General features: G+C 42.6%; 6 protein-coding genes and 4 long non-coding RNA genes across 17 annotated transcripts; 3 read left to right on the forward strand and 7 right to left on the reverse strand.

The window, feature by feature from the left end:
- Window positions 1–7,054: 7,054 nt before the first annotated feature.
- NOL11 (nucleolar protein 11) lies at window positions 7,055–27,099 on the reverse strand. The gene is made up of 18 exons (XM_083489998.1): window positions 26,749–27,099; window positions 25,418–25,531; window positions 24,757–24,813; window positions 23,115–23,260; window positions 22,280–22,337; window positions 20,909–21,050; window positions 19,676–19,873; window positions 18,839–18,915; window positions 17,933–18,056; window positions 17,391–17,488; window positions 15,948–16,025; window positions 13,207–13,391; window positions 12,485–12,610; window positions 11,085–11,312; window positions 10,534–10,612; window positions 8,815–8,907; window positions 7,440–7,547; window positions 7,055–7,205 (listed from the first exon to the last, which is right to left on the reverse strand). The coding sequence occupies exons 1-18, from the start codon at window positions 27,082–27,084 to the stop codon at window positions 7,092–7,094; spliced, it is 2,361 nt and encodes a 786-aa protein (XP_083346124.1). The 5' UTR covers window positions 27,085–27,099; the 3' UTR covers window positions 7,055–7,091.
- A 5,383-nt stretch (window positions 27,100–32,482) lies between these two features.
- Window positions 32,483–37,762, reverse strand: LOC310700659. Its single transcript, XR_014522672.1, has 2 exons — window positions 37,319–37,762; window positions 32,483–35,890 (listed from the first exon to the last, which is right to left on the reverse strand). It is a non-coding gene; the product is annotated as an uncharacterized lncRNA (long non-coding RNA).
- Window positions 37,763–39,557: 1,795 nt separating this feature from the next.
- Window positions 39,558–172,455, reverse strand: PITPNC1 (phosphatidylinositol transfer protein cytoplasmic 1). 3 transcript variants are annotated; one of them, XM_083490454.1, is made up of 10 exons: window positions 172,321–172,455; window positions 167,413–167,521; window positions 102,478–102,626; window positions 92,572–92,660; window positions 90,688–90,695; window positions 77,916–77,987; window positions 66,109–66,204; window positions 58,304–58,459; window positions 52,811–52,874; window positions 39,558–42,702 (listed from the first exon to the last, which is right to left on the reverse strand). In XM_083490454.1, the coding sequence occupies exons 2-10, from the start codon at window positions 167,458–167,460 to the stop codon at window positions 42,443–42,445; spliced, it is 942 nt and encodes a 313-aa protein (XP_083346580.1). In that variant the 5' UTR covers window positions 167,461–167,521; window positions 172,321–172,455; the 3' UTR covers window positions 39,558–42,442. The 3 variants fall into 3 exon arrangements, with proteins under 3 accessions (XP_083346580.1, XP_083346579.1, XP_083346581.1); XM_083490455.1 differs by lacking the exon at window positions 172,321–172,455 and adding an exon at window positions 48,871–48,989 and having other exon boundaries at window positions 42,562–42,702; window positions 167,413–171,461; XM_083490453.1 differs by lacking the exon at window positions 172,321–172,455 and having other exon boundaries at window positions 167,413–171,461.
- Window positions 126,255–135,560, reverse strand: LOC310700765. The gene is made up of 3 exons (XR_014522803.1): window positions 132,631–135,560; window positions 130,641–131,945; window positions 126,255–130,264 (listed from the first exon to the last, which is right to left on the reverse strand). It is a non-coding gene; the product is annotated as an uncharacterized lncRNA (long non-coding RNA).
- Window positions 172,456–178,488: 6,033 nt separating the features above from the next.
- On the forward strand, window positions 178,489–194,796 carry PSMD12 (proteasome 26S subunit, non-ATPase 12). Its single transcript, XM_083490253.1, has 11 exons — window positions 178,489–178,730; window positions 181,244–181,303; window positions 182,440–182,568; window positions 186,370–186,477; window positions 187,248–187,352; window positions 189,707–189,856; window positions 189,994–190,128; window positions 191,693–191,805; window positions 192,363–192,537; window positions 193,131–193,208; window positions 194,350–194,796. Exons 1-11 carry the CDS (start codon window positions 178,623–178,625, stop codon window positions 194,557–194,559), a joined length of 1,371 nt encoding a protein of 456 aa, XP_083346379.1. The 5' UTR covers window positions 178,489–178,622; the 3' UTR covers window positions 194,560–194,796.
- A 16,882-nt stretch (window positions 194,797–211,678) lies between these two features.
- Window positions 211,679–334,340, forward strand: HELZ (helicase with zinc finger). 6 transcript variants are annotated; one of them, XM_083489785.1, is made up of 32 exons: window positions 211,713–211,771; window positions 214,902–215,065; window positions 238,823–239,050; window positions 239,991–240,027; window positions 242,720–242,844; window positions 245,821–245,877; window positions 248,363–248,414; window positions 249,476–249,551; window positions 251,627–251,825; window positions 252,649–252,756; window positions 254,226–254,523; window positions 259,656–259,923; window positions 263,311–263,644; window positions 278,132–278,262; window positions 279,528–279,707; window positions 280,202–280,306; window positions 283,362–283,540; window positions 285,504–285,622; window positions 289,042–289,187; window positions 291,552–291,699; window positions 293,439–293,622; window positions 294,941–295,169; window positions 297,543–297,747; window positions 302,705–302,756; window positions 304,159–304,361; window positions 308,111–308,318; window positions 312,163–312,239; window positions 313,911–314,484; window positions 315,840–316,074; window positions 318,034–318,544; window positions 324,513–324,765; window positions 326,607–334,340. In XM_083489785.1, the coding sequence occupies exons 3-32, from the start codon at window positions 238,841–238,843 to the stop codon at window positions 326,936–326,938; spliced, it is 5,835 nt and encodes a 1,944-aa protein (XP_083345911.1). In that variant the 5' UTR covers window positions 211,713–211,771; window positions 214,902–215,065; window positions 238,823–238,840; the 3' UTR covers window positions 326,939–334,340. The 6 variants fall into 6 exon arrangements, with proteins under 6 accessions (XP_083345912.1, XP_083345910.1, XP_083345915.1 ...); XM_083489787.1 differs by having other exon boundaries at window positions 211,725–211,771; window positions 280,205–280,306; XM_083489786.1 differs by lacking the exon at window positions 214,902–215,065 and having other exon boundaries at window positions 211,679–211,771; window positions 280,205–280,306.
- A 2,276-nt stretch (window positions 334,341–336,616) lies between these two features.
- Window positions 336,617–363,880, reverse strand: CACNG1 (calcium voltage-gated channel auxiliary subunit gamma 1). The gene is made up of 4 exons (XM_083490545.1): window positions 363,424–363,880; window positions 343,622–343,696; window positions 339,151–339,288; window positions 336,617–337,414 (listed from the first exon to the last, which is right to left on the reverse strand). Exons 1-4 carry the CDS (start codon window positions 363,665–363,667, stop codon window positions 337,188–337,190), a joined length of 684 nt encoding a protein of 227 aa, XP_083346671.1. The 5' UTR covers window positions 363,668–363,880; the 3' UTR covers window positions 336,617–337,187.
- On the forward strand, window positions 344,127–393,860 carry LOC310700737. Its single transcript, XR_014522775.1, has 3 exons — window positions 344,127–345,385; window positions 350,167–350,262; window positions 393,737–393,860. It is a non-coding gene; the product is annotated as an uncharacterized lncRNA (long non-coding RNA).
- On the reverse strand, window positions 350,179–357,329 carry LOC310700726. Its single transcript, XR_014522762.1, has 3 exons — window positions 357,296–357,329; window positions 354,853–354,975; window positions 350,179–350,284 (listed from the first exon to the last, which is right to left on the reverse strand). It is a non-coding gene; the product is annotated as an uncharacterized lncRNA (long non-coding RNA).
- CACNG4 (calcium voltage-gated channel auxiliary subunit gamma 4) lies at window positions 386,283–479,243 on the reverse strand. The gene is made up of 4 exons (XM_083490416.1): window positions 478,052–479,243; window positions 403,699–403,782; window positions 393,847–393,987; window positions 386,283–389,056 (listed from the first exon to the last, which is right to left on the reverse strand). Exons 1-4 carry the CDS (start codon window positions 478,275–478,277, stop codon window positions 388,515–388,517), a joined length of 993 nt encoding a protein of 330 aa, XP_083346542.1. The 5' UTR covers window positions 478,278–479,243; the 3' UTR covers window positions 386,283–388,514.
- Window positions 479,244–534,649: the final 55,406 nt, after the last annotated feature.

Genomic DNA, 534,649 nt, shown 5'->3' on the forward strand with positions numbered 1-534,649 from the left:
GCTACGTTTGCTGAACAAGGATGCTAAGGGAGGTGATACCTTTAGAGAGGGAAGCTTGGATCTCCCACTCGGACCTCAGAGTAACATTGAGAGAGTAGATCGAATCTATCCTATGGCTCATTGGACTCCCTCCAATAGGCCCTAGAATTACACTCTGAATGTACCCTCATAATATTTAGTTTGTAATATTTGGCATCAATAGAGAATGTCTTTCCAATGCAAATAGGAAATTCAGAGGGGCTGTTTCCCCGTCCCCTCCAGCCAACACACATCTAGTTGGGACCTTAGCAGAAGAAAAAAGCTAATTTGAGTCAAATGGCTAATGTGTATAGCAACAAGCCACTGGACACACTCACCACATCTCATGGAGAACATAGGGACCAAGGCCCCTTGCCCCCTCCCATTAAAATATTTGAGGTGGCTGCCCACCACCAAAGTTACAGGGCGTTGCCATTCAAATGGTGTCTGTGCCTTCCCCCCCCCTTCATTCAAGTTGGTAGTCCTGATGGATAATGTGTGCATCATCAGTCCAGGGAACTGAACACCTTTCCTAGTCACGATACAGTGGTTGCACTGGGTACCATGCTGCAAGCAGGGGGTGCCAAAACAATGCTGTAGAACGGAGCACGAGAGGTCAGGGGCACTGAATTTTAGCATTGCACAGGGTGCTGCTGAAATTTGAGAGACCTCTCCAACAAGCCTTTGAGAATGTGCGTGTCTCTGCGAGATTTTGCACCATCTCTGCCGTTTTGCATCATCTCCAATAAATGCACAAAAGCATGCCTACATATGCGCATTCCCCAAGGTGCGTTGGAGAACTCGCACTACCCCTAACATAAACAAAATAATGATTTGATAAATCAGCAAAATGATCAACAGCTTATTCCGCTTAACATATTGCTTATACAAACTGGCAAACAGATGTGTGATGACGAGCGAGCCTTTTAAATCTATAATTGACTCCAGTTGAGTTAAAGGACTGATAAACCACCATGTCTTCGGTATTTCACAGGCGTTTTGCCTTTTTATATATGCAATTTAATGAATGTTGGTTATAAAATCTTCTGGGCAGAGCAGTCCTATGGAGGAGGCGGTGAGGAAGACTCTATGGGGATGACCTGCACTGTTAGGCTTGTTCTGACCAGATCAGACACTGCTCTCCCATTTGTCTGGGAGGAGCAGCTTATTCTCCACCCCGTTCCCCTTTTGTGAGCTTCCTTCCCATTGAGTGTGCCCTCTCCAGGATTGGCAGTTTCGTAGCCGGGTTGGGGGCATGTGCAGGGAACTGGATGGCTTGGGACCCTGCAGACCCAAATCTTCCCCAAATGTTCAGGGATGTGCTCTTTTTCATCTGGTGCTGCCACTGAAGGCAGAGAGATGGTACCCTACAGACTCCTTGGGCTCAGCCAGCGACATTTCTAAAGCTCTCTCAGAGGTCTGCTACCTTGATGTATTTAAGTCATTAATGCTTTATATTTCCACCCGTTTCGGTTTTAAAATGATTTTGCTTGTTACTTTTAAAAATGTCCCCCTGCTACCCTCTGCTTTTCGCTGTCCACTTTACTACCAACATCTTTTATGTAAGGGAGTTGGTAGCAATTTGTCCCCTAGCTTTCTCTCGGTGCAGTACTCCTACATTAGGTGGATGTGGGAGAATTTAGGTGATTTCAACCAATGCTATTAAAAAGTAAATATAGAGACTGGCTCAAATCCATCCCTTCCACAGATTATGTTCATTTTTATAGTAACCCATACAGGCTTCTCAAGTCAGAATTGCTATCTGAAAACCAAAACCGGACTAGAAGCTCATTAGCCATGCAAAGTCTTTGCGGATAGCCCTTGTCCATAAATCAGCAGGTTAGAATAAAAACAAACACAAAATAAAATGTTGGACCTCCCTTTTCAGTCAATTGCATCTAGATGTGTAGCTTGCACTATACAGTGGTATCTCGGGTTACAAGACGCTTCAGGTTACAGACTCCGCTAACCCAGAAATAGTACCTTGGGTTAAGAACTTTGCTTCAGGATGAGAACAGAATCGCACAGCAGCGGCGCAGCGGCAGGCCCCATTAACTAAAGTGTTGCTTCAGGTTAAGAACAGTTTCAGGTTAAGAACGGACCTCCGGAACGAATTAAGTTCTTAACCTGAGGTACCACTGTATAGCACAAATAATTTGTCTCTCTCATTCAAGTGTTGGAACAGTAAATACATTTAGTGGTAGTATTCCACTAAGTTTTACTCAGGGTAGACCCACTGACATTAATGGGTGGCATTCAGTGTAGTGTTAGGTGAGGTTAACTGTTAACCCAACAAGACTAGCTCCTAACCCTCCAGAGCAATTTTATGTGGCACAGCAAGGCAGGGAGAAGCTGGGAAAGTCCTTCCACATGAGCAGACCTCAAGCACACAAGAACTTAGCTGAATTTCACCCAATGACCCTAGTCTGGTCATATTCATGAATTTAAATGGGTCTACTCAGAGCAAAACATAGCACATTTTCAAAATACAGCAGTCTTTGAAAACAGGTCAGATTTTGAATGGTTATCCCCCTCTGCCTGCCACACCCCATATGGCCTTGGATCCCATCTGCACCCTTCAATTCCAGAACTGCCATAATCAATGACAGGACATTAGATCTGGAAAAGAGACATGTTAAATTGTCTTCAGGGTTAACTGTAGATCTTTTGATCACACAGATCAGATTGTTAATCATTTTTGGAGGCAGGAATATTTTGACCCCTGAATAGCTTAAACTATGTGAGATTAGGTTTCCATTTCACAGAACGTTATCATTAGACTCACCTGTACAAGTCATCACAGTTTATTCTGCAAGTATCTTCTTGAGGCCTGCTGTCTGCTTGCTCTACACTTGCAGCCTTGTGAAGATCAGGAATTCCTATATTCTGTCGTAGACCACTATTCTGGTTAACTTGCAGTTCTACCACAACATGGCCACCACATGGGGAGGGTATTATTAAAGGTGATTCAGTTAACAAATTTTCAAGGAGCGGCTCCACCCACATCGTTCTCCCCGGACACTGAGGTCCAGCGCCAAGGGCCTTCTGACGGTTCCCTCACTGCGAGAAGCCAAGTTACAGGGAACCAGGTAGAGGGCCTTCTCGGTAGTGGCGCCCGCCCTGTGGAATGCCCTCCCACCAGATGTAAAATAGAGCAACACCAGACTTTTAGAAGACATCTGAAGGCAGCCCTGTTTAGGGAGGCTTTTAATGTTTGATGTATTACTGTATTTTAATATTTTGTTGGAAGCCACCCAGAGTGGCTGGAGAAGCCCAGCCAGATGGGTGGGATATAAATAATAAATTATTATCATTATTATTAGGGAGACAAGATGCACAAACCTTGCATGCTACCTGCTCCTGAGTTGCACTTTCCCCTAGTCTTCCTGCAAAGGTGTACAAAAGTTGAATTCCAATTATTAATATAGCAACTGATTACCTGCAGATGCTGTCCTTTATAGCTTTGTTGGCAAAGGCTACTGCAGAGCTTTCCAAACTTTTCGTGTTGGTGATGCACTCTTTAGATATGCGTAATTTCGCGACGTGGTAATTCAGTTTTACTAGCAAACCAAAGGTTAAACAAACCCCTTTCCAGCCCCGGGAGGAACTTGGGGAGCATTTGTATGACACACCTACACACTGCAGCCAAGCTCTGGGCTACTGGGTAAACCTCACAATGATACAACCCACTCCAAGGGAGTTTGACATTTAACAATATCATCAGGGTTCAGCTACAATGGGTTAGAAAGATCCACAGGTACCCTTATGGTTTTAGAAGGGTGTGTGATCTGACAAGAGACCTCCCACAAACTTAAGGCAGGCAAGTCATTTTCAATATACTCAAATGTCAGAAAATAGTATTTCCCTTTTGTCAGGGAACTGCCATCAGTACTGGAGGGAGAGCACAAAAGCCAGAGGGATTCCAGAGAGCGTCCAGGGATCGGGAGAAGCAGCCCATCTTCTGGAGAAGAGAATCAGCGTAGCACCAGTGGAGAAGGGGGGCATGTGGGGGAAGTGGTGAGGCGGTCCCATGACTCCTTGCCTGGGACCAGTGGGGAGAGTAGGGGTCCTCCGTTGCCCATGCCCTCCCTGCGCAGAAGGCTTTCGCGCAGAGAGACTAGGCGTCAAAGAGCTTCTTTGCTGGAAGAAGTTTAAGAAACGCCCACTCATGGATTCTGCCAGCGACTGAGTCAGCCACGGGCGAGTGGCAGTCCGGACAGATGAGGTTCTCTTTGGCAGCCCAGCCAGGTGTTTGCATCCAGCCAGGGAGATAGGTACTTGCTTACGCATGAGCAACCCCTTAGAAACCATTACACCTTTTCCCCTCCCTTCCCTGAAAAATCTGCTTGGGAGGGATGAGGGGCTCCTCAGAATAGTTCAAGAATAGTACAAGTGGCCTGGTGGAAAAAATACTGGCAAAAGTCATCTCGCAGCCTTCCACTTGTTGAAGCATTCATCAGAGTGAAAGCCTGTGCATTTTTAAATCGACTCCCTAAGTGAATGATAGGACATTTTTGGATCCAACCCAATGTGATTACAACAAATTGTTGATGGTTGAGTAAAGCTATACAGCATTAATGTTTATAGCCACTTTCTTTTGTGTGGACAGTCAAGAATGACAATTTGTCATTCTGTCTGGATGCCAGAGTATTGGTTTGCGTGAAGTATATGAACCAAATCTTTGTTATCCACTCCTTTCAGGAAAAGGCATAGCGTTTTAGTAGAATATTGAGGCCAATCCTTTTGTTCTACCTATCACCAAATTCATTCTGGCGTTGCTATCTTTTCTAAGCGCTTCAACTTGATGCAATGCCTGGGGAAATGGCTAAGCTAAAGGACTTTCCATGTTCCAGTCTGCTGTTAAGCTCACATCCTCACTACTAGAAGATAGCCACCACTCAAAGGAAAGTTTAAGCAGCTCTTCAGAGATCTGAGGTGGTGTCTGTATGGAACATAGGTGTTCTAAATGATATATGAATCACCAAGATCTTCACACTCAACCTCCTTTGGTAATTTATGCAGCAATCAAAGCTTATCAGGTGGAAAATCAGGGACACTTGAAATGCAGAATACGGCCTCCAGCAGAATACTATCTGCAAATTTTGCAGCATTAAAAGCAGGCTGTAAGTTTTATGATGATTATCTGACAGCTGTACAAGGCTTTTGCAGCCTATCAGGCTTGCTTTTGTAAGACTGACATTTCCCGATAGCTCTGTTAAGGTACAAACAGTGCTTTTTCTAACTACAGCCATATCTTCTATTGCAAGCTGCAAATGACAAAGCTCATCTGATTTCCATTTTAATTATGAAGCGACTAATTCATGAGTAAACAAGAGGCCACAAATCTGTTTTTCTTTGTAGCACCACATTTTAACTCTGATTTGTCGATAAATGCATTTTTAAAGTCGCTTAGGTTTCCTGCGATGAACCACTGCCTCTAGGCTTTACCACATCATAAACAGAACATTGTTGTTGTTGTTTAGTCGTTTAGTCGTGTCCGACTCTTCGTGACCCCATGGACCAGAGCACGCCAGGCACTTCTGTCTTCCAACATTACAGCTCTCCTAACCCTAGAGAATGGTTACCATAATGCCTGAAGATAACAAAAAGGGACAGAGCACCACAGAACCTTCATCAGCAGCGAGTGGCAGGGAGTTGCAGGCAGGGTACACCTGGCTTCCCAATGTCAATGCCACTGAGAGGGGGAAGGACAAAGGATGGGTGTGTGAAAGATGGCAAGAGCCAACCCAATGCTTCTGCAGCAGGTTTATAAGCAAAAGGACCAGTGGTTGTCTACTGGCATATGGTATTCCCGTTGGGTTGACCCAGTTGATGGAATGCCAAAGACTTAAGTCAAAGCTGTCTTAACACAGCAAACTATTGGAACTTGATAATTTACTAAAATTACAGCATTTTGACCTAGTGCTGCATGTGGCTTCTGTATCATCTTCTATTCCCTCGTGCAGGCAGAAAAATAACACCATATCTAGACACTTAGCTTGTGTGCTTTTTGTTCCCAAGTAATTCACAATACCAGTTCTGGTGTACAGAGCTGAAAATTATGTTTTCAGGAGCATCTTTCCCCTGAGATGCTCAAAGCTCTTTCCTGGTTTGTTAGGCATGCCCTATTGAACAATGTTATCAGCATGGAAACTTGACCAATTAAGGCATGGACTGAAACTTTTTTTGTAATACTTCTTTCAATTGAGTTTTCCTTGTGGGAGACTCTACCTAAAGTATGAAGTTTCACGGTTTACAAGACTTTCTTTAGCAGGTTTTAGGAGCTAGAGTTATCTCTAAACTGTATTGTGTGTATTATGTATTATGCATGCAGTACAGTGATACCTCAGGTTACATATGCTTCAGGTTACATACTCCGCTAACCCAGAAATATTACCTCGGGTTACGAACTTTGCTTCAGGATGAGAACAGAAATCGTGCAGCAGCAGCAGCAGCAGGAGGCCCCATTAGCTAAACTGGTGCTTCAGGTTAAGAACAGTTTCAGGTTAAGAACAGACCTCCAGAACGAATTAAGTTCTTAACCCAAGGTACCACTGTACATTCAAGCTACTGACACCACTGACCTATAACGTTTATACTAGGTCTGAACTTTGCTGTTGTAATTTACTTTTCCTGTGTTAGATAGCTTGCAAACAAGTCTACAAGATTAAGTGTAAACAAGCTAAGACCTCTTTTAAGAAATGCATGTTGCTTTCCTAATGACACCCTCTTGTCTTTAGTGTATCTTAAAGTGGATCTGAGCTATAGTTTATACATATATACATGATATTCAGGTTGGATGTTGTAGTCGTAATGTAACTTACAGCAGCCTCTGCCATCCTGGTGCCCTTCAGATGTCAAAGGCTTCAAATCCCTCTGCCCCAGTCCAAAACATCTGGAAGGCACCAAGTTAGAAAAGACGGCCTTGAAGGGGTATCAGTACAGTTCACCAATGTGAATTCTGGTATTAATAAGCTTTTACAAGGTAGAACAGATGAGTCGGAATGCAAAGAGGGAGAAAAATGTCCACAGTAGATTTGTAACAATAATTTTATGAGAAACATGTGCCTTATTCATACAAGTTTCAGAACTTCAATGGAATATAAGCCCACATCATCTGGGTTCTGTATCCTTTGCAAATGCCTCAGGCTTCCTTCAATCTTGTTGAGTTCTGAGTAAAAACGTACCTAAAAGAGGGGGAAACAAATAAGACTTGTTCGTATTTCCTGCCAGCCCTTTATAAACATTGCTTTTATTCCCACAAGTGACACTACTGTTGCCTTCATGCAAAAGGGCAGAGTGTGATAGCAAACAAAGGATAACATTTGTGGTTTTCAAAAGGAAGCTTGGTTTGGTATCACCACCTACAACGTTCAACCTGTGCTTCTGGTGCTGCAATTTCAAAAGGAAGGGAAACTTACTTGGGCTCTAACAAACTTGTGCAGCTTAGAAAGTAATTCTCTTGCTTCTGGCAACATCACAATAACTGTAAAGTGAGCATCTAGGAGAAGGCATATCCAGTCCATGATCTGAAAATTAAACCAGTGATAGATAAGCGTAAGCTAGTGATACCTTAACCTTCAGCACATGCATGAGAAAGTCAGCACCAATTATTAGACAGAATTCCACTGCCTTATACTTTTATTGAGTGGCATGTGCCCATCCGTGAGCAGAACCAATTTCCTTTTGTGCAATGGGGCTTCTGATTTTAATTTAGCCCTCCATTCCTCCCCCCCCCACTCAATTTTTCTAAGAAGATTTGGGGGACCCTCTAAAGCTCCTGCACATTTAGGGAGTACGGAAGTTGGTGGGAAGAGAAGCAGGGAAATTCTGTTCATGCAGCCTTCAGATGCAACTCTCTGCACTGAAATGGAAAATAACAATATTCCACAGAAGATAGTCATTTCTGTACAATCATGCATATGATGAAGTGGGTTGTAGTCTACAAAAGCTTATGCCATTATGGATTTCTTGAAATTGGATTCAATGATGGTCCTACCCAAAATTAATTTCAATAGAGCTAGTGGGTAGGACTTAGCTGAGCACAACCCAATGTTTTAACAGTACCACAAGACTTGCTTAGCTTTTATGCAAGAGACCAACACTCAGGAAATAATTTCTGTATAATATAAAAGCTCCCTTGCCACACTTTTGGCAAGAAATGTACATGTAGCACATTTAAATTTAAAACAATCTTGGCTGCCGAGTGGGAGGGAGTTGAAACTGTCATATTTCAACAATGATTCTGCAAATAACAGTGTGTAATACAGGCATAGCTAAGCAACTACTTATATGAGCAGAATCTCCAAGGCAATCATGAAAGTCACGGACCAGCAAGTATTTCCCTGTCTCACTGTATGATTCTATCCCATTGTAAGGGATCCTATCAATGCTATCTTGTAAATTTTCAGATCTGTTTCCCAAACCAAGTTAGCTAGGGCAGTAACATCATTCAAAATTGGGAAACAGATCAATACCACAGCGTGTGTGTTAACAATCCTTCTGTCACTGCACCATGAGCAACTGGAGGAGGGAAGCATATTTTTCTTTAACCATGAAAAAGGGAACCAAGGATCCTATAAAACAATTTCTGCCATAAGAGCCCAAGTCTCACTTTTAGAATAAACATTAATTGAAGACAGTTATGTTTACCATTGGGCTGAAACGGACTCTGAATACACAGAGGAGTGCACATACAGATCAAGTCCTTTCAATGAAGCAGACATCTTGAGTTAACACATAGATGCTGATAACTCACAAGAACAATGATGAATTTAATTCCCACCTGCCCCTTACCTGGTTTATGGACAGACAAAATATTCCAGAGAGGTCTGTGGCAGCTTCTTCATTGCACTTCATGTACAGATACTGCAGATACCGGAGAAATAACTAGGAAGAAAAATATATCCTTTAAAATAGTAGTTCAAATTTAAGTATATACAGTACAGAATTTTTAATATACTTGCAAATGAGTATTCATTAAAAAAAAATACTTGTCTCAATTTTCTTTCTACAACTCAATTCAGGGATCTCACTATATTACCAATCTATGCTGACTTTTTCCATGCAGAAACAAATATAAAACGCAAAGCAAGCCTGCCTTCCTATATTGATTTCAGATTCAGACATAACAAATCTACATCAGGCCTGTAACAACTTGCATAGAAGTGAAACTTCTGAAGGTCCTCAGTCTAATCTGACCAATGTCATGCAGTAATTCTACCCTCCCTTTCTAATTTATATAATATATAATAATCTGCATAAGTGCAGCAAATTTAATCGTGAACACATCCTGAAGCTTACACTAACGTTATACCTGAAGTTTAAAACTATCACTACCAGAGGCCGAGGAGGTTCTACAGAACCAGTGTGGGATGAAATATCATTCAGCGGATACTTATCTATTTATCACAGTAATAATCAACATGGATTTAGATATGTGATATTTAGATATGGATTTCATAACTGAAAAAGTTCATTGATAATTTCTCTAAAAGCCACAAGATGCTCAAAGAACAAATACAGTGGTGCCTCGCAAGACGAAATTAATTCGTTCCGCAAGTTTCTTCTTCTTGCGAGTTTTTCGTCTTGCGATGCACGGTTTCCCATAGGAATGCATTGAAAATCAATTAATGCGTTCCTAGGGAAACCGACTTCAGACCAGGTCCGGGGACAGTCTGTCCCCGGACCTCTTCTGAAGGCTGGGGGGGGGGGGACAAGGGCTTTTCTTCCCACCCCCAGCATTTTAAAAAACCCCGGGACAGCGGAGGGCTTCTCCGCTGTCGGGGGCGATCTTAAAATGCTGGCGGGCGGCATTTTAAAATCGCCCCGGGACAGCGGAGGACTTCTCCGCTGTCCGGGGCGATTTAAAAGCCCCTGGGAAGGCAGGCAGGGGGGACAAAGACTTTTGCCCCCCGCCAGCCTTCAGAAGAGGTCCTGGACCTCTTCTGAAGGCTGGCGGGGGCGAAAGTCTTTGCTCCCCCCGCCTGCCTTCAAAAGCTGTCCGGCTAAGGCTTCGCGGACCTCTGCCGGCATCCCGAAGCCTGCGCGAGCTCACATTAGCGCGCCCAGGCTTCGCGGAGCGCTCCGCCGGCAGCGGCAGCGCTGCCGCTGCTGGCGGAGACTTGCCGGCATGCCTCTCCTGCCTTCAAAAGCCGTCCGGGATAGCGGGAAGCGCTTCCCTGCTATCCCGGACTGCTTTTAAAATGCTGGCGCTGGGGAGCAAAGCCTTTCGGCCCCCGCCAGCCTTCCAGGACCTCTTCTGAAGGCCGGAGGGGGGGAAAAGGCTTTGCTCCCCACCGCTAGCATTTAAAAGAGGTCCCCGGACATTTCCCTATGGGCTTTCGTCTTGCGAAGCAAGCCCATAGGGAAATTCGTTTTGTGAAGCGCCTCCAAAACGGAAAACCCTTTCGTCTAGCGGGTTTTCCGTCTTGCGAGGCGTTCGTCTTGCGGGGTACCACTGTATGTAATCAACAATAATATCTAGAAACAGTCAAGAGAGGAGTCGCTACTTACAATGACTTGCTCAGCTGAGAGATCTTTCAGATGAGGCAAAAGAAATGTCTCACTGTATGCTGAACGAAGAATGGTGTTTCTGCGTAAGATTCAGGTCATAGGGTCAAGGACCAATGTGCATTAAGATTTTTGTTGCATCCCAGCCTACCCCCCCCCCCATTCTTTAAGAGCAACATCTTTGAAAAAGAAAGCATTTTTTAAAAGGCTAACAAAATGGGTTAGAACTGCAGTCTCTTTTTGCAAGTTGAAGGGATCCTTCTTCCAAGGAAGGGACCAAGGTTTAACAGAAGCTCTCAGTGAAGGAAGGAGTGGGGGAGGCAGCAAACTGCTGATTCCCCATACAGCCCCCCCCCCAGACCTCACCTTGTTCTCTGGAGCAGTTCTTCAGGGTGCACTGGGGGTGGTGCAGCAAAATACCACTTTCACCATTCCTTCACAATTGTTAAATCTCCAAGAAATGAGGTTCCAACATAGTGGAACAATACGCTACAGGTGCCACATAACCGTTCCGCATCTGTTAAGAACAACTATATTTATTGTGCAAAGGATACAGCAACGTTGCCTTCTGTGGTCCAACAGGGCATATTTCTCTTGTGTATGTCATGTAAGATTTCTGAGTTAATGGTGTGTCGCAGATGTCTTCTTCCGGGAGCTCAGAATTGAAGCCGTTCTGTATAACTTTAGACTGCGTTCCCATTCTGTTGTTGTGCGCAGTATCAACACAACCTGCTACAGAATCTAAATACACATTCATTTCTTCAAGGCGGTCATCACCAATGCTAGGAAGAAAAAGAAAAGTCCCCAGATGCTGATGTTAGTTTAAAAAGGCATTTTATAAGAAATTTCTGAAATTGACATTTCATAACAACAACATCAATAACTACTATCTGGGATTAAGATGGACAGAAGAACATGCCTTTCCATGCATGTCTAGAGAAGTCTCTACATAAATAGCAACACCCTAGTGGTCCCAGGCCCTAAGGAAGTTAGATTAGCTTCAACCAGAGCCAGGGCCTTTTCAACACTGGCTCCGGTCTGGTGGAACGCTCTGCCTCATGAGACCAGGGCCCTGCAGGATCTGATTTCTTTCCGCAGGGCCTGTAAGACAGAGTTGTTGCACCTGGCCTTTGGCTTGGAGCCAATTTGATTCCCTCCCCCTCTTTTTTCATTTTCCTTTCTCCTGTGATGAGGCTGCATTTTAATATTTTAATGTTGTATTTTAATCTTGTTTTTAAGTTGTATTAATTCAACTTGCTTTTATTAATGCTTGTTAGATGCCCTGAGCCAGGCCTTGGCTGGGGAGGGCGGGGTATAAATAAAAATTATTATTATTACATTCAATTTGCGTTGATCAATAAATAAAATAATAATAAAATTATTATTATTATTATTATTATTATTATTATTAATAATAATTTATACCCCACTCATCTGGCTGGGCTTCCCCAGCCACTCTGGGTGGCTTCCAACAAAGTATTAAAATACAGTGGTCTGTTAAACCTGAAAAGCTTCCCTAAACAGGGCTGCCTTCAGCCTCCCATAACACAACATCCCATAACACACAAAATTGCATTTTAGAGATGACTGCGCATTTGGAGAATGCCTAAAGTCATCAGGTAGTTAATTTACTCCCCCTGATTTCATATACTAACCTTTTCTGACTGTAGTCAATTAAAGAAGAAGATGATTCAGAATTTTCTAAATGAAAATGTCTCTAATACAATGGAAATCTCATCTGATAACTGCAATGGAGTTCATTATGAACAGCTCTCATACACAAGGGAATTAAATAGGGTAAAATACATGTCATTTCTACTTCTTGCCAAAGTGGTAAGCTAGTGTCCATACACCATGGTGTCTCTGAAGTTCCTTCAGAGAAAAAATAGTACTTCAAAGCAAACAACTGCAAGCATTATTAATAAAAATGTAGGATAAATTGCTTGATACTGACCTTAGGAAAGTCCTCAGGCAAGCACAGGTAATTGCTTCAGGGATGTCAGGAAATTGCTGGAGACATAGTTGTAACAAGTGTACATCTGTTTTCTCCAAGGCAACCGCCATTAGATCTGGGCACATACTTGAACAAAAGGGTAAACAGTTACATCTCCGGATATAATTGCAATTAGTTAAATATTAACTTTTATCCACAAAAGTATTTCAGGTTTCTGGGAGCACCACAGGTTCACAAGAAATCAGTTTCTGATAAGCCACTATTCTCAAAGTTCCTGAAGGATTCCAGTTCCTTAAATTTCATTATAAAATAAGAGAGATGCGGGTGGAACTGTGGTCCAAAATACCGAGCCTCTTGGGCTTGCTGATCGGAAGGTCGGTGGTTCAAATCCCCACAACGGGGTGAGCCTCCATTGCTCTGTCCCAGCTTCTGCCAACCTAGCAGTTTGAAAGCATGCCAGTGCAAGTAGATAAATAGGTACCACTGTGGCGGAAAGGTAAATGGCGTTTCTGTGTGCTCTGGCTTCCGTCATGGTGTTCTGTTGCACCAGAAGCAGTTTAGTCATGCTGGCCACATGACCCAGAAAGCTGTCTGCAGACAAATGCCGGCTCCCTTGGCCTGAAGCAAGATGAGTGCCACACCCCATAGTCGCCTTTGACTGGACTTAACCACCCAGGGTTCCTTTACCTTTTTACCTTATTATAAAATAAATACTAGCTCACCTGTAAGAGAGGCCTTGTGTCTGGATAATTTGCACCAGGCAACTCTGAGGGTAAAATGAGGACTCTCTTTTACACCTGTTCACAAGAGCAGAGAGTACACATCCAACTGATGCTTGAAAGTCTGGTATCTGAGTACTGGAGAAAAATGTCTTCAGCTTTTCTTCAATTACATTCTGAGAAGAATCCTGAAAGAGAGTATTTTGTTCAACAGTCCCAGAAAACCAGCTTTAACTAGCCAAAGTAATTAAAAGTAATCTTGGTTGCCCTATGAGTTTTAATCCATTAACTGTGCAATACAGTGGTGCCTCGCAAGATGAAAAGAATCCGTTCTGTGATTCTCTTCGTCTAGCGGTTTTTTTCGTCTTGCGAAGCAAGCCCATTGACAAATTAGCGGATTTTAGCGGCTTATCTGCTGATCGGATCAGCTGATAAGCGGCTTAGCGGCTTAGCAAAAGGGGGAGAAAAGGAAAAAAAACCCGCAGGAACTCGCAAGACATTGTCGTCTTGTGAAGCAAGCCCATAGGAAATTCGTTTTGCGAAGCACCTCCAAAAAGGAAAACTCTTTCGTCTAGTGAGTTTTCCGTCTTACGAGGCATTCGTCTTGCAGGGCACCACTGTACTCAGAAGTCGATCCCGTTAAGTTCAATGAGTCTTACTCTCATGTGAATGCATAAGACTGCAGCCGAAATCTGCATGAGAATGTTTTGTAAGAAACAAAAACACTGTCTTTAGATGCCTGGATGTGTCACAGCTGCCACCATATTACAAAAGGCATTTCAGAGAGTTCTTTCTGGTGATGGTGGCAAGGAACGCCGTGGTCTATGGGTGGAGGAGGGGATGGGAAAACCTCCCTACATGAGCCTTCTCCTGCCCTTACAGTACTCAGGCTCTAAGTCATAAGATTTTTCAGCAATACTGTCTTAACATGAATGAAAACACTACTAGAACATTGGATTCAATAGCAAACATTTGCATCTGCTTTAATTTTTAAATGGAAACTTTTTGATAAGCATTGCCCCCTAGGTAGAAAGGTGATTTAGAACAGTTGCTTATTACTTGCAAAAAAATCTGTCACCCAGCACAACTGTGCTGGTTGTGAGAACTACCAGGAACATAGGAGCCAACTCCTAGGGGCCGTGGGGGCTTCGGCCCCCACAATATTAGTGGGGGCTGGGCCTCAACAAAGTTGATGAGCATTTCCTTTCAAATGGTATGTGTGCTCTGCATCATGTGATCAATTATGCAGGGTGGGGCTTACCTGGGCCCCCACAATATTTATTCAAGTTGGCACCCCTGACCAGGAACTCTGGAGGGCACCATGTTGGGTCAAGGTTTCAGTTGTTATTTCAGTTTAGCAGAGAGGAATGAATCATTGCTGATCTAATTCAATCACATATTTACATTGCTAAAAAGCAGAGCAAACCCGGTTTAGTTTTGCTAAAGTTGAAAGATGGGAGTATAAACCATGGTTTATTAAATCACTGTCTGGTTATTGAAACCCTGCCCAACAGCTTAACTATAGTTTGTTTACTGCCAACAAACCATGCTCTGAAGGTATGGTTTGCTGCTGGTTTATGAACTGTGGTTTGTTTCAACTGCAGCATGGAGTTATATGATTTGTTTGGTACCCCAGCCCTGATGCTCATCAAGCTACAAAAGGCATGAGGGAAGAGGAGGTGGAAAACAAACTATTGTTTGTTTGATCAACGGTGAGACTATTCATTGGTTTGGTCTGCACATGTTACACGGACATATGGCTTAATGTGAATGAGCAGCCATGTGGGTACTTGGAGCAAACAATAGTAGCTGTCTCCCTCTTCTCCCATTCCTGCTGCTGCATTCCTGTCCTACATAAATGAAGTTATATAAGCAAGCTAATGGAAGCAGCGGAAGAGCAAGCCAATCGGGCGCCTGGGAGGGCGTGCATGTCCTGCACCTGTGGAGCAGGAGCAGCTGCCCATGGGGCGGGACCAGCCAGGGCAGGATGCTCCGCGGGGCCTCCGAGAAGTCTGCCTGTCTCCTGCCACTCAGCCACCCTACAGCTAAGGGGGAGGTGGCAGGTGGACCGTTTGGGGCAGCGCGGAGCCTGTGGGTGCCCAAGCCACCATGTCACTCCCAGGAGAGACATGTGGCTTGGGCGTGCTGCAGGCGCAAGGTGAGTGTTGCCCGGCATTATCACCCCCCTCAGTGTTGACACCTGGAGCACGCCCCCTCCTCCACCCCTGAATGTAAGCTCTGTTAGAATAAATTTTATGTAAAATCTCCCAGCTCTATATTTCAGTGGGATTCTAGCTTTGCCAAATAATTACTTGGCTGATAAAACCCCACAAAGGTGTCCAATTGCTCTCACAATATCAATCAACGGTTACCGTAAAACGTGAAGGACCAATATTTTAAATTTGGTTTAATCACAGTGCTTAATCACAGTGATCTGAGCTGTGACAAGAGACCCAATTTGGTAAGACTTAAAATAAGTTCAAACTTAAAGTCAGAGTTGAATTTAAAAGTCTGATGGAAAAAAGAAATTTGCCAATTCTTTTTTAATAAGTTAGTATACATATTTTTTAATATTGTGCATCTGTATACCATATTTCCTGGTACCATTTTTTCTGGTTAAAGCATCAATGTGTAGAGAAAGAAATATTGCCACTAAATGATATCTTGTTCTCTACTCAACCACTCCAACTTTCCTAAGTGTTTTTCTTATGGGCAGGGTATAAATAATAAATTATTATATTTACCTTGATAATTAAAAGCAGCTGTTCCATTGTCAGAGTCTCCAGTTGAGTTTTTGCATCCATGCTCTTTCTTGACCTCAACTGCAAGTATTTAAACATGCATAAGTAAGATTCTTTGAGAATTAAAGTTCCACGACAGTTAAAGAAAAAGAACAGCCAATGGTAACACGTATCCAGGACCAATTACAACTAGTTTTAGAAATTCTGCCAGCAGAGTCAATTCACCGGTAGTTATATTCTCTTTTGATCATCAAAACAAAACTGTTTTAAGAACAAAATAGGTTAATAATTTAATAAAGGAAAAGAGATATGCAAGCATCAGTTTTGATCTTTTTAGAAGAGGTAGAGAGAGAAATCCAAGATTATGAAAAATATTTCATTATGCAGATTTTAGCACATGATCTTTGTTCCTGCCGAGAGCCGCAATTTCTAAAGGACAATTTGCCTAAGGTCACCTTCTAGCAGTGGGTGGAGGTAGAGATAAAAAAAATGTTCTGGATTAACTAATCCAGAATAAAGAGCACCCTGTTTCAGTAGTGAATTAGATTTCCCAATCCTATGCAAATCTGCCATAAGAAAGATATATTTTTTTTAGTACAATGGTCCAATACAACTAATTTTCTGGAAAGCATTTACAAGCAATTCTTTTTTTTACTTTAATATGACATACATGCTTCCTGTGGAGCCCTGTGGAGCTGCCTGAAAAGCTGTTTCACAGGGTTGGAGGATGCGCTGGAATAGTGTAGTGAGTTTAGAGGAACGTTGGGCAAAATATTCCTGCACTGAAGGGGTTTGGACTAGATGACCCTCGTGGTCTCTTGCAACTCTACATTCTATGATTCTATGGCACCGAAGAAAGGGGGAAATAGGTGATTAATGCACCCTGCTTAGAGCTTGATCCCTTCTATAAACATAGTACAATTTAGCAAATGCTTTCAGGACTAATATTTGTGCTCCCCCCCCCCCCCAGAAACAAGATAACCATTTAAGAATATCAATTTGTAATCAAGTGATGTGAAGTTATTCATGACTATGAGATCAAACTGCAACAGCTTAATCTGGATTAAACCCCAAGAATTCAAGTGAAAATCTTCCAAAAACCAAAAGAGTGGGCTGACATTTCCCAATTTCAACTGTAACCATTATGCAGATCAGAGAGGTTAAACTTCATCATTAAAAGATGGACTACAATTCCCTTAAATTCAACAGCTGAGTTTCTTTTTGTAATGATTGGAACTCCCTGCTTTGCATTGCCTATTAACATTCTGGCTGTATTGCACAGAAACCAAGGATACTTAAGGAATTTTGGTATCTTGTACGGATTCCTTAAAATGGTATGCCTTTTTGTTGAAAATGCTATTTTATCCATCTATCTAAAGAGTTTAATAAATAGTGAAATGGAGATAGCAAAAGGAAGATTGAATAGTGACTATGAAACCAACATACCAGCCTATTAGATTCACACTTAGCAGGCTGATCTGGCTTTACACCTATCAGATCATCTTCTTGAAGCATGTTCCAATCTGCAGGTATAATCTTCATTTCTGGAAAAAGTAATATAGACTATCACATTAGAGAGTGAAACCTATTATTGTTATGCACAAATGACCAAAAAAAGATTTCTATAAAAATTATACCAGACAAGAACTTGGCTTTTGTAATGCGTGGGTTTGGATGTCAAAATAAGCTATTGTTATGAGTTTACCATATTGAATGTCTAACTGAATTTAATCATAATAAATTAAGGTAAAGCAAAAACACTAAATATACTTTTTAACATACCATCTAAAATCCACAGAGAATTGGACAATACAAATGAGAATATTCGTGAATATTAAAATCCAATTTGTAAACTGAAAAATCTTAGTACACTGCCTTCCAATAGGATAAGCAGCTTAAGATGGGCGTTTTTTACATGTAGTTTTCTAAAGGCATTTCCAAAAGAGGATTATGTGAATGTAAATATAAGCTTTATAATTAAGCCCTACCTGATGTTTGTGTATCCTTAACTTTCCCAACAGCAGCAGCCAAGGAAGATGTTTCACACTTATACAATATTACTGTTAATTCGTTACCATGTGTTATGAAGAGTTTGTCTCCATAACACCAACACTAGAAAACATCAAATACAAATAATTAGCAAGTAAAAAGTGAATTAACACAGTATACTCACAACACAAACACGCCCTTAAATGCTACAGATCTTTTGAGCTTTCTAATTTCTTTTGAAAGGTAACAGTTTTGTCATCTATATATACCTGAAGCCCTGCAATAACTGAGCAATGGGGCACACTTACAAAGATTTTCAATTATTGCTAGATTTGTAGAAGATTACCGTATTTTTTGCACCATAACACTCACTTTTTTCCTCCTAGAAAGTAAGGGGAAATGTCTGTGCGTGTTATGGAGGAAATGCCTATGGGTGGCATGCCTACGGATTTTCCTCCTCTAAAAACTACGTGCGTGTTATGGTCGGGTGCGTGTTATAGAGCGAAAAATACGGTAATTGCAGACTACTGATCAATTTAGGGACGAGGGTAGCACTGTGGTCTAAACCACTGAGCCTCTTGGGCTTGCTGATCAGAAGGTTGGCAGTTTGAATCCCAACAACAGTTGCTCAGTCCCAGCTCCTGCCAACCTAGCAGTTCAAAAACATGCCAAAAAGTGCAAGTAGATAAATAGGTACCGCTCTGGCGGGAAGGTAAACGGCATTTCCATGCGCTGCTCCGGTTTCGGTGTTCCGTTGCGCCAGAAGCAGCTTAGTCATGCTGACTAATACCTTTTTCAGCATTCTTTTTTTCATATTTCATATGTTCTGTTCAAGGTTTTCCATTGTAAACTAGCTACAAGTGTATTAAAATGAAAATGGATAGATCACATTGATCACAACTTACTTGTCCAGTGGTTCCCCGTGGTAATTCCTTTAAAGCCTGTAATGTTTGAAATTTTATATTCCATATGGAAAAGCAATCTACAAATAGGAAAAACAAGAGTACCACTTATAAAGCTTTCAGTTATGAATGCTGCCTGCAAATTGAGTAAGACAACTTTGGCAATGTGCCCTACAAAGTAATTAACATACCCAAAACCTTCCAGTCAAACATTGCTGAAGTAAGTCTCAATTTATAATCAGAGTCATTACTATTCTCTTACAAAAACGGTTCAACAAATCTATTTTTGATAAAGTGAAGCTTCAGTTGTGTAATTAATCACTCTACCATGTATGGTTTAACAGATCAATAACAATCAACTGTACAGGCAACTCCCATTTTGCTCGTGTTCCATGAATATTTGCACCATTTTCAGACCCAGAAGAGGGCATAACCGGGTGGGCTTATGCACATGATGACCCAGAATTGGGAGTTGCCTGTATATCTTTCTCTGCTGTCTTTCCTTGCTCTTCTTTATTATGCATCTGCATATTTAGATTAGCTGCCTGCAGACCAGACACTTGTTGCTTTTTATTCTACATTTTATATTGCATTAAAGCCCTCCAGATGTTGTTGGATTCCAACTCCTATTAATCCCAGGCAGCACAACCAATGGGAGTTGCAGTCAGTAAGTATCTGGCAGGCACCAGGCTGTTGTATAACATCTTGACTTTAGGTGCTCAATATTTGTTTAATGTTTATTTAAGAGTGCTTCTTGGATGTTTCCTTCCTGTTTACAGTCAACAAATTAAGCAGAATAGATTTAGTCCAGCTGCTGCATTTTGAAGCGATTTACGTTACCTTTAACGCGGCCATCTGGGGAATCCAAACATCCTGTTATGGCAATATGATCTTTATCGAGAATAGCAATTGAAGTGCTTTTTAAAATACTGCCAGATACCAGAAGTCTGATCAGAAGAGACTTTTGTAAAAATTGCTCTTCTTCAGAGCCACTCTGTTGCAGGGGCACCAGAACCTTATACACACATCCGTTGGAATCTGTAAGAATAGAATTCAGTTACGTAATAGTTAAGAATAAATAAATACTAGTCGACATACACAAATCATCACCGTAAAAGACAGGGCATCACTTAAGAGGAGGCATGGTTCGGAATGGTTCCATTTGTCAGCTGCTTCCATGGAGGTCCTGTGTAGCCCATGCATACCAGCCACAATTGCCAAATATCCCCCAAGGAGTTAATGCGTGCACATTGCCTGTCAGATAATTTTAATGGGTTGGGGAAGCTTCCTTCCCTGCGACTTCTGTTCACAGCTACATACTCTGTTATCAATAGACTACTGTCTGTCCAGTTTCTACATACCATCCTCAGCTAAAGAGTTTATGATTGCATAGGTACCCCAAACTAAGAAACAGTCTTAGGTTTTTGACCTTTAATACAGCAATCCCATTTGGATACAACAGCATAATATGGTTTGACAATTACAAGTGTGCAAAGGCTTAGCAATTCTGGCAGGTGGTTAAAACAGCAAATAATGTTATCATAAATACAGTGGTACCTCAGGTTACATACGCTCCAGGTTACAGACTCCGCTAACCCAGAAATAGTGCTTCAGGTTAAGAACTTTGCTTCAGGATGAGAACAGAAATCGTGCTCTGGTGGCGCGGCAGCAGCAGGAGGCCCCATTAGCTAAAGTGGTGCTTCAGGTTAAGAACAGTTTCAGGTTAAGTATGGACCTCTGGAACGAATTAAGTACTTAACCTGAGGTACCACTGTACAGAAAAACTGTAACCTTATAACCCCCTCCTATTTAGTGGGAAGAGGCAGCATTTGGCCCCGAGTTCATGTTTGTACATTACATCTGAATGTACAAACTCACTGTACTGAATTTGTAAATATGCATAGATGTCTATGCTCCTCACAGAAGTATACAATTACACTGTTAAGAACTATGCCTGTTTATTCAACATTTAATTGCAAAAGACTGATTGGAAATAACATGATGCTTGCTCTTCTGCACTTTATCAAGGCAGGGTTCCCCTCCTGTACAATTAGAATATACCTTAATACTTACACAAGCAAAGCAACGTGACAACTTTGTTTTTCAAGTATGCTGCAAAACCCAGCGGTGTGGCTGACTCGCCACCTTGTTCCAGTTTAAACTTCTGAAGGATGCATGGATTACACTGCTGAACGTATATGAAGCAATTCCCATCCTGAAGAAAAAGAGTGGCCTTCTTTCATTTCCCAGACAACCAGGTTCATTAAAAAGACATTGCAGCTAGACAGAAGAAATTAACTATATCATATACCTAAGAGATATTTGGGCCCCCCAAAAACATTTGCAATGGTAATTCCCCACAAATCATTATGTAGCTATGATTTAAGCGAAAAAGCAAAGATTGTGTAATACCAGCAGGTTACAGTGAACAAATGCCTGTCCAATAGTATGCTTGCACCATTAAGTTGGAGGATTCCTCTTATAAGAAAGTATTCCCCATTCCCTACAAAGCAGGACTTTCTAAAGCACAATGAAATAGGAGTTTCTTGTTGTTCATTCTGGACAACCTATTGTACTACAATATTGAAATTAAAATAAGGTTTTTTTTCTGAGTTTGAGAATGATTCATTGCTCATCCTGTCCAAACCATCCCAAGAACTGCAAATAAAAACAGCACCACATAAGTATTGCATCTGTATTAATCTTCTACTGCATAGTAACATTTCCACAGTGGATCATATGAAGAGACTTAATTCTTAGTAGTAGTAGTAGAAGAAGAAGAAGAAGAGAAGAAGAATTTGGATTTGATGTCCCACTTTATCACTACCCGAAGGAGTCTCAAAGCGGCTAACATTCTCCTTTCCCTTCCTCCCCCACAACAAACACTCTGTGAGGTGAGTGGGGCTGAGAGGCTTCAGAGAAGTGTGACTAGCCCAAGGTCACCCAGCAGCTGCATGTGGAGGAGCAGAGACGTGAACCTGGTTCTCCCAGATTATGAGTCTATCGCTCTTAACCACTACACCACACTGGCTCTCAGTAGGCCTGAGCAATCCTTCCATTAGTCACTGTATGATTTTATTATTATTATTTCTGTGGGGTACATATGCACAATGCACATATTTCAGAATTCAGTTATGTGTGACCATTGCTACTACAAGCTCGTTCAACTTAAATAACTTTAAAATGCTTATCATGGAAAATAAATCTAAATATTTACATTTCAGTTTCCAAGGCTAGAAATATCTGTTAGAGTACCTTTATTGGGGAGACAGAGGTACCCAAATTAAAGCATGTAAGTAGCCCCCTGCAGTAGAGGATTATTATTCAAGTGTTAAGACCGATTCTGCATCAACAAATAAGATAGTAAACAAAATGCCACACCTGTGACTTAAACACGGAAATATTGCATCACTACTTTAAAACCTTATAATATTTATCACTTACCTGCTCAGTAATAAATATAAGAACAGGATGTCCAACGTCCAAGAAAGCATCACTCCATCTAAAAATAAGTTATATTATTATTGCAGGGCAATCAAAACTAAAAACATGGCCACAAAGAATACTTAATACAATGGCCTACTTTGCACACTACGGTAAGACAAACTATGGCTTACTAGGACCATGCAGATATGCTTCTGCTTCTCTGTGGCTTCTTTAGGTCTCATGTGGCATCTAAGCGAAACCAAGGATTGTGGTTGAGCTCTCTTCTCCTTAAATCACCATCTGTAGCCAAGATCAAAAATTGGCTACCGCTTGTTATCAGAGAGAGATCTTAACCACAATCCTGGGTTCAGACTGCACACTAACCCAAGCATAGCTTCTGCACCATAGAGAGCTTATAAGAACCAGGGAGGAGCAAAGCAGGTGTGAACATCTCCCTCGCAGTCAGTACATTCATGCTAAGCCATGGTTTGCTCTAGCATTGCATGCTAACATGGTTATTATTTGAAATAAGGTTCACAGCCAATACAACACAACTATGAGTGTAAAGTATGATGCAAAGTTGAATGTATGAAGTTATCCGTCATGCTTCACACTATCCCATTTTTGGGGAGTAAATAGAGCGCTTTTATTCACCATATTCCTTAGTTTCCAAGCCTACTTAAGAAACTAATTGTTCACCTGCAGGAAGAATGAACTGAATAAGGCATTACAAAGAAACAAGGCGATGGGTAGCTCTGGTACCAGAGTGAGGTTAAGGGATCTAGAGAGACCCAGCAACAAATCTATAGCCTAATTTTTGAATTGGAAAGCTTGCATTAACTGTGGCACTCACCTAATAACTTCGTCTGAAACAACACTTTCAATTTCTTGCTGAGGGGCTGTGAGTAAAGCATCCAAACTCTTGACAGCACCACCTTTGAACAGGACCAGGGGTTCGGTATTAGGCAGAGAATGTACCCGATACACATCTGCTGACAACTGCAAAATAAACTCTTAACTTTAGTCTTGAATATAAATGTGCAATATAAACGGTAACAAAAGTGCAGGTATCTTTGTAATACCATACTTTTCAGTCTATAAGATGCCCCCTATTTTGGGGGACTGAAATTACAGAAAATGGGGGGGAGATGGCAAAAAGTCATTGAGCTTTTTTTGCGGAGGATTGCCCAGGGTTGTTTTAGGGGAAATGCCGAAAAATTCTCACCCACACGCATGGAATATTCCGCCTCCCGTCTGTCCCCTCGCCAGCTGAAGCTGCCAACTGCCCACGCAAATGCAGCAGCAGCCAATCAACACCACCCACTGACACAGCAACCAATAACATGCACAATAGTTGCTGACAGCCGCGGCAGCAACCAATCAAACATCCACCCTATGCACTACCCATGTATAAGATGACACCCACTTTTTAGCATGTTTTTATGGGGGGAAAGCTAGTCTTATGCACGGTAAAGTATGGTAAATGTTAATAAATATTGCAATGTTCAGCAAAAAATTATATTCACTCTGGCTGGCCTTAAAAAGTTGATTGCTCCAGGTACTGGTATGAGCAATGGAATGAGTTGCAACTGAATTACAGATCTAAATATCACAGCAGAGATGGGAGAAGAATTGTAGCAGGGTAGGTCCACTGTGCTAGCAGAAACTCTTGTGCTAGCTTCCACAAGGGTGCTGAGTTAATTGAATCTGGGCTCTTGTCATTTGCTATTTACACCTTTGAAGAAGGGTACGGTACAGTAAAAACAATTGTAACAGCTGGAAAATTCTGCAGCAACTCAGTGACAGCATCTGTATTACTATTCTGACTGACACTGAAATATAACTCTTTCAGCAAAGCAAAATTGGTTATGCCCAAAGAGAAAAGAATACCCCAAAAGGTCATTACTCAGTTGAGTATTTTGTTGATTCACAAAAATCCAAGTCTAGATACTGAAAGCACAGATACTAACTAAAGTTACCGCATAGCTTCTACTGTGCAATAGTAGTTATTAGCCCTAGGTGGAAGGACTGTTTCAACAATTTGCAAAAGGTCCTCTATCTTACTAAGGCGGGAAGGAGAAAGGACAGGTGAAATATAGTGTTCTAGAAAGACACAATTATTTTATTTTTCAGTGCAATCCAGACTTCAGATGGGCAGAGTTCTGCTCACAGGGCATTTTCCTACAATAAGAGGCGACAATATTCACCTGCAGCCCCAACATCATCTGCCATGCCGTTCCAGGTTCTCTCCTGAACCTGCGGAACAGCTTGTCCAGAGATGCTTATCAGTGAAAATCTCCTTCCCTGCTCCCCTTGGTACCCCTGCTAGATCACAGATAGTGAAGGAACACTTTGGTTTACAGAATAACCTTTCTGGAGCCAACCCATAATTTGCAAGGCTGATGTTAACATATAGAGAACTCATGCCATCAACTGATTGCACAAGGTAACTGCCATGCTCTAAAACAACTTTATTACAAGTTATCAGCACTTACCGTTGCTTTAAAGGCTTTATCCAAGTTACTGTCATCTTCCTTCCATATCTGTAAAACCTTTTGAAAAAACCATCATTTTACAAAGGCGTAACATCTATTTGCAAAGTATTACCTCAAAGCTCGACTAGACATAAGCAATTCAGGTTAGGATATTTAAGATACACTAGTTTTTATGGTCTGTGATATACACACAGCCAGGATTTCCAAAATAGATGAGTTGTGCACTCAGGTATGTGTGTGAATGCTGCACAGAGGACAACTATGACAGACCCATGCCAACAGTCTCTTGATATGTGCAGAATTTTCAAATGTAAACCTACAAAATCCCATTGGCTTCTGCAATGTACATTTAATGCATTTTTGTTTCTATGGAAATAAATCCTACTGATTTTGACTGAAGTATTTTTAGGACAGCAGTCTTTGTGAGGCTCAGTTCCCTATCAGAAATCAGTTATTGCACACTCTAAAATTATGAACAAGTTTTCATCCACACTAGCATGCAGTTTCCAAACAGACTGATTAAACATGAATTGTTTTGCCTACTACAACTTCTATAAAGGAAGTTTTTTAAAAGACCACCATGGCTTCAATAAAACTATACCAAATGCAAGAGTTTCCCAAGTAACTATAGTCAAATGCTTGCCTTAATAAGAAATCATACCTTATCATCATGGACAATAATGAACTCTCCTGTTTCAGCATTGCACACAGCAGGACATGTGATTGTTTGACCTTGTTTGACTGACCAGCAACCCAGTGGTTTTTGATCTGAAACCTAAAAAAAGTCCAACTTATCAACTGTTAAGACACTAAATCATTAGCATAAGTTACTAAGATGTACACAAGAAAATCTCAATTTGCTATTGCACTGTGTATTTAAAAGAGCTGAAACCCCAAAAGCACATGCCCTATAGTTTTATAAACAATTATAGAAGATAAATCCTTCTACAGAACTATACAGCAGGGTGCTTTTTGCAACTATGATTTATGGGAGTTCTTCCAATCTGGTTGTGCACACTCCTCCATATGCTTATATGCACTTTCTCAAATTGCAAGAAAGTGCATACAAACATGAGGAGGAGTGCGCACACCAGCTTGGGAGAACCACTATAAATCATAGTTGCAAGAACCCTGCTGTACAGTGATACGCTTCAGGTTACAGACTCCGTTAACCCAGAAATAGTGCTTCAGGTTAAGAACTTTGCTTCAGGATGAGAACAGAAATCGTGCTCCGGCGGCATGGCGGCAGCAGGAGGCCCCATTAGCTAAAGTTGTGCTTCAGGTTAAGAACATTTTCAGGTTAAGAACGGACCTCCGGAACAAATTAAGTACTTAACCCGAGGTACCACTGTATAAGGATGGATCTTTTCCTATACTGTAATTGTTTATAAAACTGTAGGTCAGGCATAGGCAAACTTGGCCCTCCAGATGTTTCGGGACTACAACACCCATCACCCCTAGCTAACAGGACCAGTGGTCAGGGATGATGGTAGTCCCAAAACATCTGAAGGGCCGAGTTTGCCTATGCCTGCTGTAGGGCATGCGCTTGTGGGGGTTCAGGTCTTTTAAATACACAGGAGCCATCGCAAATTGAGATTTTCTTGAGAGAGAATTCTACGGATTGCAGAAAGAGACCCAAGTCTTTTCCTCTGTCATCTTGTTGTTGTTGTTAATATCCGTCTGTCCTGGGGAACAAGGGAGGAGGGCGCCTTTGGGGGTGAAGGCGAAACTGCAGGAAGGTTGTCCTCGCTTTTGCCATCGTTCCTGCCATCCAATACTGCGGGGGACGCCGGGGACTCGAACCCGGGACCTTCTGCGCGCAAAAAGGATTGAGCGGGTCCGCAGGGGTCCTCACCACTAGGGCCCCCCTCTTTTGAGACTATTCCTAGGGATCGTGCCTGAGGGACTTGAAACAAGACATGGGAAAAGCGGCAAAGGGCTCGCTTCACCCCCGACCGCCCCCCGTTTCTCCTCTCCTCAAGGAGTCTTTACCTTATACAGCGTCACCGTCCGGCCTCGGTCCGTGAGCAGCACCCGGTCCGCATCCTGCTCCAGGCCCAGCGGCCCCTGAGAGGGGACCCCGGCTCCCGCCAAAGGGCACAGCGCAAACTCCTCACAGAAGGCCGCCATCTTGAGGGCCACGCGAGACAAGAAGGTTGGGAGTGCGCCTGCGCCCACAGGACGGCAGCGGCGGCGGCGGCCTCCAGCTCGTTTTAAAAGGAAGGGGCGGGAATGAAATCGACGGGGGCCAACCAACCGGGCTCGGCGCAAAACCACAGGCGCGCAGGCGCAGTGAGCTTCCGCAGCGGGAACAGTGCAAAGCGCCATCTGTTGGGGAAAGAGAAGACGGCGAGGAATTGGGGCGAGCTGGGCGAACGCCGGTCAGATGGGGCTTGCCATTCGTCCGGGGTTCCCCGGAACTGCGTGCGCCATGAAAATCCGGACGCATGACAGCTTTCCCATGAAAAACGCGACAACTTTGCTAACAAAACAAAATAACTTCTCTGTCTAGATTCTCAGTTTCAAATATGGTAACACTACACCCAGAGGCAGTCATTTTAACAGCACCCTAACCGGGCCCTGCCATGAAGCCCTTGCGTTCTATGCCCTTTAAAAATATGGCTTCTTGGGTTGTTTTTATTTTGATTATATATTTTGTGGTTTTTATATTTTTGATTGTGTTCCGTGAACCACCCTGAGACCTCCAGGTATAGGGCGGTATATTGTTGTAAACAAAAATTACCTTTCCCCCTTATGAGGTATCCAAGAGCCCATATAGAGTCCATACATAGGTTCCCTATTGGTAGGAGAGAATAACAGAGGCCAACCAGAGAATATTGAGAAGCAAAGCAGCTAGTAAGCTTGATCTTTATTGATCTGTTGCACCCACAGGAGAGGAGGAGGAACCCAGAACAATGGCGCGCAAGGCCTTATAAAGACTTTTGAAATTGCCACCCTGTAGATCAAGACCACCCCCAGAAACATCATACCTACATCACAGAAGGGGTGTAACCTAAGACCACCCCTCAGATACATCATACCTACGTCACAGAAAAGGCGGTCTAAACAGAAAATTGAATGTTGTTTTTCTCCTGTCCTTGTTTATCTACTGTCTGGCAGGTTACTTGATTGGATTGCCTGGGGAGTCTGGCCATTCTTTTGTAGTGATAAATACTTAGTTCCTGGGCCATGTCACAGGCTCACACCCTATTCATATCTTAAATGTGCCCTTAAGACAGGATTTGTGAGGAAAGAGACAATGGGAGGTTTCTCACTTGGACCTTGCAGAGAAAACATTTGCTCAGTTTAGGAATCAAGATGGCTTCAGGTCGGTCTTCCTGTGCTGATCTATGTACGTGCGGTTATGAACATTACCATATACCTAAGACCTCAAAATTCCTATCACAATATAAAGTTTAATAATAATAATAATAACAATAATAATAGAGAAAAGGGTGAGTTGGCACCCATACCAAACTCCCGTTATTTGTAAAAAATCCAAATGGACTGGCGGCTGTGTTCACGGTGCTGAGACCCCACAGGCGATACACGGCAGGGAGTGGCAGGAGCTCAGGAAAAGTACAACATTGGCTCACTGATAAGAGTTACCTGACTTTTTTTTTTTTGGTATCCTTGCAGCAACACTATAATCTGTTAGGCCAGAGGATGAGTGATTGTGGCCCACTGAGATTCAGGGTTAGGGAGATTTTTCTGTGGATAATTCTGCAGAAATTCTGGCCATTCTGCAAAAATTAACTTTCATCAGAATGACATGCTCTGATGGTATACAGTGGTACCTTGGGTTAAGAACTTAATTCGTTCCAGAGGTCCGTTCTTAACCTGAAACTGTTCTTAACCTGAGGTACCACTTTAGCTAATGTGGCCTCCTGCCACTGCCGTGTGATTTCTGTTCTTATCCTGAAGCAAAATTCTTAACCCGAGGTACTATTTCTGGGTTAGCAGAGTCTGTAACCTGAAGCATCCGTAACCCGAAGTGTCTGTAACCCGAGGTACCACTGTATGAGTGAAAGTTTATCCCATGATAAATTTTTAAATACTTTTAAATAAATAAATAAATAAATAAATGTTGCCATATTATGAAGAGCAAAAAAGACTCACTCCTGGTTTCTTTTGATCTCCTTCCTCTTGTTGGCACTCTGAGGCTTCCTAGCAGGCAAGGCGCTTTGTGTTAATGTCATTTTACTTCACAAACTTAAGGACTTCTGCAAACCTAGGGCGCCCCCTGGGTATGTGGAAGCAGCTACCTTTTGGGTTGGTGCCATTTCTCTTGGAAGCTGATAGGTAGTCAACCACCTGTGATTCCTGTTCATTGTATCCTCCTTCCTAAGGGTTGCAGCAAACCCTTCCCTGCTCTGATTAGGGGAATTTTATAATGATAATTATACCACTCTTCCAATTTTCTTTTCCCGATGTCTTTTGTATTCTCTGTGGGGAGGGGAGGAGTTTTACCCTCCTTTAAGTTTTTCTCCTACAAACCTCCCTTAAACATCCCGATACCTGCTGCTGCTCAGTTCTGTTTCTGCAATATTCCTGTCGGAAGATGTTTGAAGGAGCGGTGACACTTGGGATTTGTACAGCAGAGTTTTGAGCGTTCACAAGTTTCACGTATGTCATCTTATAATACTTACGGCAGCTTTGCAAATTAGGTCAGGATCACCACCATATTGTAGATGGGGGACTGAGAGACCTGGTGCCATCTAGAGAGCGGGGCAAAGGTAGGATTCAAACTGTGAAACTCTTGATTTGCAGGTAGCCGTTCAGTGACTGCGGCTCACCAGGACTTGCATGTCAATAAAAAAAGGTAAAGGAATGCAGGGCAAAGTATATTGCTTTGCAACCCAGTCCCTAAAGAGCATTATTGAGATTTAGTTGAATAGGTAGGAGTGGTTGTAACGGTACAGTTTTGAGAACTGCAGCTTTACAACTTCTACTTGGGCACGTTTGCTTAGGAATTTCACTGTAAAGGATCGCATTCAAGTAAGCGTACATAGAATGTCAGCCTTAATAGAATTGCTTTCAGTGTGCCATGTGTAAAACGACAAAATTTCTGGACTTCCAGCTTTCCAGGAAGTCACACCCTATCTCATGCATGCTCTTCTTAAGCCAAGCTACAGCACTATGGTTATGGTTCCTTGGCAGCAAGATGACACAACACTGGTACATGCCCAAAGGCATGTTTTCCTTTACTGCATCGTATCTTGCGCACTGAGCTCTGGCTTTAGCAACAGGTGTAGGGATAAGCCCTGGCTCAGATTAAGCTCTGAATAGGTTTGCGGCTAACCTTTCTAAATTACAAGCTATAATTCTGTTTTTTAAAAACCTGCTATTGTTATTTTTAATAATGTTGTTTTAGAATTATTATTTACAGGAATGAGCGCAGATTTTGTTGCTCTGCAGTGCCTTGAGCGCCAGTAATAAGCTGCATAGAAAAATCAAAAAACAAGTACAACACTGAGCCAGTCTGTAAAAATGTTTTCAGAAGCTATTAGTCTGAAGTGATGGGGCAGAGATTTGCATTCTATCTACATATAGATTTTGAACTGAAAATACTGTTTTCATATACAAAATAATACGGAAGAAGGAGAGTAACACTTTTTCACCCTACAGTTGAGATCAAAACTTGCCACCCAGGGTGTCTGCTTCATTTTTCCACATGGTGGGGCTAGTTCTGCATACTTCCCAAGGTAGGTATGTTGAGACTTCAAATGTTCTTTCGTGATGGTATCCATTATGTATACCCCTATGTGTATTCATGAGGCCTTCCCCACAGCCCTTCAAGCAGTCATATGGATGGTTGATCATACCAGCGAGGTTTCATTTAAATGTAGATGAGTTCTACTGCATCTGATGAAAGAAAATGATTCAGAAATGAACAGCCCACACAAAAGCATGCATTTTGGTTATTTCATAAATGTTTTACACATTGCTTCTTTGCCAGATAAAACTGGCTGTAGGGGGAGTTGCGTTAAAAATGTATTGTCACTTGTTATTTGCAAGAACACAACAGCTTTAGTTTCGAAGGAACCACCAAAGATTCAGGCAGACAAGTCCTAAAATGGTGGTACAGATTCTGGGATGGAGATACCGCAGCCATGCCGGCCAGGGCAGAAGGTGGGTTGAGGCAGATTTTCAGGACCCCATTTGGCATTAAAAAAAGGTTACCTCTCATTGAAACCAATGGAAGGTAAAGTAAGTCCAGGTCCGGCATATGTTTTCAGCTTATCTAGGGGCATGTTAGGGATACAAAGAGGCTTTTTGATGCAACTGATCCAAGGTTTTCCCTGAACTAACGGCTTCAGGTCACAAGACAGGAGATTCTGACTAAACATCAGGAAGAATTTTCTGACGGTAAGAGCTGTTCAACAGTGGAACGGTCTCCGTCGGGAGGTTGTGGACTCTCCTTCCTTGGAGGTTCTTAAGCAGACGTTGGATGGCCATCTCTGGTGTATGATCTAGTCGAGATTATTCCATCACAAGGGTTCCTTCCAACTTCCAATTCTATAACAGCCCATATCCACCACCCACGAAACACCACTGATGGTATAGCCATGGTGGCAGAGCTTTCTGCCAGGGCTGTCTTTACCTGGGGGTGCAAAAAAGCTCAACAACTTTGAGTCCCCCCCCCCAAAGGGGGTGCTGGGCAGATCTTTGCAACTCGCCGGCGCATATGCTAAAGACGGCCCTTCTTTCCGCAACCACATCAGAGACACCTGCTTGCATACCTCGCAGTATGGCGCTTAGAATAGCTGCCTGAATAATTCTGTAAAATGTAAAAGTTCTTAGGACTGTACTTTTAAATATGGAATAGGCATTTCCCTTTCAAACTAATGTAGCAGGCAGTTTGGCTGGCTATTGTTTCGTAACCCCATGGCAATCGTTTTAATAGTACCTGTAGTACACAAGTGAGAACTGGAATGGGTACTTACATACACTCCAACATTCTAAACTAAGTTGAAAAATTCTTACCCTTTACAAGGGACAAAGACCAAATGGAATATAGTCAACAGAACCACCCCATATGTAGTATTTCATTGTGTAAAAAAAAAATTGTGACTTATATTTTGATGACAGCAGAACTGAACTCATTTCCACCCCAAAGGACTCCTCATATTCCACTGATGATACATATATAATATTATAGGAAGCCTTAAGATGTACCAGGCCTTGTAGTGAGCAGTAACAAGGCATCTTAGGGATCAGTTTGCAGCCAGAGTGGTATAGTAATTGTCACCTCTCACAGCAACATCTTAGCCAGAATTGAGAGACAGCTAAGGGAAAATGTTTTTTTATTCTGCAATGTTCTGTAAAGTTTGTGTTGTGCCACATATTTCAAGCTTCTGCAGGCTGGATTTGAAGAGGAAAACGTTAATATAAAGTATATACCGTATTTTTCGCTCTATAAGACTCACCAGATCACAAGATGCACTGAGTTTTTGGAGGAGGAAAACAAGAAAAAAATATTCTGAATCTCAGAAGCCAGAACAGCAAGAAGGATCGCTGCGCAGTGAAAGCAGCAATCCCTCTTGCTGTTCTGGCTTCTGGGATAGCTGCGCAGCCTGCATTCGCTCCATAAGACGCACACACATTTCCCCTTACTTTTTAGGAGGGAAAAAGTGAGTCTTACAGAGCAAAAAATACGGTAAATTAACATTCTTATAAGATCTGGATCTCGTTGCACGAATTCACAGAAAGAAAATAGGCAGTCTTGGAAAGAAGATTGCTTGGTAGTTTATTTACAACAGAATGTAAGAAAAACGTGTAAAACGATAATAAATAACTGAAAAGCAACAATTAAGTGGTGTGTATGGAAACTATGATACTCGGATCCTTCTAAGCCTTGTATTGTTTTAACTCGGGCCGCTTGGTCCTCCTTTCATGGAACGAGCTTATCTAAACAATGTACGGTAACACTAAACCTATCAGCAAAAAACAATAATATACACAACATTCAAAGTCACAAGGATTGCCACAGAAGTAAAAACTTATTTCCATAAGTAACATTTAAAAATCAGAGGCTGTAATTAAAAGACCATGCTGGCCACACAAACTAGGAGGGTTTTTTTTTGGGGGGGGGGGGACAACAGTTAAGAATAGTTGTAGCTTCAAGCCTTTATTGACACATAAGACATCTAAATTAAGGCTGAATAACAGCAAGTTCCTATTGACAAGTTCATTTATCCTCCCCTATTGCATTTACTAGCTGTAGCTGTTACAAAGTGCATATGTTTGATTTATTCTATATGACAGCATGTTTTAAAGTTTTGGTGCAGCAAACCAGCCAAAGAAGTGTGAGCAGAATTCAAAATTCTCAATGGGGCCTTCCTACCTTCTCCTCTCCAGCCTCCGGCACTGTCTGAAAGTACTGTTCTGAGGCTCGGGGGATCTCCAGGATACTGGATGTGGGGTTTGCATTGGGAGGAGGGAATCAGCGAAAAGCTTTTGCTCTGCTTATGACTGCTCAGATTAAAACCACAGAACACTTTTTGCACATTCTCATATTAACAAACCTCTTAAATATTCTGTTACTCAATGAAATGTCCACTAGACAGAAATCTGGTTAAGAGAAACAGATTGAAGACATCTATTCTGGAGGAGCACCACTCCAGCGGGGAGTTGGGCAGTGAATTATCTCAGGATTACAGCCTTGGAGATGATTAGGTTGCTTATTTCTGCAGATTTACTCAAATAGGCAAGCATAATGGTACAACTAACAGGAACGATGCCTGCTCATCAAAAGGGCGTCGTTGTCTTTTATGGCAGCTCAACCTGTTACTTGGCAAATTTAACATATGCATGTATTGTTTCTCCCAGCAAACAGGTAGTGTCAACAACATAGCCTTTAGGTTACTTTGACAAGGGCCCAGTGAAGGTTTCTTGATACAAATATGGGAGGTTTTAAAGATGAATGTGTATATTCTCCACATGTTGTTGCAGGAATGCTAGATTTTTTGGTACCAAGAGTGGAGCCGCTCTTACTTGAACTTTTAAGGTGTAGCTTTTAAAAAACCATACTTCAGTTAATATTTTGCCTGAGTACAATGTCAAGATTGGAACTTTTAAGTCAACAGTTTTGGGAGTCTGTATCACAGGTAGGAGAGGTTGATTTGGAAAAAGCGGCAACGCACACCTCCTTTTAATTTCCTCCCTAGCAGTGCTTCAATGTATACAATTTGCCTGTCACAAAAAGGCAGGGTCAACGACACCATTGCAATGCCATAGCACTTTAGTTTTGCTGTGCTGCACCACACTTTTAAAAGTGCCAACTAAAACCACATTGTTCCACAAAACAAATAATATAAACACCCACAGCTCTGTCTGTTCCTCACAATCAAACCTAAAAAATATACAAATTTGTACAAAGTAATTCAGACAATTTAGCAGTGAAAAGTTCTTTTTGTATAAAAGACATATTAGTGCAACAAAAATATGTTAGAAATTTAATTGAGTTATTATTCTTGTGCTGGAAATATTTTTTTAAAGCAGTTGTCATAGCATGGGGGGGGGAATAGAAGGAGAAAATGAAAAGTTGTTTAATATTTGATAGCCTGATCAAGGCAAAAGCAGTGAGGGAAAACAGAAAATGATTGAGGAGTCTGCCATGACCCATGAAAAGCATAGATGTAAGGATGATGTCAGTTCTCCAGAACAGATTTGTATCTGTTCTCCCCCACCGGTACAAAGACAGAAAGTAGGAGGCAGGAATGGAATGGGCTAGCCCATCATTGAGACATGCAGCGGAATTAAACTTGTGTCTTCTTCATTAAGTACAAAATTTAAATAGCATATCTAAGCTGAATGAACGCTTATAGATACAGTATTGAAGAGTGGGGAGGTAAAGCACAAGATTCCATTACTATTTTTCCGTTGCCTGCAATATTGCCTTTCTCTGTTTCAGATATGCACTATGCGGTCTGTTAAGTAACATCTTCTTGGGAGATGTTAATTCATTTACACAAATGCCTCATCTCCACACCCCCCAGGTCAAAGTAACACAACAGGAGAAGTGAGACACTTAAAACAAACACAACAATGCAGGGTATGGTCTTGCCCTATTGATTTGTGCGGAACATTAAAAAAAGGAGATAGAAGGATAGCAACATTTATTTGTGGGCCTACGGAACTTGTCACAATTCAATTGGCAGTAACGCCACCTGTTTGTTAGCTACAGCCGCATGCTGATTCAGGGTAGATTTATATACAAAAGGTTTCTGATAATAAGGGAGGGTGGGAGATATCACAACAGCCAAACAGAACAGCAGGATGTTGAGAAAGAATGAAAAAACAACGGACAATAATTGAGAGAAGGCATAAAGCTAAGTGTTAGGTGTATTCAGAACTAGTAGGTGGCGTTGGCCTTAGGTTCTTGAAGCTGTCAAACCTACGAGCTGCATTCTGTCCTCCCACCCCACTTTTCTACGACTGAAACTACTCTTCTAAAATCACCTTACTATCTACTACTTAAACAAGCCACTTAGAAGTTGGAGGGGGGATTTAAGTCAGCTACTTTTTCCACACGCAACATCATGCTACCATGCTCGATAGAAATATATCCGCTATTTTATTTTTTCCAATGACTTAAAAGAGAAGCAACACCCTGAGGTCTGGATCGATATTTCTATTTGTTTCCGACAGAACGCGCATAATCTCACTACAAGTTTATGACACATTCACCACTTCACAAGGCCTGGTATAGCTTGGACAGTGAGTTACTAAGAACACGGCTAAAGAAAAGGGTGAAGGATTAATTGCAATTTCGGAATTAATTATATCCTTAGCCCTCAGGACAATTATGGGACAATTATGTCAGGAAATAAAAGGACTCCTAATTTAAGTTGTGATATGGGGAAGCAACTTTAATTCCTGAGATTGAGGGTGATGCTACAAACAGGCCAGAAAGAATTCATCTCTTTCCCAGCTGTATGGCAATGTGCAACTGGTACTGTAATTCTCCATGGTTATTGTATTAAAAAGGACATACTCTTAAGAGTGGATCAAAAAGTTTGTTGTGCAAGCAGAAAGGCACGTCCATTTGCACAAGGGCCTCCCTGCTGATTTCCCAGTCCTGCCGCAGTCCCGCGTCTCCTCCTACACTGTTCTGCAGGGTCCCTCAACCCTTAGGACAGTGTTTCCCAACCACTGTTCCGCGGCACACTAGTGTGCCGCGAGATGTTGCCTGGTGTGCCGCGGGAAAAATTAAAAAATTCGAAAGATTTTTTTTTTTAAAGTCAAATTTTCGATTGAGGCGCCGTCACTAGATGGCCCCTGGGGTTCCCTCCCTCCCTCCCGCTCTGCGCCTCCCTCCTCCTCCGGGGAGGCCCTTCCTGGCTCTCGGCCAAGGCTTGGCGGCTGCCACTCACTCACTCGCTCGCCCACCCGTCCCTCCATCCCTGCACCCGGCCTCTCCCCCTCCGTCCCCGGCGCGGGGGCTGCCGGGATCCGTAGTCCCCTCGCCCTTGGGCTCTGCGCCCGCGCGGGGTGCGCGAACTACGTTTCCCAGCGTGGCCTGGCGGGCCGGGCATTTTGTTTGAAGCGCTCTTCTCCCGGCCATGGAATGAGCGCAGCGGCGGCCGGGCGGGCAGGGGCTCTTCCGCGCAGACCCCGCACAGCCTGCCTGTGCCCCCGCGGAGATCGGGCGGCAGGATGGAGCCCGGGGATCCCCGCGGAGGCGGAGCGGCGGAGGCGGAGGCTGCCCCCCAGGTAGGGCTGCGTCGGGGTTTTTTTATTTTTGCATTGCTGAATCCGCGCTGGAGGGGACGCATCGGACCGCGGGGAGACCCCTTGGCGGGCGTGCAAGGCAATGCATGCGTGCAGGCGTTGCATGGAGTGCAGTGCAATGCAATGGCAATGCGGCGCCCTGCATGCATGCATGCAACTTCCACCGGCGCTCCAGACTTGGCAGGTGAGGGGGGTCCCCAGTGGGCGGCAGAGAGAGCCAGGAGGGCGAAGGGGAGCCGGGGGGAGCAGCGCTGCTCCCCGAGCCGAGCCCGGGGGGAAACTTCGGCGTTGTTGCGCCGGGTGTTGGAAGCGGAGGCTGGCGGGGGCCCCTCACCTGCAAAACCTGGTCGCCTCTCATATATTTCGTGCATTGCATTCATCGCCTGCTTTCTCCTCCAAGGAGCTCCCGGGGGCGCACGTGGTTCTCCCCGTGTTATCCTCGCAACAACAGCCCTGCGAGGTGGGTCAGGCGAGTGGCCCAAGGGAGCACCCAGGGATTGTCCTGGCCAGGTGGGGTGATTTGAACCCTGCTCTCTGCCCGGTCTTCGTCCTCATTTAGCCCCCACATGTGCATGACTGTGCATGACTGAGGTTTTCCCCCCTCGTCTTGGCTATGGTGTGAGTCTGTGCTGTTAATTAATGGGGTTCTGCCTTCGGAGAAGATGAGCCAGCCCTCAAGGAGGTGATTATGTAATTTGCTAGCAATTCATGTCCCTCCCGGCGTGACGCTGCGCGCTGACGTCACGGGGCTGTAATGGTGGTGTGCCTCGAGATTTTTTTCATGAAACAAGTGTGCCTTTGCCCAAAAAAGGTTGGGAAACACTGCCTTAGGAGTTGAGTTTTGGGGGAGCATAAGGGGCTGTAGTAGGAAAGAGGTGCCAGGAAGGCCCTGTTGAGTGAACCTGTAAATTCTACTTTTCCCTGAAAGAAATTTAGCATGAAAGAAGCAACTCAGGAACTGACAGACTTTTTTTTTTTTTTTTTTTTTTGCTTCTCTAAGAAGCATTGTAAGATCTCTACGTTGCATCATCACATTACTTTTGTGTGCTGTTGTGTGCTCCAAAACTGACTGGGTGGAGACATCTCCGTTAGCTTGTTTAGGTTAACTAAATTATACGAGATTTCACTTTCCTCTCTGAAGTCAATATGCTGCAGTCATACGCATTATCTCCGGTTGGTCCACATATTGAAAGCTGAAACTGGACCTCTTACACCCTTGAGCAGGCCAAAGGCTTATAGGCTGCTCCTAGCTTTCGGTGAAGAGATACCGTATTTTTCGCCCCATAAGACGCACTTTTTCCCCTCCAAAAATGAAGGGGAAATCGGGGTGCGTCTTATGGGGCGAATGCCTGCAAGCCTCGCGCGCCCGGCAGGAGGTCCCACCGGGTGCGCGAGGCTTGGGGCGGCAGCCTGTCGCCCGAAGCACGGGGAGCCCTCTGGAGGGCTCCCCCTGCTTCGGGCGAGTGTCTGCAAGCCTCGCGCACCCGGCAGGAGGTCCCGCCGGGTGCGCAAGGCTTGGGGCGGCAGCGGACTGCTTCCCCGCACCTAGAAGCTTGGGGCGTGCTGAGCTCAGCGCGCCCCAAGCTTCTGTATGCCGGCAAGCAGTCCGCTGCCGCCCCAAGCCTTGCGCACCCGGCAGGAGGTCCTGCCGGGTGCGCAAGGCTTGGGGCGGCAGCGGACTGCTTCCCCGCACCTAGAAGCTTGGGGCGTGCTGAGCTCAGCGCGCCCCAAGCTTCTAGGTGCGGGGAAGCAGTCCGCTGCCGCCCCAAGCCTCCCGCACCCGGCAGGAGGTCCTGCCGGGTGCGCAAGGCTTGGGGCGGCAGCGGACTGCTTCCCCGCACCTAGAAGCTTGGGGCGTGCTGAGCTCAGCGCGCCCCAAGCTTCTGTATGCCGGCAAGCAGTCCGCTGCCGCCCCAAGCCTCCCGCACCCGGCAGGAGGTCCTGCCGGGTGTGCAAGGCTTGGGGCGGCAGCGGACTGCTTCCCCGCACCTAGAAGCTTGGGGCGTGCTGAGCTCAGCGCGCCCCAAGCTTCTGTATGCCGGCAAGCAGTCCGCTGCCGCCCCAAGCCTCCCGCACCCGGCAGGAGGTCCTGCCGGGTGCGCAAGGCTTGGGGCGGCAGCGGACTGCTTCCCCGCACCTAGAAGCTTGGGGCGTGCTGAGCTCAGCGCGCCCCAAGCTTCTAGGTGCGGGGAAGCAGTCCGCTGCCGCCCCAAGCCTCCCGCACCCGGCAGGAGGTCCTGCCGGGTGCGCAAGGCTTGGGGCGGCAGCGGACTGCTTCCCCGCACCTAGAAGCTTGGGGCGTGCTGAGCTCAGCGCGCCCCAAGCTTCTGTATGCCGGCAAGCAGTCCGCTGCCGCCCCAAGCCTCCCGCACCCGGCAGGAGGTCCTGCCGGGTGCGCAAGGCTTGGGGCGGCAGCGGACTGCTTCCCCGCACCTAGAAGCTTGGGGCGTGCTGAGCTCAGCGCGCGCCAAGCTTCTGTATGCCGGCAAGCAGTCCGCTGCCGCCCCAAGCCTCCCGCACCCGGCAGGAGGTCCTGCCGGGTGCGCAAGGCTTGGGGCGGCAGCGGACTGCTTCCCCGCACCTAGAAGCTTGGGGCGTGCTGAGCTCAGCGCGCGCCAAGCTTCTGTATGCCGGCAAGCAGTCCGCTGCCGCCCCAAGCCTCCCGCACCCGGCAGGAGGTCCCGCCGGGTGCGCGAGGCTTGGGGCGGCAGCGGACTTCTTGCGCGCACCTAGAAGCTTGGGGCGTGCTGAGCTCAGCGCGCCCCAAGCTTCTGTATGCCGGCAAGCAGTCCGCTGCTGCCCCAAGCCTCCCGCACCCGGCAGGAGGTCCCGCCGGGTGCGCAAGGCTTGGGGCGGCAGCGGAATGCTTGCCGGCATGCAGAAGCTTGGGGCGCGCTGAGCTCAGCACGCCCCAAGCTCCTGGTGTAGCGCAGCGCACCTGGGGGGGAAATAAAAATTTTTCCCTTTATTTCCCCCCCTAAAATCTAGGTGCGTCTTATGGGCCGGTGCGTCTTATGGGGCGAAAAATACGGTATATTTAGAGAATTTTCCCTCCCTTTTCAGAATTTCAGTTACATTGCAATATATTATTGTCTTGTTACAGTATTTTGAGCATGGGAGATCCTCTCCGAACTAGACATGATCTACTTGCTTTGCATGCAGTGGTAGATTCAGGGGCAGAGTACATGCTTTGCGATATCCCAGTTAAATCTCCAGCACCTGCAGGTAGGGTGGATAATGTCCTCTGTCTGAAACCTTGGAAAGCAGTTACAGTAGACAATATTAGTAATAGACAATATTGTCTATTACTGTAGACAAACTAGATGGACCAACAGTCGGACTTAGGCAGGGCAGTTTCCTTGTTATAGATCTGTCCCCTGTACTCCTGTCTGCTAATTACTTTCAGCTCAAGAGAGCTGCATGGGTGGTGTTCTTCCCTATCTCTGGTGGAAGAACTTCCTACGGAGTTTTTACTTCCCAGGATCCCATTGTGGGGGAATCTTAAAAATATAATGAATCTACATGGCCTTGTTCACATCCCCAGCTATTGTTACCCATAGTTTGGTGCCGGAATGAAACAGGCCACATACTACCACTTAAAATAATCAGTTGTTTTCGTCGAGACTTGAGGAGGCCCACCGTCACAACGCTTAAGAACCCTTGTCTAAACTGCTTACCTTTAACCAGCCTTTGCCAAGCTGGTGACCCTCCAGATGTTTTGGACTACAATTCCCATTCATTCCAGTCAGCATAGTTATACTGGCTTGGGCTGATGCAAATTTTAGTACAAAACATCTGGAGGGCAAAGGCAGCTCCAGTCTGATTAAAGAAACCAATGGCGGCACAATGATACAGTGATCACCAATCAATAGCTTTGGCATCTTACCCTTAAGGTAAGGAGAATTTGGCCTGCCACCTCCCACTGTCTCCTTATAGTGACCTGCTTTCAGACTTTTCACCAGTCAGCAGCTTACCTTCTCCCTAACATATACTCTTTCTCCTCCTCCCTGCTGTTTCTTCCGGCAAGTGTTGGGAGCTACAGACAAGCAAGGCCGTGGGTAGGCTGGAAATAGCCTTTTTAAAAAGCAGACTGGATTGCCACACAATATAAAAGAGGGAGGGAGGGAAGCTAGTAAGCTGAAGAGATTGCCTCTTCTCTTTGCTTCCCTGCTGTTTTCCACATCTCTCTCTCTTTCAAGGTTGTTCCCTAAAGTAATGTAGCCTTATTCAGGCATTATTTCTGTACAGGAAATGCCAACATGTATACTGGGGGGGCACATGCACTAGCTCTGCCCCTGCATGTACTCATCCTGCCACACTATTCCCAAACTTCTCGCATTGAGTAGAATAGGTGTGGTCTACCTGTGTTTGTGGACGCGGGTGGCGTTGTGGGTTAAACCACAGAGCCTAGGACTTGCCGATCAGAAGGTCGGCGGTTCGAATCCCCGCGACGGGGTGAGCTCCCGTTGCTCGGTCCCTGCTCCTGCCAACCTAGCAGTTCGAAAGCACGTCAAAGTGCAAGTAGATAAATAGGTACCGCTCCGGCGGGAAGGTAAACAGCGTTTCCGTGCGCTGCTCTGGTTCGCCAGAAGTGGCTTAGTCATGCTGGCCACATGACCCGGAAGCTGTACGCCGGCTCCCTTGGCCAATAAAGCGAGATGAGTGCCGCAACCCCAGAGTCGGCCACGACTGGACCTAATGGTCAGGGGTCCCTTTACCTTTGTTTGTATGATGGAGCAGGGTTTCTAACTGGCTTCCACTTGTACTCAAGTGATCCTCCTTGAGACCTTCCCTCTTCAACACTGGAAGGCAGGGAAAAAGTGGGGTGGGGATGGGACATTGGGCAGTATGTCAGGTCACATGCACCCCAACACAGGTCATTTCCTGTACAGGCAAGACACCTGAATAGGGCTTCTGTTTCTCACAGCTAAGGAGGAGAAAGTGGGTTGATGGCAACCCGCCTTAGAATGGCATCCATCACATCAGTTACTAACCATTCTTGTCGGTCATTGGCAGAATGGGAAGCTTTATAGCCTAGAATAGCTTAACACCTGCTCACAGTGTAGCAGAAAACTGACTGTTATCTTTCATTTTTAAAAGGATTTTACATCGGGTGTTTTGTCTGGTTTCATAGGAATTCTGAGGGCTTGAAATAAATCACTGAACTATTCAATTGCTTGTGTTCCCATCTTGCTCTCTGCAACGACACTCCCAAATACCAACACAGAACAGCTATACAACAGCACACCATGTAAAGGAGTCACAAATTTTGTGCAAGATACAGATAGTTCCAAGGGTCTAAAAATAAGTATAATGAATTACAACCAGCTCACTGGTTCTTTAGTTTTGAGGAGCTTAAAGTGTGCATTAGCTGCGCTCCAAATCCTGAGTTGTATTCAGTAAAACAAGAATCTGACTAATTACTGTTGGTATTCAAGTGTTTCTCAGTGAATAGCAGTTCAAAGGTTTACTTTAAGGTGCACTTGGCCTGAGAGTAAAAAGGATTTTAGAAATTGAGATATAATGGCTTGAAATGAGAAATGTCACTTGAAACTGTCCCTCAATAGTCCCTCATTCTCTCAAGATGTCCTTGCCACCTTTATTAAATCCCTATAACATCTCCAGTCATAAATACTGTTATGCTATATATGAGAATATCTTTTGTTTACTACGGTTGCTATGTAGAGACTGACTTTTGCTTTTGCAAGCTTGTTTCGTTTTGTGTTGATAGCAACATCTGTCATATGGCTTAGAGCTGCAGTCTAGGAATCGGAGCATATGAACTATGTTCTCGCATGCACTTAGCTAACTAGTTTAAGGGACAAGCCTGATGGGGAGGGGGGAAAGGTCATACTTCCAGATCAGTAAATTTTGTTTACACAAAACAACTACCATGAGCTTTGCAAATGCTATTCTTTCAGTCATGGCTTGTCATGAAAACATGCTGGGTTTAGAGAGCTTTTTTGTCTGGATCTGGGAGGGTGAGAGTTTCTGGGGCAGATTTTTTCCGTTGCCGGTCTTTGGGAACTGATAGAAATTCAGGCGCCTCTGTAGAGAGAGGTGTAGACGGAGCACTAGAAGGAGCACTGCGGATTGAAGAAGGGAGGGAGACATTAGAGATCGATATTGCAGGAGGGAAGATCCCAATTTTCTTGTTGGTGGCTTCCTGAGTTGCTCGTTCAAATTCCCGAACTTCATCCATAGTCATGTCTTCAATGAGAAGAAAAGGAAGAAAGACAAATTAATGTTAGAACCACTGCACATGTTTGTTCCAGGCTTTTAAAAGATGCTAGTCTGCATAACCATTGTTATTCCAGTGCATTAGAACTCGAAAGGGAAGGGAAGCTATTGCCAGGAAATTTCACAACTGGCCACTGCAATTTCAGGAAGCACATTTCAGGTACTGTTCGTATCATTCTTGGAGCTGCCGACACTGAAAAGTAATTCCTCACATTGATACCAAAATTTAGGCATATGTTTCTATGAATTTTGGGCAATTCCATTATTTATATTCTTGTCTGTCCTTGCTCCAACATGGGCAGAATTCACATATAAATGGAAGATGCAGCAAGCTTCGAATTCTAGCCCAGCGCAAGCAAACCACTGCTTCTTTAATAGCTATTTCCCGCTAGTGAACTGATGTTAAAATGTTATTTTTGCAAATAGAGGCTCAAGATAGGCCTTGATGGTTACTTTATAAAAACAACTGATCATGTGAACATCATAGATACGCTACACTGAATAGCATGCTATCTTCAACTCTGGTGTAGCTGTTTAAGATCAGATGGTCAGACAACTCTAATTTTCTATATTATCAGCTAAGCTTTGTAACTGAACCATTTTTATTTGCGTGACACACTGTATCTATTAGATTATTTCCAAAGAACATGTCATTTACGATACATAGAACACAATATTTTATCAATTATTTTTTACTTAATAGGTGCAGACTTCATTAAAGTCAGTTGGAAAGCTGGTGGTTTTAAAAGGAGAATATAAATCACTTCATTTCTTGCTCCAGCTGTATACGGATTGTACCATTTCAAACTGGAGGTGGAAGCTCACGAGATTAAAAAAAAATTCATATAAAACTGGCCTCCACCAAATGCCATAGATTCCAAGGAGAACAATTTTAGCAGATCATGTTAATCTTCACACTGAAGTAGTTTATCAGGTGAGTCCCCACCAGCTTGGGCCCATTTTCAGTATCTCAACTATCTCATAAGCACTAGGCTTAGGTAACGTTGTTGTTGTTGTTGTTGTTGTTGTTGTTGTTGTTGTTGTTGTTGTTGTTGTTGTTGTTACCTTCCTTTTCTAAAGGGCATGAAAGTGTCTCTCTATACATTGCCCTGTACACAGCATATTCATACAGAAAATTAATTAGATCACGACCACCAAAAAGAAGCTGAGATTATTATCAATGAAACAACGAGAATCCTCTTCCATCTCTGTTTAAGTTTGTTCCTTAATGGATTGTTAAAAAACACTCAAACCAAGGTAATACAGAGTTCAAAGGAAACTTGGAAGTCCATCTGGTCCAGCCAGTTACATGGTAAATAATCTCAGTGACAACAGATGATTCATTTGAGACCTGCTTTAAGGGTGCTTCCAGAGAGGGGCGATATACTGCCAGTGGATTGTTCAGGTTTGATTTTCCCATGTGCGCAATTGGCAATTTCCCATGTGCGCAATTCACAAGTCCCTTTTTTTCATTAGTGACTATTCCTTGCTATTCTACCACTCGCAATCCGCACCAGTGGACAGATTTTGATGGAACACTGTCTGGAGGTTTTCACTGCCCCATTCACCAGCATATCTGCCCATGGACATCCAGGAAATTAAAATCCCAGGAACAGCACAAGAGCAACTGTTACCAGCTTTAGTTAGCATGTTTCACAATGGACAACATGGAGAGTTATGTGTGTAGAATCATAGACTTGTAGAGTTGGAAGGACCCCAAGAGTCATCTAGTCCAAACCCCGGCAATGCAGGAATCTCAGCTAAAGAATTGATGACAGGTGACCCTCCAACCTCTGCTTAAAAACCTCCAAGGAAGGAGGTGTATCCATTTCTATTTGGTTATGTTTATTTTTTAACACACAGGCTCATATCATTTGGGATGCTGTAAATAAAATGGCTAGGGACGCGGGTGGCACTGTGGTCTAAACCACTGAGCCTCTTGGGCTTGCCGATCAGGTCGGCAGTTTGAATCCCTGCAGTGGGGTGAGCTCCCGTTGCTCAGTCCCAGCTCCTGCCAACCTAGCAGTTCAAAAGCACGCCAAAAAGTGCAAGTAGATAAATAGGTACCGCTCCAGCGGGAATGTAAATGGCATTTCCGTGAACTGCTCTGCTTTGCTGTGGTGGAGGAAGGGAAAGGAGTTTGTTAGCCGCTTTGAGACTCCTTAGGGTAGTGATAAAGCAGGATATCAAATCCAAACTCTTCTTCTTCTTCTTCTTCTTCTTCTTCTTCTTCTTCTTTAGTCTTGCTGGCCACATGACCTGGAAAAACTGTCTGTGGACAAACGCAGGCTCTCTCAGCCTGTAAAGCGAGATGAGCGCTGCAACCCCAGAGTCGTCTGCGACTGGACTTAACTGTCAGGAGTCCTTTACCTTTACCTTTTTAAACAAAATGGCTAGGCTAGGAAGGAGAAGTGCAGTGCTAAACAGTATCCACTGAAACATCACCACACCTATGACAAACCAACCACCAGACCAAATGTACTAATGAGCTTCTACACCAGCAGTATTTGCATACAGTGGTACCTCGGGTTAAGTACTTAATTCGTTCCAGAGGTCCGTTCTTAACCTGAAACTGTTCTTAACCTGAAGCACCACTTTAGCTAATGGGGCTTCCCGGTGCCGCCATGCTGCTGGAACACAATTTCTGTTCTCGTCCTGAAGCAAAGTTCTTAACCTGAAGCGCTATTTCTGGGTTAGCGGAGTCTGTAACCTGAAGCGTATGTAACCTGAGGTACCACTGCATATATATTTTACTTGTTGGATATTCCACACTAAAGTGGAAACCAGATTAAATGTAAAAAAGGAAAAGGGAAAAAAGTATGAGCTGGAATTTTGATGATGTCATAAGGGCACTAGGGAAAACCCAAACATGCACATGAGCAGCACCAATTCCACAATAAACCCTTGTCTGGAAACACCCTAAGTTAGAAGAATCTGTGTTTCAGAAAACATTCCAGTCTTGTTTTCATTCCAGTGATGAACCTGTTAAGAATCCAGCTGGTGAGTTCAAACCTAAAGGAATTACACTGCTGAAAAAAATGGCTGATGCAAAGCACGTGTAACCAGGCCATGGAACATGTCCTTCTTTTCACAGTGAAAGGCTTTGGGTTTTCATTCACAAATTAATCAAATATCAGCTAGGCACTGCTGCACAGTTCCACCAGAGGGCAGAATTACTTCACCGTAAATAAAGTTTTCCCTCCTAGAAAATTCCAAAGCACAATTCTTTCTGGTTATTTCCCCTCTACCGATACAAAATTCAAGATGGGTTCAGCAAAAGGTCATCTGAGATTTGCATGCCTCAAATCCAGGTTGCTGTTTTGAATACTAGCAAAGGGTTTGTTTATTCAATGCAAAACCCAGCTTGTTTTAAGTTTCAGCTTTTCTTTAATGAAATGGGACTCACATGAAGGAAACTCAGAGCTTGCCCACATTTGAGCATTGTGCAGCAGTCAATCCACTAAAATTAGACCAGACTAGGCCATATCCACTAGGCCAGATATCTGAATTTGAATATGAGGAGCAATTCATTCTTTTTATTCATACCAGTAGTCACTCCCTTTTGTGTTTGCCCTCACCTTCTAATTTTATTCTATTGATTATATTATGTCAATTAAGTACCAGGGCACAGATAGCTGCATGCACACCTCTCTCTTTTTAATTCCCCCCACCCAGGAAATGTGCATAAGCACAAAGGCAATTGTAAATGCTCAGCACATACCTTTATTTAGTGCAAATCTGAGGGATCAAAAGAAAAAAACAAAGCTACACTCCTCTGTCCAGGAGCATGCTAGACATGTTAGTTATTAGCATGCTGGAAAAGAAACAAAAGCAATTCTAAATTCTCAGCGCACACTTTTCAGATTGCTGCACAGTTATCTGGTGCAGAATCTTTTTATGTGGTTTGCGCAGTTTTCTGGTTTTGTGCACATCTGATGGATCAATATATATATTATGGCTGTGTTCCTCTTGGTAGCATGGCCAGAAAATAAATGAAAGCACTGATGAAATAGTGGCCATGGAAAGAGGAGTGGCAGAAAGTAATGACTGTTCCACTCTGCCCAAACCACCAAAACAAATTGTCTGCAACCCCAAATGGAGTGGTAGGGAACCTGGTTTCCCCCACCTTACTGGATTAACCCCAGATCTAGTGAACCTGAAATTACAGGAGAAAAGCATTGAGACTGGTGTTGTTTGAGGGTAATGGCATGTAGATTATGGAAATTTAAATGGGAATGCAAGCACACAATAAACTCCAGTGTGGACAAGCCCGAAGAGAAGCTGAAACAGAGTACAACCCCCCCCCCCCAATTAATTATACATACCACTGTTCCCAAGCAAAAGCTCTTTTGAAAAGACCTGTTTATAGTCAAATGCCTCAAGGCCTATCAGCAGGCTAGACAACCTTCTAATTAACTTTAGCTACTTCCCATCACTTCTATGGGAAGGATATTGGTAAAAGACTAGGACAGTGGCGTAGCGTGGGGGGTGCCAGGGGTGCCAGCCGCACCGGGCGCAACATTTGGGGGGGCGCGCTCGCTGCCTCCGGACTCGCCGAAGAGCCTCCGGCGCAGGCTGTAGCAGAGCCCCATGTCTCACGGAACCGACGAGCTGTGCGCGCGTCCGGGCTGAAGGCGCCCGGCAGGCAGCGGCTCTCAGCGCTCGCCGCGGAGGACGTGCCAGGCAGCCGCTCCTCACAGTCCCGCCTCCGCTGCTGCTGCTGCAGGGCCATGTTACATTTTCCTCGCCTCTCTGCCCCCCTCCTCCTCCGGACAAGCGGCGCGGTTTGGGCGGCAGCGCCAGCGGCAACTCGCCTCAGATCGGCAGGTTAGGGGTTGGGGGGGGGCGCAAATTACTTGCCTTGCCCCGGTTAGGGGGCGCAAATTACTTGCCTTGCCCCGGGTGCTGACAACTCACGCTACGCCGCTGGACTAGGAGAGTGCAGATTGCACTGTATCAATATTATGAGGCTGCTAGAATCACTTGATATTAATGGCAAAACTGACACCCAAACACATGATCGGCAAAAGGCAGCAGAGTGGGAATTGAAGATCGTAACAGTTGAGAGCGGTGCTGAGCAACTACACCATGCTATAATTCGCACTGTCAATTGGGTCACTGATGGGAGTAGGCATTCGTTTGCCTGTTTCTCAAAGAAAGTATTTTACTCACTTGAGATAATTGCCCCAGCTCTGCTCTCTTCCATTTGCTGTTTGATTCATGAGCATTCACATGGCTTTGAATCAATCAAACCGAAGCTCAGCACTCCGCTCAGGAGATCTCTCGTGCCCAAACTTCCCCAATAATTTCAGTGGATGGAGACCATCCTTGCGCACAAAAACATAGCCAGTCTGTTCTGGAGGAAAGTGCTGGCTCTGCGTTGCCTGGTTCTGATCTAACAGACCACCAACTTTGGTGGAAAGCACAGCTCCAATTATTGGCACAGGGAACTTGGATGTAAATCTGCCACCTGGTGCGCCCAGTTGACTCTAACCTGACAATTTCATTTTCCACTGGAAGTAGATATCTACATCTGAAGTTAAAACAGGCATACCCCAAAACAGGAGTTGCGACACCGATCTCCCCAGACTGTAAGCCTGGCTTCACACTGTGTTCACAATACCAGGGACAGATGTAACAAACAAAGCAAACGCTGAGTCAGTTCACGGCCATGTGCGCCTTTTCAAAAGAGTGCAGTATTTGTTCAGGTGAACATTGGTTTGTTGCCTGCATTAAAACACACACATGCAACAGTCCATTTTTTGAAAACATGGGGGGAAAGATGCTTCGAAGAGGGAGCGAGAAGTGGTCTTGTGGCATCATAGGGAGTTAAGCAACCAGGGCTGTGCATAGCTGTCTCAGAACTCGATTTTTAAGATAAGGTTGTACATTTGGGGGTGGGCAAATGTGCTGAGGATATTTTTACAGCAGGCTCACCACTCAGATTTTATCTGAGCCTTATGTTGACCCTTCTAATTCTCCACTGGGGAAATGGCGCAAAGAAGGAAATCAAGGTGAGCCTTTGCACTGATGAATTCTGCTTCCACAGAAATCATTGTCATACAAAATCTGACCACTTGTGTTCTTTCTTTTTTGCTCTAGCAGAGGGTGGGCAATATTTTTAAAGAGGCTACATACACTTCCTTTGGCATGGCTCTCTATTTCACCCACAGGAGATGAATGTTGATCGCAAACTTTAATGTTGGTTTTTTCATGCATATTTTTCTCATATTCTCGAACATCCTCCATAGTCATATCTGAAAAAAGTTCAAGATATTGGGTTGTTTTCTCTATTAATTCAATCCAGGCTTGAATGAAAGGGAAGAGTCTAGGGAGAATTATCTTTCTAGCAAAAGCCAAAAAGCAAAAGCCGGCTAGCTTTATGAGGATTCATAATAAAGATTGTTAAGTTAAACCAGCCAAGGAAGGTATAAGAAGGTTGAGTTAAGGGATAATTGCAGAATGGGGGTGCTTGGAAGCTGGGATGTTTCTGTCAAGTGAGGTTGGCAGGAAGGTGTGGAGTGCAGGCTTTGCTAGAGGCAAACATCTTCTAAAATAAATTTAGAAGATTTCCTGGAAAAAAGAGGAAGGATTAAGGAATAGCACGAGAGTTTACTTACCTTGTCAGAGACATGCCAGGAAAACTCTACATTATATATAATGACACACAATTTACAAAAAAAAAAAAAGTAGCTTCATTGTTTTAACACTACACAGCTCAGCTTTGAGAGATTATGTGTTTTTGGATTTCGACAATTTGTATAGTGCCTAATCATAGCCAACCCTACGCAGTGTAGTGAAGGACTGCAGAAAGTACCTATGAATAGTGAAAGGATTCAAACACTTTGAAAGGTAAATCCAAATAAACATTTGCTTTGTAGAGCTACCCAAGAAAGTGATACGCAAACCGGATCCACTAGGACGTGTGTATACTTCAGGCATTTCAAAGTTTTGCAGGAGCTCCACTGTGAAGTAGCTACCTTCACAGATTTTACATTATACTACAGGGGTAGGCAGACTTCAGCCTTGTTGGATCTACTTTGTAATTTTATTAGATACCCCCCCCCCAACAAAATATCTGCCAATGACACCCAGCAGCGAAGGACTCACAGTTAGATTTTTTGAAGGGGGTGATTGTGAGCACACTCTGAGCCCTGGAATTGGATTTCAGTACCAGAAATGAACTGAACTCACAGTCCTTTCATACAAATACTCCTGATTAGCTTTGTTCATTTCAGTGGCCTACTTCAGGTGACAAAATTCATTTTGGTGTTTCTATTTTTTTTTTAAATAAAAAAATGGGTATAAGAAACCATTGCTGATGTAGTGCCAATTAATCAGAGATCTATAGTGTAGAATGTAGTCCTAACAATACGTTGTATCACCACTGGCATGAGTCATGGATTATCATATTTTAATATTAGTGTACTTAGAATGAAGGAGCATTAAAGCGTTGATCAAAGAAGCTTATAAGCAATGAAAATGGCACGATCAAAAGCACTTTAGCCGGGCAAAGTACATGCTCTTCATTAGCAGCACTTCAGTTAATAATGAAATACTGTTGTCTTATAGCAATATTAATTGCATATTAAGATGAAACCCTTAGCTTATTTATCTGGAAGTAAAAACCGTTGAAATAATGAAAATACTTCCAAATGAACAAGTTTAGGATTGAGGTTTAGAGGGCAGTGCAACAACAAAATCCACATTTTTAGAATAAGCAAAATCCCAATGCATTGGCCCACTGAATGCTTGATACCATTGACTGATATACACCTTATAAATATCTAGCTTTAAACATATAAGAAATATTGAGCTATGGTGACCAATTAATCATTACTTGAAAGGAAGCTTTCCTTTATTTTACTTCTGCAGCAAAATTTTAAAAAGCCCCAGGCATTTAAAAGATGCCAATTATTTAGAATAATTTGCCATTATCCTGCACCAACAGTTTGGGCACAGGTTTGCTGGAGAAGTTATTATTATTAAAATTTGTATACTGCCCTTCATCTGAAGATCACACAACATAAAAATACAAAATGAATACAACAGAAGGCTATTCACTCACTGCCGTGCTCCTGGTTCTAAAAGGATGTGTATATTTTATTTTATTTTGGAGGGGCAACGTTCCCCTTATGCCAGAATGCCACTAGCATCCTATTCTGCTTTAGCAGCATGCTGTACAAAGTTTATGAAGAGAAGGGAAACCTATGAAAAATAAATGTTTGGGGGCATGCTTTGAGAGTGAATGTGCAATAAAATGGACATAAAGTGGCATGATGTTGCTGCAGGAAGTGGGTGGCTTTGCACTACATATCACAGTGCTTCTGTGGATAAGAACTTATTCGTGAATTAAAGTTATGTTTTCGTCCATGAAAGCTGTTCTAGACCTTCCTGAGCGTTATTCAATAGATGCAGACAGGCAAACCACATCTATCGCAGTGGCTCTGGGATTTTTTCTGGGGGTCTGGTTTCATCTGCATGAAGCACTATAAAAACTTAGAAACTGAGTTTATCTACTGTGGGTTATGACTACAACACTGTCCCAAGTGCCTAAAAATCTGTCAGATGTGCACAAAGCTGTGATAAAGGGTTGACAAAATCCCCTTACAGTGCCAATCTAATATTATGTGCAGGGCCAAGACAGTGCCTGAATTCAGGTTAACTGCACCATTCCTCAACCCATTTTCCTAAGAATTGATCCTGCATAGCAGTTCCTTCTCGCAGTGTTACTCTCACATTGAATGCCTGTGCAGATGCTAACTTGTAGAACTGTACCAATGAATGCTTCACCTAAACCTGTAGAATAATTCTGTTTTCCTTTCTGAAAACATTAACATTATATTCATAATGAAAACATTATTATTGTATTAATAACATAGTGACATATGGAAAATGAAGCAAGCTGAAATACCTGAAATCGCTTACGTTGGGAAACAGTTTTACATAGCTCAGATGGAACGGTGGGACAACATGGTTTAAAATAATTGTTTAGAAACAGGGAGTTGCAGAATTAACTTGATTTGTTGTTTTTTTCTCCATAGAGGAAATGTTCTCAAGGCATAGGATGGACAGCTAGGGTTGGACTAGTTCTAATAACCCTTCACCTTTCTATCTTTGTGTTAATTACCCGAAGAAGGCTGACAGCACTAATCCTCCTTCTGACACTTACTTTTCCTTTGATCAAGTCACCTAATCATTCCTGTTCACTTTTCCATCTGTAAAATGCAGATAATAATCCTTATTTCACAGACTGCTAGGGTGATTAACGTGTGAACTGTGCTTTGAAGATTGAACTTGTTAAGCTCTATTGTTGTCCAAGCGCCTTCTAGATATTTGCAGTAGTTTGGGGGGTGATTCAGTTGTATACTTATCTTTCTGTAGCTTACTTGCCATTTTTTATTTTTAACCAAAACTCTGTAGGCTTACTTGCATTTCATTGGGTAAACCTGAAAATGAAGGTCTTAGGACAGCTTTACACAAGACTATCACCCAAAAATGAATATACACATAATGTATATACACATTAGCAGGTGACAAATGCATATCATGAGTGATATCCAATATTAGTTGCATTTGGGGTAGATTCCTTAAAATTAATGGACTTAAGTAACTTTTAAGCCTATTCACATAATGCCAACGTATCTCTATTTCCTTATGTATGAATGCTTTTAAATAATACAGAACACACATTGCTGCAAAATTGTAACCACAACTGTCAATTCTGTATACATTCCAAGTAACAAAAAGTGGCTGGATTAGAACCACACTCTTTAAATTTTAAAGAGCATGCCCTGGTCCCTTAAACACATTGGCTATGAAGGATACATTCTGTGTGAGCTCTGTGTAAGGCTGCAATCCCATACGCATCTACCTGGGAATAAGCCCCACTGAACTCAGTGAAATTTACATCTCACTAGACGTGTATAAGATTGCACCGAAAGAAATGCAAAATCTGTCCTTTGTGATGGCTGCCTTAACTAGACTACCAGAGCAGAAAAAAAGCATTGCATGCAGTTAATAAGGCCTAAGATAATCCGTTTGCCCATGTGAGTTTATTTTTGAAAACATGACTTACCATACCACTCATCCACCCATGTAAAAGCCTGTCGGTGGCCAATCAGCAATATATCTCTGACCACCTGTAAATCAGAACAAGGGTTAAAGACATCTCTGACAACAAACAAACAAACAAACAAACAAACAAACAGGAATTGCATCATACCAGAGGTATGCACTAGATTGGAGGTGGGGAACATTTGGCTCTCTAGATATTGCTGGCCTGCTACCCACTTCACCCCTGAACATTGACATTGATGGCGGAGCTGATGTGAGTTGGAGTCCAACAACATGTGGAGGGCCGCAGGTACCCCTCCCCCAACATGTTATGCTGCTGCTGAAAGAACTGCAATGGGTTTGATGACCTCCCGAGCTAAATTCAAGTTACTGTTTCTGGTGAATACAGTTTGGGACCAGGCTAAGTAAAAGAACCGACCACCCCTTATATACCCATTGATCACTGTGCTCTGCAGGAGAGGAACACCTGCATATATCATCTTGTTAGATCTGTTCTGTACAATATAGGAATTTGCCTTTCAGCGTGGCAGCACCTACCTTTTGAAACTCCCTCCCATTACACATCAGATAGTCTCCTCTCCTTTGCCTTACTGATGCCTACTGAAGACCTTCCTTTTTCAACAAGCCTTTTAAAATGAGAATCTTTTATCCCAGTCTTTATCTATCTTGGAATGAAGTTAACAATCAAAACAATTAAAGGGGATTACATATAGGCAATGACCACCTAGTGTGTGTCCAACTGGTGCACGGCCACTGACACACGGGTCCTTTTGGACCTGGAAGAGGGCAGAATGGTGGCCGGGAGCGGAACCCCCATGTAAAATGGTCACCACCCATATATGCAAACATTTCCACATATCAAAACAATATTATGCTAAAAATAATTATTTTACTGTAAAATCACTTCAATATATTTTATGGGAAGTGATGTTATAAATTGATAACTTAATGCATAAAATAGATCTAACACCATCCAAATGGAGCCTCCATGCCAATCTAAACATAACGACACATAAAAAAAAATATGGTTTCCCTGTTTCCCAAATATAAGCAGAAAAGTCACTGCTAATTTTGTAATACCACCTTGCCAACAAAGATCCGTATCATTAAAGCTATGGTTTTCCCAGTAGTGATGTATGGAAGTGAGAGCTGGACCATAAAGAAGGCTGATTGCCGAAGTATTGATGCTTTTGAATTATGGTGTTGGAGGAGACTCTTGAGAGTCCCATGGACTGCAAGAAGATCAAACGTATCCATTCTGAAGGAAATCAGCCCTGAGTGCTCACTGGAAGGACAGATCCTGAAGCTGAGGCTCCAATACTTTGGCCACCTCATGAGAAGAGAAGACTCCCTGGAAAAGACCCTGGTGTTGGGAAAGATTGAGGGCACAAGAAGAAGGGGACGACAGAGGACGAGATGGTTGGACAGTGTTCTCGAAGCTACCAGCATGACTTTGACCAAAGTGCGGGAGGCAGTGGAAGACAGGAGTGCCTGGCGTGCTCTGGTCCATGGGGTCACGAAGAGTCGGACACGACTAAACAACAACAATTTTGTAATGCCCATTTGTTGAAAGGTGCACATACAAACAATGCAACGAAAACTGTGCCAGGCAGCAGAAACACCAGTCAGACTGATTTGTGATGACACAGGTAGGAAGAGGTGCAACAAATACCCGGATTTTCAGCAGCTGGGCTAATGATATGCACATGGCTTTCATTTTAAAACCGATTATGTCCATTCCATATATGAAAGGCCAGTGCCCTTCAAAAATTATATCCTATCCCAAGTGTTGTGCATTTCCCAGGGGAAAGAAAAGTAGAACAACCTGTACCTTAGGGAAACAGAATTATAGTGTGCACCATAAAGAGATGATTTACTAAACTTTTCTATCTGTAGCAAAATGATCCCACCAAGCAAGTACAAAGGAGAAACAGCACAGAGAGAATACCTATTGGGGAGTTATTTTCCCCTTTTGTCATGCACAGATAGGAGAGACTCTGCAGTTAAACTCCTGATACACTATCTATTTATTTTATTTAAGTTTCACACAAACTGTTTTAAATACTACAACAAATTTACAAAATAAAGGACACTGAAATGTATAACTTCTTCACCTATTTCTATGTTGTATTCTGCAGTTTTGATCCATGCAGAGAGTAGTGAGGACACTGAAAAACATTCAGACTCAGTTCTGAATTCTGGGCCTGAAGGGCAAAAAGATTACAGACTAGCATCAAGGATATAAAGCTTGAGGCAGAAATCAACCCAGTGTGGTTTAGTGGTTAGAATGTGGCGCCTTCCAGACGGTGTCAGATTACATTCCCATCATCACTGACCATTGGTAATGCTGGCTAAGGATTCTGGAAGTTGGAGTCCAATAAAATCTGGAGGCCACCATGTTGGCTAATTCAGGGGGAATTCAGGATCAAATTTCTACCCAGCCATAAAGCACACTGGGTGACCTAGGGCCTGTCAGTATTTCTCTACCTAACCTACTTCACAGAGGAGATATTGCTACTTCTACTAAAGTTTGGAAGACAACTCACCACCTTGATTCTAAGCCCAATAACTGACCCTTTTTCTGAGCATGGATGGGATTTGGGGTCTTGAATTTGTAAAGGATTGCTAAAGATGTGGCTTGCAGCTAGAACTTTCCCCAATGAGCTGTGCCAGCCTACTTTGGTAGCTCTCGTTGATTATAACCTAAGGGAGATATAACATGCAAAGCTTGCATATCATGTGCAATCTGAAAGTGAAGATCAACTCTGTGCTGCTAGGTTGGGGGTGGGGAGATTATTCCTGACCTTGCATGAAAGTAGATGGAATTGAGGATATGGCACGATGCCATTTCTTGCTACATGACTCATAAACCTACAACATGCACAACTTTCTGTCTTTTTGAATTCCAGGAACATCCTGAAGTCTGAAATAGTCAGCATCTCCCACCATCGCCCAGTATGCTTGGATCAAATCTCCATGGGAAAGATAAGCTTTTAGCCAAATCAGTTGGCTACATGCAGCACTGTGCTAAAGGTTCTTCTTTTTTCAAACAATACATATTTCTGCTTAAAAATAAAAACTACATACAGGGAATGACCATTGTGTGTGTGTTCAAAGCACACAGGACTGCATGCATGAGCCATTTTTCGACCTGGAAGAGGGAGGAATGGGGTGGACTTATGCATGCTCTGCTAATGCGCATGGTGACCTGGAATGTGCCAATTTCTTTAGCGTTATTTCTGCTTTTATTTATTTATTGTTGTGGGGAAGTGTAAAACTTCTAGTCTAGCCACAACTCACTGCAGAACACCCTCTTCAAAAAGCAGGTCAGAGACTTTATAAGGAATACAGGATAAGTTCAAAGCTGACGGGAGCAAATTCCAAGGTCTTTTAAATGAGGAAGAACTATTCATTACAACTGTCCATTTATTATCTGGACACTTTGAGCATGCCCTAGGATGCCAAGCATCCCAAGAGGAAGTATGCATTCAATGAAAATGAGGAACATTCACTTTCTAATATTACTCTTACAGATTCCACATCCCATGTTATAATCTGCAATGGTTCCTTTCCTACTTTGTTCTTCTTTGCCTGTTTTAGACCTTGAACCGAAGATAAACAAAAATGTGCAGAATTTTGAGTACATAAGTTACAAGCAGCCTCGCATGAGCAAGTATATGCATAGTTCAAGGGTTTGTTTCTCTCAGACACAAAAAGAAGAATGTAGGGTTGTTACATTCTTGATGCGTAAGCTTCTTCGACAGGCTGGTTGATAGTTCTTGGGAACAGCAGACAGGACTGATGCACAGTGGCACCAGAGACAGGGAGAAATGTGGTCCTGGATGCAAATGTAGGTACAAAGTAGGAATCTGAAACCCGGGCCCTCCAAGGTAGGTTTCTCTGAAACACCGCCTGTTGCATGTGTTAGGCTGCCTTTGTAAGTTGAACCATTACAATCCAGTAGCCCATCTATCTGCCTCTTGCCTTTCCCTTGTAAGCTGACTGAAACACTATCAGCTGCATCCCTGCTGAGCATGCAGCTGTCAGTGGTGACTGTGCGGTGTTGGGGCTGCCACCCCAGATGTTGAATGAGCAGTTCCTAGCTGCATGCCCCGCATCAGAGCATATTGATGCCACTGGCAACTGGGCTGGACTGGGACTGACTTCCCACTCGCATTGTGCTCACTATGCCCATCTCAACTGTGGAACTGCAGAGCATACAGCGTCTGGCTTGGCAGGGACTTTCTGCCTGTCTGCACTCCCGGCACATGCAGTCTGAATATTGTTACATAGGAATCCAGATGCTAGGAACTAGAGCTCCCGATCGCAGTGGATAAAAAGAAGCCTGAGAATTATTTACATTCATGCTTCACAATATTAACATGGGGGGGGGGGGGAGAGAATAGCAACTGCATTTGTATCCTGCTTTCTCCGAGGAACTCAGGGTGGGGTTATCCTAGTTCATGTTCACGACAGCATGCAAAGAGATAATGGCTTGCCCAAGGCCATTTAGTAAATTTAACGGCTGAATAGGAATTTGCACTTGGATCTCCCTGATCCCGGCCTAACGTTCTGCTCATTTCACCTTGCTGGCTGTATCCATCACAATGCTGTATGATCACAGCATCATGGTGACGACAAATGATTGTCCAACAAACCACAGGTTAACCACAAGCTGTCATAGAGATGATGGCTTGTTTCTCCAAAGCTCTGCATGTTTACAAGTCCCCCTTGTCTCATGCTTTCATAGCCTGGTGAACGTGTAGACTATGCTGGCCAAACAAACCATGGTTAAGGGAGGATGCTGGGTTCACATATCAAGCCAATGTTAAAACAAACCAAGGTTAATAGGCCAACAAAAAACCATGGCTTCAGATTATAGTTTATTGATAGTAGCAAACACACACAAAACACACCCATAGTTAACATTGACTTCTGGTTGTTGCTTTTTTCTCCTTATTTCCTTTTGACTCCTGGCATTCTTTTTTCTGGACATCATACACAGGTAGATTTATAAATGGATTCTCATGCATAGACGTCATATTATGTGTAGTCATGTAGCTCAAGATATAGCCACACATGTCTCACTGAGATAAATGGGATTGTAATACAATTAAGAAGAGTGCAGATTTGCATGGAAATTGTCCTCATTGTAACAGAAGCGTTCTATCTTTCTTTAGAATAAACTGACAAATTATTTCATGCCTTGTAATTGTTTGCACTGCTTTTTTTAAAAAAAGAGTTCTCCTTTGAAGGTGTTTGAGGATCTTGTAGCAACTAAATTGGTTTCAACTGATGACATGCAAACTATTTCAAAATCTGCGATGCTTTACACATTAAATCCCTGGCTAAATATATGGACAGAGTTCGTAATTGGAAACACTGAAACCAGATCTGTACATCAACTTCCTAGCTTATACACACTGCTGTTTCTGTTCATATTCACGTACAGAACAGGATGGCAAGAGAGACTGGGACACTGTCTTTCACTCACCTTGTGAACGAACTGCTCCACTCGAGTCTGAAGTCCCCATACTTCAAATTTCACAGTCACCAGTTTGTAGGAACACATGATGGGCTCTTGAGTGTCTCTCCAGCCTTCTTTTAATAGGCCTCTCCCAGTCTTCTCTGATTTGAAGTGTTTAGGGTCCTGCAAAATGGAAAGGAAAGAACTCTAGCAGGTAATGAATCCATGCTGGAAAAGTATCTGTGCTGGGATATTATACAAGATTATTGATAAATGGGATAGAAAAGTAACACACTTCAAAAGGGCTTTGTCCTGCTAGTCACAAGTAACCAGCTTCAGCTGCAGTAATGTAAGCCAAGCCGATGCATCAGGAAATAAGTTGCACTAGTTTCCTGTGACCTGAGATATACAAGAAGTGCCCAGTGCCACCTCTGGTCACACTCTGACCTCCTCTTATCATGTCCCAATATGCAACTCAGCTGCTAACTGGTGCAAGACCACTTAAGGTTTGCACATTTCTTTCCACAGAAGTGAAATTAAGTTCTTGAAGCTCTTTGCTGAATATGTGCCCTTAAGTACAGTGGTCCCTTGGTTCTCAAACTTAATTTTAATTCCGGGAGTCCGTTCGACTCCTGAAACCATTTGAAAGCCAAGGCGCGGCTTCCAATTGGCTGCAGAAGCTTCTTGCACTCAAGCGGAAGCAGCTGTTCGGCTTCCAAAAAATATTCGCAAACCGGAACACTTATTTCCAGGTTTGCGCTGTTCGGGAGCCAATTTGTTCGACAACAAAGCTGTTCGTGAACCAAGGTACCACTGTGCAGTAGGAGCCCCAACCACATTCACAACAGGTTTGGCTCAATAAACAACACATTGGATTTGATTTTGGTTTGAGTAAGTTTTGGCTTTGCTCCCAATTCATACTTGGGCTGTGTACAGTGGTACCTCGAGTTAAGTACTTAATTTGTTCTGGAGGTGCGTTCTTAATCTCAAACTGTTCTTAACCTGAAGCACCTCTTTAGCTAATGGGGTCTCCTGCTGCCGCCGCGCTGCCAGAGCACGATTTCTGTTCTCATCCTGAAGCAAAGTTCTTAACCCAAGGCACTATTTATGGGTTAGTGAAGTCTGTAACCTGAAGCGTATGTAACCCGAGGTACCACTGTATAGACACCCAACAAGTCCCATCAGCAGAAGCCCTGCACAATGACTTCCACTTACCCAACAGGGCTTCTCCCAGTCTCCTCCCTGCAAAATTGGCTCCAGGGGAAGTGAGAAGATCCCCCAGAACAGCACATGGGGGGAGAAGAAGGGGGACTTGTTCTACCTGGTAAGGTGAAATATTTGCACTGATGGAACAATCAGAAAAGCACAGTGTTGAATTCTGGAGGTCTGTGGGAATGACTTCCAACTTTAATCCTATGTTGGGATTAAATCTAGCATTCAGGAGCTGGGACACTACAAATAATAGACAGGATAAAGTGGGAGACCCATTTATGGAGAAAAGGATTATTAAGACCTTTTCTGATTGCAGCACTTCTCCTAGTTCCATACTCTTCTGTAACCTGGTGCACATGGCAACACCTTAATCGTTTAAATGTATTTAATAAAGGGCTTGTCCTTGTAGCGGCTTGATCTCACAAAAAACCTGGTTTTCCCCCCAGTTTGAATTTGATCTCAGCAGTCCACATCTGTGTGCCTTTGAAGTCGAATCCTTTTTCATTCTACTAGGAATGTCACACTTATTAGCCAATTCCTCTCCCCTGCTACTCCCTTCATTTCACAGAACCATAGAATGCGCCCATCTTACATGGCCATGGAACCTCTGCTTAAAAACCTCCAACGAAGGAGAGTCTACCACCTTCCAAAGGAGTCCATTAGACTGTGCATCTGTGCAGGTAATGTAGTACTTATGTGTGAAGCTAATAGTAATAATAATAATAATAATAATAATAATGTCCCACCCAGGATGTGTGATTTATTGACTATGTATTGCTGTTATGCCTCAGATTTCAGTTTATGCAGAAAGCAGAGAGTTTAACAGTAAAAAACAAAAAAAACCACAGCTGCTCCATTGCCAGAAGTACAGCCAACTGCCACAAAAGAAACAAGAAAGAAAATAGAAGTAAGGGGCATGGAAAGAGGAAGTTGGCAAGCAGAAAACAGATCCACCCAGAGAGGGGTAAAATGATGTTAAATGTCCGTTTCCCACACTGCTGTGGTTTCAATGCAACCCCAGAAATGAGATCGAGGCTATGTTATTCTTCATATCAAACATATACCAAAATCTACATGTTTAGTGTTTAGTTCCCATCACATAATTGTTTTTAGCTTTGTGTAGGACCAGATTATTATTATTAATAATTGTTATTAAACTGGATGTGTTGGCATGATTTTAAGAGGACGCTTTAGCCATGCTGCTCTATGTTATTTTGCAATGTGATGGTTTTATGGTTTTTATTCATCATATAAATGTTTTTATTGCTTTTTATTTTTTTAAAACTAGCTTGTAAGGAGTTATACTAAATATAAATACTATATTGGCCTGAATATAAGCCTCACTTTCCCCCCCAAATTCTGACCGTGAAAAGTTATAGTGCGGCTTAAATTCGCGACCTTACAAAAATTGGCTTTTACAGTGGTACCTCGGGTTAAGCACTTAATTCGTTTCAGAGGTCCGTTCTTAATCTGAAACTGTTCTTAACCTGAAGCACCACTTTAGCTAATGGGGCCTCCTGCTGCTGCTGTGCCACCGGAGCACGATTTCTGTTCTCATCCTGAAGCAAAGTTCTGAACCTGAAGCACTATTTCTGGGTTAGCGGAGGCTATAACCTGAAGCGTATGTAACCCGAGGTACCACTGTATAATATCGCTGCTGAAACAGGCATATGGTAAAACAGAACAGGTGTGAGTGTCTGCAGAATTTTAAGGGAGTGGCTTATATTTGGGTACGGCTTATATTTGGGCCAATACAGTAACAACTACTACTGCTATTAATAGCAAGCTTCATATACTTTTTAAGGTCATGGCCATTACTGATAATCATTTTCAAATTAATTTGTTCACCTGAGTGACCAACAAATTCAAGTTAGTGCTCAAACTTGTTAAGTTTGGCAAGACTCAGAGACTGTGACGCTAGCACCACAGGGCTGTGAAGAACTATATTCATTTTCTAGATGGCAATAAAAACAAGAGCTCTTCACACAATTCCCCCATTCCCAGCAAAAGCCAACTAGAGCTTAATCTAATGAATAGAAATGTTATTAAGACCAACTTGGTTGTTAAATTGAAATGAGCTTGTATGGATTCTGAACTGAAGGGATATATAATCATACAGTGAAGGAGAATTAGTTTAGGAGGAAAATTTTAGCTTTATTTCCTATAATATTGTGACCCCGGTTTAGAAAATAGCATATATTTAAATTCATCTCTATTCACAACCTGAAATATAGGTTAAGTGTAAGCACAAGTTGTCTAAAGTATGTAATGTCTATTTTAAATATGGATAATATGCACTGGGTTCAGAGCAAAGTTAGAAATATGGTTTTAATGGGCGTCAGCCTTTCATAAAGCAACCTCCTAAAATATAGACTACCAGGACTATTATAGGTAATTGCAGATCTTTGCTTTTGATGTTGCAGGTACTTCTGCAATGATGGTACCAGATAGATATTTACACTTTTATATTTTCCAAATAAGTGCTCATTGCCTTCACAATTATGCCAATCCAAAACATTCTCTTCGGTGTTTTCAGGACATATCTTTTTGAAAATATGATTGAAAATTGGCACCATCTCTCCCGCCCCTTAAAAAAGAAGAAGACAATAATTACATTTGGCTTCCTATTTTTCTTTGGACCCAACAGAAAATCAAGCATGGGCAGCAGTACTTCTGCCTTGTTAACCCTCGATACCGAACGTGCTATTTTTAAAGCATTCTGCACTTGGCGTTACAATGTACTGAAAACATGGAGCAATTTATGCCATTTGCTAGCAAAATTATTCTGTCAAAATGAGGTTGCCTCATAAATTAGAGCTGACAGAAGCACTGAGGGGAGGAGAGGGACATTCTAAAGCAGGTTGATAAAAGAGGTCTTTTTATGGTGCAAGTGGAACCATTATTTCCTGAACCAGACAGATGCTGGCTGCATCCCTGTGACAGTTAAGCATGAGTGAGCTCCATTGCTCTGAACAGGCATCTGTGCTGGGGCGGAAAGAGCACAAAACTTTCTTTAATTAAAAAAAAGATTCTCTTATTAAAAAGCGAATTTACATTTGCTCCGAAGACTAAAGCAAATAAAACAGCAGGCATCTAAAAAGAACCTGCCTCTGTGAGTTCCAGCAGACTTAAGATTTTATTTTTCTTTAATAGCACAGCACCACATCGGCTGCCTCTGAATAGAAAACTGTTTTTAAACAGAAGAGAGTTTCAATAGTTTGGGCTGCATGACATTGAGGGGGAGGGCAGGTTAGTCAGCAGTTGCTTTTTGGATCCTGGTCACTGACTTTGGGCTGCATCTTATGTTAGACCCATTAGAATGAATGAACCTGAATGACTTCTGTCCATTAATTTCAATATATCTGCTCTGAGTGGAACTTAGCTGGATACAACCCTTTATTTCCAGATCTGTTCTGATCAACATTTTACTCTTTGATTATCTTCAGTCTTGAAAATATTTTTTTGGAAAAAATTAATGTTTATATTAGATACTCTTATTTTAAGCAGATCCTATCTCTGTGAGATATAATTTTACTGCACGATTTCTTCTAATTAGCAGCAATGAGACAATATCTCTTGTCATGCATGTGCCGAGCATGCTTAGCTGATATCTTATAATCTAGACTGAATGAGATACACACTGATTTTGACACATCCTAAAAAGGTATTTCTTTTTTACAGCCTGATTTATGGCTTATTCCAGAATGGAATATTGGACCATCAGTCTCTTAAGACTTCACTGGGGGGTGGGGGCAGAATGCCCTTTCTTCTCTCTCTCTCTCTCTCTCTCTCTGTGTGTGTTTATCTCTATCTATCTATCTATCTATCTATCTATCTATCTAATTACTACTGTTATTTCAGGAACACTGGTATTCTATATATTACTATTTCAAAGATTCATAATCCAGAAAGTAAGTGAAGGAAACCTCCCCCCCCTTGACCTGTGCCTGCAAATTACCGTATTTTTTGCACCATAACACTCACTTTTTTCCTCCTAGAAAGTAAGGGGAAATGTCTGTGCGTGTTATGGAGGGAATGCCTACGGGTGGCATGCCTACGGATTTTCCTCCTCTAAAAACTACGTGCGTGTTATGGTCGGGTGCGTGTTATAGAGCGAAAAATACGGTATGTGTGCCCTTGAACTTAAGGGGCAGATGTTTTGTGGACTGTCCATTTGTAGAGAATATAGAAATAAAATTTACTAAGTTTTCCTTCATAGTAATATGCTAAGTTAATATTAGTGCTGTGGTGCTTAGCTCTACACCAGAGATGAATGCCTACTCCTCTCTGGTCTCTTTGATTTTGGTGCTGTGGTCCCACAATGCAAAAATACTCAAGGAGGGTACATAGTAGGGTAATGTAGGGGTGTGGCCTGGGGAGAGGTTATGTGGTTGAGGAGCATGTGCCGCAGAGGAGAAGTTCTGAGGGCCAAATAGAGAGGCTTGGAGTACTGACCTGGGCCCTCTGCTTTAAGTGCTAAGATAAGAGATAAGGGGTGTTAGTGCTAAGCACCAAAGTACTATGGGAGAAAAGCAAATACATTTACTTACTTTGAGCTTCTTGTTATTAATATTTTTATTTATTAAATTTGTATAGTTAATGCATGTTTAAATCACATGAGGGCACTGTTTTGTCTAAGTTAATTCTACCCGTAAAAGCTGAGCCATTTTCTCTCCCAACATGTTGAGACAAGATGCTTGCTATTCTCTTTCATCCTGCCAATAGAAAGCTTGCATGAATAAAGCCTTTGAACTCCAAAATGATATTTTTGATTTAACTCACCAAAGCTGCAAGCTCTCCTAACAATAACTAAGATCCAAGCCTCTGGCTGATCTTTAAAATGCAGCAGGTACAGGGTTGTTTCTGACTTTAGTGCTGCAACAGTTCTTTGGCAGTAAATGGGAGCATTTTTATCCACCCTCAAGATTTCTTGTTTGCAACTCTAGCTTGAGTTCAAGGAAGGATGGAAAAGCAATAGTCTTCATTTGCAGTCATAGCTTGAGTCACCTGATGTCATGATGTCAGGTGGATGGTCCCACACAGGTCAAAATGGTCCTTCAAGGATAGGTCAGCTCTGTATCCAGCCCTCTAGTTGGTTCCAATTCAATATCTGTGCTTTACAGGGCCAACACAGTACATTTTGCCGCTGTAGGTGACCCGCCCCCCAATGCCCTGTGGATGCACTGTTGCACTCTTTACTCTTAGGCCCAGGGATTTCCAAAGAGACACAGTTGCATGGTGTCTTCTTTCAGACCAAACTCCAAATGGGACTCTCAAATAAGAATGGAAAGAGGTTTTTTCACCCCTTCCACTGCGGGAGAGGCAACCTCTGGGAAAATGGGAGGGCTTCTGATTCTGTTTCAGAGCTTCAATATTCAAAAAGTATGCCAATACTAGCTATCCAACTGTTAACATTTTAGGGACTGTTTCAAAACACTTCATAAAGGTGTATTCTTCAAGACAGAATCAAGGCTAGGGTCTTTGGTCTTCATGTAGCTTATCACCCAGTCCAACTGGGAATGATAATAATTGCCTTCCAAACTTTTTGCCAAAGACGGAGGATGAAGGCACCCTTTTCAGCTCATCACCCATGTTGTTTCTGGTCTACAGCCCTTAAAACAGGTCACAACTGTTGCCTTCAGCATTTAGTATCATATATGGTTTTAGCATTATACCATTGTGTTAACGTATAGAAAGTCAACATAAAATGTTTAGATTTAGCCTTTTGTCAACTCCATAATGATAATAGCAGTTAGGCATAAGATGTGTTGCTGCAGTGTAATAAATGTTATTGATGTTGTAAATTCTCATGTAGATAATTGAATAACTTTGCCCATGAGCTATGACAAATAGGGCCTATTTGCTGCCAAGATATATTGGATTTTGTATGCTGCAAAATCGTATCTTGTCACTCAATTTAATAGTGTTTTATTAGAAATATGAAGGCATATTAATTCTATGCAAATTCCCTGGAGGTGTCATTCCCATGCAACAAGAAAAGTATTGAGTAAAGTCAAAACAATACAGTGGTACCTCGGGTTACATACGCTTCAGGTTATATACGCTTCAGGTTACAGACTCCGCTAACCCAGAAGTAGTACCTCAGATTAAGAACTTTACTTCAGGATGAGAACAGAAATTGTGTGGTGGCGGATGCGGGAAGCCCCATTAGCTAAAGTGGTACCTCAGGTTAAGAACAGTTTCAGCTTAAGAATGGACCTCCCGAACGAATTAAGTACGTGACCAGAGGTACCACTGTATGCAGCTAAGTCATTCCAGCACATGTTTACGGTAAAGCATTTTAACTCAGCTCCTTAGCCAAAAAGGCCCTTACAGCAGCTTAAGCTTAATATTTAAGACAATCCCTGCTTGCAGACTTATATTATAAAAGTCATGACAAACATAAGGAAAAAGGTGTGAAAAGGGAGGAGGAAAAGTGAAATGCACTTAATCAGCACTTGGTGGGTGGAAAAATTCTTCTTATCACTTGGTAGGATCAGAAGAGATAACCAAGCTATACTTGGTGGAGACTATTTATCCCAGAGCAGTATGGATGTTTGAATGGGCTTTCTGCACAATGCAAATCTACACTGCTCAAGAGCATTAAGTCCTTTACCTACCTCTGATTCTTTGTAATAGCGCTCAGGAATTTCGTCGCAGGCAATATCAATAAAGCAGACTTCTCTCTCAAGATCTTTGGCTTCATTATCAAATATCTGCAAGATGTAAAACAAACACGCTTCAGTCTTCTGATGGGCATGTAGTCTAAACTTAATCATGAATGTTATGAACCGGCAACAGCTTGTCTTAAGGAACAAAGGCGCTGGTTCCAAAAACAGCAGAGGATGTTCTTGGCAATATCTCATAGTTACAGGCTGGCACCAACTACAAGCAATATTCTCAAAATATGGAACAAAACTCTGAGACATTTCTTTTCACAACACCAGAAGGCTTTCCAGTTCTTCAGTTTTTATTGTAATAATGATAGAAATGAGCAATATGTTACCAAAAATAATAATAATTCTTCCAGTTCTTCTTGCAATTGATAGTTTGGAAACATCATACGAGCAGTGTGGCCTAACTGCTCGGAGACACAACAGCTCTTTCCCACTGGTGACAGGCCCTCTGCCCACAGTAGCTCCCTGTGTCTCCTCTGGTACCTTGCTCCTAACATCTCAGTTGTTGCAAAAAGACATAGAAATCCCGATTTTTAAAACATACTGTTCTTTGCTCAGCCCTTTATTAATAAGTTATTAAGAAGTTCTAGGGGCAGTGCTGCTGGGTTTGGCTTCCTTGGGAGGAGGGAAAACTGGAGACTTGACCTGTCGTTGTAATATGGCTCATTTGTAAATTTGTTGTATGTATAAATTTATGTGTAGAGTCTCGCTTAAAGCATTCCTACAAGGCCAGCAGACTCACTGTTTATAATAATAATAATAATAATAATAATAATAATAATAATAATAATTTATTTATTTATACATACATACATACCCCGCCCATCTAGCTGGGTTTCCCCAGCCATTCTGGGCAGCTTCCAGCAGAATATTAAAATACAATGATTCATCTAAGATTTAAAGCTTCCCTAAACAGGGCTGCCTTCAGATGTCTTAATAATAATAATAATAATAATAATAATAATAATAATATCACATCATCAGAGAGACGTCCTGTGCCACCAAGGTGTTTTTAGTCAGCTCACCTCTTGCTTTCTCCATCGCACTTGTGATGGTGCACACTGGTCAAAATTTACTCTATCTGTAATGCTGTGGATGAAGTCTGGTTGTGGTTTGTTTCCATAAATGGTAAGTCAAGAACAAACCTTCGTTACCACTTGTTGGTTGTTTGGAGGAAACAAACCATGAGCCTGCTTCTGGATGACATGCCCAGCTAGACTCTGGCTTGCATTTTCTGGGGTGCAGCAGGAGCAGGGGAGGAGCACCCCAAAAACATTTGGAGCAGCATGCACCAGCACAGTGCTCATTCACATTAAAACATAGTTGGTTTAAAAAAAAATGATTTTGTGTGATATGTGAACCAGGACACACACACACACTCCCCTTAGCAAAGGGCGGTGACACCACCTCCCTCAAACTATTTGATTCAAAAAGTCACACGGATGTTATACTACAGGGATGTTCAACTGGTCAATCACGATGTCCTGGTCGGTCATGGGGTGTCCTGGCTTCCTAAAAAAAGCTCAACAACTTTTTGTCAATCCAATGTGGGTAGATCACTGCCAGTGGGAGTAGATCGCAGTCTCCTGTAAGCTGGACATCCCTGTTATACTAGAAGAGTAACATGCACTTTGCACAGGCCTGATATCCCCGTTGCACATAACAATAGCCAGGCTGCAAAGGACTTAGATATGAACCAAGGTTTTGTTGACTTGCAGGTCAATGTTTCAGCCACTATGTTGCCCCCAGTGGCGTAGCGTGGGGGGTGCAGGGGGGGCCGGCCGCACTGGGCGCAACATCTGGGGGGGAGCGCGCTCGCACTCGCAGCTCTCTGCCCCTACCTGGCTCACTCACTCTCTCTCACTGCAGTGCTGGCTGTGCGAATCCGATCCGAGCCGCTGGGTCGCTGCCCACTGTGGAGGGGGTGGGTGCCAGGTGTGCAGTGCGGAGAGAGAGCGAGGGACTATCTGGGGGAGGGACAGTGCAGCGGCCGCCCAGCGCAGCGCTGAGCGCGGGAGAGAACCACACCAGACCAGCCCAGGCAGCAGCAAGAAGAAGCTGGCAGCGGCGGCAGGTTAGGGGTTAGGGGCGCAAATTACTTGCCTTGCCCCGGGTGCTGACAACCCATGCTACGCCGCTGGTTGCCCCTACTCTCCTATCCATCGTTAAATTAAGAGGTTATTTTCCATCCCCCCCAACCTCTTTCAACTAGAACCTAAAATCAGAATGACTCATTATTTGAGTGCCTGAACCTTAATTCATCCATACTTCTTTCTTGCACTGTATCACAGATGGAAGTTTAATCCCTCTAAATTTCTCATTAGTTCAAAAATAAGGAGCCATTAGTGTACAAGATTTATTTCTTTTTAGGGCTAATTCTCCTGGTACTTCCTCTAGCCAAATACCCTAGAATTCTCTTGAAGCCTGCAAGGGAGATAATTTGATTGGTTTTGCAATCAGGCTGTGGATATTTAAGTTGGTGTTTTTTTAAGTGATTAAAGCCGATGGAAAGAAACATAAGGCTCTCAATCTGCGTCTCTATATTGGCAAGGAGCAGGAAGCAAATGGCAAGAACATTTTGTGTTCCTAACAATGCAGGGATTGTAGAAAGGCCTAATAAATATTATGATATCAAGAAGAAATTAGGGAGGTTTCAGGTTTTGGAAGCAATATATTATGACCAAACCAAGGATTGTCATTTCAGACCAAAATTCTCATTGAAAGTTTAAACTATGGTTTAAATTAAGAGTGGGATACTCCTGCTTTCACGCTAAAGGAGTGTCTCCACCCCCATCGTTCAGCCCAGATACTGAGGTTCAGCACAGAGGGCCTTCTGGCAGTTCCCTCACTGCAAGAACTGAGGTTGCAGGGAACCAGGCAGAGGGCCTTCTTGGTAATGGCAACCACCCTGTGGAACGCCCTCCCACCAGATGTCAAAGAGAACAACAACTACCAGACTTTTAGAAGACATCTGAAGGCAGCCCTGTTTAGGGACACTTTTAATGTTTGATGTATGACAGTATTTTAATATTTTTTTGGAAGCCACCCAGAGGGCTGGGGAAGCCCAGCCAGATGGGCGGGATATAAATAAATAATAATTATTATTATAATTGTATAAACAGGGCACACCAGGCCTCTGCATCTGGCCTGAGAGACCATTTTTCCGAAACCATGCCCATTTGCCCCACCTCAATATCATGTGGTGTCAGGTGTGGTTCAGTTAGAGACACAGCTCCACAAAATCCTGTTTTGATAGGAACCTATGGGAATTTCGTTTAAAGTGGAATCTTAATTATTTTATCTGCTTAATGGCTTAATTCTACAATGAGCCCAAACTTGTCTATCATAAACACTAGTGCCTGCTTCAGACAGTGCTATTTAAGATGATAGGGTGCCTGAATTTTGCTTCCATAGGTCACAGCTGACAAGGAGAACTAGCATCAGTTCTAAACACCCAGCCAATTGCAAATACAGTGGTACCTCAGGTTGAGTACTTAATTCGTTCTGGAGGTCCGTTCTTAACCTGAAGCACTATTTTAGCTAATGGGGCCTCCTGCTGCTGCTGCGTCGCTGCTGCACGATTTCTGTTCTCATCCTGAAGCAAAGTTCTTAACCTAAGGTATTATTTCTGGGTTAGCGGAGTCTGTAACCTGAAGCGTATGTAACCTGAAGCATATGTAACCCGAGGTACCACTGTACCTCTAGCAAAATTCAGTAAACAGGACAGCAGTGCTTCTAAAAGAAGATAATTTTTTTTGAATAGCTCTGATAACATAATGCAAGATGAGTGCTCTTTTACACTTTGTGCCATATTAGCTTGACAGATGGATTCAAAGTACTTTACTAATCGATAGGTACAGTACTAAAAGCAAGCATATTTTGAAGGCTATAATGGAAGAACTCTCCCTCAGAGGCAGAATCCTGTGAAGGCTGCTATGCTGCTGCTTCAAATGGAATACCTTAAAAGTACTCTATATTTGTCAACGGGAACTGGGAAACATCTTTTCAATGGCTACTTTCACATGTCACACCACACCAGCGATGCAAAGTCTGTGTTGAATTAAAATTTTCATCCAAACATACGGTGACCCAGTTTGCATGTAATGCTAAGCCAAACCATGGGCAGCGCAGCTCCACCAGGCACTGCAGCCATGACTTTTGTTCTAGGAACCTGCATGTTTACATGGTGTTATGTGCGAACGGGATTACACTATACAGTGGTACCCCAGGTTATAAACATTTCGAGTTACAAACACTTTGGGTTACAAACTCTGCTAACCCGGAAGTAGTACCTCGGGTTGAGAACTTTGCCCCAGGATGAGAATGGAAATTGTGCGCCGGTGGCGCAGCAGCAGCAGCAGGCCCCGTTAGCGAAAGTGTGCCTCAGGTTATATAATATAATAATAATAATTTATTTTTTATACTCCGCCCATCTGGCTGGGTTTCCCCAGCCACTCTGGGCGGCTTCCAACTGAATATTAAAAACAATACAGCATCAAACATTAAAAACTTCCCTAAACAGGGCCGCCTTCAGTTGTCTTTTAAAAGTAAAATAGTTGTTTATTGCCTTGACATCTGCTGGGAGGGCGTTCCACAAGGCAGGCGCCACTACTGAGAAGGCCCTCTGCCTGGTTCCCTGTAACCTCACTTCTCGCAGCGAGGGAACCGCCAAAAGGCCCTCGGTGCTGGACCTCAGTGTCCAGGCTGAACAATGGGGGTAGAGACGCTCCTTCAGGTATACAGGACCGAGGCCGTTTAGGGCTTTAAAGGTCAGCACCAACTTTGAATTGTGCTCGGAAACGTACTGGGAGCCAATGAAGATCTTTCAGGACTGGTGTTATATGGTCTTGGCAGCCACTCCCAGTCACCAGTCTAGTTAAGAACGGTTTCAGGTTAAGAATGGACCTCCGGAATGAATTAAGTTTGTAACACGAGGTACCACTGTATACAATTTGTCTGAACTTGGACAACATGCTAGGCTGCAGAACAGAAGCCAAAGCTTCTAAGCCCCTTCTAAGCTCATGCTACACTGGAAGAGAAAGAAGGAGGAGGGAGGATCACAGTGGCTCATTCTAGTAATGCCAAATTATAGCTTAGCATTACATCAATTACATGAATTTTAAACACTATTAGTAGATATACTATCATGCTGGATGTAAAAGGAGTGTTGGGAGGCACCAGCTGGGGAAGAAGGCTCAGAGCCAGGGGATTGGTGGTGGGATGATGATGAGTGGTCAGAGGGAGAAAGAGGTGTCAGAAGAGGAAACAGGGTTTAGTGAGCGGGAAGAAATTGCGACAGAGAGCAGTCCAGAACCAGAGGCAGCCGCAGAGGTTGGAGAGGAGGGGGGAGGAATCAAGGGACAGAGATGAGGCAGGCTGCTGAAGAAGCCATGGAGTCTCTCCTTCCTGCTGTGACCAGCTCCTCTCCCCTCTGGTCTCCCTGAACCTGCAGAGGTGGGAAGAGGGCGCAGCAAAGACAGGTGAGGTAAAGAAATCTCAGGTTGCTTGGGAAGAACCCAGGGAGGAGGAGACTTGGGGAGCTGTGGGAAGGCAGGGAACCTCAGTCCTCCTTGGGACAAGACTAGCTGGGAAGAGTTGCTGTGCTCACTAGGCCTGGGCTGTTTTGTTTCTTTGAATAAAGAGTTAACTTTGCTGATACCTTGTGTTATTCCTGTCCTCCCAAATCCCGCCTTGACGTATACTGATATTTATCCATGCTTTTTCACTTACATCTGTGGGGATCACAATCCAGGATTGTTGCACTCAAAAGTAAGCAATTGGAAACATGATAAAATAGCAAAGCTCATAACAAGGCATCTTAACCACAGACTTTGTCACAATCCTTGTTGTTCAGCACTGAATTATCACCGTAGTGCAACAACATACTAAACAGTGGGAAGAAGTGGGGGGGGGGGGGACGGACAAAAACCCAGCAATTAATAGCAATGTGAAAAACTTTTTGCCTTTGACAAAGTGGGATTTACAAGTGATTCAGGCATAAGCATGAATAATTTACATAACAAATAAATAATTTACATAACAATTTTTTTAAAAAAAGTATGTACTAAACTACAAAGTAACCTTTTCGCTAGCTAACCCAGGCATATCACTACTAATACAATGCTTAAAGATCAACACTAAAGGCAACTATAAACTGTGCATCGAACTAGAGTCTTTAGAAGTAAAAATATTGTTTAAAATTCTATATTTTCCAAAGAAATATTATTTTAGCTTCTAAGGCACACTTATTTAGGAGCTAGTCTAACTGAACCCAGCAGAACTCATTTCCAAGCAAATGTATACAGGAGAGGTTGCAAGTCTAAGCACTGGTCTCTTCGCAGTTGCTGGTTAACTGGCTGTGATCTTCTCTGAAATGCAGAATGCAGCCATGGAAATTCACAAGGGCCTTGCTACTGGGCAACCAACCATGCTTAGTAGGAGAACATCAGGAAGGCAGTAATGTTTACATAAGCTTTAAAACTAAAACCTAAGGTTCCCAGAGGTTAGTTTAGTCTTTTTTGAGGCAGGTTACTGTATCCTCTGTGCATTTGTATACTGTGTGCATTTTAATAAGAGCAATGCATGTGGTGCTAATGCTTTCCCCTTTGCTTTGCAAGAAACAAGAACTAGAGAAATATTATGGCAAGAGGCCAGGAAGCTCCAACTTGTGATTCCAATCTTTGCGAACTGGCATTAACCCTGAACTATTGTTGGCTTGCATTCAGCAATATAGAAGCAGCTGACAATCCCTTGTGTCAGCATTTCCACTGCAAAGCTTCAGCTTTCTGATGTTTCTAACTTGGCCAACTAAATGCAAATTTTGCTTTTTAAAAAACACCACCACCTAATTTCTTAAATGCCTGTTTCTAGAAAAGATTCAAGGCGTACAAAAAGTGAAAACGAAACAATATAAAACAACAACTTAATGTCAAAACTATCTCACCCTGGCAGACAAAACAACAGGGATAAATCAGCTTAAAAGCAGTTATCCCATCCCTGGGAAAATGCCTGAAAAACATGCTGATTTATGCAAATATAGCAGGTTTAGGAATTTGGGTTATTTTGTGGGAACAAGTTATTTCATATGCGAGAAAGCAATGCCTTCTGATAGGAGTCTAACCAACCATTATAATTTGTGTAATCACACTAAATTAGCCATTAATACTTTATGGATTTAGAACCCCACTGCACCTGTTTTCTGCAGCAATGAATTTACTTAGCTTGCTTATGAATACACCTCATTGCATATCATTACCCTCAAAATCACATATACATTTTGCTTCCGTCTAATTACAACATGGTCTATTCATTGAATTTTCTTATATTATAAGAAACTCCACTGGAAATTGTGTTCTGTTAGGATGCCATGGGGCTTCATTTAAAGCGGAATCTCAGTTATTCTATCTGCTTAATGGCTGTTTTTACAGTGAGCCCAAACTTGTCTATCATAAAGACTGGCACATGCTTTAGACAGTGCTGCTTAAAATGATACAATACCTGAATTTCCTAAACTGACAACAGCCTAAATTCCCTGCATGCCTTGCTGAATTTTTGGCAAAAGCAAGTAAGTGGGGAACTATCATTCTGCAATCTGTCCTGAAACAAAACAGACTCTAGTCTCTAATACTGTATGTATCAATATAAAAATACTTTCAACATGGGCAGACATAACTAGAGATGTCTTCTACATTTTTGTTCACTTACTTTTCCAATAATAAAGATGCTCAATTTAGTTTGCATAGTACAGTGGTGCCCCGCAAGACGAATGCCTCGCAAGACGGAAAACCCGCTAGACAAAAGGGTTTTCCGTTTTTGAGCTGCTTTGCAAGACAAATTTCCCTATGGGCTTGCTTCACAAGACGAAAACGACGTCTTGCGAGTGTTGTGATTTTTTTTCGCTCCCCCCCTTTTCTAAGCTGCTAATAGCCTTTTAGCCGCTAAGCCGCTAAGCCTTTAATAGCTGCTAAGCCGCTAAGCCACGATTAGCGCTAATTCGCTAAGCCGCTAATAGGGTTGCTTCGCAAGACGAAAAAACCGCTAGACGAAGAGACTCGCGGAACGGATTAATTTCGTCTTGTGAGGCACCACTGTACCATCTTATAATATTCTTCAGCAGTTCCCAAATTTCCCCCACATGAACTACATGAACATGAGGAAACCCAGCCAAATTATTATTATTATTATTATTATTGACATTGCTGAGGACTTTGGTGGATCAACCATTTTTCTGCCTGTTGTAGCAATTGTAATGTGCTGGGGCTAGACGCTGTATGACTTTTAAATGTATTTCTATTGTTTCTTTGATTTCTTATATTTTATTTTATTGTACTACAACTTGAAAGTCACTGAAGTCAGATTGTAAAGGATCTTCACAGATGTGCTGTAGACCACCTGTATGAAGTGGTCCTCAGACCACCGTTTGGAAACCCCTGATATACAGCAACTGAGCCCCATTTCATACATGCATATACATGAATGGAAACAACTCACAACATAGCACAGGGAGCTGCAGTTCAGGACAGGCAGTAAAAAAGAAAACTTTCTCTGAAACAGGGCACATGTATGCTCAGAAGGTACATTTGCAGCGAAAAAACCATTAACTAAATACCTGATAAGACAAAGAGCAAAAGCAGTATGTATTTTATTTTCACACTTCAGGTGGCTATGGAATACAGTTTTGTTTAAGAAGGCTTTCCCTGAGGTGTTAGCAAATCCACCTTTCATCACAGTACTAAATTGGAACTGGGGGAAGGGTTCCCTATGTAAGATGGCTATTAATTATGGTCAGTAATTATGAAGGGAAGCCCAGACCCCAAGTTAGCTCTGTCTGATGGGCATAAGATACTGTATCTTAGGGTACCCAACATAACAACCTTCAGATGTCAATGGACTTTTCTCATCAGCACTAACGAGCATGGACAGTGGTCAGAGGCAATGTGAGTTGTTGCCCATGATGCCTCACTGGAAAACAGCTTTAAAATGTACTGTAAATGACTAGTATGATAGTGTTCCAAACAGTGCTGGCTGAGTTCATGCAGCAAAGCTGGCTAAAAGACTCGTAAAAGAGGTTTTAAAAGGAAAATTAGTTACAGTGTATTTCCTTTGTTAATAAGCACAAGAATTTTATCTTATTAGCAATAATCAGTTCTTGGAAAGAAACTGTGGGGTGACTCTGGTATGTTTTCCTTGGAACTGTACCTAAACCCTTTCTCCTCATTGCAAAGGATTATACATTTCTCTGCTGTTATGCTTGACAAATGCTTCCCTAATTTGGCTGCATTTATACTCAGAAACTGTGCGTATAATCTGAAATTAGAAGGATTTTTCCATTTCTGTTTGCTATGGTATCAATAAAAGTTTTGAAGTTTTGAACAACGGCCAGGATGGGTAGCCTTTGGCCCTTCAGATGTTGGACCAAAGTTCCCATAAATTATGCTGCCTAGGGCTGATGGGAGCTGGAGTCTGGCAACATCTGGAGTCACCACAGCTAACCCATTCCTGACAAAGGGTATGCTTATACAGTAATATCATATTTAGACAATACAAGTTCATAAGTGAAAAAGGATTTCTTTATTTTAGGTGAATTCCCCAATTTAGTGCAGCTTAATATGCAAAGACAAAATCCATCTGCTATAATACAGCTGGCTTTAGTATGCTCCGGCTGTTAATTTGTCAAATGCCATTGTCGTTATTCATCTGTACCAAGAATATGTACACTAGAAAATTGCCTCTCGGTTTCCATTTGATTAATGGTCAGTTCTGAAACACTCATTTTAAAAATCTCTCCTATGACGAGGCCAAAGAGTACATTAACATATATTATTTTCATTATCCGTAGAGGTTTTATATGTAGCTCCTAATGGATCAGCATTCTGAGTTATGTATCTAAATTCTGTGTGTAGAAGAAAATAATCTGCCATTTTAAAGATGGAAACGGCTTTCACTAATTGCTTCTAAAAAGAATGGCTTTTAAGAATATTGTTTAGCTTTACTGATGACGAAGCTAAATCTCTCTTAACAAGATGGCTTTCATGGCAGCACCTACTCATGTAGTAAACTAGTTCACCAATTATCTGATATTCATAGAAGCAGCAAAGAGTATTGCCGTAATTTATTGGCTATTGTGGTGTGGACTCTGCTGCAAGGATGCTCCTTTCCCAAAGATTGATAGACAACAAGACACCGTATTTTTCCGTCTATAAGACGCCCCCGTGTATAAGATGTCTCCTATTTTTGGGGATTCATATTTAAGAAAATGGGGGGGAGATGTATCCGTGTATAAGACGCCCCCTGATTTTTGACATTATTTTTTAGGGGGAAAACCCTAGTTTTATACACGGAAAAATATGGTACCTACTAGGTTGGACTGGCAGATGAAATTATTGGACTATGCAGAGATGGCAAGATTAACCGGGGAAATCGGAAGTCAGGAGGATCAAAACTTCAACAAGGAATGGGATAAATAAATAACACACTTGAAAGACCACTGTAAACACTTGAACTCTTTGGCAGGCTTTAAATAACTCTTGCAATGACACATAGACTTTGGATACTTTGGATGATAAACTAGACAGATTTATAATACGCAGTTAAAAAAATTAGTTGAAGAATCCACGGAGGGGAGGAGGGAAGTCTCGAGATTTGGAAGAATCTTGGGTAAAGTTTAATATTTGTGAAAATACTATTTGTGTGAATGGATCTGTAAAAATCAATAAAAAATATTTCAGAGAGAGAGAGAGAGAGAGAGAGAGAGAGAGAGAGAGAGAGAGCGCGCGCACTTCATCGGATGTCCACATAAGCCAATGCCACAATAAACATGTTAGTCTTCAAGATGCCATTAGACTCGTTTTTGTCACAATACACCAACAAAAGCAATACAACCCCCCAAGCTGCTTTGTACTGGTCCATTTAGCTCAGTTGATGCATTTGGAGCTACATATAAAACCTTCGGCTTCACAGCCCTCAAACCCACCAGACTTAAGAGTCTGAAGTAGAATTTGACAAATAACTTGTCTGAAGAGCACAAATAACCACCAGACTCTGAAGGTCATGCCTCTGAGAGTTTGAGAGGGGACCCACATCATCTATAGCTAGTCCTCTGCAGGGTACTCAGCAAAAAGGCACACTTTGAGACTATTCAGCAGTGCCAAACCCAGAAGATTCAAGGCAGAGCAGTGTTCCTTTATGTTGGATTCTTTATATTGAATATAAAGTTCAATACAATCCATTTATCTACACGATATTTCAGTTGAGTGCCGTAGAAAAGCATTTATCATCTTGTTTAACTACGATAGGTCAATTCATCAACAGTGGCTGCTGGTTGCATTCTATTTGATTAACTCTCCTTGCTGTTTTTCCTTAAGAGGATCCCTTCCCTTTTAAGATCCCGTCACTTCCCTGGACACTCAAGGTTTCCACAAGTCCGAAGGCTAGCAGTCAAATTACGGTACATGTCAGTAACAGTTACGAGTTTCCTTAGAAAATGCACATCAATAGCCCAACAATGGCACTGTGCGCCGTGAACAATGAATGCTCTCTGTTCACATTACCTTCCACCAAACTAAAAATAAGTAGGGGGTGGAAGGAAAGGAGTTGAGAATTTCTACATACAAAACAGAAAGTCTGCTTTTTTGGAGTCAAGTTAGATACAGAAAAGCTCTGAAGATCCTAAGGGAGAACCTTGCTGAGCGTGCTAATGAAAGCCTTGACAGATAGCACACGCTGGATCTTTAAGAAGAGGTATCACTTACGTTATCATTGCTTCCTTTGTTGTCCTCATATTTTGTCTCTATGTGAATGGAGAATTTAGGTAAAAATGAACACTGCAGAGAAAAGAAAATCAGAATCAGAACTGCAGCCATTTATAACTCACCAGTTCATATGTACATTACAACCTAGCAGTTTTATTTTGCGAATGCCAGAAATGAATTCACTAGTTTCCATCTTGTGCATCAAGAGCTTTTGGACCAACCTGTTCAGAATCCTTTGAAAAAGATGCTTTAAAAAAAAAAAAGGCAGGAAGAAAGAGAAAATTTGAAACAGTCCATTTTGAAAAATAAAGCTAGCAATTCTTGCTAAAAACAATAACTAGCAATGGAAAAAATTGGAACTCTTGTCAGAGTAAGCCACATTTTAGGATCATGAATCAGTCTGAAAATTTCTGATCTCAACTTATTTAAGATCAGAAGGTCTCAGGGAACATCTATTCAGAATGTCACACCCTGAAAAGCCTTTCTAACACCTCACATTCTCCCTTTTTAATCACCAATGGTCACCCTCCTTTCTCCACAATCTTTACTGACTGAGCCTCATCAGCTTTCAACAGCACTGGTCTGAATCTAGATTGCACTACAAGTCACAGAATATGTTTTGAGATTCATCGCATGCCCTCAATAATTGACATTGTGCTTCAGGGAACTGTTTATGCAACATGCAGAGAGGTCCATTCATTACAGACAAAGTACATTTTTTTCCTTTTAAGTGAAAGCATATTCACTTATGAGAGAATTAAAATCAGATGAAAGATAATAATAATAATAAATTTTATTTATACCCCGCCCTCCCCGGCCAGAGCTGGGCTCAGGGCAGCTAACACTAGTAAAATTACAATAAAAACAAAATAGGGGGGGCAATTTAAAATACAGGTTAAAAATACAATTTAAAATGCAGCCTCATTTTAAAAGTAGCCCATAAGGGGAGGGAAATATAAGGGTCAGACTGAGTCCAAACCAAAGGCCAGGAGGAACAGCTCTGTCTTGGAGGGCCTGCGGAAAGATGTCAAGTCCCACAGGGCCCTAGTCTCTTGTGGCAGAGCATTCCACCAAGTCGGGGCCAGTACTGAAAAGGCCCTGTCCCTAGTTGAGACCAATCTAACCACCTTGCGACTTGGGACCTCCAAAGTGTTGTCATTTGTGGACCTTAAGGTCCTCTGCAGGGCATACCAGGAGAGGCTGTCCCATAGGTGTGTAGGTCCTAGGCCTCAGGAAATTATGTTTGCAAATGTATTGCATTTTAAGATATAATTCTTTCTCTATTCCCACCCCACTCAAGCATATATTCCTTCCAGCAGAAATCTGGTAATTTATGTTTACACATGACACAAACAGGAATACACACAGTGAATTTTCTAGTTTTCCATTTCAGCATTTCTAGGGGTTGTCAGGTGTTTCTTTAAAAGGAAGAAAATAATCTGAAACCATAAAATTTTAATGGATTCTAAAGGTTTGCAATATTATGTAGGCAACAACTAGCTTTTCAGTTGGTCATAAGGCTCCAGTCTACTAAATCATTGAGAAAACTAGATGCAAAAGCAACTGAACACTCAATTCCTTTAAGGCAATTTTTGTTTTGAACTTGCTCCTGCTTCTGAGCTTACAATAATTTGAGCCTCTTGTAGCTCAGAATCAACAATCTGTTTCATATGTGGGTGTGCAGAGATTCTTGTGCACAGTTGTGCGCAGTATCTGGCTTTTGCACGTGTGGATCTGTGATTTGGAGAACGCAATATGAATAACGGAGAATTAATGGAGGTACAGGAAGCTTACAGCCCACGATAAACAACAGTATGGATGAATCCCTAGCATTCTCTGGAAATGGAAATAGCCCTTCTGTTCATGGAAGGCTAGTTAGGATTCGAGCCACTTGATTTTTGTCCTTTTTAAAATTTGCTTCGAGTTTAAAAAAATGTATGGCAGTGTATACATGTTCCCTAAAGTTACAGGTCTCATGTTAAATCTCCAAGTGCCATGAGAGCAAATATACTTCAACTCTAGTGGCACTTGAATGCAAAGGTAAACTACACATGGACAGCAAATGTCAGTGCCCTGCTTCCCTCCCTATCAGGGACTGGGCAGAGGAGGAAAGGTGGAGACCGCCTCCCCAGCCTGACCCGCCCAGGGAGCAGGAAAAGGAAGACAGTATAGATTTACAACAGGGGTTTGAGGGAGGTCGCAGCTCAGAGGCAGATGGGAAAGTTGGGAAATCATGGGAGAGCCAGAGCAACACCCAGCTGACACGTTGTCATTAGAAAGCATTCTAGACCCTCCATCTCCCAGAACCCGGCGAGTCTTGAAAGTAGGAGAGCAAAGAGCTCAAAGACAGAGGGCACATAGCAGCACCCATAGAAGTGACGAATGAGGAAGTGGGATAGAAGGGTGTGTGTGTGGAGATTCACTTGGGACAACACCATTATCCAAGAGGTTGAGTTTTATAGCATCCCTCTGTAAATACTGAATTAAAAAAAAAGGATGGTAAGAAATCTTCTCTTGTTTTTATGCTTTCCTGGGAAATAGCCAGTAGCAGCACCCTGACATTCCCACCCTGCCCATCCCATAGTTGCTTATCCACACAAAGCTAGTAGAGAAGACCTTTCAGCAATGCATAAGAGAGAACAGGCATTCAGGCAGCAATCTCTGACATGAGGACAGAGGTGTCACAAGAAGACAAGTGTCCATATTTTCATCTGTGCAACAAAAGAGGGTATTACTGCAGAAGAGAACTGGTTTAATTGCCAAAACATAGCAGTATTCCCTGAGTGGAAGGAGAGGAGAAAACAGAATATTGAAAAGGCAGAGCCACAGTTGTATTTTTCAATTCACCACAGGCACCTTCTTTAAAAAATAAAATAAAGAATAGAGTCTATTTTTAGTGTGATGATTGATTAGTGTTGTCATAGCAATGAGAAGCAACTGCAAGAACACAGTATAACATAAGTAAGCCAAGACAAGTGCCAAAGAATTAAGGGAACAGAATACAAAACACATGGCATTTTTCAGCCAGCCTATGGGTTGCTGCTATAATAGCAATCTTTCCACTGAAATTGCATGTGAAGTGGATGAAGGGACTACAATGTCCTGAAATAAAAATATTGGGGATTAAACAAGATAATGACGCTTCTCTCCTTTTTTCATCTAACCAGAACTTGTGGTTCACAACCAAGGAAAACAATCTTCCAATGGGAACCTTTTGCAGAAACTTCAAACAAAAAATTCTCATTGCTTTGTCATTAGAAACATTAATTCTGAATCACTGGAAACTATTTCAGGCCTGTTCAAAACTGAATCCAGCTCTTTTCCAGGGCAGGAAAGAACATTCGTATAAAAATAGAGTGGTCAAGATTGATTTTGTACTAGCTGTTTTCTCCATAATTGACATAATTAATTGACTCCTTTTTTAATGGAAAACCTAGATTGAGTTGCATTCCAGGGTTTCCTATGTAGTTGTGTGCTTTTTCTCAGCTGATTTGTGGCAGGGATTTTGGTCTTTAAAATCTGTGGCAGCAAATAACTTGTCCAGCTTGGACTGACAGAGTAGTACTGAAGTTTTTCGGGAACACTGGGTGGAATTCAACATGCCGAAAAGTCGTGTATGTGTGCATGGAAAAAGGTCTCCTCACACAACAGAATTTTCCCTCCCTCCCCTCCCCATGTTTACTCTAAACGTTTTCTGGATTTTCCTCCAACCCTCCAGAGTTAGGGCCACAAAGGGGGAAGAGACCAGAGGAAAGTCACATTTGGCGAGCAAATCTCTCACACACAATTTATGTGAAAACACACTATGTCCCTTTAATTAGTAGCTTTCTGGGGGTTTTTTAAAGGGGCTTCTGGCCCTGCAATTAGTCGCTTCTTGTTCACTTGTGTGGCACCAATCCTTTATTCCATGAACTACCATGTCTATGTCTATTAGGAGGAGGAGGAGGCATGGAAGGAAATTCAAGCTAGGTTACAAGCACCACATGGCAAACTATGATGATGGTGATGATGATGTGATCTAGATGAGCCATTCCTGGTCACTGGTAAACTCTCTCAGTCTGGTGACTCTTTAGAGAAGGAAATCATTAGGCTGCCTGTGTCTGTTCCAGGTTGTTCCTCCCCCCAACCTCCCCGATTGCTTCCCTGCTGTCTTGTGCTTCTCATATCTGTCCTCTTGTTGGCTCCCTGGGCTATTGTGCTCTTCAGCTATAGGATTTGGTGGTGTCGGCTTTGGTGAGCTGCCTGAGCTACCCAAATTTCATCCTGGCTCAAGTATTTTGCTCATATCAGTTTGTAGTCCCTATATCCCTCAAGGGACTGCCTCTCCCCACATGAACTGACCCAGACCCTGCAATCATAATCTGAGGCCCTTCATTGTGCTGAGCCTTTTGTGCGCTGACTCCCCACTTGTGGAATGCTCTCCCTCGGAAGGCTCGCCTGGCGCCTTCGTTACTTATCTTTAGGCGCCAGGCAAAAACATTCCTCTTCTCCCGGGCCTATGGTTAATTTTAAAATCTATATGGCATTTTGTTTTTGTTTGTTACTATACTATTTTTGTGCTTTTCTATTGTAGACCGCCCTGTGATCCTCGAATGAAGGGCTGTTTGGAATACATAATAATAATAGCCGTTAGAACCTAATCTTGCCAGCAGTGATGGATAATTTGATCTCAACTATGGTAAAATATTCAAGGCTTTATGGCTGACCTTAAGAGTTGTGTCATCCAAAGTAACTGTTCAACACGATATGCATTTTAATTAAGTTAAATAAAAATCTGCCTAGCGTTCTGCCAACTCACACACTTCTGGAATTCACTTCAAGTGCTTTCGTTGACAATGGCACCAAAACACCTTTAGCTCAATGTAAGACAGAGCTGAGTCCTTGAAACCACTGACAGGAAAAGGAGGCTGCAGCTGGTGCCGGTTGCTGCTGCTGCCATTCCTGCATCGTTTGCCGCGACTGCCTGCAAGCATGCTGTCAGGGCCTCATATTTATGGATTCAGAAAATTTCTACCCACATATTTCGGCCTCCAAAATGGCACCCAAAGCGGCCTCCGGACTAAACACAGCAATAATGAAATACGTCTGGGTGCGTGGGAAGCAAATGTATCCATTAAATTGCTAAAACAGCAGCACGAAAAGCACATAAAGCAAGTGGGTCAGTTTAAAAATACATCACCATTGAAGGAGGCTAAAGGCGCAGGAGAAAAGAAGAAATCTTTACTGCCTTCCTTAATGAGAAGAAGGGCTGACTAAGGTTATCTCAGGAGAGAGCTTCTCCTTGGAAGTGCAACTACTGCACACACACCTCCAAAGGTGGCAGGATGTAAAGTAGAGGCCAGGTGTTGAAAGAGGTGAACAAACAGGTTCACGAGAGGAAATGGTTCTTTGGACAACTTGGTGCCAAGCCATTTAGGGTTTTATAGGTGTCCTGAAACAAATAGGAGGCTGGTGCAAATGAAAAAGTTCTGATGTGATATGTTCTGAGAACTGAAAACGAGAAGCTAATCTGGCTGGTCTATTTTGCACCAAGTGGAGTTCCAAACCCTCTCCAAAAGCTTATTTATCACCTTTATATCCCAACTTTTTTCTCTTAGGGGTACATGATCATGGATGCTTTAGTTGAGATTCCTGCTTTGCAGGGGGGTGGATTAGATAAACCTTGGGTTCCTTCCAACTCTTCAGATTCTATGGTTCACCCTACAATGACTCTGTGGGGTAGGTTAAGAGGCTGTGACTGGCCTAAGGTCACCCAGTGAGCTTCGTGACTGAGTGGGGGATTTGAACCCTGATCTCCCGGGTCCTAGTCGGACACTCTAAACACTATACCACCTGGAGTACTGCTGTGGGGCAGCTATTTAAATTAAGTAGGTAAATGAATAGGGAGAAAGCAAGTTGTCACTTAGAGAAGGATCTGAAATATTTTCCTTGAACCTTGAATTTGTTTTGTTCTCGGTTGTTTTATCTGATGGTTTAATGTGCTGTAAACAGCTGTGAGATTTTTTTCCTTTAAAATAAAAAGTGGTATAGAATTAAAACTAACAACAACAACAACCCTATTTGGAGTGTACAGCAGTAGTCCAGTCTGGATGCAGTCAGGGTGCAAATGACAGTGGCCATATCTGCATGGTCTAGGAAAGGGCACACCTTCTGCACAAGCTCAAGCTGAGAAAAGGCATGCCTGGCCACAACTATCACCTTGTCCTCTAGGAGTAAAGTGGTGTGCCAGGAGTGCTTCCAAGCTGCAGACTGGATCCTTCATGGGGAAGGCCACCCCATCCAATACTGCCCTCAGCCACTCTCCTACTGATCAAAATCACTCCTGTTTTGTCTAGATGAAGCCTTGCCTCATAAGCCCACATCCATCCCATCACTGCATCCAGACAACAGTTCAGGAGCCCCCAGAGCTTCCTTGGCATTAGAAGAAAAGACTGATATCTATGTTCAGGTTGATGATGCCTAACTCCAGACCTCCCCTGACAATCTCATTAGGATGACAGACCTCCATGGTCTTTGACCATGGACCGGACTTGGACCTCGCCTCTCGGGTAATCCACGGGACCAGGACAGCAAGTGAAGAATAGTCTCCAAAGGGTCTTCCTAATTTAAAATGGCAAGTTTCTGGAAATTGAGAGCATCCCAACCCTTGTTGCTGCCATTAATGTTGGCAGAATAGTTACAACAGGTGTAAGTAAATAATTAAAATGCAACTTGGGTAATCCTGAAATGCTCAATGTGGCACAGTAACCTATTTTATCAGGAAGCGCTGTTTCTGAGGAAGGCAATGAAGTGGCTGGTTTCTTTAACAGCAAAGTAAGAAATGAGTAAGCTTTAGCCCTCAGGAAAGCAAGCTAACGTATACCATTTACTGAGAGACGGCCAGCCAAGAGATGCTGAGTTTGATATTTGTCATTGCATATATCTCAGTCTTTTCAACACTGCACTTTAAACTAAGCTTGGAAGCCTCTGGTTGGTGACTGATGGAGTGTGGAATTTATGATACAGCCACTCCAGATGTTTCACAATCAAAGGCAGATGTAATACACAGGCATTTTTCCATGACGTTCTGAGCCTCTGGATAGAATTCACCAATTAACTACCCACTCAACATTGTGTGCGCCGAATGAAAAATTTCTCACATTTCTGTGGCTCTTACGGCAAAGGATTAATGACGTCACATGGTAGGCCTCTTCCTAGCATTACTGAAGTACCCTAAATAAAAGTTTTGAAGTTACCGTCCGTTGCACAGACGACGAAGCCAAAAGAGAGGTCTTTAGCCTGCAAACTAAACAATAGCCGAAACTAGCTAACCCAATTCCTTTTAAACCTTTCTTTTTCATCCCTATCATTATTCATGCTGAGTGAAAGCAAGTCACTGTGCAGAAAATATATTCTGATTACTGCCAAAATCCAATCAATTGCAGATGGTTAATATACAAGATAACACAGTGCACTGTCCTCAATCCTGGGGTGAACCATATGGGCAGGCAGCTGTACTCACCCCCCCCCCCCCGATTTACAAGACAGTAGGAATAGGCTTACCAACCCAACAAGAATCAGAAAGCAGACTGGAGTCTTGGGGAGGGGAGAGTTATTCGGGCCAAGGGAAACTTGTTTCATGGTTTCCATTTGAATCCCTGGCATGTCCAGGAGCTGGGCATGTTTAGCCTGGAGAAGAGGAGGTTAAGGGGTGATATGATAGCCATGTTCAAATATATAAAAGGATGTCACATAGAGGAGGGAGAAAGGTTGTTTTCTGCTGCTCCAGAGAAGCGGACAGGGAGCAATGGATCCAAACTACAAGAAAGAAGATTCCACCTAAACATTAGGAAGAACTTCCTGACAGTAAGAGCTGTTCGACAGTGGAATTTGCTGCCCAGGAGTGTGGTGGAGTCTCCTTCTTTGGAGGTCTTTAAGCAGAGGCTTGACAACCATATGTCAGGAGTGCTCTGATGGTGTTTCCTGCTTGGCAGGGGGTTGGACTCGATGGCCCTTGTGGTCTCTTCCAACTCTATGATTCTATGATTTCCAATTACACCATCTCAGGTAGCAAGATTGGAGAACAATGTTAAGTGTAGCCAATGCGGAGATAGACGGACCAATAGCCTGAGTCACTATAAAGCAGTTAGGTACACTGAAAGTAGTCTAATATTCTTTTGGACATGGAACACTTTTGCTGCTCCTTCTGCCCCTGTCCCCTGAATAGTTTCTGATCAATCAGCGGTGTCCCTTGTCTCAAAGCTAACTATATTATTATTTAGAAGAAAAATCACCATAAAATACTGTATTTTTCGCTCTATAAGACACACCCGACCATAAGACGCACCTAGTTTTAGAGGAGGAAAACAAGAAAAAAAATATTCTGAATCTGCGTAGCGCCTCTCCAGCAAAGAAGGGGCTCCATTTCTCCTCCTGCTTCGCTGAAGGGGTGCTGCGCAGCTTTCCCTCTCTTCGCAGCACCTCTCCAGCAAAGCGAAGTCAGAACAGCAAGAGGGATTGCTGCGCAGCGATCCCTCTTGCTGTTCCGGCTTCTGGGATAGCTGCGTCAAGCCTCTTTAGGGCAGGGGGAGCGTTCCTCCCGTTGTCCTGAAGAGGCTTCGCGCGGCTATACCAGAAGTCAGAACAGCAAGAGGGATCCCTCTTGCTGTTCTGGTTTCAGTGATAGCTGCACAGCCTGCATTCACTCCATAAGACGCACACACATTTCCCCTTACTTTTTAGAAGGGAAAAAGTGTGTCTTATAGAGTGAAAAATACAGTACCTCTGGGGTTGAAGGCACAATTATTTCTATAGTCGCCAGCATATATATATCAAGACAGTCCAAAGGAAAATAAAAATGGGTGAAGTCCAAAGGCGACATTCATTCCTTCCACTGCACAAGTGGGCAATGTTTGGGGGCTGTGCCAAAATGGCATACTTCTCAGGTGGGGTGTAGATTACTACTGTAACAAGGTGGTAGAAGGCCTGCTCTCCCTTCTGTCCCGAGCAAAGTTTGGAAACTTTCATAATGACACAACTATGCAGCTCTCAAGGTGCACGGTCAAAGGACTGTGGTTGCTGTCTTTCCACTTGTTCCCAGAAGGTCTGCCACAGCAGATAAATAAGAAAAAAAATAAGAGTGAGGACACCTGCAGCTTGTAAGGACACCATGGAGTCAGCTATACAGCTGCAAATAAAACGTTTCAAGTGTGTTATATACAAATGTGAAACTAGATGGTGATGGTGAGTTATGGCAAATTCAATATATTTTTCAAAACTTTTTTTTAAAGCATTTTCACAGCATTTTAAAATATGTGTCTAGATTCCATCCAGCAGTGGAGAAGGAGGGTGGCTTGAGTCACTGATTTATTTCTACGATTTAGATCCCACCCTTTCGTTTGAAGGAACCCAGGCCAGCTAATACATCAATAATGTATATATTTAAAACATTTTAAAACAGTTTAAAACATTATTTCAGTCAGAAACAGCATCTTTCAGCATCAAATGCCTGAGTAAACAGGAATGTTTTCAACTTCCTCTGGAAAAGTCAGTAACGGGAGACTGGTGCATCTCATCAGGGAGGACATTCCACAAATGGGGAACCACCACCAAAAAAGACCCCCTCATGAACCAGTGCCGACCAGGAAGTCCCCAGTTGCGGCACCACCACCAAGGCCTCACCTTCAATTGACCCCTCACAGAGTCATAGTTACAGGTAAGTAACCTGTTTTTCCTCTTTGTCCCCCGTCCCCTCCGTAGTTCCACATACGGGAGCATTGTGAGCTAACTTGAAACAAGAGTGGGAAAGAGAGCAATGCCGCCTGCAGAACAGAAAATTGTATCCTCCTTTTAGCAGGTGAACAAATTTGTCACATCCCAATTCCACAACAAAATCGTAAATAAAAGGCTAGAATAGGAATGGCACAAATATGTCCCACTGTTCAGCATCTCAAGTTGAGGGAATTTGGTGGGAAGGCACCATCCATCGGAATAATCCCATTCTTATTAATGCAGCCTCAGTATGAGACACTCAGTCCTGAGACGCTAAGGTTTTCCTTATCATTTTTACCTTCTAATTGACAGGCAAAACACAATCGTGATTTCAACTGGTACACGTTTTTCCAAGCCTTTTGCCCACTGATGCATTTTATGAACACTGCCTACAGAGTCAAGTTACTCAGCTACCTGTTATGAGCTGCGGAGTCAAACTCTGTAATAATTCAGAGATGTAGTTTCGAAGCGTAGACAAGCGGGTTCAACACTATCTCCTTTCAACACCTTAGATTTGCTATCAGTTTCTCTCGAAATGAGGCAAGTTGTTAAGATATTTCACGGCTCCATTGTAACACGTTTTCCCTTCTCCAGAAAGGCAATTGGATTTCAGGATATATGGCATTATCTATGGCACCATCTCTCTCTCTGCCCTGCTATCTTCCATCCCAAGAAGCTTCCACTGAATATCATATTTCCGAGAATCGGACTCATTCCCCGTTATAATATATTACATAGCATTAGGTTAAGAGTCAATCTAAAATAACGATTAAGATCTCAAAGCCCTTTATGTACAAAATAAAAACAGCAATGTATAGTCAGCTAAGAGAGTCCACAAGCGAGTAGGCTGGGGAGTTATACAACTACTAGGACATTTCCAGGACGTGGGTGGCGCTGTGGGTTAAACCACGGAGCCTAGGACTTGCCAATCAGAAGGTCGGCGGTTCGAATCCCCACGACGGGGTGAGCTTCCATTGCTTGGTCCCAGCTCCTGCCAACCTAGCAGTTCGAAAGCATGTCAAAGTGCAAGTAGATAAATAGGTACCGCTCCGGCGGGAAGGTAAACGGCGTTTCCATGCACTGCTCTGGTTTGTCAGAAGCGGCTTAGTCATGCTGGCCACATGACCTGGAAGCTGTACGCTGGCTCCCTTGGCCAAGAAAGCGAGATGAGCGCCACAACCCCAGAGTCGGTCACGACTGGACCTAATTGTCAGGGGTCCCTTTACCTTTAGGACATTTCCAGGCCTGCTTTTTTTTGTGAGAAAGGAAGCTGGATAACTGTAGAATAAGCACCAACACAGCCTCTTTATTCACCCTTGGAATTTGAACCCAGTAGTGCCTGCATGTTATACAGTTGGTACTAATTTTAAAAAGTCTCTCTTTGATCCTAGTACAGTGGTGCCTCGCAAGATGAAATTAATTCATTCCGCGAGTTTTTTCGTCTAGCAAATTTTTTGTCTTGCGAAGCACGGTGTCGGGAAAGTTTTGGAAAAGCTTCAAAAATCACCAAAGTCTTCAAAAACCTCAAAAAAGGCTACCACACCGCGTTCTATGAGTTGCTCCTCAAAGTCAAGTCGCAACTGTATTAACGGTGTTAAGAAAAAGGAAACAAACTTGCAAGACGTTTTCGTCTTGCAAAGCAAGACCATAGGGAAATTCGTCTTGCGAAGCAGCTCAAAAAACGCAAAACCCTTTCGTCTAGCGAGTTTTTCGTCTTGCGAGGCATTCGTCTTGCGGGGCACCACTGTAGTTGCTCAGAGGCACATTTTCTAAGGTAAATGGAATCATCTGAAGGCTGCTGGGCAAGACTTCGGTGTGTAATCTGAAGGTACAGATCCGTGGAGTTGGCTGGACAATGTGCTCCTCACGCCTTATGACATGAGCTCCAGTGTTCTGCAACAGCCTTCAAACAGTTGCCAAGGTTACCGAGAGTGAGGGTTTATGGAGCTCTCCCTGGCAATAAATACTACAAATAAAGAGGCTGAGACTACCCAGTGAGGCTGAGACTTCTTCTGGTGTCCTCTGTGCCTGCCAACTTATCATGGAAGGCTTAGACGATGCAGTAGACAGCAAGCTAGACAAGAATTTATTGTCTCTCTTAAACACGGACAGAAACAGTAACAGAAAGCTCCTGACTCTACCAGAAATAACTAAACACAGTCTGCCTAGTGACTGACTCCACCAAGATGCAACTATATATTATGCCACGTGGTAACTAAACTATGTAAAGCTACCTCTCCATCCACCAAATATTCTCAAGGAGTGGGCAGGTTCACAGTGAGGCATAGCCTATGTAGTCCAGAAACAGTTGTGTTCTGCTTCCGTTTCATCACTTGATTAATTTAGCAAAGGCCCATCCCAGCCCTTTCTCATTTCATCAAACTATTGCTTGTTCTTATCCTTTGCTTTGCTTATTCTTCAAACAGCTATAGGGTAAGGAACTGGATTGCAGAATAACACCTCTACAATTTTTGCATTGCGGTCGAAAGAGGAAAGATTAGAAGGTTCTTCTGTTCCAAATTGAATCATAGAATCAGTGCACCTGTAGGTGTATTGGTGCCTTTTGTCTCTCTCATTCTTTTATTCAGTTCCTTCTCTCCTTTCTGGGCACTGAGCCCAGATTTGTTTAATTTTGCTTGCAGAATGAAGAGTTTTCCCAGACACTGTATCCAGATAGATGACCATTTTATGAGTTAATAAAAGATAAAATAAAATCTGTCTCTCGACTACCAGCAATAACCGGCACTTTAAAGGCCTTGTCCTTTTCTTATTTTTATAGAGGTTTCATTTCAATTAGAACTACTGGGTAGCAAAATATATCAAGCTTCTGAAATTAACATAATATTAAGTTAAATAATTGATGAGGCCCTCCTAATATTAGCTGCAATATCCTTCCCTAGTTATATAAAAGAGGATCCATCTTCTACTGAGCAATATTACCACTATGAAAAACCCCATTACTATGCTTTACTAAAACCTTTCCGAGACTTAATTAACATGACAAAAAGTAAGCAAAACTTACCGTGTATTCTGATCCAAATTTGCCCAACAGGAAGAGGAGAAAGGGAGGGGGGAAGAATAATGCCATAATTATTTTATTGTTCATGTTGCTTTATTAAAATGTAAAAATACATTAATCATTGTGCTGACATGCATATTGCATTTCCTGTGGATTATATGGGAAGGAACAGTGCAGAAAGACTGTATTTCTAATTGTTTCATCGCTGGTGAACGTGGAAGTTTGATTCCTGGAGCACCAGAGCAGCAGATATTTTTGCATAATTTTGCTCTCCCTATCATCCCATCCAAGAGCTGTTAAGGCACCCCAAGGAGACAGGTGGTAAACTCATCACCTGCATACATGAATAGAAAACGGAAAAGCATTCTACAGCCTGTTTGTAGCGGAAGTCAGGGGAATGCCTTGCTTTTATTTTGTCTTAGATATCCTAGCTCTTTCTCAATACTACCGGGATATTCCAGTTTCTGATTCAGTTTATAAATAGGACTCCAGTGAGGTCAATTTCAGGAAAAAAACCACAAAACAGATTGAAGCTGCCCTGACAGATTAGATGCTGATTTCATAACATATTCCTATAAGGTCAAATACTGTCCTTACAGAGGAATACAATTTAGGTTAGGCACACTCCTCAGAGGACTGAAGTCACCATTCCGTACCCGCATTTAATTACCGGAATTACATTTGTATCTGGCAAATGATTTGGTTTTGTGCAGATAAACCTTTTGAAAATAAATGCATTTCCTGCAAGTCAGCACGTTGAGCTCTCACCCTCAATTCACGCCCCCACCTCCTACTCTCAGCAGATACTGCGGAGGTGAAGGAAAGTTTGTCCCCCAAGCAATAACTGTGGGAGGAGAAATTGGCTCGCTTCAGCAAAAATATGCCAAAGCAATTGTGGGGGGAAGGGTGCACTGTCTCTGAATCCTATTTCCCCCTCACACTTGGCACTTCCTTTGGCAGCAATAGCAGGGGTCAGACTTTGTATGGGCAGGAAGACTCAACAGCTCTTGGGACACAACAGAAACCTCCCGAGAACTATCCTCCCTGACGGCTCCAAGGAACCAACAGAGATAGAGAGAAACATAAGGAAGCTGCCTTATACCAGGGTTTGCCTATTTGCTTATCTTGTCAATAATGATGATGATGATGATGAATACACCGTGCATCTGGCTGGGTTTCCCCAGCCACTCTGGGAGGCTCCTAACAGAATATTAATAATAAAAAGGGACAACATCAAACATTAAAAACCTTCCTAAACAGGGCTGCCTTCAGATGCCTTCTAAAAGTCAGATAGTTGTTTATTTCGTTGACATTTGATGGGAGGGCGTTCCGTAGGGCGGGCGCCACTACCGAGAAGGCCCTCTGTCTGGTTCCCTGTAACCTCACTTGTCACAGTGAGAGAACCACCAGAAGGCCCTCAGAGCTGGACCTCAGTGTCTGAGCTGAACGATGCAGGTGGAGGTGCTCCTTCAGGTATATTGGGCTGAGGCCGTTTAGGGCTTTAAAGCACCAACACTTCGAATTGTGCTCAGAAGCATACCTGGAGCCAATGTAGGTCTATCCCATGGAAAGGCAAACTAAGGCCCGGATCTGGCCCAATCGCCTTCTAAATCCGGCCCACGGATGGTCCAGGAATCAGTGTGTTTGTCCTTTTATTTAATCAGTAGAATGTGTCCTTTTATTTAAAATGCATCTCTGGGTTATTTGTAGGGCATAGGAATTTGTTCATCCCCCCCCCCCCAAATATAGTCTGGCCCCTCCACAAGGTCTGAGGGACAGTGGACCCCCCCCCGGCTGAAAAAGTTTGCTGACCTCTGCAAATGCACCAAAGGGCAAGCATGACCTTCACCTTAAAACAACACTTCCCCTCTGTTCTTTAAAACGTACCTGTAATTGTGTATGGGTAGTAATTCCATGCCTTCTCTGTAACATAAAATATTTTGGGGACAACAGCTCTTGCCCAACTTGGGAGTTTGCTGCAAAGAGAAACAAAAATTTAGATCACAATTATAAAGAACCTTAATACTGACTTAGCATGAGGATATGTTCAGGGAAGAAAACATATCACAGTGGTGCTTTGGGTTACATACGCTTCAGGTTACATATGCTTCAGGTTACAGACTCCGCTAACCCAGAAATAGTGCTTCAGGTTAAGAACTTTGCTTCAGGATGAGAACAGAAATCATGCTCTGGCGGCACGGCAGCAGCAGGAGGCCCCATTAGCTAAAGTGGTGCTTCAGGTTAAGAACAGTTTCAGGTTAAGAACAGACCTCCGGAATGAATTAAGTACTTAACCCGAGGTACCACTGTACCAAAGTGCCAAAACATGGACCTGGGAATTCACATATTGGTCATATAACAGAATGAGCAATAACACACACTGAATATTTTATATGACTCTAAGCCACGAAGTGGCATTAGTCTGAGTAATACTATTCTCCTTTTTTCCTTCTCTCTTCAGTTGCACAGTCTAATGCAATAGTCTTCATACTTTTTCAGACTCAGGACTCATCTTTAACCAAAACATGAATTTAGGAGCCCCTCCATCCTCCTTCTCATATATCTATCTGCATGGTGGCAGTGGGCAGTGCTTCTGTTTGCAACCCACCATGGATCATGCTGCAACCCAGTTGTGGGTCCCAGCCCACCAGCTGAAGTCCTATTCACTAGTGCAGGCTTTGTCAACCTGGTGCTGAGACAGATGGGAATTGTAGCCCAAAACATCTGGAGGGTACTACGTTGGTGAAGGCTCCTCTTGTGCAAGAGAATGACCTCCCAAACTGAATGCAGTACAGTGGTACCTCAGTTTACATACGCTTCAGGTTACAGACTCCGCTAACCCAGAAATATTACCTCGGGTTAAGAACTTTGCTTCAGGATGAGAACAGAAATCGTGCAGCAGCGGCACGGCAGCAGCAGGAGGCCCCATTAGCTAAAGTGGTGCTTCAGGTTAAGAACAGTTTCAGGTTAAGAATAGACCTCCAGAACAAATTAAGTTCTTAACCTGAGGTACCACTGTATCTTGATTTTTGTCAAAAGATACCCATTTCTGATATAAGAATACTAAGCCAGTTAATATTTGACTAGCTGTTCCTTCTGCACCTCCCCAATTCTATTTTTATTGACTTTTGTTGGCTTAAAAAGAAAAATATTCAACATAAGGAGTTGCCGGGGGTGGGGAGGTGGGGGTGCCTGCTTTTTAGCCTGTGTTTTATTTGTCTGGAGTGTTTACACAGGGGCCAAGCAGGTTCTCAGGGGTGTGGCCCACCCCAGTGACATCAGATGCCCTGACTGTTATAGCGGAGCCACCTGACTTGACCCCAGCACGGCCTCCTGTCATTGAACTGTTCCCAGCTTCCAGGGAAGCAAATGAGGCTAGACTGGAGTGAGCTGGTTGTGTTGACTCCACTTCTAAGCATGCTGTGATGGTATAAGCAACAGACCCAGGAGACTCAACCTACTTTTAGGAGTGCTCACTTGCATGCTCAGTCCTGTGGCTTGGGAAAACAGTGGAAATGACTGTTCCAAAGGGGAGCTCAGGGGTCATGTCAGGTGTTGGGACTTCTTAGCTTATGCCTAGCCGTCTATCCTAGAGCTTTGCTGTGACATCTGAACCTGTAATCTGATTTATGCTGGGGTACTGCAGTGAATTCTGGAATAATCATAATCAAGCCAAGAGTCTGGAGTCTGCAAGTGGCAGCCGGGGCTGGTTCAAGAGCTCACACATCACCAGCAGTTTTTGTTCCATCTGAAACTTTCTACCTTCAGGGAATACTTTCCACATCAGCGTATGGGAAACATACTGGTAGTTTTCAAAGACTGAAAATGAGGTGTTATTTGCTCACTGAGATTAGAAAAAGGGATGCTTTTGAATGGTAGGAAGGTAAATTTAGGTGAAACCAGAGGTAGAAGAAACTAGTAGAGCTGTTCCTGGTAGTTCTGCAACACACCATGCAACACACGAAGGAATCTCCTTAGGGTTTTAATATAGTTATTTCTTCTTCTAGCAGCTGGAAAAAACAGAAAATCTAAAACCTAATTCCAGGTGTTTGAGTAATCCTCCTGAGGAAATACAGATTCAAATGTTTTCTCCAAGGCTTCAAGCTCACAGGCAAGCTTCTCTCAGTTGGCTTCATATTTTATTCCTGTGCATGTCACTGGAGCGCTAAGTGTTAGCTCCACCTCCCAGCTCACCTCCTTATTCTCCCATATCCTGGCCCATCTGGCTCTTATGTATACACCAGGGATAGACCTATGACAAGTGCAAAGCATGTCCTCGTCCACAGGTGATTTCGGGGTAGGGAGAGAGAAGTAAACAGTGTCTTTTCTTGGAACTGGAGACTTGTACATGCTGAACTGCTTTGCGGCAGTTTGCACACAATGGCCTGGGGTGCAACTATGCTTAACTATGGGTTTAATGGAAACAAACAGCATGCTGGTGCACGCTGCTCAAAAGTCCCCACTTGACTTGAGAGCAGTACATGTGAAAAGGATCTAGGAGTCTTGGTTGACCACAAACTTGACATGAGCCAACAGTGTGACGCGGCAGCTAAAAAAGCCAATGCAATTCTGGGCTGCATCAATAGGAGTATAGCATCTAGATCAAGGGAAGTAATAGTGCCACTGTATTCTGCTCTGGTCAGACCTCACCTGGAGTACTGTGTCCAGTTCTGGGCACCACAGTTCAAGAAGGACACTGACAAACTGGAACGTGTCCAGAGGAGGGCAACCAAAATGGTCAAAGGCCTGGAAACGATGCCTTATGAGGAACGGCTAAGGGAGCTGGGCATGTTTAGCCTGGAGAAGAGGAGGTTAAGGGGTGATATGATAGCCATGTTCAAATATATAAAAGGATGTCACATAGAGGAGGGAGAAAGGTTGTTTTCTGCTGCTCCAGAGAAGCGGACACGGAGCAATGGATCCAAAGTACAAGAAAGAAGATTCCACCTAAACATTAGGAAGAACTTCCTGACAGTAAGAGCTGTTCAACAGTGGAATTTGCTGCCAAGGAGTATGGTGGAGTCTCCTTCTTTGGAGGTCTTTAAGCAGAGGCTTGACAACCATATGTCAGGAGTGCTCTGATGGTGTTTCCTGCTTGGCAGGGGGTTGGACTCGATGGCCCTTGTGGTCTCTTCCAACTCTATGATTCTATGATTCTATGACTTTTTGCTAACCATATTGCAAGAAACCACAAGCATTGGGCTTATGGTGCTGTCTCAACTCAGGTTCATGACTTGTTTCCTTTCAAAGAAGCCATAAGTAGTAGCTCAGGCCTGGCTTTCTGCTCATGGGGTGTTTGGGAAAAACAAACCACTAGCCTGTGTTCAGGTGATAAGACAAGCCAAGGCTTGCTCCCAGGGTGGCATGACCCTGGGAGCAAAGTGAGAACTTTGATTTGACTATGGTTTACAACCTAGGGAAAATTAGCTACTACTTTTAAAGCTTTGTGTGCTATGAATGTAAGTGCATCTGCTGAACAACTGTTTGACAGAGCCTGTCCTCAAGTACTCTGCTTAAATAAATATGAATTATTTTAGCTAATAAAATTGAAAGACATATGTTTTGTGCAATGCTTTCCTTTCGCTCTTCAGTTTTATTTCACAAACAGTATTATTTTGACCTTTTGTTATTTTGCTCTCATCAAAGGCTGACATCTTATAATTACCTAATAATAATTCCCTTTAAAATACTGCTGTGGTGGTTGACTGAAAGCACAGACATTAAGAGTACATTATCTACTTACATTATCTACAGTATATTGATTTAATACAGTAATATTAATGGAAATCTCCCTGGTAGAGAGTTATGATCTTCTGCTTCTTCAAGAAATTGTTGCATCTAAGACAGTACTTTAAAAACTTTTCCTGTTCCAGGGAATGTAGCCATTCAGGGATCACACTGCAAATGTGATGTTGTCACAATGACGTATAACCAGTCAGATTTGGACTCATCTGTGGCAGTAGTGATGGACGACTATCTTTCAGGAAACTTGGCCCACCATTAGTGATCTTCCTATTGAGGAAAACCTTATCTTGCAAGAGTTCCCTAGAACTTAGTTTGAAAATTGCCGATCGAAAACTTTTGGCTAGACCTAAGAACAAACTGAACTTCAATAAACCTGTTGGAACTAGATTGGCTTGTAGCTTACAAACAATATAGCTTAATAAAGGCCTTGTATCAAGTTTCTCAGAAAGTGGTACAAACTCAAATTCAATTTGGGTTGAAGCGATACAAAAATAATGAAATGTGTGAGGTTTTGGAGTTCACTACAAGGTAGAATGAAACCTTAGGGAAAGATTCCCTATTTCTTGATACAGTGAACAGACCTGCAAGTTTTTAGATGTAAAATTAATAGGTAGGTTCCATCTGCAGAGCACAATGGGATGCATTTAGTGATAACTCACACCCTAAGCAATTTCATTGATTTGAAGGGAACAATGCATTTAACACAAAGCTTTCCAATACCAGCCTGCAACTGAAACTGTGCTGAGCAGTGAAATATAATTAGCACTCCTAAGGCATTTGAAAGGATGGAGCAGAGGGGAAAAAGAAAAAGAAAAAAGGATGGCTCAGAGGGCAGACAGTCAGTGGTTTCTGTAAGAGAGAGCTTAAAACTGCTTGAATTTACTAATAATGGTCCAACGAGTCATCCATCATAGTGAATCATCTGGATGTGTCATTTCTGACCAATATAATTCCCATATTCATTTTTAAAAAACTAATTAATTCTTGACGCTGCTGTATGAGCAAGAGCAATCTCACTCACACGCAATATTATATACTTGTCATTTCTAGCAAAAGTGTCACTTCTAAATTAATATAGAGTCAAACCAAGAGAGCCTTGAAATAGGCTGCCTGAAAGGAAGTCCTTTAAAATGCATCATATTAGAAACTGCTCATTAAATACTGTACAGGTAGCTTGCATGGTAGAAAATATTAAAATTATGGACAGAGGTTTTTGTACTAGAATATATGGCAAAAATGTATATTAAAAAATAGTGGAAACTTTCCACTTCGAGAACCATAAAAAAGAAGACATAAAGCTGTGTTACTTTGCTAGTGCATTTGCCTTAGGCAAAAATCAGTAGGTAAGGAGCTCACACTTGCCTAAGGGCAATGTGCTACAGAAAGAAGAGAGCCATGAGAGCAAAACAGTTTGGTTGCTATGAAGTTGAACATTGCAAGGGAGAAAGAGAAAACACAAAAGAGATCACTCCCCTCTTTGGTATATGTGCCCTAGGCGCAAAAGATAAGACGAAAGGTTGGATCAGACACCAACTAGGATGAGACTCTGCATGCACGTACCATGTTTCGATCTGACCATTTCTCCTTTACAGAGTTAAGGAAACGTCCAACATTCTTTCCTTGAACAGGATTAAGATAAAGCATTCCAGTCTGAATTCTTACTCCAGCTGGGACACGTACATTGGATTTCATAGGTTTTACGTATGTACTCCAAGGTCATTTTGTGCACACCCAGAGGAGTTAATGCATTCCATGAACATGGACTGAACATGTTTACTAAGACCTGCCATCAACTTAAGGTCGAGTATTAAAAATACAGCTGTTTTGTGAAAAATATTAACCAAGTTAGATATTTCTCCATCACAAAGGGGGACTACTTTTGGTTTTGCACAAATTTCCAGCCCAAAACATTCTGAACAGATCTTTGGAATTTTGCTTATTCATGCCTCTTGCCAGTAGAGATTCTCCTTTAAAAAACTGAATGAACACACTGCGGCGATCACACAGGGCCCCCGGACGTTTCACTGTCTATTGATCCCTGTGCCACCACTTTATTTCTCGCTGCCACCACCCAGGCCCTACCTGGGACAATACTGAGTCCAGTCAGGGTTAAATTGAAACATAAACTTCTGTTTATTTATTGCAGTTTAACAAGTGTGTGGTTTCATAAACGGTATCGGTCCATTACAATCATGGGGTGCCTATCCAGACCTATAAATTCCACTACCTGCTCTCACTCACTAAACCACCTCTCCAATATTTTCTTGTCTTCCTAGCCCCTAACTGTTCCTGACTCAGCCTATTTCGCTACACTAACTCAACCTACCCACAACCTCTATCCCAATTCATGCCCACTCCAACCAACCACCCAACTCCCAACAAACTCCTCCATGAACCCCTCCAATGAACTCTCCCTTTGCTCCTCCCAGAGCTGGTTTTATAGTCCCACTGACTCCACCCTCCTGGATCCTGACTGGGCAACCTGTTTAACTATTTCACCTCCAGCACACTCTCTTATGTTAACGTCACACACACTAACCCAGGGGTCAGCAAGGTTTACCTCACCTGGGTCAGTTCACTCCAGTGAGGAGCCTTCTGTGGGCCAGATTGTGTGTGTGTGTGAGTGCACACACCTGCGATTTCCGGGGTCTGTGCAGATGCGATTTCTGGCATTGTGGAAGCGAGTCCCTGAGCCACACTGTGCCAGTTTAGCACAGCGCGCGGGGACTCGATGAGCAGGTGGCTCGGTTCAGGGGAGACTTGCGGGCCGGTTAAATGACCCCCGTGGGCCGCAGGTTGCCTACCCCTGCATTACCTGTCCATGTTCGGCCCAGTATACCTGAAGGAGCGTCTCCACCCCCATCGTTCTGCCCGGACACTGAGGTCCAGCGCCGAGGGCCTTCTGGCAGTTCCCTCATTGCGAGAAGCGAAGCTACAGGGAACCAGGCAGAGGGCCTTTTCGGTGGTGGCGCCCGCCCTGTGGAATGCTCTCCCATCGGATGTCAAGGTGATGGACAACTACCTGACATTCAGAAAACATCTTAAGGCGGCCCTATTCAGGGAAGCTTTTAGTGTATGATATTTTAGTGTTTTTTGGTTTCTGTGGAAGCCGCCCAGAGTGGCTGGGGAAACCCAGCCAGATGGGCAGGGTACAAATAATAAATTATAAATTATATAGTTGTGAAGTATTGTCCTTAGAAGCACCACTGTGAAAGCTGGATAACCTGTTCTGGTTCTTATTTGTTAGAAGTTAACCCTAAGTTTGGGTCTGAAGCATGTTGGCATAACATAATTTGCAAGTGGACTGTGGTTGGTAATCTTGTTGCTAGGCTGTGAAAAGGACAGAGCTGACAGAATTTTGGGGTACAGAATATTGCTGTCACAAAGAAGCTCAATAAAAGTAAATGGACCTAAGGGAACAGAAGTGAATGTGCAAAGCAGCAAAGTTTGGTTAGGCTGCCAGTAGGAAAGCAATTGAAATAGATTAAACAACACATTTTGAAAAAGAGCAATATAAATCTTTCATTTAGAACCAGTCTTCAGTCTGAGCAGAAGCACCAACCCTTCAACATTATCATGTGACCTCGAGATATTAATATATTTTGCTTAAAGAAATTGCAGAGCACAAAGAGGAAAATAAGATATCCCCCATTCATGTCCTTCACTTTACTGTTATAGGTTACTGATATATATATCTCCATAATGTCACCTTGCTTTGCTGACATAAACCTGTTGCCCCCCCAATGAGTCATTGCTCTTGTAGAGTGATGTTTGTTTATACTTCCACAAGCAATTCTCTGTGCATTGTGAGCCAGACTGACTTTATGCACACTGCTGATGTAGACAAGTAGAACCATCGTGTCAGACAGGATTTAATTTTAAAGCACCTTTTCCCAACACTGCAGTTACTGATTTGAGTGTTTCAGGCAAAAATGCTTTTTTGAAAAGAAAAAACTTGGCTTCAACTGGAAAGATGACACCTTCTATCTTCTAATATACTTTACACATTAGAGAATCTGAGAGACCATGACAAACATGAATTAATTAGTCCTCTCAATCCTTTTGAGCTTAAAAGCCAAGAATTATTATCATCAGCTTTGGTGGGACATAAACCTCAAGAAGGACTGGACCCTGAAGCTATCCTACAGCATCTGCTCATTGGGAGTTCAATGAAAGTGCAATCCTGACTTGAACTTTTGATAGCCAACTTTTCTCCATGCAGGAAATCCTTATCGTCCCAGAGATACATTAATGTGGACAAATCTAGTGTGTAAAATAGACATTTTCACTTTCCCTAGGGTTGTTCAGCTTATAAATGATCCATGAGTGGAATTCTCTTCTATGCACTCCGAACATTTCTAGCTCTCGTGATTCTCTACAGCAGTGTTGGCCAAACTTTGGCCTCCAGCTGTTTTTTGACTACAACTCCCATCATCCCTAGCTAACAGGACAAGTGGTCAGGGATGATGGGAACTGTAGTACAGTAGAACCTCTACTTACAACAGCCTCCACTCACAGACATTCCAAGTTGCGACCAGAAGTGAGCGGCGGGTTTGCTGCCGTTCGCGCCTGCGCAGGAGTGGCAATTGCCGTTCGTGCTTGCGCAGAAGTGGCAATATCGTTGCCCATGTCTGCGTGCAACGGCGCCTCTCCCAGTGACCCGTTTCGCCATAAGGACGGGCCTCCAGAATGGACTGTGGTCGTGAGTAGAGGTTCCACTGTACCAAAACAGTTGGAGACCCAAGTTTGGCCAACACCTCTATACAGTGTTCAAAAATGTTGGCTTGGGTCAGAAACCAGTCATTATTCTTGGTCATCCCCCATCCTTCTCCTCCTCAAATTCTTCTGATATGTATAAGACACTTGCGACAGGGAGTTGTCTCACATATTGCACTGAGAAGGCAGAACCAAGGCAAGTCTCTTGCACTGCCCATTCCAAATCCCAGAGCTGGAGAGATCATCCACCCACCCAACCAACTCTTCCACACTGGACTCTGGGGAGGCCTGATGTCACACTGAGCTTTGGAACAGCAATTCCTTGAAATTCACTGGGAGCTCCAGGGAGGGGAGAGGATTTGTATGTTGCTGCACGTCCTGACTAGGACATAGGCTGTCACCAGAGGCAGTTCCCCTGGTGACTGGATTTATGGGGAATTGCTTGCACAAATCCTTATCTTCAGTGCACTTTAAGCATCATTGTATCTGGAGTCCTGCCTGGTCTTCATTCATGTCACCTTATAGTTTGTTTTCTCTCAGGCATAATTCTTAGACTAATCTATACAGAAAGGGGAACCTGTGCTGACTTTTGTCTCACATGCCAGCTGCTAAACAGTGACCAGTGGTCTGCGCGCCTCATTCAGGTGGTCTGTGGGATGTCTGTGATGAACGCTTACAATTTCGATTCAAATTGGAATATATGAAGTAAAAGAAGCAATAAAAACAGAATTAAAAATCATATGCAGAATCTAGCGCATTAGAATTGCTATAGCAGGCAGAAAAATCATTAAGATTGGCCAAGACCCTCAGCAATTTCCAAGTGGGCCATGGAGCGGGGAAGTTTGGGAAGCACTGAGACAGAGAGTTGTGCAAGTGCAACTGTAACACATATATACTGGGCATAAAACCTAAACAAAATGTCTTAAGAAGAAATGGAGAGGAGGAAAGTACTGTATTTTTCTGTCTATAAGATGCCTCCATGTATATGACACCCCTTATTTTGGGGGACTCAGATTTAAGAAAATGGGGGGAGATGGCCCCTGTGTATAAGACGCCCTTAAATTTTGGACATTATTTTTTAGGGGGGAAACCTAGTCTTATACACGGAAAAATACAGTATGTCATTTCCAAAGCTACTACTCTGCCCCCATGCCACACTCCTTTTCAATGGCAAAGGCTGCACATTTGGAAATAACCTTCACCCCCCTGGTTCCTCTCATAAATTCTATAAATCAGTAGTTTTCCACTGAAACAGAACTAACTGCACAAGAAGACTTTACCTCCCAAATCTGCATAGACATTCCAGGACAATGCAATGGCAGAAATGTTTACCTGTTCAGATAAACCCGTTTTTCGGTCAATTGACCATTCCCATAATTCGGATCTTCATAGGGTTCGTTCTGCACCACTTCTACCCCTTCTCCGCGATCACTTTGCTCGTGGCTGTGTTTACTGATCATGTACAGCTGTCCAATTCTGTACTGCAAAGCAAAGGGAGAAGCAAAACATTTAGGTCTGCCGCAAAATCATCGGGGAAAGAAGTGAACCTCACCCTAGTAATCAGCATAATGAAAAGTATTTCTTTTTTCTTTTTTTAAAGATATTTATTAAGGATTTTAAACATTCAATTCACCAAACACATATAAAACCATCACCCAAATACAACAAAGAAAGAAAAACAGAGAAAGGCAAAAAGAGTAACATATAGTAAAAAACATACAATAAGATCAAATATCCAACAACCATATTTTCTTAACCTTTTGGACTTCCTCACATCTCCCATTCCTGCGTTCCCAATTATAAAATTATAAACAGCAATTTATCACCTTGTTTCAACTCCTACTTTGTGATTTTCAAATATTATGTCTCCGACTTTAAATATTTTTATCAAATACTTAAATACTTAATTTAGACATAATGTTATTCCAAAATTTTTTCTTTTTCTCAAATCTCACATATTCTCATATTTCTTTCAACTAAATTGCTGGTGCCATGTTGTTTTCAGTCCTGCATCCTTCTTAACACTCATACAATTTACAATGTTTTTGTAAATAGTCCTTAAACTTTTTCCAGTCCTCTTCCACTGCCTCTTCTCTCAGGTCTCGGATTCTGCCAGTCATTTCTGCCAGTTCCATGTAGTCTATCAGTTGCGTCTGCCATTCTTCCACGGTGAGCAAATCTTGGGTCTTCCAATATTTTGCAATAAGTATTCTTGCTGCTGTTGTTGCATACATAAAAAAGTTCGATCCTTCTTTAACACCCTCTGACCAACAATACCCAAAAGGAAGGCCTCTGGTTTCTTAGAGAAGGTATACTTAAATACCTTTTTCAATTCATTATATATCATTTCCCAGAAAGCCTTAACCCTAGGGCAAGTCCACCAGAGGTGAAAGAATGTTCCTTCAGTTTCCTTACATTTCCAACATTTGTTATCAGGCAGGTGATATATTTTTGCAAGCTTGACTGGGGTCATGTACCACCTATATATCATTTTCATAACATTCTCTTTCAATGAAAAGTATTTCTTGAAGAAATCTGCTAACTACCCTGAGAATGGCTGATGGGGATAAATAATCGAGATGGTTCTGTAGAACTTTTATACGCAGGGCCTTTCCAAAGCGTTTCTAGCTATCAATTTAACATTACAGCATCACAGGGCTGCTTCAGACAGTTGTAAATCGCTCTACATGGAATGGTTCTTAAAGACAAAGCTGTGAGGAGCATGTAACCGAACTCTCTCACACACATAGGCAGCCCCTGGATCTTAACAGCAACTCACAGCAAGTTCATTGACAGGAAAACGTGGCCTCACAATCACACAAATTGCTCCTAGACGTGTCAGCTTAGATGGGCCAGTTTAAACATTTCTTTCTTCCCATAGCTGCCTCTATTTGGGCCATTCTACATACAGCATCTCAGCCCACCTGAGACTATTAAAAATAGTTTTTGATTATAGGAGAACCTGAATGGATTTGTTCCAGAAGTGGGCAGAGAAGGAATGAAATATCTAAAGTAACATGAATGCATTATTTTTCAAAAGACCTTGAAGATTCCTTTGAACTGATTTGTAAATAGTAGCCTAAATCCCCAAGAGATTCATCCTCAGGATGGCAGGGACAGTATGATGCAAAACAAAACTAACTTCTTCCTCTTTTTCTTTTGGCAACAATTTATTATTCAATTACCTGCTTCATTTAATTAACAAAATTTATATGCCAATTGATTGTAGTAAAACCTCTAAAGCGGTTGACAGGAAATGTTAATATTATCAATAAAAACAATTAAAAACATTTTAAAATAACTATAATTAGGAGTAAAATACACTTATTTCAGTTAACAGAATGCATATACTGCAAAATGTATATACCGGTAATGTAAAACTTAAAGGACATTAGTTGTAAACTGTCCACAAAAATATTAAATAAGTGCAGAAGTGCAAGTGTTTAACAACTTTCAGAATAGACTTTGACTTCAGTTAAACCTAGCTAAATTCAGTAGCAGCTGAGATTTTTAAAATTAAACATAAACCAAGGGGGGATTCAGGGTAGTGCTAAATGGGGTTATGTGTGCATGGAATGGCTCTGCTCATGTAAAAAGGCTTTCCCTCCTATTCTCCCCCCCCCCCAACCACCCCCCCCATCAGTTCTGGGCTTTTCACCATCACTCTGGAACAGAAATGGGGGGGGGGGCATGAGGAAGAGCTGAGGGGGAGAAGTCCTATTGTGTGAGCAGACCTCTTTGTGTGCATGCAACAACTTAGTTGAATCCCACGCAAGATATTTGCAAAAGTCAAGTCTCTATTTAGTGGGTACATTTCAACATTAAAACATTTTAGTGAAAACCAAGTAAAGTAAAAAACAAAACAAAAATATGAAGTACACACTGTACTCGATCTTTTAAAATGCACATTTCTGAAAGTACTGTGTTGAGTTAAAACCGAGATAATCCAATTACAGATAACAAAGAGTTACAGAATGGCCCTTGTGCCTTGGGTATTTAAAAAGCTGATGCTTATATTGTGGCATTAACCCTGCAGATGAAGTGTTATATCGTTATTACAAACTGTGCCTACCATAGGACAAGTGGATTTTTGTTATACATTTAATGTATTCATAATTAGAACTCGGCTACCAACGTCTACTTAAAAGCTTGTGGATCATTTAACCTACGGAGATGTTTTCTGTGTAAAAAATTGCACAATAGCAGATGGATCTTTATACTCAATCTCACCTCTGTGGAAGCCAAGGACGATTTTGCAACTGATCGCCATACAGATTACATTAATATATTGTAGCATATAGAACTAGCATAGAATTCATCTGAACAACAGGAAAGGCAAGAAAGGGGGGTGGATTATAAGCTTTACTGTCAACAGAGAGTTCCCAGGTAGAAGCTGTCCTAGCCATAAAATTATAAATTAAAATGTGAACAACGGGTGCTGCCAAGCAGAGATGGGAAAATTCAGTCATTTGCTGGGACACATACTGGTCCCATGGAGAACAGTAAGGTCCAAAGTGTCCCAGCACGGCATCAGAATATGTTCAAATGTTCCAGGGATATAAGTGGAGCATTTGTGTATCTTTGGTCTGCAATCCCATTCCAACTGCTCAGGGTCTGAATGGGCTCGTATTTCAGGTGTTTGAAATGACAGCAACAATGGATTATATACGCACATATTTTTTAGGGCTGAAAAGAGTGTAAATATGTAGCACAATACAGAGCATCTAGGCACTTTTAAATTATATTCAGGGATTTTTTCCCTTCAGCAGGAACTCTCCAGCAGCGGCAGAGCATATGCCCGCGCTGCCCAGGACAGGCGCGCTCCCGAGGGGGCGCGTGCATAGGGTGCCCTCCCAGGCATGGGATAGCTGTTCCGGTGCCAGAGTGGCATGTGTGCCCTGCCGCTGGGGGCGGAGTGAGCCACCCATGGCGGATCTTGGCCACACTGCCCACCCACGACTCCCAAGCCTCCCCCAAGCTGTCAAAACAAAGGGAAAAGGGGGGAATGCTGCCGGCAAAGCAGCGTGAAATGAAGGACATGAGGCAGGAGTTGATAATGCAGGTGAGCTATGAGCTGCAAGCAAGCTGCCGGCCAGCTCTGTGGAGGCTCCTTTTATTGACACAATATGCAAACCCAGGCAGATACATTTTGGGCTGTGACCTTTACACATCTTCCAGTCCCGAGATCGTGGGGTGGTACAAAGTTATTTCGGCACCTGTTTCCACCGTGTCATTTTCCCCTTGCACAGTGTATGACGAAAGAGACAAAGGTCACAGACAGGACATCGCAGACTACCAAGACCACAAAAGGTTAGACAGAGGGCAAGATGTTCAGACAGCTGTGGCTTTATCTGTGAGGGGGAGTGTGCCCTGCACCTCAAGGTCACGCGTGTAGGCAGGTGAGGCTGCCCGCGGGTGGGGAGTGTGCTCCGCACCCAGCAATCATTCCTACAGCGGACCAGCTCCCCCCCCCTTACCCCGACGGCTTGGGGTAGGCTTGGGAGTAGTGGGCAGGCAGTGCGCTGAATGTCACCCCCCTCAGTGAGGGCACCCAGGACAGTCAGCTCCCACCGCCCCCCCTTCCTACACCCTTGCTCTCTGGAACTCAGTTCTGGCACCTCTCAGGTGAACGCTGTTGCCATTCTAAGACAACAAGGGAGGCGTTCATGGTGAGTTCTGGCACCTCTTTTTCTAGAAAAAGAGCATGGGTTATATTACTTTCAAGCGTACAGTGGTCCTCAGGTTACATACACTTCAGGTTAAAGACGCTTCAGGTTACAGACTCCGCTAACGCAGAAATATTACCTCGGGTTAAGAACTTTGCTTCAGGATGAGAACAGAAATCGTGCGGCGGCAGCAGCAGGAGGCCCCATTAGCTAAAGTGGTGCTTCAGGTTAAGAACAGTTTCAGGTTAAGAACGGACCTCCGGAACGAATTAAGTTCTTAACCCGAGGTACCACTGTACTGGGCAGAGCAATCCAAAGCCTGGCTGGGGAGCAGCATAACCCAGCAAGAAGAAGGGCAGACCCGCCATTGCATCCAAAGCCCCAGCACTTGTGCCATCGAGGGCAGAAGGATATGCGTGTCCATTTTCTCGCTACGCCAGCTCCTGACTGGCAGCTGGGCCCCTTGGGGGACTCTGCTGGTGCCTCGCCATTTTTCAGTGCTTTCTGCCACAGGGTGTGCTCCCCCCCCAAAAAACAGTGCTCCTTTCTGCAGCCAATGCTACATACTCTCCTACTGGTCCCAGACATTGCCACAGGAATGGAAATGGAAGAGGCCGGGCAGCACGCAAGATATCTGCATGCCCTGCAACCTTTCACAGGGGAGAGCAAAGGCGTTCCTGACCATGGGTACCTTCCACAGTAAAAAGAGATTTGTGGAAGGGAGAGACACGGAGACGCGAGGGAGAAAAAGTCCAAGCTGCATCTGCAGCAAAGGGAGGCATGACATTCAGTTCAGGGGGTTCAATGTACCCTTTGGTTCTCAGAATGATTTACTGAAAAACATCTACAAGGAAGATTTATAGGTTGTTCACCTGAGCCTGTCTGTAAATGCATTCTTGCTCTTTTTTTTTTTTTTAAAGCCCTCTGTAACTCTTATTTAGCCAGCTCAGAGGAGGAGGCTCAAGGCTACAGGACGTAGCTGCCGATCAGCATGCCTGGATATGCCTTTAACTGAGCCTGTGTGTATTTAGTGTCAGCACCGAGTGAAGCACCAGCGTTTTCTGCAAGACATCCTTGTGGTTTTGTGACAAAGCCTACAATTAGAATAATTTTTAAACCGGGAACCTTCCCTGCTCCGGAGGCAGCTTCAGGATGGCAGGGAAGGGAACTTCATGTTCCGGAAGGTTCCTCCCACACACACACAAAAACCACCCTAGAAGATGGGTTTAGGGAGGAGGGAGGAAAAGCTAAGCACTGCCCTGCCCCCCCCCCCAGCATCTGGCTTGGAGGGGAGATATATAGTATCACTTCCACTGCAGCCTTTTAAAGAACTATTTAAAACCCCCTGAGTGTTCTGCAAAAGGTGGAGGGGGTGCTGTGAGGTATAACAGGACTGGGAATAGCCTAATTAGGGCAATGTAAAAATCTGTTCCAAGTTATTCCAAGTCAAGTTTTTGTTTTTGTTTTAATCACATCATCCTCAGCAGCCCCAAAGTGAAATATGGGCAGCGAATGAGGCTGTGGAGAACAACGCAAAGGTTACAAACTTTTTTTAAAAAAAACGTTTAAATGAAGAATACAAACATATACACTTCAGCCACCTTGTAACACTGATGAGGTAAGAACCACGCCAAATTTCCATCACAATAATACACGTAAAGCTTGCTGGATCAGGCCCCATCTCGTCCAGCATCCTGTTCTCACAGTGACAGCTTAGATACCTGTGGGGAAGCCTGCAATTAAGACCCGAACACAAGAGCACTCCTTCTTCCTGTGGCTTCTGGTATCTAGAAGTATTACTGCCTCCAACTATGAAGGCAGAGTGTAGCCATCATGGCTAGTAGTCATTTATAACCTTATTCTTCTCCATTGGATGCGGGTGGCGCTGAAGTCTAAAACCACTGAGCCTCTTGGGCTTGCCGATCGAAAGGCTGGTGGTTCGAATCCCCGTGATGGGGTGAGCTCCCGTTACTCTGTCCCAGCTTCTGCCAACCCAGCAGCTCAAAGCATGCCAGTGCAAGTAGATAAATAGGTACTGCTGTGGCACGAAGGTAAACGGTGTTTCCATGGGATCTGGATTCTGTCACGGTGTTCTGTTGCGCCATGAAGGCCCCATGACCCGGTAAGCTGTCTGTGGACAAACACCAGCTCCCTCGGCCTGAAATCGAGATGACCGCCGCAACCCTATACAGTGGTACCTCCAGTTATGAACTTAATTTGCTCCGGAGGCCTGTTCGTAACATGAAACCATTCTTAACCTGAAGCGCGCTTTCGCTAATGGGGCCTGGCTCCAACGCTCGACTTCCGCTCACATCCTGGGACAAAGTTTGCTTCCAGGAGCACCTACTTCCAGGTTAGCAGAGCTCGTTACCCAACGCATTCAGAAGGAAGACGCAAGGAGTAACCAGAGGTATTAATGTAGTCACCTCCGACTGGACTTCACTGTCCAGGGGTCCTTTACTTTTTTTTACATTTCTCCTCCATTAATTTGTCAAATCCTTTTAAAAAACCACTGAAGTTGGTGGCCTCCTGTGGGAGTGAGTTCCATAGTTTAACTATGTGCTGCATGAAGAAGGGCTTTCCCCTTGACAATTTCTGCAGAATTACTTTTCCAATTTGGGGAAAACTTCTTGTCGCCCCTTTCCCATGTGAATTGTGGTTAAAAAACAAACACACCAGCATACTGCTAGCAAGCAACAAAAAAATGGAAAAGCAATTAATGGGTAGAGCTACAAGGCTCTGGCCTGAAGCTAGCCCACTTCTCTTCCAAATTGGCATGTACTTGCCAATTTCTCATGTACTTGCAACATCTGCTCCCTTCCATCCTTTAAGCCATGGTAGAAATTACACTGAGAAACATGGAGAGCTCCCTTCATCAAGAGAGCAACTATTCACTCCCGAGGATGAAACATCAATAACCGCAAGAGGGATGAGCTAATTACTGGAGATTGTTATTTGTCCCAGACTATACATTAGCTGTACATTAATTGACATAGATGTCATTGTGTCAGCTTCTTTGGAAGGATTAATTAATGGCATTCCATATGCAAATTGTGTATATCTGTATGGTACTGAAAAATCAGAAACTGTACTATACGCATTATTGTTCTATAATTTTTAGAGAGATGGAAGAATCAGACTTATTTCACTTTTGTTCCCTTTCCAGGAAAGTCTCTCTCTCTCTCTCTCTCTCTCTCTCTCTCTCTCTCCCTCTCTCTCTCTGTGTGTACACATGTATTTTAGTATTTTAACTTTTCATATATTTTAAACCATGTTTTCTTGATTTTCTTGTTTTATCATTTTGTAACCCGCTTTCATGTTGTTATTGTTTTACAATCAAACAGTGTACAAATTTTATGAAATAAATAAATTATATTTTTAGAGCAAAGGGGGCACAAGCAAATGAGAAGAGAAGAGCCCTCCTACATCTATCACTTCCTTGTTAGGTCTTCCCTCAAATACTTTTCCACCCAGATGAAACAGATTGGCTGAGGAAAGAAATATATGAAGAGAGAAGACCGAGATAAAGGGGGGAAGAGTTAATCATCCTTATCTACTTTTGCTCTAAAAATGTCCCAGCCCTCTACTTTATAAGTAATTGAAGCAGACCTGGTTTGAAACAAAAAAGATCGCCAATAACATGCCTAATTTGGACCTTAATTCTTTCCTCTTCTTCTCTGAAGCTGAAAAATATTTCTCAAATTTAAGTACTGCAAGAGTGCCTGGTCATGCCACTGGTGAATAATGCATCTCTAATTGCATTCCATTTGTAGCCAAAATTCAAGAAATAAAAAAGGAGGAATGACAGGAATCTGCTAAGGAGACGTGTGTCAGGTGAATTCAAAGTTCATATGAATGCAAGAAATGTTTTACCCCTTTAAACTGAAGATATTTCAACTGTTTAAAAATTACAAGCTTAAAAAAAACAATTGTAAAATTGTTTTTACAGTTAAAAGAATACTTGGACATTTACATATTTCCCACAAAACTGCACAGACAGGGCTTTGTAGAAAAAAATAATGATCTACAGGGTAATATCCAACATTAGTCAAAATAGGTTAAAGCTAAACACTCACAATGAACTGCAAGAAGATCAAACCTCTCCATTCTTAAGGAAATCAGCCCTGGGTGCTCACTGGAAGGACAGATCCTGAAGCTGAGGCTCCAATACTTTGGCCACCTCATGAGAAGAAAAGACTCCCTGGAAAAGACCCTGATGTTGGGAAAGATTGAGGGCACAAGAAGAAAGGGACAACAGAGAACGAGATGGATGGTTGGACAGTGTTCTCGAAGCTACCAGCATGAGTTTGACCAAACTGCAGGAGACAGTGGAAGACAGGAGTGCCTGGCGTGCTCTGGTCCATGGGGTCACGAAGAGTCAGACATGACTAAACGACTAAACAACAACAAACACTCACAAATTTGCAAAGTTCATTATTCACTGACTTCCAAAAACAAAACAAAAAACATAACCCCTCAAAGCAAAATATAAAAAGAAAATCTGAACTCCGGAGTCCTTTGGGGACACAGAGACGGCGTACACCTGCATAAGAAGACAAGTTCCAGCGGATTGAGCGGATGAGACCAACAGCGGGTCGAATGGTCAAGAAGGAGGCTTCTGCACATGCTGTAGAGCAGGCTTCCTCAACCTCGGCCCTCCAGATGTTTTTGGCCTACAACTTCCATGATCCCTAGCTAGCAGGACAAGTGGTCAGGGATGATGGGAATTGTAGTCATCTGGAGAGCCGAGGTTGAGGAAGCCTGCTGTAGAGGGAAGTGAGGGGCAGATGGGGCTCCTCAACCCTGGGAAGGCAGCCCATCTAGGAGAAGGAAAACTCTTATACTATACAGTGGTACCTCGGGTTAAGTACTTAATTCATTCCGGACGTCCGTTCTTAACCTGAAACTGTTCTTAACCTGAAGCACCACTTTAGCTAATGGGGCCTCCTGCTGCCGCCACACCACCGGAGCACGATTTCTGTCCTCATCCTGAAGCAAAATTCTTAACCCGAGGTACTATTTCTGCATTAGTGGAGTCTGTAACCTGAAACGTATGTAACCTGAAGCGTATGTAACCCGAGGTACCACTGTACCTCAACTGCCTTGAGGGACATTTTTGGGAGAAGAAAAGGCTAAGGGGTAAACCCTATACAAATCCAAAGTGGAGTCCCTAAGACAGTTGGATGGCGCTTTGTATGCCCTTCCTCCTGGCAACTTCTGCAACCAAGCTAGTGCCAAACGTATTGCTCTGCTATCCCTGTGGACCACATAAAGAAGGCCAGGGTGTGTGTGTGTGTGTGTGTGTGTGTGTGTCTTGTTATCTGGGAAGCTCAGGACCTCCATACATACTGTCCAGGCTTGCACCCTGCGGAGCTCACTTTGGTGCTGCTAACGCAGTGGTTCCACTTCACCTCCAGAGGCACACTGCCTTGTCTCTTGAGACAGATGGATGCAAACAACAGCAGTATTCTCCCACCAACCCATGACTGAAAGCCGGGTGCCAGCTGGTAAGAGGCAACCTCTACCTCCCACTGGTACTGCCAACTTTTAAAACCATATTACTCCTATAGTGAGGGACACAGGTGGTGCTGTGGGTTAAACCACAGAGCCTAGGACTTGCCGACCAGCAGGTTGGCGGTTCAAATCCCCGCGAAGGGGTGAGCTCCCGTTGCTTGGTCCCTGCTCCAGCCAACTTAGCAGTTCGAAAGCATGTCAAAGTGCAAGTAGATAAATAGGTACCGCTCCAGCGGGAAGGTAAATAGCGTTTCCGTGCGCTGCTCTGGTTCGCCAGAAGTGGCTTAGTCATATCAATAATAATAATAATAATAATAATAATAATAATAATAATAATAATAATAATTTATTATTTATACCCCGCCCATCTGGCTGGGCTTCCCCAGCCACTCTGGGCGGCTTCCAAAAAAATATTAAAATACTGTGATACATCAAACATTAAAAGCTTCCCTAAACAGGGCTGCCTGTTTCAGATGTCTTCTAAGAGTCTGGTAGTTGTTGTTCTCTTTGACACCTGGTGGGAGGGCGTTCCACATGCTGGCCACATGACCCAGAAGCTGTACGCCGGCTCCCTTGTTCAGTAAAGCGAGATGAGCACCGCAACCCCAGAGTTGGCCATGACTGGACCTAATGGTCAGGTGTTCCCTTTACCTTTTACTCCTATAGTGAAATATACTGAAAGTTTTCTTTGCTGGTTACAAGAATTAAATTTATGGTTGCCAGGGGCAACTGTATTTGTGGACCTATACTGTGAACTGTGTGTAATCTTTTTCTTTTCTGTTAAAGAAAGAAGAGCCATCTGCTTTGAAAAAGAACAAAGCTTTTTTTTTTTTTTTACAGATATAGTCTAAGAGATAAAAGTAATGTTTTACTTTGCTCTAGCTTTCAACAAGGCAATTTTTGCAAAGCCTATTGTTCTAAATCGTGCTTCGGGTAATCAATTTCAATTATATTAAAAAAACCCGTTGATTGGAGTTCAGTTACCATCTGAGCAAACAACAAAGTGGTTATTCGTGAGCATGAGAAACACAGAGTAGCTCAAAGTCAATTCAAGGTCTCATTTTGAGTGGAATGCTAATTAGACAAAAAAGTAGAATCATATGAATTGATTTCAATGTTTCTGTGAGTGTCGTGAGGTGGCAAGTCTCACCAGCTGCCAAATTCAGCACCAGCTGAAGTTTCTAAACCATCTAAAGAGGCAGCCCTATATATAATGCCTTCCAGTAATCCTACCTACAGGTTATCAGAGCACAGACAACAGAAGCTGAGTTAGCCCTATCCAAAAAGAGGCGCAACTGGGCCACCAGCCGAAGCCGATAGAAAGCACTCTGTGTCACCGAGGCCACTAGAGCTTCAAGATATAGCAAAGGATCCAGGAGTACCCCCAAGCAACGTACCCACTCTTTCAGAGGGAGTATAACTTTTTCTGAACCCTGTTTATAATCTGCATAGCCCTAGGCACTGTACCCGTAATTGGGGCACAATTAGGTACAGCATCTTGCAGTGTCTCCAATCAAGAATCCAGAGCTTGCGCAGAACTTTGGAAGAACGTGTGGATGGTAGGAGAGGGAGGTCGCCAGTCACAATCCGACACCCTTGCTGTCTACTCATTGAGATATGTTACATGAGCAGGGCTGATTCTCTGTTAAATCTACCACACAAGGCTTTAAATGTTCTTGCTGGTAGAAGGTGTCTCCACCCAATACCTGCTGATTTTCCCGTCCTACTATGGTCCCCCCAAAAACTCCATATATCATTCCAGGAGGCCCTCCCCAGCTCTCATGAGCTGTTTTCCAGCGGTTACGGGGAGTCTATTTGCATAAGCTGTTTGAGCATAGCAACAGCATTCCTAGAGAAACTCTCATTTTATGCCTATTCTGGCCTTTATGACTAGAAAATGCTTCATAGGCACTCTGTAAAGGAAAAATGTTATACAGCAATTGGTAGGCATAGATTTCGGAATAGGTTTTAAGCTTGGAGAGCAATCTAGTCCATCTCCTGGGTGTAGTGAATGTACACAAGAGGATGTAGGAGGGAGGGAAGCAATTTCGACAGAAAGGGACAATTAGATAATCATTGATTTACATATAACCTCCTCCTATATTCAAATATGTAAAACGTATTTGTTCATATACTACCCTGAGAGTATACTGAGAGTCCCAGGGGGAGTGCCGAGTTCCTGCAAGATCTCAACAGAGCTTGATAAGCAACTCTGAGAGCTCAAAAGCTCTTTCTGTGTTGGGAAAACCCTGCACCAAAAGAGCTTTTACGCTCTCAGCCTTCTGCGCAATCAGTTGTGTGATTCCAACCAGCTGGTTGTCAACCATGCAAAGCTGACATCGCGTAATTTAAACATTTTAATTTTAAGTTGTGAGTCAACTGCACTCCTTCCCTGCTGACCAGTCATATTTGAAGGAAGGACAAGAGCTGCTAGCCAATTGCATAAAAAGTGTGGGAATACACAGACAGAAGACAACCCACCTTGATAAATATATGGTGTTAATACTACTACTACTACTACTACTAATAATAATAATAATAATAATAGTAATACTTATACACCACCCATCTGACTGGGTTGCCCCAACCTCTCCCCAATAAAAACACAGCAAAACATCAAACATTAAAACATCCCGATACAGGGCTGAGTTCTGAAGTCTTCAGAAAGCTGTGCAGTCATTTATCTGTTTGACATCTGATGGGAAGGTGCCACTACAGAGAAGGCCCTCTTCCTGGTTCCCTGTAGCTTCACTTCTCGCAGTGAGGGAACTGCCAGATGGCCCTCGGAACTGGCCCTCAGTGCCATGGAGGTGGTGACGTTCCTTCAGTTATACAGGTCTATGCATAAGGCAAAGAGAATTTAAATTGGGGTTGGGAAATTAACAATCTGCCAAGTTTCTCCATTGCACTCCACACATTTCCTACCTACTTAAAAGGTTGATCCACATGCTGACTTGAGTGCTTTTCTCCATATTCTGGTGAACCATAGGACACCACCAGAGAAAACTGGTTGAAGCCATGCCTAGCTGCCACCAAGCCTCATTAGACTATCTTAGATACTATGGAACTGGCAGACCACTAAGCTGTACTTGCAACCAATACTGGGTCCATACACCGTGACCCCTTCTCCAAGCATCTTCTCCCTCACAGCAGTATCCAGGAATGAGAATCAAGGGAAATTAAAGGTGGATGGGGCAGGTTTGTAATCCATAACCTATATCCCTTCAACATGTTAATCCTGCCACTACTGCCACTGCTATCACATCTCTTCTTGCCACAACTTGTCCTAAATCCCCAGACCAGATGCCAGAGAACTTCTGATGTGCCAAGTTGCTAGTTTATGTGTGGTGGGACTCCCCAGTCCTTTCCACAGTTTTCTAACACTTACATGTCCTGACAGATATGCACTAAAGTGTGCTCACCCTCTGGCTTTTCCTCTGCTATTAGCTGTGAACTAGGTCTCTCCTTCCTACACGGGTAATGGTGGCCAGGTAGGGGTGGGAGAGGCAGCTGAATTCTGATGCACTTGGATGAATTACCCAGTGATTCTACCTCTCCCTGCTGCTTGTAATTGGGAATAGAATCTTGTTTTATCGTCGTTTTTTATGTTATAAATAAATCCAGATTAAAGAAAAGAACTGGCTGTGCTTTGCTTTGACAATGCTTTATGTGACATTTAACAATTTATGCAGCTGTTCTATCCCTGCTGCTTAAAGGTTACATTTGCTAGCCTTGTGTTTCCCGGTGACACAAAGAGAATGCACAATTAGAAGTCATATCCCCTAAAAGGCTCCAAAGGATGCTAAATCCACTTTCTCCATTGTGTGCCTCTCACAGCTTATTTTACTTAGCGCCAAGAGATAAAAACGCTTTAGAGTGTCCATCCAGAGTCTGGCTTCATTTGACATCAACACAATAGGCCAAAACATATATATTAGAGTGGGAATTATCCATCTTCTGCATTATTGCCTGAGACAAACCAAGGCTCTATTTACAAGGAGCACTTGTGGTCTTCTAATAGCCTGGCTCCAAAAGAAGAGTGCTGTTATTAAATATTATGTTGTGTATCACTAAAACGCACTCAGCACCAGGCAGTGCATTATGTGTCAGACAGATTGGAGGGCTTCCCTTTTGGAATCAGAATCCCTTGGTCCTTTGTTCCAGGGTGAGGTTATGTCGCTCTCAGTGTTTGAAACTCCCAGTGTTCTAGGCGCATTTTGTGACAGGGAATTTCATCAGCGCGAGCAGTTTCTGAGCTCTGGGCGCAGTACTGCACCTAAGATTTTCAGATTAAAACTGCAGAGTGGAAGGAAAGGAGGACCTTTTCTGTCTTCCTACTTCCAGGAGTGGGAAGACTGGAGATGAGACCCTCTTAAGGATATTAAGGGGATAGGCAGGGGAAGGACTAGACCATGTGGGAAATTGATTGTGTGGGGTTACCTGCCCCCCCCCATTTTTTATTCAGGTTGGCAGCCCTGTGCAGAAGACAATTCAGGAGCTTTCTCGTAATGTTAGTCAAACCAAATTTAACCTCCATAAATGGGGAGAAAAAGCCAAGGGCCAACACGAACTATTGTTGTATGTCATATTCCCTAACCAAAATATCATATTTTTACAATAAACTGTTTGAATAGTTCAAATTTAGCTCTGGTTTAACTATTTTTATGTTGAGGGCACATGATTGAAGTTAGCAGATGTAGGATTGCAACAGAGCTGGGCAAAGTATTACTGCATTAATAACAGTAGTAAGATGTGAGGAATTAAGGCAAAAGGTAGAAAGATCTACAGCTCCCTTCCAGATGACCTGTTTATTAAGAATTTGTTTGCACAGTTTTCAAAGAAGTTATAAGATGTCCCATATGTCGTGAGCGTTCATTGTGTCTCAAGCAATTGTTAATCCTCACTATCCTTATGACAAAAAGTCCAGTTTTGGAACTTAGGAGTTTGTTACGCAAGAGCACCGAATCAACTTTCATTACACAACCTGATTTTGCCATTATGTGATTGAATCCCACCCAAAACCAGTTGACAGTCTGGAAGTGCCCTAACAAGTTTTTGATGGCATAAGCCTCCATGCACAAAATGTGAAAAGCTTATGGCACAATAAATCTGTTAATCTTTAAGGTGCAACAAGATCCTTTGTTGCTTTCAAAGCAGACAGACTGTTCTAAGTAATGATTTGCAGTGCAAATGGAAAACTAAAGCAGACAAACAGCTTTACACATTGTGGTTTGGTGAGCCCACAGGCTGCTCTGTACTATTGATTGTCTAAATGTCTGGAAGCTCAAATCATGATCTGAGTTCTAAAGCAAAGTTAATATACAAGCTATGGGTTGGCAATGAGCAGAAAAAAGCAATGAAAGAAAGGGACTGTTAACATTGGTTAGGGCTAATCATTGAGCCTACCTACCTGCAATGAAGGCAGCAAAGAAGGCTGCCTCCATTGCATCCTCACGAGCTTTTCTGGATAGTGTGGAGTCTCTTACAGGCTGGCCTGAAGAGCCTTGCAGAACCAATGGTAGCTCGCTGTGACTAGTTTGCAAAATATTTTGAGGATAAAATCGCTTGCATCCACAAGGCTAGGCAAATTCGGCCCTCCAGATGTTTTGAAACTACAACTCCCATCATCCCTGACCTCCTGTTTTGTTAGCTAGGGATCATGGGAGTTGTAGGCCAAAAAAATATCTGGAGGGCCCAGTCTGCCTATGCCTGATCTTGACTCTGCTGTTACAAGCAAATGAATCTCAAGGGATATCTGGTCCTGTTGTGTCGGATGAGTTTATGGGCAAGGTGTTTGGATCTGACAGGGCAAACCACTTGCACTGTGGACCCTTGCACCTCTTGGCTGATAAAAACTAGCAGGGATGGGAGAGGTGGCTGGGCCAGGGAGGTGATTAATGGAGGGGGTGGTCCCTACCTGCTTGAACAAGGCAGTGGTAAATTCACACCTCAAGAAACCCGCCTGGATTCTGAAAATCTAAGAAACTACTGTCCTGTTGGCAATCTTCCCTTCTTGGGCAAGACTTTTAAGCGGGTGGCCGTGGACCCGATCCAAGCGCTCTTGGAGAAAACTGGTTTTCTAGATCCATTTCAGTCAGCATGTTGGCCTGGTTTTGGCAGAGAAACTGCTTTGGCTGCTCTGTTGGAAGATGAACAGATGCTCCCCAGTCATTGAAAACAGGCCCCCAATGCAAACACACAGCAGCAACTTAAAACATGTCCTATGTGATTACTACTACACACATGGAGAGGCAGTTGTCTAGGGTTGCTGGGATGTGATGACTAATTAGCGGGTGGCGCTGTGGTCTAAGCTACAGAGCCTAGGGCTTGCCGATCAGAAGGTTGGCGGTTCGAATCCCCGTGACGGGGTGAGCTCCCGTTGCTCAGTCCCTGCTCCTGCCAACCTAGCAATTTGAAAGCACACCAGTGCAAGTAGATAAATAGGGACCGCTCCGGCGGGAAGGTAAACAGCGTTTCTGTGCGCTGCTCTGGTTCGCCTCGGCCAATAAAGTGAGATGAGCGCTGCAACCCCAGAGTCGGCCACGAGTGGACCTAACGGTCAGGGGTCCCTTTACGTTTACTAGAAGCATGGAATGCTAATGCTGGACTGACTGCATGATGAGAGGAAAAGGCAGCAGATTCTTTTATGTAGCCAGAGCTGCCAAATATTAACTTTACAATTAGCTACTTTGTATACCTTTTAGACACAATCTTTGATTTATATAAATAGTTTCTATACAGTTTTGACCAAAGTGTACTGCAAACTTACAGATCATACAACACAAAATAAGAGATGTAGCAACAAAAGAAGAGAAAGAAGCAGCAGTTAAGACATCAGAGGCAGAATTGGAAGGCTTGCTAAAATATTGTCATCTTCGACGCCTGTTGAAAGGCAAGCTGTCAAGGCCCAAACACACACCTCCCTAGGCAAGCTGCTCTACAATCTGGGCGCCACTGCCGAGAAAATGCTGCAGTGACTTTGCAATCACCAACCGTCATTTATTTTGGGCAAAACTGCAGCACTTACGCAGATTACCTTGTTTAAAAAATCCTGCTTGGGGAAACTAGACACAGGGGAAATGTCAGTGGCCAAAATCTTTCTCCACTTAGCCCAAACCTTTAATGCAAAAGGATTTATCCCAAAGTTGGATGTTATGCTTTATCCAACTGCTGTCTTTCAACATAAGCCCTCTGTGTATCTCTCTTCAGTAAATAATCACACGTTGCTGCAAAGCTTTCAATTGAAAGGTGGCTATTTCTCAAATGAAGAATGTTGTAGTACAACAAGAAGTCTGGTACCCTCTTAAGATTTCTCATCTAGGTGTAGATGAAGCAACATATTGATGTAACTTTCTTTACCAGTTTTACAAATTCTGGGACACTACTGTCACTACTGGTATTGTCTGGGGATGTTGTTGTTGTTTAGTTGTTTAGTCGTGTCCGACTCTTTGTGACCCCATGGACCAGAGCACACCAGGCACTCCTGTCTTCCACTGCCTCCCGCAGTTTGGTCAAACTCATGCTGGTAGCTTCGAGAACACTGTCCAACCATCTCATCCTCTGCCATCCCCTTCTCCTTGTGCCCTCAATCTTTCCCAACATCAGGGTCTTTTCCAGGGAGTCTTCTCTTCTCATGAGGTGGCCAAAGTATTGGAGCCTCAGCTTCAGGATCTGTCCTTCCAGTGAGCACCCAGGGCTGATTTCCTTAAGAATGGAGAGGTTTGATCTTCTTGCAGTCCATGGAACTCTCAAAAGTCTCCTCCAGCACCATAATTCAAAAGCATCAATTCTTCAGCGATCAGCCTTCTTTATGGTCCAGCTCTCACTTCCATACATCACTACTGGGAAAACCATAGCTTTAACTATATGGACCTTTGTTGGCAAGGTGATGTCTCTGCTTTTTTAGATGTTGTCTAGGTTTGATAATTTTGATTTGTTTGCATTTGAGTTACAGATGGTGAATTCAGGATTGTTTATATTTTTTTGCATCCCTTATTATCTTTTTTGAAAGCACTCATTAATTGCATTTGATTCTTTCAGATAGAATACAGTTGTTCTTACAAGAAAGGGCACCAGCCTCAGAAGTGGCATGAAAGCTACACACAGTTCATTCCTTCAGCTTTTATGCCCAATTAAATCTGGGACAAAAGGAATATATGGACAGTTGAGCAGTGTCAGAGAAATAAGCTTGCAATAAGATCTGCATGAGAGATGGGTACGGCAGTGATTGATCCTATGACAAGAACCTAAGATAGATGAGCTTGGTGCATCTGTCTCATTTTATTTCTATTGGTTTAGCTTTTTTTATAACTATTTTTAACCAATCATAAATCTGGTCCTCAACTAGAATGACAGTGTCCTTTTCAGCCTAATTGCCCAGACCCAAAAGATGAAGTGGAAAAATCCTGTTTTGTATAAATAGAAACACTGAACTAAACGTGAACACATGGGATCTCAGTTCTTATGCAAATCAGGCATAATAAGGCAGATATTAGTATTCTAATGAGTTTTGGTGCCTGTACAAGGTGCAATAGGTGACTGTGAATGAAGAAATATAATTGAAAATATTCCTGTTTGGGGAGAATATTTACATATGTACTGACTAATTAATAGATTGATTTTCATAATTAAGCTGGCTTATTTTCTTTATAATTTCCCACAAGTTAATATACAGTTCTCTTACTTTCTGTATGAAGACTGATCCAAATAAGTAACTCTTGACCCATAGCTCAAATTCCTTTTTCTCAAATTTACTAGCTCTGGCTGAAATACATTATTTTGGGTTGTTAATGTCTTTGGTGGAAAATACTTAAACTAGCAGACAACTCAATGCCAGCTTTACCTAAGAGTTTAAGAAGTCAAAGCTCTCGTTATTTTATTGTCTCAACATCAGCTCTGCTATGTGGCAAATATAAATTAGTGGCAGATTAAAATCCATCTGTCCCTGTATTCTCTGCAGGCTTCTAGTTTATAATAATCCACAGCTCAGTGAGGCTGGGGAGTCAGTTAAGAGGAAAGGATAAAATGGTTTACTGTCCAACTGCATGAATATTTAATCTAGAAACGCACTGTCCTCAACATGAGAATAAATCATATTCACTCATTTACGTATGTCTGAATCCACCACACTGGTGTAAATCATTGCAGTCCTTGAAAGAAGTGAATAGTCCAACAATAAACATACGAGGGGTGTTCATTAAAGATTTCCCCTCACGTACTTGCCGTGGACTGAGGCAAACAAAACTGGGAACAGTTATTAGTCCTTCTCTACATAGCTACCAGCAAGAGCCAAACACTTCTCCCATCACTTTATGCAGCTATGGAGACCTCGTCTGTGGAAGTCGGAAGGTTGCGCCAGAAGCCACGACTTGACGTCAGAAATCAGCATTTCATCGTCTGGAAAAAGCCTGCCCGTCAAAAATAACTTCATGATTGGAAAGAAGTGGAAGTCAGATGGTGTGAGGTCGGGAGAATAAGGAGGGTGAGGGAGGATTTCATAGTGTCAGGACCATGCTTCCGTCTGAGCAACATGCGAGCTGTGAACCGGTGTGTTATCCTGCAGGAGGCAGACACCTTGGGTCAGCATACCATGCATCTCAATTTTGGTGGCCTTCTGCAATTTCTGCAGCAGTGAAGCATAGTATGTCCTGGTAATTGTGGTACCCTTTGCCAGGAAATCCATCATCACTACTCCACACTGGTCCCAAAAGACCATGAGCATGACCTTGCCCACTGACAGTTGGACACGTACCTACTTTGGAGATGGTGAGGCAAGAGTGCTTCCATTGTTTGGACTGGGATTTAGTCTCTGAGTCATAATGATGGGCCCATGTTTTGTCCTGAGTAATTAGTCTGGCGAAGAAGTCATCATGGTTTTTGTGACACATGGCCAAAAGAGCCCGTGAGCATGTGACTCATGCCTGCTTCTGGAAAGGCAGCAGCAGCTGGGGAACCCACGGTGCAGACACCTTTCCCATGTGCAAATGGTCACGGATGATTTTTTCTATATAGCCCACACTGATCTTGACATCTGCAGCTAATTGGCGAATGGTTATGCAGCGATCCTCCAAAATGGCAGCCTACATTTGCCAGATGGTGTCTGGTGTCTTCATCAATGGCAGACTGTGGTCGCCCAGGAATGGGAGCTATTCCACCAAAGTCTGACCACACTTGAACTGATGATGCCAGTGCTTGACTATGTCATACTATGGGGCATCCTCCTCATAAGTCCCTTTCATCTCATCGAACGTCTCCCGTTGTGTGCACCCTTTCAAGCACAGGAACCTGATAACCACTCTGAATTCAACTGGTTCCATTATCAGAGGTTACTCCACATTAGCACCCATAACAGAGAAACCGCTAGGAGTTCAGAGCTACAAATTAACACGTTACCTATGGAGAGATGTATCATTACACATGTGCAATTTTATCCTCCTACGATAACTGGAGGTGTGTCAGGGGAAACCTTTAATGACCCTCATAATTATGCTGTCCTAACATCCACTAAGACTTCATAGAAATTATATTTCCATGTATTATTATTGTTAGTAGTAGTAGTAGTAGCAGCAGCAGCAGTAGTATTTACTGGCACTTCACAATAAGGTCCAAGGGAAGGCTGCAACAATATTAAACTACAATTTTAAAATCAGTTTAAACAATTTACATAGGGTGGGTCCTAAAATATATAAATCTCAGGTGTCAAAAGCCAAGATAAATGGGTGCATCTTCAGCATATGAAGGAAGCTATGCAACGAAGGTGAGAGGCATACCTCCGTGGAGAAGGAATTTCGTGGTTTGGCCTTTCAGATATTGTACTATACGTCTACGGAAAACTTAAGAAATTTCTTGTTAAGCAACACACCAGGACGCACGATACCTATAAATCCCTTTTAGCCAAGCCATGTTCCTTCTTATTCAGAACAGTTCCATATGGAGACTTTTTGGGTATTAGGCATGTTCTTTGTCTATAAATGGGACGCGGGTGGTGCTGTGGGTTAAACCACAGAGCCTAGGACTTGCCGATCAGAAGGTCGGCAGTTCAAATCCCCGCGAAGGGGTGAGCTCCCGTTGCTCGGTCCCTGCTCCTGCCAACCTAGCAGTTCGAAAGCACCCCAAAAAGTGCAAGTAGATAAAAAGGTACCGCTCCGGCAGGAAGGTAAACGGCGTTTCCGGGCGCTGCTCTGGTTCACCAGAAGCGGCTTAGTCATGCTGGCCACATGACCCGGAAGCTATACGCCGGCTCCCTCGGCCAATAAAGTGAGATGAGCGCCGCAACCCCAGAGTCGGTCACGACTGGACCTAATGGTCAGGGGTCCCTTTACCTTTACCTTTTGTGTATAAACACACACACTAAATCCAGAGGCAACACATGCTCACCAGCTGCCTGCCCAGGATTTCTACACAAGATATTCTGACCATAAAGTGTATTTTGAAAACAATTGCAAAGAAGGTACACTGTCAACATGTGTGGGAAAGCAAGGTCGATGGGAGTAGGGAACTGATGTGAGACCTTTATTTATACCTTTCTTGAGAAATACTACTGCTGTGACTCAGGCTATGTGATAAAGCTTTCAGGGAAAACAGGGAAGCTGTCTGCATACAGACTCACTTGTAGAGTGACTATATCTCAAAATCCGGGTGAATTTCTCCATAATGGCTGAAAAATGAACTTTTGCATCTTCCCCTGTGGCAAAATGAGCAAGCTCCCAATGCAGAAGCAGATTTTGCACTCTACTACAGGCAGATAGTGGGAAGTTGTCTTCCTTTTCAGATTTAATTCTTTTTATTATAGATGTAGAAGACTTAAGAGAAAATAAGCATTACTAACAACAACAAAATACCATACGGACACCTGTCTGAGACAGAACAGAGGTATAGACCTAAGCAATGACCCTCATTATTTTAAAAATATGCGGAAGAACTAAATACAAAATATGTAAAATATGGGGTTCAATTATTAATCAAGAGCATGCCGAGTTGTGCCCTAGGCTGGCCTTTTGATCAAGGATGGCTCTTTAAGTCAGCAAAAGATCCCATGAACAGAAGGGAGAGGGAGACGAATTTGGCTTATTCCTTTCCCCTCTACAAATACCCAAATCTGCTCCAAAGTGTAGTGGAACCCTCCAAAGCACCATGGGAGGTAGAGTAGAGGCTTAATGAAAAAGAGAGAAATTGCTACAATTGCCTGCCTCTCATCCATGGAAGTCTTCATTCTATGAATGGATTGGGAACAACTCATAGAATTCCGTTAAAATGGTTTTTAAAAAATGCAGTTGGGAGATCTATAATGCTCAAAGCATATGTAGGGCTCAAAACACTTGCTTCTCTCTGTCCCATGTTATCTTGCCTCTAAAGCAACTTCATTAAGCATTAGCATGCTACAAATCATCAATCTAATCACAAATGTCTCCTTGAAGAAGAGAACTTTCTGATTTAGACTCAGATTATCACATATGACTGAAATGTAATATCTTGATCTCAGAACATCTAAATGGAGAGATTTAATGACAGCCTGACCTTTAAAATCCCTCTTAGGTTCCTGCAGTTAGAATTGCTGTTTACATTGCATGGTATTACAACATAAAACAAAATGAAAAGAATGAATCATTCAGTGAAAAATATATCAACAAGATGTACAACAGCATTGCCACAGCAAACAGTGAGCCACATCATAGGCTCAAAAGCTTGGGGCCTAATAAGATTTCTCCAAAAAGGACATGTCCTTGTGGGGGAGAACTCTGCAGGCTAAATAACTAATGAGTTTAAAATAAAGGGGCAGACTTTGTTAAAATGAGCTTTTCAAGCTTGTACAATTTTATACAGGGAAACAGCTTGGTAGTTAGAGGTGCCTCATTCCTCCTACTTCATGAAAATAAATTTAATAGAATCATAGAATCTCAGAGTTGGAAGGGACCCAAGGGTCATCTAGTCCAAACCCCTACAATGCAGGAATCTAAGCTAAAGCGTCCGTGGCAGATGACCATCCAACCTCTGCTTAAAAACCTCCAAGGAAGGAGAGTCAATCGCCTCTCATGGGAATCTGTTACACAGCCAAACAGCTCTTACTGTCAGAAAGTTTTCTCCCAAATGTTTAGTGGAACTCTCCTTTCTTGTAACTTGAAGCCATTGCTTTGAGTCCTACCCTCCAAAGCAGGACAAAACAAGCCTGCTCCCTCCTCCATGTGACAGTCCTTAAGATATCTGAAGATGGCTATCCTGTTTCCTCTCAGTCTCCTCTTTTCCAGACTAAACATACCCAGCTCCTTCAAGCATTCCTCATAAGGCTTAGTTTCCAGACCCTTGATCATCTTGGCTGCCCTCCTTGACACCCGTTCCAGCTTGTCAACATCCTTCTTAAATTGAGTTGCCCAGAATTGGACACAGTATTCGAAATGTGGTCTGACCAAGGCAGAATAGAGTGGTACTGTTACTTCCCTTGATCTGGACACTATACTTCTGTTGATGCAACCTAGAATAGTATTAGCTTTTTTTGCTGCTGCATCACCCTGTTGACTCATGTTAGGCTTGGGGTCCACCAAAACCCCTGTATCTTTTCACATGTACTGCTAGTAAGCCAGGTGTCCCCCCATCCTATATTTGTACATCTGGTTCTTCCTGCCTAATTGCAGAACCTTACATTTATCCCTATTGAAATTCATTTTGTTAGCTTGCACCCAGTTCTCTAATCTGTTAAGGTCATTTTGAATTCTGATTCTGTCTTCTGCGGCATTAGCCAACCCTCCCAGTTTGGTGTCATCTGTAAATCTGATGAGCATCCCCTTAATTTCTTCTTCCAGGTCATTTAGAAAGATGTTGAACAACAACAGACCCAGGACAGAAGCCTGCGGCACCCCACTTGTCACTTTTTGCCAGGATGACGAGGAACCATTAATGAGCACCAGTAAGTTGATCTTAAAAATCTGAAACTTTGAACTTTGAGAATACAGTACTCATGATTTTAATGGTGTGAAGTATTTGCTCCCACAGAACAATAATTTAAAACTTTATTATATAGCTTGAGAAACGAAAAAGGTTTGTCTGTTGCCTGCAATGAGATATGCAACATGTGCCATTTTCTTCAGCCTTCCTGGTCTTTCTGAAGTTTTTATGTTAAAATTCCAACATCAGCAGCCCAAAAACAGGGTCAGCCATTACCGTCGCCAGTATGTCAGACAATTTCCAAACCACCACTGAGTGGTGCTCTATAGATCAAAGTAGCATCCCCTATTATCACGGTGCCTCTTTTCATGTTTTCATAATGAAGCATACAAGAAGTGCAGTGAAAAGGACAATCACGCCCAACAAAATATATAAAATTCTATGGATGCAAAAAGTACAAATTTATCACATAAATAATTCAGCATGCATACATCCAAGTTTACACAACTTTCTAGAGCAACTTTAAAGAGTAAAGACAATTACTTGAAATCCAAACAGCTTTCACTCAAACACACACTTGGCATGTGTCCAAACTGATATGATGCTGCAGTTAGTGCCTTTTATCTTTGAAATCGCAAACATCTTCAAAAATGCAAGGTAGTTGTTACCAGGGAAAGGGGAAATTTCACAGGACTAAGAGCTGGGGGGAAATCACTTTAGCACGTGTGTTTTAGCTTGCACTGCATGAAAAGAACCACTGCATTTCAATTAGGATTCTTGTAGCTTTAATAATCTTCAAGAATTTGCTCCAAAAATTTGTCCGCTTCAACGTAAAAGAGGAAATGGAGAGACAGGGCGTAGCTGTGCTAAGATCTGCTGAAAAATACAGCAGTGGAGAAACTGACAGGTGCATTCATGTGACTTGACCTTCCAAAGTTAATGAGATTCCTTCATTAAGTGCTGGTTGTGCAACTTAATGCTACCAAGGGATTTATTTACGCGAAACACAAGTGTTTCTTGCTCATAAATGAAATAAAGTATGCTGCCTGTCCTTTTACCAGAGCTCTTCTCCCCACTTTGTATTTTATATAAGCCTTGGATACAATGGTTTCTCAATGATGCCACCCTGACAACCTAAGGTGGGCCTCTAATCAGGGCCTCCATCAACCCACCTCCAGCACAACCAACACTCCCAGAACACCTGTCAAACTAGACCCTATGTCGAGAATGCTACAGTTCTAGCCTGAAGAGAGCTGAACTGTTTCTCTACCACTGCCTTTACATCAGGACGCATTGTACCCTATAAATCCCTTTTAACCAAGCCGGCTTCTCTCTCCGAGCCTTCCATAATGGTAAAGTCTAAAGTTTAGAAAGATTGGCAGCCGATAAGATTATGAAGCTGTTTAGATGTTCTCATGCGACTTGAGGCTCACCTATCCGAAAGAAGTTCCTTCAAAACTGCATAGGTACTTAAATAATCTAAGCGTACATGATGGGCTCAGTGATGTCCACTGCTGTCAGTCCAGTTGTAGAACTGACTTTCACTTGTGTAACAGGGCCCTCCAGAGCAGATATGGGGAGGGTTCCGTGGTGAGGAGAAGAAGGGAATGTCCCGTTGTGTCAAACTGGTAAGATGTGGGATATCTTGGCACCATTTCTGTAGGTAAGATCTATACAGTTCCACCTCACCCATGTTCGTATCTTTTAAAACATTCTCCCAGTCACCTGATTGTCACTTCCAGATAAGTGGTAGGGGAATGGCAACTCAACACTACAGAGGTGCCGGAACGCAACAGAGGTCCGATGAAAAAAAGCCCTTGGTACTGGTCTTGGTGCACTACTATAATTTCTCCTCGTGATTTCCAATTATTTTTGTTATTACTTTTCTCTGCGCTTTACAACCTTAAAAAGTGATGCTGGATTACGTGATAGCAACTTATTTAGTTAGTGTTTTCTTGTCACAAATGCTATTTCCATAAGAACAATTTATTTGGTTTGATGTGGGAAATTACTATTTTCTTGTCATGAATGCTCTTTGAAAGCAATCTGGAAGAAATAATGCATGAAAATCCAAGTGTTGTTGTTTTTTATTCTGAAAAATTTTCCCCATATGTAGAACGATGCATTGTAAAAATTTTCCAGATGTTACCAAAAATAGTAATCAGTGCTTCTTCAAGGTCAAATTCACACTTGGCACGAACAGAGGTTCTCAAGATTTCCATGTAGCAGAATTTAATCTCTAAAACCTTCCTGTATGGAAAACTGTACTCCGCATAATTTTAAGGACCAATAACTTCAGTTTCTCAGGAGTTCAGAAAAACTGATTTTTCTTTTTACACAACTGAACAGCTGTCCTGTTTCCCCAGGTGCAGATGACCCACTGCCCAGCTGTTCTCTCGGTCTGGGACCTGGTAGGGCCTACAAAGATTTTTTTTTAGCCATTTCCTTCCACAACCTACAAGTTGAACAATATTTATAAGAACTCTTCATCTGATGTTTGTTATGTTATAATTTGGGGTTAAACATTAGATTCACTATTAATTTTTGCCCTGTGATGCCTTCAGAGAGCATTTATGAAAAATGAAACAGCAGCTCGCAAATGAAAATTAGTTTAGTTTACATACAAGGCTTTCCCACTCATTAACCATAATAAGTCATAATGAACAGAAGCAGAAAGATTTTTATAACATATTAAAATTGCAGAATGGGACTGTAAGAATTCCAGTAGTTTTCCGTTCCACTTTCTACACAATCTTGAACCTTTATGCAAAATTTGTTACTTTCAATTGAAACTTAAGCAAGCTTAGTGGGCGAGGATTGCTGGCTGACCAGCTGAGGGGGAAAACTGGGTACAAGAGGGAATGAAATTGAGTATCCTGAACATGAGAATTCAACACTGCAACATTTGGTTGTTGCACCCAACTGAAAATGCAGGCTATTACTGTTTCCTACATCATCAAGGTCATCAATATTATAATCCCTTCTGCTCTATAAGTAGAGACTCCTCACGCTAGCATTCATCATGTACTAACAGGCAGAGTTATCAAGAAATGTACTCCACTTTTGCAGTTTGCACCCAAATACACAACTCACCGAATTACTATGCCTGTTATCTGTGTAATGGGAAATACTATATAAAGTAGGAAACTGTTTGGGCTCATTTTCTATCTAAGAAAATCAGAAGTTAAGACAGCTGACTGACTGTTGTAATTAATATTCCTAAAATGGTTTTAGGACAGGCAAAGTGTTGATTATTTAAGACATAATTATTCACAGACTTACGAGGTCTGCTGAAAAAGAAGCAATGACCTGGTGCAGAAAAAAAAGCTCCCAGTCTCTCCTCATGTGAAACATGCCCTCCTGCAAACCATAAGTACATGACTGATCATTTGTGTTGTTTTTTCGAACAGTACCTGCTAAGGGCCGGAACCAGCATAGGAGAAAATGGTGACCTGTTAACCACCAGGGGTCCATGAGGTTCACTCGGGTGTTCCCCAGCATCTCTCTGGATTTTTGACTGAGGATGGGAGATGATGATAATGATGGCGATGGATGGCACATCCATTGCACTGAATATTCAAATTAGTTTTTAATTGTATTTTTATTGCTTCTTTGATTGTATCTTACCATATTAGAGTTTGAATTCTATGAAATTACAATTGCTACAGAGGACAGAAAAATCAGCCAAGATGCTCAGCAATTTTCAAGGGGGTCTATGGGGGGTTGGGGGTTGGGAACCACTGAATTATGCCCTTCCCCTAGGTATGAAGTCTATATCTGAGTGGGAAAGATACAGGTGCCAACCAGTTAGTCTGTTTAGGCAGCCTACAATCCAATAGTTTGCTGTGAGACCATGGGGCTTAGTTTGCTGTAGACACCAATTTAGAAGCAGCATATCCAAGTGAATCTGAGCAGAGAAGTCAGTGTTCCTTGGGTGTTCCAGAACTCAAGAAGCCAATCTACTTAAATGTCCCCAAACCCAAGAATTTTTGGAAAGTCCCCTGGGGTTTGCTATTGGAGACCAAATCAGAGACTAATCTTCCCCCATATTTTAATAATGGCTAAGATCCTGTATTAGGGACGCGGGTGGCGCTGTGGGTAAAACCTCAGTGCCTAGGACTTGCTGATCGCAAGGTCGGTGGTTCGAATCCCCACGACGGGGTGAGCTCCCGTCGTTCGGTCCCAGCTCCTGCCCACCTAGCAGTTCAAAAGCACCCCTAAGTGCAAGTAGATAAATAGGTACCGCTTTCTAGTGGGAAGGTAAACGGCGTTTCCGTGTGCTGCGCTGGTGCTGGCTCACCAGATGCCGCTTAGTCATGCTGGCCACGTGACCCGGAAGTGTCTCCGGACAGCGCTGGCTCCCGGCCTCTTGAGCGAGATGAGCGCGCAACCCTAGAGTTGGACACGACTGGCCCGTACGGGCAGGGGTACCTTTACCTTTAAGGTCCTGTATTATCCTTTTAATCAAGGTTTGAAAGTGGTTTGAAAAAGTGGTTTGAAATTTGATTAGTGCTAACCATGGAGACATAAGCTTTAACCATTGTTAAGATCATAAGCTGAATGGGGCTGGTGATGGCAATAGGAAACACACCTCTGTTCACTTAAAATGGCATTGTGATGTCTTACTGCTGTCAAAGCATCTCGAAAATCAACAAGAAGTCAACAAGCAAACAAGAGGCACTACTGTTCTCCAAATTTCATACCGGTGGTTGCTCTTGTCAGAATACAAAATGCATGCTACTGTCATCCAGTCAGACTTAGCTTTAAAAGAATAAATGGACTTAATTACATGTGAATGCTAATCATTTACAGTATTTAAATGTTTCTAATCCATGTTTTCTTTCATTCACATTGCACCTGAAGCTGATTATAATAAAACAGAAATAAAAAATACAAATCACAATAAAGCTGTAACAACTCTGCATTGTAAACAATCAGATTTTTTTAAAAAATAGATAATTTAAAACAACACAGCCCCATAAAAGTCCGACTGCAAAAAAAAAAAAAAGCTTTCTGAAAGAACAAGGAAAAACCAGCAGTGAGGGAGCCCAACAGCTCACCAGTGAGAGAACTTTCCACAGTGCAGATGCCATGACAAGGAGAGTCTGTCCATGTGCCCTCATGAACCTCCACACCTTTATAGAAGGAGAGTACACAGGGGAAGAGAGGCTCCGTAAATGACTTCTCTAGACCATATAGCCTAGGAGGGAAATAAGCTAGAATTTTCTGTATTAGCTGAGGCTTCAAACCCATAATACGGAGCAAATTGCAGTACTTCACAAAGATGACTGCCGCTTTAGTGGCTGAGAGCTGAACTCTATCTCAGAGAAGCAGCTGCAGCTGGCTGACCAGCCTAAGCTGATAAAAAGGCACTTAAAGACAGTCCTGCCACACTGGAATCAAAAGAACAAGTTGTTTGCAACCCTCAGGCTGTAAACATTGCGAGTGTAACCCCTTTCAATCCACCGAACCACTCTACTGTCCCACCATCTCTAACTTGAACTACCATCAACACTTCCATCTTGTCTGGATTAAACGTCAGTTTAATTCGGTTTTAAAAGTACTGGCAATACTGCATGTGTTCTGACTCATCAGAAAGTTTGTTTTCAGAAAGTGACTTGCTGCACTAAGCCTGCAAAATATCTTGCAGCACAACCGGGTTCAGGAGGAGCCTCTGACCTGGAGCTGTGGGTGGTATCAGGTAGGGGACCTGGAGCAGTTTTGAAGCTCCATGTGATGACCCTGTGATAGGAATTTTATGGTCTTAGATATATGGTAATGTTCATAACTGCACATACATAGATCAACACAGGAAGACAAACCTGGAACCATTTTGATTCCTAAACTGACCAAATCCTTTCTCTGCAAGGTTAACCTGGAAAAGCCTCCCCATTGTCCCTTTCCTCACAAATCCTGTCTCAAGGATATGTCTGTTTGAATAAGGTGTGAGCCTGTGACCTGGCCCAAGAAATAAGTATTTTACCACTACAAAAGAATGGCCAGGCTCCCCAGGAAATCCAATCAAGTAACCTGCTAGACAGGAGATAAACAACAACAGGAGAAAAACAATATTTAAATTTCTGTTATGTAGGTGGGATGTATCTGAGGGGTGGTCTTAGGTTACACCCCTTCTGTGATGTATGCATAATGTTTCTAGGGGTGGTCTTGATCTAGAGAATGGGAATTTCAAAAGTCTTTATAAGGCCTTGCACGCCATTGTTCTGGGTCCTCTTCCTCTCCTGCGTGTGAGGGGAGTACCCTGTTGCAACAGATCAATAAAGATCAAGCTTACTAGCTGCTTTGCTTCTCAATATTCTCTGGTTGGCCTCTGTTATTTTCTCCTACCAATAGGGAACCTATGTAAGGACTCTATATGGGCTCTTGGATACCCCATAAGGGAAAAGGGCATATTTTTATTTACAACAACCCCTTCCCCCTTAAAGGGGTAAACACAATTCCTATTTGCCTACAAATTTTCATTCCAACCTGTGTGTGTCGCAGGCAGCACTGTTTCCATTCTGCTGCACATCACCTTCTGACAAAAACTGCAGTACATCAGCTTGCTGTCTACTGTGACAGAATTAATTACATTATTATCACGTAGTTACACACCACTCATTGAAATGCAAAGGAAACAAAATGCAAAAAAAGACATCAATTACTTTTATCATTTGTGGACTGAAAATAACAACTACAGTGAACACTGACTACATTCGCTGGCTTGATTTCCATTCCTGGCATGGGAATGAATCAGTGAGAGTCAGCCATTTCAGCACACATTTCAGTTTTTGTTGGAATTCTCAGACATTGCTACCTACCAAAGCCCACCAGAATCTGTGAACCCTTAAAACTTTGGATAAGGACACTTTTAACAGGTGGAAATCAGGACTCTCAGAGCCGCATCATAAGAAACGGTATGTCCATTTTCAAATCCATCTGTTCCCCAACACTAAATTTTGCAAACATTGTGCGCAACATGCCACCTTTCAAGGGAATAACTGTTCCATACTTTAGACTGCTGTTCAGCAGGAATCTTACAAAAAGTGTGGAACTGCTAGCATAGATTTTAGAGGAAGTCTCTAGGAAAGAGACTGACACCGGCAAAGATGGAGGCTACCACATCCAAAGTATATGTGTCCAAATGTTTGTTCATCTTATGTAAACAACATAGGAGATTGACTAATTCCAAGAAAGAATCGGCAGAAGCACATTTTCTGCCACTCTGATTTAAAACTAATTATAGATTCTAAAGGAGACATGCTGTGGTTGAATCCCTGCAACATTAATTACATATAAGCTTTCTCTTTGCCCCCCTACCCACCACTGTTTCCATTTTATGTTGCTTTTTAATGAATTCTAAGTGATACTTAAGTAATATGAACAATTGTCTTCGAGTTGTGTTTTATCAGAAAAATAGTTCATCTCCAGAAAACACATAAGGTCTCAAGCTCTTTTGTCAAAAGAAGGAAGTTTCTACCTTTCTGAATGTATACAGAATTTTGTAAATAATTTAAAAGAGAATCATCATTTCAGAGGACCAAAAGAATCATCCAAACTCTCCATAAACCAGGCTATGGTGGAGCTGGATTAGGCAGGTGTCCCTCTGCCCAGCTCTTTCAGATCAGCTGGTCTCCCACTGGTGGGAGTGCATAGAAAGCTCTGAAATGGGGTGTTGTGATGGCAAGGAAGAGTTGAACCAGCCTGGGATCCACTGGATTCTGAGCTAGTATCAATGTCAACACAGAACAACATCAGGGCCAATTGTCTTGCCCACCACCCATATTCTGCTGCTGCCTCCATGCAACAGAGCTCTACTGGACAGAGAGGGAAGAAGGTGGTTTGGTGAAAGATTTAGGGCAGTGGTTCCCAATTAGCTAATTACTGGGGACCCCCTATTGTGGAAAAGCACAACTGGGAAAGTATGCTAAACCATTTTCTAACTTTGAGACAGCAACGTATTCTTTTCCTGAAAAGTAACATTTGCAGACAGCTCTCCCACATCAGTGCACTTAAAGAGTCTCAACAGCCCCTGGAATCCAGTTCCTAGTAGCTTAGATTCCTGCCAGCAACTCTCATTTTAGCACTGATGATTAAGTTGAACCACCACAAAACTCGGTAATTAACTACCTAAGGGTTTTATTAGCTTCATCTTTTTCAGAGTCCGTAAGGCAGTTGTTTACCTTCTTTATGACTAATATAAGTAAGCTTATGTGACCCTACCAAAGCAACAACTAGATATGACTTAAAAACCTACATTTGGAACACTTTTGGATACTTACTGGCTGCAAGCCAACTGAAGCCTGCTTTGGACAAATTCCAATCACAGGGAAATGAGACCCAAGCTATAACCTTGAAAACTAAATAACCTGAGACCTGGCAATCCTTTTCAAATAGGCAAATCACTGCATCCACAGCTTCTGTTTATACAATTTCTGATGTAACTCCCACTGAGAAGCCCAATTTTGAGTATATTTCTAGAACGCAGAGACACAAATGCTTTTCATTAGCATTTGAAAGGGATGACTTTCCTAAGCTTTATGATTAATGAAAGTTAGGTGGACATCCACAAGCTCTGATTTGCTTCAACCTATTTTTAAATCAGCATGACACATACCATATGGCCTTATATAATCTCTATCAAGGCTGTCACCTTCTTGAATCAGTACTTTTGTTGCAATTATAAAGCAGAGTCCACATAAGAAATTGAGAGCTCAGAATAATAATTTTCAAAAAGTTACACACATTCTGAAAAGATATTCTTGGATTTGAGCCCCCGTCTTTCATTTATCCACATGCTGAAAACTCAAGTTAATCCAACCTGACTTTTAACTTTTCGATTAATCCAAGGGACAAAATAATGAGGATTTCTTTTACTGCTCTCAAATTCCACTGGAGGACTAAGATTACAAATAAAGCAATGAAAACAAATATATTTGTATGTTCAGTAAAAATCAGATTATAGCCCGGACACTTAATATGTGCTGCTAACTAATCTAATAAAATGAAACAGACCAAGAGTCTGTTTTTTAAAGAAAAACTATGCTGGCTGATCTCTGGTTCTACCCCTGCGGATCCACAGATGACAGCAATTTTTGAGCACATATTTACTGGCACTATTTACTGGAACTATTTTACGCTACTATGCGGGAAAATGCTGTCGAATACTTGAACTTATTGAGAAGACTGTAGAAAATGAGGACAATTAAAACATTAATCTCAACTCTAAAAGATAATTCAGCAAACCAATACTCAGTTGGTATCACAGAATTGTAGAGTTAGAAGGGACCCCAAAAGTCATCTAGTCTAACCACTTGCAATGCATGATTGCTGGGATAGCTCAGTTGGTACAGCATAAAACTCTTAATCTTAGGGTTGTGTGTTCAAGCCCCATGTTGGGCAAAAGATACCTGAATTGCAGAGGTTTGGACTAGATAACCCTCAGGATCTCATCCAACTTTACAATTCTATGATTTTATGAATGCAGGAATCTCAACTAAAGCATCATGAGAAGAGGCTATGGTAAAGAAAGCAAGTGATTCAAACAAATAACCACCAGTCTTGCCAGGACCATAGAGAATTTACTTGGATAACATAGGCTGCTGGAAATATATCAGGGCTTTAATAAACCCAAGAACTACAGTGGGTGGAAATCTATTACCTTCGATTGACTTGTGGAATATTATAGCTGCAGCCAACTAAATGCTTAGGCCACAAAAATCAAATTCATTGCAGAAGGTAGTCAAAACATGTGTTTACGTGGGATGGTGTTGGGGGAAGAGAAGGAAAGAAAATAATAATGAATGCTGGATATCTAGCTCTGCTGGACAAAAAAAGAGGAAACATTACAGTATTTCACTTTAAAACATTTAATAATGATGCCACAAGTCTCCAGTGCCCTGTGTTATCAAATAAAATCTTGCTATCCTTGGAGTTTTTTTGTTCCATATAGAACACTGTATTAACCTTTGACATTTTGTCAGCATCCCAGATGGGACAGTTAATGGGATATTTATAGGTATAAATAATAATTCAGGTGGAACATTCATTCTCCCATACCATCACATATGAAGCGGATACCAAGAATCTAATTTCTTCTCTACCTCTCTATAGTTTTGGATGGTTAATCTTTATTTCATCTACATCATTTGTGATCCATATCCTAAATTATTTCATTTTTTGTTCATTTCTCAAAAGTATGTTTGCTATTTGTACCAGAATCTTTTTAGCCTCACCTGTGACATGAATGGTAAACTGTTCTGATTTACCACAATTTCTTTTGTAGCCTGACGCTTCACTATAACATGTTAGTATCTTTATGACTTCTTTATATTTTTTAGAGAGATTACCAGTATTATATTATTTTGTTAAATAAAGATCCATATTGCACCCCATGAATATCTGTTCTTTCCCTTAATGCTAAAGCTAGTGGCTTGATAGCAGCAGCGAAAAGTACAACATTTCAATGGAACTGGGTGGAAGCAACATATGGGGTTCTCTGTTCTGATCATGCACGAATACTGTCATACCTCGGGTTTCGCCACTTGCGCATGTGCTCAAAATGACGTCATGCGCATGTTCAAAAGCGGCGGACACGGGTTGCGTTCACTTCAGGATGCGAACGGGGCTCCGGAACGGATCCCATTCGCATCCAGAAGTACCACTGTACAGAGGTTATCTTACAAGAACTAGGAGGCAAAAAGACTGGATCGCTAAGATTAACAAGTCAATAATTAAAATATATAAACAGATAAAAGGCCAAAAGTTGCAATTTTTGGCCCTATGCAGAATGAATAGCCCTAATTCAGTAGTTCTGAAACATAATTCACAATAAACAAGGACTCAAATTTTACATCTACAATAGGTAGGCATGAAAATCCTGTCGATTTTCTGGGAGATTCTGCAACAGTTCAGTACATAACCTAGAAAGCTAGAAGAACTGACTAGAAGCAGTGAATACCAGTGTGCTATAGTACTTTGAGTTTTGTACTAGAAGAGGTGAAACCTCAGCTCAAATCTCCACTCAGCCATGAAGCTTTCTGACAGGCCTTTGGCCAGTTGCCATCTCTTAGTCTAACGTATCTGACAGTTACAGCGAGGATGAAGGGGGTAGGGGAGAACCATATATACCACCAGAAGCTCCTCGGAGCAATACCAAAATATATATTTCTTTAAAATGCATAAATACCATTTGCCTAATCTATCTAAATAAATCTTCATTAAGAGACAGCTTTCAGCTTTGCTAAAAATCTGTGCTTTTTCATGGCTATTTTTGCTAGCATTGGGCAGCATGCAGGACTTTTCAGCATGAAACATACACCCGCCTACGAAGTATAAGGATCGCTCAAGCCCTGCATAGAAACTGGCTGTGGATAAATATTTCCTGAAGCAGGTTTTGGGCTATTTGAACAGTGTGGAACACTACCAAAAAGTAATTTTCATTGCAGATTCATTATTCCCAGTAGTTGGCATATTTCGCCTCTCTGTTCCAATCAGCAGTGTCACAGGGCAATGTCTCCTTTATCCTAGAACTCCCAAAGGAAAGAAACTGGTACACAGCTAGATGAACTGGCAAAAGAGGTTATGGCCTGCAGAACAGACGGCACGATCCATATGCTCTGGCAAGCTGATGTTGACAGAGGGCAGGGAGGCCCTTCGATTCCCCTAAGCTTTGCAGTCTGTACGAACAACCCCAAGGATCATTGAAGAGATTCGCCCAAATTTCAGCATCTCAAGGTGCGAGAGCTGGAATGGTGGGATGCTGCAGGAGAACCAAAATCGAAAGAAGAGCCATTCCAAGCCCTACCAGCTTCACTCTTTTCCAATCCTTGGTTTTTGGAGTAGGAGTTTTGGGTTTTGGCACAAGTTTCCCTCTCATTTATTTCAGCTAGAGGGATACAATGCCAACTCAAACTATGATGCAGGTTTCCTTCCCACCCCACCGTTCCTGGATGTGCCTTCAGAAAACACTTCCTTTTTGCCCTTGGGAGCTGGCCATGGACTCTTCTACTATGCTATGGAGGAGGCACCCAACATCTCTCCTCCTGTGAGGAGAGACTGTTTTCTTTCTGCCCCCTGAATGGAAGATCAGATGGATCCTGTGGCCCCATGGACACCATCCCAGGGACCACGGGATTGAAGCCAAAAAGAGCCTGAAAGAAGATTGCTTGTTGCAAATGCCTGTGGAATGTTCACAGAGCTGTTTGTGTGATGAAATCCAGCCAGAGAGCCCTTCTAAGTAGGCTGTACAATATTAAAACTTCTTTTCTTCGAGCAATGACCAGCTGGAGCAAGATCCCTCTGCCTGATCTTCGGTGATTCCCCTCAAGCACTGCAACCCCATACAGCCCCCACTGTTCAGGTGAGCCTAGGTAAAGGTAAAGGGACCCCTGACCATTAGGTCCAGTCGTGACTGACTCTGGAGTTGCAGCACTCATCTCGCTTTATTGGCCGAGGGAGCCGGCATACAGCAAACCAGAGCAGCGAACGGAAACGCCGTTTACCTTCCCACTGGAGCGGTACCTATTTATCTACTTGCACTTTGATGTGCTTTCGAACTGCTAGGTTGGCAGGAGCAGGGACTGAGCAACGGGAGCTCACCCTGTCGTGGCGATTCGAACCGCCGACCTTCTGATCGGCAAGTCTGTGGTTTAACCTACAGAGCCACCCGCGTTCCTTCAGGGTAGCCTACAACACTCTAAATAGGGTTGTTTTGGGGGGGGAGGCGGGCTTAAAGGAAATTATAGAAGAATGGTGGAGAAGAGTAAGGTCTGTTGCACAAACTGTGTTTCACTCACACAACCATTCAATTAAACCACGAGTGTTTTTTAAAGAGACAAAACGTACTGCTAAGAAAGGGAACAAAGATTAAACTCTGAATAAATCCTATAATAAGGGTGTGGGCTATCCCATCCAAAGGCACAGACTATCCAAAAGGATTAATGAGTGAGAACACGCCAAATGACAATTGAAACAAAGCAATTTGTGCATCGTTAATAAAACAGCTGACAAGCCAAAACACCCTGCTCTGAAATGCACAGTATATAAGAAGGTTCTTATTATATAGCTGTTCATTTTCAACACATCACTGCTACGCCATGCCTTGCCACTGGAAGCAGAACAGAACCTTTCAAGTTCCAGGGTTTGTGCCATAACAGAGGAGTCGTTTTTCTTTTCCCTCTTGCACAGCACAGGCAGATCTGTTTCAATTAATTTATGACATGTCCCAAATGCAGAGGAGTGGGTGGAAGCAAGTGCTCTTGCTCATGGCTAATATTCTGAGTCTGCCAAGTTAAGATGATTAGGGAAAATAACTGTTTTTCTTGAGATGTATGGTATAGCAAACAACATCTTGTATTTATTCTAAAATGTCTACCAAGGCCTAAATTGCCTCTAGCTTTTCTTCCCCCCTCCACTGCCCTTTTTCTTTCAAGAGATCAATGCTCTCTATACTTAATTTTGCTGCTCTTCTGATTAACTCCCTGAAAGACTTTGTAGCATTCTTAAACTTCTACTTGCATATTACTGGTAACTCTCTTAGGAGGGAAAAACCAGCCAATAATCAAAGGGAAATATGTTGATTCCTTTCAGGCATTCACTGAAATATGAAGCGTTGTAATCAAGAGGGATATACACAGCACATCACTTAAGTAACTACACAAAAATGATTGCGTATTTGGAGGTTTTTGAAAAGAAAGGTTTACGAAGGCGACTTTGGCCAGCAGAAATGGAAACAGACCGTTTAAGGAATACAAATGAAATATGTGACAACCCTCCCACCGCCCTGCTACACATTGTTTGAATTTTGTATCACTTCCATTGGTGTTTTTTTTCTGGCAGACTGAAGCACAATTTAAGATGGATGTAGCAATCCACCCACTTGCAGTGACTCAGAAGGCTAGGTCTTGGACCGTCTAAAATAATGGAGACAGTAATACGATCTTTCTGTGTGCATGGAACTCATAACTTTCACACCTCCTCTGAGCTCTTGCTTGAAGCAGGCAATTTTCTCAACTCATTTCCATTATCATTTCAAAATTAACCCTTAGCTCATTTCATTTCAGAGTATGTTGGCTGCACTGGGCAATTTGCCTCCTAAGCAATATTTCTCCAGCCAAGCAAGCTGAAATCTTGTTAGATGCAAAGCGGCTGCTTTCTTTTCTTCTTCCAACCAACAGACTGCTCTTGCAATACAACATGATACAAAAAGGGTCTTGGACAAGTAAGCTGCGGTTGCACTTTCCCTTAAGAACAAGGAGGTGCGGAATAGCTCAGTGCTTCTGGATTCTATCTACCATGCTAGGACTGGTTGAATGCTTCAAGCAGGATTTGGCCATTCACCAAAAATATTTCTCAGGGTTGAAATGGGTGATTCAGCCGCTCCTGTCCAATGCAGTTAGGTGTATCTAGCCAGCTATTTGTCATCGTCATCATCATATTACATATTTTTCCCAGTCGGGGACTCAAGTGGGCTCAACACAGATAAAATAGAACAAGCTGATTATTTTTTTAATCATTAAAGTATAATCAAACACTTATTATTACAATATTTATCAATGGGCATAACTAAGCAAGCCTAACAGCATACAGTGTTGTTGTTGTTGTTTAGTCGTTTAGTCGTGTCCGACTCTTCGTGACCCCATGGACCAGAGCACGCCAGGCACTTCTGTCTTCCACTGCCTCCCGTAGTTTGGTCAGACTCATGTTTGTAGCTTCAAAGACACTATCCAACCATCTCATTCTCTGTCGTCCCCTTCTCCTTGTGCCCTCCATCTTTCCCAACATCAGGGTCTTTTCCAGGGAATCTTCTCTTCTCACGAGGTGGCCAAAGTATTGGAGCCTCAGCTTCACGATCTGTCCTTCCAGTGAGCACTCAGGGCTGATTTCCTTCAGAATGGATAGGTTTGATCTTCTTGCAATCCATGGGACTCTCAAGAGTCTCCTCCAGCACCATAATTCAAAAGCATCAATTCTTCGGCGATCACCCTTCTTTATGGTCCAGCTCTCACTTCCATACATCACTACTGGGAAAACCATAGCTTTTACTATACGGACCTTTGTTGGCAAGGTGATGTCTCAATTTTTAAAGATGCTGTCTAGGTTTGTCATTGTTTTCTTCCCAAGAAGCAGGCGTCTCTTAATTTCGTGGCTGCTGTCACCATCTGCAGTGATCATGGAGCCCAAGAAAGTAAAATCTCTCACTGCCTCCATTTCTTCCCCTTCTATTTGCCAGGAGGTGATGGGACCAGTGGCCATGATCTTCGTTTTTTTGATGTTGAGCTTCAGACCATATTTTGCGCTCTCCTCTTTCACCCTCAATAAAAGGTACTTTAATTCCTCCTCACTTTCTGCCATCAAGGTTGTGTCATCTGCATATCTGAGGTTGTTGATATTTCTTCCAGCAATCTTAATTCCGGCTAGGGATTCATCCAGCCCAGCCTTTCGCATGATGAATTCTGCATATGTTAAATAAAGAGGGAGACAAAATACAGCCTTATTTTACTCCTTTCCCAATTTTGAACCAATCAGTTGTTCCATATCTAGTTCTAACTGTAGCTTCTTGTCCCACATAGAGATTTCTCAGGAGACAGATGAGGTGATCAGGCACTCCCATTTCTTTAAGAACTTGCCATAGTTTGCTGTGGTCGACTCAGTCAAAGGCTTTTGCATAGTCAATGAAGCAGAAGTAGATGTCTTTCTGGAACACTCTAGCTTTCTCCATAATCCAGCGCATGTTTGCAATTTGGTCTCTGGTTCCTCTGCCTCTTCAAAATCCAGCTTGCACTTCTGGGAGTTCTCGGTCCACATACTGCTTGAGCCTTCCTTGTAGAATTTTAAGCATAACCTTGCTAGTGTGTGAAATGAGTGCAATTGTGCGGTAGTTGGAGCATTCTTTAGCACTTCCCTTCTTTGGGATTGGGATGTAGACTGATCTTCTCCAATCCTCTGGCCACTGCTGAGTTTTCCAAACTTGCTGGCATATTGAGTGGAGCACCTTAACAGCATCATCTTTTAAAATTTTAAATAGTTCAGCTGGAATACCATCACTTCCACTGGCCTTGTTATTAGCAGTGCTTTCTAAGGCCCATTTGACTTCACTCTCCAGGATGTCTGGCTCAAAGTCAGCAACCACACTACCTGGGGTGTACGAGACATCCATATCTTTCTGGTATAATTCCTCTGTGTATTCTTGCCACCTCTTCTTGATGTCTTCTGCTTCTGTTAGGTCCTTACCACTTTTGTCCTTTATTATGGTAATCTTTGAACGAAATGTTCCTTTCATATCTCCAATTTTCTTGAACAGATCTCTGGTTCTTCCCATTCTGTTGTTTTCCTCTATTTCTTTGCATTGCTCGTTTAAGAAGGCCTTCTTGTCTCTCCTTGCTATTTTTTGGAAATCTGCATTCAATTTCCTGTATCTTTCTCTATCTCCCTCGCATTTTCCTTGCCTTCTTTCCCCCGCTATTTGTAAGGCCTCATTGGACAGCCACTTTGCTTTCTTGCATTTCCTTTTCATTGGGATGGTTTTTGTTGCTGCCTCCTGTATAATGTTGCGAGCCTTCATCCATAGTTCTTCAGGCACTCTGTCCAGCAAATCTAAATCCTTAAACCTGTTCCTCACTTCCACTGTGTATTCATAAGAGATTTGATTTAGATTGTATCTTACTGGCCCAGTGGTTTTTCCTACTTTCTTCAGTTTAAGCTTGAATTTTGCTATAAGAAGCTGATGATCTGAGCCACAGTCAGCTCCAGGTCTTGTTTTCGCTGACTGTATAGAGCTTCTCCATCTTTGGCTGCAGAGAATATAATCAATCTGATTTTGATGCTGCCCATCTGGTGATGTCCACGTGTAGAGTCGTCTCTTGTGTTGTTGGGAAAGCGTGTTTGTGATGACCAGCTTGTTCTCTTGACAGAACTCTATTAGCCTTTGCCCTGCTTCGTTTTGCTCTCCAAGGCCAAACTTGCCAGTTGTTCCTTTTCTCTCTTGATTCCCTACTTTAGCATTCCAATCCCCTATAATGAGAAGAACATCCTTCTTTGGTGTCACTTCAGTAAGGTGTTGTAAGTCTTCATAGAATTGGTCAATTTAAGTTTCTTCAGCACCAGTAGTTGGTGCATAAACTTGGATTGCTGTTACGGTGGTGCCCCGCAAGACAAATGCCTCGCAAGACGGAAAACTCGCTAGACGAAAGGGTTTTCCGTTTTTTTAGCTGCTTCGCAAGATGAATTTCCCTATGGGCTTGCTTCGCAAGATGAAAAACGAAAACATCTTGCAAGTTTGTTTCCTGTTTCTTAACACCGTTAATACAGTTGCGACTTGACTTCGAGGAGCAACTCATGGAACGCGGTGTGATAGCCTTTTTTGAGGTTTTTGAAGACTTTGGTGATTTTTGAAGCTTTTCCAAAACTTCTTTTAAACTTTTAAAACTTTTTTGGGGGGGGGGTTGGATTTTGGGTTGGGGTGTTTGGAATTCAAGGACTTGGTGTTGGGGAGGGGTTTGCAAGAATCTGGAAGCTTGTGTATTTTTTTCTGCATTTTTATGATTTTTCTGTGACCATTGGGCCACTCTGCTTTTTAAAAAAAAATTCTGGATTTGAATTTCTGTGTGGTGGGTGGCTGGGGGAACAGTGGTGGAGGGGGTTCTTCAGCAAGAAGCAAAGAGTGGAAGAGGAACCTTCTTCGAGTTGTCCCCCAGAGTCCTAGAAAATGTACTGTACACTTTGTTGATTTTTAAATGTTTTTCTGTCATGTTTAGAAACTTAATTTATTGTTCCTTCAATTTTTGAAATGCACTTTACAGTATGTGTGACTTTAAAGAGCACTTAATAAACTCTTGTTGTACCAAATTTGGCTTTGTTTGGACTTTTTTTGACCATAGGAACGCATTAATTGAATTTCAATGCATTCCTATGGGATTTCGTGCTTCGCAAGACGAAAAATTCGCTAGACGGAAAAACTCGCGGAACAAATTAATTTCGTCTTACGAGGCGCCACTGTATGTTAAAAGGTCTGCCTTGGATTCATATCGAGATCATTCTATCATTTTTGAGATTGCATCCCAGTACAGCTTTTGCCACTCTTTTGTTGACTATGAGGGCCATTCCATTTCTTTTGCGTGTTTCTTGCCCACAGTAGTAGATATGATGGTCATCCAAACTGAATTTGCCCATTCCCGTCCATTTTAGTTCACTGATGCCCAGGATGTCAATATTTATTCTTGCCATCTCATTTTTGACCACATCCAACTTACCCAGGTTCATGGTTCTTACATTCCAGGTTCCTATGCAATATTTTTCTTTACCGCATTGGACTTTCCTTTCGCTTCCAGGCATATCCGCAACTGAGCGTCCTTTCGGCTTTAGCCCAGCCGCTTCATCAGCTCTGGATCTACTTGTACTTGTCCTCCGCTCTTCCCCAGTAGCATGTTGGACGCCTTCTGACCTGAGGGGCTCATCTTCCATAACTTTTATATGCCTGTTGTCTTTGTCCATGGAGTTTTCTTGGCAGGGATACTGGAGTGGCTTGCCGGTTCCTGCTCCAGGTGGATCACGTTTGGTCAAAACTCTCCACTATGATCTGTTCATCTTGGGTGCCCTGCTCAGCATTGTTCATAGCTTCTCTGAGTTCTTCAAGCCCCTTCGCCATGGCAAGGCAGTGATCCATGAAGGGGGCATACAGTGGTACCTTGGGTTAATAACGTAATTCGTTCTGGAGGTCTTTTCTTAACCTAAAACTGTTCTTAACCTGAAGCACCACTTTAGCTAATGGGGCCTCCTGCTGCCGCTGCGGCGCCGGAGCACGATTTCTGTTCTCATCCTGAAGCAAAGTTCTTAACCTGAAGCACTATTTCTGGGTTAGCGGAGTCTGTAACCTGAAGCGTATGTAACCTGAAGCGTATGTAACCTGAGGTACCACTGTACTTGGTACCTTTAGATCCAAATTAGCAGTCATAGCACCAGAATGGTTCCGTTATTCAAATTTCAAAAATGTTTACCACCTCATGTTTATTTATTTACTAGCCATCTCATACATGACATAGTTTGGGAATTCCAAGAAACAAACAAACAAAACCCCAATGCAGTCTTGAAATCAGTGCAGTTTTGAAAGGTTAAGTCCACCATCTTGATTCAAAATGGCATCTAATTGTATAAAAACACAGACAAAACACTACTCTTTGATCTCACGAACTGTCATGCAAAATCTGGTTACGAAATCTTAAGTGGTATCCAAAATGCATAGCCAACAGCCAGGGAAACAGCTTTCTAAAACATATAGTAGATTTATTATATTAAATAATCTGTATCATCTAGAGTTGAGGAGTCGCCACCACAATTAAATGGGTAAAAAGGCACAACTGTTATATTACAAAGCAAAATTAGCAGAATTGGAGGCAGTACAGCTGTCTAAATCTCACCCTTCTGTCCTGACGTCCAGCACTCTCTATAGGCTCAGTTGCTAGTGGAAAGTAACTTGATTCATGCATGACTTTAAAAGAATTGATGCATTATTAATTTATGACAGTAGTCTGCAGTAACTAGCTTGCATTTGTAAGTATCTACCACAATTGCTAGCACTATTGTGATTTTTAGAATGGTAAAGTGTTAAATATTGAGTTGCTGCTACCCTCTCATGGACTCCTGTTCAATGTGATATGTTGACATCTGGAACTAAGGAAAATGCAGCTGGTGCCAGATCTCAGCTGGAACTCCGTAACTCAGCTGGAAATGGAGTTACGTTTATGCAAGAGGTCTAATCCTATAGGACGTTAGATATCTTCCTTGCTTGGCCAGGCTCAATATGCCATGAAATGCAGCTGGTTCCCCTAATTCAGCTCCAAAATTACACTTAACCACATTACTCTTCTAGAAATGAGCCCAATGAAATTATATTAGTAAATGTTCTGCGTATTTTAATAGCTGTATTGTCTATATACTTTACAGCATTGTTGCTACACTAATAGGTCATTCATTACAAGCAAGAGGAAAAAGTTTGTGTTAACATCCATTATTTAATTAAGCACCGGCACAGTTGTGTGCATGTAAGTAGCAGCAGCTTTCCCAATTACATTTACAAATTGCTGCAGAAATCACGGTGGCATTCAGCTTTAACCATATGAATAGAAAAGCAAAACAAAAGTTTACTGTAAATGTACTTTTAAAAGAACTCAGACTAAGCTTTGTGGAGCAGTCACACCGCCACAAAGCCTGTGACCCATTAAAGAAAAACTATTATAAATAATTTTGGAATTTACAATTGGAGATTTTTGAAAGGGAAAATCAGAAACACGTATACAGTACTTATGTTAGGCTGGAGGGGAATATCATCATAAGTCTGTGGGAAACAAAATTGTGGTATTAAAGGTTATTCTAAGATATGAAACATGCAGATGGTTCTGTCCAATGGTGAACAAATAAATGGCTGTGGTCCAAATAACTTTTTAGCAGTCCATCATTGGTAAATTCCAGATCTGCATAAGTATGTGCTTTCGAGACCTATATTATGCACTGTTTTCCAAATTTGTAATTGGAGCATTCTCTTCCTTATGTGTGAGAACAACTGTATATTATTCTAAAAACACCTCCACCCAGAGCAGGACCTGTTCTGTAAGTCCTAAAGTTAGCACCACTTCCTTCCTAGGGAAATCCTAACAGCTTTTCTGTCCTGTTCTATTTTGATTGCTGTACTGTTGCTTTCAGATTGCATTATATATCTATGTATATATTGCTTCATTTGTTGTTTTTTCAACTGTTGTAAACATGTAAACTACAGCTAATAGTGTTATAGAAATAAATAAGGACAAATTCATGGTTATAGTAGAGTAGGCCATAGATTGCCAAAGATGAATAGTGAATTGGCGGTTGACATCAACCAGCCACTTTAACCAGCCGCTGTTTTTTACTTGGGAAATTGCCAAGCTGCTGTGGCCTGAAAATGATGAAAGGTGGCTAAGCTTTTGACTCTCTACGAACGATAAGTAGCAGCAACACATTGCATATAGTAAAAGTAACCTAGAGCAGGGGCTATATATTTGGGGGGGTGGGGTGGAAGCATAATAATTTTATGCCTGAGTCAGAGAGCCACGTCTGTCATCTTTGACAGGAAGACAGATGGTTGCCACTGAAAACTGATTCCTTTGTGCCCTAGAGCACTACAAATTGCATATTATTAAACTGCATCAGCCAGCAGCAAATCTCATGGCCTGAAGAGTTCTTAATGCTTGTGACATGCGTCTAAGGCTTATGAACTGCAGTGCTGTCAGCAGCCATTACAGAATGAATAGGTTTTGTAATAATAATAAAAAAGTTCAGCATGCTCCATCCCTGCAATTATCATCATTAGTATGATCATGCTAAAGCACTAAGTGATTAATGAGAAGACAACCCTGTTTTAAACTTGACTTCACATATTCTAGTGCTTGAATCACGAGTTGTTCCAAGTGCATGTGCACATGGAGGACAAAAGGGAAACTTATACAGTGGTACCTCGGGTTACAGACACTTCAGGTTACAGACTCCGCTAGAATCATAGAATCATAGAGTTGGAAGAGACCACAAGGGCCATCGAGTCCAACCCCCTGCCAAGCAGGAAACACCATCAGAGCACTCCTGACATATGGTTGTCAAGCCTCTGCTTAAAGACCTCCAAAGAAGGAGACTCCACCACACTCCTTGGCAGCAAATTCCACCGTCAAACAGCTCTTACTGTCAGGAAGTTCTTCCTAATGTTTAGGTGGAATCTTCTTTCTTGTAGTTTGGATCCATTGCTCCGTGTCCGCTTCTCTGGAGCAGCAGAAAACAACCTTTCTCCCTCCTCTATGTGACATCCTTTTATATATTTGAACATGGCTATCATATCACCCCTTAACCTCCTCTTCTCCAGGCTAAACATGCCCAGCTCCCTTAACCGTTCCTCATAAGGCATCGTTTCCAGGCCTTTGACCATTTTGGTTGCCCTCCTCTGGACACGTTCCAGTTTGTCAGTGTCCTTCTTGAATTGTGGTGCCCAGAACTGGACACAGTACTCCAGGTGAGGTCTGACCAGAGCAGAATACAGTGGCACTATTACTTCCCTTGATCTAGATGCTATACAGTGGTGCCTCGCAAGACGAAATTAATTCGTTCCGCAAGTTTTTTCTTCTTGCGGGTTTTTCGTCTTGCGAAGCACGGTTTCCCATAGGAATGCATTGAAAATCAATTAATGCGTTCCTAGGGAAACCGCTTGCCAGGCTGGCGGTGCGGAGAAGGGCTTTTCTCCGCACCGCAAGCCTTCAGCACAGGTACGGGAACAGAGGGGAAGGGGCGCAGCGCTTTCCCTCTGTTCCCGGGGCTTGCGTGGGAGGAGGGTTTTTCCTCCCCACCGCCAACATTCAGAACAGCATTCTGAATGTTGGCGGTGGGAAGGAAAACCCTCCTCCCACCCCAAGTCTTCAGGAAAGCCATCCGATGCCGGGCGGCGGGAGAAGGCTTTCCCCCTCCCCCTCCCGGCATCGGAGCTTCGTCCAGATGCCGCGCGGCGGGGGGAGACGTTCCCCCTCCGCCGCCGGGCATCGGGGCTTCGTCCCGATGCCGCGCGGCGGGGGGAGACGTTCCCCCTCTGCCGCCCGGCACCGGGAGGCTTTCCCCCTCCCCCGCCCGGCACCGGGGCTTCGTCCGGATGCCGCGCGGCGGCGGGAGGCTTTCCCCCTCCGCCGCCCGGCACCGGGGCTTCGTCCCGATGCCGCGCGGCGGCGGGAGGCTTTCCCCCTCCGCCGCCCGGCACCGGGGCTTCGTCCCGATGCCGCGCGGCGGCGGGAGGCTTTCCCCCTCCCCCGCCCGGCACCGGGGCTTCGTCCCGATGCCGCGCGGCGGCGGGAGGCTTTCCCCCTCCGCCGCCCGGCACCGGGGCTTCGTCCCGATGCCGCGCGGCGGCGGGAGGCTTTCCCCCTCCGCCGCCCGGCATCTGGGCTTCGTCCCGATGCCGCGCGGCGGGGGGAGACGTTCCCCCTCCGCCGCCCGGCACCGGGGCTTCGTCCCGATGCCGCGCGGCGGCGGGAGGCTTTCCCCCTCCCCCGCCCGGCACCGGGGCTTCGTCCCGATGCCGCGCGGCGGGGGGAGACGTTCCCCCTCCGCCGCCCGGCACCGGGGCTTCGTCCCGATGCCGCGCGGCGGCGGGAGGCTTTCCCCCTCCGCCGCCCGGCACCGGGGCTTCGTCCCGATGCCGCGCGGCGGGAGGAGGCTTTCCCCCTCCGCCGCCGGGCATCGGAGCTTCGTTCCGAAGCCGGCGGCGGGAGGAGGTCCGAGGACAGTGGGGAAGACGCGCTGCGCTTCCCCGCTGTCCCTGAGATTTCCCTATGGGCTGTCGTCTTGCGAAGCAAGCCCATAGGGAAATTCGTTTTGCGAAGCGCCTCCAAAACGGAAAACCCTTTCGTCTAGCGGGTTTTCCGTCTTGCGAGGCGTTCGTCTTGCGGGGTACCACTGTACTCCTATTGATGCAGCCCAGAATTGCACTGGCTTTTTTAGCTGCCGCGTCACACTGTTGGCTCATGTCAAGTTTGTGGTCAACCAAGACTCCTAGATCCTTTTCACATGTACTGCTCTCAAGCCAGGTGTCACCCATCTTGTATTTGTGCCTCTCATTTTTTTTTTGCCCAAGTGCAATACTTTACATTTCTCCCTGTTAAAATTCATCTTGTTTGTTTTTGCCCAGTTCTCTAATCTGTCAAGGTCGTTTTGAAGTGTGATCCTGTCCTCTGGGGTGTTAGCCACCCCTCCCAGTTTGGTGTCATCTGCAAATTTGATCAGGATGCCCTTGAGTCCATCATCCAAGTCGTTGATAAAGATGTTGAATAAGACCGGGCCCAAGACCGAACCCTGTGGCACCCCACTAGTCACTCTTCTCCAGGATGAAGAGGAACCATTGATGAGCACCCTTTGGGTTCGGTCAGTCAGCCAGTTACAAATCCACTGAGTGGTAGCATAGTCAAGACCGCATTTTACCAGCTTCTTTACAAGAATATCATGGGGCACCTTGTCAAATGCCTTGCTGAAATCAAGGTAGGCTACATCCACTGCGTTCCCTTCATCTACCAGGCTTGTAATTCTGTCAAAAAACGAGATCAGGTTAGTCTGACATGACTTATTTTTCAGAAATCCATGCTGACTATTGGTGATCACAGCATTCCTTTCTAGGTGCTCACAGACTGTTTGCTTAATGATCTGCTCCAGAATCTTCCCTGGTATTGATGTCAGACTGACTGGGCGGTAATTATTTGGGTCCTCTCTTTTCCCTTTTTGAAAATAGGGACAACATTTGCCCTCCTCCAGTCTGCCGGGACTTCGCCTGTTCTCCAGGAATTCTCAAAGATGACTGCCAGTGGTTCTGAGATCACATCTGCCAGTTCTTTTAATACTCTTGGATGCAGTTCATCTGGCCCTGGAGACTTGAATACATCTAAACTAGCCAAGTATTCTTGTACTATCTCCTTAGTTATTCTGGGCTGTGTTTCCTCTGCTGAATCATTTGCTCCAAATTCTTCAGGTCAGGCATTGTTTTCTTTATCGGAGAAGACTGAGGCAAAGAAGGCATTGAGGAGTTCAGCCCTTTCTGTGTCCCCTGTTTGCATTTCACCATCTTCTCCTCTGAGTGACCCCACTGTTTCTTTGTTCTTCCTTTTGCTTCTTTGTTCTTCCTTTTGCTAACCCAGAAATAGTACCTCGTGTTAAGAACTTGCTTCAGGATGAGAACAGAAATCATGCTCCGGCAGCACGGCAGGCCCCATTAGCTAAAGTGGTGCTTCAGGTTAAGAACAGTTTCAGGTTAAGAACAGACCTCCAGAACGAATTAGGTTCTTAACCCGAGGTACCACTGCAATGGGAAATGGGATGTAGCCTCATCTGACTCTGTAGCCCAGAGAGGAGGGAACCTGTGGTTTTACAGATATTGCTGGATTACAGCTCCCATCATCCCTGACCATGGGTCATGTAGTCTGGGGCTGATGGGAGCTGTGAAGTCCAACAATGTCTGGAGGGCCTCAGGTTATCTACCTCCGTTCCTGCTAGAGTCCCATTCAAGAGCACTTTGCTAACACAACACAGGGTATCAAATGAACGAGCCACTCATCCTAGCTCACCTCTGCAACTTGCCAGCAGCCTACACCTGATGACCAGCTGACCTTTTTACAGCTGAGGTTGTTTCTGTTTGCTCTGGCACTCAACACGGTCCTCTGTGCACCAGTAGCAGTTTAGTCATGCTGGCCACATGACCCCGGACAAACGGCAGCTCCCTCGGTCTGAAAAGCAAGATGAGCGCCACACCCCATAGTCACCTTTGACTGGTCTTAACCATCCAGGGTTCCTTTACCTTTACCTTTGTAATGTATACCACTTCAGGAGAAGTGTTATTTACATTCTCCCTTTTCCATGATACACTTATAAGAAAAGTACACTATGTATATGCCAAAGAGGGGAGCAAATTTGTGATGGGTGTCCTGACTCTGGAATAATCCCCTGAAGAAGGTATGACTGGCATCAACACTGTATTATTTTTGGTACCAGGTCAAAACTTTTTTATTTAACCAGATGTTCTAAGTAGCTGCATTTGAGCTGCCTGTATAGTTTTTATTTTTGTTTAATTGTTTGTGTTGTTTTTAATTTCTTGTTGTAATTTTTAATGCACATGTCCTATAAATCAATTCGTGGATAAAGGTATGGTATATTAAAAATAAAATAAAAAGACCCTGCCATGTACCTCTCTTTATTTGACATCAGCCTCTTCCTCAGCCTTCCCATATGGTCTGCACACTGCTGCTTCCTAATTGATGCTCTCCACTTCCCCGATTATAGATTTAATCCAGTAATTGCTTGGCCCAATCTGAATGCTGTCTATATACATAAACTGTCTTTAATAAACTGTATAAATCAATTGCTCTGGTTTATTTTCTCATTACTATTTCCGCTGTGGTGAACTGTGCTAAAAAATGTCACAATACGCATCGTTTAGGTATATGTGTGTATTGCTATATGTGTGGTACATGCGGCAACAAAATGCAGAGCGATCCTAGGCATATTTACTCTGCAGTAAGTCCCACTGTGTTCCATATACTTTACTCTGCGGTAAGAATTGACAGGATGTCAACCACTGAACTAACTCAAATTTTTGTAACACGTCTATGCAGATAACATTTGCAGCTGTTTTATTGTTTGTGCTCTGTTTTGAACCTCTGGAAGGAGCCATTTGTATTATTTGATTTGCGGGAAGAAACAAGTTGATTTTTAAAGTAATCTGTAATATCATGTGCTGTCCCCACAAAAGATGGGCTTAAGACACAAATTAATAGGCATGTAGTCTGGGGCAAGGGTGGGGAAGACGGCCAGTGACAACACCAGGTGTTAAATGCATGCTATGTACCAGCTCATCCCTTCTGTATATTTGTTTCAAATAGCTATTTCATGAGAAGAAGCTAAACATTGGCTTTACAGTAGTAAATTTTTTCATATCTTTCTTTTTAAATACATCATTTTTTACCATTTTCTTTTCTTGCTATTCATTAAGTACCAGCATAGATGCTTGACACCAGCGGGACTATGGCAGTATAAACGAACATTTTATGATCCAATGTTCTTCAATCAAGTTATGACTATAAACAAAGAGATGAAGCAACAATGAATCTACAAAGCAGAAAGGAATTGTTAAATTCAGTAAGCATGGAAAATTATTTCCCGTAATTCACCTCCCACAATAATGGTCTAGATGCAGGAATGCGAATCACACATCAGAGACTACACTGCAGGTAATAAACTGAACGTAGAGTTGTGTAGCTTTCATGAGGAAGAACATTTTGCAAACTGTTCTTAATATCTAATTCTATTACTAATACAGCTGTTGAAAGTGGGAAAAGTAACATCCAGTTCCCATAAACATTTTATCTCCCTTCACATACAATCATAAGGACAGAATTCAGTGCAGCCTGCCTCTGAGTTATGTCTCTATAGATTTGGGGCTAATAGCAACCATCTATATTTTGAAGACAAGGCATTAAAGCTCCATGGAAACTGGGTCCCCAAGAGTTTCCCTATCTTTCTTGGCACTTTCAAATTCCTCATAGATTAAACATGATGGCTGGTCCCCAGTCACACGAGGGAGCAGAGGTCATTTTCTCAGTTGTAAAGTAATCTGAAAAAATACTGCAAGTTCGCCAGGCCTGGGCATAGCACCACAATATCTCCAGAAGATAATAGTTCTATGCAGGAGCTGCATGACACAGGAAGGATAAAATTTTCATTTTCATATATTAGTTCTCTGCACCTCTTTGATGTACTGGTAGTTATAAAGAGGAAGGTGGCATATAAGGGAGAAATATGGAAGAGAGGTCCACACATTCATTTTAAGCACAGTAGTTTTATAAATGGTCTCACCCAGATTTGGAAAAGCACATATCTTTTACATGCCTGCCTATTTTACAGTGCATAGAACACTTCTGTTCAAGGAAAGCTAAAGAAAGGCACAAGACATTTGGGGATCACGTGCTTGTGTCTTTCACAATTGAGTCTCAGCCCACTTAGTACTTCAAAATGGACCCTCACTTTAAGAGAAAAGTTCAAAATTACTAGGTATATTCAAACAGAAACATTTGATAGACACAGTAATGATGCCTCAGGAAAGAACATTTTTCCTCTATAAATTTAGAACAGTCCAATTTATATAAAGTTGAAAGCCATACACAGGATAGAGGGGCCTATTTAAAATAGCTTATGGTTGTTAGGAGACTTTTATTGCAAAGAACATTGATTCACTAATTTATATTCATTATCAAAATATCTAAGTCAGGAGCAAAGAGAAATCTTTTTATTCATGGTTTAAAAATAAGGGATTCAAATATTTCACAAAGCATTATGGACAAATTGTTATATTATAAAGTAGAAGTGATTTGTTGTTCCTCAAATCTAATTATAAAAAAAGAAGAGAGCTTTCTCTGTTATAAAACAGGAAAAAATATGTCTCTTACCCTATTCCAACAACTACATTTAAAGTAAACCATTTGGTCTTTTGTTTCGTAGCACATATCTTTCAGGGCCATTCCCCAATAATGATGTTCAGGAAAAATGTTTTTAATATCTAGAATATAATAAACCTAACAGAAGCTTCTATTATGCATTTGATATCCTATATATTATTTTCCCTTTAATCTAAGAGAGAAGGAATAACTCCAAAACACATGCACACACACCTCAAAAAAGCAGAGACTGTTAACAGCCTGATGTTTGATTCTACTCTCATCAGTACAAGCCAGCATGCCCAATGGTCAGAGTGGATGGGAATTGTAGTCCACCAATAACTGGAAGACCACAGTTCCTCCATCTCTGGTCTACAGTCTATGTATTTTGGACATCTACAGTAACAAAAATACAGTTCAAATACCAATGACATTTGGTAGCTCTGCCCCCTTTTTGTGACATTTTGGGTCACTTCTGGGTCTGGTGCAATGGGCACATGTGCAGTCACGCACATATCGGACACACCTAAAACAGTCGCTGCCTGTGCTAGCAGAAACCAGCATGGTGATCCTGCTAGCTAGCACAACAGGGTTTCCCCCATGTGCCATCCCCAAATCCACTCTAGAGGGTCAGGAGTTCCCCCCAGAGCAGCACATGGAGGAGAGGTCATTCTGTTAGGCAAGCAGGAATGCTTGTGCTGATGGAACAATATCCTTAGCACTATTTTGAATTCCACCCTAACTGGTCTTAGGTTACAGCCCTATATTCATTTACCTGGAAGAAAGATCTATTAAATTCAACAGGACTGACCTCTCAGGAGATATACATAGGATTGTGCTATCAGCCAGGTGTTGGTAAACCAACAAATTTTGTTGTCTTGGTAAGACAATTCTTAAGAAGGTTTTATTTTATATCTTTAAAATATCAAGCAGCCTGCTACTGACACATTATTTTTGCAATCTTTGTGGTGTGTTGCTGTTATTCAGCCACTCTGAAGCCATGGTTTGTTGCGGACTGTCTGATTATTGCTTGTTGGGAAGCAACAAACACAATAACTTGTTCTGGTGTAAATAGAAGTAAAAGTTTCCTCGTTTGTTTATTCTACTCAGGCCAAGAAGGGGCAAAGTGGGGAATGACTGGCACCATGCATCAACATACCTCTCTGTCCTGATAACTCTTGATAAACCAGATAGTCTGATGTTAATAGCCACATTCTGTATTAATTATTGTGCAAATTATCAATATGCGCACTGTCAACATGGCTATATAATTTCCATGTCATGAAGGAACAATGTTCATCCTAGTCACTACCAGCCCTTGGTTCTGAAAAGTTCTGAGCACTTGTCTTCAGTTAAGACTAAGGAGTCTTGGCAGGTGTTCCTATATGTGAAAAAAATACAAGAAGCAAATTGAAATCCTTCATTTAAAAGTTATTCCCCTGTCATTGCCTCTAACTCCTATTACACTACTGTCAGTTTTCAAGTACAGAAACATAACCAAACTTGCTCAGATACAAAATTCTGGATTAAGAATCATGCTAACATATTACATTTTTAACTGGCTAATTAAGAAAGTCTATAATAATCACACTTAACACTCATTTTAATATTATATGCCATCTACATATACTATGCATTATTTTTCAGCTTCATCAGAGACCAATGCTAACCTTGGTAGTTAAGAATTAAAACAGGTTTTGCAAAGGCAAAAGCGATGCTACAAACAGCGTTTAGGAACGATCGATACATAATTGTGTTAATCTTCTGCTTTAACAGTACTTGAAAATGCAGTATATTTTGCCTTTATTCACAAAGTGCAACTAGATAGGAGTACAACTTTTTCCATAATTGAAGAATACTACAAGTACGAAAGAGAAAGTTTCACATCTAAGTGGAGTTGTGGGAGTTCTAAATGCGTGCCTATTTCATGTACGTCATCAAAGGTAGAACAAGTGTATATTTATCAGCAAAGCGTTTTCCACAACTGCCAGTGAGTTATCAGGGGTTGATTTTCAACACTCTAGGGCCTAGAACGTACCAGTCTCTTCACTACCCAAAATTACAACTTCATAAATATGTAACCACCTGTTATGCTGTTATTTTGGTGCCATTGCATCTATTTTTATTTGTCTTTACCACTAAGCATGACATACAATACCATGGTAACATAAACAGAGGTGTCTGTATGAAGAGGTTACGCTATAAATAGTAAAGTATAGTCTAAAAGTAACCAACCTATAGACACCTGTTCTTATGACATAACACTTCCACTACAAGATGTTTTGCCTTATTCCAAGATCAATGAAATGTGGAACAAGTCTGCGGAAAATAGAGGGACAGAAAAATATTAAGTAGAGTGTGGCACAGATGCGATGGGAGAGGCAATCCATTATTATAGTCAAGTTCTTTTTTTGTTCAAAACAACTGCTACGATAGCCTAGCAGCAAATGAACCAGAGCAGTTGTTCTTAACATACAAGTCTAGCTTCAGTGTTTAGAGCAGTCATAAAGGGAAGCATTCTTCCTGTTTATGAAGCTAAGAAAATGATGTTTGCAGAACGCTACAGTAGTTTGCAAACTGAAAAAAGCTTCCAAATTTTTTTATCGTGGGATCCAAATAATTTACTGCTTCAAGCAAGATACATTTAATCTTGTATAGCCTTGATACCTTTTGTAAAAAGAACCCAAAGCACTTTGTCAGAAAGCGGCTGGCAGGATCTCATCCCAAACAATGCAAAAACATCCATCAGGTTGAAGAATTAGCCTCGGAACACTACAAGCAGCAGGCTGAAATGACTAGGATAACAACAATCTTCTTCTGAATCATGAGAACAGGCACCAAAATTGGGAGGTATAGAAGTTACAAGCTTTGAATTTGACAAAAGTAGAGGAACGAAGGCAGTACAGAGAAACAGAGCCTGGTATTGGAAGAGTGAGCAGGGGAAGAGGTGGTGAAATAAAAAGCAACAGAACAGACCGTGAAAGATCTCCAATGAGTTTGATTGGTTCTACAACTCACACCCTAGAAAGGCCATTTTCAAGAGGATAAACAAGGAGGCTTGGCAAACAGAAACAAAGTTAAGGATACCTTAAATCTATTGTTTAACTGGATTGTGTTCAAATATCAGAGTCAGTTAGGGCTGCCATACGTCCGGAATTTCCCAGACATATCCGGAATTCGTCCGTCAGAAATAGCATCCAGGTGGAATTTCCAAAAATTGGTAAAACCCGGGTGTATGGCAACTCATGTCAGAAGTGTTGTTTTTTTGGCAAATTTCCTTAAAAAAATAGCGGTGGGGGGGGGGTGAGCTCAACAACTTTTGTGTCTGGATTTTCATTTTTGAAATATGGCAACCCTAGAGCCTATAAAGTTACAATACACTGATCAATTAGTTTTAACTTATTAAATTGGCATATATTTGCACATGATTAAAATAAGTTTTGAAAAATCACTTTTTTTACAGTGATGCCTTGTGCAATATGCACTGTCTATTAATGTGTGAAATGAGGACGGAATGTTTCATCTAAAAAAAATTAACCCAATTATTGTTTTGCCAACACCCGTGTATATCTTACATTTTGTGCATCGAATTAAGTAGACTGGAATAATACATGTGCTAGTCTTTAAAGGTACTACAAACCTCTCTTTTTGCTGCAGTACAGACTGACAAGGCTGCTTCTCTGGAAATGAGTTTTATTGTGTTGATAATTGCACTTCTACATATATTTTTTTACTGTGACTTTGCCATTGTGTCTCCTGTACCTTCAACATTTAAAAGTTTTGTTTTAATATATTACACCCATTTGTCTATTTTCAAATATAGGCTTGAGAGCCTATATAACAGCAATAAGTAATAGTATGTATTGCCGAAGGGTTAAACTACATGTTCTTTGAAATGTCTTTGGATCCCATGCTTGGGATTCCCCTCTCCCCCCCCCCCCTTCCACTCCCGCTCCCTAAAAGCAGCACTGGTAGGCTTGTGTTCTTGAGCTGTTGTATAGTTACTTACCAGCTTGTAAACCTCAAGGTCAGTTTAAAGTCATGCACTCAGGAAGGCCTTGTGATGTAAGCAGATACGAGTGCTCAAGAGAGATCAGATCTCTTTGTTCAAGCAAGTCTTTTTGCATACTTGTGGGCAGGGAAGGTAAATACACACAAAGCAACAGCAAAAGTAGAAGAGATTTGGATCCGCTTCTTTATCAGTTCTGAAAGTTAGCTGGCTGGAAACTGAACATGAAAGGAAAATGTACACTTTTTTTTTTTTTAAAAGAGTAAAACTGCGATGAGGGGAAAGGCCATAGTGGTAGAGCATCTGGTGGCATCTATAAGTAGACTGAAAGCCTGGACAGAGACTGCCAGTCACTGCAGACAGTTCTGCGCTAGATGGGTTAATGGTTTGGGCTCAAGTGTAAAGCAACTTTCTATGTTCTGTAAAGGACACGGGTGGCGCTGTGGGTTAAACCACAGAGCATAGGGCTTGCCGATCAGAAAGTCGGCGGTTCAAATCCCCGCGACGGGGTGAGCTCCCATTGCTCGGTCCCTGCTCCTGCCAACCTAGCAGTTCGAAACGTCAAAGTGCAAGTAGATAAATAGGTACCACTCTGGCAGGAAGATAAATGGCGTTTCTGTGCACTGCTCTGGTTCGCCAGTAGCGGCTTAGTCATGATGGCCACATGACCCGGAAGCTGTACACCTGCTCTCTCAGCCAGTAAAGTGAGATGAGTGCCTCAACCCCAGAGTCGGTCACGACTAGACCTAATGGTCAGGGGTCCCTTTACCTTTATGTTCTGTAAAATGAACAAATTGAATAAACTAATGCTTTATTTATATCCGCCAATTGCTATTCTTTGAAACAATACTTTTTTCAAGAGAAGTCAGAATTAAAATCTAGGCATGCTGAGAGTGAGAATCCAGAGGCTAGTTTTGTTTCCTCCTGGAGTCCCAATATCATCAAGGTGAAACACAAGTTGACCTCCTGATCTTCTTGGGCCGGTCTGTTTTTCAAATGCAGAATAACACATCTGATTGTATGCATGTATCTATCTAATCATTGGCAGTTCTCAGTGGTATTACACCATGACAGCAAATATTTTAATTAAGCACACATGGAATAATGATCCATTAAAGAGGCCTAAACTGCTTTTATCATTCTTTACAAGATATTCTTCACTTTCTCTTAAGACAAGTGACCAGAGACGATGCTGCCTACAGAACACTCAAAAATCCCAATGTGCTCACAGACCTAAAAAGGTTGCTAGCCCCTGGAATAGTGGAATAACTAATATTATTAAAAGAACCAATGTTAGGGGAGGGAATATCTTTATTTTCCAAGGGGCAGTTTCAGTGTTAGAAACTGAGATATGAAAGCTAGGAGCTAAATGGCACCTTAAACCGAGGTTATGTGCACAAGTATGTCTAGGCACATTTTTTTAATAACAGGAATACAAAGCTGAGCACGAATGAACTGCAGCTAAAGTATTGTGTTCAGTTTTCACATGGTCTAGTTCTTCCCCTGTCACCGCCCCCCAATATTCATAAGAGGGTCTCTTCTCCAGTCTTCGGAGAGTAGCTGGAAGTTGGGAGGCAGAAAAAGGTCCTCCTTTCCTTCCACTCTGCAGTTTTAATCTGAAATCTTAGGCGCAGTACTGTGCCCAGAGCACAAAAACAGCTTGCACTAATGAAATTCCCTGTTGCAAAATGTGCCTGGAACAATGGGAGTTTCAAACACTGGGCAGTTCACCAAGAAAATAGTAAGATTTCAGATCCTTTTGAATGCTTCTTAGGAGAGCTACAATGATTGATTCCTTAATGCTTGTGATGTTCTATTTAAATATTTTATGGATTTATAGAATGGAGGTTTAAGTATGCATTTAGGAGTTACTGAACTCCCTGAAATATTGTTATTCATACTATATCTGCTGATTATATTTAGACTATATTTGTTTGTCGGCTTGTATGTGTATTTTTAAACATTTAATCATATACTGCACATATGCATGTGTGCACTATATATATAGTCACAGGAAGCATGACCAGAAAGAGAGGAAGAGGCGAATAACTATGGCAGCAGAGTCCATGTGAACAGAAGAAAGTGAGACAATGAAAGACCAGAGAGAAAACTGCAGTAATCAGTGTTAGAAATAACTAGGCTGGACATGCATTAGAGTTTGCATGAAGGAAAAGGAAGGCTCATACTCTTGTAATGTGGTAAGAGAGAGAAGCGCCATGAGTTTGCATAAGGCCACATATGGGGAGGGGGTTTGAGACTGCTCAGCCAAAAAAGAAGCTGGCTCGCATTTTAGTCCAACCTGTTTTACAACTGCTGTGTACCAACTTGAAAACTTCATTGAGCTATCCAGTACAATCCCAAAGTCTCATTTCTGATCAGTCACTGCCAGTTCAGACTTCATTTGTGCCTTTTCTTTGCCTCAATATGCATCACTTTACACTTGCTTATACTGAACATCATTTGCTATTTTAATGCAAATTAAAATAGAGGTCCTTTTGGAGATCTGCTTATTCCTATTCTCAGCTTCTGTTGCTTAACCAGTTGCTGATCTATAAGAGGACGTCTCCTATTATTCCATGACTACTAAACTTACTCAAGAGTCTTTGGTGAGGGACTTTATGCATAACCTCCAAGTGTCCTGTTTTAAGCGGGACATCCTGGAGTGACAGAAGCCACCCCAGCTTCTTATCCCAATTTGGGATGTCCTGTTTTGGCTCCTGTGCTCTGGCACAGGTAGGAGGGGGACAAGCAGACGGGCAAGCAAGGGGGCGGTGGCAGGGAGCAGGCAAGCAGGTGAGCGATGGAGTTGTGGGTGGTGCCCCGATTTGCCCTCCCAAAATGTTGGGGGGTATGCTTAATCAAAAGCTCTTTGAAAATCTAAGCACACAGTGTTGACTGGATCACCGTCTATATGTTTACTGGTATTTTAAAAGAGCTCTCAAAGGTTAGTTAAACTTAGATAAGCCATACTGGTTCTGCTTCCGCAAGATCCGTTTGTCTATATTCTTGGTACTCTATCTTTAATGGTGCTTTCTACCAGTTTTCCTGGAGCAGCCTGTAATTTCCCAGAACTCCCCTGGATCCTGTCTATTTCCAGTGCTTACGCATGGAGGCTGATCTTAGGGACAAGTTCATCTGAGCTATTTAAGAACTCTTGGATGGATGCCATCTGTGATTTAAAACAGTGATTTGTCTGTTTTAAATCTGTCAATAAGGCCTATAACTTCGTCTCATTGTTTATTTGCCTTCCTAAGAAAGTTAGTTCAAGGGCAGGCAGCTGCTCTACATCTTTCACTGTGGAAAACAATGCAATGAATTCAGCTGCTCTGCAGTCCCTCCCACCTTTTAAGCACACCTTTGACTCCTTTTGCTACCCCACCTCGCTAGCTGGCTTCTTACTTCTAACAAATTTAAATATTTTGCTGGTGGTGGTTTTAATGTGTTTAGCAAAGTGTTCCCCAAATACTTTTCGTTGACTTGCATTTACTTTGCCAAAGTTTATGTTCCTTTTTGTTATTTCCGTTTGGACAAGACTTCAATTGTCTGAAGGAAACCTTGGCCCTGGAGTAGTTTTCCTGATAGTCAACACACTTTCTAACTGAACTTCTATTATTGTGGTTTTGACTAACCCTAAGGCATTCTGAACAGATTTGATCTTCTTGACTTTCACGTTTCACTTTAGTTAGAAGTGCTGTGAGTCTTTAGCCTTGGAAAATTTTGCAGTATGTGGCAATTTAACATTAATTTTACTATCTAACGACACCATTGATCCATAAAATGAAAGCAATAAACAATGTACTGTACTATAAAACAAATAAAGGAGTATTGTAGATGATAAAAATTAAAATTTAAAAAATTTCTTACCTGCACTGATGATAGTCATTGTTTGGATGGGGAGGGGGGCTTTTATCCATTTCAGCAGTCACATAATCAATCAATCAATCAATCAATCAATCAATCAAACAAACAAACACAGTCCCAAAAACAAATTAACCGAAAAAGCCTCAAAAACAAAAAACGCAAAATAAATAGCAAAAACAAAAGCACCAACTATACCGTAAGCTCCACATATCACCTCAGAAAACTGCAATCGGAAACAGAAGGCTTGAATTACAATGGGGGGATGCAAATTAGCTGTGCAACAGTAAAACCGGAAACTCAGCACTCAAAACAGAGCATGTTTGGTTTCCCGGAAAAAGTTTGAAAACCGGAACACCTACTTCCGGTTTTACAGTGTTCGGGTTCCAAGTTGTTCATGAACTAAAGCTGTTCGAAAACCGAGGTACCACTGTATTATTATTATTATTATTATTATTATTATTATTATTATTATTATTATTATTATTATTTTGATTGAATTCATATACCGCCCTTTACCTGGAAGTCTCAGGATGGTTCACAGAAAAGACTTACTGGACTCTCAACTTATATAACTGAATATTTTGCTCACTGTTATGATATTGGCTATCTTCCTGCACTACTGAATTATGTTCCTTAATATTGGATGTTTTATTGTGTTGTTTTACTGAAATCGAACTGTTTGGATTGATGCTGTTAAACCATCTTGAAGGTGTTATTGAACAGAAAATGTGGGGAAAAATATTTTTAAAAAAACAACAATAAATACTATTGTACTTCAAGATAATGAATATGCTAAGCAGAATATATTTTCCTACATTTCATGCTCTTGCTTAAGAACCAGGAACGATCAACTCCTTAGGGCAAATATATACTCAGATGTTTCAGCAAGTGCCATAAAATCAATACTAAATTATACCACAGGGAATGTTTATATTGTAAACAATTGTTAGTTCTTTTTACTAGCTAGATAGGAGCAACATTCATTATGGTTGTATTTTTTGAAAAAGAAACTGGCCTCAGGCTTACAAACTGGAGTGTCTTCAGCCTTAGGTGGGCAATCTCGTTCAGCTGAAATAGCGATGAGTGAACTAATTAAATGAGATATGTCATCCACTTGGCAAGATTGCCCAAAAAAACATGTTTTGCAAGATCTGCCTTCGTTCTCAGGTAATACCAAGCCAAGCCAAATCATGGCCTGGTGCAAATGACCAAACGTGGGCTGCTCAAGAGGACAAACCACAGGGCACACCTTGATTACAGCCCGTGATTTGCCTGGTAAACAGCTAAACCATGAGCCAAGCATTAGCTGACATATGAAGTCAAACTGTGGTTTGGTTTGGTTCAGCACAGCAGCATAATGACCAGTGAAGAGCAAAGTCATTCTTTCCAGGGGCCTGCATGTTTGCTTATTTGTGTCTTGGTTTGGCTTAGTGGGCCTGTGAACAGAGCAATTAAGTTTTTTGCTGATGTGTAAGTAGCTAAGATAGGGCTGGGCGATACCTGGTTTTCAACATCACAACATATCACAATGTCTGAAATAAGGATGGAGCTATGTAGAGGCACTGGCTGGCTTCATGGTTTTCCCCCAAATTGTGATTTTTGCATAACGCGCGCGCACACACACACACACACATCACGATTTGCGATTTATTGCCAGGTCAAAAATTATGAAACCAGTATCACGATATGGACTTCAAACCAGTTTTGGATGATATATTGATATATTGCCTAGCCCTATAGGCAATGGGACCTACAACAAAATGTTGCCGTGTGGGAGCCTCCTGTTCACTGTATTCCATTCCACTTCTCCCATTTCTTATTCCACAACAGTCAACTAGCATTCCATGGCCCCAGAGCACACTCAGTTTTCATTAGGTTTTGTAACTCACCCCCCCCCAGTTATTTATTTTTTATTGTACTTCCACAGATCTCAGGATTATCCTGAGCCTGCTGATCTCTGTCTCTTGCACACAAATGGCATCATTGTGGCTACATGAGCATAGGCACTCAGAAGACTTGAATAATAGATATGATTTATCAGAGTTCTGCATGCATTGGAAAAAAACTGTACTCATAACGGAAATTTTTACCACAAAACTACTGAAGATGGGATTCTGACATTTTACTCAACTCACTCAAGTCACATGAGACTTTGAACAAATATATTAACTGTTCAATGAAAAAGTCCCCTTTGATGATGAATGTTTAAAGGTCATATGCTCATAGCCTTTTTAAAAAACTAAAGGAAAGTAACAGGATAGCAATGAAGCCAAGGGAAGCAACAGTTAGTTGCTAACATCTTAATCACACAATGTTCTTGTACATTTACCATTGCTTTCTGCACAAAACGACAATAGTTAAAAAGAACATTACCAAGATTACTTAGGCTACAGTCTCAGAAGAGGAACATATTTCAGAGCCCTCAAGAAACACACTCCAAGGCAGGCTAATTCAAATCAAGTTTTCTATCAAATGTTTACTGAACAAAAAATGCATACAAATTGGTTGCTTTTGAAACTAACTAACTTCTATATTACCAGGGCATAATCCAAAATTGCTTCTTATGCAACTAACATGTATTTTCTACTACACAATGTAGAGATGAAGCAATTGGCCCGTTATATATATATATATATATATATACACACGTAAGGACACTAAGCAAGCTCAGATACATGAGCTCTATCATAAGCCTATCTTAAAATGCATCTTGGTTCATCAAGCCATGATCTGATTTTATATGCACAAGCCAAAGGTGAGGCCCAGGTTTGTGTGCTTCCGTTTGCCCTTCATGCATAGGGCTTCCCTGCCCAGTACCTTGGTTTCAGGCAGCCAGCTTGCCAGTTTTATCCAAACTGGAAAACTTTACTGGGTTTGCCTTGCGAAACAGAACTAGAAACCAAATTTCCAATTCTGTTTTGCAGAGAAAGCACAAACCATAGTTTGCCAACCAAAACTTCAAACTAAGTTTTATCTCAAACCAGGAAAGGAGGCAGGAAGTGCAAGAACAAGGAACAAAGGGAGGGAGAGGCAGTAATGAAACCCAATAATCCAGCTATGCATAATGTCAAACTGTTTGATGTCACATCTGAATCACCGCAGTGTGTTTGATAGTCAGTTTTAAGTGGTTAGAATGTAGGCTTTGTTTGTATTACATTCAGATATCATTTTAAACTAGGTTATTTTCTAGAAACACTATCACAAACTTCCAAGTAATATAATTAAAATTAACTGTTATTGAAGTTAAGTTTTTCCTCATTCAGGGTGGCATCCTGTTCGGATCTGTATGTATAATTTCAATGCCTATATGCGAAGTTGTCCATAACTTGTTGCAGATAGCCAATAATTACTAATTCATTTTAATTGTTTGGGACAGGGAGCTCAGCACAGATACTGTATAAGAGTGAAATATATTTAAAAAATAAAAAAAATTGTCCAGTAGCACCTTAGAAACCAACTAAGTTTGTTCCTGGTATGAGCTTTCGTGTGCATGCACAAATATAGACTAACATACATACGTAGAAGTAATGTCCATTAAGTTCAATAGGACTCATTCCCAAGTTAGTGTCCACCGGATTGCAATTTTATTCACAGTATAAAGTAGCAGCAAATTGTACCAATGCACATCCACAAATCTTTGTTAAAAGATCGTTTTGCATTTGACATACTTTGATGGCACTACAGAAATACTTACTTAAAAGGTCTACATAAGCTGCCCTTGAAGAGGCATCAAAGGTTTTCAGATATTTACACAACACCTAGGGTTTTAATTCTGACTCATGCAAAACTATTCTCTTCAAACTACTAGGCATAGAAACTTTTGAAAATGGGAATGGGGGGGGGGTGAGCAGGGGTCGCTTTAAGGTTGTAAATGTCCACAAATGGCTAACCCAGATACGCAGTGGGGGTTTTTATGGACTAATAATTCATTTGGAATTATTTGCAAACCTGTTTTAAACACTAGAATGTTGGTTTTGCTGAGAAGGCTGGAAGAGATAAGAAACTACTGAAGGAAAAACCAACACAACAACCAATTACATGTACCTCCAGCAAACACAGTATGAGCTTGCTAGTTCCCAACCGGTTCACTCTCTGCAGATGTACGAAATACTATGTAGCCAGCAAATACATACAGGTACAAAGTAGATTGCACAGGAAACCTCAAAACTGTATTTCTCTTTACTGTAGTCGTTTTACACAAGGCAGGCAGAAATGTGGTACTTTTGATACATTTCACTGCTTCTAGTGCAACAACCGAAATGTTTCATGCCAGATAGTCCAAGCAGGCTTCCGAAACACATGGAGTGCAAGTGCTATGTTTATTTATTTTTTACAGAAAAAGATACCTGCAACAATCTACTAGTGATATTCTTACCACTATTGTATAAATTTCTGCATCAAAAGATGGGAACAAAGTTCTATGGAAGAATATGTTCAAAGCTCCCCCTTGTGGACTACAGTACTGTCAGGTATTTTTTTTTAACAAAAATAAAATGAATGTATTTGCGCATTGCCAAAAGATGAAACGGAAAATAAACTTCCATGAGAAGGACTGAATAGCAATTAAAACAACAAGCATAACATTTTAATATGAATCTGAAAACAAAGGGGAACTTAGATGTTCACTGCATGTACAACATCACAACTTTACTCCAATAAATATAAACATTCATCAAAGCTGTAGCTTATGTACTGAAGTCTTGTTGCCTTCCGAGTATAAAACTACCATGATCAACATACTTAATGTTGTTTTGCCTTTGTCTGCCATTTGCTCTCAATATGTGTGCTTCTATTTAAATATGTGTGTGCTACACTCAGTACCTAAAATACACTGTGCTTTAGTAAAATATATCAACAACGGAATGGCTACATTAAAAGTTTCACTAGAAGAATTGAAGCTCACTTACAAATGCTACTTTACATAGGAGAAACTTTGAAAAATTATCACACATCTAAATTTGAAGTATGCAAGGAGCACGTTTTGAGAACAGGATGACTTAACCAAACATTTTTATTTTTTAGAAATATCACTGGATTAATTCTTGCCACATGGATTCCATTCCAAATCAGTCCTGCTCAAAGTGTGTGTACCTGCTTATGTTTGCATGTGTGTTCTTAGCAAAGCTTAGTAGCCAATCAGAACTCTGATGACACAGTAAATTGGTATATTTACTTTTTGCTTGCATGCACTTTCCTTCCATCGCAACAGAAATACGACTCCATGAACTAGAGTGGAGGGAAAAATCATTTCATAATAGTAGAAAGAACCCAATAAAACACCACGGTCATTTATTAACTCTTCTCCACTCCAGTCACATTCGGGAACAATTGTTAAAACAAAGCGCTAAGCATTACCATCTACTGCACTTACCTCTTCAACTGTCAAAGGCATACAGATCCGATACTCCTTCATGAGCATATTCCTTCACATTAAATGCAAATCAGCAATTTAGGAGAAACGTAATCACAGTGCACCCCAACTGCAGCAACAACAAAAAGGGGGGGAATCTTTTTTTATATCTTTTTGAAAAAATCAGCAAGGTCTACTGCACACTGTAGTATGTGTGCTTGACAATGTATGTAGAAATTGCCACTGCCACCATCTAGGAAGCTGATCTAGCAAAAAAAGGGAAAAAGCAGAATTTCTTCTCTCTTCCAGTTTTCCTGCTTCAAACTGAGATCATGTGATTTTTCACTCACACATACACAAAGGAGTCTCAAACATAAAATGCTGTCATAGTGAATGGAGAGACATCCACTGGAAATGCATTAAAATCTACAATTTCTTTCCAGTTGCATCAAGACATTCCTAGAGCAGCCGAGGTGGGGGAGGAAGTAAAAATAAATGAAATAGTCCACAGATGTTAATGTCACCAGCAGCGGCAGCAGCAGCACACGGGATCAACGGCAGCAAAGATGCAAAGCTTATTTCCAAGACAAAGGGTTTATAACGTTTCCTTCCCAGGCTGGTAAACAAGGCTCTCTCTCCCCGCCTCACTGTACTAAAGCTGATGTTATGCCTTTCAGCATTACTGCACCCTGAGGGAGAGACAGGATGTGTCTTGGCTTTTCCTTCCACCTTTGATCGTTCTTGAGGGCTGGGTTTCCCCCACCAGAGCTGTGTGTACGTACTGGTCGGGTCCTATCTGGTCGTGCTGAGAAGTCTCTGCAGCAGCAGCCTTAGAAAGGGTGTGAGTGTGTGTCTGACATCAGCAGCCACAGCAGGAAGGATGGCCCCATCCGGCCAATAGGGAAATGGCATAGGAAAAAAAAACGCAAACGTTTTAAACAAAACAGCATGTCTCTGCTGAAGTGTCAGCCAGCACAAGGAAAGCAAGCTGCAACTGAATTCAAATAAAATCCAAAGGGATAATTGCTTTCTCCCCACTCTCTACGCGTATCTCACCTCTCTTTTTGGTTCTTGCAGATTGATTTCAGGCCATTTAGAAAAATGCAAGGAGCAGCAGTTGGGTGAAACTGACATATGGTATATGACTAATTTAGAGGCAATTCCAGACAGTGATAGCTACTAAGCTGTTCCTAGAGATCCGGGGGGAACCTTTGCTGGATGTGTTTAGAAATAAAAGTAAGCATGAGATACATGCAAGAAGAAAACTCTTCTTCACTGGAGGCAACAACACCTGCAAAATCTTTTATGCATGGCATTTTTAAAACTATTTCTGTTGTAATAAACCAGGAACGGTTATGGTGGTGGTGGTCCCACCTCTACTCACACTTCCACCAGCCATTTTATGGTGCTCTATTGCCTGCTATGGGACGCGGGTGGAGCTGTGGGTTAAATCACAGAGCCTAGGACTTGCCGATCAGAAGGTCGGCGGTTCGAATCCCCGCAATGGGGTGAGCTCCCGTTGCTCGGTCCCTGCTCTTGCCAACCTAGCTGTTCAAAAGCACGTCAAAGTGCAAGCAGATAAATAGGTGCTGCTCCGGCGGGAAGGTAAACGGCATTTCCGTGCGCTGCTCTGGTTCACCAGAAGCAGGTTAGTCACGCTGGCCACATGACCCGGAAGCTGTACGCCGGCTCCCTCGGCCAATAAAGCGAGATGAGCGCCACAACCCCAGAGTCGGCCACAACTGGACCTAATGGTCAGGGGTCCCTTTACTTTATTGCCTGCTATCTGTGGAGCCTTGGGTCATGATGCATTTCACACAACAGCTCCAATTTTGCTGGAGTGTTTAATAGTAGCAAAGGAGTGTCTTGTGGCCTTTGTGATTCCTGACAAACCTCTAGAGACACTCAAACAAAAACAAGTGACTCATGGAAAAAAAAGAATCCCTTAAGAGGACAATCACCCAAAGCACCTGAAGAGTTTTAAAGCATCAATATACACGCCAAAGAAATACCTTCAAAACCCTCCATGATTGCCTGCCCCCCATCTGAAACATCTCTGCTCTTACATCCCAACAGATCTCTTTCATTTGTCCAGCTCCACCAACCTCATGGAAGGTCTCCTGCTCCTTGAAACAATTGCAACCTTTCTTCCCTGACTCCTCTAATTGCTTGGAGCTGCCTCCCAGAATGCCTCAGTGCAACCACTTCCTTTGTTTCCTACAAATCCCACTTCCAAATTCATACTTTCTTAGAAGCCTTTGGAACAACCCCATAGTCCCAATACCATATTGTAATGAAGCCAAAGTATGTGTAATTGAAATAATCACATATCCCTTCACCAGGGGCAAAGCTAGGCTTTATTTCACCCAGGTCAAAGACCCAATTTGGCACCCCACCATGGGCATTTGGACGCACACACACACACAGCCCAGCTAGTTCCCCATAGCTACAGCTCTGCCTTCAGCTGTCTGTGCCAGCTTCTATTTTCCATCCCCTTTCTTTGGCAGTTTCCTATGGGTGACATCCAGTTGTGACAGCCTGATTGCACAAAGAGCTTCTTCTCACAACAAACAGGACTTCCACTCCTTCCCTCTGCACACACATACACACACACTCCGGAGGAATCTTCCAGAGAAATTGGGGACAAGTGAGGTTGTGACTTATGAAAGGCTGAAGGGTTATTGGATTGTACCCTATATAGCTGTTGTTAGATTGAAAGCCAAACGAGATAGGGAACAGCCAAACTTCTTCTTTGTAAATGACCATATAGATAATGTCATTAATATGTCTTATTTGCATTCTATGCTGATCTGATTTCAGAAACAGCAACTGCACTGGTCTGCAATGGCTTGGAAGCAGCACAGTAACAGCAGCACAGATTCTACAGTAGCTCTTCTGCTTTTAATTGTGCAACTTCGGCAGAAGCAGAACAACACCTCTACATTTGTTTTCACTGTTATATCTCTTGCTAGAATGTTGTAGGAGAAAACAGCCCTTGCATGAGTAGAAAATGACTTCTATTTGAACTATTATTTTTTGTAAGTCGTTCTGAAAAAAGCAGAGGAAAGGTGTTCTAGATAAATAAATCTTACTGCCATGCTGAAATGACATCTGAAAGAAACTAAAAGCAAATGATGAAATATGGATTATGTAAAAACTGGTCATTTTTCTTTTCTACTTCCTCAATCTTTGAGTTAGGAATCCTGAACTAGTAGGCTTTTGTTCTGATCCATGACAGCATTTTGCAACAAACTGAAAATAATGATGATGATGATGATGATGATGCAGCTATTGCAATATTAAGCTTGTATTCTTAAAAAGAAATGTGCAAGTCCTTTATAAATATAAAAGGACAGCACAGGACATACAAAAACAGGATATAACAACCTCAGCCATTTCCTTTTTGAGCAGCATTTCATTAACAGCCCTCAACTCTGTAAAGCAGCCATAGCTTCTCATATCAGTTAGAAATGCCTCAATGAAAACACATTGCCATTATTATCTTCTTTTAGCAGGCATAATCCTTTTCCACTTTTGAAGCAAGCAATGCGCAAAAGATAAAAAGCTGATACATTTTAATTATGTTTGAATGTCAACATTTAAAGCTCATTCATTAACATGCATAATAACTTATATTCTCGAATTGTCCCTGAAAGTTACGTCATGTAAATTATGTGTGTGCTTCCCAAAATGTAACCATGATCTTGAAGAACCAGCAACCCAAACATTTTATATAAAAACACATCAAGTACTAAAAATAAGCACGAGAGACTAACAGTGCAGTCTTAACCACATCTACTCAAAAGCAAGTGCTATTGAATTCAGTGGTGCTTTCTCCCAGGAAAATGGGTTAGGATTGCAGCCAAAGTTATTTCTATTTCTTTAACACTTTTGCACTGAAACATCACCACAATTGGCATTGTACCTCTTTATAGTACATGAGGACTCTTGTTAGAATGCCAGCTGTCTTTTTTTCTGTCCAAAAAATAGATGAAGGCAGTACTTTCTACTAAAGAATACAGTGCCTGAAATCAGTTCCCAAAACTTGAATTTACAAGCTGCAACTATTAAAGTTAAATTTCCTTACAAATACAGTATCAAACAAATTTTGAAATTCAGATTTGCCTATATGCAACCTTAGGATCTGTAAGCCTTAGTCCAGAGACAAACACTGCCATCTAGTGGTAATATAAGCCACTTCAACTCTTGCTTAGCTCTTCTGCACTCCAATGCACACTCAACTAGAAGGCCCACTGGTGGCTTGCCTTAACACATCTAACAAAAAAAAATTCTGCTCTACTGTTACCCAGAGGAAATAGCTATATTTAGAAGTCAGGTTCTTTTATGGCTGCAGTACATTATAATTTTATATTATGTTGACTTTTAATGCAGCTATAGATTTGGCCACTGAACCACAAAAAATAGAATAAAGGCTACTCTCAAATTACTATGTTTGACCATATTCTCACATTTTTTACTGAATGGGCTTCTTGCTCTACATGCGCCTGTGGTGCAAGCAAAAGCTTGCACTGCAGCTACTATCATAGTGTCTTACATGAAGTAAATAGGGCTTGGTTAACACTCACAAACTTTGCATATTGAAAGCAAGGGGAAACCTGCCCCCTCTGCTCAGTTCCTATATAAAACTGGATCAGAATGTGGAGCTGCAGAGGTTCTCTGCAGGCTGTAGGGTGGGATGCAAGAACCATGAAAACAGAGGTGGATTCGGGGCAGGGCGACTGGTTCTGCCACAGTGGACTATGGGGTACAGCCTATGGGGTACAGCAGGGCGTTGCAACTATGACATAGTAAATTGAGCAGAACGGAAGGCGAGAGGCAGGGTGTATGCCAAATTTGGGTCTTGCACAGGGCGCTGCTGAAGTTCAAAAGACCAAAGCCCTTCCCTGATGAAAAATCCTATTGAATTACTTGAATGAGTTCCTTCATTGCTGAAGGACGATAAGGGTGGGTCTGCTCCCAAAATCAAACAATAGCTCCAACACCCACACAATGCTCCATGCAGCATAGCATTGGCTCAGTCTCTTAGTACCAGTTTGTGCTTTTGAAATACACATGAAAATAGCTTACTCAGTTCAGCGGTGGTATAACATCAGAGGGACAGAAGACCATGACATCACAGCTCTCTTTTGTGATGAGACAAGATGTTCTACCTCCACTACTGGAAGCAGTATGCCTCTGAATGCCCAGTTGCTGGGAATCACAAGTGGGCAGGGTGCTGTTGCGCTCAGGTCCTGCTTTTCGGTTTCCCATAAGCATCTGGTTGGCCACTGTGAGAAGAGGAAGCTGGGCTACATGGGCCAGTGGCCCGATATAGCAAGCTCAACTTACGTCCTTATTAGAAAAATGATTTTACATAAGGAAGGATTTGCACTTATTACAATGTATTTGCACTAATAATAATAATAATAAATAACAATAATAATAATAACAATTTATTTATACCCCACCCATATGGCTGGGTTTTCCCAGCCACTCTGGGTGGCTTACAACAAAATATTAAAATACAATAGTCCTTCAGATATTAAAAGCTTCCCTAAACAGGGCTGCCTCCAGGTGTCTTCTAAAAGTCCTTTGACATTTGGTGGGAGGGTGTTCCATAGGGCGGGTGCCACTACCGAGAAGGCCCTCTTCCTGTAAGACCCGAATCTTATAATTGAATTCTCTAGTTCAATTTTTTTTTTCATATAATGCATAAATACACATATATACACAATTTACCTTTTTATAATTTGTAGCATAACATGCAGACCTTTCGCTTATTGTTTCATTCCATTACAAACTTACTCCAGTTATCTCAAATTTATACCAGCAGTGAAAAAGTTTTAAATAGGTTCAGATTATGCTTACGCTTCATGTAATTAGCAAGAAGGAACCAAGTTCTCTCAAAACTGTTTGTTCCATCTTCCTTTTCTTAATCCAGCGGTGTGGATAATAACCGGATCAGTGTGATATATATATTTAGAATATCAAATATCCTACACATTCTTAAATTCAGATGAGAAACTGCTTCATAGAGCTTCTATTTCTGTTCTTGGAAAACATTTTAATACTACACTCATAGGCTGCACAGAAGCAGAACTTGGTCATTTATATGTTAAGAAGTCTAAGTGCTCCTGCTGTGTTATGACTAATGTATTAAGATGCTGACCCACTGAAATGATGTAAGGTGTCAAGGCTATAGTAGCATCTGTCATATGCTGTGATTACAAGTGCTAAATATTCCTCACCCTCTAAATACAAAAGCAGAAGAGCCACCGCAGAAGAGATTATATTTAGGCAGATGAAAGAGGTGAATGGTAAGAGAGGCTGTGGGAGATGAACCCATAGGGAAAGCCTGGGGTGAGCTGATGAAAATCAAAGCTATTTAAAATCATCACTGAAAATGCCAATTTAAAGAGGGAGGCCTATCACTAGGGGGTGAAGCAATTGTCCCAGTTGGCAAATGCTCCAAAGTAGCACCAATCGCAGTGGCAGACTCTCAGCCATTTCTCTTACATCCCCCCCCGGCCACTCCCCTTTGTTGGAGATCCAAGCAATGTGTCCCATAGGCCTGCAACACCAAACCTAAAACATTTCCTTATTTATTTATATACTGCTTCAAACTGAAATAGGTAAGTATCTTACACAAACTCATCAAATACGCAAACCACAATAAGATCCAGTTTCCAATGCAAAATACAGTTACAAATCCATAGCCGAGTAAACACTGTATGGAGGCGAAATACAATCCAACCTCTGTCTGGCAAGGCCTGGGCAAGATAGAAAGCTTTCACTAAAAGATGTTAAAGAGCACTGGGGATAGAACAGTGTCTTGTGACACTCGACAGCTCAACAGTCAAGGAGCCAAAATGCAATCTTTGGCCTGCTGCCTGCAGGTGCACCGGAGAATGTTATTTTATTGACAGTGTTGAAGTTAAGATTCAACTGCCAGTCCGTTTGAGGACATCTTGTCCTTTGCCTCAGACAGCAAAGTATCTTGGGCTGGACTTAAAGTAACTGCTGTGATTGGTGGAATTGGCACTTCTACACTGTACCCTTTCCGTATTTGTAAGAACTTCATTATTTAGTGTGATAGCACCTGCCCTTTAGAACTCTCTGCCTATTGAGATCAAGCAGACGCCTTCACTGTACTCTTTTGGGTGCCTACTAAAAACATTCTTGCTTAGACAAACTCACCCAGATGCTTAGAAAGTTAAGGTAATATTAATCTATTTTAGTATTTTACGGAAACCTCATTTTTAATACATCAACCAATAAGTAACAGGTTTTCTCAATGCTGTTAAAAAAAACCTTAAAATTGTCTCAATAATTTCTTTCAAAAACCTTTCCCAAGGAAATTATAAAGGGAACAAAATAATACATAAGGAACAATATCCTCCCTCTGCCTGGCCACAAATACAAAAATAACGGTTTACAAGGTATTTCACTATATCTCCTCCTCTCTAAATATGCAAAAATTTGACAAAATAGAAAGGCCACAATCAGATTTAACAGAATAAAACAGCAAAAATGGCAGTTTGGCAATTAATATCTGGTTACCAAAAGGTCCCACTCTTTAACTTTATTTTTTATCCACAACTTTGCAGATATAAGAGTAACAGCCTCAAGGTCATTTCTGAACAAGCATGCACACTAAGCGATCATGCTAACAATTAAAACTTCTAGATTCAGGTAGGTAGCCATGTTGGTCTGACGGAGTCGAAATAAATTTAAAAATTGTCCAGTAGCACCTTATAGACCAACGAAGTTTGCAACTAAACATTTATTTTAAAATCTTTCATTTTGCTATCCATACAAGGCTCTCACAGCAGTTTCGAAACTGAAAAACAAATACGCATCATCTGCCAGTAAATTCATACACTTGAGGTGTATGTTTTTAGGACCCACCTTATTTTTATGGTTGGAAGTGGTTTTATATTGTGTTTTAATGCTGTAATCTGTCCTGGGATCTTATGAAGGGTGAATAATAAAAAAATTATTAATAGTAACAATAAACTCACGTAATTAAAAAGAAAAATAACACAAATAACCAATTTGTCTCAGTATTATATGTGTGTGTGTGTGTACACACACACACACACGCACACATATACTATAAATGCAGCAGTAAATTATTAGCAATTAATTATCCAATTTAAATAAAAATATCTAATGTATTATTATTTCAAGTCATTGATTTATATCTACTCTGGCACAGGCAGTAAAGAATGAGGCAGAGTTACACTCTGAGCCCATACAGAAATTAATAGGCTTAAGCTTATCTCTGCATAGATCAGTATCTTAACCTTACAAGGACTTTACTGGGCAGGTTATACAGGTTTATGTTACTATGGACAACAGAGTAACAAAGTGAAATACAATTGTCATCAAACTTGACCTTGAAGTTTGTAAAGAAAATTAGCACATTACACTAATGTCAAGAAATTGCAAAGCAGAACCACCACATAAATTTAACATAAGTTTTTTGGCAAAGAAACAAAAAGCCAAAACTTGAACATTTTTTCAAAGCTGGGAAACCGAAAACAAAACAAGGCACAGGAATGTGGTTTTTAATACGTATCTTGGATATTCTAACCGGCAGTTTTGCCCCCTCCTTTTAAAGGAGTTGCCACTATAATATGTTTTTAACTACAAGAACACTCCTACTTCTCTGAAGAAAGGAAAGCAACAAAAAAGACAGGGAAAAGTTCTCACAAACAAGCACTAAAGTAGCTTACAAATCCACTCAGTTTTATCATTTAACTACTAAGATTGGATAAATAAGGCTGAAACACTACATACACACACACACTTGGGAGAAAGTCCCTTTCGCAACCTGAAAGGAACACAACCTGGGTCTGCACACGCACAGGTTGCGATTCGCTGCTTCTGCACATGCACGTGATGTCATTTTGCGTGTCTGCAAAAACATATCATGAAGCAAACATAACAAGAGGTATGACTGTAAACAGGATTAGGCTAGCAAGGCATTAAGAGAGTGTGTGTGTGTGTACAATATAGTATCAGTATTAAAATAATCATAAACTATAAATAGGAGTAAAATATTCTTAAGCAGTAACTTCCCTTTTTGTCAAGTCTAGCAAACTCAGTTTTAACATATTGTTAGGGGTTTGTGGGTACCATATGCCCCCAAATTTCTGGGTCCAGTAGGGGTTAGAATTTAATCAAGGCAAATGTTAAGCCATTCCTGTTTCTTGATCAGGAAATTGCCTGGGGTGATTGACCATTTGGAAGACAAAAGGAAGGTAATGGGCCAGTAGGAAAGCTAAATGAGAAGGGACCATGTGCCAGACAACAAATGGGAGGGGACCCTCCTTCCTTCAGCTCAGAGTTAGTTAGAAGAACAAAAGGCAGGGTTTAGAGGTTTAAAGTGGGCTGGATGCGGGGGGGGGGGGGAGGTTGCAGGCTGTTAAAGTCAGCAATCTAGAGAGAGGAATGGCTTAGGGAGTTGGACTAGATGACGCCCAGGGTCCTCCCAGCTCTACAATTCTGTGATTCTGTTTTAATAGTTGCGTCTACGGAAAAAGCAAGACACTCTTGGGGGAGTTAATGCTGCAAACCCCTCCATCATAGGCTCAGGTTGTATATATGTGTAAATAAACCATATATCACAAAGACACCACAGTCTCCTCTATGTCTCATTCTCAAAAGGAAACACAGACCCGGGGTAAACAAGCCTGGAACCCCAGAAATCTCACATGAGAGCTTTTCAAACTGCATTTCTGCCTTTCACACATGCAATCCAGCAGGAGGGGAAGTGCAAATGGATTGTAAGTGGTGTGTATGAAATCTGTGTGGTGTACCTTACCTACACCACTGTGTGAAACTTCTCGTGCTCCGGCATCTTTTCATCTCTTCGTTACTGAACCAAGGACTATCATGCGCAACAGCATTAGTACAAGTGGAACAGCACGTTCCTAGCCACTGGATCCTCCTCTACCTGTCTATGCATGCCAAAAAAAACCTGCTTGTGCCGCTGATTAGGAACCTAGGTCTGTCTTACAGTTTGTCTACCTCAGTATTGTCACCATGATTAAGAACAATTTAGACAAGGGCCTTTCCCAGTCCTTGCCAGGGATTGACATGGGAATTTCTTGCACTCGCAACAGGTGATGTGTCACCGAGACAAGGTGCGAGGCTCTTTGGAGTATACGGCAAGTGTTGGTATTTTCTTCACAGACCCCCCTGAAATCAAAGTGCCTAACTGAGCCGCATTCTCAATTATATATAAATCTAATGACTCAAATAAAAAAATAATTGATTCATTTCAGTGGGGCACTCTGGGGGCGGCGAGTGTCCATATCCAGAACAGAACAGGGCATTTCTTAGCACCCTCATTTGTGAAAACGAGCAAGGCCTTCAATAATAACAGAAGCAGGTTTAACCTTTTCCTTCCGAGTAGCCTGTCTGACAAGACTTTAGAACGGCCGACATCCTTCCTGAACCCAGGGCCCTTTCATTGTGGGGTTTTTTTACAGAGCGTAGGTTACACAATGAAGCTTCTCTGGAAGATGGCACGGTAGCGAGCGGTCTCCTCAAATTTCCAACCGCTTGCCATTGAAAATTTTCTTTTTGTAATAATAATAATAATTTATTATTTATACCTCGCCCATCTGGCTGGGTTTCCCCAGCCGCTCTGGGCGGCCCTCAACAGAATATTAAAAACACGATGAAACTTTTGTCCATCAAAAGTACCTGGGTCTAATAATAATCCCAATATACCTACTTATTTTTACCACTGAAGTGAATAAATTTATTATTATTATTATTACTACTATTATTATTTTTACTATTACTATTATTATTATTATTAGCAGCAGCAGCAGCTTGTGTCTCAGTTGATGTCAGTTTACTGGGGTTAAAAATAAAAAAGTGTCCCATTGGGCATTTTCAAACGCCTCAGCTTTCATCTCCGGCTTCTCGGCCTCCGCCTCTCACCCTGAAGAAGGACCCCATCACTCGAGGCGGGAAGAACCGCAGAGCCCGCTTTAGGTGTCTACCGCAGTGCCTGCTGCTGCTGCTCTTTTCTCAGAGCAGAGCGGGGAAAGGGAGGGGTCCTCCTGGGATAGCTGTCTTTGTAAGCGCCTATGCGCCTAAGGGTTTCCGGTTCCGGTGAGTCAGTGTCTGTGTCTCTCTCTGAGGGAGACCGAGCGAGCGGTTTTTGCCTGTGAAGAAGCTGCGGGAGACTCGGAGCCGGACGCGGGCCCAGCATGGCGGACGGCGACGCGGAGCGGGCCGATGGCCGCATTGTGAAGATGGAGGTGGACTACAGCGCCACCGTGGACCAGCGCTTGCCCGAGTGCGAGCAGATGGCCCGGGTGAGGGACTGGGCCCAGGAGGGGCTGAGTCATGGCGCGGCGGGCCGGCCTAGGCCGCGTCGCTCACAGCCGGCGGCAGTTGGGCCCAGCCAAGGGAGGACGGGTGGGAGGGTGCTCGGGAAAGGGGGTCGCCGGCGTTGGGCGAAGCCGCGGTGCCCCCGAGCATGGCCCGATGGCTACGAAGGTCTGTACTGTATCGTCATGGGCCCAGTTTCCTCCCCTGCTCAGGCGGCTGGAGTCACACGGGAGGATCCTTTTGCAAAAGGGACGTGCATGTTTGGGGAAGGGGGCGGCCGCAGAAAGTGGCTCCCCCGCAGCACAATCCGAGAGACATTTGCGGTTCAAAACCGGGATGAAGCTGCTCCATTTCGCGCTCCCCACCCCTATTCTGGACAAGGGAGACTTCCCAATAATCAGTTAAGGGGCTGTGCTGGTCGCGATAGCTTTGTGTCACCGGGACAGCCTCTTGCGGCCAAAATTAAAATGTTGGACCCGAGTAGCTTGGAAGAATGGAAATAGGCAAAGAGACGGAGGGAGAGAGCTTGCGACTATAGTTAGGTGATGATCGGAATAAGGATGCAGGTCTCGAGTTGACATTGCACTGTTGCAAATATTTGCTGCATTTGATAAAGTCGCTAGTGTACTGTGGATTGTTTTATCTTGCTTTCAGCCATGGTCAAAGCTGCATTGAGCAGTGCGTGTTACCAATATTAGGTCTATGGCAGGCATGGCCAAACTTGGCCCTCCAGCTGTTTTGGGACTACAATTCCCATCCCTGACCACTGGTTAGCTAGGGATGATGGGAGTTGTAAAACAGCTGGAGGGCCAAGTTTGGCCATGCCTGGCCTATGGTTATCCTGAGAGATGTAATCAATGCAAAGTTATTCTTTAGTGTCCTTCCTAAGATTTGTGGCTACTTTTAAACCTCTGTTGCTCTTTTTAAACCATATTGCTTTGGCTAGTGACTGATGCAAATAAAGATTCTGAACCATTTGTTGAAGGTACATAACTCCATGGTGTGTGCTGCACTGTTTAGAATGGTCCTTTAGTTTTGTTGCAAATCTGCATTGACTATAGTTACAGGAGATACCAAAGGAGGAGTGAATGCACCTTTTATTTCTGTAGGAGAGTTACTGTATTTTCTATTCATTTCCTAATAAATAGCACTGGGGCTCCTATGACAATAGTACAAGAAGCAATATAGTGGCTTTAATTTCTAGAGTGAAAATAGCTAATTCAGAACTTATTTTTCTGATGATGCTCCTGTCATTTATTCTCTGAAGTATTGCCACTACTTCACTGGGGTTCTTTTTATATTTTGCTGGAAGCCGCCCAGAGTGGCTGGGGAAACCCAGCCAGATGGGCGGCGTATAAACAATAAAATTATTATTGTTGTTGTTATTATTCTCCACTGCTCTTTTCCTTGGTTGGGATACTGTTAGTCTGCTGTCTTCTCCCAGCAAACAGGGCAAGTAGCAATTGTAGCTGGACTTGTTCTTGGGCTGTGATAAATTTGTGGCTGCTGGTCCTCTGAGGTGGTTAGAGGACAGGTTACCCTTCTGTCACCCTAGTGGGAATGAAGGAACTGATTGTTGCTTCAGGATTCAACTGAGTAACTGTAGAGCTTCATTTGCTTACCATAATTTCTACTAAACACAGGGAACAGGATAGGCAGTGACAGGGCTCTCTTATAGCAGCACCTTTCCCTTTAAGCAACAAGGCTTCCAAGTTAGAAAACTAGCTAATTCCAGGCAAATTGGGAGTGTGTTCACTGCTTTTCAAAAAGCCAGGGATCCAATTTGCATCTGGCAAAAAGGGTTGCACAGCAACAGTTATGTCCATAAATTTCCTCTTGTGTACAGTGGTACCTCGGGTTAAGAACTTAATTCATTCTGGAGGTCCATTTTTAACCTGAAACTGTTCTTAACCTGAGGTTCCACTTTAGCTAATGGGGCCGCCGCGCTGCCACCGTGCGATTTCTGTTCTCATCCTGAAGCAAAGTTCTTAGCCCAAGGTACTATTTCTGGGTTAGCGGAGTCTGTAATCTGAAGCGTCTGTAACCTGAGGTACTACTGTATATGAATACCGTACATACATCACAAAAGAGCTTTTGATAACACTTACCTAGATAAATGATGGCTGAAGACTTGGCTTCAGTAGCCTCTTATAACTTCTGTAAGTCTCTTAAGAAAGATTGGTCTAGTCATGACTAACTGCAGTCCTATTCAGAAGTCCTATTGAATTCAGTGGGGCTTACTCCTGGGTAAGTGAGGTTAGAATTGTAGACTAATTCCAATTGAAACCTACAAAACAATATTTTGCAATGTATTTAAATCCTCTAGTTTGTAGTGGGAAGTAACCAAAATTGATTGATGGCCGTGACTGATTTGGCCATGATTGGGCCCTGTTACCTTCAAAACCTGTACAATAAGGACGACTTATTTTAACTTAGCTTTGTTAAATGTCATATTGGATATGTGGTACATTTTTAGTACTTTTTGCTTGTATTTTAGGATGGAAGGCTTCAAGAAGCAATTGAGACTTTGCTTTCCTTGGAAAAACAGACTCGAACTGTAAGTACAGCATACTGAGTAACATTGCTTTTTAAAAGTTCATTTTAAAAGTCTCCTATTCATGGAATATATCATCCAGCACAGGGGTCAGCAAACTTTTTCAGCAGGGGGCCAGTCTACTGTCTCTCAGACCTTGTGGGGGGGGGGCTGGACTATATTTTGGAGGGAAAAAGAAGAAGAAAGAATTCCCATGCCCCACAAATAACCCAGAGATGCATTTTAAATAAAAGCACACATTCTACTCATGTAAAAATACCAGGCGGGCCCCACAAATAACTCAGAGATGCATTTTAAATAAAAGCACACATTCTACTCATGTAAAAGCACGCTGATTCATGGATCCAGTCCCCGGGCCTTAGTTTGCCTACCCATGATCTAGCATGAATTTGTCACCCCTTAATGACTTTTAACCATCCTATTGTACTTGGCTCTCTTGAAGGGTCAAAATGGTGAATCTTTTCCCAGACTTTCAATGCATGCATATGAACGGTGGGGATTTTTATTCATTCTAAGAACTATGATTGCAGAAACGAGGGTGCAAAAAAGTTTTTCTTTGTTACCACAGCCTACAGGACCATATAGTGTTCAGTGTAGCACCGGAGAGGTTGCACTGTCACAACAGAACTTTCATACCCTTTTGTTCGCCCATGTACCCCCCATATCTGCTCCACAGCTGATTTGGAGGGCTTGCAAGGGGCTGGAGGGGACAGGAAAGGAAGTTCCCTTGTATGCACTGAAGTCACTTGTGCCAGTGAAGCTGCTGCATTAGATATGAGCCCCATGTGCAAATACATCTAGTCACTCTTGTGGAAGAAAGAATAAGTGTGTAGGAATAGGAAAAGGAAGAAAAGGGAGATGTTCATTGTTCTTTTAGCACACTGGCACTATTCCTCTTTGGTAAGTTTACTTGATGTGAATAGTAGAAGAGTGAATTGATCCTTAGCTTTGGCTTTATGTAATCCAGATTGCTCTCTTACTTGTGGGCCTCAGCTTGTCTTATGGGGTTGAGAACAAATTTCCATTAATAGCTAGTGACTTTTTTTGTTAGCGCTACTCCATTTGCAAGTGCTAGGAATCTTTCTTTGTGTTTACACTGTAGAAACGTCTGTGCTTAAGTATATACTTTTGTTTTTTAGGCTTCTGATATGATATCCACATCTCGAATTCTGGTTGCTGTAGTGAAAATGTGTTACGATGCTAAAGACTGGGATGCTCTTAATGAAAATATTATTATTCTGTCAAAGAGGAGAAGTCAGTTAAAGCAGGTAAGATTGTGCTAAGCCGTAAGAAGTGTGGGGTGCTCAAAACCTTGTGTCCGTATATTATCTCTTGAGTTTGGTAATCAATCATTGTTCCTTATAGCCAACAACAGGAGGCACCTAGTCTTCCTGTAAAGTGTCTTTGTAGCGACTGCCTCCTAAGGAGGGTTACAGGAGAAGAGTAGTGGGCAGAGGGTTTGTGCAGTTTGCAGCAGTTGCTCTCATCCATGACACTGGTGCTGCATATCACAAAGTTGCAGCCTGTTGTCATTTTGAAAAAGGGAGTAGTGTCTGTGCCGCTGGTGGTTTTTTAATAGTTCACTATTCCTGTGGCAAGTACACTGGAGGCTTCCCCTGCTGTTCTTGATAATATTAGTTGTCACTAATATCCTGGCAACTGTCAATAGAACATCTTAATTGTGCTGTGGTTTATAGAGTGAAGTTGGCAATGAGCTTTCAAAAGAGCCTAATAATGCATGCATATTCTGAATATAGACAATAAAAGAGCTTTGGGCTTTTCAGAAATGCTTTATAAGGCATAGGTTTGGAGTGAATATATGTTAGGGCAACATCCAATAATGCCAGCCTGCTTGCTCAGTGGGAGTTTCTCTTCTTCCCCCTGTGGCCCACGGCCCACCCCAAAAAAATATTGTAGTCCTGCAGGCCCTCCAACCCTGGTTGCTTTATGAAGATGTCCTGAATTTGTAACGTACACATTATATGTTACTCAATGGTGTACGCTTGACTACTTTGTTCATACAACAGTTGTGGCAAGAGCATGCTATGCTTCCTTTTGTTTAGTCCCCCTCCTTCATTGGGAAGACTTGCTGCTTATTTTTGAACAACACCACAGGGATATAAGCCACAATTAGTGTGAAAATATGTTTAATATGTGTGCATCCATACATTTGAGACACTTGCATCCAGAAATTATTACTGTTGAATAAGGTTAACAAACTGCTTAATCTCTACAGATAAATTAGATACGTGTTTTAGAGTTATGTGTAGGTAATTTTTTATCTTATTGGAGGTGGGGGGGCGTGATAGACTGATACTTCTTGTATCCAGAAGTAAAACCTCTATTTTCTCAGCTATATAACTTCTTGAAAAATGAAGGGTTTAAAAAAAAATTACATTTGTTCTAATGAATGATGGCTGTTCATATAGATGTTAGTTTGCTTTGACCATCTATTTGCTGGAAAGTGGATTAAAATAAATGATAGTGTACAAAAGACATACAATATTTCCGTGGTTCAAAGTGTTCAATACCATCCAGGCATGCTCACTTGGTTGGTTGGTTGGTTGGTTGGTTGGTTGGCTGGCAGGTAGAATATTTGAGCTTTTTTCCTTTTCCTTTTTAAATTTATTTTATAAATATACAAAACAAATGCAAAAATATCAAAAATGGCAAAGAGGGCCATTTTCTTAATTTTTCAACAAAATCAGAAGATATGAGACAACATTTGTTAGTAGAAACATAAAGAGGCACATATTTCTCACATCGGTAGCACCAAAGAGTCCTGGAGGTTAGCTGTATTGGTATAAATTATAAAAGTCCCACCACACATTATAAAAATGTTCTGGCCTGTTCTGTTTCTTTGCTTGCTACGGTGATCGTTGACAGATTGGAGACATTTCAAGAGGGGAGAGAGCAGCAAAGAGAGAGGAGGAAAAGGAATTATTTCACCTTGAGGCACAATTTTTTAATGAAAGATGTTGATGGTAGTTCTGGATTTAAAGATCAGCATGTAGGACTTTTACCTGCAGCTCTGGGTGGGAATAGCCTGCATGGGTTCAATTTTAAAATTTTAAAATATCCATAAAGTAAAACATCATTGCTCTATGAACATTTAGACTTTGAAGTAAAGTGCCTAAGGGAGGTAATGAAATTTCCTCCATCAAAGTTTTTGGAGACTACATTAGATATGTGTTGTACTGTATACACAGAATACTCTACTTTTAAAAGTATATGTTTAATGTTACGGGTATAACATGTTATGGCAGTTCTACATTATGATTTAGCACCATATGCAAGACAGCAATGAACCATCAGCATGGGAAAGTAGATGGGGTAGTATTGTAAAGCACTGCAGATCATGAACCATCTTAGAGAAAAGATGCTACATTAATAGGGGGAGATGATGATGAAGGAAGGATACATCTGATACATCATGTGCATGTGTGATGCAGACAACCAAGTTCCACTCTTCAATCAGGTCCACAGTAGTAACACTAACTCTGGGAAGAAATTGTGCTTTGGGTATTGGAAAAATCCAAGAAACCAAAATCCTAATTTGTTGGAAACTTACTATTTTTTCTATTTTTATAAAATAAAAACATTTTTGAATTTGCCTCAATGACATTTGGCACCTTCACCGAAAGTCTGATATACTTAAAGTGTGACACAAACAAATTGAAGTAGTGGTCTATCGCAGTGTTTCCCAAACTTTTTTGGGCAACGGCACACCTGTTTACTGAAAAAAAATCTCGCGGCACACCACCATTAAAGCCCCGCCCCGTGACGTCAGCGCGCAGCGTCACGCCGGGAGGGACGCACGAAAGCTATCCTATGTAAATACGGATTTAGCCTTGGTTTGCTCTGGCTTTGAAGCTAAAGGTTAAAGGGGGGGGCAGAGAGACGTGTAGACCCGTTTGCTTAGAAGTAGGTCCCCAGTGTTTCCCCATGGGGTCCCAAGGAAGAGCGGCGCCACCCGATTGGATTTCCTAAACTCCCGCCCTGAGCGCTGGAGTTCCGCGTAACCCAAATTAAACCCGGTTGCTTACACTCTGTCCAGGAGGACGCACAATCCCCGCTTGACGGATGGGTCTGTTCCAAGGCTGGCTCCGCTGGCAAAGCCGGCTTGCTGGACGCCTCTTGGCAGGGAGAGAAGCGGACGGACGAGTTTTAAGAGGCTCTCCGTGGCTCCAGAAGAAGGCAGGGCGAAGATTTCAAGGGGCATCGCTCCGGCTGCTCCCTCTCCCGCCGCGCAGGAGCGATGCCTCTCTCTGGCTCTTCCTCCGCGCAGGCTGAGGGAGGGAGGGAGGGGCGCGTGTGACCCGTCTCTGCTGGGAGACCAAACCCAGCGAGGCAGAGTCGCGCGGAGGCGCCCAGGCAGCGCTGCCGGCTGCGAGGAGGAGCGCCAGGCAGCAGCAGGAGGCGCGGCCTCTCCTCGCCGCCGCCCCGCCTCTCGCCGCCCGACTCGCCCGCCTCCCTCCAGGCATCTCGCGGCACACCAGCCGATGTCTCACGGCACACTCGTGTGCCGCAGAACACCGGTTGGGAAACACTGGTCTATCGGAAGGCCTTTGTTGCACAGGAGGGGAAGCTCACAGCTTTTATAATTTACCTAAGCCACATATTGTGCTAGTATATAATGTAAAGGCCTATGTTAACTGTATTGTGAGCTCAAGCTTTGGTCACTGAGAAATACAGAAGGAGTTCTTCTAGTGGAGGTCACTAGGATATAGGCAAGTTCTGCTGTTTTGCATAAAATGTCTTTTAGACTAAATATCTGTTTTAGCACCTTTAAAGCAAAGCTGCTAAAGTGAGAAAATGGGAGGAAGCATTTGAGCAGCATCCTGCATGAGAGCTGTCTGCTCATTGTGGTTTATATCTAAGTATAGAAGCAAAGAGTTAGTGGTAACTCACTTTTCACGTCAAATGTGGCTAACCATTTTTAATTGCAAAGTTTTTCCATTTTGACAGGTATGAAACTGCATAAAAGATAGTGTTTGGATAAATGGGAATCCTATTTATGTAAGGCTATGTTGGCATAAGATTACAAGTTTTCTCATTACTTGTTTTAGGCTGTTGCTAAAATGGTCCAGCAGTGCTGTACTTACGTTGAAGAGATCACAGATCTACCAATCAAACTGCGTTTAATTGATACGCTGCGTATGGTTACGGAAGGAAAGGTAAGTATTTTTCCTTTTAAAGAACCGTGCACTTATTTCAAGACTCCCTTGTGTACACTCTTGAATCTTAAGACAGCAGCTCCTGTTGATTGTTCAGAGCCGATTGTTGGTGGGGAAGACTGCAGAGGGAAGAGCAGAAGGATAAATCCTGTTACACAAGCAAAAGTCCACTTGTGTGATATGTGCAGTAGGTCATATTTGCAGTACCCACAGAAATAAATGAAAAAGATTATCTAAGGTCTTCCCTCTTAGCCTTGAGCAGGCTTCCTCAACCTCTGCCCTCCAGATGTTTTGAGACTACAATTCCCATCATCCCTGACCACTGGTCCTGCTAGCTCGGGATCATGGGAGTTGTAGGCCAAAAACATCGGGAGGGCCGAGGTTGAGGAAGCCTGGCCTTGGGCATTAATTTTTCCTAATTGTGTTCTGACAAATCCTGGGATGCTGCTTTGCCACGAATGAGCCCTACATGGGGGAGCCAGGAGGGGGCTGGCCTGATTATTGAGTGAGAGTGCAGCCCTTGGTTTGGTAGCAGTAGTGCTGTGGCCTGTAAGAGTCCATCACCAGGAGCCCATTGCTACACTGTGGTGGAATGGAAGTTGGAACCCTTCTCTCCTGGCCCATAAAGAAAGGCCCATTCCTATGGCTGCAAGCAGTGCCATCGCCAGCTTCCCCCCGCCCCATAGTTTGTGATGATGAGGCAAATCACGCAGTGTTTGTGTGAGCCAAACATACTGCATAAAGTTAAATGCTTTCTGCTTCTTTTTTAGATCTATGTTGAAATTGAAAGGGCTCGGCTGACCAATACTCTTGCAACAATAAAAGAGCAGAGTGGTGACGTGAAAGAAGCTGCTTCAATTCTGCAAGAACTTCAGGTGAAGGAGTATATATGCTGGAATACATGACATTGTTTGAAGTACTGCAACTTTAATCCTTTTTTTAAATATACTTTAAAAAAAATCTTGCTTCAATTGTCACTGTAGTAGAAATGGAAAAAATTAACAAACCAGGAACTTTTGGTCACCATCTTTAGGCTGGATCCACACAATGGGGCTTTCCTGACCTTTTTTCGTTCCTCACTGCGTTGTAGTGGGGTAGGTGGGACTGTTTAGATAGGTTTGGGATGGAGCTTGAGTGTGTGTACATGCACGCTGCGGCAAGACTGGAAAACGGGACAAATTCAGTTGGGACTGTTTTGCACACTTTGTAGAAATCGCTGCAAAGCTTAGGTGCTGTTGCTGTGACGATTGCCAGCTTTCTAATAATATTCTTATAACCTCATTTTCTGGGCTGATGTGCTAAACTGATTTTTGTCAAGAACCAGAACCAATAAAGGTTCTCTAGCTGAATTATGCAGATTGTTTTTCATAAAAAATTGTTAATACAGTGGAACCCCAGATCGATTCGGAAGCTGAGCACCGCAAACCCAGAAGCAATTCCTTCCGTTTTCGAATGCACTTCGGAAGTTGAATGCCTTCCACTGCGTGCTTTCCCATTTTTTTCAATGGATTTTGCCAACCACCCATTGATCCTCGATTTTTGAGTGTTTCAGAAGTTAAACGGTCTTCCGGAACGGATTACGTTCAAAAACCGAGGTTCCACTGTACATTTTGGGGGCCCCATACTAAATGTTGCAATGTACTTGGACCATTCAGACTTCTAGTACAATTATTACAAATTTCTAGTTTGCTCAAGGGGCAAACTTACTGTTCTTAAATGGATAAAAATTGGAATTAGTTATTGAATTTCTTTTATCACAGAATGTTATTATTTGCTATCCTTAAACAGTTTGAAAAAGCTTTCACCCTTCAGCTATTGGCTGCAATGGTGTCAGGTTACTTTATTTCCAGTTGTATTTTAAAAGGTACAGTACAATTTGCAACTGCCCATAAAAAGCAAGACTAGAGTGAGAGACTAGCGTGATGTCTGCTGTTTCCAGGAACTCTTCTCATTCTGAGAGTTTGTTTGAACCCTGGGTGAGAACCTGGAGGGTGTGTCAGAAGGAAAATTCATTGATACTGATTTATATTAATAGCAACTTTGCATTAATGTAACTTTTTTGTAATATTTTCAGTTGTCTTTTGCTTCAGTTTTCTGCACATTGCTTAATTTTTAATATATTAAGCAGTATAGAAATTAAATAATCACTTGAATATTATGGGGCAGGGGTGTGTTTTTCTTGTGAGCTGTTAGTATAATAGGGCTGGTAAAACATCTTTAAATTCCTAAAGGTTGATGTCAATTTTCATAAGTCTTGAAAATTTGTCTGATGAAAACAAATTAATAGAAGTCTGGTTATGGAAATTTGTACAGTATATAGGGTATGCAAAACAAGTTATCTGCAGATCAACAATAAATACAAATCAGGGAGTGGAATTCAGTGTTGTGGTAAGGTGATTGGAAGCATTTCTCCCTTCTCTGTCATTGGAAGCATTTCTCCCTTCTACCCAGCCAGATGGGCTTTGAATAATAATAATAAGAAGAAGAAGAAGAAGAAGTAGTAGTCTTATTAGTATTACCCCACCGTACACTGTACTATGGGTTCTTCCAGCCCTCCCATGCAGCTTGGTGGGGAGAAGTCCTGTTGAACTGACTTCCTCTCTAGAACAGCAGTTCAGTTGAATCCAACCCAAGATTTTTAAATTTCAAAGTTTTTCTAAGAACAGCAGTACCTGAAGTTTAAAAATTTAAAGTATACTAACTCAAGTAACGCGGGTGGCGCTGTGGGTAAAACCTCAGCGCCTAGGACTTGCCAATCGCATGGTCGGCGGTTCGAATCCCCGCGGCGGGGTGCGCTCCTGTCGTTCGGTCCCAGCACCTGCCAACCTAGCAGTTCAAAAGCACCTCCGGGTGCAAGTAGATAAATAGGGACCGCTTACCGGCGGGAAGGTAAACGGCGTTCCATGTGCTGCGCTGGCTCGCCAGATGCAGCTTGTCACACTGGCCACGTGACCCGGAAGTGTCTGTGGACAGCGCTGGCTCCCGGCCTCTAGAGTGAGATGTGGGCACAACCCTAGAGTCTGTCAAGACTGGCCCGTACGGGCAGGGGTACCTTTACCTTTAACTCAAGCATAAATACTGGCATGTAAACTATATTTGCATGCCTACAGAAGCCATCTTTCTGTACACTTACAATTTAGCTGCAAGACAGCTTTGATGGATAATTCTACCTTGCAAGCTTTAGTTTTGCATATCGGTCTATAAAGTATTAATACATTCTGAATTTTAGGTGGAAACCTATGGATCAATGGAGAAGAAGGAACGTGTGGAGTTCATCTTGGAGCAGATGAGACTTTGTCTGGCTGTGAAAGACTATATCCGAACTCAAATTATTAGCAAAAAAATTAACACCAAATTTTTCCAGGAAGAAAACACAGAAGTAAGTCTGGTGGTGGACGACTTATACTAAGCTGGTTTAGGGGATGTTATGGGCATGTTTTAAGTGGATTTCTCTGTCACATTGGGGAAATTTTACAACCATTTCTGTGTTTAACCTGACACTGTGTTACATTTCAGAAATTAAAACTGAAATACTACAATTTAATGATTCAACTGGATCAACATGAAGGTTCCTACCTTTCCATTTGTAAGCACTACAGAGCCATTTACGATACTCCTTGCATCCAGGCTGAAGGTGAAAAGTGGCAGCAGGTAAAAAAAGACAGAAAGAGAAAGTAGCAAAAACACTGTAACCTGGTCAATTGTCTGCAAAAAATAACACGTAAAGGAATGTCTTACCTTTCTCCTTTTTTATCATTTGCTATTGTTTTGGAGAGGACTGCTGTTTCTGCACTGTGGTCAAGATTTCACTTTCTTGAATTTCTTCATGTGGCTTAGTTTTCTTTGTGAGACCCCCCCCCCATATCAATTGGTCACAGCCATAACTTTACAGTGGTACCTTGGGTTACATACGCTTCAGGTTACAGCCTCCGCTAACCCAAGAATAGTACCTCAGGTTAAGAACTTGGCTTCATGATGAGAACAGAAATTGTGCTCCGGTGATGCGGCAGGAGGCCCCATTAGCTAAAGTGGTGCTTCAGGTTAAGAATGGACCTACAGAACGAATTAAGTACTTAACCCGAGGTACCACTGTATTTTCTGTTGACTACATTATAGCTAAAGCTGTGCCAGTGGAGTAGATTCCATTCAGACTACAGTCATATCTCGAGTTGAATGTGCTTCAAGTTGAGCGTGTTCGAGTTGCGCTCCATGGCAACCCAGAAGTAATGGAGTGCGTTACTTCCGGGTTTTGCTGCTCGCTCATACGCAGGCGCTCAAAATGACATCATGCGCGGAAGCGGCGACCCGCAGATGCGCCGTTGCGTTCGGGATGCGACCAGGGCTCCGGAACAGGTCCCTTTGCATCCTGAGGTACCACTGTACCTGAAAATATCTGAAGACTTACGTTCAGACAGATCTTTGGGCTTTTACTCCACCACTATCCACTGCAGTATCTACTCAGTAAGCATCTGAAATGGGCCTGATTCTCATAAATGTGAGGTGTAGAAAGCTGCTAAGGAGGCAAGAACTCCTTGTAATCTGCTCCCACTTTTGCACGTGGGTCAAGAAACCAGCATCACCTGAATTATCTTCCTTGCTTTGGTTATATTTGGAAAATCTCTGTCATCCATTTCAAATGTGCAGATCAAGCAAACAGTATAGTCCTACTTCAGATTGTGGGTGGGGGCTGATTTAATGCCTGCTAACTTGCATTACAGCTTTCCAAAGGAAGGAATTCGTTTAAATGCAAGACTGCCTTTTTATTGTTTGCATGTTACTTTTTGTACATGAATCATTACTTCCATTTAAAAAAATAATAATAATCTAGGGTGTCCCTAAAGAGCAAGGAATGTATAATAATTTTAAAATGCTGGTTCTAAATAAGATTCCAGCTTGCAACACGAGATTGGATTTGATGACGGATGTAGCATCTTGCAGCTCCCTGTGTGATCCTATAAGGTGGAGTTGTTTTTAGTACTTTGGGTTGTATCCAATGGTTTCACAGGCAGGTGTTAGCTCATGCAGGCAATCATTTTCTTACTTTCTCTTTGTGTAGCCATTGGCTAAAACTCTCCATAAATTACAGAAAGTTAGATTCATAGGTTGTCTTCTGATCAAGCTGGTGATTTCAGCTTTGTGTGTTTGTTTGCTTTCTTGCATTGCTGCCTCTTGTTCAACTACAAAATCAAGTTTCTTCCTATCTTCTTTTAAACAGGCACTGAAGAGTGTTGTTCTCTATGTTATCCTGTCACCTTATGACAATGAACAGTCTGACCTGGTACACAGAATAAGCACTGATAAAAAACTAGAAGACATTCCTAAGTACAAGTATGTAGCTTTCCTGTTGGCATGCTAATATACTGAGAAACAATCCCCGTAGAATTTGGTGTGACATTTGAAATGTTGTGAAAGCCAGCTAGTCAAGAGGTTTATTTAAGGTAGGGTGGAGAACCTATGACTATTATTGCAACTCCCATCATCCCTGACCATTGGCCATTCTGGCTGGTCTGGAGGGCCACAGGTTGTTCACCCCTGACAGTTTGTAAAATGACCCAGGAGTTTGTACCCTGCTATTACACATACAAGTAGGGATTTACATTCACAAACTTTCACATATTGTTTATAACAAACCAGATTAGAACTGGCATGCTTGAAGTACATTCTGCAGTGAACATGGACATACATTTCTGTATACTGTGTCAGTGCACTTCTCTGAATTAGTTTTCTAATATATTAATAATCAAAAAGAAACTGCTGTATTAAATACATTGTTAATGCTGCCAGAAATCTTAAAGGCAAACCTACTATGTTAAGGTGAAGCAGAACAACTTGTGTTGTCAACCAACAATTTACTGAGGCTTTTTCATTCCCCCCCCCCCAAACAGAGATCTTTTAAAATTATTTACCACTATGGAATTGATGCGTTGGACTACCCTGGTTGAGGAATATGGAAAAGAATTAAGGGAAGGTTCTCTAGAAAGTCCTGCAACAGATGTGTTTGGTTACACAGAGGAAGGTGAAAAGCGATGGAAAGATTTAAAAAACCGAGTTGTGGAGCATGTAAGTTCAATCTGCTTTCTAGCAACAAGTTAGGACTAGGAGGAATACTATTTCTGACAATCATCCTATTTATAAAATGTTTTATTAAAAAAAAGTGTCAGGAGCTACTGCTCAAGTCAGGATGTAGTTAACATATTCTAGCAAAGTGTAAGACCTGTGAGTGTGTGTGTGTGGTGTAACAGTATAATATCTCAAACATTCTTTTGGAAGCCGAACGTCCGATGGGGATTCCGCAGCTTCCAATTGGCTGCAGGAGCTTCCTACAGCCAATATGAAGCCGCGCTTGGTTTTTGAAAGCTTTGGAAGTCAAACCAATTTCCGGAACAGATTCCATTCAACTTCCAAGGTACTACTGTATACGTATATCAAAGATTTTAGGAAACTGGGGATTAAGGTAGGTTTATGTTATTTTATAGTCCCTTCTGATTAGCTGTGTGCATGTGTAATCTGAGAGTGTCTTACATACTAGCTCAAATACCAAAACTATATAATTGCTTGGCTTGTGCTACATCAGCCCTTGATTTCATTACAGCATATTTTTTTGTATTTCAACTGCTACTTTCTGATCACCTTCTATTCTTCTTTTCTTTTAGAATATTAGAATAATGGCAAAATATTACACCAGAATCACCATGAAGAGAATGGCACAACTTCTGGATTTATCAATTGATGTAAGGGATTCTCAGAATTGCTGAGGGCTTTTGTATCATTCTCTTGTTTCCAAAACTGTCACCTGCAGGTTTCATTCAGATGGTCCACGATGTGCCTGTGAAGAGCGCTTAGAGTAAATACAGTAAAATAGAATATACGAATGGGGAACGCAGGTGGCGCTGTGGGTTAAACCACAGAGCCTAGGACTTGCCGATCAGAAGGTCGGTGGTTCAAATCCCCGCGATGGGGTGAGTTCCCGTTGTTCGGTCCCTGCTCCTGCCAACCTAGCAGTTCAAAAGCACGTCAAAGTGCAAGTAGATAAATAGGTACCGCTCTGGCGGGAAGGTAAACGGCATTTCCGTGTGCTGCCCTGGTTCGCCAGAAGTGGCTTAGTCAAGCTGGCCACATGACCCGGAAGCTGTACGCCGGCTCCCTCGGCCAATAAAGCGAGATGAGTGCCGCAATCCCAGAGTCGGCCACGACTGAACCTAACGGTCAGGGGTCCCTGTACCTTTACCTTTAGAATATAAGAAATATAAGGAGCATTTTAAAAATACGATAAAAAAATCATACAGCATCTAGCACAGCACTTTGCAGTTGCTACAACAGGCAGAAAACGAAGTGGTCTGTCAAGACTCTCAGCAATTTTCAAGTGGTCTCGGGGGGGGGGTATTCGGGAACCACTTTTGTTTGAATTTTTTAGTTGAACCTGCTCTTCAGCATCTGTTGCAGAAGACATTATATGGAATTACATGATCTCAAATACACTCTTAACCAGCTAACCTTTCTGCAACACTGTTATCAAATATAACTTTGGCCTGTGTCACACAAGATTTCCTTGACATGCAATAGTACTTTTCCTCCGTGCTACATCTTGGTTTGAGAATATTCAATATAGTTGCATCGCTGGAGACACAATTTTTAAAGAACTGTTTGACATAAGAACGAGATAGCCAAACCAATGAAGTTGAAATGTATTCATTTCAGTGGAACAAAATCAAAGTCTGGATATCTTTGTCTTGTTTTATTTATTTATTTATTTATTTATTTATTCCCCCCCCCTTTTCTCTTGAAGAATTCCCCTAAGACACAATAAAATGTCACTCAAAGCCATTTTTAAAATCTTATCACCTAATTCAGTGCTGTTTGTTTGCTTTACAGGAATCTGAAGAATTTTTGTCCAACTTAGTGGTGAATAAGACCATCTTTGCAAAAGTAGATAGGCTGGCAGGAATTATCAACTTTCAGAGACCCAAGGACCCAAATAACTTGCTCAATGACTGGTCTCACAAGCTCAATTCACTGATGTCTCTAGTTAATAAAACTACACATCTCATTGCCAAAGAGGAGATGATACATAACTTGCAGTAAGGTGCCTCAGTCGCCTTAATGCTTTAGGGAGGCATTGAATTGGTTACAGAAAAAGACTTTATCCCACTATATATTTGGTTTTTTCATCTCTTCCCTCCAGGTGAAATTTAGAACATAATCTCTCTTGAAGAATTGTTGAGAATTAAGTTCCTTTGATTATTCATTTGGTTTATAACACTTTTTTTGCTGCAATTGATGGAAAAACACAATAAAATTGTATTGCCTGTGTAATGGAAATGGCCTTTGATTTATCCCATTTTGCCCTCAATTGTCCAGCAAATATTTTTGCATTGTCTATCTCTATGATCTTCTTACCCTTCCAGGTTGTTGTAATATTTTCTTTTATAAAGAAATGTAACAAGATTATACTTCAGTGTTAACCTTAAGTACCATTGTGTCTAGAAATGTCAGGTATGGAACTGAATTCCCATTTTTATTCCAGTGTTGTGGAATGGTAGTTTTATAGCAGAATGTGACCTAACAAAGGCAGCATGGAGCAAGTTGAACCTTATTTTCAATTTCCTATGGATAAATGTCTTTTGTTTGACTTGTATCTTTGCTACATTAACACTTGAGTAATTTTACCACATAATTGCAGGTGGCTCATCTTGTCTTGATAACTGTCTAGATCAGGGGTCAGCAGACCTTGTGGGGGACTGGACTATATTTTGAAAAATAATGAACAAATTCCTATGCCCCACAAATAACCTAGAGATACATTTTAAATAAAAAGGCACATTCTACTCATGTAAAAACACACTGATTCCCGGACCGTCCGCGGGCCAGATTTAGAAGGCGATTGGGCCGGATCCGCCCCCCGGGCCTTAGTTTGCCTACCCATGATCTAGATTGTTTTAAGACTTTAAAATGAAAGCACAATGTGAATTAGTGAAGCCGGTGTTTTAATCTTCTGTTCTAGACTTCCACCTGAAGGAAAACCATATAGCTTAGGCTATGGTCCCTAAAGTAGTGTCTGATACAACATGTTCAACAGATATGTCTGTTATAAGGATATGTCATTTTTAATTAAACTAGATGAGCCACGTTTGGATGTAAAATGAATTCTTTTCCCGTTAAAGTTTTTGAAAGTTCTTAGAACGGTGCTTCAGTATGTAGCTGTAATTGCCTCAGAAACTCTTGGTCCCATGATGGGTTACAACAGTATAACAACACAGCGTTAAAAATATTCCACCAGCATGAATTTTTGCTTGGCTGTAGTCCATTCCACTTAGTTAATAGAAGGCCCTCCAACTTTCTGAAGCTGATTGCTGTTAGGCATAATATTAGGCATCTTAGGCATAGTATAGGTTGTATCAGATTCAGCCTGTGAGCAGAGCAATGTAGAATGGGGCTGCACCTTCCTTTCCTCCCTCCAGCTCTCTACCCTTAATATAAACCACAGAATTTGGAGACCACCCCACAACACGGGGGGGGGTATTTCTGTAGGTGAAGACTGAAAGCCTTTTTTTGTGAGCAGAAGTGCACTCGCCCAACTTCAAAACCTGCTCTATGTTTATTCCATTGACTGAATGAGGAGCTGAGCAGTATGTTCATTGTGCAACACACCTTATTAAAGAAAATGGCTAAAGAACTGTGACCAGGAGGAAAATAGCCATTACTAATGAACCACACACACTTTTGCAGAGAGTGAAAATAGGTAGATCATTAGCAATTTTGTGTATAAATGTGTATACAGTGGTACCTTGGGTTAAGTAGTTAATTCGTTCCGGAGGTCCGTTCTTAGCCTGAAACTGTTCTTAACCTGAAGCACCACTTTAGCTAATGGGGCCTCCTGCTGCCACTGCGCCACCGCTGTGCGATTTCTGTTCTCATCCTGAAGCAAAGTTCTTAACCCGAGGTACTATTTCTGGGTTAGCGGAGGCTGTAACCTGAAGCATCTGTAACCCGAGGTACCACTGTATATTAGTGAAAATAACATACAAACTGCATTCTATTAGGAAAACATGCTGACAGAACTGTGAAGTTATTTCTATACCACCACAAGTAGCTCAGTGACTTGATTTCACTCTTCTTGCCTGATAATGTCGTGTGAGTCGTAAAACAGCCACTGTAAGCGGGAGGGCAACTTCAGATTCAGCCTGTGGGTTTTGCAAAGTGTGTGGTGATTCTTGATAGAAACCAAAGCCAACAAGAGGGTAAATGCAATTGCCAATGAACATGGGCAAAGCTTCAGTATCTTGCATATGTCCTTTATCCTTCTCATGATAATTGGAAACCAGTATAACCATAAGCCACTTGCTACAACCTGTTGGATCCAAAAAGCAGCACTTTTACGGTTCGGGGAGGTGCTGACTGTACAAGCAGCCTGGGCAAAATAGCGGCATTTGGTGGGACTTAAAATTAACAAATTGCCTTTGGAAAACTCCGTTCACGCTACTCTGTAGTTCACACTACTACTCTGTAGTAACCATATGTGACAATATCTGCAAGAGTTGGACTGAAATGGTTATTATATACAGTGGTACCCCGGGTTACATACGCTTCAGGTTACAGACTCCGCTAACCCAGAAATAGTACCTCGGGTTAAGAACTTTGCTTCAGGATGAGAACAGAAATCGTGCTCCAGCAGCAGCGGGAGGCCCCATTAGCTAAAGTGGTGCTTCAGGTTAAGAACAGTTTCAGGTTAAAAACGGACCTCCGGAACAAATTAAGTACATAACCAGTGTTACCACTTTATTCATGTTCTTCAAGGACTAAAGGAACTTGACTCAAGTTAGCACTTCCAAACACTAAAGTGGAACTCATTTTGATTTCCGATGCAACCAGTTAAAATTCTGAAGGAAAGGGTGGTGTATTAAATACAATAAGATGGGGAAATGAGACAAAAAAGGTTCGTTTTAAATTTGAGTTAATTTGTATACAGCAGAAATGGGATTTTTTCTTTGGTAGCTGATCAAGTGTTCGGCAGCGGTGTTTCGTGCACCACCAAGCCCATCTTTATAAGGGCAAAATTGTGTAAACCTTTGCAGGATTATGGTTGGCAATCCTTAATTCACTAGCGCAAAGGCAGATATGTAGGATAATTGTGTTTTATGCTTTCCCCAGATCTAGGGATAAATCACTTTGAATGCATCGTGAACGTTTGTTTGAACAATTAGCAATGGTACATTTTCATAGTGGAATCTACAAGAGATTATTTTAGGGAGGAATTGGAATTGTGGACATGAGCAATATCACACACACACACACACCTCCCCGCTTAATACGTTTTCAAGGGGCACTTAAAATTTATTCCCAGTATACCGATTCTATGGTTCATCAAGTGATCCAACTTTTTTACCTCATGTCATCCAATTTTCTTAATATTTTGTACACTTGTTGAATGATCAAAACTAACTTTAAATCTACAATTTAAATTTTTTATCTCATCCTGTTTGAGAGTTATGAGGATTTGAAAATTCAAAAAAAAAAATGACAATTTTGGCCTACACAAAAAAGCTCAGCGCAGAATTGAGATACGTCAAAACTAAAAACACCAACCTCTTCAGAACTTCATGGGTTTTAATATGATATGTCACATAGTGGGCTTACTTTAAATTTTAAATTTAAGTTACAAAATTTAAAAAGTGATTAAAAATCAATGTGGTTTAACAATTCCAAAAAAAGTATTGATTAATATTTTTAAGAGCTACCTGCAAAATTTCATCTTGGGATCTCCATGTGATCACTTTTTTAAAAAAATGGATCTTGGAGTCAAATATAACAATATATAAGACTTCAAATGATAATATTTAATATTTCTAAGAGCTACATGCAAAATTTCATCTTGGGATCTCAATGGGATCACATTTTTTAAAAATGGGTCTTCTTGGAGTAAAATATAAGGGAAAAAAAGCAAGACTTCAAAATTATACTATCAGTTCAGGCATTTCTTCAGAAAGTTATTCAGTTAAAAAGTATCTGAAAAGCTAGTCAGGCTTTGCTTTTTAAAATGTGTTCCGAAGCTGAGTGATAGCTTGCTATTGCATGATAGAATTAACACTTTGAAGGAATTCTTGTTAGTAACTTCATATCATGAATTATGGAATTAAGTGATGATTCTAAACATCATAATTTCTCTTGATTAATATACTCCTCCTTGCTTCATAATAAAGCATGTAGCAGATTGGGCTGCAAAGTCACTCTTGTTATATCCCTGTTAACATGGACATTGACATGAGGTTCAGCATCTACTGGCCAACCAGATGTCCACGGGAAGCTTGCAAGCAGGACCACAGCTGCATGTGAATAGTAGGACTGGCCTATGGGCAGATGTGATGCCATAGTATTAAAAAATAATAAGTGATCAGTAAGGGAAGCGGGTGGCACTGGGTTAAACCACAGAGCCTAGGACTTGCCGATCAGAAGGTCGGCGGTTCGAATCCCCACGATGGGGTGAGCTCCCGTTGCTCCGTCCCTGCTCCTGCCAACCTAGCAGTTCGAAAACACATCAAAAGTGCAAGTAGATAAATAGGTACCACTCTGGCGGGAAGGTAAATGGCGTTTCTCTGCGCTGCTCTGGTTCGCCAGAAGCGTCTTAGTCATGCTGGCCACATGACCCGGAAGCTGTACACCGGCTCCCTCGGCCAATAAAACGAGATGAGCGCCGCAACCCCAGAGTCAGCCTGGCCCTAATGTTCAGGGGTCCCTTTACCTTTAAGTGATCCAAATAGGTCCAACAGTAAATTGCCATTCTTAATGGCTGTTACCAGGAAAATAAATGTAAAACACAAGCAGGAAAACAAACTCTTCTTTTTTAAAAATTAAGATGCCTTCAAGAAGTGTAGAAACCAGGAGTTGTGCCTTTGGTATGCACATTTAATATAAAAGACCATTTCTCTTAATGAGCTAATATTTGAAAAAAAGTACACACTCTGCCCTCTTGATAAAGTGATCACATTCTCCTTAAAAGAGACTAAAGCATATGGAAATTAAAAAAAGAACGCTGTGCTGTCAATAAAAAGGCTTTGAGATCCTTTCGTACCTCAAAACCTCCTAAATAATAATTAAAAAACTTTTAATTAAGGTGATGTGTGTTCACACTTTGAGTAAATTGGCAATGGAGCCAAGGCTTTTAAACGGCCGCCAAGATCAGCCTTGCTCTGAACACTCACTTATAGTTTTACTGCCCTAAACTGATAAAAGGGAACAAGTTTCAACACTGCAGTTACCCTGAAGCACTCTTTTCTTCATCATCCAGGACTTTAAAGAGTTCAGTTTCATTCCTTTGAAAGATCATGATGCTATCTGTTCTATGTTAACTCCCTCCAGCTTCCCATCTCCCCCTCATGCCAGCGATGATTTATCATGCCGCTCTATATAGCAAGGTGTTTTGTACTGAATGTCTGTATTTTAAAGTTTGTTGCATCTATTATTTGATGCACAGGACATAATAGTCCACCTGGATCGGTCCAGAATTCTGTTCCTCTACAATGGCCAACCACACACCTTTTCCAGAAAGCCCTGAAGGCAATAATCTTTCTTGCTGTTGCTCCCCAGGACTGCTGGTCCTGGAGATTTTGGATATCGCACACATGGCAAGTGGCTGCTGTTGACAGACTGTCATCCCCCATTAAAAGCCATTTAAGTGAGTAGCTCTCACTCCATCTTGCTGTTGCAAATTTCAGAAAATTATGTGTTGCCCTTTATGCATCTTTTCTAGTTCTAAAATGCTCCCCACAATCCTGGTTTTTGTTGTTGTTTTTAGATGTGAACCTAGCTTCAAATTCCTAATCAGCCACAAACTTTACTGGTTGACATCGCAGTGGCAGAGCTAAATTAACTTCAGTAACATTCCCTGCAATACTTTACCATAAATACACAATTTTCTCATGTTGAGCAATCTGTACTGATTTGTTGTTTCATTGCTGCTTTTAATTATGTTTTAATTAATGCTTTTGACCTAGTGGTCCCGGGCCCTAAGGAAGTTAGATTAGCCAGTGGCGTAGCGTGGGTTGTCAGCACCCGGGGCAAGGCAAGTAATTTGCGCCCCCTAACCCGTGGATTTGCGCCCCCTAACCCTAACCCCCAGATGTTGAGCCCGGTGCGGCCGGCCCCCCCTGCACCCCCCACGCTATGCCACTGAGATTAGCTTCACCCAGAGCCAGGGCCTTTTCAACTCTGGCTCCGGCCTGGTGGAACGCTCTGCCTCATGAGACCAGGGCCCTGCAGGATCTGATTTCTTTCTGCAGGGCCTGTAAGACAGAGTTGTTCCGCCTGGCCTTTGGCTTGGAGCCAATTTGATTCCCTCCCTCTCTTTCTTTTTTCCTTTCCTTCTCCTGCGATGAGGCTACATTTTAATATTTTAATGTTTCAATATTTTAATGTTGTATTTTAATTTTGTTTTTAAGTTGTAATCATTCAACTTGTTTTTATTATTGCTTGTAAGCCGCTCTGAGCCCGGCCTTGGCTGGGGAGGGCGGGGTATAAAGAAAAATTATTATTATTATTATTATTATTATTATTGGTGATTTTCTTTTCTTTTATGAAAGTGCAGATTATAAATATACGAATAAAAATAAATAACCAAATACTACCTATAGCTCTTTGGGGGAAAGATTGGGATAAATAGGAAATGATTAATAAGCATGCTTAGCATTGCAGCCATTGGAATAGCCTAGCCCTTCTAAAGCAGTGTTTTTCCCCAAACGTTTTGAACTTTGGCCCCACTTCTGAGTTTGCTTTACTTTGCGGTTCCTGTAATCCCAAAATCTGTTGTACGGGTGACTGTGCAGAGATTATCATTTGCAGCTGTATGCAGGGTTATTTGGACTGGTGTGAGAATATTTATACAACAGTGGCAGCAGCAGAATAAAATAAATGAAAATCTCTGCCCTCCACACCAAGAATGATTAGTGTTTTATTTTATTTATTTATTTTATTTATTTTAAATATTTGTTTATTTTTTGAAAATTTTAACAATCACCCACACTAATCAGACTTTCCAATAAAAAATACAGAGTTTGACTTCCGTCCCCCCTTCTGTAGTTTCTTATGTTTTCATTTTCATTACTGCATCTCCCACTTAATTCCAGTTATTAGTTATTCCCTGTGTTTTCCTTAATAAATACATTTAACCGCTTGCTTTAAATTAATTTTGCTAATAAATTTAGCTATTTACAATGATTTTTCAAATAAGTAAGTAAAGTAAAATAAAATTTTATTTATACCCTATCCTCCCCGGCCAAGACCGGGCTAAAGGGGGCTAACATCAAATATCAAATACATTAAAACACAATCAAACAATTGATTAAAATGTAGCTTAAAAATTAGAATCAGGATAAAATTAAATGACTGCCCACGAATTGCAACCATAGGGGTCGGGAACCTCAAGTTTTCACCAGGGTAAGCTACAGATCTTCCCCATTCTTTGTTAAAAGTTCTTTCTTCTTGGTTTCTTACTCTTCCACTAAGTTTTGCCATTTCAACATTGAACCCTTAACCTGCAAACCTTTGTTTCTAGAAGGAAGAAAAACTCCTGAATACTATACACACACCACACACACACCACACACACACACCACACACACACACCCAACCACTAGGTTTTGGTCCAAGTTGTTAACAGTTTCTATTCACTTTTTACCTACCGATGAACTAAAATTTAATTTCCAGCTTTGCAAACGTATTCTCTCCGTTTATTTTCTATGACTTCTACAGGACCTGCGTGTTCTGAATAGGCAGATCTGCGTAACTGCGAGATCAGGAACTAACCATTTTTGTTTCTCTGTTACAAGAGCCCACAGGACAGCTTGAAAATCTGTTCAGCACTTCGCAGAAGCTAATCTAATCCAAGGCAGCACAACAATTCGTGGAATCCATTTGAAGCCTGTTTCAGTCTGCATATGTTTGGGCTTTAATATTATGCCAGCTCCCACCCGCCCCAACATTTTCTCCTCTGCACTGCCGCCTAATTTTGCTTAATATCCGGCCTGATTCAGAGCTCTTAAAAGCTTGTTCATTATGTTTGTTTGGTTAGTCCTAATAGATAGGTCACATTGCCCTACTGTGTATCTTGACTTTGCAAGGCAGGATTGGGTAACCTTGAATCCTCCTTATTTTGCTGAATTCCTGTCAGTCCTAGCAGGCATGGCCCAACTATCAGGGATGATGTGAGTTTTATTTATTTATTTATTTTTATAATATTTATTAAGATTTTACACAACACATACAAAACATAAGTTGTTTTTTTAAAGTTAAAAATAATTAAACCAACTATTACACATACAAAAAAGAAAAAAGAAAAAAGAACAACAGCTAACAAGAAAGTTACCAAAAAACAGACCTAAAAAACCGATAGTTGAAAAAATAAAAAAGAAGAGAAAAAAGAAAGAAAAATATCTTAAAAAGAAATAATCCATTTTTCAATATCTTTAAGTTCATTTGCTTATTTCCTTGACCTCCTCGCATCTCCCCTTTTGTATTCCCGTTTACAAAGTCCTTTCAGCAAATCCTTACCCTCTTTCATTTATCTTTACTCTATAATCTTAACCTATTATAACTATATATTTTCATCCAAATATCTATCTATATTTACATATTCTTATTAGCCTTAATACCAAAACCACTTATTTTCAGTCCAACATCATTTTAACATTCATTAATTTTACAGTATTTCTGTAGATAGTCTTTAAATTTATTCCAGTCCTCTTCCACCATTTCTTCTCCCTGGTCTCGGATTCTGCCAGTCATTTCTGCCAATTCCATATAGTCCATCACCTTCATCTGCCATTCTTCCAGAGTGGGTAAATCTTGTGTCTCTGTCTGCTTTGAAAGCAACAAAGGGTCTTGTTGCACCTTAAAGATTAACAGATTTATTGTGCCATAAGCTTTTCACATTTTGTGCATGGAGGCTTATGCCGTCAAAAACTTGTTAGGGCACTTCCAGACTGTCAACTGGTTTTGGGTGGGATTCAATCACATAATGGCAAAATCAGGTTGTGTAATTAAAGTTGATTCGGTGCTCTTGCGCAATAAACTCCTAAGTTCCAAAACTGGATGTGAGTTTTAGATCAGCAACGTCTGGAGGGCAAAAGGTTTCCCCAAAATGTGATATGTAGGGATAACATGTGTACAGTGGTACCTCAGGTTGCATACGCTTCAGGTTACAGACTCCGCTCACCCAGAAATAGTGCTTCAGGTTAAGAACTTTGCTTCAGGATGAGAATAGAAATCGTGCTCCGGCGGCGCGGCAGCAGCAGGAGGCCCCATTAGCTAAAGTGGTGCTTCAGGTTAAGAACAGTTTCAGGTTAAGTACGGACCTCCGGAACGAATTAAGTACTTAACCCGAGGTACCTCTGTATTTTCAGGGTCTTGCATAAAACGAGCAACATTAGTTCCCAAACATTTTACAAAAGTTGGGGCATTCCACCCCTTTGCCTCTCCTCAAAGACTCCTCTTCCACCTCCTTTAACTGTGTGTCCTGTCACTACCTCAAGCCTCACAATACAGTGGTACCTCAGATTATGTATGCTTCAGGTTACATACGCTTCAGGTTACAGACTCCGCTAACCCAGAAATATTACCTCGGGTTAAGAACTTTGCTTCAGGAAGGGAACAGAAATCGTGCTCCGGCGGTGCAGCGGCAGCGGGAGGCCCCATTAGCTGAAGTGGTGCTTCAGGTTAAGAACACTTTCTGGTTAAAAATGGACCTCTGGAACGAATTAAGTACTTAACCCAAGGTACCACTGCATAGTGATACAAGTAGGTTGTCAAATATTTTGAGCAGTGCCGGATACATATAAGCTAAACAAGCTATAGCTTAGGGACCCACTCTCTTGGGGGACCCCGCAAAAAAATTAAAGGCCAAAAACCTGATGTACGTTTCCAAAATATAAGATAAAAAAATAAAAATAAAACCTACATACAGCAACAGTGTTTTGTGTTGTGTAGGCTTCTGTGATGTAAGTAGTGGGCCCCGCCTGCTAGCCTGCTCCCTCAAATATCACTGGTTTGCTCATTTCTATATATAGGGTGCCTACATTCTTTAGATACCGATTAGCTCCATAAATTACCATACAGCATATACTCAACACACACACAAAACAGTGACAGTTTGTTATTGACAAAGGACAGCTGGGCATATAAAGGGCCCCAGTACCTTCAGTAGCTTAGGGCCTCATCAAACCTAAATCCGGCCCTAATTTTGAGCAGGTTCACTTGTAATGTGGTGCGGTGGTGGTGGTGGTGGTGGTGGTGGTGGTTGTGTTAGAGAGCTAATACATACCTTTTCTTTCAGGTGTTCTGTGATGCATTTTCTCCTGCTGTGAAAATTTCAAGTGACATCTGTAGAATAGTAGTACAGTGGTACCTTGGGTTACAGGCGCTTCAGGTTACAGACTTTGCTTCAGGTTACAGACTGCGCTAACCCAGAAATAGTACCTCGGGTTAAGAACTTTGCTTCAGGATGAGAACAGAAATTTCGTGGCAGCAGCAGGAGGCCCCATTTGCTAAAATGGTACCTCAGGTTAAGAACAGACCTCAGGAACGAATTAAGTTCTTAACCCGAGGTACCAATGTAATAGCAAATTGCAGCGTTGTGCTTCTCCATAGCAAATAATTGCAGGGCTCCATTGAAGTTTACTGGCTCTTACACACTTGGGAGAACGCACCTTCCCCCCGGTGGCTTTGTCATGTCTGAGACTTTGCCTTGCTATCGACAGCACAGAGATAAAGAGCAGCAATCTTGGCGCCTAGAACACCCTTCCCCCTAATACTTTGGATGGACAAGGTCTCCTTTAGACACTTTTAAAAATAAACAAATTAAATGACAGTAGCAATGACTGGGGAAGGGAAAGAAGTTGAGGCTCCTGAGCCCTTTACTATAGACCACTTGGAATATGAAATGGCAGAGGCTTGAGGGAGTGTTTTAATGTACTGTATTTTATACTCAAATTACCAGCTGTTGGAAACCTCAGGAGGAGAGATTAAGTATATTTATAGAAGGAATATTTTATTAAGATATTGTATTTTCCTTTTGATAAACATACTTATAAAATACTCAATCACTTCTAATAAATTTGTATATAACTAGAATAACAGAAAAAATGTTAATAAACAGAAAAAATACCTATGGGCTCAAGTATACTCTGTGTTAGATTATAGCCCATAGAAATAAGAAGCATATTCTGAATGTTAACATTTTAATTGAAAATGCTTATTCGACTCCATTCCTCATTAGACACATTTAACTTAAAATACTTTTTAGAATGTCTGGTTCTGCATTTCTAAATGCAGTTAACATCAGATCGTCAAACTATATATATCTAAAATAATTCCAGTGACTTCAGCATTTTGAAGACTGCAATTAGCAGACACTGTGCTTTTCCTCACTGGTGTAGGATTTACTATTTTCTTTTTGATATAACAAGGGACTGCTATAAGCACGAGATCTTAAAGTGTACCAGTAACAACCTTGAAAGGCTTAAGATGCTGATCATGCAAAAACCAGACTTCAAATGGGACTGGGCATAAACTGCTGGTCTTCTGGGTGCTTTTGGTCGATGGGAAAGGTGCTTACATGAAAATAAAAGATCTGGGTAAGTTTGAAGATACCTGGCAGGGCTTCTTTGACTTCTCTGGGGATTGAGAAGGCGTGTGGAACCAAATGATTATCTGGCACAGCTGCTGAAGAATATTAGAAAATATCACATACAAACCCACCCACCCTCTTTCAGCCAAGTTGTCTCTTGGACATGTCAACAGAACATCTCACTGTAACAGAGTGGTTAAAAAAGAATTGCCCAGCTTACCAAACTTAAATATCCTTTTAGTGCAAGTTAACATACACATAGGGACGTGGGTGGCGCTGTGGGTTAAACCACAGAGCCTAGGGCTTGCCGATCAGAAGGTCGGTGGTTCAAATCCCCGCGACGGGGTGAGCTCCCGTTGCTCGGTCCCTGCTCCTGCCAACCTAGCAGTTTGAAAGCACGTCAAAGTGCAAGTAGATAAATAGGTACCACTCCGTTTTTGTGCGCTGCTCTGGTTCGCTAGAAGCGGCTTAGTCATGCTGGCCACATGACCCGGAAGCTGTATGCCGGGTCCCTTGGCCAATAAACTGAGATGAGCGCCGCAACCCCAGAGTCGGTCACGACTGGACCTAATGGTCAGGGATTCCTTTACCTTTTAACATACACTTATTAAATATAAACAAGGAAAAAGGGTATTTAAAAACCATTGGACCCACACTGGCTTGCGCCATCTTCAAACTTTTGGCGAGGCTATAAAACTGACGCTTTGCGGACTGTTAAAGTGAGAGAGGAAGAATTAATAAATCTTTTGAAAATAATTGCTGTCCAAGAAGTGGCAGTGGATAACAGCTTTACAACCATCAAAGTCTACAGCATTCTTTATTCATGTGCCCGTTTCATAATTAAATGTTATGTCCCAATCTGTAACCACTGCACTCAAGCCCCGCGCTCCAGATAAATCAATAGGGTTTATTGAAATGGAGCAGTTTGAGGATGGTAGCCAAGGAGTGTGCCTGACCTTACATGCTCACATCTCAATCCCAAACACATTTAGTTCAAAGAAAATCACACTGATTTAAATTGTACTAGATAAGGGTCCTTGAAGATTCCAGCCTTTGGTTGGTTCATTTACATTTATTTAAACTCAGGCCTTTATTAATGACCACTGTATCTGAATCCGCCATTCTAAATCTGGTGGGGTCATATACTTAGCTTGGTGATAGAGTAAAGCAAACTGATCTAAGCTTAACCAAGGAAATATAACCATGCCCGAGTTCTTAAAGCAGGACTAGGGAAGCTGTGGCACCACCAGGGTCTGTTGGACTACAACTCCCAACATATGCAGCCATTGGCCATGCTGGCTGGGGCTGAGGGGAGCTGCAGTCTGAGAACTTCAGGACATTTTATTTCCTTCTGACCACGTTGCTTACACCCCCAAGGTGCATATATATCTGGATGTATATTTGCTTGCAACTGAGGATAAGACCTGAAGAAGTGCCACAGTATGTGTGCTAGTCTTTAAGATGCTATGAGGTTCTTTGTTCTTCGTGTTGCATTGCAAACTAACAGTGGTATTTACCCCTCTGGAAGATATATAAGGCAGAAGCGTGAGAAGGGGTGAAAGACTACTGCCTCCATAGACCGTAAGGAAAGGTGGGGATAAGAGGTGTGTGTGGGAGGGAAGGAAAGTAAAAGAAGGATAATGATGAATAAACAGGAATGTAGCAAAAGGTTGGTTATAAAGTAGCAAATGATGGTCAAAGAGGAAATATGGCCACATACAAGAGTGAACAGCATGTAAACTCTATATTTGCAACAATGTGGTTGATTTTATTGTTTTGTTCACCTGCACTCCCGCCTGCATTGTAGAATTGTATATGAACAAAATCATTTACTTTGAAACTGATTAGGAAATGGACCCCAATGGCACTTTTGCACAGGTCAGTGACGAGCTCACATGATTTAAACAACTGCCTTTATCTCAGCAGCACATTAAGGCTGCCATCCTATACCCAGTTATCTGGAAGCAAGCCTGACTGAACTCAGTGTAACTTACTTCTGAATGGACAGATAGAGGGTTGTACTGTAATTGTGCATTGATTGCCCAAATGAGCAATGCAGCCATTAGATATGCTGGTAGAGTCAGTTATTCAAAGGTTGGTGTAGCTTTAAAAATGTGCCTGGTGTTTGAATTGTTCAACGTTATGCTGGTTTCAGAGGTAACCCCCCTCCTTTAAAAATAAAATAAAAAAAATTCTGTGTTTCACGTCTGAAAGACTGCAGTCTGATCTTATGAAGATTTACTCAAAAGGAAAACAAGCAAATTTAATGGAATGTGTTGGGACAACACCTCCCCCCTTTCCTTGGTTATATTATTATAGCTGAGAAGTAAAGCCCAAGTGAGTTATATCCTTTAAAAACGCACTGATAGTTGACACTCTCCACTGCATGACTTTGTAGCCGAAGCCAACTTTGAAGTTAAATCGAAAATATGCTAAAATTAGGAAATGCGTATTTAAAAATTTGAATAATGGATGATTGTCAGAGAGGTTGAAGGAAGTCTAAAAGAGAAAATATGTGATAAATTTAGATTGGATACTATAAATGTATGTTGGAAAATTTAATTTAAAATTTTAATTAAAAAATACCGTATTTTTTGCACCATAACATTCACTTTTTTCCTCCTAAAAAGTAAGGGGAAATGTCTGTGCGTGTTATGGAGGGAATGCCTACGGGTGGCATGCCTACGGATTTTCCTCCTCTAAAAACTACGTGCGTGTTATGGTCGGGTGCGTGTTATAGAGCGAAAAATACGGTAAGTCGAAAATATGCAAGAAATTGTTATTCATCCATGGCAAGTTGAAGAATGGCTACAGGTAACTCTTTCAAGTCAAATCCACACCACACATTTGTTTAATTATTAAATTTATATAGAATTTTAACTACTCCTGTGCAACGAAGTTGAATCCAATGAATAACTAATTATGTGCACAAAGCACAGCATTTTACTAGGGCTGACCAAATTGTCGCAGCAGGATATTTAATGTTGGAAATAATAAATAAATCTTGTACGTGCTGCCAAAACGGAAACAACCTTCTGATTTTTGTCAGTTATGTACTGTATGTGACCCACAGACCAAGATTTGTTCTTTCTCGAGACTGTGGACTGCCTTTTACTCCACAATGCTGCTTATGGGATGGGAGTGGCACAAGTCAACCATTTCATGTTTTCTGCCCTCTCTTTCTCACAAAAAAACCCAATTTTTTTAAAAATAAAAAGAATCTCCTGCAAAACAAACAAACAAAACCAGCCAGCTTTGGGGTCAGTAACCCCACTTATTTGCACCATACCATGTGAACCGCTTAGGTGGTGCTCTGGTCTAAAGCACAGAGCCTAGGTGAGCTCCCATTGCTCTGTCCCTGCTCCTGGCAACCTAGCAATTCGAAAGCACGTCATGTGCAAGTAGATAAAGAGGTACCGCTCCGGCGGGAAGGTAAACGGCATTTCCGTGCGCTGCTCTGGTTCGCCAGAAGCGGCTTTGTCATGCTGGCCACATGACCTGGAAGCTGTCTGTGGACAAACACCGGCTTCCTCGGCCTATAGAGCGAGATGAGCGCCGCAACCCCAGAGTCGCCCGCGATTGGACCTAACGGTCAGGGGTACCTTTACCTTTACGTAATTTTACTTATTTGAACCATACCATGTGAACTGCTTAGAGATTTTTTTCTTTAAAATATAAAGCAGTATAGAAATGATGATGATGATAATAATATTTTTTTAAAAAACCAACCACCTTGCCTTCCACTCCCACCTCACCACTTCGTCCCCCCCACATGGCTGAGTAAGCAACACGGATGCCCAGTGTGTGGTGTTTGTATGTGTGGTCTTGGGGTCTAAACCACTGAGCCTCTTGGGCTTGCCAATTGGAAGGTCAGCAGTTGGGGTGAGCTCTAATTGCTCTATCCCAGCTCCTGCCAACGTAGCAGTTTGGAAGCACACCAGCACAAGTAGATAAATAGTGGGAAGGTAAAGTGTTTCCATGAGCTCTGATTTCTGTCACAGTGTCCCGTTGCGCCAGAAGCGGTTTAATCATGCTGGTCACCTGACCCAGAAAGCTGTCTGTGGACAAATGCCGGCTCCCTTGGCCTGAAAGCCAGATGAGCACTGCAACCCCATAGTCACCTTTGGCTGGACTTAACTGTCCAAGGGTCTTTTATCTTTTTTACTTTTACTTTTAACCCCACACGAGCACAACCCTCCTCCTGCTTGCTTCACTTTTCTTTGCACCATACCATGTAAACCGCTTTGAGATTTTTTTTCTTTAAAGTATAAAGCAGTATAGAAATTATGATCATGATAATCAGGGCTTTTTATTTCAGCCAGAACTTTCTGGAACTCAGTTCCGGCAATCCTTTCCGGTGGGCCATTCTAAGAGAACGAGAGAGGTGTTAATGGTGAGTTCCTGCACCTCTTTTTCTAGAAAAATGGCACAAGTAACAACAACAACAGCAACAATGATAAGAATAATAAATAAAATAATGATCATTATAGTAATAATAAAAAATTTTAAATGATAATAATAACAACAACAATGAGAGCCAGTGTGGTGTAGTGGTTAAGAGCAGTAGTCACGTAATCTGGGAAACCGGGTTCGCGTCTCCGCTCCTCCACATGCAGCTGCTGGGTGACCTTGGGCCAGTCACACTTCTCTGAAGTCTCTCAGCCCCACTCACCTCACAGAGTGTTTGTTGTGGGGGAGGAAGGGAAAGGAGAATGTTAGCCGCTTTGAGACTCCTGAAGGGGAGTGAAAGGCGGGATATCAAATCCAAACTCTTCTTCTTCTTCTTAATGATAATAATAATAAAAATTAAATGATGATAATAATAATAATATAACCAAGAGAATAAAGATAATGATAGTAATAATAATTAAAAAAGGATGTTCAGTGTTTTTTTCTGGGGGGACACGTACGCCTACCCCTAATCATTTTGTGAATCTTTGTACTTTTGTCCATTTCCTGTACAGTGATACCTCGGGTTAAGTACTTGATTCGTTCCGGAGGTCCAAACTTAACCTGAAACTGTTCTTAACCTGAAGCACCACTTTGGCTAATGGGGCCTCCTGCTGCCGCCGCGCCGCCAGAGCACGATTTCTGTTCCCATCCTGAAGCAAAGTTCTTAACCCGAGGTACTATTTCTGGGTTAGCGAAGTCTGTAACCTGAAGCGTTTGCAACCCAAGGTACCACTGTATTTATTTTCCCCGATTTGAACTATAAAATGGTGATTTCCTCGAGTCAAAATGAGAGTTCCCCTAAACATCTTTTTAGGGGAAAAAGCACTGATGATGAGGAGGATGATGATGATAATAATAATAATAATAATAATAATAACAACAACAACAATGATAATGATAATAATACCAGTCACCTTGCCTGCCTCCCCATCAAATGCCTCTCCCTCTTTCCTCACCCCTCTCCCCTTATGGCTGAGCAAGCAATTCTGCAGAAGCACGACCTTCCCCCTTCTTGCTTAACTTTTCTCCGCCGTGAGGCGTGTGTGTGTGAGAGAGAGGGGGGTGGGAAGGACGGGGCTGAGGGAAGAAGAGAGCTCCCCCCCCCCGCTCTCTTTCCTTTCCTTCCTTCCTTCCCTCCCTCTCCTCTTCCCCCTCCCTCCCTCCTTCCCCACAATGCCCTGCGAGGACGTTGACAAGTGGATCCAAGATGGCGTAGAAAAGCAATGACAGGTAAGCCGGGACTTCCCCGTTCCCTCTCGGGGAGGGCGAAGGGCGAGGAGGGGGGCGTGGGCCAGCCGAGGGGCTCGGCGGGGCCCCGGGGCTCGGGGCGGGGTCCGCCGGGGTCGGAGGGGGAGCCGGAGCGAGGAGGCCGGAGGCCGAGCGGGGCCGGCGGGAGAGAGAGGGCCCTGGGGGCGCGGAGGGGCCTGCGGGAGCCCAGCAGCTCGGGGGCTGATTCCCCCTCGGGGGTCCCAGTTGCCTCAGGGCGGGGGTGAGGGGCGAGGCGGGGCGCGGGTTCGAGCCCCGGCTGCTCCGGGGGAAGCGGGACCTTCGAGCTGAGGAAACCAGAGCCACACACCGATGGGTGGGGTGCGTGTTGGCGGGCGGGCGCGTGTTTTGGCGGATTTTTTTCTTTTCCAAACAGCTAAAAGGGGGGCATTTCAGGCCGGCGAACGTGGAAGCTTTTATTTAAAGGGCGGGGGTAGTTTTAAAAAAATCAAAACACAAAAAACCCCTCACGCAACTCTTCAGGTTCGCGGGGACCCAAGGGCTCAACTAGACGGGCCAAGAAAAAGCGGTTTATACGCGCGGTATATGCGCGATATAATAACCTCGCGGCGCCAGGTAGCGCTGCCGAGCGACGTTGTCCTCCGCCCGTTTTCCCTGTTTAAATGGACGGCGCTCCAAAGTGCTGGGCGGGGGGGTCTGGATCCAGCCCGGGGCTTTGTGGAGCTGAGCAGGGAGGACAAGGACTCCAGGATTTGAACGGGAGGCTTCCCCTCCTATCGACACTCCCCCCCCCACGCTCCGCCCCTCCAAGATCGAAGTTGGAAATAAATACTAGATTAAAAGAAAGAAAGAAAAGCGACCCCTTCAACCTCTCCTGCGTTTCGGAGATGGTTGGGACGGGCAATGGTGAAATCGGAGATTGGGGTGGAAGGGAAATCGGTTCTTTTGTAAGCAGGCAAAAGGTGGGTGCCTGGAAAAGTAATGGCGTGGCAAGCCAGCGCAGGCCGTGCTTAGATCAATGGCGTGGGGAGTAAGGGAAAGTTGTGACCTTGCACCCTTTCCTAAGTGAAAATGTCGATGGAAGCAAGTGAGATTTTCAAATGGAAAAAAAGGTCTATGTCACAGAGGCTTGCTTTTCTGTGGTGGTTCAAATACTATTAATTTTTAGCATTTTGATACAACTTAAACTAAAGCAAGGTACTTTTTTTGGGGGGGCAACACCCCTCCCCCTTGCAACTAGACTTGATTGCACAAAAGTTGATGGCCAGTATTAGTTGTACTAGTTGTACTTGGAATAGGCCCATTGAAATCAAGTGAGTTTTAAGTCAGTTATTTTAAAGAGTCTGTTCTGAGTATGATGAACATAGGATGTTGCCCCAGAGAACTAAGCTTTGTGAAATACAATGTTAAAAAACAACAACAACCTTGATTGTAACTTCCTGGGTTGGGATAGCTTATGGAAAGGAATTTTCTTTCCAGTGGAAGCTATATTTTGGGCTCAAGGCCTGCCAGGATTTACTACATAGTTTAGCCACCAGAAATAACAGAATCCTGTTCAGGGTTGGAACTCAAAACAACTTCACAGTTATGTGTGACTGAAATTAAGGATATGTTGGTGAAATAGTTGAAGCAAGGAGGGAATATGCTTGTGAGTGTAGTGCAAACTGGGAAAAAAGGCTTTTTGAGTAACTTGGCTGAAGCCACACCTGAGAAACAGCCTAAAAAGTAAGAATTACTATTTCAGTACAGTATTAAAAGTAACTTTGACTGAATATTAGAGTGATATTATTTGCAAGGTCAAATATGCTGTGATCACAAATGCTATGAATGAGGCTCTTCAATTTATAAGGGGTGCAATTCAGCACACACTTTCAAGGAAGTAAGTCCCTTTGAATTCAGTGGTATTCTTAGTAGAAAGGTATAAAATTTGAATGTCCATGTAGTTTGTGGAAATAAACCTTTTAATTTGAGGAGAAGCCCCAAACCATAGCAGTTATTTTGTGTATATTTTATTCTACTATTATTCATTTAGTAAAAGTGCAGCTTATTTATTTCATAAAATTTATTCGCTGCATGACTGTTAAAAAACAAACCTCAAAGTTTACAAATTTTGAGACGTGGTTGTGTAGCAGCTGGCTTTTATTGTAAGATACATATAAGCAACATTTTCTCTCTCCCAGGTCCAGAATCTTGTATTGTAAATGGTAAACATAATTTCTAGTGGATAAATGATTTATTTTTTTTAAGTTAAGCACTTTTAGAGCTGGAATATAGCAAAGACTGAAAAAAATATTGTAACTTTTTGTATTGTGTTTGCTTAGATAGGTAATTAGTTCTTTTTAGAAAACCTATGTCAGCAAACAACAGTTTCAACAGTTCCCAGACTTAAAGCTAAGGAGCCTACTAATGGAATTCCTTTGATGTCTTTGGACTCACGTGATGGTCCCACCCGTAGTTGATTCTGCTGTTATGCCATAATGCCTTCATGGTTGTTGCTGATACCCTCTGTTGCTGATCTTCCTTGTAATCCTCCCACTTTTGAGAATTATTGTACTACGGCTAACTTAAGTATAATGAAATCTATGGTCTGAAGGACTTTAATCTTAACAGAGCTGGTTATGTAAGCAACGCCTTATTTGCAGTGAACTTTCATGTGGATCTGGTTTAGGCTTATAGAAAATATTCACAGTGCGCCAAATGCATAGTGGTGAACGAGTGAGGAAGTTGATGGCTGTTGTAACAACATTTATATGCTACTTTCCCACCACTCACTTGCCCTCAAAGTGGCTTGCAGTTGATAATTTAGTGTTCTGTTGGAAGCCGCCCAGAGTGGCTGGGGAAACCCAGCCAGATGGGTGGGGTATAAATTATTATTATTATTATTATTATTATTATTATTATTATTATTATTATTATTGATAGCATACAAAAAATTCTGGTGACAGCCCCCACAATCATCCATGCATTTGCTAGGCCAGCCTTCACCAATCCCATTAGCTCCACCCAGCACTATGCCCATCTGTGTTATGGGTATAATGGTGCTGATCTCCCTTGTGAATTCATTGAGATAATGTCTGTGAAGAGTGCTTTGTAAATGCTAAATATTATTAATATTTTATTATCTTTTTTCCAGTGTAAGAAAGTACCCCATCTGTGCCATAGATATAGGACCATCAGGCAGATCTCCCTTTGGCTGCTTTGTAGCAACAGAGTAGATGCCTGAATGCAGCTCAAGAAAGAATGAATGAAAAGGAAAAGAACTCAAAAGAAGAGATGCAGGCCTCAAACTGGTGTTTGGTAGGATCCTTTTTTAATTTGGCAGAGTAAAACATATAAATTTTCTCAAGTATTTCAATTTGTAAACTTCCATGGGGAGAATAACCAGATACATTTTTTCCTGAAGGAAAAATCCCTTGAGAGTAAGGTACCTAAGGCTGCAATATACTAAACAGGGAGTAACGCTATAATACGAAACTTACTTACTTCATTGAAATCAGTGGCACTTGAATCTGAGTAGGTATTCATAGCATTGTGCTGTAAGCCTCATTGAACACAATTGTACTTCTGAATAAACAGATACAGGGTTGCACTGTAAGGAAATAATCTTTGTAGGAAGATAATATCTTATCTCGTTACCCTGATGAGGATTTCTGATCACCTTTGGGCAGACAGTGGTTTTGAATCTGCTGCAATACAATTTTTCTACCAAGCACCAATTTGAGGCTTATCTGTCATTTTTTGAATATAGTTCAGCTCTTTTTATTTACATACACATCTATTCTACAGCTTAATGTATAGCATAATGGATGGAATTAATTTTTGAACTAAGTATTACAAAGTCAGAGAGTTGGAAGGGGCCTCAAAGTTCAGCTACTCCAACCCGCTGCTGATGCAGGAAACCTATCCCTGATAAGGGTTTTTAAACAGAGGCTGGATGTCCATCTAATGATGAAGAAGCCATCATCTTCTGAGGCAGTCTGTTCTGTTGTCAAACAGCTAGCAGCATCAGGAAGTTCTAATGCTTAGTACAAATAAATTTTCTTTGTCATTTGAACCCACTGGTTTGGGGCCTACCCCTCGCAGATGTTGATGTTCACCCTGGAAGACAGAGAAGTGTTATCTTCACTTTTATAAACACAACACAAAATATTGTACAGGTGCTCCCATTTAGAGTTTATGTTATGTTTAACCTTTGCTACACCTTTTTGGTTGCAAGTGACTATTTGTATACTACAATCATAGGCTAGTTGGTGTGCTGCTCAATGGCAAATATTACGTGTTGCAGAAGCTTTATTTGGACCTTCTGTTAATAATCTTGTGAATCACACTTGCTCTATTTCATTCATGCAATTTTTAAACCACTTAATGTAATAAAAATAGTTAACTGCTTTATATAAGCACAATAAAAATACAGTGGTACCTTGGGTTAAGTACTTAATTCGTTCTGGAGGTCTGTTCTTAACCTGAAACTGTTCTTAACCTGAAGCACCACTTTAGCTAATGGGGCCTCCTGCTGCCGCCGCGCCACCAGAGCACGATTTTTCTCAGGAGGTCATAAAGATTGACTAGGGGTGGTATTCTGCTAGGTATTTTGGTCCAAAGTCGTTTAGGGTTAGATGGCTCAGGGTCTAGAGCCATCTCTGTATGGATCCTATTCATATTCTCTTGTTTGCAGTGATTTATAAGCCTACATGGAAGCCTTTTTTGGCTGGATGGTGGGATGAAAAAAATCTTATGTGGTGTGACGTAGCAGTCTTCTGCCTATGCTAGGTATAGTGCCTATACTTTACTGCCTTGGCTGCATGTTTCATGGTAGTTACACCCTCCACCACATGCTAGTGGAAACAGTCCCCATCTTCCTGCCAGAAAAGGTAGGTGTATAGTTGCACCTCCATTGCATTTTCTCTTTCACTGGCTAGGAAAGGAAGGAGAAAATACACAGCTAGTCAAAATCAGTGTTGTACTCTTAGAAAGCTCTTTGAGCAGTAAAGTAAACTGGTATTCACAATTTACTTAGGATCTACATTTGATTCCTGAGCATGGTTTGGCCTATTTTTTTAAATAAAAAGAAATAGTCTTTATTGCTCATCCACATAGGTGCTCCTGCTCATTTACATTGTGCTAAACCATGACTTTGTGTAATGTTTGAATATGGCTGATAGCCCAGATTCCACTAACTTGGTGCACTAGCAGAAGCCAGTGCAAGAACTCCTGTTAGGGCAACAGGATTTCCCATCTCTCCTCACCTTGCGTGCCCCTGTGCCTTCCCCATATTTAGTCTGGAGGGTCAGGAGAACTCCTAGAACAGCATCCTGAGAAAGGAGATAGAGGTTGTTCCATTGAGCAAGCAGAAATGCTTGCATTTAGAAAAGGATCACCTTAGTGCAATGTTTAATTCCTCCCAATGTGTGGTGAACTTGACTGGCCAAGTCTTGTCTAGATTTTTTAAAAAAAATGCTTTAAATAGCTTGCAATGTTATCACAGAAAGGGTAGAAGTATTTTAGACATTAATCTTTAGTTTTTAATTTTTAAAACAAATGTTACTGGTTCATGCATCTGATCTTTTTTTAAAAAATTGCAGCATATCAAACAGAGTTAAAATAGACCTGCTACTGCTTTACATTGGGCTTCACATTGAGCTCAGTTATATTTGTATTCCAAACTATTTATACTATTCATATCTATCTAGGAATTAAACAGGTTCAGCATCTCAAAGTGGATGGCGATAAAGTCACATCCTAATATACTCTGACACATCTTTGCTATTCTGGAAATGTGATAATGAAAGCACCCTGCATTTTCATTGAGGTTCTGGCTTCATTTGAGCCATTGCAGCCACTTCAGGGATTCCATACACAAAACACATGGGGTTCATAGCTTTTCCTCCCTCTGCCCTATTTCCCCCCCTTCATGACACCTTTCACAGTGTATCTTGCTAGTGATAGACACAAAACAAGGCCTTGTTTCATCCATTGGTAATTACAGCTGTTACTGATGTCTTAAACCTTTTCACAAAAAAGCAAGTTCCAATGCACGTCAAAGTGCAAGTAGATAAATAGGTACCACTCCAGCGGGAAGGTAAATGGCGTTTCCGTGCGCTGATCTGGTTTGCCAGAAGCGGCTTAGTCATGTTGGCCACATGACCTGGAAGCTGTACGCTGGCTCCCTCGGCCAATAAAGCGAGCGCCGCAACCCCAGAGTCGTCTGCGACTGGACCTAACGGTCAGGGGTCCCTGTATCTTTACCTTTATGTAGCCCATGCCAAGCAGATGTCAGGTAACTACTCAAGTTTCTTGGAATCCAAAATCATAAACTTTTTTACTTAAAAATAAGCACTTTACAACAAAAACACACACGAGAACAGCTTGTAAAAACAAACCGTGCAGAAAAAGCTTTAGTGAATCAGTGGGTTGTATGCAAAGGTGTCCACAAACAAGCAGAATGGACTTCAGTGCATACAGGTGGATTTCCTCTTCCCTGCAGCTCCTGTGCATGCCATCAGAATCTGCTCCCAGTGGTGGAGCATGTTCCCATGGAAGCTGGGGCAGGGTGCGGAGGGTGAAGAAGCCAGCTGCACATGGCCAGCCCTCGCTATTGGAACGCTCGCCACAACAGCTATGTACCCTTCTCATGCGCCCTCCCCAAATGGCTTTGCAAGGAGTGTTTCCATGGCGGAGCGCAGAGGGGAAACAGAGGGCCTGCTGCTCCAGATTGCCGCTTTGGTGGTGAGGGCTTGCCTAGCGCAGCGGGCTGACTTGGAGGGTGGTGTGAGCAGCACACGCCCAACCCAAAATTTGCCCAGGGCAATTGCCCCGGCTGCACCCCCCCCCCCGCTGCACCCCTGTCTGCTTCAGAGGGTTTGGGAACTCTTCAGACCAGGGGCTGTAGTGGGGAAGTCTGCTCATGCAACAATTTATTGACTGTCTGCTATGGAATCTTTATTTTTTCCTAGAGAATGTTACATAAGAATATAAGAAGAGTTTGCTGGGTCGGGCCAATGGTCCATCTAGTCCAGGATCCTGTTCTCATAGTCTCCAACTAGATACCTATGAGAAGCATGCAAGCAAGACCCGAACACAAAAGCACTCCTCATTGTAGCAACTAGTCTTGCGAACCACATTGTCTGTAACTGTGGAAGGCAGAACATAGACACCCAGGCTAGAAGGCATTGATATTCTTATCCTCCATGAATTTTTCCAGTCCTTTTTAAAAAGGCATTCAACTTGGTGGCCATCCCAGCCTCCTTTGGGAGCGAATCCCATAGTTTAGCTTGCTTCTGCCAGTGGGAGATCTATAAGCAGAACTCCATTCATGGGAATCTCTGGATATAAATCAGTGTATTTAGAATTGTAAAGTCAGAGTAAGTTCGAGATCAAGGGAGCATTAACGGTTACATGCAGGGGGTAGGTTGTTAATCTGTCAGTCTCGCTACCTGCAAAAGGAATAGACATTGCTGTGTTAAAACTGAAGTCCTTTGCTGTGTCGTAAAATAGGTCTGTCTTTTAAAGTGATCTAAGTTAGCTTTGCAAGTCCTACTGTGATTTTTTTTTTTATTATACAGTCTCCAGAAATACATCTGGTATTGAGAACAGACTGAATTAGCTGAATGTTGTGTAATTCTTTGGGTTTGCAATGCCTGGGGACTATGTCTCGTGATCTTGCCTGTTTATAAAGGGACCATACTTCCAAGAGATTTAGTGGGTAAACAGTGAAAGGATAAGGGAAGCAGGATAGTTGATCTGCATGCTTGTATATGTTCAAATTGCCAGAAGTATTAAGCAAAGTTCATATTCTCTAATTTGGAGGAACATGCTCCGGATTTCTAGTTACGTATATGGGTGGTATTCAACTAAGTTTTACATAGAGCACACCTGTTGAAATTAATGGTTCTAACTTAGTTATGTTCATTAATTTTATTTAGCCTACTCTGAGCAGGACTTGTGTAGCCTGCATGGGAGCAAAGGATACAAACAAGATAGCTATCCGCATATTGTTGACAAACTTTCTTTTTTGGAGATTTGCTTTGGTCTGCTACTGGTGTCCAATTAAACGAGTCTTCTTCAGCTCCCTGTTTGAGTGGTGATTCTGAATCACAGCTAGAATTGTCCTCTGTATCGCCTGCTCTTGCTCTCATTTTGAAAATATGTCTATCCATATTACTATACTACACAACACTGAAATGTTAAAATTTTTCTTTGATTGTCCTTGAATCTTCCTGCCACACTTGCCATCCTCTTCAGCCACACCAATGTGGTGTGTCACACCCTTTGAGAACCCCTATATTAAAAGAAAACTGGTGGCTGCAGAAGATGAGTATATTTGTTTTTGTACTTATTAGCTGCTATATTAACTGAATATAGAAATGTTTGTTCATTGGAAAATTACTTTTCCATTGAACTGTTAGTTCAACAGTACAAGGGTTATAAAGATTTCAGAGACAGTGGACAGTTATACAGTCATACCTCGGGTTAAATATGCTTCAGGTTGAGCGTTTTCGGGTTGTGCTCCGCGGAGACCCGGAAGTAACGGAGCACGTTACTGCCAGGTTTCGCTGCTCGCGCATGTGCAGACGCTCAAGTGGTGAATTGTGACCCACGCACGCGCAGACACGGGTTGCGTTTGCTTCAGGATGTGAACGGGGCTCCGGAACGGATCACGTTCACATCCAGAGGTACCACTGTACTTCTGTTCCTACCCAGCTTCAGAGGAAACATAGTGCTGTGCATTTTCAGGTGGCATCTGGGTCCACAACAAAATATTAAAGGGATATGCTGAATTCCTTTCCAATTCCTAGTGCACACTGATGTATTGGTGGCTGGGGGAAGTAATCAGGAAGCTTTGGTAAGTAACAGGTAGGTTTGCTAGGTTTGCACTTGTGTTGTGTCAATGATCAATTTGTCAGACAAAGCACTGCTAGCTGGAGTGTGTAATACAGCTTCACTAAATACAGAAGAAGCAGAGTTTTAACTTGGAAACTTTTCAAATTGGCTTCATATAGAATGGGCATAATGTAGAAGTAAATTTGTTAAAGTATACGCAAACCAGACTAGCTGTGAGCAGTATGCCACCGTTTGAGAACAACCTGTTTTACGAGTAAAAGCCTAGCTCTGTGCTGGATGCTATATTTGCCTCATACTATATTGTAAAAATTCAGACTTGTAATGCTATCATGGAGGTATGTCCCTTTGGTGCAAAACTCTATTTCAAATCTCCAATAATATTTTCCCCAATATTCTACAACATTTTGAAGAACTGTCCAGCTGACCATGTTTAGGTTTAAACACATGTAAATGGAAAAGTGTTCTGATGATTCAGCGGGGTTCGTTTAGACGCAGTGGTGTCCAAACTTTTTCCAAAGAGGGCCAGATTTCTTGAAGTGATGGGCTGTGAGGGCCGACCAAAGTTACTTACCTTTTTTAAGGATTGAAGTAGTTGAGGTTTTTTTAGGATTTTACCCCAGGAAATAAACTGCCACAGGGGCCGGATTAAACCGACCGGTGGGCTGCATTAGGCCCCTGAAACGGACTTAGGACATGCCTGGTAGAGGTAGTTGATAAAATCTGACATAATAAATAGGTATTCTCCATCCTACTGATATAAAAAGAAACCTCAGAAGAAACCAGCTTATCTATATAAGTTACAGTTACAGGTAATTTCATAAGTACTACCCAGATGAATCAGTAGTGTTAACATGTTGATAGAGACATGTTTTGTATGTGTTCTGATAGGGCAGTGGTTTTCAAAGTGTAGTCTAAGAAGGTCTGAAATCCTTTGGCAGCTTATCAAGGGAAAAGTAATGAAGGTCAGTACTCGCAGAGACACAACTTGCTCAGCATTACTATGCAGCTGTAGGGGCATATTCCGTGTTCACACAGGACAGAAGCAAGGATCAGCAGGCCTGGTATGTACCATAATGAACACTGCACACTAAGATATGCCTCAAAATCCTCTAATAATAGGGATTCCTCAGGAGAAAAGCTAATGTGGAAAGGGTTTCCCGAAAGTAGAATCAAAATCACTGTGCTGGGTGCTCCTTTTCAAAACTGGATTTTGATTCCATTTTGAGTTAGTGGGATTCCCTCCCACAAAACATTCTAAAGTTTTGGATTTAAATGCAAGAGTAATAATCCTCTTTAAGAATTTTTTTGGGGAGGGCAGTAAATGTCTTCATTCTGAAATGTTTTGTAAGTATGTCTCTAGACTTTGAATCTGGAATGCTTGATGAGGGATTTAAGCTAAACAGCAAAGTGTTGCTCCCCTCCTTTATGCAACATTTACAAACGCAAAGCTGTAGTATTGAATTTTTATAGTATTTCCAAGTTGCTTGTCTTAAAACGTTTCTGCAAGTTTGCTTGCAATGAAGATTGAATTATTTTTATAACATTAGAAGTTAATTACGCCTTCAACCAGAAACTGTAGAAAATAAATAAAAGATGAGAGATGCGTCTAATGTGGGCTCGATTTGTGGGTGTGTTTAATTGTTTGCACTCTACTTTTAGTGGGGGAAGGGATTAGCAGGCTGCTAGCACGCTAATAAGAATTAGTCCTTGTGAACAACATACTTCTATAATCCTGCATACACTTCACCACTTACGGTAACTGTCTCTGTTTCATGGCGGCTGGCTTTTAGGACAGTATGATCACATCTTATGCAGGGGTTCAGTTCCAAGAGTTCTACTCATGCACAAAAATCTATATATTGGTGTCTAAAGGATTTTCTTAAGAGTGATTTTGACGTGATGCTAGGAATGAGGATTGCAGGATGCCAGTTGATCTTTTTTATGTTCTGACAGTTTTGAGGAGTTCATGTTCAGCAAAGTTGACTGTTATAGTTGGAGTCCTCAGGTGGATGTAATTCATTTAAGTGTGAGATACAGTGCTGATTGAAACATACTTCCTTGCCTCCATCCCTTTGCATCCCCCCCACTCATACACAATTCTGTTGTTGGCTTACTTGGATGAGTTGCCTTGGCCCTTGCTGTGCCCCATAGACACTTGTGTGTGTGTGGTTGCACCCATCATTCCACTGTAGTTATGGCCCCGATTCTCACTTTAGAGCAAGGATGGGGGAACCTGTTGCCAGATATTGTTGGAATGCAGTTTCCACTAGCCCCAACCACCTTGATGTATGGTCTGGGTTGATGGGAGTTGTATTTAAGCAACAATTGTAGGATCATGACTTCCCCACTCGTTCAGTGTATTTGGGGGTGTATAGCACGTTAGGGAGACTTGGCAAAATGAGTCTTTGCAACTGGGTTCTATAAAAGGAATAGTCCCATACCAGTTGTTCTGATTTATATTTAAAGGAGCCAAGCCTCCCGAAACATTCCTCTCATTTTCAATTGCACTATGTGAAGCAGTAATAAAGGGAATAACTCTTCTGTACGTGCCACTATGTTACACCGAGGACTTTCTCTTTTTGAAGATCAATCTAGGGAAAAGCTGTTCACACTGTGCTGCTCTGTATTGAATCCAATTAAAACCCTTGCCAATCTGCTATTATTGATAAGGAGGCCAATTGAAATCCTGCTTATATCTTCTTCATTGATCAGTGTGTTCAACAGAGGTAAATATAAAGCAAGATATGTTGCTGTGACGTTCACCAGTTGGCGAGGATGATGGCAGGAGGGAGCAAGGCTTTCTTCTTGCTGAGCAATTGGGAAGAATATTTTGCCTAATATCTCTCAAATGACAGATACTAGAAACTTCGTTCAAAAAAAGTAAGCTAGGAAACCAAATTGCTGATCTATTCGTTGGGCAATGAGTTGCATTACAAAATAAGTCAGAACTTGATTAACTAGGCAGGGGTAGCCATTGTGCCACCCAGATGTTGTTGGACTTCACCTCCCACGAGCCCCAGACAGCATGGCTAATGGTCAGAAATGAAGGTAGTCGTAGTCAGTGACATCTGGAGGGCAGCATATTGGCTACATTTGAACTATGGCAACACTAAGCTTGTGGGTGCTTGCTATGTCACCATGCCAGTTTCCAGCAAAAGTATGACAGTGCTTGAAAAAAATTCAGCAAGTGCTTTAAGGCTAGAGTAGGGTTGCTAATTTGCCTTACCTATCTCTTCCCAAATTATGTACAAGAAGTAAGCTAAAAGGTAAAGGGCCCCTGAACCGTTAAGTCCAGTCAAAGGTGACTATGGGGTGCGGCACTCCTCTCGCTTTTCAGGCCAAGGGAACCAGTGCTTGTCCACAGACAGCTTTCTGGGTCATGTGGCCAGCATGACTAGACCGCCTCTGGTACAACGGGACACTGTGATGAATGCCACAGTGCACGGAAATGCCGTTTACCTTCCCGCTGCAGCGGTACCTGTTTTATCTAGTTGCACTGGTGTGCTTTCGAACTGCTAGGTTGGCAGGAGCTGGGACAGAGCAACGGGAGCTCACCACTGTCACGCAGATTTGAACCGCTGACCTTCCAATCGGCAAGCCCAAGAGGCTCAATGGTTTAGACCACAGCACCACCCACTCCCTTGCACAAGAAGTAGATTTACATTGGCTAATTTTGCTTTGCATTTGGAGGAGCAACTCCTTTCGATATTCTCAACTTCCACTTTCATCCTTGCTCAGAGGATGTCATCTGAGATGCAGTTTTAATGTGACCAAGTAAGAAGGAATATGTCTACCTATTTAGTCATACCTTCTTAATATCTTTGCTAGACTAATAATGGCACAGATTACATGTGACTATAGGACAGGTAAAAGTACATGATACTGTAGGAGAGAGAAGTTAACTCTTAATACTGTGTTTCCTTAACATTTTGTAGCACTAAATTGAGAACCTTGCCCAGAAGTTCTTACTGGAGTAGTTTCAGCTTAAAGAATCAGCAGCATAGGTTTTATTTGGGACTTTTGTATACTGTATTCAGGCACTATTTTCATTCAGAGTTCTCTGCCCTACCCTTCCTAGCTGCTGTGATTAAATCAAAATATTCTGGGTGGGGCGCAAGTCTCAAATGCATGGAGTGTGCAGCTGATAAATTTCCTGGTTTGGACTGTGTATTTGGGGGAAGCTTAGAAAACCACTGGGCTAAAAGCAGATTGTTGAGGATTGTTTAGGATAATATGCAGTAACTGTTTAAGCATTTTCCATATGTTCCTTGTCAAATATTTCTTTCTTGTAAAAATGTAACTCGCTACGGGGCTTGAAGAGAATTGCCTTTGCATTTTAAATAAATGATAACCACTCTATTGGGACACTAATTGAAATATCTAAAAGCTGTTATTTTCTTTTTTATATACTTGGTATACTAATGTTATTGGTAATACCCATGTAAATGCCCAATTTCCTACCAATTCCAAAGAAAACAGGTTTTTTGTTAGTTTGCTTTACGATTGGCATGTAGTGTACTGCTTTCCTTTACAAGCTGCAATATCAACCATTAGAATGAAAAAATCTTCAAGTGCTGTGAAACTGGTCTGTTTTTATTGTTGTTTTGTGTAGAGTGAACCCTGCTGGAAGCATTCAGATGTTTTCAGTATATTTTGCAATGTTGGACCCTTTGTATGTGTTTGTATGACTGTGGATTAAAGTGCAGTAGGTAAGGAAATGATCACTGATGGCTATTTTGCAAAAGTAGCATGAACTAATGCTGGGACGGGGAACTGTAAGTTGTTGGACATCAGCTCACATGGTCAATGGTTAAGATTCAGGAATGATGGGAGTTGAAGTCCAATGACAGGAGAGCCACGGGATAATCATTCCTGACCTAGGGAATTCTGGTAGACTCAGAAAAGCCATACCAAAAAGTTAAAGCTTTCACCACATAATTAACAGTACAGTGGTACCTCTTGTTACGTACTTAATTTGTTCTGGAGGTCCGTTCTTAACCTGAAACTGTTCTTAACCTGAAACTGTTCTTAACCTGAAGCACTGCTTTGGCTAATGGGGCCTCCTGCTGCAGCTGCGCCACCGGAGCACAATTTCTGTTCTTATCCTGAAGCAAAGTTCTTAACCCGAGGTAATCTTTCTGGGTTAGCGGAGTCTGTAACCTGAAGCGTATGTAACCTGAAGCATATGTAACCTGAGTTACCACTGTATTGTGTATTTAAAAGTGCTTCCATTTTTGTTAAGCTCCCCCCACATCATATGACCCACTAACAACAGAGAATTGTGGGTGCAGCTTGGTGAAAGGATTGTTACCGCTGTCATAGTGCAGGTATGAAGCTCAGTAGACTGCATTTACTTTTACAGTTGGCCAGGTTTTGCCATCTTTTGTGGCCAATAACTTAGGAGATTGATGAACTGTTAATAGTTTTCTCAAGGCTGTGGAAGATATGCACATAAGTTAGACATAGTTCTCTATATGCATCTGACTATTTCTTCTGGCTCAGGACACCTCTGATTATTGTCAGAAGTGTGTGAGAACATGCCACTGGCAACTTGCTTTTTGTTGTGTTTTGGTAATGCGTCCCCTCCCCACCGTGACATAATGATGGTGGCAAAAGTCACCTTCATATATACGAAGAAAATCACAGTAGTATTGGTCTTGGCATTGACTGACTGGCATGAAACAAAATGTAGGCAAAAGTTTTTACCAGTGTAAAATGCAACATAGGCTTTGGCACGGTGCTCCCTTTATGCAGTTTAGCTTCTTATCTCCTTGATTGGATAAAGGGCTTTTAAACACCTCCCCCTGCCGCTGTGTGACTACTGACAGAGTTCATCTCTCATGCATCTTATCTTTGAATCCTCTTTGCTTGAACCACATGAGCAATGGTTTCTACCAGAACCACAGCTGTTGCTCACACTGGGGATCACACAGTGTGTGTGTTTTATGTGTATTGAAGTATTTTGTTTGTTTTTTGGTTCACGGGGAGTGGGGGAAGCTGCTATGGTGTGCAATAAATGGCAGTTCTGGGCCAAAACTTCCCCCAAAAACTTTTTGCTATGGGTGGTGGTGGAGAAATAGATATTACATCAGGAAGGTGAAGGAAACTGCATTCCCTCTTCTGCATTTTTTGGGAGAGCCAACTTTCGGCAAAACTGGAGAAACTGAGTTTTAAGCTGATTTTCATGTTGTATTTTCTGAAGGGGGTTGTAAAAGTTGTGGGCATGTGTGTGACTTTTGCACTCCTCAAAACTCTGGAAGGTGAAAGGGGGGACCCACTGGAAATAAATTGGAAAAGGCCCACTGTGGGGAGGCAGACTCTGCAGAAATTGTGTCCCCTTTCCATAGAATGAAGCCTCCACTGGACCAAAGAGCCTTCCGTCTGTGTGAAGGACACTGTTGGATACATCCCATTGCATTTCTTGCAAATGTTTATTACCTATTGGAGTGCTTGGAAGAGAAGGATGGTAATTTAAGCAGCCAAATAGTTTCTTAGAACTTTTAATTCCCTAACAAGCCATAACTTCTACTATTATTCAGCTATTATTTTCAAGATTTTGGGGTGTGCGCTGTGCTTTTCCAAGGGCTCAACTTTGAAGGCATATTTCTTATTTCAATCAATGGTTTCCTCCCTAACCCTCCATTGTGATACATTTTAAGGGATAGGTTCATGCAGTTCATTCTGAAAACATTGATTGGAAAGACTGATAAGTTTAGGTAGTGATTTATTGCTGTTGTCAGTCAGCCACAGTCATATATACTCTAGTGAAGTTTTTAAATTAAAAATGGGCATGCCATTATGTTTTCTAAAGTGAATGCAGAAGAACCATAATCACTTGTCTCAAGAAGTATTTAAGATATTTCTGTGGTCCATATGGTGCTCTGACAGTGGAATGCAGCAATTCACTTAAAGAATTAAATCAAGTATTTTGAAAAAGGTCAGAAGGTCAGTAAGGATCAATATATATTTCCTAAGGCTCAGACAGAGCTACTCAATCTTCACCAATATATTTTCAGGATTTCTCTTAGATTGGAAAAAGTGCATAGACAGCACAGAAGTGAGAAGCACTCAGTGTGTTTTTCCTTTCCACAACCAATAAGAATCTGTGGGGCCCATAAGAAGCTGCAAGAAGAAAGGGCATCAAGGGTACAGATGCAAAATTAAGCCTTATGAGTGTTTTATACTATATTGGTAAACATGTATTTTTAAAAGACCTGTCAATATATTTCTGCAGTTCATCACACCATTTTCTGTTGAGAAAAGAAAAACCAAATAGGTTTCCTTCCAAACAGCATATTAAAATAATACAAATGGAAAATATAAGATTGTAAAGCTGTTGTATCTCGATTGACACCATACCATAGCAGGAGGACCAGCCAGATTGCAGGGTACATTTATATTTATATTTATCATTTCTGTAGCACTTTAGAGTGCTACACACACTTCAGTTTATCATCTAAGTAATTTTTACAACAGCTACATTATATTTGGTTTTGCTGCTATGATTAGTTTTGTTATTGCCTTTCAAATCCTTGGAAACTCCCCCAAGTATATATTGATACAGAAGAGTGGAATATACCGTATTTTTCGCCCTATAGGACACACTTTTTCCCCTCCAAAAATGAAGGGGAATGTGTGTGCGTCCTATGGGGCGAATGCAGGCTTTCGCTGAAGCCTGGAGAGCGAGAGGGGTCAGTGCGCACCGACCCCTCTTGCTCTCCAGGCTTCAGGAAGCTATCCGCAAGTCTTGCAAGCCCGGCGGGATGTCCCGCGGGCTCGCAAGGCTTGCGGACAGCAGCCTGCAGCCCAAAAGCTGGGGGACAGCGGGGAGGCGCAGCGCCGCCACCCCGCTATTCCCCGACCTGATCTGGAGGCTGGGGGGGGGGAGAAGCAAGCTTGCTTCTCCCCCCCGCCAGCCCCATAAGCTCACGGGATAGCGGGGAGGCGGAGCGCCGCCACCCCGCTATTCCCCGACCTGATCTGGAGGCTGGGGGGGGGGGAAGCAAGCTTGCTTCTCCCCCCGCCAGCCCCACAAACTCAGGGGACAGCAGGGCAAGCTGTCCCTGAAAGCAGAAGAGGGAGTTGGAGCGCTCCATCTCCCTCTTCTAGCTTGGGGATAGTTGCGCAAAGCCTCTGCAGGGCAGCGCAGTGCGCTGCCCCGCAGAGGCAAGGAGGCTGTCCCTGAAGGCAGAAGAGGGAGACGGAGCGCTCCGTCTCCCTCTTCTAGCTTGGGGATGGCTGTGCAAACCTGGGGGGGGGGAAATAGAAATTTTTCCCTTGATTTCCCCCCCAAAAAACTAGGTGCGTCCTATGGGCCGGTGCGTCCTATAGGGCGAAAAATACGGTAAATTACAGCATAACTCTGAAAGTTATGCTGCTATTGTAGATCAGGGTCTGAGGCTGAGAGAGAGTGTGTGTAAGAGAATGGGACTTATGTGCAAGTGTGTATAGGACTGCAGCTATGCTCAGGAAACTCATGAGGGCTTCCAGGAAGATGGTTGGGTACAGAAAGTTGCAGATGCAGCCATTCCCTGTGGGCTACAGTAGAGGAATCAAATCATGCTGAGAACATGTTAAACTGAAGTAACTCTTCATGTGAATGTATCCCAGCAGCATGTTACCGTACTAAAATGGTTATATATTCTTTGAAAATGGAGTTTTTGAATGCATCAAATCAACCATTACTGTTGCAGTAGTGCATAACCGTGTGCGGTTTTCCAAATGATAAATGCTCACTTTGGTTCCACTCTGCACATGCTCCTTTTTGCATGTTTATTTTTGTCTTATTTCTGAGCCATTTATCCAACCATGAAATTATTTTTTAAAAAACAGATTTTTGTGTGTCCAGAAGAGCGTGAGATTTATACTATCCCAGGAGTTCCCAAACAGTGGTCCATGGACCACTGGTGGTCTGTGAGCTTCATTAAGGTGGTGTGTGGTGTGTCTGTAAAAATACATTTAAAATTGTACAGCATCTAGCACAGTGCATTACAATTTGTACAACAATAGCCCACCAAGTTCTTCAACAAGTTTCCAGTGGTCTGAGATGGGGGAAAGGACTGGGGGGGGGGCAGTGTATATGCGTCTCTTTATCTTCAGCCAACAACTCCTTCCATTCTCAGGACTCTCTGTGACTACTGAGGAATGACACAAACAACTTTATTTTTCCTTGTCTTCCCCTACACACCAGCCAATTTACTTTTTGTTTACACTTTGTGGTACCTATTATTGCTGAAAGACTCTAAAGCCTGCAAGTCCCAGTTCTGAGGATCTCTTCAGCTACTCTAAGCACTAAACCATGGGTAGGCAAACTAAGGCCTTGGGGCCGGATCCAGCCCAATCGCCTTCTAAATCCGGCCCGCAGACGGTTCGGGAATCAGTGTGTTTTTACATGAGTAGAATGTGTCCTTTTATTTAAAATGCATCTCTGGGTTATTTGTGGGGCCTGCCTGGTGTTTTTACATGAGTAGAATGTGTCCTTTTATTTAAAATGCATCTCTGGTTTATTTGTGGGCCATAGGAATTTGTTCTCTCCCCCCCCCCATATAGTCAGGCCCCCCACAAGGTCTGAGGGACAGTGGACCGGCCCCCTGCAGAAAAAGTTTGCTGACCCCTGCTAAACTACCAAGTGGCTTTTACTTGTAACTTCTCTGTGAATAATTCCTCCTTGGGATATTAGAGGGGTTGCTCTTTCTTTCTCTATGGCATTGTCTGTCTTTTAGCAGCAGCAGAGGTTTACCCATCTCCTGAACGGGCAGCCATGGGTAGGCTGTTTTCAGCCTGGTGGGTTGCAAGTTGTGCAAAGGTACTCTGATATTTTTGATCTACCCTATACCCTATGTATTGGAAGATAACGTATGTGCAGTTTTAAAAAGTTTTCTGTTTTTTAATCTTTTAACTAAGAAAACAACACAAAGAAAACAACACAAAGGTACCAGAATAAAATATCCAATTGAAAATATACGATATAGAATCAGATTAAAATTGCTGCCACTAGTACAGTGGTACCTCGGTCTACAAACGGTCCTGTTAACAAATGATTTGGACAACGAACTCCGCAAAACCGGAAGTAGGTGTTCCGGTTAGCAAACTTGCCCCGGAAGACAAATGGAAGCCGAACGGTGGAAGGGCATTGGCAGCGGGAGGCCTCAGTAGGGAAAGTGCGCCTCAGTTTAAGAACACTTTGGTTTAAGAACGGACTTCTGGAATGAATTAAATTTGTAAACCGAGGTACCACTGCAAGCAGTTGCAAAGTGTCTGATTCTCTTCTATATGGTACAGAAATAATGAGAAACCATCTCATGTGCCATAATTCCAGGATAGGGTATTTGGCATTTCTAACATTGCTTAGTGGGTTTTATTTGCATGTGGGCAATCCAGTCTTATGGTTTTGCTTTATCTGTTTCGTAACAACAGAGGTTCTGGCTGATGCAAGGCAAAGGGTGGAGGAAAGAGCCAATAAGTAGTTGTGCCAGCAGCATTAAGTTGATTATGGCATGTGCAGCTGCCCATGGCTCTGTCTTGCTCTTCAGTTCTGGCGTGTGGTTTGAAGTTTGCAAAAGCAAGTTACAAGAACACCGCCACTTGCCTAGTATATCAAATATTCTACAGAGAGGAAGCATTAGTTGCTAGAGGTCAACTAGCATATTATTACCCTTCTCATTGAGCAACTTTTCCTACCTAGAGGGAATTCTAGAATGATTTTCATAATTGCAGGGAGGAACTTTACAGTCAGGTAGTACTTAATAAATGGGATCCTGAGGCTTGTCCTATGTACATAGGTTATACATGTGGATTAAGCCTTAGGACTCTCATACCTTCACTCACTGCATGTAAAATATTTGATGTGAACTGGTGCTTACACAAATAAACACTTGGTCATAGAATTCTTACACCCTTCCTTCCACTCTCCCCCCCCCCCCCATATTGTGTGAATGTGGCCTATTGGCATAAGCCTTTATACAGTGGTACCTTGGGTTACATACACTTCAGGTTACAGATGCTTCAGGTTACAGACTCCACTAACCCAGAAATAGTACCTCGGGTTAAAAACTTTGCTTCAGGATGAGAACAGAAATCGTGCGGCAGCGGGAGGCCGCATTAGCTAAAGTGGTGCTTCAGGTTAAGAACAGTTTCAGGTTAAGAACGGACCTCCGGAACAAATTAAGTTCTTAACCCGAGGTACCACTGTGCAGTGGTCATTAGTTAATTAGTAGTCACTAGTTCCTTGACTGTGAATCAGCTCTAGGTAGTTTTAAAGCCAGATCCTAAATGTGTCGTTTCAAAGCCAGAACCAGAAATGTGTTCATAGAGTTAATATTAATGCATTATGCCAAATGTCACAACTGAAATTATGGCCATTTATATTTGCTTTTTTTCTTTTCACACAATGCATTGCTATGGGGAAACCTATTCTTGCTGTGTGTGTTTTAACACTATCTGACAAAACTTCAGCATTGTTCAGCTCTGTAATTTTCCTTTTACTACTCTGTAAGATAAGTAAAAAACCTTGTGTCTTTTCCTTGAGATATGAATTTTGTTTTGTCTTTGGGCAGCTGAAACAAAAAGACTCTAGCTTGTTATGCACAGGGTAACAGAAATAAAATGATTTTATTTTATTTTTTTACGTAGTGCCCATTGAAATGTAGGAGAGCCCTTTAAAGTTGCTGAGCTTAATTTCCAAGATATTTTTACTATTACTCGCAACTGAACAGTTAGCATAATGATCCCTGAGAATAAATTTAGTTCTAAACTTATTTGATAGCTATATATGGTGCTGTTTGTGGACAAAGTCTTCTACAGTCTATCAAAGAGCTGCATCTGCGAAGGAAAATCTTTTGCAGCCTGGCTTGAATTTAAGATGGTGTGCATGTAAGAATCGGACGCATACTTAAGCATGTGCTCCTAATTTTTCATTCTTTTAACCATGGCTTGAACTTCCCTGCGCCTGACTTCATATATAATGGCGTGCCTGTGGGAGGTAGGTGTGGTTTTCCCAAAATGGCTTGGTGGACCAACCTCTGAGACCTGGCAAGCCGAATTAGGCTTGTAGGCTAGACGTTCCCTCACCATCGGCCTGTCTCCTTATCCATGTACAACTTAGTGTATGAGACAACTAGACAATAGGATCTGCAACTGACAGAGTGATGAGAACAAACGTATCAAAGTATAGAGCTTTAGAGATATTGTTGAAAGAAATATTTTATCTTTTGATGGGAGTGGGTGGGTATTTTGCAGTACAAAATGTTGACCAGATGTGAATGCTTTCCTTTTGGTTTACTGGTGGGATGACATAGGGTATTCAAAAGGAAAACCCTTTAAAAGATGAATGCTGATCCCATTGTTTCCACTGTGGTTTTTCCGAAGCATTTTCCAATTTAATAAAGAAAAACTGGTGTTGCTTTGAACTTTGTCAGGATTGTTCTAGGATACAGTTTGAATGATCCATAGATTCCTATGGTAAATGTGATTTCCCACCAGCAGCCATACTTGTCTCCTAAACTGCAGTTTGATTAAGGAGATAATAATTTGGCAAGCTATGAATGAATAGTAAAAAATAAATTTTAAAAAAATCACATTAATGCCTTTGAACTGTAGATGTGCCTGAGACCCAGACAGGCTGTAAAAAGGTATTGTTAAATGTTTACGTATCGAAAACCAACAATTTCCTCTAACACTTCCCCTAAAAGTTTTTATTTCTCTTCAGCAGGGGGTTCATTTACAAGCATCTTTACAAAGCAAATGCTTTGGTTCTTCATTCAAAGGTGAAATTCAACAGGCGTGCGGGAATTGATTTCAGTTCGTTTTGTTGCAAATAGTTGTGTTCATGCGTTTTCTTTATTTTTTTGCCAGAAATATTCTGGCCATTGTAAAATGGTCATTTTAAAATCTGACTGTAAATAAATAGCATTGAAGCATGGCTCAGAAACTGGGTTGTAAGTTAGCTTGATCATTACACTACAGGAAGTGCTTTGTGCTTTCATACAAAATGAGCACTAAACATCAGTGTTTGTAAGAAGTGAGAATGGCTGCTACTATAATGATTATTTGAAATTATTAGTCATTTTTCTTATAAGAAGTAACACAAAGCAACTTAGAAATATGCATTAAAAGCTACATAAAACTAAAACAGAGTAAAATACATTCATGTTTATAAAAAGCAGGACTGAGACTTCCCACCCACTGAAGGAGGCCACATAATTAAAAACCAAAGGGTTGGTTGGAAAAGAAACATTTTTGCCTTCTAAACTTTTTGCCTTTTGGCTTCTAAACATAGGTACAGTGGTACCTTGGGTTACATACGCTTCAGGTTACATACGCTTCAGGTTACAGACTCCACTAACCCATAAATAGTGCTTCAGGTTAAGAACTTTGCTTCAGGATGAGAACAGAAATCGTGCTCCGGCGGCTAAAGTGGTGCTTCAGGTTAAGAACAGTTTCAGGTTAAGTATGGACCTCCGGAACAAATTAAGTACTTAACCCGAGGTACAGTGGTGCCTCGCAAGACGAAATTAATTCGTTCCGCAAGTTTTTTCTTCTTGCGAGTTTTTCGTCTTGCGAAGCACGGTTTCCCATAGGAATGCATTGAAAATCAATTAATGCGTTCCTATGGAGACCGTCCGGCGACAGAGGGGAAGCACTGCTCTGTCCCCTCTTTTGAAGCAAGGGGCTGCGGGGAGAAGATAGCTTCTTCCCCGCCGTCCCTTGCTTCAAAAGAGGTCCGGGGACAGCGGGAAGCGCTTCCCGCTGTCCCCGGACCTGGGGCTGCGGGGAGAAGATCGCTTCTTCCCCGCTGTCCCCAGACCTCTTTTGAAGCAAGGGGCTGCGGGGAGATCGCTTCTCCACACCACCCCTTGCTTCAAAAGAGGTCCGGGGACAGCGGGAAGCGCTTCCCGCTGTCCCCGGACCTGGGGCTGCAGGGAGAAGATCGCTTCTTCCCCGCTGTCCCCAGACCTCTTTTGAAGCAAGGGGCTGCGGGGAGATCGCTTCTCCACGCCGCCCCTTGCTTCAAAAGAGGTCCGGGGACAGCGGGGAAGACCCGCTGTCCCCGGAGCTTGCGGGGCAAGCTTCGTTTTGCGAAGCAAGCCCATAGGGAAATTCGTCTTGCGAGGCAACTCGAAAACGAAAAAACCTTTCGTTTTGCGAGTTTTTCGTCTCGCGAGGCGTTCGTCTTGCGGGGTACCACTGTACCACTGTAATAGGAGATTGCATTACATTGATAGGGAACTTAAATGCATGTCATATTCATGACATTCAGAGAATTGGTATTTGTATAATGGTAGATTTGCAACTGTTTTGAAATTAAACAAATGAGGTATATTTTTCCAACCAAGTATGCCCGTTTTTGATTGCAATAAAAAGGCACTTGAGAGCTTGTCACGGTTTGTAAGAAATGGCATGCAGTTACTAGAGCTGGGTGATATCAGCTTTTCGACATCACGGTTTATCACCAGCTAAACATTGCGGTGTGGCGATATACCGCAGTGTTGAAAGAAACGAGCTGCATTGGCCTCTGCCCGTGAGACTCCAGCTGAAACTGCCCCAGCTCTCACCTCGGGAACCGAGGCAATTTCACCTAGGCTCGCAGGCAAGGACAACACAGCTTGATTATAAATAGAGCCTCTTAAGTGCTTTGCAAAAAAAAGGGGGGGGGAAGTGTACTGGGGACTTCAGGGGGAGGAAAATAATGGGAAGGCTCATTATGCCAGAGAAAGATCCTATTCTGTTATCGCTAAAATACTTCTGGTTCCATGGAATGTGAGAGTATAACACCATTGGGCTGGAATGCCATACAATTAAGCCCCCCCCCCCCTTTTCTAGCCACTGTCATTCATTCACCATGTTGCTAAAATAGCCATGAATGGAAAGATTTTTCATTGTTGTTGTTTAGTCGTTTAGTTGTGTCCGACTCTTCGTTCCACTGCCTCCCGCAGTTTGGTCAAAGTCATGCTGGTAGCTTTGAGAACACTGTCCAACCATCTCGTCCTCTGTCGTCCCCTTCTCCTTTTGCCCTCCATCTTTCCCAACATCAGGGTCTTTGCCAGGGAGTCTTCTCTTCTCATGAGGTGGCCAAAGTCTTGGAGCCTCAGCTTCAGGATCTGTCCTTCCAGTGAACACTCAGGGCTGATTTCCTTTAGAATGGAGAGGTTTGATCTTCTTGCAGTCCATGGGACTCTCAAGAGTCTCCTCCAGCACCATAATTCAAAAGCATCAATTCTTTGGGCGATCAGCCCTCTTTATGGTCCAGCTCTCACTTCCATACATCACTACTGGGAAAACCATGGCTTTAACTATACGGACCTTTGTTGGCAAGGTGATGTCTCTGCTTTTTAAGATGCTGGATTTTCATTAATACTACTGTATTTTTAAAATTAGCATTATCGTACAATAGTACTGTAGCTCCATAATACCAAATAACAACAACATTGTAGCATGGTGGTTTTGGAGTGTGAGATATTTCTCTTCTTCCAGACCTTTGCCTGATTAAACAATCTATGGCCTTTTAAATGTGTTGGGGAGGTTATTGTTGTGTTATATGTTTTGTGCTTTTATACTGTAAACCACCCTGTGATCTTTGGATGAAGGGCAGTACAGTATATGCATTTAAAATAATAATAATAATACTAATACATCTCATTTAAAACAAAAATCACTGAGCAAGCCATCATGTCCAAATATTACAACGAATGTCTGAAAGGCTTCAAATGTCCCCACCCACAGCAGCTCAGTTTCACACACTGGTGTGGGCAGAAACAGGGAAGTGCAGTACTCAGTACTGTGTTGAAAGTTGATGGCAATTCTGCTTATAGTTTACAGCTGAAGATTAGTATCGGGTATTAGTATCAAGTATTAATATTGGCACCAGGGGCAATTTTATAGTTTGTATAAACAATGAGGCATATGTCAGAACGATGCATATGGTCTACATCACAGTTTGGCTTGCATGAAGCACTCGTATTTAAATATTTTAATTATTATTTTTTCTCCTTCCTGTATAAACCCTGCAGACTAGCACTGCTGCTGATACAATATAACATTTTAGTTGTGGACAGTATTCTGAGCGATGGAGGTTATTATGTATCATTTTGGGTTTTTGTGACGATTTTAGCATACAGTATTCGGGGATGATGCTCTTATTGTATGTAGTTGTTTTATCTTTGTTTTAAATAAAATTTGGGGGTGGAATATTAGCACCAGGTATTGTTAGGAGGCAAGCATCTGGACATCTTAACATAATTATTATGATCATTATTTATTAAATTTGTTATCTTGTTCAAGGCAACCAAAACGACATACAACCAAATAGTAGCCTGTTATTGACATAAATCTTGGAGACAAATGTCCACATATGTTTATGTCGAGGAAATCATTTGTAGAGTTGTTTGAAAAAATTGTATTACAGTGGTACCTCGGGTTACAAATGCTTTGGGTTACAAACTCCACTAACCCGGAAGTAGTTCCTTGGGTTGAGAACTTTGTCCCAGGATGAGAACGGAAATCGTGTGGCAGCGGCAGCGGGAGGCCCCATTAGTGAAAGCGTGCTTCAGGTTAAGAATGGTTTCAGGTTAAGAACGGACCTCTGGAACAAATTAGGTTCGTAACCCGAGGTACCACTGTAGTTATGAGATAAGAATGAGATAAGAATCCAATAGCTGTTTTACTACAAAGGAATTTCAGAAATAGACTGGAAAGAGAAGCTGCTGAATTGCAACTCATTACCAAACTTAAAACCATGGAGAGACCTGGTCTGAACAAAGACATTGGATTCTTATCTCGTTATACATGACTAAGCCATTTTTCACCTCACCCCTTGCCTTTTCCTGTAAGACCTATTGCAGTCGTTAAGAGTCGTCAACAGGCTCATCTCAGCTATCTGCCAATCACCCATTCCCACCACCCTTCTGAGTAATACCCCTCCCCACCTTCTCACTATATAGAAGGATCTGGCAACTTCTGTTTCAGTGTATCTGAAGAAGTGTGCATGCACACGAAAGCTCATACCAAGAACTAACTTAGTTGGTCTTTAAGGTGCTACTGGAAGGAATTTTTTTATTTTGACTATGGCAGACCAACACGGCTACCTATCTGTAACAGTCACCGAAAGGGTGAGGCCTAAAAATGTGCACCTCGGGTGTCAAAGGCCAGGGTAAATAAGTTTAGAAGATTTGTCTTAGTGGGGTTTTCTACCAAATACAGAAACAAACATAGGGTGCAAAGTTTAATAGGAAGATGAATGAATTTGAAGCTTTAATATGTTAGTGCCAGAATGCAGGTTATACCAGGGCTGGTTTACGGTTGAAGATTAGTATTGGGTATTAGGCAAGGTGAGGAAGCTGATTTTGGATGCCTCAAAATGGCTAGTTATTTAATTTATAATTACTGTATTTTGCATGAAGAGGTGGTTGTGGAATTTCTTCCTTGAGTACCAAAATAACCTGGCTGGTCTTGGCTACTACGCGCCTTGACTCGATGTGGGGTCAGAGCCACATTTGCTGTGCCAGCTAAGGCATTGGGATGTTTTGGTGAGGTAAAAAGGCACATATATAGAAATGTTGGAAAAAATCAACATTTTTAGAAAAATAGTACATAATTGATAAACATTGTGAAGACAAACAAGTCCCCACTCCCACTTCAGTGTAAAGCCCTGAAAAGATGTGCCTTTGCAATATAAATTCCTTATAAAATACCATTACAGCTGATAACATGAGAAAACAAGGAAAGATTTGTTAGCGGGTAGCATTATAACAACACCTAATGCAAATGTGGTGGTGGTGTTTTCCCCCAAACCATTTGTTATAGTAGAAGTTGTCTTTAGGTGTAGAGAAATCTGCCCTTGCAAGAGGAACATTAACTCTGAGTGGCACTTCAAACCAATGTAAAGCAAACGAATGCAAAGCTAATGGTTTCTCATGAGGTACTATTGTTGATGTTTGCAGTAAAAGGGGACATGAGCATCACCTACTCATTCCAGAGTTATGGAGACAGATAACAGTGTTTTAAAATGGAAACAGATGCAAAGTGCAAGGAGAAATGCTGGGGGGGGGGGGGAACGGCAGGAATTTAGCATGCAGCAGAGGCTCAAGTGGAATATAAGAACCCTGGGATAGCGATGGGGGCCAGTTAGTAGCACTTGGAAAATGTAGGTGTGTTTTGAAAGACCTTTTTTTGTATTAAAGCTAACCTGCATTTGAAACCCCTCCTGATTCATATTAGGATTTCTGCCGCTGAGTCATGGCAGACAGAAGACCAGAGAAGTCATGTGAACAAGCATGTGAATCACTCAGACAGCAGGATTACGAAGTGGCGGTGAAGCACTGCACGGAGGCCCTCTTTTCCCTCAGCCGGTACCCTCCCAGTCACTTCCCAGAAGCGTGTCAGGCTGAAATCGACCGCATCAAAATTGAGAGCCTTCTCTATAGAATCGCTTCTTCTTTGCAACTCGTGAGTGTGATGTTTACAATCGAATCCAGTGAAAATAATTTGATTTTATTGTATGAGTACGTGGAAATCGAAAAGCCTTTATTGACATCACACTATCCTGCTGCTCAGAGCTAGCAGTCATTTATTTACCTGCTTGGCTACGTAATTGGAGTGGGAGACATACTTGGTCCCCGCGCTCTTAGCTTTCATGGAAGGTGGGCATACACGGTCTGGTTTTTTTGCCCTCTTTGTTGGGTAAAGTAAAAGATGCACGGACGGGTGTTCTTCATTTTGCCTTATTTAAAACAATATGTGTGTTGTACCGTCGCTGGAGAGAGAGACTGCTTCAGGTTAGAAAGGTGGATGAAGTGGGTTTGCATTGCCTGAGTAGGGGTGGGGGGAAGGTTAGGGAACAGGGTGGGTGTGCCACAGGTATCCGATGAAACGAATAGGTGTTTGTTTGCTTAACATCTGGTACAAATTTAATTCCAAGACTGCCTGCATAGAGCAGCTTCCGAGATTAAACCTAAGTGCAGTTTAGATCTGATCTCTTAATGGGGGCAAATGTTTCAAATAGTAGGACTATTGATTTTTGTACTGTTGCAAACCTTTGGGGTTCTGCAAGTCTGTGGATATCTTCCTTGGTGTGTGTGTATAGGGGGTCGAGGTTGTGTGTGGTGCTAGTTTGGCTCCATTAGGGATCCCCAAGTGGAGAATGAATTTACTGATTGTATTTAAGATTTGAGCTGCAGTTTTGATTACCAATTGTGAACGGGTGCATAGACAGTTTCACTGAAATCAGAGAGGTTTGCATACTCCTGGCCGTGCTTGGATTACAGTCAGAGTGCTGCTGAATAAATCACATGTTTCTGTTTAACTGCTGCCTTAAACAAATTCATAAGCAAATATGTACTTATTGCGTATGCTGTGTCTAACAATATATATATTTTCCTTTTTGCAGAAAAACTATGGAAAGGCAGATGAAGACTGCAGGCACGGTATGAAGACACAGTTTTTTGCTACAGCTTATAGCAATGTGGTTGGTTCTTTGGAGTTTTAAGCTTTAAGAAATCGCTTCAAATCTGGCTCTCTAGAGAAACGGATTTGTCCAAAATGGAAGTATTGCTGTGAGCTTTATAAAAACAATATTTGCCACTTTGCAAAAAGAAATAATGCAGTACATCACAGAGTATGTTCTCTAAGTATCAGCAATCTTCTTGCACTCTTTAAAGTAGAGTTATGTTAACATAATCCTAATTGTTGTTTAAAATATACTTGGTTGTTGAGTCTACCTGCTGTTCTCGAAGGTTCAGTAGTATCGCTGCTAACTCTCAACCTGAGACAACAAAATGCTGGAGTCAGTTGAATTAAAGTATGTATTTAGAAACATTGCCCTGTAGGCCAGTGGTGGGGATCCTGTGGCCTTGCAGGTTTTGATTTGTTGGAACTCCTGTCATCTCCGATTGTTGGCCTTGCTGGCTGCAGAGTTGAAGTATAGCAGCCTATGGAGGACCACGATTTCCCACCCCCTGCAGTAGATTATGCAGAGTAGTGCAGCTTCTCTGTTACTAGCTTTTAGCAATGGGAAGCACTTTGGAAGCTTGACATAGCTGCATATGGATGCCAGGTTACTTTCATATTCAGGTGCCTGCATTTGTATAATAATAATGACCTAATTTGCATTTCTGGTGATCCTGCTTGCCATGCTTATTTATTCTACAATATTCTGACATGGTTGCCTTTAACAATCTTTGTTCAGAGGTTTGGATTTTTGTTTAAACGATTCTCCTCATCAAATAATTATGCTGTGGGCTTTAATTGGCTTGAGTGGTGGGTTCATTAACACCCATGTATTAAACAGCTAAAGCTAAATTGATGGGGAGGAATTTTAATGGGAATCATGTGTTGTTTTGGTATTTGTGTATTACAGTCATTTCAGATGGGGGAAAAATCCTTTCCTCCTTGCAAAAGGTGGCAGCTTTCATTATCTTAAAAGGCAGCTCTTTTAAGGTTTAGTAATATGCAAACTTTCTTACATTGGGTTGGTTACAAGACACCCTGGATCAATAAGTGCTATTGACTGAAAGCTCTATGCAATAAAGCATGGAATTGGAAGGAGACATATAGGAACATATATAGGAAGTTACCTTAAGACTATTGGTCCAGCTAGCTCAGTGGTGTCTACACTGACTGGCAGTGTCTCCCCAAGATTTCAGGCAGCGGTCATTCCTAGGTGTACCAGCAATGTTTGGGATCTACTGGTTGCAAAGCATGTGCTTTAAGATTGAGTTGTGACCCTTCAGTTCTGATCCAGGACTCAGAGGCTCGTTCTCTCTCCCCCCCCCTCCACTGTTCTGAATGTCCCTGTTTGTTCAAGTGTATTGTTGATTCTCCGTATTTTATGGCAAATGGTATTTTCAATTTGTTTTGAACGCTGTATTCCATAAATGTTAGCCATTGTCGGCTCTGATGAGAAACAGGATGATAAATTTAATTAATATATACATGTTGATCTCTGTCTCTGTCTTCCTCTCTCCATGACTCAAAAACATTTCACTACTCTGCTAATGTTTCTTTTACTCTCAATGCTGGGAGAGCAAAGGGAGGTAACTGAGGGTGCCAGTTTGGATATCCTAGTCTTAACTGATGTCAGTTCCAAAATGTAACAAGAACTGCCTGTCTCATTTCATAACATATTTTGGACAAAGAGCACCAAAGAACAAAGAGTATAGTGCTCTCCATTTTTTAATTAGATTTTGTTCATGTTAGGGAGATGACCCAGCCCTACATTAAACACTGTTAAATCCCACTTAATTCGTTGAGAGAGTTACATACATCAGTGTTGACTAGATCACTGATCTTCAGCTGGTGGGTAAGGACCCACCGCTGGGCTGTGGTCTGATCCAAGGTGGACAGAAGCACTACTACCATGGAAATATATGGTAAAAGATTAAGAAATGGGTCTTCAAATGCATGTTGAAAAGATTGAAGATATCTGGGCTAGATGATGCTGTTATGTTTTGATAACACAAATAGGATATTAATTAAAGCTTTGTATCTCTACCTCTCCTGTAGTTGTGGCTTTTGTTGTTAAATACGTTGCCAGTATCTGTACATTGGGAGCACAAAATTCATGTCAAAATTTAATTTTGTATTATTAAAATTAAGCCAGTACATACATTACATAAAGAAAATACACAATGCTGATTTGATTAGGACTGGTTCTGGCGTAAATAGGTTATTGATTATTTCCTTCAGCTGCAGTTCATTGGAAATATATTCTGTGCTTCCTTTATTGAAATGAATTTCAATTAGGAAAAAGCGTGTAGAAGAGCAGTGGAATTTTAGAAGTACTCTTCATTAGGACAGAAATTATGTAGGACAAATTCCTAAGATGAGGATGGGGAACTTGTTGCCTTCCAGATGATGTAGGGCTACAACTCCTACCATCCCGGAATGTTGGCCAGATGTAGCACAATGTTTAAGTTCAAAGCAGAGCTACAAAGTTTCACATAAAACATGAGCAAAAGGAAACCACACAGTGGAAAATGAGGGAGGACATTTTAAGATTATATTTCTGGGAAAACCCCCCACTAAATTTTACTTCTGTGATGTAGTTCAAGTTGGGGTGCCTTAAAAAACTGGTGTAAATAATTGGTGGCAAATAATGGAATATGATTTTCACTTTAGTATTGGGAGAAGGACTGGACAAGGAAGATGACACTTTCCGTGCAGTGCTTTGCTGCATGCATCTTAAAGGGAAGCTGCAGATTGTATCGAACGCTCTTTCTAAATCACTGATGGGTGAATCACTGGTAGGTGACAATTGATTATCTCTAGTTTTTTGAACTAATATACTTTATCTAGTAACGAAGGGGCTATGTCAGTAATTTACAGCACTGAATGATTTGTGCTGAGCCCTAGTTAATATATTAATGCATGCAGATGTTAATAGATGAAGTGAAACATGACTCTCAGTTATATCCATGACTCTGATCCAAACAGAGTTTGGCAGCTGTTGCATGTAACAAATACATTGGGTTGGATCCAGAGCTGCAGGAAGTCCTTTATCCTTGTTTCTAGCATCTAAGATGATGAGTGTGTAAAGCATGTGAGAGGACCACCTGAGTTTGCTTCTCCTTGTATTCTGGCTTCTGACTGGAAAGGTAATTGATTTGTAGCACTCAAGCAGCAACGTCACTAGCTGCCTCTGCCTGCTGCTGACAGACTGCTCAAGACTTGCATCCTGTGGTATTGCTTGCAGTGGCCAAATACTCCTTCCCAGCTTTCACCAAGCAGTCTACAAAAATCTCTCCACTGCTGCTAGGCCAGGCATAGGCAAACTCGGCCCTCCAGATGTCTTGGGACTACAATTCCCAACATCCCTGACCACTGGTCCTGTTAGCTAGGGATGATGGGAGTTGTAGTCCCAAAACATCTGGAGGGCTGAGTTTGCCTATGCCTGTGCTAGGCCTTTTACTTCTGCCTTCTGAGCTTCATCCACTTCTAGGCAGAGTCTAGACTAGAGGATGGTGTCAGACCTCAGTTTCTTTTGGTTTAAACTTCACTGGAGATGGTGAAATCTACATAGCCATAGCTCTTCCAGACATACTGACTTCTTTTGGATTTCTTACATAGCAGTATGTTAATAGGGTAATAAGTTAATAGGATCAATATTTTGACGAGTGATCCAAAGTATGTTAACATAAAATTAACTCAGTATAGGAAAGCAATATAGGAAAGTTATAATGAAGTTCTGTTCTTTTTTAAAGAAACAGCTGAAAGTCTTTGCTTGTTTAATTTTCTTTCAAAAGCCAGGGGTTCAGTTTTCTTTTGCAGGTACTGATTCATTAGCAAGAGATAAATCCACAGTCTTAAAACTTTAACTTCCACCTTAAAAAAAGAATTTGAATCAAACCATTTATGTGTTTTATCTTATTTCTTTGGGTCCACTTATATTTTAAAGACTAAGGAAGTTTTCTTTTTTGTTCATAAATTTGACTCCTGTGAGCAGATTACATCAGGATTCATAGCTCTTTTGCTGATGTTTATGAAACACATTCTAGCAGAACACACTAGTTCAGGACACATGCATTGTCAAGTAAAGAAAGTGTGTTTGTTTTTAATGCTATGGCTGATGCTATTTTTGCATAATATACAAACAATATTAAGCATACACTTTTTGTTATAACTGCACGTAACCTTGCAAGATTTACTGATACCAGCTTAAAACATAACAACTGTGCTAAAAAAGAAGTTAGGATCAAAGATAAAATCTGAAGACCAAAAAGTTGCATGGATTGTCACGTGTTAGTTATATACCGTATTTTTTGCTCTATAAGACGCACATTTTCCCTCCTAAAAAGTAAGGGAAAATATGTGTGTGTCTTATGGAGCAAATGCAGGCTTCGCGGGCTATCCCAGAAGCCAGAACAGCGAGAGGGAGCGCTGCGCAGTGCTCCCTCTCGCTGTTTTGCTTCTGGCTTAGCTGCGCAAAGCCTCTGCAGGGCACGGGGAGCCTTCATCTCTCTAAACTGCAACCCAATAGTCCCCAAGTGGGTGTCCTTGGGCCATAGTTGTAGATCTTCCTATCCATAGGCAGCACCAGAGGTTGCAGCCACAGAAACCTCTGTGGCTATCCCTCTTCTTCCATTGGTGCTCTCATGGTAGAGGCGAAAACAAAGAGGTTTTCCAAGGGCATCTTGGGGCAGATCAGGAGAAGCACTTCCATTCCACTTGCACGCTCCTGGAATGGGGTAAAAAGGACACCTGCCATGGACCTGACACATTTCCCTTCCCATTGGAATCAATGTGGGAGGAGATGTTAAAGCTAATGGAAGAGTGATTTTTTAAAAAAGGAAAAACATGTCCCTGTTACATGGGCTTTGGATTAGGTGGTTTGCTTGCTTTTGATTCTTCGCTCCTCTTTTGAATTGCCCTGTACTGATCGTTTTTATATGGGAAAGTTCTGTTTTGACCTCACTAGCATGGATGGATTAGCTGTTGGTATCTAGCATGCTTCCTTTACTGGGGAAGGATCTGGCAGCTCCTTTGGTCTGAGGTTCGCCTTTGAAGTACGTTGTACTTCAGTGGAAAGAAAAGAGGGGTAGAGTTGCACAGGGAAGTTAAGGCTCTGTTCCTCTCATATCAGGTTCACCAGGTAATACTGGCTAGACCAGCCTCCAGGTCTGAAGTTTTCAGCTGTCCTGGAGTATTAGTGTTATCAGTTGTTTTTAAGAGAGTCACTGCAGACATGTTTAAGGTTGGAAATGAAGCTTTTATAAGGAATAAAAAGAAACTCCTGCCCAACAGAATGGCTGTAGTAAAAGTGTTAGGACATACGTTCTGACCATATAATTTCTCTCTCCATATTTTTAAGTTTTAAAATGTTTCCCATGCTTTAAAAAGTTTCCCATGGATTTTAAAATAATAATAGCATTTTTCAGTTTGGGACCCCTTGATACTCAAAGTCTGCCAGCACTTTCAGTGTATTTTCACTCAGTTTTAAACTGTCCTGTAGTGACCACAAATATGTAAGATATGTTTTGTTATAAACAAGGCCACCGATAATCGTGGTCTGCCTTTTGCTAGGAATCTCAAGTGGGCATCAGTGAAAACAGGTTGCTGGACTAGATAAACTAACTGGCCTGTAGGACTTTTATATGATACTGTGTTCTTATGGTCCAGTAGCTCTCAAAACTACAGTTTTATTAACCTTGTAAACAATGGTTAAAAAAACAGTTTTTGCAGTTGACAAATGCACAGCATGTGATAATGTTCTTTCTTGGCAGAACGGGATGGTAACTAAAGATCTGACGAGGCTGAAAACACTTCTTGTTGAAACAGAGGTAAGACTGGAAGAAATAAATATATTTCCTTTATAGAACTTTGGACTTTCTGCGCTGAGTTTTATTAGCACAGTTTAACCAGCTTCACCCCCCCCTTAAAGCCATCTACATGGTTGTTGGTTTTCTTTATCCTTTTATATTTGTTTTCTGCTAAAAAAGACAGACCCAAGAAAGCTGAGAAATTGCTTTTTTGTGGTTTGTAATATGATGGAGAACATTTTCTTTCTTCATCTGTAGTAAATGATTCCTTTGTCTAATATTAATCACCCACTGTTAGCCTATCTTTAGCCTGGGTTGGTCCCAAGATTCTGTAGGCCCTTGGACAACAGTGTATCAGCACCAAGCTTTTGGTGTCTTATTTGGCACTGCCCCTGCTCCGAAAACATCCTTCTTCCCTCTTTAGGCCACCCCTTCGTCTTCTAACCGAGGTTCCTCTCATTCAAGTAAAACTCTTCAGAGCTTTTATATCACCCCACCACACATGATGCTTTCCAACTGGGCCAGTTACCACAATAATCAGGTGTAGGGTCATCAGATGTAGAGAAGTAGTCTGATGGATTTTGCATTTGTGAAAGAGCCTTGGAGGCCCATTTCCCACATTCACTTTTGTTAAAGCCAGAGGTGATTTTTTTTAATCATTCCCACTGCTGCATGGTGAATATTTCTAATGAATGTAACCCTTGGTGGTGACAACTGCTACTATGTCAGGAAACCTCTTCTTCTCACACTTTTAATGTGGCATGGTAAGTCTCCAAGGAGGGGTGCATATTGTAAGAAATGTGTGCCACATGAAACATGATGTCAAATTAGCTTGTAATGACTGCACTGCATCAAAATAAACATGGAAACATGAATATTAAGTGTATAAGGGTCTGATTCAGCCAACATTAAGCAAATTTAAACTCAATTGATTCCAATGGGGGGGGAATAAGTTCTTACGTTTTCCTATGGCAAATGTTTTGCAACATGCCAAACAAAAAAAAAATATCACACAAAGACCTAAGCTTAAAAGATCTTTCTTAGTTGCTGCATTTTGCTTGAGAATAAACACCCTGATTCCCAAACTTAGCTATTTTCAAATGGACCACTCTCACTTGCATCCCCAGGGAGATTTTAAAAGACTTCCAAGGTAAACTCAGAAATTTTCTATTTAGACCACGAAATGTGTCTCACGCTCTTCTGTTTTTCCATCTCTGTTGAGACAATTCCCCCTGTCTCTTACCACCTCTTGTCATTTTCCCAAGGTTTTAGGGGAGTGAGAGACCAAAGAAACAGATTTCTTTGCCTGTTTGACCAAGCACTCCTTCCCACCAAAGATTATTTGGGTTAAATGCAAATGAGCATGATATGCTCCAGACTTAAACAGAGACACTGCTTCTGTCCACATAAACTGGGCAAGGTCAACAGGTGGCGGAAAGCAGCGCTGTGGACGGGCAGTGACTGTTGTCACTGCAGCAAAGGATAAAGCATCAAGTTGCAGGATCAGTGGCTGCTCTGATCAAACCAGCCCTCTGAAATGCATCACAGCAGTGAGTGTATGTAAGCACATGTGTTGTGCTACAGCTGCCGCTGCCACTGGTTGTGGCTGCCTCCCTATCCAACCATCTAACAGTGCTAAGTAAAATGAACTGGGTTGATGGTGGAATCGGTGGTGGGTCCTTTTGATTCCCTGGCACTTGGACCACCCTCACTGATCTCTGACACTAGCCCTGACTTTAGAAAGAATTAGGTTTCAAACTTATGCCACTAGCAAAAATAATTAACAGAATGAGCAGGTTTGGGAGCAATCCTAAAATATAGCTTAGTTTTAACATGGCAGTGGTCCCTCATCTCTCAGCCATGAGGAGCTAACCAGAGTTTCCAGTTATGTCTGAATTTAAGGAAGCACTGGTTATTTTAAATTATGGTTAGTGAATGAGCCAGGATTATAAACCTGGCCTGAACAAAACATAGTCTGAATCATAGTGTTGAAGCAGCAGGGTTAACATTTATTACCTTTATAAACCTAAATTTATATTTGTTCCCTCAAACAGTAAAACCAAAGTATATTTAATGTTTACATTTTTATAGTTAGTACTCAGAATGACATGGGCTTGCGAAAGTTGGCGGTTCAAATCCCTGTGACAGGGTGAGCTCCCATTCCTCGGTCCCTGCTCCTGCCAACCTAGCAGTTCAAAAGCATGTCAAAGTGCAAGGAGATAAATAGGTACCGCTCCGGTGGGAAGGTAAATAGCGTTTCCATGCGCTGCTCTGGTTTGCCCGAAGCGGCTTAGTCATGCTGGCCACATGACCCGGAAGCTGTCCGCCGGCTCCCTTGGCCAATAAAGCGAGATGGGCGCCGTAACCCCAGAGTTGTCCGCGACTGAACCTAACGGTCAGGGGTTCCTTTATCTTTACCTTACTCAGAATGATACTTGAAATTAATTTTGATTTCTTTATTGATTGACTTAATGTGCTCAGCATTTTTTTCTTTTTGTGATTTCAGGCAGCAGTTGGTAAAGTGCCCTCAGTATACCGTGTAGAAGAATTGGAGGAAGGTAAATAAAAATAGCTTTTGAAACTACCAAATGAAGGATTACAATTGTCTTGTCAATCGATGGCTAAACCGCGGCTATCTCACAATTTGGGATCAATTATTAAAAAAGACTAGGAAGTGGCCTCTGATGTGATTTTTTAAACTAAGCATGAGATTGTAATCAAGAGGCCCTGGATTGTAATAGGTTGGATCCAGAGATCTTCCCACCAAATGGGAAACGCAGATGCTGACTTCCCTGCTCAGTTCTCTCCCTGCTTTGTTCTCTCCCTGTAAGGGAGAGTCCCCAGAAAATGCTCCGAGGGCACTGCTATGTGGGTGGACAGTGAGATGGGAGGGTGGGGGCTGTGGAGAAGGGGGAGGTCACCAAAAATCGAGTGGTGACAACTGATTTTCTACCGTCTCCCCATTAGCCCTGAGACCCCACGTTGTATCCCGCCCCATTCAGCATTGTCGCTGAATCCTCAGCAAAGCATTTTGACAGAGTTTTCCGTGATAGCGGGGAAAAGTGGTGGCAGCAAAGTCAGAGATTCTCCTGCAGAAGGAGAGAGATGGAAAGTGATCCAGCCCAAGGACTCCTGTTATTAGAAGCTCCCTCTGACCCACCTGCCACTAGATTCCACATTTCATATGTTTCTGCTGTTGAACAAGGGGCCGTTGGCTTTTTCCTGCTTGCAAAGGAATGTAATTACAGTGGTACCTCGGGTTAAGTAATTAATTCGTTCCAGAGGTCTGTTCTTAACCTGAAACTGTTCTTAACCTGAAGCACCACTTTAGCTAGTGGGGCCTCCTGCTGCTGCACCACTGCCGGAGCACGATTTCTGTTCTTATCCTGAAGCAAAGTTCTTAACCTGAGGTACTATTTCTGGGTTAGCAGAGTCTGTAACCTGAAGCGTATGTAACCTGAAGCATATGTAACCCGAGGTACCACTGTATATGAATTGCATTAGGCTGCCTGTCGTTTGGCTCAGCACAAAATCGGTTATGTGCATGATACCTTAATAGCCCAAGTGTGTTTCCTGATACAACCAGAAAAATAACATAGATATTGTGTTTATGTGACAGGATGTCAGGATGGCTGGCAATTTCGACCCCCACCCAGGGGAGTCACAAGTAGTGAGGAGTACACACTATGCAGAAGGTAAAGTGATACTTGCTTCAACATCTCTCAGTATTTATCAGCATAGTTAAAAGGTATCAAAACTAGAGAAACATATAAAATAGAAACACACGGTTAAAAGGGTGGCACCTATTGTAACTTCTTCATTACTATTTCCATTACTATTTTGGCAGTATATCCAAGATGATTTGACAGGTAATTAATATTTTATATGATTTATAGGGGAAATTGTTTTCATTTTGACATTTTCGAAACAGCTGAATAGACAATGCTACTCCCTTTAAATACTTTATTAGTAAATTGCTTAAAAGGGCTTGTAATTGGTCAGCCCAAATGTAAAGAAATCCCTATGTCGAGAAAAGTAGTCATGTAAAAAAATGCAGAGAAATTCATTGGTAGTGAGTGGCAAGGATGTGAATGTTTGATTTGTGCCCTGCCAGACGTTTCTGTTGTACTAACATGAACCTGAAGTAAACAGAAAGGACCACTTGGTGTCACTATCATTCAAGAAAACGGGAGAGATAATGTACTGAGATATACACCCTTTAAAGAAATACCCATTGTGCTACTTGCTTAGCAAATCTACTCGGAATGTTCTTTGAATAGTGATGTTGCAAAGTTCTTTGCACTTTGTGGGAGAGCAGATGCAAGAAATAATTTTGTTCAACACGCTTACCTGTTATCTGGCTCCTTTAGAACTCTCCTTAAGTGTCCAGATGCCTTTTTTTAAGTATGCCTATTGGTTTGGGCATGCCTTCATTTTCTTTAACCAGCAGGCCCTCATGTCATACCAGAAATTACTTTTTTGTGTGTTTTATAATATTTTTTATTTGCTTTTACAAATATAAATGTATAACAATCCAAATTACATATTCATATTTTGAGATTTCTCCAAGTCTCTGGATTTCCCACCTTCCCCTCCATGGGTCAGATTGTACACCCTCTCAACTGCATATTATTTCACAACCCATATTTTTTATCTTTCCATAGTGTCCATGATATTCTCTACATTACAAGTGTTATTAAAATCCTGCTAACGCTGGCTCCCTCGGCCTGTAAAGCAAGATGAGCGCTGCAACCCCAGCATCGTTCGCGACTGGACTTTTGTCAGGGGTCCCTTTAACATTTAATGTTTTCATATGCTTACCGTGGTCTCCTAGATAGATTATACATTTTCCCCATTCTTTGTTGAAGTTTTGGTCTTCTTGTTTTCTGAGCCTTCCAGTCAGTTTTGCCATTTCGGCATAGTCCAACAGCTTGGTTTGCCATTCCTCTCTGGTAGGGACTTTGTCTTCTTTCCGTCTCTGGGCTAGTAGCACCTGCGGGGCTGTTGTTGCATACATGTTGTATTTGGGGTGTCGGCACCTACAATTCCTAGTAAAACAACTTCTTTTTTATAATTTTTTTTCCCAATTCATTATATATCATTTCCCAAAATGCTTTTATAACCTTACATGTCCACCACATGTACATTTACATTTCCAGCATGTATTTGTACTTGTCTTAAACATTCTTGCTAACTTACTAGGAGTCAAATACCACCAGTACATCGTTTTCATATAATTTTCTTTCAGTGTACAGCATGCCAAGAATTTCAAATCAGTTTTCCATAACCTTTCCCAATCTGAAAGCTGAATATTATGCCCCAGATCCCTCGCCCAGTGTATCATTACATTAACCTGTTCATCTTTTGTATACCATTCCAAAAGCAGTCTATACATTTTAGACAGTAATTACCGTATTTTTTGCACCATAACACTCACTTTTTTCCTCCTAAAAAGTAAGGGGAAATGTCTGTGCGTGTTATGGACGGAATGCCTACGGGTTGCATGCCTACGGACTTTCCTCCTCTAAAAACTACGTGCGTGTTATGGTCAGGTGCGTGTTATAGAGCGAAAAATACGGTACTTTTTAATGTCCCTCTGTTTCGAAAGCCGCGAAGCATTGGTGGCAGATGCTGTTCAAGGAGCCTTGGCTCAGACCCTTCTTGGGTACATGGAACTAGTTACGAATGGGAAAAACAAACAAAAAACAACCTATGCAATTGGGGAATAGTTTAAATTTTAAGGGTTGATTGTCTTTCCTATTTTGTGTAGGTTTTTAGAGCAAGGAATCTGCAGGTATGGTGCACAGTGTACTTCAGCACATTCCCAGGAAGAGCTAACAGAATGGCAGAAGCGATACGCATCCCGCTTGATAAGGTTGAAACAGCAGAAGGAAAACAAGCAATGTTTAGGCAGTTACATGGAATCCCTGATCGAGAAATGGATGAACTCATTATCTCCTGAGAAAGTGGTAAGGGGGGGGGGAAGGGTTATTTTGTAAAGCGTTTATAAAACCCTCAACATAAAAACAATAGAATTAAGACAAAAATACTACATAAAACCAGCAAAACAGTAGTACAGGTGGCAACCGTTTTGCACGCGTCCAGTTGATGTGAAACTGCTGACACGTGCATCATTTTCGGCCACGGAAGGGGATGGGGACAGAATGGACTTACGTGTGACCACTGACGTGCGCTATTACCCAGAATGCAACCCCCATGCAAACGGAGAGTTGCCTGTGTAAGAGCGTATGAAAACAATGACTCAACTCACCATGGTGGCAGATGATTTTATCCCCAAAGTGATGGGCAAGCTTGTCACTGGCAGCTCTATCTCAGTATTCTTATTTCAAATGAATAGAAGAGCCTGATTTTGGCAATCTCTACTAGACCTGCTTGGTTAATTAATTCACTCGCACAGTACCAATCAAAAATATGTAACTATTTTTCTGTTAATTAAAAAACAACAATACCAAGTGATCCTCATTTCTGCAATTAAGAAGAGTTTATGGCTGCAATCCTATGCCTACTTCAGGGTAAGCTGGAGGAAGTTCCTGCTGTCTTTGTGGTTTGTTTCAAATTCATGGTGATGAGAACTGAGTTCTTCCTCGGGGTGTATGTGTGTTTAAATATAAACAAAGCAATAGGTATTGCAATTTATGACTTTACTTCAACCTTTGGGTAAAATGGTCATTCACAGGTGGGCCATTCCTTTTGTGGAATGGTCTTTAATTAAAGAGTTATTTTTCAACCCTAGTGTTGTTACCTTATGTGATGCCTTTTCCCTTTCTTTAGCTTAGTGAGTGCCTAGATGGCGTGAGAGTTGAACATAGCCCTGAACTGTCAGTTACTGTCACCACCAAAAAATCACAACAGATGTGGACGTTTGCTCTGACATGTAAGGTAGGATCTTTTTTTTTTTTGTACTTTGAAAGTATCGCTTGCCCTTAATAAGTTTGCATTTAACATTTTCAGCACCTTCTCTTGTTGTAATGCACACATTCACAGGGAGAGTGGGGTATGCCATGTTAATGAAGAATCTGCACATTCTGTGACTGTTGTAGTGCTAAAAGCACTTACATACGTAAGTATGCAGATTCCTGCCAACCGAGCAGTTCGAAAGCGCGTCAAGGTGCAAGTAGATAAATAGGTACCGCTCCAGCGGGAAGGTAAACAGCGTTTCGGTGCACTGCTCTGGTTCGCCAGAAGCGGCTTAGTCATGCTGGCCACATGACCCGGAAGCTGTCTGCGGACAAACGCCGGCTCCCTCGGCCAATAAAGCAAGATGAGCGCTGCAACCCCAGAGTCGGTCATGACTGGACCTAATGGTCAGGGGTCCCTTTACCTTTACTTTAAGTATGCAAATATGCAACTATGTATATACTGTATATACTATGTATATACTGGTATATACTATGTATATACTGGTATATACTATGTATATACTGGTGTTAACATTATCTGTGCTGGTTGCAAAATGTGCTGATCCCACCTTTTCCTCAGCCTTAACATTTATCATTTTGTTGTTTCTGCCACCGAGTCAGATAAGGCTGGGAAAGGAAAGTTAGGTTTTGTGGAGTAGCGGAACTTTGTCGATATTGTAGGAACAAAGCAGAGATGAGGGTTGAGAGCTGGTTCAGTGCAGTGCCTGAGAGTGTGAGCCTGACTTCAAGTCTCACATTAGCAATGAACTGAGAAGGTAGTCTTGGACAAACTTGTTTCTTAGCCTCTGTTCCACATTTCTAATATAGAGATTATTAAAATGGCCCATGGCCGATCCCACAGGATTAGTTTTACAAGGCTTACTTGACTATTGTATGTCAAGCACTTAAGAACAGTAGAAAACGCTATACAAATGGGATGTATTATTAAAGGGAGTCATTCTAAGCATTTATCTCCCACCCCAATTAATAAATAAAAAGTATCCAAACTTCTTTTGGTCTTTAACTCCTGTTTTGTTTTGTTTTTAAAAAAGAAAAGTTTTTTGTTTTTTTTAATTGGCAGAAGTGAGAGGTGGTGTGGCATAATGGTTAGAGCGTTGGACCTGGGAGATCAGGGTTCAAATCCACACTCTGCCATGAAGCTCACTGGGTGCCCTTGGGCTGGTCACAATCTCTTAGCCTAACCTACTTCACAGGGCTGTTGTGAAGATGAAACGGGGAGAAAGAGAACCACGTACACCACCTTGATAATCCTTGGAAGATAGAGGTGGCATATAAGTTTGATAAATAAATAAATATATATTAAAAAGTGATGGCAAGGGTTTGGGATGCCACATTCTGTCCTTTGTCTTATCAGAGTTCATCCAATCTTCATACTTTAAAAAGCACAACAACACCAGTTATTTATACGCTTTTGTTGTTTTCCCATAGCCTGCAAGAATGCTGTATCGGGTGGCATTGCTTTATGATGCGCATCGTCCTCATTTCAGTATCACAGCAATATCTGCAGGAGATAGCACTACCCAGGTATCGCAAGCAGTCCCAGAAAGCTGCCAGGAATGGATAGGAGGACAGATGGCCCAGAATGGAATAGATCACTCGGTGTACAAAATCAGCATAGCCTTTAGCACAGAAATCTTTGGGACGTTTCGCCAAACTGTGGTATTTGATTTTGGAACCGAACCAGTTTTGATGCAACGAGTGATGATTGATGCTGCTTCAACAGAAGGTATTGTTTGCATGGTTTTGTTAACAAACTCATTTGTTGGAAAATTTGCTACATATTTTTTGTTGTTGTAAATTGCCTGGATGATATATGTGGCTGTAGTATTGTTACACACACTTTCCTAACTCTGAAAAGTCTCAGAGCTTTCCTTCTCCAGATATGCAGCTCTCTCTTTTAACCAAAGCTGTGATCTTGCTGTAATCTTCTCTTTCAGATGCCTGTTATATTTTACCATATCATTAGGGCAGAGAAATAAAAAACATTTTCCTTTTAGCTGTCTCTAATGTGTAGAGAACTATATAGTGGGATTGAAATAATGATCTTTAGGTTATTTGTTTAAGCCATTAAAAGTGTGTGTGTGTCTTGTCAAAATAGCACTAAAAACAGAGTACATCACAGAAAAAAAGAGAGAACTTACTGAACTAAAATTTAAAAATAATCCAAAAGCCATAGCCAGATAAACTAAGCAGCAGTAGCTAAAAACACTGAGCACTGTACAGTGAGCTAGAGGGAAATGCCCTTTAAGAATACTAAAGCTTTTATCAGCTGCCTAAATGACAGTAAGGCACTCTTAAGTTGGCAAGCAGAGGTTCGCATTGTAAGAAAGAGCCAGGCAAATCTCTTGAGGAAACACTTTCAGGCAGATGTGGCCTTCAGCCATGTCAGAGAAAAAACAACCACAGGGCAAAACAGCGCAGGCCAACTTTATTGTAATGTCAGCAATAAATACCCCCAAATTAATTATAAAATAAAACCACATCATATAAGCATCAGCAGTCAGTAACATCAGTGTTAGTAACTGGTCAGACCTGAATACCTGGCAGAGTACAACAGTAACAACAAAGTATTTAGCAGTTTTCCTGAACGTCCATAGGGGTTATGCATAGCAGACTTCTTTGGGGATAAGAGTTCCACAAGTGTGCTGTCATCATGGAAAAGGGCCTGGTATGTGGGCCAAAGTACATGTTACAGTGGAGGCTCATGTAATGTTAGCCTAACAGCTGCTAACCCACAGTAAAATGTATTTAGAAAAGATGTGTGTTTAAATTTGTATCCATCTGCTGCATTTACCCTGAAAGTCACCCAGCCCTTTGGTTTTTCATACCTGTCTGTGTGATTAACATGGGCCTGAGATGCAGGTAAAAGTGGCTGGAGGGAGGAAAGCTTCATGGAAAAAACTGATGGGGAGCAGAAAGGCTGTGACCCCTCACTATTTCTCCATGTCAAATCACTTTTCCTCAAGTACTACTATGACTTCTTCCTCCATCATCATTATCAACTCTTGGCTGTTTAAAATAAAATTTGTAATAGTAAAATGATCCCTGGGCTATCATAAAAAATGCCTGCACATTAGTTTGGCCCTCCTTCATCATCAGTCTGGTAGAAGTTAAGGAAGGCACATACAATAAGGCCTTTCTGGATTATCTTAAGCCACGGAGTGAGACAGTTTATACAAGAACCTGCATTTTCTGGTACGTAGATGCAAAGCAATTTGGGCTTTATGCTACTTAAAGGTTTAGTCTTGAACCTTTAAGAAAATAGTTGGATTGCTACAGAATCTTTCTTGGACTGCTAAGAAAAAAATGTAGCTAATAAAGTACATTCTGAATTTTTTGTGACAGAAATCTATATAACGTTGGTGATCTTTCGAAGCATATTTCAATCATAGATGTCCTTTGACTTCAGTGACATTTGACTTGTGCCTTGAACACACTTATCTTGCTACATGTTTAGAAAGGGATTAAAAGTATAAGGATGTTTAAAAGCCCATAAGTTTATCCATGTAACCCAAAAAGTATTGATTATTTTGAAAGGTGTATTGGCAAGTGGCATCTTTTGCAGGTGAAATGGAGGCAATGGGCAAAACAGAAGGCTCAGATCTCAGCTAGTCACTAATTGTGCAAAAAAATGCAAAAAAATAGAGAAGTCATTATTAGTTTCACATGCCACGTTACTGTTGAACTGCATGTTGCCATGACTATAGCGTTCTTCGTATAATATGGGTCTGTGTGCACCTCGGTTGCAAATGGCAAAGCAAGGTTTCATATTCTTCCTTAGAAAAGATGTCAACAATTTTTCATGTGTATAGGAAAAATGAAAAAGTGAGTGGGGACTGAATTTGTTTGATTTATGAGGAAAGATAAAAAGAAGTATCTGTCTGCTGCATAGTAAAAAAAACTACCAGTAAAGGTCGGGGAGTATGTTATTGACAGAGATCTAAAAAAACAAATGCCAGGCAAGAGATGCAGGCAGAATTTTTTTTAATCTAGTGTGAACAGTGATATAGATCTAGCAAAAGAAAGACTTAACAGGATTAAGTGCTAGGATCATTGAGCCAGTGTAGTTCTCTCGGTCAAGGTGCTGTACTGCTGCAACAATTCCAGATAGTGTTGTGCTGTACAAGGTCTTGCATGAATCACAAAGGAATTGCATGGCAAGGGCAGAATGGAGCAATGACAACGCTAGTTGCAGTTCTTTTCATGTTAACTGGATTAGGCACATTCTTTTCCTTTTTTGCGTACATACACTTAGCATTTACTACCTCAAATCTATGTTAATATCATAGCTTATTGTCTAGAGTCCCAGCCTTTTCTCAACCTGTGGGCCCCCATATGTTGTTGAACTACAACCCCCATCACCCCTAGTTAGCAAGGCCAGAGTTCAGGGATGATGGGAGTTGTAGTCCAACAACATCTGGGGACCCACAGGTTGAGAACCGCTGGTAGACATTGCCCCACAGGACACAGATACATAAGTGGTGGCAGGGTGTCACACGCACATGGATCCCATCCACAAACCTTACTCTTATCAGTGACTGTAGACTAGGAAAAGAGAGGTAGATGAAGGATGCTGACTATTTTGGACTCTTGAAGCTGCAACACTTTGCAGGCACCCTAGGATTGGCCTATGCATTTTCAGAAGTAGGATCTCATTGATGCTGATGACATTTCTTGTTGGAACCGGACCCATTTTTCTTTGTGGCATTTGAAAACAACCAGGTGTTTAAAATCAATCAGTTTTAATCATGAATGTTCGGTAGTGTGTTACACTGCATTTCTAACTCAACCAGAGTTAGCCTCAGTGAATTTGGTGGGACTTCTGAGTAGACCTGGTTAGGATTGCACTGCTAATCTTCTTTGCTTGGGAACATTTTCTTCTCCTTATAAATTTCTTTATAGGTAACCATATTGCCTTTCTTAGAGCTCCAGCAGCTCAATTCTTAGAGGATCATGCTGATCCCAGATATATTTAAATAACGAGTGTTTATGTTACAGAGTGGCTCAGAGATTTCTAACCTCCTTTCTCTGATGCTTATTTCAAAGACGTTAGGATGCTGCAGCAAATGTTTTCCAGATATGGGAGCTGTTTGCTTGGAACTCATATTAAATTGTTATCCTGCCTTTTTTACCTTTACTGTATATCTCTATCTTCCTGTCCATATCATACCATCTTAATTATTTTCCCCATCTCTTTGCTGCTCCAAAATATGGTAGTGTCGCCGCCTAGATAAGACCAAGATATTATGTAGAAAATCCCAGAGCAAAACTCATTTTCTTAAGTTGGAGACAGATAACTGAAGAATATGTTCTTTGCATGTTGTGGATGAATGAGATCATCACTTCTTTACTATATGTTGAATCCAGGCAACAGGAATATTTAAGTCTCCACCTCCCAAGTAGTTTGCTTAGTTGTAAATTCCAATTTGAGTTCTTTGAGTTGAGTTGAAACATGAAGGGGAGGAGAAATGAACCATCAATCCTTGTTTTACAGACCTAGTCAGGATAACTTGTTAATTTTACATTCTTCCAGAGCTTCAGAGCTAGCTAGTTTCACAATGGACCCTGCAGAATGCTGAAGGAAAATAAAAGCTGCACACAATGTTGATTGTATGCTTGATTTTGTTTCAGTTTTTGAATATTGCTTTCTTTCCTCTCTGTTTAGAGCACAGTGTTTTGTTCTTGGTTCCTTAATTTTTGCCATCTTATTCATGGCTTATGTACCATGAACTGCGGCATGTCAAACTACCCTTGACTTGCACTGAGGCATGGCCTTTAAAATCATTGTGATGAGCAGCACTAATTATTCAGCTAAGTGAAACCTTTGTGTATTCTGAATCTGGGTTGGCTAGAGCTGCAGGTGTTTTCTTGCTCATCCTGTTCTTTATTTATGTACAATAGATTTAAATCTCCAGCATCACTGGAGCAAAGAAGTGAAGCAAATGCCATAGTTCATGAATTGCTCTTTCTAGATTATCTGAATACTTACAGCCCAAAGCAGGAAGACTGAATATGCAGTATAGTTGTTGCAATGCAAATAACTATTCAGTGTGAATTAAATTGTTTTCAGAGTGAATCACTGTGGTATTTTAGGAACTGCTATTTGATCTTCATGTAAAAAGGTGCCTGACCAGAGCCATCATGCCAGTAAACTGTGTATGTTTGCCTTTACTGTCTTTAAACAAACAAACAAAACAAAATCCTCAAACACAAAATGTAACCCACAATTGAATCAATTTATCTTCTAAAAGTTCCCTGTCCATCTTAATTTCAGCTGGCAAGAATTCTCAATACTAGTTAATTAAAACAGATCAAGGAGCAACAACTACAGCACAAAAGCATAGGAATATATAAAAAGCCCACAAAATAGGCAAAATTCCTTGCCTGTGACAATGGAGTGGGATTTATTTTTTTCTTAAGGAAGGGGTAAGAAAGAGATTAACAAAGCAGAAATGGGTACATAGTTTACAGACCTAAATTTTCTGCTACTCCTCTGGTGCTGGTGAACTTTTCTGAATATCTTTACTTTTGAAAGCTCATTTTAAAGAATGTATCTTCTATATTAGTCGTATTCTCCTTTAATAAACAAAGAGCATCCACTACCATGTCTAAGATGCAAATGATGTTACCAGTGGGTACAAGCAGTTTTACTAGCTGTGAAATTTTATTGAAGGGACAAATCATGTCACTTAGGCATCTAGCAGAATTCATGTATGTTGTCTCTCCCATCTTACATGTGTATGTTTTTGTGACATATTCATGAGGTGTCACAAACTTCATAATAGTACCCATTTACCCATTTATGTGAGACAAAAGTATCCAATTATTATCTTTCTCATTTTATCCCTCTGCATTTAGATCTTGAATACCGGATGAATGCACGACAACAATTACTAACTACAGCCAAACGTTGGGATTCCACTTCTAAGACTATTGTAGAATTTGAGCCAAATGATACTACTGAATTGGATAAGAGCCTTCTGATTAGATACCAAATTCCTCTGTCTGCTGACCAGTTATTTACACAGTCTGTCTTGGATAAATCATTGACCAAGAGTAACTATCAGTCACGATTGCATGATCTCCTTTATATTGAAGAAATAGCACAATATAAAGAAGTCAGCAAGTAAGTAATGTTTCTACTAAAACTTGTCAGTTGATCAATACTGCTACTTTATTTGACATTACAGATCATTGCTTTCTTACTCCTGCGAACCATTGAGTACTGCAGCTTGGGGAAATTCTCCCATAGTCAAGAGAATTGCATTTTATTATACAGCTATTGGCTGTATGATGGCTTCATATGAAAAAATATGTTTAAGATGTTTTTGGAGGTAGGTTATCCTCATTGAGTAAACTTTTCCCACCCCCACACCTGCTACATGACACTAAATATCTGAGCAGTGCATTGAGCTTTCTGGAAGATCAAATGGTACCTTTAAAAATATATATATCATTATCTTATGAAATAAAGGTAAATGATAAAGGACCCCTGGACAGTTAAGTCCAGTCTATGGGGTGCAGTGCTCATCTCGCTTCAGGTCGAAGGAGCCGGCATTTGTCCACAGACAGCTTTTCCGGTCATGGGGCCAGCATGACTAAACAGTTTCTGACGCAGTGGAACACGGTGACAGAAACCAGAGCGCACGGAAACACCATTTACCTTCCCACTTCAGCCGTACCTATTTACCTACTTGCACTGATGTGCTTTCGAGTTGCTAGGTTGGCAGAAGCTGGGACAGAGCAACAGGAGCTCATCCCGTCATTCAGATTTGAACTGCCTACCTTCCGATCGGCAAGCCCGAAAGGCTCAGTGGTTTAGACCACAGCGCCACCTGTGTCCCTATATCTTATCAAATACAACACATTAACATGGCATTTTTAAAATTTCTTTTACATGGAAAAATGGGATTCAGAACTGCAGTCACACTTCTATCTCTCTGTGTGTATTATAATGCATTGGACTTGCTTAGGGAACATTTTGATTAGCCTGTTCAGTTAGAATGACATACTTCCAAAGATCATTCATGAATGGGAATCTTCACATGAGGTCAATCTGGTTAATCAGTCATTTAGTATGTGCTCCAGGACGATGAGTTCTCATTCATTCTGCATTTTAGTGGCTACTGGTACTATTTATGTTCCAATGCCTAAATACAATTAAGTTGTGGGAGGGAATTCCGGAGAAAGTTTTTTTACACTCTCGCTAGCCCCATGATTAAAAATGTAACCACTGCATTTTCTCAGATGTGCTGTGCTGGAGCTTCTCTCTAATTTGCTTCACTGACTCAGTTACTGACTTGTGCTCACTGTACATTTTTTCTAGCATCTAGAAAAAACATTTTATCACAGTTCACATAAGAAGCAAGCCAAATATTTTAAGGAACACAGAGGCCATTTCTTCCTCTCACTATCTGCGGATTATATCTCAGTAAAGAATAATTTATATCGAGCTTAAATTTATAGGATGAAGGCCTCAGAATTAATTGTTGTGTTTTTTTGTTAATGTGATTTTATGAGCAGGCATGAAAGTGTGCCAGTTAGGATTGCATTTCTGAGTAGTTGCACAACAGACCCTTAAGCGTTAGGGTGAAAGCAGCTACTCTAAAATTCAACCAAACAATTCAAAATATGAGTAATACAGAACATAGAGGATTTCTGAGCAAATATTTGGGAGAGAAGCTAAGGTTTGCATCCAGTGAAGTAGTCCCATTTGCTCAAGGACTTCTGCTTATTCAACAGAACTTACTCCTTGCCCCCTCCCAATCTGTTGTGGGTTTCACCCCAACTCTGGAGAATTTCTTTTCAGGAGGGTCCGCAGAAAGAGGAGAGGGAGAGGAAGCTCTGTTGCCCAGAACTTCTGTCACACAGAAGCTCTTGTGTGAATGGTATGACTGTTGGATACAGTCCTCAACTGGCTTAATCTAAGACATATTTATGCAGTATAGTTGGAGCCACTGATGGATACAGTATTGGAATAATTGTAAAGTAATTGTGTATTTTGTTTAACAAGGTGGTGCCATTTAGTTTCATCTCCAGTGTGCTCAGTTTCCAATATTCACTCCCTTGTTTCCCTTCCCTAGTTGATCACTGTATTTAAAAATTATCTATGAAGAGGGAGCACCCGCTGTTCTGAAAATGCCAAAATTATATGTTTATAGCTTATATAGCATGTTTCATTCACTCAGGCAGACAAATCTAAGGGCTCTAAAAACAATGTATTCTCTGCTATTTTCCTGTTCTTATTTATAGCATTCCTGAGTTGAATTGTACAGTGGAACCTCAGTTTTCGAATGTAATCTGTTCCAGAATACCGTTCGACTTCTGAAACGTCTTGAAAACCGAAAACTGAAAGTGGAAGCCTCAATTCAGTAGGGAAACTCAAAATGAAAGCCGTGTAGCATGTTCAGCTTCCAAAAATCATTTGAAAACCTAAGCTGTTACTTCTGGGATTTCAGCATTCAGGTTCTGAAACGTTCGTTAACGTCTCCGTTAACGAGAACCGAGGTTCCACTGTATTCTAAAGGACAGCTTACAGGTACATATTTGTACCTATAAGTTTTCTCCATGGGTTAATAGCAGATTTGGGTGGGGCTTTGTCTGCCGTCCAGTGTCTTGCTGCTTCTGTCCATCCCTAAACATACTTTACTCGGCCTAATATTAAGGCTGGCCAGCAGTTGTTAGATTCATCTGCCAGCCTGGTTGGCTTTTGTACCTCGGTTCTCAAACTTAATCCGTTCCGCAAGTCTGTTCCAAAACCAAAGCGTTCCAAAACCAAGGTGCACTTTCCCATAGAAAGTAATGCAAAATGGATTAATCCGTGCCAGACTTTTAAAAACAACCCGTAAAATAGCAATTTAACGTGAATTTTACTATCTAACGAGACCATTGATCCATAAAATGAAAGCAATAAACAATGTACTGCAGTCACACAATCAATCAGTAGTTGAACTGGCTTCCACACAGTCACAAAAACAAAAAGAGCCACAAAAACGCAAAATAAATAGCAAAAACAGATAGACCTTAGCTTAACACTCAAAACGGAAGTGTGGCACTCAAATTGGAAGCGTTACACTCAAAACAGAGCACGTTCAGCTTCTGAAGCAAGCTCACAAACCGGAACACTGTGTTTGGGTTTCAAGTTGTTTGAGTAACAAGGCACTTGAGAACCAAGGGACCATTGTACATGGAATGAGGGAGGCATCATTTTGTTGCACACCTCATGCATTGGAGTATCTTGGGGGAGGGTAGCGCTTCTGGGATATATATTTCAATCAGGAAATTAGCCTATAGGAAAGAGTTGCGGGGGGCTGTTGCCTGTCATCCCTCAGTGTCACAGCCCCAGTCAGCATTCCACACCCATTTAACATCTTTTAAAACTTCTTGGAGATCCTGTACACGGACCTTCCACTTCAGCCCTGGTTTGGCCTTCAGTTTTCATTTTGTTTTCATTTTGTTTTCTCTGTTGGGTACCATTTCACCCCCAGAACTAACTGTACGCTTTCTGGTTTAGGTTCAACATAAAAGTGCAATTGCAGATTGTAGCAAACTTCATGCTCACCGGTGTTTCTGGAGTTGCAAAGTATGCCCAAAATGGACAGCTTTTTGGACGATTTAAACTCACTGAAACACTTTCTGAAGACACTTTGGCAGGACGACTGGTGATGACCAAAGTCAATGCTGTTTATTTATTGCCAGTCACTAAAGAGAAGTCAATACTGACCCAAGGAACCAAAGAAAAGGTGTATGAAGCAGCTATTGAAGAAAAAACAAAGGAGTATATATTTTTGAGAATATCCAGGGAATGCTGTGAAGAACTTAATCTTCGAGCAGATTGTGAAATGCAGGTATGTGTGATGGGAAATTTCTGATGTATTCTTTCAGCTGCATTTGCCTTTCAATACTGTAGGTATCTCAGCAACCTCAGCCATAACATACCTGACTCTGATACTAATTTATAAGCATAACTGAGGAGCAAGTAAGTGCCTCATCTAATTTTGCACCAGGAGTTTGTGACACAACAAAGGAATTTCATTGTTATGGTCATTCGCCATACGGCTTATTCTATGCACTGGGGGCAGAGATGTGTAGGATCCTGATTCTTCTACTGGTGCAATTAAGCATTACAGAATGGGATACAGGATCCATTTTCCTTGACTACACTTGGTGCAGTTCAGTGTAAACAGGAAGGGCACCTGTGAAAGCCACACCTGCAGTTTCCGTGGCCAGGAATAGAGAGCAAGGCAGAACCGCCAACATGATAGCCACGAGGGCTTGGAACACCTCTCTTCCAGCTTCAGCTGAAAACACCTGGTTGTGGGCCCATCTGGAAAGCTGTGTTATGCCTAGCTGGGATAAGATTTTGCAACAACACTGCTGGTGCCAGCCATTACGAACAGTGTTTCATCTTCTGCAGTTCATTGGGACAGGACTGGCAGAAATAGGAATTTTGAAATTATCTTAGTATACTGGGAATAATCTAAAAAAAATCATTTAGTATTTATGCCTGATTTTTTAAATTGAACACAGTGCAGTGTTTTTTTGTTTTTTTGTTTTAAAAAGGTCTAAATTGTGCATTTTATTTAGTTTTAATTCTAAATGAATCTAAATTTCTTACTTTAAAATTGATGTGTTGGGCACTTCTGTTTCCTCAAGGTTTCAGCATCAGTACTTGCCAACAAAGGCAGAGGTTTTTTGTTTTTGTTTTATTCCCTTTGAATTCATAATGCTCATAGGAGAATGCTTATGGACTGTGGAGCCACCGGCTACGTTGTTTGTAGATATACATCTGTGAAGTAGCATGTATTCTGGGCTCTTTTTAAAGCCAAACTCTTTCTGTTTCCCTCTTTCCTTTTTATTTCCCAAATCACTAAACATGCTGTCTGTTCCTGTGGCTGTGACCTATCCTCACCAACTCTTTTTGACCCCCACAAATCTGGCTTCAGTCATCTCCACTGATTGAAACTGCTCTAACCAATGTGTCTAACAGCCTCTTCTGTGCTAAGGGTGAGTTCACTGGAGGGCATTTATCACAACCTAACTAAAGGGAGCATTCACCATTATCCTCCTAATTATTGCATCCTAACTTCCACCCCACCTCAGAAGGTGGACATTATTGTGCAATGATGATGGATGGTGGTGTGACAACTTTGCTCATGACAAAAATAGAGAGCATAGTCCAATAGACTCCAGTCACCTGTTGCCAGTGGTGCGGTTCCTTTGCGAAATAGCTTCCCTTGTCACAGCTGCAGGACGTGCCACTCACACTGAAGAATTGTGGACACACACTTTGCCTGTGGTTATCTCACACTCACATCTCAAAATAATCACTACTTTTCTATCCTAAATGTTTGCTCTTTATCACACCCGTGTCTTTCAACTTTGCTTCTGACGGGGCCAATTTTATGCCCATCATATAAATGACATAAAATTGAGACTCTGCAAATTAGCTGGAGCCCCTGGTGCTTTATAGCGTAGCCCCTGGTTCTAAGCAGTTTTGACTTTCACTGGCCCACAAAACTCCTTTTATGAGATCATAAATTGAGACTTTAAAAAAATAAATAAAGTGAGGATTCATCTTGGGGGACGTCAGTCTATAGACATATCAGAATGGAGAGATTGAGAGCAGGATAGGTGCAGGCCTGGGATTGTAGCCAGTGCCATCACAGCTGATGGTAAGACTTGTATCCTCAGAAAGGGGAAAGAAGCCATTTCCCCTCATTCCTGCCGCCCTCTGGTTCTCTACTTTCTCTGGAGGGTCTTTCAGCCCTTGAGTAGATTTAGGGGGAAGTGAATTGATGAAAATGGCTTCCCTCCCTGTTCCACTGACTGCAGCCTTACCACCATCTGAGTGATACTGACGGATGCAACCTATACAAATGAATATTTATTAATGGATTCACGTGCTCAAGCTGGATATTGTGTTGGAATTCCTAGGGCTCATTCACATGGAATTTTAATGTGGATTTGAAACTGCTTGTGTACCAATTTTTTTGGTTGTCCTCCACTTAGGTTTATTTTGTAAAATTTATTAACCGCTTTAAATTTGTGGAGCACATTTGCCTTTTATCTTAATCTTTAATACGGAGGATTTGCGCGAGAGCAATATTGTGCTGAACTTCCATACTAAATTTAAATCAAATATAAACAGGAATCGCCAGCTAAAATATGTCAACATGAATTGGTGAGTGAAGGGAGATGGGATGTGGAGGTAACCAGGGGAAGGGCTAACCTAAGGAAACAGAAGGAAGGAAGAATCATGGGAACACACAGCACTGTCTGAACGGTGTGAAATCTACCAGAAAGTTGACTGCTGTGTATTTGAGCGGGTAGGAGGGGAGAAGCTTTTTTGCAGCTTTCCCCAAGGTGTGAAATACAAAATGCTTCATTTTGTGAAATAAATGAAATATGCTGATAACATCTTTTAAAAAGTAGTAAAAAAGGAAAAAGATAAAGGACACCTGGATGGTTAAGTCCAGTCAAGGGCAACTATGGGGTGCGGCGTTCATCTCGCTTTTCAGGCCGAGGAAGCCAGCATTTGTCTGCAGACAGCGTTCCCAGTCATATGACCAGCCCAGCATGACTAAACTGCTTCTAGCACAATGGGACACCGTGACAAGTGCCAGAGTGCATGGAAATGCCATTTACCTTCCCGCTGCAGCGGTACCTATTTATCTGGTTGCACTGGTGTGCTTTCGAACTGCTAGGTTGGCAGAAGCTGAGGCAGATCAATGGGAGCTCACCCCGCCGTGCGGATTCGAACCGCTGACCTTCCAATCGGGAAGCCCAAGCGGCTCAGTGGTTTAGACCACAGTGCCACCTTAAAAATGTAGTAAAGACACATCTACACACATGCCCAGTTTGGGGAAAAAATGGTAAAGGAGGTGGGTATGTAATAATTGAGGTGGGGGAGGGACATGCATATGCCACATTTTCATCCCATCAAGTAATACCCACTAGTGCAGATGGGAAGCATTGGTTAGGAATCAGAGACAGAAAAGTCGGTGGATATACTTGCACCATAGCACTCATGGAAAAATTTGATCTGAGCTACTTCATTGTTTGAGTTAATATGAATACTGCTCCAGTGGATGTTTGGAATACAGAATTGACACAGAACAGTTTCATCAGTAGCTAATACGCCTTCTGCATTGTGCTATATGTATTAATACTACAGTGTTTCAGGGAGCTACAGGTGATGGAAGTATCAGGAGCCAAGGTTTGAGTGATAGCGGCCAAAATTTGAAGAAGCATTTGAAGTAGCGTGCCTGTGATGGTGGCAAAGAGATCTTGCCTCACTGCATCTTTCTGTCCAACCATATTGCATTCAACCTGCCCATGATAATAAAATTTAACGTATGGTAGCTCACTGTGACAAAATTGCTATGCATCTGCTGCATTTTGGAAACCACATTAATTGTTGTTCTGATACAGGAGGTGTCAACAGCCTCCCTCACTGAACCATTCTAGTTGATTTCAACTTAGAGTTGAAGAATTCTTGCAAATATCCACGTCTCCACTTATCGCTTTGTAATCAAGTTTGCTCAACTAGCTAATTTGGTTGAGGGTTAGAGCATTGCCTCTCTTAAGGAAAGAATTTGAAGAATGCAATTGCCAGACCTTTACTGAAAATAGCTACTTTTAGATCCATTGGATCTGAATAATCAGTACTTTTTCGATCAAGATGATCAAGTGACTAATAGAGATGCAACTGAAGAAGCCGCTGGATTAAACTAATTATCTAGAGTCAAACGAGCCTGGCTTCATGGCTGTTTCTAGAACAAAAAATGCATTGGTTGTCCTGGAGGTTGATCTCTAATGGAAGAAAAACAGAGGGAATGTGAACCTCACAGGAACTCATCTTATCTGTACCTCTATGATCAGTAGAAGATGTCTTGCTCCATCCATTGAATTCATGGAAATGAGAAGCAGATATATTACCTCTCTTTATAACTTCTTCCGTTTATGTTCTTTCCCCCATCCCTTCTCTGTCCTCAACTTTCAGAAATTAGTGAAATCTTAAACTTGGGAAAGTAGGGTAGATGATTTTTTAAACTGTCTGCACTGTGGCTTTCACTGCTTTATCATTCTGATGACTGTTTAAAACTAATTGGTATATCCTATTTATTTATCTGCTTGTTTTCAAACTTTCTGTAAAACCTCGCCAGGATTCTTTTGTGGGTATGTGCTAGAAAACAAAATTGATTAAATAAATAAGTAGGTGATGTATAAAAAATATCAATAAAGTTGCTTCCTTAGGGACTGCGGTCCGTGATATGTGTTTCAGTATAAACTATTTACCAATGCTTCATATATTAACCAGTTCACTCATTTGGGATAGCATAGTTCTTCTAAAACAAAAACTATTTGTTTAGATGGTAATGATAAACTAGAGAATGCATAGAAGATAGAAATGCAGTCTGTGTAAAACAGGAGTGGTTAAGTGTCCCCCTCTTGTTGTTGTTGTTGTTTAGTCGTGTCCGACTCTTCGTGACCCCATGCACCAGAGCATGCCAGGCACTCCTGTCTTCCACGCCTCCTGCAGTTTGGTCAAACACATGCTGGTAGCTTCGAGAACACTATCCAGCCATCTCGTCCTCTGTCGTCCCCTTCTCCTTGTGCCCTCCATCTTTCCCAACATCAGGGTCTTTTCCAGGGAGTCTTCTCTTCTCATGAGGTGGCCAAAGTATTGGAGCCTCAGCTTCAGGACCTGTCCTTCCAGTGAGCACTCAGGGCTGATTTCCTTCAGAATGGATAGGTTTGATCTTCTTGCAGGACTCTCAAGAGTCTCCTCCAGCACCATAATTCAAAAGCATCAATTCTTCGGCGATCAGCCTTCTTTATGGTCCTGTCCCCCTCTAGATGGTGCTGAATGACAACTCCTATCATCCTCAGCGAGCATGGCCAGTGGTCAGGGTGGATGTGACTTATGTGGCCCTCCAGATGTTGCAGATGGTGTAAAATTAGATTTGACAATTTATCTAAAATAACCTATCTTTCATAGAACTGCAGAGTGCTGATACTATATGCAGATAAGCACTGGGAATATGATAAATGTTCGGCTATCTGTACATTTTACTGTCAGTCTGACATTGGTTGAAGTCAAAACCTTGTGCCATTTTATGTTTTCCTGGCAAGGATAGTTCCATTTGATGCCTTTAATTTAATACATCCTGTGGTTAACCATTAAAGAATTAGTCTCAGTCAACTGAATTAAATGCTTTCTTCATCATATAGCTTCTGTAGGTGTAAAGTGGCTGACGTTGGCTGTCTAGTTGAAATAATTTCAAATGAAGGCCACAAGTGCAGATGGAAATAAATTCATTCTCACTAATAGATATCACCAATGTCACATTCCAATCAGTCTGCCAAAAAATTATGCAAGAATCATAATGTTTTCATTTAAGGTGCATAATTAGCCTAAATGCTGATTATGCCACTGGGCACTTGGGTTGTGTTTATTTTCTAAAAACAATAATCAAGACCACTAATTGACTATATCAGGAAATGCTACTGGAATACAAAATTAGATGGGCCATTTATCCTGTCAAGTCAGTTTTCTCTTACAAGTTATTGTGAAGCTTAACTTCTTCATAGCATTCTTCCATTTTATTAGACACCAACATATTTCAGTGAGCATTATGTTTTACAGTAGGGATGGGCAACTGGAGGGGGGCAAATATGGCTTCTTACATATATTTCCTTTGGTCCTCATTGTGTGGACCTTCCCATACAAGTCTTATTGGTTCTATGTTAAGAAGTTGTGTCAACTTTGTATTTATTTAGAGGCAGGCAGGACTTTGCAAAGCCAGTGGGAGAAAGTGAAAAAAGAATTAAATAAATACCGTATTTTTTGCCCTATCGGGCGCACTTTTTCCCCTCCAAAAATGAAGGGGAAATGTGTGTGCGTCCTATGGGGCGAATGCAGGCTTTCGCTGAAGCCTGGAGAGCGAGAGGGGTCGGTGCGCACCAACCTCTCTTGCTCTCCAGGCTTCAGGAAGCTCTGAGCAACCCTCGGGAGCCCGGCGCAGCTTCGCGCCGGGCTCCGTAGGGTTGCTCAGAGCTGCCTGCACTCCTGGGCTCCGCACAGCTCTGCGCAACCCTCCGGAGCCCAGCGCGAAGCCGTGCCGCGCTCCCGAAGGTTGCTCAGAGCTGCCTGCTCTCCCTGGCGTGCAGCCAGAGCGATGCCAAAGCTGCGCGCAGCTTTGGCATCACTCTGGGACCCGTTCTGGGGGCTGGGGTCGGGGGAAGGTCGGGCTTCCCCTGCCCCAGCCCCGCGCCTGTGGGGGGGGGGGAATAATTCCCCCTCCCCAAAATCTAGGTGCATCCTATGGGCCGGAGCGTCCAATAGGGCGAAAAATACGTTATAAAGGTTTTTTCTTTTTTGTTTAAATTGCAGCCATACCCTTTTTATGGTGTCAAATTGTACTTGTCTGCAGGTGTAGTTAACCAAGGAAAGACTTTTATTCTTTCTTTTTTAATGTTAGGATAATAGTTTTGGAAAAAAAGGGTTTCTTTTCTAACAAAGCCAAGGCTTTTATCTGCACACTCTATTACTCTGACTATATATCTTGGGAATTGTGGTGCATAGCATGTTCTTTTTATTTTTGCTAAGTACATTGTGTGGTTTGACAACCTCACACACTGCCTTTTCATTATTCCTTTTCACAGTCTGCTTTGGTATTGTGTGGTAGTTTTTAATGTTTGGTTTAGTGCATTTATCAAATATTTGAGCCTTACTAACGGTTAACAACAATTCTTGATTTCTTTTGGGTTAATAAAATAGAGTTTTATCTTCCTTGGTCATTTAACATATTTTATGTTTCAACTTTAATCAATAGATTAACTATTGTCATTCTAATAGTTATGGGGGATACTTCCGTGGTTAACAAGAAGACATTGATGAATGCTGTAATTCAGTAAGTCTGTAATTCAGACTTAGAAGAGATATCCCACAAAGAAACAACAAACTACAATTACAATTACAATTACAGTATTATTATTATTATTATTATTATTATTACCGTATTTTTCGCTCTATAACACGCACCCAACCATAACACGCACGTAGTTTTTAGAGGAGGAAAATCCGTAGGCATGCCACCCGTAGGCATTTCCTCCATAACATGCACAGACATTTCCCCTTTCTAGGAGGAAAAAAGTGAGTGTTATGGTGCAAAAAATACGGTATATGTGGGCATGCTTCTTTGGTTCGCAATCTCCTTGAGCACTGATTCTTAAATAGAGGATCAGTGAAGGAAAACTATGCCAACCTGATCCAGATGAGAAACGGCGTGAGAAGGGACAAAAATAAATTTGGATTTAGCTTAATGGTTCTCAAACTCTCCCTGCCCCTATGGACCACCTGAAAAACGCAGGCCAGTTTTCATTCAATGCTGGCATTGTATAACCAGTATTGTATTATGAAAATTGCTGCCCAGGGCCCTGTTAGCCTTTTTTCATAAAGTTGGTCCTCATCAAAGAGTTTCTGTCTCTGTCTTTTCTTTTTTTGGGGGGGGGGGAGGCAGAGTAGAGATAATATTGGGAACCACTTGCATGGTACCTTACTAGTTTGAGAACTGCTTCTAAGTCATGTGTTATCATCTCTTACTGCAGTTTATAAATTACCACTGTACTGTGCTTATTTTATTTATTTGCGTTAAATTGTCAGACTGTACCTCTTGTATTTCATGACCATTTGCCCTCCACTATTTGCATTTTCCCCCTTTATACTTTCTCTCTTATCTCCTCTAATCTGTTTGCCTGCAGAGGAAAATACTGATAAAGTTAACCTGTACCACAATAAATCTGCTAGCCTTTAAGATGTCACAAGTCTCTTGTTTCATGTTGCAACTGTAATGACATCCCTCTGGAAGTCGCCTAATACACTATCTCAAACATGGGCTAGAGTTTTCACTGTTATTTTTTGACAATTTGAGTATGGTTGCTGTATATTGAAGTATTGGGTATAGCAATTAATAAGAAATCTGTAATTATCTGTGTGTGCGACATGTTCCTCTGTATCTCAATGTCCAATATATACTGTATATGTACTATATAGTTTTGTATTTACGTCACTATTAAATACACTTAAACACGATTAGGTTAACCACCCAAAAACAGAGGGTATCGCCTATATAAAGTAAGGGGGGGAGGAATAGCCAGAAAAAAGAACAAAATTACCAAAAACACAATTTCCTTTCAATGTCCTAAATATTGTCACTTTCCCGTCAGGGGATAATTATTAGTCCACGTTCTTCTTGCCCCTATCTGGGCTAATCCAGTTCAAGGTGGTCCGGATACTCTTCTTGCCCCTATTCGGGCTAAATCCCACCAGGGCGTTAGACAGGTAGAACTGTACTTTATGCTACTAAATAGTCCAAAAAGCGATGTCTGAATTGCGGAGAAGGTCAGCTTAGGTCTTCCAATATAATTTTTAAGTTGGTATTAGAGCTAAACCCAGAAGTTATAGTTCATTATATGGGGGGGGCGGGCTTCGTAGTTGCCACCTGAGTGTTCCGTTGAGGCTAAGTCCCCTCCACCAAATTTTCAAATTTATGTTTGGCTTAAACTAAACCAAACCCAGGAGAGAAGTTTTTCCAGTCTAAATCACCAAGAAAGTGATTTTTCAACCTTATGGAGAGAGAGTCTTTTAAATAAACATCCACACTGTTTGTTTTTTTTAAAATTCAGTTTACACTGATTGAACCAGAGTTTTAAGCAAGGGGGGGAGTCCAGGGGGCCTCCGACTAGTTCCTTTTTTATTCAAAGATGTTTTAAAGTAATTTATAGATGGCGCCGGGAGTCCTTCTAATCCTCCAATTAATATGGCGTCGGAGTTTCTTTCTGACTCAATAGCTTCTTCACTGAGTTGTTACCAATAGTCCTCTCTGTTCTCCTATATCCGCAATTACAGTTGTTACTGGGTCTCTTTTACTCACAGAGCTTCTCTGTTCCCCCTTTAATTTCTTCTTTTCTCCTCTTTCTTTACCGAAAGTTACTTTTTAACTTAGTGAGACTCAGGTCCAAAAAGTCTCGGAGGAAACAGAAACAGTAACCGCTAGCGGAAACTTACTTTCTCTTTCGGCTCTGCCAAAAGTGCTGCGTCTTTTTCAATGATGTCAGACAAGCCGCTGAACTCGGATTCTTCTCTTTTTTTAGCCGGGAGCTTTCTTATTGTTTATCACCAACTCTCAAAATTCTTAACAGCAAATCCGGCTTTCTTCGTGTCGAGAGCGGAGCGCTATTCTCTGCAGGCTCGGGGCTTCGCTAGTTAGCCGCCGCCATGGCTGCCCGATTGTCCGCCGCTCGTTCCGTCGCTCTCTTCGCCTCCTTTCAGGGGTTACCTGGCAAAACGGACGAGCTGCTTTGATACCGCCGGGAACCTAGACCTCTAGACACCCTCCAGAGGTTTGTCGGGGGGTCTTTGCGCCCTAAGAACCCCCCTTTTCGGCCAAAATAGCTAGGGCTTTCTCACCGGAAAAAACCCTCGCCTGCAACGGGAGCCGCGCTCGCACCGGAAGTGGAGATTTAGGCACCCTCTAGAGAAACAATTTACGTATCACTCGGAACCAAACCAATCAATGTCAAGAATAGACCAAATATGGGTCTCGAGCGAACTTATACCGAGAATCCAAAAAATTGAAATACAGGCTAAAGTTATCTCGGACCATAACCCGATCACGATGGAGTTAAAAGGACTGGAAGAGCGAACTTTCAGATGGAGATTGAATGATAACTTATGGGCCGACCAAAAATTTGCTGAAAAAATACAGAAAAAACTGATAGAATATTTTCAGGATAACTTAGATAAAGGGACAAAACTGAGTACTGTCTGGGATGCAAGTAAGGCAGTGGTGAGGGGCCTATGTATTCAACAAGATGCATGGAAAAGAAAGAACAAAGAAAAAAAGACAAGAGAGATTCTGAGACAAATTATGGACAACGAACAAAAGCTGATTAAAAAACCTAATGATGAGAAGATAAAGCAGGAAATAAAGGCTCTACAAACCCAATTTGCTATGTTAATAAATAAAGAGGTCGAATGGAATATTAAAATGTTAAGGCAAAAAAATTTCGAGTTTGCAAATAAATCTGGAAAATGGCTTGCCTGGCAGGTAAAAAGAAGAAAAGAACAAAAACTGATTAATAAAATTGAATTAAATGGAGAAGAAATTACCGACCCGAAAGAAATTAGAAAAGGTTTTGTGGATTACTATAAACAACTATACAGGAAAAGTGAAAGGAACAACAAAGAAAAAATAGAAAGATATCTGGAAGGAAAGATGTTGAAGAAGATCCCGACAGATCAAAAAGAACAATTAAATGCACCAATATGTAGAGAAGAGGTAGAAGAAGTGATAAAAGAACTAAAAAGAGGGAAGGCACCAGGCCCTGATGGGTTTACATCAAGTTATTATAAAGAAATGAAAGATGTGTTGATAACCCCGCTGATTGAAGTAATGAACAACATATTAAAAGAAAGAGATATTCCAGACACATGGAAAGAGGCATTTATTTCAATAATTCCTAAACAAGACTCGGACCCAACTCAAATTAAGAACTACAGACCCATTTCTTTGTTAAATACGGACTATAAGATCTTTGCAGGTGTCTTAGCCAAAAGAATAAAAAAGATACTTTCAAAAATCATACACAAAGACCAAGCTGGTTTTTTACCGGGAAGACAAATAAGTGATAATACAAGAAATATAGTTAATATCATCGAATTCTTATCTAGTAGATGCGATAAACCAGCATGTTTAATTTTTGTAGACGCGGAGAAAGCGTTCGATAATGTGGTCTGGGATTTTATGATGAAAAACTTAGAGGTTATGGAGGTGGGCCAGGAATTTCTGAACGGCATAAGGGCAATCTACACAGAACAAAAAGCAAGATTGATAGTCAACAGTGTTATTTCGGAAGATATTAAAATTGCCAAGGGAACAAGACAGGGGTGCCCGCTTTCACCATTGTTGTTTATAGTGGTTCTTGAAACCTTACTAAATGCAATAAGACAAAACAAAAAAATTAAAGGGGTGACATTAGGTGCTAATGAATATAAAGTCAAAGCTTACGCAGACGATGTGGCCCTGATGGTGGAAGAGCCGATAGAAAGTACAAAGGAGATTTTGGACGAGATGGGGAAATTTGGCAATATAGCAGGATTTAAACTGAACAAAGGGAAAACAAAAATGATCGTTAAAAATCTGGATCAGGATAAGATTGACCAATTACAACAAAGAACAGGGATTGAGGTAGTTAGAAAGGTTAAGTACTTGGGAATATGGCTTTCTGGAAAGAATATTGATCTATATCAAAACAACTACACCCCAGTTTGGAATAGAATAAAAAAAGAATTGGAGACGTGGGCCAGAATGAAACTATCATTCTGGGGACGAATATCAATGGTTAAGATGATGGTGCTTCCTAAGCTGTTATTCCTGTTCCAAACTATACCGATATTAAAAGGAAAAAAAGATTTTAGAGACTGGCAAAAGGTGATATCAAGATATGTCTGGGAAGGGAAGAAGCCTAGAATTAAATTTAAATTACTGACAGAAATTAAAGAAAGAGGTGGCTTCTCCCTACCAGACATGAGACTGTATTATGAAGCGGCATGTTTGTGCTGGTTAAAAGAGTGGGTGAAATTGGAAAATAAGGAACTTTTAGATTTGGAAGGATATAATAACAGATTCGGGTGGCACGCGTACCTATGGTGCGACAAAAAAAGGGTTCATAAGGGGTTTGGTGATCATATCTTCAGAGGTGCGTTAATAGAGGTCTGGGATAGATATAAAAATATACTAGAACCAAAAACTCCCCACTGGTTATCCCCCCTAGAAATAATGGACGTAAAGAAAATCAATATGAGAGGAAAGTGGGGAAGATACGAAGAAATGGTGACCAATGATGGAGGAAAGTGGAAAATAAAGTCATACGACCAAGTCAAAGTCCTTACATATGATTGGCTGCACTATTTTCAGATTAATGAAATGTTTAAAAAAGAGGTGAAGGAAAGGGGTTATGAGGAAAAAGAATCTAGATACCAAAAAGAGATAATAAATAATGAACATAAAAATCTGTCAAAAATGTATAAAATGCTGCTGGAGTGGAATACGAAGGACGAAGAAGTAAAATCAGTGATGGTTCAGTGGGAGAGGGACTTTGGATATAGTATCCAATCGGAAGACTGGGATAGGTTATGGAAGGTGAATATAAAATTTACGGCGTGTACCCTATTGAAAGAAAACATGATGAAGATGCTTTACAGGTGGTACATGACACCAGTGAAGCTGGCAAAGATGTACAAGGCAGACAACAAATGTTGGAAGTGTAGACAGAAAGAAGGGACATTCTATCACCAATGGTGGGAATGTAAAAAAATTAAAAGTTTTTGGGAGGAGATCTACAACGAAATGAAAAAGATGCTGAGATACACCTTTGCAAAAAAGCCAGAAAGCTTCCTATTGGGTATGGTAAGAAAGGATATTGAAAGGAAAGATCGTAAGCTCTTCCAGTATGCGGTAACGGCTGCTAGAATTGTGTTAGCTCAGAGATGGAAGCAGGAGGAAGTCCCGACTGTTGAAGAGTGGAGAGAAAAATTGACAGAATATGTAGAACTTGACAGATTAACAGGGAAAATTAGGCATACTAAAGACCAAAAGTTTATACAAGACTGGGGAAAATTTGTGGGTTATCTGGAAAATAATTGTGATGTAAATACAACGCTAGTGGGTTTTAAAGACGCACTGTAAAGATTCAATAAGTATTGTCTATTAGAAATATGGAAAGAAGGGAGGAAAAATGGCAATATGTAAGAATGGAATGCGTAAGAAAGGATAACTACGAATGATTGTTAGTAACGCTGAAGGAAGTCAAAAATGGATAAAAATGTTGTAACATGGATAAAATGTATAATTGGTTGGAAACCAATAAAATTTTAAAATGCAAAAAAAAAAAAAAAAAAGAAATCTGTAATTAAAGAGATTTTAGATTGTAGAGTTTGCATAAGAATCAACCTTTCTTTCAGCACTTTGATTTGGAAGATTTTTTGTTTTGTTTTTGGTCATAAGCACAAATGTTAAATTAAAGCTGTGCACATTTCTAGCTTTCATGACTAACTCCCTGCCCAAGGCTTTGAGCTGCATTAATCCATTTTTTTCAATGAAAATGTCTGTCATTATTTGCTTAGTTAGTAAGACAATTGTTTGAACTAATTTTATTGTTCATTTTCAGACATAGGTTCTGGTTAAGATGCTGTGCTCTGTGCTGAAACATTGCTGAAGTCTAGTAATATTTTGGGGGGCTTTGTTATTTGCTATGAGTATACAGTAATTGAGAAGAAAATAAATTTTAGCTAGTGCTCAGCCAGAAATCACTTCTGTGGTGTTGAACGTGAATGGTTAATTCACCCTGTTCCCAACCTTTCCATAGCATTTCCACAGCTTATTGCTGACTTATCCTCCTTGGAGGGTTAGTTGTGTATATGATGGCTTATGTTGCAGTTTTGCTATCAGTGGACCATGCTGTATTATGTGTCATGTTCTTTGTATTTTTTATTTTTAAAAGGATATTCTGACTCTGTCAGTAGTCAGTACAGTGGTACCTCGGGTTACAGACGCTTCAGGTTACAGACTCCGATAACCCAGAAATATTACCTCAGGTTAAGAACTTTGCTTCAGGATGAGAACAGAAATTGTGCTCTGGCGGCGCGGCGGCAGCAGGAGGCCCCATTAGCTAAAGTGTTGCTTCAGGTTAAGAACAGTTTCAGATTAAGAATGGACCTCCGGAACGACTTAAGTACTTAACCCGAGGTACCACTGTATATGTTTTTGTAGACCCAGGGGTGGACATTGCTCAAAGGTAATCCATCAGGGATGAGGCCAGAGACAAAGGTCGGTGAGGCCACCCCTTTTCTTTCTCACTTTCTGCCACTCTTTTCTTTTCCACCCCCATTTCTCCATTTCTCCACTCCTTTGACCTTTGCTATAGTTCTTCTATGAGAACACTGTATTTCATTTACCGATGCACGGTCTGAGTTATTATTTTTTTTTTTTTAAAAAACCACTTGTACAACTATGTATACAGGATAGTAGCCAAAACCACAAATTGTGTTACTATTACAAAAATGTTTCTCTTGGGCTTTCCATTTTTTTAAAGTTTACATAAAAGCATTTAGGAAAGGTTTTGATCTAATCTGTAGGATTAGGTGTTGTGAATTTGTTGGAATATGTGATTGCAGTAGTTCTGTTTAGCCCAAGTCTAAAACTATTTATTTCAGTTGCCTGTTTTCTGGCATACCTTTTCATTTATTAATTTTGTATGTACTGTAGGTTGAACTTCAGTTTCAGTTAAACCGCTTACCCCTCTGTGAAATGCATTATGCCTTGGACAGGATCAAGGACAACAGCATTCTCTTTCCAGATGTCGGCATGACGCCCACAATACCTTGGAGCCCCAACAGGTACAAAAATGCAAACAGTTTCATACCGAAATAAAAAAATTCCTTCCAGTAGCACCTTAAAGACCAACTAAGTTAGTTCTTGGTATGAGCTTTCGTGTGCATGCACACTTCTTCAGATACACTGAAACAGAAGTTGCCAGATCCTTCTAAATAGTGAGAAGGTGGGGAGGGGTATTACTCAGAAGGGTGGTGGGAATGGGAGATTGGCAGATAGCTGAGATGAGCCTGTTGACGACTCTAAACGACTGCAATAGGTCTTACAGGAAAAGGCAAGGGGTGGGAAGGTGAGAAATGGCTTAGTCATGTATAATGAGATAAGAATCCAATGTCTTTGTTCAGACCAGGTCTCTCCATGGTTTTAAGTTTGGTAATGAGTTGCAATTCAGCAGCTTCTCTTTCCAGTCTATTTCTGAAATTCCTTTGTAGTAAAACAGCTACTTTGAGATCTTGTATAGAATGTCCTGGGAGATTGAAGTGTTCTCCTACTGGTTTCTCTGTTTTGTGATTCTATCTGTAACCAGTTTCATACCGGTCTCTGGTATATTTAAATTATATTGCATTCTTTGTAGCAGGTGCCTCAGACATGCATCTACACTAGAAATACCTACCTTCTGTAGGGTGCGGGAACAGGACATGAAGTGATATAGCAGGAAAGTAAACTTATCCTAGAAACCTTAGAAACAGGAAACTTTCTTTGTTCTCTCTAATATCAAAAGTCAGTTGTAATGAATTGCATTCTTATGGGCAGAAGCAGCTTACCTTTGCCATTTATCCTGAATGTTAGCAGAGTGTGTAAACAGTATAATAATGTGGGGTTGATTTACCGTATTTTTCGCTCTCTAGGACGCACCCTACCATAGGACACACCTTGTTTCAGAGGGGGAGAACAAGGAAAAAAATTCTCCCCCTCTCTGCGCAGCGCCCCTTCAGCGAAGCGGCAGGAGAAACGGAGCCCCTTCCATTTCTCCTCCCACTTAGCTGAAGGGGCACCTACCCTTCAGCAAAAGGAACCCAAAGCCTCTGGAGCGCAGCGGGAGCGCTCCCACTGCACTTCGGAGGCTTCGCGTTGCTATCGCTGAAGCCAAGGAGCCTTTATTCTCTCCATAACACACACACACATTTCCCCTTAATTTTTGGAGGGGAAAATGTGTGTCTTATAGAGCGAAAAATACGGTAATTTTTGTTTCAGGCATGTCTTTGAGTAGTCATTTCTTTCTAAACCACGATGCTTTGGCGATGCTAAATGTCTGCTTTCTATTGTACAGACAGTGGGATGAGCAGTTGGATCCTAGGCTCAACGCAAAGCAGAAAGAGGCTGTTCTGGCTATCACAACACCACTCTCAATACAGTTGCCTCCTGTTCTTATCATCGGTCCCTATGGGACAGGCAAAACCTTCACTTTGGCTCAGGCAGTCAAGCACATACTCCAACAGCAGGATACTAGGTGAGGTGGCCCGATATATAGATATTTAATTGGAATGCAAATGCCAAACTTTAAGAGGAAGTTTAATAGTATAGAATCTCCATCCAGCTTAAAAAAACCCCCCATCCATCATTGTTTTGTATATATATGTATATATATATTCAGGAAAGAACTCAACAGTAAAAAGTGTAGTCTCCCCTTAGAAGAATGAATTAAAATTGGAACAAATGCATTGCCGTATATTTAGAAAGCTGTGCACTGTGTAGAATTTAATAGCTGTCTTTATTTTAAAGCTACATTAGGATTGTGTACAATGTTTTTTTTATAAAAAACCCTATGTTGAAAGTTTAAATCTTCCCACAGAAATTAGTTAGAAGCATCATTGAGCCATAAAGTTTGCAGACTAATTTCACTGAAAGAAATGTGTGAGGAAGATGGCCACTATTTTTTTTTGTACTGCTTTTGAATGATTTTCTGTTTCTTCATTGCTTTTTTATTTGCACCATTTATTCCAGCAGGATTCTCATTTGCACCCATTCTAATAGTGCTGCTGATCTCTACATAAAGGATTATTTACATCCATATGTAGAAGCAGGCAATCCCCAGGCGAGACCTCTCAGGTATTTTTTTAAGGCTTATTACGTATCTGTACAATATCTTAAGAAAAGGTGTCTATTCAAAATAGTTTTGAAAAACCTCAATGCTTTTAAGTTTATTGGCATTTAAAAACAATGTTGCCTAACTTTGATACAGTAACTAAAATGCAAATTGGAGCAAAGTCAACATGTTTTTGTTTCGTCCATTAAAGATAAAAGACATCCTTTTTTAAGCTTTACATATGTGGATATATGTGCTTTTCTAACTGAACAAATTTTGATATGGTCTTCTAAAAAGCTACTAAGGTGTAATTTTCAGGCGTAATTTTAAAGAAAATTAGGTACTAATTGGATTTTGGTTGGGGATTAATGGTGTTTTTAAAATCAGAGCAACATTTCGAGCAAATGGCTGAGAAAAGAAGCAATATATTTTTTAACATCATACAAAATTAGTTCAGTATCAAGCCGTTTGTGTATTAAATTAACTTGTCATAGATATTAGGAGAATGAGCAGAAGAAAAATCACACAAGATAATTTTATTCCTTCCCGTGGAGTCAAAAATGACCCCTTGGAAGACTTTGTGTATATTTGTATCTGGAATACCTAGAAATTTGCTTAAGACTAGATTTAATTTAAGCCGAGAGTTCATTTAGGCTGCAAATCCTGCTATTAAAATGTGATTGACCTCTGCATGTAGTCAGGGCAATAGTCTGTCATGGAAGGAAGCTTTCTGCAAGCAAATGCTTTGTATATAAAATTAGACAAAATTTCATCTGAAATGACAACATTGCTCTAGTCCTGTTGCTACCTTAATACCAGCCCATGGCTCCTGGCACACATTTTCCTCTCCTGCTTTGACACTACCTTGGAATTACAATGCCTATCTTCCTCTACAACTCCATAGGAAAGTAGAGGGGGCAGAGCTGTCTTGAGACTTCAAATCTAAACCCTTCCCAAGAGCAGGAATCCCACTTAGTGATCCTTATCAAACAATTGGATACGTTTAGATAATACAGCTGAAAAGTGACATTCTGACTGCTCCATAGGTGGGGAGTCCTTTAAAAAAAGAAATCTTGGCGTCTTCTCCCTCTGCATCAAGAATGGGGATTGAACAGAGCACATGCGCCAAGAATTGGATTTTTGTAACAAGATGTTGATCTACATACATTCCTCAAGATAACCCTGGGGAAACCTGTTTTGTTCATACTCAGCTGAACTGGGAGGCTAGATGAGCAGTTTCATGAAGTCCCATTGGCTAGTCACTCTTGAGATTCTTTCTTTTATTTCCTCTTTAGCATTTGGTTTGGCTCATTTGTTTGTGCAAATTCATGCTGTTCGATGCACGCCTGCTCTCTGTGAGAGTCCAGAGCTCCGTGGGAGAGCACATGTTTCCGTATGCAGGTGGTCACAGGTTCGTTTCTGACATTTCTAGTTCAAGTGATCTCCTATAGCAGAACTAGAAATACCAGAGACTTGAAAGAAACAGCACTGGGCAAGATAGGCCAACGGTCCAGTGAAACTTCATGTACGCTGCTAGTGCCACACTGTGCTTTTTCTAATAGAGATACACCTAGAGATCCATTTTGCAATCTGTCTAACCACCTCATGTTACGATCAGTTCCTCCTTTCTCTTCCACCCTGTCAACTCCAAAAGCCTCCTAGCTCAATGTTCTGGTCTCCATCACTCTTTCTGATCACTTAGGCTTCTAGGCACCCAAGTCTAATGGTCGTGTGGCCCTTTGTTGAGAATCATAGACTCCTTTGTTGCACATCATGGCCCGCCATGTCTCCAGAGCATCTTTACCATATCTCAGGACCAATAAGCTCCCCCTCAATTTGAAACACACAGGAGTTGCTGGATTTGGAAGATCCAGCCAGTTGTCCCTGTTAATCAGTGATCCACAGAGTCTGTGACAGCTGCTTTTGAATGTTTGTAATCCCATGTTGGAAGGATTATAGATTTATATCCCATCTCCCCTTTAGCTCTGTAGCATACTGGTTCTTTCCCATCTACTTTATCTTCCTAACAAGTCTATAATGTAGGTTTAGACTGGGAGAGAGTGTGTGTCCCAAGATCACCATTCACTCATTGGTTGAGTGAGGATTTGAATCCGGGTCACCCCAGTTTTAGTCCTTGAACCTACTGGTTCTCTGGATTCTCCTGGGTCCAGTTTAATCACCTCTCCTATAAGAACATTTGCCTGCTCTTTTGTGGGTGATCATCAGATACCCTGGCTTGTAGTATGTCAGTTATCTTAGTTGAAGGTGGCTGTGGGCATTATTGGACCTAGTTATTCTGTATATAGAGTGCATCCGTCAATGAAAAAATAGATGGAAGTGAGAAAAACAAGTGGCAAGAGAAGGTGAGGAGGGAGGAGGCGCACATGAGCAGAAGATCAGGTGTAGAAAGGAGTAAACTAACTAACCAAGGAGCAGAAGGAGGAGGTGAATGGAGGTGGAGGAAGTAAAGTGGGCTTGAGGGATGGAAGAAGGAGAAGTGAATGAAGGAGCAAAAGGTGGAGTAGATGAGGAGAAACTAGACAGGGGATGGCTGACAACACTGCTTCTGACGGAATCAAATAAAAATTGCTGTGCATTTTAGTGTAGAACACTGCAATCATACACATGTCCATTCAGAAATAACACTCATTAGTTCAGTGGATCTTACTGTCAGGTAAGTGGGAATTGGATTGAAGCTAAAGAGTAGCAGGTTACTATTTTAAGGTCACGTAAACAAGCCAATTATTTTCTGTTTACAGTACTTCAAAACATGTTGATATATTACAGCCAAAGGGATTACACATTTGTATTTGAAAAACAGATTTATTAGAGGATTGTGGTATCGGCATGCTGAAAGAATGGAGTTGAAGCATTTTTTAGTATACAGTCAGTTGTATGACATGATACACCAAAGCACTCAACTGATTTTACACACACACACACACACACACACACACACACACACAGGCACATGTGAAAAAATAAGAAAGTTATGGCTGTTTTACTCTTGAAAAAATTACTTTGTTTCCTCCAAAACAAATTTTTGGGCAAAAATTAAGATATTTTCTTCTATTACAGGGTGTATTTCAGAAATCGCTGGGTAAAGACTGTTCACCCAGTTGTGCATCAATACTGTTTGATTTCAAGCACACATTCCACCTTTCAGATGCCCCAGAAAGAAGATGTTCTTAAACAACGAGTAGTAGTGGTTACTTTGAATACTTCACAATATTTATGTCAGCTGGATCTTAAACCTGGTGAGGAAATGTACATGAAAAAGTATTTTAGTATTCCTTTCTTTGTGATTTAAAAATCATGTATTTGTTTGTGTGACTTTCTGTGCAAACTGGAGGAAGTGGGAAACTAATGCTGGGCCCATTCTGTTCCGTGTCTCTTATCTGTATAAAGCCAGTGTTTTTGTGTGTGGGTACAGGCAATCCTTGTTTTGCACAGGGGTTCTGTTCCGGACCCCCACATGCATCGGTGGAGCATGCATAAGCCCGCTCTGCCCCTTTTTGTGATGTTTCTGTGACATTTTGGGCTACTTCCTGGGTTTGGCGCATTGCGCGTATGTGCAATCGTGCGTAATTTGGATGTGCCTAAACTGGGAGTTGCCTGTACTCAGTGGTATGGAGAGCAAGGACCTCTTTTTATTACTTCATATATGCATGTGACAAAACATACAAATATAAAGCCCGTTTAACTATTTGCAAAGCTAGTGTGAGTACTTGCATACAACTGTTCACAAGAGATAAAAATGTATGAGGCTTCAGTTAAAAAGAATAGTCCACAGTTTTTTCTTCTGTCTTAGTTAATGAAAGCTCATTGGATAATCATAAGTGTTGAAACATGGATAGAAACTTATACTATTGTACTCATCCCTGTTGTGTGATTTCTCAAAAACTAATAAACAAACAAACGAATGTATTATGCCTGAACCACCTTTTCTTTTATTGGCAGAGCAAGGTTACCAGGTTGGTTGAGTATTGGCACGACATTTTGGTTGAAGGCAGGATGAACTTTTTGGGAAGTAGGCATTTTTCATAATCCAGTTAGTTCCTGCCTTCAGCGAGAGCCAATGCCCAACCAACCTGATGACCTTGTGCTGTCAATGGAAAACTACTCTTCAGGTAAGTGCCAACTGTACTTCCTTCACAGGTGAAAGATACTTTCCTTCTACTCTGAAAATGTAATGTACTCTGAAAGTGTGGTGTGGTGGTTAAGAGCGGTAGACTCATAATCTGGTGAACCGGGTTCGCGTCTCTGCTCCTCCACATGCAGCTGCTGGGTGACCTTGGGCCAGTCACACTTCTCTGAAGTCTCTGAGCCCCACTCACCTCACAGAGTGTTTGTTGTGGGGGAGGAAGGGAAAGGAGAATGTTAGCCGCTTTGAGACTCCTTCGAGTAGTGATAAGGCGAGATATCAAATCCAAACTCTGGAAAAGCCCTTTGTTGGGCAAGGTGTTTCTGTAAGAAGAGATAACATTATGAGCAGATTTTACCATAGATAAGGATGAATAGTTTATTATAAGAAACATATTCTAACAGGGTCCAGGAAATCCTCATGCATAAAATTCTGCCAGAAGATCACTCTGGTGAGCCAGTGTGGTGTAGTGGTTAAGAGCGGTAGTCTCGTAATCTGGTGAACTGGGTTCGATTCCCCGCTCCTCCACATGCAGCTGCTGGGTGACCTTGGGCCAGTCACACTTCTCTGAAGTCTCTGAGCCCCACTCACCTCACAGAGTGTTTGTTGTGGGGGAGGAAGGGAAAGGAGAATGTTAGCCGCTTTGAGACTCCTGAAGGGGAGTGAAAGGCGGGATATCAAATCCAAACTCTTCTTCTTGATTGTTTAAAGCAATGTTTCCCAAACTTGAGGCTCCAGCTGTTTTTGGACTACAACTCCCATCATCCTTAGCTAGCAAGACCAGAGGTCAGGTATGATGGGAATTGTAGCCTGAAAACAGCAAGAGACCCAAGTTTGGGAAACACTGATCTAAATTATTCTACCTCTTTACCTTTGATCTCAACTTTGGTGGGATAGATTTGGAGGAGATTTCTGTTTACTGAGAATAACTTGCCGAAATCAGCCATCTTATAAGATACATCAATTGTGTTGATTAGGTTTCAGTCTGTTCACAGTCCTGAATCTAAATGTTTTGATAGTATTAGCACCATTTTTATCACTTGCTGCTTAACATTTTGTCTGTTTCTGTTTTATAGGGTTTTTTACACATATTCTGTTAGATGAAGCTGCACAGGCAATGGAGTGCGAGACTATCATGCCTCTAGCATTAGCAAGTAAAAATACAAGAATTGTCTTGGCTGGAGACCATATGCAAGTAAGACTGTGTATTCTTGAACTCACCTCATATAAATCTTTTCTTCAGGGAAATGAAAATTACCAACAAAGTATATTTGCAGATTACAAAGCAGCTCTTGCATCAAACACTCCCAACAGGTAGTGTGGTGCAATAAAAAGAATAAAGTATTAGTCTTAAAGTCTCAGTTTTAAATCTTACATTGGCCATCAATTTATTCGTTGGCCTTAGGCAAGCAACTTCCTTTCAGCCTTAGCAACTCTGTATACTAAAATGTAATAATACTTGTCATACTCTAACACTGAGCTCTTGAGATGGGGAGTAGGACTTCTCAATTGTACATACGTGCCTTTACAAATCAACTGTTGACAACGGTTGAAGTTTTTCTGTTGTAAAAAGGCGACAGGATGAGAAAAATTATCTAAGTTGATAAGGTGTCAGACTCGAAAAGAAGCAATATTTATTGCTTGCTTTTCACCGATAAGGAAACAAAACACTTGACAGGGGGTGAGACGCTAGAATAGGAAGAGGAGTGGACCGAAGAAGTGAACTGAAAGTAAATGGAAGGTTTCAGAAATCAAGCATGAAAATCAAAGAGGAGAAAAGAATGATCTTTAGCAGAGAATGAAACAAGAAAGCATACACCTGTGCTTGTTAGGGAGAAGATCAAAATCATGGCTGCGGGTTAGCAGGACAAATAGATTGAAAATAAATGGTGGAAGAAACAATAGCAACAGCAGAATTGGATGGCTGGAAGGAAAGAATAGAAAACGAAAGAAGGGAAATGGAGGAGAACAGATTTTTAAAAAACAGAAAATTGGTGAATAAAGGCAGAGTAAGCCGTTTGGAAATAAGCAGTACAGTATAACCAGGGCTTTTTTTCTCATGGCACGCCCTGTTACTCCATACCAACAACTTTTTTTTACAGCAATGTCATGTCAAGGAACAAAGAGAGTTGAGAGAGAGAGAGAAGGGGAAGAAGGAAGTATGCATGTGGTCTGTGTGAGAGAGATGCATTTGGGGAGAAAGAGATGTTTGGTTTTGTATATGTGTTGTGTGTTTGAGAGAGGAATGCATCTGTGTCTGTGGTCTGCCTTGTGTATGGTGTGTGCATTGAATGCACATGTATACAAGCCATTGTATATTATTTCCCTAAAATTGGGAATGTTCCTTGTTGCTAGATAGCAACAGCATCATGTTGTGTGTGTGATCTCCACAATGGGGATCATCAGAACTTAGCTGACTTCCCTCCATTTACTCTGTCAGGATGTGTGAACTAGGAAAGGGAAAACTCTGAGCTGAGGCATTTTGTGCACTTAAATATAAATATATTTCTCTCCTCGTTTAGTACGTAGGTATCTCATTCATGGTGATTGAACACTTTGCTTGTGACCTTTTTGCAGTTTCAAAAGAGGACCTTAAATAATTACGAATAAATTATGATAAGTTTGTTACAAGTTTAGTAAAGAAGTGGGGAGGGAGTACGGGAAGAGGGGAGTGTGGGAAACAGATTTTACAATTTATTGATATATGAGTACTAGCACCACTTTTTTTAACAACAGAAAAAAGCACGAAGTGGTAACTCAGAACAAGATTCAGAGTATGATCACTAGTGATGAATCAAAAGGTAGCCCCACTAGAATGCTAAATAGCTATATTAGAAGTGGAATTGACATAAATGTTAAAATGACTCTGAGAGTAGGAAATGAAGAAAGAAGAGATGTTAAGTGCATGTGAATAATAAAAAGAGAAGAAACAGTGGCAAATAGGCAATCACCAGGCAAAGATGAATAGGAAAGAAAGCATGGAGCACAAATCCCACATGAAAAAAATAATGTGAAGATGCGAAAGCTCACATGTGAAAAGGACAAAAGCATAAAATTCTATGGTGTGGTCTTTGAGGGAGACAGAATTGCTAAGCTACTATAAGGAAAAAAAATTGGCAGAACTGCAGAAGGTTAGCTTAATTTCAATAAAAGTCATATGAGGGATAAGAGCAGTCTTATCACACGTAGAATAACAAATTGCAACAGAATAGGAACTGAAAAAGAGGGCAGTTGGAAAGGTGAAAATGATTATTAAAGACAGAGAAGGGTCAGAGTACCGTATTTTTCGCCCCATAGGACGCACCGCCCCATAGGACGCACCTAGTTTTTTGGGGGGGGGGAGAAGAAAGGAAAAATTTTTTATCTCCCCCCCAGGCGCGGGGGCTGGCGCGGGGGAAGCCTGAGCTTCCCCCGACCCCAGCCCCAGAACAGGCTGCCGCCCCAAGCCTTGCGCGCCCGGTGGGACCTCCTGCAGGGCGCGCGAGGCTTGCTGACATCTGCCCGAAGCAGGGGGCGGGCTCCGCAGCTGGCCCCCTGCTTCGGGCTGCAGGCTGCTGCCCCAAGCCTCGCGCGCCCGGCGGGACCTCCTGCCAGGCACGCGAGGCTTATGGACATCTGCCCGAAGCAGGGGGCGGGCTCCGCAGCTGGCCCCCTGCTTCGGGCTGCAGGCTGCCACCCCAAGCCTTGCGCGCCTGGCGGGACCTCCCGCCGGGCACGCGAGGCTTGCGGATAGCTTCCTGAAGCCTGGAGAGCGAGAGGGGTCAGTGCGCACTGACCCCTCTCACTCTCCAGGCTTCAGCGAAAGCCTGCATTCACCCCATAGGACGCACACACATTTCCCCTTCCTTTTTGGAGGGGAAAAGTGCGTTCTATAGGGCGAAAAATACGGTAATAGCCCGATGCCGTCGCATAGGATGGGGCCATGTTGTGAGGTTGGCTATGGTAGAGAACCTTCTCTGTGGCAGGAAGCTAGTGGATGCATGATCCTAGTGGCTGCTTGGCCTTCTACACACTGGCGTTGGCCCAGTGGGATGAATCAGCTTTACTGGCTGGCTTTTGTGGCTTGAGCCTTGGGGCATACCTGGGAGAGAGTGTTCCCTCTCTGGTGTGCTGCTAGATTATAAATAGGAGCCCCCAACATGTCCTCATCTATCCAGTACTTCTCTCTTGGCCACAGGAAATGAGGAAATCAGTTGCTGTTTTTAACAAGGAAAAGAGTGTGTGTGTGCTCAGCTTGTTCCTCTTGTAGCTTTAGGACTGGGCTGCCTTGTCTTGTCATGAAATATATATATAGTAACCAAATAAAGGCACCCAGTTCTCAGGTTTTTAGATTTGGACTGAGACAGGTCTTTGCTTTGGGGCTACAAGAGCTGCAGACGTTGATAATCATGTTATTTTGCTGCCTGTGGGTACAGGGAGCAAGCTATGAATAAAGTGTCATCCTAGTTGTTTCTTCACTTTAGTTTAAGACACTTAATGCCATTTCTATGGATTTGCAGTTAGTTTTTCCCTGATCTTTTGCAACACAGCATGAGATCATGTTGTGCACAGACATGATCATTCAGTTATAAAGCTCATAAATAACATTTTCTTTTCGTTCTTTCTCTGATGCAGCTTAGTCCTTTTGTCTACAGTGAGTTTGCCAGAGAGAGAAATCTTCACGTCTCGCTACTTGACCGTCTCTATGAACACTACCCTGCAGAATTTCCTTGCAGGATCTTGCTGTGTGAGAACTATCGCTCCCATGAAGCTATCATCAAGTAGGTGTGAACTTTTTCACTGTATCACACTTTTTGCGTGGCTGATGCAAGTGTCTAATAGAAAACTTTTTAAAAAAGTCCTTTGCCATTGCAGTCTCAAATTGAAAACACTCTTCTAGAACTTCCATTATAATAAAACACTAGTTTTTATGTTAAAATGAACATAAGAATATTATTTTGTGAAGCTTAGAATGATTTATGAGGGCTTCCATAATTGTGGTTGGTACTACCGAAGCTGCAGCCAAATTTTGAGAAAGTTGACAAAAACCGGTCTAGCTGATGTACCTAAAGCAAATGCACTAAGCTTCCAAAAAAGTTCAGACTTGGTTGGCAGATAATCATTTGATGTGTGGAAGAGATTTATTCAATTTTTTTTAAAAAATGGCTCGTATGTGGTCTTGTTTTATATTACTTATGTGTTGATTTTGGACAAATCAGTTTGGAGTGTATCCAACTCACAAGTGAAAGTGAGAAAGTGAGAGTGTAAGCATCAGTGAGACTATGTTTATAATCCACTATTTGGGCTCCACTTGTTCCGTGGATAAAATGAAGACACAAGAGCATGGGTAGGCAAACTAAGGCTCGGGGGCCAGACCCTGCCCAATCGCCTTCTCAATCTGGCCTGTGGATGGTCCGGGAATCAGCATGTTTTTACTTGAGTAGAATGTGTCCTTTTATTTAAAATTCATCTGGGTTATTTGTGGGGCCTGCCTGGTGTTTTTACATAAGTAGAATGTGTGCTTTTATTTAAAATGCATCTCCGGGTTATTTGTGGTGCATAGGAATTCGTTCATTCCCCCCCCTTCAAAATATAGCCCCCCCCACAAGGTCTGAGGGACAGTGGACCGGCCCCCTGCTGAAAAAGTTTGCTGACGCCTGCACAAGAGGCTGTGGTCCTATGCCCACCGCAAAGTAAACCTTGTTAAGTTCAATGAGTAGCAATGCATAGGGTGACACAGAAAAGAGTTGCAGTTGGTGGGGTGGCACAGGTGGTGTGACAATACTCATGGGCATTCCAAACACCAAGCATCACCATTGGTTCTTGGGGGGGGGGGAGCATGCAGAGTGAAGTTTGGTCTGGATGTGGTGGCAGAAGGGTACCATTGGGCTATCCATACCCCACACCCAAAACACGCTTCATCCCCTGTGCTTGGCTCCCTCTCTTTTCCATGCTCAGAATTCGAAAGGCAGGTGAGCAGCACCTGTGCTGCTCCACTGGCTGCTACTGGCTGTAAATCAGTTGCTTTCACCATTTATGTGAATTCTAACGGCCTTATTGATAAAGACATTTATTTCTCAGTTAAAAATATGAGCAGAGAAATGCTTCGGCAGTTCAATTATAAATGTCTTTAAATGAGTGCGTTGTGTGTGGGGGGAGGTCAAAGCTCTCAGCAATCATAACGGTTCATATGATAATTAATTAATTTTGATGTTGCAATGCCATAAAGAATCTGGAAAGCTCCAGAGAATTCTGCACAAGATTCATAGTGTGCTTAAAAGCTAAAAAGATGCACATGTGTTCCATATCACCCATCATATTCGCTTTTTCTTATCTTAAACATCATGCCTTATTAATGTGTACATTTTAAATACCCTTTAATACAAATTTAGTTATCAGTGTCTTTTGTCTCTTGCCCTTTGTAATATATCAGACTCTCGTCTTAGGTGCTCTGTGTTCAAAATACGTTTGAATATTGTATCATAGACAGTAGACTCATTCTCACTGGATAGGAATAGATTGTTCATCCTAATTTATATGTAGAAACACCACTGAAGTTAAATTAATCTGTCCAATTATTATTTTTAAAAGTTGGCACTCCGCAGCCCTGATCAGGAACAAGTTTTACAGAAACCCCACCTTCTTGTTTTTGCGTTTATCTTCCACGGCGGGAAAAGGAAATTTAGACACATGAGGATGTTCCCTTTCTGTGACACTGTATGCTTTACTTCTGTTTCTGTAAAATGGGTTGGTTGCTACCTAGCAACAACACCCTGCTTCCTGGGGCAGGAGAATGAAGGAACAGAGTTCTCTTTCCACAGGGACAGGGAAAAAGGAGTGCAAACTGGGAAAGAAGCTTTGGCTGCCTGCTCTTCATCCTCATTCAGTCTTTCTGTGGGAGAGGCATAGAAGTGCACAACGGCCTATATGTCATTTCTTCCTCCTCTTTTGCCATCCCCATACTGTTCTTGGGAAGGAGCCGTTTTTCATTGTAAACCTTCTTCTATTTATTTATTTATTTATTTATTTATTTATTTATTTATTCATCCATCCATTCATTCATTCATTCATTCATTCGTTTGGTGTTGAGTTTTTAAAGCAGCACATAGCTTCCATGTTTTACTTTGCGTTTTACTTCGTTGCAGTTACACATCTGAACTTTTCTATGAGGGCAAATTGATGGCAAGTGGAAAGCAGCCAGCGCACAAGGATTTCTACCCGCTGACTTTCTTCACGGCACGAGGAGAAGATGTACAAGAAAAAAACAGCACTGCTTTTTACAACAATGCAGAGGTAGCACTTTGGTTTCACCTTTAATTGCTTTCTCGATAATCATAATTTTCGCTCCACTTAATCTGTTCCAGAAAGTGTTTTTTTTTTGTAAAGAATGACTTGTTCTTTGTCTTAGTCTAAGACCCAAAAAATAGAGTGTGCTTGCTTGAAAATTAGTATGACTTGTCCCTAAAAGCAAGGACCTTTTCACATGACCCTCAAGTCACACACTGTTCTGAATTTCAACCCATGATGAGGTGATGACAGTCGTATCATAAGGAAGTGCCAATTGGCCTTTTGCATGCTAGTGCATGAGTGTTTTTTGGCTGTTTGGCTTTTTCATTTGGCCACCTCAAGTTGTAGCATTTGCTTGAAGAGGCATGGGATATTTGTAGATCTTAGCCTCTATTAGTTTTATATAGCTAGGACCTACAAATTATTATCCAGAGGTAGATGAATACATGCCATGGATTGGTAATGTTGCCCTCTTGCGGCTGAAGACAGGAAATTCAGACTGTTCTTGGTTATTGTGTGTCATTGGTGAAATCCTTGCTGTATTCCCACAGCAGAGGTTTTTAGTGTTCATGGTTTAGTGTTTTTATTTCCCAGTAGCAGGATGTTACAAATAAGTGAAGGGGAACCTGTGACCACTCAACCCACACCCAGATAAACTAAGTAAGGTCAAGGCACTTAAAAACAAACAAACCAGAAACTTTGTTTTCACTCAAAAGAGTTTGTAGTTTAGCAGTTACCTTTATAAGGCACAATACTTTGTTTGAAACAGACACTTTTAACAGTGATGTTTAATAACTGTGGTAACTCAGTACTTACACAGTGCCATGGGACAGAGAAATCCTTTCTAGGATTGCTTTTCTTTTACCCTATCCATAAAACCTCCAGCCTCTCCTTTAATCTCATCCTTCCCCTTAGCTAGGTTGAGCCCAGTCTGCCTTCAGATAATCTAACTCTGACTGGGAACCACTTCACAGCCTGTTCTCTCTAATGGATAAAACCTATGTGAGTCTACAGTTTAACCAACTCTCACGGGTTTGTATAAGGATTTGTGTGGCTCATGTTGTGGAGTGGCACCTGAGACAACCTGGAAAATGATCAACTGGTACTTGGTGCCTCCGAGTTGTTGTCCTCCTCAGATTTCTCAAGTGCTACTTCAACCCACCCATTTGCAGGCACCTGTGAGAATTTGACAACTTACAGGTTGGTATGTGATTGACAGGCCACAATACTGTAGTGTCGTGTTACAAAAACAATCTGTGACAAATGTGTGCAGCTTTGTGCAATGTTCTTTCAGTGATTTTGAAATAAAGACAGTTGTATTGACCCATAAAGAGGCCACCTGCAGTGTCCTGTGACCCATTAATATGCAGTGTTTGGTGTGTGCTATTTCACATTTCAAAGTACTGTATGAAGAAAACAAATCTGTAGTGAAAAATGAAAAATCCATAAACAGGCATTAGCATTATCTAATTCAACAAGTGACTGTTAGCTTTAAGTAGCTTAGGTTCCTTACTAATTTCATGAGCCCTTCTAATAGCTTATGTAAAGCAATTATGGATACAGTATCCATCATTGTGGTGAGACACCTACAAACTATCGTGTTAAGATCATGGGGGAGGATCATGAAAATATATATGCTTCTGTTAAAACCTCTTTTGAAGTACAGTATTAGATTTTACCCAAATTATTTATACCAGACCAGAAAAAGCCAGTGCTTAGCATGATTTCCCCTCCTCCCCTTCAAGGTGTTTGAAGTTGTAGAACGTGTCGAAGAACTGAGGAGAAAGTGGCCTGTAGCCTGGGGGAAACTGGATGACGGCAGCATAGGTGTTGTAACACCATATGCTGATCAAGTGTTCAGAATTCGGGCAGAGCTTCGGAAAAAAAGATTGTCTGATGTCAGTGTTGAAAGAGTGCTAAATGTTCAGGGTAAGTAGCACCTGTATATCTAAGGATCTGTGAACTTGGCAGAAAATCTGAAATGACCTCAAAGTTGTCAGCAGCTTACATTACTTTATCTGATGTTTTATTTAAGTTGCAACTCTAATAGCTGTTGAACATAAAGCAGCTTTTACTTCATGTTTGTACCTGGCGATAATAAAAGAATTTATGTAATTTAGATCGTAGTTACAGTTAACGCATAGCTAAATATATAGGAAATACTATTCCAACATGGTCTGCAAGTTGTAACTGCTGTATGGTGTCAGTGTTAAGCAGGGATTACAATTTATTGCCAGATAGTTCCCTGTCGCTGAATACCAAATCAGTAACTCATTTTTTTGTGTAACTGCATGGGACATGATCCCCAGTCCTATCTGTAGAGGGCTTTTCTATTTTCCCCTACAAGGGCACATACAAACACGTACACGGATTCCCATTTAATGTGTAGATTGTTCCTCTGCTAAAAGAAGAAAATTTGGAAGCCTCTACATGTCTGATTCTCCATGCATGCATCATATTCTGCAAATATTGTTGTGCATTGACATGGTATTTTATGAGTGGGTGGCTTATAAATATTTTTATAAATAAAAAATATACTAGAACAGGGTGACTGGCATGTGGCCACCCAGTTATCACTTCCTCTGACTATTGGCCATGGTGGCTGTAGGTGAGGGGGATTATATAGTTCAGCAACATTTGGAGGGCCACAGATTAGCAACCCCTGTTATTTCTTGGGCTCCAGCTTCATAATGGTTTTAGCCTTTTCCTGAAAATGGATTCACAGACATAGCTCTGTATTCCTATATGGAGTCCTATGGTTGAACTCTAAATTAGTATATTCCTTTGCAGTTTCACAGACTAACTAATTATTGTGAAGATTAATTGATGGGGCAGTAGAAATTAACGACCGCAGCCAAATTATCACTGTTAACTGCCCATCTTTTACCAACTTAGAGGGGTTTAATGGCTAAGATTAATAATGGAGATTTTTTTTTCTTTCTAAAAAAAAGATCTGTGAACTTAATGTCACACACATTTAATAGATGTTACTGGTGAAACATAAAGGGTATAAAGCCAAAAAAGATCAAGCATAATTACTGCTAGAGTAAAAGATGAAGACTTTGACCTGTAAACGATTCTGGCTATTTCTAATGCATTTTCAAATCGTTTAAACTCTTCTTCTTCTTTTTTTTTTAGTACAAAGCTTTTTAGTTGAGCACTAATCATCCAATTGCCAGAATTACATGGTTGTATGTCCAGCAAAGAAATTGGCTAAAATTATCTCAGACTTTTCCCTCTTCTTCAGGAAAGCAGTTTCGAGTGTTGTTTCTCAGCACGGTACGAACACGGCACACATGCAAACACAAGCAAACACCAATAAAACGGAAGGAGCATTTATTGGAAGATTCAACTGAAGACTTGGATTATGGTTTTTTGTCCAATTACAAACTTCTCAACACAGCCATAACAAGAGCGCAGTCCCTAGTAGCTGTGGTGGGAGACCCTATTGCTCTGTGTTCCATTGGAAGATGCAGGTACACCAAATGTGGGCTGTGAACAAACAGTGAATAGGACCGATGAAAACTTTACTGTGTATTTGGCAATGGACAGTTGGCCTGTAGTTAGAAAATAAATCCATTGCCATGCTGATATGTGTGCTGTTCCCCACTAGGCTGGTTTTTGCTGACTTTCCAAACCTACTCAGATATTTTGAGGCTTAGAGAAAGCAGCATCCTTGACCCTCTGTCTCTCCTGGCCTGTAGTTTAGGGCCTATCATTAATACCTAAGGGATTGCCATATATTCTACAAGTGTATATGCTCCAACAGCGCAATCTGGGCCTAATCCTGTGCATAGATTCCTGGCAATGAGATCTAAGTCAGCAGCATTTTGCTGATAAATTAATTAGCAGCAGTAAGTGAAAGGCAGAGCTGATCTATACACATTATAGATAATACACATCATGAAGCTCTTTCCTGAACTGTACAGCTTCAGACTTCAGAAGGAGGTAAAATAGTTTGAACCTGCCTTGTTCCAAAGCTTAATAACTATAATTTCCCAATCTGGCCTAAAAAGCAAAGGGACAGACCTTTGTAACGCTACACCCTAGTTTATAATCTGGAGAGCTAGACTGAGTTAAACCCCATCTTTTTACTTTCTGATTTCCATAAGCCAGAACAGAAACAAAAGGGCCGGAATGACATCAGAGCAACTGAAAGACTTTTGGTTCTGTTCATTCATGGCAACCAGGAAGCTATATGGTGCTGTTTTGTCCCCAAAAGGATGAAGTCCAGTGCCTAGGATGGAGCCTGCATACGAAGTAATGGCTTGCAGGTTCATCTCTCTTCTCTTAGGGACAGGAGCACGCCGGGAGAAAGTAACAGGGGTTTACTCTTTAGTAACAGTTTCACAAACTAACAAATCATAGGCAGGGGTATGTGCACAACATTTGAAAAGATTAATCTGTACCTTTCTACCTCCTCATTCTCTCCCCTTCCCTCCCGAACTGAATGGCCCAGTTCAGAAGATTGTATCTTGAGATGCACATGAGGCATTTGCTCACATTTGGAGTCTTGTAGCTTCTCCCTTGTATGAGATGCAGGGCTCCATGTGTGAGAAAAAGGCTCATGCATATCTCAGCTTACTGTTTCAGAGGTGTGGCATTCGAGTAAGAATCAGGAGCAGGACTGGGTTAATCAGCAGCTGTTTCTCCTTTGTGAGGGGAGAACACGAGCGATAGAGTATGGGAGATTTGTATGCGAGAGCGAGGGGAACCATAGATCTTTTTCTTGGTCTCATGGAAGCAAAAATATGCTTGCAGATACAGTTTCTTAATATATATATTTACATTTTTAAATCTTTTATACAATAGCCTAAGGGTTTGTTTGTGGCAGAAATTTAAATTATCACCATTAGAAAACTGCGGCCTCCATTGAAGGGATAAACTGTGGTCAGTGAGAATTTACTGGGAAAACACAAATGGAAGAGAATTCAGTAATCCCTCTTTCCTTGCATGAGATCTTCATTGTAGGGTGAAAACTGGGAATGTGCTTTCATTTCATACCAAATACATTTGCACAATGGCATCATGAAATAGAAGCTTTATGTTTACCTACTTTGTCCATCTATCATAAACAGATTCTATTCAAATAATGTCATTTAGATGGGTTGCATATTTTAAAAAGCATATATATTTAAGTGAACCTCAGTTTTAGATTATTTCTCCATCACACACACAAAAAAATGTTTTTAGCATGCCTCTCTTTTCTTTCTGTCAGTTGTAGATAACATCCTGTTGAAAAGTACTGCTGGAGGATTCAGGCATACTTTTCATTAAGTTAAACAGGATTATAAAGGAAATGACTTTTTTTGTTGTTGCCACTTACTTGGGAGTAAACCCTATTGAGTTCAGTAGCGCTTAATTCTGAGTATACATGGCTAGGGCTACACTGAAAGTGAGGCACAAATCTGTTGTAATAGCTATAAAAATGAAATATGTCCATATATTCATTAGATTTTTTTAAATGCTAAAAACAGCTTAGATGGGTCTGTTTGGCACTTGTTTCTTTTAAGATAAGGAACATGTTTCAATTGTTACAGTCCTAGTACAAGTGTGCAATTTCTGAAGTGTCTACTAGCAAAGGCAAAAACCTTATAGGAGTTCTGGCACTAAGTCTTCTGTGACATAATATGTTTTAAGAAACGCTGTCAGTAAACCTTCCTAATGGTTGAATGCTGATGTTTATTATTTTAGAAGCATGCAATACTAGGTTGTCTCATAATCAAATAATACTGGATTCAAAGTGACTGATGGAAGCGTAGCAGAGTACTGGGTTCAAGGCTTAATTTGTAAAATTTGTATGTAGCAAACAAGCAACTTAGGTATTCTTTTTCTTTTGGTTTCTTTAGGAAATTTTGGGAAAGGTTTATTGCCCTTTGTCATGAAAATGAAAGTCTTCATGGTATCACATTTGATCAGATCAAGGCTCAGCTGGAAGCTTTGGAGTTAAAGAAAACCTATGTATTGAATCCACTGGCTCCTGAATTTATTCCACGGGCGTTGCGACAGCAGCATTCATCACACGCTAACAAACCACAGCAGTCACCCCCAAAGGTAAAGTTTTACCTGGAACAAAGCTATTAAGAGCTTGCAAGGCTCGATAGGGGGAACCTGTTGAGAAGTTGTATGGCTGCATGGGCAAAACTGGTAGTTCTGTTTCCCTATGTGAACAAAGAGTAGAAATGATACTGGGCTGAGGAGTTCCTAATATGACCGGGTGTGTTAAAATTGTTGGCATGTACCTGCCTTGAGAGGCAATGGAGTGCGCCGCCAGGGATGAAGTCAAAACTGCTGTAATAACAGCACTTGACTGACCTCCCCGGGGCGGAAGCCTGGGCATTGTGTATGGAGCTCCTGGGCTGCACGGATGACAAGGCCTTACTGATGTGGTTCCAAGGAAAGCAGAGTAATAGGTTTGGCACCAGTTTGGCTGCAGTAGTTGCTGGAAAGAGATGTACAAGGGACTCCACTCCGGCTTTGTGTAGGGTCCACTCCTTAGACTTTTCTTCTTCCAAAGATATCCCACAAGGCAGTGGAGGTTTAGGATCAGAGTATTCCTTTTCCTAGATGGGCTACTTTCCCAGGTTGACGATCGGCATCCGCATCACTTCCATCTATAGCATGTACAGAAACCACCTTCTTGAACCATTGGACCCACTATTGGTCTTAATGGCTCATTCCGCCAGAGCCTGTTTTTACATGCAGGGGTTTGAGACCCATCGGCTATCCTCACTTGGTTTAGCCAGCCAGTCAAAGCCGTTCCCGGGGGGTGGCTGCTGTTGCATGCTGACAGCTTCTAGGAGCCTCCCCCACAAGAGGTACTACTCCTCCCCCCTTTTTTAAAAAAAATCATTTTTATTGATTTTCCAATAAAAAAACCCAATCAACATATCCGCATCATAATCTTATGAAAAACAATAAACTAAAATTTTAAAAAACCACCAAATTGCATTCCAAATTGTAATTATTAATTTTTCCGGGCTCCCCACATTCTGGACCTCTGAAGCATATCTTCAAATCTTCGTTCCTGCCTCTTCTCGGTACTGCCCCTCCCTTACCATCACATACACACCCTGTGTGTTAAAATAAAGTTGTTACTACATAATAGTTTTTTGCTCCAGATATAAAGCAGCTATCTAAAATGTATGGGCAATAAGTCAGCCAAAAGCTGTTAGAATTGATGTGAAAAGTATAATTCAGTACTTTACACTTTGCAGGAGATGATACTAATAACAATGGTTACTTGCAGCCTAGAAAACTGTTACAGTGCAGAATTCACTTACCATTTACTCATTATTGCACTGGTATAGTGTTCTTCAGGAAGCCAAACATATTTATCTAAAAGGCTGTAACAAAAAAATGCTCCTATGAGAATTCATAGTGGCAGGAATTGTGAAAACCATACAATTGCCCTTCCTTGTGTTTATGAAGAATAATATTATATTCTATATTTAGTTGTCAAGGGTATTAATAAGATTTATTACTTGACCATGTTTGCTGGCATAATTAAAACGAGTTGTATTAGATCCTTGGAAAACAATCCCATTTTACAAGAAGGCTTCTCAAAATGTTATGTTTTTGTCACAAGTTAACATCTACATGAAAACTTCAAATTCATACTGTTTTTCATTTACATTTTTTAGATTTTATTTGATAGCGCAGAAAGGAATATCTTTTGTGAACCTTTCAAAAAGAGTTATTATATTTAGAAATACTCATTTATCAAAATTCATTATTTTCTGTAATATAATGAAGGTTTTAAAACCTATTAATAATGCTTTGAAATAATGCTAGGAAACTGCATGTCCAAAGATTGCTCTTCATTTTCAAGGTCCATATTAATACAATTTCCATTTCTGCAGAAGTTTCAGTAAGGTGTACAAGTTGGAACTTTGTCATGTTGGTTTTTAATTAGAAGATAGAATCTCATAATATTTCTGACATGCATTGTAACATAATAAAAACTGGTTTTCTGAGACGCAAAGAAAATTATTTTAAAGGGTACAGTTAGTCATGAAATTAGCTGCTGAAACCTACAATCTTCCCACAGACCTATTTTCTTTCTTTTCTCATTGACAGAGAAACAGTACACGAAAAGTACATGCTAAATGATAAGCTTTCAAGTTGTTAGTATACCTGAATTTTAACATAGAATCTGAGAGCCAAACTTGGATGTTATCTACACAAAAATATTTTCTGCAATAACAGAGAATGCAGGGCAGGGGTATTAATAGGATTGGCAAGATGCATGGTTTAGTTCTCCTATACCCATGAATGCCCCTTCCCATATCTAGACTTGTGTTACAAGTGGGAAACTTGCAGTAGGTTGATTAAGTCTGTTAACTAGCCTTCTGGGTTTGTGTAAAAGCCATGCTGTTACTGTATACTGTAATATATTTTAGATTTGAAGAAACAAGAAGAAAAGCTTGGAGCCAGAGTAGTGAAAGAATAAGTCTGTGTTTAAATGGAAGGTACAGTGATACCTCAGGTTAAGTACCGTACTTAATTCGTTCCGGAGGTCCGTACTTAACCTGAAACTGTTCTGAACCTGAAGCACCACTTTAGCTAATGGGGCCTCCTGCTGCTGCCGCGCCGGCGGAGCCCAATTTCTGTTCTCATCCTGAAGCAAAGTTCTTAACCTGAAGCACTATTTCTGGGTTAGGGGAGTCTGTAACCTGAAACGTATGTAACCTGAGGTACCACTGTATTCATAGAAACCATCTTGTGGTGTCTAGTCTTATATATAAATCTCCAATCCTACATTAACCAGATAACCTGCCAGGGTGTCACTACCATAAGAGTCAGAGTAGGGCTTTAGTTTTAATTAGTGTTCTAATTCCTGGAAAGGCAAGCCAGTGCTTTAAACCAGGGTTTTCCAAACTTGGTTCTCCAGCTATTGTTGGACTATAGTTCCTATCATCCCTAACTAGCAGGACCAGTGGTCAGGGATGATGGGAATTGTAGTCCAAAAATAGCTGGAGACCCAAGTTTGCAAAACCCTACTTTAAATGTTGCTGCACTCAGGTACCAAAGAAGAGTGAAAGACGTGTGCCAGGTAGTAATCTACAATCAAAAGAGACTATCTTGGCCCAGGTAGTAGTGACCTACTTATAAATGTGTAGCAAATCTAAACACAGTGAAATATTTGTAATATGAATTGTAGAATAATTTATCCCAAAATATTTCTTTGTAGCTGCAGTCAGCAAGTCAGAAAGAATCAAGCTGAATGTAGCTAAAAGTCAGAGCATGGTGGGTTAAAAATAAAAACACTTTTACTCACTTTTAAAATAAGTCTATTTGATCCAGAAATCGCTGCGAGACCACAGGCATAGAACTCTGCAAGGCTATTTTGAAGAGCAAAACTGCATTAAAAAAAATCACCAGGTGGTGCAGTGCTAGATGCAGATTAAACAATGAAACAAGGCAGGCTTTCAAATCCATTTGTTCACAGACTTGCTGTTTACATTTGGAAATAAAGCTATTTTAAAGTGACTGTGATAAACGTGGCAAAACAAATGTCAAAGTCTCTCTTATGGAAAAAGTTGTTAAGTAAACCATACATGTGTAAAGAAATCACAATACCAGATTAAATAATGTTTTAGTGTCTGGTCTTTGAAAATATCATTTGCTTTCTTAGTTTCTGAATACTAACAAACCATTGTCTTTGTCTAATAGGTAGTGAAACAGTTTATAATTTTTTCTTAATCCGTTTTATTTGTAGTTCACCTGTCTATAGGCAGAGTACTGATTAATTTGTTCAGATTGCTGCAAAATTGGATAGAATTTGCCTTTTTCCTGGGAAGTTCATGTTCTTAAGCATCAGTGAGTTTTCACATTTGATGCTTGGCCACATATTGATAAGCAGGCGTCAGTATCTTCTACACTATTATCTATGAACAGCAGATATATTGCTTATTTAGAAGATGGCTATGGATCTGAGGTTAGTTGCATCATGATCTCTGACTTCTATATTTGAGCCGCCTCTGACATAGGCACCCAAGATTATACTATTTGGCCATTGGTTTGTCTTGCCATCTGCACATATTCAGCTGTAGTCTGTAAATATGCTCAGAAAGTGAATAATAGTAGATATGTCTGCTCATATAATTGGGAGAATATTTTACAACAGTGTTCAGTTAGATACGTGTTATTGTTCTTTCATGTATTACCTGAGAGATTGGGCTGGCTGTGCTCTCTGTTGTCTCTGAGATATTAAATTGAGCACATGGAATTTTCTCTTCAGTTTCTAAAATGATTGCATGAGTTTGTATGGATTTACTTATACATTTATGAAATTTTTGTATAATCCTCAGGGCACCCCACAGTCCTATGAAATGTTAGGTTAAAATATAGTGTCTGACTGAGATCACCCAACAAGCATTGTGGCATAGCAGGAACTTGAACCAAATTGCAACATATAAGGACAATAAATAAAATTTTGTACAGTTATCTCTAACCTTGACCCCTTAGCATTGGGTAGATTCTAAATATTTATCAGAACTTTTGAAGTTTTGTCAGAAGTTTTGTCTTTTGAGGTTCTTCCTGAATAATATAATTATCTCATTTAATTAATAAAATCTAATTAATTCACTTTGGAGGAAAGCCCAAGTCAGTATTATTTCTTGTCTAGTGTTATAGTTACCTAGTTCTTACTGAAGCAGAACTAAATGTTTCATGATATACTAGTTTCACCTTCGAGTTCGCTTAATCACTTGTGCATTCAAAAGGCTAAATTTTCTAATTTATCACACTAGTTTCTAGTTTATTTAGAAAATATCAATTTCTCAGTTGCAAGCTTGTGACCTATTTCATTTTTATTCTTTCATTTTTGTGTAATACGTATAGCTTCTATCACTTATTGAGCCTCTGTGTGCTTTATAGAAATTAATATTGATATCTCAAGTCCACAACTCTCCATAAGCAGGGAGATACAGCTGGATACAATCTTTATAATTCATTTTAAACTAAGCTATATAGCTAGAATGACTTTATCGCTTTTTTTTTTTTTAAGGTGAAAGGCCACCACCATAATCAGAACGACCATTTTCAAAGTGATGGAATTGGTAAGTACCTGATGAACTATTGTTGGTGGGGATCATAGTTGATTGGTTTCAAATCTGCTTATTTTCTCAGTGGAAATCAATGTTTTTGGGTGGTGAGAGGGAGGGATCTCAGAATAAGGATCTATGGACCTGTTTGGAATGTTCCTCATGGATTGTCATAAGGAAGTGTTGTGCTTCCATACTCCCTCCCTCCCTCCCTGTGGGGATAAGGAATTAGTGACCAGATGAAATATCCCATAGCATTTGAGGCATCTTCCCTGATTCTCAGAAAGAAAACTGAAGGAATTTTAATTTCCCAGGATTGGTGGAGATCCAGAACACAGATAATAGAGGAACCCCTCAATTTGTTTCCTCTTGCAATGTGTTTACAGAGGGAGGAGTGGGGAATGACTGGGATCAAGACCCTTTCTGTCTTTCTCAGAGATCCTTCTAGTGAGGAAGGATAAAATCTGAATAGGCTATCAGTGTGTTTTAGTGTTTATGTCAAGCATATTGATTTATGGCCTTGTTTAAACCTGGTGGTTACTAGCGTGGCCCAGTTATCTTTATTATTATTATTATTATTATTATTATTATTATTATTATTATTATTTATTATCCTCATTAATACAGTGGTGCCTCGCAAGACGAAAATAATCCGTTCTGTGAGTCTCTTTGTCTAGCGGTTTTTTCGTCTTGCAAAGCAAGCCCATTGACGGATTAGCGGCTTTTAGCGGCTTTTAGCGACTTATCGTCTTAGCAGATAAGCGGATAAGCGGCTTAGCGGCTTAGAAAAAGGGGGGGGGAGGAGAAAACCCCGCAGGAACTCGCAAGACATTTTCGTCTTGCAAAGCAAGCCCATAGGAGATTTGTTTTGCGAAGCACCTCCAAAACGGAAAACTCTTTCGTCTAGCGAGTTTTCCGTCTTGCGAGGCATTCATCTTGCGGGGCACCACTGTAATAATTTTATTAGACTTTATAAAAAGAAATACAAAACTTAATCTCAGATGTCTTTTTTGTCTAACATTAATTTAAGTTAGATAAAAACATGACGAAAAGGAAAGAGAGAGAGAGAGAAGAAAAAAGATTGAAAAGAGCTTGGTATATTAGCAGGTTTTAAGATTAAACAGCAGAAAATGAAAATACTATCAAAGAATATGACAATAGAAGACCAGAAGGCTTTGATGGAAAAAACAGGGTTTCAAATCTAGCTTGATTATTAAAGTCCACATAATAGTGTAGCTAATTCTATAAACTCTGTACACATGAGAAAATAAAGACCTCGCTGAAATGCCAGCTGTATTTCCAACAGGAACCTACTTTTCCTACAAAGTATTGGGCAAATATTGACAAAGTATTGGGGAAAGTATTGACAGCCCTTAACCTTCACATCCATGTTGGATTTTTTTTGTTTATTTTCCAGTTCAGCCCAATCCTTCTGTTTTAATTGGAAATCCTATCAGAGCCTATACTCCTCCTCCCCCTCCTCCCCCTCCCTCTGGGCCTCATCCCAACCTTGGGAAATCTCCTAGTCCAGTTCAAAGGATAGATCCTCACACGGGGACAAGCATTCTTTATGTACCTGCTGTTTATGGAGGAAATATGCTCATGCCTGTGCCTTTGCCCGTAAGTATACCCTTTCATGTTGATGACATCCTCTTTAATTTGAAAATGCTTGTTCAGGGTTTTTTGGGGAAATATTACAATGCGCATATATATTCATAGAAAGTGTTAATTAACCACCACATTCTTCAAAGTTAGAACTACTTAGGTAGTGCCCAAGGCACAATGAGGTTACAAGCTGCAAACAGAGCTGCCAGATTTTCTGCTCAGGGCTGTGCTCATAGCAAAACCCTTCTAAGGCCAATTGTTTAACCAATAAATTTTACTTTGTTTTAATATAACAGTAACTGAAAACATTTAGGAGGTCATTCTGTTCAGACCAGGGGTCAGCAAACTTTTTCAGCAGAGGGCCGGTCCACTGTCCCTCAGACCATGTGGTGGGCCGGACTATATTTTTTGGGGGGAAATGAATGAATTCCTATGCCCCACTAATAACCCAGAGATGCATTTTAAATAAAAGGGCACATTCTACTCATGTAAAAACATGCTGATTCCCGGATCCGGCCCCCGGGCCTTAGTTTGCCTACCCATGATCTAGTATGAATTTGTCACCCCTTAATTGAACTTAACAAGGTTTACTTTGCAATGGGCATAGGACTGCAGTCTCCTGTGCAGGGATCAGCAAACTTTTTCAGCAGGGGGCTGGTCCACTGTCCCTCAGACCTTGTAGGGGGCAGGACTATATTTTGAAAGGGGGGAGTGAACAAATTCCTATGCCCCACAAATAACCCAGAGATCCATTTTAAATAAGAGGACACATTCTACTCATGTAAAAACACGCTGATCCGTGGGCCAGATTGAGAAGGCAATTGGGCCGGATCCGGCCCCCGGGCCTTAGTTTGCCTAACCATGGTTCAGTCTAGATGATCCTTTATAATATTTTTTGTTAACAAAAACAGAGCCATGTTAACTTTTTGTTATGAGACTTTTTCATCAGCTCTCTGGGAGCCAGTGGCAGAGTCAGCAGCTTTTAGAGGAAGAGAAAACAGACATGAAGCCCCTGCCATGGTCAACCCCTTCCCCGCACTGTTTCAGGAGTTGAAAAATGGCACCAAATGGGCTGCCCCCAATTTGCCTCCTGGGGATGCCTTAAACATTTCTGTTCCTGTTCCATCTATATACTTGAGGCCAAGCACCTATAATATTTTCCTGTTTCTTCCCTTGCTTTGGTGCCCCCATGCCCGCATAGGGAGAGGTCTGACACTCCTGGTTTTCAAAAGGACAAGGATAAGTAAATCAAGATTGCTCTGTGTTTGTATAAAATGCACACTCCATTTGATGGCTGTTTGTGAAATCCTGTTCATGACTTCTATTTTGGGGCTTGCTAGGAACTTCTATTTGGAGATATTCCTGCTCAGTCCATCTGGTACCATTTTTCTTTAACATAGCAAGACCATTGGCTTCCATTCATCTTAGATGCAGTTTTTCCCCCTAACTAGGTTACCAGAAGGCAGCATTTAATGGTTGCAGTTAAATGAAATATGAAGCTTAGCAGCTGCATCTTTGTAATGCAATCTTGCTTTCTATTAATATCAAACAAAAATAATCAAATATTTGTATTTTATTTAAATGCGATGTTAAAAGGCTGTTAGGTGGATGGGCTTATACATTATTACTACCTGTGTCTTTATACTTGGCGAGATATCACACAAAGAAATATATTCACAATTATTTGTGGTTCTTCTGATTTTAATTTTAAGGAACAGATGATTCAAGACTAAAGTCCATCTTTGAAAGTTTCAAAAGATTTTTAAACCACCATTTAATAAGATTGAAAGAATATTTTAAAGCAAATCTTCAGTGAACGTTTTTGTCTACTATCATTAGGGGCCAATGTAGATGTAATGCTGTTGGTTTGTTAACCATGGTTAAAAGACAGTAAGCTACCCTCTGGTATGTAACCTCCCACTGTTGTAGTTGCTCTTCAACAATATGAACCAAAGTCAAGGCTAACCAAAAGCTGTGCTTTTTTTCTAAAAAAAAATATGTAGGGGTACTCTCATTTTCCTACTCATATTGAAAAACTGCCCCTCAATGAGGCCAAACTTAGATTCACAAAACGTTTAGGGGTATGCATCCCCCTGCGTCCCCCCAGAAAAAAGCACTGACTAAAAGTATCCTTAAACCAGGATCCGAAACCCATTTTAGGCTGTGGGAAGAGAGAGCATGGGTTCCAAATCCTGGCTTCCCTATATACTAACCAGATTGTTTACAGCTGTACCACTTCACTGCCATATATATCAGCCCATACATCATCTGGTTCAGAAGTGGACAACTTCACCTTTTTGACTGTAAGCCTGAGAGCAGGGATTGCCTTGCTTTTGTTGATCGGCAGCCTGCTCCAAGAGCCTTTGTTTGACTGAAGAGTGGGGTAAAATTATTTCAATCAATTAAATAAAACTGTAATTTGGATTCTGTTAGGGGCTGCGCTACTTGTGTTATGACTGACCTAGCCAGAAGTAAAACAGCGGCGGCAAATGGCACACAGTGGTATAAAAATCTCCCTTAAGGTTGCTCGGATGTGTAGGAAGGGAAGAGCTGCACAGGCTGGTGGCAGAGCGCATGATTTGCATACTGGAAACTCCAGCTTCAATCCCTGGCATCTCAAAGTAGGGCTGGGAGAGAACACGACTGAGTTAGATGGGCCCAGTGGTCTGACTCAATATTAAGGCACCTTTATTAGCAAGGGCGAGGCGCGGGTGGCGCTGTGGTCTAAACCACAGAGCCTAGGGCTTGCTGATCAGAAGGTCAGCAGTTCAAATCCCTGTGATGGGGTGAGCTCCCATTGTTCGGTCCCTGCTCCTGCCTACCTAGCAGTTCGAAAGCACGTCAGAGTGCAAGTAGATAAATAGGTACCGCTCCGGCAGGAAGGTAAACGGCGTTTCCGTGTGCTGCTCTGGTTCGCCAGAAGCGGCTTAGTCATGCTGGCCACTTGACCTGGAAGCTGTACTCCGGCTCCCTCGGCCAATAAAGCGAGATGAGCGCCACAACCCCAGAGTTGTTTGCGACTGGACCTAACAGTCAGGGGTCCCTTTACCTTTACCTTATTAGCAAGGGCAGTGAGAGCCAGTGAACCAAGGATACGTCTCCCAGAGAAACAACCAGACCAGGATCAACAGTTTTGAGAGGCAGGGAAAATGCCATAAGGGAGCAGTCCCCAAACCTGCCATATTGGAAGAAGTGGGTGCAGGCTTGTAAATGTGAGTGGCAGCTAGGCTGGGGTAAATGCCCTTGGAGGTAACTGAGGTAGATCAGGGCCTCTGGACTTGCCACTCCTCCACTATTGAGGTTTGTTGATTTGAAGAATGCTTGCTTGTGCAGTGGTACGTAGGTTCCCGAACTCTATCCATTCTGGAAGTCCGTTTGACTTCCAAAACATTCGCAAACCAAGGCGGAACTTCTGTTTGGCTGATTGGCGCCGGAAACAGTGTCGACAGCTGAAACAGACATTTGTCTTCCAAAATACGTTCACAAACTGGAACACTTACTTCCGGGTTTGCGATGTTCAGGAGCTGATTTGTTCAGGAGCCAAGCTGTTCGGGAACCAAGGTACCACTATATTAGGTTACCAAATGAGTTTGCCATTTCAAAACGTGCCCTTTGACTTTTGAAAGTACACCCCCCCATTCGTTTGTGCTAGTTATTTTGGGAGATTAAATGGATCCTCTGTTTTCCCTGGCACTGTATATTTTTCCAAGTGTGCATTCTTACAAAGATGTAAACAATACTGTTCATATTTATTTATCACATAGGTACCATGGACAGGATATCAGAGTAGGTTTGCAGTTGACCCTCGAATCATTACTCATCAAGCAGCCATGGCATATAATGTGAATATGTTACAAGCACATGGACGTGGGTCTCCTATACCCTATGGTCTTGGACATCACTCACCCGTTAGTATAGGGCAACAGCAGCTTCAACATTCAGATAAAGAGCAACTTGAACAAAATCGAAGCAGTAAGTTTTTGTTTTTCAAATTCTTAAGCGGGGCAACGTGCTTCCACCTTGGTACACTTCATCCTTAAATACTTTGCTAATTCTGGGGGACGTGGAATTTTCAGCTTTACTTAAATATACTCCAGTGAAGACTGGCATATAATATGTTGTCATATCTTATAGTTTATGGGAGGATGGCTGTCTAATGAATTAGTATGGAAGGTTTTAAAGGGGGATTAGACAAATTGATGAAGGATAAGGCTATCAGTGGCCATTAACCCCCATGGATATGTTCTACCTGCACAGTCAGAAGCGGTATGCTTCTGAATGCCTGTTGCTGGAAATCACAGCAGAGAGGAGAGTGCTGTTGTGCTCAGGTGTCACTTGTGAGTTTCCCCATGGCATCTGATTGGCCACTGTGAGAGCAGGATGCTGACTAGCGGCCATTTGGCCTCACTTCTATGGTCTTATTGCAGAGATGGAAGCTGCATTCACATTCTTTGTACAACATCAGTGCCCTTTCCTCTGTCAGCTGCTCCCTACTGGAGGGAACCCAGGGAGTCGGTTGAAGTGGGCCATCTCTGGCTTGCAGACCATGGGTTCTCCACCCCTGTTCAAGTTTAAGCAGCTGCTATCCTTTTGTCCAGAAATAACACTACAGTGGTAGCTTGGTTGTTGAATGGCTTGGCTCCCGAACAAATCGCCTCCCGAACGCTGCAAACCTGGAAGTGAGTGTTTTGGTTTGCGAACGTTTTTCAGAAGCCAAATGTCCGATGCGGCTTATGCGGCTTCCGATCGAGTGCAAGAAGCTCCTGCAGCCAATTGGAAGCCACGCCCTGGTTTTTGAAAAGATTAAGTTTGACAACCAAGGTACCAGTGTACTCTTTCAGCAGCATCAAGGTGGTATGAGATGGATAATCTTTAAAAAAAAAAAAATAATTCCAAGCTGCAACATGAAATAAATTTAGTGGCTCTACATTCCCCTGTAATACAACAGGGAAAGGAAAAATCAGCAAATGGTGGCATGTTGCAGGAAGGTGTCCCATTATATACAGAGTGAGCCTTGAAATCCTGTAGCAGGCCTTCAGCAGAAGTATAGCTGCTGCAATATACTCCTCAATCATTTCTTACGGACAGGATCCATCAGCACCATTAGAACAGTAATTAATTTAGCAATGCATATCATTCTCAGAATTGTAACCTAAGTATCTTTTCAGAGGTTTTTTTTTTTTTAGGACAGTGGTATAAAAATGTCCCCAAATGTCAGATAATGGCCATGAATGATCACTGGGGCTATGATGTGCACATAGACATGCACTGCTGCCCTGTTTGTGAGTTGGAAAATAAACTACATGAGCAGTGGGATTCTCTGTTGTTGCATAATGTTCCCTGATACTCGCTGCATGTGTGCATCAGCCATTTGTTGGGGCATCAGAGGTGCCATGAGCACACCAGCGCCACTGGATTACAGTAGATACATTATTATGAAAATTGCATAAAGTAACCACTTCTAAATAAAAATGACAAATAGCGCTTGCCGTGCCCATGTTGGTAGCTCCATTGCCTTCCAAAATGCAGGCTTTGGCTCAAACTGGAAAAACAAATCTGACATATCCATTATGAAACAATAAGCACAAAACTCCATAATATCATTAGCATAAAATCTATTTCAGAGCAAGACAGCTTTTTAATGCTGAAGGACTGAGCGCTGTATCGAAATTGAAATTGCTCTGATTCCATTTGTGCTGTTAGGATGACTTCCCTTAAAGCTATGCAGCTCAAAAATCTGCCTCATTAAATCTCTGAAAAGCAGAGTTATCCATGTGTTGAGAGCTCAGGGTACTGAGGTGCATAACTGAAAAGCTTCCTGTATCCCCCAATATCATAGACATATGAGCTGTCACAGTGTTATGCCTGGCAAAGATGTTATTCAAAAGTTAATTGGACACTAACTAGTTCATGGATATAGTCAAGAGAAGAAACTTAATTTAGATTCATGAAAGCAAGGATAATTCCAGAAGCAAATATGACGTGCCACCCTTAATTTCTTCCATAGTAATTTCCATAGTGGAAGAGGACAGAATACACTGGAAAAATACATTTGAACGGGGAAGTTAAATTTCCTGAACTTTTAATAGTGTAGCTGGGGGAGGATAAAGGAAATATTGTGAAATTCACTGAACACAATCTTCTGTCTCTCTGAAGAAAATGTCTGTCCCTGAACTCTGATTTGGGTTTGTCTGTGAAAGGTGCTAAATACCACCAATTTATTATAATTTAAGAAGCACAAGAGGCCTCTATTTTCACACAAGTCAGATTTAATTCTTTATTTACTCAATATATCACCAAGCACCAAAGAACGAGCAAGTAAACTTCAAGGCTAGTTTTTCCTGCAGATGAAACTTAGCATTGTGAACTTTTAAAAATAATGTTTGAAGTCCTGAATAAAAGGTAAGCAACTAGTTTAAAAGAGTTAAAGGTTTCAGAAGTGAAGGCGCTAGGGGCTCTTGCACTCTTTGGAGGTCTTTAAGCAGAGGCTTGACAACCATATGTCAGGAGTGCTCTGATGGTGTTTCCTGCTTGGCAGGGGGTTGGACTCGATGGCCCTTGTGGTCTCTTCCAACTCTATGATTCTATGATTCTATGATTCTAGGTCCTGCTTGCAGCCTTCAAATATGCATCTCCTTGGCCACTGTGAGAACAGGATGCTGCCTAGATGAGTCCTTTGCCTGATCCCAAAATGTACTTATGATCATCTTGCAGCAGATTTTCTTACAGAGAAAGGAGCTGCAATTGTGCACTTTCGTGAATTCACTAATGCACGGACCTCTCTAGTTGGTATATCCTGGTCCGGAAGCGACTGCAGCTGAAGCTGATAAAACACACTTCTGGCAGCTGTGGCCTCTGCCTCCAGTAATAATCTAGAATCTAGAAGTACCCCCAGATTCAGGACCTTCCTTTTCAGCGGGATTTCAGCTCTGTCTAGGGCAGGCAATTGACCAATTTATCATGGCATACAGGGTATGTTTAGAGTATTGCCTGGCAGGGAGAGGGCAGGAAAGTACAGCTTTGTTTGCGCACTGATAGAAGGATTTCTGAAAAACTTAAAATCAAAAAGATTTTAAAGGGAAAGCATCTACAAAAACTCATCTTGAACAACTCATACTAATAATATCTTTTGCTCCTAAATCTACAGACAAATAGAATTCCAGCCTCCTAATTTCAAACCATGCTAAGAAATTAATCTGTTTTCTTAATATGATCTTACAAAGCATGGAAATCTTAGAGCAGTAAGAAAATGTGAAAACATTTTGTCTTTCCTATCTCTCTGTATTAAAGTTACAGGAGCCAGAGGCTTATGCTAATGAGTAATTGCTACATAATTAGGAGAATGAGGTAGTCATCTCTGTTCCAGCTCATGGAGAAATGGGGAAAAAAATTGACCTGAACTTTTCTTCAGTTTCTCAAATCCTCAACTATGTAGTGGCTAGGGATATTAACAGGAACCATGTGTATATGGATGAAACAGGGATCACAGATGGTCTTCTTCGGGGATTCGTGTACTGAAATGGGTCAAGCACATGACCCCAAAAGGTTTCTTAGCTTTTCTGAATTGTCACCTATGCATTGTCTTATAAAACTCAAGTGTAAGGATAATTATGTTCTGGAATACGAAATACTGTATATGATTAATAGCAGCAGGAGAATATAAAACACCAGAGTTCTTTAATGATTATCAGCTTCAGCAACAAGAGAAGATAAAATACCATCATTCCTTAATGCGTCCATGGGTGGGTATCATCCTATCTGAGCTATGAGAATGCTTTAATTTTGTTTTTGGTAAGTAAGTATTTTATATATTTAGGTAAAAATGAACCTAGTGCTGGACCTGAACTCAATAAAATCCGGACACCTGAGAAGAAACCCATGGAAGCCAAACAGGTGTGTGGTCTTTATTTTTCTTTCTTGTCTTCTTATATGGGCTACTAGTTATTTCCCATAACACATGAAGTGACAGAAAGGAGGTCATCCCAGATGAATCAATTCATAGAAGAGGTAGGACACTAGGGATAACAAATCAGTAATGTGTTGGCTATAGACTTCACTTTTGATGGCCATAAGGTTCTTTCCATCCATGGAAGGCTTTTGATTCAGCAGAGGAATTCTTGCATGGAGAACAGGCAGGTGACTCCCTTTTTCTACGGAGAACTTCAGCATTCTATATAATACATCCTACTTAATTGGCTGATCTATGTTTGAAAAAGTGGGATGTTTCAGGATTCTCTCCATTACAAAATTGGCCTTCCGTGCCTTACAGAATTTACATCAGATATATAATGAGTCCAGACTAGAAAGGTTTTGTAGGCTGCTCTTTAGAACTTGCTAGCATTAAAAAAAAGGTTACCAAGAATTTTGACAGTTGCTATTCTTTAACTTTTCTGTGCTGTTATTTTTTATCTATGTTTTAGTTCCCTATTACTTAGTGCTGATTTTTTTAAATTAAAAAACAACACTAAATCATGTCCAAAATATTTGTGCTTGCCCAACCACGAGACTTACTGATTTTAGAAGTAATTGGCGAATGCTCCTGCAGCTCTGCTCCCAATTTGCTCTGAAAGTTTGAGGGATCCTCTAGAATAGTCCAATGCCCTGAGCATGAGGCGCCTCTGATGGATCCAACTCACTTCCTCAAAGAGAAAGCACCCATTCATTTGTGGAATAGTTGGTCTCTATCCAATCTAATACATTTCAGTATTTTAATTAACCTTTCAACTTATTGAGGAAGTAAATACTCACACTTGTATGAGTAATTCAAATAAGCCTCATCTTCCCCAGCCCCCAGAAGAATATTGTCAGATGGAAAAGGTGGGAGAATAGACTCTTAGGAACAAAGTCATTAACTGAGTGGGACGACCTAAAGCAAATTGTTTAAGTCTTGCAGATAGATAATTGCATTTTGATTATATATTTGGTCCTTTTGTCTAAAAGCACAGGTAAAAAGCATGGAACCTGACAGTTGTTTGTCTCTAACTAAGTTAAATATGATCACAAGCAAGCAGCTGGTTATTCATTTATATTACAAAAAGTAGTTGCTGGGGTGGATTTCAGTGATGAGAAGGTCTGGATGTTAAGGAAGGAATTCAATATAGCACTATGGCAATTCTTCACTCAGTGCAAACTTTTCAGTGAAGGATTCTGCTAGTGGGACTAGTTAGCTGAATACCACCCATAGTTTAAAACTAGAAGGGCACAACTGCCGCTGGTCTTTGTAACATATAATTACCATAGTAGTTATTTAAAAAAAATAGCATAGAAAAATGTTCAGATTCACAAAATACACGTAGGCAGTTTCAAGTCAAGTAGAATTATCAGTGAAATGTGTTTTTAGTTACACAATAAAGAAGAGAATATATAAGTTTTACGGTGCTCTTTCTTCACTTACGGCCTTGTTCTTCCCACCTTCGTTAGATTTCACATGCCTAATTCAGTGTGAAAGTAATTAAAGTGTTAAAAGTAATTTGCTTGGTACAGTCATACAGCTTGCAGGGATTTTGTTGGCTATGTTTTCTTAAATGATTTTTAACTCAAAGTAATTTGTGTAATTTTCTCCAGGTTGACTTAGAAGCAAATTCCCAAAATAGAAGCCCGGAGTTGCGTCCCAGCGCTGCTTATCCTAATTCTAAATTTCACCGCAAAGATAATCTTAACCCCCGGCAGCTGAATCTCCACCTCACCCCTCCACATGCTCAGTACGCTGTTCCTAATCGCCACTTCCAGCACCTGCCCCAGATTCCAAGGCAGCCATACCCTTTACCACAACCGCAGAACCCTTTGAGTCAACAGCAGAATCATTTGTCTGAGCAGCAAAACCAAATGGATCCACAGCAGAACCAGATAGCCCAACAGCATAATCATTTAAATCAGCAGCCACTGCAGACACCCTCACAGCTTTCCCCAGCCTATCAAACGGGCCCCAACCAGTCGTTCTTCAAAAACCCAGTCCCACACAGACCTCATTCCCCTGGTGTAGTAGACACTGTGATTTCAGAGCAACACCCTCCATCTCTGTTACAAGAAGTCGGTAACCCTCTGAGACCCATTGCGCAGCACAACCCAATGTTGCCACCTCACTTGAACCACTTCATTGAAGAGAATCCTCCAGGGATGCCTATAGGAGAGCAATTAGGTAGGTATTGCCGCCATGTTTCAAAGACCGAAATGGGACACAGTTGTTCTAAACTGAAAACTATGCTTATGTTTGGGGTTCGTTTGTTGTTTTCGGTAGAATGACCTTATCCCCTCACTACTGGCCACAAATGGGCCCTAAATGGTTGCTCTCATTCTCAAGTGATTTCAGTTGCTGTGGCTACACTATTTTTTATGAGCTTTGTGTGTATGTGGGTGTATTTTTAAATCTTAACTGTTCTACAGTTTTCGAGTACTTTGTTGTAGTTATCATTATTAGCCTACTCTTCTTTAAAATGGTTGAGTTATTGTTTGAACTTGCTGTGCTAGCTGGCTTGAGCTCACTGAGGAAAGGTGGATTATAAATGGTTCAAATCGTGGGTGGGAGAACCTTAGGCCCTGGGCCTCACGTGCCAAGCCTCTATATATGGACCTCCCCAGGCCACACCTCCTGCTGGTTCTGGTCTCCATCCTCCTTGAGTGTCTTTGCCTGTCTGAAATGTGTCCTTCTACTCTGCTCATGCCTGTTGCTTGCCTAGAGGGAGGATAGAGAGGGGTTTGTGCCTGTGTGTAGAATCTAGCCTACTGTGCAAAGGGAAAATTGGCATTTATTGCTCCATCCACTAATTAAACCACATTTCAAATATAGCAAGTGGTTTAAAAAATGTACTGCTTTTAAATAATCCATGCATAAAATAGACTGCAGTCAAAGTGCTTAAGCTAACACATACACTAGGGAAGGGTGGGAGAGAGTATGCTCATTTTGAACTGGCCCTGTGAGAGATTACTGTAAAATAAAGAGATGCTGAGACCCCTTTTGTACGCTGTGTTAGTAATATTATATTTTAGATTATTACTGTGTCTCAGACGTGTAGAATCACATTTATGTAAACAGACTTTCGGGTTCGGCGATATATTGATATATTGTCCCAAACTGGTTCGAAGTCCACATCGTATTGTTTACGTAATTTTTGACCTGGCAATATATCGCAAATCATGATGCGTGTGTGTGTGCTATGCAAAAATCACAATGTGGGGGAAACCATGAAGCCGGCCAATGCCTCTACATAGCTCCATTCTTATTTCAGACACTGTGATATATTGGCATATCACAATGCTGGTGAGGTATCACGATGCTGAAAACCAGATATTGCCTTGCCCTAACAAGACACAGGGCAGGTAAGATATATTTCAGTGTAGTACTATGTCAAAGGTACCACAAGAAGCAAACTTGGTACCAAAGGTGTTTTGATATTGTTTGTACAATTGCCATATGATATTGTGAAATGAAGTTTTCTGACATAAGCATCTTCAGTACAGAAGCTGGGTAATTTTCCCCCCAAAAATGTTTTGCAGATCGTATTCATGGAAATTTAGCTTTGGAAACCTTAAGGCAACAGCAAGCAAGACTACAGCAATGGAATGAGCATAACGCCTATCTCAGTCAGGGCAATATTCCTTATTCTCACCATCACCATCCTCACTTATCCCACCTTTCTCAGCAGCCAATTGGATTGCATCAGCAGCCAGTTAGGGCAAACTGGAAACTTGCCAACAATGTAGAAGATGAAACTGAGGCAACGTATTCAAGGTAATTGTGGAAAGAATTCTCACAGTGTAGCATTTAGGTGGAAATGGGACATGGGCACTTTTCATTCTGCCTTAGAGGTGAAAGGGTCCACTTGGCCTATTCCATGCTACAAGGAGGTATCCAAGTTGTTCCTGGAATCCAGAAACTCTTAATTCTTAGGGTCCAGTTCTAGGAGGCTCATTTCAGGTGCCTAGCTTGAATGGGATTGACTTCAAAAAAGGGCTGAGAGTGCTGTGGCTCTCTTCACAAACATGGTTTTGACAGTGAGCACTTGAACCATGAGCACTGGGGAGGGGCAAGGATTAAATAAGAATCAGACCGGGAGAAGAGTGATGTCTCAGTACAGTGGTACCTCGGTTTTTGAACATAATCCATTTCGGAAGTCCATTCCAATTCCGAAACATTCAAAAACCGAAAGCGGAATTCTCAGAACAGAAGCCTCAATACAGAAAATTCAAAATGGAAGCCGCATTTTCTGTTCGAGTTCCGAGGCACGTTCAAAAACCGAGACGTTAGAGTTCCGAAATGTTCTACTACAGAGGCATTCGGAAACCAAGATACCACTGTACACAGCATCCAGCCTGTCATTCTTTATAGTAGCACCCCAAATGTTCACATTAAGAATAATGGTGGTTCTTTTATGGCGTTGGATACTACAGTACAGTAGTAACATGTTAAAAGTCTCCTGGCACTGAAAACAATATATTGCTGAGATATATCAGAATTTCTGCCATTTGCACATTATAAATAGTAGATAAGATAAGATTGAGATAGCTTTGCAGGCAGATGCCAACTACAACAACTTTGCGGGTCATTAAAGAAAGCATCAACTTCACTTGCCCTGTGAAAAGGAGCGTTGTTGAAATTTACTAGAATAATTTTTTTATTCGCAGCCTTTATGTCTCAAGAGCTTAGGCCAGGTAATATCAAACAGATGGGTTGACAATCCATAGAGGGTTTGCAAATTGAACCTTTGGAAGCAAAAAAAGGATAAACAAAGAGAAAGGGAATACTTGTTATGCATTTGTATACATATAAAGCAAGCCAGTCTCTTACCATTCATACTCAGCTACAATCTGTATTTGGATTACCACTGCAGAGTCTGTACTTTTCTTCCCATAAAGCAACTGCACTATGCCTTCACCCCTTTTTATTTTTTTTTATTTTAAAAAAATGTTATGGTTCTAATTTTGGTTTTGGTAACATCCTTGGGAGTTTTCACAGAGTGAGTTGTTTCATGCTTCGTGTGAAAATCACTACCTCCAATGAAAGGTTGGATTTAGCAGCTGGATATGTTTTGTGGGGGCACTTTCAAACATGTGGTTTCTCATGTGAAAGTGGAGGTTGTGCTACTTCGTAGAAGTGTTGTATAACCCCAGCACAGACAGTTTGTATTGGCCTAAACATATTGCAGTTTTTCAGTTAAACAAGAAATGCCTTACAAGTTATTGTCTAGATTTCTAATGGTTCCACCCACTGCTTTAAGACTGTTTTTCTGCTTTTGATACTGTTTTTCTTTTTCATTGTTCAGAATTTCTGAAAAAAAGCTTTAAAAAACCTATGCACGCCCCCAGATCCGGGTCCAGATTTTTTTGATAACTACATTTAAATGTAGATTGTATTGTGATCCTTGTACAGTGGTACCTCGGTTCTCGAACGTAATCTGTTCCAGAAGCCCGTTTGGCTTCCGAAACGTTCGAAAACTGAGGCGTGGCTTCCCATTGGTTGCAAGAGCTTCTTGCAGTCAGCGGAAGCCGTGTCTCACGTTTGAGTTCCAAAAAACACTCAAAAACGGAAGCATTTACTTCTCGGTTTTCACCGTTCAAAAACTGAAGCGTACGACAACGGAGGCGTTCTGGAACCGAGGTACCACTGTAATGCTGCCATTTCTCTTGAATGCGATAACATTTTACACTCCTTTCATTTCTAATCTGAGCAATAATTATTTTCTTAACGTAGGCTCCAGGATTTTCTCCGAGAACTATCACACCGCGATCAACATGAAAGCAGGGACCTAGTTGAAATGCCGCCACCTCAGTCGAGACTTTTGCAATATAGACAAGTACAATCCAGAAGCCCACCAGCGCTCCCTTCCCCTTCGTGCAATTCAAACCACAGTGGCCACTTTCCTAACTTCTCAGAGAACAGAGACATTGAAGTATCTAACAACCCAGCATTTCAGCAGCATCTGCCTCAAATGTACAATCCCCCTTTCTCAATGCCATCGGAACACATAAACCCCCCTTCCCTGAAATACCTGCAGCCTGATGGATCATGGACTTATGCTAATCTACACCAGAGTCATCTAATGGGGCAAGGCTTTCATTACGGTATACCTCCATTGCCTCATAGATCGCAGCAGAACCCTTTTATCCAAATACAGAACCATCAGCACACAGTTGGTCAGGAACCATTCAACTCCCTCACTTCGCGAGCAGTGTCTGCTTCTTCGCTGCACAGCTTAGAAGAGGTAGGTTGGTCATGCTTACTTCCTGTTTAGAGTGAATAGTAACTAGATTTAATAGTAGCAAATGCAAGCTGATTAAAAAAAAGGGAGTCAGCGTAATAGATGGCTACTGGCAATGTTGGAATGAAATCACGACAGACGAGTAGCAGGTGTCATGTGAGAGGCGTCTCTGGAGCAAGCCCCGAGAACTCTCTTTTATTGAATATTACAAACATTGCCACAGGTGTGCTCGTTGCTGATTGGTTGATACAAACACAAAGGAACTTGTTGCTGATTAGTTAACACAAGTACAAGGCAAGGGTTACCTATAGGCATTAATCACCAATAGATTAAAGGCTGGGAAAGGGAGCACAGAACTAGTCAGGCATGAAACCTCCTAATTAAATTATAACTAATGATTAATATAGCATGACTAAAACAATTACTAATGATTGATCATAACATGAAAGAACATAACAATCGAGTTCCGTAAATGTGGTCAGCTATGCATTAAGAACAGGTCATAGTGTTTTCATAAACTTAAGATGAACTGAGCATCCTAGGGAAATAAGGGAATGTCTTGGTATTTAGAACAGGTTGTTATTTAGAACAGCAGAGAAAAGCTTGGAAGCGAGACTTCCCAGAATGCCAGAGAAAAGAAGCAGGACTTCCCGTAATGCCACAGTTATGTGCAGAAAGAGAACTTCCCTTCTAGGCAAGGTCTTGTATCATTTTCTGGATTCCACTGTTGAGGGTTTTACACCAGCTGCTGTCACTTTAATTTCATTATGAACAGTTACTATATTTTTATCTTTAATACACGTCTCCTAGGATTGCTGGATAGTGATTATTGTTTTCAGGATATGAAAAGCTACCCTCACATATACAATTTAATTTCTTCTTCCAGTTCTGGTTTTGGATATGTGTCCGGATGAATGAAACTTGTAGAAATTAGCAAACTAATATCTTATTTATTAAGAGTATATGCATCATACATTATTTCAAATCAATTTACTATTTCAAAAGAATATCCAGATTTAATATAGCTCAAACCATTAAGCTAAAACAAAACATACCATCAAGACATGTTACATGGGTCAATATCTTATTAGTGAGGATCAGCCCCCAGTTTGAATCATAAAGCACATCCCTTTGATCTGTGCATTCAAGCCCTAATTGAGCATGTCCTGGCAGAAATATAAAACACATTTGTTTGGATAATGTACGATTAACAAATAAAAGTGAGGTTAGGTTCAAAGATGTACTTCTGCATGTGAAACATCTTTGAGTCACGGAAGGACCATTTCACTGGAGCTCTGCGTGGAAAAGCGAAATTAAATTCAAATATATTCTTCTGGTCACATAAGGCTTGAGGAAGCTTGAGAACTGTGGCAGAACTTGCCTATTATAGCAATCTGCTTCTAGTGGTAGAAGAATACTGATACAGTGGTACCTCGGGTTACATACGTTTCAGGTTACATACGCTTCAGGTTACACACTCCGCTAACCCAGAAATACTGCTTCAGGTTAAGAACTTTGCTTCAGGTTAAGAACAGAAATTGGGCTCCGGCGGCGCAGCAGCAGCAGGAGGCCCCATTAGCTAAAGTGGTGCTTTAGGTTAAGAACAGTTCAGGTTAAGTACGGACCTCCGGAACAAATTAAGTACTTAACCCGAGGTACCACTGTAGCTGTTTTCTTTTCCTCTTGCCTTCTTTCTGTCTAACCCCCCACTGTGGTTGTTTTATTATTGACAAGCTCCCATCCCAAAACACAATGACAGTGACTCTTACTTGAAAGCAAGGAAAAGGTCTTTTATTCAAGCCAACAGCCTTAGAGGCTCAGCAGCCAACAAGGCCTAGAAATCCAGATTCCAAGGGTCATGAGCAAGGCAAGAGATGGATAACTGAATGGAAGCTGGCTATGACTACATAATTATATCTAGGTGCATGCCACTGACGACCAGTTCAACTAGATTCCCCAGTATTATCCTTATCGTTCAGGTTCGGTAAAATTAATATACCACTTCTGTGCAGTGGTATTGCTACCACTGGAGGATTATGGGAGCCTCTAGTACAGTGGTACCTTGGTTCTCAAACTTAATCTATTCCGGAAGTCAGTTTGACTCCCGAAACCATTCGCAAACCAAGGCGCGGCTTACAATTGGCTGCAAGAGCTTCCTGCACTCCAGCAGAAGCCGTGTTGGATGTTCAGCTTCTGAAAAATGTTTGGAAACCATAACAGTTATTTCTGGGTTGTTGGTCTTTGGGAGCCAATTTGTTCGTCAACTAAGCTGTTCGAGAACCAAGGTATGACTGTACTCTATACTCTTCCCATTGCTCTTGCTTACTTTGAGGAGGGTGATGAATTGCAGCATGTGTGTTTTAGTATTTAGGAACTATGTGCTAATGAAGGTTGCAGAGGTTTTTCATGGACTTGGCATACACTGTAGAATGAGATGCTGTGCCATTATGATGAATTCTAATTGTGCTGATTAGAACCAAAGAAAATTATCAGGACCACAGCTTGTGATCATAAATGCCAGAACATCTCTGTGCTGTTTTGATGCCGAGTTGTTATTATTATAATAACCTTAAATCTCTGTTTTGCACCTCATCTGGGGACTCCGCATCAGCCATAAAGGGGAAAAACATTTAAGATACATACTGATCTGGGCGAACTAGGAAAATAACTGCTACGAATACTATTAATTTCAGGCTCTTTCAGAAACACAGTTGGGGACCAAGAAATTGCTGATTGACAGACATAGGAACAAATCTTCTGCACATAAATATTTGCTTTTATGTTTAGAATCGGGCTCTTCGAAATAAAAAAGACACTACTGTTTTGGTTTTTTTGCCTTCTAATACTCAAAAGCTTAGGTATTTTGATTCTTAATAAAATAAAAGATTGCTTTTTACAGAGACTGAAGTCACATTAGAAGGGCATTTTACTGCCAGTGACAGAACAGAAAGTGGCATCCTCCCTCACCAAGTCAAGGTGCATAAGTCCCTTCTTCCTAATCTACAGATGACTAGCCTATGGGTCACATGCAGCTCCCCCCTCCCTCCAATCCTGTGAGGCCCATTTGTTATACCCCAGTTGCCCATACCCGCCAAATGTGCCACCATGTCTATAGTTGTTTCTTCTGGAACATCCCTAATATGTTTTCTTGCCCTTAATTTTCACTTATCAGCAAGTGCTTCATGTCTTGGATGAAATATACAAAAATTCTCTTTTCTGAGGAATGAATGGTTTGGAAGTTCCTCTCCTTTCTCGTTCAGTTCACTTCTTTCCCTAGGGCATTGTCACCTTGTGCCGGGAGGGAAGGCAAAAGACGTTTGGGATTTGAATGAAAATATTGCTAGAGATGAAAATCCCGTGTCCCTTCCCATTTTGAGATAGCCAAATGAGTATACATTTTTAGGGAACTCTTTATTTATGTGAATAAATCCTTGGCAAGATAGGTCTGTAGAAATCTGTGTTAAAAGAATCCTCTGGTCCTGAAATACTAACTGCCTTGCACTTATTAAACTTTTTAGCTGAAGGCTTTCAGTCACATTCTAACTTATTTTAACAGATTAATGTGCAGATCTCACATAGTTTGCAATGAAAAGACTCTTTGAAGAAAAGATGCTAATTGTACACTTGCACATTGCAAGTTGTAAGTGTGATGCCTTTGAACGAAGTTTGGGAAACTACTGGTGTCATTGCTAGCTTTTCGGATTTTACAGAACAGGCCCCAGTTAACTAAATTTTCATGAAAAAGATATGCAGCATTTCTATTCCTCTGGCACTTGTTTTTTTAAATTCTTTTCCTATAAGCGTTTGGTATAGTATAGTATGAGAGTATCTTTAAATGCACTGATTCTTGCATCCCTCCCCTCTTCACTTCAGCTGAGCGTAGATCCATTTTTAAAGGATCTTGACTAAGTGATCCATTTGATCCATTCAAAACATGGATCCTGGTTCAGATAAAACAATGGTTAGTTTAACAAGCCAGCTGCATAATTTATTATTGGCTTGTAATGAAACTTAGAAGAGTTGTTCTAAGCTTGGATTCCTTGTTTGGATGTAATATTAAGCCAAGATTCTTTAAAACTGAAAATAAACTTTGGTGAAGTCCTGCTGTGCAGCAGCTGGAATGGGCAACGTGCTAGTCTGATGCGTCACTCAGACTTGCTGGGGCTCATCCAAGGAACACTAAACAGCAGTTTAGCATCACATGTAAACATGGCCTGTGTCCGTGTCTAGTCCCCCCCCCCCTCGATAAAGAACACAGTACTGAAGTGTTGATGGAATTTACATTTAAAACAGTTAAATCTGAATTCAGTCTGAATGTGCAGCTGATTTGTAAACCTGGTCTTGAATCCATAGTTCTCTTTAACCTTCTCAAAGCCTATCGGATTCATTTGGCATAAAATCAATCAGTACACTACAATGACCCAATAAAGGGGAGGGCACTTGATAGTTCTAATAACTAAAAGGAAAGAACAAGAAGGCGCTCACCTTGAGTTAGAAAGATCCCACCACAACCATGAGGTAGTCTCTCTCTGGAGAGTATTCTATAACTAGGGTGTCACAATGGAGAAGGCCCTCTTCCTTGTAACTTCTTGCTTCAGCTAACTAGGCGGGGAATCTGGAGAAGGCCTCCAGTGAAGATCTTAAGGGCCAAGTAGGTATATATGAGAGCAGATGATCCTTCAGGCATTCTAGCAACAAGGGCTTAAAAGCACTTTGAAGTGTACTTGCCAATTGACTGAAAGCCAATGGAGATAACAAAGGCCTTGTGGAATGTGCTGTTATCGGCCAGTTTCCATTAATAATATCACACCCTTATTTTGGGCCAGATGAAATTTTTGGACTGTTTTCAACACAGCCAAATTTCCCTGAATATGTGACTGGACACATTTGAAAACTGGCAATATTGTCTTGGATCCTAAGATAAATTAATGTAAGGAAATCCATGGAAGGAAAGTTTCCCATCATCATCTCCCCTCTGCAGCTACCTCTCCAAAAGCCATTTTGGAGGGTAGGTACCCTCTTGAACAATATGCTGGGTAACATTTACATTTGGAAACTACCACCAGACCTCATAATTGCCAAATCATCAATCTTCAGGTAAACCTTAAAGAGCAATTACTAAAAAAGAAAGAAAGGAAAAAGGATGATTTGTTTCATGTTGCTCTAAGCTGACAAAACCACAAAGGAGATGAAAATGCTATGCAATCAAGTACATCAACCCATGTTACTTGAAAAACAAGGCGTCACAAGTTCATGAAATGTCACTGAAAATTAGCCAAGTATATTTTGAGCAAAAATATTCCCCTGTGCCCTCAGCTGCTATCTTATCCACAAACGACATCAAAGCAAAATCACATTTTATTTCTATGTTCCTTTTGCTTCCTTTACCTTCTCCTGTAGAACAGAGAAATTTCAGGGAAAGAAGCCTCTGTGTGGAAATGAAAAGCGTGCGCAAAACAAAATAATGCATTTTGTTACGTTGTGTGCTTTGTGCTACCTAGAAATTATTTTCATGGGATAAATTAAACCAGTATGGATGAGCCAAAACTGCCAAGAAAATAGAAGGAAATTGCCACTGGCAGATACTTCCACGCAATTGCACCCTGGAGGGAAGTTGTAAAAGGCAAGCTTGGAAGTAGCAAAAAAGAATGGTTGCAAGACAAAGTGAGAGATTAGGAATCAATAAGTCATTGCCGAGGTTGTGGGGTGTAGATGAACACTGCAATGGGATTTAAATAAATAATTTATTTCTGCCACCATTAATATTTAACCTTGAGACATTTCAGTGGTATTTACTTGCATTCTGTCTATTTTTGTACTATCGCAAAACCAAATATTTAAACTACCACTACTCTCATGGTATTACCGTTAAAGTGATTTCAGAATGTAAGTACTGAGAATCACAGGAGGTATTTGCCACAGGTTCCATGCAAGTGACCTCTCTTCTCCTCTTTGCTTTTCTTCTACGCAGTATGAACCAAGAGGACCAGGCAGGCCGTTGTACCAAAGAAGAATATCATCTAGTTCAGCCCAGGCTTGTTCTGAAGATATAAATGCTCCTCAAGATAGCCTTGGACAGTGTAAAGAGCTTCAGGACCATAGTAACACATCTTCTTTCAATTATTCATCCCCTGAATTGTGGGTAAACTCCACCTCATCAGCCCCATATCAGAACATTCCATGCAATGGTTCCAATAGAGCAGTCCCACCAAGAGAACTCTTGGGTAAGTGATGCTTTCTCATCATTTAAAAGTATTATTAATAATATTAATTGCAATAATTTTATTATTTATACCCTGCCCATCTGGCTAGGTTTCCCCAGCCACTCTGGGCGGCTACCAACAGAATATTAAAAACACAATAAAACATCAAACATTAATAACTTCCCTAAACAGGACTGCCTTCAGATGTCTTCTAAAAGTCAGATAGTTGTTTTCCCCTTGACATCTGAAGGGAGTGCGTTCCACAAGGCAGGTGCGACTACCGAGAAGGCCCTCTCCTGAAATAATAATCATTTTATTAAGCCAACTCATTAAGAAGTTGCTGTACTATTTCTGGCTAGCAAAGTATATTCTCAGAATAAAATGCATCAACTTTTTCTCTGCATTGAAAACTTACAGATGTTTTATCTTTGGGACCAATTTCGTATTACAAATATGGTATCCTGTCATTCGCTCTTTTGTAAGATAATTTGCTGCTTACTGAAGTGGATTAAATATTGTGCATTCCAGTACAGAAATAAGGCAGTGATGCACACAATTCAGGCCTGGGTTAGACCTAATACCAAAACATGGGTTAGCATTAAAAAGATAAGCAGGCACAAACTTTGGGCTCGTGCGGTCTCCCCTTCAGTTGACTCGTCGGTTCAATCAAACCATGGTTTAATACCCTGGTTTGCAACCTAACTGTTGTTTGGACAAGCAACAGTTTCCCATATTCAGATGTTACTGGAAACTGCTGTTTGTTTAAAACTGAACAGAAGCTTTCAGCGTATTCACCTTGTCCGCAAAGGAGGAGTGGAAGCAGGAGCGCATGTGTGCATAAAGAGAAAGATAGAAAATAAGATTCAGAAACATCCAATCCTTCCTCTGTCTGTTTTTGGGGGACAGAAGGCGGGCAGGTGTGGAGGACTCCCTGGTCCTGAATGCGGTAACTGTGCCCCTGAAGGACCAGGTGTGCAGCCTAGGAGTCATTCTGGACTCACAGCTGTCCATGGAGGCGCAGGTCTATTCTGTGTCCAGGGCAGCTGTCTACCAGCTCCATCTGGTATGCAGGCTGAGACTCTACCTGCCTGTGGACTGTCTCACCAGAGTGGTGCGTGCTCTGGTTATCTCCTGCTTGGACTACTGCAATGCGCTCTATGTGGGGCTACCTTTGAAGGTGACCTGGAAACTACAACTAATCCAGAATGCGGCAGCTAGACTGGTGACTGGGAGCGGCCACCGAGACCACATAACACCGGTCTTGAAAGACCTACACTGGCTCCCAGTACATTTCCGAGCACAATTCAAAGTGTTGGTGCTGACCTTTAAAGCCCTAAACGGCCTCGGTCCAGTATACCTGAAGGAGCGTCTCCACCCCCATCGTTCTACCCAGACAGTGAGGTCCAGCGCCGAGGGCCTTCTGGCGGTTCCCTCACTGCAAGAAGCCAAGTTACAGGGAACCAGGCAGAGGGCCTTTTTGGTGCCTGCCCTGTGGAACGCCCTCCCACCAGATGTCAAAGAGAACAACACCAGACTTTTAGAAGACATCTGAAGACAGCCCTGTTTAGGGAAGCTTTTAATGTTTAATAGACTTTTGTATTTTAACATTCTGTTGAAAGCCGCCCAGAGTGTCTGAGAAACCCAGCCAGATGGGTGGGGTATAAATAATAAATTATTATTATTGTTATTGTATAAAAACATTATTCACTTTGTCTATTCCAATATAACACCCTACATATCTGTTTTCTATAAACAGACATCTTCAATCCTCAAATCCAGATTGCATTGTTTCTTTTTTGCACAAAAGTCTTATGAGAGGTTAAAGGGGCTACCTTCTTCTTTTCTTTGCTTTCTGTTTCCAGTTCCTTCAAAGACCGCCAAGCCGCCCGAGGAACCGATGAAAGTTGAGAACATCCAGCTGTCCAATTCTTTTAATTACAATATGCTCCAGCATCTTGGCCAGTTCCCTCCCCTCATGCCCAACAAGCAGATCGTGGAATCCAACAGCAACAGCCAGCCCAGCTCTGGTGCGAACAAGCCGGCCATGTCTTACGCAAGTGCTCTGAGGGCGCCCCCAAAGCCCAAAGCGCCCCCTGAGCAGGCAAAAAAGAATAGTGATCCTTTGTCTTTGTTTCAGGAACTTAGTCTAGGTAGTTCATCAGGTAGCAATGGCTTTTACTCCTATTTTAAATAATCAGAATATTTTTGTAGAGAACATTTTGATTTCTATTTGTGTCAGTAGACTTAAGATAGTTGGGGCTTCCTATGCAGTTGCCACCATTTCTCTTTGTTTATATTAGTAAATATATCTTGGTTTAATTGCTTTGCTGCTAGACTTGAAGCTAACCTTTTTAAATTATATTCCGTTCTCTCTCCCCCCTTGCCCCCCCCCCATGTGGGTCAGAAGTTTGAAAAATTTTCCCTAGAAAAATACACACTTAAAAAAAATGAAAAAAAATAATGTAACATTATATATGTGTTGCATTAAAGCTAGCAGCTGAAAAGTTAACTGTGCAACTTAAAAATATATATATAATTTTTTAAAAAAGAAGTTGTCTAAATTGTATTTAAAAAAGAATTGTAAGTAGCATTTACATTTATTCAATAACATTTAGCATACTATGCTGGGTTTCTGTACCAGAAATGGCCAGTTAATGTACAAATGTATGTTATGTCTGCTTAAATTGTTTATTTTTTTTTTAAATAAAGGTGCAGCATCTTATAATTACTTTCAGTTTTATCAACTTTCTGTGAAAGGATGCTGCATTCTAAAACTTTTATAGTTTTAGAACCTGTATGATGTGGTATAGTAATCTCCTTTGACTGTAGGATAAAGTGAAGACCTTTGCAGACCCGCACACCACTGTTTTTAACTTTTCAGAGTAAAGCAGTGGTCGATTAAAAAAAAATAAAAATCAAAAAAAATCCTGCACATTTTATTTTTGGACAGGCTGCTAAATTTAGCTTGTTGGAAAGATTAATTTGATAGATTTTTTTAAAAAAAGAATCATGAAATTAAAAACAATTTTTTTTTTGCTATGTTGGGTGCTTCGTAGTATAATAACTATTAAAAAAAATTGAGTGAATTTAGTAAAATATTTGGGTCCCCCTCCCAACTATGCATGTGTAAATGCTTGTAATCTGGTTTCTCCTACTCTTGGCTTCTCTAGTGGTATAAAGAATTGTGCCGCTTTAAGTTTTTATTTCTCCTTGCCCCCACCTCAGTAAAACCTTTTGGTACATTATTTGATGTTTACATTAAATGTGACATTATACGACGGATCTTCAGATATTTTGCTAACTGTTTTGTTTGAGGAACATCATTAAAGAAGATTTTTATGTTTGTCAAAGCTGTATCCAAATTAATCCAAAATTTTGGGGAGTCAAGTTGTGAGGGGGGGGGAGGGGGAGGACTTGTGAATCCATATGGTTGTTTTTATCTTTGTATGTTCTGCTGAGGTTTTCCACAATCTTGGTCTTTTACCACTATATATTGAAAGTGAAATCTATAAAGAATTATACAGCAATATGTAACAAAATTTTGGAGAAAAAAAACATTTTAGGGTAATGTTTACCTTTCAGGTTGTGGTCTTGTACACTGTTCATACTTTTTAAGTAAGGGATGTATCTTTTATAGCTTCTACAGAGGCCCTTTTCCTCCTTTACACTTGAAAAGATCTCTCTGATCGGGGACGTTAATTTTTATCAATATTTTAATTTATTTTAATTTCCCATTGTGAGACGCGAGAGTAATATTTTCAATAGTATCATTTTTAAAAGTGTGTTTCTCTTTGAGGTGGCACAGCTCCCCACAGCTTTGAAAACATTGGGATTAACCCGGAGCCTTTTTGCTGAGCTACTGTACTTGCTGCTGTATTCAATCTGATATTTGCTCTTGTTACAATCCATTTGTCCCTGTTGGGTTTTGGTTTTTTTTGTAAACCGTTGTGGTGAAATCTCAGCTTGGCTTGAAATCAATATCACCTTTCTTACTGATTTCAGGTAAGTCGGGATTTCACCAAAGAGTCTTTCTATAAGAGAACTGCATACTGAGTTAATGCATTGCAATATCTGAATGGTTACCGGGTTCGTGGTTCAGAAATGCAGGATAAAAGCTGCATGGCTATGTAACTTGTATTTCTTAACGGTATAGAAGCAAACAAAAAAGTGAAGGAGAATGTCCCTCCTCAATTTTGCTTCACAGTTTGAGCATACAGTATCAGGAAGTTCCAGAGGCTAAGTTCTCTGCATCTTAAACAGAGCTTTCATCATTATCATTAGTATTTTTGGTCTGCTGAGTACTGCAGACAATGGCCCTAATGAAATTAGATTGATAATGATAGTATCTCAGTTGGTATAAACCAGGGTTAGCCCCTTTGAAATAAATGACGCTATATCTGATGTCACCTCCTAAAGTTCTGAGTTCCAATCCTGCCCCTGGTTACTCATGGCAAATTCTATTGAAGGCACTGACATTTACCCACTCATAACCCAAGGCAGGAATGTTGTCTTTTTATCCCACTTAATGTGGACACAATAAAGAGTTGTTGGTGATACGTACAAAACCAGGGATAGGCAACCTGATGCACTCCAGATGTTTTGAACTGAATCCATCATCTTTGGCCATACGAGGTGGGGCTGATGGGAGTTGTATTCCAGAACATGTGGTGGTCCCAAGATGCCTACCCCTGATAGCAGGTTAGTTAGAGCTCAAATGCATTCACTCAAGTCAGCACTATATCTTCAGGGGTTTCAAAATCACACATTTATATAGAGTTTTATTATTCTGTTCACCTTACCTGAAATATTAAACTAATAAATTTTGCTTGTTTGTTTACTTCAATCTGTGAGTTAGTTGAGGAACGATTGTTGACATCAGATGGCCTCATTTTTAAACTGTCATACACTGGTATTTTCATCACAGCAACTTTCTAAAAACATGCTTTCTTTTTTCTTTCTTTCTTTTATTTCACCCCCCACCCCAGCCTTATTGTTGTTAAACATTTGTCGGAAGCGTATGCCTACGTTTGGAAGACTGATATTTTATCTTTTCAGACTCCAGAGATTAAAATGAGTAAGAAGCTACAAAATAAATCCATTTACTCCACATCAGATTTTTTTTTTTTTATACAGATTGTGGATTTCGGTCAGACTTGGCATATACGGGGACCTTGGTGAGACTGATGTTTCTGAGTTGTTAAATACAGTTTTCTCCAGAGATTCAGAGCTATAGCAATTTTGAAAATAGAACTGGCTTTGCAAAGGTAGGAAAGCTCCAGACCGTTCCAGTGCTCTGATATACTCAGATTGCTGGTGTTTAGTTTTACCACTGGACAAATTCTGCTTAAAAGCATTCTCACTGGTTTTAGTTCTCATGGAATTGCCAGTCTTTTGTCAGGAGTAGGCCATTAGTAAAGGCATACATGTTGTCAATGACTATGAAATAAAATTTCTAACGATCCTGGTGTTTTTACAGTTTACAGCTCTTGTGTACTTAGGTCTGTACCTAAGTACATAAAAGCTTATATAATTTTCATAGTCCCTTCTCCCCCTGCCCCCCCACTAGGAATAGTGCTTTCCACCATTATTTCGTTTCACATTTTCAGAAACAAAATATACTAGTGTCATGGGAACGAGCATCTTTTATTTTAATAGGAGCATGCCATATATTGCTGCACTTAAAGAGAATTTTAGAATACATTAGTGGAACTACAAATGTAACCCACTTACGCTTGGTAATATTTAAAAGGAAAAGCTGCTGGTCAACATTATATTTGATACATTAGGTAAAGTAAGTATTTTTCTTCTTACTGGAGAATTCATTTTTCAGGAAGCACCTTGAAGGGTTCCTGATGTTACGGCAATTTAACTTATCAGTTTCATTTAATTGCATTATGGTATTGGATAAATCCTAGATCCCCAATCTCTATTTTATTTCTTCTTCCATGCCCAGAAGCCATTTTACTACGTAGTTATTATAATTTTCCCTTGGTTCATCTGATCAGCCAACTACCCTGATTCTGCCACCTACTCTATATTAATCAACCTGATCCTGCCCCAATCGTCATATGCTACTGCATCATATTTGTCACTGAGAACCCCAGTGCAGGATCTGCCTGAGTGACTGGTGATCTCTGTATTAAATGTCCACCATAGGTCTCCTGTTCTTCCTGATGGACACCCCAAATTTAGCAAAAGACCCACTTCTCGCATCATTATCTTTGCTAAATAAGTGGATTTGTGTGAGAAGAGGTCCTGTGAGAGCCAATGATAAAAGAAAGAAAAAATTGAGGTTTTGTTTGTTATACTTGTCCAAACCTTCCTCTGGAAGAAATCCAAACTTCCAAAGTTATAGCTGGAGTTTTCCATTCTAATATTTAATGGTTATAACACCCAAATATTCCTGCCTCCTTCACCTTTAGCATTTGTTTACACAATCTGTTCATCTTCCCGAATTCCTCCAGGAAAATTATCAGTGTTCAAACACCCCTACCTATGACTCTTCTGTCTGCCTGTCTTCCAGCTCATGTTATGCTCAACACTACCAGACTGAGTTACTGCACCAGAGCCTCAAATCTTAATCCCCCCCCCCCCCAATGCTATGAGGACAGAGCTGATGTGGCTTCTTCTATTTGATCAAAATCTGATCCTTATCAAATTGCAACGTTTACTAGACAAATATGAATTAGACAAGTTGCATTTGGGAACATCTGTCTTGTTTGTAGACTTGCAGCCCAAGCATTTTGTACTCAAGTTTCCTTGTCATGAAGACCCCAAAAGTAGCTTAAAATGTGGATTTGTGAGGATTTGTGCTAACAGTTCTGAATCTAGTAGTGTATCCCTTAAAAGGTGTGTTTGTGTATATGATTACGTGGTGAAAAATAAGGTTTACTGGCATTGCACTGCAGTTTTAAGTGGAGCTGCTTGTCTTGCTGCTCCAAGATAATGCAAAATGGTTTCTATTAGGATTCAGCTTTAAATTAAATGTGAAGGATAAAGTATGTGTGGTGAAGATTGTATCCAGTGAAGTTGTCCTATTAAAATAGGACTTTCCACCTGCAAAACAGGACTTATTTTATCCCCTCTCACAGAACTGCTCTGGAGGGTTGAGGGAGCACCCAGAACAGTTTGGAGGGTGGGGATGGGGGAATAGAGAAAGAATGAGAGAAAAAGAAAAAGCCCTGTTGCACAGGCAATTTCATTGGAGTCAACTCATGGTGAATTCTGAATCTGCTTCCTGTCCCATCCATATCAGTAGAAATGTACCTATTTAGGCAGGCCATCTTCTCGGAGTGGGCATTGTATTTCTCTCCTAATGTAAGATTGAATATCCTTCCACTTATATTTTATTAGTCTTTGCTGCAGATATTTACCCTCTTTTTTCTTGCAGTATGCATACTACCTACTTAGCTATTGACATTGATTTTGACAGCAGCCATTAGTCTGAGATGTGGAGTTGCTCATACGTCCATTTTTCTTTTTCTTTTTTTGTTTTGTTTTGCTCATGCTCTGATACACTGCAGTGTAACACCACATGACGTCATCATAAATCTCTTTCAACCTATTGTTTTATTATATATTTTTCTAGATACCTTTCCCCCCACCGCCATGCCCTCCTCTGCAGTATGTCACTGCCAGATGCCCTGCTCAAGTCTAATAAGTAAATTCTTTGTTTTCCTATAGTGCACTCTGGGCTTTTAAACCCGGTATTAAATAATAAACCCTCTTTAATCTACACACTAAAAACAAAAAAGTTCTACCTTCAAGGCCAGCGTTAGCTAAAACTGAGGTAATGTTTAATAGCGTATAGAGATGGAGATGGGAGGCTGAGGGGGTGGGGGGAAACCACCTTGTTTTTGGAAGCAAATACATTGCCTCATGGTTAGGCCAGTCACTTTTGCCTTTAGTAAATGCAGTCATCGTATAAAAGCCATTTGAGAATTAAGTAAAGAAGTAACCGGGAGGCTCATTTGCAAGACAACAGCCCAGTTTAAGCAACCGGCAGGCTTTAAGGTGATCACCTGATGGCTGCTGAAGGATTTAGCCAGTACAGCCTATGCACTTGACCATGATTATGGCTTCAAAGGGGCATATAGTGGTTGGAGCAGGACATGTATATGTTCTATATGGAAGCACCACGTAATGGGTACTGCCATACATTCCTCACCAGGTTTGAGCTCACCACCCATTGCTACAGGTGATTGTAGGGTGAAATGGAACGTCTGGGAGCACATATCTTCACCCTGCTGGAAATGTTGGATGCAGATGTTGGCACAAGCATCTCTCAAAACTCCTGGAGCACCTCTGCGAGGTGCATGTGTCTGCAATTCTGTCATGACATGGAAATGGGAGGGAAGCTACCATGAAAGATACCAGCTAGCTCAGGTTTTGTGTGTGTGTGCAACAGTCTCTAGATTGGACTATGCAACACATGCAAACCCTACTTGTTTTTGTTCTATATCAGCACAGCTAACTAAAAACCCTCTGTGTGGAAGAAGCTACCTTTTGGTTGGGTCTCCTGTGCATTTCTCGAGAGAAATACGCCATTGCCCTTGTATTTCTTACCTAGCCCTAGCTAATCTGCATGCCATTCACACGGTAGTGGCCCTGCAATCCGGAGTCTCTCCATTTGGGTCCCTGGCTCCATTCTTGCCCTCATAATACGCCCGAGACGACAAGAGCTGCTGCTCATTACCCTCTTCATTTGCTTCCACTGGCAAAATGCTGCCACCCACAAACTGTTAAGGTAGCCCTGACGTGGGGAACCTGAGTTCCTCCAGATGTGGTTGGGCTCCAACCTCTGTCAGCCCCAGCCAGCATGACCAGTGCGCAGGGGTGATGGTAGTTGCCATTCAGCAACATCTGGACGCCTATAGGTTCACTACTGCTGTTACGGTCAGGTATTTAGGACAAGCTAATGAGAGGATTTTTGTGTGCGGCCACAATGTACGATTATGCCAATTTAAACCCCGTTGATTTTAATGAGAGAATGGTGTACCTGAGGCTCTGTAACTGGGATGCCATTGTGGTTCTGTGGATAAATTCCCCTTTAATGTGGGTCTGTTAGTAAAACGGAGTTAGAAAAGCGATTTCTTTTGAATACAGATTATCTCCAATTTAATCCCATTCTCTGAGAGGCAAGATAAATACCCACGGTGAAATAACTGAGGTGGTTGTGTTGCAAATGATACTCAACGTGGCTTACTTTAGCAAAGAAAATGGCCTTATATTAAAAAGTTAGTACTATCTAGTATTAGCAGAAACCTCAGACGTAGCTCAGAAGAGTTGCAAAGCACCAATAATGTTCTAAACCTTTCAGAACACAAATTGCATTAACTGTCCACCAGTGGTCAAGACTGGTAAATCCAGAAGGTGCTTTTGAAATGGTTTCACCAAGTTTTGTTTTGTTTTGTTTTTTTGCGATTCCTTGTAAACTGCGTGGAGGACTGGGTCTTACAGTATCTTCAAGTGTAATGATTGTCTTGGTGCACTCTTTATTTTTAAAGATTAATGGTAACACAAAAATGTATTTTACTGCTACATTTAAAATGTATTTATAATAAAAATGCCTTTTTAATAAATAATATTGAAATTTACCAGTGCATCATGTTTGCTGTAAATGCTGATGGATTGTCTCAGAAAAAACTCCCAGCGATAATACATGTTGTTTGAATTGAGCAGTTGTTTGAATTGAGACTTAAATATTTGTGGGGAGATGATTTTTTTTTTTTTTTTTTTTTTTGCTGTTTGCTTTTAAGTGGAAGAAGAGGCAAAGTGAAGCTATGTTTGCAAGCAGTCGGTCCAGCTGTTCTCTGTTAAGAGAGGTCTTATCAACCTCTGGGGTGCTCACAATAAAATAAACCCATTTCATGCATCTTTCAACATGGCACTGACATGCAGCTTAAGAACCATGCCTTAACATCTGCTCTAGTACTTAATAATGTTACAAGCATTCGCTTCACTGCCAAGAAGCATATCACAGCTGTTAAACAGAACTGTATATAGGCACTCCCAAATAGCATTGACTACAAATTGTGCAGAGGTCCCTGAACCCATTGCTTTTTCTTCCGTGACTTAGAAGGGCATCTGTTTCACTGAGTACTGCTTGTCTAAGTATAGATCAGCCTGATGGGAACAATAATGTTCTGGTTCTGCTGTGCCATGTGCCGTATCCCTGTCTATGGCAGGCCTGGGAACCAAATAATTGCATGTTGAGCAATGGGAGAAGGTGGGGTGGCCAAGTGTAGGAGCCAAGGACAGAGCTAAACCAGTTTTAGTTTGGTTCCCATCCTGGTTGTACAAGGGCAACGACAGATTAAGGAGGCAACTGAGAGCCAGTACTACCCCCCTGGACTGGATGTAAGTAAGAAGGTAGAGAAGCAGGGACTGTGTGAGGGCAGACTTAAGATTGCAGTGCCCCATTTGTTTTAATAGACCAGCCATCATGGCTAAGAAGTGAGCGACTCCAAAGTGACTTTTAAAGCCCTAAATGGGAAAATTTGGGAAAATTTTAATGTCTAATGTTTCAGCATTTTTATGAGCTGTAAGCTGCGCAGAGTGGCTGGGGAAACCCAGCCAGATGGGCGGGGTATAAATAATAAAATTATTATTTATTATCATTATCATTATTATTATAATTGCCTGTTGAACTGAGAGATGATAGATGCTGAGAACTATTTCACACAATTCTGTTTTCAAAGGGTATCCTGATCAAATGCTTTATGTGTACATGTACACATATGACAAATGTATTTGCACACGTATCTTTCCCAGATTCTCCCACCTGTGAGTTGGGCTTGGGCTTGGCCTCCCTGACAAGTGTGCATTGGTAGCAAAAGCAGGTTTGCCGGTATATCAAAATATAAACGTTTTTCTGATATATCTCTGTGATGGTTCCGTGTACCTCCCTGGAGGGGCAAAGTATCAGAGTCACCAAAAGTAAAACTGGCCAAAGCACATGACTGATCACATGACTGGAGCAGTCATTAAAATTATCCTTATGGAATGGGACGCCCCTGTGTTCATCGGAGAAATGTTGGAGGATATGGTGATGTACAAAAAAGTCAGTAATATTACAACATTTATTTACTGAAAAAAACAAAGCAGCCAACATTAGGCCAAAGCAGATATATTATTAGGTTAAACTGGCATTAATATCCATCAAAGGCCTGAGGGAATATATTATTTATTTTTTAGCAGACGCTGAAATGTGATCCAAGTTGGTGCCTGCCTTAACTCAATGGAGTGGCCATTCTGACAAGGGCACCACTACCGAAAAGGCCCTCTACTGCATTACCACCAAACAGTTCTCTCAAGGTAGTAAGGCAACCAGGAAGGCCTCACTGGAAAACCTCGGTGATTGGGTAGGTCAGTATGGAGGAAAGTTCTCCCTCAGATAGCTTGCACCTAAATTGTTTGGGACTTTGTATGTCAAAACTAAAACCGGGTTTGTGTTCTATGTCCCTTGAAAATGGGGGCAGGCAGGGCTTGAGATATTTTCAGAGTTGAAATAAAGAATAATGCCCTGAACATTTTGTTCTGATGATGTTCAAGGAACATCAACCTAAAAGTGTGCGTTTCTTTTATCGAAAGAGTCGTTTCTTCAGTGCCTCCTACATTTATTTGTCTTCTCAGTGGCACCTCTTTCTTGGTGAAACGTGGTGATCTTCTGCTTTGTTACACTGCATGATGCGGAGTATATGGGGTCAGTTTGTTAGAAAAAGCTAGATTTGGAGGAGATCACTTGCAACCCTCCAACCCTAAGAATACAATTTTAAATGTGATTTCACCATTTCCCCCAGTCAAGATGTCTCACTGAGCTCAAATGAAATCACAAAAGCTGACATTAAACAGCAAGGCGCTTGTAATGTGGTTTTATCCAAAATCTTTTTTTTATTGTTATGTGCTTAATGATGTACATTCCACAGATTAGTTGTAACATTATTTACAGTCATTCGCCAATCAAGTCCTCCTCCAGTGATAGAGATGGAGAATATGGTTTACTCACAGAGGCAGGCAAGAATTTGCCTTGTATTTTTTGCTTCCCCCCTTATACCTTACGGAAGCTGGGTGGGGTAAAAAAAAAAATGGACAAAAGCGCTCTCTTAAATGCACATTTCCATTCAAGTGGATTAATGCCCTCCGTTCCTCATCTACATTGGGCATATTACAAACTGATAGTGCCGCAGAGCACAATTATTTGTACACGATTCCGGAGCCAGTAATCTTAACACTTTTATTTTTTGTTTTAAATGAACGATGCTTTGTATTTAACCTCCCCCTTCGATTCCACAAACAAGTGTTCTCCAAAGATTCTTCAGTCATCCTACACTGTCTCCTGGAGGCCTCTTATAATATCTATATATATAGCTGACCTTTCCGTATGCATGCTCAGAGCAGGGGGATAGGATGTTACTTAAGTGGCAATCCGAGCCCGGAGTGGCTTAATGCTCTGGCTCGGCATCCATACAAGTCTCCCAGGGATTCTGGGGCATGCGAGGCAAGGAGATGAGCAGCAGAGCAATCCCACAGATGAAGAGCAGGACAAAGGAGGCGCAGGCACAGGCGAAGGACCACGAGTAGTAGTACTCTATCCAGACCGTATAATCGCTGTCAATCATCCTTTTGACAGACTGCCTCATGACTTCCACGGATATGATAATGCACAAGCCTGGAGGGAGGGAAGAAAGGAAAAGCTGTAAACAGCTGACGAACAGGGTTCGCTGTTGTGATCTTAATTGTTTTTGGGCTTAGCTGAATCCAACATCTTTCTGATTGCCCACCGTTGCTGGAATATAGAATAGAATGTCCAGTCCAGCACCACTTGCTTGTCACAGAGATGCCTATGGGAAGCCCGTAAGCAAGACATAAAGGCAACAGCATCATCTTGCTGTTGTTCCCCAGCACCTGGCATTTTGAGGCATGCTACCTCTGATCGGGACGCGGGTGGCGCTGTGGATTAAACCACTGAGCCTAGGGCTTGCCAATCAGAAGGTCGGTGGTTTGAATCCCTGCAATGGGGTGAGCTCCTGTTGCTCGGTCCCTGCTCCTGCCAACCTAGCAGTTCGAAAGCAAGTGCAAGTAGATAAACAGGTACCGCTCTGGCAGGAAGGTAAACAGCGTTTCGTGTGCTGCTCTGGTTCGCCAGAAGCAGCTTAGTCATGCTGGACACATGACCCGGAAGCTGTACGCCTGCTCCCTCGGCCAATAAAGCGAGATGAGCACCGCAACCCCAGAGTTGGTCACGACTGGACCTAATGGTCAGGGCTCCCTTTACCTTTACCTTTACCTCTGATCAGTAGGATACAGCCAATATGATTCGTTGCCTTTGACAGCCTTATCCTCCATGTTCTGTGCGTTTGTAAGTCTGTGTGCTCATGCCCCACAGGCCACATGTGTATGTGTATGCATGCACACAACAAAAGCTGTGAAGGCTGGCCTGGCCATAGCCTTTGCCAGCAAAATTTTCTTGCTGAATGGTTCAGGAAGGCCAGGGAAAAAAGTCCTTAAAGGAATGGAGGATTGTGTGAGAGACCCATCAGAGTCCGAGGAAGGTGTTCCCCGCCCATCAGCTAAGACAGTGATGGCCAAACTCGGCCCTCCAGCTGTTTTGAGACTACAATTCACATCATCCCTGACCACTGGTCCTGTTAACTAGGGATGATGGGAGTTGTAGTCCCGAAACAGCTGGAGGGCCAAGTTTGGCCATCACTGAGCTAAGAGATGTGTGTGTGTGTGTGTGTGTGTGTGTGTGAGAGAGAGAGAGAGAGAGAGAGAGAGAGAGAGAGCGCATCTGTGCAAGTGAGAAAAGGAACACAAAAAGCTGTCATTTAAGACAGACAAGAGGAGAGACAGAGACAGAGAGCTAGCTGGAGGCTGGCAGGTATCTTGGGATGCTGGAGTGGCTCGGGGGATCTGATGAAGATTAGTGGATTTGCTGCTTGTCTTAAGCTGCTTGTCTCTACCTGTGCTCCACTTCTATATTTGCAAATAAGTGAAATATTACGACGAGACCAAGAAAGAAGGCAAAATTTGGTAACTTTTAGCTGCTCAGGGAAGTGAGAGGCACATAACTAAGGACTCCAAGAGGCTTGAACGAACAATCACAACATATCCTGAGAAGTTTGAGTACGCTTAGCAGAACCAACATGCAATGACAAGGCAGCTTTACAAATGGAGCCCAATATGTGGTCTCTGTCTTACATCAAGAGGAAATTAAGAGCAATGAACTAGCTCAGTATGTTTCTTTCCCAGCTGAAAGTAATTGTTTCCTTCTTTAGCATGCCACTCAAATCTGCCCCCCTCTGTTATTTGAATCTTTATCAACCTTCTGCCCCCCCATCTTCCCCTGAATTTGATTCACACCATGAAATCTGCATCCATTTACCCCCTTGTGTGATGATCTACCTGAAAAGGTGTAAAACATAGCAGCTGGCCTTAGGAGATAATCCATCTTTTTCCTGAAGGATAAGAGGACACAAATAGTTCCGATGATGGAAAAGCCAACGCTGAAGATGGCAATGGCAGCTGCAGAAATGCTGTATTCTGTCAAGACAAAACACAGAGGGAAAAAATGACGACTCTCTTCAGACAACTCTTCAAGCCACATTGGTCCTGCATAATTCCTTTAAAGCAAATCAAAATCATTAAGAATATGTGGTGGCGGTGGTGAAGGCTTATGACAATCCAAAGCTTTCCATGTGCAGTTGTTATCTCATTTATTATTTCATTCATTAATGGATAGTTTGTGTTTTGACATTTCATGTCTATCTGACAAGAGCAAGCCAGCAGCAAATCACACCAAGACAGTCGGAGTTAACTCTTGATTAGCAAAAACAGGATCTATACAGGAGTGTCAGGACTAATGAGCACAGCAACTTATCTCTGGTAGGTCTTGCCCCAGTGAGGCAGTCGCTCAGACTGAAGGTCCCTGCCTTCCAACAACTGCCTAAGTCCCCTCTTCTCCAGGTTTCCCCCAAGCAATCTGAGACTGAGTCTGCATGAATCTATGTAACTTCTCCTCTGCCCTTTTCATCGCTCTCCTGGTTCTGGGAGACCAAGGGAGGGGAGCTTGTCACAACAGTAGGGGGAGACACCCATGCCGCTTTCCCTGCTGGATTCATCTCGGCCTCTTGGCCTCCCTCCTCTTGAGCCGTTTAAGGTTGTATAAGATTGATACTCTTGAGAGTCCCATGGACTGCAAGAATATCAAACCTCTCCATTCTGAAGGAAATCAGCCCTGAGTGCTCACTGGAAGGACAGATCCTGAAGCTGAGGCTCCAATACTTTGGCCACCTCATGAGAAGAGAAGACTCCCTGGAAAAGACCCTGATGTTGGGAAAGATGGAGGGCACAAGGAGAAGGGGACGGCAGAGGACGAGATGGTTGGATGGTGTTCTTGAAGCTACCAGCATGAGTTTGACCAAACTGCGGGAGGCTGTGGAAGACAGGAGTGCCTGGCGTGCTCTGGTCCATGGGGTCACGAAGAGTTGGACTAAACGACTAAACAACAACAACAAGGTTCTATAGGTCTATTGAGCCAGGAAACCTATTGGCAGTGCAGTCGGACCAGGACTGGAGTTATATGCAGTTTGAGAAGCTCATATTGCTCAGGATTGGGACATTTCTTTCTTTGAGCCAAGGCTTCAGGTCAGCACTCTTGCACTGCATAGCTAAGCTAAATATGTTATATGTTATGGAGCCAAACAAACAAGCCAATGTCTGAGCAAGGAAAGGATGGATATGTTAATTTAATAATTCAGAGGTTTGTTTACATATTGCATTAGTTTGCAGATATATTTAATATTTAACACACACAGCCATGCATTAATATTACAGTGGCTGATATTTGCCTTCTATGTTGTTTTTAAGTGTTGCAATGCCCCACTCCCCGTTTATGCAATCTAGGAGAAATCTTGAAGGTTATTTTCCTGCTAATTGGCTCCAATATAAGTACACTGATTTTTGCAAAATGGCAAACATGTTTCACTTTAATCTGTTGTTTTCTGATTACATATTTTCCTTCATGTTTTTCTGTCCCAAATCACATAGGGGGGAAAAGGGCAGCTTCTGATTTTGGCACCAGTGAAAGGTGCAGAACCCAGCCATCTGCCTGCAGTTTACAGCCCTAGTTTTCTCCTCAAGGGCTTGAGAGGAACTCTGGGACTGGAAGTCACCTAAGTCTGGAGAAAAGCACCAAGGGAGAGGAGATGCAGAAGGCAAGCTGCAGAAGCTGAGGGAGGCAGACCTTTGGCAGTGGGCGGTTTCTGCCCTCCCCACTTGGCGACCACTTTTGCAATTGCAGCTGGAGTCCCCTTACCTGGGCAGTTCTCCTGTGTGTTAAATAAGCACCAAAAAAATTTGTCCATGTCCATTACTCATTTCCCCAAAAGTTCAGCTTGCCCCACATCAGTTTCCTAATAAGAGTCTGCCCAAAAACCCTTACGCATTTTTATTTTGCACATACAGTGGTACCTCAGGATGCGAATGGGATCCGTGCGGGAGCCCCATTCACATCCTGAAGCAAACGCAACCCGCGACTGCACGTCTGTGGGTCGCGATTCTCTGCTTCCGTGCATGCACATGACGTCATTTTGAGCATCTGCGCATGCGCGAGCGGCAAAAGCCGGAAGTCACCACAACCCGAAAGCGCTCATCCTGAAGCAACTTCAACCCGAGGTATGACTGTATATGTTATCCTGTAAATATGCACATAGTTTTGCAAACAAGGTTTCCCCAGTACAACACATTTTGTACATCGTTTTCACTAGATATATGCATTTTTGTGAATACTTTCCCCTAACATACATTATAAGATGTATTTTTGTCAAGTAGCGGGGGGGGGGGGTTAGAAGAACTGCATTGCAAAATTTTGAGACATGCACATTACACACGTGTCAGAGAATAGGCTGAGGAGAGCTACTCTGATGAGGAATGGTGGGGACCTCTCCCTCCCCCTGCTTCTGACCAGGATCCTGAAGCTGTCCAGGAGTAGTGGAGCAGTATAGATTTGGAGCAGTGGTTTGCAGAGGGGCATAGTTCAGAAGACAATAGCTGGGCAGAACTGAGTGGGAAACAGCTAGGAGAAGAAGAACAGGGAGAGAGAGAATTAAAAGACTCCCTTTCGCTGGAAAGTTTCCTACCGATCAGTCCAAGGTCATGGAGAGCAGATAAGATAAGGCACAGAAGGCTTGCCAGATGAGAAAGTGACGGGGGTGGCTCGGGGTGAAGTGGGTGGAAACCTTAATTGGAACCACCTTTGCCCCAAGAATGGACTTTTTGTTCTTTCGCTGTGAATATTAAAATCCCTTTAACTGGTAAGGGACTATTTTTGCTTTGTTCTTCTCATCCATGGCCAAAGGGAGGGAGGAAGCCGTTTCCCCAAGGCCTGACAACAGGCCAACAGTGTTTTGTTTTGTGCGTTGGCTTGGGGTGGGCAAATAAGGTAGGTTTGCATTAAAATGTGAACTGAGCACATTTCTCCTCCATAACCCTCCAGTTTAAACTGCTGCCATCATATCTAGTTTGGCCCTGATACAGGTTGATTCCACTTGGGATAGGCTGACATACATTTAAAATGCTTTTGAACATCTTTGAAAAATGAATTTGAGATGGTTTGTGCACTTTAAAAAAAAACTTTTAGCAGTGCACTCTGAGGATTTCCTCTGAAGTGAATAATGATGGGATAGACATGTTTTTGAGATCAAATGGATGCCTCTAATAGTGTGCAAACAGCTAATAAATGTGTGCAGAAATCCAGACTTTTATGCATAGAATGTTTATGATTTAAAGCATAAAGGTTGAAGGAAACTCTTCAGATTATTATTAGTATTTTTATAGTAATTATTAAGATTATTATTACTATCAACAGCAGCAGCAGCAACAAGCTTTTATGGGGTTTAAAACAGTGATTTGTATAAAAATTGCAAACATTTTTTTTGCTTGCCTCATGCTAACATATATAGCATTGAAGAATTAAGAAATAAGATGTTGGGCTGGCGTGGAGGAAGAAGCACAGATCTGATAAGAGGTAGGAGATCTGGTGAGAGATAAGAAATCTGACAAGATATAATAGATCTGATAAGATAAGATAAAATAAAATAAAATATAAAAAGAGAAGAATACCACCCTAAAATATTGTTATTCTGAAACATAATAAAAGTTACCCATGTGTATAGTTAAGGCAGTTTTTATCAGATAGCCATAGTAAAAGTACTTGAATTTAGCAGTAATGATGCCATATTACTACTGAAAAAGATAATGAAGGTCAACAGGTTGATCCCCATCAACAAACTGTGGAGGGTCCCTTCCCCATTCTCAAGACTGAGTGAGCTATATTGGCTGCTGATAGAAAGAAGAGGAACATTTTTAATTTTTTAAAAATAATTTTATTGCAAGAAAAGACCTTAAAAATCCAAAATAACAGCAGTAGGATAGCTAAACACTATAGACACATGTTAAAATATGTTGTGTAGTAACAACACAGGTATAGGAGGGGGAAAGGCTTTCCAGTACTATTAAGAACGAAATTTTACTTGTGACTATGAACCCTGTCCCCAGCTCTAGAAAGTCCAGTCAGTAGCACAATCCTCTGCATGTCGACTCAAGAGGAAGCCACACGGAGTCGATAGGGCTTGCTCCCACATAAGGATGCATAAGATTGCAGCTTAAACCTTTATGTAGCTACACCATATGAATTTTCAACTAACTCCACAGAACTGTGTTATCCAGTCGTATCCCTGGAAAGCCTCCCATGGCAGCCCATTTTGTCTTTCCGTATTTAGGAGGAGTCACATTCCATGCCTCCTGAATTGGACATTTATTGTGTGAGGCATATTGTAGTGAGAACAAGATGGCCGCCTTACCGGTTTTTCCTTACCTCTTTGTGTTGACACTTCAAAAATCTCTGTGCTCTCTCCTGAGACAAAGTGTGTGAAATAGGAACAGTTGCGTTCTGGAGGGAAACAAAAGAAAAGGCAAATGGATAAAGGCACTTTTTTTTTTTATTATTCCACTTGAATGCTGAAGCATACCCTCCAACATTTCTTCGATGAAAATAGGACGTCCTGTTCCATCATCATCACCACCACAATAATTTTATTATTTTTACGCCACCCATCTGACTAGGTTGCTACAGCCACTCTGGGTAGCTTCCAACATATATAAAAACATAATAAAATATTAAACATTAAAAACTTCCCTATAGAGGGCTGCCTTCAGATGTCTTCTAAAGGTTGTATAGTAACTTATCTCCTTGGCTTTGGGGTCGCATACCCTCCAATATTTCTCTAGTGAAAATAGGGACGTCTTGAGGAAAAGTGGGACATTCTGGGATCAAATCAGAAACTGGGATGGCTTCTGTAAATCTGGGACTGTCTCTGGAAAACAGAGACACTTGGAGGGTCTGCTGAAGCAGTCAAGGGATTTAAATAACACAGTGTGCAGTCATATGACATTTTCTCATAAGTAACTTACTTCAAGGTAAGTATGTATACAGTGGCAGCTTCCTTTATTTATTTTCTCTTTCTTCTTCTTGGAAAGGGCCTTTTAATGAGGCAAGCTATTTCATTAAGTACTTCCCCACCTACTCCGACTTGTAGCAGCTCTCTATCATAGGTTTTATGCAGCATGATGCCCATCAAGATTTTTTGGACTCCAAGTCCCATCAGCCTCAGCCAGCATGGCTAATGGTGAGGGATGATGGGAGTTGTAGTCCAGCAGCACCTGGAGGGCACCAGTTTGGCTACCCATGCTCTGAGATAGTGTTTCCCAAACTTGGGTCTCCAGCTATTTTTGGACTACAATTCTCATCCTCATCTCTAACTAACCAGGACCACTGCTCTAAGATGTCAGGCAAATATATTTCCTAGACCTTCTCTACTTGATATCATAGACATCATGAATTTAATTGGAGGCTTTATAGGTGCCAAGTATAGCAAACAACTATGTTACCTATTCTGAATTTTTTGCTCCTTTTGCGCAAGATCACAAGACTGCAGCAAGCAACAGGTGGCTGGTGCTGATATAACAGGAAGTATAGTTATGAATGTTGGCCAAACCGTACCTGCCATACCTTTGTTTGGAAAATTTCAGTTAAAGGTTTGGGATGAATGAGTGGTCGGCATTTCCTCAGCAGAAGCTAAGCGCCGAAAGATCGCCCTGGAATGTGAGAACTGTTTGTGGAAGATTACTCATCCTTCCTCCTGTACTGGCTTGGGAGTTTAATATCTCTGTGGAGAAGGAACGGCAGAATCTTGAAAGGGGGAGAGCTTTTAGAACAGGGGTCAGCAACCTTTTTCAGCTGTGGGTTGGTCCACCGTCCCTCAGACCATGTGGTGGGCTGGACTATATTTTGAAGAAAAAAAATATATGAACGAATTCTTATGCCCCACAAATAACTCAGAGATGCATTTTAAATAAAAGGGCACATTCTACTCATGTAAAAACACACTGATTCCTGGACCATCTGTGGGCCGGATTGAGAAGGCGATTGGGCTGGATCCGGCCCCCAGGCCTTAGGTTGCCTACCCCTGTTTTAGAAGAAGCCTGTCTCCTTCTAGGGATCTGATGTGGGGAAGCATGTCTGCTATCAGCTAGAAGTACTTATGCCACTTGCCTCCAGTTATGCTCTACTGGTATATATGTAAGTAAACAACAAAACAACAAAACAACAACAACAACAACAACAATTATTATTATTATTATTATTATTATTATTATTATTATTATTATTATATTTGTACCCCCACCCATCAGATTGGATTGCCCCAGCCACTCTGGACAGCTTCCAACATATACAAAAACATAACAAAACCTTAAACCTTTCCCTATATGTTACAAAATGCCATAATCCTCAAGAGATTTCTCCTTCCAAAGCAATCCAAATCTGGGCAGCACCACCTCTAGATCTTAGGGAAGTGACAAATATTCAATAGTATTGTAGAGGTAACCTTATGATCTATTGCTTGAGAGGCCATGGTACAAAGTATAAAGATTTTAATAATATTTGGCAGCCCTGCTGTTCTTCATCTTTGAAACAGTCCTCCAGGGTCCTGTTTTACAGATGACACAGCTAAATACACACTAACTCGTTTAAGGCCTTTTGGGGAAGTCTGTGGGCAAGTACGAACTTGCAAAACTGTGATTACAATTTTAACAAACATAATAGATGGGATCTAATGAAGTTGTTGTTGTTCGGCCTATGTGTGCCCCCCTACACTGCCCTCAACTGGCCCCAGAGGGTTGCAGGAAACCCCTGAGCAAATTTGGGGGGCTGTGTGTGGAGAGAAACTTCTATTGTGTGAGCAGAAGTGACTTACAGTGGTACCTCAGGTTACATACGCTTCTGGTTACAGACTCTGCTAACCCAGAAATAGTACCTCAGGTTAAGAACTTTACCTCAGGATGAGAACAGAAATTGCGTGGCAGCGGCGCAGCAGCAGCGGGAGGCCCCGTTAGCTAAAGTGGTGCTTCAGGTTAAGAACAGTTTCAGGTTAAGAATGGACCTCCAGAACGAATTAAGTACTTAGCCTGAGGTACCACTGTAATTGGATAGAACCCACAATCAGTTAAAGGAGTTGGCAAAGCTTTTAGGAAAGGCCAAGAACTAGGCCTTTGAACACGGGATCTGCTTTTTGTATAATAACAATAACAATAATAATAATAATAATAATAATAATAATAATAATAATACTTTATCATTTATACCCTGCCCATCTGGCTGAGTTTCCCCAGCCACTCTGGGCAGCTCCCAATCGAGTGTTAAAAACAATACAGCATTAAATATTAAAAACTTCCCAATACAGGGCTGCCTTCAGATGTCTTTTAAAGATAGGATAGCTGCTTATTTCCTTCACATCACAGGCTGGGTGCCACTACTGAGAAGGCCCTCTGTCTGGTTCCCTGTAACCTGTAATGACAGTTTTGGGCTTTTACCGCGCTTCCTGCTCTAGAGAAGATGGAAACATATAAAGTGGCAGAAAGAGGCTGGGACCCAGTACTTTTTAGGGCTGCATAGAAGAAAGAAATTCAGTTTCTCATACCTTGGCGTAACCAGGGCCGGATTTAGGTTTGATGAGGCCCTAAGCTACAGAAGGTAACAGAGCCCTTTATATGTCCAGCTGTCCTTTGTCAACAACAAATTATCGCTGTTTTTTTGTTTACTTACATTTTGATTACTTACAGGAGCCTACACAACACAAAACACTGTTGCTGTATGTAGGTTTTATTTTTTTTATCTTATATTTTGGAAATGTACATCCAGGTTTTTTTCCTTTAAATTTTTTTGGTGGCCCCCAAGAGAGTGGGGCCCTAAGCGATAGCTTATTTAGCTTATACGTAAATCTGGTACTGGGTGTAACAATCTGCTTCTGCAACAAGAAAAGGTTCTCACGGTTCTGGAGCTACATTCTGTTTTTAGTCCATCTCTTTTAAATTTTTTTTTATTTTCAATGCAAAATTACAACAAAAATTACAAACATTGAATCCAAAATAAAACTATACAAACAAGAAAGAAGAAAAAAAACACAAAAAAGAAAACACACAGACACACATCTACAAATAAAACCGTATCTTCATTCTAATCTAGTCATTACATACATATACACATATTGACTTCCTTCCTTTGTTCTAAGACCTCAAAAGTTTTACTCTTTCTAAATTTTCATATACTCTTTAGAGCATTCCCATTCTGGTCCGATTGTCCCTGTTTTTAGTCCATCTTCAAGTCCTGCATCCTGGCCAGAACACAGTCATCTGGGCCAGGATGCAGATGTTCAGGGAAGGGCGCAGAGGCCTGGCCATGATGCAGAGGCCTAGTCAGGATGCAGGACGTGCAGGCCTGGCCAGGACACGCAGGCCTGCTATACCTTCTGGGTTTGACGAGGCATGTGACCGCCGCCTGTCCTGAGCCTGAGGAATCACACACCTCCTCCCCAAGCTAGCGAGCCCCAAAACCAAACCTGCAAGAATTCACCCAACTTCTAAGCACTTCCCCCTTTGACAAAGATAGGGCTGAAGAGGAAGGCAGAGTCTTAACACCGATAAATTCTGAAGAAACACGTCTCCTTATACAGTATGAGCCTGCCTTGCCTCGGAGATCTTCTGCAGAGGCCTTTCTCTTGATCATGCCACATTTGCAGGCATGTTTGGTGAGGATGTGAGGCAGGGCCTTCTTGTTGGTTGCTCCCAAATTGCTTCCACCCTTCCACAGGAAACTGGGCTGCCCCCACTATCTGCTTTCGTTTCTCCAGCAGGCAAAAACTTTTTCAGGTAGCAACCAGCTGGTTGTTGTAGCATGGTCTTCTGAGTGTGTGTGTTGTGCATTCTTTTCATTATTTAATTGTTTTTAAATATTTATAGTATGTGTTCTTACTGGTATATGTCCTAATTTGTGGAATGCATGCCAGAGAATATGTAGTTTAACTGCCTAGGGAATTTTGCTGTGGAGTAAGGCAGGGTTACACTGAGGTTACGAAATGAGAAGTGGTTCATTCTGTGCCTAAATTGCAATAAGAACAGGGGTGGGAAGTTCCTGTGTTCCCATGATTTGTGGAGTGTGTGTTCTGTCATGCTGCGCTTCTTAAAACATAGTAGCAGTTTTATTTGTTCAGTCCTTGGGCCATAACAAACGAGATAAAACTTCCGCATCTAATTAAATTCAGAAACAAATTATTCCCTTATAATAAAAATCCGCTGCACGGACAGCTAAACATTTGCAGTGCATACTTGCTACCATGGAGGCAAAGGAGGAAAGCTTTTCAACAACAGCTCTATCACTTTTTAAATAAGTAATTTTGCTTGTTAATAGGCCAATGACTTATTTGCACACAGCTGCAACAAATAAGGCAGGTTCTCTGTAATACCTTCATTACATAGAAAATGACTACAGGTGGCATTACTGTGTTTTCTGTCTTTTATTTCCACTACAATAATGCATGAAGCTTGCAGCAAACAGGTGTCCTTTGGATTATTGTCCTTGCTTGCAGGTAGGGATGGAGGTTGGTGGGAAATTCAGCTCAGTTTGCATTTAAAGGTAATTATCAAATTTGCTCTTTCTGAAATCCTATGAGAACTGAAACACAGCCAGCCTTTGAAACTTAACCAAATTTTGTGATACAGTTCTCCAACCAAACAATGTTTACAGAATATTGGGGGGGGGGAGTGTGCATAAAAATTGATATAATAGTGAAAACAGCATACAAAACTGTATCATATATGGGGAAATAGCAAGAAAAGGTGTACATTAGTCAGAATTGCATACATAAATGTGTGTATTTGGACAGATGCTTATGAATTTTAATGAGATTCCATTTTAATGCAAATTGCTGCAGAAAAGTGGAGAGTTTAAGATTCAAACAATCAGAAACTGAGAGATCTGAAACTGACTGCTCCTTCCATGCCTACTTGTAGGCAGGGCAGCTCTAGATTTAGTGATCCCCAAGTGCACCAAAAGGCATGTGTGGATGGATATTTTTCTCCCCACCTCCCTCACTTTTCTACATGATGGCTTAACATGCTGTAATCACCCTGTAGAGCCTTTGAGTGCCAGGTTTTCCTGAGCAATATTGATACATCATTCCTCATGGGATGTGGGTGGCGCTGTGGTTTAAACCACTGAGCCTCTTGGGCTTGCTGATCAGAAGGCCGGTAGTTCGAATCCTTGCGACAGGGTGAGCTCCCATTGCTCTGTCCCAGCTCCTGACAACCTAGCAGTTTGAAAGCACGCCAGTGCAAATATATAAATAGGTACCACTGCGATGGGGTGGTAAACAGCGTTTCTGTGCGCTCTGGTTTCCGTCACGGTGTTCCGTTGCACTAGAAGCAGTTTAGTCATGCTGGCCACATGACCCGGAAAGCTGTCTGTGGACAAACGCCAGCTCCCTCAGCCTCAAAGCGAGATGAGCGCCACAACCCCATCCAGGGGTCCTTTACCGTTATATCATCCCTCATGAATACACTGGTGCTCCTCCACCATGGGACAGTATTGTGCCAGTTTTGGGTTCTGGGCACCCATGAGTCAGACTAGGGGAACAGTGGTTGTTGTGTGACTGTAAGAACAAAGTTATGAGGAGGAGAGCGCAACATCTGTTTCAGGCAACTCAAAGTGATTGGAAAGATCCTCTTGGGTGTCTTACATCAGAAATACTCTTTCAGCTAGCTTATGGAGCAATGGCATTTTAAGCACTGTAATTAATTGCTAATATGGAATAACATGGAAATTATTCAGTGCAAGATGGCACTCTACCATGTGCATTACTGCTCGTGTGGGTACAATAATTATGGTTTAGAGACAATGCAGTTATTTAGCACAACATTTAATCTTCTGTACTTCGGTTGATTTATGGTAACTGAATAAGCAGTACTGTTTGCAAAAGAGACGTGTGGTTTTAATTTCTTAATACAAAGCATTCTGCTTCAGTTTAGACAGTTGCCCTTCTCGATCGTCTTTTCCAGTTACAACAAGGGAGATGACACCCATTTTGTGGTGGTAAGAAGCAGACCAGTTCTTGACACACGAAGGTAAAATACTATGAGACTGTGGCTGTAGACAAGTGAAAATATGTGATTTGGGGGTGTTATGTGTGTAAAATGGCCAGGATCCAACTATTTATGTCTAGGGAAGAGACATGGCTTAGGGGATGGAGGACATACTTAACAAGTTCAGTCTCTGGGATCTCCAGGTCGATCTGCAACTTTTGTAGTGCTGCTGCCACTCAGTGCAGAAAGTCCTGAGCTAGATGGATTAATATCCTGGCTTCCTATTCTCCTAGTTCTGTCAAACAATAAGGATGCAATTGTTTTTTCATAGGCTGCATTTATTTCCCTGTGCATCATCATCATCATCATCATCATCTATTATTTATACCCCGCCCATCTGGCTGGGTTTCCCGAGCCACTCTGGGCAGCTTCCAACTGAATATTAAAAATACAATACAGCATTAAACATTAAAAAAGTCCCTAAACAGGGCTGCCTTCAGATGTCTTTTAAAAGTAAGATAGTTGCTTATTGCCTTGACATCCACAGGGCAGGCGCCACTACCAAGAAGGCCCTCTGCCTGGTTCCCTGTAACCTCACTTCTCACAGTGAGGGAACCGCCAGAAGGCCCTCGGCACCTGACCTCCGTGTCTGGGCTGAATGATGGGGATGGAGACGCTCCTTCAGGTATACAGGACCGAGGCCGTTTGGGCTTTAAAGGTCAGCACCAACACTTTGAATTGTGCTCGGAAATGTACTGGGAGCCAATGCAGGTCTCTCAGGACTGGTGTTATGTGGTCTCGGCAGCCACTCCCAGTCACCAGTCTAGCTGCCGCATTCTGGATTAATTGCAGTTTCCGAGTCACCTTCCAAGGTAGCCCCACGTAGAGCGCATTGCAGTAGTCCAAGCGGGGGATAACTAGAGCACGAACCACTCTGGCAAGACAGCCTGGGTACCAGATGGAGGTGGTAAACAGCTGCCCTGGACACAGAATTGACCTGTGCCTCCATGGACAGCTGTGAGTCCAAAATGACTCCCAGGCTGTACGCCTGGTCCTTCAGGGGCACAGTTACCCCATTCAGGACCAGGGAGTCCTCCACACCAGCCCACCCTCTGTCCCCCAAGAACAGTACTTCTGTCTTGTATAACCTGCTGCTTCTGAAACACAGTGGAGTTTCAAAAGTAGCTTGTAGTATGGCATGGCAGCGGGTGTGAGTGCTGCTTATGAAATTCCACTGCATTTGAGCAAAGGACCTTGTGTGAGCTTAAGGCTGTGATCCTCTGTTGCTTTTCTTGGGAGTAAGCTCCATGGGACTCAGTGAGTAGACATGCCTAGGATAGCACTGAAAACAGCCATTTGGATTTCAGCTCGTGCCTGTAGAAATCATGACTGATTATCATGACATTACTTTCGCAACGCTTTGCTTCGCTTACTAAAATAGCATAGCCATTTTGAAAGCCAATTCATACACAAAGGAAGTGAAATTCAGTTGCCTAATGTACGGTTAAAATCTCCTGTGTTCTTAGGAAGACGGATTGCAAACAAATCAATATACCTAAGTGCCAAAAATAAAAATAAAAATCATATTGTGGATTTAATGGCACAAATCAGAAATCCATTTCTTTTGCTTAAGAGGGCTTAGTTGAAAAAGTATTTTATTTCTGGTCTGTTGACCATAATAAATTGATGATGATTATGATGAATAGCATTTAGTTATCAGACTAAGCAAAGCATCATGACATATTATCTTCACTAGCATTTCAAAACCCCAAAGGCATCCTCTACAGTCTCAGGAACAGAGACTGTCCCAAAATTAGGATCATAATTAGATTTTTATTTGTATGTGTGTTGTTGGAGAAACCAACCTAAGTGCAATCCTACATGTATCTACTCAGTGCAATCCTATACATATCTACTCAGATTTAAGCCCCATTGGGTTCAATAGTACTTAAAGGGACCCCTGACGATTACGTCCAGTCGCGGCCGACTCTGGGGTTGCGGCGCTCATCTCGCTTTATTGGCCGAGGGAGCTGGCGTACAGCTTCCGGGTCATGTGGCCAGCATGACTAAGCCGCTTCTGGCGAACCAGAGCAGCGCACGGAAACGCCGTTTACCTTCCTGCCAGAGCGGTACCTATTTGTCTACTTGCACTTTGATGTGCTTTTGAACTGCTAGGTTGGCAGAAGCAGGGACCGAGCAACGGGAGCTCACCCCATCGCGGAGATTCAAACCACCGACCTTCTGATCAGCAAGTCCTAGGCTCTGTGGCTTAACCCACAGCGCCACCTGCGTCCCTCAATAGTACTTACTCTCCTCTATTTGAATAATAAATTACACCCTTGTTTACTGTCTCATGCCAAGTTTAATTGAGATTTCTCTAGGGCAGGTGTTTGGAATAGATGATTCTTGGGGTCCCTTCCAACTCTATGATTCTAAGTTTACTGATCGTTGGACCAAGGTAGTTATAAGGGGGAATAAGTATTATTCTACACACTTCGAATTAGAATATGTACTTACATTACCGGGACACGGGTGGCGCTGTGGTCTAAACCACAGAGCCTAGGGCTTGCCAATCAGAAGGTCGGCAGTTCGAATCCCTGTGACAGGGTGAGCTCCTGTTGTTCGGTCCCAGCTCCTGCCCACCTAGCAGTTTGAAACCACGCCAGTGCACATAGATAAATAGGTACCACTGCGATGGGAAGGTAAACAGCGCTTCCGTGTGCTGCTCTGGTTCGCCAGAAGCGGCTTAGTCATGCTGGCCACATGACCCGGAAGCTGTACGGCGGCTCCCTCGGCCTATAAAGCGAGATGAGCGCGCAACCCCAGAGTCGTCCCTGACTGGACCTAATGGTCAGGGGTACCTTTGCCTTTTACTTACATTACCATGCAGTCTCTTAATCTTGCCAGTCAGTAATATTAATAGTTCACTGGAAGCTGCAATGTATCAGGGCCAGGTTCCCACATTCTGAAGTTAAAGAGTGAAGCCTACAGTTTAAGACTAGGGCAGGCAAACATTGCTCCATCATGAGCATTAACAGGGTTATTATGCATTTGCATTTGTTCTGGCAAAATGAGCAGAACAATCCTGAATGCCTGACTGATAGGTTTAGAAAAATAGTCGTAGAATAAACCTGCTTTTGTTATGAAGACACTTTCAGTGTGACTCACTGCACTTGGGAATACTATCTTCTTGAACGGAATCGCTTATCGCTCATCAGAATGAAGGCACTTCGGTTTCTACCAGTGCTAAAAATGATGTTTTTAAAAAATGCTTGTTGTGTTATGCCCCCGATAGGGAATATATTTCTTAATGGATGAAAACTTTCCATACACTGTTGTTCTTTGTTGCCACTAAGAATATTATCCAAGTTTACATGGCTAAACGAATCACAGAGCTGGATCACCACAAACCTATACTGATCCTATTTTGTGCAGTGAGTTGTCAGAGGATGAAAGGCAGACAGAGTATGATCTCTGCAGTGATCTGAACCAGTTGTGCAAATCCTTTTATACTGGGCTGGTATCTTGTCACTTGTTTTATTGCCTATTTAGTTAGCGCACAGGACTGTGGTTCGTAGTTGTACAGGGCCTTGGTGTATGCATGGAAATTGGCAAGCTGGGTCTCAGAGAATGATCCACCTGAGCAGGACACCTGTAGATCAGTCACCAGTGCTGAGACAACTTCTGTCTGTAGATAGGGTGTGTGTGTGTTGTGTGTGTGTGTGTATGCTGGCCATGATTTGAAAATGGCGCAAGAAAGCTACATAGCTGGTGTCTCTGGGGGTGGTTTTAGCCCTGTCCACTGTTTTTCAACTGAGCTCATACAAAAGCCCTTCAAGGCATGGAATTCCTAAGAAACATCAACATCTAATTGCGTATCACCTTGGCATGCATGGATCATAACTTGAAGCACTCCTTAATGCTTAATCTTGCTATAGTGCTCTCAAGTGATCAAAGCGATTTACATGCATCCTCTAGCTGCAATTCTCACAACAATCATGTAAGGTAAGTGTGCATCGCCCATACTGTAGATGCAGAAACTGAAGCTGAGAAAAAGTGGCCACATACTGGAAGGCTTCCTGATGTGTTGCTTAGTCTGTGACCTTCCGAATAGCTCAGTTGGTTAGAGCGTGGTGCTGATAATGCCAAGGCTGCAAGTTTGATCCCTGCTTGGACCAGGTGATCCTCAGGGTTCCTTCCAGTTCTGTGATTCTTAGCCACTATGCTATAACAGCTCTAGGGGTTTGCACATATTAACCGGGTCTTTCTATGCACCTTGTTTACATTATTTGCCACACCAAAATCTATTTTTCAACTTGTGCTGGACAGAGGGGGCTGCCGTTTGAAAAACAAGAGGCCCAGACGGAATTGTTTGTGTAAAGTTCCCCAGGTTATGGCTGCAGAGCCATGGACTCTTTCAGAGCTGACTGCTGATGATTTCTGAGTCATGGCTATGTGCAAACCTCCTTTCTCATTTCCCCGGGAGCAAATTTTATTTATTCATTTATTTTAGAGTATTTTTAGCTTGCCTATTATCTGCGGATTTCGGGACGAGTTGCAAAATCTTTAAAACAAAAACACATCCATGTTAATGAAATAAAAGCTGGTCAGAATACAGAACTAAAACTGCACCTTGCTTTCCTGTTGCTGGGGCTCATCCTATTAAAGCTTCTACACAGCATCTAGAAAATCCAGAAAAGCCTGGGTTGTATCTATTGAGCTCTTTATTTGTTGGAATGCAAATTGCTATTGCCACTGGAAAATAGGAGAAAGAAAGAGCGTCATTTGGAAAGAGCATATTTTGATTTGCTGAAAGGAGCTTCCAGACCGGCTGTTCATTGAGTATTCATATTGATATGTATGCACAAAATGTACACTGAGGATATACAACATCACCTGTTTATTGAGCAATCGTTTTGATAATGTTTGCATGGAAGTTTGCATTGCCAGCTAGTGGTTATTATTCCACACTTTCCAGTGCAATTTCCCATCAATTTTGCAGTTAGAAAAGTGATGGGATAATTGTGCTATTCAACAACTCAGTTATTCAGCAACTCAGTATTGTGCCAATAAACAGCCCACCAGAAGCATCCTGAAATTTTACCAACTCACTACTAATTGGAAAGGGGAGGCTGGGTCCCATGTTAAGATCAACTGGGTTGTATCCAACCCCACTTCACTTGTTTCCTAAGTTTTTGAAGGAAGGGGAAATGAACATCCAAAATATTTACTTTTGAGTTGAGATTTGGAAAATTGCTTCCTTGGAAAGGAACAAACGGCCAGTGCTGTAGTCACCCATTCCCCCAGCCCCCAATAACAGAAAAGTTCACAAATAGTCACTAGAACTGAGTATTGTTTAATACATTATTGAAGGGGTTGATATCGAAGGAACATTTGCCAAGTGAAAATAGGGAAATGCTATATTACTACCACTAGTAATACTGTAGTAGCATACCCTCCAATGTTTGGCTGATGAAAATAGGCACAGCCCCATATTTCTCTAATGAAAATAGGGACGTCCTAGCAATTTCAAGATGACAAACTGCATTGTTTCTTAATTAAGGTTCTCTATGAGAAGGAGTGTTGCCTTCTTAAAAGACACTCTTATTTCCTGTTAAGTGGCTTGCTTTGCTATTAAAATGCATATTGATGGGACTTGGTTAAGTTACTGTTAGATCATGTTTACAATATACAGTGGTACCTCTGGTTACGAACTTAATTCGTTCTGGAAGTACATTCTTAAGCTGATACCGTTCTTATCCTGAGGCGTGCTTTCGCTAATGAGGCCTCCCGCTGCACGCACACCTCCAGGCGTGATTTTTGGTCGCATCCTGGGGCAATGTTTGCAGCCAGGAGCAGCTACTTCCGGGTTAGCGGAGCTCGTAACCTGAAGCGTTCATAACCGGAGGTACCACTGTACTGTTAGTGGTTTGGTTTGCCATCACATTTCAGCATAAAGGTAAAGGTAAAGGGACCCCTGACCATTAGGTCCAGCTGTGACCAACTCTGGGGTTGCGGCGCTCATCTCGCTTTATTGGCCGAGGGAGCTGGCGTACAGCTTCCAGGTCATGTGGCCAGCATGACTAAGCCGCTTCTGGCGAACCAGAGCAGCGCACGGAAATGCCGTTTACCTTCCTGACGGAGCGGTACCTATTTATCTACTTGCACTTTGATGTGCTTTCGAACTGCTAGGTTGGCAGGAGCAGGGACTGAGCAACGGGAGCTCACCCCGTTGTGGGGATTTGAACTGCCAACCTTCTGATTGGCAAGTCCTAGGCTCTGTGGTTTAACCCACAGCACCACCCGCTTGCTTAAAGCCTACCTGAAATATAGGTCCTTTCTTTTTCCTTTTCTGCAAAAAGCGAGCTTGGGTAAAGCACACGGAACTACCTCCGCTGCACGTTGCTGGTTAAATTTAAAGCCCATAAATAACCAGCTGTCTTAATAAAACAGATTCATAACCAGTGCAGCCCAAGTGTATTTGCTGCCGGTGATGGATGTCAGCATATGCCAGCATAGATAGAACATAGCTGAGCTATACACACCCCTCTGCTGCCTTTCAAATGTGCACAGCAAACAAATAGACAATTATAGAGATTGTGAGTTAAGTCAGAGCAGTGTGACTAGAATTTATGGTGCCTAACTGAGACTGGGGGGTGGAGGCATGTCTGTAGAGAGATTTGATGGGCATTCTTGGGATTTTACTAAACTGGGTTGTAAATAACCACTCTGGGTCCCCCGTCCCCCCCGCTTCCTGCCATCTGAGACTCTCAGAAATTCTCGCATTTCTTCTGAATGGCAGACGCAGTAATTTATTACTCCCAATGATTATCCTTTATTATTTTTATAGTGCTATCAAGGCATCTAGTGCTTTGCAAAATTAAATTAAAGTGCTGAAAGCTTTGCAATCATCTGTTAGCTCTCCAGCCAGCAAACTGCAAGCTTTCAATTTGTCTTCTGACTGGCTTTCTCTCGCTAATCAGAGGCGTACAAACAATGGAAAAGGCAATGTTAAAACATGAATAGGAAACCATGCAATTATCTCAACAGTTGTGTTTTTTTTAAAAGTTCCTACCAGTCCCTGGTCACATTAGAGAGGCCACATAATTCCAGGCAAAAGGTTGGTTGTTTTAAACAAGGTTGTGTGTTTTGTGCTTGTTGTTGCTAGGTTATTAGATCCTAATGAAACAGTTGTCTCTACTTTGATTTATTTCGTAATGCAATGCCAGCTTCAGTAACGTGCTCAGCTTTGACAAAATATGTTTTACTGCAGCTCTCTTTCCCCTTCCGTGGAACTAACAATTGAAATAGCCGGAAAGGAACTGCTGTGCTCTTATATTGGGTGTGGCCCATCCCACCTCACCAGAGGCAGAACAGGAATGTGCTGCCCCTTCCTCCACCCCTCTGCCTCAACCCCTGTGGCACTGCCACCCTGCCGAAGCCTCGCTTACTGGGGTCATGCAGAAGCAGCAGCTTCCTGTGAGATCTTGCAGAGCGCTTGTGAGCTCTTGCCACAAGCCGCTGCTACGGCTTCTCTTTCTCTTGTGGCAGGAGTAGGCGGGGCACCCACATTCACCGCCCTGTGAGATTCCGCCTCATCTTTGAAGATCTTTGTGTCTGGAATTTGTGTTAATAATAACAATAATAATAATATATTTTTATTTATACCCCACTCTCCCCGGCCAGAGCCGGGCTCAGGGCGGCTAACACCAATAAAATTATAATAAAACACAACAGCGGGGGAAACAACCAAAAAACCCCAAAACCAACCCCAACAACCAGTTTATTAAAATAAGGGTTAAAGAAGTCTCTCAGCCCCACTCACCTCACAGGGTGTTTGTTGTGGGGGAGGAAGGGAAAGGAGAATGTTAGCCGCTTTGAGACTCCTGAAGGGGAGTGAAAGGCGGGATATCAAATCCAAACTCTTCTTCTTCCAAAATACAATTTAAAATGCAGCCTCATTTTAATAGTAGCCCATAAATCAAACCCACAAGGGGAGGGAAACATAAGGGTCAGACTGAGTCCAAACTAAAGGCCAGGCGGAACGGCTGTGTCTTACAGGCCCTGCGGAAAGATGTCAAGTCCCGCAGAGCCCTAGTCTCTTGTGACAGAGCGTTCCACCAAGTCGAGGCCAGTACTGAAAAGGCCCTGGCCCTAGTTGAGATCAATCTAACCACCTTGCGGCTTGGGACCTCCAAAGTGTTGTTATTTGTGGACCTTAAGGTCCTCCGCGGGGCATACCAGGAGAGGCAGTCCTGTAGGTACGAGGGTCCTAGGCCGTGTTGAGTATTTGCAACTGTAAAATAGTAACAACAACTTAAAAAAAAAAATCATTGCGTTGCTATACAATACCATGCGACTGTAGTGTTCCAGAATAGTATGAAGGCGGGATCTAGTTTATAAAGGAGCACTCTTAGGGTGGGTGATATTTAATCCTCCACTCGGCACATGTTGATGAGTGCTGTGAATTAGCATGGTTGGCAGGCCAGTGGGTAACATGGGCAACTTGCAAGGGGCTGTTTTGTTTGACTGTCCCTTTTTCTTCTGGCAAGTAAGGTGCTGCCGTCCGTCTCCTTCAGATTTTAAGCAAATAATGGATTAGTCAATTTCTGTGTAGGAACTTTTGTTCCCGGAGGCCAGCTATAGTCTTCGTAAGTTCGATAGAAGAAGGAAGAGGTGCTGTGGGATATTCCCTCAAGCCACCATCTCTAGCTCAATCTCAGGCGCAAATTTCTAGGTTTCAGAAATCAACCACAGGACTGGAGCCTGAGTCAGATGCTGGGTCGGTAATAGTAATGGTAGTAATAATAAAACAGCAACACCCAGACCAGTTCTAAACCTGGCAAGAAAGACCATAAAAAGGCATCAGATATAAGCTGGGAAGGAGGGTGTGTCAATTGATGGAGCAGAAAGTTGAGCCAGAAGTTTTGAATCAGCTGACTATGCCTGCACTAGTAGGAAAAGAGAAGTCTGTTTTAAAGAAATTGTGCCAGTTGGCAATTACCTTCTGGGTCTGGTTCAATGTAAGTATGATGACTTACTTGGTCCAAAATACTTGAATGAATGCTTCCCCTGAATCAACCCGCCCAGGCATTAAGATCAGCAGATGACCTCACCCTGCTAGTGAGTAAGGACTAGGGGGCGTGATAGGGCCTTCTCTGTGGTGGCCCCTTGCCTGTAGCATTACCCTGCATCTCAGGTGAATCATTCAGCAACATTAATGGCATTTTGTTGACTAATTAAAATGCATCTCTTAGCAGGCTTTTGGGAGGGCCGAGGTTTGGTGTTGAAATGGTAGGGTTTGTTTTGCTTGCTTACTTGCAGCCATCTCGACTGCTATTGAGATATATGGGTTGTGTTTTATGTGTTTTAGCCTTCAAGGATATTGTTAGCTATTGTTTTAATGTTATATGGACAGGCAACCCTCGATTTGCACAGGGGTTGCGTTCTGGGTCATTGCGTGTGTTGGCAGAGTGCACATAAGCCCACTGCGCCCTGCCCTGTTCCATGCCTGTTCCGCCCTCTTCCATTTCTGAAAACAGCCTGCGCATTCACAGACACGCGTGCTTTGAATGCACGCAAAATGGTTGTTTCTTGGGGCCCTTTCACGAAAGCAGGTTATAAAAAGCAATAAATAATAAACCCACCAATAAATTTCATATGATGAATGCCACAACATTTCAAAGGAGAGTGTGCCTTGGATCTATACATTTTGCCAGAATTATAAACATCTTGCATTGATAGGATGTGCGTTACCTGCCTCCCAAGGCAATGCAAACCGTGGTCAGAATTACTGAACGAAACAAGATGATAGGTACTCTGTGTAATGATGGTTACCATATTTTTCGCTCTATAATATGCACCAGACTACAAGACGCGCCTAGTTTTTGGAGGAGGAAAACAAGAAAAATATATTCTGAATCTCAGAAGCCAAAACAGCAAGAGCTGCGCAGTGAAAGCAGCAATCCCTCTTGCTGTTCTGGCTTCTGGGATAGCTGCACAGCCTGCATTCGCCCCATAAGACGCACACACATTTCCCCTTACTTTTTAGGAGGGAAAAAGTGAGTCTTATAGAGCAAAAAATACGGTATTTTACTGAAAGGCTAACATATCAATGTCTATGGCTGGGCTCCAAAGAAGGCAGGCAGGCAGGGCAGAGGGAGCAGCGTGGCGATCCCTGCCAGAGTTTTGCTTCTTGTTTTTGTCACAGCTATCTCCGCAAGGTGCTGTTCAGTTTCAAAAGGAGCATTGGATCACATGTTCCAGCTTTCAAGAGGCTATGTAAAGGCCTGCATCTACGTTGTCATGGCCCTGAGCAAAACACTTTACAATCCCTGATGCAGAAGGAAGACAGAGCTTTGGCACCTTTTATAGTTGTGTAGGAGAGGGAGTCTTGGCAGGTGTAGCAGCTTGTGATGCATGGGTAAAAGATACACACACCTGCTGAAATAATCTTTCCTACACTTCCATGAAAGGAAAAGGAAGCTTTTCCTTGCATGCCATTGCCTTGCCCAGTTCTTGAAAATCCCACTTCCTGATGCACTCCCAAATCTCTAGGCTTCTCTTTTCACAATATTTTCCCATAGCATGGTATCGTTTCCCATCATGCACAGACTGCCACAGGGGCAATGCTTCCTTGGCCCCTGTTTCCAAAACCATAGCATCTATATTCATTCTGCTTTGGCACTGCTGCTCAGATGCAGCTGAACATTAGAGAGCCCTTCATTCCTTCCAGACAGCGAATTGAGAAAATGAATTCACAAAGGCACAAAGGGAGTGGAAGCCTTATTTATCAATGGCATTTGTATGTTGCCCAGTTCTCTGGGTGACTTACAATGAATAATAAAAAAAAAGTAAAGTAAAACATAAAACTTTTAGAATGGCGAGGGGGTACATAAACGCAACAAGATGGAATTCAGCATAACCCCATAATTTAAAAGCAAAAGCAGAGGTTGCAAGTTATTACAATGTGTGGGTGACTAGGAAGTTGCTGAAAAGACCACTGAAGTATGGCTAGGTGAGCTTCCCTGGCAAGGCTGTTCCAACAATAACCAACAAAACCACTTAATTAATTAAGTGAGGACTTAATTCAGTGAGGACACCCAGAGCAGGGCTTTCAAAGAGGATATTTAAACTTCTACCTACAGGAGAAGGAGGTCTTTCGGGTAACCTGGTATCAAACTCTTAATGGCAGGAGTGGGGAACACTTTTGGCCCAGTGAGCTAGATATTTATCTCTGCACCCCACCTCATGGGCCAAATTTGACATGTGGGCAGCACCTTGATGTCATAATGATGTCAGGTGATTGGCCTGTCAAAGTTTGCAGCTGATCCTGCTTTCTTTGGGGACTCCATATCTACTTGCCCAACGTACGATGTCAGGAGTGGAATAGGTGGACATGGTTTGGAGAAAATGGCCTCAGAAGCAAAATTGGTGGACCAAGTTTGGACTGTGGAGTGGAGGTTCCCTACCTGTGCTTTAGAGCTGGGTTTCCCAAACATGGATCTTCAGCGGTTTTTGGACTACAGTTCCCATCATCCCTGACCACTGGTCCTGCTAGTTAGGGAAGATGGGAGCTGTAGTCCAAGAACCGCTGGAGACCCAAGTTTAGGAAACCCTTCTTTAGAGGAAGCACAACTCCCATCTAGAAGAGGCTGAACATTGTTCACCTGGGTGGGTAAAGCATCAACCTGGATTGAGTCTTGGTTTGTTGGTCCTCATCCAGTCCATTACCACACTCATGCACAGCCATACCTTGTGAAAAAGGGATAATAATGGGTGACCTCCACGCACTGGTGACACCTAGGCTAAGTCTCTGGATGACTTCTCCCTCTGGTTGCATATAGATGTTAAACAGAAAGAATAGGACGTAGCAACTGCCAAAGGGTTGAGCAGTGATCTCCCAGGATCATCTTCTGGAAATGGCTACCTGAGTAGGAGTGGAATCACTGTCAAACAGTGCCTCCCACCCCTCTCCAGAAAGGGATACCAGGGCAGATGATGTTAAAAGCAACTGAGAGCTCCAGGAGAACTAACAGGACTGCATGCCCGTGTTTTCTTTCAACAAAAGTCATTCAGTAAAGGGTCCAATGCCAGCCTTGAAACCTGTATGAAACAACTCCATCTTTGACATAAACCAAACATAAAAGATTCAGACAGAACCCACACAACAAAGGTATGCAGACACCAGCTTCTACATACGACCACACAACATTTCTATGCACGTAACCACTGAACATATGTAGAAACTATTCAGAACATGGAGAAATGCATGTGGGAGCAGGGAGAAGAGCCTGCTTCCGCAATTTCCGCTTCCACATGAATGCATTGACCAAGCTTGTTGTCCGTCTTGAGAAGGCAAGTCAAGAGTAGCAATATATGAACTTTTTATTTCTTTAACAAAATGTGCATACCACTTGCTGGTTCTAAAACCTCTAAGCGGTTTCCAAAAAATTCAAAACATTAAAATCATCACTAAAAGTTGATGGCTATACTACTGTTTATGTTTTGCATCCATGATGCTCTCTACTATCATGCATTCAGAAGCATGTATGGAGTTCACTGCAGTTATTTCCAGTGATGCGGTTAAGTTTTGCTTGTTAAATTGAATGGTTATCCTGCAGTGAAATGATCCATGGCTTATGGTCCTGTGTTTTCCTGCTATGTAATCAAACTTATTGATGTTAACTTCTAAGTATAGGTTAACTTTGTACCTTTGACATCGTTCTTCGACTCCTGTGCTGGGTTTGATATACTGGAGTTTTTACAGGGACCAAGCCCTTGTTATAATCTTTTGAATAAGGATTTATGCCAGCTCTGTAAGACTAGATTCACTGAACTCATACTACCAAAGAACCAGGAGAAAATATCTCTCATCTTCTGCCTCCCCTGCAATTTGTTTGTTTGTTTGTTTAATAAAATTTATACACCGCTAGATTGTAAATAACCTCAAAGTGGTTTACAAAAATAAAGGCTAGTTGATGAGCATGGGAGTAAGGATTTATACAATATATGCCAAAGCAGCAGACTGAATTTCAAGGAAGCATGAAGAAAACGACTGGGCTAATTTGGAAAGAAAAGAGGTGGTTCTGATTCCATTTTCCCAGAACGCTGTTTGACTTTCTAAAACGTATCTGGCTCGATGTTTTAATATAGTCTACAATGCTTTGTCAAGGTGGTTATTTAGTGAACAGAGACACATACCTCCTGGCAGGCTTATTGGCCCACAACCCTTCTCCTTGTCCGTCTCATTTTCTTTCATGAAGATCCGCTTTGTACAGATCCGCCATAGTCCAAAGTGAGCCGCCTCGCAAGTAGCATTGTACTCCTCCACCTTAGGACTCAGCACAGCCCAGTGATCTGTCACCACGGCTGTAAACATTAAAGCGATGCCTATCAAAATAATAGCAAAAGTCACCCGGACTTTGCAAGTCTTGCCTTCAGCCATGCTTGGAAAACCTATGCCTAGATGCTTAGTTAATGCTATTGCTACTGCTTACTTCTGGATGGTCAGCTGCCAGTGGCAAGGAAGACTGTGAGTTATATCTGAGGAGTGTTCCAAAGTCTTGGTGTCTGAAAGCATTTTGAAATGTCAGCCCTGCGATGCCAAAGTGGAGCAAGTTGGGGGCTGGGAAAGACAGGCTGCCAGCCATACCTACAGCTGTTGAGATATATCAGGGGGTTAGATGACTAGACTGGCTGGTGTGAGTGAGGCTTCTATTAATGCACAGAATGAGTGAAGTAAGTGGCTCTGCTCAGGTTACGGCCCCATGCCTGCTGGGATTTGTGTTGCGAATTCCACAGGCTGACTTGAAGCTGACTTGTGCAATGAATAGTCACCTCTGTAGCTTTGTGCCAGGATGACGCATACACTCTGTGCTAATGTATTACTACTACTACTAAGATTTATATCATATAATGCTTCTCAGTCAATTTAATTCATATTCAGCACTAGGAACCTGCATTCAAATGTTGGACTCTTGCGTGTTTTGTGTGTGTGAGTGGACTAATTTTTGTGAAGTTTTTTGTGCTTCTGGTATTCCTAGGGAGCAGCAGTGAGTCATGAAAGATATTGGAAATCCCCTAACTGCTGCAAGTCTGCATAGCTCCATTGCCCTTCCCGAAGGCGTTGTGCAAAATGTGGGGTTGTGTTCAGGCCCCGCCCGCCCTACTCAGGTCTCCTTCTCTTTAGGGGTTGCCACAAATGTCAGTCACGTGGCAATCCAGCCTTCAAATCCATCTTCATGCTCCCTCTGCTTCCAGTTCTTCAAAGAAGAAGAAGAATGAATTAATAAAAACCAGCCAACCTAGCAGTTTGAAAGCACGTCAAAGTGCAAGTAGATAAATAGGTACCACTCCAGCGGGAAGGTAAACGGCGTTTCCGTGCGCTGCTCTGGTTTCGCCAGAAGTGGCTTAGTCATGCTGCCCACATGACCCAGAAAAACTGGCTGCAGACAAAAGCCGGCTCCCTTGGCCTATAGAGCGAAATGAGCGCGCAATCCCAGTCGTTCGCGACTGGACTTAACTGTCAGGGGTCCTTTACCTTTTTAAGGGAATGCATAAGAGGAATCAGGTAGCATAGATACAATTACCTCCTAAAGTTACAGTCAGTGTCCTGAAGGAATTGCTTGGGTGATCCAACCCTCACCTTCTTAAGACCCTGAGGGGAGGCAGTAGAGGAGAAGCCCAAACCAGAGAGTGCATATCATTCATGAGAAAACTCTATTGTCCGATAGTTTGTACTCTTTTGTTTGTTTTAGTAGTACAAATTGTAAACTGCCTTAGATGAAAGGTGGTATATAAATGTAGTAACTAAGTAAGTAAGTAAGTAAGTAAGTAAGTAAATGAAATACAGTGGTACTTCGGGTTACATACGCTTCAGGTTACAGACTCTGCTAACCCAGAAATAGTGCTTCAGGTTAAGAACTTTGCCTCAGGATGAGAACAGAAATCATGCTCCGGCAGCGTGGTGGCAGCAGGAGGCCCCATTGGCTAAAGTGGTGCTTCAGGTTAAGAACAGTTTCAGGTTAAGAACAGAGCTCCGGAACGAATTAAGTACTTAACCTGAGGTACCACTGTATATAATTATCACCAGAATTAAACATCAAATAAGCCAGTTAATTTCCATCTCCATCTAGTGCAGGAGAACTAGTAACGGGGGGGGGGGACAGGACCCCGCCATTCCCACACCACCAAGACTGCTGTCGAAAGCAACAATGCCTATGACTCAGCTCTTTCATTTCAGTTGGATTATGCTTTCAGTACACATAAGAAAGCATGAAGTGTTGGCTGAGGTGACTGTGATTTTAGATAAAAGGAAGGAAAAGGTACAAAGAAGAAGAAAAAGCTTAATCGCAGCAAGCGCATCTCCCCCCCACATCTCACTCACAGAAAAGATGTCACGCAAATTGTGAGAAATTGCCTTGATGATCTAAGAGCTTCCCACAAGACAGGGAAAACTGTTCCCATTTCATAACTCAAACTCCTGCTATGAGTCACAAGGTGGGCTCTGTGTGGGGTGGAAAATAGATATCCCATGCGAGTTCGTTAATAAAAGAATTGGTTGGATTCCTAGATCCAAGGTGTGGGGCTAAACACATTCTGCAGTAAGAGAGCCCCAACAGAGCTTTAAAATTACAAAATATGTAGTGACATTGAAGCATGGGAATTATAAGCTTTTAAATAAAAACCTTTTATATTCTGTTTCGTCTGCTTACAGCACTTTCCCTTTTTATCTCTCTCGCAGTGAACAGACCATGTCATTAGTAAGGTAAAATGCTTTACTTACAAACTCCAAAGGTCAGATTCATGTGTTATTCCATGCAGCAGCCAAAAGAACACAGGCAGAAATATTGGGCTTACAAAATACAGAAAAATGTTTCTGAACGTGTGGTCTGGGCTTGAAGTGATCAAGCCCAGACATGTTGCCAGGTCAGCTTCACCAGCTGGAAGAGAATGAGCAAATGAAGCTTCACTTCCTTCTTCCCTGGAGGTGAGAGGGTGTGACCTGAGTCTAGGAATACCATGCTGTGGTCTTAAACCCTTCATGCATTAACTAGCCCTAAGCTTGCTAGTTATATTTGACTGCAATTTCCCATACTCTGTCTTGGAAAGGCATTCTTGCCCTACTTAGGGTGGTAGCTTTCCCTCTTACAACACCCAGTATACTCTCAAAAGTCGTTCTTAAATCAAAAAATGTCACACAGGAGGCATGAGATATGCTAGAATGATTATATCAACAGAAAACTTTAGCTGATGAGCAGAGATTAAGAGAACATCTCTGGGGTAGGGTGTGGAGGCCAAGAAGGGATGTTTGTATTTTCCAGTTGTACCAAAGGTAATAATGTGCTTGCTCAAAATATTTGTTTATATTCCCAAACTGTGTAAAATAACTCATTACAAATTGTTCAGTAATACATTTTAACTTATTCCAGAAGGAATCACCTGGAGTTTTGTAACAATCCAAAACAGTAAGGGGGTATACACTCTGCAAGTTTCCTAGGTACAGTTTTTGGGGGAAACTGGTTTAAAGACAGAGTTACATTCATGTGTGAGATTATCCAAACAGGTTTCAATCTGATGCTTTAGTTGTGAGCTGTTGGCATTTGTGATTTTTCCTTCATTACTGAAGCCACAAAGACTTAATAAAAATTCCCGTAGGACAACTCAATGGGTGGATTTTGCTGACTCTAGACTATGACTGATTTGAAAACAATTAAATCATTTTAAGAGCTGGACCATAAAGAAGGCTGATTGCCAAATAATTGATGCTTTTGAACTATGGTGCTGGAGGAGACTCTGGAGAGTCCCATAGACTGCAAGAAGATCAAACCTCTCCATTCTGAAGGAAGTCAGCCCTGAGTGCTCACTAGAAGGACAGATCCTGAAGCTGAGGCTCCAATACTTTGGCTACCTCATGAGAAAAGAAGACTCCCTGGAAAAGACCCTGATGTTGGGAAACATGGAGGGCACCAGGAGAAGGGGACGACAGAGGACGAGATGGTTGGACAGAGTTCTTGAAGCTAGCAGCATGTGTTTGACCAAACTGGGGGAGGCAGTGGAAGACAGGAGTGCCTGGCGTGCTCTGGTCCATGGGGTCATGAAGAGTCGGACATGACTAAACGACTAAACAACAACAAATCATTTCCCCACTGACCAGATTGGCCTGCAACAATTGAGAGATTTCCACATTCTTTTGGTTTACTGACTAGCATCATTTAGGGATATTTGTTTTGCCATGTGCTCCCTGTGACAAATCAGCTAATTGGCACTGTCATCTGTACTATGGGATTCATGTGACTCATGTATGGAATGTGTGCATTGGCCCATTCCCAGAAGTGCACATCTCTTTCTTGAAGTGAACTGTGTATCTCTCACTTGAGGTGATGGGTGGCCCTTCCAGACTGGATAAAGCCTGCCAAGTTGCAGGCAGATAGGTCCAGGGGCTTTTGTGTTGGGGATCTTCAAACGCTGTTTTTGTAAAGGGGAAACATCTATAACTTTTTATTTATTTTTTAAATTTTGGGGTAGAACTGGATGAAATATCCATGCAAGGTCACTCCTTCTGACAGCATGCATCCTGCCAAATTGCAGAAGGATAGCTAGAATGATTTTCTCACGAGGGCAGCCTGTACAGTTTTATGGGGTGTAAAAAGCAATTGCTGAATCTGCCCTAGTGTTTCATGGGTAATTGGTCTGGAAATTGGAGGCATGAGTGAGGTGCCTCTGCATAAGAAACCTGCCAAATTGCAGACAAATAAGTCTAGGGATGTTTGTACCAGGCATATTTAAAGTTGTTTTTGAGCTGAGGAGAACTAAAATGGATTCACTTGCTGGGTAAAACCATACCTTCTGTTTAGAGGTTTGACCAATAGATCTCTCCATCCAAACTCTACCCTTCCCGTCTTGGTATCTTCCTTAACCTTAGAGACATATGTTTTGCTCTTGTAAAACTGCTTTTGTTCCCAAAACACAGGGATTGGAGGGCTTTGTAAATTCATTCCCTCTTATCACAAGCTAGAGCTGTCGGTTGCTCTGTCTTCCCCTGCACACTGCACTGCTTGTGCTTGGAGACACAATTTTGCTTTTAGTAGACACCTGTCTGCAGTATCTCTTTGATGTCTGAATCACCCAGGTGCCACAAAGCATTTCATCCTGCTTTCACTCGTGTAGCCTTGTACAGACCCTGTTTCTTTTGGGGCAAGTATCAAATCCCTCCAAGACACTCAATCTTAGTTTAGGAGTCAGGATTTGTCCAAATCCAATGCGCAACACTGTTACACAGAGCAAAAAACCCACCTTCACTTCCTGCATTAGTGAAACTTGGTAAACACATGAAGCTTAGCACAAGGTGCCAGAAATATTTAGTTTTGTTTCTCTTTCTTCTTTCCACAGCATATTGTCTAAGGGTTAGCACAAGTTTGCAACTGAAGCAAGCCCCCTGTTTTTTAAAGGCACCTAAAAAGACAGCACCTTCACAATCTGTCAGAGCTTCACTTTTCTGACAGTGGTCCCAGCAGTGTTTCCTTTGACGAGGTTGAGTTGGCACATCTTTCATCAATCCTAATTTTCTAGAGATTAAATAATTTAGATATTTTCCATTCACACTTGGCTGAAATCTGATTTTCAGCTTGCCTGCCATTCCAGACAGGTTTGTTCAATATTTTAAGCCCTCTTGTTAAACTGAATGAGACTGGCTTCGTGGAACAACCAAGATTCTCCCCCGCTCTACAAAAAGAACCCCTGCAAACCCCTGCAAAAAGAACACTAAAAACAAAGAGGGTGAATGCACACTTTGCTTTTGAGCCTTCTTAAATGGGGGTTTGAACCACAGCCCTTAACTATTATTTCTCCTTTGTCTCAAACATTTTTAACTATGTCCAATACAACCTTGTATAATAAAGATATTGTTGTTGTTTAGTCGTTTAGTCGTGTCCGACTCTTCGTGACCCCATGGACCAGAGCACACCAGGCACTCCTGTCTTCAACTGCCTCCTGCAGTTTGGTCAAACTCATGCTGGTAGCTTCGAGAACACTGTCCAACCATCTCATCCTCTGTCGTCCCCTTCTCCTTGTGCCCTCCATCTTTCCCAACATCAGGGTCTTTTCCAGGGAGTCTTCTCTTCTCATGAGGTGGCCAAAGTATTGGAGCCTCAGCTTCAGGACCTGTCTTTCCAGTGAGCATTCAGGGCTGATTTCCTTCAGAATGGATAGGTTTGATCTTCTTGCAGTCCATGGGACTCTCAAGTGTCTCCTCCAGCATACTTGTCCCTTATCATTTGCTATGTTCATTAGCAGGCTATTTCCCCAAATTGTTAGATCTCTTAAGACCAGTTGTTCAGTAGTGTATTTATTTAAGAAAGAAACAAGCTTTCTCCGCAATAACAAAAGCATGGAGATACCTTGTAATCTTGTTTTCTGCTGTCATTCTATTAGAGGACTACCACTATGTAGAAATCTATCAACCTACAGAGACCCTGGCTGCTCCAGCCTTCAAAGCCATGGATTCTGCATGCGTTATAAAAATCAGAAAGATGTTTTAAGGGCATCAGAAGAGATACTGCTGGAGCCAGCTTCTCTTTCCTTGTTACCCAGATTTTTAACATTGTTCTAGTGAATCTCTTATCCACTTTATGCAGCCAATTAGACCTGTTTCCGAACAATGGAGATGTGATTTCCTAGGTGAATCCATCAGGCTCTTTCTAGATGAGTTTATTGGACACCTTCATCCTTCAATATGAAGTGAGTCGAATGGCATAGCTGGGGTGCCTCAAAATAAATTTGATATTCCCCAGCCTTTATATATATAAATAAGTATTCTATATACATGATGGTCTTCAATGGGTACCAAGTCGTGTTGGAGTTTGCAAAGCCAAGCTGGAGACTAAGCCATTTTGATTGCACCATGGGGTCTTGAAAAGACCAGTTTCAAATATCAGAAGAACCCTAGCATAGTTTGGCAGTGGATGCTCATTCCCATCACAGTCAGTGGGAATGGGAATGCCAGCTCTCAGAGGATTCCAGGAAACACTCTGTTTCAAGTATCTATTTCCTCTCCATAAGTATTTCAAATGAAAGAATGAACGACGGACAGATGCTTCATAAGGAATGCTGTCGCATAGTTTTTATTATGATCTCAGGAAATATGTAATATAGTGGTACCTCTGGTTACATACTTAATTCGTTCCGGAGGTCCGCTCTTGACCTGAAACTGTTCTTAACCTGAAGCACCACTTTAGCTAATGGGGCCTCCCGCTGCTGCTGCACTGCCGAAGCACGATTTCTGTTCTCATCCTGAAACAAAGTTCTTAACCTGAAGCACTATTTCTGGGTTAGTGGAGTCTGTAACCTGAAGCATATGTAACCCGAGGTACCACTGTAGTCCCTTTTCCACCCATCTGATTTCTATGTTGAAGAGTTCTAAACTTCTTAGCACTTTTCTTTTTGAGCAGAGGTTGGGTGAGCAGCCCAATTCCATCCTGTTTCTTAATATGAGCTCTACCCTGTCCTGTTTTGTGTGGATTTTTCTTTTCAAGGAAGCATGAAAAGTCCAGATTACAATTGTGTACACTTGTGAAATTCACATTTCTCCAGTGCTTTTCAATGCATATTTACATAAAAGTTCTAAGTGCAGAATGTTTCTTTTCCATGTGGGGGCGGGGGCGGGGAATGGAGAGCTAGTGTGGTGTAGTGGTTAAGAGCGGTAGTCTCGTAATCTGGAGAACCGGGTTCGCGTCTCCGCTCCTCCACATGCAGCTGCTGGGTGACCTTGGGCCAGTCACACTTCTTTGAAGTCTCTCAGCCCCACTCACCTCACAGAGTGTTTGTTGTGGGGGAGGAAGGGAAAGGAGAATGTTAGCCGCTTTGAGACTCCTGAAGGGGAGTGAAAGGCGGGATATCAAATCCAAACTCTTCTTCTTCTTCTTCTTCCTGGCCTTTGCGACACAGCTAATGAAAATGATTTTTCCCCTGCCTCTTGCCATGCAAGTTCCTAGATTAATTTGACAGTTATATGTATTTTTGTGTTGTCCCTAGGCAAAATGTTTATTTGCTAGATATCTCAATTTGTAAATTGGGATTATAGTTTCTTTTGTTTGTTTTTTAGCCTATTTGCAGGGGCTTTTATTTGCCCAGTTCTTACTTCCCTCTGCTGCTGTGTAACTTGCACTGTAGCCCCAAAACTCTGATCCCAATTAGCTCATGCTGCAAATGGGCCTTGCCCAGTTCCGCGGTGGTGACTACCAGGGCTTGGGTGAGCCTATATTATATCTCGCTTAGGCCTTTCTCTTGATGGCCATGAATTCATATACAATCTGTTGCCCCCTAGCTAAAAAAACTGATGTTTCCAGTGGCTGAACAGCCCCTTGCCTTTCGAGGCATAAAAATGGAATCATGTCAGATAAACACGGAGAGAGATTATGGCAGCTTACATTCCTGTTTTTTTCTTTTTCTTAACTGCAGCTAAGAGTTTTCATGGAAGCTGAAGTGGAGGGTGGGGGAACCCTAAAGGGAGTAGAGTCTGAAGCAGAACAAGAACGCATTAAAGATTTAATGATATTTCCTTTTGAACTAGCCTCTTGTTAAATTTTTCTAGACATCACTCGGTTTTATGAGCCACGTTCCTGCTCATTCTGCTTTAACGGTCCTTGATGCTGGAAACGCTCAGGTTCCTCGCAAGTCAAGGCACACCAGTGTTAATGTGTGTTGCAATTGCAGGCACAGCGCGCCTGCTCTCAAGCAAGCTTTCAGCATTTGAAAAATAGGCTGCCAGTGAATCTGCTTTTAGTTTAATTACGTCTTACCAGTTACACCGTACGTTATTCCTTCCAGCTGTGGCTGGTGTCAGCGCCTTCTCCATTACCGGCAAACAATCGTGCTAGCAGTTCCTGATCAGCTCTTGCAAGTCTCAATGGGCCTGACTACATTATTTGGTATGGCAGAATGAGTGCCCCAAACGATGCAGGGACCCCGCCCAAGATTTCCTTCTGTATCGGAATAAATTACCTGGGGTATGTGTGAAATTAATTCAATTTCAGATGCACTGAGTTCTTTTAAGTGTTGCTTTCTGGGACTTCAATCCTTTTGGAATTAATGCAAACTGATGTAATACTGTGCTTTGTACTGCCGCAGTTCTAAGCCACAGAGTTCTTAGTAATTTTCTTCTTCTGCCAGTCTTTAGTGAGCATCACTTGCTATTAAAGTTAATAAATGTTTTCCCTCAAATGATGCATCTGCGTAGTGTATATAGTTAGGCAGCAAACTCCAGAGATTTCACCTCCATGGAAGACACAATTTTTAAATCGTATTTTTATTAAGTTTTCCAAAAATGTAACGCATACATTTCAATACATAGTAAAACATTTTTTCTTTGTTATTTTTGTTGACTTCCCACCCTCTTTTCCGCGGGGTTTATATTTCTCCTTCTGCTGCACCCTATCTGCTATCTCTTATAACAACACTACTATAATCTTTAAGTTCTCCTGTTGCTCATAGTTCCTGTATTCATCATAAAATAATATTTCATGGAAAAGACAATTGGTGTGAAGTGGGAAGGGGATTTATTTAATTTGTGGCCGCCATGCTTCCATGTTCCTTGCTCTGCTGCACAGTAGTCTCCCTTCCTGAGCTGATAAGATGTGGCCTGTCACCTAGTCCTAGCTATTCCCATTGTAATAAATGAAAATCTGCCCTTATTCCCTTATGGGGGACACAAGAGCCCTTATAGAGTCCTTTGTAGGCTCTCCATTTGTCGGAGAAGAGAACAGAGGCCAACCAGAGAATACTGAGAAGCAAAGCAGCTCGTAAGCCTGATCTTTATTGAACTGTTGCAACAGGGTGCCCCCTTCACACGCAGGAGAAGGAGGAGGACCCAGAACCCAGGTGTGCCCACCCTTATACAGACATTTTAAATTGCCCGCCCTGGAGTCCAAGACCACCCCCAGAAATATCATGCATACATCACAGAAAGGGGTGGTCTACAACAGAAATCTGAGTGCGTTGTTTACCAGAAATCTGAGTGCGTTGTTTACCTCCTGTCTGGTGGGTTACCTGTTAATGCTTACTTGATTGGATACCCTGAGGAGCCTGGCCAGTCTTTTGTAATGATAAATACTTAGTTCCTGAGCCAGGTCACAGGCTCACCCTATTCATACACAGACATACCCTTAGGACAGGATCTGTGAAGGAAAAGACAATGGGGAGGCTTTTCCATTTTCCTTTGACTTTGCAGAGAAAACATTTGGTCAGTTTGGGAGCCAAAATGGCTTCATGGCTGTTTTCCTGCACTGCTTCAGACATGTGGTTTATATAGTTATGTACGTGTTTGCTTGGTACATTTATGAACATTTATTATATATATAAGACCTTAATTTTTTTATTTCACCATGATGCTGGTTTGTGGGGGAAGTCAGCATTCCTGCTGAGGCCACCTTGTCTGGAGGAATTCAGGACTTCATGGCTGCCATGACAGCCATGGGGCTATCCCAAGACGTCATCTGTCCTTCTACAGGTTTTCCACCAACTGTACCATTGTTCCACCTGGAGCACCACCATCACATGTAAACTATGCGCTACCTGTCCACATTCCTGGTGGAGGCTCTCTGCTGTTGTTTGAAGACTGTTCTTGGGACAGCCATTTGTACAACAGGACGGTCCGTATATGAAAGATGGAAAGTGGAGAGCTTGCCTTTTCGAAAACAAGTTGCTTTCTTCTAGCCAGATCCTCAGTTTTTGCTTTTGTAACTCCTTGCATATTGCAGAGGCGGAGAGGGGGAGTGAGGGATGGAGATGAGGATGCCGGAAAGAGAGAGAAATGGACATGGCCCCATCCACTTTTGGCTTTGCTCCCACTCCCCACTGCTAGCTTCTGCCCTACCCAAAAGACTTAATATGGCTCTCGAGGGAAAGAAAAGGTTCCCACCCTGTAACAGAAGCAAAAACAAACAAACAAAACAACTTTACAGGGTGGTTGTTGTTGTTTAGTCGTTTAGTCATGTCCGACTCTTCGTGACCCCATGGACCAGAGCACGCCAGGCACTCCTGTCTTCCACTGCCTCCCGCAGTTTGGTCAGACTCATGTTTGTAGCTTCGAGAACACTGTCCAACCATCTCGTCCTCTGTTGTCCCCTTCTCCTTGTGCCCTCCATCTTTCCCATCATCAGGGTCTTTTCCAGGGAGTCTTCTCTTCTCATGAGGTGGCCAAAGTATTGGAGCCTCAGCTTCAGGATCTGTCCTTCCAGTGAGCACTCAGGGCTGATTTCCTTAAGAATGGATCAGTTTGATCTTCTTGCAGACCATGGGACTCTCAAGAGTCTCCTCCAGCACCATAATTCAAAAGCATCAATTCTTCGGCGATCAGCCTTCTTTATGGTCCAGCTCTCACTTCCATACATCACTACTGGGAAAACCATGGCTTTAACTATACGGACCTTTGTTGGCAAGGTGATGACTCTGCTTTTACAGTGGTACCTTGGGTTAATAATGTAATTCATTCTGGAGGTCCATTCTTAACTAGAAACTGTTCTTAACCTGAGGTACCACTTTAGCTAATGGGGCCTCCCGCTGCCGCCACACGATTTCTGTTCTCATCCTGAAGCAAAGTTCTTAATCCGAGGTACTATTTCTGGGTTAGCAGAGTCTGTAACCTGAAGCGTATGTAACCTGAGGTACCACTGTACTATTCTGAAGTGTAAACAAGCCAAGAGAAGGAAGACAATGGCAGCTGCTGATCTCTTGGAAAGCTTTCACTAGCAAATGACAGTTTAATGTTCCGGCGGCTGCCTTTTTCTTATTGGCAAGTGCTTGCACTTAAAAATCAATACCTCGTCAAATATAAACATACGGTTAATGAGTACCTGTTGGGAAGCATGGAGGGGGGATATAATTAGTTGAACTTTAACAGCTGTGCGTGTGACATGCAATTATGTTTCTCTCCTGAAGAAAATGCTAAATGAGATGTCTTAGGCCAAATCCCCGCCCTTTGCTCCGTCTCGCAGGAAATTAATGACCCGCTGTGAATTCTCTCAGTATTTGCAAATATTCTTCTGGGCAAGTCCAATTCATTAAATGGTTTAAACACATGCCGAAAGGTAAGTGTATGTCCAAGAGAGCAATCAGCAATCCACTTACTCTGGAATCGCTCCACTCCTGCTGACTTTGAGACTGGAGTAAATAATTTAGAGGCTGCATGGCAACATTCCCTTCCATATTTACCTGGGATTAATACCTACTGAATTTACTGGGGGGGGGGGGAATTCATCTAATGAGCTCTGCCAGCAGAAGCCCTATGCAAGGGCTTTCCTTGACTTGGGGAGGGGAGTTGGAAGAACCGCCGGAAGGGTGTGTGGGCAGAGAGGCAGGATACTTCCGTCTGGCAAGCTGCAGTGCTTGCGCAGGTGGAAAATCTATCATAGTGTGATTTTGAATTCCACCTACCGACCCCATTCAGAAAGCATGCTGGTGCTTAGAATCTAAGCAGACTGACACACCCTCCTGTGGGAATTTTCAATGTGGCAGGAGAAGATGCATGGTTTATTAATATCCTTCCTAACTTGCGTTAGCAAGTTCTTTTTCTTAGCAGAGTGCATTCCCCTTTACACAACAGCAAACTAGTTGCAAACTTGTGTGAGTTTCTTAAGACAATACGCAATTCAATCTGGCTTGTCCAGATTGAAATGTGTTCTAATATTTTCCTGGTAAGACCCCTTGAATGCCTCCTAAAAGAATAAAGAGACCGCAGTCTTATTCATAAGCAATAAAAAGGAAGTTTACTCACGATCAGGCAGAGCACAGTGTGATGATCCTTGAAGTCAGGCTTTAGGCTTAAAGTTTCAAACATATACAAACAGGTTTACCCCATAAGGGAGATTTACCTAGTGACTAGCAGTCCAGTAGTTCACAGGACGAAAGGAAGATGGGAAAGAGAGAGAGTGGCAGCATGCCTTGTCCTTTTACCAGGTCTGGAAAGGTCATCCCTACCCACTAGTCACATGCAAGGAAAGATGCTCCAGGCCAAGAGGAACAGGAAGTTTCGACTGGCTGGACCAAATATTCCCTTGCATGTCCACTCTAGAAAAACAGTGAATGTTGTATTTGACTGCTCCCAGTGGATTACATCCCACACTGCCAACATTTCTCTGATGTAAATAGGGACGTCCTGTATAATAATAATAATAATAATAATAATAATAATAATAATAATAGTATTGTTTGTACGCCACCCATGTAACTGGGTAGCTCCAGCCACTTTGGGTGGCTTCCAACATATATAAAAACATAATGAAACATTAAGCATTGAAAATTTCCCAATAAAAGGGCTGCCTTCAGATGTCTTCTAAAGGTTGTGTAGTTACTTATCTCTTTGGCTCAGGGGTTGCGTAACTCCACACCCTCTGACATTTCTACGATGAAAATAGGGACGTCTTGAGGAAAAGTGGGACATTCTGGGATCAAATCATAAACTGGGACGGCTTCTGTAAATCCGGGACTGTCCCTGGAAAATAGGGACACATGAAGGGTCTGGGCTGATCTTAGATCCATGCAACTTATGGTCTGGAAGGAAGAAGTGAGCTGAGACTGGTGATTGGTTCTTCCTGCGTGACTGTGAGGTGCTTCTGCTCCATGACCTTTGAATTTTCCACCCCTGTGATTTGTTCTGTGAATTAGTGGTGGCAGGCTGCTCAGGGAAGCAAACAACTGGATTAAAAAGGTTTCATGTGCCTACTGAGTGCCACTGAGGCTAAACCTCCATCCATCCATCCTGTCTCATAGGCACATGCTGAAGCTAAAAATAGTCCAAGCAACAAACTGTGAGGGGAAAATGGGTGGTTGCTGAGATATGGAGATACTTTGTCTTAATTTTCATGACCCGACAAGCTGAAAATCAGATTCGTTCTGGACAGCCATGCTGACTGGAACTGATCGGGTAAGAGCGAAGGTTACTTCGGGATGAAAAATCAACTGCTTTAAAATGTCCCTTCTTAAAGGGACCCTGGAAAAGTGAAATGGGGTGGGGGTGGGGGAGAGAGTCAACACTTTCTTTGCCAGAAATTTGCCACACAGAGTTGCCCAGCTTCAAACAATTTTGCTATTTAAATATTTGATCTCTCTCTCTCTCTCTCTCTCTCTCTCTCTCTCTCTCTCTCTCTCTCTCTCTCACACACACACACACACACACACACACAGACAAAAATACATTTTAAAATAAGTTTATTTAAAAAATAAGCACAGTACACACATTGTGGTTATATTGGGGATGTGGGGGGGGGGGGTGGAATCCAAGAAGCACATTGAAAACAACACACCAGAACTTGGAAAGGAAACTGTAGCCTTTGGGGAAACAACAGATTAGCCCTTGTGGATAACATGACAGGAAGAACAACAGAGGAATCTCCCCAATAATCTGATGCAACAGAAAAATGCGGAACACAATGCAACTTGGTGCTCCTTTCGACCACACCTTTGTGGCTGATGCGCTTGCTGCTGGTTTTGACTGCCATGTGGCACAGACTGAAATGTGGGGTATAAATAAGCAAATGCCCTTTCTCCTGGGACATCCACATGCTAGCAGTAGAAAGCTGTGCCCAGCCTGTTTCCATCAATGTTGCAGTGGCCCCTGGCACCTTGGTGCCAGATGTGCTGTACGAGAGCATTGGGTTCACAAAATGGATCATGGTGTACAATTGTCCTTAGGACTGCTTCACACATGACATCAACCCCTGCCCCACCCCGATGCAATTTTCCGCTTAGGGAAATGTACAGTGGTACCTCGGGTTACAGACACGTCAGGTTACATACGCTTCAGGTTACAGACTCCGCTAACCCAGAAATAGTACCTCGGGTTAAGAACTTTGCTTCAGGATGAGAACAGAAATCACGCACTGGTGGCAGCAGCGGGAGGCCCCATTAGCTAAAGTGGTACCTCAGGTTAAGAACAGTTTCAGGTTTAAGAACGGACCTCCAGAACGAATTAAGTTCTTAACCTGAGGTACCACTGTATACGTTATCATACGGTCTCAACAACAGCTTGTTTTCATAGTGGATGATACTCCAGGCATCTTGGCAAATACACATTCCTGCCTAGAAATTACCTTTATATAGTGGTACCTCGGGTTACATACACTTCAGGTTACATACGCTTCAGGTGACAGACTCCGCTAACCCAGAAATAGTACCTCGGGTTAAGAAATTTGCTTCAGGATGAGAACAGAAATTGTGCAGCAGCGGCGTGGCAGCAGCAGTAGGCCCCATTAGCTAAAGTGGTGCTTCAGGTTAAGAACAGTTTCAGGTTAAGAACGGACCTCCGGAAGGAATTAAGTTCTTAATCCGAGGTACCACTGTAATAGGAAATGGCGAGATTGGTTAATGACCACGATTCTTACAATGATTAATAATGACAATAAGTAACAATTTTTTGAAGTCCACACAGTGTGACTGGCACACTACCTAAAATTTGACATAACTCCAACCAGCCCCGACCTTCTAATTTCACCTTACATCTTTAGAAATAAAAAAGGAAAGAAACACTGCCAACCAACTGCAAACATGTAGGAGTCTGGCCCTAAATGTTTGTGCTGGCTGGCATTCCTGTCTGCAATCAAGAATCACATCCCCAGAGTGTTGATGCAACAATATGGTGTGAGATGTTGCTGTGAATAAAAAAACGTGGTTCATCCTATCGTTCATATGCTGGGGTAGGGAATAAATAAGAAGATTTGGCCAGCAGACAACAAACCATCTTGCTTTTAACGAATGTAAATCTAAGGACCGAAATGAAATTATTCAGCGTGTTTAACCAAGACCACGCTTTCTCTTGGCTACCTAACATGGGCTGCAGCCCAAGATATCTCGTCGTCTGAGGCAGACACTATAGCGTGTCTCTCTGGTTCCACATACAGAAGCCAGCTGGATTCTTAGTGGAATTTGAGTTTATCACCAGTGGCAGGACAACGTCTTCCACTTCATCTGAGGGTCATAGGCTAGTTTAGGGAGCAGAGGACATGTTATGCATGACACACAAAGCTCTGTCCTCCTAACACTTCACTACCACTTCTCCACTCCCCAGCTTCCTTCGCTTGAATTGGCCACCTCACTCTGGCTGATGGTAGGGTTCTTCCAGCAAAAGATTTGGATGCTTTTGAGCATCCCAAGGAATGATATGTAGCTCCTGCCCCCAAGCCAGTTACTGAAATAGGATGCATAGGAAATTGTTGCTCGTATCTTTAATGCCGGATCAAAGGTTTAGTCAAGGTTTAGGAATGCCCTGTGGAATTTTTGACTTCTTTCCTTTGAGCAGTGGTTGCCATTACAAAGATTGCTTTGGAAACTGCTTATGGTTTGCTCTGTGGAACCCGGTGATTGGGTGTGTGGGTGTGCATTCCTGCCTCTGAAAATCACATCCAAAGCTCATCTGAGTACACGGAACTAGTTGTGCGGCTTTTGCTTTTTTTGCATTGAAGCTGTTATCAAAAAGCTCTTCTCTGGGTCAAAATCTCTACAGAGACGCTATGTCCCAACAGCATTGGTAGCAAAGGGGACCAATACCAAGAACCTCACTCGAATCACAGGTGCTTTCTCAATAGTAGTACAGTGGTACCTTGGGATGCAAACGGGATCCATTCTGGAGCCCCGTTCGCATCCTAAATAGAATGTAAGACGCGTCTGCGCGTCTGCGGGTCATGTTTCGCCGCTTCCGCACATGCGCGTGATGTCACTTTGACCATCTGCACATGCGTGAGCAGTAACGTGCTCCAGAAGTACCAGAAGTAATGCGCTTATCCTGAAGCATATTTATCCCGAGGTATGACTGTAGTAGCAGCAGAGCTGTGGCAGTAGCAATGTACACTTTCCAAGGGAACCAATACTATTAAAATCCTGGTCGCAATAAGAAACATGGAGTAAAAATTGTGCCCACTTAAAGTTCTGTTTGTCCTGATATCTGATGCAAATCATATACAGTGGTACCTTACAAACTTAATTTGTTCCGGAAGTCCGTTCTTAAACCAAAGCATTCTTAAACCAAGGCGTGCTTTCCCATAGCAGCGGGGTACTCAATTTACAAATGGAACACACTCAAAAAGAAGTGAAACATGTTCTTATTCCAAGGCAAAGTTCACAAACCAAAACACCTACTTCCGGGCTTGCAGCATTCTTAATCCAAGTTGTTCATAAACTAAGCTGTTCTTAAACCAAGGTACCACTGTATATTTAAAGTTGACTACTGGCAATTACAATACCACAAGAAAAATACAAATATCCTTACGAAATGAAAAACAAAATGAATCGTGGTTTTATGGCACATTAGCTGTATGTGCATGTGCTGGAATTAATGGCTATGCTGTTCCATTTGGAGATGAGCGCGGATGGAAGGTAGAGAGGGTGAAGCTTTCAGACAGTGTGGAACCCTGGAGCTTGGGGTTTCTAAGGTGTCTGCAATCAGTGGCGTAGTGTAGGGGGTGCAGGGGGGGCCGGCCGCACCGGGCGCAACATCTGGGGGGCGCTCTCTCGCACTCGCAGCTCTCTGCCCCTACCTGGCTCACTCACTCACTCTCACTGCAGTGCTGGCTGTGCGAATCCTATCCGAGCCACTGGGTCGCCGCCCACTGTGGAGGGGGTGGGTGCCAGGCGTGCGGTGCGGAGAGAGAGCGAGGGACTATCTGGGGGAGGGACAGTGCAGCGGCCGCCCAGCGCAGCGCTGACCGCGGGAGAGAACCACACCAGACCAGACCAGGCAGCAGCAAGAAGAAGCTGGCAGTGACGGCAGGTTAGGGGTTAGGGGGCGCAAATTACTTGCCTTTCCCCGGGTGCTGACAACCCACGCTACGCCGCTGTCTGCAATATCAAGCCATGTTGCTAACATGGTGGAAGGATGCTTACATGAGTGTGGACATGTGAGATGTTGATCACTTTAGTTAATATGTACGTTGCCCTGGCTCAGCCAAAGTTCATTGTTGTGACCAGTTTCCTTTCCAACCAGCAAAACAAACAAGTCATCGTGCCTAATGCAGGTTCCCTTGTTCTCAACTTAGTCGCTCACAGCTAACTTGGGTTGTACTGGAAGCGCTGGCTTTTGAGCATAGAACATTTTTGAGGAGTGATGAGCCAGCTCCCCCTGGCTTTCCAGTCCTTTGTTCCTGATCTTTCTCACAGTTGTTTGAGAGGCATGGGTCTTCCTAGGTGAGATGCTCTCTTGCCAGGAATAAGAAGTTTTGAAAACTGCATTGCCGGTACTGTGGGCTGGAGGCTCATGTGATTTTGGGGGGTTGGGCATGCTGCTGAAGAACATCTGATTCCCCCGTATAATAACGGTATACATACATGCTTTCACAACATTAATCTGTCTCTGAAAGTCCGACCACTATTTGGCTTGTGTGTACTTAGGGCCCTCGTATTTACAGGACCGCCTCTCCTGGTATGCCCCGCAGAGGACCTTAAGGTCCATGAATAATCATAGTTTAGAGGTCCCAGGCCCTAAAGAAGTCAGATTATCTTCCACCAGAGCCAGGGCCTTCTCAGTGATGGCTCCAACCTGGTGGAATGCTCACTCCCATGAAACCAGGGCCCTGCAGGATCTAACTTCCTTCTGCAGGGCCTGTAAGAGAGAGCTATTCCACCTGGCTTTCAATTTGAACTTAGCCTAATCTTTTATTCCCCTTCCTTCCCTCCCCTTTTTATGAAGATTACCCATTCTGGGATCCCACAGCTAATTCTCCCCTGGTCGTCTCGTTGGCCCAAATAGGACTAATTTAGCCAGCTAGCCCTGGTGATCATCTGATGTTAATTGGATGGATTTCCTCCCTAAATTGATTTTTGAATTCCAAATTTATTGTTATTCACATTTTATACTGTATTTTATGCCTTTTTTTGTTGCATCAATTAAGTGTTTTAAATTTGTTGTTAGCCGCCCTGAGCCCGGTTTTTTGAACCGGGAAGAGCGGGGTACAGTGGTGCCCCGCAAGACGAATGCCTCGCAAGACGGAAAGCCCACTAGACGAAAGGGTTTTCCGTTTTGGAGGTGCTTCGCAAAATGAATTTCCTATGGGCTTGCTTCGCAAGACGACAATGTCTTGCGAGTTCCTGCTGGTTCCCCCCCCTTTTCTAAGCCGCTAAGCCGCTTATCAGCTGATCCGATCAGCAGATAAGCCGCTAAAAGCCGCTAATAGCCGCTAATAGCGCTAATCCGCTAATCTGTCAATGGGCTTGCTTCGCAAGACGAAAAAACCGCTAGACGAAGAGAATCACAGAACGGATTCTTTTCGTCTTGCGAGGCACCACTGTATAAATAAAAATTTATTATTATTATTATTATTACTTCTGTTCAGATGCCACCGAGGTCTTGGAAAGGCTAGAGCAGGTCTGAAAATACGCTGCCCTTTTCTTTGTTTCGTACCAGCAGCACAAAGAAGGTGCTGCAATGCATTATTGGACTACCCTGTGGAATCAACATCTTTCCTACACCAATCCTCATACAACCACACACCTGGCAGTTAGTTCCTTACTGCTTTTGAAAGGGTTTGTAAAGTCAATGTGAGCCACCATGAAAAGATGATCAATAAAAGAGTCATTTGTAGTTTCTCTCCCATTTGCAAAGGCCTGACAACAAATACAGTGGTACCTCAGGTCAGTGGCGTAGCGTGGGGCGTGCAGGGGGGGCCGGCCGCACCGGGCGCAACATCTGGGGGGGGGGGTGCGCTCGCACTCGCAGCTCTCTGCCCCTACTAAAATCCATGGGTTAGGGGGCGCATATTACTTGCCTTGCCCCGGGTGCTGACAACCCACGCCACGCCACTGCCTCAGGTTACATATGCTTCAGGTTACATACGCTTCAGGTTACAGACTCCGCTAACCCAGAAATAGTGCTTCAGGTTAAGAACTTTGCTTCAGGATGAGAACAGAAATTGTGCTCCGGCGGTGCAGCAGCAGCGGGAGGCCCCATTAGCTAAAGTGGTGCTTCAGGTTAAGAGCAGTTTCAGGTTAAGTACGGACCTCCGGAACGAATTAAGTACTTAACCCGAGGTACCATTGTAAACATTGCGCACTGGGCTGAATGTTCTAAAGAGAAAGAACGCCAACTTCATATAGACCTCTCAAACAAACCTAATATTTCGCAACCCAAAAAAAGAAAAACCAAACCAAACCGGGAATCAAGTCATTTCAAAACAAAGTGCAGAAAGGGAAAATATTGACAACCTTTTTTAAAAAAACATCACGTCATATTTTTTTTAATTAAAAATGTCATTGCCTGTCGCTGCAGATGCAATCCAAGGACCACAGGATTCACTTGAGGCTGATCAATTAATTATCAAGCAAAACCACCAAAGAGCTGCACTTTATCTGTGCAGTCCTGCAGGACCACTTGACAGTGACAGGCTATATGCCAGGTTTAGCCACTGTGCTGACAATCTTCAGTAACAGGATTACCAGAAGAGGTTGAAGTCTTCTACACTCACACAAATGTATATTGGTTAATCATAAGTCCTTTGATCAAATATCAAGCTAATCACCCATAGCTTGTCCAAATGAGAAATATCTCCCTAAAAAGGATAGAATTTATCGGATTTTGTGGTTAATAATAATAATTTTATATGCCGCAACATGAGAACGGGCCTTCTCTGCAGTGGCTCCCCGGCTGTTGAATGCTCTCGCCTTCATTACACACCTTGAGGCACCAGGCAAAAACGTTCTTTTTAAACCAGGCCTTTGGTTGATCCGATTTACATCCTATGCCCTTTTAAAATGTGTTCTTTAAAATGTGGGGGATATTGGGTTGTTGTTTTTATTTTTATTAGCTATTTTGTGGTTTTATATCTTGATTTTATTCTGTGAACCACCCTGAGACCCCTGGGTATAGGGCAGTATATAAATTCAATAAATCATCACCATCATCATCTTACTGGGTTTCCCAGCCACTCTAGACAGCTTCCCACAATTATAAAACCATAATAAAACATGAAATGTTTAAAACTTCCTTATACAGGGCTGCCTTCAGATGTCGCCTAGAGTGGCTGGAGCTGCCCAGAGTGGCTGGGGAAACTCAGCCAGATAAGCAGGGTATAAATAAATTATTATTATTATTATTATTATTATTATTATTATTATTATTATTATTTCCAATTAGCCTTCCTCCCCTCCTCCTTTCTTTTGATATTGGTCAGCTGCTAACCTCACAACCCTGAGGGTCTTCAACAATACATTATCTATAAGTGGTACCTCAGGTTACATAAGCTTCAGATTACAGACGCTTCAGGTTATAGACTCCGCTAACCTTGGGTTAAGAACTTTGCTTCAGGATGAGAACAGAAATCGTGCTCCGGCGGCGCAGCAGCAGCAGCAGGAGGCCCCATTAGCTAAAGTGATGCTTCAGGTTAAGAACAGTTTCAGGTTAAGAACGGACCTCCAGAATGAATTAAGTTCTTAACCCGAGGTACCACTGTACTGGAAGATACTGTAAACAGGTTAACAATATACAGAAGATTATTTTAACACCTGGCAATTTCTCTCTCTGTTTTAACTATTGTGACCTTCCTTTGTAGGCAATAGTTAACAATCAGGATGCAGTCAGGAGCAGAAAATGCCGCCCCAACATGTGACAAAAAGTAAAGATGTAAAAGTCAACTTTTCAAATGTTCCTGTCCATCCGGTGTCACCGTTGGGCAATTTTGAGATGGGAGCAAGGCTGATCATTTAAAACCTCCCTGATTGACCAAAGTGGGATTCCCAAATGGCTCTTATTTCAAGTATTGGATTGGAAAGGCGCTGTTGCAAATGAAACAGAAAGGTTGCAATTGTACAATTTCTCCCCAAAGGGAAGCACGCACCTGCCAAATCTTTTGTGTTTCCCAGAATTCCAACACCATAGCATTTAGCCAGAAACGTTGGCATTGGTTCAAACTTTGGGGATTTTTGAGAATTTCTCCATTTGGGAAAAAAACCACCACATTTCTCTGATCATTTGAACGGCCTCCTAGTAAAAGCAAATCAGGCAATGGCTGTTTTGGGTGTGTTGCATCTCATGACATCTTGAGCGATATTTAGGATTGAAATCTGTTGAATTTAAGAAGGTTATGCAATTTGTTGTTGTCAGCTAAAGGCGTTTCTATTCACCCATGTCATTTCAGTCTAGTATGGTAATATTTGCCCTGAACACCATTGTAAAGTGTCGGTGATGTTCAGCTAAGTTTTACTCACATATATTAATGGACATGGGACACGGGTGGCGCTGTGGGTTAAACCACAGAGCCTAGGACTTGCCGATCAGAAGGTTGGCGGTTCGAATCCCCGCGACAGGGTGAGGTCCCATTGCTTGGTCCCTGCTCCTGCCAACCTAGCAGTTCGAAAGCACGTCAAAGTGCAAGTTGATAAATAGGTACCACTCCAGCGGGAAGGTAAACGGCGTTTCCGTGTGCTGCTCTGGTTCGCCAGAAGCGGCTTAGTCATGCTGGCCACATGACCCGGAAGCTGTACGCCGGCTCCCTCGGCCAATAAAGCGAGATGAGCGCCGCAACCTCAGAGTCGGCCACGACTGGACCTAATGGTCAGCGGTCCCTTTACCTTTACCCTGTGTCTTACTCTATGAGTATTTTAGTTTTGCATCTGTTTTAATCACTGATGTTAATTTTGTTGTTTCTCTTGTGTGGCACATCACTCTAGTCTCTGTTTGAGGAAGGGCAGTTCAAAAATACAATAAATAATAACAACAGCATAGACAAATAACTGCTCGTGTTAGACACACAGTGGTCAACAAATGAATTCTGGAGTACCCGGGCAAGATTTTCACTAGACAATAGAGAAAAAGAAAGGGGACAGATATAAATATATGTGTGTGTGTGTGATTTTGCAGATTCTACTAAAACGTTAACAGAAACACTCCCACTGGCAGAATATGTTTTGTATATTTCTTTCTTTTCTTTCTTTCTTTTTTTAAAAAAATCCATTGAATTTCACACTGTCAGTTTTCATTTCAAGGCAGAAAAACTTTAGAAAGGCAAGCCTACGTCAGTCTCTTGCTTGGAAAGGAAATAATATCTATAAACATGGATATTGTAATTACAGCAAATACAAATGAGGACTAAATTCTACTTGTTAGTTTATTAACACAATGGGGGTGGGGAAATTCAGGGAACTCGCACTTGAAAATACAATGACTAGAAGAGGTATAAAATAGTAAGCACTTAAGTATGACACACGAGTGACACAAATTGCTTCTGTACGTACTCGTCTACCCTTATCATAAGCCTTATTTAATTTTTTAGAGAAGCCTCCCAAAGAAAGTAATAATTTATCATTTGAAAGCATAGACATGTATACAAACAGATCTCTAGCATTTTTAACAAATCATGAAACCTACTTCTCCCCTCCTGCAAAGAGACTTTTTTTTTTTCCTTTTTGTTTTAAACATGAAAATAGATAAGGACAGACAAGAGAGAGCACTTCTTGACAGACAGGAAAACTGACACAGGGAATCCTTTTCCAGAAAATGTGGTGTCAGCGACTCGTTTAGATGGCTTTCGTTTTTAAAGGATTAGATAAATTCACGGCAGATCAGTCTTATCAATGACTTTCAGCCATGATATCTAGATGGAATCTCCATGGTCAGAGGCAAGAAACCTCTCTGATTTATTAAGTGCTGAGGACTAGCCACCTGGGATAGCTTCACCGTGCCTTAGTTTTGGCATTGCCAGCCTGTGATAAACAGAACTCTAAAGTCAACAGACCTTGGCCTGATCCGGTGGGGCATTTTTATGCTCTTCAGATGCACCGCCACCCTGACATTCATTTCAGTCATAGTTTGTTTCATTTTTTTATTTTTAAAAAGGCATCTCTGAGCTGTCAAAGTAGCTCAATATAGAAAAAACAAGCATAGCTCTGTGAATGTTTCTAAAACTGCCTCGTTCCGAGTCAGCTTATATTACTACAAAGTGGAGACAGAACTCAGCACAAAAGGATTCGAGAGTGATCTTAAAAGGCCTTGCATGGGAGCCCAGTAACTGAATGGGGAAGAGTCTACTTTCCCTCAGTAAAGCTGCAGCGGTACTAGTCTGTGTTAACTGCTTAAGCCACTGATGTAATTTCCGAGAGGGTTTTCTGATTGCGGTCTCTAAGCACTTCACTGATGACTGAAGTGGGGCTACAGCTCAATGATGCTAGATGCCTTGTTACACGATTCAATATGTTAACAGCTGGGAATTTTAGAAGCTGAGCTGGAGGAATCTAGAAGACCCTAGAAAGGACTGGATAGGCTCAATATCTGATTCAGTAAAGGCAGTTTTTTTCCTTCTTCCCTTGACTGTATGGGATTCTAGTTCGATTCTCCTATGCCTGCTTGTTTGTGAAGCTGGGTTTAGGTAGCCATCGGTTTCAACTACGTGCGCATTAACGGATGGGGTGGGCGATGCACAGTATTATTATTACGATCAATAATTTTAAAAAGAGCTTCCTCATCTAAAAAATAATATTTCCTCAAGTGTGAATAGGCCAAAAAGTTGTACAAAATCCAAAAGGGTGTTTTAACAGTCTGGTGGGCAGGGGGAGAAGTAAGGGAAATAAAGTTCACATTACCAGGCCAATTTCAGGCAAATCTTACTTCAGCCACTCACTCTCCACAGGGATTTGATATGGAGAGAAACAGCTTAATTAAGAACCTGGACTTATTCCCCCCCCCCCGGCTCAATAGCAGAACTGTGATTCAAAATGACTTTTGTGGTATTTGGTTCCCTGTCAAGAGTTCTGCAATGTTCGAATCCGTCCAGAGCAAAAAATGATATGCTACAGTTTCACAGCTCATGCTGGTTTCAAGTACCCTGCCTTTTTTTTTCCTAGGAGAGAGAGAGGGGGGAAAAAACCCTCCCTCTTTTGTCAGCTTAAAGGAAACAAGAGCACTAGGCAGCATTTGTGATTGTTCTGGGTTTATACTAAGAGACAGCATTATTGGGGGAGCCCACACTGAAAAATTCAGAACCTTACAATAGCTAAAATGTTTTCCGTTTCACAAGTTACACTACACATACTACAAAAGTGCAGGGAAAGAAGCTGCTGATTTTAAATTTTTTTCCCTTCCCTTTTGGTGACACTGAGAACTTTAAACAAATTTTGTTTTTTCGAAAGAGCTTATTATAAAAATCAGCTAGAAATGTATAGTTCCGTATCTTCAGGTCATTTCAGAATCTCTTCAACCTCTCCGTATGATTTTTCTCTTGAGGTATGCAAGAGCTTTTGTTTAAAAAATACACGCTTTTCACGTATAAAAAGATCTGGATTTTGCTTCACGTTGTAGTTTTAAAGAAAAGCAAACAGTCCCCTCTTCAAACAGGCGTTGTTCTCCTGTTGACCATGTTGATATGAAGTCCTTCGTTGTATTCCTTTTGAAGGAAATTGTGAACTTGAAGAAAACCCGCGTCTTGCTCCATGTTGTAGCTTGCGGCTGTGGTGATCTTCAAGGGCTCCCTGGAGAGCGTGTACATGGAGATTTCGTTCATGGGAATGGAACCTGCCATTTTCAGGCCAACGGGCGAAACATCCCTGGATGGAGAAGGCTCTGTAGATCGAGAGCTAGATCTGGACCGCCTTCTCCTGTACCTATAGCTTGGCATCCTGGCATAAGGGGAAGAAGAAGAAGTGGTCTTAAGGAACTCCCTCTTGGTCTTAAACCTTAGCTCTTTGTTCTTTTCAATATAGATGTTCACAGCTAGGACGCCAACTGTTTCTGCCACAATGAAAGACAAGGCTCCAAAATAAAAAGACCAGCCGTAATTGTATTGGTTCTTTTTGTCCTCATCCCGCTTGTCACTAGGATCGCCTGCATTGCTGGATATGTAGACAATGATTCCTATTATGTTACTTAATCCTGGAGAGGGAGAAAGAAAGAGGGAAATTAGTCAGCTCAAGAGAATACTTCCATAACAAAATTATCCTCATCACAAGCCCTTGGGTTGGTAAGGATACGATTTAACCAGAGTGAAGCAATATACGACCAGCAATCTGTTGCATGGGTGGCCTATTATTATTATTATTATTATTATTATTATTATTATTATTATTATTATTATTATTTTATTTTGTGTATACCGCCTATACCTGGTTAACAGCACAAAGTTACAGCATACAAAGCACAAAATACATATTAAAAACAATCAAAGCACAGAATACATACTAAAATTACCGTATTTTTTCGTGTATAAGATGATTTTTTTTATTGTTAAAAATGTTAAAAATTGGGGGTCATCTTATACATGTCTTATACACAGAGGGGAGACGGGTGATTTGTGGCATCTGCGAGCAGGAGATTGTCATCGGCGATTGGGCGGGTGATTGGTGGCTGCGGCAAGGCCTGCTGATGATTGGCTGCTACTGTGGCGATTGGGTGGGCGATTGGGCAGACGATTGGTTGCTTCTGCGAGGTGAGCGATTGCCGACAATTCCCCTCCCCCAAAGCCCAACAACTCTGGGGGTCGTCTTATACACGGGGGCATGTTATACACGGAAAAATACAGTAATCAAAACATAAAGGCAGTAAAACACGGCTTTTCACTCAGCGAGCTTACACCTTCTCCCAAGCACATTGCAAGTCATCCTCCAGAGAACTCCACATGTCTTTTCACTGCTGATTCTTGCACTGCCGATATCTACTCCAACCATCCATTGTCCGCTCACTGAAAGGATTTCATCTCGCAAGCGAACCTTCCCACATTCCCCCACTGGGCTGTTTCTCTTAAGTCGGTGACCCAGATGCTTCCAACATCCAGCAAAGGGCCTTTATGTCCCTTCCTCTTCTTCCCCACTCTCTGCTTTTCACCACAGTCCCTCAGAGCAGCGATGATCCCAAAACGTCGGCTGAGAGCCTCTGTCTTTCCTGGATCTTTGGCTGGGTTTGTTTTGGTTCCCGAGGCAAAGGTGTAGGCCAGGGGGAAGAGCTGCAGCTCAGCGGTAGAGCACCTGCTTTGCATGTGAAACGTCTCAGTCCCTAAACAGCCCTTAAAGCCCTAAACGGCCTCAGCCCAGTATACCTGAAGGAGCGCCTGCACCCCCATCGTTCAGCCCAGACGCTGAGGTCCAGCGCCAAGGGCCTTCTGGCAGTTCCCTCATTGCAAGAAGCAAAGCTACAGGGAACCAGGCAGAGGGCCTTCTCGGTAGTGGCACCCGCCCTGTGGAACGCCCTTCCATCAGATATCGAAGAGATAAACAACTACCTGACATTCAGAAGACAACTGAAGGCAGCCCTGTTCAGGGAAGTTTTTAATGTGTGACATCTTGGTGTATTTTTGGTCTTTGTGGAAGCCGCCCAGAGTGGCTGGGGAAACCCAGCCAGATGCGCGGGGTACAGATAATAATAATAATAATAATAATAATAATAATAATAATAATCTACAGGTAGCACTGGAAAAGACTCCTCGCTTGAAAAAACCCTGGAGAGCTACAGCATGTCAGTGTAGACAACACTGAGTTTTGGTAGACTGGGTTGCTGCCACACCAATTCCACATACAGAAGACAATCAGGCTGACCGTTCAGCCTCACTGTATCACTGGTAGTTGTTTTTTCCTTTGACATCTGATGGGACAGTGTTCCACAGGGCGGGCGCCACTTCCGAGAAGGCCCTCTGCCTGGTTCCCTGTAACTTGGCTTCTCACAGTGAGGGAACCGCCAGAAGGCCCTCAGTGCTGGACCTCAGTTTCCGGGTAGAATGATGGGGGTGGAGACGCTCCTTCAGATATACTGGACCAAGGCCATTTAGGGCTTTAAAGGTCAGCACCAACACTTTGAATTGTGCTCAGAAACCTGCTGGGAGCCAATGTAGGTCTTTCAAGACTGGTGTTATGTGGTCTCAGCGGCCGCTCCCAATCACCAGTCTAGCTGCCGCATTCTGGATTAGTTGTAGTTTCCGAGTCACCTTCAAAGGTAGCCTGACCAAGCTATAAGGCAGTGTTTCTCAAACTTGGGTCCCCAGCTGTTGTTGGACTACAACTCTCATCACCCCTGTGGTTCTGCTAGCTAGGGATGATGGAAATTGTAGTCCAGCAACTCCAGCCACTGCCCACCTGATTTGACTGGGCTGCAGGATATGTAGAAGCTAGTGGAGGATAATGTGTGGCTTGGAATCATAGAATTGTAGAGTTGGAAGCGACCACAAGGGCCATCTAGTCCAGTCCCCTACATTGCAAGAATAAGCAGGTGGCCCTGTATGGGAATCGAACTTGCAATCTTGGTGTTATCAGGCTTGTGGGCTATTGAGCTGCCCAAATGAACCCTGTATCTTGAATCTGTCACAGCAGATGTTTAAAGTGCTTCTTAAATTCTTCTCGAAAATAAGGTGATGCTTTTGCACAGGAGAAACTCTCGACTGCTTTCTTTCTCTGCATATATTGCAAGAGCTGCATTCTTGTTACTCACTCCATCTGTCAGAGCATGGCCTGGGGAAGGATGGAGAGAAATTTGGCCCCAAGAGGATGTTTCACTGTAGAAACTTTGCAAAGACACGTGCTGCCTTTCCATAGTAAATACAACTGCAGAAAGCAGCCCCCAGCCCCTCCCTGCCCATACTACCGTGCGAAGAAAATCCATGAAACGGGCACAGTCAGATCGTCTGATAAACAGTGACCCATCTGCTGCGTTTGGAAAGTGTGTCACACGGCAAATCACGGAGGAGACAGCCAAGCCCAGATGCACAAGCACCTTGTTGGGGACGGTGAGGAATAACATCCTCTCTTTTATGTGTGTCAGTCACTGCTGTTACGTAATTATCCAGGGAGATTTCTCAAGCCCCCGGCAACTGGAGGCGAAGCTCGTACACCCACGCGGTGTATGTTAAAAGTCCTGTGCTCTGAAAAAATCTAGCGATGTGTTCCTAGAATAATAAGCACCCTGATATTTAGGGTCACTTCTAGCACGAGCGGGAGATGTTCTAATCTCTGAGCTCTCGCCTAATGAGGAGCTGCGGTGGTCTGCTTGTTAAGACAAAAGAGATTGAGACTTGCACTGAATGCTCCATTCTCTTGGGGACTCACATCATAATAATAAGAAATAGGGAAGGGGGGGGGAAAGGTAAGTAATTGCAAGACACTTGTTATTGGTCTTCTCTGCTGCATTCTCTTCTCCAACACCTTTGATTAAAAGGAAGGCAAAATATGTATTTTAGGTCCTCCTTGGTTCTGGTAAGCTTCAGGTTGGATTACAGCAATGCACTCTGCGTGGGCCAGAATATCACCACCATGCAATGTCACTGCAGAAAGCCTTGTAATTGTGCCCCTGAAGGACCAGATGCACAGCCTGGGGGTCATTTTGGACTCACAGCTGTCCATGGAGGCACAAGTCAGTTCTGTGTCCAAGGCAGCTGTCTACCAGCTCCATCTGGTACGCCTCTACCTGTGCACTGTCTTGCCAGAGTTGTACATGCCCTGGCTATCTTCCGCTTGGACTACTGCAATGCGCTCTACATGGGGCTACCTTTGAAGGTGACTTGGAACCTACAACTAATCCAGAATGCGACTGCCAGTCTGGTGACTGGGAGCGGCTGCCGGGATCATATCGTCCTGAAAGACCTATGTTGGCTTCCAGTACATTTCCAAGCACAATTCAAAGGGTTGGTGCTGACCTTTAAAGTCCTAAACAGCTTTGGCTGTATACCTGAAGGAGCGTCTCCACCCCGTCATCCAGCCCTGATACTGAGCTCTAGCTCTGAGGGCCTTCTAGCGGTTCCCACACTGCAAGAAATGAGGTTACAGGGAACCAAGCAGAGGACCTTCTCGGCTGTGGTGCCCTCTCTGTGGAACGCCCTCCCACCAGATGTCAAGGAGATGAGTAACTATACAACCCCTAGATGACATCTGAAGGCAGCCCTGTATAGGGAAGCTTTTTAATGTGTAATGTTTTATTATGTTTTTGTATGTGCTGGAAGCCGCTCAGTGTGGTTGGGACATCCCAGCCAGATGGGCGGGGTATAAATAATAAAACTACTACTACTACTACTAATTGTTGTTGTTGTTGTTGTTGTTGTTGTTGTTGTTGTTACTGCCAGTTAGCTCCTGGGCTGAATTCAGTGCATTAGTGATGGTATGCAAAGCTTTATGCAGCTTGAGACCAGGATACCCAAAAGATCCCCTCACTCCCTACAAACCCAGTTGATCACTGAGGGATGATCAGTGGCTTAGCGTGGGGGGTGCAGGGGGGGCCGGCCGGACCGGGCGCAACATCTGGGGGTTAGGGTTAGGGGGCGCAAATCCACGGGTTAGGGGGCGCAAATCCACGGGTTAGGGGGCGCAAATTACTTGCCTTGCCCCAGGTGCTGACAACCCACGCTACGCCACTGGGGATGATCACCCAACTGATGCAGGAAAGGGCTGTCTGAAGATACAATCTCCTCAGGTAGCCTTTGCTACAGGGAGAGGATTTTTAGTGTGGCGGCACCTGCCCTCTGGGACCTCCCCCCCCCATTACTTACCAGACAGGCACCATCTTTGTTGCCTTTTCTCGAAGTGTATCGAATACCTTCCTCCTCCAACAAGCCTTTTAACTGGAGATTTCTGTTCCTAGCTTTTAATCTTCATTGGCCTACAGAAATCATGCTTTCTTCTATTGTTAACTCGCTTTGAGGCGTTTCGTGGGAAGCGATTCATCAATAAAATGAATAAATGATGACCTACCTGCTGCAACAAAAAGAATCCCAGCGCTGAGGATAATGTTGTTCTTGCTGCTATAAATCCTCCCAGCTCCGATACAGAGCCCTCCCAGCAACAGTAATACTGTGCTTAGAATCGGAAACACGCTAGAGGCCCGGACAATACCTGAGATCCAGGGAGGAGAGAAATGAAAAAGCACAAGAGATGATTTATCAACTTTGTTGTTTCCTTACGGGGAAAAAAGAAGGAAGAAGAATAAGCGCTTTTGTGGCAATTGGAAATGTTAACAGCTATCCCTGTGGACCATTTATTTATAATTAAGATTTATACCCCACCCTTTAAAACGTATTGCCAAGGCAACCAAAGACAATGTATTAAACACACCTTGAAACACTGACTACCTTAAAATGAGCTGCAAATGGCAAATCTGCAAAAGAAGCGTTAGAAATGATGTTGAAAGAATTCATGGAAGACGCATCAACAGAAGTTTAAAAGTCTGATACAGTTTTTGGATAAACGTGGTCTTTTGAGGGGAACGACCAGGGTAACAATTGGAGAGTCTCCACAAGGGGAAATGCGCCTCCCGTTTAGTTTTTCTAATGCACTCTGCCATTTCTGCCAGAAAATTTGGGGTCATTACCATAATCAGCTTTCCAAAGCTGCCTTGTGTGGAAACATATTCTGGCAAGCTACCAGCTAGAGAGGTTATAAAGAATAACCCACAAATTAATGCAGGGAAGAGGCATGAAAAATGTATGAGCAGGGCTACTGACTGTGAGCTGCCACTTGATACACGTGAATGTAGATAATCAAGCTCGCTGACTATATGACAGCTGTCCTGGAATCTCCCTGCACCCTCTCTATTCATCTCCTCCGCAAAAGTAACAAAGCCAGAACACCTTGGGCTTGAAGATGCAAAAAGAGCATTTGATGCATGTGCGTCTTTTGTGTGTGCCCCACGCTGCTCCAGTTCCTTTCTGAACCGTAACTGGGATCATCTGTTCCTCAGTTGTTGCTAGGTCCATACTTACACAGATTCGTTTTGTTCTCTACCGTTTACTGTATTTTTCGCTCTATAAGATGCACCAGACCACAAGACGCACCTAGTTTTTGGAGGAGGAAAACAAGAAAAAAAATATTCTGAATCTCAGAAGCCAGAACAGCAAGAGGGATCGCTGCGCAGTGAAAGCAGCAATCCCTCTTGCTGTTCTGGCTTCTGGGATAGCTGCGCAGCCTGCATTCACTCCATAAGATACACACACACATTTCCCCTTACTTTTTAGGAGGGAAAAAGTGAGTCTTATAGAACAAAATATACAGTAATTCTATCTAGTCTCTTATTTCGGTGTTTTATTTTTAAGGCCAGATCCTTTCTGCCTCAGTGAAGAGAACAAATGCCCTGATTTTCCAGGGGCAGCCCTGGAATTACGAAAGCCGTCCTGGCTTCGGATTTGATCCTGCAATGCCCCTATTTTCCCTGCCAGTGTTGCCTCCACCGAGCTCAGGAAAAGGGATGACCTAGCGCTGTGAGGGAAGATCCCCATTGCCTCTCCTTGGCCACTGCTGCTGGCCTCCTCCCTTGGCTAGTAGAGAGCAGGCGAACAGCAGCAAAGGCCGCTGCCGCTGAAGCCCAGCCCCACATGATATGCTGGCTCTGAGGGGCAGGATCGCCCTTGGCAGGAAGAAAGGAGGAGTGGAGCATAAGGAGTCTTGATTTTTAAAAAAATGCTTTGTGCGTTCGCATTGCATATTGCCCCTTTCTATTTGTCAGGACAGCAGAGGGCATGTGTGCTGTGTCCTGTTGGTGAAATGGTGGTGGCACTCGCCCTTCTTTTGATAGGAAATTGCTCTGCGGTGGCAGCAGGGGAGGTGGGACCACAAAGAATGGGAGGTCGAGGGGGATCGGTTGCAGGGAAGTGAGAAATGTCCCTGTGGCTTAGGGCCCCGTAGAGGACCTTAAGGTCCGTGAATAATCATAGTTTAGAGGTCCCGGGCCCTAAGGAAGTCAGATTATCCTCCACCAGGGCCAGGGCCTTCTCAGTGATGGCTCCGACCTGGTGGAATGCTCTGTCCCATGAGACCAGGGCCCTGCAGAATTTAACCTCCTTCCACAGGGCCTGTAAGACAGAGCTATTCTGCCTGGTTTTCAATTTGAACTTAGCCTCATCTTTTATTCCCCTTCCTTCCCTCCCCCTCCCCTTTTATGAAGATTACCCACTCTGGGATCCCACAGCTAATTCTCTGATGGTCTCCTCGCTGGCCCAAATAGGACTAATTTAGCCAGCTAGCCCTGGTGATCATCTCATGTTTATTGGATGGATTTCCCCCCTAAATTGATTTTTGAATTCTGAATTTATTGTTCTTCACGTTTTATACTGTATGTTATGATATTTTTGTTGCATCAATTAAGTGTTTTAAATTTATTGTTAACCGCCCTAAGCCCGGTTTTCTGAACTGGGAAGGGCGGGGTATAAATAAAATTATTATTATTATTATTTTCCTCTGAGGCATGTTGGAGGGCATGGAAGCATGAGGATGGTGTGTGTGTTTGGAGGCATTTTGGTGCACTCTGGCACTTGTCATGGTCTTCTGTGTGCCAGAAGCCGTTTAGTCAGGCTGGCCACATGACCCCAGAAAACTGTCTGTGGACAAATGCCGGCTCCCTTGGCCTGAAAAGCGAGATGTGTGCCACAGCCCATAATCGCCTTTGACTGTCTAGGCGTCCTTTACCTGCTCAAAGGCTGAAAGCAAAATGAACTGGAGATGACCAAAGAGGAGGCAAAGAAAGAGGGAGGGAGAATGAGAATGCATTTGTGTGAGAGAGAAAGCGAGAGAGAATGAATTGCAGTGAGGATTCATGATACGGGAAAAGGTGGCAGAGGGCAAGACAGCATCCTTTGAAGGATGAGAGAAAATATATCTCAAGCCTAGGAATGGGACCATAACAAGAGGGATCAATACTCCTAAGGATATTCTGCCGCTTTTTCACAGCGTTCTTTTGGGTGGATTTTACCATGGGGCAATTGGAGTCTTTGTGTCTATTATCCTAAAGGGCAAGCTGTACTTACCCCGGTAAATGCCCACTGGTTTTCAGGTGAAGTACATCAGTGGAAGGTGCACAACTACCCAGAGGCTAAGCCACACTCACATCTTGGCTCTGCAACCAGGGTGGAAATATATTGGCCCAAGGGTACCATAAAATGGCTGAAAATGGCCTTGGGCTAGTTTGGCTACAGGGCTATTTTATGCCTCTATCGTTATGTAGAAAGATGGCAACTGCTGTGTGTGATAATACCAACGATAATTCTGTTGACCCTCTGGTAGCAACACAGCAGGATATGCATGTTAAGGAATATCATAGATATTTAGTTACACCTGTCATGGCGAGGGACACAGAGGCTGAAATCTACAAAGGGCCACCAGAATTAAGATTCCACAGGTGATATATTTTCTAAATACAGCCTGGCTATATTTAAATATTGTAAATGGTCAAACATCCTAAGAGGAAGCAGCCCGGTGATCCACTGTACAGTACATTGGTTTTTTGTCTGAATATTGCATTATAATCAGGTTGTCTGTCAGCCAGAGAACCCTCAGGGCTCATATTCATGACCCAAAGCAAATACCCTGCGTGTCGCTTGCATAAACGGATTAACAGTGGTGGAGATTTCATTTGAAACAAGTCTGTTGGGTGCGGTTTTCTTATCACCCAGTGGTATTAGACAATTGCATTGGCTGGGGTAAACCTTCCTACAGATAGTGTGAGAGAGACACCATTGCTTTCTGCTACTAATAACTGTTGGGATGTTCAACCATGTTTAATATTCCCGTCATATCGAAATTGTCCTGGAGGATGGAGTTAAGGGCCCCCGAAGTATTATAACGGCTGTCAAAACGTTTGTGCAAGAGATGGAAATCAGAATTGTGAGCCTCTGGGCAATCCTGTTTAACTGTTTTAATCTTTGTGCAGCACCTGGAGGTTTTAGGTACTTAATAAATATAATAATAGTAGTAATTGCTTTCTGGTTGTGACTCTGCGTGCGGCACATACATAATCACGAGAAAAATAAAGTCCAGGATGCAACAGGAGTGTGTCCAAGTACCAGGAGTGAGTGGGGACAAAGGATTTGTGAGCGCTGATGCAAAATTCTGAACCCCGATCCTGACTGAATCTTATAGTAATTCAATCTTTTGAGTCTGTCTACATCAGCTCACAAGTAACTGAGATGTGTGGCACTGACATGTTTCTCCTTACTGGTAATAAAACGTCAAAACACCAGAATATGTAAAGAGAGCCCTTCCTCCTCCATTCCTCCTTCTTGCAAACATTTTAGAATCACTTATTCATTATGCCTCTTGGGAAGAGGGTACAGAAACATGGAGCTGTGTTCCTGTTCTGCAAGCAACCCATAACTCCTGCAGTTTAAATGCTCCAGTTTTCCATGGGGATGATAAGGACCACAACCACAACTGGGGTTCCCCATCCTGGCTTGCAGTTCTTGCTTGTGTGCGCATGGGGTGTGTGTGTGTTGCATATTACCGGCTAACATCTTCTAAAAACAGCTGCAGGGCAGATATTTTTGTATGCATCGATGGCCAATGACATGGGGTGTGTGTGTGTGTGCAAATCACACTCCAGTAAATGTCCCAGTAAAGCTTATGGTGTACATTACACATCTGTGGCAGAATGTGGCAGCTGCACATTCCACTCTGCTTCCAGGCTACAACAAAAAGGCAAGATTAGCGATCAAGGCTTGCTAAGGTAGCTCTTTAAAGCCGGTGATAGGCTGGGCACAATTGAAAGAAGATTGTTTTCAGTGTAGCTGCACCTGCTGTATACCACAAAGAAGCAACTGGCCTCAGTCTCCATGATGTCCAATATCATCACTTCTACTCAGGTTCCTTCAGATATCACGCTGCAGTCTAATAAGCACAGTGCAACATTGCAATAACGGCCGAAACTTTCTGCAGGCAAGGGAACGGAGAGCCATTTGCTTGGAAACAAACCCATCACCAGATGTATTTTGGGCATGAAAATATCTTCCTTATGCTCCTGTGCACATATGAACCACAGCTCCACCTTCCACTGGTAGTTTTATTTAGCTAGAAGCATTGATTGATTTTTGCTTAAGATTTTATTGATTTGTTAACCCCAAAAAAGTGTCAAGAAAGAAAGCAAAGAATCAGATTTTTAAACCACAAGGGTCAGCACCTGGAAGAACAAAAATGCAAAGAAACAGGGATAGTATAGGGATAGTAAAATATTAACTCATAGAAACAACCATTTTACAAATAATATGGATTTATAGAAATGAAAGAATGTTCCACCTGTGCATTATTCCAGCATTATTGATGGATTTTGACACGGCCCCACTATTTTGACGAAAACCCCACTATAAATAAGTCACGAATTAAACCATTATAACAAAAGGGGGGGGGAACCACCTCTTTGTAAAACTGCGTAGACAAAGTTTTGTGCTCTACGGCACCATCTGGTGTAGCATGCTTATAATGCAGTTATAGTGTTGTAGCATGGCTAACGTAGCTGAGTCCACAGATAAAAAATGGTTAAAACTAGAAAATCAGAATTCAGTTATACTGCCCGCTGCAATAAAATAAGTGAAGTTCAGCGAGGAGAGGGGCTATTTGACCTCAGCTGGAAGGGAGTTCCATAAACCTGAACAGCTATGACTGAGCCGTGGGGGGGGGATCCCCAACAGTGACTCCCCCAAATACCTCAGTGATCCGGCAGGGATGTAATGAGTCAGGTGGTCCTTAAAGTATCCTGGACCCAAATTGTTAAGGACCTTGTAAACTAATACAAGAAATAGTAAACGGAAAACTGCGTCAAGGCCTTTCTAGAGCAATTTTGTGCTCTGGATGCAAGTGCCTAGTGCCAGGTCTGACATTATAAGGAGACTGAAATCCACTGATCAGTGTCCAGGGCAGGCATAGGCAAACTCGGCCCTCCAGATGTTTTGGGACTACAACTCCCATCATCCTTAGCTAACAGGACCAGTGGTCAGGGATGATGGGAATTGTAGCCTTAAAACATCTGGAGTGCTGAGTTTGCCTATGCCTGGTCTAGGGCCAATAGGAGCTCTTCTCCCATCACAAATAGCCAAGTCCACGGGGCGGGAGCATTCTGATTCTCTGCCCCACAACATGGTCATCTCCCCTCACTTAGCTATTCAGTGTATAAAAAGTCTACAAAGATTGAACTAGGCGGCATATGTGAGACAGATGTCACACCCAGTTTGGCCCTCAGAGATAATATCGAAATGACTATGCTGTAGAAAATAATAATTTCATAAAACTGTGCTTTGATTATTCCGTTTTTGTTTTAATATATGGCCTAGCTAAACTAAAAGGACCTGCTCCTGCCTTTTACAGTACAGAAGTTGCTGCTTTTAGGTACTGTGCATAGTGAATGTCTGTTCCAGTACACTGAAGAGAATAAACTGTTAGAATCCATAGATTGGAGGCCATTGTGTGCCTGAAAAGAGAATCAGCTAGGCGTTGCGGTTGTGATTCATCTTGAATTGTTTTGTAGATAGAGGAAAGAAGACGTTGGGAGACTTTTAACGAACAAGAAAATTAGTCTTTTAATGCCTCTTATCTTACCACGTTTAAGCTTTCTGAAGAAACGACCATCTTTCTCTAGCATATATCAAAATTTGATAGCTTTTTGCTCCTATTACTAAAATTAAAAATTACTCTCAGCTGACCTGGTATCAGCTTGACTTGATCCTATGGTTTGTAGGAAAGGAAAGTGTTCTCCTATCGCTCAACATGTGCACTATATCAATTGGCATGGAAAAGGGAGAATATTAGGAGTTAGGGAATCTCTAATTTTCTAAACGTATTTTCCCCCTGTTTCAAAAGAATAATCTTTTTGGTTGTACTTAAGTGGCAGTTCTTACTGCAGTTATTGAATGGAACACGTGGAACTTAATAGGATATCTGCAGGCAGGAGAGTTTGTTCTTTTTCCGCTTTAAACTTCAGTTTTTGTCCTATCCTTTCATCTTGAATTCGGAAGAGTGATTTGAAAGCATAATGAAAGCACATGGTTCTGTTTTTCAGCAATCATAAGGACTAGTGGCCCAAGGCCAAACTGGTTGCTGATCTGTGTGCTATATGTCTCTTCACCTCAATATCCTCAATTTTATGACACAACATGTTATTCCCTTCATATCATTGCCCATACACTTATATCCTCAGATTCAAGCAAGACAGAAAATGACCATTATTATTTTTTGTTAATTAACATCTTACTCTCATTATTAAACTTGAATTAAAAAGGTAAAGGGACCCCTGACCATTAGGTCCAGTCGTGACCGACTCTGGGGTTGTGGTGCTCATCTCACTTTATTGACTGAGGGAGCCGGCGTACAGCTTCCAGGTCATGTGGCCAGCATGACTAAGCCACTTCTGGCGAACCAGAGCAGCGCATGGAAATGCCGTTTACCTTCCCGCCGGAGCGTTTCCTATTTATCTACTTGAACTTTGACGTGCTTTCGAACTGCTAGGTTGGCAGGAGCAGGGACTGAGCAACGGGAACTCACCCTGTCGCGGGGATTCGAACCGTCAACCTTCTGATCGGCAAGTCCTAGGCTCTGTGGTATAACCCACAGTGCCACCCACGTCCCATAAACTTGAATTAGAAGGGAACAAATAAACAGGACTGAATTTCCCCATTCACACAAGTTTAAGCAGCTAAAGAGATGGAATAGATTATTTGGCAACTGTCCTAACTTGGATACACAATTAGAGTTGTACCAATTTATCTGAACAACTTCCAGTTTCATTGTTTATTCTCCCCCTCCTTCTAAGCGCTTTTGGTGCTCTCTTGGGGCATCGGTATTATGGGAGCTGTAACTATCGTATGCAATTACAGTGGTGCCCCGCAAGACGAATGCCTCGCAAGACGAAAAACTCGCTAGACGAAAGGGTTTTGCGGTTTTTGAGCTGCGAATTTCCCTATGGGCTTGATTCGCAAGATGAAAACGTCTTGTGTTTTTTGCAAGTTTGTTTCCTTTTTCTTAACACCCTTAATACAGTTGACTTCGAGGAGCAACTCATAGAACGTGGTGTGGTAGCCTTTTTTGAGGTTTTTGGTGATTTTTGAAGCTTTTCCAAAACTTTTCCGACACCGTGCTTCGCAAGACGAAAAATTTGCTAGACGAAAAAACTCGCGGAACGAATTAATTTCGTCTTGCGAGGCACCACTGTAGCTTAAAAAATGACATCTGCTATCAACTGTTAAGTGCCACTTCCTTTCCTCCTACCTTATGCATAAAAAGTTGAGCTTCTATGGTGTTGTGGAATGTTCACAAACATTCTAACTTCTCCAGCAGAAGCTGCCGGTGACAGAATGCTGAAAAAATATTTAACAAATCTGTGCGGGAAGCGAAAAATCAGTTTGGCCCAGGAAATAACTTGCTGTGTGGAAGCAAGGATTTGAGGGAAGAAGAAGAGTTTGGATTTGATATCCCACTTTATCACTACCCAAAGGAGTCTCAAAGCGGCTAATATTCTCCTTTCCCTTCCTCCCCCACAGCAAACACTCTGTGAGGTGAGTGGGGCTGAGAGACTTCAGAGACATGTGACTGGCCCAAGGTCACCCAGCAGCTGCATGTGGAGGAGCGGAGACGCGAATCCGGTTCCCCAGATTACGAGTCTATCGCTCTTAACCACTACACCACACTGGCTCTCCAGGAAGAAGGGAAAGGAGGATGGTGGGAGCAGAAACTTGGGAGGAAATAGTAGGCACAAAGAATGCTACTATGAACTCAGGGAGATATTTCGGAGGGGGGGACTTCATACAAGGGCAGGAGGGAAATCTGGGGACCAGACTAAACAGACAACTTTATGTGAGGAGAGACAGAGGTAGTAGTGATGGGTGAATGATGCGTATTGTTCTAAATCTATTGCCCTCCATCTGTCTCGAGAGACAATGGAGTGCACCTCCAGGGGTGAAGCCCTAAGTGACTTCCCCGGGGCGCAAGCCTGGGCAGTGTGTATGGAGCTCCTGGGCTTCCCAGATAACAAGACCTCCCTCTCGGCCTCACTGATGTGGTCCAAAGGAAAGCAGAGCAATACGTTTGACACCAGCTTGGCTGCAGGAGTTGCTGGAAGGAGACATACCAGGCACCATCCAACCGTCTTAGGGACTCCACTCTGGATTTGTGTAGGGTTTACACTTTAGCCTTTTCTTTACCTGAAGATGTGCCACAACGCAGAGGAGATTAGGGCCAGTTTTCCTTCTCCTAGATGACCTACCTTCCCAGGTTGACAAGCCCCATTTGCCCCTTGTTTAAAAGTAGCCAGGCAAATATTTGGTTGCATGTCTCCAAGTTATTAAAGGGACGCAGGTGGCACTGTGGGTTAAACCACAGAGCCTAGGACTTGCCGAACAGAAGGTCGGCGGTTCGAATCCCTGCAACGGGGTGAGCTCCTGTTGCTCGGTCTCTGCTCTTGCCAACCTAGCAGTTGAAAGCACGTCAAAGTGAAAGATAAATATATACCACTCTGGCGGGAAGGTAAACGGCGTTTCCATGCACTGCTCTGGTTCGCCAGAAGCAGCTTAGTCATGCTGGCCACATGACCTGGAAGCTGTACGCAGGCTCCCTCGGCCAATAAAGCGAGATGAGTGCCGCAACCCCAGAGTCGGCCACGACTGGACCTAATGGTCAGGGGTCCCTTTACTTTTACCTTTACTCCAAGTTATTGAAATCCTATTCCCATTGAGTGCTGCAGGCATCTGGGAAAAGTCCAACAACTTAGGTTTGTTTCTTTATGCATTTTCAGTGTATAAAACTGATTTAAGATGAAGTTAGAACGGCAACGATTAAGATGCTGGATATTTCACTTACGGAGAAGGTATTCGGAGCTGTCATGATCATAATCATTGTCTTCAGGGAAATGGTTAATTCGAAAACAGTGTCCTTTATATATCCCTAAAAGAAGAAAAACACAAAAGAAACAGATTGGAGCTTGCTTGGAAGAGGCCTGCCTCATGCCTGCCCTGTCCCCTGCTAAACAAACCAAGAGGAGTTAAAGCTTGCATAAAATGGTTGCTGTGAGGCTGGAATTTTGGGCTGAATTGGGTGTCCATCATGACACCTACATATTCCACGGGGGAAGGGAGGAATCAATTTCTGAGCGTAGCTCTGTCTTTTTCATCCAGATCTAGTTCTGCTTCCACATTTCCTTTCCTTTCCTTTTTACGCTCCCGCTTTCACATTCTTAACTGCATCGCTTGGATTTGCATGACTAGGGAGAGAGGGGAAGTTGAATTCAGTTCACATTTAAATGCAAAGTTACAGGATCTGCCCTTTCCAAAGCAATACGGGAACTCAAGGACCGCCAACCTTTGAATTTAGGGTAAAACGTGCAAAAGATAAATAAATGCATATATTAGTGAAAACAACATACAAAAACATGTTACATAAGGGCGAAAGGCTTTGTGAAACTGTACCTTAGGCAAGATTGCATACTAAAATGCTGTTGAATTTTCAGGAGGCCTTCACAATACAAAACAAAACTGATGTAGAAATGTGGAGAGGCAAACTTAAGGCTGGAAGAATGAGAGAACCCCAAAGTGACCTGTTCACCCTCACCATTGCATGCCAACAGCCATGGGGGTGGGCGATACTCCCCCCCACACTACGGTACAGTGGTGCCTCGCAAGACGAAATTAATTCGTTCTGCGAGTTTTTTCATCTAGCGAATTTTTCGTCTTGCGAAGCACGGTGTCGGAAAAGTTTTGGAAAAGCTTCAAAAATCACAAAAAACCTCAAAAAAGGCTACCACACCGCGTTCTATGAGTTGCTCCTCGAAGTCAAGTCGCAACTGTATTAACGGTGTTAAGAAAAAGGAAACAAACTTGCAAAAAATGCAAGACGTTTTCGTCTTGCGAAGCAAGCCCATAGGGAAATTCGTCTTGCGAAGCAGCTCAAAAACCGCAAAACCCTTTCGTCTAGCGAGTTTTTCGTCTTGCGAGGCATTCGTCTTGCGAGATACCACTGTACTATGGAAAGTTGTCTCTTCCAAGTTGCGCAGAGACATGTTTCATGTGTCTTTCTGCTAGACTGCAGCCTCCTTTGTGCATTACAGTGGTACCTCGGGTTACATACACTTCAAGTTACAGACCCCGCTAACCCAGAAATATTACCTCAGGTTAAGAACTTTGCTTCAGGGTAAGAACAGAAATCGTTTTCCAGCGGCGTGGCAGCAGCAGGAGGCCCCATTAGCTAAAGTGGTGCTTCAGGTTAAGAACAGTTTCAGGTTAAGAACGGACCTCCGGAATGAATTAAGTACTTAACCCGAGGTACCACTGTATATATGAAAACGAGTCCCTTGCCATAGGCCCACCCCTGCCTGACACCAAGACACTCCTGCTTCCTAGCGACACTCTCTTGATATCCACATGTTTAGTATGGACATCTGCAAAAGGGATGTGTGGGCACAGGTCTATGCACATGACAGGTTGACAGGTGTGCCACAAGCCTGGGATCCTGAGGGGCTGGAGCCCAAAGGAGGATGCCACCTCAGGCGCGCAGCTAGCAGGACCTGCTTCCCTCCTACTTATGAAGCCCCTTCAGTGCACCTCTTCCCATCTTTTGTCCTCCATCACCCATCAGCAAAATCATGTCAGAAAAAGGAGAGGTGTCATAGTTCGCAGAGCAGAGAGAGAGACAAGGCAACATTTTGCTGCTACCCACTCAGTGTCCCTCCATCAACCCCCCCCCTTGAATATACAATTCCTGGACCTTAAAAAAGGACTAAAACTTAGGACCCCTAAGGGGGGGGAGAGAAAGATACAAAGAGGGGAAACAAAGAGAAGGAGGGGGGAGAGGAAGAAGAAGAAGAAGAAGAAGAAGAAGAAGAAGAAGAAGAAGAAGAAGAAGAAGAATTTTTTATTTATACCCCACCCTTCCCAGTTCAAAAACCGGGCTCAGGGGGGCTAACAACAAATTTAAAACACTTAATTGTAAAAGCAGCATAAAATGCAGTATAAAAACATGAATAACAATAAAATTCAAAGTTCAGAAATCAATTTAGGGGAAATAAGCATTAGATAATCACCAGGGCTAGCTGGCTGAATTAGTCCTACTTGGGCCAGCGTGGAGACCAGGGGAGAATTAGCTGTGGGGTCTCAGAGCGGGTAATCTTCATAAAAGGGGAGGGGGAGGGAAGAGAAGGGAAATAAAAGATCAGGCTGAATTCAAATTAAAGGCCAGAAAAAGAAACGAGAAGAAGAAAGGAAAGAGAGAGAAAGGGTGGAGGGAAATAAAGAGACAAAAGAAAAGAAACCTTTAAAAAAGATAAAAGGACTTCCAATTTTCCATCTGTTGGTTACAAAAAAAACCCCCCAAAACTATTTAAGACATTCAGTCCATGATAACATCCATCTTCTCCACTTTCTGCTACACTCTTCAGAGTCCTTATTCACATTTCCACCATAATCTTGTGCTACAATTGTGCATTTTCAGCTCGTAACAAAGCAGGCCTCCTTTGGGCAGCTCTCCTCCTTGCTGATCTCATGCAGAGGAAGACTGCTCCTTTCCCGCTGTTATTTAAGATGGGCTCTAATTTAAGCGTCTAGATTTGAGTGCCAGTTTTGTGAGTCTCTGTCAGAAGACTTTTAATGCTGTCATTACAACGTAAGCCATGCGCCAGGTGATTCAAGCTGTCCATAGAACGTGCGGTGCACAAATTGGAAGCATCACATGGCGGTTTTAATAACGTAGCTGGTCAGGGTGAAGGCAGCTGCCAGAGGTGGAAAGGAGAAGGGGAGAGAACATCAGGAGGCAAAACACACATTGATTTGGTACTGAGGCTCTGAAAGCAGGCAGTTGCTGCGTAGGGCAGGAAATTAAGCTTTCTTGAGGAAAAATACACAGAGGATAAGTGGTTGCCATCAGCCATTTGCTGTCTGGCACCCGGTGAGTTGTGAAACTTACTCAAGTGCCTGTCCACATGCCGCTTATCTGCACACGTTCTGTCTTTGAGGCCTAGCTTTACAAAGTAGCATTTTACCAGAAAGTTTCACCTCACGCGGTGAAACAGGAGGCTCTGCCCCTTCCCACTGCCTATGGAGCCACTGCGAGGCGACTGGAAGCCATTTTCAATTAACTGCAGTTAGCACTGAGCCAAAACCCTAAACTGTGGTTAATTATAACTATGGTTTATTGAAAGGCATCTTCATAAGCAATGGTTTGCAGCTGGCTTGTTTCGGTAAACCACAGTTCAGAGTGAACACAATTTAGGAAAGCGTCTGGTGAGTCTGAGGCTTATTCATGTAACTATAAATTGTAGGTCTTTATCATGTCTAAATGCAGGGCTGTCTTAAGCATATGTGGCGCCAGGGTGCAAAGGTCCCCCTGCCCCCCCCGGTTGCCCAGTCCCAGGTGCGCAGGAGGGCAGAGCTGGCTGGCTGCCTCAGCGTCTTGCTGGCTCGGTCGCCCCCAAACTTGCAGTGCAGCAGAAGAGCCCATCGTGCTGCTCCGACCAATGGGCGAGCTCTTCCCCGGACTCAACTCTTGGGCCCCGGACTCTCGGCCTGGCACCCCTGAGAGCCTGGGGCCCGGGTGCCCCGCACCCCTAGCACCTATGGGTAAGACGGCCCTGTCTAAATGGAGCCCCTGGCACTTCCTTGTAATTACAGAGTTGGATTGAAATATTTAAGCACCTTGGATTGATTCCTATGGCTTTGCAAGCAGAAGGCACCTCACACAATCAATGCTTTATTGTAATCAATATCTTCCCCATCTGCAGCTCCTAGGAGAGATGCCCTCATAGAGCCTATCCAGAGAATTGGGAGTCCTCCTGAACAGTGTGGGCTGTCTTGTTGGGGCTGAATGAGAGGCGAAATAACCCCTGAAATCAGGCAAAGGAATCTTGCAGCTGCAGAGCTCTGCTTGTACCGGATTTTCCTACCCAATTTCAGGTGATTTCCCCTTCTCATTGCAAGCCACATAACAGTACAGTCCACACCATTTAGGAAGACCGTCTCCAACCTACTGGAGGAGCTTCTCAAGGAGTGGGAGAGGGAGGAGGGCAAGAGAAAATTTGGTTGGGCAAGCTGCCTTCCACTCTTGCAGTCATTAGATTTCGATCCGCTAATTTTCTTTCTGTTGTTATGTCAGATACCATACAAGCTGAAGCTTAAAACTGAGCCTGTGCCTTCATTCTGGTGATTCACCAAGAAGGCTAACTGTGATCTGAAAGAGGTCTCGCTTATGCGGATGCAAAAATGCTGGGATTCCTTTGCATCTGACCCTCACGAGACAAAAAATACAGGCCTCTGCTGTTACAAGCTTGCTTGCTTGCTTCTCCCCCGGTCAGCCCGTCCCTTGGGCTCTGAGATTAGTGGGTTGATCAATCAGTGCTGAAGGAAGAGGGCTTGCAGACAGTGTACATGTGCAGCCTGCAGATGCTGGTGACATGATTGTGGAAATCGTCAGGGGGTGAACAGAGCGTAGCAGTGAGAAGAACGACAAGCGTTTGGGAGTTACCGACAATGTCTGTTCTTGCTGTGTTTGTAATTCTAATATTTGACTGAGTGCAGGATTTGAGGCTGACGCTTCCCATTTTGTTTGTAGAGGTGACCAGAAACATGTATGGTAACAATTTGGCTCCTTCCTGTGGTGCTAGAATTCTTCCCAATTCCCTGACCACTGGCAGCAGTGACTGCCATTGTAATGGCCAACAGCCAAAAAAAGGTATTGGGTGGCAGGTGTTGTTAAAGACATGGGGCATTGCTCTCCTTGCTTGCCTAGTTCAGGATGCTGCTTTCCCTGCAGTGGCACAAAATGTTGCTAATAATAATAATAATAATAATAATAATAATAATAATAATAATTTATTTATACCCCGCCCATCTGGCTGGGTTTCCCCAGCCACTCTGGGCAGCTCCCAACAGAATATTAAAAACACAATAAAACATCAAACATTAAAAACTTCCCTAAACTGGTCTGCCTTCAGATGTCTTCTGAAAGTCAGATAGTTGTTTGTTTCCTTGACATCTGATGGGAGGGCGCCACTACCGAGAAGGCCCTCTGCCTGGTTCCCTGTAACCTCACTTCTCGCAGGGAGGGAACTGCCAGAAGCCCCTTGGAGCTGGACCTCAGTGAATGATGGGGGTGGGGACACTCCTTCAGGTATACAGGGCTGAGGCCGTTTAGGGCTTTAAAGGTCAGCATCAACACTTTGAATTGTGCTCGGAAACATACTGGGAGCCAATGCACTACTCTGCGCAAGGTCCAGTTGTACTGGCTTGTAACCAGAAATGTTATGGTGAGGCAGCTTACGGACGTACTTGGAGATCCATCGTAAAACAATGTGAAACTGGAAGAAGTTGAATATGTTGAAAGTTCGTTAATGTGTTAATTTAGAAAGGGAGACTGGTATATGTCTAAAAAGTAGAGAGCCCCCACCAATCCTGTCCTCTTTTCACTCATGGTAGTACTGCAGTTGTATGTCCCAAACGTAGAACCTGATCCTGTCAATCCATTTCGCTGCTTATACAGAGGGCTCTGGTTGATAGTGTTGGCAGATGCAATATAACTTTTTATATTGCAATAAATTATGAAGACTGCTGAGCTCGGCTATTGATATAACATACCAACTCACACTAGGGATGGATAACTTGAGGTCCTCCTGATGTTGCTTGCCTCCAACTCCCATCAGCCCTAGTCACCATAGCTGAAGGTCAGGGATAATTCAGGTTGTAGCTCAGCAACATCTAAAGGACCACAGGTAGGACACCTGCCCGGATTACCAAGAGGTGGTTGTTGTTTTTTAAAGAGATTGTGGTAATAATCAATATGATTAAATGACTAACAGTTCTAAGCCTTTGCAGATAGCATACTCTCCAACATTTCCCTGATGAAAATTGGGATGCCCTATTCCAATAATAATAATAATAATAATAATAATAATAATAATACCACCATACCCATTTGACTGGGCTGTCCCAGCCACTTGGGGCGGCTTCCAACATATATATAAACATAACAAAACATTAAACATTTTTTTAAAAAAACCTTTCCTATAGAGGGCTGCCTTCAGATGTCTTCTAAAGGTTGTACAGTGGTGCCTCGCAAGACGAAATTAATCCGTTCCGCGAGTCTCTTCGTCTAGCGGTTTTTTCATCTTGCGAAGCAACCCTATTAGCGGCTTAGCGGATTAGTGCTATTAGCGGTTTAGCGGCTATTAAAGGCTTAGCGGCTATTAAAGGATTAGCGGAGTAGCGGCTAAAAGGCTATTAGCGGCTTAGCGGCTTAGAAAAAGGGGGGGGAGCGAAAAAAAATCGGAACACTTGCAAGACGTTTTCGTCTTGCAAAGTAAGCCCATAGGGAAAATCGTCTTGCGAAGCAGCTCAAAAACGGAAAACCCTTTCGTCTAGCGGGTTTTCCGTCTTGTGAGGCATTCGTCTTGCGGGGCACCACTGTATAGTTACCCATCTCCTTGGCTCAGGAGCCACAAAGCTCCATACTCTCCAACATTTCTCTGGTGAAAACTGGGATGTCCTAAGGAAAAGCCTTAAGGAAAAGCGGGTGCCGCTGTGGGTTAAACCATTGAGCCTCTTGGACTTGCTGATCGGAAGGTTGGCGGTTCAAATCCCCGTGACAGGGTGAGCTCCTGTTGCTCAGTCCCAGCTCCTGCCAACCTAGAAGTTTGAAAGCACGCCAGCGCAAGTAGATAAATAGGTACCGCTCCAGCGGGAAGGTAAATGGCATTTCCATGCGCTGCTCTGGTTTTGCCAGAAGCGGCTTAGTCTTGCTGGCCACATGACCCGGAAAAATTGTCTGCAGAAGCAGACAAATGCCGGCTCCCTTGGCCCTTAAAGCGAGATGAGCGCCGCAACCCCAGAGTTGTTCGCGACTGGACTTAACTGTCAGGGGTTCCTTTACCTTTACCTGTAAGGAAAAGCAGGGCATTCCAGGATCTGATCAGAAACTGGGATGGCTTCTGTAAATCAGGGACTGCTCCTGGAAAATAGGGGCACTCGGAGGGTCTGAATTAGGATGAGACCTTCTGAAATATATATTATACATTTTCCTAGTGGGTGGGCTTTGCCTCTTCTCTGGAGCATGAAGCTCCATGTGAAACAAGATATCTGCTACTATGTGTTGGGTTTTTTGCCTAATTAAAATGAAGCAGACTGCCACCAGGTAGCAACAGAAAATATACTGGCAGACACCAGATTCAACATTATGAGCCTTTGCTGCTTGAAGTGGTTCGTTCCCTCTGGAGTAACAAATCTCTTGCATACACACAGTGGCTTGCATATAATAGCACCTCCAGGCACAGTTTACACAACAAAAAAGTATATGGCAATTTTGTTTAGCTTAATCGTGTTTTTTAATACTTCCTATCTGATCTGAGACTTTGTGGCTGTTTTTTGTTAGGATTAAAGTTTTTTGGTGGCTGTTCCATTCATCAAAAATAACATTTAAGTAAGTGTTACAGCACTATGTGGGAATTGGACAAACCATTTTGAATCTGTCAATCACAGTTTATCTGGTTCCCATTTTTTCCATTCTTAGGTCCAATTCACCACATTTCTGCATCAGTTTGTGATTTTTTAATTTAAGTTCTCCTGAAAATTCACCAGCATTTTAATGTGAATTCCCCGCTCTAACACATTTTGTATGTACCGGTCATTCCCCCTAATATAATGCAGTTCATATTTATGAACATATGCATTTTGGTATACAGTCCCCCCCATCTTTCTTTTTTCCAAAAAAAAAATATAGTTATGGTTTTCAGTTATATACATTTCAATAGTTTTACAGTCATTTTAACATTTCAAAACTCGACTTCCTTCCTCCTCTTTCTGTGGTTCCTTAAGTTTATTTTATCATTTCCTGCATATTCTAAATTAACTCAACTTATTCATCTACTTTATTCATCTACTTTAATTGTTTACGCTTATGAAACTGGAGGTTACTACAATAATCCTGTCAATGTCCTTATCTGTTTACAATTTTTTTGTACATATTCAATAAACCATTTCCATTCTTTTATAAAAAGAATTGTTATTTTGATTTCTTATTTTTCCAGCAAGTCTGCATAGGCCAGTTTCTGCATAGGCCATAAGTTTCTGTATCCATTCTTCTTTCGCTGGGACTGCTTCTTTGCATTTTTGGGCAAATAACATTCTTGCTTCTGTAGTCGCATACATGAATAAATTTCTATACTGTTTTGGTAGTTCTATCCCTATAATTCCTAGGGAAAAAAAGCTTCTGGGTTTTGTGTTTTTGTTTTACAAATGTTATTTTAAACATTTTTCAATTCATTATATTTTGGTATACAGTTTTTGGTTGGAGAACTGTATCGCAAGAAATCCTGAGAAGTGTGAATTTCAAAGCTGTTTTTCAGTTCACACATTGTTTCAGGAAGCCGTAATTAGGTCGATTCACATTAAAAGGAAAAACAGACTGAATTTCCTCCCCATTCATAATGTTATGTAATGCTTTTTCATAACATTACCAAAGCAACACTTACCTGTCACAAAGCATTGTATTATTATTTTTTCAACTACACAAATGTTCTGCTAGGTCAGTTAATGTGTCTAGCAACTCCTAAAACACATCCTCAGTATTTCTACCTCATCATTTCTCTGAAGAAGCATACCATTCTCCAACCAATTTAGCTTATACTGTCTGTGTACATGTAAACACACACCTACACAAATACCCCTTTGCACAGAAAACCCTCCTGCTGTTAGACTGTAGAGGTGGCATAATATTTCCACGCTGTCCTGAGCTCATATGCAGCCATGCATATTAGTTCCGTAAACTGATTGATGAAAGTCAAAAACTGCAAAGTCTTATTATGACTAGAAACAAAATTCTAGCCTTTTGGAAATCAGGCTCATTCCTGGTGAAAGCAAAAACAGTTTACACACCCTCTCCTAAAAGTGCATCAAACACAACTTCAAAACTTCAAAACTCCCAACGAAAACCCCGAAACCACATGTGCATATAGGTTGTTCTTTACTATCAAGAAGACGAAGGCATAAAGGTAAAGGTAAAGGGACCTCTGACCATTAGGTCCAGTCATGACCGACTCTGGGGTTGCAGTGCTCATCTCGCTTTATTGGCCGAGGAAGCCGGCGTACAGCTCCTGGGTCATGTGACCAGCATGACTAAGCCGCTTCTGGCGAACCAGAGCAGCGCACGGAAACGCCGTTTACCTTCCCGCCGGAGCGGTACCTATTTATCTACTTGCACTTTGACGTGCTTTCGAAGTGCTAGGTTGGCAGGAGCTGGGACTGAGCAACGGGAGCTCACCCTGTCGCAGGGATTCGAACCGCCAACCTGATCAGCAAGTCCTGGGCTCTGTGGTTTAACCCACAGCGCCACCCGCAATTGCTTATGACTACATGGTTTTAATTATGGAACTCTTTTCATGTTGTGGGTGTGGTGGCAAGATATGGAAAGGCGGCATACAAATTATGATGACACAAACCCACAAGTTTCAGAACTTTCAATAATACCTATTGTAAAGGAGTCATTTTATGGGTTAAAATTATACAGTGGTGCCTCGCAAGACGAAATTAATCCGTTCCGCGAGTCTCTTCGTCTAGCGGTTTTTTCGTCTTGCGAAGCAACCCTATTAGCGGCTTAACGGATTAGCGCTATTAGCGGTTTAGCGGCTATTAAAGGCTTAGCGGCTTAGCTGCTAAAAGGCTATTAGTGGCTTAGCGGCTTAGAAAAAGGGGGGGGGGACGAAAAAAAATCTCAAGACTTGCAAGACATTTTCGTCTTGCAAAGCAAGCCCATAGGGAAATTCGTCCTGCGAAGCAACTCAAAAACGGAAAACCCTTTCGTCTAGCGGGTTTTCCGTCTTGCGAGGCATTCGTCTTGCGGGGCACCACTGTATATGGGTTCAAAACACGCGTTGGGCGGAAGATTCCTGCATTGCAGGGGGTAGAACAAGATGTTCGCCGTGGTCCCTTCCAACTTTACTTTCTATGATTCTATTATGGTTTACCTTAACTGCTGGTTGGCTGCAACCCAACAAACACTTACAATATTACAATAGATTGTGGGAAGGGCTTTGTGTCTGTTGGTTGTCTTGAGGTGTTAACTGGTTTTTTGTGTGTGTTCTTTCACTAGTAAAACCAATTACACTTGTCATGTCCTCCTATATATTACTGCTATTTATTTGCACCTAAAAGGGACAGAGGATCATTTCATCTGCCAAGCATTTGCTTGTCTTAAAAACCTCAAGTTGAGAGTGTGATCTGCTGCATATGAACTAAATCCTTTTTATATGTGACCTACTTCATTTTGCATTCATCATTGTCTCGGGTTGATTCCAGGCAGCGTGAACAGCAGGGTCTTTCTGAGACCTTCATTATCTTTGCTGGGACTTTTGTAAATGGAGCGGCGTTTACCGGGGGTGTTTGCAGTAGATACTTCATTGCCCACCTAGCATGTTGGAACCTTGCTTTCCATTTACTGAAGACACATCAAGAGACAGCCTATGCAGAAACCCGTCATGGCTCATTGCATGTAATGAGATTATTGATTTTAGCCTCAGTCTAAAAGTGAGCACACGCACAATGATTATCCTGCGATAATTCTTCTCAGTAGCTTCCTTGTCACCCCTGACTTTTAAAATTCATCTGCACACCTTTTTTAAAAAAAAAATACAAAAAGCTAGTCCTGGGGTTTGGTAGAATGATATCACAGAAAGGAAAATTCGTGGAAGAAAAAGTGTGCCAGCATTGGTGGTGGGTGGAATTCAACCATATCCCAGAGCAGATTTGGGATATAATAATAATAATAATAATAATAATAATAATAATAATAATAATAATAATAATAATAAATTTATTATTTATACCCCACCCATCTGCTGAGCTTCCCCAGCCACTCTGGGTAGCTTTCAACAAAATATTAAAATACCGTAACACAACAAACATTAAAAGCTTCCCTAAACAGGGCTGCCTTCAGATGTCTTCTAAAAGTCTGGTAGTTGTTCTCTTTGACATCTGGTGGGAGGGCACCACTACCAAGAAGGCCCTCTGCCTGGTTCCCTGTAACTGGGCTTCTCGCATTGAGGGAACCGCCAGAAGGCCCTTGGCGCTGGATCTCAGTGTCCGGGCTGGACGATGGGGGTGGAAACGCTCCTTCAGGTATACTGGGCCGAGGCCATTTAGGGCTTTAAAGGGATGGAAAGTTTTGTGGAGCAAACAAAATTCATTCTGCCAGAGGTGTGGCATGAGGGGTGCCAGGGGAGCCGTGGCCCTGGGTGCACAATTTTTGAGGGGACACAAACCAGGTGCTCCCAGGTGCCCCCAATGTGGCTTGGCACAGGGCTGTGTCGGCCGACTGGGCTCCCCACTCCGTGTGGGCAGGGAAGCAGCTCAGCATAGCCCCGCTTTGCTCCAGTGGGGGGGGGTGAGGGCTGGGCTAACACTCACCTGGCACCCCCAGTGTGTGTGCATGCGCATCCCCACCCTGGACGCCAGCAACCGATGTTGCAACGCTGCATTCTGATCTCCTAAAATCCCAGTTATATTACACTAAAACAGATTCACCGAAGCTCAGAATTCAGCTGTATCTCATCTCTTCCGTTGCCCCATTTATTAGAAAATGCATTCCATGTTGGAATTCTGACCCCAAACTGCTTGGCCTCCATTGCACATCCATTTCTGATTCTGATACATTCCCTTCTGAAATAATCTTTTTCTCCCAGATCTATCGGGTCTTTGAGAAGGGGTTGAGAAGCTTGCCTCCTCTCATTTCAGCTGAATGTTTCCTTGTGAGCCTTTTCTGCCACAAAGGCTCACTGTCAGAAGCTATTATATCTTTACCCCTGTTATCTTCCCCTTCACATCTTTATTTTCTTTTTATATATATAAAAAATGTTTACTTCAAATGCTCTTTAACACCTCACTGTATCCACCCTGGCTGCATTTTAGCACAGTGGGATGTAACTTAGAGATCTCTCTTGCCCCATTTACTGGATATGATTGCTTTGTCATTTTGACCCCCAAAGTTGTAAATTGGCTCATGATGACAAGAAGGGCTAATCTCTTTTACATATGTACAATCAGGGCTTTTTTTTCCCAGCCGGAACTTGCCGGAACTTAGTTCTGGAACCTCTCAGGTGGGCGCCATTGCCATCACGGTGTTCCGTTGCACCAGAATCGGTTTAGTCACGCTGGCCAAATGACCCGGAAAGCTGTCTGTGGACAAACGCCAGTTCCCTCAGCCTGAAAGCGAGACGAGTGTCGCAACCCCATAGTCGCCTTTGACTGGACTTAACCATCCAGGGGTCCTTTACCTATCTCGGACGCACAACTCTCGCAGACATAAAGAGCAACAGGCTACAGCTGAAATCCAACAGACACTTGGGAATAACTTCCACAAAGGTAGCCGTCTGTGTTAGCAAAACAATGAAGAGGCTTGTAGCACCTTACAGACAAGCATATTTGTTATGGCAGCACTTTGAAATCTTATGCCATAATAAATCTGTCGGTTTTTAAGCTGCCAGCAGCCTTTGTTGTTTGTTCTTGGGGAAAGTCCAACTGATGTAAATAGGGCTCATTTCTGAGTAAACTTGCTGGGCTGCAGATCCATTGCTTATTTACATTCCTACACTGCCCTTTGTCCAAGCAGATCCCAGGACAGTGTACAATAATGCCAACAGCAATAACAATAAAACACAATAAAAGCGATACATAATGTGTTGTGCTCATGAGTTCCCTGTTCTCTTTAATGCTCTGTCAGCTTATGTAGTTGAAGCATGGCAACCCCTTTGATTTCTATCCCCCTCAATACAAAAAGAAAACACACTAAATTAAAATTAACACTGTTTGATTCAATTGAGCCTAAGCAACAGTCACTTAAATAGTGCAAAAACAATATGGCTACACCCTTGTCCACACTAACCTGCAATTAAGAGCCACTTCACACTTTGAATTTTTATATCAGAAGGATGCTTGAGTTTAAGTAGGAAAACATAAATTGAATCATCAATTGTAAAAAAAACAACCAACCACATGTATGTCTAAATTTTCAAGTTTCTTGCTAATGAACTCCATGGGAGAGACCCAGTCCTTTTCTTGATTGGCACATCAATTTTTTTAAAAATGTACTGTATGCAACTGATATTAATACCATTCCATCAATAAAAGCTGGGGGCTTTGGGGACCTGAGTCTTATTGGATTAAATGAGGCAATCCCCCAAGTAAACATGTTTATGGTTGGTCAATGAAGTCATTCTCTTACTAAACATGGAATAGCTTTGGGCTGATCTGTACTTGCTGCTTTGGCCTAAAAACACAAATTACATTACACTGCTAATGCATGCTATATCGAAAGATTATTCTTTCTGCAATTGTTTCCATGGGCAACATTGGTTCAGAGTTGGACCAATGTTGCCATAAGCATGATTGCAGAAGGATAGTCTCTTGGTTAAGAGGGACTGGCAATGTAATTGATGTATGTTCAAAGCAGCTTCACACTTAGAAAGATGTTTGTAATATGTGACAACACCCAAAATGTGATGAGGGCATCCTATTGGCTTGCCATGTTATGCGTGGGCCAACCTTCTCTAATGGGTAGGTTTGGTTCATTCCTTCTATGCTTTCATTCTTCAAAGATTACCTTCAGGATCTTTTGTTATCATATCACCATTTTAATTGGTCTTTCCTCCCCCTTCTGACTCAACATCTTTTTGTGCTCCCTCCATGTCTATAACTTGATAGGAACTGTTGATACAACAGCTTTTTGTTGATGGAGGAAACACTCTATTCCCCCTAATACTTCTGGTGTCAGGCAGCAGAGGAAACAAGCCCCACTGCAGGTTGCCAGGAGCAGGTAAGACAAGGAAAAGTCCTTACCATTTAGTCAATATTTACAGAGAGAGGCTTGGAATGCAGCCTCTTAGAATAATGGCGTTGTCCTGAGTGACTCCCCACCTGCTTTTCCTCCCACTTCCTCATTTGTCATCATCTCCCCTATGGGTGGCACTGAGGGCCCTTTGCTTCTGAGATCTTTGCTCTACTACTTTCAAGGCTCGCTGGGTTCTGGAGGTTGGGGTTGGGTCTGGAATGCTTTCTAAAGCCACTGTGTCCATCAGCTGTTGCCCTCCTGGTGCTTCTTCCACCTCCTTCTCGTCTCCCATTATTTCCCAGCTTTCCCCCTCATCTTCCTCTGAGCTGTGATCTCCCTCAAACCCCTGTTGTAATTCTGAACTTTGTCCATGGAGTTTTCTTGGCAGGGATACTGGAGTGGCTTGTCGGTTCCTGCTCCAGGTGGATCACGTTTGGTCAAAACTCTCCACCATGACCTGTCCATCTTGGGTTGCCCTGCACGGCATAGCTCATAGCTTCTCTGAGTTATTCAAGCCTCTTCACCATGGCAAGGCAGTGATCCATGAATGAAGCTATGGTTTTTCCAGTAGTGATGTATGGAAGTGAGAGCTGGACCATAAAGAAGGCTGATCGCCGAAAAATTGATGCTTTTGAATTATGGTGCTGGAGGAGACTCTTGAGAGTCCCATGGACTGCAAGAAGATCAAACCTATCCATGCTTAAGGAAATCAGCCCTGATTGCTCACTGGAAGGACAGATCCTGAAGCTGAGGCTCCAATACTTTGGCCACCTCATGAGAAGAGAAGACTCCCTGGAAAAGACCCTGATGCTGGGAAAGATTGAGGGCACAAGGAGAAGGGGACGACAGAGGACGAGATGGTTGGACAGTGTTCTCGAAGCTACCAGCATGAGTTTGACCAAACTGTGGGAGGCAGTGGAAGACAGGAGTGCCTGGTGTACTCTGGTCCATGGGGCCATGAAGAGTCGGACACGACTAAACGACTAAACAACAACAACAATTCTGAACTCTCTTCTTCTTCTCTGGAAGGGTCAGGCTGGGGAGGCGGTCTCCACCATTCCTCCTCTCCCCAGTCCCTGTCACCTGGAGTCTTCATCACTTGATCTTCCTAGTAAGCATTGGAAGGGACCTGTAACTCTTCACTGCTTGAGTGGAAAAGATATATCTATGTTCTTAGACCCAGGAATGGATTGACCTTGATTTCAGTGTCACATTCTGACACTAAGCAGAGCCTTATGACTGTGTGGCTTCCAATACTTGAGAAAGCAGACCTGGGATGAACATATCCTTGCATCACAGTTCTAAGTACGTGAGAATGGCGCCTCCTGCAAAGGAGGGTACGTGCTCCATGAATTTGGAAAAATTCAGGAGCTTGGCACCATCACCACAAACTTTATTGCACTAGCCAAAGGCCATGGCACCAGCCAAAAACATCGACAGTCACTCTGTATGCAATAAAACCACTGTCAAATCTGCTAAAATTCTTTGTTACATAGGATAAAAAGTAAAAGGAGCTTGGTGTGGCTTCACCTGTCTACTGAAAAATATTTTCAGAACAACAAAAAATGCTTTTTCTTAAAAAAACAACAACCAAGAACTTTCCAGTTTTAAAAATCCATTAAGTAAAAAGCAGGATGAAATTATGGTTTACAAATACTATTTATGCACACGTAGGCATAGTACTTTCAATTGACCCTGAAATGAAAGTTGTGCAGCCTCTCACAATGCTGTGCAGTGCTTCGATGTGTATGGAAAGCAAATTCACAATGGCAGTAAAATGCAATGCGGTACACTATTCGTAGCCTTGCTGTGCTAATTTAACAGGTGCTGTTAGAGAGCAATAACAAGATGGCTGCATACTGCCTCTGGTATCAGAGGCGGAATGCTTCTCGATACCAGTGGCTGGGGAGCGCAAGTGGGGAGAATGGTGTGGCATTGGCCTCTGCTTGAAGGCTTCCTGTAGGCATCTGGTTGGCCACTGAGAGAACAGAAAACTGGATTAAGTTAAGCCTCTGGGGTGATCCATCAGCACTCTTCTTATATTATATCCTCAACAGAGAGCCCTGGGAGACTGAAACATGCTCTCACTAGTTTCTGAAGGCGGACTTGTTTTATGTCTGCACCCACATTATTATTTTGTGTAGAAGCTGCTCCTTCTGCAAGTCTACCAGATACATATAAGAAAACCCTGAAATATCAAACTTTGTCTGATGAAGCCACGAGTGGTAGTCTCCTTGCTTGATGAAGCATCCATATCCTTCGAGTGACAATCCGTGTTTATTTCCATGCTGTCAAACTGTGTCCCGAACCCACTGAGACAGCAGTACTGGAGTTCTCCCTCCCTTTGGGATGGGCTGTCATCCATTTGGTTTCATGTCCTCCAGACTCTCATCCCTTCTTTCTCATTAATATGGTGATCACCCATGATCTGATGGGCTTGTCTCTATAGCCCGCATCAAGGCCCATCATTTCTTCAGAAGAAAAGATAAATGAATTGACAGCTGTGTCGTTCCAGAAGTCATCCTTGTTTTCTCTATTCAGGCACCAGTCATGGCTTGCCACCTTCTGAAGCGCACTGTTTCGCATTTCCTTGTTTTCTTTTGTTTTCATACATGTCTTGAAGCCATCTGCCTCCACCTCCTGCTTTGCAGCTCAGAGCCAAGCAAAATGTCTCCTTCCATACATGGGTGCTTGCAGACAATACTCCGTCCATCCTGACTCCCTGCCCAGCAGCACGTTCTAAGTGGGATTATGCAACTGCTGCCTGCCAGGATGTACAGAGTACACAAGCCACACCTGCACATTGCCACCATTGGAAGCAACAGCCATCTGGTGGGTGAACTCAGAATGCAATGGGAGGCAGTAGTCATAGGTCTTCCCTCTGTCTATGCTGCAATGCTACAACTCTCATTCTTTCAAGTAGCTAGTACAGTGGTACCTCGGGTTACAGACGCTTCAGGTTACATACACTTTAGGTTACAGACTCTGCTAACCCAGAAATAGTACTGTGGGTTAAGAACTTTGCTTCAGGATGAGAACAGAAATCGTGCAGTGGCGGCACGGCAGCAGTGGGAGGCCCCATTAGTTAAAGTGGTGCTTCAGGTTAAGAACAGTTTCAGGTCAAGAACGGACCTCCAGAACGAATTAAGTACTTAACTCGAGGTACCACTGTATACCTTTTCCAGGAACCGCTCCCTAAAATCCTAGCGGTTCAGTCTTCTTATGAAATCCTTTTGCAGACTTTGCTAATGAGGTCATCATGGGTCTCCCCAAGGCAAGTCACAGACAGATCCTATGTAGAGTTAGGCATGCTTAGGCTTGCTGAAATAAATGAGTGTAAGCACTTTGCTTCCAGACTTACCGTAGTTTTCCGTGTATAACACGCCCCCGTGTATAAGACAACCCCTATTTTTTGGGACTCGAAATTAAGGCAATGGGGGAGGGGATTGGCCAGAGTTGTTGTGCCTAGACAATTGCTCACCCACCAGACTGCTGCTGCCAATTGCATGCCTTGCCTCAGATACCAATCACTCAATTGCCATTGACAATCTCCAGCTCACGGCTGCCACCAGCCGCCCATCCCCCCCTGCACTATCCGTGTAGAAGACGACCCCCAAATTTTATCATTTCACTCCAGTAAAAACACATCATATTATACATGGAAATATACAGTACTCAAGAGGCAGTGTGAGGGAGGATGGGTCATTAAAAGGGGCTTATAATTCCCCCCCTAAACAAATACGTAGTTTTAGAGCCTTTAGCCTTGGTGAAGTATAGTTTGGGGAATTACTGATGCTAGATTTTGGAACCTCTGGTTGGGTTCTCTTTTGCTCTGTGTGATGAGCCATCATAAGCTACAGAGCTGAAGGTTTCTCAGTCTAAGATGCCATCTCTTGCTTCCATAGATTCTCAGCCCCCTGTTCCCTATCAGCTTCCGGAATTTCCTTGGCAGTACAGGCATAAACAATGCTTCCTAGCTCAAGCTTGGCCTTTGCTTGTCAGTCTTGACCGGCTCTTCTGTGGACTTGCTGCCTTCTCTGCTCACCTACTTTCTGGATTTCCCTCAGTGCCTGGTCCCAGGGCCATTGGGCCTCTCGCTTTCCCTGACTAACTAAGATCCAGCATCACGGCATGTAGTGAGAATAGGGAAACCGCAAATGGTAAAAACATGCAAAGGGGAAAATATGCAAGGGGAAAAAAGTTACTTAATATATTCAATAGAACTCTAGAAAATGAGGCTTTAAAAATGCATGACCTACGGAAAGAGTTGGTTGCAGTTTCAAGTTACAAGGATAGCATCTTCTGGCAAAAAATGCATATATATATATATATATATATATATATATATATATATATATATGAGCTTGCAGTTTGTAACAGACTACTGTGGGGATGCTAAATTTAAGAACATGTAGAAGGACATTCATCATTGGATTAGGAAGGGGTTGGATCCTCCTGGATTCCTATAAAACTTGCCCAGCCCTAAGCAATCCATCACCAGATACCAGCCCTTTCTGAAAGGTTTATTTCACTCAAGAAGTTAGAGGAAGCTGTCATACCATAAATCATTTTAATTGAAAGGAACGCTTTCAATATGCAGTCTGGATTCATAATGCAATGACCTTGATTTGGGGCCTCCATTCATTCCAGATCTAAGGCATTGTCTTATGTTCCTGTTGGCAAAATCCCTGGGGATTGATGGCACAATGCGGATGAAGATAGGTGGGTTAAAGTTAGAGGAAGGGGCGGGAAGAAACTAAGGGTTTTCAAGCTTCCAGCTTGATGCTGATGGTTAGAACAAGGGAGCTAAAAGTTTGCAAACCCCTGGAGAGCTGTGCTGAGCGCACAAACCCCACACGCAAATGTGATAACCAGGTAGTTCACTAGTGCTTTTTCTGTATATTAATATTATTATTCAATTTATACTCCACCTACTTATTGGGGCACACAAGAGGGCTTAAGTGGAAATCGACGTAATACACAACAAAACACGTTTTCACCAAAAAGGGGCATAGTCTTAGAAATGATGTAAGATATTCTGTGAGGGAAAACAAACGTTGTGAAATGGCACCAACCAATCAATGTGGCAGCCTGGGACTTAAATCTCCTTACTGGCCTAGCTCATGGGAATCTATGCCAAATCTGCCCTCTTCTGCAGCAGCAACTGGATTACTCTTGTGCAGGAAAAAAGAAAACAGGGATCAAATAGCTCCTGAAAGTTCAATGCGCATACAAGTATTAAAAGGGGACTGTGGACGAGAGAAAGATGTAAAGCTGTCCTCTGATTTGTCACAGGATTACAGTTGATACATTAACAGTAGCTAATAATTGGAGGCAGTTACTAAAATATAGTCAAAGCGTGTTAATATTTCTGTGCTCCTGCTTCCATAAACTGGGAGTGCTCAATAAGGATATGAAAATTAAGATAATGATGCGGTATGCGGTGGCAGAATTATTGATCTTTAACATTGATTAGTTCTTGAGCTGAGCAGATGTGTTCCACCTATTTTTGTCCTGTATGTGGCTTGTAAGGACTGGACGCACTGCAAAGAACACCCAGAAAGCAACCAGTCCAAATTGACATGTCTCAAGGGACAGTCAGCTTCCTAAGAACACCAGGTAGAATGACATGTTCTCCCGCACTCACTCACATGCCTTTCCCTTCTAACAACTTTCCTTGCCAAGTGCTAACATAAAAGATGAGGTCAAGAATGTTCTTCTCTGGGACTCACTCTATACCACAAGGGTAGCACCCTTCAGATGTTTCTGGACTACACCTGCCACCCTAAACTCCTTTGAATTCAGTGGGTCATCCTTCTGAATAGAGATGTAGATTGCAACCTACATCTCCACCAACTCCATCCAGCATGACCATTACTTGGGAGTTATGATCCAACCAGTGGCGTAGCGTGGGTTGTCAGCACCCGGGGCAAGGCAAGTAATTTGCGCCCCCTAACCCGTGGATTTGCGCCCCCTAACCCTAACCCCCAGATGTTGCGCCCGGTGCGGCCGGCCCCCCTGCACCCCCACGCTACGCCACTGGATCCAACATCTGTAGGCAACATGGCAACCCATGCTATGTAATGCCTTAAATTGTGGCTTTTGCCCTAATTCCGATTCTCAAGGATGAAGCGCAACAAAGGCACTAAAGTTCTTAGCAGGACTTACTTCTTCCAGTACGTTTCTGAGCACAATTCAAAGTGTTGGTGCTGACCCTTAAAGCCCTAAACGGCCTCGGTCCAGTATATCTGAAGGAGCGTCTCCATCCCCATCGTTGTACACGGACACTACCCGTCCAGTGCCGAGGGCCTTCGGGCGGTTCCCTCACTGCGAGAAGTCAAGTTACAGGGAACCAGGCAGAGGGCCTTCTTCGTAGTGGCGCCTGCCCTGTGGAACGCCCTCCCACCAGATGTCAAAGAGAACAACAACTACCAGACATTTAGAAGACATCTGAAGGCAGCCCTGTTTAGGGAAACTTTTAATGTTTGATGCATAATGGAATTTTAATATTTTGTTGGAAGCCGCCCAGAGTGGCTGGGGAAGCCCAGCCAGTTGTTGTTGTTTAGTCGTTTAGTCATGTCCGACTCTTCATGGCCCCATGGACCAGAGCTCACCAGGCACTCCTGTCTTCCATTGCCTCCCACAGTTTGGTCAAACTCATGCTGGTGGCTTTGAGAACACTGTCCAACCATCTCCTCCTCTGTCATCCCCTTCTCCTTGTGCCCTCCATCTTTCCCAGCATCAGGGTCTTTTCCAGGGAGTCTTCTCTTCTCATGAGGTGGCCAAAATATTGGAGCCTCAGCTTCAGGATCTGTCCTTCCAGTGAGCAATCAGGGCTGATTTCCTTAAGCATGGATAGGTTTGATCTTCTTGCAGTCCATGGGACTCTCAAGAGTCTCCTCCAGCACCATAATTCAAAAGCATCAGTTCTTTGGCCATCAGTCTTCTTTATGGTCCAGCTCTCACTTCCATACATCACTACTGGGAAAACCATAGCTTTAACTATACGGACCTTTGTTGGCAAGGTGATGTCTCTGCTTTTTAAGATGGGCGGGGTATAAATAATAAATTATTATTATTGTTGAGCAAGTTTTTTTTAAAAAAACTTTTATAACCAGATTGCTCTAAACTTCCATCTAGTTAGGAATTCTGCATGCTGGGGATACTATCCAGGGCATTGGGTATAGGTGGGGCTGTGACAATAGCTGCTCATCATTCATTTACCACGTTATGAAATCCACATCGGCCACATTTCACTGATGTTTGGGGAGAAGGAGGAAGATATTAATAGCTATAAGAAAGAGGAAAGCTCAAGACAATGTGGCAGATTGGCAGAGCCTGTGGAGAAGGAGCAACCAGATGGCAGCCTTTGATCTCGGGTTTTTCTTTTTATCTGGCCGCCTCTTGCGATCTGAACGTGTGTACAGAAATGTGCGTGAATATGCCATATCCCACTGTTCTGTGATGACACCCCCCCCCGTTCTTTTTTCCCATAGCGTCGTGAATCACTAGGTGTTCCTGGCCTGTGCTAATTAACAATCTGCAACTGAAGCATTTAATTCCCCAAGCCTGACAGTTAAATTAAACCATGAAAGCTAACAAGTGAAACAACAGTTGACCGCACATGGCCAATAAGTTCTCCCTCTCCCCCTCCTCCTTTTAAGGAACAGCACTTATTGAAGTCCTTGCTGACTTTCATTGCAAGCTCTGGTGCTCCAAATATGAACAAAAGGCAGCAAAAAGGCAGCATGTGCCCTTTTAGTTTTAATTATTCATTGGATGCATTCCCTCCCCCCCTTTACAGATTCAGAGCATTGCTTTTAAGCATGCTGTTCCTGGGTCTGCATGTTGTTTGCTAACAAACTAAGAAATGCAACGCTCCACAGTTATTAGATTAATCTGGAGCAGTCCCCCCAATCATCATTAATGCCTCTGAAATGAGAACTGATTGTACTTACCGCCCAGAGAACCTGTATTATGAGATGACAAATAAATATAACTAATCAATGGAATCAGTCTATTTTAGCCGCAAATTAGTAATGCACGGAAAGTGAATTGTAACGTGCTACACTTGCGAGTTCAAAACAAAGTGTTGATAAAGAGTCCCTCCTCTTACATTCTTTTGTGCCAGAATCAACTAGCAAATGCTTTCATATTTGATAAAAGTAACTGGGATGATATATTATGGAGAGACTTTGGGACGTATGGCATGTTAGGGCAGGGGGTCTTACCTTTTGTGCTCCTTCTGTGGTAGCTTGACCACCTTTGGTGCCCACTCTGCACTAAGCTCTCACATGTGGCTCCTAGAAGCTGTCAGTGTGTGACAGCGGCCACATCCAAGTAACACCTTCAACTGGCTGGCTAAACCAGGTGAGAGTAGCCAAGGGGTCTCAAACCCTTGTTCAGTGAGATACTTCCCCTGCATGTGAAGACAGGTTCTGTCGGATTGAGCCAGAAGTTTCTGGTTACCTTGGTGTAGGATGCTGGGCTTGATGTATGGCCAATAGGAAGTGAGAGCTGGACCATAAAGAAGGCTGATCACCGAAGAATTGATGCTTTTGAATTAGGGTGCTGGAGGAGACTCTTGAGAGTCCCATGGACTGGAAGAAGATCAAACTTATCCATTCCGAAGGAAATCAGCCCTGAGCCCTGACAGATCCTGAAGCTGAGGCTCCAATAATTTGGCCACCTTATGAGAAGAGAAGACTCCCTGGCAAAGACCCTGATGTTGGGAAAGATGGAGGGCACAAGAAGAAGGGGACAACAGAGGATGAGGTGGTTGGACAGTGTTCTCGAAAATACCAACATGAATTTGACCAAACTGCAGGAGGCAGTGGAAGACAGGAGTGCCTGGCGTGCTCTGGTCCATGGGGTCACGAAGAGTCGGACATGACTAAACGACTAAACAACAACAACAACAACAACAACAACAACAACAATAGGTTTAATGGTCAAGAAGGTGGTTTCTGAACATGCTGTAGAGGAAAATGAGGGGCATATGGGGCTCATCAACATAGGACTGCCCCGTGGAGATCTGTGGTGTGCTTTTCCTAAAGCCAGGTTTCACCATTCCGGAATGTTTCATTACTTTTTTGTGAGGCATCAGCACAGCTAAAAAACAATGGTGCTGAACACAAATAAATGAAGTTTTGGAAGAGTGGCAAATTATCCTTGTCTCTATTTAATACATTTCTATCCCACCCTTCATAACAAAATTATCACAGAGTACAGTATTTATTCTTCAATTAGAGCTGTCACATTGTCACTTGCAGTGCATTTAGACGCGTGTCCACTCAGATGTCTCATGAGTTCAATGTGGCTTACAGGACTGCAGTTGGACTCAATTAATTGATTTTCTTATGGGCAAAAGTATGCAGATATAATAAATCAGTTGACCTGAAATGATGACTTGACTGAGATTTCTTACAGTATCTGACAGTTCTCATTTCTAGGCATGTGTGATTGTGTTTTTTTGAGAGTGGTAAGATTATGGATGGTGGATTTCCTTCCAATCACCATGCAGTGATTGGAGTCCATGATAATGATTGCTTGAACAGTCAGAGGGAGTAGTTATTCCTGATGAATTAATTCAGAGTAGCAGGATTCCATATTGTATATTGGAAGGTAAAGTATACTTACATATAGCTGAAATCAACCTAGTTTTTAATGGTCACTGCCTAGTTTTGTTTTGTGAATTTACTGATCTCCTGCAAATATGCAGCACAGTGCCTATGGGATATTGGATAACGGCTTTGGATTCCTGTATAAGAAGTGGGCAATCCTAGCCACAACCCTCTTGCCATCATGTAGTGCTTTTTTCACTTAGTTTAATGGATATTGTGTGTGCTTGGCTCCTTCAGAAAGAGCAGAATGATTTATCCATTTTGAAAGAAAATCCCATTCATACATCTCTCTCTGCTGGCGTATTGTGGACAGCTTCCTGTTAAGATAGTTTGTGGTCCACCTTAATTTGTGCAGAATTCATAAAACCCCCTTTTCTTGTATTTGAAAGAACATATAATTAAGTGTATAACATTTAACCAAATGCTTAACACCTCACAATCTAAAAAGAATGTCATTTTAAAATCAACAAATACTCCTCCCCATAGCTTGATTAGACCATGCGCCCCATTTTATTTTCTCAGACAAATCTTATTTAGCTTGGCTTGCGTTAGTAAGAGATGGTCAGGTAGACTGGGGTGGGGGGAACATACAAATAGAGACACATGCAAGGATGTACGGGTAATAAAAGTTCTTCCTCCAAACTTTTCTCTGAGTTTGCAGCAACTGTAGTTTCAACGTACAGTGGTACCTCGCAAGACGAATGCCTCACAAGACAAAAAACTCGCTAGACGAAAGGTTTTTCCGTTTTCAATTTGCCTCGCAAGACGAATTTCCCTATGGGCTTGCTTCGCAAGACGAAAACGTCTTGCGACTTTTTTTTCTTTGTCTAAAAACAAAGACATGTTTTGTTTATAAAGTTAATTTATTTTCCCTTAAATTTTTGAACTGCTCTTTACAGTATGTGTGACTTTAAAGAGCAGTTAATAAACTGTTGTTGTACCAAATTTGGCTTTGTTTGGACTTTTTTTGACCATAGGAACGCATTAATTGATTTTCAATGCATTCCTATGGGATTTCGTGATTCGCAAGACGAAAAATTCGCTAGACGACAAAAATTGCGGAACGAATTAATTTCGTCTTGCGGGGCACCACTGTATAACAGATTTCCTTTCTCCATAGAAAGGCTGCACATGAAATGCTCAGGTTTCCACATGCTGAGACTAACAGCGGCACACTCTGTTGCTTCCTAATTGTCTTGACAGACAGCCTTACTGGGATCAGTCAGCAGAAGAGCAGACTTCCAAATTCCCAGCCCACTCAAAAAAGGCATGTTTATCAGGGTGCAAGAGCTATTGGAAGTCAAAGCACACACACCAGATCAGTTTTTCATTGACACAGAGTACTGCGAGTTTGAGCGATCACTTGCATGCATTTGCTACATTACTAGATGTTGATATAGATAACTAATTCATTTGCAAGAATGTAATCAAGCACAGCTTAACAGAAAAGAACTTGCTAGGTGAAGCCAGCTTCTGTCTAGCCCAATATTTTGTTACCAACAGTAGCCGACCAGAAGTGGTCTCTGGTGACCTTAGTATAGGATGCTGGGCTTGATGTATGGCAGTCTTTTCCAATCAGATATGTTGGATAGCAACTGCCATTGGCCCCAGTCGGCATGGCCAGTGGTCAGGGATGATGGGAGTTGCAGTCCAACACACTTGGGAGGGTGCCATATTGACAATGGCAGCTCTGTGGTCTGATCCAGAAGGCCTCTTGTTATATGTGCGTATGAGGAGGGCACGAAGGCAGTGACACACTCAAGTTTGTCACATTAACAGTTGTGGCTACTGCCCCAGAATAAAGAGCTAGTGCTGTAAATTATTTTGTTTCTGAAATAAGTATAGCCACTGTTTCACCATGAAAACGGGGAAAGTTGTCATGCAATCGTTGCGGGGCGGGGTGTCAAAGACTTGCTACTTTTTCTGCAGCACGGTCCCTGACTCCAGCTTCCTAGAAGCGCTCAATCAGCATGAAACGGGAGGTATTTAGCCGCAGTATGCTCCAATGCTAAGCCGTTAGGAACACTGAAAATGCAAGGTGCCTCAGTTTCAAGAGATTGGCGAGAGAATTCTGTTACATACAATGGAACTTCGTGAGAAACACAACTCAATTCACTCCAAAAGAAGATACTGGAGCACTCCAAATCATTTCCCAAGTATGCGCACAGAAAAATAGATCCCTTAGTGGGGTAGGAAAGCTGAAAATAATGCCAATATATTTCACACCTGGCAACCCAAGTGCCCCTTTGGTTTCAGATAGTACATGGGTAGACAAGTCTTAAAAGCCTGGGACACAAATTTTCAGGGCCCTCTAGCAGCTATGGTGGCTTATTTAATGTGTTTAGTGTTAAGTCTGGAAGGGTATCCTCAATTCTGACCAAACTAAGCCTCCTGGTGTGTAAAGGTAAAGGTAAAGGACCCCTGGACAGTTAAGTCCAGTCAAAGGCGACTATGGGGTTTTGGCGCTCATCTTGCTTTCAGGACAAAGGAGCCGGCGTTTGTCCACAGACAGTTTTCTGGGTCATGTGGCCAGATGACTAAACCGCTTCTGGCACAACAGAACACTGTGACAGAAGCCAGAGCACATGGAAACAGCATTTACCTTCCCGCTGCAGCGGTACATATTTATCTACTTGCACTGGTGTGCTTTCGAACTGCTAGGTTGGCAGGAGCTGGGACAGAGCAACAGGAGCTCACCTTGTTGTGGGGATTCGAACCACTGACCTTCCAATCGGCAAGTCCAAGAGGCTCAGTGGTTTAGACCACAGTGCCACCTGTGTGTATTTTGCTCTAGGAAACTTTGTTTGGAGTTAATACTAAATACATGACTTCTGGTAAATGAGCCACCATAGCCGCTAGGGGGCCGTGAAAATTTGTCTCCTGGGCTTTTTAGACTCAGCTACCCATGTTCTACCTGAAACCAAAGGGGTGCATTGGTTGCCAGATGTGATTCCCCCCCCCCTAATTCTCTTACCCCACTATAGCTGAAGGGCAACACATGGAGATCTGCATTAATTGTTGCAACACCTCCCCTAATTATTGTTATTGTATAATTGTAAGATAAGATTATCTTAGAAGGTTGTACAATTTTGCATGGCTGTCAGAGGGTGTGGCTGTGACTATAATGAAGGGACCTTGCAGTTCTGAATTTGCTACTACACTGCTGAGGGAAAGGTGTAATACTCTATCCCTAAGCTCCCAAGAAACATGCTGGTTCTGTCTTCAGTGTGGCTATTGCTGAGTTGAAGTGCAGACCCATATGAAAATGAGAGATGAAGACAACTGCATAGCAGAGCTATATTAGGACATAACAGCGTGAAAGAAAACATAAGGGGGAAAAGAAACCTCGCATGGAACCATTGCGTTGGGGGTAAAATTCCCATATGGTCTTTCAGAAAAGATCAGTGTGCTAGATTCTGCAGGAATTTAATATGCTGCATACAGATCTCTTTCAAAATCCAGATGAATTTGCCACATTAACCTATTGTTTTCAATGCTTTTTCATCTACTATTATGCTGAAACCACAGAGTAGAGAAAGCATAGGTTGCCAAGCAGCTTTGAAGGCAGTAACAAAAGGCAAAAGGGAACACCCCTCAGAATCAGCCACCGTGGCTGTTCCTCTTTTAACATAGGTAAGGTTGGTCTTTCCTGTGTGGTAGTCAATGCACACAGAGTCCCAATATTTCTGCACTCGCAATGCGTTTAAATACACTGTGATACCACTCTAAACATTCCTTGCTTCCTCCAAAGAATTCTGGGAGGTGTATGTTAAGGGTGCTGAGAGTTGTTATGAAACACTCTGCTCCGACCACAGAGCCATAATTCCCAGAGCAAGTTTAACAATTAATCCCTCTTCTCAAGGATCTCTGGAAACTGTAGTTGTCCGAGAGGAATAGGAGTCTTGTAACCACTCTCAGCGCCCTTAGCAAACTCTGTGACCATTCAAAGCGACATCATAGTGCTTTAAATGCATGGTGTGAATTGAGCCAGCGACTCCTCACAGAACACCCAGGTAACAGTGGGGCATCGTAAGGGAGTCAATGGATGGGAAGAGATAGCAGTACAGTGGTACCTCGGGTTATATACGCTTCAGGTTACAGACTCCGCTAACCCAGAAATAGTACCTCAGGTTAAGAACTTTGCTTCAGAATGAGAACAGAAATCGCACAGCAGCGACGTGTCAGCAGCAGGAGGCCCCATTAGCTAAAGTGGTGCTTCAGGTTAAGAACAGCTTCAGGTTAAGAACGGACCTCCGGAACGAATTAAGTATGTAACCAGAGGTACCACTGTATTGTTTAAGAAAGGTTGCAGTCTTGTAGTAACAGCAGCAAGAATACTATTGGCCCAAATATGGAAGCAAGAAGAACTACCAACGATTGAAGAATGGAGGATGAAATTAATGGACTATGCGGAACTTGATAAACTAACGGGAAGGATGCGAAACCGGCGGGACCAGAAGTTTACCGAGGACTGGAGTAAATTTACGGATTATTTGAAAAGTATTTGCGATGACCAGACGACATTTGTAGGTTTGCAAGAAGCTCTGTGAGGGTTAATTTTAGAAATATTGCAAAAATGAAGGAGATGAGTTGTGTTAAAAATGTAAAGGCAATATTAAGTTAGGAAATGCGTAAGAAGTGATTAAGATGGAGGATTGTCGGGGGGCCACCAGGGGGCGCATTGAAAGATGGCCAACAATAACATCTCTCTGACCCACACGAGGTAATTAAGAGGCTGATATGGGAGTATGCAGCCTCCCTTGCCCCCCAAGGGAATGGGGGGTACTGACTTGCCTGCTGCATCCATAATTCACCCCCAGATTCAAAAGAAGGGGGTGAGGATATTAGGCACGAAGCCCTCGGGTGGAGTTGGCTCTCCCGGATGCTGTCTCCGAATCGCACACTGGTTTGCATCAGCTCGAAATATATAATTGGAAATAGAAGCAAATGCACATACTTCAAGTGAAGATCGGGAGTAAAGACTGCTGATTAATGGGATCTCTGTGAGTGGAGCGATGGGCTGGACAATAAATCAAGTGAAGACTCATCATTAAAAGATCGGTATGTCGGAGCGAAACAGAAGGGGGGGGGGAGGAAAAACTTTTCTTTTTTTGTCTTATGTGAGTACCCAATAATCCTCCCTCCCAGAGAGAAATAATCGTTGCAAATTACTAATCACAAGCAGGAGATTAAGAACTGTGTGGAAATGAATTACTGATCAAAGAGAGGACTGGTGGGAACGTCAGATGGAAAGAAAGCTTTGTGACGCAGTTTCAAATGGAGATTCGTTAAGACAGGCCTGCCTACAGGAGGACGAGGGGGAGGAGGACCATGGTAATTGGAATGTGAATGTATGGTTATCGGAATGTGGATTTGACCTGGCAGGGCCTCCCGAGATACAGATTCGCAGGCCTGTGGAAATCAACGGACAGACTGTGGGAATGTTCTTTGCGGAGGTGTGGAAATGGTGTCTGTCCTTTATGTGATATGGATCTTGGAGAGTCTAAAATACACACAGGATATGTTTGTTTTCAACCCGCTTGTGAAGATTATCAGAGATCACAAAGAAAGGAATATATGATGATCACAACAAGAAGATGAGGAAAATAACAAAGAGACTATTTGGACAGAACTGGACAGAACTGTGTAATTAAAGCAGCAACAAGAGTGATGTTTGGATCCCTTTTGGAGCTCGAAGTATGGGTACCCCCAATAAAATTTTAAAAATTTGGCTGTATAATTTGGAACTTATGTGATTTGGAATTAATGTGATTTGATTGGCCTGTTAATAAAAATTATTTAAAAAAAAAGATGGAGGATTGTCAGAGGTGCTGATGAAAGTCTAATAAGAGGGTATTTGTGATGAATTTTGTGGTATGTTTTATAATTTTATATTTTAAAACTAATAAAAATATATTGAAAAAAAGAAAGGATGCAGTCTTGTAAAGATATTATATGCTAGAGAAAAGTTATTCCTTCCATTGTTTATAAGAAAACTTGTTTCAACGAAGGCGTTTATGGAAGCTTCCAAACCCGAAACAGAGGTAACCCACGGTAATGCTCAACGATACACAAATCTTGAGATTAGGTAAATGGACAGTGGTGCGGAAGAAGCAAGCAAGCAAGCAAGCAAGCAACTGTGGCTAAAAAAGGGACTGCAAAAAAGAGGGAGGCTGAGGCGACAGTGGCGAGGAAAAGGGACTATACAGTCATACCTAGGGTTAAAGTAGCTTCAGGTTGAGTGTTTTCAGGTTGTGTTCCGCGGCGCCCCAGAAGTAACGGAACGGGTTACTTCCAGGTTTCGCCGCTCGTGCATGCGCAGACACGGGTTGTGTTCTGTTCAGGATGCAAATGGGGCTCCAGAACGGATCCCGTTGCTGCTCTCACCCAACAGGTTGCACCGTTCCCCATCGGCTGCCCCGCAAAGCGCTGGCTCCTGCTGGAGGAGCTGCTATGCCACTGCCTCGCTGCGCTGGGAGCGGCTGGGCAAACCCCAAGTGCAGCGTCCCTTTAATCTCTGCTCGCTCTTTCCATGTCTGTGGGGCAGGGGAGAGGGAGGGAGGGGGAGAGAGAGAAGGGAGAGGAGGCAGCAGCCTCTGCTGCTAGCACGACCGTCCTCCATTTTGTGGCTGGGGCAAGCTGTAGAGATGAGCACAGACGGTGTGGCTGGGCGCTGGGAGGAGGGGAAGGGAGGAGAAGGGGAGGGCAGGATGCTGGTGGGTGTGAAGAGAAGGCAGGGCAAGGTGAGGAGGGAGAGGTTGGAGAAGGGAGAGGGGTACGCAAAACGGGGCTTGAATTAATTGAGGGGGGACAGGAGAGTGTGTGAGGCAGAAAAAAAGGGGGGAAGAGGGTATCAGCACCTTTCCCCCCAAGCAAAATGCACTGGGTAAAAGGTATCTTGCCCAAAGAACGTGAGGTTGAAAACAAAGGAAATAAACAATCAAGAAGGAAATGGAAACAATGAAGAATTGACTGGTTCAAGGCCATGCAAGCTGGGTACTGGTGGAGAGAAACAAAGAGCACAAGTATCTCTGTGCTTTCAACTACAGTAGAGTTATCTAGGATTTGTTTTGTTGAGTGTTCTGCTGGTAATAATAATAATAATAATAATAATAATAATAATAATAATAATAATTTATTATTTATACCCCGCCCATCTGGCTGGGCTTCCCCAGCCACTCTGGGCGGCTTCCAAAAAAATATTAAAATACTGTAATACATCAAACATTAAAAGCTTCCCTAAACAGGGCTGCCTTCAGATGTCTTCTTAAAGTCTGGTAGTAGTTGTTCTCTTTGACATCTGGTGGGAGGACGTTCCACAGGGCGGGCGCCACTACCGAGAAGGCTCTCTGCCTGGTTCCCTGTAACTTGGCTTCTCGCAGTGAGGGAACCGCCAGAAGGCCCTCGGTGCTGGACCTCAGTGTCTGGGTAGCATGATGGGGGTGGAGACGCTTCTTCAGATATACTGGACCCAGGCCGTTTAGGGCTTTAAAGGTCAGCACCAACACTTTGAATTGTGCTCGGAAACGTACTGGGAGCCAATGGAGGTCTTTCAAGACCAGTGTAATGGTTCATTACAGAATGGTCTGTTGATGTCTATTCTTGAGAGTTAATGTTTGTGAGACAGGCACAAAACGATTATAACGTGAAATGAATAAAGATAGAATGGGTCTAGGGCAGGGGTAGGCAACCTAAGGCCTGGGGGCCAGATGCGGCCCAATCGCCTTCTCAGTCCGGCCCGCAGACAGTCTGGGTATCAGTGTGTTTTTACATGAGTAGAATGTGTGCTTTTATTTAAAATGCATCTCTGGGTTATTTGTGGGGCATAGGAATTCATTCATCCCCCCCCCAGTATAGTCCCCCCCACAAGGGTCTGAGGGATAGTGGACTGGCCCTCTGCTGAAAAAATTTCCTGACCCCTGGTCTAGAGTAGGTAAGAGGGTCCCCCCCCCCAAGGAGCTGAAGGTAAAGAGTTAAACAAGCATAATGCTATGCCAAGGCTTTTTTAGGAGATGCTAGTGGGAGATGTTAGAGGCCCCAGAAGAGGACAATGGAGAGAATGGAAAGTGAAAGAGATAAGGCTGCCACTTGAGAACTGCTGGAAAGAGAAGTCTTGCAGCTCAGAGGCCCAGATAACAGAAAACACTGTTCTAAAGGTTGCCTAATGTTTAGGGTCTGGAGGGGAAACAGAACAACAGGGCTGAAAGGTAGAGGAAACACTGGCTGGCATCAACTCCCCACCCAAGCGAAGAAATACCACCACCACCAAAAGGACGAAAAGACTAAAAAGCTACAAATGGGGCTGCCCTCCTCCTTGCATGAGCATGAGATAAGAAACATTAGACCGGAAGAGAAAATTAAAAATGTAAAGGTTGCCACACGAATTGAAATAGAAGGTGAGATTCAAAACTGTTTGGGCATTCCTTCTCTTCCCTATTCCAGTGATCTTAGTGGATTGATCGCCCAATGACAGGGTAACTTTAAGAGATAAAACCCTTCAAGGGGTCAAATTTTTAAGAAGAGTGTGTGCAGTTTTTTAGTTCGAACAGGAAAATCACCAGAGCACTTGGAAGGGCTTACACCCTGCTCTCTCCAACTAAGGAGTGGAGGGGGAGCAGCTGTTTGTGTGTGTGTGTGTGTGTGTGTGTGTGTGGAGAAAGAGCCGTATTCAGAGTTTGGCAAGGTAACATGAAGAGAGATAGAAGCAGAGTTGGAAAGGGTTGGCTGAAGGCACTGAATGCCTCTGCACAGGAATCTACTGCTGGCTACCAGATCTGCTGCCTTGTAGGAATGTCTACCGTTTTCTCTGCTTATGCTTGCACACTGGTAAATAAATCGGACGCACACATGCTGCAGTAAGGTCTCCCATCATCTCCCATCAAAGAAAACCATGTCCAGCTTGTGTTCCCCTGGGACGGCTCACTAAAAATGTTGCCAGGTTGTACGAAAGAAGGTGCTCCATCTTGAAATGTTGCATTTTGTTTTCCATATGTAAATATTGGCATGTAAAGTGGTTCAGCTTCTGAGTGCATCTGTTCCTTACACTGGTGCTAGATGGCTCTAGCGTTATTACGGGACCTGGCCATTTGCGAGGGTGTTAATTTGTGGGACAAATGCTTTCAGCCCCACAGACCACTGCCTAGGGAATGCAGGATCCACCCCCGCTCTCCAAGGATATGGTAGTTGCAACCTGTGATTATAAAAATGCCAGAACTTATAAATTCTGGGGTTTTGGTATTAGGGAGAGGTTCCGTAAATGCTTGTGTGAATCAAAATGTCACCTATGCTGGGAAAATAATACCTTCGATAAACCTGCTGATTCTCGTAGCTTCATGTTGAGTTGTGACCCTCAAAGATGCTTTTAGTAGACAGAGAAAGCACTTGGAAGTGCTTTTCTCTCTACTCTCCACCTTCAAAGTCTTTCCTATCTGCCACATGTGATATCCAGATATCAAATGGGAACAACAAAAAACCAGGTCCAAAGGTCAGTGAAAATGCAAGTTTTTTTTAAAAAAAATCCTACACCATAGGGTGGCTTTAAAAATGTTGAGCTATAAAGATATATAAAGTTGTTTAAGCCACAAAGGTCCCTCTGCCACATCACCTGCTGAGTTATAAAGACTTCATCTCTTGTCTCTGAAGAACAAGCTTGTGAAAAATCTTTCGTGCTATTGCTAGGATCTCTAATGCTATTCAGGTCAGAATCTCCCAGAAGACGGGTACAGTAATTGAATGTAACTGCGCAGCCTCAGATCTCCTTCTATAGGTGATATAAGTATAAGTTCATCCAGATATAAGATTATAAGTTCATCCAGTGGATGAACCCAGTTTTGGGAATGAAGATTCCTTGAGGGCACAAGCAATGCACTGTTGGCAAAGTCTGGGATTATTATAATGCACGCCATGTTGGGCTGCCTTTGAAGATGTCTCAGAAACTTCAACTGGTCCCAAATGCAGCAGCCAGATTATTGGATGGGTTTCCATTAGATCTCAACTAACCCCCGTTTCAAAACAGATGCATTACTTCCCAGTTTATTTTGGGCCTGTTTTAAGGTGATTTCATTAGTGCTTAAAGCATGAATGACTCAGGACCCAAATACTTGAAATAACACGTGCTTCCCTACAGACCATCTTGGGTGTTAGCATCATCAAAGGGAGCCCTCTTGATTGTTCCACCATCCTCAGAAGTTCAAGGGTGGTGGCGGCCCAGGAGAGGGCATTACTCTTTACCCCGGCTTTTGACACTTGAGATGTATGTGTTTTTAGGACACACCTTGTTTCTGTGTTTTTGAGTTGTCTTAAACTATTTCCAAACTGTTTCAATATTGTGCTTTGATTGTTGTAACCTACCCTGGGACCTTGGGGTGAAGGGCGAGTAAAAAACAACAGCGGTAACCAGGTAGGAAAAGCACCGCAAGAAGTGGTCCTCACAGCCTTCTGTCATATGGTTCTTGCGTTACGTTTTCATATATAATTAGGTACTGTGATGACCAGTATCTACCCTTCTGCTCTTTCGCTGGTTTAATGAGAAGTGGGGGCATGGCCCTCAAGTTGATCTTAAATCAGAAACACCCTGAAAGCATCAAAATGCGGTACGTAAAAGGGATTTTTAGGGACGCAGGTGGCACTGTGGTCTAATCCACTGAGCCTCTTGGGCTTGCTGATCAGGTCAGCGGTTCGAATCCCCATGACGGGGTGAGCTCCCGTTGCTCAGTCCCAGCTCCTGCCAACCTAGCAGTTTGAAAGCACGCCAAAAAGTGCAAGTAGATAAATAGGTACCGCTCCGGTGGGAAGGTAAACGGCTTTTCCATGCGCTGCTCTGGTTTTGGTGTTCCATTGCGCCAGAAGCGGCTTAGTCATGAACAGGACATGAACAGGAAAAACTGTCTGTGGACAAACGCTGGCTCCCTTGGCCTGTAAAGCGAGATGAGCGCCACAACCCCAGAGTTGTCTGCGACTGGACTTAACTGTCAGGAGTCCTTTACCTTTTTTCAAAGGGGATTTATTCACAACACAAACAGCAGCTTCAGAGGAAGTTTCCCCCTTAAAGTTCTCATTCACGCCTGCTGTGATTGTCACCAGCCCTTTAAAATGCTGTTTGCATTTTTTTTTAAAAAAATGCGCACAATGAATGAAAAGAAGTTTATAACATCACATCTAGTTTGGTGCGCTGGAAGCAGCCTCATTGTTTTTCAGTTCTCCCTGAGGTCCAGTACAATGCCTGGGAGGCCTAGTATGCTGTTTCAGTAAGATCTCCTAAGCCTGGAAAATGGCACAAGTTTTCCCAGGCTTCTCTGATCTGTCTTATTTTCTCAGACTAAAAGTTGCACACGCCAGAGGTGAGCATCTGTGGATTTCTAGCTGTAATTCCCACAACTACCTCTCCATGTAGAAAAATAAAAGTGAGGAGTAGGCCAGACTTTGGCCTTAAATCTTCATAACAATCAAGACTACCCAACTTTTCCAAAGTCATGGTGCCTTTTCTAAAAGTTGCGGTCAGCGATTATAGCATGAACTGCGGTGTGGCCACTTACTGCAGTGACTCACAGAGGCCGTTACTCTCTCACCACGGGGTCCAGCATCAGTGTAGGGATAATTCGCCTCTTGAACATGGTTGATGCGAGTATGGTCTGTCATCTTTCCCCAGAATAACACAGGTATTTACAGGAAAGGATGCTGGTCAGACTGTGCTGCTGATCACCTTCTCCCCATGAGATGGTTTGCAATGTGATTGAAAACATAGGATATAAATGAAGCTATTCTGAGAACAGTACCCTATCAAGTATGCAAATCATAGGTATGAAACTGGCCATTACGTAGGCAAAGGAAAGGCAGAATTTCTGCAGGAATTTGTAACTCTCCAGCCACTGCAACAGGCATGTATTCATGAATAAGTAACTATTCTTCGGTAGAAAGTGGGTAACATACCGAGCTGGAATCTTGCATATTCTTCGAAATATAATTCTGTTCTGCACCGACAATCTTAACCTGCCAGCAAATAATTGAATGTGCCTGATTTGGTTGGGACCAGCTTCTCTGGAATGCCACCTGGAAATATGTATCTTTATCCAAATTATTATTCCTTGTTCTGAAGAATGGTCCCTTGTTCCTTTGCTATTGTTCTAGTAGGAATCTAGAATTTAGCTCCATTGTGATCACCTGCAAAAGGGAGAGATGTGAATCCACAGCTTCAGGTAGCCACCGCTTCCTGATTCCTAACCTGCCTCTGTGTAAAAGATTGTAAGATTAGCACCTTCAATTCTCTTTTTAAAAGCAATATTGCATCTTATGCACAGCTCCTGCTGGTTTCCCTTACAGCTTGCTGACCATATTCATATCTGGTTATTTTCAAAATTTATTTCAATACAGGCAAATGTAAGGTTCTGCACTTAGGCAAGAAGAATCAGCTGCACCTATATAAGATCTGGGACACCTCTCTTACTAGCAGTACATGTGAAAAGGATCTTGGGGTCTCAGTGGACCACAACCTTAATATGAGTCAACAGTGTGATGAAGCAGCAGCAAAAGAATAAGTTGATGCTATTCTAGGCTGCACCAACAGAAGTATAGTGTCCAGATCAAGGGAAGTAATAATACCATAAAGGTACCACTCTATACTGCCCTGGTCAGACCACACCTGGAATACTGTGTCCAATTCTGGGGACCACAATTTAAGAAGGATATTGACAAGCTGGAACGTGTGCAAAGGAGTGCGACCAAGATGATCAAGGGTCTGGAAACCAAGCATTATGAAGAAAGGTTGAAGGAGGTGGTTATGTTTAGCCTGGAAATGAGGAGATTGAGAGGATATATGAAAGCCATCTTCTAATATCTCAAGGGCTGTCACATGGAAGAGGGGGCAAGCTTGTTTTCTCCTGCTCTAGGGGGTAGGACTCGAACCACTGGCTTCAAATTGCTAGAAAGGAGATTCCAACTAAACATCAGGCAGAACTTTCTGACAGCAAGAGTTGTTTGACAGTGGAATGGTCTCCCTTGGAAGGCTGTAGGTTTTTAGGCAGAGGTTGGATGGCCAGCTGTCACAGATCCTTTAGCTGAGATTCCTGCATTGCAGGGGGTTCACGCTTGGTGATCCCTGGGGGACCTTTGAACTCTACAATTCTATGGATTTTATGATCTTTTGTAGCAGTGTGCTCACATGTAAGTAAACACATCCCTGTTCAATTGTCAGTACTGAAAAATCTTAGCACCACACCATAAGAGTGCAACTTTGTGCTGGGCCTTCTTAGAGTGCAGCTCAGATCTGGGAAGGCCTGTCTTTCACATCCACTCCGCATGACAGCTGCATCTCTGCACATGTTACCCTTGTTACATCAATGCTTTTGAACATCCTGCCATGCTTCTCTTAACTCCAGCAATAGTGTCAACAGGGATGGCAGTGCCTGGCTTGCATTACAAAGCTTGGATAAGTTACCACAGGGTGGGTTAACTCAGGGGTCAGCAACCTTTTTCAGCCGTGGGCCGGTCCACCGTCCTTCAGACCATGTGGTGGGCTGGAGTATATTTGGGGTGTGTGTGAATGAATTCCTATGCCCCACAATTAACCCAGAGATGCATTTTAAATAAAAGCACACATTCTACTCATGTGAATACACGCTGATTCCCGGACTGTCCGTGTGCCGGATTGAGAAGGTGATTGGGCCGCATCCAGCCGACGGGCCTCAGGTTGCCTACCCCAGGTTAACTTGTTCTAATTAAAATGCCTTGCACCCTCGTAAACAAGACCAATTCCCCGTTGAAACCAATGCAATGAATCAAACTGACGCCATTATTTCTGAGCCAGTCAACAGACACAGGAAATACCGCATGTGTCAAGACTTTTCTCTAAAGTTATAGTCTCTGTCCTTGCAGTCTTCAGGCATAAAGGGTCTGTTGTACTTAATATTCAGTTGGTCTCACTTGCCTATTCAACCCTAGGCTCCGCTCAGCCAGTAACTTTCCATATCCCATACTACTTTCTGGATTCCTATCTGGATTAAATTCCTTAGTATATCAACCCAGAAAATGGAGATACAAGAGACTATTTTAGATTGAGGCTTGAACTATAAATGTATTTCCCTGGGAGATTTTCCAAAGAAATCCCAACCTGCAAGCTGCAGTTTTGTGTGTGTGTTACCAGTTCGACAAAGTGTGTTTTAAAAGTTTAAAAGTTGGTCTAAGAAGCATTTTAAAGAAATGTACACTATAAGTCAGTGTGCTAAAAGAAATGCTCTTTCAGCGGTATTGTCCTTCTGCACGCACACAAATTGAGATCTATTCTTAGAAAAGTAAACATAATATAAAAGGGGGGTGGAAATCTGCAGTTTAAGCCTTGTGGCACAGAAACAGGAGAGACAGGAACTTCAGAAATGATAAATGGATGAATATATTCTAGGTTGCTGCTCGGCTTTAACATTCATTTTATTCCATTTTTCGTCATGTTTTTTGACAACTCGGAGTAGCTTTCTGTTTACAGCTGCATATGTAAGGAAACAGTTGCATTCTGCCATTAAAGTACACAGAGTGATTTATTGAAACCCCAAGAAACTAGCTTGGATTTGCACCAGCAAAAGGTGCACTCTCCTGGAAACAGCTTGACCTCTGAGAAAGTTAAGGCAACCAGGAGAATCCCATATCATATGAAGATGTAAATAAATGCATCTCAAACACCTTATGCCGACAACCTTTTGTTTAAAAGATGTAATTAAGTGTGATTAAGATTATCAGTTCTTCAGCGGCAAGGTTATTTCTCTCTCTCTCTCTCTCTCTCTCTCTCTCTCTCTCTCTCTCTCTGTGTGTGTGTGTGTGTGTCCTAGCTGTGAAAATCTTCCAAAATATTTCAGTCGTTATCCAACATGGGGTGGGAAGCCATCAGTTTTGAAAACTGCTTGTCTCATGTTGATACCTGCTGATGACCTAGTTCCATCAGGAACTCACTGTGAGGACTGTGCAAAAACATTGCCTCACAGTGATAGAGTGGTTCTCTCACTCTCTGGTTTGCGTTCTCTCTCTCTCTCTCTCTCTCTCTCTCTCTCTCTCACACACACACACACACACACACACACACACACACAGTGCAAGGGTGCTGGAAGCAAAGCCCCTGTTTCCTTCCCCTTATGGTGGTCCTTCCCTCATTACAATTATTAAAACAAACATTATCCCATTTCTCAAATACGATGCCTTAGGAAACTGCTCCTTGAACAGCAAATAAATATGCCCATGGGTTTAAGTTAATCAGGAAACTAAGCATATTCCCAATTAATTGATCCCATAGAGCTGATCCTGCTGGTGAGGGTTTAGCAAGTATCTATAATTCACAGTCTAATGAGGTGCAGTTCAACTAATGAGTATTAGAAAAGATGCGGAGTAAATAAATGAGATGAGGGAAATGTGGGCAGGATGTCCCGTTTCGTGATTCAACGCTGCGCGGAAAATGTCATTGCTGGGCCTTGGACACCTCATGCACATGGCCATCAAACAACATTGACTGATGTGGCCGCCTCTTCTCTGTACCCATGGCCACAATTAGGGATGGTGGGTGATTACTGACGTTTTGAATCAGCTGTCTGGAGGAATTTGCGCTGAGATGCAAAATCAGGCTTGTCTTGAGCAACGCTCCCAGCATCCTGAAGGATCATCTACTACCTAGCAGTTTTGACAAGAAAAGGGAAAGTCTGAAGGCTTAATACTCACTGGGGTACTAAACCTATGTTTAGGCTGTGCCATTTCAAATCACTGGGGGAGCTTATGTGATTCAATGCTCTTTCATACCATATATAAACACCCACTCACCCATATGTATCCCAGTGGTGGCTGGCACCCATTGGAAGACTGGATTGTCACGCATTTCAATGTAGAATGCTACGTCCTGTATTGATACGGTTTTGTCCTGTATTTCAGGTTCTCTCTCTGTCTCTCTCCATTTCTGCCAAGTTACGGATCCTCTCCAAATGAATGTGTTCAAAAGGATGCTTGAAAGGTCATGTATTTAAGCTCCGGGAAGCCAAGCACAGACAGATTTGCAAATTCATGTGCATGTGTGTGTGTGCACGTGCACATGTGTGTGTGACAAATTCCAGAGGGACCATCCTGTTAGGCTGCAATAGATGTTAATGGATAGTTTTGGAGTCACTTCAACACCAAGTGGGAGGGAAAACTGCCCTGCCCTGCTCTATCCTGTATTTTGCCAGAACAATGGTGGCAACCCTAAAGCAGAACCAATGGCAAGCAGAGCCAATTATCTCTGGTATTGTCCTCATCCAGCATTGACACTAAGCAGTAGGAAGCTGGCAGGTGGTGCCATGCCTTGGACTGGTTGTGAGACGATAGGCAGGTGGGAAGATGGCTGAAGACAGGCTAACATTGGGTGGAGCACTGTCTCATTTCCCCTACTGAACCAGCCTCCACTTATGTTTAAAAATCCATGTAGATGAACAACTAGGATGGAATGCTTTCTTCTTAATATTGTCTGTTTCATATGTATACTGTGTGTCTGTCTTCCTATACAGCACAGAAACCGAAACAAAAACAGTATAAAAAACACAGATGCTGCACTTCTTCTTCTGCTTCTTCTTCTTCTTCATAATAATAATAATAATAATAATAATAATAATAATAATAATAATATATTTATACCCCGCCCATCTGGCTGAGTTTCCTCAGCCACTCTGGGCAGCTCCCAATCAAGTGTTAAAAACAATACAGCATTAAATATTAAAAACTTCCCTGAACAGGGCTGCCTTCAAATGTCTTTTAAAGATAGGATAGCTGCTTGCTTCCTTCACATCTGAAGGGAGGGCGTTCCACAGGGCGGGCGCCACTACCGAGAAGGCCCTCTGTCTGGTTCCCTGTAACCTCACTTCTCGCAATGAGGGAACCTCCAAAAGGGCCTTGGTGCTGGATCTCAGTGTCTGGGCTGAAGGATGGGGGTGGAGACGCTCCTTCAGGTATACAGGACTTCTTCTTCTTCTGATACTGTTTTTATTTATTTTCATGATACAGTTTTGAGAAAACCATTGTTACGACAGTAAACAACAAGCCACTTTTCCTGATAAGAATCACAGACTTTTACCATGCTGTGTGTTAACATTTCATTTGATTGCTCTAAGAGATCATACCACATTTTCCCATGAGTGCTGGGTGGATTCTCTTTTGTGGTGAGATGGTGCTCATGCTTTTATTTCAGCTACAGCTTTGTAACGGATGGTGAGCAGGATCTAGCAGAAACAGAAAGCAGGAGGAGGCTGTGCTGAAAGCATGCTGAAGTCGTCAGTTTAAGATAGTCCAATAGGAAAGTTGTGGATAATGATATGATATGGAAGCCAGAGACTGGTTTGAGGCCGCACTAGGGAACAGGCTGAGCAACCAGGGTAGAATGTACGAGGTCAAGGCCACCAAGGAGAAGACCTCACCAAAATAATTACAGTCTGTGAGATTGGGAGGGGTCATGGCTTGATGACAGAACACATACTTTCTACACAGAAAGTCCTGGGTCCAATTCCTGGCATTTCCGGGTATGTTTTGGAAAGATTCCTGTCCAAAGTCCTGAACTAGATGGACTAATGGTCTTATTTAATCCAAGGCAGCTTCCCAATAGATGTTTTTAAACACTTAAAAGTGTAATATACCAGTAGGCCATCGTTAATATATTTTCAGTGCCAGGCATTTGACAGACTGAGATGCATGTACTGCTGTTTATTGCTAACTAGTTTTTCACTGCCGAAGTTTTTCTAGGTGTGTTTATGGATCATTGCAATGGTTTTACTATAATGGGCGTGTTTTTCATGCTGTGCCTTTGTCTTATAGTTTTCTGTAAGCGGCTTAGAAGCTATTATAGAGTGAGATGAGCGCGCAACCCCAGAGTCGTCCACGACTGGACCTAATGGTCAGGGGAACCTTTACCTTTAAATGAATAATAATAATAATTTATTTATACTCCATCCATCTGGCTGGGTTGCCCCAGCCACTCTGGGCAGCTTCCAACACATATAAAAAACATAATTAAATGTCAAAAATTGAAAACTTTCTGATACCGATGTCTTCTAAAAGCTGTGTACAGTGGTACCTCGGGTTAAGAACTTAATTCGTTCCAGAGGTCCATTCTTAACCTGAAACTGTTATTAACCTGAGGTACCACTTTAGCTAATGGGGCCTCCCGCTGCCGCCGCGCAGCTGTGCAATTTCTGTTCTCATCCTGAAGCAAAGTTCTTAACCCGAGGTACTATTTCTGGGTTAGCGGAGTCTGTAACCTGAAGCGTCTGTAACCTGAATCGTTTGTAGCCCGAGGTACCACTGTAGTTCTTTATCTTCTTGACATCTGATGGAAGGGCGTTCCAGAATACTTGCATAGGGTCCTTGTGATGAGGCATATTCTGAGCTTCTAACAATTCACGTTGCATTTCACAGCTAAAGCTGTATCTCTTTATAGGAAGGCCCAGTAAACTGCTCTGCACAAGCTATGTTTCTATAGAAGCACATATTATTTTCAGGACAATCCATTGACATAGGGCACAGGGCAGGTTTCAGCTAAAGAGTCCCACCAGTGGAAGCCCTCTGCAAAGACATCTGTTTACAAAACGGGGCTTTCCTCCTCCCCTCCTCCCAGGCCCCCCGCCACTGGCTCGGGTGTCTGTGTGTCAGGAGAATCTGTGGAACAGAACAGGGGTGGGAGAAGAGGGAAGAACACTCCACCCAGAATGCTGAAACGCTTATCCTGATGAACAACCACCTTGGCATGGTGTTGAATTCCTTCCAAAAGATCTGCGGCAAATTCAGGAATTTGCACATGTAGCACCAGACGCTGATCTGAGCAACAGCAGCATGCAAGTGCTTTGAAATGTTTTTGCAATGATGTGGCTGGAGTGGTGCCCAGAGCCTATTATTAGAAGAATATAGTGTTAATATTTAGAAGAGCAACAAGGCAAATGTTTAAGTGGCAGCTTTAATTATGCATTTACAGGCTTTTGTGGGACATAGTACAGTTGGACACTGGTGATTTTGCAATATTCAGGGGAAGAAAGAAAAATGAAAATGTATAAAACGTGATTATGCCAGGATGACAATGTTCCCCTGCCCTATTCTCTTGTTTGTTTTGCTTATTAAAAACCATGGGCACTGACCCCTCTAGCAAAATAAGTGGTGATTTATTTATTAACTGGCTGAGGAAAGTGCAATGTGATATCCAAAGTGAAGCCTCTTAAACATTGCAATTTACTAGTTCCTTTGTTTAAAAAGATGATGTTACTTAAAGCTAGGGAAAACACCGAAAACCACTTTTATCTTAATATTCCCCCCTTTTCAGCCCTTTTTGGTGCTCTGCTCCACTCTCAGGCTTCTTCTTTCTGCTTCCTTGATCCGTAACAGGAGTGATCTCAACCAATCACATAGTTAAAAGGATGATTTCATGATTCTACAGAGCCAATCAAATTTGGCTAAAAGATGACCTTATTGAGGACAAGTGAAGGCAACTGAAAGCGAGAGCAAGAGAGGGCAGCAGGTAGAAAAAATGGTTGGGGTGGGGGAAGGAGACTTTTTTTATGTTCTGGAAAATGTTGATGAAAACCTGTGAGTAGATATGATTCACTCTTAATAAATTTACACTCAAGGGATGGCAGATTAGTTTACGGATTAATGAAGCTAGTATATGCAGACGCGGGTGGCACTGTGGGTTAAACCACAGAAGCCTAGGACTGGCTGATCAGAAGGTCGGCGGTTTGAATCCCCGTGATGGGGTGAGCTCCCGTTGCTCAGTCCCTGCTCCTGCCAACCTAGCAGTTCAAAAGCACGTCAAAGTGCAAGTAGATAAATAGGTACTGCTCTGGTGGGAAGGTAAACGGTGTTTCCGTGCACTGTTCTGGTTCGCCAGAAGCGGCTTAGTCATGCTGGCCACATGACCCGGAAGCTGTACGCCGGCTCCCTTGGCTAATAAAGCAAGATGAGCGCCGCAACCCCAGAGTCGGCCACAACTGGACCTAATGGTCAGGGGTCCCTTTACCTTTTATATGCAGAGCATTACAACCAATGCAGTTTTATTTCTTAGCAGCCACTGTACCACCTACACAATATACAATTTAGGCCTAAATAATGCAAGTGTGAATCAGCTCTGGCAGTGCATTAATCTGCTGAAGAAGAGAATGGAAATCCTCCTAACCCCAATACACATGATCAGAGCTGATGTGTGCATGGACCTAATTCACAAGGATTTTTACTCTATGTAGCACTGACTAGACTAGCTAGTGCTGAGCATATCAAGCATTGCAACATATACATATACAAATCAAAGTAACTGTGTTTAGACTTGGCAGGTTTCCATTTTCACTAAATAATGAGTCATGATCAGCTAGGTTTTACTCAGAGCAGGCACACTGAAATTAACTTAACTTAGTCATGTTCATTATGTTAACAGGCTTAATCTGAGTAAAATTTAGTTGACTACCACCCAATGTCTTCTAAAGTAGGCATGCAAGCTGAAGTACCAAACCTGGGTTTAAATCCAAACCTCGCTACTTGGACAACCGCCTCAAATTCACTGCTGCATAAAGTGAACAATTAACAGCATGCACCACAAAACTGTTAACGAACAACAAACCATAAATGCTGTGATGTGCTGAACATCTTACATATGCACGATAAATAGCGATAAACCATGCATGCAGCTCTTGGTCTGTGCTTAGACTTCAATGGCTTTAAAACCCACATATCTTCAGCATCAGAACTTGGGATAATTTGTCCTAGTCCCATTTGTATCTTACTCTTCCTTTGAGGAGAGCAGGGTGGGAGGTCATATATGGATTTTCCTGTTTACCTCTTACAGTACATCAACCCTGTGAGATTTGTCCAGGGCCGCAGAGTTTTGTGGCTCAATGAGAATCTGAAGTCATGTCTTCTTAGCATGTGTGCACCTGCGTTGGGAATGCTAAGAGTCTGCAGAGGGCCATTTAAAATAAAAAGTGCACTTGATGCCATACTAAAAGTAAAAAAAAAAAAGAAAGATAAAGGACCCCTGGATGGTTAAGTCCAGTCAAAGGTGACTATGGGGTTGCGCTGCTCATCTCGCTTTCAGGCTGAGGGAACTGGCGTTTGTCCACAGACAGCTTTCTGGGTCATGTGGCCAGCATGACTAAGCTTCTGGCACAATGGAACACCGTGATGGAAGCCAGAGTGCATGGAAACACAGTTTACCTTTCTGCCACAGTGGTACCTATTTATCTACTTGCACTGGCGTGCTTTTGAACTGCTAGGTTGGCAGGAGCTGGGACAGAGCAACGGGAGCTCAATCCGTCGTGGGGATTCGAACCACTGACCTTCCGATCGGCAAGCCCAAGAGGCTCAGTGGTTTAGACCACCCCCATCCCTTGATGCCATATTAGGGCATCACTAGCATGGGAGTAATAAGGCAGCACCCCAAGGATCATCCACATCAGGCTGGACAGATAGGCTGCCCAATGATACAGATAAAAGTCTTCCACTGATTGGATGGAAATTCCTCCTTTCCACATCCTTTTCAGTTCTTGACATCTGAGAATGCCTTGCAGATTGCTCTCTGGAGCCCAAGCAGACAGCAATAACCTCCAGCTACAAGATTCTGAAGCTCCAAAATTCACTTTTTTTAACAGTGCATGGGAATATGGAAATTATTTCTCACCTATAGTGTTTAAATTGAAAAAAACCCCCCACATATATTCACAAGCCTATACCATAGTCTGGGCTTGTGAATATCAGCCATTAAAAGATTGATTTCAAAACAGTGTAAAAAGCCTTTACAATCTATTAGCCTTCCACTCTGCATTTTAAAGATACATATATATACAAATTCACAACAGGCTTTATGCTTCAAGAATTCCTTCATGCCCCATGCAAAATGGAGCACCCCTCCTCGCTGTTTTCCCTGTGAAACGATGAACTGGACACTTTACATATAAATAATTCAAGAAAGCAACATTTTAAAAATGGTTTTTAAAAGATTAGAAAGGTTACTTTCCCCTTTCCCTCCCTCTCCACTCCTAACACCCTTCTCTCTCTTTCGATTAGGGTCACGTTTCAAAAGCATCCCAGATATGAAAAAAGGTTCTGTTTATTTTGCACACACCGGTATTAAAAATAGTAAACAAACAAACAAAAACTTAAATAAGCAAACAAAAATGATAGGTTTCCATTTTGATAAGTGAGGGTATTAAAAACCCAAATCTTATTGCAGGAATGCTGTGGGGTCAACACATCCATCCCAAATCAATGCCCACGTAGGTTCCACATTAACACTGTTTGCATTAATCTATTTTTTTAAAATAAATTTTATTAGTATTTTCCACACAACAACAACACAAAAGATATCAAAAGATGTGTGTTGTGTATTGTTTGCATTAATCTAAATAAGCATCCCCTTCGGTGCTCCTTTCCATAATAACTATCCTGAACGAGAATCTCTAGTTTGCAGTTTCCATCCAGTTACCATAAAACACCCCACCCTAGGAAAATATGGACCCCCTGTTAATTAAATTAATAGCACATGTTCTTACTATGCCCTGATGCATTGACAAAGCATGTTCAGAGAAGCCAGGGGTGCAGTGGAAAGGAGGCAGTGTGCCCTTTAATCCTGTTGGCTAGCAAAGAAGCACAGTGCACCATTGAGCGCATTTCCTCCATGGCAACAAGAGTGGTGTTTCAAGAATTAGATTTCCCCAATGCCCTGAGCATCATTTTGACATCTTCATTGTTCCATACTACATATATGGGGGGGGGGGGTAGTTCTCCAGATAGCATAAATACAGAGTACATGATATGAGGCAACACAGGGAGGAAAATTAAAATTCTCCTTTGGAATAATAGAAAGGTAGGGTTCGAAATGTGCTAACACGGTCTCGACACTGCTGCTGTATAAATATTGACTGATCATCTCACAGCACTAGAGAGCTGAAATTCCACATTGCATGGGAGATGGTAATACAAATGTCTTGCCATTAAAAGCATGTGTGATCCCACCCACCCGCCCCACTCCTCCCTATATCTTTTTTCCGAGGCAGATTACTATAGGTCACCTGCTGACCATCAGCATAAGGAAGGAAGTTTCAGGCTGAGTTCTTCCTTGTGTATAATTTTGCCAGTATCAATGGGGTTAAGCCAAGGGTGAATTTGGCCTTTTCAGTAAAGTGTAATTTTCTCCATGGTTAGTTATTAAATGCAATCAAGAGAGATGGCTGCCGCTTGGCATGTGCTGTAGAGGTCATTCTCCTATCCTCTGCAAATCTAACATCGAATGAAACCCAGCATATCCATAACTTTAACCCAGTCCATTCATCACTCACTGAACCAAAAATGAGAGCACAAGTCAGGGTTTTTTTGGTTTTTAAATCTTAAAGGTCAAAATGATTTCCGCCCCCCTCACATCCCCTGCTTTAAAGAGCAGCCTGCAGCCTTAAAATAAGAGTCATTTGGGGTGAAGATCAAGGGAGCGGCTGTGGCAAGTCTCCACCCAGCTCTTTCCAGCAGCAAGTGCCACATTTAGGGGCCATAAGGGTGTATTGCTTAAGAGTTTATTTTAATTCATGCAGTGTTCCAAACGAAGAATTACCTGGGCTCCCCGGTATTTTATTCCGGGCTGTCTTTACTCAGGGATGCAAGGGGTGAGGTGCACCCGGGAGTTGAATTTGGGGGTGTGTGTGCCCGCCACTGAAGCCACCTAAGCTCTTAACCGCAATCACCCAGTTGATGGGTCATTTCTGTTCTCTTTTGCAGAAGAGCTGCAGAATCAATGTATCCGGCGCCATCCCCTAGTGGGGTCTTTCATTTCCACATGATCGCGAAAACGGGAAAACGGAGTTATTGCTGCCGCTTTTTTATTTTTCCATGTTAGCGGTTTTCACTGTTCCCCTCCTTAAAAGCGCAACAACTTTGAGCTGCCTCAATAGCTCAACAACTTTGAGCTGCCCCCCTAAAAAAATTGGGGGCGCTGGGTGGATCTTTGCTAAACACTGCCCTGATTTTATTGAAGTTGGCACACTCATGTAAGTTGGGTTTAGAACTGCAGCCTTAGCTGACCCACTAGCTAGAACAGAAATACTGATATTAGGAATTCATTTTAAGTAGGAATAACCGATCCCTGTATTCTCTGTGTTCAGGCTGTGAGTGATCGCTGACATAGCCAATAGGGCACCAGATACGCAGAGGTCTCAGCAGCCCTGAGGAGGCCCCAAGGTCTGCAGAGGTACCAAAATGTTTAGAAAGAAACCCTAAAGATGGAGATTTCCCAAACAGCTCAATGAAAATTGAGCATGCTCAATGGGTACGGGTTGACTGGTGGGTGGGCAGTGTGGAGAATGGAAAATCAGTGTTGGGGGAATGGAAGAGGGTGGCTGGAATCCTGAACTGCACTGCAACATTTTGTTGCAGACTCCCTTTGTCATTCTCTCTTAACGAAATGGTGGCACGAAAGAACTTTGCAGGGAATTTCCTTGCATTTTGGCAGGCGGCTCCTTCATGCTGCAGGTATCTTCTGTCTTTGTTGATTATAACCTAATGCCCAATTTGGTAAGAAACCCCTGGTTATTAGGCTGTAATAAAAACAGTTAATGACCCATTTAGTGTTTGGGTAGTTCATGCACCTGGGCACCGAATGAATATGCCTGTATAGTGAAACAGAAATCATTTTTATGCTGGAGGAGGTGAACATCGCTAAAAATCAGAGAAGCCTTTGTACGGCATGCCAAGCTGCTGAAGCGAAAAAATGTCTTCAGTGAAAGGGCTCAGATGTGAGCATGTTTCAATGCACTGCTCAAGGGGGGGGGGGGAGAGACCCACTCTGATAATAAATGTGAGCTTGTTATCATTGCTTTTCAGTGGGAAATAAAGCCGGAAGCCGGGTCGTGCTGGCTAATTGAAGGTTACAATAGAGATTCAAGCGCTACATTTTAATTATAAACTGGTGACACACAACAGTCTCACTTGGTTCTTAGTCCATTTCAAGCAAGAATATTTGTAAAAAAAAAAGAGAGAGAAGAAGCTTACTATTGGGAGACATCACGTTCATTATCCTGTATTGCATCTGTCAGGCAGGTGCTTAATGGCATGTTTGATGTCTGTTGAATTTAGTGCCTATTTTAACAGAGGGCTTAAAAAAACACTTCTTGGTTAAGTTCTATGACAAAACAGGTGTGCATCAGTGCTTGAAAAGCAACAGCAGCAGTAGCAACAGCAACAACAACCACACACACACACACACACACACACACACACACACTCCTTCCTTGTATATGCATATTCCACTCAGTTGTAGCTGCGTATATTTCCTATTCATGCCACAATTTGAAATGATTGGCGGTCATAAATTGTGCTGCAAACCTAAGAACTTTGTTATGTGCACACATTGTTTGCACCTCCGGGTGCAAAACAGCCCCAGGGCAGTATTGCCAGTCCTCCTACATATATGGCATTGCCTTTTCCACTGATGTCATCTGATGCCAAACCCATCCACATGCAAATCTTGCATGCTTAACTGTTAAGCATATGCTGAAAACCTTGCCAGGAAAGAAAGCACTGACAAGTTTTAAAAAAACAGCCACCTCAATTGTAATGGTAAGCCCCCTGCCTCTATGAAAATTGTAAGAATTTGACCTCACCGCCAAGGATTAATGCCATCTTCAGGGGCTCTCCTCCCCCCTGCTCCCTTTCCAAGGTATTGGTGTAGAAAGGACCAGGCTAACTAAACGATAATCTCATTCCTTATGTACCCAATCCATCATTGTGTTTTGCAGGGGAGGTCATCATGCAGATAACATCCAACGATGAGGTCTACTCTGCACAATGTCAGAACTTCAGTTTGGTGGCATCTACCCTTGGATCTCCTTCATATAACACACCAGGTAGGTACCTTCTCTGTTATCTTTTCAGCACCTGTTAAAGACATTCCTCTTTCACCAAGCTTCAGTTAGCTCAGTTGGTTAGAGTGTGGCGCTCATAACGCCAAGGTTGTGGGTTCAATCCCTACATGGGCCAGCTGCATATTCCTGTGTTTCAGAGAAGTTTTACTAGATGATTCTCAGGGTTCCTTCCAACTCTACAATTCTATGATTCTAAAATATTTATCTTAGTTGGTACCTGTTTTGGATTTGAATTGATTTTATGTATGTGTCGTTTTAACCTGTTTTTATAGCTATAATTGCTTTGATATATGCAATTGTTTGAACTGTTTTTTTAAAAAAATAAATGTTGTTGTATATATCTTGTTGCACTGAGAATTGCTTCAGAATGCCTCATGGAAAGCAGTTCATAAATGAAACAAATAATTTCAATAGGCGTATCAGTTTAAATAGCAGGAAGTGATGCAGAAAGAAAAATCGCACACTAAAATAGTCCAGAAATTTGCTGGCGACGGTAATTAGCGTCTTTCATTGAGCCATAAAACTTGCATGTGATATGTTTCATTTTAGATTTGATTTCACTTAAGCATGACACCCCTGAGCAATATTCTGTTTTGTGTTTTAATTGTTACCCGGCACAGTTTTTATCTAATATCTCAATGCAATAATTCACAGACTATGCCTTTGGGAAGCAAAGACAACAGAATTGCTATCTTAACGGTATTGAACGTTACAATTTGGGACAAGAGTAAATGTTCAACCATCCGTATCCTTAGCAAAACGTTTTATTTAAGGCTTGTGAGCAGAAAAAGAGCTGATCTGAAATCTTCATTATTGGTCAACTGTGGAGAAGTTGATGGGAAGAAGGAACATAATTCCAAAGCTGGCTCCCTCTTTTGAAAATGCTCCTCACCTCAAATCCAATGAGATCAGTTAAACAAAAGCAATTCAAAGGGTATAACGGAATGGTATGTGCGAATACGGGAAACAAGTTAAGAAAACCGTCAAAATTAAAAAAGCGAATCAGCAGTCTTCAGGAAAAGGGAACGTTCCCTTCCTTCCTTCCTATGCCTTTCTCATCCTTGTTCTGTAAGTTGCTTTCATACTACAAGGCACAGACAGATGAAACTCATTTAGCTCTGAGGATGCATGCCCAAAGTCAAGTTCCTACTCCGACAACCCCTATGCAAATGTCCTCAGAAGGTAGCTTGATGTGCATAGGATTTAGCCTTAATTATTTAATCTTGGGAGAAGGGTGGGAGGAAAGTCATACTCATTAATAAGATTAGAATAACATTCCTTCTCTTTCACACCCTGCCTCAAGATCATCCTGATCAGATAAGGCAAGGAGAGGGGGGAAACTTCAACTGATGTTTCAATCACAAGTCCTTGAATCATAAATCCTTGGGAAATGATTCTGGTGGACGTAAATGTCCAGTGTGGAGGCATTTAAGCCGGAGTAGAAACAAGGCACAACTAGAATGCCTGTAGAAGCTGCCTCTGCCATCTGAAACATCGGCCTTGGTGAGCGGCTGAGACTTTAGTGCCTGGGCTCTGCTGAGCCACTGACTCTACCACCCTTGATCTATGAGACTGGCATGAGGATAGTGGAAACTATCATTGGCTCCTCATCGTGCCTCTCAGTGCCAATTGCTTGGGAACGCAAGTGAGGAAGGTGCTGTTGTGCCCATGCCCTGCTTGTGGGTTCCCTCTAGCTGGCCACTCTGAGAATAGGGTGCTGGGCTGGATGGGCCTGATCCAGGAGGGCTCTCTTTCTGAGCAGCCTCCTCTTTTTCTGCCTTTATCGATCAGTGGCTGAGAGAACATATTTCCTTTCAGGGTGTGGGGTAGATGTCAGGCTGCAGTGAATCGGCTCCCCCCCCCCCCCGTGGCCATAAATGAGCACATCATGCGAAAGGGAATTCTTACCTGTTAGTTTCTTTAATAAACACAGTGAAGGACCAAAGAAAGCATCTAACTAGAATGGCGGTGCTCCCAATTAAGTTCACTTCCCCCTCCGTCCCTCTTAATGTACGTCACTCCTATGTCTCATCATCTGAGCTTGGGGCCTCTGTGTTTTCTGTTCTGACACTTTCTGAGCTCTCCTTGTCCTTGGAGAAGGGGGGTGGAACTATCCAGAGACAGCAAATCTGTTAACTCTCTCTCTTCTAGTGTTTCTTCTGCTAGCTGTTCCCCACCCAATATTTCCCAGCTTCTCCCTTCTTAACTGTGCCCCTCTGCAAACCACTGTTCCAAATCTATACTGCTCTCCTGCTCCTGGGAGGATTCAGGGTCAGGATCAGGGGGAGAAGGTGGCTCCCACTATTCTTCCTCAGTGCAGCCCTTCTCACCACGGTCCCTGACAGTAGAGTATGGTCAGTGCTGTTTTTCTAGAAAAAGAGAACTCACCACAAACACCTCCATCATTCTCTTAGAATGGCAATGGCGCCCACTTGAGAGGGGTCGGAACTGAGTTCTGGCAAATTCCGGATAAACAAAAACCCTGCATACAGTGTTTCTGTGTGATTACCTTTATTGATTAACCCATAGGCTTGGGGGTGGATTTGTGATCTCTGACGTTAAAGCTGAACAGTTTCATGTATTGGCTGCTGGAGTGAGGGTGTAAATGTGAATTTTGGCTAAGATAGGGGTGGCTGTTTCATTCTCCCCTTGTTGTTGATTGTTTTATGGCTGTGGTATTAACAGAATTGTCAAATAATGCTTAGCACTGTTTGCATTATGCTATAGGATTTTTTTTATATAAAAAAATTGGCAGTACATTAACTGCTTTGGGCTTTCTTTGGGAGGAAGGCACAAATAAGAAGGCGGTGGTGATGATTATGCAGTACAGTGGTACCTCAGGTTACAGATGCTTCAGGTTACAGACTCAGCTTACCTAGAAATAGCACCTCGGGTTAAGAACTTTGCTTCATGATGAGAACAGAAATTGCACGGCGATGGCGCGAGAGGCCCCATTAGCTAAAGTGGTACCTCAGGTTGAGGGCAGTTTCAGGTTAAGAACGGACCTCTGGAACAAATTAAGTTCTTAACCCGAGGTACCACTGTACAGGAAGGTTCATTTTATGGGCAAAATTTGAAAAGAATGGAGCCCACTTAGCTTAGAAGGTGTTAGCTTGAGACTGGGGATATAACTTCATTTTACAAAAACATCTGGAAGGACAGAGCTGTCATTAAGATTAAAGACAATAGTGCCATGCCATTAGCAAATGCAGGCTAAATGTCAGATAACGCAGGGGTTCCAAAACTTCCTACCCCCTGGGCTCACTTGAGACGTCTGAAAATTACTGAGGCTCACCAGCCACAAAATGGTAGTGTAGGGACAAAACCAGTCACAGAATAGATAGCAGGTTGAGGCAGAGTTTGGTATAATCAGCTGGGTAATTACTGACATCACTTTCTCCTGATAGCTATTCCATCTTTGCAGAATGCCGAACTCTTTCATGCTGCATTTTCTTTGTGGCGAGGAGTTTCACAGCTCTGCCTTCCCCAAGCTAACTACGGACATTTGCACTGGAAATACTGCATGTCAGCCTCCCCATTTCAGGCAGAATTTGCTAATCAAGAGGCTTTAAGGGAGAAAACCTTTTTCTTTTATATCTTTTCCCTTCGCAACCCCACATGCCTCTCCAAGTATTATTACTCATCTCCTGTAATTACCGTATTTTTCGCTTTATAACACGCACCCGACCATAACACGCACGTAGTTTTTAGAGGTACTTCCCTCATTCTCCTTTCACACTCAACTTGTGCCTTATCAATTCTCCATCCTATAACAGCTTTCTTTTTATTATTAATTACTCTTTTATCTCACTTGCTAATTTTCTTCAACATTTCCTCTGAACTCTGTCTCCTGGTGTAACGTTGGAAAGTGTCGATCACGTCTCCTATCTGGGCAGTTACCTTTCCACAAGGGCTGACATCGATGCCAAAAATCCAGCATTACCTGAGCTCTGCGAGTGCAGCTTTCTCCTGATTGAAGTGCAGAGTGTTTGAGGACCGGGACATTTACAGGGAAACCAAGATGCTCGTTTACAAAGCTATTGTACTACTAGCCTTACTGTATGCTTGTGAAACATGGACAACTTATAAACGGCATCTCCAACTACTCAAGAGATTCCATCAATAGTGTCTCCAAAAAATTCCACATAACACTTGGGAAGACAGGTGGACTAATGCCAGTGTACTGGAAGAAGCAAAGATCACCAGTGTCGAAGCGATGATTCCTCAACATCAACTTCGTTGGACTGGTCATGTTGTTCAGATGCCTGACTATTATCTTCGAAAGCAACTACTCTATTCTGAACTTAAAAATGGAAAGCGTAATTCTGGTGGCCAACAAAAGAGGTTTAAAGACTCTCTCAAGGCAAAACTAAAAAAAAGTAGTATAAACACTGACAATTAGGAAACACTGGCCTGAGATTAATCCAATTGGAGAACAGCCTTTATCAAAGGTATCATGGACTTTGAGACTCTCGAACTCAGGACGAAAGGGAGAAATGTGCTAAGAGGAAGGCACCTTTGGCAAACCCTCACCATGATCCCCGCTGTGGAAGAATGTGTGGATCCAGAATTGGCCTCCACAGTCACTTACGGACTCGCTGTTAAGACCGTGTTCATGGAAGACAATCTTACTCGGCTATGAGCGATCGCCAAAAAAGAAGAAGACTCAAAATGGAAGGAACTGGTGCTGCTGCTGCTGGCATCAGCCTATAGCCACATCTTGTCTGTTCTGTCAGGTTTACATACACTGCAAGCACGGTACCTGTGGTGTCTGTGTGAATAGCAATTGCACATAGGACAAGCAAAAAGTAACACATATTCCTTTCAGGGATGCTTGTGCATGCACCCCCTCACTTTGCCATATAAATGATTATCGCAGAATGATCCCTCTACACAGAGTATACATGCACAAATCTCCACAACAACAACAACAACACTAGAGCTGGATACAGTGGGTTCCACTAAGTCTGAACAAGGATTTCTGCCAACCACCCTCCAGGTTTTTGGCCACAGTGAAGACAGTTATGTCAATGCAACCCTAAGTCTACACCTTAAAGATACACAAATTTTACTGCTGACACGGGTGGTGGGATGGGGAAGAATGTCAACAAGAAGCAACAAGAGAAAATACAAAACTGGCCTGCTCATTCTGGTAACTTGATGTAAGAGAATTAGGGCCAAATTAAGTTACAGAAATCACGTGCCACTTCATTAACATCCGTTAATTTCATCCAGGGGCTGCTACAGCTGGCAAGAAATCAAACAGTGGTCATATTGGGAAAGAACAAAGCATTTCTATTCATAGACTCCTCAGATCCAGTGCAGACCAGCAATAGTCACTTTGATATAATTCAGAATGCCATTCTGAATGAAAACACAGACTACAACCATCTGTTTGCTTTGTATGCTTTTGTTAAGCAGAAGCAAACAAGCGTATTTTGAGAAAACAGGACCAAATGCTGGGCAGCGTACATGGCAGTTCAGGAGACATGGGGAAACAGGAAAGCAGACTACAGAAAGAACACAAGGACAAACAAGAATATACATTAAGCATGAGGAGTCTTGTAGAGAGAGCATGAAGGACTGCGATCTGATTGAAGACAAATGTGCATTAGTCCACATGAGTAAATAGATTGGCAGTAGCACTACTACATATGAAAAACTGGGCAAAAGACTGAAGTCCCCACTCTCAGTAGCTGGGACGGGGGCTTGTTCGCTTCCTGTGACTGCGCTGAATGAGCATTTCTCTCTAATAGCACCACCATTGCATGTTTTACTAAGGGCTACATAATCATGAGACGTGGGTGGCGCTGTGGTCTAAACCACTGAGCCTCTTGGGCTTGCCGATCAGAAGGTTGGTGGTTCGAATCCCTGCGACAGGGTGAGCTCCCGTTGCTTGGTCCCTGCTCCTGCCAACCTAGCAGTTTGAAAGCATGCCAAAAAGTGCAAGTAGATCAATAGGTACCGCTCCAGTGGGAAGGTAAATGGCATTTCCGTGCGCTGCTCTGGTTTCGCCAGAAGCAGCTTAGTCATGCTGGCCACATGACCCGGAAAAACTGACTGTGGAGAAACGCCGGCTCCCTCAGCCTATAGAGTGAGATGAGCACCGCAACCCCTAGAGTCATTTGCGACTGGACTTAACTGTCAGGGGTCCTTTACCTTTTTTACATTACTGTATTTCTGTTTGAAAATTCTTATATTAAAGGCTAATAACAGCAACAGTTTAGCAATCCTGGCAATGTGGTTCTTAAATATAAAGTAACATATAAAACGAGCATCTTTCTAACCATGACATAGGTTGGGAAACTTGCTTGGATAGAGTTGATGTGCACCTGGACTTTCAAGAAACTCTTGATAAAGTCCCTCATCAAAGACTCCCCAGTAAGCTTAGCTACCTTGGGATAGCAAGACAGGTCCCTTTAGGAATCAAAAACAGGAAGCAGAGTGTTGGAACAAACCAGCGGCTCCCAAACTTTTTTGGGTCACTGCTCCCTTGGTTCCATAAACTCATCCCCAGTGCTCCTTTGCTCTATATAAAAAAAGTATTATTCATAAGAGTGGTTCGAATGACTCATTAGGAAGATAAGAACACAAAACAGTAACAATTAATGGCACATCCATTCAAAATCCATTTAAAACTATTTCGTTTAATCAATTTAACAAAATGGATGAACTTGATCTAGCGAAACCAGCTTTTCAAAGTCTGATAGTCCTTTACGCCTCCAACGCCCCCTTCCACCTGCTTGCCTCTTAGTACCCCTCTGAGGGATTCCCACTGCCCCACAAAGGGCGGCACCACCCACTTTGGGAACCACTGCAATAAACGGACTGTTCTAATAAAGGAGGATCCCCAAAGAGTTGGGTCCCCTAAGGGACTGATGCTTTTTAACTCGTTTCTAAATTATCCGGAGCTAGGAGTGAGCAGGGAGAAGGCCAGCTTTGCTGATGACTCCAAGTTGTTTAGGGAACAAAAAGGGGATTTGTGAGGGTTTCCCAAAGGATATACTCACACTGGGCATTACATTAATGGACATTGAAATGGCAAATGCAGTTTAATGTAAACAACTGTGAAGAATGCATACTGGAGCCAAAAAAAAACAAAAAAAACCCCCTTACCCTCACCTATACTTTAATAGGGCTGAACTTAGGACCATGCTGGGTAGCTCAATGAAAATGCCAGCCCAGTGGGAAAACAGTGAATTCCATGTTAGGGATCATTTGGGAAGGGATTTATAATAAAACAGCCACTAACAGAATGCCGCTGTACAAATCTGCTGCGTGGCTGCACTTGGAAAACTTTGTACAGTGGTACCTTGGGTTACAAACGCTTCAGGTTACAGATGCTTCAGGTTACAGACTCTGCTAACCAAGAAATAGTACCTTGGGTTAAGAACTTTGCTTCAGGATGAGAACAGAAATCATGTGGTGGTGACACGGCGGCAGCGGGAGGCCCCATTAGCTAAAGTGGTACCCCAGGTTAAGAACAGTTTCAGGTTAAGAATGGACCTTCAGAATGAATTAAGTTTGTAACCAGAGGTACCACTGTACAGTACTTGTCATACAACAGTCATGACAGCTGTATTGGAAGTAGTGAACATCTGAAAACCATTTACTAGGGTGTGCAAGTTTAGATAATGCTCTTGTGCGCAGGTCCTTCTTGTGAACTACCCATAGGCATGGCCACTGTGAGAACAAGATGCTGGACTAGATAGGCCTTCGGTCTGATCCAGCAGAGCTATTATGTTTTTATGGTGCAGAAGTACAATGGAGGCAGGGAAGACCAGCATTGCTTTTCTGGGACTACACCAGGTGTTTAGACACCTTGCATCTAAGCTGGGCTCTATGAACCCTAATGTCCATGTAGATACATTTCCAAAGGAGATTTTAGTCATGTGTGCTCATAAAACCCCAACTAGTTTGCCCCACTGCTTCAGTATGAGGCAGCTGCATTTTCCCAATAGTTTCCAGCTCAGCTTTGTTTATTGAGAGCAGCAGAACAATTGGAGCATTTTTCTTTTCTTACCAATAGAATCTTGCCTAGACTTAAAGAGCTATGGTTCGGATGCAAAGCGCTAATTCTAAGACACAACAGGAATGTTTTGCTTCTTTTGTTTACTCTTATCATTTCCTTGCATCCCTTCTTGGCACCTGTTTCCAAGGCTGAATGGTGGAGTGCAACTGAACGAGACAATTAAAAAACTGAGCAAGGCAATAATTTTTTTTTATGGAAGATGAAAAACTTTTTTTAAATAACAAACAAATGAATAAAATAAATAAAACAGCAGAGAGCAAAAAGCTGCTTTCTGTCCTTCCCATGTGCCTTACTGGGTTTAGCAGGGGCTTAGTCTTTTTCTTTGCAATATTATATTCCTCCTTAATCGGCTGTGTATAGTGGCACACAATCATATCCTTCAATTGCCATTTGGCAGTTTGGGGCTTTACATCTTCTGTCATCTAATACCTTTTGTATAGTTCTGTGACAGAGCAGATTTGCATTGTTGGGAGTTTCCAAATGGTATGTTAATAATAAAAAAATAATCATTGCAATATATGCAATTGTAACTAAGCCCTCGGTGTCTTCCAAGGCTTGTGCTTTATTATGAAGACCTAAGAGCAATGCCCAAAGCCCAAGCCTACCTACCAACCCATGTCAACTTAGAACGCACCCAAGAACATGCCCCAGAATTCTCTGCAATCTGCAGGTATTGCAGAACAGATGTCCAGGAGTCTATAGCAGACAGATCAACATGACAGATTTTATATCCATTGCATTACAATTTGTGTTGCCAATCCAGCATCTGCAAAGGTTTTCATTGGCGCTCCCCGGGCTGCAGGCTGCTATCCGCAAGTCTTCTGAGCGTGGCAGGAACTCCTGCTGGGCCCCAAAGGCTTGTGGATAGCAGCCTGCTCTGGGGGCTGGGGTTGGGGGAAGCTTGGGCTTCTCCCGTCCCCAGCCCCACAAGATCTGGGAGTGGTGGCAAGGTTGCGCGCAATCTTGCCGCCACTCCTGGACTTGTTCTGGGGACTGGGGTCGGGGGAAGCTCGGGCTTCCCCCGCCCCAGCCCCGTGGCTGGGGGAAAATATAATAATTCCCCCCCAAAAAAAAACTAGGTGCGCTCTACGGTCCGGTGCGCCCTATGGAGCGAAAAATACAGTAAATCTCTGGCCCTCCTAGAAAGACAGTTATGGGGCAAAATATGCAGGTACCTTCTAACTGGTTTATGTTAAATGAGAGTGAGTGTGGCCACCTTGAATACTGTGGAATGCTCTGTGCTGCTGTTAGACTGCAACAGTACCAATGTTTGTGTGTGTGAAATCTATATCCCATCATCTCTACAATCCGGAATAGCAAAACATAGATAAGGTTGCCAGGGGTGGCTGTCTCTTAATTTTGTGCTATGCCATGCCCTCACACAGCATGTTTCTTGACTGGTTCTCTAGCACTCTCAGCATTTGAAATGTGTCCATTGGTCCAAAAAGCCCCTGCACTTCAAATCCATTGCACCCATATTCGATCCACACATCACCACAGCAGATGATTTCCCCATGGTCAGTCTGGATGGCATCTTCACAGCAAGGAGAATCTGCTTGGAAAGGAACCATGTTGTGAACCACACGCATGAGGTTCCCTTACCTAGACACTGAGGTTGTAATCTAACATTAATCCCATTGAAATTAATGGACGTAAGTAACTTGGCTAGGCAGTGGAAGACAGGAGTGCCTGGCGTGCTCCGCTCCATGGGGTCACGAAGAGTCAGACACGACTAAACAACAACAACAAAGTAACTTGGCTACATTCGTTTCAGGGGGTCTGCTCTGAACAGAACTTAAGCTGGATGCAACCCACTGCCATGGATAACAAGTTATCTCTGCCAAGGCCTCACCTGCATCAGGTGTGTGTTAGCTGCTCCTGTTGTCACATTATTACTCACCCTGTTATGCTGTATGATGATGTTACACGGGCACAAGTCATTGCCCCAATGGCTCAGAGATTTGTTTCTGCAAAGGAACAGACGACCGCGGAGTTCCAACTCTGTGCTACTGCTAATAATGCTGTAGACAATTCCTTTGCTTTTAAAAAAATGTCTGCATCATCCCCTTTTGGTGTGCCTGCAGCTTTTCCTGCTGAAATGCTTTGAGGAGTATTGGGAAATAACCATTGGCTACAGAGAGCTTGGAGCGCATTACGATAAAGACAGCGTAAAGCAGGAGGGTGTGTGTGAAGGGTTACGCCCGTCTTCACTTCTTCTTTTTGTATTTTTTATTAAAGATTTATTGGTTTACAAAAGTATATGCAATGTCTCTTTCTTCAAGTTACATTTCCTACAGATCTGTTGAGACATTAGTGTTACATTAGAAAGAAAACGGGGGAAGAGGTGGAGGGGGGAATGGTGAGTGGGGTTGGGGTCAGGTGGCCATGTTTCTATTTTACTTAATAAAATGGGGTTTTGTGTCAGCGTCGCTTGTGCAGGTTCTCTTTGCTATTCACTTGTGTTCCTTTGGTAGTGAGAGATGCTGGGGTTGGCCTAGGGTGTGGTTGTTTGTTTGTGGTTGGCTGTGGTGAACTTTGTTCTCATGTGTGAGTGGGGTGGGTGGGTGTTTTTGGATCAGGTTAGCCATATTGATTCGTATGTTGTTGGTGGATTCTTGTCATTGTCTTGTTGGGCTGTATATGTGATCAAGGGGAGCCATTTGTCCCTGTGTCAATTTCAGTTTATTGGTTAATTTTTCTAGTAGGGCTGTTTCCCATACTATTTGCTATCATTTGTCCATGCTTACTCCTGACAGGTCTCTCCAGTGTCTGGTTATGATGTTTCTGGCTGCTGAGAGTAGATGGGTTATGAGTTCTTTGTGATGTGAGTGGGCATTATTGTCTTGGAAGATGTTTAGTAGGGCCAGTTCTGGGGTGATTTCTAATACTTGCTTAGTTACTTTGCATACAGTGGTACCTTGGGTTACAGACGCTTCAGGTTACAGACTCTGCTAACCCAGAAACAGTACCTTGGGTTAAGAACTTTGTTTCAAGGTGAGAACAGAAATCGCGTGGTGGCAGAGGGAGGCCCCATTAGCTAAAGTGGTACCTCAGGTAAAGAACAGCTTCAGGTTAAGAACCTCCAGAATGAATTAAGTTCTTAACCCGAGGTACCACTGTATTTCTATTATGGCTGTTGTCCAGAATAGTTGGATTTGGGGGCCTGTCTTCACTTCTAAGGTGGAAAGTTCCTTGCCTCTTCAGCTTTATACTTGAGACTTTCAAATAGCTTGGGGTTCTCTGGACCCCAAGTAAGGCCTAGGGGCAGAGGATTTTTTTAAAGAGTGATTTTTATTTTAGATCAGTAGCTCACACATATGTATGCAAAATGCCTTATTAGTGACTTTTAGATGTAATATTTTGTCAGATTAGCATTTTCTTTCTTATTATCTACGGCTTAAACTGGCACAGCTGGCGTGATCAGCAATATGTGTACAAAGAGCAGAAACTGTGGGATGCCCACTGCCAGTGTACTTTGCATTTGGCTGGATTCCTCGGATCCTGCTTGTGACTTCCATTCTCACGGAATTAGGGCAGAATCTCATATTATAATTATGCTGGGCACAAGGCTACCCTCGAGAACATACTCTCCAATTCGTTATCACTTACCTCTTGTCATGATGTCAGCACACTGTGCATTTCCCTACCCTGTCTCCACATTGTTTGACGCTTCTGTGTTTTCTTTAGTTCTTCTGCCTCCCTTCTGGTTGTGGGTTTCCTTTCCTATCCTATGCAATATGCTCTCTGGAGGCTACACATTGAAGAGTGATACAGTGGTACCTTGGTTCTCAAACTTAATCAGTTCCAGAAGTCTGATCCAAAGCATTCCAAAACCAAGAGCGCTTTCCCATACAAAGTAATGCAAAACAGATTAATCTGTTCCTTACTTTTAAAAACAACCCCTAAAACAGCAATTTAACATGAATTTTGCTATCTAATGAGACCATTGATCCATAAAATGAAAGCAATAAGCAATGTACTGTACTATAAAATAAATAAGAGTATTGTAGATGATAAAAATTAAAATTATTTTTCTTTTCTTACCTGCACTGATGATATTGTTTGGATGGGTAGCTTTTATCCATTTCCGCAGTCACACAATCAATCAATCAATCAATCAATCAATCAGTAGCTGAACTGGGATCCACACAGTCACACAAACAAATTAACTGAAAAAGCCTCCAAACAAAAAACGCAAAATAAATAGCAAAAACAAAAGCATCAAATATAAGCTCCAAATATCACCTCAGAACATTGTAATCGGAAATGGAAGGCTTGAATTACAATGGGGGGGGGGACACAAATTAGCAGTGCAACAGGAAACACAGGGGGGTTGCAAATTGGCAGCGCAACAGGAAACACGGGAAAAGGAAGGCTTGAATTACAGTGGGGGGTACACAAATTAGCAGCACAACAGGAAACACAGGGGGACTCAAAACAGAGCATGTTCGGCTTCCGAAAAAATGTTCGAAAACCGGAACACCTACTTCCGGTTTTGCAGCGTTCGGGTTCCAAGTTGTTCATGAACTAAGCTGTTCAAAAACCGAGGTACCACTGTAATGGCAACCCATCTGCTATCACACTGGTTGTACTTCTGGGCCCAATTTAAAGTCTCAAATGGTTTGGACCAGGTTATCTGCACCTGTAATTAACCTGCCCGGTCCTTAAGATCAGCAACAGAGGCTCGGCTCACAGTCCTGCCATCAGAGTGAATTAATCTGGAGGGCAGAAGAGGCAGACTCTTCAGTGGTGGTCCTTACTTGCTGATGCTGGTCTGGACTTCTAGGCTGGAAACCTATACAGACTTACCTGGATAAAAGTCCCTTTGAAGGCACCACATTGCCTACCCTTGTTCTGGAGCATCCCTTGCCACAACGACACATGGGAATTATATTTTGGGCAGCAGGATCATTGGTGAAAGATGGGCTTTCTCACCCACCGCACCACTGCTGAGGTACAGCCTCTGTTTAGCCTTATGCAAGCCAAGGGACACAGCACATTTCAAATCTGCACTTACATACGAGGGAGATATTTGAGTCTTTTGGGGGGGGGAGCAGAAATCAAGGCCCCACATTGGTCTGAATTAAACTGGATCTTGCCCAAAGTGGACCAAGGGGAACTGACCAGCTATCCAAAACATCAAAGCAATTCCCCCCTTCTCTCTAATATAAAGCTCAACTAGGTGACCTTGGGCCAGTCATTGTCTCTCAGCCTAACCTATTCTGCAGGGCTGTTGTATGAATACCATTGTGGGAGGGATGAACACCACCTTGGGCACCTTGAAAGGAAAGGTGGGATATAAATGTAAGAAATAAATACTAGTTAATGGTCAAGTCACATCCCTAATCTAGCCAAAACAGAATTTCATTGGGAGCTGCTCTTATTTTTTGAAATTATATTGTGGGCAGCTATGACTTTATAACTGCTGCCGAGTAAATACAGTGGTGCCCCGCAAGAAGAATGCCTCGCAAGACAAAAAACTCGCTAGACGAAAGGTTTTTCCGTTCGCGATTTGCCTCGCAAGACGAATTTCCCCTATGGGCTTGCTTCGCAAGACGAAAACGTCTCGCGACTTTTTTTTCTTTGACTAAAAACAAAGACATGTTTTGTTTATAAAGTTAATTTATTTTCCCTTAAATTTTTGAACTGCTCTTTACAGTATGTGTGACTTTAAAGAGCAGTTAATAAACTGTTGTTGTACCAAATTTGGCTTTGTTTGGACTTTTTTTGACCATAGGAACGCATTAATTGATTTTCAATGCATTCCTATGGGATTTCGTGCTTCGCAAGACGAAAAATTCGCTAAACAACAAAAATTGCGGAACGAATTAATTTCGTCTTGCGGGGCACCACTGTACTTGAGAAACTCCCCGGAATTTATTTGGCTGAGCAGATCTACAAGCATGGCTTGACGGGATCACCTTTACTGCTAATTCCATTTCATTAGCTTGTCACAAACATTTGTTCAAGCAATTACTTTTAGTTAACTAGAACATCTGTGGAAGCCAAATGTTGTGCCAAGGCCTATTTGACTGTCTCAAGGCATAATTCCTCATAAGTGCATAAGAACCACATCAAGCCAAACACACCCTTGTGCCAATATAGTGCTTTGAACTGTGACTACTACTTTGCACTTGTGTTGACAATTGTCCAGCACAGATGCAATTTTGCACAAAAGGCAGCATTTTTACAGACATTCTACATACACCAGAATTCTGCTTACGTAAATTAATTTGCACCACTTCTCGGCAACATAAACAAGCGGCAAGGCATTAATTTTGCAAGTGTCAGACATATTTTGCAACTGTTATCAGCAAACAATTTACATAAGCTTTCCTGTTGTCCATTTATGTTTCGCATCGTCTGGTCAGAGATGTTCTGATCAAAGCATGGTAAGGAAGACAAACAAGTGACAGTTCAAATGGCTAATTGCAACCCAGCAATTATTAAAAGCAAATGATTTTCATGAGAAAGCAACTATATAGAAACAGGGAAGTCCCTCCCATCCATGCACAGAAAAACAAGCACTTGGAAAGCTTTTGTGGATATCCAAAGTAGGAGATTTTAAGAATCTAAAAGGCAGAGGGCAAAAGCCACTTCAGGTAACATTCCACATTCTCATGGAAGTTAGATGAAAGATGAAGACATTGTATTAATGTAGTCCATGAGTGGGCTCCCAGGTAGCAAAAAAGTAAAAGGTTTTTGCCTTTCCTCTGGTCAATTTCATATTGAACATTGTTTTTTTCTGCCAGCGCAATATGCAAAGGTCTAAACAGTAAATGATCAAAAATAATATAGAAAATTGTTAATGGCCAATTCCTAGTTTTAAATGTGTGTCATAAGCACCCCATTAAGCATTCCGAACCTGCAGTTTGTAGCCTGATTCTAAAGGGACGCACTGAATGGTATATTATGGCTGCAATCCTATACATACTTACCTGGGAGTAAGCCACTTGATCTCACTGAGGCTTATATGCATAGGATGTCACTGTAAAGGCACTATTTGCTAGCACAAGCAATACAGTTTAATATGTGCCATAATTAAGGGTGTTCTGTCTCATCGAAGTTGCATGTCAGCTCTGGGATGCCTCATGGGAAGTGAGTAATGGAATAAATAAATCATGTCCGCATGGATTCATGAGTGCAAGTGTGGTGTAATGGTCAGAATGGCAGAGGCAACCCTAAGGGCTGGTGAAACCAGCCTCTGCCGGGGGCCCAGGCCCAGGGGTATGTGCAAAAATCTCCTATCAGCAGTGTTAGAAACTCAGGTATACAAGCTAAGCAGCAAATGGCTCCTTAAACCAGGGTTAGTCGCCAAAATGGAATGTCTAGTTGCCATTTGGGGGCCAGGTGGCTCAAAAGCCATGTTTTTTGACTTTTGGTTCCTGAAATTCGTTGTGACTGTGCAGATAAAATATAACTAACAGAATTCTGCAAGATGTGTTGCTGGTGTGTGAAAGCAGGCCAGATCCAAGGATCCCCAGGCGTTCACCTCCAGATGGTTGAGATGCCACATGTCAACCTGGTACCTGGGCATCTTCACTTGGTTACAAGTGGCCAAGGGTGCAAGGGACCCTAGTTACGCCTCTGTAGACTGGGGATACCCAAGTTCAAATCACTACTTAACCATGAAATTCATTGTGTGACCTTCAGCCAGTCATCCTCTCTCAGCCTAAAGTACCATACAGGGTAGCTGTGAGGATGTTATTGGGGGTCAAGACACAGGCGCTGCTTTGAGCTCCTTAGAGGAAAGGCAGGGTATATAAGAAACAAATAAACAACAGGTTGGCATGTTGTTTAGGAACCCATTTCCTGATGGTGACAGTCTCGACAGCAGTGCTGCAGTGGGGAACTTGATGTTGCTGGAATACAAGTCCCATCGTCATAATTTTATTCATTTCAAGACTGCAAACTCATGTAAAAAACATATATCTGCAGTGTACAAAATCCCAGCTCAAACAAACAAACAAACAAAAAACCAATTAAATGAAAGCAAAAGTACAAGAAAGAAAACAAAGTATAGAAGGGGTCACCTGACAAGAAGATTATAAAAGCAGTAAATCATTTTCATAAGAAAGCCTGCCGAAATAGCCAATAGTCTGAAGTTGGCACCTAAAACTCATTGCAGCTTGATTTCACTAGGCAGGGAGTTTCATAACTCTGGTGCCACCCAAACTAAAAGCACAATTTCTTCTTGAGGAAAGTGACACTGGCAGGCACAGGCAGACTTATCTCAGTCACAAAGATCAGGCAGAGGTATAAGAAATGAAGCGACATTTTAAGTACACAGGCCCCAGACTGTTTAGGACTTTACAGAGCAGTCCAAATATCCTTAGTGTCAAGCTGAGGGTTGGTGGTGGTGGACTGGGCAAGGGAGACCTCCTGCCCAGATTTGAAGCTGGCCTCAGCTTCACTCAGCTCACCAAAGGAGTGGAAGCGCTGGCTGGTGGTAGGGTACCCAGCAGAGGCCAGGGGGTCCCTTAAATGGGGCATCCCAGAGGTGGGGAGGGGCTGGACCCTAAAGATAGCTTGGTAGCCTACTGTCACCCAGCAGGCAGCTGAGGTTTGAGAGGGAAACTCAGAACTCCAAGCTTTTTCTTAGCACTTTTTTAGACCTTGCCTATGAGGCAGATTGTTTGGTCAAGAGATGTCAGGGTCCCTAAATCTGCTTGACCTAAACTCCAAGATGGAATGCCTTGAAAACATCTCTGAAGAGGATGGTAGCCAGTGCCCAATAGCTACCAGGCCACAGAAGGCCAAATCCAACATAATCCAGAGCAGGCACCCCAAAACTCAGCCCTCCTGCTGTTTTGGGACTACAACTCCCATCATCCCTAGCTAACATCACCGGTGGTCAGGGATGATGGGAACTGCAGTCCCAAAACAGCTGGAGGGCCAAGTTTGGGGATGCCTAACCCAGAGGACCAAAAGTTCCTCACCCCTTGTTAAGGTTACCTGAATGTATACTGTCAACACCTACTTATTTTAGGGTTATTTTAGCTCTGGCTTAAAAATACATTTTTCCAGGCTAGGAGCACAGTTTATACATGAGCTGCTTTTCAACTGTAGATGCTTCTTAGGTGTTTTGACATAAAATGCAGGGGGGGGGGCGAGGAGTTGGAACAAAATCTCAATAGGAAAATTTAATTTCCCCTCTCCTGTCCACTCTTGATAGGCCCAGCTAATATTAGGGAGGAATCAAAACTGCAGGTTTGTTCTGTGAAGATTTTGCAGCGTAACTAGATGCGAGAATTTAAGAACACAAGAAGAGCCTGCTGGATCAGGCCAATGCTGGATCAGGTCTAATCCTGCATCCTGTTGTCACAGTGGCCAAGCAGATGCATGTGGGGAAACCCACTATCAGGACCTTTGCGCAAGAGCACTGCCTGCTCCTGTTTTTTTCTAGCAACTGGTATTCAGAAGCATTAGGCAGTACACAACCATCATGGCTAAAATGTGGTTCTTAAATGTAGACATCACATTCTTAAATACACTTCTGTTAGAGGAGCCATGCTGATTTAGCGAGGAGGCTGCTGTGTCAAGTTTGCTAGAAAACCTGGGAAGCAGCCTGAAGCCCAGAACAATCTGCCCCAAGGACTGCACAGGCCCCAAACACCCGCATTTAGTCCCAAACTAGCTGGTAATTAATGCTGTAAGTTAGCATTAAGTCTACTCAGTCAGGGACAGACTGGCTGGGGAGGAAACAATGAAGAAAGCATGTTAGATCTCAATACGTTTGGAGATACCACGGACAGCAGCTACTTCTACCCTCTCCTAAAACAGTGTTTCCCAAACTTGGGTCTCCAGCTGTTTTTGGACTACAACACCCATCAACCCTAGCTAGCAGGACCAGTGGTCAGGGATGATGGGAATTGTAGTCCAAAAACCACTGGAGATCAAAGTTTGGGAAACACTTGTCCGGAAATATCCTTCAAGAGGACACTGTGCCTTTGAGACAGCAGAATGCATCTTTGGCTGAGGAGAAAGGATGGACCTGTATTTCACTACATTCATAGTAATACTAATTTGAATGAAACATCTGAACGCATGTTTTCTTTGGTTTGCTGGTCAGATTTTTGGTAGCCTGTTGGACTGACGGAAGTATCTCATCTGGCAGGTTGGATCCTTGGCCCCGAGAGCAAATTTCTTACTGCTCAAGTTTACTCATAAAGTAGATATGCTTAGTGGAATAGACGGCAGTGGCAAGTGCATTTTTCTTAGTTATTAAGAGAAACACCGCTGCCAAATTATAAGTAAAAATCATTTATCAGCAGCCTTCTATGTTTTTTTTATTTCCATCTTTGGGAACTCAGTACTAGACAGGCTAGGGAACAGGCTACTAATACCAGGAGTAGCTATAGCTGAGGCTTTGTAGCACTAACTAGAGCAAACCAAACCCAACAGAAAGGAAATCTGACTATTTAAATTTTAACATCTAAGGAAAACCAACCATGTTGGGCATTTGAAAACAGAGACCATTCTATAATGCTGTTATATCATCTTTTTTACTAAAACATTTGGGAATCCTTTGGTTAAATTTTTTTTATGCAACAGTTTTTGAACCAATATTTTATAAATGAGGTTAAGAAGCACTTAAACAGAAAATGTCAGTTGGCCTGAAATGAACTTGCATTTCCTGCTGTTATCCAGGTCAATATCAGTTTATCATGCAGTCTGATAAATGTTCAGCCGTTAAGCAGTATTTTTATATTTTAGATGGATCTGCAGGTGAAAATAAGTGCATGGCAGAATCGAAAATATACATACTTAGAAGAAAAGTCCCATTGAAATCAATGAGTCTTGGTTCTGAGAAACATGGCTAGGACCAGGCTGCAAAACTAACAACCCCATACACAAAAATATAATGGATCTGCAGGAAGTCATTACCAAATCCATAAATCAGGGTACAGTCCTTTACTGACATACCTATGAGTATGCCCCAGTTAACTCAATGGGACTTACTTCTGAGAAGACACACACAGAATTGCAGCGTTAAAAATAATAATCTAGGGTTTGCCAAATCTGAATTTCAAATAAGACATTTCTGAAATTGAATAAAGTTTAACTTGTTTAGATGTTTGTGGAGACTGAACTTCTACTGCTGATGTCATGTTTACCCATTACTGGGAAAAAATATTGTGACCAAAAAAACAAAACACCACACACCATATGACCTTAAAAGAGTCAGGCGCCATTTGGTGATTAGATTACTGTATATATATGAGTTTCTAACACAGAGCCTGTCTGATGCTGCTTCGCTAGAACCTGTACCCTGACTCTGTACAATCTGTTGGCTGCTATTGAAGTGACTGCAGCTGAAGGTTAGAACTGGTTTCGTGTCCTGGCCGTTTCCAACCTGGCAAGATCCAGGACAAAGCTAACTCCCATTGGATAACTTTTCATTTTACCACAAAGGCATGAATTCACAGAAACGACGCCACAATTTCCATTTCTCTCAAAAATCCTTGAGATTTGATCATATCTGGTCAAAATCTCTCTTCCTCCCTCTCCAGACTGGAATTTCAAGTTATCTTCCAGCTGAGTGATGTCACTGAAATTTGGGACTGGGGGAGTTAAGAAATGGCACCTGCCAACTGTGAAAACAATGAGCCAAACTCAAATTCCCTTGAATCTGGATATAGCAGTGGCGTAGCGTGGGTTGTCAGCACCCAGGGCAAGGCAAGTAATTTGCGCCCCCTAACCCGTGGATTTGCGCCCCCTAACCCTAACCCCCAGATGTTGCGCCCAGTGCGGCCCGCCCCCCTGCACCCCCCACGCTACGCCACTGGGATATAGTAGATAACGACTGGCCCTTCCACATCGCCAGGTAGTCTCCACTTCCACTGCCTGCCCTCTCCCAAAACTTATCCCAGCAAAGGTTATGTGACCTCAGAGAGGGTAGTGGAGGCCTTCTGTAGAAGCAGAGGATCTCTTCAAGACTTGGGTGCTCCTTAGGAACATCAATTGCAACTGTGGGAGCTGGGAAATAGAGTCTGGTAGTTGTTTTTTCCTTTGACATCTGATGGGAGGGTGTTCCACAGGGCGGGTGCCACTACCGAGAAGGCCCTCTGCCTGGTTCCCTGTAACTTCGCTTCTCACAGTGATGGAACCGCCAGAAGGCCCTCGGAGCTGGACCTCAGTGTCCGGGCAGAACGATGGGGGTGGAGACGCTCCTTCAGGTATACTGGACACAAGAAACTCCCAGACTCCGGAGTCACAACTGATGCACTGCAAGTGTGCTCAGCATATGCCCGCGCTGCCCAGGGCAGGTGCGCTCCTGAGGGGCATGGGGTGCCCTCCCAGGCTCAGGATAGCCGCTTGAGTGCACGGAGCGGCAAGCACGCCCTGCAGCCGGGGGTGGAGCTAGCCACCCACGGGGGTGGAGTGAGCCACCAATGGCGGACATTTGGCGTGTCACCCGCCCGTGACTTCGAAGTCTCTCCCAGCTGTCAAAATGAAGGGGGAAAGGGGAATGCCACTGGCAAAGCGGCACAGATCCCCCTTTCCCCCGACGGCTCAGGGTAGGCTTGGGAGTTGCGGGCGGGTGTCGTGCCAAATGTCACCCCCCCAGTGAAGACACCCGGGGCAGTCCACCCCCACCGCACCCCTTTCCTCCACCCATGTGCTCAGATCTTATAAATTATCTCTCCAAGGCTTAATCACCCCACACCACCCTCCCTCATTGTTGACAGGGTACGACTGGGGAGAGGAGGGTACTAACAGTGAGAGTTGGGGAAAAATTCCTTTGGGGTAGGTCTTCCTGAGTTTTCACCAAAAGTACAGTGGTACCTCGGGTTACATACGCTTCAGGTTACATACGCTTCAGGTTACAGACTCCACTAACCCAGAAATAGTACCTCAGGTTAAGAACTTTGCTTCAGGATGAGAACAGAAATCGTGCTCCGGCGGCGCAGCAGCAGCAGCAGGAGGCCCCATTAGCTAAAGTGGTGCTTCAGGTTAAGAACAGCTTCAGGTTAAGAACGGACCTCCGGAACGAATTAAGTATGTAACCAGAGGTACCACTGTACAAGGGAAAACCGGGCTACTTAAGAAGGTAAACAAGCAGAAATGCACCCATCTCTGCTTTAAATCAAAACTGGTATATATATAGAACGCAGCATTCTTGAATAAATCACAAGCTTTCGGTTTTATGCAGCCTGAATAATCATCTCTCCTGTAGACCAAGGCTACTCCCCTATTGCATGCTTCCTTGGGTATAAAGTTCAGCTGAAGTAAATGTCGCTTCTGAATAAATAAGCTCAGGGATCAATGATGCCTCTAAATCACTGCAGAAAAACACACAGCATGAATAGCGCTTTAGAAGCCCAGCTTAGCCTCCTCCCGAAATGAACGAAGGTCTCTGAACTCTTCCTAGCTTTGTTTGTGCTACTGTGTTACCCGTCTGTCATTTAGAATAAGCTGGGGAACCTGGCTTGCAAAGTTTGTGTGTGCTAAGTTGCAACGACTGAATTAGGTGCACTGAAGCTGATATGGCAAGTGCGTTCGCGTGGAAAGGAAAGCTGCCCCCCCCCAGCGCACTCCACTCCATGAGCTAAAGTCAAGTGAAAAGTCAACAGCTTTCCCTTCTAAGCTTCTCTCTTATCTGCCATTCCTCTCTTAACAGGGGAGAAATATTAAGGGCTGCTGGGGTGTGGCGTCTCCTTAAGAAGGAACCCTTTCATGCAGTATGGATGGATATGTGTCGTATTTCCAGGCTAGCAGATACTGCTTCTGTGAGGCTTGCACGGGTTGTCAATGCTGTATTTCCTCAACGTGCCATGTGTTTCCTTGCAAGAAGCATCTCCTGACCATCCAAGGCTTATCTCCGTGCAAGCAAACTTGGAGAGCCTCATTGCAAAGAATGGGCGCGGGGAGTGTTTGAGATTTCAGGCTCCTCCACTCTGTATTATAAGTCAATGGTGGTGGCATCTAGGAGTAGTAGGTACGGCTGGGTGGCTGCTGAAGGCTCCAGGTTCTCAAGGGAGCCCAACTTGTGTTGGCCGCTGGACAGCTGTCCCTGGGAAATATGGGACCCAAAGGATGGTGGCGGTGGTGGGGAAGCGTCTCTGTGCCAACTGCAGCAGCAACACACACCCTCCTTCCCATTTCCTTCTCCTCCTGCTCAGATTCAGGTGGCAGGTTTCTGCTGTTCACGTGCTCATCATAGGAGCCAACTCCTGATGGGCCGAGGTCCCATCAGTCCCTCTGATATACAGTGGTACCTTGGGTTAAGAACTTAATTCGTTCTGGAGGTCTGTTCTTAACCTGAAACTGTTCTTAGCCTGAGGTACCACTTTAGTTAATGGGGCCTCCCGCTGCCGCCGCGCTATTTCTGTTCTCATCCTGAAGCAAAGTTCTTAACCCGAGATACTATTTCTGGGTTAGCAGAGTCTGTAACCTGAAGCGTCTGTAACCTGAGGTACAAATGTAATATTTGATAAATGTTGTGCATGCGCTACATTATGTGATTGATTATGCAGGGTGGGGCTTACCTGGGCCGTCCAATATTTTATTCAAGTTGGCACCCCAGTGCCCATAAAAGAGGGATGGATGGATGGAAGAACTATGGTTAGCTTCTTCCTCTGGGGAGTACAATGGTATGGATTGGATCTGCCTCACCGCCCAGAGGGAGATAAGAGAGCACTGGTGTTGAACGCATGATCAAGAGGGGCAAGGGCTTTTTCTGCTGCTTGCCCACTTCTGGGCAGCCTAGCAGGGAGGCCGGGAGTCCATTGGCCGTCCAGAAAGCACACAAAGCCAAAGAAAAATGTGGCTGCTCTGTCAGCGCCTCCTCCTTGCTCATCCTGCCCTTTCTCTCCATGTTGAAACACAAACAACTGGACCTCCTGGGCACAGACCCCCACCACGCCACGCTATGCCTAGAGGCAGATTGCGTGGACATAAAAGGGAGAGGAGTGGTTCATGCCCCACCCTCTTGCCAGCTGACCTGCACTTTCTTGCTCTCTCCGGTTGGTGAGGGCTGATCCAGCGAACCCAACCCTCCCAACTGTGGCACCCAGGGCGTAAAGGCAGGGGAGTATGCGATGGTGTAGCCAGGACTTCCACTCACTGGTTCGTTGGCTGTGGGCAGCCATCTTGCTCACTCGATTGTACCCTCCCTCTGGGCAAGAGGAAGTAGGGACTGAGTCCACCAACACCAAGCTGCACTCCCTGCCCCCATGTTGCTGCTCAGAGGGGGGAAGAGAGAGGGGGAATAGGGTGAAAAGGCAGAACCAAACCAGCCGCAGCTTCTGCTCCCCTCACACACTATGGGTGGTGCCACAGGGCCCATTCCTCCCCTCTGTGCCACCCAAAGAGAGAGAGAGAGAGGGCGAGGATATGAGCCAGCTGCAAAGGACAGCTTGCTTCCTCCTCTCCCTTTGCCTTCACCCTGTAACTGGGAGAGGCAGAAGTCAGCCCAATCCTCGCTGCTACCCTGCCCAGAGGGGGTGCTCCTCAGGCAAGTGAGAGGAGCAGCTGTGGCGGCAGCCTCCTCTTGTTCACTCACCCCCCTCTTTCTGGGCAGCACAGTGTGGCGGACTGACTCACAGGCTGGCCCATCCCAACCAACATGCCACTCAGAGGGGAGAAGCTGAAGGTGGCAGCTCTGTGAGTGATCGTCTGCATCTGCCCATTGGCTTATTATCTGATCTCTCTTTCTGGGTTTTATAATGATGGTGGGTGTTGTTGCACCGTGTGTTTGTGTGTGTGTGTGTTGAAACATCAAGTTCCACTTTCTCTCTCTGGGCAGTGCCATGGGCCCAATCCTCTCCTGTCCATCATGCAACCCAGAGAGAGAGAGAGAATGGGCACCTCTCTGCCACCTGCACTTGGCAGGAAGGTGGGGGAATTCATACTGATTGGAAGGTAGCAGGGAAGACAGGGGACCCCTGAAAGACATACTGATAAAGAGTCCCCCATAACCTGGAACTAGCCCGGCATTGTTAAAACGATTGTTTTGTATTTATTTACTCTCATCTTTAAAACATCGACCTGTTAAAGAAAGCGGGCATCTTAAGAAAGCCCCGTTGTAAGTCCCAGATATGTTCTCTAGAAGGGCGGGAGGAACCGCTCTCCCTCCGTCTAGTTCACAGGCACGCATGAACAAATAAAGTGACAGTTCTGCTTTCACAACCCCAGAAAATAGTGCTACCGGAATACTTTCCTCCTCCCCGCCCCCGCCACACACACACAGGCACTTTCCCCTCGAAAAACCCCGATCTCTTCCTCCTGTCTTTCTTTCCCTCCCCGTGTGAGCTGAAGTGCCCCAGGAAAGGGTAACGACTCGGCAGCGCTGGGCTGGAGAGAAGCAGACACCCAGGGCTAAGCATCACCTCCCTATGTCCGGTTCCCATAGCAATCCGAGAGACACCGGTTGCCAAGGCAACAACGTCCTCCCTCCCAGACAGTATCAGATCAGAGGTACCAACTCGGCTGCGGCCGGCTGCATCTGGAGGGGAGGGTGTGTGGAGGAGAGGAGGGTGTGTACTAGGGCGCGCGGCGTGAGGGGGGGGGGGAGAGACATAGAAAGAGAAGAAGGATGTGGCTGGGGAACTGCCGGCACCAAACCCTCGCCTGGCAAACGGCGAACGCTCCCAGGAACCGTCCGCACATCCTCTTGTTTCGAGTGAAAGCGTTCCATTGTTTCTCGCCCGCCACTCCAAGCCGCGGAAGTTGGACACTTTCCCCGAATCTTTTCTTTGTTTCGCGACGCCTGCTTCTTTCCAAGCGACGCGCGCTCGCGCGGTCGCGCACGCACACAGGCAGCCGAGAGCCCTCTCCACCCTCCGTCCACCACGCCCCACACAGCTCAAGCCTTCCCAACCCCGGCTTGCTACCTTCAATACAGCAGATCCTCCAGAGCCCGGAGTGGGTGAGGTCCCCCTTGAGTTTCTTGGGTTGGCTTGGCGACGTCTCGTCCGTGGTGATGTTGGTCCCGTTGCAGATGTTGGCGCTCGAGTAGAGCCAGTAGTCGGTGCCGATGGCGATGGTCATGAGGCTGAAGGCGGCGAAGGCACCCACCGTGGTCAGCAGCAACTGGACCCCACGGTCGCACCACACCATGGTGCTTCATACTCCCCCCGACGGGCTCAGGGGGCAGCGGCAAGAGACAGACGCAGCCGAGCACTGCCTTCCCCCCACCGCGCCCGAGCGGCGGCTTCCCCTCCTTCTTCCCCCTCCTCCGGCTCCCCCTCGCCTCCCTCCTTCCATCGACGCAGATCGCAGCTAGGAAGCCAAGACATGGGCGGAGGGGAGGGGGCGAGGAGACAGGGGAAAGGCGCGCCCAGGGGCTCGAAAGGAAAAAGAGGGAAGAAGAAGAAGAAGAAGAAGAAGAAAAGAAAGAAAGTGCTCCTGCAAAAGCTCTCCGCCTCCGGGGGCGCGAGGAACAGCGGCTGCTCCGCCAAGCCCCCTCGGGCGGCGCTGGGTCGGGGCGCTCCCTCGCCTGGCCGCGGGCGCTCTCTCCAGCGTGCTGCGCGCACGGCGGCACCCGCCACAAATCGCCTCTTCCCGCCGCCTCAACTCCGCCAAGGAGGAGGTGGGGCGTCTCCGAGGGCTCTCGGGAGGCGTCCCCTCCCCGGCTCAGGCTCCGCCTCCCCCCCGCCCCACAGGTGCTGGGCAAAAAGCCCCCCACGCGCGACTGGAGGGGTGAGAAGCGAGCGCGAGTTTGGCTACGCGCGCGCCAACACCTCTCCAAAGAGCAGCCCTCGAGGCGCTCGCCTCTAAGGGTGAGTCGACGGAAGGAAATCTTTCTAGGCGGAGGAGACATAAAGGGAGAGGGCAAGTAAGATGAAGGATTTTTTTCCCCTCCCGCGAAAGGGAGGGAGTTTTTCAGGGAACAGGTGGCAGCCTAGTTTCGGGGAGTTCGAGGAAACTGTTTCAGGACTGCACCGTTGCGACTCCGAAATTTGGAAAGGGTACTCTCCTTCAGGCGCGGGACTTGACGCGCACCTAGACCGTGCCTGGGCGCTGCTCATTTTCAACTGAAAGACAAATGCGCTAAAAGTTTGAGAGGAAGCAGGTGTGCTTGGCTGTTGGCACTTAGTGGCCAGTTTGGTACCCGGTTTTCATTTTCAAAACAGTGCACTGTATACATATAACATCCACTGTGTATATACATCATCATCATCATCATTTCATTATTTATACCTCGCCTATCTTGCTGAGCTGCCCCTGCAGCTTCCAAGACATATAAAGACATAATAAAACATGACACACTTCCCTATGCTGGGCTGCCCTCAGATGTCTTCTAAAAGTTGTATACAGTGGTACCTTGGGTTAAGAACTTAATTTGTTCTGGAGGTCTGTTCTTAACCTGAAGCACCACTTTAGCTAATGGGGCCTCCCACTGCCGATGTGCCGTCGGAGCACAATATCTGTTCTCATCCTGAAGCAAAGTTCTTAACCTGAGGTAGAAGAAGAAGAAGAAGAAGAAGAAGAAGAAGAAGAGTTTGGATTTGATATCCCGCTTTATCACTACCCTTAGGAGTCTCCAAGCGGCTAACATTCTCCTTTCCCTTCCTCCCCCACAACAAACACTCTGTGAGGTGAGTGGGGCTGAGAGACTTCACAGAAGTGTGACTGGCCCAAGGTCACCCAGCAGCTGCATGTGGAGGAGCGGAGACGCGAACCCGGTTTCCCAGATTACGTGACTACTGCTCTTAACCACTACACCACACTGGCTCTCCTATTTCTGGGTTAGCGGAGTCTGTAACCTGAAGTGTATGTAACCTGAAGCGTATGTAACCCGAGGTACCATTGTAGTTCTTTATCTCCTTGACATCTGATGGGAGGGCGTTCCACAGGGAGGGCACCATTGCTGAAAAGGCCCTGTGTCTGGTTCCCTGTAACTTCACTTCAAGAAGTGGGGGACGGCCAGAAGACCCTTGGAGGACCTCAGTGTCTGGGCTGAATGATGGGGGTAGAGATGCTCCAAGGCCATTTAGGGCTTTAAAAGTCAACGCCAACACTTTGAATTGTGCTCAGGAACGTACCAGGAGCCAGTATAGATACTTTGGGACTGGTGTCATGCATGACTTCTTCCAAAGACTTTTTGCGGGTTGTAGTTTGTTAAGGGTGCTGGGAATTACACCTCCGGGAGCAGCAAACAACAGTTTCCAGGATTCTTTGCAGGGCGAGTGCTGTGCTTTAGATGCATGGTGTATACAGCAAGAGGCGAGTTGGGTGTCAGCAAGAGAAATTCTTTTACTAAATGCAACACAAGGAAACAAGGAATGGTGCTAGTCTGAAATCAGGACGTTGAGAAGTGACATCCCCCATAGCTTACATAGCGAAAGAAACTACAGTGGTACCTTCGTTCTCCTCCAAACTTAATCCGTTCCGGAAGTGCGTTCCAAAACCAAGCCATGCTTTCCCATAGAAAGTAATGCAAAATGGATTAACCTGATCCAGACTTTTAAAAACAACCCATAAAACAGCATTTTAACATGAATTTTACTATGTAACGAGACCATTGATCCATAAAATGAAAGCAATAATCAATGTACTGTACTATAAAATAAACAAGACAGTATTGTAGATGATAAAAATAAATAAATTATTACCTGCACCGATGATAGTCATTGTTTGGATGAGGGGCTTTTATCCATTTCTGCAGTCACACAATCAATCAATCAATCAATCAATCAATACCTGAACTAGTTTCCACACAGTCACAAAAACAAATTAATCAAAAGAGCCTCAAAACCAAAAAAACCCCAACAACCGCAAAATAAATAGCAAAAACAAAAGTGCCAAACTCAATCCGTTCTGGAAATCTGTTTGACTTCCGAAATGTTCAAAAACCAAGGCACAGCTTCTGACTGGTGCAGGCGCCCCGGAAACAATAGCCGACAGCTGCATCAGATGTTCAGCTTCCAAAAAATGTTCGAAAACCGGAACCCTTACTTCTGGGTTTTCGGTGTTTGGGAACCAAGGTGTTTGAGTACCAAGGCGTTTGAGAACCAAGGTACCACTGAAATGTGCTTCACAACTAAGGGCAGCTGCCATACTCCACATTTGAATGAGATGCCTAATGCTGGATGACCTTGCCTTCAGCATAGCATACCCTTTACATGCTTGCTTCTGGAAACTTTGCAAAGGTTTTCCTATGCAAACCTTTGTGGACCGGATGTTTTCCAAGTTGAGGTGAGAGTGCCCTGCATGTGAAGAGACTGGATAGCTTCATTTACATTTGGCAAAGGCCTGATTTCTAAGGGACAAGCGGTGCCTTAGCAAGACAACTGGAGAAGTGGAGCAATTGCAGAAAATGAATGGAATTGATAACGCTTCCTGGCTCCCCACACATAACTGTTCTTGAGAGAGGAATATGAAAATCTAGCTGGAAGATGACCTCCAGCTGCTCAGTCCTGGAAGAAAGGGGATGCAAAAGCGGTAGAGTCTAATTTTTTGAAATCTCTTTGGTAAATGAGCAGGAAGGAAGAGGGAGAGGGAGAGGGAGAGGGAGAGGGAGAGGGAGAGGGAGAGGGAGAGGAAGAGAATCCACTGAACTAGTTTGTAAAGTGTGCCATGTGTCAGGAAGCAGCGAAGCTGCAAAAAATTGCAACAAGGGAAAGAAGACGGTGTTGTCTGACCTGTGACGTCTGGAATGATACTGTATGATTTTGCTGTATTTCATTGGTGTCATTGACCTCCCATTTGATGATGGTGATTAAATTTATTAACTATCCTTCAGCATCAGATCCCAAAGTTGTGTGCAACCATTTAAAACCAAGTATTAAAAGCGGTTAGATTACAGTTACAGGAATAAAAGGTAAAGGGATTCCTGACCATTAGGTCCAGTCATGACAGACTCTGGGGTTGTGGCGCTCATCTCACTTCATTGGCCGAGGGAGCTGGCATACAGCTTCCGGGTCATGTGGCCAGCATGTCTAAGCGGCTTCTGGCGAACCAGAACAGTGCACGGAAACGCCGTTTACCTTCCCGCTGGAGCGGTACCTATTTATCTACTTGCAATTTGATGTGCTTTCAAACTGCTAGGTTGGCAGGATAAGGCCCGAGCAACGGGAGCTCACCCCGTCACGGGGATTTGAACTGCCAACCTTCTGATCGGCAAGTCCTAGGCTCTGTGGTTTAACCCACAGTGCCACCCACGTCCCCAGTCACAGGAATACGGTGGGCCTATTGAGGTTGGATGGCCATCTGTCATGGATGCTTTAGTTTAGGTTTTTTTGCATTGCAGGGGGTTGGACTAGATGACCATTGAGTCCCTTCCAACTCTATGATTCTATGAAAACACAACTTGCGTCTCAGTAGCCAGAGTAATGAGGTGCCTCTTCAGCATTCACTGAAAGGTGAATATTGCAGGTGCCGTTCTCTTCCGTATTTCCATGGATGTTCTCAGGAGAAACCTTGCAGACTTCAGACATCACTGAAAGCCAACCACAGGCTCAGTGGTTGGGGTGTCTACCATCTGACAGCATCACACAGGCACCTCCACTCGCTACTGCCTGGCAACTTCACCCCTGGCTTCACAAGTTTCCACCCATGAATATCCACTGGTTCATCCATTCACCCTGGAGGGTGACCTCCCTCACACCCTGAATATGTAATTCCCAGGCACACCACATATGGAGGGGTGACTTGTGCCACCCCCTGAATGCACACAGACACGAGTCACCTCAAGCACATTTGAAACTCCCCATTCACGTGCACGCAGACACATTCCACTCATCAGCCACTCTCTTTTGTTTACATACAAGCCCCGGCTTCAACACACAAATATCCACACAGCTTCTGTCAACAGGCTTCCAAAGGTGAATTTAAACCAGCTTCCACCCACAGATATCAGCCTTGCAGCATCCAGCAGCATCCAAATGCAAACTCCACTGGCTTCCACCCACCAGTATCTGCCAGTTTCCACCATCAGGCACCATCCAGCTTCAGAGACTGTGTAGATCAGCCAACTTCAAGCCACAATCACACAAAGCAAATGAACTTACCTTCTCATTGTTCCATAGCATCTTGCTGCTATAGACGGTCACCTTGTCTGATGTGGAAGGAGACCACCCAGAGCTTAATGCCATAGCTGTTGCCCACTGTCTTCTCTTTGGGAAAGAGAAAGGCTTCTGCCTTGGCTTACCCTTTGGCTGCTCAACTGTCCGCTCAACTGCCATGGGCTTTTGTGACATCACAGGCAGCCCATAGCCAATGGCAGCAGCTGGGGAGGCATCATCATCAACCCTCACAATGGTGGGCGCAGCTCAGCAGCTATTTGTCCCTTTGCTGGGCTGTTATTACAAAGATTTAGGGGCCACTCTTCATCTGTACTCATACCAGAGAAAGGCACACCATAATCCCAGGGAATAGAGAACCATTTTCACCCTGATGGCTGTTCTCCCCTCTGGGCAAGGTTCCAGAGGCCACTTTCAGGGTAGTGGGGGCAGGCAGGGGGAGAAAGGAATTGAGCATCAAATGTGACTCTTGTGTTTGATACAGGGTGCTCCATTTCAGAGGTTCCTACACTAAACCCCACTGTCTCCTGCCAGTTAAGTGGAAAGCATAGTCACGGTTGAAAGAAACATCACAGCCAGGCCAAAGCTGTGTATTGAGGGGGATGGGCGCTGTGTATTGCGGAAAGTCCCAAGGGCCAAACAAGAACCTTACACTTGGGAAGGAAGAATTTGTAAAGGCACTCTTGCCACCAGGTGTTTTGTGATATGGGGGTGGAGGTGGGCTATGGGGGTCAGGAATCATTCACAGAATTGCTGGAACAATATAGCCTGATGTGCTTAATGTCTGGATGGCCGAGCCCCCATACATCTAGATGGCTGGGCCCCCAGATGTCTAGATCACCGGACCCCCTGGTGGGCCCCAGACAGGCACCCAGGCATCTAGATGGCTGGACCCCCAGGTGTCTAGACGGCTGGGCCCCGATGATCTCCCAGATGTTTAGACGACTGGGCCCCCAGCTATCTAGCTGGCCAGGCCCCTGACAGTCTCCCAGATGTCTAGACAGCTGGACCCCCAGTCATCTAGCTTGCCAGGCCCCTGACGGTCTCCTAGATATCTAGGCAGCTGGGCCCCCAGACATCTAGTTGGCTGGGCCCCAGATAGGCCCCCCGGTGTCTAGATGTATGGGCCCCCAGACATCTAGCTCTTTAGCCAGCTCATCCTAGCTCTCTAGCTAGCTCATCTCAGCTCTCTAGCCATCTTGCCAGCTCATCCCAGTTCATCCCAGCTCTCTAATTCTCTAGCTCATCCTAGCTATTTAGCTGATCCCAGTTCACCCCAGCTGCACCAGTTTGTAGTCAATCAGACAACACTGGGTTTTGGGGTGTCTCTATGGCCCCCAGTTTGTGTGTCAATTACTCAGTTTGGAGGGCTGTGCAGAAAGTGGGGCTTGTGTCATAAAACGACACAAAATCAGCACACCACTTCTGGAGTCAATCGGACAACATTGGAACTTCTGGCATTAACTTGTGACTCCTAATTGCTTTGTCAATTATTCTGTTTGGGGTGGTGGTGGCCCAAAATGCAGAGTCTCAGCACAAAGCTAGCGCCAAACTTTGGCATCAGTTTTTTTTTGGGGGGGGATCTGGAATTTCAGAGTCACACATTAATGAAGCTGTATATTTTGGGGGGTGAGGTGGGGGAGTGTCAGGAAAAGGTCTGTCATGTGGCAGAGCCCCGTGGAAGAAATTTTCAAGTGTTGTTCATCTTTCTTTTCTGAGGTCTGAGCGCAGTGAAGTCATACGTCAATCAGGGCTTTACTCTGAGTTACAAATAATATGAATGAAAGGTATTGCAGTTTGGCAAACGCATTTAGATTGAGTGACTATGGCAACGTGCCATATCTGAGTCTGAATCAGAGAGCAGGAGTGTTAGCAGTGGAGCTCCGTTAGAAATTATAATGATACTGTCTCCATAGAGCAGACAGAATCTGTAACAGGTTTTTACAAACACAGATACTCCAGGTTTCAGCTTGATAATAGTCTTTCCTCTTGTTGAAGTGGTTGACCTTTGATTAACATTTATCTCGTTCAATGTGCGGCACTTTTGATTCAAAACATGCCTTTGAATTTGACTTCAGCCTTATTTCTCGACACCATCTCATATGCAGTAACTTGCAGATCACCACAGGGAAATATGCAGAAATAACACAAAGGCTGTGGCCACACATAAGGTTAAACAAAGGTTTAGCACTGCTCGGATAAGCCCCCGTGAGTTCGAGCAAAGCATCAGTGCCCCCAGGTTCCCGCAAACATTGGCAAAACACCAGACCAAAAAGAATCTTAGTGCAATCATTGGGAGTAATTCAAGGAGATGGTTCCATCAGCACAAGCATTCCTGCTTGCCAGAGAGAATGATTTCCTTTCTTCTCCCCTCATGTACTGCTCAACCCTCTGGAGCAGATTAAAAAAAATATTTTAAAATATTTTTAGGACACCTACTCTTGAGAGTCCCATGGACTGCAAGAAGATCAAACCTATCCATTCTTAAGGAAATCAGCCATGAGTGCTCACTGGAAGGACAGATCCTGAAGCTGAGGCTCCAATACTTTGGCCACCTCATGAGAAGAGAAGACTCCCTGGAAAAGACCCTGATGTTGGGAAAGATGGAGGGCACAAGGAGAAGGGGACGACAGAGGACGAGATGGTTGGATAGTGTTCTCGAAGCTACCAGCATGAGTTTGACCAAACTGTGGGAGGCAGTGGAAGACAGGAGTGCCTGGCGTGCTCTGGTCCATGGGGTCATGAAGAGTCAGACACGACTAAACAACAACAACATATATGAATAAAACTAACTAACTAACAACAAATTTATTATTTATATGCCGCCCCATCTGACTGGGTTCCCCCAGCCACTCTGAGCAGCTTCCAACAAATAAAAACACAATACGACATCAAAAATTTAAAACTTCCCTGAACTGGGCTGCCTTCAGATGTCTTCTAAATGTCAGATAGTTGTTTATTTCCATGGCAACTGATTGGAGGGCATTCCACAAGGCTGGCACCACTACTGAGAAGGCCCTTTGCTGGGTTTCCTGTAACCTCACTTCTCTCAGTGAGGGAATCCGCAGAAGGCCCTCAGAGCTGGACCTCAGTGTCCGGGTTTATGCAGTAAAAAATAAATTTACAATTCCTAACAATTATAAAATAGAATACAAGGCAAATATTTTCAATAAAACCCAAAACTTCACAGAAAAACAGCAGTAGTAATACACCCCTAACCCCGAAATAAAACACACTTTTCACATGTCCATCATCCCAAAGGAGCACGACAGCCACGTAAGATATCACTCAGTAAGACATTGCCTATTTTGTGATTTTAAATCCCTGCTGGCATTCACTCACCAAAGAGTACCCACAAACCTTACCTTGCGATGCCACAAGGATTAAACCTGGGATATTTTGCACACAGAGCATGTGCTCTACCAATGGGCCCATCTCAAGTGTGAAAAATTCTTACCAAACCAGAGTTCTGCACTGATATTCTTAATAACGTCATAGATTAAGACTTGTCGTTTTACAAACAGCTAAAGGTAAAGGGTAAAGGGACCCCTGACCATTAGGTCCAGTCTTGACTGACTCTGGGGTTGCGGAGCTCATCTCGCTTTATTGGCCGAGGGAGCTGGTGTACAGCTTCCGGATCATGTGGCCAGCAAGACTAAGCCGCTTCTGGCGAACCAGAGCAGCGCACGGAAATGCCGTTTACCTTCCTGCCAGAGCGGTTCCTATTTATCTACTTGCACTTTGACGTGCTTTCAAACTGCTAGGTTGGCAGGAGCAGGGACTGAGCAACAGGAGCTCACCCCGTCGCGGGGATTCGAACCGCCGACCTTCTGATTGGCAAGTCCTAGGCTCTGTGGTTTAACCCACAGCGCCACCCGCGTCCCTTTACAAACAGCTAGTTCTTTCCAAATCCAGACCCATCAAAGCATCTCAGTATGTTGAAGCAATAAGAAGGTTGATAATACTGTACTGATCAATGTATTTTCTTAGGAAGCTTATACCGTACTTTATAAGACCATAGATATCTGAAGACCACTGACTTGAGGAATGCTGCTGGCCATGTTCCTCAAATTTGTTCTGGATTAACCAGCTGCACTGGTTTTATTGCAGGATATACCCACCACCCTCTAATTTAGAGATTTAGATTCATCTCTTTGGCACATACTCTAGGGCTTTGTGTACTCTGTGCTGGGGGGAAAAGAGTCAGAAATCTGTGCCAGAGTAGCTTAAGCTTGCGCCAATAGAAGTGAAATTTTCTGACCTGTATATAAATTATCCACATTAAGCAAATATGCATGTATTTGCTAATTCTGCCAGTAAGAGGGATGGGCACAGAGCTTTGCAGGCAATGAGAAGCTCATTCTAATTAACTAGGGTCACTTGCAGATGACTTGTCTACTGAGCATTCGTCCTGATTTGTTTGCACAAAGTTTGCAGGGAAGTTACATGATGGCAGCTGTTTATGGAAAAGTCATTCTGATTTGTATGTAGGGAAGTTATACAATTTCTGTATTTATAACAATAAGTATACGTCAGTATGTCATTAAAAAGTATCAAAGTGGCTTGCAATAATATCTATAATAAAAACACATAAAAAATCTGAGACCATCGACTATGGAAAGAAGTTTTCTTAATTGCCTGCCATACTGTATGGCTTACCATGACATGCAAACATGGACCTTTTGTCTGGATCATGGGACCACTGGTTAGGTTTTTTTTGGGGGGGGGGCTTCCTGGCAGCCTCCTCTTCATTGACTGCTGTTGTTCACCTGAGTGTTTTCTGTGTGTGAGAGAGATGAGATGGCTATGGTATTGAAAGGAGAGCAAAAAAATACTTTAAAATATTCAGAATAACTGTCTCCTACTCTCAGCCATTTGTCACACATTAACTGGTGGAATTATCTCCCAACAAGATGTTACATACAGCTTTTCTTCTCTCAGAGCTTTAAAGGGGATATGTCCAGAAAATTTCCTGAAAGATACTTTTGTGCAAGGCATTGCTAGAATAAAGAACGGACTTCTCTTCCCTCCCCTCCCTCCACCTGAATAGAAACCATTGCTTCCTCAAATAAAGCTTTTGATGTCGATATAGTCTGTCCATCATCAAAGACTAAGATTGTAATGTCTCACTGCTTTTCCCCACCCCTTCCTACTGTGCCCTTTCCAAGCTTTTAGCTGTATGTCCCTGCTGTGTGCATGTGTGAATTAAACATCTAAGAATGCCCCGAAGCTGTAAGCACATCAGTGTAATTGATTATTGTCATCTCCTATGGGCTTTGATATCTTTCCTATCTAATTTTATGCCACTTATTAGGAAATAAATCATCCTTAAACACTTTATTCTAATTATACTGAGCATAAAGAGATGAAAAATGTGTTTTATGTCTCACATACTACAGTATTAGACTAGACTACTTTTACTTCTGTAATGACATAAATAAGCTATTCCGAAGCAGTTAGCAAATTAACAATTTCAGCACATTTCCAGTAAGGATATGAATGGAAGAGATGAAAGATTATTCTAGTTATTCGTATGCTGCCTAAAAATTGGTCGGAATTGACTACTGCATGTAACGTTCAACTACCTGACAATCTCAACTTTTGTAGAAAAAGCAAAACCATGCCTCCAGGTTTCTAGTCCTTTGGTCTGCAATGGGTTTCAAATAGTATGGGCAATGCCTAATGCAGCCACAGGTGAGTTCATATGTCACAGTTTGTTTGTTTTTTGATAGGAGGAGGAGCAACTACTCTTGCTCCACTGCTGTTTCTGTGCAGTGTATGTGGTTTATAAACACATAAGACTTAGTTGTGAGTAGGGATGGGGGAAGAAATTAGATTCAGTTCACATTTAAAGGTGAACTTACAATAAGCAAACCGAATGGCAGCTATCCTTTGAAATTCACCCTTATCCAAACATTGTAATACACTTCTCCAGCCAAGAAATGTGTACCAAATTGAATACATTAGGGTAAAGTGTGCAAATAAATGTGTGTATATTTAGGGAAATTGCAATGTAAAAATATGTATATTAGGGGAAATTGCATATCCAGATGTGTATAGTAGGAGAAATGTTCACAAGAATACTAACAAGTTTCCATGAGGACTTTTTTTAAAAAAGTATAGATATAGAAATGCAGAGAAGTGAACTAAATTTGCAAATAATGAGATACTGAGAGAAACCAAAATGGACAGATCTGCCCATTCCTAATTCCTACAAAATATATGGAAGAACCAACTGCTTCCTCTCTTCTTCCCCCATGGTTCTCCAAGGATAGGGGAGGCCTTCTTATTCCTCCTTTTCATACAGGTAGCCCAAGTCAAATGAGGCTGGCAACAACATGTTGAAGGGGGTGGATCCCACCTTCTTGAATCTCCCAGTGTACTTGGTTTGGGATGTAAAGGTAAAGGTAAAGGTAAAGAGACCCCTGACCTTTAGGTCCAGTCGCGGATGACTCTGGGGTTGCAGCGCTCACCTCGCTTTATTGGCCGAGGGAGCCGGTGTACAGCTTCCGGATCATGTGGCCAGCATGACTAAGCCGCTTCTGGCGAACCAGAGCAGCGCACGGAAACGCCGTTTACCTTCCTGCCGGAGCAGTACCTATTTATCTACTTGCACCTTGATGTGCTTTCAAACTGCTGGGTTGGCAGGAACTGGGACCGAGCAACAGGAGCTCACCCCGTTGCAGGGATTCAAACCGCTGAACTTCTGATCAGCAAGCCCTAGGTGCTGTCGTTTAGACCACAGTGCCACCCACGTCCCTGGTTTGGGATGGGGCCAACTCAATTCAGTGGTTCCAGTGGATGGACAGGGCAGCAAGCACCATCTCCCATGCACATCTGTGCAGGCGCCATTTTCCTCCACTCCCCTCTCATGCGCTTTCCCCGTACTTCTGGGCCAATTACACTAAACGCTTTATTTTATAATGATGTTAGATGAACCTTACCAACACAGGGGACAACCAATAGCACTCCTGCACATGACCTCAGTGATCGAGCTGGATATAAGTGTTTAGCAGCCCCTTTGTCACCTTGGACCTAAGCTGAATGGGGCCCATATGTCTAAGAATTCTAGAATCAAACCTGTAACTTCACAGCTCATCCCTAAACCCTTTCAAAAAGATGATCTGTTGCACTGACTACCTGCACTGACAGAAGCTGATTTTAGTGACAAGTTTCGTATATTCATGTGGGGAGACCCAACCATTTTATATTTGAATTTTCAGGCTGGATACACTGGCTGGACCTGTTGGCTTGTTTGTTTTTAATTTGTTGGTTTGCCATCTCTCATCGCTTCTATTTGACGGGTTCTTTGAGTCCCTTCCTGAGGGGAGGCGCAAAGGAATAAGTTGCTGAGGCGGAAGTATCTGTCCGAGATCTTCTGCTGCCAAAGCTGCCACAAAGAATTCATTCAGCTTCTTTGCAATCTCCCTTCAGTAGTAGTTTCACTCAAGTGTCATCTAGTGGCGCAAGAGTCTCCCTAGCTCAGGCTTCCTCAACCTTGGCCCTCCAGATGTTTTGAGACTACAATTCCTATCATCCCTGACCACTGGTCATGCTAGCTAGGGATCATGGGAGTTGTAGGCCAAAAACATCTGGAGGGCCAAGGTTGAGGAAGCCTGGCCTAGCTAGTTTTCTGCTTCTGATATAGTTAAGTAAGTTTCTGTTGTCTGTTTTCATGTTTATTTGTTGTTTGCTCCTTGAAGTCTTGTTTGCATTATTACCAACAGAATTTGTGCTCTTCCATTTATTCCTTATTTGGTGAGCAGATCAGATTTTATTTTATTTTATTTAAAAGAAGTCTAATTCTCTGAAGCTTCCTTAACTCTCCTCGTTAACCACACCAGCATCCCTTCAGTACTTTTTGTTACATTTCCTAATCTTAGGTATACATTCTATCTTGACATGGTTTTAAATAACTTCCACCCATCTTGAAGAGCTTTGGCCCTCTTAGCTATCTCTCGTTCAACTTTCCTTTTAGCAAATCTGCTCATCTATAAAAAAGATTCCTCTTTTCAAAGTAAACGTGACCCTGTTGTACCTTTTGACAACTTAACCATTCACACGTATATGTTGGAATTGACAGCACTGTTGTCAACTATTCCTGGGAGGTTTAACAAGGCTTAGATCACACACCAGAACCAGGGCACAACTCAGTATTCAGCTGAGAATCACCTCTCCACTAGCTGGTTCCAAGGCAAATTGTTTTTTAGGGTACAGTCATTTCTCATATCTAGAAACTGTTTCCATTTCGGAGGGGTAATTACATGTCTCCGTTGCTAATTTACTTTTCTAATTAACTTGCTTTCCTAATTTCCACAGCATTTGTGGAAGTGAACTACAGTATTATCTCTTTCATGTGCCTTGTCGTTCCTTGAAAATAATGCTGAGTGCATCCTCCGAAAATAAGATTGGGGAACTTCAGCCCAGGGACCAAGTTTAATCTTCCAGGCCCCTTTATCTCCCCCTCAGAACTCTCCCCAGGCCAACTGCTGCTCTCTAGGCCACATGCCTCACTGACCCACTAAAAACATGTTTATTGGTTTTTAAATAAATGCAATAACCATTAAACACTTATCCGGCAGTACATCTAAGGAGGGTGTGTGTTTTGTGATTGAAGCACCCGCCACCTGCCTGGGGATAAGAAAAACACATGGACACAGTTAATGGGCTAAAAAAGGCCACAACTTTATTGATTACAGCATGTGAGAGGTACAGTGGTACCTTGGGTTAAGTACTTAATTTGTTCCAGAGGTCCGTTCTTAACATGAAACTGTTCTTAACCTGAAGCACCACTTTAGCTAATGGGGCCTGCTGCTGCTGCTGCGCCACCAGAGCACGGTTTCTGTTCTCATCCTGAAGCAAAGTTCTTAACCTGAAGCACTATTTCTGGGTTAGCGGAGTCTGTAACCTGAAGCGTATGTGTGTCTGGTGAGATGCTCAGACATTGCTGTATGCCAGGTATTATATCCCCATATGTTCCGGGGTAGTTCACTCTGGTTCTTCCATTGCTGAGCTATTGCTAATGGTGTCGGCCCACCTTTACACCCCAAGTATTTTTGCTCGATTGCATCCTTGAACTCTCATAAAAGAGAAATAAATGTGGCTCATGGGCTGAAAACAGTTTCCCACCTTTTTTAAAAAGAAAGAAAGAAAAGAAAACAAAAATGGCCAGAAAAAAATTGTCTCTATTGCTCTTCAGCATAACACTATGCAAGTATAAAATTTAGTTTTAAAGGGAGACATTTGCATTTCACAGAAATCAGGTGAGAACTAGAGGAGTTTTCTCCAACCTGCTTCCCTCTAGATCAGGGGTCTGCAACCCGCGGCTCCGGAGCCGCATGTGGCTCTTTTACACCTTTGCCGCGGCTCCGGGGTGGATACTAGCGAGGGGAGGAGGCGCATTGTGCGCCCCGACACTCCCCACTGTGGCGGGTGCTGTACTGGCTGTGACGTCGCATGGGGGCGGTGTGTGCGTTAGTCACGCACCATCCCGACATCACCTTCCCGCCCGCTGTCAGATCGCGGCTCCGGAGATATATTTGTTTTAAATGTCGCAATGGTTTTGCGGCTCCCAGGTTTTTTTTTCTTCGGAAACGGGTCCAAGTGGCTCTTTTTGTCTTAAAGGTTGCAGACCCCTGCTCTAGATGGTGTTGGACTCTGTCACTCCCGTCATCCCAGGCCATATTTTTGGGGGCTGATGAGAGATGGAGTCCAAAACCATCAGGAGGGCACCTGGTTGGGGAAGGCTGTGTTAAACTGGTTTACAAGCAGATACAAGCCCTCAAGCTCATTCCTCCCCCCCCCCTCCACCTCATGACTGGGAATTGAAAACTTTTGTTCCTGGTTTGGGGGCAAACCATGGTAGGCCTTTTGTCCAAACTTGGCAAACTATTGTTTTCTGTAAAGCCAGAAACTGACATTTTTTAACATGAAGGGAGGGGAAGGAAAAGGAGTTTGTGCCTCATGCCTGCAGCAACACTAAACCAATAGCTATTCAAAGGGAAATTGGAAACATTTCTCAGTGAAATTTTATAGTGGCTTTACTTTGGCATGATTGTTTTAAGATTTTAAGGTTGCAAATGGCGTTTGTATGTTTTTTCAGAGAGATATATAAACCGTTCTATAAAAAGGTACAGAATGGTTCTGAATATTGAAGAAGATGATGTATCCTGCTCACTCTGAGGTAAAATATCCATCTGTTTACTTGTTTGTCATTGGGAAAAAATGATGGATGAAGTTAATTGGCCTGTCAATTAACATATTATATATGGAACATGTCTTTAAAAACCATTAAACCACATACATTTCACAAGTCAGTGAGTTTAAGATTCTTGGCGGCTTTCCCCCCATTATGCATAATTGCTTTCCCTCCTAACTCTAATGACTGTACTTAAAAGAAGCTCACTCTTTATTTAAGCCTCCATTTGATCCAGCTTACTAATGGCTGAAAAAGTATATTGCAAGGAGGAAGATTTTAAAAAGTGATCAGGTTAAAAGAAACACTAAATGCACTGAATGGAGAAATTGTACTTATGTACTTGCCCGGGTGAATAAGCAGCTACAGATATCCCTGCCCCAACAGTCTCATTGCCTCAAATACAATTGGCTTCATCCTGTCAAGGGGGCATAGAAGAAGGCATCTGAATGTGACCCCTACCTAATTGAGGTGGTGCATGAACCCATGCGTACTGCAGGCCATGGCTTTGCAAACATAACCCTGGTCAGAAAATTATAGCATGTCTTAGCTTAGTTTGGGAGAGTGAATAGTATGTTCTCTACCTGCCTCAGGCCCTCCCTACAAAAGCTGATCAGTAATATCATAGATAATCAGTATTAGTGTTTTACGGTATTGGTGTGAGTTTCTGGGGGGAGGGGGCAGTTAGGCTGTATGCCTGAATCCCTTCTAATTCCCGGATCCAGCAAAGGTTCAAATGTTGGCTTTTTTTCTGGCCCACATAGGATCAGTCTAGATAGTTGGCATTGGTGAAGATTTGACGTTTTCATCCCCAAAAAGTTTTTGATTTGAGTTCCTACTGAAATGAGGCTGCATGTATTTTAATCTTGTTTTTATGTTGTATTTTAATCAATTGTTTTATACCTGGTGTTAGCCGCCCTGAGCCCGGTCTTGAATGGGGAGGGCAGGGTATAAATAAAACCTATTATTATTATTATTATTATTATTATTATTATTAGGCCAGCTTCTTGGTTAATAGCTGCTAAGTATGGGTCCTTAGAGTAACAAAGGAAGTGGCCTTGTGCTAGAGGGCAAACGGGTGGGCCCCTTCCCTCAGCTGGCTGGTAGACAAAGGCCAGCAGTGTGAGAGAGAACTGGACTAGAATCAGGCAGAAGCCAAAGAGTGAGAGGCATGCTTGATTTCTGCTTGAATCCAAGGTTGTGGCTATGGGAGAAGCAATACCTTATTGGGGTGTTCATGCCGGGAGCCTGGCCATGGTATATGTGTAAAGAAACCATGGGTAGGCAAACTAAGGCCCGGGGGCCGGATCTGGCCCAATCGCCTTCTAAATCTGGCTGGCAGACGGTCCAGGAATCAGCGTGTTTTTACATGAGTAGAATGTGTCCTTTTATTTAAAACGCATCTCTGGGTTATTTGTGGGGCATAGGGATTCGTTCACCCCCCCCCCAAATAGTCCGGCCCACCACATCGTCTGAGGGACAGTGGACCGGCCCCCTGCTGAAAAAGTTTGCTGACCCCTGAAATAAACCATATATCCTAAAGACGCCACAGTCTCCATAGTCCTGCATTCTGAGAAAACCGAACCCCAGGGAAGTGCCTGGAACCCCTGAAATCTCACACTGCTAGGGAAGTGGGGTGGCATCCAATAGTGTTTACAGTGGTAATGAGGCATCTGATCAAGGCCTGTATTTTAAAATGAGCTTAAAGATATATTTGCAAATGTTTGTATGTTTCATGCCAGGCAGAAAAGCAGCTGACTAAGTACTCTGGCAGTGTTTATCTTCCTGCTCTCCTGGACAAGGGCCCCCCTGATTTATAGCAGTAGCAGGAGACAAATTTCTCAATGTTGCAAAAGGGAATTACAGACTGGGAGTAAAGGTTATATTGACCCTACATATTACAGAATACAATCAAGCTGCAAAAACACTAATTAAGAGTTGGTAAATAGTAAGATTTATTGTTTAACAGAAAATAATACCATGTGCCTCCCATCAGACTCTAGCCATATTTTCCTAAGGTTAAAGGGCAAGAGCTAATGAGAAAAGCAGCTGGCTGGGAAAGGAGGTTGTAAATTGAAGAGGCTGCTTTTGAAGCTGTTTTTACTGAGTTCCTTTTTACTTTGCAGAGGCCTTTTCTTCTAAAAAGCTATGTTATGTATGAGATTTATTGGCTTAATGTAATTATGCGAAGGATTTAGAAAGTAAGAAATGTTAGATTCTTATGTTAGATTCTTATTTCATTGATGGTGTGTGAGAATGTGAACCCAAGATCTCTGTTTAAGATAGAATTTAATACCATGAGCCATCTGTTTTAGCCATTTGTTTTGGAATGCAGGGGCAACAGGGGCAAAAGGTGATCTGGTAATTAAGGAGCCTTGTCGAGGCAAATGTAAGATATATGGCTACTTGTCTGCCATTTATGGATAGAAGGAAATATAGCTCTTTGTCTCCCATAAAAGGTAATAGGAAATGGGTGTATCTTTTATGATTGGTTCTAGCAAACAGCCAATAGGAATTTCAACCAGGCTGATTGGACAGAGGCAGCCAAAGGAGGAGCAAGGGGGCTGGGCTGAGGAAATATAAGTGCTGGCCATCAGGGCTGGAGGGGGGCAGAGCTTTGGTAACCATATACCACTGTGCCTATCATTTATTTGTCTGACAAATAAATTATTATTTTAATTTCTCTATTGCTGCGTTGAATATTTCATTCCAGCTAAGCGTTAACCACAAGCAGGGTGCTACAGTACCTCAGGTCACATACGCTTCAGGTTACATACGCTTCAGGACGAGAACGGAAATTGTGCGGTGGTGGTGCGGCAGCAGCAGGAGGCCCCATTAGCTAAAGTGATGCTTCAGGTTAAGAACAGTTTCAGATTAAGAACGGACCTCCGGAAAGAATTAAGTACGTAACCAGAGGTACCACTGTATATAAATCAACCTGAGATAATAGATGAAAGGCAACTCAGTAATATTGGGAGGATTTCAACCTTGCACTCATCTGATTGTGTCAGTGCATACATTTCTACTTGCCAGACAGATTGATTCCTCCTCTCCTCTCCCTGTACACTCATCTAGGGGTCCCTTCAAACCCCCACAGTAAATATGGGAGAGGCGTGTGGGGCTCATGCAGGGAGGAGAGGTATGAAAGCCCTGCTGTGTTAGCAGGAGCCCTTATGCTTGCTTCTGCAAGGGTGCTATGCTGGTTGAATCCAGCCCAACATTTTTATGATTAAGGTTAGGTCTATCAATTTCAATAGGTCTACTCTGAGAAAAACTTAGTTAAAATAGTAGTGGCGGTAGCAATCTATTTGTAGCTACAGTCGGACCTTGGAAATCGAACGGAATCCGTTCCTGAAGTCCATTCGACTTCCAAAATGTCTGAAAACAAAAGAGTGGCTTCTGATTGGCTGCAGGAAGGTCCTGCAGCCAATCGGACGCCGCAGAAGCCCCATCAGACGCTCGGCTTCCAAAAATAGTTCGCAAACCGGAACAATCACTTCTGGGTTTGCGGCGTTCGAGAACTAAGCTGTTCAGAAACCAAGGTATGACTGTATAGCTAAAGGAAACTGCCAGGTGCCAGATAGCTCCAAATACTAGATACAAGCAGCCCCCTCATTTACATGGGGATTATGTTCTGAGGCCCCACACATGTCAATGAAACCCATTGAAAAATCCTGCAGGCACTTCATTCCACCCTGCCCTGTCCCTGTTCCACTCTTTTAGTGACATTTCAGTGATGTCTTTATGATGTTTCCAGGTCACTTCCGCATTCAGTGCGATGAACAGTTGTGCACTTATTGAACATGTGTAAGCTGCCTGTGAAGGGACACGAGTGGCGCTGTGGGTTAAGCCACAGAGTCTAGGACTTGCCAATCAGAAGGTTGGCGGTTCGAATCCCCGTGACGGAGTGAGCTCCCGTTGCTCCGTCCCTGCTCCTGCCAACCTAGCAGTTCAAAAGCATGTCAAAGTGCAAGTAGATAAATAGGTACCGCTCCGGTGGGAAGGTAAACGGCATTTCCATGCGCTGCTCTGGTTCTCCAGAAGCGGCTTAGTCATGCTGGCCACATGACCCGGAAGCTGTACGCCTGCTCCCTTGGCCAATAAAACGAGATGAGCGCCGCAACCCCAGAGTCAGTCACGACTAGACCTAATGCTCAGGGGTCCCTTTACCTTTTCTTTACTGGGGACAATTAGTACTGGAGGGGTGTTTTGGGGAGTGGGATTTGCTTATTTCCAAGACGCTAAGCACCCCACTGAATTTTCTTTTGTAAATCTGAACAAAGCAGAATTAGAGTCTTTAATGCACATTTGTTTTTATTCACATAAAAATGCATTTCTGTACGGAAGAAATGTTTTTCTTCCCTAGACCTAAGGGAACTACTAGAATCATATAATGTGTAAAACCAACCAGTTTGCTGAACAGCTTCTCACCTTTAAAAAGGAACTAGTGTGCCACTGGCATGGAGAAGACAGAATTCACCTAAACTTGCGCTAAAATGTTTAGATCTGTTAACGGACTGCTGTTCTAAAAGCACTTCAAAATCTGTGCCGGACAAGGGGCTAAAAAGAGACCTATTTAAGATGTGTCTTCAATAATTCAATGATTCAATAATTCAATCATTCATGATATAATTCTAAATCACGTTTTTATCTTTTAATCTTCTTTGAATGAATCCCCCAAGAGTAACAGGGGATGTAACTTGTGCTCTTGCAGAGGGTGTGCTGTGTAAAGCAAGATTTGAACGGATATACTGCTGCAATTCAAAAGAAGCCAAGGTGCTTTAGATTAGAACTTCCACAAATTTCCTTTTCCGGCAGCGATATGCTCTCTGGAAGGAACTTCCTTGCATATTCTTCCTGAAAAGCTGTATAAACTCGTTGCCCATTACATTAGGAAAGAAGAAAGTAAGTCACCAGTGAATTATTAATTCTGCTTGTGCTTGCTAAAATGTGGAAAGATTCAGAATATTCAGAATATGGGGATTGGGGCAGGGGACAAACTCATGGAAGAAGAAGGGTGATTTGCAAACACAGTAGCGTCCAGTTCTGACTTTTTCGAAATGTTTAAATTCCCAATAGATTCCATAACCATCTTCAGTGTTTTGAGATGTTGTGAATACAACAGCTCTGAACTGGCTCAGGTTAGTTATATGACTGGCTGTGTAATCTTATGTGTCTACTCAAAAACAAGTCTTAATCAGTTCCGCAGGGTTTACTTTCAGCATAGGATTTTGGCCTGATTCCCATTCAAGTTCTCGTGTATTCAACAAAAGAAGTCTTGTTACATAACAGTGGTTTACCACAGTTAGCTTTGTTGGCCATTTTGTACAGAGAGCAAAGGAAATTACATTCTTGGGAACTAATAACATTTCTACTTGTGGCAGCCCGATAACTGATGGCGCAAAACTGGTGACACAAAACTGGTGCACTTGGAACTTTCCATAGGGAGACAAAAGGTATGGACAGTGGCGTCACTGGAGAAACTTACAAAATAGATGAAAGCTCTAAATGAAACTCAAGACTCACAACAATTTTATGGAAATATGTTATCCTTTTATTACCGAATTGGCCCAAATATAAGCCGCACCTTTAAAATTCAAGGGGAACAAAGAAAAAAAAAAGACAATACCCAAATATAAGCCACTCCCTTAAAATTCGGCAGACACTCACATCCATTCCGTTTTACCGTATGTCTGTTTCAGCAGCGATACTGTAAAAGCCAAGTTTTGTAAGGTCGCGAATTTAAGCTGCACTTTAAATTTTCATGGTCAGAATACTCTACGCATGGGCAATTTCTGGTGGAATGTACTTTGTTAAATATACTTTTGGGGGACTGTATTTTTTGGGGGGTTACAAATGTCTGTTGATGTGTTAGCATGATTTTGGTGCTTACTTTTGTAAAACTGAACAGAAGCATTAAAAAAATAAAGTTCTCAAGGGTAGGCTGTCTAGCACAGCCATCATTTTAAAAGTAATTGTCAGACGAAACAACAGGGTCCCCATGTCCTCGTCCCCCCCCCCCACAAATTGGCTTGTGTGTGTTTGTGTGTTGGGAGAGTCCCCCAGAACAGTGCATGGGCAAGGAGAGGTCAGGATCTTATTTATTATCATTATTATTTATTAGATTTATATACCACCAGGTCATTCCTCCAGGCACGCAGAAATGCTTGTGCTGAAGGAATGATCTGCTAGTGCCACATTGAATTCCTTCCATTGAAATTATTGAGCCTAAGTTACGTAGTCGTGTCTATTTATTTCAACAGGTCTACTTTGAGTAGGACTAGCACTGGATATAATGCTTTGTCAAATTGCTTCTTGGCAGTTGCTTTTCCACCACACATAGACTGTTTCCACCTGACTATGTAAATATGTAGATATTTGATTCGACTGTCAGAATCTCTGGTTATTCATATGCAATCCTAAGGAAACAAATAAACACAACTGATGGATTAATTCCACATCCAAATATGGCTTCTGAATAGTAGAACGATTAACTTAATACGTTGAGGTGCGCTGATGCGAAAGCATGCCAAGTGGGGACAAACCAGAAATGGCACATTCTGTGTTGCGCAGGAACTTCGCAAAATTACAGAAGCTGAACTTGGTTTGCCTAACCCAGCAGAGTAAAAATGGTTGTGGTTCATGGACTTTAATCTGCTTGCTCATTTCCTGTGCCTTGGGTCATGAAAAGATACATTCCCGAATAATGTTTCTACCACGGTCCTTAGACCCATGAAAATGAATATGCTGAAGGAACCATGCGCTGCAAACAATGTGCTGTAAGTGTGAAGGGTAGCATAGTCTATACAAATGCATACTTAGAAGCCTTGCACTTTAAAATTATCTGAATGTTCTTTGGGGAACAGAGCCCAAAAGGAAAGAAGAAGCCATACTATTTTCTTATTTTTGTACATGAATGGGCTTGCTGAGGGAAACAATGAAGGAGATACGCATTCAAACGCAGTATTCAGCTACATTATACATTGCAAAGAAAAACATGCATCATCAGTAACATTTTCATGAAAGAAGCAGATGCTTTTACTAAAGGCTTTTATATACTATCTGTCTCATCAGAAAGGCACAAACCACATGTACTATCCAGGTCAGGAGGGAGTGGCCCTCCTTTGCAAAAAGCAAACTGGGTGCTCAGCAGAGCAAGTAAATGGCACATTGAGGTGCTGAATCATGAAGCATGAATGAAGAAACTGGCTTCTGGTATTATTTTTTAAAAGGACACAGTGCCTCTGAGCACACATACAATGATATTTGTCATCCCCCCTCTTTGAAAACAAACACGCTTCTGTTTTGGCAGGCTTTTAATTGTGTAGGTTTTCACTGCTTCCTATTCTGATGCTGGCTATATTTAATGCTTTATATCACTGCTGTTGGTTATTCTGCTTTTTTAAAGATGGTATTTTATGATATGTCCCCCCACACCATAGTTTGCTCACCTTTGGTCCCTACCCTGCACTCAGCTCGCACCTGTGGCTCCTAGAAGCTGTCAGCATATGATGCCGGCCACACCCTGGGAGCAGCTTCAACTGGCTGGCTAAACCAGGTGAGGGTAGGGACTTCCCCTGCATGAGAAGACAAGCACTGGCGCATTGAGCAGACAAGACCAATAGTGGGTCCAATGGTCAAGAAGCAGGTTTCTGCATTCTGTAGGAGGAGCAGATGGGGCACATCAGCCTGGGAAGGTAGCCCATTGAGGAGAGGGAAAACTCTGGTCCTAAACCTCTGCTGCCTAGAGGGATACCTTTGGAAGAAGAAGAAGTAGTAGAAGAAGAAGAGTTTGGATTTGATGTCCCACTTTATCACTACCTGGGACGTGGGTGGCGCTGTGGGTTAAACCACAGAGCCTAGGACTTGCCGATCAGAAGGTTGGCAGTTCGAATCCCCACGATGGGGTGAGCTCCCGTTGCTCGGTCCCTGCTCCCGCCAACCTAGCAGTTCGAAAGCACGTCAAAGTGCAAGTAGATAAATAGGTACCACTCCGGTGGGAAGGTAAACGGCGTTTCTGTGCGCTGCTCTGGTTCGCCAGAAGCAGCTTAGTCATGCTGGCCACCCGGAAGCTGTACGCCGGCTCCCTCGGCCAGTAAAGCGCGATGAGCGCCGCAACCCCAGAGTCAGTCACGACTGGACCTAATGGTCAGGGGTCCCTTTACCTTTACCTTTTTTATCACTCTCCGAAGGAGTCTCAAAGTGGCTAACATTCTCCTTTCCCTTCCTCCCCCACAACAAACACTCTGTGAGGTGAGTGAGGCTGAGAGACTTCAAAGAAGTGTGACTGGCCCAAGGTCACCCAGCAGCTGCATGTGGAGGAGCGGGGAGGCGAACCCGGTTCACCAGATTACAAGTCTACTGCTCTTAACCACTACACCAAACTGGCTAAGAAGAAAAGGCTAAGGAGCAAACCCTACACAAACCCAGAGTGAGGAGCCTAACATGGTTGGATGCTGCCTTGCACACCTTCTTCTGGCAACTCCTGCAGCCAAGCTGGTGCCAAACGCATTGCTCTGCTTTCCTTTGGACCACATCAGCGAGGCCAAGAGGGTGGAGTCTTGTCAACTGGTCAGCCCTGGAGCTCCATACACCCTGTCCAGGCTTGTGCTTTGAGTGCCGCTAATGCAACGGTTTGACTTCACCCCTGGAGGCGCACTTCATTGCCTCTCGAGACAGACGGATGCCAACAACATTTTATGATGCTGGTGTGGGCTTCTGGTGTGGGTTTGTTTTGCGTCCCTCTGGGTGCGAAAGCAGAAGAATAGGACAGAAGTATTTGCTTGGCTGATTGATTGAAACGCAAAGGATTGTTGATGAAAACCCAGAGTTTGTGAAGGGACCTAGCCAGGATGTGTCACACTGGAGACTTTTTGTGCAGGGGTGGCAGAACCTGTGGCTGCCATGGACCAGGAGTCAGCTTTGCCTGCTGAACAGCAGCCTGAAGGAGGGAGAAGGTGGAGTTACTCCAGCTGCAGCTGATCAGCCTTCCAGGACACAGAGCAGAAGGCACTGATGAGAACCAGCTGACTCTGGGCTTCTTAAACAAAGCTCTCAGCAGCAATCAGATGCTGGAAACAACACCTGTGGTTCCTGGTCCTATCTTGCTGTTTCCTGCTTTCCATCTGGACCCTTGGCTCTGTCACCATCTGGATTCCCTGACCTCTGGACTGTTTGACTTCATATGTGGCTTCTGCTCTCAGGCAAGTGATCCCCAGAGACTCCTAGCCATCCATGCTTTGGTGGGTTAATAACATATATATCAAAACATGAAGTCCCTTCCCTTTACACATGATGGGGTCAACTGTACCTACTTCATAAGGTATGGAAGAAACAAGTATTGTTCATCTTGTTTGCAAGTAAACATGTTATAGAAATAATGAAGCAATGGTAATGTCCCTTTAATTCAGGTGAAACATGGTTTGATCTGGAGGTTGAGAAGACCAAAGTCTGCCAACATTGGCAAAAACATAGACTATGATTTTTCATGGGTTACAGCAACTGATAACATTAACTTTATTCTCGCTGTTCACTGGTTGTTTCTTACTATGCTAATTCTCATTCAAGTTTTGCAAGCATTAAGGCATGACTTAAACATGAAAGGTGGTTGTGGTGCACCGAAAACAGTACAAAATGGATTAAAATCCTTTCCCAGAGGACAAATTCCAAAATTGGTAACACATTTGAGCTTCCCAGTCTCCAGAATCATGGAACACAGTTTAGTTACGCAAACCAAATAGGGCTGATAGGTAGGAAAGCTTATTTTAATGAGTATTGGCTGACACTATGAGTCTACCAATTACACAGAGCTGTAAGTTGGCCGAAAAGATTGCCAGAAACTGTTTTTTATTCTGAAAGACACTAATTGTGTGTGTGTTTTGTGTTTAGACAGACTGTGCTGTTTTTATTTATGATGTTTTGTATCTGTGAGACCGTAGAGGCAGAACTGGGCACCTCCTCACAGCAAATTGCAAAACTTTGTAGAGTAAGACAGGCACTTAGCTTGTAGTAGCTTCTGGCTCCAGCACAGGACTGTTGTTAACCGAGGACTAAAAATGCTAAAAGTTCATGGAAGTGTATAAAAGATACAAAACTAAATGTTGCTCCTAAAACCAGACACTAATGCAGAACACAAGAGTTCAAAATGTTGAATTAAAGATACTGGAGAATTCCCAGAATGTTCTGGAATGTTGTGGCTGGACGTATGTAGAACAGGGACCATGAGGATAGCAAAGGAACCATAGGGCTGCCAAAATCAAGTTCTGGCAGTGAAATGAAACTTAAGGTAGACTCGAAGGCTCTCAGGAAGGCGGGGGTTGTGGCTTTGCGCAGAACCCTGTGTCTTTTCCTCCCTGTATTATCTTCCAGGACACAAATGCCCATCTCCTTTCAAGCCTTAACCAGCTCTGACACACCTGACCTTTTCCCGAGAGTAGGATAGTGAAATAGAAAGTAAATAAATTTCCCTGCAGGTCGTGGCATTAGCCAGAAGATCTCCTCCGACTGGTTTCTCCAGTTCCTGACAATTCTGACATGGGAGGAATTAGAATGCAGAATGCTTTTTATGCCTTCTTGGAGAAAAGGAGAGAGAGAGAGAGAGAGACTGGGAAGTTACTCAGTAGATTCCACATGAGTTTATCTTTTACTTTGTCAATTAGACTTTAATGCTAATTTATTATGCTTTCGTGAGACGGGGATGAATTGAGATTTTAAGACTATGCAATCTGTACAACCTCATAAAGACACATTGAGTGATGAGGCTGTGACAGTATGATGCATGGCTTTTCATAACACTTGATTACAATCTTCTCTTTTCACACCATGAGCATTAAAAATGTATCAGTGTCATTAACATATTTACCCATTATTACCCTCATCCTGCAAGTATTTTATGTGTATAGTTTTCTTCATTGGAGGAGGCGGACACCACACAATTTGTGGGAGTAAGACCCACTATAAATTACCTGTGTCTCATGTTTCTGTCTATTTATGCAAGATTCAGCCAAAGCTAAGATCTTTTAAGCCTCAGTGATTTCGCTGGGGAAGATTTAAGCAGGCAAATTAACCCCCCCATTGAAATCAATAAAATGCAAGCATGTTGGACATGTTTTCTGCACTTCCTCAGAGTAGAACAAAAATGTAGAATTTGAACATTTCATAAAGTGGGAAACATATTTTCTTGAGTTGATTATATTTCCACCAGCAGATGTAATTTTTTTGCAGCCCTGACTATATCCCAGGCTAGGGTGTTTACCCACAAATGATTCCTGTGCTGCTTTTTCATATGAAGACTACAAATATACAAAGACTAGCACAGGAACAGACAACGCCAAGAAGGAGCAAGGAAATGAGGGGGTGGGGGAGACAAAAATGAAAACAGGAGCTGCCTTGAGGACATAGCTGTAAGGCCAAACCATAGGTGATGCAGAAGATCTCCCAGTGTTTTTAGTTTTACTTAAAAGCAGCAGCTGTTTGGGGGTATTGGACTGGAGCAGCAGTGCTTGGGTGTTTTTCCTTATCTAAATATACCCTCCTGTCCAAGCTGGCCCTATAGTATTAAAAGCACAGTCCCTTGGATTTGCGCCTTGCAAATAGCAGCCGTGGGTGGGTGAATGTGTTAATTGCCTCATCACATAGCGCCACAGTTCTGGTCTCATTTTTTGGAATCCCTTCATCCCTCCTGTTTTTAAGTAAAAAACAAAACAAAAACATTGTTAGGAGCCCATGCTGGATTTCCAGAAATGGCGTGTAGTTTGGTGTTCAGTTTGGTTGCAGGCTGCAGCACATCGGATGTTGATTTGCTCTGGAGTTTGCCTTCCATACTTCCACTCTGCATGGCAAATGTAAAAGGAGCGCAGGGAGGGAGGGGCAGGTTGAAGCTGTGGCTTGCCATAGAAACCATTGGCATGAGTTTCTTTATCGTATTACGGCATCAGTACTGAAAATGTTTGAATTTCGCGGTGGGGTAGTATGGGCTATGTTGGGAAACTCCCAAATAACCTGACAGGCTGTAGGGGCAGTGGTGTAGCGTGGGGGGTGCAGGGGGGGCCGGTCGCACCGGGCGCAACATCTGGGGGTTAGGGTTAGGGGGCGCAAATCCACGGGTTAGGGGGCGCAAATTACTTGCCTTGCCCCGGGTGCTGACAACCCACGCTACGCCACTGTGTAGGGGTGGTCTTCTGTTCAGCCCCCTTGCTCTTAAGTATTATGTCTACATTATTCCACTGCTCTACTCAGTGAAAAGTTGCATTAGGATTGGAGGGGAAGGATGATTAATTCAGTGGTTGCTTGATCATGGGGATTGCTTATGAGACAACTGTGTCCCTGATGGAGAGGCTATGAGGCCATTGCAGGGAGGTTTAGAGGCTAATGGACTGATGGGGGAATGGATAACACAAGGATCATTCTCAATGTTTTTGGGGAAGACTATTATTGAGATGGGGTGCTGGCAACTCTTCTGTCCCTACTAAATTCTTTAGTGATGTTGTTGTTGTTACTATTTTATTTTATTATCATCATCATCCTGCCTATTTCCTACGCTGGGAATCAAGGTGGTTTATACAAATTCAAACAACACAGACAAAATACAGAAGGCTAGAAACATAAAAACAGTTAAAAAGTAATTAAACTGTAATAGAATTAAAACAATATAAGCAGGAATATAGAAATGCCCTCTTGGCAGTCACATAATTTCTATATATAACTAGGGACAGAGAACTTACTGCTCCCCGATCTACATGTTCTAAATCCAAAGACACTGAGAATTTTTTATTCCTCCATGCCACCGCCTGCTCCCCCGGACACTTCTCTGGTAAATTTACATGTTTACAAGTTGTGAAAATTCAGCTTGCTGCTCTTATGCTTCCATCCTGAATGTGTGTTGGCATTTCTATGATATCAAAACGGGGGGAAAGTGTACTGAAAAGGCTATTCCATCTTGTGTCTCATTTTATCACACAGCTGGCCATCTCAGCTTAATGCGGTGTATCTGTTAGAACCCACTAATTGGTGCTAGCTGTTGCTATGCAAGTTGCTAAGTAAGTTAGTCAATATTAATTAAAGATCGAGCCCCCCTTTTCAAACACTCATGTAGGCCTTGGGAGGTGGAAGAACACAAATAATAGCAGTCATTTGTAAACTGGCTGTGTAACAGAAATGTTTCTGAGCCAGCTGGAACCTGTTTAATTGGTTTATCTGAGAAATGCAGGCAGAGTGAGGCCATGGCCTCAGGTGGCAGAGAATTTGGGCGAGATCTCACCTGAAATCACAGAAGAACTTGCACTCTCTTTTCAGGAAGATCTCCCCCAAAATTGGCATCATCTTGCCTGAAATTGGCACAGGTGGCAGTGGCACTCCACCCATGATGGCTGTGGCAGGGCATGTGGCAGTGGCAGCATCAGAGGAAAGCCGCACTTCCTGTTTCATCTCAAGTGGTGAAACGGGACGCACCATCCCTGGATGCAGGTGAATTAAAGTTTGGCATGTCAAAGTTAAGGAAGTTTATTCCTAGGAAAGCTTCTCCATTCATAGATTAAGACAGGTGCTTCCATCTTTTAAGTCACAACATTTTCTCTCCCTTTCCTGGTTTGTCAAACCGTAGTTTGTCATGTTGGCTGAATTGGACAAGCTGTGGTTACTGGCAACCAGTAAATCCACCAAATAATGATTTGCAAGCTGAATTCAATCTGTGTTTTAAATCATGGTTTGGAGACACTTCCTGGGTAGCAGTAGCGGTAGTTTCTAAGTTTGAGCAAAGCCTCTGCAGGTACAGCTGTTGAGGGGGAGAGCTCTAGCCATGTGATTGCCAACAGCTTTATATGTGGAGACTTTGGATACCACTAAACTATGTTCCACAGTTCTGTACAAAGTCTGATCATGGCAGATATATGTCTGAGAGACAAATTTCACATTATATGCAAATGTAACTGTAGTAGCAATATTTCTCTAATCTCCCACCCCTTGAAAAATCACTGCGGGGGGGGGGAGAGAGACTTAGTGTGCATGCACAGTATACTTTTAAAGCACATTCAAAGTGTGTTTCCCCCTCAAAGAATTCTGGGAACTATCATTTAAGGTGTGCTTGGAATTGTTGCTCAAGGAGTACACTAGAGTGCCCAGAATTCTTTGAGAGAAAGAATGTGCAGATGTGCTTTAAAATGAGTATGCAGCCCATTTTCTGGGGTGAGGCAACTGTTCATTGCTTCCATTGCCTACTCACATAGGCAACTGGAGAAACAATAATTTGAAACCTTGTCTGCTTGGGGAAACAATTTGGAATGGGATAATGGTGGAGTGGACTCCCCTGCTGTTAATTGCATCATCCCAATGGGCCTTTTCAGGCTAAAAAAAGAAGCAGAAAAGGGGAGCTGTTTGGCTATAGTTATAATGAGTGTAGCTTGTCTGTCTGTTTTTTACAGAGTAATTGCTAAGTTGGCTTACAAGAACCCTGGTCCTACTGAGTCTGTAGACTCTGTAGATGTACAAATCTATATAGATCTGTTGTTTTATAGATCTGTAGGTCTGGCATTGCACCTTGGGCAATTGACTTTGATAGTCAATTGCCACAGATGGGAGCTGTGCTGAGGTCCCATTCAAAAGCAGCTATCCTGCCCACCTGACACAGAAACAGTTCTGGGAGCCCAGTGGGGAAGGTGGTTCGTGGCAGCCCATGAGAAGAGGGGGGTTGGTATTGTGGTCCCTCTCATGCACAGCAGCAAGCAAGGCAGGTGTCCTGCATGTTAAAGTTAAAAGTTTAATGCTGTGTTCTATTTGGAATGCTGTGAAGAGAAGTTTACCTTAACAAGAGGTTCAACTCTGGGTGAAAGCGGAAGGCTGGTGTTTTTCCATTTCAGTAAGTTAAACTACCTTATGGCTCACCTCTGGAAACCTGAGCTGCAGCTTTTGCAGCAGGAGAGGAAACTTGAGGTGCTGGTGATAGCTAGCAGCAGCAGTTGTTGCTGAGAAGCTCTGCAATGATGAACAAGCTTAGGCTCTTTCTGGGACCAGAGAGTGGAAAGTTCACTGAACTGCATAAAGGACTAAACCACATGGCTTGAGTGCAATTGTGGTACTTCGTATTTTGTTCTTGTAACTAGATTCAAGACAGTTCTACAGTAAAGCTTTGAAACTCATTCTTTGGACGGAAAGCTCACTTATTTCTACACAAGGTCCAGATCAGGGATTTTGATGAACAACTCCAACACTATCCTGATTGGGGAGACGTGGTGGGGAGCATCCTGGGGAGAAGTGCAGCAGTGGGCATGGCTCCTGCCCTTGTTGAGCGGGGGAGTCATTAGCTCTTCTATGCCACAGCCCCCCTAAAGTCTGGCACTAGTCCTACCTGCATATTTCTGCATTAAAAACGTTGTCCAGGTCCTGTCCCTTATGCATGGTCAGTAGTCTTTAACAGTAACTGGGAATGAAACCTACAGTGAGACCACAGAAGCAAATCTGAGCAAATCTGTGGGTATTGTGTTCAGATATTTTAATAGACTGGTTAAACTTAGAAGTCTCAAGTACAGTTGCAAACCCTGGTGTTAGGGACTAGCCAACATCTTCCTACTCGTCGTCATTTGCGTTAGACAAGAACGGAGCCAAGATATCAGTTGCCAGTATGAAGATTCATGACACTGGTCAGAGTAGCAGAGAAGCAAAAGTCCACAATTTGCTGGCTGGTCTTGGATACTGGGAATTGCTACAGGGCAGGGATGAGGAACCTGTACCACTCAACTTGTTGGATTACAACTCCCAGCATCCTTGACCATTGGTCAATCTGGCTGGAGCTGATGGGAATTGGAGTCCAATACCATCTATAGTACCACAGTTTCCCCAGCTTTGCAAAAGGGCGATGGATGGATGGATGGATGGATTGAATGAATGCTGAGCACTTGAAAAATATTCTATGGCACTCTACCTAATACAGATCCTCATTTCCCAAAATGTCATTTCTATTCTTGGAGGCAGCCACAGTGATTAATGAACCAAATGAGAAATGGTTTATTGTTTTAAATTCACATTTCTAGCACGGTGCATTAGCCTCTATCATAGTATGTCAGTTGATCTAATACAATGTGGCAGAATATACCCAAATCCAAAAAACAAATCTAGCGCTATGGGAGAGTGTTGGCTGTAGAACTGCAAGTTGGATTCTTCTTCTTTGTGCTTAATAGTTAACCGGTGGCAGTGAGGAACATTATGAAATTAATATAAAGGCGTGCTGGGCTTCTGTTGTATTATTGCGACTCTACATCTTTCATGCACCCTGTTTGATGACACTGTCTGGCATAGATGAAACTTGCAAATGTTTCTCATGGATTCGCTGCCTAAAAGCCCTAGAGTGCAGGACCAAGTTCCTCCTTTGTTTTTGTGTGTGTGTTTTTTGTACTAAGAGTCTATGGAGACTAGCCGAAAGAATGTACAATTACATATATTGGTGTTGAAGGCTCTGATTCATCTCAAGATGCAGAGATGCCTATGCAAGTTGCAGAAGGCATGCAAGTCCAACCCTAGGGGAAGGGCTGTGGCTCAGGGTTAGAGCATCTGCTTTGCATGTAAAAGGTCCCCAATTCAGTTCCCAGCATCTCCAAGTAAGGCTGGGAGAGACTACCGGTCAGAAATCCTGGAGAGATGCTGCCAGTGGGTATAGACCGGGCATGTCCAACTCCCAAGAGACTGCGTTCTACTCCCACTATAAAAAATACCAACAGTGATCTACCCATTGGATTGACCAAGGTTGCTGAGCTTTTTGGGGGGAAGAACCAAAGTTGTTGAGTTTTTTTTTTAGTTTTTTTGGGGGGGGGGATCAACCAGGATCGACCACAGATGCCCCGCAGTCGACCAGTAGATCGCAGTTGACCGGTTGGACATGCCTGGTATAGACAATGCTGACTCAGTGCTCTGACTCAGTATACTAATCTGAACAAACACAAACCCCTGTGTTGCAAAATGTGACAATCTACAAAAATGCAACACGCTGGCTAATAGCTGTTAGTAAATATGTAATCGGTATGATGTCATTCAAAATATACTAATAAGTCACTTCAAAATAATATATATATATCATATAACGCATCTCACAAAATATACTAGTAACTGCAAGTTGTTATATGTATCTCAAACAACCAATGAATAGGGAGGAACGCCAAACCGTCTCTCAAAGAAAGACGTCTCACAAAAGTCTCAAAGGAAGACGTCTCTCTGAAGTCTCAAAAGGACAGCGTATCCGGAATAGTTCAACTGTTTCAGAATAATAGCTGATGAAGACTTTATTCCGAAACAGTTGAACTATTCCAGATGCGCTGTCCTTCTGAGACTTCGGAGAGACGTCTTCCTTTGAGACTTTTGTGAGACGTCTTTCTTTTGAGAGACGGTTTGGCGTTCCTCGCTATTCATTGGTTGTTTGAGATACATATAACAACTTGCAGTTACTTGTATAATTTGTGAGATGTGTTATGTGATATATATATGATTTTGAAGTGGCTTATTAGTATATTTTGAATGACATCATACCAATTATATATTTACTAACAGTTATTAGCCAGCATGTTGCGTTTGCATTTTGGTAGACTGACTCGGCATAAGGCATCTTTTCATCAGTAGTGGCCCGTGAGGCAGTGGATTGGGGTTCTATTGTTCTCCCACCTTCCTAACACAGTGGCTCACTGGCACTTACTGAAATGGAGAGGGGAAGGGAGAGGCATGGGGAGGCTGGCCTAATATGGCGCTTGATGGCAGAGCCAATCCAACATTCCTAGCACCATGTGCTGCACTGGCCCCAAGCTCCCCATGCCTTGACCCTCCTTCTGGGTAAGAAGCTGGGAGCCTCATTGGCTGCTACTGCTTCTTACGTCTCTGTGTTCCTATATGGACTCCAGAAGGCATATCCCACCTGCTCATTGGAGCCCAGGTGAGCACTGCGGTCCCAACAGCCAGAGGGACATCTGCATTCACTCCAGGTACACATGCACAGTCCTGCTCCCAGGTTTGGCTCTTCCCTGCTTGATCAGAGCAGCCAACTCTTGGCCAAAGTACCGCTATAATGTGCAGTGTTAGCGTGTTGCTTCCCATCATTGGGTAAATGCTTGTGTAATTTTACATAATATTAAAGCCCAAAGACCAAATTTGCAACCTGAGGACTTGTTCTTACCTTCTGTTTTGTGGTTGGATAGATACCAATCAGTTGTGAAGAGAGAGTGCGAATAGCAAAGTTCTCGTATTTCCATTTAGAATGGAAAAGCAGAAATGTCCCGGACTTTTGCATTCTACTGTTTAGAAACTGTGTCAGCCGCCCACCTTTTCCATACAGTATGTGGTGATTCAACAGCACATCATTGGCAGACAGTATATAACTGCTAAGCTGCTGTGAACCCTGATGGTATGTGAGAAATTCTACTCTGTTCCTTATTAATATTCAGAGGGATTTTATGCAAAGGCTCGCATTTTTCATGTTCTGTGACTAGTTCTTAGAAAATGGAGTTTGCTATAGTATTCCAGTGAGTGTATATTGATATGGTTGCTCAGTGAGATAAGCTGTGTGATGAACACTCATCCGGATTTATATTCTATCATCTTCAAAAAGAGGTTTATGACATATAAGCAGGGAACCCACATTTTCTTGCTTTTTAAAAAGGCAATGTGTGTGGTCTTTTCCACATCAAATCTCCAGCTTTAGTTTAAGCTGTTCTGCACATATTCTCTCTCTCTCTCTCTCTCTCTCTCTCTCTCTCTCTCTCTCTCTCTCAGAATTATGCACGTGGCTTTTCTGTTGGTCTAATCAGCTATTTAGGTAATGGAATACATTAGAAAATAGATTGCTTTCTGCTGTGTGAGTTCTGTTTGACTGTAGTAACATGAGCTGATTTGTGTCGATTTTTTTTTTTTTACCTTGAAACGGAGACATGGAAATGAGTTAGCATTTCTCTACTATTATAGCTATTACCTTGGCTGCAGATCTGTGGTGTGGATTGCAAAGCATACCATTGTGTGCTTCACTCATGGAAATTATGCTACAGTTCTCCCATTTTAGTTAGAAGAAGAAGCAGCAGCTCCTATTCCTAAAAGATAAATTCCCATTTCATTATCTAAAAAGTCAATAGATCTTGTACTCTCAGTCAATGCACTTTTTGCGCTCCAGAAATACCACGTCTTATTATGAAATTGACCTGCACAAAGCAAGTTTATACATATAAAAAACTCAGTTGCTTCGCTTATGTTCAGATAAAACTATTGCATCTGGAGGTTGGCATTTCCTATCTCCTGCTTTTTTCGAGCTTCACATTCAAAAAGAGTTGGGTCTCCTCGCGGTCCTTTCAAACTCTTCGATTCCATTATTCCTCCTCCTCATTTTAATGAGCAGGGAATATAGTATGTTTTCAGGTAATAGTATGCTGAGGCTACAGTAAGGTTGGATTGGCATTACTTTCTATGGGTAAGAAGGCAAAGGCAGGGTTGGGGAGTGATTTCTGACCAGTTATGATGGAAATGGTAGTGAAAACACACAAACACAAAATGAGTTACATTGCATTTCCTCCACATATGGAGGAATGTGCCCTCAACCCCACATTCATACCAGCATTGCATGCAGTGGCGTAGCGTGGGGGGTGCAGGGGGGCCGGCCGCACCGGGCGCAACATCTGGGGGGGGCGCGCTCGCACTCGCGAGGGGATCTATGGGGACCCTGCTCCGGGTTAGGGGGCGCAAATTACTTGCCTTGCCCTGGGTGCTGACAACCCACGCTACGCCACTGATTGCATGGATGAAGAGTGGTTAACCTTGAAGAGACAACATGGAGCTCCATGCCACCTCAATAGAGCTTTAACTATGGCCTCCTGGATTCTGGCCAAAATAGATTTCAAAGGGTTCTGGAACCAAATGCAATCGCACTTGTATTCCTCAAGTTCCTCAAGGTCCCCTTCCCATACCAGAATCAAACTATGTCGGCTACCCATAGCTTTGGTAATTAATAGTTGGTTGATGTGGCACCCTTGAGTTCCATGTTGGAGTGAGTAAAGAGGGATTCAAAATCAGCTGACCTGCAAAGGGATGCATCTGAGAAACCTGGAACTAGTTGGAGAGGATATTCTGCAACTTCTCCCAGAATATCCCTTCAGAAATAGGCTGTCCTCTCACCAAAATACCCCAAATTCTATAAATTTTCTTTGGATTTCCAGTGCCTAAATTGTCTATATTTATCTAGAGTTTTAGGTGGCCTATTTTGTGAAACTCTGATTTAATAGATGAGTGAGCTGGATGCTGGCAATATTATATTATTTTTTAAAAAATCATGTGATGAAGAAAATACTCCTCCACCATACCCCTCTGCCCCACAAAACAAGAAATCAGAACCCACAACATAGGCAAAGTTAGCTTAGCAGGAGGTCATTAGCTATTTTGCAAGAATGAATAAATATGGGCTAGTGAAGTACAGATCTGCCCTCTTTCTGCTGACAGGGAAGCAAAGCCTCTGTGAACAGTTTGTGACCTTCCTGCTTGCCAGCAGAGGAGGCACAGTTGGCAGAAAGCTTTGCATCTTCCACTCCAGTAATTAGCTCAGTGAAAAATTATTGCATTATCAGCTTAGGGTTTTCGTTTTGTTTTACTGGAGAGCAATTGTGGGCTTGTACAAAAATAATAAAATCAACATTAGGCATTTTTAATGCAGCTTCACAGGCTTTTCTCAGCAAGGTTCAAAATGAGCCAGCACGTGAATAATTAGCAGCAGCCAGACAAGGGCCAAAAATCTATTATTTAAAAAGGATGCAAAATTTGCTCACACAAGTGAAAGATCCTATTAAAAATCAACGGTGTCTGTAAATGTCAAGGGGTGCATGTTTTCAGTGCCGCATCTAGATGTGGCAAATCTGCCTGAATGTCAGGGAATCAAAACAGATTCAAGTTGGCTCAGTGTAAACTATTCAACTAATGGGGCTCAACTCACCGGCACATCAGAGCATCATTTACAACCCAGTTTGATCCTACATCAGAAAGATTTGCCAGCTAAAACCTGGTGCCAATGATTAAAACAAGAGTATTTTCTACTCTACAGTAATATTTTGATCAGCCAAATATTTATTTATGTGTTTATTATTTCTATGATACATTTCTACCTCACCTTTTCATTAAAATGCTCAAGGTGGCTCACAAAAAGAGAGAGGACACAATGAGATAAAATGATATATAAATTAGGATCCTTTGCTCACAAGTTTACAGTTGACGTTGGTGCTGCCATATTAAGGCGGAGGTTCTTTATTTCTCTGCAGCCTTTTGCCATTCTTACTCATTTAAGAATTAGAAACAATTTGCTACATACTGGGTGTGAGTGATTCAGCCTTCCCTTCATACTTCTCACACAAACGCACCTTGATCTCAGAGTTGCCTCCATCTGTGCAAAACAAATTTATAAGACAGAAGAGGTCTCTGCCTTGATTTATAATTTAGCACAACCCAAAGAGATCAGGCTGCTAGGAGGCTGTCTGCAGCTGTACATCAATCATATGCATTTACCTTCTAGCTCCATCAACGGATAAGGCAGTCACTGTGCATTAGATGTGACTAGTTTCATCATACGTCTTCTCAAGCCAAAAAGAAGTGCAGCGGAACGATATGGCTATGGGACATCAAATGCCTCAAAAGCACAGGGAAATAATTCTGCCCTGATATTGCCTCATTGTGTCCATGTAGATCTCATGGCCAGTTATGCATTGCCAAAAAGATGATTTGCACCGGGGGGAAACAGAGGCAAGAATTTGAACAGTATTTGTGTATGGTTTTTTATATATGTATAGACAGACGAGATGGTTGGACAGTGTTCTCGAAGCTACCAGCATGAGTTTGACCAAACTGCGGGAGGCAGTGGAAGACAGGAATGCCTGGCGTGCTCTGGTCCATGGGGTCATGAAGAGTTGGACACGACTAAACAACAACAAAAGACATAAAATTAGAAATACAATGGTACCTCGGGTTAAGTACTTAATTCGTTCCAGAGGTCCATTCTTAACCTGAAACTGTTCTTCACCTGAAGCACCACTTTAGCTAATGGGGCCTCCTGCTGCCGCCGCGCTGCCAGAGCACGATTTCTGTTCTTATCCTGAGGCAAAATTCTTAACCTGAAGCACTATTTCTGGGTTAGCAGAGTCTGTAACCTGAAGCGTATGTAACCTGAAGCGTATGTAACCTGAAGCATACGTAACCTGAGGTACCACTGTACTATAATTGAGAGAGGAATACAATACATTCACCATACTGAGGAAAGCAGCAGGTGACTTGTGTGCCTTCTTAGTCTGTTGGCTAGGTGTTGCTAACTGTTGATGGGCAACTTCAAGATTCCTCTTCTCTCTTTTTATGATTTTTTATCTTTTAAAAGACATTTGGACTGAACAGCCCTTCAAAGCAGAGGGCCGTCTGCTGTAAAGTAGGACATATCGCCACTCTACATAGAAGCGACTCTCTGTTTTCTGCTGTTTATCAGTTTACCTTGCCATGCGGGGATCTGACCTCTGGTCCCAAAGCTTGGGACGTTTACTTGGGACATTTTGGTAGCAGTATCTGTCAAAAGCCTTGGGTGCGGGGGACGACAACGACTGAGGATATAATCTCTGCTGGATCACTCCACCCAAACATTTGTTGCAACTCTCAAAGAACTCAAAAATGTCGATGAAGCAGAACATCATTTGCCATGAGACAGTTGGACTCAGACTCTCCTCCAAAATACAGTGGCACCTTGGGTTAATTACTTAATTCGTTCTGGAGGTCCGTTCTTAACCTGAAACTGTTCTTAACCTGAGGTACCACTTTAGCTAATGGGGCCTCCTGCTGCCGCCGCGCCGCCAGAGCACGATTTCTGTTCTCATCCTGAAGCAAAGTTCTTAACCCGAGGTACTATTTCTGGGTTAGCGGAGTCTGTAACCTGAAGCGTATGTAATCTGAGGTACCACTGTACTTTAAGCAGCCTAGATTTCAGTAGAGTCAGCAGCATAAGCAGTAACCAATGGGAAAGTAAAATAAATTTATTATGATATTGGTTAGGATAATGAAGTTAAACTTCTGCATGTCCCAGAATCACTTCAGTGTGGATCTGTTTTTGTGGCGTATTCCTTAAGTTTAAAAGGAGAAGCAAACATAGTGGCCAGACACTGAAAAGTGTTTCCAAAATGGTTGCAGAATATGAACTGCCACTCCAGGCCCATTAGCCTTCCTAAGGTAGTCACCTCAGGTGACAGGCTGGGGACAGCTGGGAGGCGTTGCAGATCTGGAAATGAGGGTGAGGGGGCATCTTTGTGCACCTTTGCTGCTCCTGCTCTAGCTGCAGATAGGAGCTGCCGCCACCATCCCAGTCTTCTCTCTGAGAGGAAACGTCTCTTGAAACTGGAGTCAAAAACAGCTCTCAATGTCCCTGAGGAGCACACTGCTTACCTCACCAACTCCTGCTCCTTTCCAGACTACTTTTTTCTCCCCCACCACCTCAGGTCGGCTCAAGCAGCAGTGGCGGAGGAGGCAGGGGGCGCCATTTTCTATTTTGCCTCAAGCGGCAAAATGTCTTGGGCTGGCACTGCACCGCTCAGTTCTAACAATACAATATATGCCATCCATAACATGAAACCTTCTCCAAAGTCTCCAAAGCTGCTTTTGTACCCTGTGAAAACACATTTGTGTAACTGTTTGAGCTTCAATTCCCTAAAGGTAAAGGTAAAGGGACCCCTGGCCGTTAGGTCCAGTCGTGAACAACGTCATTTCACTTTACTGGCCGAGGGAGCTGGTGTACAGCTTCTGGGTCATGTGGCCAGCATGACTAAGCTGCTTCTGGTGAACCAGAGCAGCGCATGGAAACACCGTTTACCTTCTCGCCGGAGTGGTACCTATTTATCTACTTCCACTTTGACGTGCTTTCGAACTGCTAGGTTGGCAGGAGCTGGGACCGAGAAACAGGAGCTCACCCAGTCACGTGGATTCAAACCGCCGACCTTCTGATCGGCAAGCCCTAGGCTCATTGGTTTAGACCACAGCACCACTCTCATCCCTACTCAATTCCCTACTCACCCCAAAACTCACAAGGACAATGCTATTTCAGCTGACCCAAAGTGTGTGTGTGTGTGTGTGTGTGTGTGTGTAATAGTTAAAATTTTTCACAAGCATACAAGTTCACATCAAAATTCCTGGGGAATTCCTGGCTTTAATGTTCTCGATGCTTATCCAGCTATTTCAGGATGAAGAACATAGCTAGAATTTAGAAATGGGGTTTGTGTGTGTGTGTGTGTGTGTGTGTGTGTGTGTGGCTTCACAATCCAGCAAGGCAATTACATTAGGCCCATAACATAGCCTTGCAGAATTAGCAATATTAGTCATCTGTCTGTTCTGAGATAATCATCCCCTCAATCCACCAAGGCCTTTTGCACTCATTTTCTAGCCAGCCTCTTCAGTAAGCAGCCTTCCCTGCTGGGTGTGCTGAGCCCTACAGAACAAGTTATTTATGCTCCCATTTCTAGTCTGGCTTTTAGTTTTGGGCAGCACTTGGATGCAAATTCTACTTGCTCAGTGCAGCAAACTCTTGAGGGTTGCAATATTAATATTAACACCCAAGTAGTGCTTGAACAGAACTGGGAGTTGCAGGATCCCATGGTCACTTGTATAGGCATTTTGTAAACCATGTGGCAAACAGAGGGTCACTACTGTTTGGCTCCAGGTATTTCTGAACATCCAAAGCAACAGCCCTGCAGTGCAGAACATTATCCAGGTGTCCTAGGAGAGTTTGGAACATGGGAAAACCTGGTGTAAGAAGGTGCTATAGGTATGTAGGGAATTGGTTCCAAGTAGGTGTGCATGTTCAGAAACCTGAATGGAAGAAAGCAGCTGGGGAGCATTTTGAAGTAGAGAAATAATAACGGCCAGCAGGGAAAGGGTTCAGTACCGCTTCCCTTTCCTTCTGTTTTTGCACTTCCAATGCTTCTGGAAGGTTGCTAGCCCACTGAGAATGTTGCACAGCACTGAAAAGGACCCTGAGGTTGGTTCTTTAGATACACTTGTGTATCTGATGTGGCAGCATTAGAAAATTGAGCTCGTGAATTAAAGTTGCCCAGAAATATGACCATAAACAACATGGATGATATCCTTCTTTCCCCCACATGAATATCTGCATTCCCAGACCACCATAATTTCAGGTGCTGTTCTGAAAAGAGACACTCGAACAGCATTTCCCAAACTTAGATCTCCAGCTGCTTTTGGACTACAATTCCCATCACCCTTGACACCTTGCTAGCTAGGGATGATGAGAGTTGTAGTCCAAAAGCAGCTGGAGAACCAAGTTTGGGAACCACTGCTTTAGATCCAGAATCCTATGGGCATTACACATGTGAAAGTACTAAATCCCACAAAAACGTTACACATGACAAAAATTGAACTTTTTACTCAACTGATTTTTTTTTATTTTTGACATTGTTTTCCTTTAAAAAAATGAAAATGTGTACAGGTTTTTTTTAATGATTAGGCAGCGTTAGGGAATATGAGTACTTCATTGTGTATTAGCTCTGTCAACTAAATGGAGACTCCATTGGCAGAAGCAGTATATCGATACCGGATGCTAGGAACAAACAGCACTGGAGGCTATCGCCTCAATACCATGCTTAGACACATGGAAACTGGACTAAGATGGGCCTCTGAGTGACCTAGCAGGACAGGTCTTCCGCATGTTTATAATATTTGACAAGTACATATGGAAATGCAGAACTATGAAACATTTTCAATTCCTTGTAAAGCAAGCTTTGTTATTATTATTATTTTAAATGGCCTACCAAGGGATGTACAATACAGTTGGTACAGAAACAAAAACAGAACACGTTATTTCGGAGGCAAATTTTTGCAGGCAGAAGCAAAGGAAATTTGATTCGGTAATAAATATACAGCATACTGCATCTTCCTGAGATCTGACCTGATAGTGTCAAAAGGAGAAAACAAAATAAACCCCTGCCTCCTGTGCTCTACTTACTCGTAAAGAGAGAAATTATCTGTTCATATTAAGGAAAAGCAATGGCACAGACAGACACACCAGACAAGTGTATGAAAAGAAAAATATCTCTAATGCTTTCTCTGATAGTGTGCCCAGACAGGTCATGAAGGGGGAGAAAAACCCCTGCAAGCCCAATCTCTCATAATATATATAAAAAATTATAGAGCAGAGAGGTCTCTTGAAACGGTAGCATGATTGCCAGTTTGGCTTCTTTTGTTGCATAACATCTTTTAAACGTTGAAAGCACTATAATGAACCATGGCAGGATTTTGCTCCCACTGTGCTCACAGCCCGGAGACTGCAATTTCCTGATATAAATACACATCAATTGGTTGTCAACTAGCAGAATAAAAGTGGGAGAAGGAAACCTTTCCACCTGAATGCGACCAGACTTCAGGGAGTGTCATTTAGCTTGTATGTCTAACTGTGTAGTAAATAGAGAAAATGGTAGATGCTACCGTTCCAATCTCAGTATCTTTTTCTTCTTCTTCTTCTTCTTCTTCCCCTTTTAGGCTTTGACTCTTGCTTTTATTTTATTTTTAAAAGAATGGGATAGAGTGAAGGAGAAACTGGGGAGCATTTGACCCTTTTAAGTCACGATGGACAACGTGAGGCTGTTTTCTTTGTTTGCATGTTTAAAATATAAATAGGTCGCGTTTATTTTAAAATGTTGAAAGCTGCTCCCAACAAATTCGGCATGAAATGAGTCTGTGTCAGATTCAGACTATTTAAAAAGCCAGCAGCAACTCATATAAAACAGAGAGCAAGGGAAGAAAAGCAGCAGCTCCTAATCACCTATTAAAAGGCATGGAAAATAAAAGTACCTCAAGGGGCTTTAATTAGGTGCCTCCTAGGGGTTGCCTGTTCCTTTTGCTGCTGTCTATATCTAATGTTATTTTGACAACGAGGTGGAGAGGACGAGGGAAATGGGTCTTTGCTCCTCGCTGGAAGAGGAACAGCGTAGTTCATCTGACTGTGGCACAGAGATATTCTTTCCTCATGTCGTTGCCAGATCCCAGGTAACATCAGGGTCCAAGATTTCATCAGGTGGCCTCTGCAGAGACAGAAATAGCCAGGCCACCATTATAGTAATGTAAAGGTAAAGGGACCCCTGACCATTAGGTTCAGTTGTGGCCGAGACTGGGGTTGCGGCGCTCATCTCGCTTTATTGGCCGAGGGAGCCGGCGTACAGCTTCCGGGTCATGTGGCCAGCATGACTAAGCCGCTTCTGGCGAACCAGAGCAGCGCACGGAAATGCCGTTTACCTTCCCACTAGAGCGGTACCTATTTATCTACTTGCACTTTGATGTGCTTTCAAACTGCTTGGTTGGCAGGAGCAGGGACCGAGCAACGGGAGTGCACCCCGTCGCGGAGATTTGAACCACTGACCTTCTGATCAGCAAGTCCTAGGCTCTGTGGTTTAACCCACAGCACTACCCGTGTCCCTTCCGCTGCTGCCTACAGCTCACCAAAAAAAACAACTCCTGCTCCCCTCATAACTCAGCACATGCCCAAGATCTTGCTGCCCCTCCCACTCACAAATCAGAGGGAAATGAAAGTATTCCTTCCTGCCCCACTGCCCACTTCTGTCTGGCAGCAGTGAAGAACGAAGGGGAGACAGTCTTTTCCCCTCTTCTGTCCTCTGCAAGTTGACTGCACTATCTTGGGATTTGGTCAATCTGCGTGGGGAGGAGGAGGAAGAGTTTGGGTGCAAACGGTGAGGAAGGGGAATTTAGGGGTGCACTGTGTGGGAGAGGGCAATTTCTGGTGAATTGCTGGGTGGGGATTGCAGCTGGTGATAGCAGTTAGACAGGTATATGGTTTTTTGGGGGGGATGGGGGTTTGAAGGAGCTGTGAGGGGGGAGCAGGTTGGCAAGAGTTTGGGGGGTGGGCAGGGTTTGCAAAAAAACCAGAGACATCACCTTGCCAACAAAGGTCCGTATAGTTAAAGCTATGATTTTCCCAGTAGTGATGTATGGAAGTGAGAGCTGGACCATAAAGAAGGCTGATCGCCGAAGAATTGATGCTTTTGAATTATGGTGCTGGAGGAGACTCTTGAGAGTCCCATGGACTGCAAGAAGATCAAACCTCTCCATTCTGAAGGAAATCAGCCCTGAGTGCTCACTGGAAGGACAGATCCTGAAGCTGGGGCTCCAATACTTTGGCCACCTCGTGAGAAGAGAAGATTCCCTGGAAAAGACCCTGTTGTTGGGAAAGATGGCGGGCAAGAAAAGAAGGGGATGACAGAAGACGAGATGGTTGGACAGTGTTCTCGAAGCTGCCAGCATGAGTCTGACCAAACTGCGGGAGGCAGTGGAAGACAGGAGTGCCTGGCGTGCTCTGGTCCATGGCGTCATGAAGAGTTGGACATGACTAAACGACAACAACAGGGTTTGCAAGTGATGCAAGCAGGGACAGTTGCACCTAGTATAGGTGTAGTTATTTATTTATTATATAAGCATCCATAGTGATGTTATCAACAGAAGGGTTAAAGCCTTTCTTTTAAGGAAAAGTTTTTATTTTATTTATAATTTATTATTACATTTATATGCCACCTTTCTTCCTTGGAACCCGACAAAGAGTCTGTGTCGTTCAGACAGGCACTCATCCAAGGTATCAACCAGAACCAGATCTGCTTAGCTTCAGCAAGATGGCGGTCTCATGTCTCTTCAGACCACAGCCTGGAGTAAGTCAGTGCAATATCACCAACCCAAGTATTGTACCTTCAGTAGGTCTACCTGGTAAATAACCCACTGGATTTGTCTGCAATGATAGTCGTGGAAGGTATGGAACTGGTGAGCTGGTCAGATATGGAAATATTTACGAGAAGTAATGCAATGTGTTCTGAAATGTGGATGGTGGGGTGGTTCACATTTCCTTGCTAGCACTGGCTCCAGCTTGTAAGCATGTACAAATAATTCCACTCCTGAGTAGCATTGATACATTCCAATGATTGCCAGTTAAACAGCTTAATCAGTTGCTTCATAGGCTGTGAGGAGAAGTTTGGAATATTTTATAGAGAAGAGCAGTGCGTCAACTGCCTAGATTATCTTTTCACCGTTACTGCTGGAGACGCGAGAACAAAAACTCATAAACCCCAGAGATTAATGCTTTCTGAAGAGAAAGCACCGAACTGTCAGTACAAAGATACTACATGCATTCTCTCTGGAGTGGGGGGAATACGTTTGTAAAACCTTAGAAACTGGCTTGCCTGTAGTCGAGCCTTTCAATTACAACTCTTCTGCCACCTTATGTTCATGAGGAGTTATTGCCTTTCAGGAAAAAAATCCCCCCCCCCATCTCTTTATCTCTTTCATAAAATATGTGGCTATTTACTACGAAATGGAGCATGAGGATATGGTCCGATTTCCAGCTTCACGTCCTCCCACAAACCAGTGAAGCCCACCACTAGAATAACTTATTCCGAAGTGGAGAACGGTCACATTTCAGTTGCAGTTTATAAACACAACTGGACAGATAAGTGATCTACTTTGTGGCATGCGGTTTCAAGTGCAACAAACAAGCTGCGAATGTGCTAAGAATCATTATATTCTTGGTCTGCTGACGAAGAGAGGCGTTTCCTCCAAGGGGAAAAATGGAGACAGTAATCTACAAGCACACCCATCGCAGCAATAGAAAATGACATATGTATGTCGCTATCTGACTAGGAGACTCTGTTGCTCTTAGCTAAATGGGTGAATCACAATGTTTGTTTCGCAGTGGATAGAGTTGTTCATCCAAACACGGGCACACCAGCAAAAGATAAACAAGGTGGCATTTAAAAAGGCATTTTATGTGTCATTTTTACTAGCTGATAGATAAGCAGACCACAGCGGCACAGAGGGCAGACTTTGCAAAGGAAAAAGGACTAAAAGAGGCCTGGTGTGAAGATCTTGCTTAGAAGCCCATGTTTTTCAGGACATAGCAAACTCTCACTAGGGATGAACAAGTCTGAAATTGACAGTTTCTCCTTTTTGCAATCTTAATTTCAGTACTTCACATTTCCACATCACTTTGCCATTAAAAATAATTTCCCATGAAAATTCACCAGCATTTCATGAAAATTCACCAGCAATTTCATGAAAATTCACCAGCATTTCAGTGTGCACATCTCCTATTAACACAGTTCTGTCAGCATGTTTTCCTGATAGAATGCAGTTTGTATGTTATTTTCACTAATATATGTGTCATAATGTACACATGCACCTTTTTTTGCACATTGTTTGGTTGGAGAACCATGTCGCAAAATTAAAGGAACTGTGAATTTCAATGGTTGGCTATATTTTGGGGTGTGTGTGTTGTTTTGGAAGGTGCAGATTAGATAGATATTCATTAAAATGTGAACCAAATGGAATTAGCCCCTCATTTCTAGCCCTCTTTTTCTCCTGGCATTTCCATCATTGAAGAACCTGGGAGTGGCTTTGTGAAGGATCCCCTGTATTTCTGAAGTTGAATTTGCAAGACTTGAATGGGCCTTCCATTGGTTGCATGATGGTGGTGACAAGTTGAATTCTGAGGCAAGTGTAAAAAGTTTGTTGGGCTTGACCACGGCTATTACAGTGGTACTTTGGCTTGGGGTTACAAAGGCTTCAGGTTACAGACTCCGCTAACCCAGAAGTAGTACCTCAGGTTAGGAATTTTACCTCAGGATGAGAACAGAAATCGTGTGGTGGTAGCGGGAGACCCCATTAGCTAAAGTGGTACCCCAGGTCAATAACAGTTTCAGGTTAAGAACGGACCTCCGGAACGAATTAATTTCTTAACCAGAGGTACCACTGTACCTCTTTTTGGACAACCTCCATACTTTTAGCTGGCACATCAGTGGTAGCTGTATAAACACCAGATTTACCACTAGGTGGAGCTGAGCAAGGAGATGGGAAGTAGGGAAAAAGTTAATGTTCAGTTCCAGCACAACAGTCTCTCTGTTAACTCCACACATAATGCCTATTGGGCATGAAGGTAAACACTTTTGAGCTAAAAGCCAACTTCATGAGGTGGCAAACAAATGCTCTTAATTCTACATATGGAAACTGGGATTGTAGGAAAAGACCTGCCAAGGAAACTGAAAAATATCTTTATGTATGCGAGAACGGCGGCAAGAGTCTTAATAGCACAAGGATGGAAGAACGAGGAAATCCCGACCAAAGAACTGTGGCAAGGGAAACTGATGGACTACACAGAATTGGCAAAACTGACACATGAACTACATGACAAGGATAACTGTGACTTTCAAGATGAATGGGAACCCTTTACAAAGTACTTAAAGAAACAACAGAATGAACTGGACCTCTTGGCAGGTTTTGAATAAACATTCACAAACTTTTTATTGATAACATCTAGAGAGATAAACTAAGGATCTGTACAATTTTGTAACATGCAGAGAATAACAAATGCTGACGAACTAGAGAGAGGAGCTGAGGGTATTACGGGAGGTGGGTGGGTTATATTTTGGGGAGTGGGGAAAAATAGGGGGGGTTAAGGATGATATGTCTTTTGATAAAATGTTATGTTGAAATTCCTAATAAAAATATTAAAAAATAATAATTCTACATATGCAATCTAACAGGGAAGTCCATTCCTTGTGTAGCCAAAGCAGCACTATCTGTGCACAACCAGGAGGTATCAATAGCCTTTTGGGCAGTCCATGGTTTTCAGAAGTACAAAAAACACAGGGCAGGAGACCCAAAGCAGCCTGATGCAACTGGGCATACTCAGTGGCCAAAGAATGCTAACTTCTGGAGAGGGGAAAATACAAAACCAGAGAGGGGGGGGGGCAAATAGAATTAAGAATCTTGGGAGCTGGCAAGGCTGTCTGGCTAGAACCCTACACAGAAGCAAGCCAACCCACAGCACTTTTTTGCCAGCCCCACTTGTAAATACCAGATAAAAACCTTTGCTTGCAGCACGGTATCTCCATGGTTTTCTTTCCACATCACCCTAAAATAGGTGAGTTGGGCTTGCCTTATGGAAGTTTTTTGTGTGATGCGTATCTCACCTCTAGCCATAAGCTTTCTTGCTATTTGGGAGCAAGTTCAAGGTGTGGTTGAGTCATTTATCCTCATGGTGAACTTGCCTTGGAATCACGTTTCCAGCGAATCTCTTTTGTTTTCGGGTCGCGAAAGACCAAGCTCCCAATGTGCCGACACAACAAACCGTTTGAAGCTTTTCTGGGATGTAATGAGCTGCAATCTCATATGTTGCAGCACCTAGGAGATCATTTCACCATGCCAAAATTGTGTAGAAAAGTCAACTGCTTCACCGCTCCAAGAATTGTTTTGCTTACTAGGACAGGCTATACGCTCTTGGCCAAAAAAATAGATTTGTGGTGGCAGAGTCACTTTAATCTTCAAATAAATATTATGGCTAAACAGGAGAGAAAATCCTCTCCCCACTAAGAAAGAAAACAACCTGGTTCTTTGTTGACTGAGTGCATTGCTGCATCTGAATGGCATAAAAATAGGATTCTTGTTCCGTGGGTGTCAGGGTCCAATAGAGCCCTAAGTAATCGCATCTGACAGCAAGATTCCAACACCTGCAATCAAAATGTCACCCAGAGTTTCCCATTGCACTGTGTATGCTTGGTTCATGATGAGTGGAGAAAGGGTGCATGCTGAATTATTCACCTTTTAAACACCCCCCAGCAAAATACAAAACAGGAGGCAGCCAGGCGGACCTGCATTCATTTGGGAAGGGTATATTTACCTGGATCCTGACATGTATTTTCCTCCCCATATGTGATGAGTCCACAGGGGCATCTTCCTTCATATTTCTGATCATTGTGTGCATTTGCAGTTATCATTGGACCTTTGGAAATGTCTGCCTAACTGTTATTTTTTTAAAAAATAGATTGAATTTATTAAATAATGACAGGCAGGTTATTGGGGGGGGGAGCAAATGAAAGAAAAAAAATAGTTTAAAAGTGAAAAAAAGGGATCACAATTGCATAGGATGCAGCTGTGTGATTTACCAAGTCAACTGACCATACCCACTGCCTTGTCTTCTGACGCGTATATTATACCCATTGCTTACCCCCCCCCCCCGCTGCAAACAATTTGAAATTTGTTTTGAATCTTGTGTTAGTCGGTTGTAGTGCCTAAGGTCTTGGAAGATTGTCTGTTCTCTCATGTTATGAAGCTTTAGGTTGGAAACCTGTGCATAGTTTCCTGGGAGTAAGTACAACTGAATATGACGTATTGCTTCTATGTTTTTAAAAAATGCTTCTATGGTTTGTTTGTTTTTTAAAAAAAGCATTGGCTTACAAAGTAGCAGAGCTGTGGGAAAAGACAAATATTTTTGGAATGCAGCTTTCAGAATGAATTTTAAAGGCTTGGATGTGCTGTTTCTCTTCAGGCACAGGTGGGGGTGCTATAAAACAAGCACAAGGAAAAACTACTTCCAAGAGACGCATAGAAGAAATAGAAAAGGCAAATGGAAAAGAATGAGAAAAAAAATTCTTCAAGAAAAGGATTGTGTCATTTAAGATAATTGCTTTCCCTCAGTGCCCTTCACAGATTGCTGCACAAGTTGCCTTTTACAGCCATTTCTGCCATCCACACAAATCAAAAGGGGACTATAAGATGAGTGAAATTAGTGGAGCGTTGCTTTTGTGTGTGTTAAGAAAGCATCTCATCTATTTTTCTTCCTCCAAGCTGCTAGTCCTATGTCAGTGAGGAGTCAGATGGCTGCTGGGCAAAATGTTCCATTTAAAAACAGAAAGAGTTGTGGATGTTTGAGTTGACATTAGACCTTTTGTAAAAACACGGTCAGGCAATTTGGGAAATCTGGCTTCATGCAACAGAGGGCAGGGCATGGAAGGTTTTCAGAGGATGACACAGTGGCCTCTAAATATGATAGTTCATTCCTGATCAGACAACACTGTATGCACCAGGGGCATTTATTAGCGGGTGGGCCAGGGAGCCCAAGTCTTGGGTCTTGTTGGAAGTGTTGGAGTGCAACTTGGCTTGTATTGCTCTGAGAGGAAAGAAGAGATAGAGAGGGGAACCTCCAAGCTGTTTCACTGCCCTTTGCCTGGGCTGATCTTCCTTCAGATGTTAGATTGAGACTTCTTAGGGTTGCTGACCTCATTTCCTGCTCCTCCCTTCTTCTTCATCCCACCATGAGAGAAGAATCATCTGGCTTTTCTCTGCACCTACAGCTTCGTTAGATGCAGCTAGGATCTCTTTACTATCAAGCATGCATTTCCTATAATAAACTTAGTTTTCGTATTTTTGCAGACTGAAAGTCACAGTGTGGTTGCTTCCAAGGTGTTGTTGTTGTTTAGTTGTGTCCGACTCTTCGTGACCCCATGGACCAGAGGACGCCAGGCACTCCTGTCTTCCACTGCCTCCCGCAGTTTGGTCAAACTCATGCTGGTAGCTTCGAGAACACTATCCAACCATCTTGTCCTCTGTCGTCCCCTTCTCCTTGTGCCCGCCATCTTTCCCAACATCAGGTTCTTTTCCAGAGAGTCTTCTCTTCTCATGAGGTGGCCAAAGTATTGGAGTCTCAGCTTCACGATCTGTCCTTCCAGTGAGCACTCAGGGCTGATTTCCTTCAGAATGGATAGGTTTGATCTTCTTGCAGTCCATGGGCCTCTCAAGAGTCTCTTTCAGCACCATAATTCAAAAGCATCAATTCTTCGGCGATCATCTTTCTTTATGGTCCAGCTCTCACAAAAGTTCAGGCCTCTGCTGATGCATATGAACTCCATATGCTATCAGGTATTTTGCAGTGGTCCTCTCAGCTCATAACCACCCCTTTTAAAACTATGTTTACAGTGTGGCAGGGAAGGCTATAAAACCCAGTGCTGGTGAAAAACAGCCACCTGCCATATTAGTTTTGCTCAGAGGTCTAAATTTGCACATGCAAATTTGCGTGCGGGCTTTATACCCCAAGTCCTATAAATTCCCAGCAACGAGTCTGGTATGAAGAAGGCCTGGTGATAGTACACACATCTTTGGACAACCCCATTGTTTCCCAGGGACCATCACCATCACCCTCTGTCACCCAATTGGCATTGTTCCAAGTCATTGTAAATGGTCACTTAATTGGAGTGTCGTCATTGTCTACCGTAGCTGCTGTCACCAGATAAGTCCACCAGGGAGGGCCACCATGGTAGGAGGGGGCCGATCAGTCAGCATCTTTTACCAAATACCTCCTCAAACCTGGAGTTAGCCCTAAGATGAGCCATGACTAATTCTATCAGTGGGAGGAATCTGGTGAGGAACTTACCACCACCACCACCAAAAACCGTAGAGATCAGTGAAGGGCAACTCATGGTCTGTGGACCAGATCTTTCATATTGTCAATGAATTTGGGTTGAAAGGTATTTAAAAGATTGTCTCGTAAGAAAACAACAGAACCATGCTTTCAAATTGGAATAAATAGAGTTGTTCTATATTGGCCCTGACCCCAGAGTCTATTAGCAATCAAGGCTCAGAGTCAGAGGCTGCAGAATCTCTAAGAAGCCAGACCAGGTGCTTGGCTCCAAGTCTGCTGCTGGACATTAGGAGATCATTGACACTGAGCCTGCGACAGACAGACAGGATTCCCCAGAAGAACCTCACATTGCCTGGGCAGAGACTTTAATAAAGTTCGGTCTGTTCCCAACCATTGCTGGAGCAAGTTGCTTGCTTAGAGCTGTCCATGGTCATGAACCTTTTGACCTGCCTTGCCCCATGGGTTCTTACATCAGGCCTGAACAGGACAATAACTTGTTATTACTCCCTGGTTTTGGATTATGCATGGGCTGTGGCACAATCCCATTAAAGGTTTATTCATAAAGAAACTGGAGGAACACTGATTTGAGAAGGAGTTACGTCATGCATGTAGATTTGATCACAGAATGCTGGAAGGAACAGAGGAAGATGCCTTGTCAGATCATTGGCCCATTTAGCTCAGTATTGGCTACGCTGACTGGCAGTCTTTACCAGTCCTTCTTGGGGATGGCAAGGATTGAGAACAGGTGCTTACCATTGACCCTATGGTCCTCTAGTACATGTTCCCAGACTCCTAAAAGTAGCATCACCAGTTCTAGAGAAAAGAGCCTTCCAAAGAAAGAGCAGGGCATAAGTGGAAGCAGTATGGGGAAAGAAACTGCTGGCGTCTGCCACATATTCTGAAGGTCAAAAAGCCCTTGTTGCTATACCCTCCTTGTTGGAAAAGCAGAATTCTCCCCCACAGTACTAACAACTCAGTGTCTCTCTCTCTCTCTCGGTGTCAATCATTTGGTTTTTAATTGCTTATCCCCATTTTTTCCAAAGACTACTAAGAAACCCTTGATTCATAAATGTCACCTCTTGGCAATATAGCAAAACAATCTTTTGAAGAATGGGTAGGAGTTGGGACTTTGCAATCTATTGAGATCATGAATATTTTATCTAAAACCTTTGCTGCAGACTGACAGCACAGCTGGAGCACAGGAAAGGCGAGTAATCTCCTTACTCAGAAGTCTGCCAAGGTTTCGGAATTTCCATTACGTCATAATTCTGAGAATCCCTAGAAAGTCCAGCTTGTTGGCAAGTCACAGTAGTGGCTCCAGCTAAACCGGGCTATGATATTGCGGATCAACAGGGGAGGAAGGAAATAGAGGCATGTGACCGTAGTGTGTGTAAGGAGTAATGGTGGGGCTGTCAAGTCCTATGTTCATTATAGCTAAATATTTTGAATAAATAAATTTAAGTGTGGTTCTAAGTATGCTTTATCTTGAACCTTTTGTATATCTATATTTAAAACTGCCATTAATATCACCTTGGCTTAGAAAAATTGGCAAGATCAAACGGTTTTGTAGTACGATGGAGAGTTTTGTCTGTTTGTGACTGGGGAAGATGCAGAAGTCACAGTCCGAAAAGAGTGGCAGCTTTCCTTCTGGGGAAAAAAAAATGTCGGCTAACAGAAGTTGCAGAAAACAGCTTCTTCAAATGGACAAGCCCAGCATTTTACATTACTCAATCTGCCTTGACCTAGTTTCTCTGGCCTCGTTTTCTCTCTTGATACAAACAAGATTCTGTTGCATTTTTAATTGCAATAAATGTGTTCACATGAAAAGAATACAGCTTGTCAGGGGAGAAGGTGACCTACTTTCTTCTTGCAAAAAGAAAAGTGTATATCTAAAAAAAATTTCCATATTGTTGTGAGTTGGAATGCAGCTTTCAGAATGAATTGATCGTGGTGAATAGGTGGGTATCTGATGTGTGCTAGGACTTTGAAACAGAAGAATCTAAATGTCCTCTTAGACTGGAGATGTTCTGTTGATGGACAGGAATCCAGCCTTCAGATGGCAACACCTCCCAGAGCTAAGAGAAGGGTTTGGCACCTGTACACCGCAACTGTGTTGGAGAAGCAGGAAGATTGCAATTTGAATTTGAGAAAGATAGTGTGAGTTTTCACTCTGAAGGTTGCAGAAAGTGGGGTGGGGTGGGGTGGGGTGTGCATTTGTCTCTGTAAACTTAGGAGCCAATTCCTAGGGGCTGGGGTCTCTTCAACCTCACCCCCCCATAAAATATTTGAGGGCCCCTCCCAAAGTTGATGGATGTTGCCATTCCAATGGTATGCGCGTGCTGTGTCTTGTGATTGATTATGCAGGGAGAAGTTTCCCTGGCCCCTCCCCAATATTTTATTCGTGTTGGCACCTTGATATGTAAATAAAGCAAATGCTACAAAGGAACCCTAAATCTCCAGTTTTCTATCATCCAAAAGAAAGCCAAGCTCTTTAGCATAGCCCTTGGATCTCAGAGAAAATAGGGAGCACTTAATAATGATATTCATTTCCCTCGTTTTCATTCCTCCAGTTGTGTAACTATACTGCGTTGTTTTTTGTTCTTTGGAGTCATACAAGGAACGGTGATATATGTCACAATGACTCATATAGGGTGACCACACTTAATTCTACATTTTGCATTACCATGGCACCCTTAGAAGCCGAGGGTTTGACTTCCCAGTGCAGACAAGAAGCATGTTGGATGGTGTGTAATTTACATAATTTCACAAGGGTTTCACCAAATTAGCTGTGCCCTACTTAGAAATGCCTCTTTCTATTTATCTAGATAATGAATAATAATATGGAATATGCTATTGTTCTGCATAAATATGGCTGATGTTTTTGTGGAAAACGTGTGCAAACCTAACCCAGGGTAATGGAAACACACGCCAGCTAGCTCCTTTCAGTCTGTGTATTGATCACATTTGCAGTAAATCACACGGTTTTAAAGCCCTGCCAAGTACTTCTCATCATTCTTTCATAGGTCTTCTTAATGTAGAGAAACAAATATTTAACTTGCGTTTACTTACATGTTATTGCCTAAATTGGAATCGTAAAAGCTAAATTGAAAGGAGTAAGGCACTTCTCTTTCTAACCATAAATATTAATCAAGGTATCAAGGAACAAACAACCATATTTCTAGACTGTTTCTTGGGGACTCTGATGAGGCACGGATTAGTTTTTAAAACGATCACAGGAAATGTACCTTCATGTAGAAATGTTATGCAGAGACTGTAAAATTTGCCCCGGTGGATTAATGAACAGTGTGCTACTTGGGTCTTATTCATAGATTCATTCTAGAAAAGTGGATGATCAGTCTCACATGAAATTAAGCTCATATAAATGATATGCCATGTTTTTATGATTATGGATGCTGTATTTAATTTGAGTTAACAAATACTTTTGTAGGGAGTGTTTTAGAAATAGAGTTTGCATCTTTCAATGCCCACAAGGACAATGTGAAACAAAATGCATCGGGCGTGTTATATCTCTTAAAGCTTCCAATATATTTTATCACCATTTTGGGTCTTTCTTTCTTTTTCTTTTCTTGCCCTTATTCCAGAGTAAACACCTGGGGTGGAGGCTGTTGCAGCAAAAATGCACACACGTGCACACTTAATAATAATAATAATAATAATAATAATAATAATAATTTATTATTTGTACCCCGCCCATCTGGCTGGGTTTCCCCAGCCACTCTGGGCGGCTTCCATAGAAACCAAAAAAACACTAAAATATCATACATTAAAAACTTCCCTGAACAGGGCTGCCTTAAGATGTCTTCTGACTTAGCAAAATACTATAGAAGCGGAGCAGCAGTGTTGTCAAGATGTGTTAAAAGCATACTAACTTAGGATATCTGTTCCACTTGTGCAACACAGTGTTGGATATAACCCAACAGGATTATTCCCTTCACATGGCACAGTTTGCTCCCCTAGGATTATCTTCAGAAAAAAGCAATTCCGCTTTCAAGTGAATTCCATATAGTTTTAACAAACTAAGGCGGCAACCCTAAACCCCAGTTACCTGGGGGGTAATTCACACTGAATTCAATGGGGCTTACTTCTGAGTAGGCCTGGTTATGATCACCCTATAACTCTTACAAATACTTGGGTTTGATATTAGCCAAGATAGTGAGGTTGGGTGTTTTTCTTGTCAGTCTTCCTTGTTTTCTTGCCATTTTTTATCCTAGCCTTTGCTTCAGCACTGATAAAATGCCCTTAAAATATATCTACTGCTGTAACCATTTTGTACCACTGGTGAATTGGCACCCTGTTAAATGCCTTTTCCTGTAAATGACTGTGTACGGAGAAACTTGCAACGTGTGCTACACTGGATGATCTATTGCCTACCTCAGCGTTTTGTGCTTTAAGACTGTGGCGTAGAACAAAAGATATGGGAAATCGTATGGGAACAAGAAGTGTGTGCGTATTAAGGAAATACAGTGGTGCCCCGCAAGACGAATGCCTCGCAAGATGGAAAACTCGCTAGACGAAAAAGTTTTCTGTTTTGGAGGTGCTTCGCAAAATGAATTTCCTATGGGCTTGCTTCGCAAGACAACAATGTCTTGCGAGTTCCTGCTGGTTTTTTTCCTCCCCCCCCCCTTTTTCTAAGCTGCTAAGCCGCTTATCAGCTGATCCGATCAGCAGATAAGCCGCTAAAAGCCGCTAATAGCGCTAATAGCGCTAATCCGCTAATCCTTCAATGGGCTTGCTTCGCAAGACGAAAAAACCGCTAGACGAAGAGAATAACAGAACGGATTCTTTTCGTCTTGCGAGGCACCACTGTATCATACGAAAAAAATGAACTTGCATTGCAGGAAAGACCAGATTTGCTTGCATGTCTACAAGCAATCAAGACACACACACACAAATGAATAAAGACTGCCATGCCTAATAGGCCTGGAAACAAATGATCAAGAATGAATGAGGGCAAATTTGAGTTGTAGAAAATTAGCATACTTAATGTCTAGAAACACAACAAACTGCAGGACCACATTGTCCAGTTTGGGGCAAAAAAAAAGTCAAATTTGCTGCTCTTTATTGAAAGTTAGGCCTCATTTCCATATGCAGCTCTACTATTTCGGTGGACATTTCATTAGCATAATCATGACTGCTTAGATTACTGGTAAGCATCAGTAAAATCCTGAAATAACCTAAATAAAGCATTGTTGTCACAAGGGTGCTTGGCAGATTGCTCAGATTTGACAAAAGTTGAATTCATCGAAAGGACCATGGGCAAAGATTATTATCAAGGACTTTACTTGCCCACCCCCCCACCCCCGTTTCCACCCGGACAATCTCCATGCACAGGGGTCCAAGAGAGCAGTGATGAGGAGAGAGTGCTTGTTTTGCTTGCATCTTCTTACAGACATCTGCCACTTCAGACATGCTGGTCCAAGATAAGCACAGACAACTGTATGAAGGAAATGTGGAATAGCCAATGGGATAGGTTGGGAATTCCTGAGAATTTTGAGCTTCTGAGGCCAAGCAGTTTCACATGGGAACACGGGATTTCAGTTGTAGTAATGTAGCAGAAGATGCCTCACTGAAACCAAATGAGCAAGTTTACTGTGACTTTAAGACCCATTTCAATGGGAATGACAGAGCTGTCTTCATTTCAACAATTCGTTTTGCTTTCCTGCTATTTCATGGGTTGTTTTCCCCCCCCTCCCCAAACAAACAAACTGAGCAATAGAACAATTGCCCTTATTCCCTTGTTTCCACAACAAAAAGGATTTTATCTGGTACCTTTGCAATAATTTACATTGGCCTGGGGGGGGGGATGTTGCATGAGAAAAATAAATAAATCCAAGTGTGTATCTGTACTCTGCCACTCCAGACCCACTTGCCTTCTCCGTTAGATCATTGCATGCTAGAAAAAAAAATGTTTTGAAAACTCGCAAAATAAGATTAGTATTTTTTAAAAAATGACATTGTGGAAAGCCATGACACGTAGCATTAGCCTGAGAAGAGCATCACGAAACTCCAATTCATCATGAGACTTCTCAGCTTC

This window comes from Podarcis liolepis (genome assembly GCF_965112155.1).
Source record: "Podarcis liolepis genome assembly, chromosome: 2".
Classification (NCBI taxonomy): domain Eukaryota; kingdom Metazoa; phylum Chordata; class Lepidosauria; order Squamata; family Lacertidae; genus Podarcis; species Podarcis liolepis.

Coding starts and splice junctions, on each gene's coding strand:
- NOL11 (XM_083489998.1), bottom strand. CDS start 27,084: ATGGCGCTTTGCACTGTTCCCGCTGCGGAAGCTCACTGCGCCTGCGCG. Junction 24,814..25,417: donor TTATTGTCCATGATGATAAG/GTATGATTTCTT, acceptor TTTTTTCAAAAG/GTTTTACAGATATGGAAGGA. Junction 12,611..13,206: donor ACACAAGGCCTCTCTTACAG/GTGAGCTAGTAT, acceptor CTTTTGTTCAAG/TATGTGCCCAGATCTAATGG.
- HELZ (XM_083489784.1), top strand. CDS start 238,841: ATGGCAGACAGAAGACCAGAGAAGTCATGTGAACAAGCATGTGAATCA. Junction 289,188..291,551: donor TCCCATGAAGCTATCATCAA/GTAGGTGTGAAC, acceptor ACTTCGTTGCAG/TTACACATCTGAACTTTTCT. Junction 312,240..313,910: donor AACCCATGGAAGCCAAACAG/GTGTGTGGTCTT, acceptor AATTTTCTCCAG/GTTGACTTAGAAGCAAATTC.
- PSMD12 (XM_083490253.1), top strand. CDS start 178,623: ATGGCGGACGGCGACGCGGAGCGGGCCGATGGCCGCATTGTGAAGATG. Junction 182,569..186,369: donor GGAGAAGTCAGTTAAAGCAG/GTAAGATTGTGC, acceptor TACTTGTTTTAG/GCTGTTGCTAAAATGGTCCA. Junction 190,129..191,692: donor AAGGTGAAAAGTGGCAGCAG/GTAAAAAAAGAC, acceptor TCTTTTAAACAG/GCACTGAAGAGTGTTGTTCT.
- PITPNC1 (XM_083490454.1), bottom strand. CDS start 167,460: ATGCTCATGAAGGAGTATCGGATCTGTATGCCTTTGACAGTTGAAGAG. Junction 102,627..167,412: donor TGCCTTTGACAGTTGAAGAG/GTAAGTGCAGTA, acceptor TTTGCTTTGCAG/TACAGAATTGGACAGCTGTA. Junction 58,460..66,108: donor GCTATTACAAAGAATCAGAG/GTAGGTAAAGGA, acceptor TCCATTTTGCAG/GACCCTAAACACTTCAAATC.
- CACNG1 (XM_083490545.1), bottom strand. CDS start 363,667: ATGGCTGAAGGCAAGACTTGCAAAGTCCGGGTGACTTTTGCTATTATT. Junction 343,697..363,423: donor GCCAATAAGCCTGCCAGGAG/GTATGTGTCTCT, acceptor GTTTCCCTCCAG/AACGCAACTGTTCCTATTTC. Junction 339,289..343,621: donor TGAAGTGTCAACACAAAGAG/GTAAGGAAAAAC, acceptor TTGTCTTGACAG/AATACAGCATTTCTGCAGCT.
- CACNG4 (XM_083490416.1), bottom strand. CDS start 478,277: ATGGTGTGGTGCGACCGTGGGGTCCAGTTGCTGCTGACCACGGTGGGT. Junction 393,988..403,698: donor CAGCTCCGAATACCTTCTCC/GTAAGTGAAATA, acceptor CCTGGATCTCAG/GTATTGTCCGGGCCTCTAGC. Junction 389,057..393,846: donor GATTCTTTTTGTTGCAGCAG/GTAGGTCATCAT, acceptor CTCCCTCTCCAG/GATTAAGTAACATAATAGGA.